At 46.1% G+C, this 434,432-nt stretch overlaps 4 protein-coding genes and 1 long non-coding RNA gene across 15 annotated transcripts; 2 read left to right on the forward strand and 3 right to left on the reverse strand.

Moving 5' to 3' along the window:
* The first annotated feature begins 19,923 nt into the window (after positions 1–19,923).
* RELT (RELT TNF receptor) lies at positions 19,924–109,560 on the forward strand. 4 transcript variants are annotated; one of them, XM_081909958.1, is made up of 12 exons: positions 19,924–20,110; positions 65,799–65,881; positions 71,701–71,808; positions 74,580–74,758; positions 79,428–79,513; positions 83,600–83,857; positions 91,192–91,272; positions 93,009–93,090; positions 94,771–95,019; positions 96,872–97,052; positions 103,418–103,467; positions 105,910–109,560. In XM_081909958.1, exons 2-11 carry the CDS (start codon positions 65,837–65,839, stop codon positions 103,463–103,465), a joined length of 1,317 nt encoding a protein of 438 aa, XP_081766084.1. In that variant the 5' UTR covers positions 19,924–20,110; positions 65,799–65,836; the 3' UTR covers positions 103,466–103,467; positions 105,910–109,560. The 4 variants fall into 4 exon arrangements, with proteins under 4 accessions (XP_081766084.1, XP_081766085.1, XP_081766082.1 ...); XM_081909959.1 differs by lacking the exon at positions 19,924–20,110 and adding an exon at positions 24,787–25,082; XM_081909956.1 differs by lacking the exons at positions 19,924–20,110; positions 103,418–103,467 and adding exons at positions 35,185–35,720; positions 40,127–40,335.
* A 23,387-nt stretch (positions 109,561–132,947) lies between these two features.
* On the reverse strand, positions 132,948–303,465 carry FAM168A (family with sequence similarity 168 member A). Of its 5 annotated transcripts, none has more exons than XM_081910137.1 (10): positions 303,232–303,459; positions 271,038–271,135; positions 229,897–229,985; positions 162,864–162,944; positions 152,000–152,125; positions 143,807–143,949; positions 138,642–138,816; positions 135,627–135,707; positions 135,009–135,139; positions 132,948–133,070 (listed from the first exon to the last, which is right to left on the reverse strand). In XM_081910137.1, the coding sequence occupies exons 3-9, from the start codon at positions 229,964–229,966 to the stop codon at positions 135,027–135,029; spliced, it is 789 nt and encodes a 262-aa protein (XP_081766263.1). In that variant the 5' UTR covers positions 229,967–229,985; positions 271,038–271,135; positions 303,232–303,459; the 3' UTR covers positions 132,948–133,070; positions 135,009–135,026. The 5 variants fall into 5 exon arrangements, with proteins under 5 accessions (XP_081766263.1, XP_081766264.1, XP_081766266.1 ...); XM_081910138.1 differs by lacking the exon at positions 303,232–303,459 and adding an exon at positions 299,578–299,688; XM_081910140.1 differs by lacking the exon at positions 152,000–152,125 and having other exon boundaries at positions 303,232–303,465.
* Positions 198,972–214,395, reverse strand: LOC309369456. Its single transcript, XR_014168150.1, has 2 exons — positions 213,497–214,395; positions 198,972–199,104 (listed from the first exon to the last, which is right to left on the reverse strand). It is a non-coding gene; the product is annotated as an uncharacterized lncRNA (long non-coding RNA).
* A 25,979-nt stretch (positions 303,466–329,444) lies between the features above and the next one.
* PLEKHB1 (pleckstrin homology domain containing B1) lies at positions 329,445–365,642 on the forward strand. Of its 2 annotated transcripts, none has more exons than XM_081910187.1 (6): positions 329,445–329,598; positions 335,344–335,496; positions 348,338–348,440; positions 358,424–358,463; positions 360,460–360,562; positions 364,829–365,642. In XM_081910187.1, the coding sequence occupies exons 1-6, from the start codon at positions 329,562–329,564 to the stop codon at positions 364,963–364,965; spliced, it is 573 nt and encodes a 190-aa protein (XP_081766313.1). In that variant the 5' UTR covers positions 329,445–329,561; the 3' UTR covers positions 364,966–365,642. The 2 variants fall into 2 exon arrangements, with proteins under 2 accessions (XP_081766313.1, XP_081766314.1); XM_081910188.1 differs by having other exon boundaries at positions 364,838–365,642.
* A 9,451-nt stretch (positions 365,643–375,093) lies between these two features.
* Positions 375,094–433,806, reverse strand: RAB6A (RAB6A, member RAS oncogene family). 3 transcript variants are annotated; one of them, XM_081910180.1, is made up of 9 exons: positions 433,317–433,803; positions 401,862–401,920; positions 392,993–393,046; positions 390,686–390,799; positions 390,520–390,625; positions 383,898–384,009; positions 382,197–382,290; positions 378,599–378,665; positions 375,094–375,677 (listed from the first exon to the last, which is right to left on the reverse strand). In XM_081910180.1, exons 1-9 carry the CDS (start codon positions 433,384–433,386, stop codon positions 375,613–375,615), a joined length of 741 nt encoding a protein of 246 aa, XP_081766306.1. In that variant the 5' UTR covers positions 433,387–433,803; the 3' UTR covers positions 375,094–375,612. The 3 variants fall into 3 exon arrangements, with proteins under 3 accessions (XP_081766306.1, XP_081766305.1, XP_081766304.1); XM_081910179.1 differs by lacking the exon at positions 390,520–390,625 and having other exon boundaries at positions 390,694–390,799; positions 433,317–433,806; XM_081910178.1 differs by lacking the exon at positions 390,686–390,799 and having other exon boundaries at positions 433,317–433,796.
* Between the last annotated feature and the right edge of the window lie 626 nt (positions 433,807–434,432).

Raw genomic sequence — 434,432 nt, forward strand, 5'->3', positions numbered from 1 at the left:
GCTGGATGCTGAAAGAGACGCCTGGGTGATTTTAATGCAGGCATAGGCAAACTCAGCCCTCCAGATGTTTTGGGACTACAATTCCCACCATCCCTGACCACTCGTCCTGTTAGCTAGGGATCATGGGAATTGTAGTCCCAAAACATCTGGATGGTCAAGTTTGCCTATGCCTGTTTTAATGCAAGAGTTGGGCGAGATGTCGATCTGTTGCCTGGAACTATTGGGAAAGAAGTAATTGGCAACAGCAACCACAGTGAAATACTACTTTTGACTATCTGTGCAGCGCACAACCTTGTTATTGGCAACACACTCTTTCGACAAATAAATTTAAAACATTATGGAGGCGCCCTTGGTCGAACCGCTGGCACCTCTTAGACTATGTGATTGTCTGAGCTGAAGCTTGCTGAGATGTGTGAACAGAGCTATGGTGAGTGTCTATGACTTCTGGACACATCGCTAATTAATACGTTCCATGTTGGCTATCAAGATTGTACCTCAACGCAGACTTCAGGAAGGGAAACCAAAGCGCAAAATGAACACTCGAGCCCTTCAAGATCCCATTAAGCGGGATTGCTTCCAAAGGACCGCCTGTGTTTGGAGTTCCCTGATAACATTGAGGAACACTAAAAAACATCCATTATTGCAGCCTGTGAACAAACTATTGGTATCAAACCAAGAAACACCAGGACTGGTTTGATGAGAATGACAGTGAGATTGAACACATTCTTGACAAGAAAAGGAAGGCCTTTCAGATGTGGCAAAGAGATAGAAACTGCGCCACTGAGGAAAAACCTATGCCAATGCGAAGGCTGAGGTTCAAAGAACAAGAGAACTAAAGAACACCTGGTGGATTAAAAAAGCTCAAGAGATCCAGCACTTAGCCGACACTCATGATGCACAGAGTATCTTTAAAGCCACAAATACCATCTATGGGCCAATAAATCATGGCATTTGCCCCCTATGCTCAACAAAAGGTAAAGGGACCCCTGACCATTAGATCCAGTCGTGGCCGACTCTGGGGTTGCGGTGCTCATCTCGCTTTATTGGCCAAGGGAGCCAGCGTACAGCTTCCAGGTCATGTGGCCAGCATGACTAAACCGCTTCTGGTGAACCAGAGCAGCGCACGGAAACGCCGTTTACCTTCCCGCCACAGCGGTACCTATTTATCTACTTGCACTTTGACGTGCTTTCAAACTGCTAGGTTGGCAGGAGCAGGGACCGAGCAACGGGAGCTCACCCCATCACGGAGATTTGAACCGCCGACCTTCTGGTCGGCAAGTCCTAGGCTCTGTGGTTTAACCAACATCGCCACCCGCGTCCCCTACAGACGGTACCACACTCCTAAAAGCTATTGCACTGCACTGGAAAGAACATTACCAGCATCTCCTTAAACGCAACTTCCCTCACAAATTCCACAAAAACAAATTAAGAGATGAGCTCTCAGTATCTCCAAATCTGGGAGAGTTGTGTACGGTTATTAACCAAATGAAAAACAACAAAGCCGGCTGACCTGATGGGATACCTGCTGAAGTCTTCAAAGTGGGTGGAATTGAACTTGCACAACAATTTCACAAGCTCAATGAAAAAATATGGGAGAGAGAGGAGATCCCAGCAGACTTTAGGGATGTCAAAATTATCAGTCTGAGGCTGCCCTTCCTGAATCCCAGAATGGTTTTAGACCTTCCAGGGGGACAGTAGACATGATTTTCTCTTCTCGGCAGCGTCAAGAAAAATGCAGAGAGCAAAACCAACCCCTGTATATGGTGTTTGTTGACCTGACTAAGGCCTTCAACACTGTAAATTGTATTGCCCCGTGGACTGTCCTTCTGAAAATTAGCTGCCCATATAAATTTGTAAACATCATTCGGCTCCTCCATGATAATATGACAGCAACAATCGCAGATAACAATGGCTCTCAAAATGAACCATTCACAGTGGGGTCAGGTGTTAAACAGGGTTCTGTTATCGCCCCAACTCAATTTATTATTTTCATTGCCATGATCCTACACTTTGTCAAAGGAATACTCCCCACCGGAGTAGAAATCATATATTGTACAGATGGAAAGCTCTTTAATCTGAATAGGCTGAAAGTAAAGAGTAAGGTTACTGTAACTTCTGCCATAGAGCTTCAGAATGCTGATGACAACGTAGTGTGTGCACACTCAGAGGATGACCTCCAAAACATCCTAAATATCTTCGCAGAAGCTTGTGAAAAGCTTGGTCTGTTGCTCAACATCCAAAAAACCAAAGTGCTGCACCAACAAGCACAAAACAACATTTCTGCTGCACCACAATTCCAACTCAATGGTGTAACTTTCGGAAATGTTGATCACTTCTCCTACCTGGGCAGTTATCTTTCCACAAGGGCCGACACTGATGCCGAAATTCAGCACTGCCTGAGCTCTGCGAGCGCAGCTTTCTCCTGATTGAAGTGCAGAGTGTTCGAGGACTGGGACATTCGCAGGGTAACAAAAATGCTTGTTTACAAAGCTATTGTACTACTAAACTTACTGTATGCCTGTGAAACATGGACCACTTATAAACACCATCTCCAACTTCTCGAAAGATTCCATCAACAGTGTCTCCGAAAAATGTTACATGTCACTTGGGAAGACAGGTGAACTAATGTCACTGTACTGAAAGAAGTAAAGATCCCCAATGTTGAAGCAATGATTCTTCGACATCAACTTCATTGGACTGGTCATGTTGTGTGGATGCCTGATGATCGTCTCCCAAAGCAACTGCTCTATTCCAAACTTAAAAATGGAAAGCATAATTCTGGTGGTCAACAAAAGAGGTTTCAAGACTCTCTCAAGGCAAATCTTAAAAAAGGTATATACACCAACAATTGGGAAACATTTGCCTGTGAGCGCTCCAGTTGGAGAACAGCCTTCACCAAAGGTGTCATGAGCTTTGAAGACGCTTGAACTCAGGACGCAAGGGAGAAATGTGCTAAGAGGAAGGCATGCTTGGCAAATCCACACTGTGATCAATTTCCGCCCGGAAACCTATGTCCCCACTGTGGAAGGACTTGTGGATCCAGAATTAGCCTCCACAGTCACTTACAGACTCACTGTTAAGATCGCGTTCATGGAAGACAATCTTACTCAGGTGCGAGCGATTGCCAAAGAAGAAGAAAATATTTGTTTAGACTGAAGAGTTTGGTTAGATTAGGTCCTAGAGATAGAAAATTTCACCCAGACTTCATATGAGTTAGGTACAAAATTTAAAATCCCTCCATCCCACCCATCCACTTTATAAAAAGACCAAAGGCAACTTACATCATACAACTGAGTTTCATAATCCGCATTTACGACCAGACCTCAGATTTTGAAGCCAAATGGTAAAGGTTTGACACTCAGCTTTGCAATAATAAAAGGTCCAGTCGTGACCGTCTCTGGGGTTGCGGAGCTCATCTCGCTTTATTGGCCGAGGGAGCTGGCGTATAGCTTCCGGGTCATGTAGCCAGCAAGACTAAGCCGCTTCTGGTGAACCAGAGCAGCGCACGAAAACTCCGTTTACCTTCCCGCCGGAGCGGTACCTATTTATCTACTTGCACTTTGACATGCTTTCAAACTGCTAGGTTAGCAGGAGCAGGGACTGAACAACGGGAGCTCACCCCTTCACGGGGATTCGAACCGCTGACCTTCTGCAGCAAGTCCTAGGTTCTGTGGTTTAACCCACAGCGCCACCCGCGTCCCATTTTGCAATAATAATAATAATAATAATAATAATAATAATAATGCTATAATTTGTACCACGCCCATCTGACCAGGTTGCCCCAGCCATTCTGGGCAGCTTCCAACAAAATATAAAAACAGTCATACATCAAACATTTAAAACTTCCCTATCCAGGCCTGCCTTCAGGTGTCTTCTAAAAGTCAGATAGTTGCTTATTTCCGTGACATCTGATGGGAGGGCGTTCCACAGGGCGGGCGCCACCACTGAGAAGACCCTCTGTCTGGTTCACTTCTCATGGCTGAATTCCCCCTAGGAGGTTTTGGAATCCATACGCTGGACTGGCACACTTAGAAAATTGAGTTTTTGATTCAAAGCCACTCAGCCTGGATTTGATGTATATTTCTTTCCGTGCTGTTTGTCTCCATTGGATCACGTGATGAGCGCCGAGGCCTCTTTCAGAAATGAGTCCTGAGGAGCAAGCTTTAATCTGCATACCCTGGCAGAATGCAATGCACAATGCACATAATCTGATGTCTTCTTATTCAGAAGCTATTTCCATGAAATGCGGAAAACGCACCCATATTAGCTCTTTTAATCTGCATCTATTCTCAGTGCTTTAATTTTGCAATCCCCGTTTCCATACCTTTCTTTGAAACCGGGAGGGATGTTTTTGGAACAGGGATTTTGCTCACGATATACAGGTCACAGAGGGGCCTGACCCTGAACAGTTGCTTGCATTCCAGAAATAGAATTTAGGAGGTCACAGACTGTGTGTGTTCATCATGACCTTGCTATCTACAAAATGGAACACAGAGATATAAAATCCTTCCTTAAATAGGTATGTGTCTGTGAAAATTAAGCAGTCCTGATTCAGTCTTGCCACTTCCATGAGCTCACTAGTTTGCCTTAGCCATTCCGTCGTCAGCTTTGGGATTAACAAACTGACCAGCCTTACAGTGTTGCTGTAATGATTGCAAGAAGATGGGGTATGTGGAACGCTTGAAATACTCCATGGGCTAGGGTCAAGTCATACTGTGTGAGTGCAATGGAGGAAGGGGAGATTTTGCCTGTTGCTCACCCTTCGCGTTAGAATGTTAAGCATTTTGTGCTTGGAGACTCTGCAGATTGCCCAGGCGGTGTGCAAAATGAACACAGAAGCTTTGCAGATCCCCCAGGCGATGTACAAAACATCTCCAATCCGTTCGTTCACATTCTCCATCTTCCACTGAGCCAAATTGACTGCAAAATGCAAAATCCCCTCATGGACCCGGTTAGTGTTATGAATGTTCCCTGTGTGTCCACACGAGTCCCCCGGGTTTGTGCTTGGTCACAAGCCAACTCACGTTCACCCCAGCAGGTGCATGAGTGTGTGGGTTTTAGCGGTCCCCCCTAACCTGTCTTACTGAGGCCAGGCTGAGAATCTCCTGTGTGTGGAAGGCAGCACAGGGGTAGGCAAAGTGGTGCCCTGCAGATGTTGTTGGACTACATCTCCAAGCAGCAAGGCCAAAGTTGAGGGATGGCAGGAATTCTGGTCTGGCAACTTCCTATGGGCTAGCTGTGGTGCAGGATGACAGATTTCTTGTTGTTTAGTCTTCTCCGACTCTTCGTGACCCCCTGGATCAGAGCACGCCAGGCACTCCTGTCTTCCACCGCCTCCTGCAGTTTGGTCAAACTCATGCTGGTAGCTTCGAGAACACTGTCCAACCATCTCGTCCTCTGTGGTCCCCTTCTCCTTGGGCCCTCCATCTTTCCCAGCATCAGGGTCTTTTCCAGGGAGTCTTCTCTTCTCATGAGGTGGCCAAAGTCTTGGAACCTCAGCTTCAGGATCTGTCCTTCCAGTGAGCTCTCAGGGCTGATTTCCTTCAGAATGGATTGGTTTGATCTTCTTGCAGTCCATGGGACTCTCAAGAGTCTCCTCCAGCACCAGAATTCAAAAGCATCCATTCTTCGGCGATCAGCCTTCTTTATCACAGACAAAAGTAGACATCTGTTATTAGCTCCTGTGGGTGCTCTAGGTTACCATAGGCAAGCAACCTCTTGGCCGTTGCAAAACTAAGGACTTTCATAGAATCATAGAGTTGAAAGAGACCACAAGGGCCATCGAGTCCAACCCCCTGCCAAACAGGAAACACCATCAGAGCACTCCTGACATGGTTGTCAAGCCTCTGCTTCACAACCATGTTTCATGTTTGACTAGTGACTGCCATGTAAACCCGTCACAAAGGACCGGAAGGGAGAACCTCGTAACTGATGGGTGGGACCTAACTTTAAAAGGGGATCAGACAAATTCATGGAGCAGAGGGCTTTCAGTGGTTTCTGGCCACATTGGCCATACTCTGCTGCCACACTGGGAAACATCAATGCTTCCTTTGCTGGAAACCACAGGAGGGGAGAGTTGCTCTTGTGTTTGAATCCTGATTGCATGTTTCCCACAGGCATCTCGTTGGTCCTGTGGACTGATCCAGCCCCCTCTTCTTAGGCTTTTAACTTGCGGCCATGATCGTGTGTGCATGTTTACACCAAAGTTGCCCCACCCCATTCAATGGGGCTAGGTACGTCGGCTCTCTGACATCTGGGAAACCCTGCTATAGACCCCTGGTCATTATGGGATGGATTTCAGCATCAGAAACAAACTGACGATAAGCAAGTCCCATCCCCCCCAAATCATAGCGGTCAACGTTTCCCTTTTTTTTAAGGGAAATTCCCTTATTCCGAATAGGATTCCTCGCAAGAAAAGGGAAAAGTTGACAGCTATGCCCCAAATACTCAAAGTTCGTTTGGCAGCACTTCTATGCAAGAATCAGATACGACACTCACTCACCCCACTTTCCTCTCTAGGTTTTCCGACACAAAGTTTACTTCCTGCATTCTCAAAAGAGCTGTGATGCTCACGGATCTCCATTGGTCTTGTTTCGAGATTCGAACACTCAAAGGGGTGGAATTGTTTATAGCCCTCTGGCAGGCTTCTTCAACATGGCCCCTTACCCGGGTCATAACTGCCAGCAGCTGACATTTGCAAGACATCTAGAGGGCAGCGTGGTGGGGAAGGCTTCTCTGTGGCTTGAAAAGTGAATGCATTCCCCACTCCAAAAGGGATGTGCATTCCTGGACATCTGGCATCGATAAGTTTTAAGGGATGCTCCTGATGCACTGTTTTGTTGACGAACATCACAAAACCTGTGTCAGACGTAACCTGTTATGTGTATCCAAAATGGCACTGGAAATGCATTTGGGGGCTAAGGATACACAGTAGAAGAGAAGCTTTGCTTACGGCGTTAATATATGCATGCTCCGTTTATCCCGCTCTCGCCTCTGGTCAAATAGGTTCTGCAGGTTTCTGAAGCACCGCAGCACAAACCTGCCAGGCCTGTTTGACCAAGCTGAAAGTACATTGCCATGAACAGCACTTCCTCTTCCTAACTCCTTTCATTCCTTGTGCCTAAAAGGCATCTAAATATTGATTAATTGGTTCCTACTACAGGTAGCAGCTGTTTTGAATTCTGATTCTAGTCCTCAGTGATGTGTGTGGCCTGGTGCGTGTACTCAACCTTGCTCCAATGAACTTATGTGCAAAGGTTTTTTTGGTCTCCCAATGGCTGGCTTTGCCACAAAGGAACATAAATTTTGTGCAGGTCTTGGGTATAGAAGCCTGATTTCCAAAGAGGTTTCACTATTCCTGGGAAGCACACAATCCGCCATAAAAAGCCCTCCCTGCTCCTTAATCCTGTGCGTTGAGAATATGCTGTGGTTGCTCAGTGGCGTGCGCTCTGCACATGTTCAGAGGCATTTCCCCCTCCTAATCGATTCACACATCCCAGGACTCGGTTGTGACATCGTATAGATTTTCTGGGCTGAGGATCAACACAAAATGAAGCCCAGGCTGGGTACCGAAATGTGAACATTTGGATATTTGTGGAATGTGGCTCCCACGTCATCACCAAATATAGCGACTGATGTAATGGGGGAAGCATTTCTGAAAACCTCTACTCCACGGTCTGCCTTTGCAGTGTTTCGCTTGTGGTTGTTGTTGTTGTGGTTGCATGGAAAACACCTTAAACAGAATGACTTTGGAGCGGAAAAGGCTGGTGCTAGCAAGTCTCTCTTTCCAGTGACAACCCGCTCCTCCCCATCTCAAAGTTTAACTCTCTTACTGACCTCCTTGGCTGCCGAAGACTTAATGTAAATATTGGTATATATCGCCTCCTCTGTACATAACGCCCTCGAGTCTTGATTGTCGATACGGATTTAATGGCATATTTTTATATACTTGTTTAAGTTTCCACCGGCACGAGCGAGGGTGCCGACACACAGTCTTTTAAGTTATGATGACAACTCTTAAGCGTTGAATTGAAAGACGAGGACAAAACAGGGAAGAGCAAAGAAACAGAACAAAATTCCTTGCCCAAAACAATACCAATTCCAGTGAGATGTTAACAATTATTAGTCCTGGGGTTTTATTTTATTTTTTCCTTTTTCGTCACTGTGGGTTCCTAGTCATTAAAGGTCACTGGTGTCAGAACCCAGCCTTGGCGTGTGGACTCTTCTTTTGCAGACTTCGGCCGGATTAGGGGACGGGGCAGTGAGCTTTTCTATTGGACAGAGTTGGCAAAAGAGTTCTCTGTTTTGTTTTACCTTATTTCGTTTTCACAAGTGTTGCACCTTCCTGTGAACCTCCTGGTGGTCCAGACACTGGTTGAGGATGCATGCTGGCATCATTTTAATAGTTTTAATTATTATCTGGGCAGCTCCCAGCAGAATATTAAAAACACAATGAAACATCAAACATTAAAAGCTTCCCTAAACGGGGCTGCCTTCAGATGCCTTCTAAAAGTCAGGTAGTTGTTTCTTTCCTTGACATCTGATGGGAGGGCGTTTCACAGGGCGGGCATCACCACCGAGAAGGCCTTCTGCCTGGTCCCCTGTAACCTCACTTCTGCAAGGAGGGAACCGCCAGAAGGCCCTCGGCGCTGGACCTCAGTGTCCTGGCTGAACGATGGGGGTGGAGATGCTCCTTCATGTATCCTGGGCCAAGGCCGTTGAGGGTTTTAAAGATCAGCACCAACACTTTGAATTGTGCTCAGAAACGTACTGGGGGCCAATGTAGGTCTTTTGCAATGTGGCTGGAAGTGCAGGATTCTGTCCACACAGGATAATAATGTGAATTGCGGGGGGGGGGCGGGGGGAGAACATCAGGTACAAGGTGCCTCCAGTTTCACCCCTCTAACCCAGTTCCCTTTTTTAAAAAAATAAATCATTGCCCCCCTGATTCCAAAAAACTCACCCCACTACCCCCTACCCTACCATAGAAAAAGCATCTTTCAAAATAGCAGTTTGCACGACCCACCTAGGAAGAGAATAACAATGAAACTCCGAACAGTATATTCATCCCACATTTATTCCCAATCCAATTTAAACTATTTAATTCAGCAAAATGGAACAGCTTGATCCAGAGATGGCAGCACTTGAAGTTTCTCATTTACAAAGTCTTCCTCATTTGTACCTCTCTCACACACTGCCCCTTTAGCTCCACTACACCCCACACCCCCAGTAATCCTAGGGTACAACCAACTTGGGGAGCTCTAGCAAGAGCAACACACTTTTGAAAACCAGCAAACGTTTTGAACTTTGGAAAGTGACGAGGAATCAAACGATGAACAGGAAGATGTCTAAAAGCTCTGCAAACAGATCAGGACGAGTCTGGAAGTTGTCGCATAACCTCTCTGTAAACAAACCAGAGCATATGCTCAGCAGAGATCAGGTATAATCTGACCTTCACTTTGTGAGGGTATATCAGGATGTAAGGTAAAGGTAGCCCTGACCATTAGGTCCAGTCGTGGCCGACTCTGGGGTTTTGGCGCTCATCTCGCTTTATTGTCCGAGGGAGCCGGCGTACAGCTTCTGGGTCATGTGGCCAGCATGACTTAAGCCACTTCTGGCGAAACCAGAGCAGCGCAAGGAAACGCTGTTTACCTTCCCGCCGGAGCGGTACCTATTTATCTACATGCACTTTGACGTGCTTTCAAACTGCTAGGTTAGGAGGAGCAGGGACTGAGCAACGGGAGCTCACCCCGTCGCGGGGATTCGAACCTCCGACCTTCTGATCGGCAAGTCCTAGGCTCTGTGGTTTAACCCACAGCGCCACCCGCGTCTCATATCAGGATGAGGGCCCAGTAAATCGGACAGATGGCGCTGAGTGTTCTCGAAGCCAACCATTTCTAAGTAGTCTGTGCACAGTTTCTGATCCATGATAAAGGGAATTCTACGAAGGTGTGTTCAGATGGGCTGGGCTGGGCCACAGTTATGTGGCAACGGCAGCGGGGCAAGAGCTGGTTGGCAAGCTGATATTTAAAGGAGAATATGCACAGACTGAAGTCAGAGCTAACCTACATGCGCAAATCCACTGGAGGAAGGAAAACTGGGTCACCAGCAGTCACTGGGGCCACCGTGGGGTCTGCAATTGCTCTCTTATTTAATAGGTAAAGGGACCCCTGACCATTAGGTCCAGTCATGGCCGACTGGGGTTGCGGCACTCATCTCTCTTTATAGGCCAAGGGAGCCGATGTACAGCTTCCAGGTCATGTGGCCAGCAGGACTAAACTGCTTCTGGTGCAACGGGACACCGTGACGGAAAGCAGAGCACACGGAAACGCTGTTTACCTTCCCACCGGAGCGGTACCTATTTATCTACTTGCACTTTGACATGCTTTCAAACTGCTAGGTTGGCAGGAGCTGGGACAGAGCAGCGGGAGCTCATTCCGTCACAGTGCTTCGAACCACCGATCGGTAAGCCCAAGGCTCAGTGGTTTAGACCAGTGTTTCCCAACCTTGGGCCTCCAGCTGTTTTTTTAACTACAACTCCCACCATCCCTGACTAGCAAGACCAGTGGCAAGGGATGATGGGAATTGTAGTCCAAAAACAGCTGGAGGCCCAAGGTTGGGAAACACTGGTTTAGACCACAGCGCCACCCGCATCCCTCCTCTTATTTAATGCATAGGTATAAATAAGGGGGCGCGGGTGGTGCTGTGGGATAAAACACAGAGCCTAGGACTTGCCAACCAGAAGGTCGGTGGTTCGAATCCCCGTGACGGGGTGAGCTCCCGTTGCTTGGTCCCTGCTCCTGCCGACCTAGCAGTTCGAAAGCACGTCAAAGTGCAAGTAGATAAATAGGTACCGCTCCGGCGGGAAGGTAAACAGTGTTTCCGTGCGCTGCTCTGGTTTTCCAGAAGCGGCTTAGTCCTGCTGGCCACATGACCCAGAAGCTGTACGCCAGCTCCCTCAGCCAGTAAAGCGAGATGAGCGCCGCAACCTCAGTGTCGTCCGTGACTGGACCTAATGGTCAGGGGTCCCTTTACCTTTTTATAAATAACTGAGAGCAGAACTGTTTTCACAGCAGAACTGTTTGCACAACAGGACTTTCCCCCCATCTCCCTCCGCTGTACACCCCCTAAATCTGTTCTGGGTTTTCCACCAACCTCCCATAGCAGACATTTGGGGGGTGGAGCATTGAGCAAGCAGACGTTCTGCTTCTGGAGCTCTTTAGTTGACTACTGCCCTAAGTCCGCACCACTTTTCCTGTAAGGTACATCTCTTGGGTGCTTCGTGGTCTCCTGAGTCCCTGCTCTCCTATCGATCAGGCAAAACAAGCCCTGCCCTGCAGCCGGAAGGAGAACAGGCCTGCCTAATGATGCCAGTCTGCTAGTTAAATGCCAGGTGCAGACTTGGCAGGTGTTTTGCACAAACCGCCTGCTCAAGTGGCGGGCCGGGGGGGGGGAGGCCTCTTGCCGGTCTAGGTATCCATCAAAAAGCCACTCGTCATGGCATATTATTGGTAAACCTCTTGGCATTTCCAAATGGGCAAAACAACTGCCGCCGCCAACCAAGCTTTTAGGAGAAAATACTGGGCGAGGTGCAATAGCCTTGGTTGTGTTCAAAGCACTCTTAAGGCCTGTTTACGTGATGCAACAGGGGTCAAGCATTTAAGCCCAATTTGGGGTTTCGATGTTTATGTGGGCTGCTTTTGTTGACAAGCAGTGGGTTATGGAAGGGCAATTGATCCTTAAGATTCAGCCTGTCTGGCTTTCTTATGATGACACCCGGCCCTGGACTTCTTGAGACATCGAGCTGCAGAATCCCAATCTAGTTTCTCATAAGAAAAGCCTGCAGGATCAGGCCATGGTCCCCAGCTGGTCCAGCATCAGGAGCCGATCAGATGCCCCAAATTCTTCTCCTACTCCAATTTTAGCTCTTCTGCTCAGATCTGAATTTGGTTCAGATTTCTCGCTTCCTTTCAACCCCACTGACTCTGGGCAGTTGTGCTCCCTTTACAAATGTGGCCTGGCTGAAAAGTAAGGTGAGATACATACAGTGGTACCTCAGGTTACAGACGCTTCAGGTTACAGACTGCACTAACCCAGAAATAGTACCTTGGGTTAAGAACTTTGCTTCAGGATGAGAACAGAAATCGTGCAGCAGCGGTGGGGCGGCAGCAGGAGACCCCGTTAGCTAAAGTGGTGCTTCAGGTTAAGAACAGTTTCAGGTTAAGAACGGACCTCCGGAACAAATTAAGTACTTAACCCGAGGTACCACTGTACTAGATTTGGGGAGCGGGCCAGATAGCTCGGCTAGTTTCTGATCCATTCTGATACATATATGAGGAGCTGACACACCAGACCAACCCTGTGTGAGATGCCATTTCTGGGGGGCAGGCAGAGGGTGCAGGAAGAAAGGGGTTGCAGAGCAGAGCACAAGGAGTCTTCATTTTTTTTAATTGCTTCGTGTGCCCGCGTCTAATCTCACCCCTTAAAATTTATTTCCTTCTGTGTGTTTTCCTTTTTGCAAATCTACCAAAGAATGAAAACAAAACCAGGATTCAGGGGTTTTTCTCTGGACGGCGGAGGGCATGTGCCCCATTGGTATAATGGTGGTGGAAATGCTATGTAGGATCAATCAATCAATCAATCAATCAATCAATGTTTATTGCAGTTGAAAGACCAGATAGCAAAATGAACAACAGCAACAACATCAGCACCGGGGGACGGAGGCAGTAGACGGAATTGAAAATTCCCTGTGGACTTATTTGCATTAAAAATGGCACACCTTCAGCTAAAATCTTAATTCCAGAGTTTAAAATCAGTACTCATTCAAGGGGAGGAGGGACAAAAAACAAGGGTGGGGGGCCTTGAGGAAGGTCAGTTGGGGCGGAGTGAGATTCCTCTGGGGGGTGTTGAAGGGTAAGAGAGTGTGTGCAGCCCCCAAACATACCTGAAAGTGTCAGAAGGATAGTTTGCTGCTAGCTTCTGACCTGGTTCTCAACCTTCCACAGTGAAGAGCCATTCATTCATTTTATTTCTACGCTGCTTCTCCACACACAAAAACCAAGTTCGAAGTAGCTCACAATATGATTACCAGATTTTTTTCAATGAATCTGGGGACACTTTTTTTTTTTTTGAAGCTGAGTGCTCTGGTCCATGGGGTCACGAATAGTCGGACACGACTAAACAACAAACAACAACAACAATTTGTCCGGGGACAGATTTGATCTCCGGGGACGTCTGGTAACCCTAGCTTACAACAAAGGAAAAAGGAAGGCATGCCCAAACTTGTTGTTTAGTCATTTAGTCGTGTCCGACTCTTCGTGAGCATGCCAGGCACTCCTGTCTTCCACTGCCTCCCGCAGTTTGGTCAAACTCATGCTGGTAGCTTCAAGAACACTGTCCCACCATCTCGTCCTCTGTCGTCCCCTTCTCCTTGTGCCCTCCATCTTTCCCAACATCAGGGTCTTTTCCAGGGAGTCTTCTCTTCTCATGAGGTGGCCAAAGTCTTGGAGCCTCAGCTTCAGGATCTGTCCTTCCAGTGAGCCCTCAGGGCTGATTCCCTTCAGAATGGATGCACAAACTAAACGGTGCCAAAAGCAATTTCATAATAACATAGCAAAGCAGCACTATAGCACATACCAAAAACAACAACATTTCAGTACTATATAACAAGACTAGATAAACAGCACCCAGCATCGCGGAGCAAAAGAAACCAGGAAGCTTCACTGTTTCACTGATGAGGAAGACATTTGTTCAGCTCGCATGTAACCAAATTCATCATGCCTGAACTAGTTCGTGAACTGAGGTGCAGCTACCCTTCACCCTTCTTCGAATTTTGCTACTTGGTTCTCCAACTTAAGCAGCGTCACAAAGGTGCACACCAGCAAAACATACACACAGAGATGGGTAAAGGATAGCAGTGTTCAAAACTGCATTATGGGGGCTGGTGCGGCGTAGTGGTTAGAGTGTCAGACTAGGACCTGGGAGGCCTGAGTTCGAATCCCCTCTCGCCCATGAAACATGCCTGGTGGCCTTGGGCCATCGCTGCCTCTCAGCCTAACCAACTCACAGGGCTTTTGTGGCGATTAAATGAGCAGGGAAGGGAAAGTGCCATGTACAGCACCTTGAACTCTGTGAAGGAAAAAGTGGGATATTGATGAGATAAACTAATTAAACAAATAATATATGGGGGGACTGCTTGCAAAAAACCTTACAACAGGAAAAAATAGCATTGGGAAATGTGTATATTAGGAAACTTCATACAGATCAATTATTATTATTATTATTATTATTATTATTATTATTATTATTATTATTTACTTATCTGGGCTGCTCCCAACAGGATATTAAAAACACAACAAACATCAAAAGCTTCCCTAAACAGGGCTGCCTTCAGATGTCTTGTAAAAGTCAGATAGCTGCTTATTTCCTTAACATCTGCTGGGAGGGCCCCTGTTCCACGGGGCGGGTGCCACCACCGAGAAGGCCCTCTGCCTGGTTCCCTGTAACCTCACTTCTCAGAGGGAGGGAACTGCCATAAAGCCCTTGAAGCTGGACCTCAGTGTCCGGGCTGAACGATGGAGGTGGAGACGCTCCTTCAGGTCTTCTGTCTAGCTGCCGCATTGTAGTTTCTGGGTCACCTTCAAAGGTAGCCCTGGGCTGTCGTTTTTTTAAATGCACAAATTGATGGGGGTCAAAGACCGGAGAAATGGGAGCTCTGTTCCTTACACCCATTCTGTTGCACACAGAGTGGTAGTGGGTGCCTTACCTAACCCCTATAGAAAAAAGACTGTCGTGGAACTGATAAGTTGCACAAAACAAATGAAATACCGTGAAAATCCCTGAAACGAGAAGTAATCGACTATAAATATTATCTAGTGGAAATCAACTAAATAATAAAAATCAAAAAGCTTAAAGAAGAAAAATCAGAAAAATAGAACAAAACCTTAACGGGATGCCGCCTACAAACCTCGTCTCACCGAACTATTCAGTTTCCTCAGAAGGAAATAGAGAAATCATAAACTTTAAATGGGCAAAATTCAAACAAGGGTAGAACCCCCAAAATTCTTACATATTAGATTGAGGACTCAAAAGTACAGTTTACACAAAAGGTTTGAAAACCTAAATAGCAAGTTTTACAAACTCAAGAATAGGGAATTTACAAAAAAGGTTTGAAAACCTAAATAGCAAGTTTTACAAACTCAAGAATAGGGAATTTACAAAAAAGGTTTGAAAACCTAAATAGCAAGTTTTACAAACTCAAGAATAGGGCTGAAGCGCTCCCATGGTCTAGATGTTACTGCTGATGTTAAAGGCCTTCGGTTCTACTGTCTAGCTGCCCCATTGTAGTTCCTGGGTCACCTTCAAAGGTAGCCCTGGGCTGTTGTTTTTTTTAAAATGCACAAATTGATGGGGGTCAAAGACCCGGGAAATGGGAACTCTGTTCCTTGCACCCATTCTGTTGCACACAGTCAAGAGTGGGAGTGGGTGCCTGGCCTTACCTAACCCCTGGCTTAAGAAGAGGGGGAAAGTTTTATTATTGAAAACACCTCGCTCTTTAAAGTCAGGTTTGCTGAGTCAGAAGTGACTCGTGGCTGCAACAAGAGACTGTCCTTGTGGGTGCGATAATGAAGGCTTTGAACCTCCTTCTCGTCTCCCAACTCCCATTCAATATATTTTTGTTTTGTCTTTATCCTCTGAGGTTTCGGGGGTGTTTGTGCTGCCGGCTCTTTGTTTTGCTGTTTGTTTACATGTTGCTCTTTTTTAAAAAAAACACACACACACCATGTTTTTTTGTTGTGTAGAACAGAGGTTAGTTAATAGCTGGGTGGTAAAACATGTTTGCCAGCTGTGGAAAGGGGGTTGTTTAGGAGCCCAAAACCCATTAGGCAAGCCCAACATTTAGGATACTGTTTTGGCACTCCCAGCGTCTCTGTGCAAAGTGAGAGAGAGAAAAAAACCTTTTCTCTCTTAAGATTTTGCACAGCTGAGAGCTAAGGAGAACAGGTGCTAGTGGCTAGAAGCTTGAGCATTGATGGCTGGTGGCTGCTAGCTATCGTGCACACCTCTGCTACTTTGGTACAGGCCGAAGAGAAGCAGTTTGAAATATAGCAAATAAAGGAGTCAGAAGATCCGTATAGTTAAAGCTCTGGTTTTCCCAGTAGTGATGTATGGAAGTGAGAGCTGGACCATAAAGAAGGCTGGTCGCCGAATAATTGATGCTTTTGAATTCTGGTGCTGGAGGAGACTCTTGAGAGTCCCATGGACTGCAAGAAGATCAAACCTATCCATTCTGAAGGAAATCAGCCCGGAGTGCTCACTGGAAGGACAGATCCTGAAGCTGAGGCTCCAAGACTTTGGCCACCTCATGAGAAGAGAAGACTCCCTGGAAAAGACCCTGATGTTGGGAAAGACGGAGGGCACAAGGAGAAGGGGACGACAGAGGACGAGATGGTTGGACAGTGTTCTCGAAGCTACAAACATGAGTCTGACCAAACTGTGGGAGGCAGTGGAGGACAGGAGTGCCTGGCGTGCTCTGGTCCAGGGGGTCACGAAGAGTTGGACACGACTAAATGACTAAACAACAACAACAACAAAGGAGTCAGAAGCTGGTAGGGCTTTTAGGAAGGAGCCTGAAATTGGATTATGGGGCAAGCTTCTCCACAGACTAGCACAGTTGGGGATGACTTAATCCTCCCTGTTCACCTCGTATATTTGAAAGTAAACCAATATTGCGAGAACATCATAAGACTCCGCTATAAGTCTCGCCTCACAAGGAAGCTGACCCACACTTGGATCCAAGAAGTTTTATTCAACGTGCAAAAGAGCAAAGTCCTTTTCCAGCTTTTCTTGCAGATGCAGTGGTACCTCGGGTTACAGATGCTTAAGGTTACAGACACTTCAGGTTACAGACTCCGCTAACCCAGAAATAGTACGGGTTAAGGACTTTGTTTCAGGATGAGAACAGAAATTGCGCGGCGGCAGCGAGGGGCCCCATTAGCTGAAGTGGTACCTCAGGTTAAGAACAGTTTCAGGTTAAGAACGGACCTCCGGAACGAATTTAGTTCTTAACCCGAGGTACCACTGTATAGGTAAAGGTAAAGGGACCCCTGACCATTAGGTCCAGTCGTGACCGACTCTGGGGTTGCGGCGCTCATCTCGTTCTATAGGCAGAGGGAGCCGGCGTACAGCTTCTGGGTCATGTGGCCAGCATGACTAAGCCGCTTCTGATGAACCAGAGCAGCGCACGGAAATGCCGTTTACCTTCCCACCGGAGCGGTACCTATTTATCTACTTGCACTTTGACGTGCTTTCGAACTGCTAGGTTGGCAGGAGCAGGGACCGAGCCATGGGAGATCACCCTGTCGCGGGGATTTGAACCGCCAACCTTCTGATCGGCAAGCCCTAGACTCTGTGGTTTAACCCACAGCACCACCCACATCCCTACTGTATAGATATACAGTGGTACCTCAGGTTAAGTACTTAATTCGCTCCGGAGGTCCGTTCTTAACCTGAAACTGTTCTTAACCTAAAGAACCACTTTAGCTAATGGGGCCTCCTGCTGCCGCTGCACCACCGGAGCATGGTTTCTGTTCTCATCCTGAAGCAAAGTTCTTAACCTGAAGCACTATTTCTGGGTTAGTGGAGTCTGTAACCTGAAGCGTATGTAAGCTGAGGTTCCACTGTACCACTGGCTTTGAATAATCCCGTGAGCTGGCCGAAGCTGGCAGAATCGACCCCACAGGCCTGTTGTAAGGCAGAAAAAAACCCTCCGTACATGTTGTCCCAAGAATATTGGGGGAAGGAAGACGAACCAGATGAAAGCTGGTAAAGACATTTAAGAACGGTGTGGAAGTGAGAATCTTTTTTTTTAAAAGGTATTTATTAAAGTTTCAAGAAAGATTACAAAAAGTTGCAAAATAAGAAAAGAAGAGAGAAAAAAGAAAAAATTACAAAATACAGAAAAGCAAAAAACAATTAAAATCAAGTCAATCTTTTCATATCTTATCTTTCGTTTACTTATTTCCCTGACCTCCTCACACCTCCCTTTTTTGTATTCCAGTTCAGTTAGATAATTCAGCAAATCCTTTCCCTCCTTGTTTTTATCTTATTCCTCTACCTTGATGTATTATATCTTTACATTCTCACCTGATAACAATCCATTTTTGCATACTCCTTTATAACATTGCTGCTAGAACCACTTAACGTCATGCCAACATCATTCTAACATTCATTAATTTTGCAGTGTTTATGTAGATAGTCTTTCAATTTCTTCCAATCTTCTTCCACCAACTCTTCTCTCTGGTCTCGGATTCTGCTGGTCATTTCCGCCAATTCCATATAGTCCATAACTTTCATCTGCATGGAAGTGAGAATTTAGCAGTTGCATCTTTTGCTAACTTGCCCCTGTGTAAGAGGTTTCCGCTGTAGCCAACAACCTCTTCTGCCCCGCTCTTAATATGCAATCCTGCCCTTAGGGTTGCCAACTGACCGTAAACAAAACATGCCTGCAATCACAGCTCACTTTACAGAACTCCTCGTGTGTAGTTCCCCCACAGCAAACAGCTAAACATGAATCATTTCCTAGATGTCAGTAAATCGAACTGTTGCAGAATGCCCAGGAGCGAGGGTGTGTTGAAGAAGTGGCAACCTCCTAGGGATTCTTCCGCCCGCCCTAGAGGAAGAATTGCCCTGAAAACATGATTACATACATGGCTGGCCTGAATGAATTAAGGGTTCAAATCTGCACTCAGCCACTCCCTGGGTGACTTGGGGGCAGTCGCAGTTTCTCAGCCTGGCCTCCCTCGCTGGGGTGTTGTGAGGATAAAATGGAGTGGGTATTTAAATGTAGTAGTCAGTGCTTTTTTTTCCCTTTAAAAAAATGTTTGCACACCCCTGCGTATGCACACCCCTGCGTACCCCCAGAAAAAAGTACTGGTAGTAGTGGAAGATGAAGGTAACGGAGTACATGGAACTGGCGGAAATGACCAGCAGAATCCGAGACCAGGGAGAAGAGTCGGTGGAAGAAGATTGGAAGAAATTTAAAGACTATTTACAGAAACACTGTAAAATTAAGGAATGTTAGAAGGATGCTGGAATGAAGTTACGTGGTTTTAGCAGTAATGTTACAAAGGGGTATGTAAAAATAGATTAACAGGTGAGAATGTAAAGTTACAATATATTAAGATAAATGATTAAGATAAAAGCAAAAATGGAAAGGATTTGCTGAAATGACTAATTGAACTAGAATACAAAAAAGGGAGGTGTGAGGAGGTCAGGGAAACAAGTAAATGAAAGACAAGATATGGAAAGATTGTCTTGTTTTTAACTGTTTTTATTTTTCTGTTTTTTTGTATTTATTTTTCTTTTTTCATTTTTGTAACTTTTTTGAAACTTTAATAAATATTATTTTTTAAAAAAGTAGTAGTAATGGTACTACTACTAGTAATAATAATAATAATAATAATAATAATAATAATAATAATAATAATTTATTTATACCCCACCCTCCCTGACCAGAGCCGGGCTCAAGGCAGCTAACACCAGTAAAATTACGACAAAAACATAATAGGGGAGGGAAAAAGCCAACAATTTAAAATACAGATTAAAAACACAATTTAAAATGCAGCCTCATTTTAATAATAGCCCATAGCACTACAACAACAACCACAATAATCAAGTGGAACATCTCCAAGAAAAAGCTGGTCCAAACAAAAATCAGACGTGATGGTTCTTGCACGCGCTTACTCCCGAGTAAGCCCATGCTTGCAGCTCAACAAAAGCCCTGAGCGCTGCACCCTCAACCCTTCGCCACGAGGCGGCGCCGCGGAGCCAATAGGAGGCTCGGGGGAGGCGTGGGCGTGGTCCGGCCCAGCGGAGCCCGCCCTCCCTTTGTGACGTAGGGAGTGGGCGGCCCCCGTCCCATTGTGACGGCTCCGCGAGGGGGGCGTGGCCCCCGCCTCGACCTGCTCACTTTCCCCGCTCCTGACTGAGCCGGTCATTCATTCATAAAGAAGAGGCGGCGGCGGGAGAGGCTGACAGCGCCGCGCTTGGCTCCCTTTCTCCGGTTTCCCCCTTAGCGCTTCTTCCAGACGGACCAGCCTTTCCTCCCCAGGTAAGGAGCCGCTTCTGCCTACCTGCCATTGCTGGATTCCTGCGGGCTGGAAGGCAGGACATTGGGGGTGGTGGCCCCTTTATTTAGGGGGCTGGGGGGTCTCGCCCCTCTTCAGCTGGGAGAAGGCGCCCCTTGTCTCCCGTTTGCGCCCCGGTTCGCTGCTTAGAACCCGAGGTTGCGGTGCTTCAGCGGGCAGAGCGCCTGCCCTTGTCTTGTCCAAGGTTCCGAGTTCGAATCCTGCGCAGCTCATTGTCCGCCGCTGCGGAGGGACGGTGCCGGCGGTCTGCGTGAGATGGGCAGCGTACAAAACGCTTCGGCCGGAGCCCGATGGCGGCGGGATCGATCCGCGGCATCTCCCGTGCTGCAGAGGTGCTGCCAGCCCGTGTGGGCAGCATTGAGGTGGATGAGCCACTGGCTCTGACTTGCTCGTCTTCAGTTTCTGTGTTGGTGCTCGCGCTCGCCGTTCCCCGGGGTTACATGCCCATAGACCTTTGTTCGTGAGCAGCACAGCTGCAACGCTTTTCTGCGCTTGAAATGTTGCTTTTAAAACATTTTAATTCGTTGTTTACGACTTTGCTGTGGTGCGATTGCTGGTCCTTGCTACAGCCTTTCAGCGCCGCCCCAGCTGTCCCCATCTCCTGGGGAAATTCAGCGAGGTTTACTTTCAGGTAAATGGGATTTTAGGAGAGGCAGCTGGGATCCGGCCAAGGTTAGTTCAGCGCAGGATTCTGTCTTGGAGAGGAACCAGCCAGGTGATTCAATAATAATAATAATAATAATAATAATAATAATAATAATAATAAAAAAAAAATAAATAAATTTATTAATTATACCCCACCCATCTGGCTGTGCTTCCCCAGCCACTCTGGGCAACTTCCAAAAAAAATGTTAAAATACTGTAATATATCAAACATTAAAAGCTTCCTTAAACAGGGCTGAGATGCTTTTGCAAGCAAGGGGGGTGGGGTGGGGGTGAAGGCTCGCCCATCCTTCGCATTTCTCCCGGACACCAGGGTCCTCGGGGATATACTCCACCTGCACATGGAGGTTTTGCCTCATTGTGGTGACTTAAGGAGCCATGGATGTCCTATCCGAGACACCACTCCGTGTTGCCACATCTTACTCCCCCGAAACCCGCCGTTTCCGGGTAGCCTTTGGGCATGGCGACCCCTCTGCCCGCCTTTTGCCAAGCTGGCGCCCTTCTGATGGTCTGGAACACATCTCCCATCAGCCCCCTAAATTGGTAGAGGCTGGAGTTAACGCAGACTTCGCTGTGATGAAGTCAAGAAGCCAAGTGTGAAGGAGATTGGCGGGCACACCTGGACCGCTCTAACAGTTGCACAGAAGGAGCAACCTCAGTGAGGGCACAGCTGGGCACACGGTGGGTAGAGAGAGCTGCCTAAGGCTCCTCCTTTTTAATAATATAAATAATAATGAAATTTTATTTCTATCCCGCCCTCCCCAGCCGGGCTCAGAGCGGCTAACAACAATAAAAGTAACACAGCGTTCTAAAATCGACTCATTTTTAAATCAGTTCAAAATCAAATTCATAGCAACCATTGGGCTAGAGTTATAATAATAATAATAATTTTTATTTATACCCCGCCCTCCCCAGCCAAGGCTGGGCTCAGGGCGGCTAACAAGCAGTAATAAAAACAAGTTGAATGAATACAACTTAAAAACGAAATTAAAATACAACATTAAAATATTGAAACATTAAAATATCAAAATGTAGCCTCATCGCAGGAGGAGAAGGAAGATTACCAAAAGAGGGGGTCAGACTGTGCCCTGGCCAAAGGCCTGGTGGAACAGCTCCGTCTTGCAGGCCCTTTAACAGCACCTTCTTGGCAGCAGATCAGTCCAGTCCTTCGCAGGGATCTAGGATCTGGTGGGGAGCTTAAGCACATAGTCCCCTCTAGATAGGTTTTCCCCTCTGTGTGACTCAATGCATGAGAAGGGCCTTGTGGAGAATTGCAGTCCCTATGCCAGCCGCTCCCAATGAATTCTGCTTTTTGGTTTTAGTTACAGATTTGCTGCACTTATATCCCAGCTCTTTCTCCAAAGCAGCTCTAGGTGCTATACATGGTCCCCGCCCCCTTCTCATTTAAACTCCACAACAACCCTGTGAGGTAGGATGGGCTGAGAGGCTAGCCCCCAAGGTCACCCTCTGTGAGCTTCAGGGCCAAGTGGGGATGGAGCCCATGTCTCCCAGGTCCTGGCGCAACGCTCTAACCACTACCCACCACTGCCTCATCCTTTTGAGGGGCTTAGGATTGCACGGTCCGTGTGCATTCCAGCAAAAGTGTGCACGTCAGTCCAGAACAGGTAGCAGTTCAGTTCACATTTAATGCCATAAATGGGCGGCTTCCAACAAAATATTAAAATACCATAATACATCAAACATTAAAAGCTTCCCTAAACAGGGCTGCCTTCAGATGTCTTCTAAAAGTCTGGTAGTTGTTGTTCTCTTTGACATCTGGTGGGAGGGTGTTCCACAGGGCGGGTGCCACTACCGAGAAGGCCCTCTGCCTGGTTCCCTCTAACTTGGCTTCTCGCAGGGAGGGAACAGCCAGAAGGCCCTCGGCACTGGACCTTAGTGTCTGGGCAGAACAATGGGGATGGAGATGCTCCTTCAGGTATACGGCGCTGAGGCCGTTTAGGGCTTTAAAGGTCAGCACTAACACTTTGAATTTGCCAGGATATGGTTTGGTGTTTCATGGCTGAGCATAGGACTTGTGCTCCCATCTCTTCCTCCTCCTCGCTCCTCTTTCCTCTTAAGCAGCTGCTTTCTGGTTTCTTGCAAACCATAGTGTGCTGTTGCATCTGAGCTAAGTACATACCTGGCTAAGTTCAGGGTGCTGGTACTGGCGAACAAAACTCTCACACCTTATATACACAGCTGAAGAAGGGTTTGGATTTGATATCCCGCTTTATCACTACCCGAAGGAGTCTCAAAGCGGCTAACATTCTCCTTTCCCTTCCTCCCCCACAACAAACACTCTGTGAGGTGAGTGGGGCTGAGAGACTTCAGAGAAGTGTGACTGGCCCAAGGTCACCCAGCAGCTGCATGTGGAGGACCGGGGAATTACTGTATTTTTTGCTCTATAAGACTCACTTTTTCCCTCCTAAAAAGTAAGGGGAAATGTGTGTGTGTGTTATGGAACGAATGCAGGCTGCGCAGCTATCCCAGAAGCCAGAACAGCAAGAGGGATCGATGCTTTCGCTGCGCAGAGATCCCTCTTGCTGTTCTGGCTTCTGGGATTCAGAATATTTTTTTTCTTGTTTTCCTCCTCCAAAAACTAGGTGCGTCTTATGGTCTGGTGCGTCTTATAGAGCGAAAAATACGGTAAACCCGGTTCAGCAGATTACGAGTCCCCTGCTCTTAACCACAGCACCACACTGATCATTGAGACTACAATTCCCATCATCCCTGACCACTGGTCCTGTTAGCTGGGGATGATGGGAGTTGTAGTCCCAAAACATCTGGAGAGCCAACTTTGCCTATGCCTAACCTGCCTCACAAGGTTGTTGCGAAGGCAAATTGTAAGCCACCTCGATTTCTTAGGAGGAAACTTTCAGCTTAATACAGATAAAAATTCACAGCTGCTATTTTGGATAATTGGTGTGTGATCCCAATTCACCGAACGGGCGTCTAAACCTAGAATCTCCTTCTGCCTGAGAAGCCAATGGGCTGTATACGACGTCCCTTTTGGAAATTAAAAGTGTCTTTAGACGATTTGGCCAAAGCCTTAGGAAGCTTATTAATAGCTGCCTGTAAGTGACTGCGCACACATTTGGAACAAGGGGCTGAGTATGTGCAGAATAATGAGATTATCTATGTATATACTCACGCCCTAATGTTAAATATGGCTGGCATTATTTTTAGGCGCATCAATGAAAAATGCCTGCCGTGAGATTTAATGCCACTTCATTTTACACAGCTAAGATATTGTCTTGGTGCTTTGCTCTCAAACAGGCATGTTCCCGGCAGACGGTCTGCGCCGGAGGCCAAGCTTCCATTTGTGGGGTTCTGTCTGAATGCCCCTAAATCAGAATATCCCCTAAATATTCGGGTGCCACGACGGCACTGAGCCTTGGGTGGCTGGGGCATGCAGCCTGGCACTGTGAAGGATAGCTCTGTTGGTTAGAGCGCTGTGCTGATAACGCCTAGGTTTCAGGTTCAAGCCCCCTGGCTGGGGGTTGGACTAGATGATCCTTGGAGGTCCCCTTCTAATGCTACAATTCTATGCCTATCATGAAACGCCCTGAAACCTTTTCCACTGGCATGGGATGAATGAATCACATTCGGCTACCGTGATTTTCCTCTCTGTTTGGTGATAAACAGGGAATAATTGCGTCTAGAAACTGATGAGTAGTTTTAAGATTATACCCAAACAATTGAGGCAGTGGTGATGATGAGACGGTTTTCATCACCTGCTTCCTTGGAGTTAAATTTTATTTGATTCATTCTTTTTATTTTATTTTTATTTTATTTATTTTTTGCACTTCTCCCCGCAAGGAGGTAAAGCTGGTCCCCATGTTACTTTTATTGTTGTTAGCTGCTCTGAGCCTGGCTTCGGCTGGGAGAGGACGGGATATAAATAAAATATTATTATTATTATTATTATTATTATTATTATTATCTCCACAACAACCCTGTAAAGTCGGCTAGGCTAAGAGACAGTGACTGGCCCAAGAACCCCCAATGAGCTTCATGGTGAAGTGGCAATTTGAACCCTAGTCTCCCAAGTCCTAGTCCAACACTCTAACCACTGTACCATACTGCCTCTCTTAAATGATGAGTGGTTTTTTTTTGTTTTTTTGGCCCAGTAGGCCACAATTATACTCCCCCATTGCAGTGAGCCGACTCTGACATGTCGGTGGCGCCTGTCCAAGTTCCCTGCCAGGATGGGAGGGGAGATCCAGCACAAAGCAGGTTCTCCAGTTTGATCCTGCCTTCTGCAAGTTTCAGGTGCATCGGATTTTAGATGGGGTTCTTTTTTTGTGTGCATTGCAGGATGAGACCTTTCAGTTAATAAGGCCCTTCTGTCCTCCGAGGTATTTCACATTTGGTATTGCATGCTTTAAAAAAACGAAGGTAAAGGTAAAAGTACCCCTGCCCGTACGGGCCAGTCTTGCCAGACTCTAGGGTTGTGCACTCATCTCACTCTATAGGTCGGGAGCCAGCGCTGTCCGCAGACACTTTCGGGTCATGTGGCCAGCGTGACGAAACTGCTCTGGTGAGCCAGCACCAGCGCAGCGCACGGAAACACCGTTTACCTTCCCGCTATAAAGCGGTACCTATTTATCTACTTGCACTTAGGGGTGCTTTCGAACTGCTAGGTGGGCAGGCGCTGGGACCGAACGACGGGAGCGCACCCCACCACGGGGATTCGAACCGCCGACCATGCGATCGGCAAGTCCTAGGCGCTGAGGTTTTACCCACAGCGCCACCCGCGTCCCTAAAAAAAACCAAAACACCATCCTAATTTGCGTTTGAGTAAGCAATAAATAGAATGAATCATATGGAGGAGAATTGAGTCTGATTTCAGAAAGAAAATGGCTTTCTATCAAATGGGGAGATCTGGTGGAACAGGTTTCGCCCATGGGCTAGCTAGAAGATGTCCTGTCCCCCAATTAAAAGCGACGTGTGGCCATCTTGCCTGTAAGTTTCCATACGGTCTGTTCGATTGGCACGAAGCCATGGAAACGGGACCCTGACAGCGAGCGACAGACAATTACGCTCCAACCAGGTTTGTTCTGTCTCCCTAGCAATGTGTACATAAACGCATTCGCTGTGCATAAAATGTTGCAGCTGTGTGTGAGCGGAGACTTATTGGAGGGGAGGCGAAAAGTCACGTTGCACCTGATTCCAGGTGAACATGAACGCCTTCTTTCTTTTTTGTCCTGGATTTTTTTTTTAGGTATTTGATTTACTGTTCCAGCTTGTTTTTGCTACAGTCTCAAAACACAGGGAGGCAAAGAGGCAGTCGAGTTTTTTGCAGGAGAGGTTTTTAAAATCTGGATGTTCTTAACAACTTTTGGGGGCCTTTATTCAGTATCGTAGACCCCAGCCGGGGACGCGGGTGGCACTGTGGGTAAAACCTCAGCGCCTAGGGCTTGCCGATCGCATGGTCGGCGGTTCGAATCCCTGTGGCGGGGTGAGCTCCCGTCTTTCGGTCCCAGCTCCTGCCCACCTAGCAGTTTGAAAGCACCCCTAAGTGCAAGTAGATAAATAGGTACCGCTTTCTAGCGGGAAGGTAAACGGTGTTTCCGTGTGCTGCGCTGGTGCCAGCTCGCCAGAGCAGCTTCGTCACGCTGGCCACGTGACCCGGAAGTGTCTCCGGACAGCGCTGGCCCCTGGCCTCTTAAGTGAGATGGGTGCACAACCCTAGCGTTGGACACAACTGGCCCGTACGGGCAGGGGTACCTTTACCTTTACCTTAGACCCCAGCCGGTTTTTAAACAGGGGGGAGATGAAATGAGACAGGGTGGGGTCACTAATATTTCTCACTTGCGTAAAAAGCAATTTTGACCATTTCTGGCGGAGGGGGACAAATGAGCAGTTGGGGACGGAGCTGTCCACAGTTCAGCTGCCTCCTCAACGCCTATTCAGAGCGAGGGGCTTTGCTGCCCTCACTCTGAGCTGGCTCAGTGACTTCATGTAACCAAATCTGCAGCTAGGAGATGTCAGATTTATGATGTGTTCGCTGATTACGGTGATCACTTGGGGAAGGAGGGCATCTGGGGAGATTTAGTTTGCCATGGTAGCAGCGGAGGGGGACCAAGTAGGCTTCTCTGTTTAAAAATGTGAGCACCCTGGCTATTGCTGTTCCCCAGAATTTTGCAGGCGGGTACTTAGTGTGTCTTAGTTTTCAGCTGGGCATGGTTTGCATTGCACAATTGTTGTTGTTGTTGTTTAGTCATTTAGTCATGTCTGACTCTTTGTGACCCCCTGAACCAGAGCACGCCAGGCACTCCTGTCTTCCACTGCCTCCCGCACTTTGGTCAAACTCATGCTGGTCGCTTCGAGAACACTGTCCCACCATCTCGTCCTCTGTTGCACCCTTCTCCTTGTGCCCTCCATCTTCCCCAACATCAGGGTCTTTTCCAGGGAGTCTTCTCTTCTCATGAGATGGCCAAAGTATTGGAGCCTCAGCTTCAGGATCTGTCCTTCCAGTGAGCACTCAGGGCTGATTTCCTTAAGAATGGATCGGTTTGATCTTCTTGCAGTCGATGGGACTCTCAAGAGTCTCCTCCAGCACCAGAATTCAAAAGCATCCATTCTTCGGCGATCAGCCTTCTTTATGGTCCAGCTCTCACTTCCATACATCACTGCTGGGAAAACCATGGCTTTAACTATACGGACCTTTGTCAGCAAGGTGATGTCTCTGCTTTTTAAGATGCTGTCTCCCAAGAAGCAGGCGTCTTTTAATTTCCTGACTGCTGTCACCATCTGCAGTGATCATGGAGCCCAAGAAAGTAAAATCTCTCACTGCCTCCAATTGCACAGTTAGATCAGGTCTATTGCGTGGCCTAGAAGATGTCCTTACAGCTTTACAATTCTGGCAATCTGGGGTAACACTGTTCAATTTGCTCTCCCTTCAGTCTTGCAGTCTGGAGTGTGCCAGTTGAGTCAGTTGTGTCTATGTGTTGTTTTGTGTGTGTGTGTGTGTGTGTGTGTGTGTGTGTGTGTTTGCTTGCTTGCTTGCTAAAAGGGATGTTGGTGGGGGAAGCTTCTGTGAAGTGGTTTCGGAAGGAATGCTCAGGCCTGCAAGCTCATAAATTACAGGCTTTTGCAGAAGTCTCTCTATCCGGAATCCTGTTGCTGAAATCCTTGGAGAAAAACTGTGGTCCGCTCCTCTTAACAATACAGATCGTGCACTGAAGCCATGTAAACTCTGCTCGTGTGTCTGTGTGCTTAAAACCACGCAGACTTTGCAAACCATGCAATGTGGGCTGTGGGCCTTCTTAATGCAGATTCATAGGACCATAGAGCTGGAAGGGACCTTGAGGGTCATCAAGTCCAACCCCCCTGCAATGCAGAAATCCGCAGCTCTCCCATACGGGATTCGAACCTGCAACCTTGGCATTCTATCAGCGCCACGCCTTAACCAACTGAGCTTTCCGCTTGGATTCGTAAGAACATAAGACCAATGGCCCATCTCCAGCCTCCTGGTCTCATAGTGGCCAACCAGATGACTGGGAAACTTACAAGCCACATTTCTCGCCTCCTGTGGTTCCCAGGAACTGGGAGCTCGAAGCGTTGCTGCCTCACAACTGTGAAGCAGAGCAGACCCGTTGTGGGTGGTAGCCCTCAATAGCCCTCTCCTCCACAAATTCCTCCAATCCTCTCTGAATTTATTTTTTTATATATATGTAAATTTTTATTAGTTTTTTAACATATCATTTTCAACAGTAATTAAACATACTTCTACATCTTATTCAATTTTTTTGACTTCCATCAATCCTGTCTGAAAATTTTCGAATCCAATCTCTTAGTATGTTTCTTATCTTCCCTGTTACATTTCAAAGTCATGACCAATATATCTATCTTTTTCTCCTTTGTAACACTTTGTATATTCCTCCTTACAAAACATTTTATAGTCCTACTAGCGTAATTTGTTGATTGCAGTTGCTCTTCAAATAATTCATATACTTCTTCCAATCTTCTGTAAATCTCTGGTCCCGCAGGTTTCGAATCCTTCCTGTCATTTTGTCCAATTCTGCACAGTCCATTATTTTCATCTGCCATTCTTCTTTCGTCGGAATTTCTTCTTGTTTCCATTTCTGGGCTAACAATACTCTTGCCGCAGTTGTTGCATATAAAAACAATTTAACATCTTGCCTATTAATGTCCTGACCTATGGTACCAAGTAAAAATGCTTCTGGTCCTCCAATGCTCGTTGAAAGCCGTCTTAGCTTGGTGGCTGTCGCTGCCTTCAAGTGGCAGGGAGTTCCGCAGTTTGCGCTGCGTGAAGAAGGGCTTTCTTTGATCTTTCGCTGGAAGCTTGCCCAAAGGGGCTGATGGGGGACCCAGAACATCTGGAGAGTTCCAGATTGGCAAAAGTTGCCCTGGAGGGGTTCCCTTAAGTCCACACCCTGCTTGAGAAACAGGAAGCAGTTTATTCAAGGCAGCCAACACCCTCTCCTTGAAGGAGCAGCTAGCACCTTGTTCTTCCTGCCTCACTTTCCTCCTCATTTAAATCTCTCCTCTGCATTTCCTCCACATCTCATGCCTGGAACTGAGGCCTTATTAAGCCTTTGCACTGTGTTAAGAGTAGAGGGGCGGGGAACCAGGATTGCTCCGGGCAATGTGATGAACTGGTGCGTTAAAATCCCTTCCAGCTTCCCGGTGCGAAGCACATCATCAAACGGGTGTTCCTGAATCCTGAGAGTTCCTCTAGCCCAACCCGCTGCTGTGCCACTTTCAAAACCATCCGAGTTGCTGGGTCACAATTGCCACGTCGAGCGGGAACAAATTTAATAGCGCCTCACGGAATGTTTATTTTATTTGTTTCGCAAAATATATACGCTGCTTGATTGCAAAAGTGAACAAACCCCACAAAGCGGTTTACCTAAAGGTAAAAACAAAAAACAAAAACAAAAAATCTACACCAACAACAGTGTTGAGCAATGGTTAGAGTGTCTGACTTAGGACCTGGGAGAGCAGGGTTTGAATCCTCAGGCAGCCATGAAGCTGCTGCTGATAATAATAATAATAATAATAATAATAATAATAATAATAATAATAATAATTTATACCCCGCCCATCTGGCTGGGTTTCCCCAGCCACTCTGGGCGACTTCCAACAAAACACTAAAATACAATAACCTATTAAACATTAAAAGCTTCCCTAAACAGGGCTGCCTTCAGATGTCTTCTAAATTTTGGTAGTTAGTTTTCTCTTTGACATCTGATGGGAGGGTGTTCCACAGGGCGGGTGCCACCACCGAGAAGGCCCTCTGCCTCGTTCCCTGTAACTTGGCTTCTTGCAGCAAGGGAACCGCCAGAAGGCCCTCGGAGCTGGACCTCAGTGTCGGGCCAGTTGCCATATCTTAGCCCAGCCTACCATAGATGTCAACTTTTCCCTGCTCTTGCGAGGAATCCTATTCGGAATGAGGGAATTTCGCTTTTAAAAAGGGAAGCGTTGACAGCTATGGAGCCTACCTCGCAGGCTTGTTGTGAGGATGGAATGGGGAGGAGTAGAACCATGTGCAGTACCTTGAGATCCTGGGAAGGAAAGATTTGCATCGGGTGGGAAGAACCCCCTACAGTGTGGTGTAGTGGTTAAGAGCGGTAGACTCATAATCTGGTGAACCAGGTTCAATTCCCCGCTCCTCCACATGCAGCTGCTGGGTGACCTTGGGCCAATCACACTTCTCTAAAGTCTCTCAGCCCCACTCACCTCACAGAGTGTTTGTTGTGGGGGAGGAAGGGAAAGGAGAATGTTAGCCGCTTTGAGACTCCTTAAAGGGAGTGAAAGGCGGGATATCAAATCCAAACTCCTCCTCTTCTTCGTCTTCTACATGTTGAGCATGTGGGTTCATGCTGCGCATACCTTTCTTGAAAAAAAGGCTTACACTTATAAGACAGGATTTGGGAACTGGGGGTCCTCCTATAGGTGATGCTCGACCATTGTCCTTTTTTCCTGCTTTTCAGCCAAACACCCAGGTGGCCACGCTGCAGGTGGAGTTCTGCACCTTCTGGGGTCAATCGGGCAGCCCCAGAACCCCTTTATTCTCAGAACCTCTTTCATCTGTTTTACATAACTTTTATTAAAGATATTCTTAATTTCCAAAGTGTTTGCATTCTCTGCTGCTTCAAGGATACCTAGCGATCAGTTGACGCATGACACTATGCACCTCCACCTGCCAGATGGGTGCCTGGTTTTGGGGAGCATGACTGTGGAAGTGTTGGACCAACGGGGGGGGGGGAGGATGGGAGCATGGACATGTGAGGCATCTTCCCAAGGGCGTTCCATGAAGTCCACGTCCATGAAATTGGCCGTAGACCCCAAATCTATCATCATCTTTCGCGATCACTCATAGCCGAGTAAGATTGTCTTCCCTGAACAGGATCCTAAAAGTGAGTCCGTACGTGACTGGGGAGGCCAGTTCTGGATCCACACATCCTTCCTTCAGATGTCTTCTAAAAGTCAGAGAGTTGTTTATTTCCTTAACATTTGGTGGGAGGGCGTTCCACAGGGCGGGCGCTACCACCGAGAAGGCCCTCTGCCTGGTTCCCTGTAACCTCACTCCTCGCAGGGAGGGAACTGCCAGAAGGCCCTCGGAGCTGGACCTCAGTGTCTGTGCTGAACGATGGGGGTGGAGACGCTCCTTCGGGTATACTGGGCTGTAGCTGTCAAGCATGGGTAGGCAAACTAAGGCCTGGGGGCCGGATGCGGCCCAGTCGCCTTCTAAATCCGGCCAGTGGACGGTCCGGGAATGAGTGTGTTTTTACATGAGTAGAATGTGTGCTTGTACAGTGGTACCTCAGGTTAAGTACTTAATTCGTTCCGGAGCTCTGTTCTTAACCTGAAACTGTTCTTAACCTGAAGCACCACTTTAGCTAATGGGGCCTCCTGCTGCTGCGCCGCCAGAGCATGATTTGTGTTCTCATCCTGAAGCAAAGTTCTTAACCTGAAGCACTGTTTCTGGGTTAGAGGAGTCTGTAACCTGAAGCGTATGTAACCTGAGGTACCACTGTATCACAATAAAAGTGGCGTCCACAAGGATTGTATCACCAGCCCTTTTGAAACATCTCTGGGTTATTTGTGGGGCATAGGAATGTGTTCATTTCCCCCCCCCCAAAAAAAATATATAATCCGGCCCCCCACAAGGTCTGAGGGTCAATGGACCGGCCCCCTGCTGAAAAAGCTTGCTGACCCCTTGTCTTGAGGCTTCTGAACGCCTCTCTCTCCCTCTGGCAAAAGCCCTGAGCAACAAAGCCATGCTTGCTAAGCCAGCTGTTCTGATTTCAACAGCCTTCTCCCCCCAAACCCCCCCATCTCCAGATGTTTTAGAGTACAGCAAGATGGTTGGTGCCTTTCAAAACTCCTGGATTTGCAGGAAAGACTTTTCTGCAAAACCAGAGTAGCTTTGGAGAAGAGAAGCAGGAGAAAGCAAATCTGAACTGCCTGCAACCGGACCTTTCAAGGAGAAATCCGTAGGCAGGATTAAGGCAGGGACTGCCAGCGGCACCGCTATCCAAACAGTGGAAAAGGCTCAGAGGTAGCAGTGCAGCTACTGCAATGCAGATAAACCAAGCAGTGAGGTCTTTAGAGCTAAGGAGAGAATTTCCTGCAGGAATCTCAAGTTTTTCTGGGCTGCTTGGGTTGCAAAGGAGACGAAACGTGAGGCTCTTGCGGTGCAGTGAACCATGCTCTGGGCCATGTGCTGAATGTGGCATGGATTTTAGACAGGCTATATACCAGAGAATGCTTTCAGTATAATCTTTGCACCTGCAGAACGTTCTGGGCCGGGCACGCTGCCTCGTTCCCGGTTGCTGTACAGTGGTGCCCCGCAAGACGAATGCCTCGCAAGACGAAAAACTCGCTAGACGAAATAGTTTTCCGTTTTTGAGGTGCTTCGCAAGACGAATTTCCCTATGGGCTTGCTTCGCAAGACGAAAACGTCTTCCGAGTTCTTGCGAGTTTTTTCCCTCCCCCCCCTTTTTCTAAGCCGCTAATAGCGCTAATCCGCTAAGCCGCTAATGGCCGTGCTTCGCAAGACGAAAAAAACACTAGACGAAGAGACTCGCGGAACGAATTATTTTCGTCTTGCGAGGCACCACTGTACATCTTGTAACTTCCTGCCCCAATCCTGCAACTTTTCATAACACAAATGTTGGAGGGTGTCTCACTTTCATTGCCTCTCTCTGGTAACATCGCAGAAGCACCACAGAACAACTAAGGGAGCAAAATAATGTGTATATGTGTATACAGTGGTACCTCGGGTTAAGTACTTAATTCGTTCCGGAGGTCTGTACTTAACCTGAAACTGTTCTTAACCTGAAGCACCACTTTAGCTAATGGGGCCTCCCGCCGCCGGACCACGATTTCTGTTCTCATTCTGAAGCAAAGTTCTTAACCTGAAGCACTGTTTCTGGGTTAGCGGAGTGTGTAACCTGAAGCGTATGTAACCTGAAGCGTATGTAACCCGAGGTATCACTGTAAATCACTCAACTCCTGGCAAATGGGGCATGAGCTTAAGAGCTCTCCTGCGGCTGTTCTCCGGAAACGGGTCTTTAGAGGCTCAACTGCCTCTGCTCAAGGAGGTAAAAAGGTAAAGGGACCCCTGACCATTAGGTCCAGTCGTGGCCGACTCTGGGCTTGCGGCGCTCATCTCGCTTTATTGGCCGAGGGAGCTGGCGTACAGCTTCCGGGTCATGTGGCCAGCAGGACTAAGCCACTTCTGGCGAACCAGAGCAGCGCACGGAAACGCCGTTTACCTTCCCGCTGGAGTGGTACCTATTTATCTACTTGTACTCTGACGTGCTTTCGAACTGCTAGGTTGGCAGGAGCAGGGACTGAGCAACAGGAGCTCACCCCGTCGCAGGGATTCGAGCCGCCTACCTTCCGATTGGCAAGTCCTAGGCTCTGTGGTTTAAGCCACAGCGCCACCCGCATCCTGCTCAAGGAGGTAGCAGGAGGTAATGAGGACTAGTAACCTTGCTTTGAATTTGTCTACTTTCCTTTTCAAGCCTCTAAGCTAATAGTGGTCACTATGCCTTGTGGCAGGGAGTGGCATGTACTGATTGTACGAACCAGTCGCTTTGGCTATGTTTGGTTGCGCTTAAGTAAGCCTGCAATTATATTTCACAGTCTACCCGACGGCACAGAATCTCCTGTCTCTTGTATACTTGTCTTGAGGGAGAGATAATTGTTTGTTTTAATTCCTTTCTTTAAAAAAAAACACCTTTCATGATTTCACTGCATGGCTTTGTGGTTTTGTTGTAAATATATATTTTATGATACAGCCATATATAGTTTTTTTAAATAAATGAACCGCATTATATAAACGCTTAGTTATGAACTTGGCCTTCTGTTTATGTTTTGAGTTGAAAATACTTTCCATTTTATCGGGTGCCTCTAATGCAGGCATCCCCAATCTGCGGCCCTCCATATGTGTTGGCCTGCAACTCCCATGATCCTTAGCTAATCGTGGTCAGGGATGATGGGAATTGTAGTCCAAAACATCTGGAGGGCCGAAGGTTTGCTGAGAACATTTCTATCTGATACTTCTGAAACTTTAAACAGAAAGAGTGTTATTTATGGTAGCATGGGGGGAAATAAACCATTCATAACTTCATAAATCTGTTATCGCATCCCTCCTTTAGCCATCATGGCTGAGTTAGGATTTGAACCCAGTTCCCAACTACATTGATACAGGACTCTGATCTTCCTGACCAGCAAAAGGAATTGATGAATTAAAAAAGTAGATATATCCTTATTATATTTATATCCCTCCGTTCCTTTAAGGAGGTCAAAATGGCCCTTTCCATCTTAAATTTAAACAGCTCTTAGGCTGAGAGGTTGGCGCAAGGACACCCAATGAGCTTTGCGGCTGAGTGGGGATCTGAACATGCCTCTCGATCCAACGCTCCAACCACTAGACCGCACTCCTCCTCTGCACTTAAATCCATATCTGTTCTTGTTGTCTTCGCCTCAAAGAAATGTGAACTTTACAGGTGCTTTCCCTACCCTTTCCTTGCCCTCTGCAAGTCTCAACTCTTCCAATTATATGGTGCTATACATCCGCCTCAGACGTGGAAATTGCAATAGGTCCAAATTATGGGATGTTGTGCATGTATTTGTCTGTTTCTTAGTATGTTGGCACCTGCAATTTTTTTGTTTGTCGGGGGGAGCAAGCGTCTCGTTTCCTCTGGAGCAAAAACATCCTCTAATTAGCAGATGCAGCAGGCTGAGAGATCCCCTCTGCCTGGTGATCTACTGCTGCCTCTTTGCGTAAATCCATCTGATCCAGAGACGGCCTTGACACTTGGCCCGAAGAGACCCATCCCGCAAAGTCTTCCAGCAGAGCCCGTGGCACAAAACGGGGTTCTTCGCTCCCAGCATGGCCCGCTGGGAAGACTGGGGGCAGCCCCAGTTTCCATGGGAATCTGTTTCCCTTATCCCTTATTATCTTCCCTTCCTGGGCAGGATGCCAGGAGTACACCTACCATTAGGCTGCTTTTTTGGAAATGCTGTCATGTCACGGACGAGAGAGACAGGCTTCCAGACGTACTATTGGGGGGTGGAAAGCGAGAGACAGAAATCCTGTAATTACTTGCTTAAGGGTTGGCGTGGATCTTTCCCAGACACCTTGCCCCATCTGGAAATTGCTGGATTATATTCAGAGCGGAGCGCAAAACCAATGCAGGGAAACTCGGGTGTGTCTGTGCGAATTTTGCATATCCAAATTGGGACATGGTCGATTGGTGGTCTGTGTTGCATTCATCAGGTCTTTTTAAAAATCTCCCTGTGATCTCGGACACTCGATGGTAGTCTGATTTCTAAGTTGAAACAGAAGGAAGAGGTGAGGAGTTGGTGTCGACAAGGCTTTTTTTCAGCTGGAACTCGCCAGAACTCAGTTCCGGCACCTCTCAGGTAGGCAGGGAAGGTGTTACAGGTGATTTCTGGCACCTCTTTTCCTAGGAAAATAGCACTGGACATTGTTTTGTGTTGCTGGAGACTCTGAATTTTGTGTGTCTTTTTAATACGCTATCAGGTGCCTTGAGAGACTGAGAACCGTTTTGTATTTCAGAAGTACCTATTTTAATAAAGTATTTTAAGAAATAAAATAATATGGTCTAGATGTGGAACGAAGGCAGATAAAAAGGAAGCCAAGGAGACGGAAGATTGTGTCCTCGTGATAGCAGGCTCCAGAAAGTTTTTTGATATCGGCTGCAGGTTCTCTCGCAGGTCTCACTGACTGAGGACAAAGTTTCAAGAGCTGCCAGCAACAATAGCTAATTTGTTCTCCGCTGGCAGAGAAGATATGCCTCTGAATACCAGGTAGTAGGAATTGCAGGTGAGCGGAGTCTGTGGCAGGCTCCCCGCAGGTTTATCATTTGTTTTGATCATAGGCTGCTTAAAGCAGCCTAAAGTATTCCTAATAATAAAAAGTAATATAACCTGATGGCCTATTGAGACAAGGTGCTTTTAAAGTGTCGAAAATGAGAGCTGCCTGCCTTCTCTTTGCAGGTTCATGTTGTTGTTGTTTTTCTATTGCACTACACCTTTTTTTAAAAAAATATTTTTTTATTAGGAATTTAAACAAAACATATTATCTTAAAACATATCATCCTTAATTCCCCCCCATTTCCCCCCTCCCCCAATAAAACAATCCTCCTCCCATCCCCCCCTGACTTCCCTCAGTTCCCATCTCTGTTTTCTGTATAGATGCTATTCTCTGCATGTTACAAAATTGTATAAATCCTTAAGATGTCTGACTGGTTATTATCAGTAAAAAGTTTGTGAGTGTTTATTCAAAGCCTGCCAAGGAGTCCAGTTCACTTTGTTGCTTCTTTAAATACTTTGTAAAAGGTTCCCATTCATCTTTAAAGTCACAGTTATCCTTGTCCCGTAGTTTATGTGCCAGTTTTGCCAGTTCTGCATAGTCCATCAGTTTCTCTTGTCGTAGTTCTTTAGTTGGGGTTTCCTCATTCTTCCATTCTTGTGCTATTAAGACCATAGCTGTCAACTGTCCCTTATTTGTAGGGACAGTCCCTTATTCCAGCGCCATGTCCCGCTGCTGTCCCTTATTGATGGATGTCCCTTAAATGTCCCTTAAATGATGTCCCTTAAATTTCAAAGGAAGCAGCTCCTCTCCCTCCCTCCCTCCCTGCCGGCCAGGGAGGAGGGAGGCTCCAACTGTGTTGCTTGGCTGTGTTGCTCACCCAATAAGAAGTCTAAGAACGACTGGGGGGTGGAGCTTGCATGCCTTGTGTGTGGCTAGTTAATGCAAGCTGAGGGGGTTTTTGAATGCTGGACGCCATTTTGTTGCACGTGCTGCTGCAAACTTTGCAGTGCAAAGCCAGGCTGGGGAGCCATCTTAAATTGAGGCTGCATAGGCCTTGTGGTGCATGTGATTCAGATGCACCTCTGGTTACAAAGTTGGTTGGACAGTCTTCTCGAAGCTACCAGCATGAGTTTGACCAGACTGCAGGAGGACAGGAAGACTGGAGTGCCTGGAACAGGTGAGGCTGCAGGTCCCTTATTTTCAAGGCTGCTGGTCCCTTATTTTCAAATCTGTAAGTTGACAGCTATGATTAAGACTCTCGCCGCCGTTGTCACAAACATGAAGATATTTTTCAGCTTCCTTGGCGGGTCTTTCCCTACAATCCCTAACAGAAATGCTTCAGGTTTCTTAGCAAATGTTAGATGGAACATTTTCTTCAATTCATTGTATATCATTTCCCAAAATTTTTTTATTTCATTGCGATCCCACCAAATATGGTAAAATGTCCCCTCCTTTTCCTTACTCTTCCAACACATATTTGAGCTAGTTTTATACATTTTCCCTAGCTGCACTGGTGTCATATACCATCTATACACAAAACCAAAACTTCCTTTCAGTAGCACCTTAAAGACCAACTAAGTTAGTTCTTGGTATGAGCTTTCGTGTATCTGAAGAAGTGTGCATGCACACGAAAGCTCATACCAAGAACTAACTTAGTTGGTCTTTAAGGTGCTACTGGAAGGAATGTTTTTGTTTTGACTATGGCAGACCAACACGGCTACCTATCTGTAACTGCATCTATACACATACCATCTTCATTTAATTTTCTTTCAACAAAGAACAGTCTGTAAATTTTAAATCAATTTTCCATAACCTTTCCCAATCTTCCATCATATTATGACCTATATCTTGTGCCCATTTGATCATGACTGATTTTACCTCTTCATCTTTCGTCTCCCATTCTAACAGTGTGCTGTATGTGGCCACAACTTTTAAGTTCCTTCTCCAGCTGCTTTGCAAGAGGTTTGAAATCCTTCCCTGGGTGAAGACTAGGTGGCACAAAGCATCTTTGACTCACACTGTGATTCACCCTGCATTGCAGTTTTCTTTGCACAAGCAAATGTGTATCAGCAAGATGATCCACCATCAGTCTCTCTCCTCCCCTACCCCCCCTCTTGTGCTTTATGAGCAAAAAAAACAACCCGTAAAACGTTTAGTTTTCCAGCATAGGAATCACTCCCTCCTCAAATCTCTGTAGCTGCAGTAGCATCCTTTCATTTTTCACCAGAGCAACTGAGGAAGGCAGGAGCCAAAAAGGTTTTGCAACAGAAATTAGATCACTTTTGTTAATCGTAGTATCATATGATCTTATTAAAACAAAAACTGCAAGCATTCTTTGAAGACACTGGGGATTGGGGGTTGGGAAGCATGTTTGCGATAAGAGCGCCAAAACTGGTTTCTGTTGTTGTTGTTTACTGGATCGGGATTGAACCTGTTAGATAGTGGGTGGACATAGCAGACCACACAGCGATTTCTCCAAAACAGCTCTTTATTTGTAAGCTGGAACAGAACTGAACTGAAGGGTTCAGCCAGCCTGCTTATATAGAGCTCCAGTACAACGCAACTGTAATCACTTTCTGTAACTATCCAATCACTGAACGTCACTTTCAGTCCCTTATTTGCATATGTGGACCTGAGTGAAAACTATCTACAGTATCCCCCTGCTGGCCCAGGGTGAGAACTTCAGTACATAAAAGAACCAATCCATGTCTGAAAACCTTCTGCTGTTGTTGACCCTCACTGCCTACTGTGGAAGGGAGTTTCACACTTTAACTATGCACCGCGAGATAAAAATCCTTCCTTTTATCTGTCCTGAACCTTCCAACATTCAGCTTCCTCGGGTGAAAGTCAGGAGTGACGGAGAAAACTTTTCTCCATGCGTTTTTGCAATACCATGCACAATTTGGGACATTTCTATGCTTATTCTTAAAATGTCCCAGGCGTTGTAAGCTGTCTTCATAGGAGATTTGCTGCGCCTGCTTGATAATTTTGGTTCCCCTCTCCGGAACCTGCATCTCCCTCCCCAGATCTCTAAACAGGAATTGGAGCAGACCATCCCTCCATAGGGGGACACAGGTGGCGCTGTGAGTTAAACCACAGAGCCTAGGGCTTGCCGATCAGAAGGTCGGCGGTTCAAATCCCCGCGATGGGGTGAGCTCCCGTTGCTCTGTCCCTGCTCCTGCCAACCTAGCAGTTCGAAAGCACGTCAAAGTGCAAGTAGATAAATAGGTACCACTCCGGCGGGAAGGTAAACGGTGTTTCCATGTGCTGCTCTGGTTCGCCAGAAGCGGCTTAGTCATGCTGGCCACATGACCCGGAAGCGAGATGAGCACCACAACCCCAGAGTCGGCCATGACTGGACCTAATGGTCAGGGGTCCCTTTACCTTACTATCCCTCCATAGAGAGAGGCAAATATGATCATCCCTGTCTATACGGTCCTTTAGTCTGGTCCAGCCAGACTCTTGTGTTCTTTTCCCCTCTGAACGCCTCCCACACAGCTGCAGCAATGTTTAGAGACCCTTGATAATTAGCTCCCATGGGTGCAATGTTTGAATCCACAGGTGGCGAAGAGGAGGGAAGCTTTAAGGAGGCAATCTATAACGGGAAGTCCAGATAGGAGCTCCTAATTGCCAGTCTCTGCGCCAGCCTTCAGCCTTTCTGTGTGTCCCCCCCCCTTGCATAAAATGTGGGGCCTGACCTACTTCAATGCTCTTCCAGCCGACGATGCTGGGGCTCACGTCTTCACCACCCAAACCCCCTCGGTTGGCCGTGGCTGCCTCTCTGTTGTCGCAACAAAGATATTTCAGAGGAGAGGAACCCAGGGCTCCCTCTTTGCAAACAAAAGAAATCTGTGTCAGTGAAAACAATAAATAGCGCGTGAGAGAGAGAGAGAGAGAAAGACAGAGCTCTTTGGCAGGGAGCCATGCTGATGCCACGAGATGTTGTGGCGGCCCAAGTAAATTTCCATCCCATCTCTCTCTCTCTCTGCAGCTGCCACCCAGTAAACTTTGCTTCAGCAGGAACTTGGGTTTTGTCTGGAAGCTGCAGAGGCTACAAAAAAATGCTGCAGGTGGACTGCTAAAGTGGGACGCCAGACCACACCCCCTCCCTCATGCCAGTGGCAGGATTGTGGTCCAAACCATCGCCAGCTCGGAAGGCGGTGGACTCTCCTTTCTTGGAGATTTTTAAGCAGAGGTCAGGTGAGCATCTCTCTCAGGAACTCTTTAGCTGGGATTCCTGAATTGCAAGGGGTTGGGCTAGATGGGGTCATGTCAAACTCTACAGTGCTATGATTCTACTGTTGCTGTGTTGCCCGTTGTACATTTGGAACATCTGGACGTATTTTGGGTTTTGTTGTTGTTGTTGTTTAGTTGTTTCTGACTCTTCGTGACGCCCTGGACCAGAGCACGCCAGGCACTCCCGTCTTCCACTGCCTCCCGCAGTTTGGTCAAACTCATGCTGGTAGCTTTGAGAACATTGTCCCACCATCTCGTCCTCTGCCGTCCCCTTCTCCTTGCGCCCTCCATCTTTCCCAACACCAGGGTCTTTTCCAGGGAGTCTTCTCTTCTCATGAGGTGGCCAAAGTATTGGAGCCTCAGCTTCAGGATCTGTCCTTCCAGTGAGCACTCAGGGCTGATTTCCTTCAGAATGGAGAGGTTTTATCTTCCTGCAGTCCATGGGACTCTCAAGAGTCTCCTCCAGCACCAGAATTCAAAAGCATCCATTCTTCGGCGATCAGCCTTCTTTATGGTCCAGCTCTCACTTCCATACATCACTACTGGGAAAACCAGAGCTTGAACTATACGGACCCTTGCCGACAATGGACTCCCCTTTGTGGGAGGTTTTTAAACAGAAGCTGGATTCTTGAGTTGTGAGTCTGCATTTCAGGAGGCTGGACTAAATGAGCCTTGGAGTTCCTTCTCGCTTTCTGTGCTTCTGCTATTCTGCCCGTTTTGATGGGCAAACAGTTTATGTGCTGCCGAAAAACGTCTGAGGTTTTTACAGCTTGCCCAAAGGACCAGCTGTCCAGATTTGGGTGCGGATTCTTCCCAGGAAATGTGACTGCATGCAACTAATTTTCTTACTTTCCCCCTGAAATCGTTAGTGATCCTGCAGCTCACAATCTGCCCATGTTTACAGTTCTTTTCTCCTCCATCCCCCACATGCTTTCCCCCAACTTTAAAGAGGAGCTCTCTGTCCGAGGAAAGTGGCTATTTTAACACCTGCTGTTGATCTTTCTTCCTCTTCATCACATCCTCATATCCTGCTGTTTTTGTTTCAAAGTCACTCTCTTCTTCAAAGTTCAGGAAAATTCCCTCTTCCTTTGTCTGCCCTCCATCATTTGCCAGCTGCTTGTTTGTACGATGTCTGTCCTCTGTTTTCTTCTCACATTTGCAACAAAAGCAGTCCCACTTTGAAAAGGCAGGTTGCGGGGAAGGGAAATAACCTGGATATTTCTCCCCACACACCCCACTTGCCATAGACCAGCACAAACCTTGATCTATCAGGAGTATTGTGGAGTGTGCACGGCTGGGCTGGCTGAGCCTGTGGGAGTTATAGTTTCGAAACATCTGGGAAGACACCAACTTGGAGAAAACTGGGGCAGTTCCTTTGTTTGAGGATCTCTTCCAGGCATCCCCAAACTCGGCCCTCCAGCTGTTTTGGAACTACAGCTCCCATCATCCCTGACCACTGGTCCTGTTAGCTAGGAGTGATGGGAGTTGTAGTCCCAAAACATCTGGAGGGCCGAGTTTGGAGATGCCTGGTCTCTTCTCTGTCTGCAGCAGGCTTTATTTCAGGGGTGGGGAAACCTTTGGCCCTCCAGATGTTGCTCAACTACAACTCCCATCAGCCCAAGAAAGCATGGCCCAGGGACGATGGGAATTATAGTTCGACAACATCTGGAAGGTCAAAGGTTCCTTGCACTTACTCTGTGATGGCATGAAGTGTGTTTGGGCGTTTGTGCTGTTGTTTGTTGTTGTTTAGTTGTGTCCGACTCTTCGTGACCCCCTGGACCAGAGCACGCCAGGCACTCCTGTCTTCCACTGCCTCCCGCAGTTTGGTCAAACTCATGCTGGTAGCTTCGAGAACACTGTCCCACCATCTCGTCCTCTGTCGTCCCCTTCTCCTTGTGCCCTCCATCTTTCCCAACATCAGGGTCTTTTCCAGGGAGTCTTCTCTTCTCCTGAGGTGGCCAAAGTCTTGGAGCCTCAGCTTCAGGATCTGTCCTTCCAGTGAGCACTCAGGGCTGATTTCCTTCAGAATGGAGAGGGTTGATCTTCTTGCAGTCCATGGGACTCTCCAGAGTCTCCTCCAACACCATAATTCAAAAGCATAAAATTAAGATAAGATTAGCCTAGGCAAACACCTCTGAAGTCCCACCACCCAAAGTACAATAGAACTTCCTTTGCATGTCTGACCCCTTGGCAAGTCTGGTGATGGGATTAGGCTTTCCTTGGCCAACAATCAGCTCAGCAATTGTCACCTCTGGGAACTTCCTGGAGTCCCTATTTTTCACGGGGAAATAGTGTTGCAATGGAGGAAACTGGCAAAGGAGTTGATTTTCTTTGATTGTTAAAGCAAGGTAACTTCCCTGAGCTGTCAAGTTGAAAGGATACATTCAGGCACAATATTTGTAACATTTAACAACTTTAAAGATGTGCACCCCCCCCCCCTGTAATTTCCGTAGCAATGGGAATTATAGATGTCAGAGCTGCCTCCAGGTCCCAGCTCACAGAGGACCAACGCTAGCTGGTTGTAATGTACAAAAGTCTTTATTGAAGTTCAGTTTCCATTTACAAGCTGCAGCGTGCAGCTCTACGTCTAGAAGCTAGATCGGCGAAGCTCCGTCTGAGTCTCCACCCCCTGTACACCAGTTTAAGACTCTAGCCTTACTCCACCTCTTCCGTTGTTCTTTCCTCCTCTGGGTCCTTCTGCCCCCCGGGGTCTCCTCCTTTCTGGACTCTTCTGACGCTGACCCCCCTGACTCTTGTCCCTCCTTCCGGCGGGCTTTAGGACCTGGCTCCCTATCCGGGCTACCTGCTGTGCCGCTCGCCTGTACATTTGAACTTGGCGCGCGCGCCCAGCCTCCAACCTTCCTCTCGACCGTTTCCGCGCTCTCCGATGGAGGCATGGTCAATCCTGACTCATCTCCTCTCGCTGGTGGTGAGCAGCCTGATCCCGATACTTGGGACTCCTCCCCCCCCACTGCGCTCTGGTGGGGAAGCTGGTCCTGATTTCCAACTGCTGCTCTCTGAGTCCCCTCTGGCCCCTTCCTTCTGGGGTATCCCCCTAGGCACCCCCCTTGCTCTGGCCATGGGCGCCCCCTTCTGTGAATCTTCCGATTCGCTGGAGAGACTCAGGGAATCCCTCGGACCACTGTCATCGCCTACGCTCCCCTCGGATTCCTCCCCCTCGCTCTCCATTTCCTCCCTCTCCTGTGCCTCTGCTCCTGAGCCCCTGACATTAGATCAACAACGTCTGGAAGGTCAAAGGTTCCTTGCACCTCATTTACTTAGTCTGTGATGGCACGTAGCGCGTTTGGGCATTTGTGCTGTGTGGGGCTAGAAAAGGCCACTGGCTCAAATAATTGGGCAAGGCAGCTCTGGCTATTCCCTTCCTCTGTGCCTAAACCCCCGGATGCCCTTTATATAGCCGGCAAAGATTGGATGAGCACAGAGTCCATTGTTTCTTTTCTGTGCCGCTTTTCTGGCGTTCTCTGCAGCCATTTCGGCGTCTATAAGTGCTCCTGTCTCTGTTTAAATTAAATCAACATTTATTTTTTCCCCTGTGACAGCCTTTCTCCTTCTCCTGCTTAGCTGGTGCATTTTGTGGCCTGCTTCTCGCAAAAAGCTTTTGCTCTGTGTCAGGTTTCGTAGGCATGGCCAAAAATGGGCCCTCCAGCTGTTTTGGGACTACAACTCCCATCATCCCTAGCTAACAGGACCGGTGGTCAGGGATGATGGGAATTGTAGTCCCCAAACAGCTGGAGGGCCAAGTCTGGCCATGGATGGAGGAAGGGGATTCTAGAGAACAGGGACAGGAAGGGGAGTGTGATAGGAATTTTATGGTCTTAGATATATGGTAATGTTCATAAGTGTACCAACCAAGCACGTACATAGATCAGCACAGGAAGACCGACCTGGAACCATTTTGATTCCTAAACTGAGCCAATGTTTTAAAAGACTAGCCAGGCTCCCCAGGGTATCCAGTCAAGTAACCTGCCAGACAGGAGATAAACAACAACAGGAGAAAAACAATAGTCATAGAATCATAGAGTTGGAAGAGACCACAAGGGCCATCGAGTCCAACCCCCTGCCAAGCAGGAAACACCATCAGAGCACTCCTGACATATGGTTGTCAAGCCTCTGCTTAAAGACCTCCAAAGAAGGAGACTCCACCACACTCCTTGGCAGCAAATTCCACTCTCAAACAGCTCTTACTGTCAGGAAGTTCTTCCTAATGTTTAGGTGGAATCTTCTTTCTTGTAGTCTGGATCCATTGCTCCGTGTCCGCTTCTCTGGAGCAGCAGAAAACAACCTTTCTCCCTCCTCTATGTGACATCCTTTTATATATTTGAACATGGCTATCATATCACCCCTTAACCTCTTCTTCTCCAGGCTAAACATGCCCAGCTCCCTTAGCCGTTCCTCATAAGGCATCGTTTCCAGGCCTTTGACCATTTTGGTTGCCCTCCTCTGGACACGTTCCAGTTTGTCAGTGTCCTTCTTGAACTGTGGTGCCCAGAACTGGACACAGTACTCCAGGTGAGGTCTGACCAGAGCAGAATACAGTGGCACTATTACTTCCCTTGATCTAGATCCTATACTCCTATTGATGCAGCCCAGAAATTCAAATTTCTGTTTTAGACCACCTTTTCGGTGATGTAGGTGTGATGTATCTGAGGGGTGGTCTTAGCTTACACTCCTTCTGTGATGTATGTATGATGTTTCTGGGGGTGGTCTTGATCTACAGGATGGGAATTTCAAAAGTCTTTATAAGGCCTTTCATGCCATTTTTCTGGGTCCCTCCTCTCTCCTGTGTGTGAAGGCAACACCCTGTTGCAACAGATCAATAAAGATCAAGCTTACTAGCTGCTTTTGCTTCTCAAATATTCTCTATTTGGCCTCTGTTATTCTCTCCTACCAATAGGGAACCTATGTAAGGACTCTATATGGGCTCTTGGATACCCTATAAGGGAAAAGGGCAATTTTTATTTACAACAGGAGGCCCAGAGCGATCTCCTCACCCAGCACCCCCACCCAAAAAAACCTGGAGCTCTCCAGCTCCCATCAGCCCCAAACCAGCAGAGGGGACCAAGAAAAATGTAGAGACCATTCTCCATGTTCGCCTGTAGCCTTAAGCTCTTTCTGCCATCCTCTAGCAGATAATTGGTGTGTCGCATTCCAGAGAGGGAGAGAGGCCTGATTCTCCTATTCTTGCAGAAAGTTTTTAAAAGAAAGTTCTTATGAAAGCTCCAGTGTTTGGCACATTAGAGTTAATTATCTAATCTTAGGCAACTCAGCCAGCTTGACAACTCTTTCTTTCTGACTCACTAATGTTCGTTATTTCCCAGCAGAGGCTGTTAATCGGGTAATTTGGAAAGCTGGTTATATTTGGCATCTCTCTCTCTCTCTCTCTCTCTCTTCACCCGCTTAATACTGATGTTACATGTGTCAACCGGGGGATGGGCCAGCGTTGCCAACGTTTCAGAGCCGGCCCCTACTTCTGTGCACGTGCGCTTTTAACAGCCGTTTTCCCGCAGAGACGCTCCTGCAGATTTTTTTAAAGCACCTTTTGGCTGGAAGGTTGCCTGCAGACTTCTGAAGACCCAGCTTCTGTTTCAAAGGCACAAGAGCAGGGCGGGCTGCCTTCTCGTTTGGTCAGTTGGCAACAACCTCTGCTCAAGGCAAAAACTACGTGTTGGCTGTCTCGTGCCAAGACCCTGTGAATATGTTTGCGGTGGTTTGTGCCTAGGAAGGTATCGGGATGGTTATGCCGTCCCAGTCTCAATACTGTTTGCATTTGCAGACATTTTGGGACGGACATCCTGGTTCATTCTCAATCACTGCATGTCCCACAGCTTTCCCCTGGAACTCTGGAACTTCTTCTACCACAAATCTATTGGGTTTTACAGTGGTATCTTGGTTCTCAAACGCATTGGTTTTCAAACGCTGAAAACCCGGAAGTAAGTGTTCCGGGTTTTGAACGTTTTCCGGAAGCTGAACATCTGATGCGGCTGTTGGCGATTGTTTCTGAGGCGCCTGCACGACTCAGAAGCTGCGCCTTGGTTTTCGAACATTTCGGAAGTCAAACGGAAGTTTGGCGCTTTTGTTTTTACTATTTAATAATAATAATAATTTTTATTTATATCCCGCCCTCCCCAGCCAAAGCTGGGCTCAGGGCAGCTAACAACAATAAAAATAATCCAACATTCTAAAAACATTCATTATAAAATTAATTAAAATCAAATTGATGGCAACCAATTAAGCAAAATTCTGTGCAGATTGCCAGAAGAGGGTGTCAGGCTGTGCCTTGACCAAAGGCCTGGTGGAACAGCTCTGTCTTGCAGGCCCTGCGGAAAGATGTCAGGTCCCGCAGGGCCCTAGTCTCTTGTGACAGAGCGTTCCACCAGATTGGAGCCACGGCCGAGAAAGCCCTGGCTCTTGTTGAGGCCAGCCTAACCTCTCTGTGGCCTGGGATCTTCAGGATGTTTTTATTTGCAGACCGTAAATTTCTCTGTGGGACATACCAGGAGAGGCGGTCCCGTAGGTACGAGGGTCCTAGGCTGTATAGGGCTTTAAAGGTTAAAACCAGCACCTTAAACCTGATCCTGTACTCCACTGGGAGCCAGTGCAGCTGGTATAGTACCGGATGAATATGATCTCGCAACGAAGACCCCATAAGGAGTCTCACCGTGGCATTCTGCACCCGCTGGAGTTTCTGGGTCAGTCTCAAGGGCAGCCCCATGTAGAGCGAGTTATTTTTTGTGTGTTTTTGTTTTGGAGGCTTTTTCAGTTACGGTAATTTGTTTTTGTGACTGTGTGGAACCCAGTTCGGCTACTGATGGGTGGCTGGATGGCTGGATCGATTGATTGATGGATTGTGTGACTACAGAAATGGATAAAAGCCCCCAATCCAAACAGTGACTAGAATCAGTGCAGCTAAGGAAAAACAAAATCATTTTAATTTTTATCATCCACAATACTGTCTTATTTATTTTATAGTACAGTACATTGATTATTGCTTTCATTTTATGGATCAATGGTCTCGTTAGTATAATTCCTGTTAAATTGCTGCTTTAGAGGTTGTTCTGGAACAGATTAATCCGTTTTGCATTACTTTCTATGGGAAAGTGCGCCTTGGTTTTGGAACGCTTTGGTTTTGGAACGGATTAAGTTTGAGAACCAAGGTACCACTGTACAGACGTTTGGGCAATGCTATCCTGATTCATTCATTGTGTCCTGCATCTTTCCCCTGGAACTTCTTATACCACAAATCTACTGGGTTTTAGTTTTGGAACGCTTTGGTTTTGGAACGGATTAAGTTTGAGAACCAAGGTACCACTGTACAGACGTTTGGGCAATGCTATCCTGATTCATTCATTGTGTCCCGCAGCTTTCCCCTGGAACTTCTTATACCACAAATCTACTGGGTTTTAGTTGTTGTCCCACTTTTGTTGTGCCGTTGGGCAAGATGACAATAATGGCAGCCATGTTGGGGAAGCACCACACGAGACCTAATAAATCGTGATCCAGTGTAGGTCTTCCACTAACCCACGACTGTGGCATCAACGACATGTTGCAGAATGAAGAGCAGCGAGAATATTATATGCGCAGAAACAGAAAGCATAGCAGGTCCCAGCAAAGGAGGAGAGACTTTTGAAAGGAATGGACTATGCTGGGATGGCAAAGCTGACAGCAAAATTAAGAGATCAAAATGGCAACCCTTTTAACAGAAGAATGGAGGAGGCCTTTCATGGAATATTCTTTAAAAATACCGTAGTCAGCTGAAATCACAGGCAGGATTCAAAATGAAAGCAGCGGAAGGAAAATAATTGTACAGTGGTACCTCGGGCTACATACGCTTCAGGTTACATACGCTTCAGGTTACAGACTCCGCTAACCCAGAAATAGTACCTCGGGTTAAGAACTTTGCTTCAGGATGAGAACAGAAGTCATGCGGTGACAGCGGGAGGCCCCATTATCTAAAGTGGTGCTTCAGGTTAAGAACAGTTTCAGGTTAAGAACGGACCTCCAGAAGGAGTTAAGTACTTAACCCGAGGTACCACTGTAATGGATAAACTTTGGGTAATAAAGATCTAGGCTGGATCTACACACATCAGAAAAGCATTTCAGGGAAACGCGTTGTGAACTTTATTACGGGAAATCACATTGGCGAAACGCACGCCCCCACAGCGCCACCGGGTGTCACAGTGTTGCAACGTGCATAAAATGCTTTTTTGCTGAGTCCATAGTGCAGTAGAAAAGGTTTGAGTGAAAACACGGTGGAGGTGGGACGTCAATTATTGGGGTGAAATGTAGCTCTTGGATATGAAGACGATTGTGAAAAGGTTTGAAACATTTAATTAAAGAAAATTATATTGCAAAAAATGACGTGTTGCGGAATGCACCCCACAAAAAATTACCCCACCCAGTCTGGGGTACGGTGGGCCTTTACTTCTGAGTAAGCACACAGAGGCCCATGGAATAAAAGCCCAATCCTGTTCAAGGCGGTGTTCGACTGTTGACCACGAGGGCTAAAATAATTCAGCCTCGGAGTTCAGGAACCTTTTAAACATGCATTTTTAATTGGCAGGTTGCAGAGGAATTGCCTCAAAATGTGGAGGTTTCATTCAGGATAGAACCCGGGTTTTTCTGCATTTGAAGCAGGTGCTCTAACCACTGAGCTGGCTGGCTAGGCTTTTCTGCAGATGGCTTCTGGGTACTTTAAGGCCAATATCTTTGTGCTGCACTCTTCGGAAAGAAATAACTTGTTTTTGCATATATTTTTTTGGGGGGCCTTTATCCAACTACCACCATATCTAAAAAAGAAACACGACATGTCACCAAAGGACAAATGTCATCTCTGTTGTTGCATGACCCATTCCTCGCTCATTTTGAACGAAAGGTCGCATAATAGCTATCACTAAGTAGGGCAGTATTGATTGTCTGCTGTAGCCGTAATGAGACCCATTTTGGTTCTTTAGCTGCTCGGAGACGTGTCATTGAATGGCCTCTTTTCAACCATTTTCCTTTTTGCATTTCTAGAACGAATTTTATTGAATTTTCAAAAGTTTAACATAGATTCTTCAAAATACATAATGTTTATTTTTTCCCCATCTCCCCCCAGTTTTCCACGGTGTTTCTATTTCCTGCATTGCAGGGGGTTGGACTAGAGGATAATAATAATAATTAATAAATAAATAAATAAATAAATAAATAAATAAATAAATAAATATTTATTAATTAATTATACCCCGCCCATCTGGCTGGGCTTCCCCAGCCACTCTGGGCGGCTTTCAACAAAATATTAAAATACAGTAATGCATCAAACATTAAAAGCTTCCCTAAACAGGGCTGCCTTCAGATGTCTTCTAAAAGTCCTTGGAATCCCCTCTACAATTCGTACCATGTCTGTCACTTTTCAGCCACCAAGCCAGTCCTGGAGATCTTACTTTTTGAGCCTGCGGCTCTCTTTCAGGCCCCAGCGAGTGCCACCCAAATTGTCTCTGAGCGTGCCTTTGCAGAGCAACAGCGGAGATCGTGCATGCCCTTTTCTTCCCCTAAGAAAAGATCTGCTGTGCTTGCAAGGGTGTGACGATGACTCTGTTCTTGCTGCGTGGCTGTCTGTGCCCTGACTCTGGGAAATAAGACCTCTCTTCTCTCCTCCTGGGCGCTAAAGGACTCTCCCTTGACACGGCCTCAGAGTTCCCTGACTAGAATAGCCGCCTTGGAGCGCCAGATTTGTCCCTTTGTCAACAGTTTCCTGTTTCCGTATTGAGGGGGCGTTCCAACCTGCCACCAGGCATGACTGGATCGCAAATTCAGGTTGTGCAATTCAAGATGATTAAGGAAAGCGATGGGAAGGTGCAGGATAACACTTGCTTGATGGTGACACATCTTCAGAACGGATAGCTGGCACCGTCTAATCCAGGCATAGGCAAACTTAGCCCTCCAGATGTTTTTGGACTACAACTCCCATCATCCCTGACCACTGGGGCTGTTAGCTGGGGATGATGGGCATTGTAGTCCCACAACATCTGGAGGGCTGCCTATGCCTGGTCTAATCTCCCTGTAAACAAATCAGGCTTATTATTATTATTAATTATTATTATTTATACCCCACCCACCTGGCTGGGTTTCCCTAGCCATACTGGGCGGCTTACAACAGAACACTAAAATACACTATTAAACATTAAAAGCTTCCCTAAACAGGGCTGCCTTCAGATGTCTTCTAAAAGTTTGGTAGCTTGAAAGCATAACGATCAGTTTTCACACCTGGTGAAAAGAAAAATGCAAACATGGCCAATACTTTAAGGCAGCGGTTTTCAACCTGTGGGTCCCCAGATGTTGTTGGACTACAACTCCCATCATCCCTGAGCTCTGGCCTTGCTAGCTAGGGGTGATGGGAGTTGTAGTCCAACAACATCTGGCGACCCACAGGTTGAGAACCACTGCTTTAAGGTGTCCCTTAAAGTGTTTACCATGTGTGCCTTTTTCTTTAAGGAAGACTTGCCAAACAATTTCACAGTCTGGGACTTTTCTCTTTCCCCTGCCCTCGGAGAGCAGGTTTTATTTTTCCTACACAAGCTTCCTAAAACGACATCCCAGCTGAAGATACATGTGTTGCTCTCTTCCAAGAACCGGTGGCAGTTTGCAAGAAGGAATCCTTCAGTGTGGGATGATACCAGGCTAAGCAGGTCTGGATGCTAAAGGTAAAAGGACCCCTGACCATTAGGTCCAGTTGTGACTGACTCTGGGGTTGCGGCGCTCATCTTGCTTTATTGGCCGAGGGAGCCGGCGTACAGCTTCCGGGTCATGTGTCCAGCATGTCTAACAAGAGCAGCGCATGGAAACGCTGTTTACCTTCTTGCCAGAGCGGTACCTATTTATCTACTTGCACTTTGACGGGCTTTCGAACTGCTAGGTTGGCAGGAGCAGGGACCAAGCAACCGGAGCTCACCCCATCACGGGGATTCGAACTGCCAGCCTTCTGATCGGCAAATCCTAGGCTCTGTGGTTTAACCCACAGCTCCACCCACGATGGTAGATGAACCTTAATTCAAGGACCCACTCCAGCCAGTCGAATGCATTCTGGAAGAAGGCAGAGCAAGCTTGGAGGGAGGAGGTGGGGTGTCGGGAGAATCCTGCAAGCTGAATAGAGAGGCCTGGCCACATTTGGCTCCTGGGCCTGCAGTTCCCCACCTCTGGATTAGAACCGTGAAGTTAATTGTTGCTCAGCTGCCTTTTATCGGCTTGGCTCCTGTGCTTTTACAGTAGCTTGGCGCACTTACAAAAACTCAGCGGCTAATTAATTTTCCTGGACATAGAGATAAGCTGAGCTGGAGAGAGCATTTTCCTCGCTGAAACCAGGAGAAGTAATTGTCTGTTTGATTTCTATGTGTCAGGTGAGCACCAGGACTATTTCTGGGTGAGTGTGTTAGAAGGGTTGGGTGGCGATGTTTTGTTTCTGCTTCTAAGGGCATGTGAGGTTAAATTATCAGGCAAACGGCGGCAAGCACATTTCTTCTCATATCATCACTGCTGGCCTATCTGTCTGTTTGTGTCAGATGTGTCGTCTTGCGAGAGAGAAAAATAGCCTCTCTTCCAACCTAAATGTGTGGGCTGGTTGGAGGGATGCAAACATCATTTGTCAACACTTGTTCTGCAGAGAGTTTATTACTGCTCTCGTTATTATCCCTAGCAAGGAGCACAAATTGGCATGCATAATTTCCCTCCCACACCTCTCCATTTTACTCTCGCAGTGATCCTGAGATGTAGGTTAGTCTGGGAGACACTGACTGAGCAAAGGTTACCCAGTGAGCTTCATTCGTGGCTGAGTGGGGGTTTGAACCATGGTCTCTCAGGTCCTGTGGGACGCGGGTGGCGCTGTGGGTTAAACCACAGAGCCTAGGATTTGCTGATCAGAAGGTTGGTGGTTCGAATCCCTGCAACGGGGTGAGCTCCCGTTGCTCGGTCCCTGCTCCTGCCAACCTAGCAGTTCAAAAGCACATCAAAGTACAAGTAGATAAATAGGTACCGCTCCGGCGGGAAGGTAAACGGCGTTTCCATGCGCTGCTCTGGTTTGCCTGAAGCGGCTTAGTCATGCTGGCCACATGACCCGGAAGCTGTACACCGGCTCCCTTGGCCAGTAAAGCAAGATGAGCGCCGCAACCCCAGAATTGGCCACGACTGGACCTAATGGTCAGGGGTCCCTTTACCTTTACCTCTCAGGTCCTAGACCAACACTCTAACCGCTAAAATGCTCTAACCCGGTTGAGGTATCACACAAAACCTTGGTTTGTACCATGGTTACAAATGTATATTAAGCAAACCATGGTTTACGGTTGATTGTCTACCTTCTCTTCCCCCCCTGTTGCCTATTTCTATGAAGCAGGGGGGTCTGCAGAGGTAGATCTAATCAATTGCTGCAACAACCTTATTGTATCAAAGTTGTAAATTTTTGCTTGCAAACAGCCTCTGTTATCGGGAAGTACAGCAGTACAACTTTCGTTTGTTGAAATCCTCACTTGCCATTGCAAAAATAAAAGTGAAGAATATGCTAAGCAACTCTGGGGTTAAACCAAGTCAGCTCCACGCACATTCCTAGGGTTTCATGGAGCAGGTACTTTTTATAAAGAAGACTTTGTGGTCTATAAATATTTCTGCGGTTGTCTGCTTGGAGACTGTTGCAGTTGGACATTTTTAGCATAGTGCAGAGGATGCAAGAATTGCAATAAATAGCTTGTGCTGTGAGCTAAAGAGGCAAGCCCCCTTTTATTGTGCTGAATTACAGTGGCGTAGCATGGATTATCAGCACCCGGGGCAAGGCAAGTAATTTGCGCCCCCTAACCCGTGGATTTCCCTAACCCCCAGATGTTGCGCCCGGTGCGGCCGGCCCCCCCTGCACCCTCCACGTTACGCCACTGCTGAATTATGGAACCAGGGACGAGGAGAGTTGAGGGATGGCAGACCGTGAACTCATTCAACTCCAACCGATGGCTTGCATGTGCGAAACAATTGTCACAGGTCAGAGACTTGCTGACAGGACTCTATCATTGCCCCAAACAATCCTATCCAATATTATTAGTTAAGAATAATTACCCTTCAACACCCCTCTCCCACTGGCTATCTCCATGGGGGCACTTCAGACCTTTAGGCCAAATTCAGACATCACAGTTCTGGGCAGGTGGTAGCCTTAATTGGAGGGCTAACTTCAAGTTTGAGAGGGGGCTCTGGCCAATTTGGCACATCCACCACAACAATAGGGGGATGCAAGTGGCGCTGTGGGTTAAACCACAGAGCCTAGGACTTGCCGATCAGAAGGTTGGCGGTTCGAATCCCCGCGACGGGGTGAGCTCCTGTTGTTCAGTCCCAGCTCCTGCCCACCTAGCAGTTCGAAAGCACGCCTGTGCAAGTAGATAAATAGGTACCGCTCTGGTGGGAAGGAAAATGGCATTTCCGTGCGCTGCTCTGGTTCGCCAGAAGCGGCTTAGTCATGCTGGCCACATGACCCGGAAGCTGTACGCCGGCTCCCTCAGCCAGTAAAGCGAGATGAGCGCCGCAACCCCAGAGTTGTCCGTGACTGGACCTAATGGTCAGGGGTCCCTTTACCTTTACCACAACAATACAAAAGCTCTTTTCTCAGTTTTGCCTTTCGGTTTGCTGGCGAATCCAAACACCGAAATTCTTCTGATTCCTCATCTAGACAGCAGGAGATGCCCTTAGCAACCATTTAGGGCCATTAATTCTGCTTTTGCCAGAAAGCTTTGCTACGAGAACAGCATGCACAGTTTCACAGGGAAGGCTGGCTGTGTTTTAGCAACCCTGAGCAAGAGCTCCTGATGTCGCGAAAGGATAGGGAGAAATGGCCCAGGATTCTCATCGTCTCGGGGTCAAGCTAGTCGCATTTAGGGGTCTCCTGAGTCATTGGAGTTGCAGTGGTAGGGGAGGCTGGCCCCTTTCTGCGCAGGTTTCCCCTGTTACACTTGTTTTTCTTGCAAAGCTGTTCTTTCTTTCCTAGTAGAAGAAAAAAACCTGTTCCTTTCTCCTTATCCAAGAGCCCTTAAGTGGGTTCCCTGTTGGTAGGAGAAAATGACAGAGGCTAACCAGAGTATATTGAGAAGCAAAGTGGCTAGTAAGCCTGATCTTTATTCAAGGAATTGTTGCAATAGGGTCTCCACTCACCACACGCAGGAGGGAGGAGGAACCCAGAACAATGGTGCACAAACCCTTATATATTTTGAAATGGCCCACCCTGTAGCCCAAGACCACCCCCCAAAACATCATACATACATCACAGAAGGAGGTGGTCTACAGCAGAAATCATGTTTGCCAGGATACCTGATAATGGTCACTGATTGCTTTTACCTGGCCATCCTGGCCATTCTTTTGTGATGATTAATACTTTAGTTCCTGAATCCAGGTCACAGGCTCACCCTGTTCATACACAAATACGCCCTTAAGGACAGGATTTGTAAGCAAAAGACAACAGGGCGGCTTTCCTAGTTTCCTTCCTCCTAGCAGAGAAATATTTGAGGTCAATTTGGGAGAATCAAAATGGCTTCAGGATTGTTCTCCTGTGCATAACTGTCAGCTTTTCCCTTTTCTTGCGAGGAATCCTATTCGGAATAAGGGAACTTCCCTTTTTAAAAGGGATACGTTGGCAGCTATGCTCCTGTGCTATTTCAGACATGTGGTTTATATACATGTGTGTGTGTTTGCCTTGTACATTTATGGACATTTGATTTACATTTGAGACCTTAGAATTCTTATTACAATCCTAAAGCAAAATATACTGATAGACAACCCAGAGAAAGCATTCCTCAATTCAGAGTAGGGTGTAGCCTCTGAAATATTTTGAAGAGAGAGACTATTGCCGCAAGGGCGCTTTTTTGTGGTGCGGCAGCAAAAGGAAATGGGGCAATGTTAGCCATGTACGTCTCAAATTTCTGCATCAAGCTGACCTACTTTTCCCCTGTGGGGCAGGGCGGGCCTGATGAGTCAGCGCTTTTGTCTCTCCCCCCCCCCGCCCCCCGCAGTGACTCATCACTCTCAGCTGTTCTCCATCTCTGGAAAAGTATGGAGCCAGCCATGGAATTGCCAGAGGAATCTTGGGAATGTGAGCTGAAGGGAGCCACTTTGGAGGGGTGGGAGAAGGAAAACGTTAAACTGGTGCCTGTTTTTGTGAATCTATTCTGTAAAGGTTCCCCTGATACTCGAAGGCAAAATTCGAAGCAGAGACCCAAAGGTTCCACCCAGTGGGAATGTGAAATTGTATTCAATTACTTGCTTGGTTTCTGAGACTTCGCCGTGCGTTACTCACACAAGTTAAAATGAGGAGTGGGAAAGCTGTAGCCCTCCAGATGTTGTGGACTACAGCTCCCATGATCCCTTATTTTCTCCTGCTCCAGAGGATAGGACCCAAACCGATGGAATATCCTCTCTTGTAACTTGAATCTAACTAAACATCAGGAAGAACTTTCTGATGGTAAGAGCTGTATGATTCCATGATTGAATTATTATTATTATTATTATTATTATTATTATTATTATTATTATTATTAATTTTTACCCCGCCCATCTGGCTGGGTTTCCCCAGCCACTCTGGGCAGCTTCCAACAAAGATTAAAAATACATTAAAATGTCACACATTAAAAACTACCCTGAACAGGGCTGCCTTCAGATGTCTTCTAAATGTCAGATAGTTGTTTATCTCTTTGACATCTGATGGGAGGGCGTTGCCCATTACACCTTTGGTAAAGGGTGTTCTCCAACTGGAGCACTCACAGGCCAGTGTTTCCCAGCTGTCAGTGTTTATACTGCATTTTTTGAGAACGTCTTTAAACCTCTTTTGTTGACCACCAGCATTACGCTTTCCATTTTCAAGTTAGGATATGATTTGTTGTTTAGTCGTTTAGTTGTGTCCAACTCTTCGTGACCCCATAGACCAGAGCACGCCAGGCACTCCTGTCTTCCACTGCCTCCCGCAGTTTGGTCAGACTCAGGCTGGTAGCTTCGAGAACATTGTCCAACCATCTCGTCCTCTGTTGTCCCCTTCTCCTTGTGCCCTCCATCTTTCCAACATCAGGATCTTTTCCAGGGAGTCTTCTCTTCTCATGAGGTGGCCAAAGTCTTGGAGCCTCAGCTTCAGGATCTGTCCTTCCAGTGAGCACTCAGTGCTGACTTCCTTAAGAATGGATAGGTTTGATCTTGTTGCAGTCCATGGGACTCTCAAGAGTCTCCTCCAGCACCAGAATTCAAAAGCATCAATTCTTCGGCAATCAGCCTTCTTTATGGTCCAGCTCCCACTTCCATACATCACTACTGGGAAAACCATGGCTTTAACTATACGGACCTTTGTTGGCAAGGTGATATCTCTGCTTTTTAGGATGCTGTCTAGGTTTGTCGTTGCTTTTCTCCCAAGAAGCAGGCGTCTTTTAATTTTGTGACTGCTGTCACCATCTGCAGTGATCATGGAGCCCAAGAAAGTGAAATCTCTCACTGCCTCCATTTCTTCCCCTTCTATTTGCCAGGAGGTGATGGGCCCAGTGGCCATGATCTTTGTTTTTTTTGATGTTGAGCTTCAGACCATATTTTGCGCTCTCCTCTTTCACCCTCATTAAAAGATAACATTCAGAATAACTTTCTGACGGTAAGAGCTGTTCGACAGTAGGAAGGTTGTGGCCTCTCCATCTTTGGAAGTTGGGTGGTCAGCTAATGGGGTACTTTAGCTGCGTATTTCAGGGGGTTGGACTGCATGGTTTTTGGGGTCCCCTGCCAACTCTACAATTCTGTGAACAGCTTCCCAGTGGCGGCTGACTCGCTCGACAGATTCCTGCGTTAAAGGGCACCATTCAAGCCCACTCCTGAAATACTGGCTCTGTTCGGCCACTTTCTGTCTGATCCCCTTGGCACTCGCTTGGAAGGCTGGTACTTGATCCATTTTGGCCCCCGGCCAGTTTTGTTGTTGCTTGTTGTCCTTTTACTCTGGAGCTTGCCAGTAGCCTCTCTGAGGAGTGTCCCTTTCCCCCCTAACAAAGGGGCTTTGTCGTGGGAGAATTCCCAGGAACAATGACGCGGCCCACTCATTCCTGTGCACACGGCTTCGTTTTCTGCATCAGCGACAAAGGAGCCATCTGTGCTCTTCTCCCTCGAGGGAGCGCCGGGGCGGGCGGTTAGAAAGGCTGCAGCTGTGCCTAGTGGGTGGAGCCAGTGTGCCATCTCCACACCGAATGTCGATGGAGATGGATATTGGTTTGTGCAAACTGTCAGTGGGAAAAGCACAATTTCAGCGTTTCGTACAGCACCTAGCGCAGAAGGCAGGGACAGTGGTGTTCTCATCAACTGTAGGACTACTGTCTCCCTTGATTCATCCCTCTTCCTCCTCAATTTACCCCTCCAAACGAGCCAGCAGGCCATCTTTCCCTTGGCCCCTGCACCTAGCTCTCTGGAGAAGGAATTATGGTGTTTCCGCCAGCCTTGGCCGGATGCCATTGTGACGCAGGTAAAGCGTGACCTTTCCTTCCTGTAGGCTAGGACAGTTGGCAGCCTTTGCTTTTATCCTGACACCTGAATATGCTTCAGCATCCAAGCTTCGTTGGACGGAGCCTAATTAAGGACATGGGCTGTAAACTGAGCATCTACCTTTTGACTCTTGGGATTCCTTGGCAGGGCTGCTGTGCTGGGGGCTGGGCTAATTTCCTTATATTTCACCTCTGCAGGGAAATGCTAGCTGCTGGTTTCAAGGTAACAAGCTCTCATGGGACAGTGTTATTTTGTGCGCCAGAGTTTCGGCTTCGAATACGGTTTGTTTGTTGATTTAAGGGACCCTGATGTTTTAACAGCAAAGCGTCATGCAGTAATGATCCTCAACAGTATCTTCATAAATTGCTTCACCTTCCAATTTTTATTTTTAGATTTTATTCATCATTTTCCGCTTTTACAACAAACATATGTAAAACTTCAACGCATCCAATATATTCTTTATAGCCACTTCCTTCCTTATCTGTGGTTCCTTCTATTTTATCTTTACTACTGCATATCCAAGTTAATTCCGTATTTATTTATTTTCTCTTAAGAATTTCCTTCCATATCTGGCTCAGCTGCTCATCTTACATTAATCCTGGTCCAACAGCACTGGCTACCGATTAGTTTCCAGGCCCAATTCAAAGTGCTAGTTTTGACCTATAAAGCCTTAAATGGCTCAGGACTGCAATACCTCAAGGACCGCCTCTTTCCATATGAACATACCCGGACCCTGAGATCATCTTCTGAGGCCCTCCCTTGTGTGCCTCCTCCTCAAGAGGTCCGGAGGGTGGCAACACAAGAACAGGGCCTTCTCTGCGGTGGCTCCCCATCTCTCCCCAGGGGAATTCACCTGGCGCCTTCATTATATACCTTTAGGCACCTGGCAAAAACTTACCTTTTTAACCAGGCCTTTGGTTGATCTTATTGACATCCTATGCCTTTTTAAAATGTAGTTCTTTTGGGCTTATTGGATTGTTGCTTTTATTTTTGATTATATATATATAGCGGTTTTTGTGTTGATCATTTCTGTGAACCACCCTGAAACCTCTGCGTATAGGAGCTGTATATTAATTATTATTATTATTATTATTATTAATGGGGAATAAGTCTCAGTTGCTACTAGCTGTGATAGAGGCTACGCTCTTTCTGAATTCTGGAAACTACAGGAGGGGAGAATGCACTTCTGTTTAGCTCCAGTGTTAGAAGCACAGATATATAAGCTATTCGCCAAATAGTGCCTTAAACCTAGGTTATGGGCACTGCAATGTAAAGTCTAGGGGCCTCTCCCTCCCAAGTTTGCAAAGTCAACACGATAAAATTCGAAAAGCACAATGTTTTCCCACTTTTTTTACTGCTAGTGGATTCCCTGGGGTTATTTCAGGTGTAGTTTGTGGCCTTTTGAAAAATGGAAGCCATTAACCATTCCAAATGGGACGCAGGGGGCACTGTGGGTTAAACCACAGAGCCTAGGGCTTGCTGATCAGAAGGTTGGCGGTTCGAATCCTCACGACAGGGTGAGCTCCCGTTGCTCGTTCCCTGCTTCTGCCCACCTAGCAGTTCGAAAGCACACCAGTGCAAGTAGATAAATAGGTACCGCTCCGGCGGGAAGGTAAACAGCATTTCTGTGCGCTGTTCTGGTTCGCCAGAAGCGGCTTAGTCATGCTGGCCACATGACCCGGAAGCTGTACGCCGGCTCCCTCGGCCAATGAAGCGAGATGAGCGCCGCAACCCCAGAGTCGGCCACGACTGGACCTAACAGTCAGGGGTCCCTTTACCTTTTTAACCATTCCAAAAAGAAAGCATCTCAAATAAAAGGAGCAGCCTTGCTTGTGGGATTTCCCACAGACATCTGGTTGGCCACTGTGAAGAAGAAGAAGAAGAGTTTGGATTTGATATCCCGCCTTTCTCTCCCTTTAAGGAGTCTCAAAGCGGATACATTCTCCTTTCCCTTCCTCCCTCACAACAAACACTTCTGTGAGGTGAGTGGGGCTGAGAGACTTCAGAGAAGTGTGACTGGCCCAAGCTCACCCAGCAGCTGCATGTGGAGGAGCGGAGACGTGAACCCGGTTCCCCAGATTACGAGACTACCGCTCTTAACCACTACACCACACTGGCTCTCAGTGAGAACTCAATGGGCCATGGGCCTGGTCCAGCAATGCTCTCCTTGCATTCTTAAGCCCAAGACATGAGCACAGCCTTGGAATGAGTGCAGAGTGGACCCCCCTGCCCTTTCAAAGAAGCCCCCGCTATCTGCACGTGCCTTTACAGCATCGCCTTGAGAAAAAAAGCGTGTTTTCTTCCCCAGCAAAACACCTCCAGATGCTTTTCTCGTGGGACTACTGGCTCCTTAATTAATTTCAAGGGATGTGCCTCTGTTTCTTCTGGATCGACAAAAGGGATGAGGAAATTAATGCAAGATACACAGAGATGGATTAAGTTTGTTATGCAACCGCTACCCAGAAGGGGCTGTTTCCCCGGGGACGACAGGAGCTTGCCTAGGACTAGGACGCGTCCCGCTTCAAGGGGAATAGGATTGCTTATAGGGTCACAGAATTGTAGACAGCTGGCCGCCCAACCTCTACTTAAAAACCTCCAAGGAAGGAGTCTACATCCTCTCAAGGGAGTCTGTTCCACTGTTGAACAGCTCTTACAGCCAGAAAGATCTTCCTGGTGATGAGTTGCAATCTCCTTTCTTGTAACTTGAAGCCCTGGGTTCGAGTCCTACCCTCCAGAGTAGGAGAAACGAAGCTTGCTTCATCTTCCATGGGATCTTTGAAGCTATTTCGTGACTGCTGTGATCACTGCAGTTGGTGACAGCAGCCACGAAATTAAAAGATGCCTGATTCTTGGGAGAAAAGCAATGACAAACCTGGACAGCATCTTAAAAAGCAGAGACATCACCTTCCCAACAAAGGTCCGTATAGTTAAAGCTATGGTTTTCCCAGTAGTGATGTATGGAAGTGAGAGCTGGACCATAAAGAAGGCTGATCGCTGAAGAATGGATGCTTTTGAATTCTGGTGCTGGAGGAGACTCTTGAGAGTCCCATGGACTGCAAGAAGATCAAACCGATCCATTCTTAAGGAAATCAGCCCTGAGTACTCACTGGAAAGACAGATCGTGAAGATGAGGCTCCAATACTTTGGCCACCTCATGAGAAGAGAAGGCTCCCTGGAAAAGACCCTGATGTTGGGAAAGATGGAGGGCACAAGGAGAAGGGGAAGACAGAGGATGAGATGGTGGGACAGTGTTCTCGAAGCTACCAGCATGAGTTTGACCAAACTGCGGGAGGCAGTGGAAGACAGGAGTGCCTGGCGTGCTCTGGTCCAGGGGATCACGAAGAATCGGACACGACTAAATAACAACATCATAACTCCTCTCAGTATCCTCTTTTTCCAAACTGCTGCCATCCAGCAGAAGCAGATTTAGGGAAACGTGATTGGTTCGGTTGTGCTGAACGCAGAGCCTTGGGGGATGTTGCCATTATTATTTGAGAGGCAAGCTGGTGCTGGATTTTGGTGGCGCATGGGGCGCCGCTGAAATTTGAGACTCCAGAGTCTGCCACTAACTCATTTCTACACAGCCTCTCACCCCCTGCTCTCTGTTCCCTGGCCAGGCAAGAGAGAGGCATTAGCAGAGCTCAAGACCCCATTTCAGCCAGGTGAAAAAACACTCAAGAAAGGTGCAAAAATGGCAGACTCTCCAAGTGTCTCTATTTTCCAGGGACGGCCCTGGATATACAGAAAAGGTCCCAGTTTCTGATTTTATCTGGGAATGTCCCGCTGTTCCTTAAATGTCCCTATACCTGAAGGAGCGTCTTCACCCTCATTGTTCAGCCCGGACACTGAGGTCCAGCTCCAAGGGCCTTCTGGTGGTTCCCTCCCTGCGAGAAGTGAGGTTACAGGGAACCAGGCAGAGGGCCTTCTTGGTGGTGGTGCCTGCCCTGTGGAACACCCTCCCTTCAGATGTCAAAGAAATAAACAACTATCTGACGTTTAGAAGACACCTGAAGGCAGCCCTGCTTAGGGAAGTTTTTAATGTTTGATGTTTTATCATGTTTTTTATATTCTGTTGGGAGTCACCCAGAGTTGCTGTGGAAACCCAGCCAGATGGGCAGGGTAGAAATAATAAAATTATTACTACTACTCCTCTGTGATCAGAGATCTGCACTGGCTGCTGATTTTCTCCCAGGCCAAGTTCAGGGTTTTACTATTTGTATCCAAATCCCTTAACAACTTGGGACCAGTTTACCTCCCACCGTTCCACTTAGTGTAGCAGCATCTATACTTTGGAACTCCCTGCCACTTGAAACCCAGCCACATGGACAGGGTATAAATTATTATTATTATTATTATTATTATTATTATTATTATTATTATTATTATTTCATCGGAGATATGTTGGAGGGTATGGAGTTATGCAACCCCCGAGCCAAGGAGATAAGTAACTATGCAACCTTTACAAGACCTCTGAAGGCAGCCCTGTTTAGGGAAGTTTTTAAAAGTTCTATTATGTTTTTATATATGTTGGAAGCTGCCCAGAGTGGCTGGGGCCACCCAGTCGGATGGGATGGGAATAATAATAATAATAATAATAATAGTACAGTAAACGAAAATGCCTATTTTCATCAGAGAAATGTTGGAGGGTATGTACCTTCCCTACTCCAGACAAACCTATGTTCTATCCTCGGTACAAGCTGTAACCTCACAACACGACACTCGAGCCGTTTGACACCATCCTTGGCAGTCCTGCTGCCTGAAGTGTGTCCAGTAGCCGGCACTTGGGACAAGCGTTCAGTCTGTCTAACAGCCAAGCCGGCCCCAGCTCCCGACCTCGGCTCCTGGCCCTGTTCCCAGGCTGCAACTCCAGGCGGTGCCAGGACCACCTGGCATCCCGAGCCTTCTGTGGGTGAGCTCAAAGTGTGCCAGATGTGAAGGGGAAGGCTGTTCCTCCGGGGGAGCCAATCGATCAAATTAAATGAATGCGCGGTCATTTCATTGTGGGCTCCTTTCGGCCCAATTATCCTCCCGCGGATCGTTCTTCACAGCCGCTGGGTTGGCCGAGGTCGCTTTTAATGGCGCAAAGTTCTTTTCAGGCGCGGCACCGGCGGACGGTTTCCGAGAGCTTCGTGTGCAATTATTTTGGAGGTGACTTTAGGGAGCTTTGGCTGTCTTGAGGAGACTGGAGAGCCTGCCAGTGGCGCTATAATGGGAACTCGCTGTTCCCCAGAGAGGATCCGTCAACCCTTTGAGACTTGCTAAGTCCTACTTTCAGCCTTGCTTTTAGAAACTTGGAGATATGTTTTTTGCCAGCTTGGCGCCCTTCGGATGTTCACACCAGTCGTTTTGCGCATTTGCACCAGGAAAAAGCTGCCGTCTGTGATCCGTGGAGGAAGTGCAAATTAGACAGGTTTGCATGCGTTTGCCTTAAGCAGGATTTTCTGCTACTCTGTAGGGGAAGGCCGGGGACTGCAAAGCACCAAGGCCATACTAGCGAAATCAAATGCAAACCTTAACCATCCAATTTTCCCCAGGGCATTGAAGCTCATTTCTGCAGCCTTGAGGATGAGAGGAATGGTCTCCCTTGGGTGGTTGTAGACTCTCCTTCCTTGGAAGTTTTTAAGCAGAGGTTGGATGGCCGTTGGTCATGGATTCTTTAGCTGAGATTCCTGCATTTCCGGGGGTTGGACTAGATGACCACTGGGGTCACTTCCAACTCTGATTCTATGATTTTCCTCCCTCTCTCATAAAACTCAGTGGGGTCATCCAGCAAGCATAGATGTTGGAAGATTCAGGACCCACCAAAGGAAAAACTGGTTCATGCAGCACAGGGTAGAATTTGGGGATTTGGTCCTCAAGATGCGATGGTGGTCCTGAAAGACCGGCATTGGCTCCCAGTACGTTTCTGAGCACAATTCAAAGTGTTGGTGCTGACCTTGAAAGCCCTAAACGGCCTCGGTCCAGTAGACCTGAAGGAGCGTCTCCACCCTCGTCATTCAGCCCAGACACGGGGGTCCAGCGCCGAGGGCCTTCTGGCGGTTCCTTCACTGCGAAAAGTGAGGTTACAGGGAACCACGCAGAGGGCCTTCTTGGTAGTGGCACCCGCCCTGTGGAACGCCTTCCCATCAGACGACAGGGAAATAAACAACTACAGTGGTACCTCAGGTTGAGAATTTAATTCGTTCTGGAGGTCCATTCTTAAGCTGAAACTCTTCTTAACCTGAAGCACCACTTTAGCTAATGGGGCCTCCCACTGCTGCCACACGATTTCTCTTCTCATCCTGAAGCAAAGTTCTTAACCCGAGGTACTATGTCTGTAACCTGAAGCGTCTGTAATATGAAGCGTATGTAACCCGAGGTACCACTGTATCTGACTTTTAGAAGACATCTGAAGGCAGCCCTGTTTAGGGAAGTTTTTAATGGTTGAAGTTTTATCGTGTTTTTAATATTCTGTTGGGAGCCACCCAGAGTGGCTGGGGAAACCAAGACAGATGGGCAGGGTATAGATAATAAAATTATTATTATTATTATTATTATTATTATTATTATTATTATTATTATTATTATTCGGGTCACCAGCTTGGATGGCTTTATCAAAGGATTGGGTCCCAACACTTTGGTTCTCCAGATGCTGCCGAACTACAACTCCCAGCAGCCCCAGCAAGTATGGCCAATGGCCAGGGGCGATGGAGATTGTATTTCAGCCACATTTGGAGAAAACAAGGTCCTACACACCTGGCTTGGACAAAGGCTGCTTCCAGAGACCCCATCTATGGAGCACTCAATTTGCTTGCACAGAGATTAGATGATGTTTGCAGAGAGGTTAGATGATGTGACAACAAAAGCGTTAATCCCGTGCTTTCCGGTGCAGTTCTCTGTTACTTTCCTGATCTAAAAACATGTCTGACCTTTTGGGGGGGGAATGCAAGCCCTCTCCCAAGAACCATTGCACAACTTGAATGTGCAACTTGACAAATCCCACTTGAAAGCAGCAGCAGCAGTCCGGAAGCCTCGTTGAGGACTGGGCTACGATGGTCTTGCAGTACCTCCCAATATTTCAGGCAGTATTCCTTTCAATACTGGGGTGCGGGTGGCGCTGTGGGTTAAACCACAGAGCTTAGGACTTGCCGATCAGAAGGTCGGTGGTTCGAATCCCCGCGGCGGGGTGAGCTCCCGTTGCTCAGTCCCTGCTCCTGCCAACCTAGCAGTTGGAAAGCACATCAGAGTGCAAGTAGATAAATAGGTACCGCTCCGGCAGGAAGGTAAAGAGCGTTTCCGTGTGCTGCTCTGGTTCACCAGAAGTGGCTTAGTCATGCTGGCCACACGACCCGGAAGCTGTACGCCGGCTCCCTCAGCCAATAAAGCGAGATGAGCGCCGCAATCCCAGAGCCAGCCACGACTGGACCTTTATTCCCTTGAATGCCAGCGGCTGGGCATCCCAAGTGTGGGTTGTTGCACCTAAGTCCTGATTGCAGGCTACCCCATAGACATCTGGTTAACCCCTGTGAGAAACAGGATGTTGGACCCGTCGGGTTTTTTCGGTCTGATCCTCCACAGCTCTTCTCTTGCAATCGGCATTTTGGCAGAGAAGCTTTCCTTCAGAACTGGAAGGCTCTGAGGCATTGAATGACTTCAAAAGCACCTGAACCCACATAAATAAACCGAAGAGGGGAAGCGTTTTTGACTCCCACTGCTGGAGGAAGCCTGTACATTTCCCGTTTCCTTCTCTTTAGTTTAAATCACAGCTGATAAGTTTCCTGTGCAATTGACTGTAATTTGCAGGGGTAAACAGAGCTGTATGGGGGATGGAGGTAAACACAGCTCATTCAAGTGAGCTGGGACCACAGCCTGTTCGGAGGAGAGTATAAAAGGCTGGGCCTCCGTCAGTAAACTCTCTGTTCTCTGCCCCCCGACAGCTTCGTTTTGCGGCTGCTTTGAAACTGAACCCCTCAAGATGAAGAGGACCCTGATGTTCTCCCCAGCCCTCAGCCTCCTGATGGTAAGTGTGATTTTTCCTGCATGACTTGACTTTGTTGCCTCTCGCGCCGTGTGGGAAAAGTGGTCCCAACAGCGTTTCCACCGGCAATCTCAGCCTCCACTGCTTTGCAAATATTTCCCTTTCTTTACCCAGATTGGTAGTAAACCTGAGGATGTGATGGTCTATTGGCAGAGGGAGGAGGGAATCAAAGATTCCCTGCCTGTGGATAAAATCCACATCAGCCAAGCAAGGCATATTACTGGCTCTTTACTGTTGAAAGACCTACATTGGCTCCCAGTACGTTTCCGAGCACAATTCAAAGTGTTAGTGTTGACCTTTAAAGCCCGAAACAGGTCTTTAAAGACCTGAAGGAGCGTCTCCACCCCCATCGTTCAGCCTGGACACAGAGGTCCAGCTCCAAGGGCCTTCTGGCGGTTCCCTCCCTGCGAGAAGCCAAGTTACAGGGAACCAGGCAGAGGGCCTTCTCAGTGGTGGCACCCGCCCTGTGGAACGCCCTCCCACCAGATGTCAAAGAGAAAAACAACTATCTGACTTTTAGAACACATCTGAAGGCAGCCCTGTTTAGGGAAGCTTTTAATGTTTGATGCATTACTGTATTTTAATATTTTGTTGGAAGCCGCTCAGAGTGGCTGGGGAAGCCCAGCCAGGTGGGCGGAGTATAATATATTATTATTATTATTATTGATCAAGGACAGTCTGGATTAGTTGCAGTTTCCGGGTCACCTTCTAAGGTAGCCCCACACAGAGCGCATTGCAGTAGTCCAAGCGAGAGAACTACAGTGGTGCCCCGCAAGACGAACACCTCGCAAGACGAAAAACCTGCTAGACGAAAGGGCTTTCCGTTTTGGAGGCGCTTCGCAAAACGAATTCCCCTATGGGGTTGCTTCGCAAGACGAAAAAAATCTTGTATCCCCATCCCTTTTTTCGCTTTTTTCGCCCTTTTCTTAAGCCGCTAAGCCGCTTATCAGCTGTTCCGCTGATAAGCCGCTTAACAGCTGATCGCTGGAAGCCGCTTGACAGCTGTAGCGCTAATCCGCTAAGCTGTCAATGGGCTTGCTTCGCAAGACGAAAAAATCGCTAGACGAAGAGAATCGCGGAACGAATTCTTTTCGTCTAGCGAGGCACCACTGTAGATGGTCTTAAAGGCCCCCGCATTCTGCAGATATTCAGACGATCTTGGCCACCTCCCTTCTCCTGATTGCTGAGTTTCTCAGAGCTCTTAGAAGTCTGCCTGCGCTGGCAAGAACTGACTCACCGCCAGTTTAAGATGACAGAGCAGCCCCCTGGCATAATGACTGCCCAGGCAGCATTTTAGAACATGTGGCAATGTGGGTTGCAGTTCAGACCTGCCCATTTTGTTTCCTTCCCTTGGAAAACTTCCCCTTGTTGGCTGGGGTCCCGTACACGGCCTGCCCGCCCCCCGCCTCAGTCAGGAGTCTATTTTGGGAAAGAGGGCGAGAGCAAAGCCCAGCTGGCCAATCCCAAGTGGGGTTTAAGTGCAAAGACATCGATGGCTTCAAAGAGACTCGTCTGTTGGGTCCTCCTGGGTTCCCTCAAGGTTGCCATCTGGACCTGTCGTGCCCAAACTCTCTGCCAAAGAACATTTACAGGTCAGGAAGGAACTGCTGGTGCTACAATAAATCTTCCAAATATTAATCATGAGAAGCTCCTGGAAGGACAAAGTGTTTGTCTACAGAGGGGGGTCCAAGTCAATGCATTTCTGGACCTCGACTCTTTCCTTAGGACAGGTAATGGTCCCCTTCTCTGTCTTGGGTATGAGTTACAGATAGGTAGCCGTGTTGGTCTGCCATAGTCAAAACAAAAAAAATTCCTTCCAGTAGCACCTTAAAGACCAACTTAGTTCTTGGTATGAGCTTTCGTGTGCATGTACACTTCTTCAGATATCTGAAGTATCTGAAGATATCTGTGTATCTGAAGAAGTGTGCATGCACACCAAAGCTCATACCAAGAACTAACTTAGTTGGTCTTTAAGGTGCTACTGGAAGGAATTTTTTTTGTTTTGGGTATGAGTGGTGGAGCATTTAATCACCCCTGAAGCAGAGATGCAACTGGAGTTTGTGCTGTGCCAGAGGAGGGTGGCTAATGCCTCTCTGTATGAATCACTGTTCTGTATATTGGAAGAAGCAAAGATCAACAGTGGCAAAGCAATGATTCTTCAACATCAACTTCGCTGGACTGGTCATGTTGTGTGGATGCCTGATGATCGTCTCCCAAAGCAACTACGCTATTCCGAACTTAAAAATGGAAAGCGTAATGCTGGTGGTCAACAACAGAGGTTTAAAGACTCTCTCAAAAAATGCAGTATAAACACCGACAACTGGGAAACACTGGCCTGCGAGCGCTCCAGTTGGAGAACAGCTTTTGCCAAAGGTATCATCCTGTCCCCCTATCTGGAAAGGAGGCTAGCACAGAGCTGCGACTCATACTTCTTCTTCTTTGGCGATTCCTTGTGGCCGAGTAAGATTGTCTTCCATGAACACGGTTTTAGCAGTGAGTCCTTAAGTGACTGTGGAGGCCAATTCTGGGTCCACACGTCCTTCCACAGTGGGGACATAGGTTTCTGGGCGGGAGTTGATCATGGTAGAGGTTTGCCAAGTGTGCCTTCCTCTTAGCATGTTTCTCCCTTTCGTCCTGAGCCCGAGCGTCTTCAAAGCAGGAGTTGTAGAGTTAAAGGGACCCAAGGGTCATCTAGTCCAACCCCATGCAAGGCAACCCCCGATTGCCACCTTCTCCTCCTCCAAATACTTCAGAGGTTGCGTCCACGAAACCTGGAAAAGTCAGCTGAATGGGCGTCTGTCTTTTGTGCCACTGCTGCATTTCTGGGTTTTGTTTTGGTTTCGTGGTGTTGTGTTTTTTTTACTGAGTCAGAGGGATGAAAAGTTTACTTTCGTGATCTGCGAAGCTGCAATTTGAGGAGATCATTGATGATGCTCCAGTTCCCAGATTCATGCTTGCTATGGTCCTTGGCTGTGGGCCAAGAAAATCACTTGTGGTTCCCAGAAACTATTATCTGGAGCCTTACTGCACCCAACAGTGATGGTAGCAGCCATTGATAGCCTTAGTAGTAATTCATCTACTTCTATAATTCTTACTTTGCCTCCTGTTCTGGAGGGTAGGACTCGAACCCATGGCTTTGAGTGTTACAAGAAAGGAGATTCCGACTAAACATCAGGAAAAGCTTCCTGATAGTAAGAGCTGTAAAACCAATTTTAGAAATGTACCCAACGTAATTAAAATGCACAATAAAACAATTCTATCCATACGTTGAAATCCTCCGTCATTAAATTGTGCAGTGGAGACGAGTCATTAGAAGAGGATAAGAATTAAACACAGCAGTGAAAACAGCTAGCTCAGGAAGTTCAGGTCAGAAGATCAGGGGACCGATTGCCTTAAACAGATGCATCTTTAAGAGCCGGCGGAATGCCAATGCAGATGGGGCATCTCATATTCCTCCCTGAATCGGTCTAATCCCTGCGAACAAATTCCATAGTTTCACTGTACTCAGTGTGGAGAGATCCTTTCTTGAGCAAGCAGTTCGTACAAAGTCTCCCTGAGCTCATTCTCTATTTCCCGGCATGCTGTGGTATTTCTTTCGCTGCGGTTTGCTTTATGGGCTGGTTTTGTTTTTAATTATGCTGTAATTTTATATTTTTATTGCAACCAAAGGTTCTGGCATCGGTTATCTGGCTCTGTAGCATCTGCTCCCAATTCTTCCTTTTTGTAAGTTTCCCTGCCTTGAACTTTCCCCGTGCCTCTTGTCAAATGAAAGATGGGTGCAGTTGCCCTCGGGTACCATGCAGGACGCGGGTGGTGCTGTGGGTTAATCCACAGAGCCTAGGTCTTGCCGATCAGAAGGTTGGCAGTTCGAATCCCTGCGATGGGGTGAGCTCCCGTTGCTCGGTCCCTGCTCCTGCCAACCTAGCAGTTTGAAAGCACATCAAAGTGCAAGTAGATAAACAGGTACTGCTCCGGCGGGAAGGTAAACGGCGTTTCCGTGCGCTGCTCTGGTTCACCAGAAGCAGCTTAGTCATGCTGGCCACATGACCCGGAAGCTGTACGCTGGCTCCCTCAGCCAGGAAAGTGAGATGAGCGCCGCAACCCCAGAGTCGTCCGCGACTGGACCTAATGGTCAGGGGTCCCTTTACCTTTACCATGCGGGACACAATCCTGGTTACAGTGTGGACAAAAACCTACCAGTCTGGATGTGTATGGAATTGGGGACTTGGGAGAGAAGGCATCTAGTCCATCTTTTCAGGAAGCAAAATCCAGCTTTGTAAGGGAAAGAAAAATCGCAGTCATTTGGCATCACCTTTCTTCCATCTGCTTGCAGCAGAGACTTATAAAAACACACAACCACAGCAGTTGTCGACTTCTGGCGACTTCATTGCATGCAAGACCGACTCTGGAGCTTCTCAGTCTTTCAGGAGGTCATGGTGTGCCTTTTAGGAGTTGTTCAACTGTAAAACGGGCTCCCTCATGAGGCAGTGAATTCTCTCTCTCAACACCATCAGAATGGCTTCCATTTCAAGATACATCTTTTTTTGTGTGTTTGTATTATTTTTATTAAATTTTCTGTTTTACACTTTAGAACGTTCATTTAAACAACCTCAAAATGTCAGTGACTTCCCTTCTTCTCTTTCCGTGGTTCATTTTGGATATCATAAATCCCTGCATATTTTACACAAACTAAACCATTCAGTAGAGACATCACCTTGCCAACAAAGGTCCGTATAGTAAAAGCTATGGTTTTCCCAGTAGTGATGTATGGAAGTGAGAGCTGGACCATAAAGAAGGCTGATCGCCGAAGAATGGATGCTTTTGAATTATGGTGCTGGAGGAGACTCTTGAGAGTCCCATGGACTGCAAGAAGATCTAACCGATCCATTCCTAAGGAAATCAGCCCTGAGTGCTCACTGGAAGGACAGATCCTGAAGCTGAGGCTCCAATACTTTGGCCACCTCATGAGAAGAGAAGACTCCCTGGAAAAGATCCTGATGTTGGGAAAGATGGAGGGCACAAGGAGAAGCGGACGACAGAGGACGAGATGGTGGGACAGTCTTCTTGAAGCTACCAGCATGAGTTTGACCCAACTGCGGGAGACAGTGGAAGACCAGGAGTGCCTGGCGTGCTCTGGTCCAGGGGGTCACGAAGAGTCAGACATGACTAAACAACAATAACAACAACAACAACAAACCATTCAGTATTCCATTACTGCATCCACCAGAACTTATTTACCGTATTTGTCGCTCTATAAGACGCACTTTTCCCCTCCTAAAAAGTAAGGGGAAATGTGTGTGCGTCTTATGGAGCGAATGCAGGCTGCGCAGCTATTGCTGAAGCCAGAAGAGCAAGAGGGATCGGTGCGCACTTTCTTGCTTTCTTGTTTTTCTTGTTTAGGTGCGTCTTATGGTCAGGTGCGTCTTATAGAGCGAAAAATACGGTGCGCTGTTGCATTTATCTTAATGCTGCCCACGTTTTCAGGTGTACACAATTTCCCCCCATATATTCAATAAACGTTTCCCAATCTTCTCTAAACGTATGTTCTTCTTGTTCTCTTATTCTATATGTTAAGTTCAGGTTACCAGGTGTCCCCGGTTCCCTGGATTTGCAAATCTGTCCCCAGACAAATTCCGTCCCCGGAATGTCCCCAGATTTGCAAATCTGTTCCCGGGAAACGTGGCAGCGGCAGCCTCAGCAGCCTGGAGACAACCTGGTAGCGCAGTTGGCTCTGGCTGGCTTCAGGAGCTGAACACTGCGGACATCAGAGTGCCAAATTCTCTCCCTTTTGCTTTTTTCAGGCCTTCTTCTGGCATCAGGCACAGGCATGCGGCAGTCAAGAGTACTGGAGTTCCAAAGGCTACTGTCTCCCTTGCGAAGGGTGTCCTCCGGGAGAGGAGCCAGACAGGGTAAGCAAACCTACCTGAGATGTTTCCGAATGCCTGGCCTCTGCAGCGCAGCTGCATCAGTGCTAAACGGGTGCTTTCGTTTTCATTCATCCATTTAAAATCAAAGTTTCTAGTCCCTATGGATCTGAATCTACTCTTGGAGATACTTGATGCTGCTCTTGCGAGGCGGGGGAACCTCGTGGCAAAGCCTACTGGGGTTTCCAAAACCAAAGGGGTTGCTGAATTATATTTCCCCTAAATTATGCAATTGTTTGCGTCATTTCTGCAGGCAGCACAGTTCAGCACCGAATCAGCATCAACATTTATTAATGCCAAGAGCTTTCATTCACAAAACATGCCGCTGCCTCAATATGCATTCATAATAATAATAATAATAATAATAATAATAAGCAATGCCAGGTTCATAGAGGGAAATGGCTTAATTTAGAAAATGTTCCTCTTTCGGTTTTGGATGCAGAATGAGAAACTGTAGTATTCTAGCATTCTTGTCTGTTTATGCTTTCACCTAACCACGGGCAATTAGATGTGTCTGACAAAGCTACAGCCTGAAGGTTTTACACTCGCAATTTTTAGTTTTGTTTTTTATGTTGCAGCATGCATGTCGTTCTCAGAACGGGAGCTCCGCAAAGCTGAAAAGGCGAAGCATGCTGGGCCACATTTTTGTGGCTGTTCTTTTTAAGCGTTCACTTCCAAATTGCCGTCGCGTTAGCACTGTTTTCTCCTAACTCCAGGCAGCTGTGTTCTGTAAACAAGACAGCCGTTGAGCAATGCGCCTTTCTATAAACCGGGCCTACTATATTAACTGCCGCTTATTTTTCTTCCCGATGGTTGCAGTCCCTTTAGAGCAGGGTAGATTTGATTTAAATCAAATCGACTTAAATCACTAGTCAGTAAGACTGGATTTAAATCATTTTTTTTTACAGAAAGACTCATTCTTGCTGGTATAATCTTAATATTTACAACCAGAGGAAGGTTTCATTTTTGGAATAATAAACTTTCAGAGTAGTTTTTATAGTTGTATCAAAAATTACTGATTTGGTTATATTATTAAAAATACATGACAGGTAATTATGAAATTATTGTGAGGTTTAATAAGTTAACTGTTTATATTTGGGCAACTTTTCTGCTGTGCTTTATTGGAAGGAGAAAAATAATCATTTCCTTAATAACAATTTATTTAATTAAAACAATAACATTATAGCATATGTATCCATGTTTGTTAACTGATGTGGTTGAACATGTTTAAAAAACAAAACTTAGATTGAGTTTTAGTACACATGAAAAACTTAAAACAAATCCTTATTTCCTGATGAATAGCCTCTGGACTATAATGTAACTTAAAGAGAAAACTATCTTTAGCAAGATTTTTCCTCCAAAAGTATTTTATTTTAAAAATCTGATTATTATTTTTTTAAAAAAATCCGATTAAAATTGTAAAAATCCAATTATTTGAATTTATTTTTTTAAAAAAATCATTGATATTTTTTTTTATCCACCCTGCTTTAGAGTCTAGACCTTTAGACTATACAGAGCTGATGCTCAACAGCTTCTTCTCTCTTTTTTGCCACAATCTGATTTCCTGCTTCTCCGTCCCAAATCCCATTTCCCACTACGAAGGCCGGTAGCAAAAAAAAGCACATCCAACTTCAGCTGGGAGGAATCTTGTGCATTTCATTCACTATTTGCAACGTTCAAGCCCAGAATCCAGCCTTTTAAAAGGCTACCCTCTCGCCCACCTCGCGAGTGTTGTGATTTTTGTGCAGATTCCGCCACATCCCAGCGGCGGATGTCAGTCCAACAGCTGGAAGGGAAATGAGGTAGAAGGAACTGCACCCCCTAACTGGTTGAGCTTGTGGCATCTTAACCTTTAAAGCCCTATGCGGCCTAGGACCCACGTACATACGGAACCGCCTCTCCTGGTATGCCCCGCGGAGGACCTTAAGGGTCCACAAAAGACAACACTTTGGAGGTCCCAAGTCTCAATGGTTAGATGGGTCTCAACCAGGGCCAGGGCCTTTTCAGTACTGGCCCCGACTTGGTGGAACGCTCTGTCACAAGAGACCAGGGCCCTGGGGGACTTGACATCTTTCTGCAGAGCCTGCAAGACAGAGCTGTTCCGCCTGGCCTTTAGTTTGGACTCAGTCTGACCCTTATGTTTCCCCCCGCTTATGGTTTTGATCTATGGGCTACTTTTAAAATGAGGCTGCATTTTAAATTGTATTTTAACTTGTATTTCAAATTGTTCCCCCCAACATTATGTTTTTACTGTGATTTTATTGTTGTTAGCTGCCTTGAGCCTGGCTCTGGCCGGGGAAGGCGGGGTATAATTTTTATTATTATTATTATTATTATCATTATTATTATTATTATTATTATTATTATTATTATTATTATTATTATTTTATTCTATCAGAATGGATCAGAAACTAGCCAAGCTATCTAGCCCCCTCCCCAAATCTAGTATGTATCTCACCTTACTTTTCAGCCAGACCAAATTTTTAAAGGGAGCACAACTTTATTATTATTATTTTAGTATTATTATTATCACTATTATATTTGCAACGTTCCAGCCCAGAATCCAGCCTTTTAATAGGGAACCCTCTCGCCCATCCCACGAGTGTCGGGATTTTCATGAAGATTCCGCCACATCCCAGCGGCGGACTTCAGTCCAACAGCTGGAAGGGAAGTGAGGTATAAGGAACTACACACATCCCTGCCTGGTTGAGCTTGTGGCATCTTAACTCTGCTTTTTCTTTGATTTCCCACCCTAGACATGTGGCTATGGGAAAGGACTGGGGATGATTTGCAAGGCTTGTTCTGCGGGAACCTTCTCTCCCAGCTACGGGCTGGAATTCTGCACGCTGCATACCCACTGCGAAGCCAAAAGGAGGGTTCATGCCAGCCCTGGAACAGCCGTTGCGGACACCTTGTGCGGGGACTGCATGCCCGGGTAACGCTGCTTATTGCTTTTACTGTCTATTCTCTTGCAGGGCAGACACACCTGCGCCAAACCCTCCCGCGCTGCGGGCAGCGTTGCAGCTCTCTGGCAAACATGGAACCTTGTATGAGAATCAATTGGCAACACACCGGCATGTCGGAATATAAAGTTTTGCACAAATGTGAAATGGTGGCAGGATTTGGATTTGAACTTACCATATTTTTTGCTCCATAAGACGCACTTTTTTCTTCCTAAAAAGTAAGGGGAAATGTCTGTGCGTCTTGTGGAGCGAATGTGCGGTCCCTGGAGCCGAATTGCCCAGGGGTGAAAAGCAGATCATGGTTTGTTTGTTTTTTGAAAGAGGGAAGGGGGTGTTGAAAGGAAGCCGCTGATCGGCAAGCGATCGGGAGGGAGATAAGGGAGGCTAGCGATAAAGGAGGCTAGGAGGCTGCCTGGGAGCGGGGAGGTAAAGACAGCGAACTTGCAAGGAGAGGAGACAGGAAGACTAAAGGAATGAGGAGAGAAATTAGAAGAAAAGGAGGAGCAGAAAACTGCTCCAGCTAAGGAAAAGACACTAAGGCAAACAAGAGGGAAGGGAGTGTTGAAAGGAAGCAGCTGATCAGTGGGATCAGGAGAGAGATAAGGGACGCTAGAGATAAAGGAGGCTGCCTGGGAGGGGGAAAGTAAAAGCCCATGGATCCTCAGGATTTTTACATTGGGTCACCCCAAACACGCACGTATCCTGCAAGGAACCGCCGTGCGTTGCCAAGGATTCGGGGCAAGAGGAGGGGAGAGCATTGCAGGGCAATTGCCCTCCCTCATGCGTTGAGCATGCCTGCGTTTTTCCATGTGGCTCTGTGTTGTGGAGGAAAGCTGGCAACTGGGCGTTGAAGCAATTTTGCCTGAAAATTATGACCGTCATTCGCCTTGTCGAGAAACCACAAGAGGCCGTGATGACCACACAGCTTGTTTAAGCGTTTTGTTAAACTGTGAAACCTGCTCTCATGCGAGGCAGGGATGGCTGCCAGCCTAGATGGCTTTAAAAAGAGGATTAGACAAACTCACAGAGGAGACTGCTCTCGATGGCTACCAGCCAGGAAGCCGATGTTTTTTGCCTTCACAGCTGGAGGCAGCAATGCTTGAATTGCTGGAAGCCGCAGGAAAGGACAGTTGCTCTTGCGCTGAGGACCTGCTTCCACAGGTCTCTGTTTGCCCACCGTTAGAACAGGATTGCGAGGCTGGATGGGCCATTGGCCGGATCCAGCAATCTCTTCTAATGTTTTTAGCAACAGCTGATTGACGCAGCCCCTGGATCTGTTTTTATTTGGGCCTTGATGGTTCTGCTAAGCCTGTTTTCAACCCATACAGTCATACCTCTTGTTACGTTTGGTTCAGGTTATGTTCCTTCAGGATACATCCCACAGCGACCCGGAAGTAACGGAACGGGTTACTACTGGGTTTCGCCGCTCGCGCATGTGCAAATGCTCAAAATGATGTCATGCGCAGAAGCGGCGAATTGCAACCAGCACATGCACAGACACGGGTTGCGTTCTGCTCATGTTGCGAACAGGGTTCCAGAACGGATCCTGTTCGCAACCAGAGGTACCACTGTACTTCTAGCGTGACTTAACTCTTGCCTGTGTTTTCTACGTCCACATTCATATTCATATTCATTCTGTGCAAATGTCCATATTCGTTTCCGAGCACAATTCAAAGTGTTGGTGCTGACCTTTAAAGCCCTAAACGGCCTTGGCCCAGTACACCTGAAGGAGCATCTCCACCCCCATCATTCACCCCAGACACTGAGGTCCAGCTCCGAGGGCCTTCTGGCGGTTCCCTCCCTGTGAGAAGTGAGGTTACAGGGAACCAGGCAGAGGGCCTTCTTGGTGGTGGCACCCTCCCTGAGAAACGCCCTCCCATCAGATGTCAAGGAAATAAACAACTGCCTGACTTTTAGAAGACACCTGAAGGCACCCCTCTTTAGGGAAGCTTTTAATGTTTGATGTTTTATCGTGTTTTTAATATTCTGTCGGGAGCCGCCCAGAGTGGCTGGGGAAACCCAGCCAGATGGATGGGATATTTTGGGGTAGTATTATTATGTGTTGTGCAGTGCCTGAGTAATAATAATAATAATAATAATAATATTTAAAAAAATATTTATACCCCGCCCTCCCTAGCCAAGACCGGGCTCAGGACAGCTAACAACAAATATAAAAACAATTGATTGAAATACAGTTTAAAAAACAAGATTAAAATACAACATTAAAACAGCCTCATTTCAGTGGAAACTCCCTATGCTCCATATGGAGTACATATGCTCCAAAAGCTATGAGGATCTTAAACTTCCTAATTCACCCGGGAGCCACCTGTTCCCAGCTTGTCTCACGTTCTTATATTCTTAAACCTGTAATAAGCCCAGGTCGAAAAATCAGCGATCCAGATTGTACAGCAGGCCGGGCTGGTGGGTAGAGGACCCTCCGATACCCCAGGGCTTAGTGGCCTGCTATTCAGTCCAGCCTCAATGCGCAACATTCCTGGGGGAGGTCAGCTGAGGCCGATAAGGATCTCAGGAATGCAGGCGGAGAGGGGTGTGAGCACAAAAGGAGGTCTCAATGCAATTGTTACCACAGCAGTGCTGAAGTTCAAATAGGCAGGGACTCACTAGTCCCTGGGATGGCTTGGGGCATTTCAAGCAAGAACCAGAGAGAGAATAATATTTTTAGAAGGGTTGCAAACTGGGCTGCTGCCCCCACACACACTGTATAGCCCCATTTTCAGAGCAAATATTCTTACTGGTTTTGGAAGAGGGTCTGCATCCCTCTTGGACAGTACTTGGTGTGTTCAGTATCAGAGAACGTTAGCAAGCACAGGTGTGCATATTTTTGTGGCTCTGGTTCCCAGTGCCTGGGCTGGAAGTCAGGACGGGACAGAAATCTGCCTCACTTTTAAAAGGCATACAGTGGTACCTCAGAACGGAGTCCGTTCTTGACCTGAAACTGTTCTTAATCTGAGGTACCACCTTAGCTAGTGGGGCTTCCCGCTGCCGCGCGATTTCTGTTCTCATCCTGAAGCAAAGTTCTCAACCCGAGGTACTATTTCTGGGTTAGCGGAGTCTGTAACCTGAAGCATCTGTAACCTGGAGCGTCTGTAACCCGAGGTACCACTGTACTTGCTAAATTCACACCTCTTCAGACTTTGCCTGCATCGAAACACCGCTGTCTCTTGAAATTTGCACTTTCTCCTAATTTTCCAGTGTGTTTTCACAGCCAAGTAATGTGAATGAAAATGCATGTTCTAAGGGTGCAGTGTGCGTGTTCTGTGTCTCTTAGTGAAAACGGCATCCAAAAAAACCACAGATAGAGAGAGTGAATGAGAAGTGCTTGCAAAAATGTGTATTCTGGGCCAATTTTGCAATAATGAGAACAGGATCAGGGGAAGGAAGCAAGCTGAATGAGTAGAACTGAGAAAAGGAGAGGCCAATATTGAGATGTTCCCATCCCTAGCCGGAAATGCTATCAGGGTTGGGGACACCTGAAAGTTTACGATCGCCCGCGAAGGGAGTCCTTGTGGAGAGGCGGCAAAACAACAGTTCCGAAATGCCGCAGTCTGCAAAACTTGACAACTGCGTACCAGGAAGAGCCGGAATCCCAACATCTTGACGGGAAACCAGTGAGGAGGAAGTGATGGGGCAGGAACCAGTGATTCATCGCCAGTTCTTGGCTGAACTCAGCCTGCTTTGCTTAAGGCTAGAGGGAGGAGGGAGAAACTAGATGACCGCTTAGTCACGTTTTTTGCTCACTCCGAGCTGCTGATTAATCCAAATCCCCCGCGTTGATTTTGCACAGAGTGGAAAAGGAGATTCCCGCCTTTTTCCTTATCCTCTAGCATTTTCGGTGGGATTTTTCACTCTGTCCCCCAGTGCAGCATAAGATTTTGCACTTCTTTTAGCCATACGGGAGTCCTGCGAAGACTTTGCACCTCTTTTAGCAGTTACCGGTTGGGACTTATGGGATACTTTTGTGTTGCTGTGACTTATAAGTGCAGCGGCAGAAGATAAAGTGAAGATAATGGCAACCAGGGTTGAATTTAGGTTTGATGAGGCCCTCAGCTACTGAAGGTAAAGGGCCCTTTATATGTCCAGCTGTCCTTTGTCAACAACAAATGGTCACTGGTTTTTGTTGTTGTTGAACATATGCTGTATGGTAATCAATAATAATAATAATAATAATAATAATAATAATAATAATAATAATAATTTTATACCCCACCCATCTGGCTGGGTTTCCCCAGCCACTCTGGGCGGCTTCCAACAGAATATTAAAATACAATAACCTATTAAACATTAAAAGCTTCCCTAAACAGGGCTGCCTTATGGGCCTAATAAGTATCATTTGCACATAAGAAATGAGCAAACCAGTGATATTTTAGGGAGCTGGCTAGCAGGTGGGGCCTATTACTTACATCCTAGAGCCTACACAACACAAAACACTGTTGCTATATGTAGGTTTTATTTTATTTGTTTTTTATCTTATATTTTGGAAATGTACATCCAGCTGAGAAATTTCAAAGTCTGGAGGGGACCTGTTGGGGATCTTTGTCCTGGTGGGATATGCCGGTGTCTTTGGGGCATCTCTGAGATACCAGCCTTTAACCTGATCATCTCTCTTCTTTCCATCCACAGATATTATAGCCCTGAAGGTGAGACAGACCCAAACGCCACCTGCCTGCCTTGTTTTTCTGCCCCCAAAGGCCTCCCGGGATGCTCAGGTGAGAGCAAAAGATGGTGAAGGTGCAAAAAGGGAACGTTTTATTTCCATTCAAGCTGGAGAGGGAAGGAGCTGGCTGGGTGTGGCCTGCAGGTTAGCTTGTCTTGCCAAAGTGAAGCAGCTCAGGGCCTGGGTGGGAGATCACCTGGGTTACCTTCAGTTCTTTGATGGACGACTTAAAGTGGCATAAAAGATGCTCTCCTCAGCAACTGTGCTCCTCAGGTGTGGCACTGCTGAGAGTACCAGGTTCCCCAAAGGTGCGCTTAGCTTCTCCGAGAAAAGAGGCTTTTAGTGTTGCAGCTCCAGCCCTCTGGAATCATTTGCCAGCTGGAATAAGACAAGCGCCTCGCATTGAGATATTTAGCAACCTCCGGAAGACGGTTTTGTTTAAAAAGGCTTTCCCTGAAGTGTGAGCCAGTCGTTGGATGGGGGATTGCAAGTTGAGATTCCTGCATTGCAGGGGGTTGGAAATAATAATAATAATAATAATAATAATAATAATAATAATAATAATAATAATTTTATACCCCACCATCTGGCTGGGCTTCCCCAGCCACTCTGGGCGGCTTCCAACAGATTATTAAAATAATACAGTAATGCATCAAACATTAAAAGCTTCCCTAAACAGGGTTGCCTTCAGGTGTCTTCTAAAAGTCTGGTGGTAGTTGTTGTTCTCTTTGACATCTAGATGACCCTTGGGGTATTTTCCAACTTGACGATTCTATGATTTTATGCAATGGGATAAAATTGTAGAAATAGTTCCTCCGCTTTTCATTCATTGAATTTGTAATCTTTTGCATTTTATCTTGTATACCACGGTGGTAGCTCTGTTTACAAAATCTCCAAAGCAATAAATGAAATGTAAAGGGCAAAGTAAAGGGTAAAGGGACCCCTGACCATTAGGTCCAGTCGTGACAGACTCTGGGATTGTGACACTCATCTCGCTTTACTGGCCAAGGGAGCCGGCGTACAGCTTCCGGGTCATGTGGCCAGCAGGACTAAGCCGCTTCTGGTGAACTAGAGCAGCTCACGGAAACGCTGTTTACCTTTCCGCCAGAGTGGTACCTATTTATCTACTTGCACTTTGATGTGCTATCGAACTGCTAGGTTGGCTCACCCCGTCGCGGGGATTCGAACCACCGACCTTCCGTTCGGCAACCCCTAGGCGCTATGGTTTAGACCACAGCACCACCCGCGTCCCCTAAAGGGCAGAGTACAAGCGTACTAATAAATATTACGGCAGTTGAAAGAGCCTCAGAGTCTGCAACTTCATAGGGAGAGGCAAGAAATGCGAGTTGACTGCTGCTCCTTTCTTATTCTCTTCCTGGGAAAGTTGAGTTGCGTTGAAATGTGGGGCGTGATGTCATTGCCCCAGATGCTCCCTTCCCCATGTGAGTGGCAGTGGGGGAATATTCCATGCAGTGATACCATGTCATGACTTGCTTTAATGTGACATGTTAATGTTACCGGGGCAAATATATTTATTTAAAAATAGAAACCCAAGAGTCCCAGGATGAGTTGCTAAATTTCTGGTTTTTGTCTATTTCTCTCTGATTATTATTTTTCTATATTATCATTAGCTGCCCTCCACCCTCAGATCCCAGGGTGGGGTACCACAGTTCAAAATACATCATCAAAAACCATTTAAAACAAATTAGAATCACGAAAATAGGGCAGGTCCTAAAACCAGACAACAGGGTGTATATAACACAGCACTAAGTGGATCTTGATGGCTTGTGAAGGATTAATTACACCTTGATAATCTCTCTTGTGTCACACGAAGAAAAGTTGATTATAGTGAATCATGCTAATTCTCTTTGGCTTGTTGGTGCACCTTTGGTACACTTCAGCGTGTCTCAGTGCATGTACAAACCTTGGGATTTCCTGGGTGGGTCTGAGAGATTTTTTGAAACCTGTATCTCTTTCAAATCAGAACCAGTAAAGGCGGTGAAGGTCCTGTGTGGGTGCCTGGAGGCGATTGGAGGATGGATGGCAGTTAACAGATTGAGGTTGAATCCTGACAAGACAGAAGTACTGTTTTGGGGGGACAGGTGGCGGGCAGGTGTGGAGGACTCCCTGGTCCTGAATGGGGTAACTTTGCCCCTGAAGGACCAGGTGTGCAGCCTGGGAGTCATTTTGGACTCGCAGCTGTCCATGGGGGCGCCATAAGCTCCATCTAGTACACAGGCTGAGCCCCTCCCTGCCCGCAGACTGTCTCGCCAGAGTGGTGCATGCTCTAGTTATCTCCCACTTGGACTACTGCAATGCACTCTATGTGGGGCTACCTTTGAAGGTGACCCAGAAACTACAACTAATCCAGAATGCGGCAGCTAGACTGGTGACTGGGAGTGGCCGTCGAGACCACATAACACTGGTCCTGAAAGACCTACATTGGCTCCCAGTATGTTTCCGAGCACAATTCAAAGTGTTGGTGCTGACCTTTAAAGCCCTAAATGGCCTCGGTCCAGTATACCTGAAGGAGTGTCTCCACCTCCATATTTCTGCCCGGACACTGAGGTCCAGCGCCGATGGCCTTCTGGCGGTTCCCTGGCTGTGAGTAGCCAAGTTACAGGGAATCAGGCAGAGGGCCTTCTCGGTAGTGGCACCTGCCCTGTGGAATGCCCTCCCACCAGATGTCAAAGAGAAAAATAACTACCAAACTTTTAGAAGATATCTGAAGGCAGCCCTGTTTAGGGAAGCTTTTAATGCTTAATAGGTTATTGTATTTTAGTGTTTTGTTGGAAGCCGCCCAGAGTGGCTGGGGAAACCCAGCCAGATGGGCGGGGTATAAATTAATAATTATTGTTGTTGTTGTTGTTGTTGTTGTTGTTGTTGTTATTTATTATTACTCTGAACAAGGTGGTGTAGAAAGGCAGGAGATTCCAAGGCCTGGGATTCCTGCTTCCACCTCTGTGTAGTCTGCCTGTCAAATACCAGAACGGGTCCGAGGAGTGCATTGTGGTTCCTTACAACATGAGGTGCGAAAGCATCACGGCTAGTCAGACATAGGTTGCAACAGGAATTTCTGCAGGGCAGATCGTGGCAATAATTGTTGATACCCAAATGTTGAAAAACTCGTGGTTGATTCATCCGTCGGGCATGCCTGTATGGCAAAGGCAGGTTGAAAAATTCTGCCACAAGCATGCATTCTAATGAACACCCAGAAATGATCTCCAGGTGAAATGTGGATTTTGTTTTAAGTAGGAACAACCAGGATGTGATGTCAAAGGGTATTTTAATTTGATTGCACGCCCTGCGCCGTTAACACCACTGCTTTGCTTCCAGATGTCTAAAAGGCATTTGACACAATGGAATGGGCTTGGTTGTTTTTATGTTGCCAACTGTCCTGTGACTTTCAGATGAAGGGCAGCATATAAGTTTGATAAATAAGAAAATAAAGTAAATAATAATAAAGCCTTTGAGCGTCTCGGCTTAAAGAGAGGGGACCCATTAAGGTCAACTGTGCTTTCAAAGCCTACTGCAAGTGAGCATCAAGGAAAAGGGAGGATCTGGGAATTGCTGGTTTCTTTCCCCATAAAATTAAATGAAAGCTTTTAAAACACATATCCAACATACAACATAAAAATACGATTCTGAAGAATCTCCTGGACTTCCCCCCTCCCCTTTGTGGGTCCCGTTGTTCCTGCATCTTTTGTGATTATCCAAACCTCCATTATATCCAAAATTCACCATTGAACTACAAGTGTTATTCCAATCCTACGAACGATGTTAACTGTTTTCAATGGTTTGTAAGATGAATTATAAATTTTCTTCCCCATTCCTTATTAAAACTTTGGTCTTCCTGATTTCTGATTTTTCCAGTCATTTTTTGCCATTTCAGCATAATCCATCAACTTAACCTGCCATTCTTTCTGGGAATTGTTATAGGGAGCTGGAATGGTATAGTCCAAATCCATTAAGGCCACAGTGCCTGGTTTCCATTGGGACTGGGATGGCAGAAGGCAGGGAGCCCGTCAGTTGTTGGATGTTGGAGCCCAGGACAGGGAGGGGGTCACCCCACGGTTGGTGGTACATCCTGGTTGATCTCGTGATGCCACCAACTTCTCCCAATTCCTTACCCTCTCAGGATCCAGGAAGTGGCTGACCCGCCTGGCACGCAACGCCGAAGCTCTGCAGAGGCGGGACAACAAGATGGCTGCCAACGGCACCCGAGAGGGGAAGCCGGAGGAGAGCGCCACCCAGTACGCCGTCTTGGCCATTGTCCCGGTCTTCTGCGTGATGGGCCTGCTAGGGATCCTCTTCTGCAACCTGTTGATGAAGAAAGGCTATCACTGCACCGCCCACAAGGACACAGACGAGGAGGGGGCCAAATCCGAGAGGAACGGTGAGCCAGGGCAGGGCCAGGGCGGGACGTGAGGAGTTCTGGATGATGATCAGGGCATCTCCATTGGCGCTTCCTGTATTTCAGATCATTGCATTTTGCAAGCGGTGCAGAGTGCATTTTTCAGGGAGCTATTAAGGCAATAGAGTAATATATATATATTATATTATTGATTGATTGATTGATTGGACCCCGCCCATCTGGCCGGGTTTCCCCAGCCACTCGGGGCAGCTCCCAACAGAATGTAAAAAAACACGATAAAACATAAAACATTATAAAAATTCCCTAAACTGGGCTTCCTTCAGATGTTTTCTAAAAGGCAGATAGTTGTTTATTTCCTTGACATCTGATGGGAGGGTGTTCCACAGGGCGGGCGCCACCACCAAGAAGGCCCTCTGCCTGGTTATTATTCAAGGTATAATAATTCCCTTTAATTCTGCTTCCAAACTGTTATTCAATCCAGTTACAATCTAATCTTAATAATAATCCCTTATACAACAGCTACCGTGTTCTAACTTCAATTTGTATTGACACATTTAATAACTTATGATCTGCAAGTGAAGTTCTCCTTTCTTCTTCCTGTGTGTGGTGTTTAAAACCATATTGTTCCTTTTGGTCCTTGCCAAATATTATGTCTATCTTTGTTATTCCTGATCCCTATCATGCCTTGTGGCAAGGCTATCGTATTACCTCTTAGTCATCCGGGAAGCATTGGAGAACAACAAATAATGTCAAATTATGTGTGGATGTTTCAGTATAATCCCACCACCAATGCAGTTATTAATGCACGTGGATCTAAACCCCTGAGCCTCTTGGGCTTGCCGATCGGAGGGTCGGTGGTTCGAATCCCCAAGTCTGGGTGAGCTCCCGTTGCTCTGTGCCAGCTCCTGCCAACCTAGTAGTTCAAAAGCACACCAGCGCAAGTAGATAAATAGGTACCGCTGTGGCAGGAAGGTAAATAGCGTTTCTGTGTGCTCTGGTTTCTGTCATGGAGTCCCGTTGCACTAGAAGTGGTTTAGTCCTGCTGGTCACATGACCCAGAAAGCTGTCCGTGGACAAACGCCAGCTCCCTCGGCCTGAAAGCAAGATGAGCGCCGCAACCCCATAGTCACCTTTGACTGGACTTAACTTTCCAGGAGTCGTTTAAAAAAGGTAAAGGTACCCCTTACTGTTAGGTCCAGTCGCGGACGACTCTGGGGTTGTGCGCTCATCTCGCTCTATAGGCCAAGGGAGCCGGCATTTGTCCGCAGACAGCTTCAAGGTCATGTGGCCAGCATGACTAAGCCACTTCTGGCGAACCAGAGCAGCGCACAGAAACGCCGTTTACCTTCTGGGCTGCATCAATAGGAGTATAAAATCTAGATCAAGGGAAGTAATAGTGCCACTGTATTCTGCTCTGGTCAGACCTCATCTGGAGTACTGTGTCCAGTTCTGGGCACCACAGTTCAAGAAGGACACTGACAAACTGGAACGTGTCCAGAGGAGGGCAACCAAAATGGTCAAAGGCCTGGAAACGATGCCTTATGAGGAACAGCTAAGGGAGCTGGGCATGTTTAGCCTGGAGAAGAGGAGGTTAAGGGGTGAAATGATAGCCATGTTCAAATCTATAAAAGGATGTCACATAGAGGAGGGAGAAAGGTTGTTTTCTGCTGCTCCAGAGAAGCGGACACGGAGCAATGGATCCAAACTACAAGAAAGAAGATTCCACCTAAACATTAGGAAGAACTTCCTGACAGTAAGAGCTGTTTGACAGTGGAATTTGCTGCCAAGGAGTGTGGTGGAGTCTCCTTCTTTGGAGGTCTTTAAGCAGAGGCTTGACAACCATATGTCAGGAGTGCTCTGATGAGTTTCCTGCTTGGCAGGGGGTTGGACTCGATGGCCCTTGTGGTCTCTTCCAACTCTATGATTCTATGATTCCTGCCAGAGTGGTACCTATTTATCTACTTGCACTTGAGGTGCTTTTGAACTGCTAGGTTGGCAGGAGCAGGGACCGAGCAACGGGAGCTCACCCCGTCGCGGGGATTCGAACTGCCGACCTTCCGATCAGCAAGCCCTAGGCTCAGTGGTTTAGACCACAGCGCCACCTGTGTCCACCAGGGGTCCTTTACCTTTACCTATTATTGCATCAGTGAACTGTTGCAGAATAGACCCTCAATAGAGCACCAACGTCCTGTGTTGTAAAACAAGAAAGTGAGGCACAGGTCTCAGGAACTCTTTCGCTGAGTCCTCAGAGGGTCATTGCTTGAGTAGATTATGCACTGGGACTAGATGAGCTGGCTCAATGCAAGAGGGCTGTATCCGTTTCCTTCTGATGTAGTAAAAAGGACAGGCAGCATGCTCATCTTGGGTGCAGATCCTGCAACCTTTTTCCTAGACATTGCTTAAAATCAGCTCCACCCTTTGCTGCAAAGTCTGCCAGCGGCAGAGCTTCTGTGGTGCATCATCTCTTCAAAGCACGTGCCCATTCTGAAGGCGTTGGTTGTATCAGGGAGTGTCCATTTGCTGTCATCTGTACAAACAGTCATAATCTCCTTTGTGCTCTTTGTTGTGTGTTGGTCCTGCTGTGCTTGTTCCACTCTGCCTATGGGCAGGGTAGAAAGACTCAGCCGAAGAAGGGCTGCCAAGATAGGGCCGGATTTTGATTTGATGAGGCCCTAAGCTACTGGAGGCAATGGGACCCTTTATACGTCCAGCTGTCCTTTGTCAACAACAAATTGTCACTGTTTTTTGCGTTGAATATATGCTATATGGTAACTTATGGACCTGATAGGTATCTAAAGCCATTTGCACATGTTGCCATGCAGCCAGTCCTTGCAGAATGGAGGCACCCTATACAGTGGTACCTCGGTTTACCAACTTAATCCGTTCGTGAAGTTCGTTCTTAAACCAAATCCATTCTTTCCCTAATGAGGCCTCCCGCCACCAGTGCCCTTCCACTGTTCGGCTTCCATTTGTTATTGTTGTTGTTGTTTAGTCGTGTCCGACTCTTCATGACCCCCTGGACCAGAGCACGCCAGGCACTCCTGTCTTCCACTGTCTCCTGCAGTTTGGTCAAACTCATGCTGGTAGCTTCGAGAACACTGTCCAACCATCTTGTCCTCTGTCGTCCCCTTCTCCTTGTGCCCTCCATCTTTCCCAGCATCTGGGTCTTTTCCGAGGAGTCTTCTCTTCTCATGAGGTGGCCAAAGTCTTGGAGCCTCAGCTTCGGGATCTGTCCTTCCAGTGAGCACTCAGGGCTGATTTCCTTCAGAATGGAGAGGTTTGATCTTCTTGCAGTCCATGGGACTCTCTAGAGTCTCCTCCAGCACCATAATTCAAAAGCATCAATTCTTCAGTGATCAGCCTTCTTTATGGTCCAGCTCTCACTTCCATACATCACTATTGGGAAAACCATAGTTTTCACTATACGGACCTTTGTCGGCAAGGTGATATCTCTGCTTTTTAAGATGCTGTCTAGGTTTGTCATTGCTTTTCTCCCAAGAAGCAGACGTCTTTTAATTTTGTGACTGCTGTCACCGTCTTCCGTTTGTAGACCGAGGTAAAGTTCACAAACCGGAACACTACTTCCGGTTTTGCGGAGTTCGTAAACCGAACAGTTCGTAAACAGGACTGTTTGTAAACCGAGGTACCACTGTATATAGAAATGAGCAAACCAGTGATATTTTAGGGAGCAGGCTAGCAGGCAGGGCCCATGACTTATTGTATTTTTCGCTCTATAAGACGCACCAGACCACAAGACGCACGTAGTTTTTGGAGGAGGAAAACAAGAAAAAAGATATTCTGAATCTCAGAAGCCAGAACAGCAAGAGGGATCACTGCACAGTGAAAGCAGCAATCCCTCTTGCTGTTCTGGCTTCTGGGATAGCTGCGCAGCCTGCATTCGCTCCATAAGACGCACACACATTTCCCCTTACTTTTCAGGAGGGAAAAAGTGAGTCTTATAGAAGCCTACACAACACAAAACTCTGTTTCTGTATGTAGGTTTTATTTGTTTTTTATCTTATATTTTGGAAATTTACATCCAGTTTCCCTTTAATTTTTTTTGGGGGGGGGCAAGAGAGCTTGTTTTGCTTATACCTAAATCTGGCACTGGCCAAGCGCCACCACAGCCAGCATTGCTGCCTCAGGGAAGGAAGAGAGTGTCAGAGGAAGAGGAGTTGGCCAAGGGGGAAGCCCAGATTTCACCGGCAAGGCTGCAGCTGTGAGACCGGGAACTCTGTGCATAAGTCTAACCCCCACTATGAGGTCATTGTTGACTCAGGAAGGTCCTAAGGAGTTGCTGGGTTCCTGAACTCCACCACAGAATCTCCAGAAATTGTCCCCCTCCCTCTTGTATCACCATCAACAAGCAGGCTATTAAATTCAAATCACGAAACCTTTGCTCACAATATTGGGGCAAAGCTTTTGTTAAGCCAGGTAGCGTTACTCAGGGCGAAGCATAGCTGCAATGAGGGTGTTTCTTTGTTTCACAGCAAATACACATCGGAGCTAGGCTTTTAATATTTCTGTTTATGGTAAAAAGAAACAACTAACCTCAAGGCAGATTACCAAAAAAGACAAAACAATAAAGTTATCAAGAAGAAGAAAACGACAGTAATTTCGAAAAGTTAAAATAGCAGATTAAAACTCGCGTAAGCTTTCTAAACATCTGGGTAGACTTTTCTAAACAGCAGTGCTTTCAGCAGCTGACAAAAATAGTACAGCGAAGGCGCCTGAGATCAATAGGCAGGGAGTTCCAGAGTTGTAGGTGCTGCCACACTTAAAGATCAAGTTCTTACAAATGTGGGGCAGGTATGTGGCACCTGTATTGGTGCCAATTTCTCTGACAGAAGCAATTGAGAGGGCTTATGTTGTATGGTTGCTGGACGTATGCCTGCTCATGTCTGCAGCGTAGATTTTGGCGATTTTCATTTAAAATACAGCGGAACCTCGGGTTGTGAACGTGATCCGTGCAGGGGGCACATCCGCAACCCACAGTGCCGCCTCTGCGCACGCATATGATGTGATTCAGCACTTCTGTGCATGCGCAAAGAGCAATTTAGCACTTCTGCGCATGTGCGGGCACCAGAAGTAACCCGTTCCGGTACATCCAGGTTTTGGCGCGTCCGTAACCTGAAAACGTGTAACCCACCTCAACAAGACAATTCTGGGCTGCATCAATAGGAGTATAGCATCTAGATCAAGGGAAGTAATAGTGCCACTGTATTCTGCTCTGGTCAGACCTCACCTGGAGTACTGTGTCCAGTTCTGGGCACCACAGTTCAAGAAGGACGCTGACAAACTGGAACGTGTCCAGAGGAGGGCAACCAAAATGGTCAAAGGCCTGGAAATGATGCCTTATGAGGAATGGCTAAGGGAGCTGGGCATGTTTAGCCTGGAGAAGAGGAGGTTAAGGGGTGATATGATAGCCATGTTCAAATATATAAAAGGATGTCACATAGAGGAGGGAGAAAGGTTGTTTTCTGCTGCTCCAGAGAAGCGGACACGGAGCAATGGTTCCAAACTACAAGAAAGAAGATTCCACCTAAACATTAGGAAGAACTTCCTGACAGTACTGTAAGAGCTGTTCGACAGTGGAATTTGCTGCCAAGGAGTGTGGTGGAGTCTCCTTCTTTGGAGGTCTTTAAGCAGAGGCTTGACAACAATATGTCAGGAGTGCTCTGGTGGTGTTTCCTGCTTGGCAGGGGGTTGGACTCCATGGCCCTTGTGGTCTCTTCCAACTCTATGATTCTATGAAAACAACAGGAGTGTGCCTATTTTGAATTTGACTGTCTCTCTCAGGTCACGCTCCTGAGATTTAAATCCTGCCGCGTGAGTCACTTTAATAAACCATCTTGATCATTTATTTTCATCCGGCCCTTCTATTAAAAGTACCCAAAGCGGCGTAGCATCTAATAATAAAGCCGTGTCATATAATCGAGAACAGTGTAAGTGCAATTAAGAAAGCAGTTTCTGCAGTCTGTAACCGAGAATGCATAATAATATGCAGCCACCGTTTCTTTTTTAAGAAGATATGGCTCCCAGCAGAAAGGACAAGAGATATTACACTTTGCCAGCAATAAAACCAGGGGTGTTAGGCACTCTGTGGACATAAAAATGCCTTCGGTTTCTGGTGTAGGAGACGCAAAAAGGAGTCTGGTTAACGTCAGTCGGGGGCATTCCAGAGCAAAAGCGCCACCACAGAAAAGGGGTTCATCCAGTTTTTCTCTCTTGGCTTAATTTACATCACAGGGTGGTTGTGAAGGTGAAACTGGTTTGGCAATATGGGGTATTCCAGAGCCCATATAGAGTCCTTAAGTGGGTTGCCTGTCGGCACACGCAGGTTGCAATTTGGTGTTTCTGTGCATGTCCGAACGCCAAAACCCGGAAGCAACCCGTTCCGGTACTTCTGGGTTTTCGGCTGTCCATAACTGGAAAAAACACAACCTGAAGCGTCTGTAACCCGAGGTATGACTGTATTTACATCTCCATGTCAGTCTGTTATCCACATTTGTCATCCGTCTAAAATGCCCATAGTCTTTGTTACTTTACAAGTGAGATTAAAATCCTACTAATGTTCTCATCTGCTTACAATGGTCTCCTAAACAGATTATATTTTTCCCCAATACTGTGGTACCTCAGGTTACAGATGCTTCAGGTTACAGACTCCGCTAACCCAGAAATAGTACCTCAGGTTAAGAACTTTGCTTCAGGATGAGAACAGAAATCGTGCAGTGGCGGCGCAGCAGCAGGAGGCCCCATTAGCTAAAGTGGTGCTTCAGGTTAAGAACAGTTTCAGGTTAAGAACGGACCACCGGAACGAATTAAGTACTTAACCCGAGGTACCACTGTAATAATAATAGCAATAATAAGAATAATGAACTACTACATAAATAGCCAAACAGGTAAAACATCAATACAGTGGTACCTCGGGTTAAGTACTTTTTGTTCCGGAGGTCCGTTCTTAACCTGAAACTGTTCTTAACCTGAAGCACTGCTTTAGCTAATGGGGCCGCACGATTTCTATTCTCATCCTGAAGCAAAGTTCTTAACCTGAGGTACTATTTCTGGGTTAGCGGAGTCTGTAACCTGAAGCGTATGTAACCCGAGGTACCACTGTAAAAACATCTGAAGCCAGTGCCACTGTATTTGCCAAGTCAGCTTGTGGGCCAAACTTCTGTGTAAAAAGATATTCTGGAAATAAAAATGTTATCGCTGCACGAAGTACGAATGAGCCTTCCTGTAGTTCCAGGGACTGACTCGCGTTACCTACTGACCCTTTATGACTCAGCTGGCTTCAGAGCAGGTCAGCAAAACCAGGGAGAGCATTTTTCATCCTGCCGTCCTTTTCTCCTTAGGGAATAGTCCTGCCTACAGAATAGAAGATGCCAACGAAGACACCATTGGGGTCCTGGTGCGTCTGATCACAGAGAAGAAAGGTGAGCCTTGCGCAGGAAAAGAGGGGGGCCGGGGGCCTTTGCTTTATCCGTTTGTTATGGGTGGTCAAATTCCCTCCGCCTTGAGTCCCGTTCATTGGCAGGCTCAGTGCCAGAGCCTCTGCCTGCATGCGTGGGAATGTTCAGGGTGGCAGGAGAGGATATATTGTTTATTAATATCCTTCCCAACTTGCGCTAGCAAGATCCTTTACTTAGCAGAGATTACATTCCCCTTTACACAGCAGAAAACTTGTTGCAAGTCTTTACAGAAGATTGGAAGAAGTACCGTATTTTTTGCTCTATAGGACGCACCGGACCCTAGGACGCACTGGACCATAGGAGGGGGAGAACAGGGGGGGAATTTTTTTTTTCTTGTTCTCCCCCTCTAAAACAAGGTGCATTCAAGGTGCATTCAAGAGCAGGTCAGGGAACAGTGCAACAGCAACAGCAGGTCAGGGAACAGCCTTGCCTCTGCCCCCTGAGCTTGTGGGGCTGGCGGTGGGGGGAAGCGCTGCTTTCCTCAAAGCTTTGGGGACAACCTTTGTAGCCTCCGCAGGGCAGGGCAGCCATCCCAAAGCTAGAACAGCGAGACGGAGGGCTGTGAAAACCTGCATTCGCTCCATAGGACGCACACACATTTCCCCTTCATTTTTGGAGGGGAAAAAGTGTGTCCTATAGAGTGAAAAATACGGTATATGAATTATTTGAAGAGCAACTGCAATCAACAAATTACGCTAGTAGGACTACAAGAATTTTTGTAAGTAGAAATACAGTGGTGCCCCGCAAGACGAATGCCTCGCAAGACGGAAAACCCGCTAGAAGAAAGGGTTTTCCGTTTTGGAGGTGCTTCGCAAAACGAATTTCGTATGGGCTTGCTTTGCAAGACGAAAATGTCTTGCGAGTTCCTGCGGGGGGTTTTTCCTCCCCCCCCCTTTTCCCAAGCTGCTAAGCCGCTTATCAGCTGATCCGCTAAGCCGCTTAACAGCTGATCCGCTAAGCCACTAAGCCGCTTATCAGCTGATCCGCTAAGCTGCTAATGGGCTTGCTTCGCAAGACGAAGAAACCGCAATACGAAGAGACTCGCGGAACGGATTCTTTTCGTCTTGCAAGGCACCACTGTATACGAAGTGTTACAAAGTAGAAAAAGATAGAGATATTGGTTATGAGTTTGAAATGTAATAGGGAAGATAAGAAATGCATACTGAGAGATTAGATTGGAAAATTTTCAGACAGGATTGATGGAAGTCAAAAATTTGAATAAGATGTAAAAGTATGTTTAATTACTGTTGAAAATGATATGTTAAAAAAAACTAATAAAAAATTATTTTTAAAAAGGGGGGGAAAAGAAAACTTGTTGCAAACTCGTGTGAGTTTCTTAAGACAATACGCAATTCAGTCTGGCTTGCCAAGGTTGAAATGCGTTCTAATATTTTCCTGGTAAGACCCCTTGAATCCCCCCTAATAGAATAAAGACACCACAGTCTTACTCGTAAGTAACAAAAAGAAAGTTTACTCGGATCAGGCAGAGCACAGTGAGATGCCTGAAGGCAGCCTTTAGGCTTAAAGTTACAAGCGTATGCAAACAGTTTCCCCCCATAAATGAAGACACCTTAATGAGGACTAGTGGGCTTGCTAGGCTTCGTGCTGCAATTATGACTCTCTCCGTCCCCCTTTTTTGCCTCCTGTTCAACGGCTCTGCTTTATTTCCCCTCCCTGTCCCTCTCATTTGCCGCCGACAGAGAACGCCGCGGTCTTGGAGGAGATGCTGAAAGATTACCACAGCAAGCAGGTCTTGCAGCCCATCTATAAGCCCGTCAACAAGTAAGAAGGGTGGCTTTTCCTTTTAATCATTTTATTACGGTCGTAGACAAGTAGTTTTAAAAATTAGCTAGAATACAAAATTGTAAAAGCAAGAATGAATGAATGAAACTTGGTTTGCGTCAGCCATTGCCCACGGCAACAAAAGAACGTTGCGATATACATAGAACAAAATAAAGAGTTGATTATATAAAAGCAAGATACCTGGACCTTTTGCCTCTCCCGCTGCCCCCTATCATCCCCCCCTCCCCTCGTTAGAGAAACGGGGCCATTTATGTGAACAGTTAGGACTACAAAGAGATGGCCCCCTATCTAAAAAGAGAGAATCACATAAGCTCTGGCTCGCTCCTCTTTGTGGCTGAGCTATAAACAGGCAGCCCTGTTTAGGGAAGTTTTAATTTTTGACCTTTTAACGAGTTTTTAATATTCTGTTGGGAGCCGCCCAGAGCGGCTGGGGAAACCCAGCCAGATGGGCAGGGTATAAATATTATTATTATTATTATTATGGCTCATCTTAAACTTTGCTAAATGTAACTGCATCTCAGTAATTTTTTTTTTTTTCAACTGAATATGCTCTTGTGTATTGTTTGCATGGTTGTGTGTTGGTTTGTACGTGTCTTGTGAGAGGCTCCCTGGGTGATATTATTATTATTATTATTATTATTATTATTATTATTATTATTACCCAGGGAGCCTCATGACTGGGGACTAGACCCAGTTCCTCTCTCTGACTGCTGCATCATCCTGTAATTTTATGGTGTGAACTGCCCAGAGATCTACGGGTGAAGGGCGGTATACTAATAATAATAATAATAATAATAATAATAATAATATATTCCTGGTTCTCAACAACCAGATTCACCCATTACATTTTTTTTGCCCACGATGCTGCAGATCAAGGAATAGGGCAGCACAGACACTGAAAAAGGATGTAATATTAAGCTGAACCTCTTGTTGAACTTAAGGTCCATGAATAAGCATAGTTTAGAGGTCCCGGGCCCTAAGGAAGTCAGACTATCCTCCCCCAGGGCCAGGGCCTTCTCAGTGGTGGCTCCAACCTGGTGGAATGCTCTGTCCCAGGAGACCAGGGCCCTGCAGGATTTAACCTCCTTCCGCAGGGCCTGTAAGACAGAGCTATTCCGCCTGGCCTTTAATTTGAATTCAGCCTGATCTTTTATTTCCCTTCTCTTCCCTCCCCTTTTATGAAGATTACCCGCTCTGAGACCCCACAGCTAATTCTCCCCTGGCCTCCTCGCTGGCCCAAGTAGGACCAATTCAGCCAGCTAGCCCTGGAGATTATCTAATGCCTATTCCCCCTAAATTGATTTCTCAATTTTGAATGTTTTTGTTATTCATGCTTTTATACTGTATTTTATGCTGCTTTTCTAATTAAGTGTTTTAAATTTGTGGTTAGCTGCCCTGAGCCTGGTTTTTGAACCAGTAACGGTGGGGTATAAATAAAAATTTATTATTATTATAGGAGTAAAACCTTAGAATTGTAGAAACTGAAGGGAACCCCAAAGGTCATCCAGTCCAACCACTGCCATGAAGGAGTTGATGGAGTGATTCCTGGCGTAACATGTTCAAGTTGGGTGGTGAACCTGTGGAGTGGCCTTTGAGGGGGTCTCTGTCCTCTCCTCTAACGGTGGTCCTTTCCCCTTCTCACCCCCTACCCCCACTTAGGCTGCATCTTCTGCCTCAGTTGCCCCACATCTGCAGGCACCAGCACCACCTTCACACAGTCCAGGGCTTGGCCACCCGCCCGGGCCCCACCTGCACCCGGTGCAGCCAGAAGAAGTGGCCGGAGGTGCTGCCCTCGGCAGAAGCCACGCCGGCCACCTCCATCGCTCCTGGCAGCGCCACCGCGAAGCTCGCGAAGCCCGGAGGCAAGGCTGGCAGGCCGGGAGAGATCACCATCCTCTCCGTGGGCAGGTGAGTCACGGAACAGGCCGCTTCACGCTTTGCGATTGTACCGCGCGAAGCTCAGGCGAAGCTCCCATGAACTACCATTTTGTTCACATCAAGTTGATAGTCCTTAAGATTGCGAAGGCAGACCTCGAAGCTACAAGGCTCTGCTGCGTTTCCTCCCAAAGGCAGCTCTGAATTCCCTATGCTCGGATCAGGGCCACCCTCGGGAAAACAACACGAGAACGGGCCTTTTCGGTAGTGGCTCCCTGTCTCTGGAATGATCTCCCCAGAACTCAGTGTAAAAAACTAAATCTATATATCTTTCCTTTCTCCTCCTGTGATGGAACTCCTATTTGGGGACTTCCCCTGGCTTTCTTCTGGCCCCATGGAGGACCAGTCTGGAAAGTTAGCCTTGACGTTTTCATCCCCCCAAAAGTTTTTGATTTGAGTTTCCATTGAAATGAGGCTGTGTTTTAATGTTGTATTTTAATCTTGTTTTTAAGTTGTATGTCAATCGATTTTTTTTTGTATCGGGCGTTAGCCGCCCTGAGCCCAGTTTTGGCTGGGGAGGGCGGGGTATAAATAAAATTTATTATTATATATACACACCAAGCGGGACACGGGTGGCGCTGTGGGTTAAACCACAGAGCCTAGGCCTTGCCGATCAGAAGGTCGGTGGTTCGAATCCCCGTGATGGGGTGAGCTCCCGTTGCTCGGTCCCTGCTCCCGCCAACCTAGCAGTTCGAAAGCAGTTCAACGTGCAAGCAGATTAATAGGTACCGCTCCGGCGGGAAGGTAAACGGTGTTTCTGTGTGCTGCTCTGGTTCACCAGAAGCGGCTTAGCCATGCTGGCCACATGACCCAGAAGCTGTACGCCGGCCCCCTCGGCCAATAAAGCAAGATGAGTGCCGCAACCCCAGAGTCGGTCACGATTGGACCTAATGGCCAGGGGTCCCTTTATCTTTATTATACACACCAAAGGGGCACCACTGAGGCTCCCAGCCTTTGTGTATTTACACAAATATGCATGGGTGGGTCTTTGACCAAACTGGGCCAAACTGGGTCTTTGTTTTTTTTAAAAAAAGATGTTTATTGCAATTTTGAACAATATAACAAACTTCACAATCAAAACCAAAAAAAGAAAGAAAAGAAAAACTATTATGACAATCAAATAAAAACAGAAAGATGCAGTACAAAACATAAAAAGTAGGGGGGAAAAAACCTAAAAAAGACATATAAATCCAGTTTCTTACTTATTATTTTCATATCCTTCTTTCCTGACTTCCTCTCATCTCCCTTTTCTGTGTTCCCTTTTTACACAATCATATTCAGCAGTGCCTTACCCTTTTTCAACTCTTATTCTGTGTTATACCTTTCAACTATTATGTCTCCAATTTTTCCCCTTATAACATTTTGTTTAAGTTTGACATAATGTTATTCTAACTTTTTCACCCTTATTTCTCATAAAACATTTTTACATATTCCTTTCAGCTATGTCACTAATGCCATATTGTCTTTATATCCTGCATCATTTTAACATTCAAACATTTTGCAATGTTTTTGCAGGTAGTCTTTAAATTTCTTCCAATCCTCTTCCATTTGCTCTTCTCCCATGTCTCGGATTCTGCCAGTCATTTCTGCCAATTCCATGTAGTCTATCACTTGCATCTGCCATTCTGGGTCTTTGACCCGGGTGAAATAAAGCCCATTTTCAACTCCCGGTTCACACAGACAAGGGGCCGCTGACTCTGCTTGCTGCGCTCCCCAGCCCTGCCTTCTCTGGAAAACTGTGGAGTGTGACAACCACCTTACCTTTCTATGTATATAGCAAGATAAGATACACCATTTATATACAGTGTTTTGTTTTGTGGCCCAGGTTCCGCGTGGCTCGCATCCCCGAGCAGAAGCCCAGCCCCTCGGAAGTGAAAACCGTTTCGGAGAGCGTGGGGGCCGATCCCGCCGAGCCCCCCTACGCCTGCCTCGTCCCGGAGGAAAAGCCACTGGTCAGCAACGGAGTGAAGCCGAAATGGCTTACGACGGCAGATGGCCGACAAGAGGTGAGTGGGAGAGGCTGGGAAATCTCAAACACTGAACACGCGCTCTCTGGACCGAGGTCCTTAGAGCCTGCGAGGCTCTTTTCTGAGAGAAGATGGTCTGATTTAAGAAAATTTATGCCCTCCCTTTTGGCAATGAGGAGGAAAAGTCCCTTGAGCAGCTTCTAGATTAAAAGGCAGGAACGCAGGAAGCCAAGAAATGCTTTAAAACATCAGTAAGAAAGGAACGCAGAATGACCAGGTTGTTTAAAAAGGACCGTGATGGAGCAGGAAGGGAAACTAATAAGAATTAAGAATCCTGGTGAAATTTTGTGTGTATTTGTGTGTCACTGATTGATTGATGCCTTCTTTAAAGACATATCTATCTATCTTGAAAGAAGCCAACTGAGGTTTCTTCCCCCCTTGCAAATTATTATTATTATTATTATTATTATTATTATTATTATTATTATTATTATTATTTATACCCCGCGCATCTGGCTGGGTTTCCCCAGGCACTCTGGGCGGCTTCCAACCAAATATTAAAAACAATACAGCGTCAAACATTAAAAACTTCCCTAAACAGGGCCGCCTTCAGTTGTCTTTTAAAAGTAAAATATCTGAAGAAGTGTGCATGCACACGAAAGCTCATACCAAGAACTAACTTAGTTGGTCTTTAAGGTGCTACTGGAAGGAATTTTTTTTGTTTTTAAAAGTAAAATAGTTGTTTATTGCCTTGACAACTGGGAGGGCGTTCCTGGGGAGGGCACAGTTTGTTGTTGTTGTTTAGCTGTTTAGTCGAGTCTGACTCTTCGTGACCCCCTGGACCAGAGCACGCCAGGCACTCCTGTCTTACACTGCCTCCCGCAGTTTGGTCAGACTCATGCTGGAAGCTTCAAGAACACTGTCCCACCATCTCGTCCTCTGTCGTCCCCTTCTCCTTGGGCCCTCCATCTTTCCCAACATCAGGGTCTTTGCCAGGGAGTCTTCTCTTCTCAAGTCTTGGAGCCTCAGCTTCAGGATCTGTCCTTCCAGTGAGCACTCAGGGCTGACTTCCTTAAGAATGGATAGGTTTGATCTTCTTGCAGTCCATGGGACTCTCCAGAGTCTCCTCCAGCACCAGAATTCAAAAGCATCCATTCTTCGGCGATCAGCCTTCTTTATGGTCCAGCTCTCTCTTCCATACATCACTACTGGGAAAACCAGAGCTTTAACTAGATGGACCTTTGTCGGCAAGGTGATGTCTCTGCTTTTTAAGAACAGTTAAACTGTGGCTAACAGAGATGAGATTTCCTGAACCAGAAGAGGCCTATTATACTCATCTCGATTTCTAGATAAGATGGGAGCCCAGATTTACCCACAGTGTTGATCTCCAGGGGCAGGAAAACCGTGGCCCTCAAAGTGTCAAGGAACCATAGAATTGTGGAGGTGGAAGGGACCTGGGGGTCATCTAGTCTGATCCCCTTGAACGTTGTTGGACTCCCAACCTCCATTAACCCCAGTCAGCATGACCAATGGCAACATCTGGAGGGCCCTGGGTTCCCTATTGGTAGCGTAGATCAGAGGCAAGGAATCTTTGTCAAGGCGGGGGCCACATTGCCTTCTGGACAAGGTTCTGGGGGCCACATGCTGGGCCCAGAGGCAAAATGGATAGAAATCTTACCTTTGCACAGCAGGAGTCAAAGAACCATAGAATTATGAAGTTGGGACCACAGGGGTCATCTAGTCTGACCCCTTGCAATGCAGGAATCTTTCACCCAACCCGGGACTCAAACCCACAACCCTGAGATTTAGAGTCTTATGCCTGACCGACTGAGCTGTTGGGTGGGTTTGATTTTTTGCATGCACAGAAACCCCCTTCTAAGCCACTACTGTTCTTCAAACTCAACAAAAATATGTGCGTTGAGTGCCAAGTAGACCTCTTGAGGGGCGTGGCCTGAGGAGAGTCCCAGGGGCCAGGTGGAGAGGCCTGCAAGGGCCACTTTTTGCCCCTGAGCCTGAGGTTCCCATCCTTTGGGCAGCTGATGCAGTAAAACTTCAGAGAAGCACAAGAAGGAGAAAGAGGGGAGGTTCTTGCTCAGGCATAGGCAAACTCGGCCCTCCAGATGTTTTGGGACTACAACTCCCATCATCCCTAGCTTACAGGACCCCAGTGGTCAGGGCTGATGGGAGCTGTAGTCCCAAAACATCTGGAGGGCCGAGTTTCCCTATGCCTGCCCTTGCTCTGGGGAGGTCCAGCTCCCAAGCCCAGAGTCTCATGAGCTGCCCAGAACCTTCACTGCGGCGGGCAGAAGTAGGTGACCCAGCAGCCCTGTAATTCTGTTGACGTTTGCCACAGACAGCTTAGTTTGCAAAACAAGAGATGACTAAGGCCGACGCTCGGGGAGAGAAAGGGAGAGGAGCTTTGCTGCCAGCCAGGCTGAATTGCCCGTGACACCGTTTGGAGTGTTATCGCACAAATTAAATGCCGTGCAATTTCCGGAGCAGCAAAGAGGAGCCTGGAGAGAGGCGCTTAGCTCCAGGCTGGGGGTGCGAGTCCGAGAAGCTGCGTGGAGAGCGGCTCAGAAGGAGACGGACATATTCTTACGTACGCCTCCCTCGCTCTCTGGAACGGTGTCGGCTGCTTTCTGCAAGGTTCCCAAATCTCTGCATGATGAGATTTTGTCCTTGGAGGGTCCACAGCTGAACCCCTTACCCCTGAATTCTAAGCACCGGTCGCCCCTGCCCATCTGGGTGGAGGTGATGGGTATATAGCCCTTTTCGACCTCAGAAGAAATAGCTCTCTTCTTTTGACAGCCGTAGCTAGAATTATTTACGTGTCCAGAGGAGGGCAACCAAAATGGTCAAAGGCCTGGAAACGATGCCTTAGTGAGGAACGGCTAAGGGAGCTGGGCATGTTTAGCCTGGAGAAGAGGAGGTTAAGGGGTGATATGATAGCCATGTTCAAATATATAAAAGGATGTCACATAGAGGAGGGAGAAAGGTTGTTTCTGCTGCTCCAGAGAAGCGGACACGGAGCAATGGATCCCAACTACAAGAAAGAAGATTCCACCTAAACATTAGGAAGAACTTCCTGACAGTAAGAGCTGTTTGACAGTGGAATTTGCTGCCAAGGAGTGTGGTGGAGTCTCCTTTTTTGGAGGTCTTTAAGCAGAGGCTTGACAACCATATGTCAGGAGTGCTCTGATGATGTTTCCTGCTTGGCAGGGGGTTGGACTCGATGGCCCTGGTGGTCTCTTCCAACTCTATGATTCTATGATTCTATTATTCTAAGTTTTCTGCTGTGTAAAGGGGAATGTAAGCTCTGCTGAGTAAAGAACTTGTTAGCGCAAGTTGGGAAGGATATTAATAAACAATATATCCTCTCCTGCACCCTGAACATTCCCACACATGCAGGCAGAGGCTCTGGCACTGAGCCTGCCAATGAACGGGACTCTATGATTCTATTTTTTTCCTTTCTAAGCAGATGCTGGCTCAGTCCCTCTGGCCACGTGCAGAGTGTCTTTCGTACAGACTCTTAAGCCGTAGAAGGCTGGGGTTTTTTAATTATCATTTTTTATTAAATTTGACATATGAATTATCATTCCTACAACAAAACTTCACTTCTTACACAATCTTTTTGGACTTTCCTCAGCCCTACTGATGGTCCTCCATTCTTATCACTTATTCAGCATTTCTCAAATTCTTATTGCCTTTAATTATCTTAACCAACATTCCCCCTCGTTACCTTTTTGTGTGTGTGTGTGCAATATTTCAAATAGTCCACCTTACAAAACTTCTCGCAAACCTACAAGCGTAATCTGATCATCACAAATACTTTCCAAATAGTCTGTAAATGTATCCCAGTCTTCTGTGAATCTCTGGTCCCGCAGATTTCAAATTCTTCCTGTTAATTTATCTAATTTTGCATAGTCCATCAGTTTGATTCCTCCAATCTTCTTTTGTCGGTAGTTCTTCTTGCTTCCAATTTTGTGCCAATAATATTCTTGCTGCCGTCATTGCATATAGAAATAATTTACAATCCTTTCTTTTTTATATCACTTTCCAGAAGGCCAATTGCCCCAGATTGGCTCAGACACCCTTTTAAAGAAAAGTAACCATTAAATCACAAACAAAGGGTTGGGAACTGCAGGCACGGAGCCCAAATGCGGCCCTCCGAGTCTCCCTGCCTGGCCCTCAGGACTGTCCTCTTGCCACACTGCCTGACCAGGCCATGCCCCCTCCCCAGGCCACGCCCCTCACTGACCCAGATTCACGCCTTCCTTGAGAGTGCATGTCTGGCTGGAAATGTGTCCTTCTGCTCTGCCTTTTGCTGTCTCAGATGTAGGATGGAGAGAGAAACGAATAGGAAAACTTCCCTTTATCATTCTAGTGTCCAGGTCAAGGGAACTCCTAGTCCCAGCTCTACCTCTCTTTCAAATCAGAACCAGTGAAGGCGGTGAAGGTCCTGTGTGAGTGTCTGGAGGCGGTAGGAGGATGGATGGCAGCTAACGGATTGAGGTTGAATCCTGACAAGACAGAAGTATTGTTTTTGGGGGACAGGGGGCGAGCAGGTGTGGAGGACTCCCTGGTCTTGAATGGGGCAACTGTGCCCCTGAAGGACCAGGTGTGCAGCCTGGAAGTCATTTTGGACTCACAGCTGTCCATGGAGGTGCAGGCCAATTCTGTATCCAGGGCAGCTGTTTACCAGCTCCATCTGGTACGCAGGATGAGGCCCTCCCTGCCCACGGACTGTCTCGCCAGAGTGGTGTATGTTCTGGTTATCTCCTGCTTGGACTACTGCAATGCGCTCTATGTGGGGCTACCTTTGAAGGTGACCCAGAAACAGCAATTAATCCAGAATGCAGCAGCTAGACTGGGGACTGGGAGCGGCCGCCAAGACCATATTACATAGGCTCCCAGTACGTTTCCGTGCACAATTCAAAGTGTTGGTGCTGACCTTTAAAGCCTTAAACGGCCTTGGTCCTGTATACCTGAAGGAGCGTCTCCACCTCCATCGTTCTGCCTGGACACTGAGGTCTAGCTCCGAGGGCCTTCTGGCAGTTCACTCACTGCGAGAAGCCAAGTTACAGGGAACCAGGCAGAGGGCCTTCTTGGTGGTGGTGCCCACCCTGTGGAACGCCTTCCCAGCAGATGTCAAGGAAATAAACAACTATTTTACTTTTAAAAGACAACAGGCGGCCCTTTTTAGGGAAGTTTTTAATGTCTGATGCTGTATTGTTTTTAATATTCAGTTGGAAGCTGCCCAGAGTGGCTGGGGAATCCCAGCCAGATGGGTGGGGTATAAATAATAAATTGTTGTTGTTGTTGTTGTTGTTATCCCACTCTGTTCTGCCTTGGTCAGACCACACCTGGAATACTGTGTCCGATTTTGGGCACCACAATTTAGGAATCGTAGAATTGCAGAGTTGGAAGGGACCCTGAGAATAATCTAGTCCAACCCCCTGCAATGCAGGAATATGCAGCTGTCCCGTACGGGATTCGAACCTGCAACCTTGGCATTATAAGCACCACATTCTAACCAACTGAGCTATCCAGATCACAGATAATACCAGGCTAGAGGAGCCAGAGGTCTGGCTCATGTGCAAGGCATCTTCATGTGGGACATGCCTTACGCTACAGCAGGGCCGGATTTAGGTTTGATGAGGCCCTCAGCTACTGCAGGTGATGGGGCCCTTCAGATCTCCAGCTGTCCTTTGTCCACAACAAATTGTCGCTGTTTTTTGTGTTGGATATATGCCATATGGTAATTTATGGACTTAATAGGAATCTCAAGCCATTTGCACATAACAACATATGTATTTTATCAAAGTAATTGCTGGACTGAAAAACAATTAAGAAGCATATTCATAGTGAAATAATTATTAAGCTCTAACATAAAACGATTTTTTTTATTCATAACAAACTTAATGATGCAAACACAGTGGCATTTGGCAATAACAAAAGTTCTTTTAAACACTCATAATCTAGTCTCTAGAAATGTGCTATAACATGAAATAATAATAATAGGTGTAAATATAGGATGCAAAGTACTAATAATGATAAATAGCAGAATGTAGGCACCCTGTATATAGAAAGGAGCAAACCAGTGAAATTTTAGGGAGCAGGCTAGCAGACGGGGCCCATGACTTACATCATAGGAGCCTACACAACACAAAACACTCTTGCTGTACGTAGGTTTTATTTTATTTGTTTATCTTATATTTTGGAAATGTACATCCTTTAATTTTTTTGGAGGGCCCCAAGAGAGTGGAGCCCTAAGCTATAGCTTGTTTAGCTTCTACGTAAATCCTGCACTGTGCTGCAGCCACAGATCCTCACCTGTTTGGGGGGACGGGGTGGAGAACACGCAGACACCGGCTCTGACTGCAGCCTCGTTGGTTTTCCAGGACAGCCCGGTCATTGTTAGGCTCGGGGAGAGCAACCTGGTTATCTGAAGGTAATCCACCAGCTTCTAGCTCCCTGCCAACAGCTTCTCAGGGGTGATGGGTCAGCTGCCAAGTCCCATGTAGCTTCTGCTTCCGGTCATCTTCTTCAGTTCTGGTGCTTCGGAGAGCAGGGCTGTGCTGGGCTTTGTTTTCTCCTTTGTGGGTTACCTGGGGGCGCCATTCTAGGCAAATAAAAAGCGGTTGAGAAACAGAGAGCCTACAGAGTTTTCTTCTTTTTCTTCTTCTTCTTCTGGAAACAGTTTTGTAAAAATCAAACAGAATGCAAAATTTAACAGCGTTTCCATTTTTGCAAGATGGTATTGGATATGGACAGGGACATGGGTGACGCTGTGGGTTAAACCACAGAGCCTAGGACCTGCCAATCAGAAGGTCGGCGGTTCGAATCCCCGCAACGGGGTGAGCTCCCATTGCTCGGTCCCTGCTACTGCCAACCTAGCAGTTCAAAAGCACGTCAAAGTGCAAGTAGATAAATAGGTACCACTCCGGCGGGAAGGTAAACGGTGTTTCCGTGCACTGCTCTGGTTCGCCAGAAGCGGCTTAGTCCTGCTGGCCACATGACCCGGAAGCTGTACGCCGGCTCCCTCGGCCAATAAAGCGAGATGAGTACCGCAACACCAGAGTCAGTCACGACTGGATCTAATGGTCAGGGGTCCCTTTACCTTTTATTGGACACAGACAGTAAAATCTCAGGGTGGAAGGCAAGTAGATTGGGCTGTCTTGGTTTAAGTCTCCTATTAAAGGGGTTAAAGGAAGGGGTGGAATTAGCAGGAAAATGTCCTTTTGCATGTCAGCTGGCAAAGACTGGCAGGTGCTGCGAAATCCTCTTATGGCAAATGCTTGTTGAAGATTCAGACATTCAAGTTCATCTGGGTGACCTGCAAGGCAAATCTTTCCTATTCTCCGCCTTTCCTTTCCTCTGTGGATTTCTAGCATTGGCTTCCTCTTTTAAAATGTTAATTTATGTGCCAAAAAAGTTGCAAGCAGAACATAAAGGAAAGAAACGATGAGTCAGACATTTAAACCATAAAGCGCCACAGCCTGGAGGGACAAAAGTATAGCGCAGATCAAAAGGGCTATACAAATAATAAATAATAAAGTATTAATTAACTCATACAAAGGTTCTCTTTACAAATAATAACAATTTATAAAAATAAAAGTATTCTCCGCTTGTGAGTTCCATTATTATTGAGAACAAAGGTTCTATGAGCCAGACATCTGTTTATATTGGTGGCACTGAAAAACCATATGGCAGAGTAGTTGTATGATAAATAAAATCATGCATGTTGAATTTTTTAACTTTGAAATTCCAGAAATGAAGGCTGCTAAAAAGTTGTAACGTGATTCAAAAGGCATTTTGCTTAAATTAATATAATTTAGGTTTGCTGTGTAGGTAAAGTTGCATGGGAGTCACTGAAAACAATTGCCAAGTGCTTGCAGGTTTATTATATACTACGTTAATAACATTTCTAGTTATTATTCTTTAGCATTGGCTAACCTTTTCGGAAGGCGAAATAAAAGTTTGGTTTTCCGAAAGCAGTGTGCTTCTTCATCAAATGTAGACTTGCCGAGCTACATGCTGTCCAGTTACAAAAATAATAGCAGATTTTAATCCCTCACACCCAGAAACATATTTGAAGAAATTTGCAAAAATTAAGTTTCACCCCCTAAAATGACACACAGTGATGCCATATATAAGGGACAGGGAACGGCCATTCGAGCTCTGCCCTTTGGCTCAGAGTATCCCAAACCTGGGTCTCCAGATGGTTTTGGACTACAACTCCCATCATCCCTAGCTAGCAGGGCCAGAGGTCAAGGATGATGGGAATTGTAGTTCAAAAACAGCTGGAGACCCAAATTTGGGAAACTCTGCTTTAGAGATTTCTAGCGTATACAGTCATACCTCGGGTTGAAGTAGCTTCAAGTTAAGTATTTTCAGGTTGCGCTTCGCAGCGACCCAGAAGTAACAGAGCGCGTTACTTCTGGGTTTCGTCGCTTGTGCATGCTCAGACGCTCAAAATGACGTCACACACATGTGTGGAAGCGGCGAAATAGACCCGCAGACGGGCAGTCGCGTCTTATGTTTACTTCAGGATGCGAATGGGGCTCTGGAATGGATCCCATTTGTATCCAGAGGTACTACTGTACAGTCGTACCTTGGCCCCTGAATGTCTTGGGAGTCGAACGTTCCGGCTCCTGAACGATCGAAAACCGGAAGTGAGTGTTCCGGTTTTCTATCATTCTTCTGAAAGCCGAAAGTTTGACGGGGCTTTCTATTGGCTCCAGGAGCTTCCTGCAGCCAATCAGAAGCCGCGCTTTGGTTCCGGAATGTTTCAGAAGTCAAACAGATTCTGTGCAAGGTACCATTTCAAGGAGGGCGAAATTCTGCCATTTGCCTCCTGCCGACCTCACCGTCCTCTCTCCCACCTTTGCAGGTGATCATCTGACTCCAAGCCGCCGTGACTCAGATGGGACATTGGATCAAGGGGAGGCCTCCGGCCAAACAGCCATCACCCGAGGCTTGCGAGCGCTGGGCGCTGAAGAAGGTGAAGGACTGCCCTCGTTTCCCCCCCACCTTGCTCTTGGGAAACCGCCAGCATCCTGGAGCAGAGCCATGGGGCAGGCCCTCCATGGGTGTAACGCCGTCCGTGCCACCTGGAGAGTCGAACTCTGGAAGACACCTTTGGCATTGCAAAGACTCTCCCCTGCCCTCCCCCCCCTTGCGCAAGGACCTAAGGGAAGCATTGCGGTGGGGGCTGGAGGGGAGGGGCTCCTTTCGGCCGCCAAACCTGGAATACCACTACATGTGCGCTTTTGTTTACATGGCATGGAATCAGCTCTCTAGCGCCAGCCAGGCTGGGTAGGCTTCTGAAACGTGAAAAATAGTTTTTTGGGGTTGTTTTTTTCCCCCAGGGGTGAAAATCCTCCATAGATCTAACACAGGCCCAAATTCTGCTGCAGAGGAAATAGATGCTTTAGAAGTTTTTCGCTTTCCCGAGCTGTTGTGCAGGATCCGGTCGTGAGGGCATAGGGTTTTCTCAGCACCAAACCAGCAATATTTGCTTTAGTTTCTTTGTGTTGTATCGTGCCTTTCCTCCCAGGAAGTTAAGGCGGCAAACGTGGTTCGTCTCCCCCCGTTTTAGACTCACAACCACGCAGAGAGGGAGGTCTGGCCCAAGGTCACCCAGTGGACTGAGTGGGGATTCAAAATCTGGTCTCCCAGGTCCTAGACTTGGCGCTACAGCACACCTTTCTGCCACCGGGGGAGGGTTCATCCCTACGATTCCCCACCTGCCCCCTAAGGAGCTATTATGGTAGCTTAGTGCAGTTATGAAATGGGTTTCCTCCAATGTCATGCGCACCCATGTGCAAGCATCAGTGTTGTGGCCCGGCTCCTGGCTCCCTCATGTCGCCCTCATTTTAATGGGGGGGCTTTATTTAGAGAGCAATCTATTGCTCTCCTGGTACTGACCGAAAGAGAGCGCTTGGTTTTTGTGTGTGTCTGGAAACTCCCTTGGGGCCTGATCCGCTGGGAAGCCCCTCCGTGCATTAACCCTGCCACCCAGCACCTGTCTGCTCAGCAGTAAGCCCAGCTGAATTCAATGGGACTTACACCCAAGTAAGCGCCTACATAGGGCTGCAGGCTCAAGCGCTTGTCTGGTTCCCAGCCACGTCGGTGGGACTGGAGAAACTTTCTCGTGGATCGTGCCCATTGAATTGTAAAATGGTGGAGTTCGAAGAGAACCAAAGGGCCCCTTCGTCCTCCATGAGCAAATGCTGTTCCCGTGTTTGGGAACACGAGGAGGTGGGAAAACAGACTCCTGTCTTTCCTCCCGGGAGACGTGTGTGCAGGTAAGGTCTTGATTTCGCCCCACCTGGTCCTTTCATCTCGCATCACCTGTTAACACACCTGGGTTCGCCGCCTTGGTCCTGGGAAGTCCCAAGACTGCGCAGACATTTCTGGAATAGTTCCGTCTAGTTCAGCCTCCTGTCTCCAGGCGCAGAATCACTGCAATGGTAGAGTTGGAAAAGATCCATAGGGGTCATTTAGTCTGACCCCCTGCAACCCGGACGCCTCTAGAAAGCTCACAAGCAGGAGCCAGCCCCCTTCTCCTCCTCTTTTTTTTTTAATAAAGATTTTTATTAATACAACAAGAAAAAAGAAAAAAACCACAAATACCAAATTACACACAAGAGTAACCATGGACACATAATTTTCTTAGCAAACAATAAAACATATATTGGTCTTAACACTAAAGACCCGACCTCCCGTCTATTCCATATTTCAAATTCATATTACTTATTGCCAATACACATTTCTATCATAATTAAACTTATTCTTAATAAATCTAATTTCTTATATCTAACTTGCAACTATTACTGAAGTTCCTCAAATGCTGCAACAGAATTTAAACTACTATATTTATTTTTCAGATATTCTTTGAAAACCTCCCATTTTGAAACAAATTCCTGTTTTGATTTATTCTTTATTTTTTCTGATAAACCATCTAATTTGGCATATTCTGTCAGCTTTTGGATCCAATCTTGTATCGAGGGGATTTCATTACTCTTCCATTTTGCTGCGATCAAAACTCTTGCTGCCATCGTGGCATATAAAAAGATACCCTTCCTCTTTTGTGGAATATCCAATTCTGTTATTCCCAGGCCCTTCTCCTCCTCTTAGTCTCCCAGCTTCTGGAGGTAGAAACCAGCAACCGATGAATCTCTCTCTGTTCCGAAAACCCCTCTCTGTCAGGGAGAGACGACTTCGGCCATGCCTGGATTCTAGCTTCCAGTGTCCCTGGATCATTTTAGCGAGGGCAGTTGGGAGCTGGGGGGGCTCTCCAACAACTTCTGGAGAGCCCTGGGTTCCCCACCACTGCATTACCAGAGAGTGCGCACGCATATGCGCACGGGTTTAGCGATGCTCATTATTTAAAGGTTCTGCATGGGGGAAACCAGGATGAAAACGCAGCTCATTCCAATTTGCATGATTCCCTCTTCCTCGGATTAATTGGGCCAGGTGGAAGGGAAGGGGGGCTTGAGAGAGTGCTGAAAGTTGTTTAAGAATCCCCTCTGGCTTCTTAGCAGGCATTCCCACACTTGGACAGCAATGAGGACTAGACACTTGTTCTTGAAAAAGGAAGAAAAGGGTTCAGTCATTCTGAATGGAGGAGCAAAGCAACATATCCAGAAATTGAATTCCACGTTCTTTCTTTTTCTCTTGATTTAGAAGATGGATTAAAATAAAGAGCAGAACGAGCATTAAATATGAGCTTCCGATTTAAAACAGACACTATAAACAAGAGCCAGTGAGATCAACAACAAAAATGTAGTCTACACACTCAAACTTACCCTTGGGCAATGTGTACAAGCTAAAGGTGCCCTAATGAGCTTGGCCATGTTGCTAGACCTCAGTGTGCGGGGCAGGTAGCGCCTTAGAAACATGCTGTCTTTGGGTTCCTAAAACGGCAGGCTAGGAAATAGGGTGCGTCTCGATTTTCTACTGCTAACCTGGGGGTTGACTAGATGACTCTTGGGGTCCCTTCCAACGCTACCATTCTAAGTCCCACAAAGGAACTGAAAGGGGTTCAGGGGTGGGTGCGGTTTGAACTTCCAGGTCGTAGTGGGCACCCGGCAGCCAGACTGAACCCTGGTACCTTTTAGGAATCAAATGTTTCGGGCCCTTGGTTGTGGAAACAGCATTTGCTAAACCTTGAGGCTAGCAGATTCCAGCTGTTTTCCGTCCAGCTGTTTACAAACAGTCTACTTCTCTTAACCCAGCTCATCAGCCAACAGCTTTTTTTCTGTTATCTGTCATTATTATTATTAATTTTTTTCTACATCGAAATGTTATTTATGTGGGCAAAGCAGGGGGAGGAGGGGGAACTTCTGACCTCCTCAAAGCAGCCAGCCCCCTCCCCCCCCAGCTCAGTCTCTGCCCCTTGTCTTATTTATTTTGTGGTGTTTTGTTGGGGAGAGAAGGTTGAGGGGGGTCTTTTATGTTAAGGGTGTTATTGGTGGCTTTCAAGCCTGTGGGTTTCGTTTCTGTACATTGATAAATAAAAGCAATCTTGAAAGCGAAATCGCTGTGGGTTGTTTTCCCCTTCCCACCCCCCTTGTTTCTGCTGCTTATGGGCAACCTGCCCCTCACTGATTTGGGGAAGCTGCCAGGGAGAGAGAGAAAAGGTTGCCAGACCAGGAACAACGGGCATATCTCCTAAAATCCAAGGCCAAACACCTCTGGGACTATCACCTGGCCCTTAGGAGTCTCCAGGCTTTGGGCCAAATTTGCCCCAGATTTCTTTGGCTCACACACAGCTGCCCTGTGAGTAGTAGAGTAGCTGCTTTGGAAGGCGACAATCAGGCATCTGCACAACATGACCAGTCCAACGAGGTTGATGTTGAAGAATCATTGCTTTGACACTGGGGATCTTTGCTTCTTCCAGTACACTGGCATTAGTTCGCCTGTCTTCCCAAGTGATGTGTACAATTTTTTGGAGACACCATTGATGGAATTTTTCGAGGAGCTGGAGATGGCATTTCTAAGTGGTCCATGTTTCACAAGCATACAATAAGGTTGGTAGAAATGGAGAGAGACAGAGAGAGACAGAGATGCCAAATATAACCACCTTTCCAAATTACAACTCATCAGCTTCCATTAAAAGCTCCATTAAAAGTTTTAATTTAAACACTGAAGTCAGTACATACAAATGACTGGATAGGCTTCTGCATGAAATTGATGCCTCTATGAAAATATGCTCCAAGGTAGGATAGGAAGTGGGGTGAGATTTTCACACCGTTGCCTAATGATGGTGAGTGTTTACCCTTCTAGGTTTGAAACAGGCATCTCCTAGTGACCATAAAGGTTTAGAAAATCAAGCCCCGTCATACTACAGCAATACGATTTAAGGGTACATGGCTGTCTGCAGACATCAAGGAATTTTCCAACACAAAATTGATGCAGATAGCAACTCCAAGCCAAGGAGAGTATGTTGTGAACAGCCCTGAGATCTACAGATGAAAGTGCTTTTTTTTCCCTGGGGGCACTCATACCCCTAAATATTGCGCGAATCTTTGTACTTTTATCCATTTACTGTATTTATTTTCCCCAATTTGAACAATAAAATGGTGCTTTTCTTGAGTCAAAATGAGAGTACCCCTAAACATTTTTTTAAGGAGAAAAAAGCACTGGTGGTATACAAATTTAATTAATAATAATAATAATATTATATCACTGAAAATTAGGGCTGCCATATGTCCGGGTTTTCAATGGCGGAATAGCTCAACATCTTTCAGGTTTCCTAAGAAAAGCTCGACAAAACAAATGAAAAGAAAAGCTCAACAACTTTCAGGGTGTCCTGGTTTTTATTTTTTGAAATATGGCAACACTACACAGTGGCCGTATCATGCCTCAACGAGACGTCTCCATCATTGCACCTCCAGCATCTTCTCAGCATCAGAAAATGCCTTCCTGCAAAGACCCAATAGACCCGAAACATCCATTTCTACTGGGACAAAAGGAGTTTCCCGCGTGCAGCGCATAGCAAGCCTTGGCAATCAGTTTGTCATCTGCGTGGGGGGAAATTCTATGACGCTATGAAATGGGTACCTTGATGTCATGGTGATTGACAAGCTGCGTGGCCTGGGGAGGACAGGGGAAGGTAAGGATCCAGCCCACTGCTCTCAAGCGGACCTGTTTCCAGAGCTAGAAATCATTTCTACACAGCCTCTCACCCACTGCTCTCTATTCCCTGGCCAGGCAAGTGAGAGACATTAGCAGAGCTCAATATCTCATCCCAGCCAGGCAAAAACACCCAAGAAAGGTGCAAAAATAGCAGAGGTATAAGTTGTTTATTGTTGTTGTAAGAATTTTAAGGTCTCAAACATAGAATAAATCTTCATAAATGCACACATTTTTAAATATATGAACCATGTGTCTGAAATAGTTTGGGAGAGCAAGCCTGAAGCCATTTTGACTCTCCCAATGACCCCAAATATTCCTCTCCAGTAAGGGAGGAAAATGGGGAAAGCCTTCCCTTTGTCTTTTTGCTTGCAAATCCTGTCTTAAGGGCGCATTTGTGTATGTATAGGGTGAGCCTGTGACCTGGACTCAGGAACTAAAGACTGCATTACCTGATTACATTACCAGGCTGCCCAAGTAATGCAATCAGGGACCATTATCAGGTATCCTGGCAGGCGGGATTTCTGTTGTAGACCACCTCCTTCTGTGATTTATGTATGATTTTTTTGGGGTGGTCTTGGGCTACAGGGTAGGCAATTTCAAGAGTCTATATAAGGGCTTGCGCACCACTGTTCAGGGTTCCCTTCCATCCTGCGTGTGGTGAGTGGGGACCCTGTTGCAACCGTTTATTTTCCTTCAATAACGATCAGGTTTACTAGCTGCTTTGCTTCTCAGTATACACTGTTATTTTTCTCCTACCAATAGGGAACCCTCAAGGACTCTATGTGGGCTCTGGAATACCCCATAAGGGAAAGAGAGCAGTTTTTTCTTTTAACATTATTATTAAGGAATGTCCCTAATTTCATTGGAGAAATGTTGGAGGGTATGAGAGGGCGGTTTCTCCCCAGCAGAGAGAGCATGCGACAGCTAGACTGATGACTGGGAGCAGCCGCCGAGACCACATAACACCGGTCCTGAAAGACCTACATTGGCTCCCAGTACGTTTCCGAGCGCAATTCAAAGTGTTGGTGCTGACCTTGAAAGCCCTAAATGGCCTCAAAGGCCTAGTAGACCTGAAGGAGTGTCTCCACCCCCATCATTTTGCCCGGACACTGAGGTCCAGTGCCAAGGGCCTTCTGGCGGTTCCCTCACTGCGAGAAGCCAAATTACAGGGAACCAGGCAGAGGGCCTTCTCGGTGGTGGCACCCACCCTGTGGAACGCCCTCCCACCAGATGTCAAGGAAATAAACAACTATCTGATGTTTAGAAGACATCTGAACACAGCCCTGTTTAGGGAAGCCTTTAATGTTTGATGTTTTAATGTATTTTTATAATCTTTTATTTGGAAGCCTCCCAGAGTGACTGGGGAAACCCAGCCAGATGGGCGGGGTATAAATAAACTATTATTATTATTATTTATTATTATTATTATTATTATTTAATTAATATGAGTTTGTAGGGAGGTAAAAAGAAACTATATAAGAAATATGCAACTGTGTGGTATAACATAATTGATAAAGTACAGTGAGATTAATTGGAAGTCATTTTTAATTTCTTTATAAGTTTTATAATAGCTTTCAGTATCAGGAGTATAAATGATGTTAGCTATATTAATTTTCTTTTTTCTTATATTGTGGTTGTTTGTTTGACTTTTCTATTAATTAATTATTTGTTTGTTTGATTATATGTTTGTTTGTTTGTCTGTTTTCCCATAAATGTATTTATTTTAAATCAATAAATATATACTAAAAGAGAGAGAGAGAGAGAGCGCCCAGGACCTTTGGCTCCCAGCTCCACATTGCGCCTGCAGTTTCTGCAGCCCACATTGCAGGATTTGCCCCTCCCCAGGGGAGCCCAGCCTGCAGCAAGAGTCAGGAGCAAACAAAACAAAACAAAACAAAACACAGCAGCAACTTTCTGGGCATCCTCTCCCCTTTCTAAAAAAAGAACACTCTCCTCAGCTGACGCTGCTGCTTTCTCAGCAGAGCTGGAGGTTTTGAAGGGGACCTTGCCCTGGCGCAGGTTGTCTCTATATTTAGCTGCACCGCATGAGCGTCAAGCGACCGGCCGCAGCTGCGTGGCGCTCTGGGCCTGGCCTGAGCCTGGCTTTTCCGCTTCTGCCTGCCTGTGGCCTCACAATGGGAATCGCTGGTCGGCGGCTGCTGCGTCACCTGCCCTCCAAGTGACCTCAGGCCAGGCTGGACCGGGACATTCGCAGGGAAAATGCTTGTTTATAAACCCCTCTGCAGCACCACAAATCCAACTCAATGGTGTAACGTTGGAAAATGTCAATCACTTCTCCTACCTGGGCAGTTATCTTTCCACAAGGGCCGACACTGATGCCGAAATTCAGCACCACCTGAGCTCTGCGAATGCGGCTTTCTCCCGATTGAAGTGCAGAGTGTTTGACGACCGGGATATTCACAGGGAAACCAAAATGCTTGTTTACAAAGCCATTGTACAGTGGTACCTTAGGTTACATACACTTCAGGTTACAGACTCCGCTAACCCAGAAATAATACCTCGGGTTAAGAACTTTGCTTCAGGATAAGAACAGAAATCGCGCTCTGGCGGTGGGAGGCCCCATTAGCTAAAGTGGTACCTCAGATTAAGAACGGACTTCTGGAACAAATTAAGTACTTAACCCGAGGTACCACTGTACTACAAACCTCGCTGTATGCTTGTGAAACATGGACCACTTATAAACACCATCTCCAACTCCTCGGAAGATTCCAGCAACGGTGTCGCCGAAAAATTTTACACATCACTTGGGAAGATAGGCGAACGAATGCCAGTTTACTGGAAGAAGAAAAGATCACCAGTGTTGAAGCAATGATTCTTCAACATCAACTTCATTGGACTGGTCATGTGCAGATGCCTGATGATCGTCGTCCAAAGCAACTACTCTATTCCGAACTTAAAAATGGAAAGCATAATGCTGGTGGTCAACAAAAGAGGTTCAAAGACTGTCTCAAGGCAAATCTTTAAAAATGTAGTATAAACACCGACAACTGGGAAACACTGGCCTGCGAGCGCTCCAGTTGGAGAACAGCCTTTGTACCAAAGGTGGTGTGGGCTTTGAAGACACTCGAACACAGGACAAAAGGGAGAAATGTGCTAAGAGGAAGGCACGCTTGGCAAATCCACACCGTAATCAACTCCTGCCCCGAAACCAATGTCCCCACTGTGGAAGGACGTGTGGGTCCAGAATTGGCCTCCACAGTCACTTACGAACTCACTACTAACACCCTGTTTTGGAAGACAATCTTTGGGATCGCCAAAGAAGAAGAAGACGCCGTTGCCAACCAGTGCCCGGCTGATGCTGCAGACTCCAACTCCCATCAGCCCCAGCAACCACAGCCAGGGGTCGGGGGTGATGGGTGTTGAAGTCCAGCCCAGGCTAACAGAGAAACACTGGAAGCTGCCTTAGATGCAGCCAGGCCATTGAGTCTGTCTAGATCAGCATTACCAACACTGGCTGGCAGCAGCCCACCAGGGTTCCAGGAAGCCCTGCCTGGTGATGCCCTCAGGAACTGGGGCCTGGGTCGTCCTGCAACGCAGATGGTCTACCATGAAGAGCCTTTCTCCTCTTGCTGCCTGCTTCAGTTTGACCAACCATTCCCCATTATTTGAAATTTATGTGAAGCAGGAATCTCTTATTGCATAGTTGGGCCTAAAGATGGCTTTGAAGAACACCTGCAAAGTTCTGCAGTATTTGTGGCAAATGCTAAAACGGCACATAAAGGCGATCGATATCGCGCCACAGATCGAACGTGGGACCTTTTGCGTGCAAAGCAGCTGCTCTGCCATTGAGTTCAGCTGCTAATAATAATAATATAATAATAATTTATTATTTGTACCCCACCCATCTGGCTGGGTCTCCCTAGCCACTCTGGGCGGCTTCCACAAAGAAAAAAATACACTAAGATGTCACACATTAAAAACTTCCCTGAACAGGGCTGCCTTAAGATGTCTTCTGAATGTCAGGTAGTTGTTATCTCTTTGACATCTGGTGGGAGGGCATTCCACAGGGCGGGTGCCACTACCGAGAAGGCCCTCTGCCTGGTTCCCTGTAACCTCACTTCTCGCAATGAGGGAACTGCCAGAAGGCCCTCGGAGCTGGACCTGAGTGTCCGGGCTGAACGATGGGGGTGGAGACTCTCCTTCGGGTCTACTGGGCCGAGGCCGTTTAGGGCTTTAAAGGTCAGCACCAACACTTTGAATTGTGCTCGGAAATGTACTGGGAGCCAAAGATATTGAGCATGTGCAGTTTTGCATTTTGGCTGGAAGGGAGACCAAGGGTTAACCCCCTTCTGAGCTATATATAGAGATGATAGATTGAGAGAGAGAGAGAGAGAGAGAGAGAGAGATGATAGATGATAGATAGATAGATAGATAGATAGATAGATAGATAGATAGATAGATAGATAGATAGATGATAGATAGATAGATGATAGATAGATAGATAGATGATAGATAGATAGATGATAGATAGACATAGATATAGATATATACTGCTGATCGTATTAATTTTTTGAGGTTTCTTTAGGTCTACTTGACCTAAAACATTTGACCTCTTACTGATAAGCTTAATGCATATTTTATATTTTAGGGTTGTTGTTTTCCCTTTACAATACAGTGCAGCTGAAGAAAGATAAATAAATGTAAACAGTATTACAGATCTGCCAAACTCCTTAACTGAAATCCAGTTAACACTTAAATACAGAGTCAATCTGTATAATGCCCCTATTATATCATATGTTAGATTTTTTTGTGTCTGTCTCTCTGTCCGTTAACATAGCCAGGTAACAAGTTACGTGTTGTTGTGTCCCGTTTTCTAGGCTGTTCTGGATTTTAAAATAGAAATCTGGGTCAGTCCCAAAGGGAATAGTCTGAGAGGGCTCTTTGTTATTTGTTTATTTATTTTTTTATACAGAGAAATTTATTCTTGCCAAAGCAAAACTTTTCAGCAGGGCCAGTTAGGAGACTCTTGAGCAAACCACCTTCCAAAATCAGCAGCCAAGTTTTAAGCTCAAGAGCTCAGGGACAGAGTTTTGCAGGCATAAGGTCCAAGGTCCAGTTTTAAAAGCATTTATAAGCTCTGTGTGTGTGTGTGTGGTTGCAATAATAATGAGCACATAGGTAAAGAAACCCCTGGCAGTTAGGTCCAGTCGTGGCTGAGTCTGGGGTTGCGGCGCTCATCTTGCTTTATTGGCCGAGGGAGCCAGCATACAGCTTCCGGGTCATGTGGCCAGCATGACTAAGCCGCTTCTGGAGAACCAGAGCAGCACACGGAAACGCCGTTTTCCTTCCCACTGGAGTGGGACCTATTTATCTACTGTACTTGCACTTTGACGTGCTTTTGAACTGCTAGGTTGGCAGGAGCAGGGACCGAGCAATGGGAGCTCACCCCGTCACGGGGATTCGAACCGTCGACCTTCTGATCGGCAAGCCCTAGGCTCTGTGGTTTAACCCACAGCACCACCCGTGTCCCTAACGAGTACATAATCCATTTCAAATGAAAATGCAATATAAAAGCAGTACAGTGGTACCTCGGCTTACAGACGCTTCAGGTTACAGACTCTGCTAACCCAAAAATATTACCTCGGGTTAAGAACTTTGCTTCAGGATGAGAACGGAAATTGTGCTCCGGCGGCAGCGGGAGGCCCCATTAGCTAAAGTGGTGCTTCAGGTTAAGAACCGCTTCAGAAGAGTTGGTGGAAGATTTACAGAAACGTAAGATCCAGGAATGTTAGAAGGATGTTGGAATGAAGTAATGTGGTTTTAGCAGAAACGATATAAAAGGTAAAAATTGATTTTTTAATTGGTGAAACGAGAATGTAAAATTATAGTACACTAAGATAAATTACTAGGATAAAAACCAAGCTGGAAAGGATTTGCTGAAATATTTAATTGAACTAGAATACAAAAAAGGGAGGTGTGAGGCGGTCAGGGAAACAAGTAAATGAAAGACAAGACATGGAAAGATGGAAATGTTTTTTAATTGTTTTTACTTTTCTGTATTTTGTATTTTCTGTTCTCTTTTTTTATTTATTTTCTTTCTTTCTCATTTTTGTAACTTTTTTGAAACTTTAATAAATATTCTATATATAGAAAAGAACAGCTTCAGGTTAAGAACTGACCTCCGGAACGAATTAAGTACATAACCAGAAGTACCACTGTAGTTATAGAAGCATAGGGCATAAAAACAAAGATAAACAGGCATTCAGGGGATGCAAATAAACAAAAACGAGGTCTGATCTCCCGAGTCAGGGAAACCCTATGCAAAAAAGACATCGGTGTTTCATATTCTGACGGGGAGTGAGTGGGGCCTTTAAAGCCAACAGGCTCACTATGCTGACAGGGCAAATCCTGGATTTCCTATCAGGAGGGAGGCTGCTGTGTTTTTGCCTAGGTTTCCTGATTTAGCCCCGGGAGTCTTCTCTCATGTGCTAACAGCGGACCACGCCATCAGTCTCTTGGAGAGTCGCCTGGATGTTTTGTGACATGCTGTGATCAGTGGGGATGACACATCCCTCCTGGTCATAGGTTAGCCTGTCCTTCCAAAAAAAGGAAAGGTGATAATGGAATTCTCAAACCCCCCTCCCCCAGGTGCTCTCAATGGATGGGAGGTGGGCGCCCTCTGCTGGGTATGCCAGGCATTACAGCCTCTCTAAGAGCAGCGACAAAATTAAAAGACGCCTGCTTCTTGGGAGAAAAGCAATGACAAACCTAGACAGCATCTTAAAAAGCAGAGACATCACCTTGCCAACAAAGGTCCGTCTAGTTCAAGCTATGGTTTTCCCAGTAGTGATGTATGGAAGTGAGAGCTGGACCATCAAGAAGGCTGATCGCTGAAGAATTGATGCTTTTGAATTCTGGTGCTGGAGGAGACTCTTGAGAGTCCCATGGACTGCAAGAAGATCAAACCTATCCATTCTAAAGGAAATCAGCCCTGAGTGCTCACTGGAAGGACAGATCCTGAAGCTGAGGCTCCAATACTTTGGCCACCTCATGAGAAGAGAAGACTCCCTGGAAAAGACCCTGATGCTGGGAAAGATGGAGGGCACAAGGAGAAGGGGACAACAGAGGACGAGATGGTTGGACAGTTTTCTCGAAGCTGCCAGCATGAGTTTGACCAAACTGCGGGAGGCAGTGGAAGACAGGAGTGCCTGGCGTGCTCTGGTCCAGGGGGTCACAAAGAGTCGGACACGACTAAACAACAACATCACATTCTTTAAGCTGAATATTGTTCTGTTCTTATCATTTTTATACCCTAATTGTTTTCAGCTTACCTCTTGCACTTTAATTTTATCCGATTATTACATCTTAATCGCTATATCTGATTTGTTAATTGTAAGTGGTTACTCAAATCCTGCTAGTGAGTCCACTTCTTTACAATATCTCTCTAAGTACGACATAAATGGTTCCCAAACTTTTTTGAAATCTCTAATGTCCTTATCTCCGAGTTTTCGCATAAGCTTCGCCATCTCCGCCTAGTCCATCAATTTTTCTTGCCATTCTTCTTTGGTTGGTATTTTGTCATCTTCCCATTTGGGGGCTAGTAATATCCTAGCCGCTGTTGTAGCATAAATAAATAATTTGTTCTTCTCCTTCGGCAAGTCTTGTCCTGTAATGCCTAGCAAAAAGGCTTCTGGTCTTTTAACAAAGGTTATCTTAAACATTCTTTAAATTTCGGTATAAATCATTTCCCCAAATCATTTTGTGATAGGAATTTTGAGGTCTTAGATATATGGTAATGTTCATAAGTGTACCAACCAAGCACATACATAGATCAGCACAGGAAGACCAACCTGGAAGCATTTTGATTCCTAAACTGAGCAAAATGTTTTCTCTGCAAGGTCATAGTGGAAAACCTCCCATTGTCTTTTCCTTCACAAATTCTGTCTTAAGGGTATGTCTGTGTTTGAATAGGGTGTGAGCCTGTGACCTGGCCCAGGAACTATGTATTTATCACTACAAAAGACTGGCCAGGCGCCCCAGGCAATCCCAATCAAGTAACCTGCCAGACAGGAGATAAACAAAGAAAAACAACATTCAAATTTTCTGTTTTAGACTGCCTTTTCTGTGATGTAGGTGTGATGTATCTGGGGGGTGGTCTTAGCTTACACTCCTTCTGTGATGTATGTATGATGTTTCTGGGGGTGGTCTTGATCTACAGGGTGGCAATTTCAAAAGTCTTTATAAGGCCTTGCGCACCATTGTTCTGGGTCCCTCCTCTCTCCTGTGTGTGAGGGGAGCACCCTGTTGCAACAGATCAATAAAGATCAGGCTTACTAGCTGCTTTGCTTCTCAATATTCTCTGGTTGGCCTCTGTTATTTTCTCCTACCAATAGGGAACCTATGTAAGAACTCTATATGGGCTCTTGGATACCCCATAAGGGAAAAGGGCAATTTTTATTTACAACAATTTCCCAATGAATGACCAGCAGTAGCTCTTTAAATGGAGTGCTTGGAATCACAAAATTTTAAAGTTGGAAACGGATACTGAGGCTCACTCTACTCCAGGCTTCCTCAACCTCGGCCCTCCAGATGTTTTGAGACTACAATTCTCATCATCCCTGACCACTGGTAGCTAGGGATCATGGGAGTTGTAGGCCAAAAACATCTGGAGGGCCCAGGTTGAGGAAGCCTGATCTAAACTAATGCTCATTTCTTGTAGTTTGAATCCATTGGGTCAGGTCCTCCGTCTAGCGTGTTCATCTCCCACGGGAGAAATCTTCGGATATTTGAAAATCACGTACATAATTAGCAAAAGCTCAACAATGGAAGAATCCGTCCGAAATACCTCTGAACATATGGGAAAATAGTATCCTGGATACAGCAATGTCTGAGCATCTCACCAGACACAGGGGGGCAATTAAAGGCATAACGAAGAGAGAGACACCTCCCAAGTGACGTGGACTTCATTCTTTAACTATGTTAATGAGAAACCAGCTCTCAGTGGGGAGGTTGCCTTAAGTAACATATTTCAATTTGAACACTGAATGTGTAAGTGGATGCCTAAAGTCAATGGATAGAGCAAACATCATGACATGTTCATTGCTGGATAAGTGTTTAATGGCTCTTGTGTTTGTATAAAAAATAAATAATTGTTAAAACATGGGTACTGTATCATCTCTTCGTCTTCTCTTCTCTTCTCCAGGCTAAAGGTAAAGGGACCCATGACCGTTAGGTCCAGCCGCGGAAGACTCTGGGGTTGTGGTGCTCATCTCGCTTTATTGGCCGAGGGAGCCGGCGTACAGCTTCCGGGTCATGTGGCCAGCATGACTAAGCCACTTCTGGCGAGCCAGAGCAGCGCACGGAAATGCCGTTTACCTTCCCGCCGGAGCGATGCCTATTTATCTACTTGCACTAAACATGCTTTTGAACTGCTAGGTGGGCTGGAGCTGGAACAGAGCAATGGGAGCTCACCCCATCGCGGGAATTCAAACTGCCAACCCTCCAATTGGCAAACTCTAGGCTCTGTGGTTTATACCACAGCGCCATCCACTCCCTTTTCTCTAGGCTATGCATACCCAATTTTATTTTATTTTTAACATGTTTTTTATTAAAGATTTATTGGTTTACAAAGGCATGTGCAATGTCTCTTTTTTCAAGTTACATTTTCTACAGATCACTTTCATTCCTTGAGACGTTAGTGTTACATTAGGAAGAAAAGTGCTGGGGGAGACTCTTGAGAGTCCCATGGACTGCAAGAAGATCAAACCTATCCATTCTGAAGGAAATCAGCCCTGAGTGCTCACTGGAAGGACAGATCCTGAAGCTGAGGCTCCAAGACTTTGGCCACCCCATGAGAAGAGAAGACTCCCTGGAAAGGACCCTGGTGTTGGGAAAGATGGAGGGCACAAGGAGAAGGGGACGACAGAGGACGAGATGGTGTGACAGTGTTCTCAAAGCTACCAGCATGAGTTTGACCAAACTGCGGGAGGCAGTGGAAGACAGGAGTGCCTGGCGTGCTCTGGTCCAGGGGTTCACGAAGAGTCGGACATTACTAAACAAGGAAGAAAAGGGGGAAGGAGGTGGAGGGGGCCATGGAGTTTGGGGTCATCTGGCGATGCTTCTATTCTACTTAGTGTATGCGTGGGTTTTTTGTGTCAGCGTCGCTTGTGCGGGTTCTCTCTACTATTCGCTTGGGTTCCTTTGGTGGTGAGAGAGAGGTTGGGGCTGGCCTAAGGTGCGATTGTTTGTTTGTGATTGGCTGTGGTGAACTTTGTTTTCATGTGTGAGTGGGGTGGGTGGGTGTTTTTGTATCAGGTTAGCCATACTGATTCGTATGCTGTTGGCGGATTCTTGTCGTTGTCTTGTTGGGCTCTGTGTGTGATAAAGGGGAGCCATAAAGGGAGTGAAGGCATCTTCTTCCATTTATAGCTGTGGCAGTTTATTGTTTAGTTTTTCTAATAAGGCTGTTTCCCATACTATTTGGTACCATTGGTCCAGGCTTACTTCTGACAGGTCTCTCCAGTGTCTGGTTATGGCGTTTCTGGCTGCTGAGAGTAGGTGGGTTATGAGTTCTTTGTGGTGTAAGTTGGCATTATTGTCTTGGAATATGTTTAGTAGGGCTAGTTCTGGGGTGACTTCTAATAATTCCATTATTGGGGCACCGGCCGAACTGACAAGACTCCAGGATGTGTATCTCCATTGCCACTTTTAAACTACCATCTCCATCACAATAAAAAAACCCTCTATCTTCAACTGGACTTACCAGGAAGTAAGGCCTCAACTGTTCCCCTTAAGCTGGCACCCCCAACTCAGCCCTCCAGATGTTTTGGGACTACAACTCCCATCATCCCTAGCTTAAAGGACCAGTGGTCAAGGATGATGGGAATTGTAGTCCCAAAACATCTGGAGGGCCAAGTTTGGGGATGCCTGCCCTTAAGGCTTGGTTTCCAGGCCCTGGGTCATCTTGGTTGCCCTCCTCCACTCACCAACTAGCTTGTCAACACCCTTCCTAAATTGGGATGTCCAGAACTGGACACAGGACTCCAGGTGTGGTCTGACCAAGGGAGAATAGTGTGACAGCTAGCTGAGAAGGAGCCACCAGGCAACCTTCTCTTTGTTAATATATTCCAACAGGTAGAAGAAAATGTTGAGTACAGCTCTATCCAACATGCAAATGAGGGTGGCACAGAGTTTGGATGTGGCATTTTTTTCCTGCACGTCCAGCTTCTACAACCAGGTTGAGCGCATTATTTCTCCAGTTTTAAATTCTCTCCCCTCCCCTTCCAAGTTGAACATTTGATGTATCGCCAACAGCTTCATATCCAATGTCCAAATGTCCATAGATTCACAACAAACCTTTGGGGAGGCTATTTGAGCTGAGATTCCTGCATTGCAAGGGGTTGGACTAGGTGACTCTGGGATAGGGTTACCAGATGTCCCCATTTCCTGGGGATAATCCCCTGATTTGCGAATACAGTAAGTCCCCAGACAAATTCCATCACCGGAGTGTCCCCGGAATTCACCTAATGTCCCCGGGAAACGCAGCAGTGGCAGTCTCAGCAGCCTGGAGGAGTTGGCTCTGGCTGGCTTCAGGAGCTGCTTGGAAGTCCCCATGTGATGGTGGTGCAGGGGCTCCAAGATGCAGCTTCTGGGCTGCCTCCACCTTCCCTGACCCCAGCAACTCAGCTGCAAAGGGAGGCTTCACGCTGCCTGCCAGAGCTTGCGTGCAAGCAGGAGGGGGCAGGGATCTCTCAGTTGGGCAACAGGAAGCCTCCCTTCCCAGCTGAGGGATTCCCCGCCCCCTCCTGCTTGCACACAAGTAGGAATGGGATTGGGGCTGCTCCAATGGGAAGGGAGGCATCATGCTGCCTGAGAGATCCCCACCTCCTCCTGCTTGCACACAAGTAGGAATGGGGTTGGGGCTGCTCCGGTGGGGAGGCATTGTGCTGCCCGAACCTTGCCATGGCTCTCAGCCCTCCTTCTCCACCTTCCATCACTGACCCCCCCCACTGCTCCCCCCCCCACCAAAGAACCAACAACTCCAGGCTCATGGAGAAAGGAGATAGAAGCCTTGGAGGAAGAGGAAACATGGCGGTTGAGGTCAAGGCGGCGGCTGCCCCTATGCCACCTCCATCGCTGCAGCATCAACAGCATCAATGTAGTATGTATGTATGTATTTAAAGTGTCCCTGGATTCATTGAAAAAAATCTGGTAACCTTACTCTGGGGGTCTCTTCCAACCCTACTATTCTGCCATAAGGAGCTGGTTAGGAAGTCTCCCTTAAGGCATTACAGGGCAAGTGGGTGAGACATTAACATATGAGAGAGTGCTGGAGGTGAAATAGTTAAACAGGTTACCCAATCAGAACCCAGGGGTGGAGTCAGTGGGACTATAAAACCAGCTCTGGGAGGGGCAAAGGATGGAGTTCATTGGGAGTTGGGTGGTTGGTTGGAGTGGGAGTGAATTGGGCTAGAGTTGTGGGTAGGTTGAGTTAGTGTAGCGAAATAAGCTGAGTCAGGAACAGTTAGGAAGACAAGTCAATATCTGAGAGGTGGTTTAGTGAGGGAGAGCAGGTAGCGGAAGTTATAGGTCTGGATAGGCACCCCATGAATGTAATGGACCGATACCATTTATGAAACCACACGCTTGTTAAACTGCAATAAATAAATAGAAGTTTGTGTTCCAATTTAACCCTGACTGGACTCAGTATTGTACCAGGTAGGGCCTGGGTGGTTGCAGCGAGAAATAAAATGGTGGCACAATAGACAGTGAAACGTCTGGGGACCCTGTGTGATCGCCACAGTGGGCAGGCCCAATTCCAAAATGTGCAGCTGTAACCTGAAACCACGTTAGAGCCTTGCGGCATCAGCTGATGAAGCAGACCTTAGTGGAACAAATGTGCAAGTCTTTAGGGCGTCACAAGACTCTTCGGCTCTTTGTGCGGTAGCAGACTTCACACGGCTACCTACCCTCTGGCAATGGTAGACTGCACAGACCCCGGCGATCCAGCAGGTGGCGCTTGCTGCGAGATGATAAACCTAGACTCCTTCTCTGAGTCCCTTGTAGAGGTCCCTCCAACTCTACAATTCTGATTAGGTTTTTTACCTGCCCGGTAGATAATGTTTTATCTGACGGCAGTGTTCTATTTGCTATTCCTCCCTGGTTTAAGGCAGACCCCTTTATTTGCAGGCTGATGTGCCATGTGAAGCTACAGACCCAAATCTCCGCTGGAAACAGCGACTCTGCTATTGGGGAATTTCTGATTTTATAAGGTAAAGAATAAACATGGCAGATTCTGGAAGTCTACCCAGCAGTCCAATGGGCAAGATGGTCATAGAACAGAGAAGATGGGAAGTTTTAACTTACTAATTTGAAGGTCTATTGGTTTCTGAAGGGATGGCGCATGTTTCGGGCTTGTAAGGCGCTTCGAGTTTCTTTGGAGAAATATCCCGGGTAATTTAAAGTGAAATAAAATAAAATAAAAACACATTGAAAAAAGTATTCTTGAAAGATACTACAGGCCTCTTTTTTTGGAAACATTTTAATAGTTATCGAATGTTCTACATCTTACAGTAAATATCATACAGTTACAAACTCTTGGCTTAAATTTGTCTCAGGGAGATCACTAGCTGATCCTCAGAACAAAATAATAATAATAATAATAATAATAATAATAATAATAATAATAATACAGATTTACACTTCATATTCACAAGTTGAGGCTGTGGGGCTTTCCGACTTAAATCTCAAAGGCTCCTCTCTCTGTTCCCATTGCTTAAGTCCTTGGATTTAAAACTTGGAAGACTATTAATTTCTATTTTGTTTTTGTTTCCAATGAAAATTTAAAAACCAGGTTGTCCAACCTGCAGAGTCCATAGTTATTATTATTATTTTAAAACAAAGAACCAAATAAAATCCCAGAGCTGCCTCTTGTCTCCACCTGCCCTCCCAAAAAGTTGACTTCCTAGGAGCCAAAGTTCTCTGCCATGGGCTATGGAAACCAAACGAAGGCTGGCGGGTGAGGGGAAGAGATGTTTGGGGTTTTATTGGTGGCTATATGATGGCACTGTTGGTTAAACCACAGAGCCTAGGACTTGCCGATCAGAGGGTCGGTGGTTCAAATCCCCGCAACGGAGTGAGCTCCCGTTGCTCGGTCCCTGCTCCTGCCAACCTAGCAGTTTGAAAGCACACCAGCGCAAGTAGATAAATAGGTACCGCTCCGGCGGGAAGGTAAACGGTATTTCCGTGCGCTGCTCTGGTTCGCCAGATGTGGTTTAGTCATGCTGGCCACATGACCCGGAAGCTGTATGCTGGCTCCCTCAGCCAATAAAGCAAGATGAGCGCCGCAACTCCAGAGTCGACCACGACTGGACCTAATGGTCAGGGGTCCCTTTACCTTTGCTCAAAAGTGACATGATAAGAACTCCCCTCCCCAAAAGCCTTTCCTTTGCATGAGCAAAAGATGGAACCAGTTGTCAAATTTTAGGAAGGTGCCAGGCCAAAGTGGGTGAGGGCAGTGGGAGAGCACAGACAGCTTGGTGGGGCAGATAGCCAGCGGAGGTTCAAGGCCAACAAATGCCAAGTCCTGGTGCTGCCAGCCAGTAGGAATCCACCCAGCCTTAGGGAACATCCAGACTTCCATTTGCCCCAAGATTTCTAGAAAGGGGCCCAATAGTCTCTCTCTTTTTGGTTCCCTGGGGAAAACCCGCAGCGCCAACCCGCAGAAAAACACAATTGGCGTTTCTTCCGAGTCAGCAGTTACCTGTGGGTTTTCTCGGGAAAAGCTCAGGAAAAAACCACCACTCTCTCGGCCCCCGAATACAAATCATGGGATAAATGGAAGTGTCGATGGGCCCTTAGCGCCTGCTAGGTTTGCTAACGGGATGGAACTATTCAGGGTTCAAAGGGGCTGCCCCTCTCCCTGCAAAAGGGGAGGGAAACCCCGATGTGGCCCCTCTCTGGAAACTTCAAAAGCAGGAGCCGGGCATTTCTGCACGGTTTTTAAGCAGCAAGTGTACGTTCCCCTCATTTGTTGAGTGCAGCCTTCTCACCTACAAATCCTCACTCAATTGCAAAACACAGGTTGGCCAGACCAGACTACCTCGCAGGGTTGCTGTGAGATTAAAGTGGAATATGGCCTGAGCTCCTTAGAGGGAAATACAAGTGAAAATTACTGTATTTTTCGCTCCATAAGACACACTTTTTTCCTCTTGAAAAGTAAGGGGAAATGTCTGTGCATCTTATGGAGCAAATGTGTGGTCGATCGCTGGCTCTCTTTGCAGCCCCGGCCCCTTGCCCAAACATCCATTTTTGAATGTTCTGCAGATGGAGGCTGTTTGTTTCCCCAGAGACATGGGACTGGCTGATTAGATTATCCATCTGGAAACTGTAGAAACGGCTCCCTTTCCTTTCCTAAAGAAGCTGCAGGTCTGTGAGTTGAACCCCATAAAAACAGGATTTTTTTTTCCCTTTGCAAAGTTAGCTCAGCAACTTTGAGCTGATCCTCAAAAAAACCGGGGCTTTCCCCCTTTTCTTCTCTAAAAACTAGGTGCGTCTTATGGAGCGAAAAATACGGTACATTGCCACAGAGAGAGATCCTGCTGAAGGATGCTGAGAACGACTCTGCAAAGCACAGCCTTCCCCCGCTCAGTGGCCTACAACTCGCATAGCGCTGGCTGGCGCTGGCGGGAACTCAAGCCCCAAACTTCTGGAAGGCTGTCGTAGCCCATGGCAGAGAAAAGGCATCCAACCCACTCAATGAACAACTCTGCCCGACTGACTGGATCCTCACAGGTCACCTTGGCTGGTCGATCCGAAGCCCTAAAAATACTAAGTGAGGACAGACACAATCCATAACCTATGGTGGTTTCGTTTGTTTGTTGAAAAGGAATGTCAACACCAAATTTGGCATGACAAATAGAGGTCACACCAGAATGGTCCCACAAAGCTTTGGCTGGTGCCAAGATGGGAAATGCAAACTGGGTGCAATGTGAGTGGCTCACCCCCAAATTCTCTCTATCGAAGGAATTGCCTGAAAGATTTTAAAAAAGGTAACTGCATGATATTTCATGGTCCTTATTGCTATTTTAAGCTGGTGGATTTGTTTGAAAGGTAATTTCTAGCTCAAGGGTTTTCGCGTGTGTTTAAAAAAGATGTATAAAAAGTGGAGATTTGACTTCACCTGAACAAAACTGTCTAGGGCACTAAAGCGAATGGGAGGGGTGTGTGTGTCTTTTTAAACAATTGCCAAGGAGATGGAGGTTTGCTGGGAAAGTCAGCTCTGCCGTTCCCATGGGAATGTCGATGGTCGCACTGCAAGATTTCCGCAAACATCCATGGAGACCCATCTGTCACAGCCCACAATAGGAGCCCTGTGTGTGCACGTCTGGGGACCGGGCCCAGAGGAACGTTACTGATTTGACAAAGGACGCCCTTTCCCAGACTGTCTTGTCTGTGGGCATGCAATCGATGCACAACCGTTTGCTGCTGCAGGAAATCTGGGCATTTGCCTTCCAGGGAAACCACACTTTGTCAGCAGCCAAATTGCAAGCTTTTTTTTTTTGCAAGGCGAACATGGACATGGCCCCCAGCACCTCCTTGTTTTGCAGTGGACCTTCTGTGGTTTGGACCCCCGAGCATTAAATGGGGGAAAGAATATTGCTGCAGTGGCAAGGGACGGCGCAGAGGAATAGTGGATTGCTGAAAATAATACAAAGGTATTTTGGGGTGTGGAAAGGCCCAGTTTTTTGCAGGGGAGGCGGGATGTTAGGAGACTGACTAGGTTTAGATGGCATTGTGGTGCCAGTATTCCCATGGATCTTTCTGTACACAGGGCACCCCTCAAGAATACTACACAGTGCCCAATGCCAACATGTGATCATTGCAATTGCCACTTAATGATGGTCTTCTGAATTCACATCTCAGAATTAACGGCTGAGACTGTGTGCGTGTGTGTGTGTTCAAAAAATCATTAGTACGTTTTTGCTTTCTCTTTCCTCACTTTTTGTAGGGGGAGCCACCCAAACAAACTCCTGTTGATCAGCTAAAGCCCACAGACTTGTGTTCTGAAGTGCTCCCTGTAGCTTGAAGAAGCTTCCAACCAGTTCAACCATAAAGTTTCCTCTAGTGAAGAATAATAAACATCAATCATTAAAAACAAAAACAAAAACTTAAATAACACTTATGGTAAAAAGCGCCTTTTAAATTACATATCTGAACTGCAAATAAAAAATAATAAAAAAATTAAAATTGACTAAGTTATTATGGTTCATAAAATACAGGAGCAAATACTCGCACACACTGTTCCGTTTTCCTGGAGTCGCGGTTGGGAGGCTGCTTTGAGGTGGGCTCGGGCCAGTACAATTATTAATATGCATTCTTTCGTGGGTCGATCAATTTCCAAGTACATGATTTTAAAGTGAAGGTTATTCTGCGGGGGTCAGTTTAACAGAAGGAACTAGCATTGGCGGAGATCGTCACAACATTTTCTTGGTTTCATTATTCGCAGGGAAAGGGAGAGGGTGCAATGGATTCTTGAAATGCAAAAAAAACAAAGGTGGTGCTGCAATATAGAGCCAACAGAAGCAGCAAAAGGGACTGCCTTGAGATGGCATCTGGCTACGACTCAAACACACACACACACACACACACACACACACACACACACACACACAATTTCATTGCAGACATCATTCCCTGGCCCTCCACTGACCCCCTTGCCTTCCCCAACCTAGCACTGCTCTCCCCAAATGCTTTCCAGCCAAGATTCAAAGGCTCTGACTTTATACAGCTATATACAAACAGAAACTCCAAAGATTACTTGCGTTATCTAAACATTGGATCCCAATTACTTCGAGCTGCTGCCTCTGGAAGGCCAGGTTTTCAGGAAGTCTCAGCCGCTGCCAAGCAGATCCACCGGCCTCACAGTGGCTACTGCTGGGAGGAGGAGAAGGGGCAGAAACTAAAGAGAGGGTGAAAATGGGGGCCATTGGTTAAAAATATAAACCCCCGCTGCCGCCACCGCCCACAACAACCTGCACAGAACTTAGCAGGCCATGTGGCTCCAGGTGGTAGAATTGGGCTCTCCAGTGACTTCTCCGCCCTGTGTAGACCCTCCGAGCCTAGGATCCATCTCAAGGGCAGGATCCCAAGTTGCTTCCTGCCTTTCAGTGTAGGAGAAGACGGGCTCGTTTCCCTGCTTGGCCATAAAACATAAATCATGAAATGTTTCCTGATGCTGGGCAGATAATGGCAGAAGCCACGTTTATACGGACCAAGAGCTGTAGAAATAGCCAAGGTACCAGGAGGGCTGAATGCAGGGCAGTATCCTGTGCCCAGAAATGCCACTGGTATTTCTCTTGCCTTTAGATGGGGTGGCAGGATTAGGGAGCCTGGCTTGCAGCTAGCCCCCTTTGCCACAGCTCCTTCTCCAGCACAGAAGGGTCCCCCACACACCCTAGCCCACCCAGACAAGTTAGTTGGCCTTCAGAATGATGGACCCAAAGGGGTTTGTAGAAAGGATCCCAAAAATTGAGATGGGGCAATTTCTTCACAGCTCTGTACGTTAAATTAAACAACCACAATGATTAGCGGGGGGGACGGGACACACCAGAGTTTTCAAAAATGATTGCCTTGGTTCTGCACACCACAAGAGATGCAGTAAGGACCCAAGAGGCCCCGGGTAAACTCTCGCAGCCTTCGTAGAGGGCCCCATCAACAACAAAGCTCTTGTGCTTTAGACCTGCCACAAGCCAGCAATCATCCTGTGTGGAGCAACCAGTGTCAGATGAACAGGGCAGAGCCCCATGGAACTGTGCCCCCTTAGAGATTCCCCTTAGCTCTGTCCGCCTGGTATTTTGGCTCAGAAGACAGAGGCTTTGAACTGGACATTTGGGTCTCCTGGGTGCTCTTTGCTTTCGCAGCTCTACGGGCCCCTTCCTGTCTAAAGAACTCCACAGGGCAACAGCTCCAGCAGCTGGCCAGGGTGGCTGAGAAAGCACAAGGCCTGGCACAAAAGGTTTCAGGGTGAGGCCAGACAGAGATGCTGCTTGGAGCCCAGCGGCGCAGCCAGGTGGAGACCAAACACACCCTCGTCCCTTCCAGTTTATTCAGCCTGAAACATTTGCCCTTTGGGTGTCTCTAACTCCTTCCGGCTACAGGTGATCCATGGCGCAGGTGAGCTGGTTTCTCATCTAGGGCTGTCCATTGGCTTCATACTGCTGTCTCCCGTGGAGCACCAAGACCCCCTGCCATGTCCTGTATGCTACCCGCTGCACTCCCAAGCCTATCCCACTTTCCCCCTCCCCTGCCTTTCACCCCTGGGAGATGTGCTAGCTGGCAAACCATGCTCTGCTTCAGCTGTTTGCCTGGGCTCCTTGCCAGGGCTGCAAGCTCCGTCCCAGCCGACCTCCAGCTACTTGAAGCTTGCACCATTCCCAGAATCTGCCTCCAGCAACACCCAGGGACCAAGGCAGGGTGCAGACTTGTCAAGAACCAACAGCTGCTTCCTGGGCACAGATCTAACAAGCCAGCAGAAGTCTCTACCTGAAATCAAGAGATGTCACCCTCCACTGATGCAAATACGTTGTTTCCCTTTCACCACACCAGCTTTCTATTTAAACTATTCCGTTTTCTCTCTCCTTTGGCAGATGCCTTTTAGCCCGGCTGCTTCTATAGAGTAGGGGCAGCTGAGATGGTACTCTATTGACCACGCTGGTTGGAGTTGATGGGTGCCCACAGGGCACCACATTCCTTACCCCTGTGTGTCGGAAAGGAGTTCCCTTCCGATGAATGCTCTCCCCAGAGACCTTTCATCAGAAGCCACGTGACGCCGGGGCTGCAATTAATCTGACAAAGAAGATCTTGGGAACATCCCAGGTGAATGGAGATCTCCCAGGATGTTCCCAGGAAGGAGTAGATTTTCCAACCAGCCAAATGGCCTACAAGTGCAGTCTCATGCGCCCAGAGAGACCTCAGCGCCACACACACGGCACCAAAAGATCCAGGCTAAAACTTCAGAGACGTTGGGCAGTGGCACACCTGCCTCTTGTGGCCTGTGCCCTTTTAAATAGCCTAGAGGACACGGTGCAGCAGGGGAAATCCTAGCTCAATTCATCTCTGTTGAAAGCAAACAAATGCTGGAGTGGCAGTTCTGCTCAATGTCCGGCTGCATAAGCATCTCTCCGAAATTTACTACATTCCCCCGACTGTCCTTGCTCTGCCCACCCCTCTGGTGACAGCGGAAGAGCCCGTCCTGTGACCAGCACTTCCAGACAATCTCCCTTGCTTGGGCTATCACATATTTAAACCTCACTTGCTCTGGTCTGCCCTTATCCCGATGGGCCCAGTCTGTCCCTTCTGCCTGACTGCTGCCCACCCTTTTCACCCTGTGGGCAGCCATCCCAACTAGGAGGCTGCCAACCTTCCCGCAAGTTGCCCCACGCTTCAGAAATGAAAATTCAAAGGAACTGCCCCACTCCACTTTCAGGCCCACAGCGACGCTCGCTTAACCTCTCCAATCACATTCATAGTTAGCTGCATTCATTCGGGCTCGTACTAAAAAGAAGCCACGCACACACGTTCCCCAGACCCAGTCGGCTCCACGCATCCTTGGGCCAATTCACACAACCGAACTGGCATGCCGGGAAATGTGTCTTGCACAAATCCGTGGTAAAAAATACCGAGTGCCGGAAACGGAAGCTGGAGATGCTCAGTGCAACCCAACGCCTCGGATACTTCAGTATGTGCCAAACTAGAGAAGCCGAAAGGGTGGGTGGGGTGAATGTTTCCTATTGAAACTCCACTTCGCTTAGTCTGACTGAGCAGACTGGCCGTGAAACAAGAGACCAGCTCAGCCTCTCCTTTGTTGCACTCCGTGGAAGCAACTGCTGAAGCCCAACGGGTTAAAAAACACACGTCCCCTCTCTTCCCAACTTCCCTGCCTGTACGCCAAGCGTTAACTTGCCAACCTCTCTCACTTGATTTCCCCACCAAGCTCTCAATCATTCTCCTCTCTGAATCCAGAACACGGTCAGATGGCCATAAATGCCAACAGAATGACTCTTGCTCACTTAAGGTTCTATGCCTGTAGGCAAGTCCACCCCCCATTTCCTCTTCCTGTGGAGCAGGGGAAGACGGGGGACGTCACAATTTAAAAATAAACCCAGGTTGTTGTTTTTTTAAAAAAACCTCTGAATAGTTAGCAGCTTTCCTGCTTCCTGTGACACGAGGGGCGGGGGTGGCCTGACACGCCATTCACCCTTTTGCCTGCTCCTGTAAATGAAGGAATGAGCTCCACGTTTCAATGCAGATAATGAACTGTGAATCTAATTCCGACACCTTATCTGGAAGACGCCAATTTTCCCGTGTCATGTTGTGGAAGATGGAACAATTGAAGATACAGATATAGACAGATAGATAGGTAGATATTAATGGAACTGAAAAGGGGGAGGGGGGAGGGAGAGAAGCCTGCTAGCCTGCCAGCACTGTGCTTTTTTTTCCACTCAGAAACCCTGAACATCACCAGTCAATCATTTTTGCTAGTATTAAAAAAAAACCAAAATTAGACTCTGGGTGAAATGCATGAGATCAGGAGACACTTGCGACGTGGAACTGGGGGAGAGAAGAAGGTGAAGACTGGGGGAGGAAGAGGGGAATTCAAAAGCACAAATATTGCTCAGCATCAGTGGGTGCCATGAAACAATTCTGAGTGGGGGGGGGAGGAGAGGAGAAAGGCGGTGGCAGCGAGAGAATGGGGCTATGGCAGGGAAGTGGCTTTTACAAAATCAACTAAAAAAAAAAAGGATTAAAAAATTAAACCCTACAGAATGCATAAAGTGACCCTTGCACTTCTTTTGTTTTTGTTCTTGCTAACAGACTTGGTGCCTTGGGACAGTTGCTCCAGCACCCATGTAAGACTTGAGTTGTTGCATACAATGTTTGACTCCAGATCTGCCGGAAAGAGAGAGAGAGAAAGAAAACAATAGGACGGAAGTTAGAAGCAGCAACGCAAAGAGATAGGCAAGGTTGGATTCACATCTCTCTCATCAGGGACCCAGCATTTAACAGATTTCACTCTTGCACCCAGTCGACACCTTTGCCTGCGAGACTGGGTCCCCACCTCAGCTAAGTTGGTGCATCTCTCTGCGGAGGCTCAATTTAACAACCTCAGAGGAGTTTTGCATGTCAGATGTGGTCTGCCACAAGAACAGAAGCATTTAGGACAGTGTTTCCCCCCTCAAGATCAAACTATGGTTATGAGTTTCCATGTGGCAACTGGAGACACCACCATTTTGAAGGCAAGCAAACATGGTTTCCCCACTCCTTATAGACCAGCAAAGCTACGACAACTCCCAAACTCACCGTTGGGCAAGGCTTTTTTTAAGGACCAACCAAATAGTCAGGTTTATTTGGGGGGGGGAGGGGCTTGGGGTTACGAAAAGTACTGCCCAATTGTGAATGGTGGGATTCTTTTGAAAGCCGTCTGAATGAGGTTTCACATCCCATCCTGCCACCACACAAGCGTTTGTTTCATCCCACAGTTGCACCTCCGGTCAAACAGATTGCGCAGGTTTTATTGAAAGAAAAGGCAAAAACCTACAGAACCTGTTTGCTAGAGGGGAACGTAGGATGAGCCACAATACCGATGCTGCTAGGAAGCAAATTTACAGGTGTTCTTCCATTTCCAACCTGTGTATGACATCTGGATCTGCCCTCTTCGTTCTGCAGTTATGGAAGGGAGAGTGGGCACTTAGGCTGCGGTGGCTGGTCACCCACAGGGGGCGGGCTGCACTATGCCAGCTTCTACCATTCAATGGTCCTAACTTCTGATATTTCAGATCAGACTCACCTATGCACTCCTATCAGAAGCTGAAGGGGCAGGTGGAGGAGTAGAACCTCTTCTAAGCTGGCCTGTGACCTGAACACAAGATCTCTTGGTAAGAGGGAGCTTATATTTAACTCCTCCTGCCCGATTTGCTGCCTTATGTTAAAATCTTCCTTGCCCTACTCTGCTGAAGGTCCTGTTCTGACTGACGCGCCCTGTGGCAGCAATAAGAAACCTCTCCGACCAATGCAGGTGGAGGAATTTTGGCCTGTAACGCTTCTGTCCGTTTCCATTCTCTAGAGAAAGAAACAATTCCACCATCGCTCCTTTCTCTCGGCAAAAATCGACCCTATTCAGGAGGAAGAGTTTTGTGTGTTTGTGAGCGAGCGCACCCCCCCCCCCACAAATGCATCCAGGTCCTCTCCTCTCCAAAGCCAATGTGATCTTCTTGTCAGTTTGCATTTCTTAGTACAGAAATGTGCAGAGATCTTTCCTATTCAACTTAATTCAAGAGGGTTCTGGAAGCCTCTCTGTGTGAAAGAAACAAGCAGAAGGTTTGTGATGTTTGGGTTATTCCTTCCGAGAAGTTGAGTCCAGCGGGGTTAAACTGGTTCTGTTATCTTTTTCTGTCAAGGTCATGCTGACTATAATAGTAATGACAGCAAGAGTCTCCTTCTCCCTCCTTCTCCCTTCTGGTGTGGTTTCTGTACATAGTATGCTTAGTGTTGAGTTTTAGTCTTATTATAAGTTATTGTAAATTTAAGTTAAGTCTGCTACAACTGGATTCCTTATGGACAGATCACTTTCGCAATCACTGTAGTGATATCAATCGTGATTTAAATTGATTTGATTTAAATCAAATCCACCCTTGTGAGAAGCCACTTAAAAACTGGCTCCTGACTTCATTCTTAGCCCATGATGCAAGTACAAAAGGAAATGTTGCGTTTTCAACTTTCGGTCTCATTTGGGGAAGTTGCTTACTGGCCTCTAGAGAAGCATTCCAAATGCAGCCCCGCCTCCCGCAACCTTGGGGGGTGTCCCTGCAGGCGTTTGCAACAACTTACGTGGCTTGGCCAATGGGATTACCAATGTGGAGGTACATAGCTGTAGGCAGGGGTCCCTTGAGCCCTGTATGTTGGCACTGAGACTGGATGTGCTCCGATGGCAGTGTGTTGAGGGGTGGTCAGCAAAGTGCCTGCAACAGAAAGAGAGGGGGTCAGGCGGGAGGAGGGCACAAAGCGCTGCATCCCGGCCCCTCAAGCAGGTGTCAGAAGCGGATTCTGAACCCAGGGCCCCGGAGGAAGTGGGAGCACGATTTCCCTGGCACGTGCGGCTTGGCTTGGCTGTGATTCCTGAATTGCAGGGGCGGGTTGGGGGGAGAGAATAGATGACCCTGGGCATCCCTTCCCCCTAGACAATCCTACGATTGGCTCTCTGGCACGAATCCCTTGCAAACATTCGCACACCTGTGGACTAAGCTCCTGGGAGCTGGTGGAGGGTGGGGTGGGGAGACTGCAGAAGCAGCCGCAGGCCTGTGGGACACAAAGGTTTTTCCTCCTGTGGGGCTGGCGGGCGGCTGATCTTGCCCTTCGGGGTCCGACTTGGGGAATGACGCCCAAGGATGCAGCATGGCACAGATGAAATCCCTGGGCACAGGCCATGCAGAATATCCGATCCCTTACCTCCGACCATGTGCCAAGTTGCACCCGAGTTGTAACCAAACAAATAGACCTTCACTGGGGGAGGAGGGGGCGGGGCAGGAGCTGGCAGATAAAGGAGGCCATTTTACTTCAGCTTAACTGTCCTGCTGGTCTCAGGCACAATTAGCGATGGAAATCAGACATAACAAAGTGCGTACATTTCAATGAATGCTTTTTTTTTTTTTGCTGTCTTGCCCGCCCCCAAGCTGCCTAGGACCCTCATACCTACGGGATCGCCTCTCCTGGTATGTCCCACGGAGGACCTTACGGTCTTCAAACAAAAACACCTTGGAGATCCTGGGTCACAGGGAGGTTAGGCTGGCCTCAACCAGAGCCAAGGCTTTTTCGGCTGTGGCCCTGATCTGGTGGAACGCTCTGTCACAAGAGACTTAGGCCCTGCAGGATTTGACATCTTTCCGCAGGGCCTGCAAGACAGAGCCGTTCCACCAGACCTTTGGCCAAGGCACAGCCTGACCCCCTCCTTTGGTAATCCTCACAGAACTCTAGCCCAATGGTTGCCATTAATTTGATTTTGAATTAATTTTAAAATGAATTGATTTTAGAATGCTGTGTTTCTTTTATTGTTGTTAGCTTCTCTGAGCCCGGCTTCAGCTGGGGAGGGCTGGATATAAATAAAATTATTATTATTATTATTAGGTTTGCAGACGATGTTTCAAGAGCTGCCGTTTCCCCGCAATGGGAAGGGTGCTTTTGAAAGGGTCGCTTGGCTGTCAATTCTCGGCTTCTATCTACTTTAGAGCCCATCTTACCCCCCAGACAGGGTGCTTTCAGAACAGAAACCTGCCTTGCCATCTTTCCATCAGGACAGGGACATCAGGGAGGGTCCTAGCTTTCTCTCTGTTGCACAACGCTGCTCTTTCTGACAACTGTGAAACTGTGGTGCTGGGTGAACCCTGGTTTGTTCTCCTAGCTGAGGGATTCCGGCTGAGCTCTCTGCGCTGCTCATTCCAGCCTGGAAAAACCACCAATCCCACCTCCTGCCCTGCAAGGCAGCACGTTCTAGCCGATGAACAGAAACTGAGGGTAGCAAGGCAGGCAAGGTCAAAGAAGGTCAGTTGGAAACTGGAGGTTGAATAATGACAAGACAGAAGTACTGTTCTTGGGGGACAGGGGGTGGGCTGGTGTGGAGGACTCCCTGTTCCTGAATGGGGTAACTGTGCCCCTGAAGGACCAGGTGCGCAGCCTGGAAGTCATTTTGGACTCACAGCTGTCCATGGAGGCGCAGGTCAGTTCTGTGTCCAGGGCAGCTGTCAACCCCGCTCCATCTGGTACGCAGGATGAGACCCTCCCTGCCCGCAGACTGTCTCACCAGAGTGGTGCATGCTCTGGTTATCTCCCGCTTGGACTACTGCAATGCGCTCTACGTGTGGCTACCTTTGAAGGTGACCTGGAAACTACAACTAATGAAGAATGCGGCAGCTAGACTGGTGACTGGGGGCGGCCGCCGAGACCAGGTAAAACTGGTCTTGAAAGACCTACATTGGCTCCCAGTACGTTTCCGAGCACAATTCAAAGTGTTGGTGCTGACCTTGAAAGCCCTAAATGGCCTCAGCTCAGTAGACCTGAAAGACCATCTCCACCCCCATCATTCTGCCCGGACACTGAGGTCCAACTCCAAGGGCCTTCTGGTGGTTCCCTCGTTGTGAGAAGCAAAGCTACAGGGAACCAGGCAGAGGGCCTTCTCGGTAGTGGTGTCCGCCCTGTGGAATGCCCTCCAATCAGATGTCAAAGAGAAATACAACTCTCTGACATTTAGAAGACATCTGAAAGCAGCCCTGTTCAGGGAAGTTTTTAATGTGTGACATTTTAATGTATTTTTAATCTTTGTTGGAAGCCACTCAGAGTGGCTGGGGAAAACCAGCCAAATGGGCGGGGTACAAATAATAAATTATTATTATTGTTATTATTATTATTATTATTAGCATTTATGCAGATGCTGGGCAGCCACCTGTCAGGGATGCTGTAGCTGTGGCATCCTTCACTGATTTGGGGGGGGGTCAACTAGATGACTTCCACAGTCCCTTCCAACTTTAAAACTCTATGAAGGCACGGCAAGCAAACCAAAGAGTGTCAGCAGAGCAAAATGCCTCGCTTTGTTGAAACAAAGAGCTTAACAGGAAAGGTGACCTGGTGGTGTATTGGGAGAACTTTCGTTTATTACAGTTCCATGCAGGACTGGGAACAAAGCAAGAGGGACTCGGCAGCAGGCATGAAGAAGCTCTTAGAAGGAATCGGTTCCCGTCAGCGGGGCCTATCTGAATTCTGCACTCGGAAAAGCTAAATCCTGCGAGCCGAATAAATTTTGTAGCAATCAAATGCACCGGAACGATTTCTCCAAACTTCACATCATCTGTTCTGCTTTTTAAATGGGGTGAATTTGTCTTGTCAGCACCCCACTTTTCAGCCAAACTTGGAGCCCAAAGTGGCAAGCTTTTAATAGGATTGTGTGGGGTGAGTTGTATAACAGAGTCTTCTGGTTCCAGGCTTATCCTTCCAGAAAGAGGGGCAGAAACAGCTGAAATGGGCTTAAGGGCTGGCTGGTGGCAGAGATGCCATTCCGTCGAATTAGCAGCCCTTCTCATCATTTATAATTTTATCCTTTTTATTAGCCGTGGGGAGACAAGAGGAGTCCAGAAAGTTTAAGTCCAACACCCAACTGTTGGAAATCTTATTCTGCCACCCACTCCAGGTTCAGAGGTCTCAGGTGGCTGCCAACTTTCCAATAATATTTTCACAGCCACAAGAAAAGGAACTTTGGGCAGGGTTTTGCTTAGCCAAAAGGCGCGATGCTTAGAAATCCAAATTCCCCGCAATGTCCTGGAACTGTGGCAGACAGAGACATGATCCGCAAATACAGTTTAGGAGTTGCAAACAGGACAACACAGTTCTGGTTTCATGCAAGCTGGACTGCAGCCTTTAAAGGCTGCTCTACTGCAAGGGTTAACAGGACACGGTATATTTCCATTTAGTTCTCACCTGCTGACATTGCCATGGTGGTCCCAGCTACCATCCCCATGGCCACGCCGTTAGTCCTTGGGGCAGCCACGGGAGCTGGATAAATAGCAGACGGGATGCTGTTTGGCTGGACCACGGTGGTGTGGTGGATGACATGAGGCTGTGCCGCATACACTGGCTGTGTATAATATGCTCCCTGTTCAGAAAAGGGGGTAGGGGAGGAGAACCACATTTCAGCAGAGGTTGGCTTTTCTAAAAATCAGCAACGATGTAGGACAGACCATCACAACACAGCTGTGTTAGAAATTGAAGTAGGAAACCTAGAAGCTAAATGGCTAAACCGAAGTTACAAGCACAACAATGGAATGTCTAAGGTAAAGGGACCCCTGACCATTAGGTGCAGTCGTGGCTGACTCTGGGGTTGCAGCGCTCATCTCGCTTTATTGGCCGAGGGAGCCGGCGTACAGCTTCCAGGGTCATGTGGCCAGCATGACTAAGCCACTTTTGGCGAACCAGAGCAGCGCACGGAAACGCCATTTACCTTCCCGCCGGAGCGGTACCTATTTATCTACTTTGACGTGCTTTCGAACTGCTAGGTTGGCAGGAGCAGGGACCGAGCAATGGGAGCTCACCCCGTCGCGGGGATTTGAACCACCAACCTTCTGATCAGCAAGTCCTAGGCTCTGTGGTTTAACCCACAGCGCCACCCGCATCCCGATGGAATGTCTAGGTGCGCTTTTTTTATAACAAGAATACAGAGCTGAAAATCAATGAACTGCAGCTAAGATATTATGTTCATTTTTCACACGGTCTAGTTCTTCCCCTGCCCGCCCGCCCCAAAAATTCTTAAGAGGGTCTCTTCTCCAGTCTTCAGAGAGTGGCTGGAAGTGGGGAGGCAAGAAAAGGTCCCCCTTTCCTTCCCCTCTGCAGTTTTAATCTGAAATCTTAGGCGCAGTACCGCGCCCAGAGCTCAGAAACTGCTTGTGCAGTAATGAAATTCCCTGTCGCAAAATGCACCTGGAACAACGGGAGATTCGTACACTGCCACACAGTCTTCAAGTCACTTGGCTCACTCAATTCAATTTACCATATTTTTCACTCTATAGGACGCACTTTCCCCCCTCCAAAAATGAAGGGGAAATGTGTGTGCGTCCTATGGAGCAAATGCAGGCTTCAGGAAGCTATCTGCAAGCCTTCGGAGCGCTCCAAAGGCTTGCGGATAGTAGTCTGCAGACCGGGGCACGTTGCGCTGCACGCCCCGGGCTTCGGGCAGATATCCGCAAGCCTGGGGAGCCGGGCGGGAGTTCCCGCTGGGCTCCCAAGGCTTGCGGATAGCAGCCTCCAAACCCGACCTGGTTTGGAGGCTGGCAGTGGGGGAAGGCAGCGCTTCTCCCCACCACCAGCCCCACAAGCTCGAGGGACAGCGGGGAAGCAGAGCGCCCTTCCCGCTGTTCCCCGACCTGGTCTTTGGGGCTGGCAGTGGGGGAAAGCAGCACCCCCCCCCGCCAGCCCCAAAGAGCAGGTCGAAAGGAACCCGCTGGGCTCCGGAGGCTTCGGGTGAACACACCTTGAACGCACAGAACACGCCTTGACTTAGAGGGGGAGACCAAGGAAATTTTTTTTTTCCTGTTCTCCCCCTCCTATGGTACCAATAGAGCAAAAAATATGGTAATCTGGCTTTCAATTGTATGTCTGTGGGCAGGGCCTGCCCTTTTTAAATTTCTGCACAGTGCCCATCCATTAGGTTATAGCACCAATGTCTAGCTATACTGTGCATCACACCTACAAGGAGCAGATCAAAGACCTTTTCGTCTGGTAAAACAGTTCTGCTCCAATTTGTACTGGTATTTCCAAAAGGCATGTAAGTAATATCTCTGCACACCCCAGACTATGCCATGTCTTAGTGGACATAGCAGAGCAGCACATCCTTCATTTAGCAAGAGGAAGGACAAAGGAAGTTTGGCATTCCTCTCATCTACTATGTGTTTTGGAAAGTGTATCTGAAGAAGTGTGCATGCACACAAAAGCTCATACCAAGAACTAACTTAGTTGGTCTTTAAGGTGCTACTGGAAGGATATTTTTTGTTTTGGAAAGTGGTTTGTCTGCTTGTTCTTTTACTCGTGTGGAAAAGCTTCTTTTTGCCTGAATCCTCCTGAATCTTCCAAAATTCAGCTTCACTGAATGTCCACAAATTCTAGTGTTATGAGAGAAGGAGAAAACCTACCTCTTTGCATCTTCTCCACACTACAAATACCATATTTTTCGCTCTATAACACGCACCCGACTATAACACGCACATAGTTTTTAGAGGAGGAAAACAAGAAAAAAAAATATTCTAAACGAAACAGTGGATGTATGATTTTTGTGGTTCATGCTGTGGCCACAGACATGTGATCTGACGGTGAGTTTGGGGTAACCCAATGCAAAAATCTTGGGGATCCATGCTTTGTAACCACGTTTTTGCACCACTGTGGCCCCAGGCTGCTTCAAAGCGAGCCACGGAGGAGGGAAGGAAGGGGAACCATGGATCCTCTGCTCACAACTGCAGCAGATCCCTCCGCCATCCGTAGGCATTCGCTCTATAACACGCACAGACATATTTCCCCTTACTTTCTAGGAGGAAAAAAGTGAGTGTTATGGAGCAAAAAATACGGTAATCTCTATCATGTCCTGAATTACCTTTTACTATTCACTTAAAAGACTCGAGTATTTTAATTGTTCCTCCCAGGGGAGTTGCTCTAACTTCTTCATAGTTTTGGTTGCCCTTTTATGGAACTCTTCCAGCTCTACATTATCCTATGCGATGGAATCGTACACAAGCGTTCCACAACATTCTGATACTGGCATTCTTATTCTCAGTTCTTTTCCCTATGATCCTTACCATGGAATTTGCCTTTTTCAAGGCTGCTGCGTTATGGGTTGACATTTTCACTGAGTTACCATCGCCACTTCAGACCTCATTAAGTGTATAAATATGCTGTAAGGATATTTTTTGCCTCAGTGTGCATCACTTCACACTTACTGACACTGAATCGCATTTGAAATTTTAATACCTGTTTGCCCAGTTTGGAGAGATCCTCCTTGCCATCCCTTTCTTTTTTCTTACCACCCTAAACAAACTGGCATCAATAGCAAACTTGGCCACCTCACTGTTTAGACATAACTTCAGGACATTCATGAACAACATTAAAAAGCACCAAAAATGATCTTTGAGGAACCCCACTTCTTCTATCCCTCCATCCCTGCTTCCTATTCTTTAACCAGTTACTGATCCGTAAGACAGTCTATAGGGACAGCGGGTGGCACTGTGGTCTAAACCTCAGACCCTAGGACTTGCCGATCAGAAGGTCGGCGGTTTGAATCCCCGTGACAGGTTGAGCTCCCGGTGCTCGGTCCCTGCTCCTGCCAAGCTAGCAGTTCGAAAGCACACCAGCGCAAGTAGATAAATAGGTACTGCTCTGGCGGGAAGGTAAACAGCATTTCCATGTGCTGCTCTCGTTCACCAGAAGCGGCTTGGTCATGCTGGCCACATGACCCGGAAGCTGTCTGTGGACAAATGCTGGCTCCCTCGGCCTATAGAGCAAGATGAGCACTGCAGCCCCAGAGTGGTCCGTGACTGGACCTAACGGTCAGGGGAACCTTTACCTTTACCTTTAATACAGCCTATGCTCTTATCCTTTAACTGCTAAGCTTACTAAGCAATCTTTGGTGAGGTACAAGACACCAACTAGATCACCTTTATCTGTATGCTTGTTGACACTCTCAAAGAGTGAGGAAGACCGGATTTCACCTTGCAGAAGCCAGGCTTGTCCTTCTACATGCTTAGTAACTTATTCTTAATCATGCTCCAATTTGAGCTTTCCCGTAATATGTTAACCAGCCTGTAATTTCCAGCATTGTCCTCCCTGGACCCCTTTTAAAAACTGGCGGTACAGTGCCCACTTTCCAGTCTTCAGCCATAGAGGGACAAGTTTGTGCGTTTTGATTAAAAGATAGGCAATTTCACATTCTGAGTCTTCAGTGGATACCATCCAGACCCAGGGATCTGTTCCTTTTCAGTTAGTCAGCGAGGCCAGGAATCTCATCTCATCTCACAACTATTAGCCTCACTTGCTGAGGCTTCCCTTTCCTAAGAAAGTTGCTTCAGATACAAGGATCTCCCCTACACCTTCCACTGTGGAGACAGATGCAAAGAATTCATTCAGCTTCTCTGCAATCTTCTTTTCCTCTTTTAGCACACCTTTGACCCCCGCCCCTTGTCATCCAAAAATTCAGCAGCCATCCTAGCTGATTCAGAGGCCTATTTAAAGAGACAAATTCATAGAAGATAAAACTATCAATGACTATTAGCCATGGTGGCTGGGAGCTACCTCCAGCACTGAACACTGAGTGCTTGGAATCACAGGTGAGGAGAGGGATCTTGCCTTAGTTCCTGCTGAAGAGCTTCCCAGAAGAGGCATCTGAATGTCCACTGTGATAAACGGATGATAGACTAGATAACCCAGAAATAGTACCTCGGGTTAAGAACTTTGCTTCAGGATGAGAACAGAAATCGTGCTCCGGCGGCGCGGCAGCAGCAGGAAGCCCCATTAGCTAAAGTGGTGCTTCAGGTTAAGAACAGTTTCAGGTTAAGAACGGGCCTCCAGAACGAATTAAGTACTTAACCCGAGGTACCACTTTAGTGTGTGTGTGTTTATGTTGTAAATAAAATTTCCAATTAAAAAAACCCCTGCTTTTGTTCACGTTTTGAAAAACGTGAGGCTAACTTGTTTACATACGCTTCAGGTTACAGACAGTTCAGGTTACAGACTCTGCTAACCCAGAAATAGTGCTTCAGGTTAAGAACTTTGCTTCAGGATGAGAACAGAAATTGTGCTCCGGCGGCCCGGTGGCGGCAGGAGGCCCCATTAGCTAAAGTGGTGCTTCAGGGTAAGAACAGTTTCAGGTTAAGAACAGACCTCTGGAACGAATTAAGTACTTAACCCGAGGTACCACTGCATCCTCCCAAGGGAGGTCTGCCAAATCGCCGTGTTTTAGGCATGACATAGAACGTTCAGATTTTCCCAGTTAAATTAAATTTCAGTTTCTACGCTTAGATTAGCAGAGTTACTAAACAGCGGTCGCTTTTAGGCTCCTGTTTTTGTTCTTGCTGTTTGACATCAGCGCGGCTGCCGGTTGTACTCACTTGGGCATACAGGTTCTGCTGCGGATAGGCACTTCGGATGGGGTACATAGCAGTTTGGTAAGGATTTGGAGATGGAGAATAGGGAGGAGGTGCGCTGTTGCTCTGGGTGGGAGGGACCTTGTAGGGCGTTCCAGCGGTATACCCTGTTGAGAAACAAAAAGCAAGGCGTGGTGGGAATGTAAGAAGGTAAAAAGCTTTTGGGAAATGGTATATAATGAATTGAAGAAAATGCTGAAATATACATTTGTTAAGAAACCAGAAGCATTTTTACTAGGCATTACAGGTAACGAGATAAACAAGAAAGAAAAGAAGCTATTTTTATACGCAGTGACAGCAGCAAGAATACTGATGGCCCAGAAATGGAAACAGGAAGAATTACCTACGATAGAAGAATGGAGAACGAAAATGATGGACTATGCAGAACTGGATCGAATGACAGGAAGGACCCGAAATTGACGAGATCAAAGATTTACAGAAGATTGGGGAAAAATTATCGAATACTTGCAAAAACTAAGTGATAATCAGATAACGTTTGTGAGTTTTAATGAAGCTCTGTGATGAAAATGTTAAAACAACTATTAAAAAATAGGATGGAATTTACAGTAATAATATAAATAATAAGGTAGAAATGTGGAAAAAGTAAAAATATGAAGGATTTGCAGACAAATTGAGGGAAGTCAAAAAGAGAAATAAGATGTAACTAAGATATATGGAGTGTATAATTTTATTTTGTATTTGAATGAATATATATATATATATATATATATATATATATATATATGAGAAACAAATAGTAAATATATATATATAAGAGAAACAAAAAGCAAGGCCCGTCAATCCGGGAGGTTAAGCAGTTTTCACCAACCACCAAGCTTGTTTCTGGCTTTCTCAGAAAGAGGCAGGTCTCATTCCAAACAGCCCCCAAAGCAACGCAATCCATAAGAATGCGATTGTTACTCTTCTTAAAAAAAGAGGCCCAAAGCACAAAATGATGTTTCATAGCAATACAGCAGCTAACAAGAGTTAAGCGGACTTGAAAATGTGCCCCAAATTAGCTAAGTGTTGCTTTCCAGCCCCCAGGAGGGTGACGAAGGCGTCCAGTTCATGTCCATTATGTCCTCAATTGTGCAAATGCAAAAATTCATCCAAAATCTGATAGCGAGGCGAAAGAACGCTGAACTGCAGGAAACAGATGGCAAATACAGTAATTTCCTCCAAGAGGCACATAATTGCCTTCCTTTTCACTGACCTCAGAGTCAGACCCAGCGTTAACAAACCAATTTTGAGATTTCGGGCATGAGAAGCCTCTCGGGCTGGATTAATCCTGCCGCCACGAACACGGGCAGCGTTTCTCTGAGCGCAGCTGCACATTGTCAGGGAGGTGCTATTAGCATCCTGGAACGAACTGAGTGGGCTATTCCAAGACAGAGGTATTTAACAAAGCATCTGTTGCAGTGTGTGCCATCAGCGGCATAATTAGAAGACAAAGCAAAAACCACTTAGGAAGCCAGAGTGGGTGCCACTGCTACTTCTTTGCACAACATGGGGCTTATACGGAGGTTAACACAACAAAGGCCAAATAATGGTGTATCGAGTGGCAGGAACAGGGGCAGGATCAGAACCTCGGTGATTACCAGGTTTGCAAGTATAGCATCTAGATCAAGGGAAGTAATAGTGTCACTGTATTCTGCTCTGGTCAGACCTCACCTGGAGTACTGTGTCCAGTTCTGGGCACCACAGTTCAAGAAGGACACTGACAAACTGGAACGTGTCCAGAGGAGGGCAACCAAAATGGTCAAAGGCCTGGAAACGATGCCTTATGAAGAACGGCCAAGGGAGCTGGGCATGTTTAGCCTGGAGAAGAGGAGGTTCAGGGGTGATATGATAGCCATGTTCAAATATATAAAAGGATGTCACATAGAGGAGGGAGAAAGGTTGTTTTCTGCTGCTCCAGAGAAGCGGACACGGAGCAATGGTTCCAAACTACAAGAAAGAAGATTCCACCTAAACATTAGGAAGAACTTCCTGACAGTAAGAGCTGTTCGACAGTGGAATTTGCTGCCAAGGAGTGTGGTGGAGTCTCCTTCTTTGGAGGTCTTTAAGCAGAGGCTTGACAACCATATGTCAGGAGTGCTCTGATGGTGTTTCCTGCTTGGCAGGGGGTTGAACTCGATGGCCCTTGTGGTCTCTTCCAACTCTATGATTCTATGATTCTATTATTCTAAGTGGGATTTTGTGCAACTCCACATGCAGCCAGGACTGGAGCGGAGCACTTGGGCATTGAGCTTTCAGCATTGTTTTTTCAGTGCAATGACTACCACAACGTATTTACTAGGATCCAAAGACTGCTTAGGCTAACAGTGGGAGCTTGTGCTAGCCCAGGTGCAATGTTTGGCTTCTCCCTCCTATCTCCCCGCTTGCCCCGTAGGCCTATATCACAAACTAGTTTCAAATCTCCTCCTCCCTTCACAGTTTGAAGAGCATTTGGTGAGCAGCACGGGATGAAAAAACCAACTCTCTAGGCTCAGAGAATGAGCTTTGTGTTTCTTGGGATCCTGGCTTGTGCCTGAGCTGCACAGCTTCTCTCCTGAGTCCACTCTCATCCCCACCTCCCTCAAAAAATTGTGGGATGTGAAACACAAGAGCAGGCAAGTACAACATTCCTAGAGTGAACATGTTTACACATGGGGAATGTTTGTCTAGCCAGCAGGTAAACTTCCTGTTTTCTTCTGGGCTGGGCTGGGACAGACTTCCTCTGCATGTGACTAGAAGTGCGCGTGGCCTCACCTGTGCAGGTAACGACAGGGCAGGGCAGCCATCTCTCTCTCTTTTGACTACATGCATCAAAGAAGCAACCTCTGCTTAGCCAAAGTTGCTCTCTTGGCTCTAACCAAGAGAGGACAAAGGGACTGTCTTCTTATGAGATAGTTTCTAGGTATATATTACTTTTCTAAGCTAAGTCTACCTTCTGGGATCCTATTGTGAACAGAATGGTATGTGAGTAAACCTTTTTATACTTTTATAGAAGACTGTGTCATGTCTTATCTTTTATGAGGGAATAAGGGGGAAATACTAGAACAGTTATTATAGTGGCTTTAGCGAGCCTGAGCAAACGCATCTGCTGCAAGTTTAAAAGGGGGAATGTTACTTTGCTAAATTGTGAACTTGTTAACACAAGTTGGAAAAGGATATAATCAGACAATATATCCTCTCCTGTATCCCTGAACGTTCCCACAAAAATGGGGGGAACCTTTGGCCCAGACATTGCCGAACTACCATTCCTGCTATTTTATTTATCGTAAGTATTTCCACACCACTCTTCAGTCACATTCCTGGGACAGCTATTTGCCAACAATACTGGAATCCAGGATAAGGAGAGAGGCAAGTCCTCAAACTTGCTAGAAGTTAACGATTCTCTTTCATCCCACTAATTCCCCAATGAAACCAAATCAAGATGTGGGCTACCATATTCTGAATTTCAAATAATAATAATAATAATAATAATAATAATAATAATAATAATAATAATAATAATTTATTTATACCCTGCCCATCTGGCTGGGTTTTCCCAGCCACTCTGGGCGGCTTCCAACATAATATTAAAATACAATAAATCTATTAAACATTAAAAGCTTCCCTAAACAGGGCTGCTTTCAGATGTCTTCTGAATGTCAGGTAGTTGTTTATCGCTTTGACATCTGGTGGAAGGGCGTTCCACAGGTCAGGCACCACTACTGAGAAGGCCCTCTGCCTGGTTCCCTGTAACTTGGTTTCTCGCAGTGAGGGAACTGCCAGAAGGCCCTCAGGACTGGACCTCAGTGTCCGGGCAGAACAATGGGGGTGGAGACGCTCCTTCAGGTATACTGGACCGAAGCCGTTCAGAGCACACACATTCACCAACCACCACCCCCATTCATAATTTCAACCCATGCAATGCAGACCACAAGGAGAGAGAAGGCACGTTCTTCCACTGCTTCCATTTTCACAGCGCTGGCTTATTTCTTTTGTCGAATGGGTTCGTTTTTTATTATTGCACTCTGCACTGATTGGAGCAAATGCTCTGGAGGGGAGGGCTGGTTTTCTAAATAAATAAATATTGCAAGGGCTGCTCCAGATGGCCTGGGGCATGTGAGCGCAGGCCAGCTAGCAGAGGCATCTGACACGATGTTTTCTTCCAGGTACAACATGCATGCCACCCAATGTCGGGTTTGGTCGGCGGCAGACTCTGCGTGATTAAAAACAGGCACCCTTCCAACACTTATGTTTCCAGGCGCACAGACTTGGCAGGAGGAGGCTGCAAGCGGAGTCATTAATTGGTCTGCCTTCGCCTGTAAGCAAAGCAAACATACAGCACCAGACCTGCCTTATTCTCTCCTTCACATCTGAAATTAACAGGAGCTCCTTTTAGACAAAGGACTTGGCTTTAAGCAGCCACACCTGCTGAACAGGGTCAAAGTGGCAGGGGAGAGTTCAAAGCAAACTGAGCAAGCAGGGAAGGGAGATCTCTCTGAACTCCTTGCAGAGACTAGGCTGTCCTGTATCACCAAAGGTCACCTTAGCCTAGCAGAGATTTCTCTGATAGCTTTGTATGCACCTCTGCTCTCTCTACAGGCCTATTTGCATTATTGACAGAAGCCTTGCATCTGCTCGGCTCCTATTAAAAACAGAGCAAGGACTTGCTCTTTGCAAACATGCAGAAAAATAGAACACGGCAACCTTGCCTGAAAAGAGCAATCTGGGATGTCAACACAAAACCACAGGAGGTTGTCTCGCAGAGAATAATTAGCAAACAATGGGTTTTTAGGGGTGGGTGGGGGATAAAGATCTCTTAAGGTTGCATTTGTCAACCAAATATCCAAGCACAGCTAAAAGCTATCAGTTTAGGCTTATCAGGTTGGTAATAATTTTTTTTAGTATAAACACCAACAATTGGGAAACACTGGCCTGCGAGCGCTCCAATTGGAGAACAGCCTTTTCCAAAGGTGTCATAGGCTTTGAAGACACTCGAACTCAGGACGCAAGGGAGAAACATGCTAAGAGGAATGCACGCTTGGCAAATCCACATTGTGATCAACTCCTGCCCAGAAGAAGAAGAAGAAGAAGAAGAAGAAGAAGAAGAAGAAGAAGAAGAAGAAGAAGAAGATCAATCTAGCTCCAAGACCATTATTGTCTGGCAACCCTAAACTGAACGTGCAACGCCTGCGAAACAGAATCCATGTTGCATTCTTCATAGGACTGAGCGCTACGTGGATCTCGCCACAGGCAAACCATTCTGGGATCTGAATCACAGCAATACTGTGTTGTAAAAATTTGGGGTGCCCTCACACTGCAGACAGACAAACAGAACAATCCTGAAGCCATTTTGACTCTCCCAAAATGACCTCAAATATTCTTCTGCAGGAGGAGGAAGGAGATGGGGAAAGCTATCCAGTTGTCTTTTCACTTGCAAATCCAGTTAATAAACTGCCTGGAATGTAGGGGGCAAATCCAGCCTGGCAAGTTTAAGCTAAGCAGTCTATCAATAGGTGTAAGTTTGTAAATAAGGGATTCAGGAACCAAAGTATTTACCATCTCAAAGGAATGGCCAGGCTGCACAGTTAATGCAATCAGGTACCTTGACAGACTGAGGGACACAGAACCTAGGGCTTGCCGATCAGAAGGTTGGCGGTTCGAATCCCCGCGACGGGGTGAGCTCCTATTGCTCGGTCCCTGCTCCTGCCAACCTAGCAGTTCGAAAGCACGTCAAGTGCAAGTAGATAAATAGGTACCTCTCCGGTGGGTAGGTAAACGGTGTTTCCATGCGCTGCTCTGGTTCGCCAGAAGCGGCTTAGTCATGCTGACCACATGACCCAGAAGCTGTATGCCCGCTCTCTCAGCCAATAAAGTGAGAAGAGCGCCGCAACCACAGAATCAGCCACGACTGGACCTAATGGTCAGGGGTCCCTTTACCTTTACCTTGCCAGACAGGAGAGAAGCAACACTCTCAAAGAAGACCACCTCCTTCTGTGATGTATGTAGGATGCTTTTTGGGTGGTCTCTGGCTAACGGGTTGGGCAAATTCAAAGTCTTTAAAGGTTCCTGCACACTTTGTTCTTGGTCTCTCTTGCAAGGAGGGGAGGGAACTCTGTTGCAACAAAAAATAAAGCTCAGCTTTTGCTTTTCTCTGGATCCCGCTTCCATCCATTCACCTCTGACCGATCATGGACTTAGGGGACTCAGTCCTTTGGGGAGGTGGGCAGCAAAAGCCAAACCCCAATTTTTCTACATCAACTGAAAGCTGCCTTCCAGTTTAAAGCCAGAATCTCACAAATCTCTCAGACCAGAACTCCCAGAAACGTCCTCCTCTGCACTGTACCCAATAACCATGACCAACACACACACAGACGCAACTCCCCGGAGGAACAGAATCACACCTCGCTTTGACCACCGTCAACCCACAGCTTAATAACCCAGAGGGAGTGCAAGCACGTCCATTTTCAAAATGGCAATGCGCTGCACAGGCATACAGCAAAGCAGATAAACTACAAGATACTGTGATGGGTCTTGCCACAGAGGCACTGTGTGCCTTCTACCCTACAAATCTCTGGGAACGAGCCCAAATCTGTATGTGTATGCAGCTACCAACCCAAAGACTACAACCTATTTAAAGAACTTCAGCCGGTACAAAATGATACAGCAAATCTTTGGGTGGGTTGAGCAGCTGAAATTATAAAAAATAAGATCATATATATAGTTCATAAATGTACCAACCAAGCCGATACATAGATGTGTGGACCAAATGTCTGGAGCAGCACAGGAGGACCAAATTTTTTTTCTACAAGGAGGGAGGAGGTGGGGGAGCCTCCCCATTGTTTTTTTGTTCCCAAATCCTGTCTTAAGGGTATGTCTGTGTATGAATAGGGTGAACCTGTGACCTGGCTCAGGAACTAAGTATTTGTCATTACAAAAGACTGGCCAGGATCCCCAGGGTATCCAGTCAAGTAACCATTAACAGGTAACTTGCCAGACAGGAGATAAACAACACACTCAGATTTCTGTTGTAGACCCTCTCTTCTGTGATGTAGGTATGATGTATCTGGGGTGGTGGTCTTGGGCTACACCCCTTCTGTAATGTATGTATGGTGTTTCTGGGGGTGTCTATATAAGGGCGGACACACCTTGGTTCGGGGTCCTCCTCCCCCTGAGTGTGAAGGGGACACCCTGTTGCAACAGTTCAATAAAGATCAGGCTTACTAGCTGCTTTGCTTCTCAATATTCTCTGGTTGGCCTCTGTTATTTTCTCCTACTGATGGAGAACCTGCAAAGGACTCTGTAAGGGCTCTTGTGTCCCCCATAAGGGAATAAGGGCAGATTTTTGTTTATTACACAGCCTGGGCTACATTAGCCAAGCCCTGAAGCATCTGCAAAAGTTGTTGCGTCCTGGGCTCTCTTCTGCACACTGATAATGAAGGCTTCATGTAGTGGTGAGGAATCTGTGGACTCCCAGACGTTATTTGACTACTTTCATCCCTAACCATCAGCCACAATGGCTGTGACAGATGGAAGTAGGAGTCCAGCAGTGTGAGGACTGCCCCCTCTCAGCCTTAATGTGACGGGCTCCACTCACCCCTCAAAGTGAATGAAACTATTTAAAAACTATTAGAAAACCAAACCAATTTCCTGTCTCCAAAGTGGGAGGAGGGGGCTTGATAACTGTACAGTGGTACCTCGGGTTGCAAACACTTCAGGTTACAGACTCTGCTATCCCAAAAATAGTACCTTGGGTTAAGAACTCTGCCCTAGGATGAGAACAGAAATTGCGCAGCAGCGGTGCAGCGGCAGTGGGATACCCCATTAGCGAAAGTGCACCTCAGGTTAAGAACGGTTTCAGGTTAAGAAGGGACCTCTGGAACGAATTAAGTTCATAACCCAAGATACCACTGTAATGTGTTTTCTGATTGTAGCATGCTTTGACCTGGGAGCCCTTGCTAGGTCTCAGGCTTGAGCCCTGAAAACTGCTCCTGACCTGGCAACTCTAATTGCAAAAATAATAATAATGACGATAATAATAATAATGATGATAATAATAAAAATAATAAATGCAAAGCAGGCAATACAACCCCCTCCCAAATCAAGAAAGAAACACAGACATACACACAGAGAGAGAAAGAGAGAAAGAAAAAAAAATCCCCAGAAGTATAAAGTTCTATTTACTGAATGCTGCTGATGAAGCTTGGTAAGTTCTGTTCTCGGTCCCAGTGTCCACTGGGAGGTGAAAGGTACCCTCAGTGGCACAAGAGGATGATGTCTGAGGCCAGGCCTGTTTCATCAGAAGTGTCGCTTGAGTGAAGACAGAAGAGAAGATGTTACAAATGGGACAAACAGCGAGGGGGCAAACACAATGATGAAGGTGCAAGCATCCATTGTAAAAAAAACACAAGCCCAAAAACCACTTTTTCGTGAAGTTCAGCCGTCCCCTTCACTGCGGCGACATAAGGAATATACAGTGGTGCCCCGCAAGATGAACGCCTCGCAAAACGGAAAACCCGCTAGACGAAAGGGTTTTCCGTTTTGGAGGCGCTTCGCAAAACAAATTTCCCTATGGGCTTGCTTCGCAAGATGAAAAAGTCTTGCGAGTTCCTTCGGGTTCCCCCCCCCCTTTTCCTAAGCCGCTAAGCCACTTATCAGCTGATCCGCTGATAAGCCGCTTAACAGCTGATCGCTAAAAGCCACTAAACCACTAATAGCGCTAATCCGCTAAGCTGTCAATGGGCTTGCTTCGCAAGACGAAAAAACCGCTATACGAAGAGCCTCACGGAAGGAATTAATTTCGTCTTGTGAGGCACCACTGTAAAGGGACAGCTGAACCTGTTCTGAGAGATTGGTTCAAAATAATTTTATCTTACACAGCAGGTGATTGTTGTCTGAGGCATCAATTAAAGGTTGTGGCCGATTTGGGGCTGTCTAGGAAGTGGGGATCTGAAACTGGGACGCAGGGGGTATTTCGCTGGCTCAAATTGCCTAATTGTGGTGGGAGGAGGAAGATACAGAATATTTTGCAAAAGTGGACACTGAGAAAAGGAAGAGATGGTTGGGCAGGTCAGTTACTTCCTCGCCCACCTTCACACTATTCTTCTCCTCCGCACTTGCAGTCCCCCACTTCTCTCGCTCTCTTTTTCTCTGCTTCTATCCATCACGAGAAGGAGAAGCAGCAAGGCCTACGACGTGATGGTGCCAGTTTTGGGTGCTGGCATCTCCGCTGAAAGCACAGGTGAGCAACCTGTGGTCCCCGGGATATATGTGATAGGAATTTCGAGGTCTTAGATATATGCTAAATGTTCATAAGTTTACCAACCAAGCACGTACATAGATCAGCACAGGAAGACCGACCTGAAGCCATTTTTTATTCCCAAACTGACCAAATGTTTTCTCTGCAAGGTCAAAGGAAAATGGAAAAGCCTCCCCATTGCCTTTTCCTTCACAAATCCTGTCTTAAAGGCACATTTAAGATATGAATAGGGTGGGAGCCTGTGACCTGGCTCAGGAACTAAGTATTTATCATTACAAAAGACTGGCCAGGCTCCCCAGGCAGTCCAATCAAGTGACCGTTAAACAGGTAACCTGGCAGACAGGAGGTAAACAAAGCACTCAGATTTCTGCTGTAGACCGCCCTTTCTGTGATGTAGGTATAATGTATGTGGTGGTGTTGAGCTACACCCCTTCTGTGATGTATGTATGATGTTTCTGGGGGTGGTCTTGACCAACAGGGTGGCAATTTCAAAAATCTATATAAGGCCTTGCGTGCCATTGTTCTGGGTTCCTCCTCCCTCCTGCGTGTGGTGAGTGAGGACCCTGTTGCAACAGATCAACAAAGATCAGGCTTACTAGCTGCTTTGCTTCTCAATATTCTCTGGTTGGCCTCTGTTATTTTCTCCTACTAATAGGGAACCTACGTAAGGACTCTATATGGGTTCTTGGATACCCCATAAGGGAAAAGGGCAGATTTTTGTTTACAACATATACAGAACGCCCTTGGCTCAATCTCACGAGGGTGGCAAGGAGCAGGGCAATGGGGGGAAGGTGGTAGCAGAAGGGAGGAAGGAAAGCAGAAAGAGAGGAGGAAGAGGAGGCAGAGGAGGCAGAAAGAAAAAGAGGTGCCTCATCCCCTTTTGACTCCAGCCTGGTCCCCTGCTACTATGTGTGTCCCCACCCCTCACCAACAGGGGGGGGGAATGTGGTCCACTTCTGGCTTGAAGCATAGATGGGCCAATGGTATGATTTTGCAAAAGGAAACTTCATACTTGGCATAAGAATATTTATCAATGTCATGGTGGGAAATGGGTGAATAACGCAACAGCGAAGCACCGTATTTTTCACTCTATAAGACGCACCAGACCATAAGACACACCTAGTTTTTGGCAGAGGAAAACAAGGGGGGGGGATCTGAATCCCAGAAGCTAGGCTGTCCTGACTTATGGGATAGCCGTGTGCAGCCTCTCCCGGGCAAAGGGAGCCTTCATCCCCTGCCTGGGAGAGGCTGTGCGCAGCTAAGAGCCATGCTCCCTTTAAAGAGAACACGGAGTATGCCTCTTTAAAGGGAGCGCTGAGCAGAGCCTCCTGCCTGCATTCGCTCCGTAAGACGCGCACACATTTCCCCTTACTTTTTAGGAGGGGAAAGTGCGTCTTATAGAGCGAAAAATACGGTAGCCATTTTACAGAAACGACCAAGCAGCACCCGTAAAGCGATGTTCAGCAACGCCGCCCCCCCCCCCGATCCTTCTCATTGCCTCTCTTCTCCTGTCTTTCTAAACTGTTACTTGAACAATGGCATGGCCGTCCCCTTTGAAGCCATAATGGACAGCGCAATTCTGGAAAAATGCCCTACTTATTTCTACATACCTCCTCCCACCCTTCTGTGTTCCCCAACAGTAGTGGATTCGCTATTGGTCTGGGCTTTTCACTATGGGCAGTTTTGTGCCGGTGGGGAGATGCAACAGGGGTGCGAGAAACAGGAGGTTAGGGACAAGGTGGCTAGCTCTGAGAAGGTGAGCTCACGAGACGTGGAAGGGAGCGCTCCTTCGTTCACTGAGGCAGACGTAAGCGAAAGCTGGCTTTTCACAGGTTTGATCTCTATTGTCGGCAAAGCTTTTTGAGCTCTTCTCAAGGCCGTGCTTGCACACAGACGGAGGGGAAAATATAGTGGGGGGGAAAAGGTATGGCTCTGGCTTCTGAGAATCTTGAAACAGGCTAATTAACTGAGCGCCTTTCTGAAACGTTAGTGTTTTGCAGTGAACGTGAACATAGCTCAGATGCTGCTCCTGAGCAATGTGCCTACGGAAGGGGTATAACATTTTCCCAGCACAGGGTGTGCCAGATTAGCTATCTGGGAAATGCAACCCTCCTCGCTGAAAGCACATCCATCAGTATTGTGATTGTGGTCAGGATGTTGCTTCTGCAAATGCCACCTTTTTGTTGAGGTTGCATACAATCTTCTCCTTGGCTGTAGGCTTCCCTGGAGTGCAATTCAAGCACTGGTGTGTTCATCCACTAGGGTGTGTGCGTGTTTTGTTTTCAATTTTCTGACTGGCTGTGCTGTCCTTTCATGCACAAAGCAAAGACTCCAATGCACTCCCAGCCTTGTTTTCAGCCAGCTATCCTCCGCGGCAAGACGACCTCCCATACACTGAAGAACGCGGGGGCAAAACCTTGAGCTTCTGCTTCAGGACTGTGGTTTGATCATGCAGTTTGCATGCCCATCATTTCATGACTGGCTGCTCAGCTGAGGCCGCTGGAAAGGATGGCATCTGAGGCGACGTGTAACTCCTATGCATCTCCCACGTGTATCTACTGGGATTGCCCGTTTGCAAATGGAAGTTATTGCTTGCTTTTGCAGCGATCGTGCAACAAATGTGCAGGTGTGAAGCTGCCCTTTGTGAACAGCAGTCATCAGAAATATGAATTCATTGCATTTCATTCTACTTAAAATTTATGTCCTGCCTTCCAGCTTTGTGGGGAGTTTTTTGCATGGCTTGCAAAGAATAAAAATGGATGAAACATCAAAAATAAAATTCTGACCCACCTACCTTAAAACTGAGCAGATGAGTAGTAATAAAACAAATAATCCATCTAATGCTCAGCACATTTTTTATAAAAAATGTTTCAACCTGGCACTCTGTCATTAAAGTGAGTCTCATAGGCTCTCCAAGGAGGGTATTTCACAAATGGGGAGGGGCCACCAGAGAGAAGGCCCTATCCCTGACCACCTGATTTCAGAAGGTGGGGGGTACCTGGAGAAGGTCCAGAGAAGGTGCTTCTTTTAGGGGAAGGTAGTAGTTCGCATTGCAAGGGACGCGGGTGGCGCTGTGGGTTAAACCACAGAGCCTAGGACTTGCCAATCAGAAGGTTGGTGGTTTGAATCCCCGTGACGGGGTGAGCTCCCGTTGCTCGGTCCCTGCTCCTGCCAACCTAGCAGTTCAAAAGCACGCCAGGGCAAGTAGATAAATAGGTACTGCTTCGACGGGACGGTAAACAGTGTTTCCGTGCGCTGCTCTGGTTCACCAGAAGCGGCTTAGTCATGCCGGCCACATGACCTGGAAGCTGTACGCCGGCTCCCTAATGGTCAGGAGCCCCTTTACCTTTAGTAGTTCGCATCAAGCAGGGAAGGGAAACATTAAGAGTATAGGAAATGCAGCCAGAGTATAGCGTAGCAGAAAGTGGCTGAATTTCATTGTCTGAATTCCTAGCACTTTCCAGCAGTCCACTGCTAGCATGACTGCACATTCAGACATGCAGGAGAAAATAGCCTCTTTTGATAGAACGGGCCGCATTAACAGATCTTGCTCTGAAGCAGGTTCCTGGCAGAGTGAGGCTCCCCAGCAAGAGCCTCCCCCCACCACGGTGCCCCTGAAATTTGCCACAAAGCTAAGTGCGAAGACACTCCCTACAAGAAAGAATACCCTCACTCTCACTGGCCTTTACAGTAACTTCAGGCGAGAAGGTAACATCTTCATCCTCACTTTGCAGGGCTCACCACAGTGGCAAAATTATTCCCTCCTCTCTGGCCAACCCCTTTGTCCCCTTAGCCAGGGATGATGGGACCTGTGGCCCTCCGGATGCTGTCAGATTCCAGCTCCTATCGGAGTGGCTAGGGATGATGGGAGTTGTAGTCCAACAACATTTTTATTTCGTATTTTATTTCGTGAACCGCCCAGAGATCTTTGGATGAAGGGCGATGTATAAATTTAACAAATAAATAAACACTTGGTGGGCCGCAGGTTACCCATCCCTGCTCTTGGTCAACCTTCTTCAACGTGGTGCCCTGCTCCAGGTTCTTATGGATTACAACTCCCATCTTCCCTGAGTGCTGACCTTGCTGGCTGGGGCTGGTGGGAATTGGAGGCTGTCAGGGTGGGGGGGAAGACTACTTGAAGCCACAAACATCATTGCCTCGTAACATCTCCCATTCAAGTCCTTCTCTTTTGCTTCCATCCCCGCCCCCCAAATCCTGATTCACTGCTATGCCTAGCCCACCAACTCATTTTCGATACCTCCACTCATCCATTCTCAACTTCTCCCTGATAGCCACACAGTCTCTGGAGTGAGTTCTCCAATCCCAGTATTCCCAATGCAGGATATAACACAGGGGCCAGTCTGGCAAAATGGCAGCTGGATCTCTTGCAAAGGCGTTGAGCATCTCAACATCACAACGGCTCCTTCAAGGAAATAAAGACCTGCCTGACCTTCAAGTGACTCGCTTGCCAAAACTGAGCAAGCTCAAGACACCGATAAAATACTACTTAGCTGAAATCCAATAGAGCAAAAAGTCTGAAATGTAGAACAGTTGGGGAAGAAGTTATTTCATGCATGGCTTTCTTTAAATAGTCCTCTGTAAGGCCTTTGTTTATACACAGCAAGGAGAATGGAATATAGATATACACCACTAGAGACCTGCAGTCAAAGATTTGGCTGGCTAGTTAAAAAATCAATATATGAAATTCAGCCACCCACACTCAAATATCATTTCCCCCCACCTCACCATAGTTCCCCCATATTCAAAGCTCCTTTGTCTGTCCAAAACCTGCAATGCCATCCCCCTAAATCCCAAGTGAAGGTTTTTTCCAGACAAATTGCTCTTCCACTGCCCTCGTTTCTCATAATTTCCTCTTAGCCATAAGAAGTAACATTCCAGGACATCACAGTAGTTGAAAGGTGGAGACAAATAGCCACAAGACAACTGGCAGCCCAGTTTTAGCAAGAAATACTGGTGGAACAGACAAACACAATCACACACTCCCATCGGCCCCAGCTAGGATGGTATGGCATCAAGGAACCATACTTCAACATCAGGAGAGCCACAGGTTTCCCACCCTGGTCTAGAGGCTCAGGTGCTTCCCAGAGATATTGTGTTACAGAACAGATATATATATATATATATATATATATATATATATATATATATATATATATATATATTCAGTAAAATCAGTGTCAGTGTAGTGTAGTGGTTAGAACAGTGGTTCTCAACCTGTGGGTCCCCAGATGTTGTTGGACTACAACTCCCATCATCCCTGAGCTCTGGCCTTGCTAGTTAGGGATGATGGGATTTGTAGTCCAACAACATCTGGGGACCTGCAGCTTGAGAACCGCTGGGTTGGAGTGTCAGATTTGGAGCTGGGAGACCAGGGTTCAAATTGCCACTTGGCCATGAAGCTAGCTGGATGACCTCAGGCCAGTCGCTGCCTCTCAGCCTATCCTACCTAACAGGGTTGTTGAGGGGATTAAATGAGGGGGCAGGACCATGTATGGCACCTTGAGCTCCTTGGAGAAAAAGTGGGATATAAACACAACCAATTAATAAATAAAGTTAACGAATGCCTCTAAAGAAGTATCAAGGGGCCTTTGAGATTCTAGTAAACCACCGATTTCAGGTAAATCGCACTCAATTGTGGAAGCTCCACATCCATTACAGATGGAACTGCTCACTGGGGAGTCAAACCAGGACTAAGCAAAGGTATTTTTAATGAGTTAACTCTAGACAAGCATGTTCCTCCCCAAGCCCTAAGGAACGAGTTGACAAAAGTTCAAATGAGCCAATTTATTTCAACTTTGGGTATATTCCTTCCTTAGGGCTTCGGGTGCAATACAAATATATAAACATCACGCTAAGCCTAACATGTCACAAATCCTCACCCCCAATTAAAAGCTTAATCCTGGCCCCAAGTGCCTGTCTCAAAATAAAAGAAAAATCTTACAACACTGGTAGGGGAATAAAATACCAGCATGGTTTGCAGACTGAAGACTGTATCAGAAATGCAGGAAGCCAACGAACCTGGAAGATGCTCCTGTAAGCACTATGGAGACTACTTGGCTTGTGCTGGTCTCCTGCTCTTACTATGGTGGCGTTACCTGAGGAAGGGCAGCAGCAAGCCAAAGGTCTCAGTGCCATTAAAAGTAAAGCTAAAGGGACCCTTGACCATTAGGTCGAGTCGTGACCGACTCTGGGGTTGCGGCGCTTATCTCGCTTTACTGGCCGAGGGAGCTGGTGTACAGCTTTCAGGTCATGTGGCCAGCATGACTAAGCCGCTTCTGGTGAACCAGAGTAGCACACAGAAACACCAGTTACCTTCCCGCCAGAGTGGTACCTATTTATCTACTTGCACTTTGAAGTGCTTTCGAACTGCTAGGTTGGCAGGAGCAGGGACCGAGCAACGGGAGCTCACCCCGTCATGAGGATTCGAACTGCCGACCTTCTGATTGGCAAGTCCTAGGCTCTGTGGTTTAACCCACAGCGCCACCCGCGTCCCTTCAAAACCATCATCAGTTGGGATCATTTGGTCCCTTACCTTTCCCGCCCCGACCTGGCCACAGTGATCCATGCGATAGTCATCTCCAGGCTTGACTACTGTACAGTGGTACCTCGCAAGACGAATGCCTCGTAAGACGAAAAACTCGCAAGACGAAAGAGTTTTTCGTTTTTTGAGTTGCTTCGCAAGACAAATTTCCCTATGGGCTTGCTTCGCAAGACCAAAACGTCTTGCAAGTTTGTTTCCTTTTTCTTAAAACCGTTAATACCCAGGGTGCATTGCTTGAAGAGGTGCAGTTGCGACTTGACTTCGAGGAGCAACACATAGCACGCGGTGTGGTAGCCTTTTTTGAGGTTTTTGAAGACTTTGGTGATTTTTGAAGCTTTTCCAAAACTTCTTTTGCAGCCATTTGGTAAGTTAAACTTTTAAAACTTTTTTGGGGGCTTTTGGATTTTGGGTTGGGGTGTTTTCTAGGAGGTTTGGTGATTTTGAATTTTTTGGATGTGAAGCACTGATTTTTGGGGGGGGGAGTTGTGAAGGTAGGAGCTGTGCTGCCATGGGGCCCAAGAAGACTGCTGCTGCAGAGGCTGGCGAGAGGAAGAAGGAGAAGAAAGAAATGAGGGACATTTGCCAGAAGTGGAAAGATGTGCAGGCTTTTGCACAGCGGCACCACCCTGACAAGGACCTGACACGTGACCTTGCGAACACTTTTGATACGAGGGTCATGTCGTCTTTCAGGGAGGTGCTGAAAAGGCGGATGAAGCAGCAGACCATGGACAGGTTCTTCAGCAAGAAGCAAAGAGTGGAAGAGGAACCTTCTTCGAGTTGTCCCCCAGAGTCTTAGAAAATGTATGTACAGTACTGTACACTTTGGTGATTTTTAAACTTTTTTTGACCACAGGAACGCATTAATTGATTTTCAATGCATTCCTATGGGAATCCGTGCTTCGCAAGACGAAAAATTCGCAAGACGAAAAAACTCGCAGAACGAATTAATTTCGTCTTGCTAGGTACCACTGTAATTCGCTCTACGCGGGGCTGCCCTTGAAACTGTTCCAGAAACTCCAGCGGGTGCAGAATGCTGCAGCGAGGCTCCTCACAGGGTCTCTGCCATGGGAGCATATTCACCCAGTGCTTTTCCAGCTGCACTGGCTCCCAGGGGAGTACAGGGTCAGATTTAAAGCCCTATGCGGCCTAGGACCCTTGTACTTATGGGACCGCCTCTCCTGGTATGTCCCACAGAGGACTCTAAGGTCCATGAGTAATAACAGCTTAAAGGTCCCGGGCCCTAAGGAAGTCAGACTATCCTCCACCAGGGCCAGGGCCTTTTCAGTGATGGCTCCGACCTGGTGGAATGCTCTGTCCCATGAGACTAGGGCCCTGCAGGACTTGATTTCCTTCCACAGGGCCTGTAAGACAGAGCTATTCCGCCTGGCCTGATTAGACTGATCCTCTATTCCCTTTCCTCTTCTATGAAGAAACCCTTTCTGGGACCCCACATTTAAATTCTTCCCTGTCCTTGCTGGCCCTAGTAGGACCAACGTGGCCAGTTAGCCCTGGTGATCATTTGATGTCTACTGACTGGGGTGTGTCGTTCCCCCCCCCCCCAAAATGAGCCCAAAATTTAGAATATTTTTGATATGATGCTGCATTTTATGTTGCATTTTATACTGTTTTATGCTGTTTTTAAGTCACATTTTAATCAATGTCTTACATTTACTGTTAGCCGCCCTAAAACGGGAAGGGTGGGGTATAAATAAAAATTTACTATAATATTATTATTATTGATGCAGTATCAAATAGGGGGGAGCACATGCAATGGAGAGAGAAGGAAACCTCAAGCCAATCGCAGCCAATTTTGTGGTTGGAGTTTAGCAAACATCTCTTCTGGGTGGGAGCTGATATAATGGATGACCTGCATTATCATCTGCTGTATTATTAATAGAAATGGATCTAGGAGTAACTGGCCCCTGTGGAAATTAAATGTACACTTATATGGAAATCGCAAAGCAGATACCAGCCCCCCCCCAAAAAAACCCTTCACAGAAACCTAAAGAGGAACAGATACATTATTAGGTTTTAATTAAGGGAGCTGCTAGAGGTGGAAGGATTCTTTACCCATCTTTTATTAAAATATAGGCAATTTTATCAAACATTCATTCTGCCTGCAAAGTTCCTGACACACACATTTTGGGCCCCTGGGCTAAAAGGTTAGAACAAGATTTCCTGACAGTCAGGCTCATATTAAGTTTGTTTGATCAATATTGTATGAATTGCTTTAACCTGCTTTGCATCTCTTTCCAGCCAGCACAGAAATATAAGAAAATATAGGTTAAAACCTCCCTTTTAAAACGAGCCTTTGTAGGGGGAAAGGCGCTCACCTTTTAGAAAGTTCTCATATGCACATGAGCCAAATGAAGTGTTTTTTAAAAATATTGTTACTATATATAGCTTCAAGTCAGAATCCATTTTGAGTAATTCAGTTCACTTGACTTATCAGTAAGGTCTTGCCACTTGTAGGAATGATGGAATGTGCAAGACATCTGTAATTTAAAGCTTAGTATTGGTGGTTCCCAATCTTTACCTTTTCTTAAACTCCTTTTTTTGGGGGGTAGACCCTCCCACATCCTGCTTCAATGGAAGCTATATCATGGAACTAAGGCAGCTGCCTTGTAGTGACCCAAACCATTGGTCCATTTAGCAGTCTACACTGAACTACCACCAAATTATGGCACTTTTCAACTGCATTTGTACATTCCTGCTTCCCATTTTCAGAATACAGTGGACGCTCAGGTTGCGAACGTGATCCGTGCGGGAGGCACGTTCGCAACCTGCAGCACCATGTCTGCGCATGTGCATGCGCAGGTCACAATTTGGCACTTCTGTGCATGCGCAAAGTGAGATTTAGTGCTTCTGCGCATGCGCCGAAACCCAGAAGTAACCTGTTCCGGTACTTCCAGGTTCACCGAAAACGCGCAACCTTAAGCATCTGTAACCTGAGGTATCACCGTGTAGACAACCAGCAATCAAAGAAACCAGGCAGCATTGCCATGTATACTTGGTTAAGCTACATAGTGCATGCAGTTCTTACTGAGAAAGCACCTGACATTTTGTAAAAAAAGACATGTTGAGAATGGCAGGTCTGTTAATGGTGCTGAGAGAATGAAAGATCTGATGAAAAACACACAGACACAAGAGCCACAACGTGTGGCTTACAAACCAGGAAGTACATACTGCCAAATGTGGCTAACTGGAAAATAGAAAACTCGGTTTACCTGGGGCATAGCCTGGGCTGGTGGTCGGGTACATATTTGGGTTGTAGGTGGGGGCAGCCGTGGGATATCCAGCAGGATAACCTGAGAAGAGAGATGAGGTACTTTAGCTGGGGGAAAGTCAAACAGCAAATATCTGTGCAAAGAGAGAGAGAATGCAGTGATTAAAAGCAATAAAAGGATGACAGGTCAGCAGGAGAACTAGCCAGGGACTCAGATTCTGCACCACCTCCTTACTTTCCGCAAAAGGCAAGTAAACATAATGACATACAAACAGCCCCTTACCTGACAATTGCCCCCGGTTTCTAAAATACTCCATGTGCAAAAAAATGAGGATTTAAAAAAATAAATAAATTATGACACCTGTTGTCAGAGCTGCCCAAGGTCCCAGCTCACAGAGGACCAACGCCAGTTCTTGTTATATACAAAAGTCTTTATTAAGGTTCAGTTTCGATTCCAAAGCCGCGGCGCGCAGCTCTACGTCTCAACCCTAGACCGCTGAAGCTCCGTCTGAATCTCCTCCCCCCAGACACCAGTTCAAGACCCTAGCCTTGCTCCACCTCCTCCTTTGCTCCTTTCTCCTCTGGGTCCGTCTGCCCGCCGGGGTGTTGCCCTTTCTGGACTCTTCTGATGCTGAAGAGTCCCCGGATTCTTCCCCCTGCCTCCGGCGTGCTTTAGGACCTGGCTTCCAATCCGCGCTCCCGGCTGTCCCGCGTGCCTGTGCATTTGAACTTGGCGCGCGCGCCCAGCCGGCAACCTTCCTCCTGACTGTTACGCTGCTTCTGTCACTGCTTCCCCCTTTGGGGGGGCTAGCTGGATCTGACTTCCCCTCTATTCCCTCACTCAGCGATAGGGGCGTGGTCAGCCCTGACTCATCTTCTCTTCCCCCTGGAGGGGAAGCCGGTCCTGACACATGGGACTCTTCCCCCCCGCTACGCTCCGGTGGGGAAGCTGGTCCTGATCTCCAGCTGCTGCTTTGGGAGTCACCGCTGGTCCCTTGCTTCTGGTGCGCCCCCCCCGGGACCCCCCTTACTCTGGCTATAGGCGCCCCCTTCTGGGAATCTTCCGAATCACTGGACAGACTCATGGAATGTCTTGCCCCACTGTCATCCTCACCTACGCTGCCTTCGGATTGTTCCCCTTCGCTCTCCGCTTCCTCTTTCCCCTGTGCCTCTGCTCCTGAACCCCTGACACCTGTATACATCTTTTCAACCCTAACAGTTCTCACAAGTGGTCCATGATAACCAAATCAGAATGTTTGGTGGAGTTTTCTCCTAGGGAGAAATAGCAGCTGCGAAAAGGAGATTTTCATTAGGACTGAGCGGAGGGGGAAAGCATTAACTATCCCATTTCTTCCCTCCATATCCCATATACACGCACCATGGTCCTCATCACGATTCCCACCCACCCTCAAAAAAGTCAGGGGTCCCTTTACCTTTACTGTGATTTAAAAAACATCACCAGATACAGGAAAACAACAATAATACATTTTACATATAATTTGTTTTGGCCCGAAGGAATCCAGAAAACCAGGTGCTGCTGATAGTATTCAACCATGCGGGGGGGGGGGTGTTCTTCAGGGTCCCTGCCCCAGTTTACTACATACCCCAACCACTGATGTATTTTTAATCTTTGTTGGGAGCCGCCCAGAGTGGCTGGGGAAACCCAGGCAGATGGGCGGGGTACAAATAATAAATGATGATGAGGAGGAGGACTGCTGCTAAAGCCCTCAGAGGCAAAGGATGTTGGAGCCTGGGGGGGGGGGGCAGAGAGAAGAAGCAGTTACAAGGAACTCTTCCTGCTACCAGAACAGCCCCTCATCACCAGCCCCCATTGCCAGAATCATGGATAAAAGGTAAAGGTAAAGGTACCCCTGCCCGTACGGGCCAGTCTTGACAGACTCTAGGGTTGTGCGCTCATCTCACTCTAGAGGCCGGGAGCCAGCGCTGTCTGCAGACACTTCCGGGTCACGTGGCCAGCGTGACGAAGCTGCTCTGTCGAACCGGCACCAGAGCAGCACACGGAAACGCCGTTTACCTTCCCGCTATAAAGCGGTACCTATTTATCTACTTGCACTTGGGGGTGCTTTCGAACTGCTAGGTGGGCAGGAGCTGGGACCGAACGACGGGAGCTCACCCCGCCATGGGGATTCGAACCGCCGACCATGCGATCGGCAAGTCCTAGGCGCTGAGGTTTTACCCACAGCGCCACCCGCGTCCCTAGAATCATGGATAGGCAAACTAATAAGGCCAGGGGGGCGGATCCGGCCCAATTGCCTTCTCAGCCCCCTGCTGAAAAAGTTTGCTGAGCCAGATGTTTTCAGTCCCTGTGCTGAACTAGTGTGGCTCCTGGTTCTGCTCCCCTGAAATGTGGAAGCAGCAAAAGGGGCATATTGTAGGGGGACAGATGATGCTCTTCAAAGTCTTCTGCCCAGTCCGCCACCAGTTCTTCTTCCCCAATAACCAAAGCACTTTTCAGGTGAGTAGACAAACCCCAAGTCCTATTAAAATTCAGCCACTGGACCACTAGGAAAGCAATCACCCGCCCCACAGAAGTGCTTGCAGGATGTGACCCCTCTTCTACCCAACTCCATGGGCACCTTGAGTAGCTATGGGATGTGTCTGGGATTTTTGCCTCCCCTTTATAAATTTATGAAGCCTCCTCCTCGAAGTTAATTAGAATCATCTATTTCAACAGTCATTACCACCGTGCTGGAATAAATAACTATTTGTTCCAACCTCTCATTTTCATCAGCGTTGCAATTCTGCTACTAAATCAGGTTAATTAAAAATGGTTGCAGTTAATGCCGGAGACGCCAATGATTCGCTAATAGTATGTAAAGCCCATGCCACTGAGGAGGCTGTGGGGTGCACAGGATTCTGGCAATCAAACGTCTCTTTTGAGCGTTATTTATAGAACCAGCAACGGCACACAGAATTCTAATGAGGACACAGTCAAGTCAAAGGAAGAAATGCGCACTTGGCTTCTCATGCGAAGGCTCTTGACTGTGGATTTAGGGGGCGGTTCTTTTGGCTGCTTCTTTTTTTAAAAAAGGAAAGGCAAATGCACTGCCGCGATGACTAATTCGCTGCTGTCTTTTTACTACACATCACATCCATCTTCCTTGCCTCGAAGCGTTTCGTAACAAAAGTGCCCTTTAGATGTTACCGCAGTGGCGCGAGAGCTTTTCCTGCGAGGGCTCCTTCCCTGACGCCACCGCAACGTCCCAGTGAAAGTGAAGCTCAGTCGCGCAGGGCCTTAGGACCTGGTTTGCCACCCTTGATATGGCTGGGTGGAAACTGCCCGGGAAGAAGTGGAACAGCTGAAACTGCCGCAAGCCGAATCCACAGGAGAGCTGCGGCTGGAACGGCCAAAGCCCTAGAGTGCTTGGGACCATGGAAGATCGTCTCACCTCTTATATACCCACTGTACTCTGCAAGTGAGGGCCTCCAGCAAACAATGGAGGTCCGCTTCAAACAATGTGGGAATTGGGTCTTTTTAACACGCATCCTATTTTGGTGATTGTTGGTTGATTTAAACCAGGGGTCAGCAAATTTTTCAGGAGGGCGACGGTCCACTGTCCCTCAGACCTTGCAGGGGGCCAGACCCACCCTCTCCCCAAAGCAGCCCCCTCCTGAAAGGAACACCCACCACCGCTACTCTCGCCGCAGCTACCTTCTCTTCAGCAGCCAATCAGAAGCCATGCCACAGAAGTCTGGCTCTGTGCCGGTTTAGCACGGGGACTGACCTAGCGGGCGGCAGGGTCTGCAAGGTTCGTGGGCCGGATTAACGAGCCCAGCGGGCCACATCCGGCCCGCAGGCCTTAATTTGCCAACCTCTGATTTAAACTGTGTTGAACTGGGTGGTTTAAATTGTTGTAAACCACCCCTGCATCTTAGGGCAAAAGGCAAGCAATAAGTTAAATACCGTATTTTTCGCTCTATAGGACACACTTTTCCCCTCCAAAAATTAAGGGGAAATGTGTGTGCGTCCTATGGAGCTAATGCAGGCTCCTTGGCTTCAGCGATAGCAACGCGAATCCTCCAAAGTGCAGAGGGAGAGCTCCCCCCACGCTCCAGAGGCTTCGTGTTGCTTTCGCTGAAGCCAACTGAAGCCCCTGGAGCGCAGTGGGAACTCCGTGGGCTTCAGGCAGCTATTCGCAAGCCTTCGGAGCGCAGCAGGAGTTCCCACTGCGCTCCGAAGGCTTACGGATAGCCGCCTGAAGCCTCCGAAGCGCAGCGCAAATTCCCACTGCGCTCCGGGGGCTTCAGGCAGCTATCTGCAAATCTTTGGAGCGCAGCAGGAGTTCCCGCTGTGCTCCGAAGGCTTGCGGATAGCCGCCTGAAGCCTGGAGAGTGAGGGGGGTCGGTGCACACTGATCCCTCTTGCTCTCCAGGCTTCGCTTCACTGGAGAGGTGCTGCACAGTTTTCCCTCTCTGCGCACCGCCCCTTCAGCGAAGCAGGAGGAGAAATGGAAGGGGCTCCGTTTCTCCTGCCGCTTCGCTGAAGGGGCACTGAGCAGAGAGGGGGAGAATCCCCCCCGTTTCCTCCCTCCTATGGTCCGGTGCATCCTATAGAGCAAAAAATACGGTAATAACCCCCTCTACCACGTTACAGCAGGGTGAGCTGCTGCTGACCAATCTCTGGCGTCCAGCTAGCGCTTGCTAGTGTGCTTCAAATGAAAGACGCAGGAGATACACAGACAGGCCCTTTACAACTGGCTGGGTCACATGCAAGCAACTGCAACATGTGGAGCAAAGCAAAAGTGGAGACGGTACCCAGAGATGCTATCGCACGTAGCGAATCGGGTGTAATTACTTTGGTAAAAATAGGTAAGCGAAAAGCCAGCCATGCTGACATGAAATCAATTCTTCTTCCCCTGCATTTGTCTTGCTTTTCGGTTCTCAGGGGCCGTTCACCCATTATTGTTTCGAGATCTATGTCAGAAAGGAAACTGACCGACCCATGGCACAGGGCAGCAGACAACTCCGTGAGCTCAGATGCTTGAACCTGGGTCACTTGTTCAGGTGCAACACAAATCTACACAATCTACTCCTCAGCACAATGATGTGAAGCTAGAGAGGGAGAACGTGCCTTGCTCACGTTCAGACCTCATCGGCTCCAGCATTTATTTATTTTAATAAAAAGAGTAGGTAAGCAGCTGATGTGAAAAGCCTCTCTCAGCCTAAGACCGTGGGGAACTGCTGCCAGCCAGAGTAGACAGTGTTATGAAATGGAAAGAAGAACTCCCAGCAAAAGAAGAATGTATACAAAAGCTTATGGAATACAGTGGTGCCCCGCAAGACGAACGCCTCGCAAGACGGAAAACCTGCTAGATGAAAGGGTTTTCCGTTTTGGAGGCGCTTCGCAAAACGAATTTCCCTATGGGTTGCTTCGCAAGACGAAAAAATCTTGCGAGTCCCCGCAGGTTTTTTTCGCTCCCCCCCCTTTTCCGCTAAGCTGCTTAACAGCTGTTCCGCTGATAAGCCGCTTAACAACTGATTGCTAGAAGCCGCTAGACCGCTGTAGCGCTAATCCGCTAAGCTGTCAATGGGCTTGCTTCGCAAGACAAAAAAAAGCTAGACGAAGAGAATCGCGGAACGGATTCTTTTCGTCTTGCGAGGAACCACTGTATGCAGAAATGGAATATGCAGAATTGGCTCCCCCACCCCTATGTTTTTATTGTAATTTTACTAGTGTTAGATGCCCTGAGCTGGGGTATAAATAAATAAATTATTATTATTATTATTATTATTATTATTATTATTATTATTATTATGAGCCATTCAACAGTGGGATGGTCTCCCTCAGGAGGTGGTGGATTTTCCTTCCTTGGAGGTTTTTAAGCAGAGGTTGGGTGGCCATCAGTCATGGGTGCTTTAGCTGAGATTCCTACATTGCAGGGGGTTGGACTAGATGACCCTTGGGGTCCAACTTTACAATTCTATGATTTTATCCTCTATAGACATTGAAAACTCTGTCTGTATGCGTGCACACAGAACTGGCTTCCCTACAGCCCTGTGAATGGCAAGACCTCAGAATCCAGAAAGATTGCCCATTAATTGAGTCAACCTTTGAAGACGGAGCTCTCTTTCAAGCTGGAATTTAAGGCTGCTATAAATAATATTTGTTTATCTCTTTCATCTACCTGTTAAATCTGTGTTGATTCGCTCAACATGAAAGGATTAGAAGTGTGCAAAAGACTCCATCCTTTTGAAGGAAGTGTAAAGGGAGAGGCAAAGAATGCAGCTGTTTCTGAAGCCTAGGCAGATAATGAGCGCATTAAGTCTTCCTTTTTCTCCCCTGAACCCATTTTGATTCTAATCAGCCCAAGAACTCCCATCAGTCAGAGACTGCAAGGAAACGGACCATCAGACAGCACTGCTGAGATTGTACGTTGATGACCTGCACAGCTTTGATCCACACCATTTCCCTCCCTTTTTTTGTTTCATTTTCTCTGTCGGTGGAAACTATGCCAGTACAGTCAGGGGTCTACTTTACTACCTGTACTCCAGTGCAGTTGTGACAGTGGTGCCCTGCCAACCATGAAAGCAATTGGAGATGCAAGACATCTTCAGAGCAGTTTCCCTAGAGCAAGCACACCAACATGAACCTGGTTAGCACTAACTGCCTTCTCTTCTAACCACAAATACCATATTGGCCCAAATATAAGCCGCACCGCAAATAATAATAAATAAATTTTTATTTATACCCCGCCCTTCCTGGTTCAGAAAATCGGGCTCAGGGAGGCTAACAACCAATTTAAAACACTTAATTGATGCTACAAAAAACAGTATAAAATACAGGATAAAACGTGAATAACAATAAAATAAAAAATCATTTTAGGGGGGAAATCCATCCAATAAACATTAGATGATCACCAGAGCTAGCTGGCTAAATTAGTCCTGTTTGGGCCAGCAAGGAGACCAGAGGAGAATTAGCTGTGGGATCCCAGAGCGGGTAATCTTCATAAAAAGCGGAGGGAGGGAGGAAGGGGAATAAAAGATCAGGCTAAGTTCAAATTGAAAGCCAGGTGGATTAGGTCTGGCCATGCGGAAGGAGGTTAAATCCTGCAGGGCCCTGGTCTCCTGGGACAGAGCATTCCACCAGGTCGGAGCCATCACTGAAAAGGCCCTGGCCCTGGTGGAGGATAGTCTGACATCCTTAGGGCCCGGGACCTCTAAACTATGATTATTCATAGTTATTCATTTGACGGTTTGGGGGAGGCTTGGGAGCTGCAGACGGGACGGAAGCCGTTGCCCCACACTGCTTTCTGTCAGCCTTTCCCCTTCTCAGCCGGCGTAGTGGAGGCTTAGGAGTGGCGGGCGGGCTGCGCCATTGCCCCGCGTTCCCGGGCTGCTCTCTGGGGGGAGCTGCGCCACCTCCTGGGGGGAGCTGCCGGCCTCACCCCCTTCCCCCCAACAGCTCAGGGGAAGCTTGGGAGCGGCAGGCGGGCTGCTGGTGGCATAGGGTCAGAAATATAAGCTGCACTTTAACTTTTCACCATAGGAATTGGGGGGGGGTGGCTTATATTCGGGCCAATACAGCAGCAAAATCTGGTTCGAGTTTAGCCTTAGGAGGGAATCAAGGATTGTGTGTGAGCACAGGCCTCCTGAAGCAGAGTAGATTGGGCAAGTCTGAGGACCAACATCTCCTTGTTGTTGTTTAGTCGTTTAGTTGTGTCCAACTCTTCGTGACCCCATGGACCAGAGCACGCCATGCACTCCTGTCTTCCACTGCCTTCCGCTGTTTGCTCAAACTCATGTTTGTAGCTTCGAGAACACTGTCCAACCATCTCGTCCTCTGTCGTCCCCTTCTCCTTGTGCCCTCCATCTTTCCCAACGTCAGGGTCTTTTCTAGGGAGTCTACTCTTCTCATGAGGTGGCCAAAGTCTTGGAGCCTCAGCTTCAGGATCTGTCCTTCCAGTGAGCACTCAGGGCTGATTTCCTTCAGAATGGATAGGTTTGATCTTCTTGCAGTTCATGGGGCTCTCAAGAGTCTCCTCCAGCACCAGAATTCAAAAGCATCAATTCTTTGGTGATCAGCCTTCTTTATGGTCCAGCTCTCGCTTCCATACATCACGACTGGGAAAACCAGAGCATTAAGTATATGGACCTTTGTTGGCAAGGAAGTAACCTGCGGGTACAGCACTCGACTGCTTGGGATGTGCTAACACATTCTGCAAAAGGTGGGTTCATACTGCGAGTGGGTTCCCTGCTCTGACTGCTCTTGTGTCTAATTCCATCCTGGTTCAGAGCAACCCTCCAGCACGGGAAAGGGAAAGAACAGAAGCTAGGCCTGTCAAAATGTAGAGCCCTGGAATTCAGACCCCGTCCTCGCCACAAGTGAAGTATAGACAACACATTGGTAGTCTGCAATGCCTCTTCTTCAGAAGAAACTCAATTGCAATATAACAGCCTGTTCCGCTGAAAATGTCAGGCAACTGCTATTTAGCACTGCAGCATGCCATACGGCAGGCTGGGGGAGCCAGCTCACACTCCCTGAAGTCACAAATTGTTGTCAATCTGGCAGGGGAAGCATGCATATTCCTCAAAACAACTGTGGGCAAATTCTGCAGTTATAAAACAACATCTCTGTGCATCAAGAGCAGGGTGGTCATATCGTCACAGAGGAAGGTTTAAAAGACCACCTCACCTTTCACCTGTTGGTGCTTAATTTCTGCACCCTAATTAACTTCAGACGGTCCCTATGTCATTTTGGATGGTTCTGGACTAATACCAGCAGAGCAAATTGCTCTCAAATCCATTAGCTTTCGACAAAGGCAAAGGCAGATGGAGCGTGCATGGAATATTAGCAAAACCAGTTTTAGAGTGTTAAAAAGGCTTAATGCTTCTCTCCTGGGTCCCTGGGCCAGAATCAAAATGATGCTTCGGGGAACTGGGGAATTTACAGTATCTCGACTGGCAAAGCTGCACCGCTGTGTCTGCAGAAGAATCCAGTAAAAGTAAAGTCTAATATCATGGGCTGGAATAGTAGGAAGCCGTTGCTCAAAATAACAGAAGTCACAAGTATTAAAATACCAACATACGTAGATGACTGTTAATTTTGAATTTGTTCATTTTAAAGTTTTAATTAAAACAAAAATTTAGCCACAAAGGAATTGTTACAGGAATTCTAAGGTCTCACATATACATAAATCATATGCTCAGAAATCTACACAGCAAATACATTCATAAGTATATAAACCACATATCTGAAATAGTACAGGAGAGCAATCCTGTAGGCATTTTGTAGGTTATTCCTTTCCAGGGGTCAGCAAACTTTTTCAGCAAGGGGCCGGTCCACTGTCCCGCAGACCTTGTGGGGGGCCAGACTGTATTTTTTTTTGGGGGGGGATGAATGAATTCCTATACCCCACACATAACCCAGAGATGCATTTTAAATAAAAGGACACATTCTACACATGTAAAAATATGCTGATTCCCGGACTGTCCGTGGGCCGGATTTAGAAGGCAATTGGGCCAGATCCAGGCCCCAGGCCTTAGTTTGCCTGCCCATGCTTTAAACCGAGATGAAATGGGACCATTTGCCAATTTGCTCAACTCCACTCACTCAAAATATAGAAAGAGAACAGACATTTAAGAATTAGCAAACACCTTGGTACACACTGAAATTATGCCCTACTGCAGCTGATTTTAAATCACTCTAAGCTGAGCAAAAAGTTAAAATCTGTCGCTGCATGTAAAAGTTGGAGGGTGGGTGGATGGATGGAAACACTGAAGCTTAGGTCAGAAATAAAAAATCGGCCTTAAAATCTCGAACTTTATATGAATTTAACCAGATAAAGGCTCGATTTTTAACTAGATGACAACATTAGGTAGGGTCTTTGCCTGAAGGATTCCGGAGGTGGTTTTCGAAAGTACAAATAAAGTGAGGGGAAAGCAAAGGAAACCAGTTTATGAGGATGACACATCCTGCCCCAAAATATCTCTGACTTCTCTTTACTGTAGTTCAGCCTACCTGTCACCTGAAGTTATTCTGCCTGGATTCCCACTGACTAGTTTGTTTCCCAGCCTGCAGTTCACTCGTGCTTTTAAACCCTTTAATGATTTCATTGCTTTTATTATGGATGTTAGCAGCCTTGAGCAGCTCTTGTGAAATGGAAATACGTGTTAAGCATCTCTTACTGGTACAGAACCTGGTTGACTTAGGATATTCATGGATAGAAGCACAGACCTTGCAATGTATGGTAAATGCAACTGTATGGCACCATCAAAAATCTGGATAGCTGCCAAGTTCCACAAATGCAATGTTACAAAAAAAATAGGAATGCAGCAGAAACTCCCCGGTGAAATACACAAAACACCTTTTCAATTCCCATTCCTTCAAAAGGAGTCCACAGAAGAATTTACTGGTTAAAAAATAGGTTGCTTTTCATTGTTCCTTTTGTAATATTGATTTTATAAAACAAAAAACCAACACGACAATAATTCATATTAACATGGCCCAAGATTCCAGCCTAAAGCAGCCCACTTGGGCACAAACGCCACTTTAAGAAGAATTACAAGCAGAATGATTTGGCAATCCATAATACAGTTTCTCTCAGAAACAGGCAACAGTAAATCCGCGAGGTATAAAGGAATAATTATGGCGACATGCTGGCTGCGTCATTTTTACATAAATCTTCATCAAGGCACATGTCTGAGGACAGTAGAAATTATAGTGAATCATACTTCTGCAATTAGAGGGTTTTAAAAAACCATTTCTTCAGCTTCTGAATTTCCTTTTAAGCTGCATTTATTCACAGAGTCATGAACGATTAAATGGTCAGAAGTCAAAACCCACCTATTAAATTAAATGGGAACTTTGGCCAACCAACTCAACTGTTTGGCCTGAGTCTTCCAACCCACAGAAGACAGAACGCAACCTGAAGACACACAAACCACAACAGAGGACCCTTGATATACAGGCCTATTTGCACAAGCAAAATGACACTGAGGGCCTTCTGGCGGTTCCTTCACTGAGAGAAGCCAAGTTAGAAGACATCTGAAGGCAGCCCTATTGAGGGAAGTTTTTAATATTTAACAGACCACTGTATTTTAATACTTTGTTGGAAGCCGCCCAGGGTGGCTGGGGAGACCCAGCCAGATGGTGGGGTATAAATAAGATATATTATTATTATTATTATTATTATTATTATTATTATTATTATTATTATTAGCATCCCTGTCCTCAGTACAGTGGTACCCCGCAAGACGAACGCCTCAGAAGACGAAAAACTCGCTAGACGAAGGAGTTTTTCGTTTTCTTAGCCGCTTCGCAAGACGCATTTCCCTATGGGCTTGCTTCGCAAAACGAAGCTTGCCCCGCAAGCTCTGGGGATAGTGGGGAAGCGCAGCGCGTCTTCCCCGCTGTCCCTGGACCTCTTTTGAAGCAAGGGGCAGCGGGGAGAAGATCGCTTCTCCCCGTTGCCAGCCCCGCAATCTCTCCCCAGACCCCTTTTGAACCAAGGGGCGGCAACGGGGAGAAGCGATCTTCTCCCCGTTGCCGCCCCTTGCTTCAAAAGAGGGCACAGAGGGGAAGACATTCCTATGGGAAACCATGTTTCGCAAGACGAAAAACTCGCAAGAAGAAAAAATTTGCAGAACGAATTAATTTCGTCTTGCGAGGCACCACTGTATAGCATACTCTGGATTTCTCCATTAAGGACTAGGATGGGCTTCTCTTTGTCCTACAACAGAGGTCTGATCATGATGGCATTAAAATAGTGTGTGTATATATATATATATATATATATATATATATATATATATATATATATATATACGCTATAAACACTGGGAAACACTGGCCTATGAGCGCTCCAGTTGGAGAACAGCCTTTACCAAAGGTGTCATGGGCTTTGAAGACACTCGAACTCAGAACGCAAGGGAGAAACGTGCTTGAGGAAGGCACGCTTGGCAAATCCACACCGTGATCAACTCCCACCCGGAAACCAATGTCCCCACTGTGGAAGGACGTGTGGGTCCAGAATTGGCCTCCACAGTCACTTACAGACTCACTGTTAAAACCGTGTTTATGGAAGACAATCTTACTCGGCCAAGAGTGATCGCCAAAGATATATCAAAGCAATGGAGGAACCAGTGCAGTGGCCGAATAATGGCTTGAGGCCTTTTGAAACCTATTTTGATGACCACGGCGACAAACACCTGCACTCTAAGGAGTTGTTCATTCTGGCTCACAGGCAGCGCCGGTTGAACCCAACATTTAGAACTGTCGCTTAATTTCATGTCTCTTCCCTCCCTTTTAAAGTTCTTGCATGCAGCCTTCTAATTGCTTTCTCAACAGATCCAGTATAATCTTCTCTCCCTGTTGTTGCAAGGATTATGGAGAAATAAAAAGTTAAAGCTATGTTTTATTAATATGGAAATCAGAAATTAACTTCCGTATGAAATGCTGAGACTCTTCTGCTCCTGCACTGCTCTCCCCACCCCTAGTCTTTGGAGGATTATAAATATGCTGGAGAGTAATAAAGAGAGTCTTGAAGCTAACTAGGCAATCTAAACTGAGAACGGTACATTCAGAAATTCTTCTCAAGACAGAAAGGTAATACAAAACAAAAGGAACTGGCATAGGCTGGTGTGGCATTTTGCCTGAAGAATCTCTATTCAACATAATAGACTGGCACCCAGGGAAGCTTATGAACTCTGGGCTTCTGATCAACAACTCTCCATTAGTCCTCTTCAGCATAAGCTCTTCAGTTGCCCTTTACTATACAATTGCTTCTACAGATCTGGTCTTTTTTTTTGTTGTTGTTGTTGTTGTTTAGTCGTTTAGTCGTGTCCAACTCTTCATGACCCCATGGACCAGAGCACGCCAGGCACTCCTGTCTTCCACTGCCTCCCGCAGTTTGGTCAAACTCATGCTGGTAGCTTCGAGAACACTGTCCAGCCATCTCGCCCTCTGTCGTCCCCTTCTCCTTGTGCCCTCCATCTTTCCCAACATCAGGGTCTTCTCCAGGGAGTCTTCTCCTGAGGTGGCCAAAGTCTTGGAGCGTCAGCTTCAGGATCTGTCCTTCCAGTGAGCACTCAGGGCTGATTTCCTTCAGAATGGATCGGTTTGATCTTCTTGCAGTCCACGGGACTCTCAAGAGTCTCCTCCAGCACCATAATTCAAAAGCATCCATTCTTTGGCGATCAGCCTTCTTTATGGTCCAGCTCTCACTTCCATACATCACGACTGGGAAAACTAGAGCTTTAACTATACGGACCTTTGTTGGCAAGGTGATGTCTCTGCTTTTTAAGATGCTGTCTAGGTTTGTCATTGCTTTTCTTGTTGGGCATATAAGCTTCAAAAACCCCTCCAGAGGAAATTACTTTCTTCAACACGTACTGAACACGGCCAGTTTTTGATCTTAAAATGCTACGAAGCCTCTAAGCCAGGGATAGGAAACTTGTCTCTCTCCAGATGTTGCTGGGATGGAGCTGGTGGGAGCTGGAGTGCAACAACATCTGGATGGCCACAGGTTCCCCAACCTTCCCTCTAAGTCAGTGGTGTCCAAACTTTTTCCAAAGAGGGCCAGATGTGATGAAGTGAAGGGCCGTGAGGGTCAACCAAAGTTGTTGACCTTCTTTTAGGATTATAGGATTAAAGTTGTTGAGCTTTTTATGATTTTACCCCAAAGTTTTTGAGCTTTTTTTAAGGATTAAAGTCGTTGAGCTTTTTGGGGATTCAAAGTGTGGTGGTTTTTTTAGGATTTTACCCCAGGAAATAAACTGCCACAGGATCCGGATTAAACCAACCGGCGGACAGGATTAGGACTCCAAAACAGACTTTGGACATGCCTGCTCTAGGTGATCCTGCTGGAAGGAGACCCTCTTTCTTCCCCGGGAAGAACAAATGTTCCTACTCTGCACATCTCTTTGAAGGTGGAGAACCTGCTAGATCTATCATGGCAGCAGTTCAGGTCTTAATGTTCAACAAGAGGTAGATGGTCAGTCTCTCAGTCTCAGTCTCTCTCTCTCTTTCTCTCTCTCTCTCTTTCTCTCTCTCTCTCACACACACACACGAGTATTATATTCCTTTTTAATGGGAATGTGAGTTCTGAGTTCATATCTCAAATTCAGAGTTGCTGTTAACAAAAACTCTCCAGTTAAAGCAAGGGTCACTAAGCTTTCGGGCCTTTGGGCACCCCTACAAACTGTTACTGGCACCAAACACACCCTGCAACCAAGCACACAACACAACCTATTATACTGGCTACAGGATGCTTATTTCAAGACCAATTTCATTGGTGGGCAGGAGGACTGTGTGGGTGCCAGGGAAGGCCCCCCAAGGGTGCATGGGTGCCCATGGGTGCCGAGGTTAAAGGCACTCACATAGTAAAGCTGGGAGAAATCTCTGCCTGAAACTTTGGAGAGCATTTGCCAGAGAGCAGGCAGTACTGGACTAGAGGGACTAATGATTTGACTGTGCGTAAGGCAGCTGTGGGTTAAACCACAGAAGGTCAGCGGTTTGAATCCCCGCAACGGGGTGAGCTCCTGTTGCTCGGTCCCTGCTCCTGCCAACCTAGCAGTTCGAAAGCACGTCAAAAGTGCAAGTAGATAAATAGGTACCGCTGTGGCGGGAAGGTAAACGGCGTTTCTGTGCGCTGCTCTGGTTCGCCAGAAGCGGCTTAGTCTTGCTGGCCACATGACCCGGAAGCTGTATGCCAGTTCCCTTGGCCAATAAAGCGAGATGAGCACCGCAACCCCAGAGTCGATCACGACTGGACCTAATGGTTAGGGGTCCTTTTACCTTTAAGGCAGCTTCAAACATACCCTGTGCTGTAGTGCAATCAAGCAAAAGGAACCCAGAGAGCAAATTGCATGAATACTCATAACTGCTGATCTGGCATCTGCATGCATTTAAAGTTACTACATTATTATAATAACACTGCTTGTTCTCTTGTTTTTTCATTTCCCCTCTGGAAATCTCCTTTCACATTATCATCATGTTGTGGCTGCTGTCATTGTACTTTTGCACCAGAGTCCCAAACTGGCCATCAACAGCCATATACAGTGGTGCCTCGCAAGACGAAATTAATTCGTTCCGCAAGTTTTTTCGTCTTGCGAGTTTTTCGTCTTGCGAAGCACGGTTTCCCATAGGAATGCATTAAAAATCAATTAATGCGTTCCTATGGAGACCGCTTGCCAGGCTGGCGGTGCGGAGAAGGGCTTTTCTCCCCACCGCAAGCCTTCAGCACAGGTCCGAGAACAGAGGGGAAGGCGCGCAGCGCTTCTCCTCTGTTCCCGGGACTTGCGGTGGGAGGAGGGTTTTTCCTCCCCACTGCCAACATTCAGAACAGCATTCTGAATGTTGGCGGTGGGGAGGAAAGCCCTCCTCCCACCGCAAGCCTTCAGGACAGGTCCGGGAACAGAGGGGAAGGCGCGCAGCGCTTCTCCTCTGTTCCCGGGACTTGCGGTGGGAGGAGGGTTTTTCCTCCCCACTGCCAACATTCAGAACAGCATTCTGAATGTTGGCGGTGGGGAGGAAAGCCCTCCTCCCACCGCAAGCCTTCAGGACAGGTCCGGGAACAGAGGGGAAGGCGCGCAGCGCTTCTCCTCTGTTCCCGGGACTTGCGGTGGGAGGAGGGTTTTTCCTCCCCACTGCCAACATTCAGAACAGCATTCTGAATGTTGGCGGTGGGGAGGAAAGCCCTCCTCCCACCGCAAGCCTTCAGGACAGGTCCGGGAACAGAGGGGAAGGCGCGCAGCGCTTCTCCTCTGTTCCCGGGACTTGCGGTGGGAGGAGGGTTTTTCCTCCCCACCGCCAACATTCAGAACAGCATTCTGAATGTTGGCGGTAGGGAGGAAAGCCCTCCTCCCACCGCAAGCCTTCGGAGGAGGCTGGCGATGGGGCGGAGAGCTCTCCGCCCCATCGCCAGGCTTCGGAGGAGGTCCGAGGACAGTGGGGAAGACGCGCTGCACTTCCCCGCTGTCCCTGGAGATTTCCCTATGGGCTTTCGTCTTGCGAAGGAAGCCCATAGGGAAATTCGTTTTGCGAAGCGCCTCCAAAACGGAAAACCCTTTCGTCTAGCGGGTTTTTCGTCTTGCGAGGCGTTCGTCTTGCGGGGCACCACTGTAGTTCAGTGGTACCTCGGGTTAAGTACTTAACTCATTCCAGAGGTCCATTCTTAACCTGAATCTGTTCTTAACCTGAAGCACCACTTTAGCTAATGGGGCCTCCCACTGCCGCCGGAGCACGATTTCTGTTCTCATCCTGAAGCAAAGTTCTTAACCCAAGGTACTATTTCGGGGTCAGCGGAGTCTGTAACCTGAAGCGTATGTAACTTGAAGCTTATGTAACCCGAGGTACCACTGTACAGGACCCCTGACAGTTAAGTCCAGTTGCAGACGACTCGGTTTGCGGCACTCATCTTGCTTTACAGGCCGAGAGAGCCAGTGTTTGTTCGCAGACAGTTTTTCCAGGTCATGTGGCCAGCATGACTAAGCCGCTTCTGGCGAAACCAGAGCAGTGCACGGAAACGCTGTCTACCTTCCCACCAGAGCGGTACCTATTTATCTACTTGCACTGGCATGGTTTCAAACTGCTAGGTTGGCAGAAGCTGGGACCGAGCAACGGGAGCTCACCCCGTCGCGCGGATTCGAACCGCCGACTTTCGAATCGGCAAGCCCAAGAGGCTCAGTGGTTTAGACATTTAGTACTCATAAAACAAAACACTATCAAAAAGATTCACACACATCAAAGGAAAACCACCGCAGAAAGGTAATGGCAGAATTAAGAGAGTTGCTCACCTCAAGGACAAGAAAATCAGATTCCATGAAAGCAAAACCAAAGGGTAATCTTGATTTAAGGCTGGAATTCATGAGTAGTTTAAAGCTTGTGTTAGAGGCGTTGCGAAATTTGGAAAAGAGAGGGGAGGGATCCAAGATGCAAGCCATAGTTTTAGTACATCGTAGCCCTAGGCAGTGTTCCCCAATTTTCTTTCTGAATTCAAACACTTTATGGAAGAAAGAAGATGTACAGTTTGGACAGAAGACCTACAGGATAAGTCAAAGCTGGTAAGATGTCGTGTGGAATCCTGCTCTTCTTCAATACAGTAGAGCTTTCAGAGTAGTTTCCTTGCATTATACTCTGCGTATAGTTGCTACCACAAAGGCAATGCAATTGAGATGCAGGTTACAAAAAGCCTCAAATGTCAACATTAACCTGCAGTAAAAACGTGCAACAAAGGCAACTTGCATCTCCAGTCCAAGCCCTTAAAATCAGGCAGGAAGCAAAGAAATTGTCTTAACCACAATCTTACTGTGCGCTAAGTGTATTTACAGGAGGAAATAAGGTAATCTATACTTTTACAGTATAGCCATGAACACCTCCTTCATCCCCAGGCCCTTGTCCATGAAAGCCAATAGGTATTCGTGTGTAAGGGGGAAATAAAGATGTATTTTAAAATCTGCATTTTTAATGAAAGTGTCACCAAATATTGGAGGCAGTTTTTAACTGAATCAAAACCCACATGAGTTAAAAACCCACATGATTAAATTTAGTGGGTGTGAAATTTCATTAGGTTGCTCAGTTTTAAGCAGATTGGATAATTAATTCTGAAGGACAGAATTTGAGAGGGGAAAAAATAATACTGCCATGGTTTTTTTTTATCTCACTTCCAGCCTCCCGCCATCTGTGCGATTATTCCCATTCATGTAATACATCAGTGTCTCACAGCTTGGTCTTTGATGAATTTATAAAGAATGTGACCTTATCAATCAAGGGAGGTTAACGGCTTCTAAATGCTGATAGATAGCCAAGAGCACATGGCCAAAGCCTTATGACCCTTTGGGTAAAGGTTAACACTGAAGTAGAAAACTCTATATTTCATTTAGTTCCAACTACAGTGCAAAAGAAAAAGGGAAGGACAACAGGCTGGAAACTGAAGGAGGCAAATAGAATGCATATTAATAAACTTATTATTAGTTACAGATTGGTCTGCCATAGTAAAAACAAACAAAAAAAATTCCTTCCAGTAGCACCTTAAAGACCAACTAAGTTAGTTCTTGGTGTGAGCTTTCGTGTGCATGCACACTTCTGAAGAATACACTGAAACAGAAGTCACCAGACCCTTCTATATAGTGAGAAGGTGGGGAGGGATATTACTCAGAAGGGTGGTGGGAATGGGTGATTGGCAGATAGCTGTGATGAGCCTGTTGACGACTCTTAACGACTGCAATAGGTCTTACAGGAAAAAGCAAGGGGTGAGAAGGTGAAAAATGGCTTTGTCATGCATAATGAGATAAGAATCCAATGTCTTTGTTCAGACCAGGTCTCTCCATGGTTTTAAGTTTGGTAATGAGTTGCAATCCAGCAGCTTCTCTTTCCAGTCTATTTCTGAAAATCCTTTGTAGTAAAACAGCTACTTTGAGATCTTGTATAGAATGTCCTGGGAGATTGAAGTGTTCTCCTACTGGTTTCTCTGTCTTGTGATTTCTGCCATACCAAACTTATTATTAGTTAATAAAATTAGCTGTTGCACATATAAGCAGAAGTCCCAGCAGGATCAAAAACAACCACTTGTCTACATCAATGCATATTTTCTCTTGTGCCCTGCTACCAATATGTACCAAACTGCTTGGTGCACTACTCATGAGTTCTGTGTCTGTGCATGGAACAGATTTTCTAGATCAACCTTCTCCAACATGGAGCCCTCCAGATGTTTTGGGCTTCCATCAACCCTGACCATAGGCCCTGCTTGTCTGGGGTTGATGGCAACTGAGAGTTCAACATTTCGTTTTCCTCTCTCTCTCTCGTAACATCATGTTAGCCACTGTGAGAACAAGATGCTGGACTAAACGGGTCTTTGGGTTTGGTTTCAATACCTATAATTAATATATTAACAATATAGTGTGAGGAGAGTCTCGTGGATGCTCATGCGCATGGAGAAAAATGACTCCCGTTCCTAACTATAACTTTCCACTGCGAAGAGCCCAGGGCTGATGGAATGGTTAAAATGAAAACAGTTTCTTTCTTTTTTTAGTAATAATTTTTATTAAGTTTTACAAATATTTTTTAACATAGCATCCATCTTGCATATACCGTATTTTTCACTTCATATGACGCACTTTTTCCCTCTTAAAAACTAAGGGGGAAAGTCTGTGCGTCCTATGGAGCGAATGCAGGGGGGAGGCAGGCAGGAAAAGCCCCCAAGAGCCGCACACAAGCTTCAGCCAGGAGAGGCTGCGCGGGGCTAAAGAAGCCCGACTGCTCTTTGGGGCTGGGCAGGGGAATAATATTTTTTTTCTTGATTTCCCCTTCTAAAAACTAGGTGTGTCTTGTGGTCCGGTGCGTCCTATAGAGCGAAATATACGGTAATATATAAAAACCATCTCGGCCTGAGACTTCCCTCTTCCTCGACTAATGGTTTTCTTGTTTACATTCTGATATTGTTAATATTATTATTACCCTTAAATCTTATTCTTAGATAATCAATTAAAAATAATACTTAATAGTAAATGATACATTTAACCTTACAAAACTTCTTGGAACCCCACTAACGATGTTAATTGTTGATAATTGTCTTTCAAATACAAACAAAAATTTGCTCCAGTCTTTCGGAAAGGTCTGGTCCTGCTGGTTCTGAATTTTCCCGGTTAATTTTGCCAACTTGGCATAGTCCACTAACTTCATCTAGCCACTCTTCTTTCATCGGAACCTCTTCTTGCTTCCATCTTTGGGCCAAAAAACGAAAACAATTTCTGACCTTCCATGCAATACAGTGGAAATACCTGTCAATATCGGCCAGTGTGGTGACTTGGATGAAAAGAATTTGAGGAAAGGTGCTGTCATGATATCTTAGGAAACATGGTGTCGGGAAACACCCTACGATAAGCCCATTGCTTAGTGAGCCGACCAAAGCGGAGCTGGACATCATTTTCTTTGTCTCCGTTTTGAATTTAGCCCTAGCACTGAGCAGATGTGGGGTTCCTTCTCTAATTAACAGTATTAATAATCGCTGGGAGCTGAGCTGCAACAGTAAGCAGAAGATCGTGTCTGCAGTGGTTTTCTGCAGCTCAAGGAAACGACAGAGTCATGGGGCTATAATCTCCTGGTTCATATTTGCTGTTGCATCACTTAGCACCAGTAATTAGGAAGGGGTCGGCCAGCTCTACTTGCAATGGAAGCTTTTCAGATTGTGCAAATGTCGACCCTGGGTTAGTGGCCATGCATTCATGAGCACTGGGTGAAAATAATTGACTGATGCTTCTGCAGATAAACAGTAATGTAATAGCTTATTATTTGTATAATGTCTTGCGTGCGGCAGAGTTTCTTGTACGCAGCAGTAATTCAGCTCAACATTCACAGCGGAGTGAGGGTGAGGAGGAGAGTGGACACTTGACCCTGTCTTTCTGACCACAAGCACATGGATTGCCAACCGCAGTTGACCAGAACGTGGCACATTCATGGGCTCTTTCCCTTCCTGCAGCTGAGAACTGGAATGCGTTGGTTGAATGTGCAGCTTAAATCTCCTGGATCGTGGCCTCTATTTCAGATTTTTAACCTGAAATCCTTCAAGGCGAATTTTGCAGTTACAGTGGTACCTCAGGTCAAGTACTTAATTCATTCCGGAGGTCCGTTCTTAACCTGAAACTGTTCTTAACCTGAAGCACCACTTTAGCCCATGGGGCCTCCTGCTGCCGCTGCGCCGCCAGAGCACTATTTCTCTTCTCATCCTGAAGCAAAGTTCTTAACCCGAGTTAAGAACTTACTATTTCTGGGTTAGCGGAGTCTGTAACCTGAAGCGTATGTAACCTGAAGCGTATGTAACCTGAGGTACCACTGTAAATGGGACATGGGGTTTAACTAGATCTGACAGTTGTTTTTGCTGCTTTGAGTTCCATGATGGAAGATAGGCAGGATATAAATGGAATAATAGAAAACAAACAGTCGCTCATTGACTGGGACAGAACAAGTTAACTAACACTGGTGCAGAAATCTCCAGAATCTGGCTTTTACAATGACTTGTGGATTTTGGCAAGTCCTCTGTTTCCGCAGCATCTTTAGCTGTAAAAATCAGGTTAATCATACTTGCCCCACAGTGTCCCAAGGAAGCTGTGAGATGGCATATTACGATTATAAAACTGCCGTGACACCTGCGATATGTAAATTTAATAAATAATAATAATGTCATTGCCTGTGCTTTTCATATATTTTATATGATGAATTACATCCACCTTGAATGATGAGACTTAATCACAAGTAATGTGTAAAGTAATGAAGTAATCACAAGTAATGTGTAAAGTAATGAAAGCAGAAGACTCTTAAATTCCTGTACAATACTCTCTATAAAAGCCAAGTAATCTTCCATAAAGGACTATTCTATAGAAAGGCATTTAATGAAAATAAGCACCAAAAAAATGCTAATGTTGTCAATCTTGCAAAGGTGCACAGCCTACTCTTTCATGTAGGAACACATGAGGACGAAGTTTTCTATGAACTATAAAACGTGCCCAAATTGACATGGCCCAGCCTGGTGAGTCATTTGCATGGAAATTTAAATAGGAAACTGAAAAGGTCCCAAGCTGCAAGGTGTCATATCAACAATAAAACACAGCTGATGTTTCAAACCAAAAGTAGCAGTAATGTGGGAAAAGCGTGTTGTCACTCAAGCTGGCTCCTTGCTAGATGAATGAAAGGTAAGCAATTTATCAGCCACTTTCAAAGAGTCATCTAACATGAACCAGGGAATTCTAGGTCTGTTAGCCCAATTGTCTTATCTCAGGATAAGCACTGTAATAATTATGAAGTATACAAACGAACAAGTCGTGCCAAGGATTAATCAGCCCAACTTCTGAAAAGGGAAGTCCTGCCTCACCAGGATTCTAGATTATTATTTTTAAAAAATTAATTTGTTCATGGAAGATTCAAAACTCTCCACTCAGAATTAATTAGTTCAAGGTTTTAACCTTTAAAGCCCTATACGGCCTAGGACCCTCGTACCTATGGGACCGCCTCTCCTGGTACGTCCCACGGAGGACCTTACGGTCTTCAAACAAAAACATCTTGCAGATCCCGGGCCACAGGGAGGTTAGGCTGGCCTCAGAGCCAGGGCTTTTTGGGCTGTGGCTCCAATCTGGTGGAACGCTCTGTCACAAGAGACTAGGGCCCCGTGGGACTTGACATCTTTCCACAGGGCCTGCAAGACAGAGCTGTTCCACCAGGCCTTTGGTCAGGGCACAGCCTGACCCCCTCCTCTGGCAATCTTCACAGAACTCTAGCCAATGGTTGCCATCAATTTGATTTGAATTAATTTTATAATGAAATGATTTTAGAATGCCGTACTATTTTATTGTTGTTAGCCACCCTGAGCCCGGCTTCAGCTGGGGAGGGCGGGATATAAATAAAAATTATTATTATTATTATTATTATTATTATTATTATTATTATTATTCAAGAGTTTTCTCCATCCTTGGTTGGTCTCTTGTCTCAGTGGCCTGGACTTGAGGCATATATGGAGTGGTAGCTTTCAAATCATTTCCCCCCTAACACTTACAGTTTGTGCAGGAGGTGACATTCAGTGAAATTTAAAAGCCATCTTTGCTTTTAAAAACAGGATAAAATCACAGGCCGGGGATGTGGTTTTGTCTTGGGCATGGCGTTTCAAAACGAGTGTGGAAAAGAAACACAGCAAATCCAGGGCTTATCCTGAAAGCTGTTTGGAAGCAAAGTAAATACCTTGCTAAGAAGGAAAGGGCCTCTGCGTCTAAGGCATGCACACATTTGAAGGATCCATTATGTTGATGAAGGAAGCATATATTGTTTGCTCAATGCTGATTTGGTTAAGCCTTATTTCATCCGTCTAAGCAAGGCGGTATGAAACCTCTTATCCAACCTATTAGGATGGTCTGAGAAACCTAACGTCTCTATTTAAGAGTGAAATTGCTTTGTTAGAAAGCTTGAGCACTACAGACATATTCTTTCCTTAAAGACCAGTGAGGCATGGAGGAGGAAGAGTACTTAAAGAAGGAAAAATAGAGTGCAAGTGGAGCTTGGATAGTTAAATAACATTCTAACACACACACACACACACACACAAACCAAGACAGGCTTTGTTACTGATTTTCTTATGAAGGTGAATTCTGCAGCTGTGTCCCAGCATTGCAAGAAGAGCCAGTCATGTCTTGGAGAAAAATATACGAGACGTGATCCAGTCAAAGTTAAGCATTTGTCCCATTGATTCCAATGACAAAAAATTCACCACATATCCGATCTGCACCACGGAAATCAACCTGACTTTAAAGTGCGTACCTTCAGCAAGGCCATACCCAGGGCTGCGAAATGGAAAGTGGCGCAAGCTGGTTTTCTGCTGCTTCAGAGGGCAGGACCCGAACCAAAGGATTCAAATGGTAAGAAAGGAGATGCTGAATGAACATCAGGAAGAACTTTCTGATGTTAAGAGCTGTTCCACAGTTGAACGGACTCCCTTGGAAGATGGTGGACTCTCCTTCCTTGGAAGTTTTTAAACAGAGGTTGGACGGCCATCTGCCAGGGATTCATTAGCTGTGATTCCTGCATTGCAGGGATTTTGACTAAATGACCCCTGGAGTCCCAACTCTACCATTACAGTGGTACCTCGGGTTAAGAACTTAATTCGTTCTGGAGGTCCGTTCTTAACCTGAAACTGTTCTACACCTGAGGTACCACTTTAGCTAATGGGGCCTCCTGCTGCTGCCGCCGCCGCACGATTTCTGTTCTCATCCTGAAGCAAAGTTCTTAACCCGAGGTATTATTTCTGGGTTAGCGGAGTCTGTAACCTGAAGCGTCTGTAACCCAAGGTACCACTGTATATGATAAAAATAGCTCCCATACAAATGGGCCACAGCAGCCCAAGATTCACAACTGATTTGCCAGCATCTTATCTAAACCCTGGGCAAACATGACACAACTTCAATATTGATGAAATATCAGGTGCAAGGCAGGTCAAGCACTGTATAGCACAGGGGTCAGAAACCTTTTTCAGCCGTGGGCCGGTCCACTGTCCCTCAGACCATGTGGTGGGTCAGACTATTTTTTTTTGGGGGGGTGAACGAATTCCTATGCCCCACAAATAACCCAGAGATGCATTTTAAATAAAAGGACACATTCTACTCATGTAAAAACATGCCGATTCCCGGACCATTCGCAGGCCAGATTGAGAAGGCCACTGGGCCGCATCCAGCACCTGGGCCTTAGGTTGCCTACCCATGGTGTAGCATATAAATTAATCCAAAGTACAAAGCAGAACCTGTACTTAACCCTTTACCAGAAGATAATCTCAGCATGAGGTGAACTAAGTGGCTGCCTCCAGAGCTGAATCTCAGAGGTTGCCAAGAGGGGCAGAGTTGAAGACTAACAGCTCTGGCCCGTGGGTACAATCCACTGGCAAGTTCTATGCAAGCCCTTGTAAATTCAAGCACATCTGTAAGATTAGAACAAGGACGGTGGGGTCAGAGATAGAACATTCAAATGGCACATCTTCATCCACTAATTAACAAGGAATGCAACCCATTGGGAAGTTCTCCTCTATAAACCTCAGGGAAATGAGCTAATGTCGGTTTTGTGTCCTTAGAGGGTGTCCAAAAAATTCCTCATGCTAAAGCCAACTTTGACTTTTCCACCAGGCTGTCATAATTTAAAGTCTGAAATAGTAGAAATCTCCAACTCCTGTTACCCCAAAAAGTCTTTAAGAAGAAGTGAAAGAGGTGGGGAAGATTATTATTTGCATGCACACCTACTTCCAACCAAGAGAAGTAAGTCCTTGACCCACAAAGAAATGGTTAACAGCAGTCCTTGTTGCTGCAGTGTTATGCATGCTAATTAATAGCCATTTTCCAGATCAGCAAAGTGCGCTGGGCACTCTACAAAAGCACGAGAGGCCAAGACCTTGCCCTGAAGGGCTCAACATCTAATTTACTGCGGCAAGTAGTTCCAATCAACTCCTGGGGATTGCACTGCCCATAAATCAGGCTATGAACATGAACTGCATTTGCTGAATCTCTAGATGGAGGGAATAGATGGACACATGAGAAATCTCTGGAAAGATTGTTTATATTGGCATAGGTACCAGGCAGCAGTTGAATTTCACATTGGGATATTCAAGATTCCGAGAATTGGAAAAACTCTTTAAAGGTACAGTGGTACCTCGCAAGACGAATGTCTCATAAGACGAAAAACTCGCAAGACGAAAGAGTTTTTCATTTTTTGAGTTGCTTCGCAAGACGAATTTCCCTATGGGCTTGCTTCGCAAGACGAAAAGTGGAAAGATGTGCAGGCTTTTGCACAGCGGCACCACCCTGACAAGGACCTGACACGTGACCTTGCGAACACTTTTGATACGAGGGCCATGTCGTCTTTCAGGGAGGTGCTGAAAAGGCGGATGAAGCAGCAGACCATGGACAGGTTCTTCAGCAAGAAGCAAAGAGTGGAAGAGGAACCTTCTTCGAGCTGTCCCCCAGAGTCTTAGAAAATGTATGTACAGTACTGTACACTTTGGTGATTTTTAAACTTTTTTTGACCATAGGAACGCATTAATTGATTTTCAATGCATTCCTATGGGAATCCGTGCTTCGCAAGACGAAAAATTCGCAAGACGAAAAAAACTCGCAGAACGAATTAATTTCGTCTTGCGAGGTACCACTGTATCTAATCCAGCTAGCTAGACTAAAGGTAAAGGTAAAGGTACCCCTGCCCGTACGGGCCAGTCTTGACAGACTCTAGGGTTGTGCGCTCATCTCACTCTATAGGCCGGGAGCCAGCACTGTCCGCAGACACTTCCAGGTCACGTGGCCAGCATGACAAGCTGCATCTAGCGAGCCAGCGCAGCACACGGAACGCTGTTTACCTTCCCGCTGTAAGCGGTCCCTATTTATCTACTTGCACCCGAGGGTGCTTTCGAACTGCTAGGTTGGCAGGCGCTGGGACCGAGCGACGGGAGCGCACCCCGCTGCGGGGATTCGAACTGCCGACCTTTCGATCGGCAAGCCCTAGGCGCTGAGGCTTTTACCCACAGCGCCACCTGCTGAGACTAGCCAGAGACTAAGCCATGCCTGAGATGTGAAAGGAGGGCTGAATTTTTTTTTGGGGGGGGGGGGACAAAACTTTTCTGTCTTAGTGTGCAGAACCAAAGTTTGAAGGGCTTAGGCTGCAATTTTTACCTGAGAGTAAGCTGCATTAAATTCAATAGGACTTGCGTCTGAGTAGACATAGTTAAGATTGTGCTGTCAGTTGCTAAAATGTGTAAAATGAGGGTTTAAAGAGAAGCGGAATAAATTAGCCGGAGTCAGTCTTGGTGAAACACACGACCAATATATGTGGTTCTCTTTCTGGCATGGGTAGTCAGATCACTATTTGTGTCATTTTATTGTTTTCAGATCACCTGCAGAATACAGCTGCTAAACTTAAAAAACACACCAAGCTTTCTAATTCTGCTGGGCAAAACTATTCATCTTTTAAACAATCAGGGGAAACCAAAGCAAAACAACTACATATCTAGATACGTCAGGGAAAAGAAATGTCTTAGTATGTGGTTGGTGTCCTGATCCATCAGAGATTCTATTGTTCCAGGATGGCGGTGGTTCCCAGAAGATGCAAAACAAGGTGGTTATAGCTAGAGCTGATCTGGAGCAAGGCAGGTTCAGGACCCTGGACAGCACTGCAAATTGCTGACATCCGTCTCAATGGAGGAGTGCACCTTCTGGGGTTATGTCAAACCTTTGGAATTGTCACAGCGCCTGCTGTGGCTGTGGAGACTGATATGGGAGAGACATGTTTTATTGCAGGTGAGGGAGATGAAGGTGTCCGGTTTTGCTGCTAGTGGTCATTCCTCCTGGGGTCACTACTGGGGATACACAACCTGTCTCCACTGCAGCACTGCAGATGCTGCCCCAGATATTATTTGCACCAGTTCAAGGCCACTGATAGCAACCCTATAGCAATAATTATTATTATTATTATTATTATTATTATTATTATTATTATTATTAAATTTATACCCTGCCCATCTGGCTGGGTTTCCCCAGCCACTCTGGGCGGCTTCCAACAAAGTATTAAAATACAGTGGTCTGTTAAACATTAAAAGCTTCCCTAAGGTACTTCTGGAGATTCAACCCCCGCTTAGTGCTACAACCAGCCATCTTAAAGGACTTGCATCTTTTTTTTCCAGTTAGGTAAAGGTAAAGGTACCCCTGCCCGTACGGGCCAGTCTTGCCAGACTCTGGGGTTGTGCGCCCATCTCACTTAAGAGGCCAGGGGCCAGCGCTGTCCGGAGACACTTCTGGGTCACGTGGCCAGCGTGACATCGCTGCTCTGGCGAGCCAGAGCCGCACACGGAAACGCCGTTTACCTTCCCGCTGGTAAGCGGTCCCTATTTATCTACTTGCACCCGGAGGTGCTTTCGAACTGCTAGGTTGGCAGGCGCTGGGACCGAGCAGCGGGAGCGCACCCCGCCACAGGGATTCGAACCGCCGACCTTTCGATCGGCAAGTCCTAGGCGCTGAGGCTTTAACCCACAGCGCCACCTGCGTCCTTTTTTCCAGTTACTGGCTCCTTTTTATGGGTGAAGGTTGTGGTTAGTGGGGACCTGGTTGAAAAAACACTACATTCTAGCTTTCTGGAAAAGTCCAAGTTCCACCCTTCAGAGTCTGAGTGCTGTGGTACTTCCTAAAGTGTTAGCAGATGGGGCACAGGATCGAAAGCAGAGGGTCCTGTGTGGGAAGGATTGGAGAGCAGGTCTGACAACCCCTTCTCAACTGCTGCCCGATATCTCAGTCCCGGGGCCGTGACAACAGCAGGCATTTTCAATCATGTGAAAACAAGGATTGGAGACCCGCAGTGGTCTAGCTGTATAAACCTGTTTTTTAGTTCTGAGCCGAACCTGGAGTTTTGACTGGACTTTCAAGTAATGAAAGAGATGGAGTTGTGCCGCCGAGGTTTAAAAATAGAAGATAGTTTTATTGTTAAGTGGACAGGTGTAGATGCTATAAGGATCTTGCAAAGCGTTCAGTGAAGCAACACAGATTGTATTTAACACTCAAACACAGTTGAGATGCCTGGGGGTTGCAGGAGGGAAGAAGAGTGCATCGTGTAAATAATAAATAGTCATAAATAGTGTTTGCCCTACTTGGTACTGTGACATCAGCAGTCATTGTGCAAAAAAAGGGAAGGGGTGGAGGGGAAGAACTAACAGGATACAGCAGTCTGAATGCTGAACTTTCACCAAAAAGAGAGATGGGACTGGGTTCAGATAATTGATTTCTTTCAGAAGTGTCTACAGCTGAACTGCCCTCACTCTCTCCAGCATGTTGCCCATAAAGGGGATAATAGTCACTGGGTGATAGCTGTCACGTACCTCAGGAGCACGGAGGAGTATTTTTGGCACAATGTTAAAGAGATTAATAGTGAAATGCTGACTGTTCTTCCATATAGCTTCCGGGGCATCCCCTCAGAAGGATAGGATTTTTACAGCTCATGCTATACCCAGTTATTTTCATTTTGAAGATTTTGCAATCTTTTTAATCCTGTTCTTTTCTAGTTTGGAAAATTTTGAAGTACAGATTTTGCGAGATGGAAAGGGTGTGGCGTTCTGGAGCCCTAGAATAAATCAAAGCAGATTAAATATCTTTGGAGATAGGCTTAACCTTTAAGAAGTGTTATTCCTTCGCAGCAAAGGGTATTCATTTTTTCAAAAGAGTAAATTTACTGCTCATGATAGTTTGGAACACCAGGAAAATTTTTAGCAGAAGCCTTCTGCTGAGCTGTGCCAATATCACATACTCCCAGGAGCTACAAATTATTCTGAGTGTGTTCCAAAAAGATGAGAGGAGAATGCAGGTTTCAGTGATTTACGTTTCTGCAACATACTTCACATTTTTATAGTGTTATTCGTATTGCTAACTGCAACATGTCTGCCTGCCTTTCACAGAGGTATGTGGAAGTAATGTTCTGTACAAACAAGAAAAATTCTTACTATTTTAAATTAACTTTTTGCTTCATCCTACCCTCAAACATATAAAGTTCCCTCCAAGTATTCAATTTGGATATCAGTAAGCAAGGATGTGGGTGGCGCTGTGGTCTAAACCACAGAGCCTAGGACTTGCCGATCAGAAGGTCGGTGGTTTGAATCCCCGCATTGGGGTGAGCTACCGATGCTCGGTCCCTGCTCCTGCCAACCTAGCAGCTCGAAAGCATTTCAAAGTGCAAGTAGATAAATAGGTACCGCTCCGGCGGGAAGGTAAACGGTGTTTCCGTGCGCTGCTCTGGTTCGCCAGAAGCAGCTTAATCATGCTGACCACATGACCCAGAAGCTGTACGCCGGCTCCCTCGGCCAATACAGCGAGATGAGCGCTGCAACCCCAGAATCGTCCATGACTGGACCTAACTGTCAGGGGTCCCTTTACCTTTACCTTTAAGCAAAGCAGAGAGCCTACAAGCTATCTGGTAAGGCAAGATGGTGCACATAGGGACAGTTCCAAGGCGTTGGTTTGAATATATGCACTTTTGCGTATACGTGCCATCTATGGAACGTAACAGCTGCATATGATGTGCATGCCCTGAATCTAGTTAAAAGGATTTTAGATAGAAGACATCAGGCAGGCACCTTTGCTTTTTCCCGATTGAGGTGCAGAGTGTTTGAGGACAGGGACGTTCACAGGGAAACCAAAATGCCTGATTACAAAGCTACTGTACTACCAACCTCACTGTATGCTTGTGAAACATGGACCACTTATAAATGCCATCTCCAACTCCTTGAAAGATTCCATCAACGGTGTCTGAAAAATTTGACACATCACTTGGGAAGAGAGGTGAACTAATGCCAGTGTACTGGAAGAAACAAAGATTCCCAGTGTCGAAGCAATGATTCTTTAACATCAATGTTGTTAGACTGGTCATGTTTTTCGGGTGCCTGATTATCGTCTTCCAAATCTACTGCTTTATTCTGAACTTAAAAATGGAAAGTGTAATGCTGGTGGTCAACAAAAATGGTTTAGAGACCCTCTCAAGGCAAATCTAAAAAATGTAGTATAAACACCGACAACTGGGAAACACTGGCCTGCGAGCGCTCCAGTTGGAGAACAGCCTTTACCAAAGGTGTCGTGGGCTTTGAAGACACTCAAACTCAGGACGCAAGGGAGAAATGTGGTAAGAGGAAGGCACGCTTGGCAAATCCACACCGTGATCAACTCCCGCCCGGGAACCTATGTCCCCACTGTGGAAGGACGTGTGGATCCAGAATTGGCCTCCACAGTCACTGTTAAGATCGTGCTCATGGAAAACAATCTTACTTGGCTATGAGTGATCGCCTAAGAAGACGAAGACTCTTTACAGCACCTGCTTAAAACATTTTGGGTTAGGCAAAGCTATCCATAGAAGTTACATGTGCCTTAATTTTTTTATAGGTTACTGTTTATTTTACTTAGCCTGGAATGATTTTTTAAATACCTGTTTTTTATTGATAATTATTGGATGGAATTCAGTGTTACACTTAGAATATTCTCCTCCTCTAAGCTCTCTTGACCCTTCCATAACCACTTGGCGGGGGGGCGGAGGAGAGCAAGGGAAGGCCTACTGCACTAGCAGGACTCACCGTGGAGGCTCCCACTAGTGCAGCTATATAGTTGAATCCAGCCCTTAATGCCTTATTTTCTGTAAACCACTTTGAGGTTGAATTACAATCAAGTGGCATATGAATATTGTTAAATGGAATAACTCAACAAATGGCAAGTCAGCCATACGAGCCTTCGCTAATCAGAGTTGCTGTTAGGCTGCCTGTTTGCAGGTCATATGCTGCTGGGCATGGAAATCTCCCTCTTCAAATCTAGCAATATGGTGGAAAGGTAATGGATTCGCCTCATTTCCAGGAACTTCCTCTTCACGTAATATATGCTTCTTTGTGTACACACACACACACACACACACACACACACACACGAGGAAGAGGGAAAGAGAGAATTAGATACACAAAAGAGATTATGCAGCCATTACCCATTTGCCATAACACAATCAACTAGATTTTCACAAGAAGCTAAAATATTATGCCAAATGGTTTAATCAACAGGCCATACAAAGATGTGATTTCTGGGTCAGATATCACACCTTATACATAATATACGCATACAGAAGAGTGGTGTTGGTTATCTCCTATATCCTTTCTACACCAGCCACTGGAAGCATGAGCCTGTAACTGTCTTCTTTTGACTCCATGACATTCACTCTGCTCATTCACCAGCTCATCATTGCATCACTCTGCCGGAATGTAAAAAATATTAACTCTCCTTCAGGCAGAGATTGTATTGCTTCTTCCATAGCGGAGAACACAGCCTTAGCACAAAATTACCTTAATTCATTCTGACTCTGCTGCTCGCTGCTCAAAACACTGCATGCTCACATAACGCTGTTCAAAGCTTCAAAAGCAAATTTTAGATCGGGGCCACCGTATACTCCACCGACAGATAACACACAACAAAATACAAAACAAAACAAAGAAAAATCAATGGAAGCAATCTACATTTTCAAGGTTATAGATCAAAGCCGGGCTGGGGAGGCGGAGGGAGAAAGCATATTGTGTTTCTAGCCTTTAATATATGAATGCAAAAGCGGAACACTCAGGAGGGCGAAAAGCCATTTTGATGTACGTTGAGAGATTATAAGCAAGACATTTAAAAAACCCTCATGCAATCTGCTCTTGACTGTTGTGGAGAGATAAAGCACAATCTTTGAAAGCAAAAGGAAGGCACCTCATCTTTAGAAACCTCATCTTTAGAAAGTCAGCCCTCCTGCCACCATTAATTCAGCCTGTCTTATTATCTAAGAGGACCTCAAAGTCACTGATCTCTGCATGCATGTCCCCTTTTCGTTAAAATATCTGGTTGCATCGTCAAGAGGACACGATTTCGCACCACCGGCACCAGTGCACCTGAAGGAATCCCTTTGATCGCCCCAATCCTGATTCTTACAATGGCAAACCCTTTTCCCAACAGGCAGGTTGTAAAAAGGAAACCAAAGAAATCCGCACACCTAAAGCCGGGCTCACACCATACATTCAAAGCACATTCCCATCCATCCCCAAAGAACCCTGGGAACTGTAATTTGTTAAGGGTGCTGGGAATTGTAGCTCTGTGAGTAAAGTACAGTTCCCAGACTACTGGGAAGGGGAGAGTCTGCTTCAAATGTGCTTTAAATGCATGGTATAAATGCAGCGTAATTTAATTTCCTGGATTGTGATTTGAGTGGGTCTGTGTTTAAATCCCAGTTCATAGATGGTGTTTCAGGTGACTCTGGATATCTGTTATCTCTGAGGCCCAGTAAACATGGCGTGGTGAGCAGTTATTGCTGGGTTGTTCATGTTAGCCCAGTGGCAAGGAAAGAGCAGAACTTCTTCCTTAGAAATCTTGGCTCCATTCCTCAGCATTACAGGAGATACTCACTCAGCCTTCCCCAACCTTCTGTAGAGTTGGAAGGGCCATCTAGTCCAAACTGGAATCACAACCAAAGAATCCCTAACAGGTGGCCATCCAACCTCTGTTTAAATACCTCCAATGAAAGAGTGTCCTTCAGTTCCAAAGGTTGGAGATTCATTCCCCGTGTCTGCAGTCAGGGGATTGTAGTCTATCACATGACGGTGTATGTTTTCATTCCACAGTGTGACGGAGACAGGATGTTTGTGTCACTGTGTTCCGTGAAGTGGGACTATTGTCCTTTGTTTTCTCTCTTTTCTGTCTGATGAGAAAGAGGCAGGAGCTAAGGCAGAATGCTCTGAGTGTATTATATGTAAATAAAGCCGATTAGCCAAAATGTTGTGATACTGCAGTCTGTTACGCAAACTGCCAATACTCTGCGGATCCCTAAGTGTGCTAATGCCTTTTGGCATTAGTCGCTGTGATGTTTGGGTTGGAGAAAGCTTTTGAAGCTCCCAAAGGACCGACCAGGAGGGAGAGAACATGCCAGTCGGGCATGTGTCTCTACCAGGGTCCTACACAAGAGTAGGGTGCTCCTAACACCCATCTTATCAAACCTATCCATTCTGAAGGAAATCAGCCCTGAGTGCTAACTGGAAGGGCAGATCCTGAAGTTGAGGCTCCAATACTTTGGCCACCTCATGAGAAGAGAAGACTCCCTGGAAAAGACCCTGATGCTGGGAAAGATGGAGGGCACAAGCAGAAGGGGACGACAGAGGATGAGATGGTTGGGCAGTGTTCTCAAAGCTACAAACATGAGTCTGACCAAACTACGGGAGGCAGTGGAAGACAGGAGTGCCTGGTGTGCTCTGGTCCAGGGGTCATGAAGAGTTGGACATGACGAAACAACTAAACAACAAAATACACATCTTACATATGACAGCCCTTCAGATATTTGAAGGTGACTATCATATCACCTCTTAGTCTTTCGTTCTCCATGTTAAATGTTAAATACTTCCAGCTACCTCATAAGGCTTAGTTTTCAGGTCCTTTAGAATCTTGGTTGCCCTCTAGTTTTGTGTGAGAAGAAACTGCACGCAATTTTGTAAGGGGCCACCCCATCCCCTTAACCTGACAGGATGACTTCCCAGTTGCAGAGACCAAGGAGTCAGCGGAAGCAGCTGGTGAAAATAAGCTGAAGAGACAAAGAAATGCCTATCAGGGAACGGCTCCACCACCATGAGATCAATTGGACTGTGAAAAAATGTTTTCCGCCCTCCAGGATCATACTGCTCCATGCCTAGCAGGGTGGATAAAAATCAATGGTTTTTTTATTTTTTTAAAAAACAGATTTTTAAAATTTAAATTGGATTTTTTAAAATTTAAATTGGATTTTTTAAAAATAAAATACTTTTGGAGGAAAAATCTTTCTAGAGATAGTTTTCTATTTAAGTTACATTATGGTCCAAAGGCTATTCATGAGGAAAAAAGGATTTGTTTTTAATTATGTAGCATGAGGCTTTATATGCAATGTTTAAATTTTTTGGTAAATGAATTCAATTAATCCATTCACAGTCATGCTCTTCCAGAGGTTTCTGTAAGGTTATTTGGGGCAGTTTTTCTAACGAGAAGATATTATCACAGATGCTTGTTTTTGCAGTTCACCAAAGTGTGAATTTGTGTCTGCAGAGATAACATGCCTTTTCTTCACAGGAAAAAATGTTACAAAATGAACATACAGAGTTGAGGAAAAAACCTGAATCCCATTGTTCCTTTGCAAATTTATATACACTGAATCAACCCCTTACCTCTTAAATGCTAAGTTCCAAGAGGTTCGATGAATAGATTGTTTAGAGTAGAAAAGATCTGCACAAGTAGCTAAGTGTGAAGCAGTAAAAATGAAAGTGAAACCTTGTGAGCAGAATACTCCACAAGCCTTGGGATCTTTGTGTAATGATTGTGCAAGACAGTTGCATGTCTGTGCAAATCAGACTTGAGGCAAGTGCTGAAGGCATTTCAGGGCTGGCAACCTCTTCCCAATCCCATTGGGTAACTGGGATCTGTAAGTCCTTGGTGAGACCTTGAAGTGCTTGCCAGTCAACTAATAAGAGTTCACTGGTTCCAGGCCTTTCTTCCCAGTTGTAAATATTAAGATTATACCAGCAAGAATGAGTCTGTAAAAAAGTGAATAATAATAATAATAATAATAATAATAATAATAATAATAATAATAATAATTTATTTATACCCCGCCCATCAGGCTGAGTTTCCCCAGCCACTCTGGGCGGCTTCCAATCAAGTGTTTAAAACAATACAGCATTAAATATTAAAAACTTCCCTAAACAGGGCTGCCTTCAGAAGGGAGGGCGTTCAACAGGGCGGGCACTACCAAGAAGACCCTCTGTCTGGTTCCCTGTAATCTCATGTCTCGCAATGAGGGAACCGCCAGAAGGCCCTCGGAGCTGGATTACAGTGTCCGGGCAGAACGATGGGGCTGGAGACGCTCCTTCAGGTCTACTGGACTGAGGCCATTTAGGGCTTTAAAGGTCAGCACCAACACTTTGAATTGTACTCGGAAACATACTGGGAGCCAATGCAGATCTCTCAGGACCGGTGTTATGTGGTCCCGGTGGCCACTCCCAGTCACCACTCTGGCTGCCGCATTCTGGATTAATTGCAGTTTCCGGGTCATCTTCAAAGGTAGCCCCACATAGAGTGCATTGCAATAGTCCAAGCAGGAGATAACTAGAGCGTGCACCACTCTGGTGAGACAATCTGCGGGCAGACAGGGTCTCAGCCTGCGTGCCAGATGGAGCTGGAAGACAGCCACCCAGGGCACAGAATTGACCTGTCCCTCCATGGACAGCTGTGAGTCCAAAATGGCTCCCAGGCTGCGCACCTGGTCCTTCAGGGGCACAGTCACCCCATTCAGGACCAGGGAGTCCCCCACAGGACCAGGGAGTCCCCCACCTGCCCCCTGTCCCCCCAAACAGTACTTCTGTCTTGTCAGGATACAACCTCAATCTGTTAGCCGCCATCCATCCTCCAACCGCCTCCAGGCACTCACACAGGACCTTCACCGCCTTCACTGGTTCTGATTTGAAAGAGAGGTAGAGCTAGGACTTTTATCTTTTATCAAGTCTTACTGACGGGTGGGTGATTTAAATCAAACCCACCCTGATGCCTAGCAAACTAAAATCAGGAAAATGATTTTAAAACTGGCATGTCAGTGTCACACACCCGGACAGTGTCGAGAAAGACGTCCCACAAAAGGCATGCCCACTGGGCAAAGAAGCTGATGAAGATGTCAAGTCACGTGCTTTCCAGAATCCTTGCAGCATTATAGTGTGAATGCTGCACTGCCGAAGCCACACACCATGCTAACTAACACCAGAGGAGGTCAGCTAATGTCATTTGCCAGCACAGATGTGCACACTGGCCTACGGGAGAAATATCTCAGCTCTAACCGGCTGTCACGTGGAAACGTTTACAGCTGCAAGAAGCTCGTCCTGAAATTTCAGTAGCAAAGAAGGAATGCTTAAAAAAATAAAAATTCAGTATTAAATTGGCAGCCAGATCTGAGGATGCCTGTGTCTTCTGCAGAGCTATCAAGCATGCAGCTGACCAAAGCACCCATTTACATGAACAGTTTCCCCCCTAGTTTTTCGAATGGACTTCAATATTAATTAACTGAGTGTTCGTTTGAAGAGACTGATGTCACAAAAGCAGCTCTTGGAATGAACAAGCTTTATTTAACAGTTAATTTGGAAGAGTGGAGGGGGGCTATATTGGCATGCCAGTCTACTCCTGATAATTCTCCAGCAGCCGCCCCTATCTCTCACCATCCAAGTAGCCACAGCTCCCTACAAGGAATGAAGCATAGAGGGTGGCATTATTCCATTAATTATTATTATTATTATTATTATTATTATTATTATTATTATTATTATTATTATTATTACTCCATCCATCTGGCTGGGTTTCCCCAGCTACTCTGGGCGGCTTCTGACAAAATAAAAATACATTAAAACATCACTCTTTAAAAACTTCCCTAAACAGGGCTGCCTTCAGATGTCTTCTAAACGTCAGATAGTTGTTTATTTCCTTCACATCTGGCGGGAGGGCGTTCCACAGGGCGGGTGCCACCACCGAGAAGGCCCTCTGCCTGGTTCCCTGCAACCTCACTTCTTGCAGCGAGGAAACTGCCAGAAGGCCCTCGGAGCTGGACCTCCGTGTCCAGGTAGAATGATGGGGGTGGAGACGCTCCTTCAGGTTTACTGGACTGAGGCCATTTAGGGCTTTGAAGGTCAGCACCAACACTTTGAATTGTGCTCGGAAACATACTGGGAGCTAATGTAGGTCTTTCAAGATTGGTGTTATGTGGTCTCGGCGGCCGCTCCCAGTCACCAGTCTAGCTGCTGCATTCTGGATTAGTTGTAGTTTCTGAGTCACTTTCAAAGGTAGCCCCACATAGAGCGCATTGCAGTAGTCCAAGTGGGAGATAACCAGAGCATGCACTGCAACACAAACACCTCACAGATCAGGGATTCAAGTGCCACTTTCTCATTTTCTTTTTTAACTGAAGCAATTATACATATATTTGCTTATGAGGCTGTTCAGAATTTGTTAACTTTTATAGCGCTTTATTTGTCATGTCGCATATAAGCAAACACGAACAATGAACTACTACAAGATCAGAAGAGTGGCTCGACAGACAAAATCAATTATTTCCAGGGTCTCAGACTGGGTTCCCCTCCACTTCCACAAAACATCCTTCATCCCAAAATGTCTTTCCACGAGAGGCAGGTTGTTGCCAGAGGTCAATAAATGCATATTTTTAAAGATAATGCTCAGGAATTGCTTGATAACAGTGCACAAGCTTAGAAAAAATATATGGTGTTTCATAGAAGACCCAACCATCTTCAAGCAGTCGTATTTTCATTTTGCAGGTTGATTATTCAGAGGGATGGAAGTGGGGAAAGTCACTGCTAAATCAGCAGTGCGACCACTGAAGGGACAAAAGGGGCTTGAACCACAAATTATCATGCAGCCATTCAGGTTTCAATATCCAGATAAGGAGTGCGTGTTACAGCATTAAACCCAGGAGTCCTGGCAATCCACCTTTAAGACTGCATGCTACTTCCCTGGGGTGCATAAAATTTTTACCTTCCCCAAGGGCTCCTGTATAGATTAAGAGGTCTGGCTGGCTCTGCTGGAAAGAGATGCTCTGGCAGTGTCAGCCAAGTGCTGCTTTTTGGCTACAATAAAAAGGCGCAGAGATCAGCAAATGCCACGTCTTTCTGGATCCCATCCAGACAATAATCTTGCGAAGCAGAAGCTGTTCTTTGAAATAAGTTTTCATTGTCAAATTTAAACTGTTCTGGGGTGGGGGGGCTCCAGAAAAGTCAACTCCCGGTTTGGTGAATGAAGAAAATAGAACACAAAGGCAAGTTTAAGTACAAACAAATACAGTGGACCAGTGGCGTAGCGTGGGTTGTCAGCACCCGGGCCAAGGCAAGTAATTTGCGCCCCCTTACCCCTAACCTGCTGCCGCTGCCAGCTTCTTCTTGCTGCTGCCTGGTCTGGTCTGGTGTGGTTCTCTCCCGTGCTCAGCGCTGTGCTGGGCGGCCGCTGCATTGTCCCTCCCCCAGATAGTCCCTCGCTCTCTCTCAGCACCGCACGCCTGGCACCCCCCCCCCAGTGGGTGGCGACCCGGCGGCTCGGATCGGATTCGCACAGCCAGCACTGCAGTGAGAGAGAGTGAGCCAGGTAGGGGCAGAGAGCTGCGAGCGCCCCCCCCCGATGTTGCGCCCGGTGCGGCTGGCCCCCCCTGCACCCCCCCCCCGCTACGCCACTGCAGTGGACGCTCGGCTTGCGAACGTGATCCGTGCGGGATGCACGTTCACAACCCGCGCCTGCGGAAAGCGCGATTTAGTGCTTCTGCGCATGTGCAACTGCCAAAACCTAGAAGTAACCTGTTCCGGTACTTCCAGGTTTCGGCGGTCTGCAACCCAAAAAAACGCAGCCTGAAGCAGATGTAACCCGAGGTATGACTGTATACTTGTTACTTCTATTGCAATTTGCAAGTAACGAAAAGGAATTTGCACCCATTGAAAACCAAACTTGAGTCCAAACTAGATATGATATCCATTCAGTGTCCACTTTAAAAAATGCAAATAGCAGCTGCTTGGGGGATGGAGTTAAATTTCCCCAGCACACATGCAGTAGTAATGATAATTATAATTTGTATCTTAACACAACAGCGTCTTAAATGCAAAGGTGCACTGAACATCAGTTTGGCCTGAGGGGCTCACAGCAGGACCCAGTTTCCCCAACACTCCTAGCCACCACCTATACCTCTGGCTTGGCTACTCCAATCTTCATACTTCCCTTGCATACATGTACTGTACAGTGGTACCTCAGGTTACAGATGCTTCAGGTTACAGACTCCGCTAACCCAAAAATAGTACCTCGGGTTAAGAACTTTGCTTCAGGATGAGTACAGAAATCATGCTCCGGCGGCACGGCGGCAGCAGGAGGCCCCATTAGCTAAAGTGCTGCTTCAGGTGAAGAACAGTTTCAGGTTAAGAACGGACTTCCAGAACGAATTAAGTTCTTAAGCCGGGGTACCACTGTGCACATGTACATCTTCATAAAGAAACATGGGGACGAAGACTGAGAGCTGGAAGCCACTGCAATCCATAACACATCCAAGGGTGGCAGGCAGGTTACAAAATGGGACAAGAGCGAGCTTTCTGTACCTTAGTGGTTAAATGCAGTCCTGATTTTACGGCTACTGCATTTTTACAGTAACCAACCGAAATCCCACTTGGTCATGGAACAAACCCTTTTTGACAAGGCACTATAAAATCAGCAACAGAAAGGCTGCGCGTTTAACAAGGCTGTAAATCTAAATTAAATTCCATTGTAGCGGCATGAAATTCCTCAATTAAATGCCGGACGGAATTATCCCCCAGAGTGTCTCAGATGTCTGTAAAACATCCCATTTTATTTTCACTGGTTACTGGAGAGCGACAGAATACACGCGGCAATGTGTTGTTTGTATCTTGCAGGCGCAGTTCTTTCCCTTTGCTTCGGGATTTTTCTTGTCTTTGATCCGACAGTATCAGAAGGTGAAAACTGAAGCAGCCAAAATGAAACCACACACACACACACTTGGAGGAATTATAAGGTTTACAGAAGCACAAAAACTCTTAAGAACCACCAGGGAGAGAGGGGAAACAGGTCAATGAAAACTGAGCATGCTCACCGAGCATGGAATACTGATTGGGCTTGATGGGGAGCAGAGAGGAAACTGGAGGTGAAATGGAATGAATGGAATATCCTGGTGCAAAGTTGGGGTGGCTGTCATTTTGAAAAGGAGCACCCCACACAGAGACAGTTTGTTTCAGGTCCTACTTTTCTTCTAAAAAATGCTAAACATGTGCATGTGAAACTGAACAAATGCTTTCACTTGAAGGCACTGATATAGCAAGTTGAATATCTGAAATGTGAGCATTTAGGGAAGCTTTTGCAAAACTGGACGAAAATAGACAACATTATCATAATGCTTGCCACGAACCAGACTGTGGGGGCACATTGTATGTATTTTATTTTGAACAAATACAGTGGTACCTCTGTTACAAACTTAATTCGTTCTGGAGGTCCGTTCTTAACCTGCAACTGTTTTTAACCTGAGGTACCACTTTAGCTAATGGGGCCTCCCTCTGCTGCCGCCATGCGATTTCTGTTCTCATCCTGAAGCAAAGTTCTTAACCCAAGGTACTATTTCTGGATTAGCGGAGTCTGTAACCCGAAGAGTATGTAACCCGAGGTACCACTGTAACAACTTTTAGTACATTTTTGAATTGGCTTTCTAACCTAAGATATTTCAAAGTGGGGTGAGTGTATCTACTTATCTATATATAACTTAACTCTTTTAAATCTGTACCCACTTTTTGATGCATTGGTCCCCACCATAACAGCAGCACACAAAAGGCATATGTAAAGAGTATGTGTATGCAAAATGTGCACGCATAAATGGGGGGAAAGTAAATAAAACCATAGAAAGCCATACAAAGTATTTCAGAGCGGCCTCTTTCTGAAGGTTCCTGCTTTTGACTCATCTCCCTTTCTCTTAGGTACAAGCCACACATTTAAAATGTGTGGCAGCTAGACTGGTGACTGGGAGTGGCTGCTGGGACCACATAACACCGGTTCTGAGAGATCTGCATTGGCTCCCAGTACGTTTCCGAGCACAATTCAAAGTGTTGGTGCTGACCTTTAAAGCCCTAAACGGCCTCGGTCCTGTATACCTGAAGGAGCATCTCCACCCCCATAGTTCAGCCCGGATACCGAGGTCCAGTGCTGAGGGCCTTCTGGCAGTTCCCTCATTGCGAGAAGTAAGGTTACAGGGAACCAGGCAGAAGGCCTTCTTGGTGGTGGCGCCTGCCCTGTGGAATGCCCTCCCATTAGATGTCAAAGCAATAAACAACTATTTTACTTTTAAAAGACAACTGAAGGCAGCCCTCTTTAGGGAAGTTTTTAATGTCTGATGCTGTACTGTTTTTAATATTCAGTTGGAAGCCGCCCAGAGATGGGCAGGGTATAAATAATAAATTATTATTATTATTATTATTATTATTATTATTATTATTATTATTATTACTACAGAATCTTCTCTCACCCTTCAGGCCAGGGACCCAAAGCCATTACAGCACCAATAATTGAGAAAATGAGCGCTAAAGTATGGGAAGAGCAAATAGACTAAAAATAACTTGATGGCATGACATTTCAACAATCTCACAGCAAATTGTCATGGCAATGGAAGAGTTGTGACCTGTTGTCATGCTAACCAAAGTTTGAAGATGAATGGGAAAGTATTTGGTTCCTACTTCATGTTTACGCTTTCAGATCTTAGTCTGACACACCTGGTGGGATGGATTTACACAGTGTTGAGAAAGCAAAACAAAGCCACTGGGCTTTGTTCCTAATAGAAACTTTTTGGAAATCCTTCTGCTTTAAGTGCCTACACCTACTGTTCATATTATTTGTGTAGCATTTCTTGTTCACAAGACTTTATGGCCTTTGCCTTTGTACGAGCCCATTTTACATATAGGAAACTAAGGCTGAGAGAGACATGGGCAAAGCCATATAATGGGAATGAGCCCAAATGCTACACTCAACTACAAATGGCAGCCCCTGAGCTGGATTCTCTCCTCTTCCTGCCCCCCGATAACTGCTTAAGTAGCACTACCAACATTGAAACACCATGGTAAGAGTGCTCATACCCGTGCCAGTCTGTTGGGAAGAACTGGGATGAGCAGGTGGGAAGCAAGCAAAACAGTATGCTGATACCACAATAGAAAAGTTGCTTGCCTTCACTTTCCAGTATGAAGAGAGAGAACCTGACACAAAAGTATAAATGTTGGTGAGACCCAAATTCAGGTCTCCCTAAATTTACTCTGTAATCTCCATACTTTAGCAACTTTTCTAGACGGTTGTAAGCTGAGAATTCAGTCCTAGACTGCTGTGCTCTGGGGCTTACATGATTCACCAGTCACAAATTCTCTTGATTCATACTTTTTGTTCATCTGAAGTAGTAAACAATGCATGCAAGTTAAACAACCTGCTACAACTGGGTACAGTGGTACCTTGGTTTACAAACGTAATCCATTCCATAAGTCCATTCTTAAACCAAAACTGTTCTTAAACCAAGGAACACTTTCCCTAATGAGGCCCCCTGCCGTCGGTGTCCTTCCACTATTCAGATTCCGTTCTTATACCAAGGTAAAGTTCGCAAACCAGGACACTACTTCCGGTTTTGCGGAGTTTGTAAACCGAATCGTTCATAAACAGGGCTGTTCTTAAACCGAGGTACCACTGTAATGCTATTCTGCTTTCAAAATAACAATAATAAAATAATAAAAGTGTCCAGTAGCACCTTAGAGACCAACTAAGTTTGTTCTTGGTATAAGCTTTTGTATGCAAAGGTGCGCATGCACACGAAAGCTTATACCAAGAACAAATTTAGTTGGTCTCTAAGGTGCTACTGGACAATTTTATTATATATTTTGACTGTGTCAGGCTAACACAGCTACCTACCTGAATCTAGAACAATAATAAAACCAGCCTGTAAAATTTCAGTGGCTTTTAAGCAGATTCCTTGCCTGCACCCCATCGATCACACTTCCAAAATAAAAAAGCAGGGGGGGGGAGCAGGAAATGGTCCTTACCTGAGGAAAGATAGCAAGGGGCGGAAGCGAACGCAGCTCTGAGTCAAATGATCAAAGGCAGGCAGACAGCATCATATGATTGCCACCCATGTGGTTCTTTTACCCCCTTAAGCTAACATGAGTCTTCCCGCTATCACCTCCCACTGTTGGTTATTACCATGCACTTTACCTCCTGGGGACCCCAATAAAAGAGGCAGCTAAATCCCTCTCCCTAGAGGAGGAGAACGCTCATTCCTACAACATGTAAGGCATTTAATAAATGAGAGGCAAAAACATAATCCTCAAGAGGACACGGAAGGCAATAACGTCAAATGCAAAGCTGTAACTGCCCAGCTACAATAACTGCTTCATAGAGGATAAGACAGGTTAAGGAACTCTCATTTCTATGGGCTCAGTTAGCTTTATAGACTAAATCATTACAATGAAAATTCAGCTCAAGTATCACTGGGTGTCTGGAGGTTTTTTTAGTGAAATTTCCTAAGCAATCTCATTACACACACACATGTGGGGGGGAGGCAGAGAAGCAGGGCTCTACGTAAGAAATGAAATGCTCAATCAAACCAGAGAACTTTGCAATAGCTCAGTTCCACTGCAATTTAAGATGAATACATTTTGTCTTGCAACAGTTCCAATTTGAATCAGTTCAGATTGAAATTTATAAGCAGCACTAGCGATTGTGATGAGTAGGGCTGGGGCTTTTCGACATTGCGGTGTCTCGCCAGTCAAACATCGTGGTTTGGCGATATACCACAATGCTGGAAAAACAATATGCATTGGCCTCTGCATGCGGGGCACCGGGTGAAACTGCACTTGGGGTCTGAGACAATGCAGCTTGTTTGCACCGCTCAGCTGGGGATTGGGAAGGAACTCTAGACTCCCCCCAGCAGACGCAGCTAGCAAGAGAGACTCAGGAGTGGTGGCAGTTTCACAAGCGATATTGCACTGAGTGAAGCCGACATCACAGTCTGCTCCTCATACCACTCCAGGGCGAGATTCATATACAGCAGGCACGTCCAACTTCCAAGAGACTGTGATCTACTCTCACTATAAAAAAACTGGAGTTGTTGAGCTTTTTGGGGAGAAGGGTAACCCAGAGTTGTTGAGCTTTTTTATTATTATTATTATTATTATTATTATTATTACTACTAATACTACTTAAAAATGGAAAGTATAATGCTGGTGGTCAACAAAAGAGATTTAAAGACTGTCTCGAGGCAAATCTAAAAAAATGTAGTATAAACATTGACAACTGGGAAACACTAGCCTTTGAGCGCTCCAGTTGGAGAACAGCCTTTTCCAAAGGTGTCATGGGCTTTGAAGACACTCAAACTCAGGACGCAAGGGAGAAACATGCTAAGAGGAAGGCACGCTTGGCAAATCCACACTGTGATCAACTCCCGCCAGGAAACCAATGACCCCACTGTGGAAGGACGTGTGGATCCAGAATTGACCTCCACAGTCACTTATGGACTCACTGTTAAAACTGTGTTTATGAAGAAGAAGAAGAAGAAGAAGAAGAAGAAGAAGAAGAAGAAGAAGAAGAAGAAGAAGAAGAAGAAGAAGAAGAAGTAGTAGTAGTAGTAGTAGTAGTTTGGATTTGATATCCCGCCTTTCACTCCCTTTAAGGAGTCTCAAAGCGGCTCACATTCTCCTTTCCCTTCCTCCCCAACAACAAACACCCTGTGAGGTGAGTGGGGCTGAGAGACTTCAGAGAAGTGTGACTGGCCCAAGGTCACCCAGCAGCTGCATGTGGAGGAGCGGAGACGCGAACCCGGTTCCCCAGATTACGAGACTACACCACACTGGCTCTCTGCTTAACCACTACACCACACTGGCTCTCTGCTTAAAACATTTTGGGTTAGGCAGTTACATGTGTCTTAATTTGCTTATAGCTTATTGTTTATTTTAATTAGCTTGGAATGGTTTTGAAATACCTGTTTTTAGCTGTCTTTTATTGATATTGGGCAGAATTCAATGTTGCACTTGGAATATTCTCCTCCTCTGAGTTCTTAATCTTACTCGGCTACAAGTGATCACCAAAGAATAATTATTATTATTATTATTATTATGGCCGAACAATCAGGAACCCGCGATCGACCAGGGGCACCCCGCAATCAACCAGTAGATCGTGATCAACCTGTTGGACATGCATGATATACAAGTGAGTTAGAATGGTAAAACTGCTGGTTTTGCCTCCCTGAATTGTTACATACTGAGTCTAAACCCAGTTCATTCCAGGCTCGCTTGGTGCCATCTAACTCTCTCCAATGCCGTGACTACTTCCCCCCCTCCCTTCCAAGGACAGACAGAGTTGCTCAGTTAGGCTCTCAGCACTACTACTACTGCTGCAGCATCTGGGCACAAGAATCCATGATGGAAATCTCCTAGCAGGAACCACATTTCTTATGGATCCTTGAGCCCAGGATGCTGCTGCAAAAAAGCTGAGGGCCTAACAAAGGCCCAGCTGCATGGCTTCCCTGCCTGCCGCCATTTTGATAATAATGTTGAAGTTACTAAGTGACCAACTTAGATTCATTTATTTCAACAGGTCCATTCTAAGTAGAACTTAGTTCATTTATTTAATGAAGATCACCCGCTCTGAGACCCCACAGCTAATTCTCCCCTGACCTCTTCACTGGCCCAAGTAGGACCAATTCAGCCAACTGGCCCTGGGGATTATCTAATTGATTTTTGATTTTTATTGTTATTCATATTTTTATACTGTATTTTATGCTGCTTTTATAATTAAGTGTTTTAAAGTGTTTTAAATTTGTTGTTAGCTGCCCTGAGCCCGGTTTTTGAACCGGGAAGGGCGGGGTATAAATAAAAAATTATTATTATATTATTATTATTTTTTCAATGGGTCCATTCTAAGTAGAACTCAGTTCATTTATTTCAATGGGTCCATTCTAAGGAGAACTTAGCTGGATACAACACCTCAAAATAGGCTCAGAAATAAAGAATAAACCATTTTATTGCAGGGATGTGTGTTTTTCCAAAAATCCTTTTACCTAACCCTATTCCAAATTGAGCAAAGCTGGATGGAGAAGGGGGGTGCTCATCGTTAAGTAGCACAACATAAAAACAAATGCTTCGGTTTTATTGCCCTTCCTGAAGACACGGGCAATGTGAAATACCAGGGTTTGTTTCCAGGAACTCTTTCAGCACAAAACCAGTAGCAGGTGCTTGTGTTGAGTTGGAGAGGTGGCCAATTGCGGCCCGAGATGAGGGTTATGGGTCTGGGAACAGAGCCTGCCATTTACCTCTTGCATTTAAAAAAACGATGGCAGGTTAGTGCTGAATCGAGAGACAAACACCCCGTTGAAAAAGCTCCCTTTCAACCAGGCACAATGCAAAACTGGTGGAGGCCAAAGCACTGGAAAGTCTTTCCGGACCTCGTGTATTTGAACAGTGCCAAGCAAGCTCATTGAGACAATATTTTCTTCCTGTTGTCCTAGCCAGAGCTCTGGGAACTGATAAATCATCTCTGGCTGCAGATGCATTAACATTCCAGGCCGGTACTGGGTTAGATGAAATGAGGACGAAAGCCAGCAAGAGCACAGGGAGAGAAAGGGACACGGGGAGAATGTTTCAGAGCAAAATGAAGCCTTGCACGTCCTCCAGATTTCGAGAGAAACACAGGCGCACTTGGGTTATGCTAAAGGGACAAGAAATGCTTGTCGTGTGGTAGACAGCAAGCTAAACAAGAAAACTCTCAAATGTGGGAGCAGCACTCTGCTAAATAATTATTTTAGCGGTATGGGTGGGCATGCATGTGGGTGCGATTTCCAGGGATGGAAATTTCCAGGGTGCCCTGGCAACTTAATAACTGGGTCTGGCAACTGGACTGCTGAATAGAGGATAGAAGCAGGTTTCCTTACCTTCCAGATGTGCTAAATAACATCTGGATGCCACCAGCACCAGCACCCCTCATATTCTCTTTTCCAAACAATGCCTTCTCTTGCCACCCTCTCCCTCCCATCGACCAGGGCTTTACCCTGCTTGATTTTCTCCTCAGTTGTGTTGTTGTTGTTCCTTTACATAACCTTCTCATAACTCAGCCTTATTTGTTTAGAGTTTGGATTTGATATCCCGCTTTATCACTACCCGAAGGGGTCTGAAAGCAGCTAACATTCTCCTTTCCCTTCCTCCCCCACAACAAACACTCTGTGAGGTGAGTGGGGCTGAGAGACGTCAGAGAAGTGTGACTGGCCCAAGGTCACCCAGCAGCTGCATGTGGAGGAGCGGGGAAGCGAACCTGGTTCCCCAGATTACAAGACTTCCGCTCTTAACCACTACACCACACTGGCTCCCACAGTTTAGACTGTGAGCTGGCCCACAATCCAGCAATTTAAAGGGTAAAGGTAAAGGGACCCCTGACCATTAGGTCCAGTTGTGGCCGACTCTGGGGTTGTGTGCTCATCTCGCTTTATTGGCTGAGGGAGCCGATGTACAGCTTCCGGGTCATGTGGCCAGCAGGACTAAGCCGCTTCTGGCGAACCAGAGCAGCGCACGGAAACGCCGTTTACCTTCCCGCCAGAGCGGTACCTATTTATCTCCTTGCACTTTGACGTGCTTTCAAACTGCTAGGTTGGCAGGAGCAGGGACCGAGCAACGGGAGCTCACCCTGTTGCGGGGATTCGAACCGCTGACCTTCAGAAGGGCAAGCCCAAGAGGCTCAGTGGTTTAACCCACAGTGCCACCCGCGTGCCAATTTAAAGAGGCGGGGGAGAGTTAAAACAATGATATGTACCAAGCTAAAGGTAAAGGTAAAGGTACCCCTGCCCGTACGGGCCAGTCTTGACAGACTCTGGGGTTGTGCGCCCATCTCACTTAAGAGGCATGGGGCCAGCGCTGTTCGGAGACACTTCCGGGTCACATGGCCAGTGTGACATCGCTGCTCTGGCGAGCCAGAGCTGCACACGGAAACGCCGTTTACCTTCCCGCCGGTAAGCGGTCCCTATTTATCTACTTGCACCCGGAGGTGCTTTCGAACTGCTAGGTTGGCAGGCGCTGGGACCGAGCAGCGGGAGCGCACCCCGCAGCAGGGATTCGAAACCGCCGACCTTTCGATCAGCAAGTCCTAGGCGCTGAGGCTTTAACCCACAGCGCCACCTGTGTCCCGTACCAAGCTGGCAAAACATAAAATTAAAGACAACAGAGGGAATAAAACAAGCATCAAAAATAAAACCTGATTCAGCTGATGTTTGAAAAGGCAATGCATGGGGAAAGGAAGTAACAAAAGGAAGTAAGAGTTGGTGCCAGGTAAGAATGAAGGAATCTACTTTAAATGGATTTATACACAGTTTTTGGTAGTTCTGGCCCAGATGAGCTTTGCTTGCATCAAACTGCCTCTTTCATCAAGCATGTCTGTGCTGCTCCTGCATTGGCGGTCTCTGTTTAAAAACCCAGCAAATTATATGCAAAATTACACGCAGAAATAGGCATAATCTGCATATGATACATACAAAAGTATCAAGCCCCGTGCTATACTTCTGCATCACAACTTTGTAAGTATATTAATAATATGTATTTAAATCAGTTATATGTATCTGTATATTTTCTGGCTACTTTAAGAAACCTGGAGCATATATGCCTGTAGTATTATATACATAATATTATGCATAATATGTGAGAATTGTTTGTATTTTGAGCAGAAGGGGGAGGCAAATTCCTCATCAGGATTAAGGAACAGGACAGTTATTAGAGTAAATCTATTGAGATCTTCAGGAAATTCCATCCCTAGTGCTAGGCAAGCCTCCTTGGGAAGGTCATTCTAATGGCAGGGAATCAGAGCTGGTTAGATAGTCACCAACTATCTAATTTCTGAAGAAGTGTGCATACACACGAAAGCTCGTACCAATAACAAACTTAGTTGGTCTCTAAGGTGCTACTGGAAGGATTTTTTTTTATTTTGTTTCGACTACAGCAGACCAACACGGCTACCTACCTGTAATTTCAGAAGGTGGGAGAATGTGAAGAACAGTCATTGACAATGAGCTCAATCATGTATGAAAACAGTCCCAAAACTACACAACCTCCAAACCATAAGGCTTTAAAAAGTAAACGTCAGCACTTCGAATTATGCTCAGAAATGGATAACCAGTGAAGTTGTTTTAAATCTGGAGAGATAAAACCCACAGCTGATGTTGCCCTGTTGAAAAGACAGACTCTCTCCCCTTCCAACCTTGCAACTATTTTTCTACAACTATAGCAGCCTTACTTCAAACAATGGCACCTTGAGACCAGGCAACTTGAAGGATCACCTTGCCCCATATATGCCTGTTTTAGCTTAACTGATGATTTTTAAAAATATATCTGCTTTTTAAAAAAATTAAGGTTTTTATTTACAATTTCAATTTTTGTGTCGTTTTTGTAAATTGCTTAGAGGTTTTATTTACAATCAAGCAGTGCATAATTTTTGGTTAAAAAGAAACAATCCAGTTCCTTCAATGAATCTGCGATTGTCCTCTTCTTCAGAAATGTTGGTGCCACAAACAAGATTGTCACTCGAGGTGGTGGCAGCAATTGCTAGGACCGGCAGGTGGCAGTTTTGAGGCCCAGGAGAGATGAGCCAAACCCAGCATGGTAAGCCGTCAAGCACAAAGCTTACATTTCAGAAGAATTAGATCTGCATTACAGTGCAGCACAGAAATCTGATACAAAGCACAGGAGGAAAGTGATTTCTCAGAATGCTCTAGGCGGGATGTGCATGCTCTGTGCAAACGAAACAAACCATTAGAGAAAGCCAAATTCCGTGAATCGTGTATAAAGCTAGAGCAAACTTTTTCAGCAGGGGGCCAGTCTACTGTCCCTCAGACCTTGTGTGGGGGGGCAGACTATATTTTGAAAAAATAATATTGAACAAATTCGTATGCCCCACAAATAACCTAGAGATGCATTTTAAATAAAAGCACACATTCTACTCATGTAAAAACACCAGGGAGACCCCACAAATAACCCAAAGATGCATTTTAAATAAAAGGACACATTCTACTCATGTAAAAACACACTGATTCCCAGACCGCCCGCAGGCCGGATTGAGAAGGCGATTGGGCCGGATTTGACCGCTGGGCCTTAGTTTGCCTACCCATCTATGACAGCCTGCTCCCCACCACAACATTCATCCTCTTTAATGTTTGAAGCTGCAACACTCAGAGCAAATCAAAGAAACAGAAAGTTGTGTGCAGTGCCTTCTTCCCAACCAAGGCAAAGAGCAGAATTCTGGGACCAAGAGAAACAGCAAAAGGGTTAATTAAGATAGGGTGGGACGCGGGTGGCGCTGTGGCTTAAACAACAGAGCCTAGGGCTTGCCGATCAGAAGGTCGGCGGTTCAAATCCCTGCGACGGAGTGAGCTCCCGTTGCTCGGTCCCTGCTCCTGCCAACCTAGCAGTTCAAAAGCATGTCAAAGTGCAAGTAGATAAATAGGTACCACTCCGGCGGGAAGGTAAAAGGCATTTCCGTGCGCTGCTCTGGTTCGCCAGAAGCGGCTTAGTCCTGCTGGCCACATGACCCGGAAGCTGTACGCCGGCTCCCTCGGCCAGTAAAGCGAGATGAGCGCCGCAACCCCAGAGTCGGTCACGACTGGCCCTAATGGTCAGTGGTCCCTTTACCTTTACTAAGGAAAGGAGAGGAAGCCTTCACTTGGCTCCTTCTTCCTTGTGGCAACAAAGGTAGAGGGTTTAAGAAGGGGAGCAGTGCCTGTCCTGTGTGCCCCATGCAAACATCTGGCTGGCCAGCTACAGGCATGATGGTGCCACACAACTTCAAGGGCTGGCATGCGGCAACTTAGTCAAAAGTATTACTTTGACAACTTGTAACAGAGGCTTTACCAGCCAGCACTGGATCAGATTTCCATCCATAAAAGCTGACCTTTCCACAAAAGTATGATGCCCGCCTAGAATGTAAAAAAAAAAAATTGTCTACCTGGGGAGGAGAAAATTTAAATATTTAATATACAGCCTTCCAAATACAAAATCCTAATTCACTGCTCATAGAAACAGACAATGGAAACATTACCCAAATTGCTCATTGCAAAGCCTGCCTGAATGCAAGATTAGAAGTAATTCCAGCAGACTGCTAGCAGGATCCAATTTTCATTTGTTCCTTCATGGATTCTACAAACTGTGAAAGCCCAGTAAAGGACAGCCTCTCTATGAAGGATGGTCAAAGAGCCAATTTTCAAGATTCCAAAACTGGTCTTGCAAATATATATTTGTCAAGAATCAAGTCTCATGCAGGAACTAACTTCCACAGTATGTTCCTATATCTTCAGGTAGAAAACAGTCCCTTGACAGTCCCTTGCCTGTAAAAAAGAATATGCAAATCAGGACAGATGAAAGCCAATTTATTATTAAAGCTACATTTTGCAGGGAAGAAAGTTGTTGCGCATGACTCACGGAAGTCTAAAGATTGCAGAGGTGCAGATTTCAGAGGTTTACTGCTCTGAAAGCTCACACAGCTCTGGATGGACGAACACAAAAAGTCTGGCAAGAGCTTTAAGCAGAGCCATAGCTACAGGGTGGGGGTCTAGCCAGGTTTTTTGCCCTGGCTGAAGCCTCCAGAGGGGTGCCATTGTGTGTGTGTACACAAATGTGCATGTGAGTGTGCTAAACTGGGTCTTTGACCCAGGTGAAATAAAGTTTTGCCCCTGCCTTAAGAACAAAATAAGAGTCTGCTGGAACAAGCCAATGGCCCATCTAGTCTAGGGTTACCAGACGTCCCCATTTCCCAGGGACAGTCCCCGGATTTGCAAATCTGTCCCCGGATTTCATTAAATGTCCCCGGGAAACGTGACACCCTGCTCTCCTGAAGTAATATTCAGCTGGAGGGGTGGGAAGATAGTTTTTGCGCAGGCAGAGGCAGAGGTGGGGTTGAAGAGTGCAAAAGAAGGGATTTGCACCTTGCCCGGCAGAGAAACCGCGTACCTTGCGCCCCTTCCGGGAAAGGGCCGCCCGCCCAAGATTCCCAAGCCTTCCCCAATCCGTCAAAAGGAAGAGGGCAGGAGATCGGGTGAGGAGCAGGAGTCACCGGCGGTCGTCGCACCGTTGTCCGTGAGGGGCGCAAGGTGCACGGTTTCTCTGCTGGGCAAGGTGTGGAGGGGTGAAATGACTTTGGTCCCCTTGGCCAACTGGAACGGCGGCGGAGCTGGGCAGCTAAGCATGAGAGAGAGCGTGAACGAGAGCATGTCCCCGGCGGCCGGGAACTGCAGAAGTCAAATTGTAGCAGGGAAGCCTTATGTTCTTTTAAGTTGAGGCTGCTTGAGTTGAGATAGCTCCGTTGCAGGGGGTTGGGGCTAGATGCCCCTCAAAAGCCCTTTCCAAATCTGTGCTCATCCCACAGTCGTATTCTCAAACTCTGCTTCCAACTCCACCCCCAAGGTTTCTTTCCTCCTCTGGACTTCTGAAGACGGCAAAACAGCTGATGTATAGATGTAATTAGCATCCTCCCCTCCTGTGGCTTCCCGCCACTGGTATTCAGAAGATAACAGCAGCCCAGAAAAATACTTACTGCCTGTCTCCCTTTACCTGAAGGTGCCATGGTGACTTACATAGTAAATAAATAAATATTTAAAATACACAACAACAGTTAAAAGTGATCACACTAAACATCCCCCAGGTACACATTCCCCTGCCATAAAATTATCACAAGCAATCACTATAAAACAGCAAGCCGCTAAACCATCCACTCAGTGTATATTAAAAAAAAGCAGGGGGGGGCAGGGGAAGTATCTTAGACTTGGGGACAGGTTCACCGTCCCTGGAGAAAATGTTCCAAAGATGGGAAGACACTACAGAAAATACCTTCTTTCATACAGCCACCCTCCACACCTCTCTTGGGTCTGGTACTTGGAGAAGGGCCTCAGAAGATGAGGTAAGCGTCCCAGAAGTCTCATAAAAGAAACAATGCGCTACAAGTTAATGGGGTTCTGAGCCCTATAAGTTTTTGTAAGTTGAAAACCAGCACTCCAAATTCAGCTCAGAAACCAAATGCAATCTGGTGCAGATAGGCCAGCGCCAATGTTATACGTTCGGAGCTGTGAACATATTATGTGAAAAATGAACGTAACATTTTAGCTGCAGTCATTCATTTTCAGCTTTGGATTCTTGTTATTAAAAAATGTGCCTAGGCATTCCATTGTTGCGCCCATAACCTCGGTTTAAGGTGCCATTTAGCTCCTAGCTTTCATATCTGTTTCTAACACTGAATGTGTGTATTTTCAAGCGTTGCTCCACTCATAATCTGTCATCTCAATAAAAATATTTCTTTTGAAAAAGAAGATTACCAGAGGCAGGAATGCTCCCTTTTCCAAGAATGAATCCAATTACTGTATGCCTCTAGCAAATATCTGATCGGCTGTTCCTCTATAAGAAGCCTGAGGCTCCCATTGACATTGCCAGTGATGCTCCTAGTGGCTACTGGCAGTCCCAGCTCACCTGCTGAAAAGGTAAAAGGCCTGCTATATGTCCTCATGATATGCAGAGAGAAGGGTCTTTTGAGGCCTGGCTTTCACTGACTAGTAAGCCTACATCCAAACCGAACTAAACGTTGGACTGCAAGTGGGGCTTGCATGATGGACTGCTCTTCCATACCAAACCTGGCACTGTGGTCTAAACCACTGAGCCTCCTGGGCTTGCTGATCAGAAGGTCGATGGTTCGAATCCCTATGACGGGGTGAGCTCCTGTTGCTCTGTCCCAGCTCCTGCCAACTTAGCAGTTCAAAAGCATGCCAGTACAAATAGATAAATAGGTACCACTGCAGTGGGAAGGTAAACGGTGTTTCCATGCGCTCTGGCACTTCTCACAGTCCTCCATGAGCCAGTAGCAGTTTAGTCATGCTGGCCCATGACCCGGAAAACTGTCTGTGGACAAACACTGGCTGCTTTGGCCTGAAAGCGAGATGAGCGCCGCAACCCCATAGTCGCCTTTGACTGGACTTAACTGTCCAGGGGTCCTTTACCTATATGAAAAGGCTTTATTTTTACCATACCAAACCACCACCTCCCAAACATAGAACATTAGGATTTCATTAAAAAATGCTACGCTAGAATCCTTTCCCATTCACATGTTGGTTTTCTATGACACGGGGTTTGTTTTGAACAGCAGCTAGCAATGTACCCCTCCCTTATGGTCTGAAGTGTCATTGCCCAAAGCTTAATTGTTTCATTTACTTAAAGATTTATATACTGTACTGCTCTTCAGACATGCTTCCAGGGAGATCTACATAACACACAACATAAACATTGCAAGGCTAAACTAGAAACAAAAACCCAATTGAAAGTAGCATAGAGTCACTTGCAGCAGGTAACCAAATACTTTAAAAAACTGGGAAAATAAATATGTCCTTGCCTGCTGCAAAAAATAACAATGATGGTGCCAGGCAAATCTCTGTAGGAAGGAAATTTCACATCACAGAAATGGGTCTCTCTAGTAACTGCCACCTTGTCTCAGATAGCAGGAGTCCCCGAAAGAAACTATCCAAAGATTGCCATAATACACAGGCAGGTTGTTGTGGGGAGAAGGCATTCCTACAGGTACTGAAGGTTAGTCAAAAAGCACTGTGCCTGGAAAGTATCTGGGAGTCAGTGAAGCTATTTCAGCACCAAGGAGATATATATTCCCACTGAATATACAGTGGTACCTCAGGTTAAGTACTTAATTTGTTCCGGAGGTCCGTTCTGAACCTGAAACTGTTTTTAACCTGAAGCACCACTTTAGCTAATGGGGCCTCCTGCTGCTGCCGCGCTGCCACCTCGCGATTTCCGTTCTCATCCTGAAGCAAAGTTCTTAACCCGATGTACTATTTCAGGGTTAGCGGAGTCTGTAACCTGAAGCGTATGTAACCCGAGGTACCACTGTAATGGTATTGTGATCTAACTACATTTCCCAAGTAATCCTCAAAGGCGGCCCTCTGCCTCTAATACATGGGTAGGCAAACTAAGGGCCAGGGGCCAGATGCAGCCCAATCGCCTTCTAAATCCAGCCCGCAGTTGGTCCAGGAATCAGCGTGTTTTTACATGAGTAGAATGTGTTCTTTTATTTAAAATGCATCTCTGGGTTATTTGTGGAGCATAGGAATTAGTTCATTTTTCTCCCCAAAATATAGTCCGGCCCACCACAAGGTCTGAGGGAGAGTGGACCGGCCCCTGCTGAAAAGGTTTGCTGATCCCTGCTCTAATGCATTACAGTGATCAATTCACAGAATCACAGAACTGTCAAGTTGGAAGGGACCACAAGGGTCAATATAGTAGCTGATCATATCAGCAAAAAACTGGCCTGAGATCAAGGAGCAAGTACAGAGTGACTGGACAAGTGACTGGATTTGTTGGCTGGGGAGACTAAACAATTGCTTGACCCTGCTCAAAGCCATCCTCAAGACATGGAAAACACACACACACACACACACACACCCTACTCTGGCTTTTACCTGTGAAACCTCAGAGCTGTGAGTCATTCATAGTTATCATTAAAAAGGAGCAACGGAACACAGTGTGCTTGCCCTTGTAAGATCCTCAAAGAATCTTTTTTTTGTTTTGTTTTGTTTATTAAAAGCAGAGGATTAGACTGCTTGAACACCAGAAGGCATAAGAGCCAGCAGTTTTCCCTCTCGCTCTTTGTTTTAATTGGGGCCAGCAGCACAGCACCTTCCCCTGGGAAATCATTCGGAAAGTTACACTGCAAAGCAGAATTAAGGCGCAGGTTTGTAACGCTGTGAACAACAGATGCAAAAATGCACTCCCGTGTGCTAAAGAGAATCAAGGTCAATGAGGCTGAAATTCTCCACAAATGTCACCAGGCTGGAACTTGCACAATCTGTCCCTGGATCCTAAGCACCTCGCCTTTCTGTTTTTGGGGGACAGGAGGCGGGCAGGTGTGGAGGATTCCCTGCTCCTGAATGGGGTAACTGTGCCCCTGAAGGACCAGGTGCGCAGCCTGGGAGTCATTTTGGACTCACAGCTGTCCATGGAGGCACAGGTCAATTCTGTATCCAGGGCAGCTGTTTACCAGCTCCATCTGGTACATAGGCTGAGACCCTATCTGCCTGCGGACTGTCTCGCCAGAGTGGTGCATGCTCTGGTTATCTCCCGCTTGGACTACTGCAATGCGCTCTACATGGGGCTACCTTTGAAGGTGACTCGGAAACTACAACTAATCCAGAATGCGGCAGCTAGACTGGTGACTGGGAGCGGCCGCCGAGACCATATAACACCGGTCTTGAAAGACCTACACTGGCTCCCAGTACGTTTCCGAGCACAATTCAAAGTGTTGGTGCTGACCTTTAAAGCCCTAAACGGCGTCGGTCCAGTATACCTGAAGGAGCGTCTCCACCCCCATCATTCTGCCTGGACGCTGAGGTCCAGTGCCGAGGGCCTTCTGGCGGTTCCCTCATTGCGAGAAGCAAAGCTACAGGGAACCAGGCAGAGGGCCTTCTCGGTAGTGGCGCCCGCCCTGTGGAACGCCCTTCCAGCAGATGTCAAAGCGATAAACAACTACCTGACATTCAGAAGACATCTTAAGGCAGCCCTGTTCAGGGAAGTTTTTAACGTGTGATATTTTACTGTATTTTTGGTTTCTATGGAAGCCGCCCAGAGTGGCTGGGGAGGCCCAGCCAGATGGGCGGGGTATAAATAATAAATTATTATTATTATTATTATTATTATTATTATTATTATTATTATTATTTCTCTTGTGGTAAGAAAAGCGTGTTTCTAGCCTTCTAGTCTACAGAAGATCCTGAACTGGTGATCTGAACCTGACCAGGGCAGGGATTTAACCTACCGACTAGCACCAAGCTCTAGCCAAAAAAAAAGAGAAGTAAATAGAGAACTATAAGTTCAACAGTGGAATTTAGATGTTTTGCTCTCTCAGTTGAAGAGACTGATTAAAGGGGTGTATTTCCGCATCGGACTATACAGGGAGTAAACAGATAGAAATGTCCATCTAAGATCTGACAGCTATCTGTACCATATCATGATTACACAGAATTTCCCTTTTGGGCAATTCCTTCCACTCCGATGTAACTGTGCTGATTTAAGAGATTTCAGTGCAGAGGCCTTGCAAGTACAGATTTCTCTTTTGAGCAAAGACTATTCTAAGAACATAATTACATCAGCCAAATCCAAAGTTTTGAGCTCAAATAGGAATGTGCTTGGTTCAGAAAGCTTCAAAAAGTGCCCAGAATAGAGTCAGTCACTTGCTGCTTTGATTTTGATTATGTAAGCAGATATTTGCGGTGCACTATATATATAAATATTGGCACTTGCTACGCAATGTAGCAGCCATGAAAAGAAACCTCTAAATGCTTATAAAAGAGCCAGGAATTGCAAAGACTGGTTGGTTCGTAATGATGTGCAGAGTTCAACAGTCCAATTTGGCACCTTACGGACGTCACCGGTGTGGAAACTGTTTCGATTCAGAATACACCAACAGGATCCATTCATTCAGTAGTCTAGTTGACCATTAAAGTGTACAAAAACCTCACTACTTTTGGCTGCCCTCATTGGTTCATGCCATCAAATGCTCATGTGAAAATATTTACATTGGTCAGAGCTTTGAAAACACTGGCAACATCTGCACTTGTAGATCTGGCGCTCTTCTGGTGGTGCATTTTGAGAGCGTCACCACACCAATCGTCTTTGAGACCATTAAAAATGTACATCAGCTGGCTGTCAAATTGCTGATGAAGAGGGAGCTGCGCTGGGTCCTTACCCTACAGTTTAACTCCCCAATGAAGCGGATTTCCTCCCTTTGCTGTGAACACACGTGTAGGATTTTCTCCTTCATTGTTTCTCCTCTGCTACTTGTTTCCAGGTTTTCTAACACACCACCTATTTATTCAGTTCTAGGTACTTTATACCAGTAAGTGGTTAAAATCGCCTCTTCATTCCGTTCCATTTAGCTTAAACAATGCACCTGCTACAACCTCTCATCTTCAGAAAACTGGTTTCATTAGTAGTACCTGACTGCACAGACAGCTGATTCCAGTTTATATAACAGGTCCAATGCGTCACAAAAAAATGTCAGTTTATTTTCATGATCCTGATTTAGCTATCTCTGGATATATTGTTAAAGAGAGGTTTTTAAAGATGACATTTTGAGTTTTATTAATCAGGTTTTTATTGTTCCCAATTGGGGGGGGGGGTCGTATCATCTTTAAGCGTCCTGTTTTTAATTTGGTTTTGTTAAATATGTTTTCTTGAGACACACACACACACATATTTTTCATATATTTCACATTTCTGTATATGTTTCAACAAAAAATCACTTTGGTAATTTTGTTTCATATGCATTTAGAAGAAGACTATGATAATGTATTAATACTTTACTGTTCCATGTTATTTGTATGTTTATAGCACATGTGGCTCCCAGGCCTGCTTAGCTTCATGGGCCTTCAGACCATAGTCTAGAACAGGTTTCCTCAAACTCGGCCCTCCAGATGTTTAGAGACTACAATTCCCAGCATCCCTGACCACTGGTCCTGCCAGCTAGGGATCATGGGAGTTGTAGGCCAAAAACATCTGGAAGGCCGGGGTTGAGGAAGCCTGGTCTAGAACAGGGGTAGGCAACCTAAGGCCCGTGGGCCGGATGCGGCCCAATCGCCTTCTCAGTCTGGCCCACGGATGGTCTGGGAATCAGTGTGTTTTTCCATGAGTAGAATGTGCCCTTTAATTTAAAATGCATCTCTGGGTTATTTGTGGGGCCTGAATGTGTTCTTTTATTTAAAATGCATCTCTGGGTTATTTCTGGGGCATAGGAATTCGTTCATTACAGTGGTACCTCAGGTTACAGATGCTTCAGGTTACAGACTCCGCTAACCCAGAAATATTACCTCGGGTTAAGAACTTTGCTTCAGGATGAGAACAGAAATCGTGTGGCAGCAGTGGGAGGCCCCATTAGCTAAAGTGGTGCTTCAGGTTAAGAACAGTTTCAGGTTAAGAACAGACCTCCCGAACGAATTAAGTACTTAACCTGAGGTACCACTGTATTTTTTCTTTCCAAAATATAGTCTGGACCACCACATAGTCTGAGGGACCACCACATGGTTTCAGGTTAAGAACAGACCTCCCGAACGAATTAAGTACTTAACCTGAGGTACCACCGTATTTTTTCTTTCCAAAATATAGTCCGGACCACCACATGGTCTGAGGGACGGTGGACCGGTCCACTGCTGAATAAGGTTGCTGACCCCTGGTCTAGAACTTAGGTGTTTGCTCATCCAACCTGGTGCTAGACCACAAGTATGCTTTTGACTGCATCTTTCCTCTTGTTTGCCAAATCCTACGTCTGACCACTAGCCCATCCATGACTATGCTTTCTGCCTCCGGCCCACATGACCATTGGCTGCAGCCTATCATGAAACCAGGCCCCAAGCCTGACCGGGGTGGGTAGCTGGGAGCTGCTGCTATGGCCATGGCGTGTGGCTCTGTTTGATGGTAGCACTCGCTGCTTTTCAAAAACCTCCTTTCCCAGCCCTCTGCCTGCTCTTGCTGCCATTGGTGCTGTTGTGCTCCTCTCCCGCCCCTTGATAATTTGGATTTCCTCATTCCAAAACGCTGGTTTTTCAGAATTCTGGGGACTTGCTAACGGACAAGAATTGTCACCCGGCCTAGAGTTATGAAAATCCTTGATGCGGCTGATTTTTGTGGACTGTTGCCTTGTCCCAGCACGGACAGCACAGATATTTCTCGTATGAATAAATGGGAGTCTTTTTCATTAAAATGTTGAGCGATCTTTAGGCAACAACAAAAAAAATAGTTCTGTTCTCTTTTGTAATTCAGATTTAGCTCACCCCATGCAAGAAAAATGGTAGGACATGAAGAGCTTTTGATATATTTTGTGCCTGGGCTTTTCTTCTCCATCCTGAAGTTTTCTGTTTCATGGTTTTTAAAATAAAAGCCACTCTTATGACAACTCTTTGCCTCCTGGGCTGCCAAGACAAACATCTAAGGACTCTAGTGGTTCAATTGATTCATCAGTGCTCTGTGTATGGGTTCTCACACTGGCAACATCTAAGTTTCCCTGCCTTTTGTGCATTCACTTGCATTCCTGGGGACCTTGTTAAGCATTTCCGTGTTTGAATTTGCCTTCCATTTCCTTTTCAAGCGATTCCAGCTCTCCCTGGGACCTCCAGCAGGGCAAATAAAGGTCATTTGAGTACCTGATTAGCTGGAATGCACATTCACTTGGTCCCTCAATTCCATACAATTTTGCTCAAAAGCACTCAGCAGAGCCAGCGGTTTCATTCCTAGACATCTTAGCAGGCTGACTCTCCCACCTATCAAACCTCAACCCTCTTACCTCTCTCAGTTCTGCTAGTGAAAACAAAAGATGCTTCAGGTGGATTGCAGCCACTGGAGAGAGGAGGAAATAATAAACCTACAAATAGCTGAAATTAGCAGACATTTGAAGAGGAGCCTTCAACATACCTCTCCGGAATAATCCTTTGTTATCTTCTCTCTCTTAAATCCTGCATTGTCTCCGATTCCGGTGCCAAGGAGCCAGAGTGTGACACTGGTCAGAGACAAACAAAACCACCCACTGTGGAAATTTGGCCCACGCTTTCTAGAAAGATAATGGGTTGCACAAAGACGGCTTGTGGTTTCGAACAGGCCGTTGGCTGGCCACTGTGAGCAAAGAAGGCTGAACTAGATAGGCTTTTGGTCTGATCCTACAGGGCTCTGATTATTCACAGGTATCTCACAACATAGATTAGGCTGAGAGATCATGACTTGCTCAAAAGAGGCTCAAATAGTAAGTTCAAGTTCAAGTTTGGCTGGGAGCTGCCCAGATAGGTGGCATATATATAATACTAATAATAAAAACCACATACTCACTACTACTCCTACTACTACCACCACTATTACAACTACCATTTCACTACCTAAAGCATGGGTAGGCAAACTAAGGCCCAGGGGCTAGATCCAGCCAAATCGCCTTCTCAGTCCAGCCCACGGACGGTCTGGGAATCAGCGTGTTTTTACATGAGTAGAATGTGTGTTATTGTTGTTGCTTAGTCATTTAGTCGTGCCAGACTCTTTGTGACCCCCTGGACCAGAGCACACCAGGCACTCCTGTCTTCCACTGCCTCCTGCAGTTTGGTCAAACTCATGCTGGTAGCTTCAAGAACACTGTCCAACCATCTCGTCCTCTGTCCTCCCCTTCTCCTTGTGCCCTCCATCTTTCCCAACATCAGGGTCTTTTCCAGGGAGTCTTCTCTTCTCATGAAGTGGCCAAAGTCTTGGAACCTCAGCTTCAGGATCTGTCCTTCCAGTGAGCACTCAGGGCTGATTTCCTTCAGAAGAGTAGAATGTGTGCTTTTATTCAAAATGCATCTCTGGGTTATTTGTGGGGCATAGGAATTCATTCATTCCCCCCCCCAACCATAGTCCAGGCCCCCACAAGGTCTGAGGGACAGTGGACCGGCCCCCTGCTGAAAAAGTTTGCTGACCCCTGACCTAAAGCAAGTGAAATCATCAGTACGTACATATGGTCAAGTATCAGGCTGGGATATTTCTTTAAATGCCACACACATTCATTAATGCAATGTCAAGAGAAAAGAACTTCATAGTTGCTCAATATGCAAGGCTTGAAAAATCCCAGGTGCGTGAACTCGTAGAAGTTTACTGCTGAGTCTTACTACTTTGAAATATTTATTCAAGCTTCTGCAAGTCGGCCGCATGAAAGATTGATGCTGGCACTGCCTAGACACTAGAATTATTTTTCTAGCCCTGTCAATATACTTTTCCTGTTGAATCAAGGAGACACTTCATCAACAGGGAAAAAATTATGAGTGCATTTATTGGTGAACGCTTTATCCAGCTAAGTTACCTCTGCTGATTTTTCAAAACATCACTATTTAATTACTATCGCCACTCAATGGCAAAGAGAAATAGATCAAATTGCGGCTCTTACTAGAAGAGCTAAATTATATTATGGGATGCCCTGGGGAGCACCTCTGAGTTCATTATGATGAGGTTAGTCCTTTGGCCCGCCACAAATCCATGGCAATAGAATTAGGTAACAGAATGGCTGATACTCCACAGAATATTTGCTGAATGGGAAGAGGAAGGCAGTAAACTGGAGCTTTGGGCTTATCCAAATCAGGATCCAGCAAGAAAGCAAAGAGCTCCCTGCACATACCTAAACTTTTAAATGATGTTTGTTTCAAATACCTGAATCAGCAAACATGGCATATTCACATAAACTCTCATAAGTGTGTACGTGTGTGTGTGTGTGTGTGTGTGTGTGTGTGTGTGTTTGTGTGTGTTTGCTTGCATGCATCAGGTTTTATTTTCTGTAACTGCCCACAATGCTTTATCAAAGCATATCCCCCAATTTTTCACTGAAGCACTCCCTATTAATAATAATAAAAAGATAGAAGCAATATATAGAAAAAGACAAAATGGAACCAAATGCTAACAAACCTAAAAACATTTTGCTATGACCTCTAAATTAATCCACCTTTATACAGTGGTAGCTCGGGTTAAGTACATAATTCGTTCCGGAGGCCCGTTCTTAACCTGAAACTGTTCTTAACCTGAAGCACCACCTCCTGATGCCGCCGCACCACCGAAGCACGATTTCTGTTTTCATCCTGAAGCAAAGTTCTTAACCCGAGGTACTATTTCTGGGTTAGCGGAGTCTGTAACCTGAAGCGTATGTAACCCAAGTTACCACTGTATTCCATAATCTTGGAAAGATTGAGCAAGGAACCCATAGTGTTAGCCAAAGGTACATAGTTGTGACATTTGACTGCATCATAAGACCCCAAGGGTACATACACAGCCCAACAAGACAATGACAAGAATCCACCAACAGCATATGAATCAATATGGCAAACCTGATTCAAAAACACACACACACCACTCACACATGAAAACAAAGGTCGCCACAGCCAATCACAAACAAGCAACCACACCCTAGGCCAACCCCAATTTCTCTCACCACCAAAGGAACACAAGCGAATAGCAAAGAGAACCTGCACAAATGACACTGACATTGTGTGCAAAGTGACACTGACCACCGGTCCTGTTAGCTAGGGATGATGGGAATTGTAGTCCCAAACATCTGGAGGGCTGGAGTTTGCCTTTGCCTGATCTAGAGGAGACCAGCTTCTCCATCCCTGCTTTACGGGGGGGGGGGTATCTATTTTTGTTGTTGTTTAGTCGCGTCCGACTCTTCGTGACCCCCTGGACCAGAGCACGCCAGACACTCCTGTCTTCCCCTGCCTCCCGCAGTTTGGTCAAACTCATGCTGGTTGCTTTGAGAACACTGTCCAACCATCTCATCCTCCGTCGTCCCCTTCTCCTTGTGCCCTCCATCTTTCCCAACATCAGGGTCTTTTCCAGGGAGTCTTCTCTTCTCATGAGGTGGCCAAAGTATTGGCGCCTCAGCTTCATGATCTGTCCTTCCAGTGAGCACTCAGGGCTGATTTCCTTCAGAATAGAGAGGTTTGATCTTCTTGCAATCCATGGGACTCTCAAGAGTCTCCTCCAGCACCATAATTCAAAGGCATCCATTCTTCAGCGATCAGCCTTCTTTATGGTCCAGCTTTCACTTCCATACATCACTACTGGGAAAACCATAGCTTTTACTATACGGACCTTTGTTGGCAAGGTGATGTATCTACTTTTTAAGATGCTGTCTAGCATGTTAAGATGTTATCTACTTTAAATCAATTCAAATTAGATAGAGCACTAGGGTTTTCAGCAGGTCTATGTCACTGGAACAGTGTTGGTCCAGAAAGTGAGTAAATGCCTTTTATTTGGACCAACAGCTACTCAAACTGCAGCCTTCCCTTTCAAAAGACAAGGTAGCTCAAATAAAACACTTTGGTGTAATCAATTCATATAGCTCATTGGATTCATCGGATGTTAAGACAGACAGAGCAGTCACCTGTCATTGACATGCAGCCAGAATAAAGCCAAGGCGCTTGACATTTTTGCTAAACCGCAGTCATGCAAAAGGAAGGCAACCACCCATTCCAATACATAAGGCTCACTCAACATTTCAGCATCGCTCCAGCCATTTTGCTGCACGCTATCTCACAATATAGATTCAGCAGGAATAATAATGCTGAATTTGAAGGAGAAAGCGCATCGAAATAAGGAGATTTTTAAAAGGCTATTCAATATACATATATTCAATATACATATATTCAATATATTCAATGCCTGGCGTGCTCTGGTCCATGGGGTCACGAAGAGTCGGACACGACTAAACAACAACAAACAACAATTCAATATACAACTTCAGCCAGAAGAAGGTAATTCATGGAAAACTCTGAACAAAATGTATACTGCATCACTTGAGAGAAAACAAGTATTTACAAACGCCAGGAGACTGAGTGCTATCTTTGTCAACTACAGATGTGTCTTGTGGCACCTTTGTTAGTCTAAATGCAACAGGGTTATTTGTTATTTTAGCAAATAAAGCCCTTTGCTCCTTCGGCAGCCAAGGCCACAGAGAAAACTTCCTATTTTCCTATTTTTCCCTATGAGTTTTAAATGCCTCTCTTTCATACAGCTGCCTACAGAACACATTAGATTATCACAGCCCCATAAGCTTGTCTTCTACGTTTAGGAGGTTAACATATTTTGATGCTATTAAACAACATTTATCTTCATGCATATTACCAAGACACACAAAGAACCAAGCTCAGACATGACATGAATGCTTATTCTCAGCCTCTCCTGAACTCTTATTCCCTTATAGCCATTTCCTGATTTTCTGCTGGAACACTCTGTCTGTTCCAATATATCGTTCTGCTTCCAGATCCTGTGCAGGTTTGCCTCTTATGCAATTCATATGGATCACCAGCCATTACATCATTCCTCCTCAGGTCTCTCTCTCTCTCCCCAGGTATCTGCACCTCTTAAGCTGCCCCATTCCGTCACCTTTCTATGCACTAGATGCTCAGCTCATATTTTAGGTCCCTGCATGCCAACTGGCGTTGGTCAAAATGCCCATCTTCCTAATTCCCTACTGAGAAGGTTTTTCAGAGACAGTCTCTTGCTACTGGCTACGGCAGCAGGAACGAAGACACTTCCAAACAAAGCAACTAGGCTCTGTAGGACACATGGCAGCTTCTTTCAAGATCTACAACATGGTGGTTGTAGACTTACAATAGCCTGTTATATTGTGGCAACTGGTGCATCCCAGAATAGCATCCCAGAACAGTTGAGCATCACTCCTGTCTGCAAAGTGACAAAAAGATCTAGGACAGACAGATACTGGCTCAATTTTCGATTACAGCGGTACCTTGGGTTCTCAAACTTAATCTGCTCTGGGAGTCCGTTCGACTCCTGAAACCGTTCGGAAACCAAGGCGCTGCTTCTGATTGGCTGCAGGAGCTTCCTGCACTAATCGGAAGCCGTGTCAGACGTTTGGCTTCCGAAAAGCGTTCACAAACCGGAACACTTACTTCCAGGTTTGCAGCGTTCAGGAACCGATTTATTTGACAACTCAGCCATTCGGGAACCAAGGTACCATCGTACCTATTTATGGTATGTGTATGTCATTCCATAACATCAAGTTCTCTGGGTGGCTTGCACTAAATAAGTAGATAATAATAAGCAGATGATTATGATGATGATGACGACAACAACAACAACAACAATGAATAAAAATCTACGTAGAAGATGGAACAAGCTTATTTTTTCCTGCTCTGGAGGGTAGGACCAGTACCAATGGATTCAAGTTACAAAACAGGAGATTCTGAGGAAACACCAGGAATAATTTTCTAACAGTAAGGGCTGTATGACAGCCAAGGGACTGAGCAGTAAGCTCCCAGCACCACTTTCAGGAAACAGCCATCCAAGTAGGAAGAGAATCACTGCCAAAAACCACCTCCCCCACCTAACTTGGACAGCCTATCCAGAAGGATAACATGGCCAAATGTATCAAAAGGTCTAACACAGGGGTCGGCGGAGGTTTACCTTGCGTGGGCCGGTTCACTCCAGCGGAGAATCCTCCGTGGGCCGGATTGCGGGCGCACATAAGCGCCGGTGCCTGCGATTTCCGGCATCTGCGCAGATGCGATTTCCGGCATCGCAGAAGCGAGTCCCCACGCCGCACCGCTTTAGCGTAGCGGCGGGGGCTTGGCGAGCGGGCAGCTCGGTTCGGTTTGGGAGCAGGTCGTGGGGTGGTGAAACGACCCCCGTAGGCCGCTTGTGGACTATTGGCCTGAGGTTGCTGACCCCTGGTCTAACAGAATCATCAGGGTGGCATATCCCTTATCTTTCTCTTAGCAAACGTCACCCCACAGAACAACCAAGACAGTTTTCCTCCCCCAACCAGGCCTGAATTGGAACCAAAAGGAATTTGGAAAAACAGTTTCTTCCAAGAGTGACTATTGTTGCCCTGCTACTAAGTCTACTGTTGCTGACAGGGCACAGTAATAGAACAAGGAAATGTCATATCTAGCTGCCGATTCATCAATACAGTTGCAGAACATAAACAACTTCCGATAATTACAGGGAAATTTTATCTGTGTTTTTCACTAAGGAACCCTAATAAGGATTGTGATTTTATGTAAACTGTGTTATTTTTACTGTTGTTAGCCGCTCTGAGCCTGGCTTCAGCTGGGGAGGGCAAGATATAAATAAAATATTATTATTATTAATAATAATAATAATAAAAAGTTGAGAGGTTTGGGCATGCAACTAAAACAAGAAACCACCTGCATTAAATAACTCCATTGGGGTTTTTTTTACATTTTGAATTTTCAGCAGATGTAATTGCTAACATATGAATGAATTTTCTTGTGCAATATTCACAGGTTACATCAGTGGTAATTAACGGCAAAGTTCATCACTGTAACCTGCAGAGGGTTATTTATGCAGAAGGAAGCAGCCATCAGCAGAGAGAGAAACCACTGACTTTTTTAAGGCATGCAGACTGAAGATAAGTGATGAGATCCCATAGGGTAGACATACCAAATGTTAAGCACAAATTGAAGTATCACATTAGAACATGCCTGAGGAGAGAAGTCTTATCAAACAAAAGCTGGTGCACTGAAGGAAACTCCAGGGGTAACAACAAGATCCCAGAAGAAGAACAAAACTTGATTATAGCAACACACTTCTTGGAAGGGTTCAACTTATCTGAATTAACCAGCTGCCTGATATACACAAAACCTGTATCTGAACTACACCACTTCAAGCTGCCGATAGGAGCTGCTCTCAAAAACAAATGTACAAAGCAAAACACACACAGAGAGAACTTCACAAGGCTAAAACCCAGCTAAGACCTGCCATCCCGGATCTAGCTTTCTACATGCAGAGAGTGGAGGTGGGGGTATTAAAGAGCAGCACTGTTTGATTAGCCCCACCTCCCATCTGAAATGGTACATCCCATAAAAAGGCACACGACCTGCATGGGAAGTAGGCCTCTGAGCATGGTAATATAAGCAACCTTACCTGTATAGGCCATGTTCTTAGGGTTTCCATAAGGAGCCCCAGGTTGAACGGGGCTGTAAACTGGATTCATTGTGGAAGACGTGAAAACTCTGAAAGAGAAAGGAGAAAAGGTTATTACTGAAAAATATTTCCCACTCTCACATTAAGATGGTAAGGACTATGTTTACGAGTCATGACATAGAGCTGCAAAGATTTACGAAAAGACAACAGCTTACTCAGTTATTCAAATTTTGGAGCCTTCACTTAATTCTCTTAAATTACTCTCACGGGTGACTTACCTGTCCTCCTAATTACAGCAAAAGAATTGCAAGAAATGAGTTTTTTGGTACTGTGATGAAATGGTACTTGGGTGAAATCAGAAAGAACAATTCCCCTCTTCCACCAGGGGGAGTCCAAGCCAAAGGACAGATCAGGGAGTTGAGGCCAAAAAACCCCACAATGTTTGGGCCACAGGTGCATGTTGTACGCTGAGTGTAAGATTCATTTCACGGGAAATAAATCATACCCATATCATAAAGCAACATTCATTACACTATCATTGTTGTGTGGCAGCTGGAGCGCTGGGTTTGAGGTTCTGCTCAGCTGTGATACGCAACTACTGCAGTGCGCTGTACGTGGGACTGCCTCTGAAGATTGTTCGGAAACTTCAGCTGGTGCAGAATTCAGCGGCCAACTTTCTCAATGGGGCAAGACAGTTCAAGCATATTACACTGATCCTGACCTGATTGCACTGGCTACCAATGAGTTTCTGGCCCCAGTTCAAAGTGCCCGTTTTGACCTAATGAAGCCTAATAAAACCTAATGAAGCTCAGAACCGCAATATACAATAGTCTATTAAACATTAAAAGCTTCCCTAAACAGAGCTGCCTTCAGATGTCTTCTAAAAGTCTGGTAGTTGTTCTTCTCTTTGACATCTGGTGGGAGGGTGTTCCACAGGGCGGGTGCCACTACCGAGAAGGCCCTCTGCCTGGTTCCCTGTAACTTGGCTTCTCACAGCGAGGGAAGCGCCAGAAGGCCCTCAGAGCTGGACCTCAGTGTCCAGGCAGAACGATGGGGACCCGGGCAGACCTGCCATCATCACCTGAGGCCCTTCTTTGTTTGCCCCTTCCACTAGAGGTCTGGAGGGTGGCAACACTAGAACGGGTGGCTCCCCATTTGTGGAACGCTCGCCCCAGGGAGACTCGCCTGGTGCCTTCACTTACACCAATTATTACTCTAAAATATCCAGTGGGGAAATAGGGATTGGTGGAAATTCTGTCACGCATCATGGTTTCAGTGCTCCGCAATCCCACTGGCAAGCCATTTTTAGGAAAGAATCTGGGAAGTGATAAACATGGCTGCAACATAGATGCGACACACCATGGAAGGCAGGTGAGCTCTCAAGCAAACAGAATGAGCCCCAAACTGGCTAACTATGGTGAAAAGAAACAAAATAAAAAAATTCCTTCCAGAAGCACCTTAGAGACCAATTAAGTTTGTTATTGGTATGAGCTTTTGTGTGCATGCACACTTCTTCAGATATTTATATTATTATTATTTTTTATTTTGGTTCGACTACGGCAGACCAACATGGCTACCTACCTGTAACTAGAACTATGGTTAAAAGGTCAGAACAGGTATCTATGCCACCCTGAGCTTGGGGATGGGCGGAGAGAGAAGGTACAAGTGGAACAAATAATCAAATGACATAAAGATGCAGATTTCCAGATACATTTAAACCAACTATTCAGGGAGCATCCTGAGTGGAGCTTTGGGCTCTGCTCTATAGTTCAAGCTTTGGCAGCACTGAGGAAGCGCCAAGGTCTGGTGGCCTACTTGTGTTAAATGTCTGGCTGGATGCAGCTCAGCTCTTCATAACAAAAAGCTAGCTTCAAATTTATCTCTCTGTTGCCAGACCAACATATGAACTAAAATATTCTTTCTGGCTGGCACACCAACAGTATGTTCCGTACTATCCGAAATGTCGCAGCTCCAGGCAGAGAGCTGCCTTTTAAAAAAATTAATAACCCTTTTGCCCATCATCTTACTAATAAAGAGAGCCATGATCTTTTTTTTCTCTGGCTTTTATTTAGAGAAAAGCAAGGAACCTGGGAATTTGTGTCTAAGACTGACAGTTAAGCAACTACTCAGTTAATTATCTTAATGAAGCACATTCTTAGCTCTGATTAGTGGAGGGAAAAATCAGTCATTAAGCTTTATTAGGCAAACCATTTGTCTCCACGGCTACCTAGACAATTTTAAACATCATACCCATCACATTTACACCACTTCTGGATTGCCTTTAAAAGGAAAAGGGGGAAAAAAGATGCTTACTTCATAAAATAATCATTCATACATACAACAATGTGGACATTTATGAGCGATGAGCAATTTGTTAGATCATTAGTTCTTTTCCTTTTTATTTCCAGATAGTAAACAAGTCAAATGTTAAGCCTAGCAACAATTGGCTTGACAATTAGTGCTTAATTAATTAGCTTTCCTGCCACTTCTAAGTTAGCATTGTATTAGCGGCTCTCTAAAGAGGGAGAAGATGGAGGCTATAGAAAAGCAAAGAACTTGGGGGTGGAGAGGATGGCCGGGAAAGAGACTCCAACAGTCCAAATCAATGAATATTTGCAAAAGCCTCCCCTCGCGACTGGAAGAATGTGTGTTCCCTGTCTGCGAGTCTCATCCGCCACACAACATTGCAGCCGAAGATTTACATGTCACACATGCTAAGTTTATGGTCCTCTCAGCATTTGCAGCTTGGCACTCTTGCTCGTCCGCAGTATTTTTTTGCTACTGTATTTATAGAGCCATTAAGTTTACACCGTAATATATGTATGCACTGTGGCCGTTACTTTTGCCGCAGGGACCATAAGTCTCAATTTCCTGACTGGTGTGAATTTAAAACTCTCCACCAGAGTGCTTCACAGATAGAATCTTTTAATGCTGGAGATAAGAGTCTTTTGATTTAAAAAGGAATAACTTCAAAGAGAAATATCATGGATACTTCTATGCTACAAACGCAAAGCTAAAGTAATTTAACAGACATACCCCCTCCTCCCAAAATTGACAGTTAAACTCCTATCCACCCGCAATTACAATTCCTCCAAATTTCTTGAGATGAGATTCCAGGACAGCTAAAACTTGCATAAAGTACAAAGTGCCATTGTCATAGGTCTGCATGGTGGACCTCCAATCCTCAGCTCACGGGCTCATGAAATCTACCATAATACATAGATTTGGCAAGGTTAATGGCAGTCTTAAGAGGACAATCGGATAAACAATTCATAAAAGAATGGGATTGTGTTAAAGAGCATATGAAAAAACATTGTTCTGGAATTAACATATCAGTATGTACCGTATTTTTCGCCCTATAGGACGCACCTTTCCCCCTCCAAAAATGAAGGGGAAATGTGTGTGCGTCCTATGGGGCGAATGCACGCTTTCGCTGAAGCCTGGAGAGCAAGAGGGGTCGCACCAACCCCTCTCGCTCTCCAGGCTTCAGGAGAGCCACAACGCCAGCCCCACAAGGTCGGGGGACAGCGGGGAGGCGGAATGCCGCCATCCCGCTGCCTCCCGATGTGGTTTGGAGGCTGACAACGGGGAGACGCGTGCTTCTCCCTGCCGCCAGCCCCGCAAGCTCCGGGGACAGCGGGGAGGCACAGCGCGTCTTCCCGCGGTCCCTGGACCTGGTCTGCAGGCGGGCGGCGGGGAGAAGAGCGCTTCTCCCCGCTGCTGGCCCCACAAGCTCCGGGGACAGCGGGGAGGCGCAGCGCATCTTCCTACTGTCCCCGGAGCTGGTCTGCAGGCGGGCGGTGGGGAGAAGAGCGCTTCTCCCCGCTGCCTGCCCCACAAGCGCCTGGGGGGGATTTTTTTTCTTTATTTCCCCCCAAAAAAACTTGGTGCGTCCTATGGGCCAGTGCGTCCTATGGGGCGAAAAATATGGTAATAAATGAAGTTTGCAAGGTCAAGGGAATGAAGAAATGGTTATAAAAGGTCTAAAGCTAGAAATAACATAATATATATATAACACAACAATTAAGATAAAATGAAAAGTTGAAGTCTCAAAAGGATGGGAGGGAGTCAAAGTATATGTATGTCTGTTTATGTTTTTGTGGTTGTGGTTCTTTTTGTTTTCCTTTGATTTTTTGACTAATGTATTATTTTGTTTATATTTTATGTTGAAATTTTGCATTGAAAATAAAGCAGAAAAAGAAAAAGAAATCTACCATAATAGAGACAGTGAACCAAGTCTGAGAATTATGAAGACCCAGCAATTCCAGCAAGCGGCTAAGAGGATGGGGAGGGGTTCAGCACGCCATCAGGGTACAATGACAGGCAACACAGCAGGGATGCCCTCTTGCTGCAAGCCTCAGCGGGTAATATTTACAAGTACTATGTAATCAGACCACTTATTTGCTGTGCTGGCCAGGATGCGTGAAGACCTGGAGACGTACCTCGACTACTGTAATCCAAACTCATTTCCATTTGGTTCCAGAACTGATCTATTGGCAGCCATTGCAACCTGAGAGGCAGGACTGCCAGATTGCAGAACAGTGGCTTTCCACTGTTCCCATCCAAAGTAGTCATTATAAGAACTGCCGCTTGAGTTCACTTGTTCTACTCCTCCCTTCACCCCGCCCCCCTGTTTTTGAGCTCTCAATCTCCCAACTCCAAATATGCCATCTTCTAAGCCCACCCCAAAATGGCACCACCCACTTTTACATTTTGGCTATGCCCACTTTGACCACGCAGCCCCCAGAAGGGTAGATCTTGGGGTCAATGTAGTCCGTAGCCCCAAAAAGGTTAGCCACCCCTACTTTAACCACCTACTGCAAATCACCAAGTGATCTACAGCAGGGTGATCTTCAAACTTGGGTCCCCAGACGTTGATGGACTACAACTCTCAGCATCCGTAGCCAGCTCGTGAATGATGGGAGTTGTAGTCCAAGGTTGAAGAGCACTGCACTAGGAGATCCAAATCTATTCCTTGCTCATTCCTGACCTGAGAGCCAGTGTGGTGTAGTGGTTAAGAGCGGTGGACTCGTAATCTGGGGAACCGGGTCCGCGTCTCCGCTCCTCCACATGCAGCTGCTGGGTGACCTTGGGCCAGTCACACTTCTTTGAAGTCTTTTAGCCCCACTCACCTCACAGAGTGTTTGTTGTGGGGGAGGAAGGGAAAGGAGAATGTTAGCCGCTTTGAGACTCCTTCGGGCAGTGATAAAGCGGGAGATCTAATCCAAACTCCTTTTCTTTTCTTCTTCTTCTACAGGTCTTTAGGTGCAAAGTTCATTTGCTGCACTGGTTTCACTAGACCATGCAACCACGTCACCCATTTAAAAGCAGGATTTACAAGATCATTTTTGTTTTTTAAGTGTGGACAAGCAGTTGCACTGGAAACATTTGTTTCTCAGTTCAGTAACTGATTATTACATTGCTTATGCAAAAATCTAGGTTTGCACCAAATGGGGTGCAAATATATAATCAAATACATAGTTCAACTTCACATTGGCACTGGAGAGGCAGGGAGAAGAAACAAGTCAGAAAGAGAAGTAAAATCTAGGAGAGGGGCTGTGCCAGTCCAATGCAACAAACACAGCAAATAAACTTGGGACACCTTAAAGCCTGAACACATTTTATTGTGGCAAGAGCCCACCAAAGCAGATGCAGGCTTGAAACTTATTTTATTACTTAAAAATTATTGGGAAATGATATACAATGAACTGAAAAAAATGTTTAAAATTACATATGTAAAAAAGCCAGAAGGATTTTTGTTAGGGATTGTAGGACAAGACCTGCCAAGAAAAACAAAGAATTTATTTATGTATGCTACAACAGCGGCAAGAGTCTTGATAGCACAAGGATGGAAGAATTAGGAAATCCCAACAAAAGAACAATGGCAAGAGAAATTGATGAGTTATGCAGAGTTGGCTAAATTGACATACAAATTGGGGGAGAAGGACAACTGTGGCTTTAAGGAAGAATGGGAGCTTTTTACAAATTATCGAAAAAGACAACAAAATGAACTGGACCCCTTGGCAGGTTTTGAATAAACATACACAGATTTATTGGTTGATAACATGTTAGATAGATAATGCAAGGTTATGTAAAATTTTATAACATGCAGAGAATAATATGTGCTGAGAAATCAGAGAGAGGAGCTGAGGGAAGTCTCTTTTTCAAAGGCGGGGGAAAGGGGGGGAAATAATATATGCAATTATATGGTTTGATAATTTGTTATGTTGAAATTGCTAATAATAATAAAAAAAGAAACTTATTTTATTACAGCAGCTTTGCACCGCAGACATGATGGGAATGGACAGACAACACACAACTAAAAACAGAGCGAGATGGAATATAACAGAAAAGACAGAACTAAAATACATACAGTAGAAGTGGTCCAGTGCTATTTTTGCTTAGAAACTGCCAAATACCCAGAGGAGCAAGAATTCCAGCAGGACAATCCTAAGAGGCCCCTACTGTTGAGCAACCTCCAGCAACCTGTCCACCAAAACTTGGTGACTCTCCTATTGCATCTCTGCTGTGAAAGCAGTCTCCGGCAAAGGAAATTACTTCAGACGAAGTGTAAATAGCAACACAACAGAGGTCACGCCATCACTCAATGGCCCATGTGTCAGTCAAAGGGGGTGAGAGGAGGTGGGGGTGTGGATATGAAGGATATGCCTTGAGAAAGGGGGAAAGAAGCACTGTAAACACTCAACTTGAACTTTCCACGCTATTAAGTGGCTGCGGTGTCACACTCAGATGCTCTCGCCTCGCTGAACAATAGTGCGCTTCAAAGGCTGTGCGTGATAAAATGGAAGCTTTGCTCAGCAATCACCAAGAACTGCAGATGGGAGATCTGGGAGCATCCGTAAGGCAGTAAGAGAGGTTCAGTTGCCTCTCAGCTTTTAGACCATTTGGGAAAAGTTACAAGGGAATGCGGCATAGCTGATTCTCAGAGCCTCACACCAGGGCTGTGCAAAGAAGAAAATAAATGCCAAACCTTCTCTTTCACAATCCACCAGGACGATTTCCTATGCTTGCACAACTCTGGTTCATTTCAGTGGGGAGATTCCTGGCTAAACCATGCTCCATCAGTTAAATTAGTCTTCAGTTTTGCTGTGCACTAGACTGAAATTGAAATTGTAATACTTTATTGTCACTTGTACAACTTGTATACAGTGAGATTACACGAGCACCCTCCACTCAGCTCTCTTAGTCTTAATTCCCCTCGTTTACTGATGCACGCCCACCAAACCTGAAAGTCAGTTGCCCTGTTGTTATCTTTTCATTCAGCAGCCTAACAGCCCAGGATAGAAGCTGTTCTTTACCCTGTTGGTGTGACTAATCATGTTTCTATATCTTCTGCCCGAGGGCAGGAGATCAAGAAAGTGCTGGCCAGGGTGTGAATCATCCCTGAGAATTTTCCTCACTCTCCCGAGGCAACCTTCTTCCGTGATGTCATCCAACGGATTCACAGGACAGCCCATAATATCTTGTGCTGTATTCACCACCCTCTGTAGGCACTTCCTATCCACTGATGTCAAACCAGCATCCCACATCGTGATGCAGTAGGAAAGGACACTTTCTACTGTGGACCGGTAGAAGGAGATCCATAAAGAAGGCTGATCGCCGAAGAATGGATGCTTTTGAATTCTGGTGCTGGAGGAGACTCTTGAGAGTCCCATGGACTGCAAGAAGATCCAACCTATCCATTCTGAAGGAAATCAGCCCTGGGTGCTCACTGGAAGGACAGATCCTGAAGCTGAGGCTCCAAGACTTTGGCCACCTCATGAGAAGAGAAGACTCCCTGGAAAAGACCCTGATGTTGGGGAAGATGGAGGGCACAAGGAGAAGGGGAGGACAGAGGATGAGATGGTGGGACAGTGTTCTCGAAGCTACCAGCATGAGTTTGACCAAACTGTGGGAGGCAGTGGAAGACAGGAGTGCCTGGCGTTCTCTGGTCCATGGGGTCACGAAGAGTCAGACACAACTAAACAACAACAGCAAAAGAAGGAGATCATCAAATACTGCTCCAAATCCACTATCTGAGGTTGGCCGCTTCACTGCACTACAAATTCTGGAGAAGTGTGAAATTCAGGATTTGGGGATCAGGCCTATTCACGTCAGAATTCCTCAAGCATCCCTAGCTGGTATCTCCTGCACGTCCAAGCTATCAAACAGAGGCCCATCATACAAACAACCCCGAACATTGGAGCCCCGCCCCCAAAAAAAGTGCCAGGTTCCAAGCCCTAAGAGGCAACCCACAGTCTGATGATGTGGGGCTTAGTGAAGTATATAATAACACAGCCAAGATAACAGACTTGGAGCTATCCAAGGTCCTGCAGCCTCCGAATGACCAACAGCCATCTTCCATTGGATCTCATACCACTTGGTCCTCCAGCTTAAATTGGACCACATTTTTTGTGTGGAATCACAGCTGTGCAGCCAAACACCCATCACTCCATGCTTTAGTTTTACAAAGCGTCTGAGTTGTAAAGAGGTAACAAAAAAACCCACAGCAGCCTAAGTATAATTTTGTAAAATTCCAATTAGGGTAAATTATGCGCAGATAAAGCAGTTTGAAGACCCTTTATTTCAGCAGGCATTTAAAACATTAAAACATCCCATTTTATTGCTTCCACTTTTTAAATGTGTAACATCTTTTACCCTTGCCGCTGTGGAGTTGTTGTTTTGTTTTTATGTGTTAGCCACATTTTATGTTCCTTGTTATTGCTTTCACAAATGGACTGCTAGTTGCATTTGCACTTTTTATTGATTTATATTATATAATTTCCTGATTATGCTGTATACCATACCAGGTACTTTTCAGACTATATATAAATAAAGTATTATTAGTGCTATAATTTTGTTTGACAGGACCCATTTCTAACAGAAATTAGAAGTACTGTATAGGAAGAATTATTAACTGCATTAGAGAGTTTTCCATCTCTAGATTTAATAATTAAAAGCAAATTTCATGGTGATTGGGTATTTATAATTACACACTAGTCCAAGTTGGAGCCTATTTGGTCACACAGATACAATGAATGGAAGTAGTGTCTATGGGATGGTCAGTTCAGCAATCCTGCAGCCTATTCCAATGATTTAGGAGAAGTAACGTTACATTCCACAAACATAAAATATACAATACGTGTCCTGAAGGTTTGGTCGCTAAATATGCATCAGAAGATGGGAAGACAATGAAGTAAAGCACAGAGAAACAAACCCCAAGCCCTGTCTACCCTTTCCCACAACATTCAAGCCTGAAAATAGTCTACTCTGTCCCCCTTCACACAAGAGGACTGTGAGGTAGCATATTAGATCTGGAAGATCTGGGTTCAAATCCTGATTCAGCCACAAAGCTCTCTAGGTTGGCTTTGGAGAAGTCACCATGACTCAGGCCACCCACACATCATAGCATAGCCTGGTAAAGCACTCCCTTATTTCCACAGCAGGCCTTTCTAGAGAGTCTGGGAGCTGGCAGATTCATTTTGCAACTCTAAAACAGATTGTCTTTTCCAAGCATCTTTTTTAAAAAATGTACTTCTCCCTAGATTATTAAATGTTTCCTGCCCCATGAGCTGCCTGTGTGACATTCTCACCTTCCACTATGCAATCCTCGTGGTTCCTCTTGCCTCCCTTCTTCCTCTTCCTCACCCACAAGCCCACCTGCCGCTACGACCCAACATGAGACTAGAATGAGAAACCATCCTCTAAATAAGAGTTCTTGGTTCCATTTAAAATTTCATACTTATGTACAGTGGCACCTCCATTCCGGAGTCCCCGTTGCATCCCAAATGGAACGCAAGATGGGATGGTGCGACGGCACGCCACGTTTCGCCGCTTCCGTGCATGACGTCATTTTGAGTGTCTGCGCATGCGCAAGCGGCGAAACCCGGAAGTAACGCACTCCATTATTTCCGGGTTGCCGCGGAGCGCAACTCGAACACGCTCAACCCAAAGCGCATTCAGCTCGAGGTATGACTGTACAGTGGTACCTCGGGTTAAGTACTTAATTTGTTCCAGAGGTCCGTTCTTAACCTGAAACTGTTCTTAACCTGAAGCACCACTTTAGCTAATGGGTCCTCCTGCTGCCGCCGCGCCGCCAGAGCACGATTTCTGTTCTCATCCTGAAGCAAAGTTCTTAACCCGAGGTACTAAACTGGGTTAGCGGAGTCTGTAACCTGAAGCGTATGTAACCTGAAGTGTATGTAACCCGAGGTACCACTGTATGTACTTTGGGAGAAAAATGGGACGGTAATGTGTTTCTTCTTCAAGATCTGAAAGACTCATGAATAAGACTTTGACACCTTTATCCACACAGGTTTCACTGCATTTTTACTACTTAGCACAAAGTTAATGCTCTCACAGTAAAACAGGGAGATGGTTTGCTTCAGTACTTAACGTAAGAGTTAAGTTTCAAATCATGTTATTCCTTCTCTTGTCAAATTCCACTGGAACAGTTCTGGATTCTCTATCAGCTTCTCACCCCAAACACCTCACTTCCAATGCTGCTTTTCAGAACCCCTGGAATCATGTTGTATAGTCTTGTGAGACTGCAGGTCTTATATATAAGGGGAAGGATGCAGATCTACACATAGAGAGATGCACATGACTTAAGGCCATAAGAGTGGATCAAATAATCTTAAAGGGTTCAGAAGCTTCCCCAGTCAATGAACACACACACACACACACACACACACACACACACACATATTTTTTTAAGCAAAGGTGAGATTGGAGGAATATTTTCTTGCCACAGGTGGTGAAACAAACAGCTATTTTTAAGCCTAATAAAAACGTAAGGTCTGTTGGAACACTCCTAACAAGGCATTGTCTGAAATTTGGAGAGAGCTGATCTGCCTCGTTGTCAAACGATACAGTGAAAGTATCGTCCCCAAATCCTACCACCATCAAAAATCACCTAAATCTCATTAGTTCACAGATCTGACTATCATTTCCAGCAAAGTCCTCAACGCTACAAGTGACTACAAGTGATAAAAATTCAACAGTGATTTTTTAAAAATCAAAGATTCTGATGCTATGCACGGATGGGGGTCAATTTCTTTTCTTTTCAATATAATGGCTTAATTTCATATTAATCCCCATTACCAGAAGCCAATTTTAGAAAAAATCGGTGATTCAGTTACTTTTAATAATTAGAATCAATAGGTGACTCCAAGTCTTTCACACATGCTGCCAAAGTAATAATTGTGTCTAGAAAGACTTAATTATCCTCTGCATAATTTCTCCATGTTATACCTCTGATCCATGATAGTTCATCTTTTATAGCTAGGCTTTTGTTTGGAGACAATCTAATGAGCATAAGATGTGGTAGGTTAACGATTTAAATATAGAAATACTATTTTTGCCTGTGGGTGTGATCATATGGGCAAGACTCTGCACTGGCATGGGTCTCCATTCACATGGAACACACACACACACACACACACACACACACACACACACACACATAACATCTGCTGGTGCCAGAATACAGGAAGTATGCTAAAGATTGCTAGTATACTGCAGCAAAAAAATAATAATAAACCTGAGTTTAGGGCTTCCACACTAACATTCATCACACAAGCAGATGACTTCTGGATGATTCTTCCCTCTCTCTTAGTCCTCAACTCTGAAACAACAGTGATTGTTGGGGCTGATGGGAGTTGGAGTCCAAACCTTCTAGACAACACAAAGTTGGCGAAGGTTGATCTAGTCTAACTCCAGTAACTTCAGTTCAGGAAATGCATAACAAGAGAGAACATCTTCTGTTTGGAGACCTTCGGTTAGGGAGATCCCAACAGTTCCCTATCCAATTGGCTCCATTTTCAAACTGCTCTTTCTCATCAATAAGTTGCTCCTAACATTCAGGCCAAATCTACTCTCTGATATTTAAGCCTATTACATCTAGTCTTGACCTTCAATCTGTAGAGGATAAACTTTTGTCCGTTTCTACATTATAGCCCTTCAGGGATTAGAAAGGTGTTATATGTTAGTCCTCTATTTTCTCTCCTCCAAGCTAAATATCCGAAATCTTTCAACCTTTCCTCATAGGGCTGGTTTTCCATATCGTTGACCATCTTAGTTGCCCTCCTCTGAATCAATTCCAATTTGTCTATATCTTTGTTAAAGTGCAGCACCCAGAACTAGACATAGTACTCCAGAGAAAATTGGACCGGTGAAGAATAAAGGGGATCTATTACTTCCAGTGACTTGGAAACTATGGTCCTATTCATGGAGCCTAAAATCTCATTAGACCTTTTTTTGTGCAGTTGCATCAATGCTAACTCGTGCTCTGCTTCTGACTAACTGAATTTTGAGAGCCTTTTCATATACGTAAAGAACCCCTGGACGGTTAAGTTCAGTCAAAGGCGACTATGGGGTTGCAGCACTCATCTCACTTTCAGGCTGGGTGAGCCGGCCTTTGTCCACAGATAGCTTTCCGGGTCATGTGGCCAGCAGGACTAAACCGCTTCTGGTGCAAAAGAACACCGTGATGGAATCCGGAACGCACGGAAACATTGTTTACCTTCCTGCCACAGTGGTACCTATTTATCTACTTGCCCTGGCATGTTTTCGAACTGCTAGGTTGGCAGAAGCTGGGGCAGAGCAAGGAGAGGTCTCACCATCATACAGATATGAACCGCCAATCTTCCAATCAGCAAGCCCAAGAGGCTCAGTGGTTTAGACCACAATGCCAAGCCAGTTGTCCCCCATCCTATTTTATTTTTAATATATTTATTAGGTTTTTACAAAAGGAGAAACACATAACCACCACAAAAGTGAAAGAAAAAAAATCAAAGATACAAAAAAAACAAATCAGAACAATAGAATACAGAAAAATAAAGTTCCACCCAACAAGATACAAAACATAAAAACTCCAACTTTTAAAATCACACTTAATTAGCTTCCTTTCTTGACTTCCTCATGCCTCCCTTTTTTGTGTTCCTCTTTACCCAATCAGATACAGCAAATCCTTACCCTCTTTCAGATCTCGTTTCTAATTATTAAGTTCATTCCATTATGTCTCCAATCTTTCCTCCTTATACTTAAACCCCTTTAAAATATTATTTACTTTCGACATAATATAACTTTAGTCTTTCACCCTTTTCTGTCACATTTTTGCATACTTTTTTAAACTATATCACTAATGCCATATTATTTCCATATCCAACATTGTTTTAACATTCATAAACTTTGCAGTCTTTCTGCAGATAATCTTTGAACTTCTTCCAATCCTCTTCCATTAATTCCTCTCCCAGCAGTTGTCCCCCATCCTATGCCTGAGTATTTCCCTCCCTCTGCCCATACAAGTAATGAACTTTGCATTCGTCTCAGTTGAATTTCATTGTGTTAGTTTCAGCCCAATTTTCCAATCCATCCAGCTCATTTGAATTTCATTCTTTTCTTCTGAGATGTGAACTATCCTTCCCAGTTTTGTGTGTTGCCTGCAAATATGACAGGAATTCCCATCACCCGTTTTATTGCTTTCTTTTCTTTTGTAGGATTGCTTTGCAAAATTTAAGGCCAAAAAGCAGTATATAAATAAACCATAACATAATGTATCACCCTTGACCGTTGAAATTGCTGGTTGGGAAAGTCTACACTAAGTCATAGTTGAGGCTAGCCATAGTTCTTGGTTTACACATAACAAACCATGCTAAGTTGAAAAACAGAAGTGAAAACATTTGATTTCTTGGTCATGGCTGCACTGAAGGAGAGAGACATGCATGAGCACAGAGTTTGTGTGCATGATATTTAAATATAGTTCAGCATCACACCTGAACCCAGCCGTAGTCAGTAACTTAAGTTTCCCAGAGCCCAGCACTGGTAACTGCTGTTACTGGCAAAAGGTGATTCTCAACCCAGAATCGGAAACTTCTGCAATGTTTTCCTGCAGGGGGACAGTCACCAATGCCACAAGTCCTTGCCCAGCCTCTTTTTGCAACTTTAAAATAGCCTCCTAATGTGTGCTTAGCCTTCCCCGCCCCCCAGACAACACACACACACCTCTGCTTCCTCCCATTTAATGGACATTGATCCACACCATTAGGACTAGGACAGTGTTAAGAGGTAAGTCATGTTATCCTCCCCAAAAACAAGTGTCTGGAAAGGTACTAACTCTAAAGATTAGATACTCAGATATCTATGATGAAAGTTGCATGCAGGTATTAATTTTTACTAGCTCTAGATCTTAAAAACAAGCAAAGGGTTGTTCTTTGTAATGTGTCTGGAGGCTATCTGGGGGTAATTTAAAAGACTTCCAAGTGCAACAGTTTACTTTCACCCTAAGGCAATCCATTTGCCATAGGGAAGAAGGTAGCTGGATGTGTACCTTCAAGCATTTAACATCTTTGGAAAGGAAACACGGGTACTAAAAGATCTGGATTGCCTGCATACAGTAGAATTATCTGAATTTCTACCTCTCTCAGTCCCAACGTTTTAAGGCACGATTTCTACTCCCAACTCAGCAACTAATAAAGTTCTTATGATGCTTTCAAAAGATGGAATATCACTAGATTCCAGAAAATGGTGTTGATATTGTCAAAAGTATACAATCCTCTTCTAATCAATGGTAAGGTAAAAAGGTAAAGGTAAGGAACCCCTGGATGGTTAAGGCCAATCAAAGGCGACTATGGAGTGCGGTGCTCATCTCACTTAAGGCCGAGGGAGTCCACAGGCAGCTTTCCGGGTCATGTGGCCAGCATGACTAGACCACTAATTAAATTAAATTATTATTAATAATAATAATAATAATAATAATAATAATAATATTTATTCCCCAGTTACTCTGGGCAGCTCACATCCTATATCAGAATATACTAAAACATCAAACATTAAAAACTTCCCAATACAGGCCTGCCTTCAGATGTCTTCTAAAAGTCAGATAGTTGCTTATTTCCTTGACATCTGAAGGGAGGGTGTTCCACAGGGAGGGTGCCATTACTGAGGAGGCACAACGGGACACCGTGACAAGTGCTAGAGTGCACAGAAATGCCATTTACCTTCCCGCCAGAGTTATCTACTTGCACTGGTGTGCTTCCGAACTGCTAGGTCGGCAAAAGCTGGGACAGAGCTATGGGAGCTTACCCTGTCACGCAGATTTGAACCACTGACCTTCTGACTGGCAAGCCCAAGAGGCTCAGTGGTTTAGACCACAGTGCCACCCGTGTCAATGGTACTACGGCAGAGGGGGATTTCTCAACCAAGCAGTGCTGGGCAGCCATCTTGCTCATTAATACCATCTAGGGTCCAGCTGCTCATCACAAACACTATTTTCCGACAACACAAAAAACGACTCTACACATGGACATCACCAGATGGGCAGCATCGAAATCAGATTGATTATATTCTCTGCAGACAAAGATGGAGAAGCTCTATACAGTCAGCAAAAACAAGACCTGGAACCGACTGTGGCTCAGATCATCAGCTTCTTATAGCAAAATTGAAACTTAAACTGAAGAAAGTAGGAAAAACCACTGGGCCAGTAAGATACAATCTAAATCAAATCCCTTATGAATACACAGTGGAAGTGAGGAGCAGGTTTAAAGATTTAGATTTGGTGGACAGAGTGCCTGAAGAACTATGGATGGAGGCTTGTAACATTATACAGGAGGCAGCAATGAAAACCATCCCAATGAAAAGGAAATGCAAGAAAGCAAAGTGGCTGTCCAATGAGATCTTACAAATAGTGGGGGAGAGAAAGCAAGCAAAATGCGAGGGAAATAGTGAAAGATACAGGAAATTGAATGCAGATTTCCAGATATATTTCTTCCGGGGAAGTTTTCCTTAACCACATTTGAGGACTGTGTAATATATGAACTCAAACAAGAATGTATTAAGAAAGGATTGGATTTAATTAAATAGGTTGGATTTAATTAAATAGGTTATATACCTTGCTTAAGGATTGTATATGGTGTACATCCTGGACTTGATTTGTATGTTAGGAAGTAACCAGTAAAGAAATTTGTTACAAACATTACCATTCAGCCCATTACCACCTCCAGGCATGGAGGCCAAAGTCAGAGCAGGATCTGAGCCAGGGAATTGCAGTGCAGGAGAAAACGAACTGGACATTAATTAATGAGCTGAAAAGGTATCTGTTAACTGAGCAAATGTTCAGAAAAGACTGAAACAGATGCACAAACACATTGTCACTCAAACTCCCATTCTACTTGGTCCTCAGCTCGACCGCTGCTTGCAACTGGGTCACTGCCTGAATAGATCCTTCTTCCCAACTGGCAACACAACGGCTTGGCAGCCAACTGGGCCACCAACAACTACTCTGAGGTTCCTGTTGGGTCCACTACCACCTTTGCTCTCGAGACCCGGGGGATAATTGGGAAGAATCAGGGATCAAGGCAGGGCTTATGAGGAGGGGCTTATGAGGCAGGGCTTATGAGGAGGGGCTTATGAGGACGCCAGGCAAGGCAGACAGACAGCCCCAGGTCCTGTGTAATCTCAACAGGTCTACATTGGCTCCCAGTACGTTTCCGAGCACAATTCAAAGTGTTGGTGCTGACCTTTAAAGCCCTAAACGGCCTCGGTCCAGTATATCTGAAGGAGCGTCTCCACCCCCATCGTTCTGCCCGGACACTGAGGTCCAGCGCCGAGGGCCTTCTGGCGGTTCCCTCACTGTGAGAGGCCAAGTTACAGGGAAGCAGGCAGAGGGCCTTCTCGGTAGTGGCGCCCGCCCTGTGGAACGCCCTCCCATCAGATATCAAAGCGATAAACACCTACCTGACATTCAGAAGACATCTGAAGGCAGCCCTGTTCAGGGAAGTTTTTAATATGTGACATTTTAGCGTATCTTTCATCTTTGTTGAAAGCCGCCCAGAGTGGCTGGGGAGACCCAGCCAGATGGGCGGGGTACAAATAAATTATTATTATTATTATTATTATTATTATTATTATTATTATTATTATTATTATTATTATTTGAACTGGTTTCAATGACTGCCAGTACGATTCTGGGCATCATTCAAGGTTCTGCTTTTAGCATTCAAAGCCCTGAGCAACTTGGGACCAGGATATCTAATGGACAGCCTTGCCCACTATATTGAGCACTGCTCAGAGTACCACCTATTCTAGAAACCAGGCTTCTAGCGTTGTGGCTTCAGCCCTAAGAATCAAGAAATGTTTGCTTAAGGAAGGCTTTCACTGAGTTGTGACCCAGTCATTTGTGAAAGCTCAGTTTTACATCTGATGAAATTGTTTCCTTGTTTTTAGAGCTTGTACGGACAGGTTTATTGTTTTAGAGTTTGTTTAAAAGATTTACTGTTCCTGTGTTTCTGTATTTTATTCTGCTATTTTTACTACTACTACTACTATTATTATTATTATTATTATATTATTATTATTATTATTATTATTATTATTATTATTATTATTATTACTACTACTATTACTATTAATGCTCTGATTAATGCTGCTTTGCTTCGCCTGGACACCAGTTTGGGTGGGGAATTTGCTCATATACAAGACAAATATAGGGCAACTGTCTCACAAGTTATCTTTTTTTATGAAAAACTGCTTATGTCGGTAAGGAACATCAATATGTCTTGCAAAGTTTGGAAGGCTGCCAATGCTACACATAAAGAAATATCAATAAGCACCTGCTTTTTAAAAAGATGAAAAGGGGAGAATTTCTTGAGATGTTCATCTCCCACATCATTGTGTCCTTTAATTAAAGAAGCATTAAAGCCTTATTAAAACAGGTGGAAAGATTTCACAGCTGAATATTGATTGATCTCAACAAAAAGCATTTGCCCAAAAATTGGGAATATTCAGCAAACAGGCAAAGTTCGTCGGAATGGGCACATTTCCTAAATGAGAACATTCACAGCTGATTTCATGCTTGCGGAAGAAAAATCACCACCTTGAAACCCTTCACCTTGGTGTGCTACAGACTCAAAAGAAACGAGGCAAGGAAACCTTCTAAGTTATTTCTGTACTTCAAAACTGAAGACCCAGAGGCTGGTCTAATTATTTCGAACTGCTATAGAGCTAGCAATTTCAGCTACTCCAACAGGGATCAAAACCCCTTCTTTAACAACCAGGAGAAAAATATTGTAAGCTGCGAGACTTGGGATGACTTAATGGAATGGAAGAAGTAAATCAGCAGACTTTCATCATTTACTTAGTATAACCCATTCCAATGTTCAAAGGGCTTAAAATAATTATTATTAAGAACCTAAATAACTAATAATAATAATAATATTTTATTTATATCCTGCCCTCCCCAGCAGAAGCCGGGCTCAGAGCAGCTAACAACAGTAAAATGATACAAGATTCTAAAATCATTTCATTATAAAATCAGTCGCTGTACAGTACACTGTACACTGTACAGTTGCTGAATATTATCTATGTGTAGCATTGTTATTTAAGCAAGCATCGTAATAGCCCTGAAATGTCACCAGCATTTTTTATGTTTTGTTATGTTTTTATATGTGCTGGAAGCTGCCCAGCATGGCTGGGGAAACCCAGCCACATGGGTGGGGTATAAATAATAAAATTGTTGTTGTTATCATTGTCGTCATGTACACACTGCAGGAAGGAGACTTGAGGCAGAAGCTTCCAGGATTGCTCAAAGCCAGCCAAGTGGAATTCATGGGTCAGGATTTGAAAGGGTGACATGGGTTTGTATGACCACCCCTGCCTTCTGCAAGCTGGTGTCTTCCTACATTAAATTAAGGGACTGCAGATCCCCACCAGCTCTAGTCAGCTATACATTTGCAGTCCTAATCACTTGGAAGACACTGCGTTGGGGAAGGCCGGCTTACGGAGTCTTAGGGAAAGCAATATACTGTGGTACCTTGGTTCTGAAACACCTTGGTTCTCAAACTCCAAAAACCCAGAAGTAGGGTTCCAGTTTTCAGACGATTTTTGGAAGTCGAATGTCCATTGCGGTTGTCGGCTATTGTTTCTGTTTGGAAGATATGGAGTTATGCAACCCCCAAGCCAAGGCGATAAGTAGCTATGCAGCAACTATGCAACAACTATGCAGCAACTATACAACACCTTTGAAGGCAGCCCTGTCTAGGGAAGTTTTTTTAATGTTCAATTATATTATTATTATTATTATTATTATTATTATTATTATTATTATTATTATGATGTCGGGTGTCTGGGCAGTCAAGAGGGGACAACTGCTTCTTCCCCCAGCCTGTTCTTCTACTCCAAATTGCAGCGTTGAAACTAGGCTTTCTTTCACCTGGGTCCAAGACCCAGTTTCGTATACACACACATCCATGCACATTTGTGTAGACACACATACACAGGCTAGGAGCCTCCATGGCGCCCCTCTGGAGGCTTCATCCAGGGAAAAAACAAAACAAAACTGGCCCTCCCAAGCTGCTCACAGGATGTCAGACACATGTGGCTGAACAAAAATGTCCCAATTTCACCACCCAATTTGCAGGCAGTGAAATGGAGAAGAGGGTTTTCAGGGGCAAAGAGGGGAGGTCATTACAGGTGCAAGCAATGCTGCCCTATGTGCGCCTTTTCCATCCCGCCTCTCCAAATTAAAAATGGGAAATGCCAAGTGATTCCTGCCGGACAGAACGCCACTGCTACGAAACCACACACTGAGAGACCAGCTTCAGCGCCTGCCCTTCCAGTGTATCAGAAATTATCAACGGGATAATGGAAATGGATTTTCTGTGCCCTAATGGTGGCCGCCAAGAGATTGATATTGAGGAATTGGAAAAACAAATATGATACCCTTCAATCAATGGACTGACGGAATGACATCACTGGCAATTTATGAACGGACTGCTTACAGGCGCAGACTCTTCATGGATAAATACGATAACAATTGGAATGAATTTATACAAAATGTAGTAGGGCTATTAACATTTACATAAGAACTAGGACAATAACACTATACCAATTTATACAAGAATGTATGGGAATATTGATCTCTCTTTTTTTGCATTTTTTTGCTTTAATATGGATCTTTGTTGTTGTTTTTCTCCCTCTCACTTTTCGTTCTTTTTTTCTGTATCACTTTATTTCTTTTAACTGAAATCACCTTAATAAAATAAAAATATTCAAAAATATGTATTTTAGCTGTATCAGATGCTGTTTTTGTGTAGAGTTGTACATTTTTAAAATTTGTTTCTCACTAGAGGCAAGATGAGCTAGAGATAATCCACTTGGTGCCCTGTGAATGCACCTGGTCTACAATCCCATTTTCCTTGACCATCAGCCATGCTGGGTGCAGGCTGCTAATAAGAGATGGAGTTCTGGTGCTAGAGGGGGAAATGTCAGTAGGGCCTAGGACCCTCGTACCTACAGGACCGCCTCTCCCGGTATGCCCCACGGAGAGCCTCAAGGTCCATAAACAGCAACACCCTAGTGGTCCCGAGCCCTAAGGAAGTTAGATTGGCTTCAACCAGAGCCAGGGCCTTTTCAACACTGGCCCCAGCCTGGTGGAACGCTCTGTCTCATGAGACCAGGGCCCTGCGGGATCTGATTTCTTTCCGCAGAGCCTGTAAGACAGAGTTGTTCCGCCTGGCCTTTGGCTTGGAGCCAATTTGATTCCCTCCACCTCTTTCTTTTTTCTTTTCCTTTCTCCTCCTGCGATGAGGCTACATTTTAATATTTTAATGTTTCAATATTTTAATGTCGTATTTTAATTTCGTTTTTTTAAATTGTATTCATTCAACTTGTTTTTATTATTGCTTGTTAGCTGCACTGAGCCCGGCCTTGGCTGGGGAGGGCGGGGTATAAATAAAAATTATATTATTATTATTATTATTTCTTTATTTCATCTTCTTAGACATTATCTCCTCTTCAACCGACACTGCGTAAACTTCATTAAAAAAACACCTCTCTGTGAAATTGAGCATTTGCCTGACTAGCGCTCAGGAAAGTAGAGATATATATCTATCAGGCCCATCAGTTGTTGCTGGACAGGAACAAATGTGCAAAGCTATAATCTGAGAAACATTAATTGACACCAGATAATCCTTTACGCAAGCAAAAGCAACAATATGAGCTCTCCTAATATGGAAGCGAGCACGCACCCCCCAAAAAAAGACCAAAATAAAATAAACATGGTCACTGACAACCCAGGCAGGCACACAAAGCCAATGCTATTAACGCTTTGGGCAAAACTAATGCAAGCCTTAATTGCAAGCACTTTTTTTGAAGAACATTCCTGCTGTGGAAAAAAGGAACCTGCATTCAACAAGAACAGCACTAGCAGATTGTGTGTGGGTCTATGCAAAAATCACTTTGAGAAATATTTTTTTAAAAAATAAAATGTATTTATTGTTTAAATGAAATGTATTTTATTGTTTTATGCATTTAAACAATTCATATACCACTTAACTACAATCCAGGCATCCCCCCGACACACTTACGTTCTACTTGCACGTGACTGTTGCTCTTACAATCCAGTGATACATAAATTTTGTCAAACAGATAAATGGAGAGAAGGAAAAGAGATCTCTTTAGAACTGCACAAGCAATAGTGTGGTGATACTGCAGAATTCTCAACCATTCAGCAGTGTTCTTGTTCCACTAACAGCACATACAGCAAAACAGAGTGGTTGTATAAGCAGCATCTGTGTCATTTGGACACGGCACATCACACACACACACACACACACACACACACACACACACACCCCAAAGCTTAAGGAGATCTGATGAGGTAATCGGGAGAAGAATAGCTCATATTTCATGAAACACTCTACAAGTCAGGTTTATAAATTATGTATCCTCCAAGTCCGAAGACTAATCCATTATATTTTGGGTGCACGGGTGATGACTGATTTGTTAACTACATGAGTAGTCCAATGTAAATATGCCGTTTGCACATGCCCTTAATGCCCAGTAAATGCAGTGTCAAATCACCAGAGCAGCGGTCAGCAAACTTTTTCAGCAGGAGGCCGGACCACTGTCCCTCAGACCTTGTGGAGGGCTGGACTATATTTTGAAAAAAAATATATGACACATTTTACTCATGTAAAAACACGCTGATTCCCGGACCGTACGTGGGCCAGATTTAGAAGGCGATTGGGCCGGATCTGGCCCCCTGGGCGATAGTTTGCCTACCCATGCCCCAGAGTATTGCCAGTGGGCAGTTTCAATGCGACAGAAGGCTAAGGGACAATGCAGCAGGGATGATGGGGGAACTGGCAGTTCCCTAGCTGCGAGAAGCCAAGTTACAGGGAACCAGGCAGAGGGCCTTCTCGGTAGTGGCACCTGCCCTGTGGAACACCCTCCCGCCAGATGTCAAAGAGAACAACAACTGCCAGACTTTTAGAAGACATCTGAAGGCAGCCCTGTTTAGGGAAGCTTTTAATGTTTAATAGACCATTGTGTTGGGGGGAAAGGCCTGTATCTGCCCTATTTGCGTATGAAGTGAGGGAATCTTGCTGCAGCATCAAAAGGGTCGCATAAGGACAGCCCTGTCTTTCCACTCCACCTTCAATTCCTCATGATTTGCTGCTTCAGATCATTTCTGCTCTTGGCGTAGCATCAGTTCAGGTATCAGATCCAGGCTGAAAGAAAGAGTCTGAGGTTGAGGGAGCAAAGGAAAGCAAGGCAGGGGAACCCCTTTTGAGGCTTGAGTAAGACTTCACCCTCACCCTGTTCTACACATGAATCGGGCACATTCATGAAGAAACGGGGCTGCTCTATCACATCTAACTTGGCCCTCAGTATGAATCTGGTTACATCTTCCTCCCACAACACAAGACAGTTAGGCTGTGTTAGAGACACGGGTGGCGCTGTGGTCTAAACCACTGAGCTTCTTGGGCTTGCCGATCAGAAGGTCGGCGGTTCGAATCCCCACAATGGAGTGAGCTCCCATTGCTCGGTCCCAGCTCCTGCCCACCTAGCAGCTCGAAAGCACACCAGTGCAAGTAGATAAATAGGTACCACTCCGGCGGGAAGGTAAACAGTGTTTCTGTGCGCTCTGGTTTCCGTCACGGTGTTCCATTGCACCACAAGCGGTTTAGTCCTGCTGGCCACATGACCCGGAAAGCTGTCTGTGGACAAACGCTAGCTCCCTCGGCCTGAAAGCGAGATGAGCGCCACAACCCCAGAGTCGCCTTTGACTGGACTTAACCATCCAGGGGTCCTTTACCTTTACCTTTTTAGGCTGTGTGCATATCTTGTTGTGCTAGGGAGCTTGGCACTTGCAACTGGGAATTTGAGGATTGGATCTAGCCTTGTACACAGTATAAAGCAGTTGGAGAACATTTCAGGCACAGGAGAGGATAAGGGTGTGTGGCCTAGAATCACCGCATGGCTTCTGTATCGGCCAGGCTGGGTGCAAATATCATTTTCTAGGCAACAGCATAGGACCTTCAAGCCCCACCCCCAACCTGAAAACTATCCAGGCCTAGATTCAGGTTGGTCTGTCATTTGTACATTGATTATTAGTCACAAAGATCAGTGGGACAACCTTTGCGCAAGACAGTTGTCAGGGGAGTGGACTTCCCAAGCTCTTTAAAGTAAGAAGTCAACTGCTGTTTGCTAACACATCTTTAAGGTTGTGAAGTTTGTACAAATCACATCTGCATAAACTCATGCAGCCCTCTTCCTTATCCTTTTATCCTACTGTGCATTTAAGAAGTGTTATCACCCTCCAGCTTCGAGAACACTGATATCACGTATAAATAAATAAAAATAGCTGGCCTGTTTAAAATTTTATTATTTTGAAATTAAGATGGCAGAACCAAATTACAAGGACGCAGCACAAAAGAATAATCATCTAATTTTACACGGTGCAAACACAGATACTGATGTAGTAATGAGATTATTTCTTTCCAAGTAAAATGTTAGGCCCCATGAGAACGGCAGTTCTTTTCTGAACAACTTGCCCTTTAAACGCCAAACTGAAGGCAATTGTTCTGGCCAGCAAATTCAGAGGAGGCTTGTCACCTAAGCACAGCATCTGGATGTAAACAGATGAACTTTCAGGTGAGTTTGTTTGTTTGTTTAAGCGCCCTGAAATCTCCCTTAAATTGTGCTCAGCTGCTTTCTTGGAAAGAAATTATCTACAGCAGCTGCTCCATCAAGCTCTAGGAAAGCGAGCGATACGGGACTGCAGGGCGTCTCCATTCACTCAGCTGGAAGGTCAGCTCTATCAGGCTCCATCTACAAGCAGCCATTCCACAGGGCTGTCAATACTTCTGAATACCAGTTGCTAGAAGCCCCAGGAGCAGAGAGTGCTCTTATATTCAGATCCTGCATGCAAGCTTCCCGCAGGCATCTGGTTGGGCACTGAAAGCACGACGGTGGGCTAGATGGGCCATTGGCCGGATCCAGCAGGCTCTTCTTATGTTCTTAACTCTGTAACGAAGAAATCGTTTTCTGTTTTCCTCCTCCCTGACAATCCCTTTTCCTTCTTTTGTGTAGGTTCCTTTTGACTGCAACTCTGTACTGGCTCCCGGTGGAGTATCGGGTCAGGTTCAAGGTGCTGGTCTTGACCTTTAAAGCCCTTTGTGGCTTAGGGCCCTCGTATTTACGGGACTGCCTCTCCTGGTCTGCCCGCAGAGGACCTTAAGGTCCATGAATAATCATAGTTTAGAGGTCCCGGGCCCTAAGGAAGCCAGACTATCCTCCACCAGGGCCAGGGCCTTCTCAGTAATGGATCCCACCTGGTGGAATGCTCTGTCCCATGAGACCAGGGCCCTGCAGGATTTAACCTCCTTCCGTCAGTCCTGTAAGACAGAGCTATTCTGCCTGGCCTTCAATTTGAATTCAGCCTGATCTTTTATTTCCCTTCTCTTCCCTCCCCTTTTATGAAGATTACCCGCTTTGAGACCCCACAGCTAATTCTCCCCTGGCCTCCTCGCTGGCCCAAGTAGGACCAATTCAGCCAGCTAGCCCTGGGGATTATCTAATGCTTATTTCCCCTAAATTGATTTTTGATTTTTATTTTTATTCATGTTTTTATACTGTATTTTATGCTGCTTTTACAATTAAGTGTTTTAAATTTGTTGTTAGCCGCCCTGAGCCCGTTTTTTGAACCGGGAAGGGCAGAGTATAAATAAAAAAATATTATCATTATTATTATTATTATTATTATTATTATTATTATTATTATTACTCTTGAAACCATTCCGTAAGCTGAAGAGCTAGCTAAAAATGCATTAAATAAGCTCTCTTTCTCTCTGAATACTTTTGAAAACTAAATGCTCCAGAGACATACATTATGCGGACAACTTTTTCGGCTGAAAGAAAAGAGTTACGCGAAAGAAATAACACGGGGGGGGGGGAATCATTTTTATGCCATTTTATAAAAAGCACAGGGCTATCATTCTCCCAGCTCCCAGCATTTCCATAATCCCAGAGGATAAGCCGCACCAATTCATATGCCTGTTAATTAGCACTTATTGCCTGCCACATGCAAAAAGAAAAAGAAAAAAGAACAGAGCAGAGCAGGCAGCAACCAAACTCATCTGTAGTCAGAATGTGTTTTTATCGCCATATCAGCTGCAGCCACTGCCAGGCCTGACAACAGCTGAACACAGCTTGGCAGAGTGCCTCAAATTACTGCCGACTAGAAGCACTTAAAGCATCCTCCTGGAGCTTGACATGACAAATAAAGCAATGATTCATAACTGAATTACAGCGAGGTTCTCTGGAAGGAAACAAACGCGACGTTGAGGAGAACAGCTTGGTCGTTCCTTCACGGAGCTGAAAGGGAAAAGGAACGCCAGGGATGTTGCGCTGACATGAGACGAGACACAAGCCCAGGAGGGAGCGAATGCTCAAACCAAGGGCAACCTGGCAGGGGCAACGGAATGGATATAAGCTGCCACAGGAGAAACTGTCCCATTAAACTTTAATTAGTTTAATGTAAATGCCCAGTGCACTTCCTTCTTTAAAAGTCTCACCACGGCAGAGGATTTCGCGCAGCAGCTAAGAAGGGCAGGAGAGGCAGCATCTTCCCAAAAAGGAGTCCTGGAGCATGCGGTTTGTAAATCAAAAATAAGGTTTATTTACAAAACACCAAAAAACAATCCTGGCGATGAATCACACATCTCAGCAAAACACACACCCAAAAGGGAGAAGGGGGAGAACAAACAAACAGGGGGACTATTTATACAGACTCATGTTCCTGGAAGCCTAATGACCTCCAGCTGCTCAGTGATTAGAGCGTTTCTGCTACTCTTTTAACCCTTTGATAGCAACACCCCCTCTCGCTCGTAACACTGAGCTGTACCAACCTTAATACAAATTTAAACCTGAACAGAAACATTTATGAGATTGCGGACTCAAAGCTTTTGTAAAACCGTCTGCGAGATTTTCTTGGCTTGGACAATACTTTAGTTCAATTAAACCTTGTTTTACACTTTGGCATACATTTTGATAACGGATATCCAAGTGTTTTGTGTGCGCCTTGAATTGACCTGATTTAGCTAGTTTAATACAAGGTTGATTGTCTTCCCACACTCTGATAGGTAGGGAACATTCTCCAAACAATTCTTGTACCAGTTGCTTATAAAATTCCAGTTCTCTACATATATCTGATAACGCATTGAACTCAGATTCAGTTGAACTTAAAGCTATAAGTGATTGCTTTCTTGATCTCCAACCAATTAGTGCATTTCCAAATTTTATCGCCATTCCTGACACTGATTTTCTATCTGGTCCAGCATCTGCCCAACTGCTGTCGGCCCAACATTCAAGTTGTGTGCTGCCCTCTGCTGATAGTTTTAAGCGAAAGCTTTTGGTAGTTTGGAGATACCTTAAAACTCTTTTTACTCCTTGCCAAGCATGCATTGATGGTTTTTCAGCTTGTCTACACAGCATGTTGACAGCATATGTTATATCGGGCCGAGTCCACTGTGCAATGTGGAGTAGACTGCCTATCGCTGACTGGTAAACCCCGGGATTACAGAACTCTGCCTTTTGCTCAGTTTGAGCATCCTTTGTGTAACTTAACTCCATTGGGGTTTTAACACCAGCACAGTTGTTCATTTTAAACCTTTCCAGCAACTGCTGGATTTTAGCTTCTTGGCTAAGCCAATAGTTACCATTTTCATCTTGCTGAATTTTAACTCCTAGATAAACAGATACATTGCCTAGTGATTTTATCTGAAACTTTTCTCCAAGCTTTGTGGCAAATTGTTGTGCAAGTTTATCATCCTTTCCACTGTATAATAAATCGTCAACAAATATCAAAACTGCTTCTTGTTCACATCCCGAGCCTTTTAGATAAAGACACGCATCTGCTGCGCTCTTTCTGAACCCCATGCTCTCTAGAGCATCGTTTAAGCAGGAATTCCAATTACGGGCGGACTGTTTCAACCCATAAATGGATTTGTGTAGGCGCCAGACCTGGTTTGGCTTGTCTCCTTCAAAACCTGGTGGTGGTGTCATATAGACTTCCTCCTGTAAGTCTGCATTTAAATAAGCCACATTGACATCAAAATGAAACAGCTTATTTCCCTTCTTAGCTGAAGAGGCTAGAAGCATTCTTAATGACTCCGATCTTGAAGTAGGGGCATAGATTTGAGAATAGTGAACACCTTTGCGCTGCGAAAACCCTTTTGCAACTAGCCGGGCTTTATATTGCAACTCTTCAGTAGTTGTGGGCTTTAAACGATATACCCATCGACAACCTACAGCTTGTTGCCCTTTCGGAAGCTCTGTACTTGTAAACACACCGAGAGACTTCATTGAAGCCATCTCTTTTTCCATTGCTTCCTGCCACTTTACGGCTTCTGAGCTTGGAAGCTGTTGTACTTCCATATAGCTTTCTGGCTCACACTGTGCCATATTTACGTATACACTTGTCACCTTAAACCGCTCTGGCGGCTTGCCCTTCGTGGCGCGTTTTGACCTGCGCAATTGCTCCTCTTGTGCCCCCTCTGACCGTTGGCTGTCAGAATCTGTCTCAGACTTTATGTCTGGACGCGCCCCTAGGGATAAAGACCTCCGTTTAGATACCTCCCTTGGGCTTGGTGTTGCAGGTGACCTGCTTTGCTTTTGCTGTCTGCTAGGCCTACTGACTGGCGAAGTTGGAGCACTCCTAGATTCTGGCTTTTCTACCTTAGGAGAAGAACCTCGTGCCTGATCAGAATCTGCATCTGAACCATGTGCACCATCCCCTTCTGGCTCATCACTCTCTGGACTTTCTTTCTCAGCATGAATGCCTAAATCATCTCTCAAAATGTCAGGGTTAGCGTGTAAGTGAGTCCATCCGGACTGCTCACAAAAATCAGCGCTCCTACTGAGGACCACTCTTGTAGTATCCCCATCTGGGTCCACAAACCTCCAAGATTTGGCATGTGGTTCGTACCCGCAAAAGATGAGTTTCCTAGCCCTTGGACTTCCCTTTTTCCTTAACGCTTTTGGGATAAGTACATAGGCTTGAGATCCAAACACCCGAAAGTAATTAACTTTGGGCTTCTTCCCATATAAAGCAAAATAAGGCGTAGTATCAATTACCGAATTATATACTCGGTTCAGAATATGAGTAGCCGCCTGCCAGGCTTCCGCCCAGTAACTCTGAGGAAGTTTAGCATCAAACAACATAGAGTTTGCCAACTCTTGCAGAACCCTATTTTTACGTTCGGCCACGCCTCCTTCTTGGGGGGAATAAGGTGTAGACAGACGATGCTTAATTCCCTTTTTCTTAAAGAAATTCTGCAACACAGACCCGGTAAATTCTGACCCTCTGTCTGTCTGAAAAGCAAGTACTCTAGTACCGAATTCAAGTTCTACCGCATGAACCCAATTTTTAACTGTTTCTGCAGTATCTGCTTTTGTTTTGAGAGGAAAAAACCATGTAACCTTTGTTTTGTCATCCGAGAGACACAGTGCATACTTCGAACCTCCCATGCTAGCAACAGGCATTGGGCCACATAGGTCCATATGCACAAGTTGGAATACTTTGTCAGATTTCCTATCTGAACTGGGATAGCTGCATCTATGAACCTTCGCACTTTTGCATGCAGTACAATCCAAATACTTAGTACATTTGTTCAATTTGCACCCTTCTGATAATTCAGGTTGCCTTTTAACATACTGAAAATTAATATGCCCTAAACGGCGGTGCCATAAATGAACACAAGAATTATGGGTAGGCGTGTTCACACAACCAGCATGAACCTGTTCAACTTCATCTGGACTTGTCTCAAAATAATATAACCCATTTCTGCATTCCACCTGCAAAAGAGATACGTTATTCTTTGAAATAGTGCAAACCCCATTTTCAAACACAGTTTTAAACCCATTTCTATCAAGTTCTGACACAGACAAAATACACCCCTTCAGTCCCTTTAGCACGTAGGCATCAATTTCTGTTTGCAAACAATTTAAGAACACTGTGCCTACAGTCTCTAAGGAACGTTTAGTTGAATCTGCCATTGTCACAACTTTAGGGGTTTGCAAATGTCTGCAATTCTGCAAACGTACACTAGATGGCGCCACCAGGTGGTGAGATGCACCACTGTCGATCAACCAGCGTAGATTGCTGCCTTGGCCACGCCCTTGCATCAACGCCATTGCTGAAGCCATGTGCTGTGTGCTGTGGGAGTAGCCACGACCTCCTCCTCTTCTTCGACGTCCCCTGGAACTCCTTGTCTGGTAACTAGGGGTAACGGCCTTGTTGCTGTCTTGACCAGGTTCACGTGTGCAATTCCTGATTAGATGGGAAGGGGAACCACAGCGAAAACAGTGTCTAGCTGCAAAAGCATTTACTGTGTGCTCAAACTCAGCATCAACACTCTTAGGCACAGCATAACTCCCCTTTAAAGACAAACCTCTTTCTCTTTGCCTTTTATCCTGTTCATCCGCAAGCCGAGAAGAAATGTATTCAAGGGTTAATTCAGTTGAAGGCATAGCTTCCAAAGTTAGAGCTAGAGTCTCATAGCTTTTATCAAGAGAAGACAACAATATGTATGACTGCTGCTCCATAGAGAAAGGAATGCCCAGCTGTCTTAGTTGATTAAAGGCAGACACCATTTTGGCAATATGTTCTTTCACACACGCTCCCGGTTGGAGACGTAAATCAAACAAACATCTTGTAGCATGGATCTTGGCCCCCGCAGTGTTTCTGGAATTTAACCGCTGCAGAACCGTCCAGACCTCATGCGTGTTCTTTAACTCAGAAACATAAGGCATTTGCTCTGGTCCCACTGCCAAAACTAGTAGACCTTGGGCTTTCCTGTCGCGTTTCTGTGAAGCTGCTGCTGCTGCTTTGGCTTCTGCAGACGCGTCTGCAGCTGCCTGTAAAGGCGGTGCTTCAGTACAGCTCCACAACTCTTTTGCTTGCAACCAAACCCTTACTCTAGCCTTCCAATCTTGCCAATTTTTCCCATTGAGTCGCGTAAACGGGACAGTAAAACTTTCCTGGGACTCTGCCATCCTCCCTGGGGCTTGGGAACGATACTCACACACCTGTAGACCGTCTCCCAGCTGCTGAGGTGGCTCCTTGAGGAATCAGACGTCTTCCAGCGAGTACAAACTGCGCAGTGCCTCTTTAAAACTTTTCTAGGCACGTTGCAGGACTCAAGCTGCTTTGGAGGCTTTCGTTGTCAGCAACCGCTTCTGTCTTCACTCCAGTCCTTGCATAAATCACTCTGAACTGCTCTCCTTATCTCCTTCTTGACGTACAAACACCCATAACCTGTCCCATTAAACTTTAATTAGTTTAATGTAAATGCCCAGTGCACTTCCTTCTTTAAAAGTCTCACCACGGCAGAGGATTTCGCGCAGCAGCTAAGAAGGGCAGGAGAGGCAGCATCTTCCCAAAAAGGAGTCCTGGAGCATGCGGTTTGTAAATCAAAAATAAGGTTTATTTACAAAACACCAAAAAAACAATCCTGGCGATGAATCACACATCTCAGCAAAACACACACCCAAAAGGGAGAAGGGGGAGAACAAACAAACAGGGGGACTATTTATACAGACTCATGTTCCTGGAAGCCTAATGACCTCCAGCTGCTCAGTGATTAGAGCGTTTCTGCTACTCTTTTAACCCTTTGATAGCAACAGAAACAGCCCCAATACTTTCCTTCCGAGAGGTTGCATTGCATCAGTTGGGCTTTGAGGCCCAAAGCAACGAGTTCAAGGAATTGGTAAAATGGGCTGGTCCACCTCCTGAGCTGGCACTCTGGAACCATCGCAGACTGCTCCCTGGGGGCTTCCACCAGCACCACAGATATGGCGCATGCTGTGGTCAGCTTCCCCTGCGAGGCCCAAGCCACCACAGAACATCCTACCTCGAGCCTGCGATCGGATACCAGTTGCTGACAGACAAAAAGGAGGTGGTTGTTGCCTTTGTGAGCTGCTTGTGGGCTCATAAGATGCATCTTGTTTTTACACACGTACATCATCTTATCTGTATGCCTCCTTTCAACAGTTAAAACCACGCTCAGGGAGGCTGACGACATGAAAAAATATGCCAATTTCAAAACCTCAATTAGTCGTGAACAATAAAACATCAAAAAGTACACAACCAAATTGAACACAGTGGTACCTCGGGTTAAGAACTTAATTCGTTCTGGAGGTCCGTTCTTAACCTGAAACTGTTCTTAACCTGAATCACCACTTTAGCTAATGGGGCCAGCCCGCTGCCGCTGTGGTGCCGTTGTGCAATTTCTGTTCTCATCCTGAAGCAAAGTTCTTAACCCGAGGTACTATTTCTGGGTTAGCGGAGTCTGTAACCTGAAGCGTCTGTAACCTGAGGTACCACTGTAGTTTCCACATAAATCATGACTAAGGTACAAAATAAAGGTAGCATAAACTAACAAATTAAATCATCAAATCAAACATCAATGGATGAATATCACTTTATATCAATAACAGCAACAACCCCTCCCCAACAAAAAAACCCCTATGCAATAGAACAGGAAGAGTCTGTTCAGCAGCCTCAGCTTTTGTAGCTGGAGTCAGTCAGGGCCCTACTCTGCAAGGCCAGGTGGGAAAAGGCCAGCAAGGCAGGGAAGCAGCTATTCCAGAAATCACAGCTAATATGCTTGTGGATGTGTTTTGAACTTCTTTTTAATACTGCAAGCCGCCCTGGGGCCTTGCAGTGAAAGGCAAGCAATAAATAAAATAATAATAATCTGAGCACACACCATTGGACACAGGAAGCTGGAACCGTGAAGCACATCTAGCAGTGCTCTTGCAGCGTTTGTACCCAGGTATACAGCTCAACATGGGCCGGCTGCAGCCTCCCTGGCAATCACTAGATGTAGCCTGCTGAGCTTCCCAATCAGGAAACACAGCAGGATTCTCGGGCCGGCAGCCAGCTGTGCTTTCTCCCTCTCTGCCCCTTTGGTAAGCATAGAGGTTGGCAAGTAGGTGCTGAGGCACTGACACCCACAGACTCTGCCCCTCTCCCTTCCGACTTTAAGACCAAAAGTCACAGCAACAGGAGTCAAACACTTCAGGGATGCATTGCACTCAGCTGGCAGACTAGCCAGGCTTCCCTAGTGTCTGCAAAAGCTGCACAGAAAAAGCAGAAACAGAACCTTGCTCTTCCACTCCAACTGAGCAGAACAGGGAGCAACAAGCTTGGTCCTCTGATATCATTTGAAATAATTTGCTATGGAAAGATGGGTGTGGGGAGATGCTTTCAAAGAAAAAACTCAGCAGAAGAGCCTGTCTGTATATTGACTTTGTAGGTCAGGGGTTGGCAACCTGCGGCCCATGGGAGTCGTTTAAACGGCCCACAAGCCGCCCCTGAACCAAGCCGCCTGCTCGGCGAGTCCCTGCTTTGTTAAACCAATGCAGCGTGGAGCGGGGACTCGATTCCATGGCACCGGAAATCGCATCTGGCCCACGGAGCGATCTCCGTGGGAGTGAACTGGCCCAGGCGAGGTAACCCTTGCTGACCCCCTGCTGTAGGCGATCCCAGAGTTGCCTTTCACCTTGGGATTGAGGTAACTGGGGTTTTTAGCCTCCAGGTGAACAGGAGCAGCTTTCTCGGCTGAGATCTCATGCAGTTAAAGGTAAAGGGACCCCTGACCATTAGGTCCAGTCATGGCTGACTCTGGGGTTGTGGCGCTCATCTCGCTTTATTGGCCGAGGGAGCCGGCGTACAGCTTCCGGGTCATGTGGCTAGCATGACTAAGCCGCTTCTGGTGAACCAGAGTAGCGCACAGAAACGCCGTTTACCTTCCCGCCGGAGCGGTACCTATTTATCTACTTGCACTTTGACATGCTTCCAAACTGCTAGGTTGGCAGGAGCAGGGACCGAGCAACGGGAGCTCACCCTGTCGCGGGGATTCAAACCGCCGACCTTCTGATCAGCAAGCCCTAGGCCCTGTGGTTTAACCCACAGCGCCACCGGAGCTCCACAAATTCCAGAACTACATAGCTAGAACCACTTGCATGATAAATTCCCCCGTCGTCACTACCCTCCTGTCAAGATGGAGCTCAAGTGGGGGGAAACCATGAAAGCAGCTCCAATGGCACAGCTGTGGCATTGATGCACGAACTGCAGCTGCATGCAATGCCATCCCTATACAGCAGCTTGCTGTGCAGCTGACTAAGGGTCCTAGGTTCAATCCCAACATCTCCCAGAAAGACTGGGAAAGGCATCTCTCTGAAACCTTAGGGAACCGCTGGCACTCAATGTAAACAATGCTGAGCTAGGAGGACCAATGGTCTGACTCAGTATAAGGCATGGGTAGGCAAACTAAGGCCCGGGGGTCGGATCCAGCCCAATTCCCTTCTAAATCCGGCCTGCGGACGGTCCGGGAATCTGTGCGTTTTTACATAAGTAGAATGTGTCCTTTTATTTAAAATGCATCTCCGGGGTATTTGTGGGGCCTGGCTGATGTTTTTATATGAGTAGAATGTGTGGTTTTATTTAAAATGCATCTCTGGGTTATTTGTGGGGCATAGAAATTCATTCATTCCCCCCCCCCAATACAGTCCGGCCCCCCACAAGGTCTGAGGGACCGTGGACCGGCTCCCTGCTGAAAAAGTTTGCTGACCCCTGGTATAAGGCATCGTCCTACGTACTTCAGCATTATGGGTAAACGAAAGGTTGAAAACCTCATAGCTGTTTCGAATGGAACAAGACATTCTTGGGTTTTCTACAGTGCCAGGTGCATTTGGTTCCTTCCTTTTCGGCTTTCACCACCTAAAGAAGACAGCTTTCTTCAGTGTTTTTTATTAACACTGGTATTTTACGACAGCTCTGATGTTTTAATTATCTGCCATGCTGGAGTGTGTGCATATGTAAGCACCTGTTTAGTTGTTTAAATGTTGAAACACCGGTATGTTGCTAGTGGCCTTAAAAGCAGCTTTGCTACCTGGGAAGGCAGAATAAATTATTCTTATTAAATAGGTAATATACAGAGCCTTAATACAGTCAGAACAGGTTTGGCAGCTCAAAGCCCCTTTACAGAAGAGAGAATGGGGAGAGGGGATTCCCCAAATTATGGCACTCCTTAAAAGCTGCAACTTTAGAGCCCTAGAGTCTAGACAGAACTAATTTCTTTGTCTGCTAAAAATAGGGATTAAACAAATCTGACAGTGCCATTCCTTCTTACACGTGAAAGCTAAGACACTTGGGGCTAACAACCTGGCAAAATTCCAATAGCTACTTTGTTAGGAGACTGAAGAAAAGGTCTACAAAAAACCCCAATATTCCTACCTAGGAGCCACAACAATTAAGAAGGTTGAACTGACAGTGGAAATTACACCGAAAAGCCCTAAGGCTTAAAAATAGAGAGCAATTTCAAAGACTATCTCATCTACTATATGGAATGCATAATGGTTAGAAAATTTATTTCAGAATGTTCCTGATCTACTAAGACATGCCCCACGAAACTCCACTGAACTGACTCTCATGCAAATCAGCTCTTGTAGATACTTTTCTGGTTTAGAGCTAAACCGCTTGTTTTACATCCAATGGTTAAAGGGGAATGGGAAGGATCCTTGCTGTGCATGTACATGGTACCCCAAGTTCAGTCTCCCCTACTACCTTGAGTTAAGAGGTGTGGGCCTGAGACAGATGCACTTCCAGAGCCATTGGACAATTGAGTTGGCAAGACTGGGCTCATTTAGCTGGAAAGGAATTAGTTGGAAATGACTAGGGACTGTTGGGTAGCAAACACCAACTGACAAACAGCTGCCCACAATTTTGCAGTTTGCTGGTGAAGAATACACTTCTTATTTATCACTGTATGTATTTCTGTTTTAACTGATCTACTACAGATATAATTCATTCATGCATTTTAGTGCTTTGTCCATAAGTTTGATGTGCATTGCCCTGGGCGCTTTCTGAAGAAGGGCAATTCAGAAAGAATGCATCTCTTCATTTTGTTGTAGTAATCAAGCAATGGTATCCCTTTAGTATTGGCACCATTCATACCACACCACAGATATTCCCTTTGTCTGTCTTCCTTCTGTCCGGTACCGGTTCATTGGTTGGACCATTACCAGAGCAACCCTAAATGCCTTCTTCCTTCCTAGCATCTTACAAGTTCTTGTTGGAACCCAGAGATCTGAAATGTTTCCTCCAGCCCAAACTTTCTCGGAAATCTGCTCATGTTGCTGGATCCTTTTCCTCCCTCAAACTTCTTCTTGACTCTGCCACTGCAACATCCTCTCTGCCTGGTCTTCCCTCCGCCTTTCCCACATCTCTAATCCATTCAGAATGCCTCTGAGCTCCCCATCAGCTTACTTTTAAGCCTCTCCACCTCTGTGCCCCTTCCTTCCCCTTACATCCCTTGTTGCCTCGGCCTTTAATTCCAGTCTCTTTACAGCAGCCTTCCTTTCTCTCTTCTTAATCTTCCCCTCAAAGTCCACTTTTGAGCAAAGCGTATTCAGATCCACCCTGAGCTTCAACAGTTTACCTGCTCTGTCTCTTTCACACACCTCCCAAAATATCCTAACGCAAATCGTTAAGGTTGCTGCACACATTAAGGCGGAAACCTAAAATTCTTTACGCGTATAGCTAAAAAATGGGGGGGGCTCACAGATATGTGATAGGAGTACAGGTAAAGGTAAAGGCACCCCTGCCCGTAGGGGCCAGTCTTGACAGACTCTGGGGTTGTGCGCCCATCTCACTCAAGAGGCCAGGGGCCAGCGCTGTCCGGAGACACTTCCGGGTCACGTGGCCAGCGTGACATCGCTGCTCTGGCGAGCCAGAGCCGCACACGGAAACGCCGTTTACCTTCCCGCTGGTAAGCGGTCCCTATTTATCTACTTGCACCTGGAGGTGCTTTCGAACTGCTAGGTTGGCAGGCGCTGGGACCGAGCAGCGGGAGCGCACCCCGCCGCAGGGATTCGAACCGCCGACCTTTCGATCGGCAAGTCCTAGGCGCTGAGGCTTTAACCCACAGTACTCAAACCCAAAAGCTAGGATTGGCCTCATTTCCCTGCGGAATAAAAGATGGATGTGCTGCTGCATGGTGTGGGTGTGTGTGTGTGTGTGGGTGGGTGGGTGGGTGGGTGAAGAGGCCATAAGCCTTCTTGGCTGGACCATGAGTCAATGGCAAAGCTTTGAATGCAGGTTCAATCCCCAGCATTTCCTAATAAAAGGATCAGGAAGAACACAATTCCCCACAGAGGTCAACCTGGAGATGACTCCTGTTTTATATCCCTTAGTGTCTTACCTATTAAAAAAAATACATTATGAGAGAGTATTTAGTTTATCTTGCCTTCTCCAAGAAACTCAACATGGGAGTAAGTTAGGTGTTGTGTCTGCCTGCGTGAGCATGCACAGCACGGGTGGCACTGTGGTCTAAACCACTAAGCCTCTTGGGCTTGCCGATCAGAGGTTTGGTGGTTCAAATCCCAGTGATGGGGTGAGCTCCTGTTACTCTGTCCCAGCTCCTGCCAACCTAGCAGTTCGAAAGCACACCAGTGCAAGTAGATAAATAGGTACCGCTGCAGCAGGAAGGTAAACAGCGTTTCTGTGCGCTCTGGCTTCCGTCACAGTGTCCCGTTGAGCCAGAAGCTGTATAGTCCTGCTGGCCACATGACCCGGAAAGCTGTCTGTGGACAAACACTGGCTCCCTCAGCCTGAAAAGCGAGATGAGCACTGCAACCCTATAGTCGCCTTTGACTGGACTTGACCGTCCAGGGGTCCTTTACCTTTAGCTACCTGCACCTGCCTCCAAAGCACTTAGTGATGGGAATGCGAACCCAGGTCAAAATCCTAAAGAGCAATCTAAAAATCTACAGAAGATGCCAAGAGTGTTCCAAAAGTCTTTCCTGCCCGCTCTACTGTTTTGCTCCCAGACAGGAGGTTTATTTATTGATACAGCAGTGGAAAACCTCAGGCCTAGGGGCCAAATGCAGGCCTCTCTAGTCAGGCCTTGGAAGTATCCCGAGGCCACACAGGTCATTTTCCACATCTTCAGGTGCTTTTGCCAAGCAAGAATGTATTCTCATAACGTGATAATGGTTCCTGCTTGCCTTGATGAAAAGAGGTGGGCGGGTGTAGAAACCTGAATTACGCATGGCTGCAATACAGTCTACTGTACAAATCACATCCCCCACCACCTTTTTGCCTCTGCCCACTACAGGCATATGGCCCCTAGAAGCTTCCTTGGAAGGGAATGTGGCCCTCAGGTGGGACAAGGTCCCCCACCCTGGACTCAAGCTTCAGCATTCACTCATCTCTCACAGGCACTGCCGCATTTGCTTGTCTTTCTCAGGCAACGCATCTCAGTGGCTCTCCCACGTAAGCTGTCTAAAATTTAAATTAGGACTTGCCAAGAAAGCTGAAATCTTAATTTGCCTCTTACTAAATAACAAAGGCTTGTTTCTTTGACCCACAGCATTTATGGGGCATGTCTGGAGGAGGCACTTAATCACAATAATTTGCAGTGGCTCAAAAACTTTCAGATTTCATGACAGCCTGGCATTAAAAGACGCCACAAAACAAGAATGACAAGCTATAAGGAGCCCCAAAACCTTGTTCTGAGGCTGGCTTTGGATTTTATTTTAGAGAATGGGGGGGGGTCCTCTTTTAACTAAGATAGCGTGTCATACGATGTCCATGGGATTATCCTGAAGGAACCCAGACTTGCAACTTTGGTATCTATTTAACAAAAGTAAGGCCAATGGAAACAGGAAGCGTTTATGGGCTAAGACGACCCAGCTTATTAACTCAACTTTGTGATTCAAAAGCACTTCACAAAGACCCAGGTATATTCAAGCACAGCATGTTCAGCCTACAAAATTGTCAGCAGGCTGTATGCAGAGAACACACACTTACCAATACAAACAAGGCTGGCGCGCCAGGAAAAACACAGTAAATTATACATCAGAAATAAAGAGCTGCTACTTCCAGCCAGGCTTTTGAAGGCAGAACTATGTAGGACATGCTCAGTGGGAAGGCACCATGAAAAAGCAGGTACAAGCGAGCAAACCTCTTGTTCTAATCTCATCCCAGCCACTTAAAGATTTCCCACTGCTGAGACGCCTGCTGCACTTTTCCAGGAAATAGGAAATCACTAAGCTGGTCACCCACCAGGCTCTATTCAATAAGGTCTCTCGGCATCCTTCATTCTGCACTAGATTTGAGAAGATATTTATGTACTCAAGTTTTGGACTGACCGCGCTCTTCTCCCAATCCTTGCCAAAACCCATCAGACAATCTTATGCTTCAAATGTTTCGTTTTCAAAAGAGGAAAAAAACCCACAAAGCAAATTGCTCAAAAGCCGCATAGAGAAAGGACGGTGCTGCTTCAGAGGGTTTGGTTTCACGCTGAGCAGTAGCTACCAAATCACGTGATCTACAGAGGCTCAGGAGCAAGATCTGAAGAGCAAACAGATGAGCTAAGCTGAAGTCATTTTCCCTGCAGAGCTAAAGAGAAAAGCCTGGGCACCAGAAAGCCATGCATCAGGGGTGGGAAACCTGTGGCCCTCCAGACATGGCTGGACCACAGCTCCCGATAATCCCTGATCACTGGATATGTTGGCAGGGGCTCACAGAAACTGGAGTCCAGCAATGTCTGGAGGAACACTGGTCCCCTACTTCTCCCATACATGAAGTTCTAGGATATGATGTTCAACCATCTGCCTAGCAGCAAGTGTCAAAATCCCCCAGTAGAGACCAGTGGCCTAGCTGCTGCTCCACTGGCTTCCTGTTCTTTTCCAAATAAATAGTACTAATACTACTAATAATAATTTATTATTTGTACCCCACCCATCTGGCAGGGTCTCCCCAGCCACTCTGGGCTGCTTCCAACAAAGATTAAAAATACATTAAAATGTCACACATTAAAAACTGCCCTCAACAGGGCTGCCTTCAGATGTCTTCTAAATGTCAGGTAGTTGTTTAATCTCTTTGACATCTGATGGGAGGGCGTTCCACAGGGCGGGCGCCACTACCGAGAAGACCCTCTGCTTGCCTCCCCTGGTTCACTTTGTGATCCTAACCCATTTATTTATTTCATGCCAAGTCACCCAGCAGCCTAGGCCATCTTCTCTTTTATGTTTCCTAAACACAATGTAGTGGTGTTCATGTGCACTGCTCTGGTTCGCCAGAAGTGTCTTAGTCATGCTGACCACATGACCCAGAAGCTGTACGCCGGCTCCCTCAGCCAGTAAAGCGAGATGAGCACAGGAACCCCAGAGTTGTCCGCGACTGGACCTAATGGTCAGGGGTCCCTTTACCTTTAAACACAATGTAGACAATTCCTTCTCAACATGAAGGCTGTCTCCGTTGCATCCTAATAAACATTAGGAAGAACTTCCTGACAGTAAGAGCTGTTCGACAGTGGAATTTGCTGCCAAGGAGTGTGGTGGAGTCTCATTCTTTGGAGGTCTTTAAGCAGAGGCTTGACAACCATATGTCAGGAGTGCTCTGATGGTGTTTCCTGCTTGGCAGGGGGTTGGACTCGATGGCCCTTGTGGTCTCTTCCAACTCTATGATTCTATGATCTGTGAGCTGCCGAGCAAAAGATCTACAGCAGGCCCGTCCCTAGGCAAGAGGTCTTCTCCAACCATAGAAAGGTGACGACGCTCAATTCAGTTCACAGATTCAAAATCTCAAATTCACAGAGAACGGTCTCCCGAGCTTCACAAAAGAACCAAGAAGTGAAATGTGTTTAGGTGCCAGGCAAAAACATTCCTCTTCTGCCAGGCCTTTGCATAATTAAAGAATCTGTGGCCTTTTAAACTGGGAGTGGGCTATTTTTTCATTTGTCACTATGTTATGTATTTTTGTGTTTTTATATCACCCTCATTTATCAAAATCCTGAAATAAACGGACAGAGTTTTTCTCCCTTTCTCTTAACAATAGGACTCGTGGACATCCAAGGAAGCTGCATGTTGAAATATTCAAGACAAGATAAAATAAAGTACTTATTTGAGCAGCACATAGTCCAAACTATGGAACTCAATCCCACTGGGGGCACTGCTGGCCACCAACATAAAGGTAAAGGACCCCTGACAGTTAAGTCCAGTCGCGAACGACTCTGGGGTTGCAGCGCTCATCTCACTTTACTGGCCGAGGGAGCCGGCGTTTGTCCACAGACAGTATTTCTGGGTCATGTGGCTAGCATGATTAAGCCGCTTCTGGCGAACCAGAGCAGCACACAGAAACGCCGTTTACCTTCCTGCCAGAGCGGTATCTACTTATCTACTTGCGCTGGTGTGCTTTCGAACTGCTAGGTTGGCAGGAGCAGGGACCGAGCAACGGGAGCTCACCCCACTGTGGGGATTCGAACCGCTGACCTTCCAATCGGCAAGCCCTAGGGTCAGTGGATTAACCCACAGCGCCACCAATTTAGATGGCTTTAAAAGAAGATTGTTACTGTTTTTCATTTCTACATCGCTTTATATTTTTAATAAAAAATCATGGAAGAGAGGGCTACTGATGGCTACTAGCCATGCTGGTTACGTTCTATTCTCACTTTTGGAGACAGAATGCATCTGAAAACCAGTTGCTGCGAGTCACAAGTGGCGAGAGAGCTGTCCTGTCCGACTTGCCTTGTAGGCACCTGGTTGAGCACCATGAAAAGAGGATGTTGAACTAGATGGGCCTTGGACATCAGTCCGGCTCTTCTTAGGTTCTTAAAATGTTTTAATCTTATTGCATACTATAATCTCAAAATCTCTGCAAAATGCCCAGTTAATACCAGAGTTTTACAAGGCCCTTCTCAGCAGATATACATTCTATTGTGTGCTTTAGGATCTGGAGAAAAACTGGTTGAAATTACGCACAAAGATGAAGTAAGGATAAAGTTTGGTACCTTTTATAGATGAAAGATATCCTTCAGCTGAAAATAGTTCCAAACGTATTTCGTCTATGACTGTGGGGCCAGGGAAGTCTTCACAGCATTCCACAGTGCTAAAACAGCAAACAACAAAGGAAGAGGTGAAAACACGCCCATAATTTGCTGCAAGACATGGCCCTGTGAAGAGCGATTGGTTAAATTTACCTAACAGTGTGGATAGCATCAAAAGCATGAAGCAGAGTCTTTCTTCAAAACCAGGCAGCGTCTGACATGAACCATCTTGAGCAGTTTGATGCCTTTTAGTTGTAGCCTTACCAGCTTATTTCCCCATGTAGCCAATGGATGAAACTTTCCTCATGACTGAATCTCCACACTGGGAAAAGCATCAGCTGCGGAATTTCTTATACAACTGTTAAAAGCAGGAGAACCTTGCCAGTATTTTTTTTTTTAAAAAAAACTTGTTTTCAAAAAGACTTTGACCAGTTGGTGACAGCCCAGTAGCAGCTTCCCAAATTCCCATATAAAAGCAGTATCATAGAAGATCCTGCAAAACAAAAAATGTCCGGGAGTTGGAGGGTGGAAATAATCTTTGGCGGAAAGTTCATTAGGCATCAAAGAAGTAGCCTGGTCAAGATCACTTGCTTTCAAACCCACGTTTATCTTCAGCCTCAAAATCAAGGCTACTAAAAAAGCACCTCACTATTCACCCAACCAAATTATGTCCAAAACTAACTCCAGTAAAATGAATATGATATGGAAAATAAAAGAGATATTCTCGGATAGGAGTGCAGTGGGGCAGATCTCAGCTATTAACAAAAATAAGCTTAACATGGGACAAAGATAAATCACAGCACCTGCACTAACAGACTCCAGGTAAAAAAAGGTAAAGGACCCCTAGACAGTTATGCCCAGTCAGGGGCGACTATGGGGTTGCAGCGCTCATCTCGCTTTCAGGCCAAGGGACCCAGCGTTTGTCCACCGACAGCTTTCCGGGTCATGTGGCCAGCAGGACTAAACTGCTTCTGGAGCAACGGGACACTGTGATGGAAACCAAAGTGCACTGTTACCTTCCCGCCGATGCAGTAACTATTTATCTACTTGCACTGGCGTGCTTTCAAACTGCTAGGTTGGCAGGATCTGGGACAGAGCAATGGGAGCTCACTCTGTCGTGGGGATTTGAACCATTGACCTTCCGATCAGCAAGCCCAAGAGGCTCAGTGTTTAGACCACAGCACTACCCGCATCCCAGACTCCAGGTACTGTGTTGTTGACAGTCCAAAGACTCCCCAAAATCCAAAATCGTGCACATGCACACAAACTGCCAAACAACATTTTCAAGGAGTAACATAAACACAGGCAGCAGCCTGGGCAAATACCATCATATCAACCCTCTGTGGTGTCTTGGCATATTTCCCTTCAGGCACCTTCATCCAAGTTGCATTCCTAATTTCAGAAAGCCATCTCTCATGTTATTCAACTTCATTTTATTAAGTTTGTTTCACAAACGCGCGCACACACATTTGCGGAGGCAACTAGGGACACAGGCTCACATCCAAGACTCTTGGAACAAACTGCCCAGTACTAAGCGACTCAGATGAAAGTTTATGTGAAAGATCATGAAGTAATGCATAACCTGTCACTCCTGCTCTGCTTCCTGTAGTTTAAGGTTACATATTTGAATATGTAGCCGGGTGCATTGCAGTGAAAGAGAGAACGCATGCAAAAGCACAGAGGTGGGCATGAATGAGGATACATGGACAGAGATCTAGTTGCCAAAGGAGATCAATCAGTTGGTGTTTGATCAAGCTACAAAAGGTCTGCTGAGGAACACTGAAAGAATGGGCTACAAATGACACCATCAAGAATGGATTAAGAAGTGAAGGAGGTTTCATTAGGAGAGCAGAGGTGGTAGCAGCAGCAGGAGAAAGGTAAAAGGTAAAGGACCCCTGACAGTTAAATCCAGTTAAAGGCGACTATGGGTTTGTGGCGCTCATCTCACTTTCAGGCTGAGGGAGCCAGTTTTGGCCACAGACAGCTTTCCGAGTCATGTGGCCAGCAGAACTAACCCACTTCTGGCACAACGGGACACTGTGATGGAAGCCAGAGCACATGGAAATGCTGTTTACCTTCCTGCCGCAGTGGTACCTATTTATCTACTTGCACTTGCATGCTTTCAGACTGCTAGGTTGACAGGAGCTGGAACAGAGTGACGGAAGCTCACCCCATCACAGGGATTCGAACTGCCGACCTTCTGATTGGCAAGCCCAAGAGGCTCAATGGTTTAGACCACAGCACCACCCGCTTCCCCCAGGAGAAAAGACTGTGAGGTGGTTCACAGGGAGAGAAGAGCAGCAATAGAATTTCCATGCCTTCTTTTTCTTAGCCTTATGAAGTCTTCAGCAGGTGACTCCAAGTTGATTTTGCAACTCTGGCCACCCAGGTTCTAGGTGATGCTCAGCAACTCCAGACATTTTCCAACATTACTCAGGGCCTGGAGGGGATTTCCATATAGCCTTGCAGTCTCAGACCAATGTTCATTTTGTCCAACATGCTATTCCTAGCAGCAGCCAGCCAAACGCCCCATCAAAGCTCACCAGAAAGGACACAAAGGTGGCTGCATTCAACATTAATCACATAAACACATAATCTGAAGGCACTCATAAAGACAAAACAAAAATAACCAGGCCAAAGAGAAGGAGAGCCTAGACTATCTCCAGGGAGCTGAGTGGCACTGCTCACCTAAGCCTCTAATCTCAGCCCCATCTTGCACACTACCACTATCCCTTGCACATCTCGATCCATCACCCAACTCTTGTGTCACCAGGGGAAGAGTCTCCTTTTCAAAGGAGGGATTTTCTTGTGCCACAATCAGACTTTGTTTCCTAGCTTACATAAGAACGTAAGAATAGCCTGTGGTGCCTGTCAGTAGCTATGCTTCATATGTTAATGGGTGGCAAAAAAATGCCTTTTTTTCAGAGCTTCCTTTTTTTTCCTTGTCGGAATGATGGTTCATCACTAACACAGCAGGAATGGAAACCTATGCATTTCTGAGAGCTAAGAATAAGATGAAGTGAAATGGGCAAGTGTCTCCCCATCCCATAACTCATGGCAGAGGCTGATGTTAAAATCTGTTAAACTAGCTGGCATGCATGCTTGCTCGTGCGCACACACACACATACACAACACACCCCTTCTCAATCTATTCTTCCCCCATGCCTGCTGGAAGGTTAGGGTTTCCTCTTCCAGTGGAGAGACAGCAATACCTGCAGCCTAGTGATTTTAGAAGACACAAAAGGAGAAAAGTACAGATATTATGTGGCCATCGGCCACAGTGTTTCACCCCTATCATCCAACCTTGTCTTCTGGGTTCTCTTGCTTTCAATAAATAAATGAAATCCCAACTCCTGCATGATACACCTTGTTGCCTTTCATAGCCAAGACTGTTTAAGGAAGAAACATCTCACATCCCTTCACACAAATTAGGACCCATCACTCAATTTACCGAATCGTCAGGTTGCTCCTTAACTATGTTTGTCATCACAACCAGGTTGTCAAAAAGCATTAAGAGGTATGGATTTTTCCATATTTTCAAATCAACGCAGGCTCACTGTACAAAATCCTGACTATACTCCTGAGTAAGCTCAACAGTTCTTAGTGAATCGGTCACAATGACTGCCAGTCTCTTACTGGGCACAAATCAAGCTTCTGCTTTTAGCAATCAAAGTCCTAAACAACTTGGGATTAGGATATCCAAGGGACTGCCTTGACCACTCTATGGGGAACTCATACCAGAAACCTCAGAGGTACATTTAGCCTGTGCAAGAAACCAGACTTTTAGTGTTGCAGCTGAGGCTGAAATCAGGCAGGTACCTAGAATGATGGTGTTTAGGTATCTACTGAATACATGTTTGTTTACAAAGGCATTCCCTGAGGTGTAACCCAGCCATTTGTGAAAGATCAGTTTTATAGCTGATAAAACTGTTTCACCGTTTTTAGAGTTTGTATGGACAGTTTTATTGTTTTAGAGCTTGTTGAATTGATTTTATTGTTTTACAGCTTTATTGTTTTTACTCTGCACACCATTTTGGAGGCTTTATACTGTGATGCATACATTGTTTATTATTATTATTAATAATAATAATAGTAGTAGTAGTAGTAGTAATAATAGTAAGTGCATGGGTCAGAAACCTTTTTCAGCAGGGAGCCAGTCCACCATCCCTCAGACCATGTGGGGGGCCAGACTATAATTTTTTTTGGGGGGGGGAATGAACGAATTCCTATGCCCCACAAATAACCCAGAGATGCATTTTAAATAAAAGCGCACATTCTACTCATGTAAAAACACCAGGCAGGCCCCACAAATAACCTAGAGATGCATTTTAAATATAAGGACACATTCTACTCATGTAAAAACACGCTGATTCCTGCACCATCCGTGGCCCGGACTGAGAAGGCCGCATCCAGCCCCCAAGGCCTTAGGTTGCTTACCCCTGAATAAGTGCAAGCCATTCTGGGTGTGTATTTTGTGTGGCATACATTCACTGGGAAATATGAACTGAATTTCAAATCCAAGTTTGATCCTCCCCTTTCTTTTTAAACAAGGAGAACTTAAGATTAAGGGGGCTCTTGTGTTTCAACACAACTGAACCTTTGAGCCCCACCTTCCACAGGGGCAGTAATAAACTTTGCTTGCTGGAAGGATATTTGGTTGTGTTTCTTCACCTGTGCTTTTGGGGGGGGGGGAGTTTTGCAATTTAATGAAATTCCTTTCTCGACTTGCAGGATGTGGACACGGTTATTGGCAAGAGTCTGAGGATGTGTACTTTTCCCACAGATGCTGTCTGGCTAGATTTATAGCCAGTAGAAGCAGGCTGGCACGTTGAGGAGGATGAAAAGGCACTTGTTAAGGGACTCCTTTTGGGGGTGGGGAAGAAGAGCACGCATGAGAACAAAAAATATATAATACCAGAGGGGAAGGACAGAGGTGACACACCCAGGGACATATTAACTAGGATAAAAGTCTATTTTATGGAAAGTGACCTCAGATGATTTGCATGTTAACACATGCGGCTCAGAATCCTGGAAATCACGCAAAGCTGCAGCGCTGGGGGAAAATGCAAGCATCAAATTGAGTGCAGAAACTTAGCAACTGGGAAGGAATCTAAGTGGTTGAGTTGCTGGCTGAGGCTGAAAAACTATCATACTCTTTAAGCCAAAATAATTCTCATCCTCCTAGTTCACAGCTTGAAAATATTCACCATAATATACTTGTTCTCCAAAAGTACAAAAGGTATTAAATAAAGGTATTTAGAAGAAAAGTGCTGTGCATTATCTTGTTCCTGTGCTGTGACCCAAATTCCCCAGCGTCATAACCTGCCTCAGGACCAGAAATGGAAATCATGGTTTCAAATAGATTGCCAGTTCTGACTTGGAGCCAACGGATGGTTTGTGGCAAGCACAGTTGCCAGATGTAGATGTAGTAGTTAGTGTTGGTGTAGGACTGAGGAGACCTGGGTGTAAATTAAGGTTGGCTACCAGATTTTTTCCAAAGAATCCGGGGACACTTTTTTTTAAAAGGAGAATAAAAAGTTATTTAAAAAGAAGTTATTTTAAAAGTTTTAAAGAAGTAATATCTTCTCTTCTGTGATCTCCTATGTTGTACAGCCTTCCTCTGGGCTCCGGCCTGCTCTCTTGGAGCGCTAGCTGCCATGGAGTAGGCTTTGGTCAGGCCTGAGCTCCGCCGCAAGTCCTTGCCCTCCTGGTGTTCTCCTACCTCTTCTCAGCAGCAAGGTTGGGGCTCCCCTCTTTTTCTCTCCTTCCTCTTTCTCTCTCTTTCTTCTCCTTCTCCTTTCCTCCTTCTCCCTGCGTTGGCTCCGGGATTTTCATGGCCCCGGAGCACCGCTGGGCAGTCAGCCTGGTGCTCTCTCTCCTGGTTCGATTTGGGTCACCGGGGTGTGTGTGTGTGTGTGTGTCAGTGGTTCCCCAAGTTGACACGCCGGGCGTCCCCGGTTCCCCCTTGGCAGTGGCGCCCGCCATTTTGCCTTGCCGGACGTCCCCATATGATGTGTCTTGTGCCATGGAACCAATCACGCAACATTCTTTCGCTACTAATAAATCTACAACACTTAAAATACTGTATAAATCCAGGGAAATTAAATGAAATCCAGGGATATTCCGGGGACAGATTTTATCCAGGGACAGATTTGTAAATCTGGTGTTTATTCCTGGGAAACGGGGATGTCTGGTAACCATGGTGTAAATCATAGAACCATTGAATTTCTCGTAATAAAACTGTTGGTACATTTGCAAAGCTAAGCGGTGCCCAATATGGTTTCAAATTGGATTGGGGGGCCCCTGCATGCTGAGATTCCTGCATTGCAGGGGGTTGGACTAAATGGTGCTTGATGTAGCTTCCAACTCTACAATTCTCTGAAGTCTACTGGGTGACCTTGGGCCACTATCTGTAATGGGAATTGGGGTTGCTTGTGCGTAAATTCCAAACTGCTCCGAGCTGGCTACGTAGCTGGACCTTTTCCCGGTTTGACAGCCCTAAAAACGCGACTGTCTCAATCACTGGCAGAATCCGTCAGTGGGCGTTTCCTAAACTTCCTCCAACATAAGAATTCCTTAACAGATAATCTCCTCCTCGCTTCTCTGCGCGGAAGCCTTCTGCGCAGAGTGGGTGTGCCAAGGGGTGGTCCTGCACTCTCCTCACTGACCTCACTAGAAGAGTCTCGGAGCCTCCCCTCCAAAGTACTCTCAGCCTCTCCTTTCTTCCTGGTGTCACCTTGGTTTCCTTCCCCAGCGGAAGCTCTCTCTCTCTCCTTGCTGGTTCCCTCTCCGGCATCATTAGGGAGCCTTGCCTCTCCACTAGGCTCCGATGTCAGTTCCCTGACACTATCTCTCAACCTAACCTCCCTCACATGGTTTCCTATAGGCATCTAACAGGCCACTATGAGAACAGAATGCTGGACCAAATGGGCAGGGGTCTGATCCAAAAGGCTCTTCCTATGTCCTTAAAAAGTAGATATGTCCAAAAAAATTGCCAAAGCTCTGGCTCAGATTTGAGCTCTGGGGCCCATTAAAAACCTACCTCAAAGGAGAGGAGAGCTTCACAAGCTCCCAAGTTCTTCTCCAACTATAGAAGAATTCCAAGCTTATCCACCACATGTAACCAGAGAGGGAAATAAGAACATCTGAACGCCTTCTTTCTCCTATTCACTCAGTAAGTATAATTTAAAGGGATGAGAGGAGGGGGTTTAAGGGGAGCAGGAATGGGAGGGAGAGAGGGGCAATTTCCAGAGTAAAACTGGCTCAGAAAAACAAGCCTTTTCTGACTTTTGAGGAAAGAGCACCACTTGTTTCCAAGCCATTCCAATTTGCCCATCTCAATGAAAAAAATCGCTAACTTTCATGTGGTCACTACCCCATACTCCCGGAAATAATGAGCCCCTGAGATGTGGGCTGCAAGACAATGCACACTATGGCTGAATGAATGTTGTACCAAATTATTTGCTCTTCGGCAGCTCTTATTTTCCATCTGCAGCAGGAGACGTTGGTGGCGGCAAAAAATCTCCACGAAAACTCACCCTAGTGAGTTTTAGGTGAAAGCTAAGGCCATTCTGTTCATCAGAACACAGCACTTCAAAAGAGCATATATTATGTGTTCATGAAAAGATACACTGACTGCAGTTTTACACAAAGTGGTCACATTCCGGTGACAAAGAAAGAAATGCAGTCAAAGCAGAAATACGTTCTCTCTCACAATCATGCTTTTCTTCTAGCACTTGCTGTTCTTTTAATAATGGCATTAGACATGTACAGAGACAGCTTCATTTTCCGTATTATATTATGTGTTTGTTTAGGGCAGGGACTCAACTCCCATACTCAAACTACAGCATAAGATCCACTCTGAATTTTACGCAACCCACACACAGCCTCATCTTTTTAACACTAAACATGGTTTAGCATTGCATGTAAATGCAACCCGTGAGATAGTACCAACGGACAGCTTCAGAAATTACAACTGTATATTAATCTCATCTCCCAAGTGAGAACATCCAGGACCTTAGAAAACCATTGTTGTGTTGAACACACAATTAAAGCAAAAGAGGGGAGGGCAGTCCAATGTTTAAATAAAACATGTGTTTTACTTAAGATGGAACAGTTGTACAACACAACCATAAAACCTTCCTTGTCTTTTAATATTCTGAACTATTAACAGAGCTGTAGGTGTTTTCTCGGCTCATCACAACGAATTTCCAACCATGCTACCATTTCCACTGCTTAAGTTTATGATGTAGAAAGAAAAGTTTGTCATCCATAAAAGATGCCAATCCTTTAAGCCGCCCCTCTTAATCAGAAGCTCATTTTGGAACTCAAATGTTTTCTGCACACAAATCTCCTCAGGCTCTTTCTCTCAACTGATTATTTGATGGTTTTAGGCATCATTATCCCTTATGCATTCTCAGCAATATTTAAAAGTGTGCCATGCCATTATTAGAAATTACTTTGACAATGGAAAAAAATCAAAATTTTTCTGTAATTATTAATTCATCCTCCACCTGCAAGTACAAAAACCCAGCTCCAACAAGGCACTAAATGTATTTTCAATATGTTATTGATAAAACACAGAACAGAAAGATCTTATCCCTTTAGGGGCCTCTGTTTGTACCTAGAATGCAGTCCAAACAAACCATCCTTCTGTATAAATTTCCCTCTAGCACTGTCATGAGTACAACAGAAAACCATGTTTGTAAACTTGTTTACTAGCTCTGCCACTTTCTGCAGCAACGTGAAATTTATTTATTTAATTTAATAAATTTGCATCCAGCCTTTCGGGGAAACTTCCTTGCAAGCTGACTTAAAACAATATATTACAACAACACATTTGCAACATCATAAGGAAACATAGTTAAAAATAAAACCACACAATCACAATAAAATTAAACAGCAGCAGCTAAGCAAGTGGTCATCAAGGGATCTAGTCCAGGACTCTCAGCTAGATGTATGGCATACTCTCAGCTAGATGTATGGCATACAAGTTACTGCAGTTAAGCACTCAGATGATGCCCATTAGGAACTGTATACAGGTAAGGAGGAATCTTTGATGTGGGCTATAAGAATGACACAACCTTTATGGCAGAAAGTGAGGAAGAATTAAAGAACCTTTTAATGAGAGTGAAAGAGGAGAGCGCAAAATATGGTCTGAAGCTCAACATAAAAAAAAAACTAAGATCATGGCCACTGGTCCCATCACATCCTGGCAAATTGAAGGCGAAGAAATGGAGGCAGTGAGAGATTTAATTTCTTGGGCTCTATGGTCACTGCAGATGGTGACAGCAGTCACGAAATTAAAGACGCCTGCTTCTTGGGACCAACTAAGTTAGTTCTTGGTATGAGCTTTCGTGTGCATGCACACTTCTTCAGATACGAGCACTATCAGGTATGAGCACACGAAAGCTCATACCAAGAACTAACTTAGTTGGTCTTTAAGGTGCTACTGGAAGGAATTTTTTTTGTTTTGACTATGGCAGACCAACACGGCTACCTATCTGTAACTGCTTCTTGGGAGAAAAGCAATGACAAACCTAGACAGCATCTTAAAAAGCAGAGACATCACCTTGCCAACAAAGGTCCGTATGGTTAGGGCAGATTTGAGGGTAAACCATACATAGCACAGGTCTGTCCTTGTGGCTCGTTGGAAGTTGAAACTGCTTCACATGTACTATTACGTTGTCGTCTTTATGAGGAAATACGTTTGACTTTTATCACACCTGTTTTGCAAAAGTCCAGGAAAGAATCGGAATACCATAGTTTAAAACTACTGCTAGAGGACAAGAATCCCAAGACTACATTAAATGTAGCTAAATTCTGTGCGTCTGCAATCAAACGCAGGAAGCAAGTGGTATCCCATAATGTTCAAACCCCTAAATGTTAATTACAGGGGACACGCTAACAATTAATTTTAATTTTTATATTTAAAGACTTGTTATATTCATATTGTCCCTTGTATTTCTGATATTTTTTATTATTATTATTTTATGATCTGTGATATTGTGTGTGTTGATGCTGGTCTGTGACCGTATTAATAAATAAATTCATTCATTCATTCCGTATGGTTAAAGCTCTGGTTTTCCCAGTAGTGATGTATGGAAGGGAGAGCTGGGCCATAAAGAAGGCTGATCGCCAAACAATTGATGCTTTTGAATTATGGTGCTGGAGGAGACCCCTGAGAGTCCCATGGACTGCAAGAAGATCAAACCTCTCCATTCTGAAGGAAATCAGCCCTGAGGGCTCACTGGAAGGACAGATCCTGAAGCTGAGGCTCTAATACTTTGGCCACCTCATGAGAAGAGAAGACTCCCTGGAAAAGACCCTGATGTTGGGAAAGATGGAGGGCACAAGGAGAAGGGGACGACAGAGGACGAGGTGGTTGGACAGTGTTCTCGAAGCTACCAGCATGAGTTTGACCAAACTGCGGGAGGCAGTGGAAGACAGGAGTGCCTGGCGTGCTCTGGTCCATGGGGTCACGAAGAGTCGGACACGACTAAACAACAACAACATAAGAATCAAGTCTCTGGTTCTCCCCATCCCTAGTCCTTCCTTCCCCTCCCCTTTAGTGCCCAGCCACACACTTTCCCATCCCATCCCAGGAGGGTTTCGTCCAAGTGAATAAAGTGGCAATTAACTTCTGTGTTGTACACAATTTGCAATTCTGCTCTGTCTATAAAAGGACTAGTAAAAATGGTGCAGGCTAATAACTTGTCCAGGCTTATTCACAGAGCTGCCAAGGCAGATGTTAAACCAGGTTATCAGAGCAGCACTGGCAAGTTCAACAGGCTAAAGTGCCAGGTTGCAGCCTCTAAGTGGCAGAGTCTAAGGTCGGTGCAACAGTGCAGAGGGGGAAAGACAGGGTCATTTTGCTAGAAGTCACAAGCATAAAGCAGGGAAGGCACACAGGGTGGGGAAGTAAAGGGGGAAGGGGAAAAACATAATGCAGAGTTGGAAATAGGAGACACCAGGTTGGGAACTCGAGGCAGACAAAATCACTTGGGAACAAAAGAGCAGAGGATCTTCCTGTTGAACAAGCAACAACCAACCATTACGCTTCTGGTATTTAGTACGGTAACACCAAACTGGAACTGAAGCAGATAGAAAAAGTTTGAAAGTTTGAAAGCTCTTTGTCTTCTGCCCAAAACAGTATGCTTCAGGTTACAGACTCTGCTAACCCAGAAATAGTACCTCGGGTTAATAATAATAATAATAATAATAATAATAAATTTAAGAACTTTGCTTCAGGATGAGAACAGAAATCGTGCTCCGGCGGTGCAGCGGCAGCAGGAGGCCTCATTAGCCAAAGTGGTGCTTCAGGTTAAGAACAGTTTCAGGTTAAGAACGGACCTCCAGAACAAATTAAGTACTTAACCCAAGGTTCCACTGTACCTAAATTCAAGGCCTGCCCACCTTGACATTACCTGTCCATGTCCCACTAAGTACTGTATATTGATTTCTTTTCAAAGTTTGACAAAAGCCCCATAAAGCAACAACATGTGTTATCCACGCAGAGGTTTATCACCTGAAAGCTGTTCTGCCTCCTGAGAAAATTACTTCTAGGACTGTCTATGGTCTGCTGTCATTGTAGCAATGCTGCGATTTTTGCATGCAGGATTTTATGTCAACACTAATGCTCATTTATATTCACATCCACTAGTCAGTCCAATGTTGATGTCTTCAACAGAGCTCCTTAGAGGAATAATAAGACTTTGCATGGCACAAATCAATCACTGCAGTGGAGAGATTATCTCTTGTAAATATCTCTCCTTGGTAGTAAAAGAAAAAGAGAATCAGAATCACTGATTTGTTTAACTTAAAAGTATATTTCCCAGCAGTTAAAGCAAACTAGGTTTAAGCTGAAAAATTCCCTATCATCCTCTCTTTTTGAAACTCTAACTGTTTTGATCAGTGAAACAGATGCTCTGACATGGCATATTAATATTTCCATAATATACTTGTTAACATTTTTATATCTGCGGATAATTGTAACACCTCGTGCCATTTCCTTTCCTTCTTATGTAACTGCAACATCTGCAAACTCTAATGCTCATCACCTCATCATTAGTGGGGTGATCTATACCCTAGATCTATGAAGCTTTACAGAATTTAGCCCTTTTTAAGGTGAACTGGAGAACAAGAACACAGAAATACTCAGTGGAACGGTTAGCTCCAGTCCAGCCAATACTAAAAGATAGAGTACTTTAGAAAAGCCTTGAACTTTACAACTTATCCGGTGCGTGACCATGAGTTCCACAAAGGCATATACAATGGAATTTCACATAGGCTACTAACATGCTTGCTACGAGCTTGTGGGATTTCAAGACTTCTTTACATTGTTCAAAGTTTCACATCCATATGACAATTTGGTACAGTAAGTCAGTATTAGCTTTATATCGCAGGCCAGGGGTGGGGGGGTTGAAATGGAGAAAAACAGTAGCTTGGCTAAAGCTTCTGCCTTGTTTCAAACAATGGTTGGTTTAACAAGGCAGCTTCATTACTCATTTCTGGGAGGGGGCACAATGTGTGAGGCCAAGACTACGCTCAGGCTCATCCAAATAGAACTAAACAGAGCCAGAGAACCTTTTTTCAGCTCAAGGGCCGAATTCCACTGTGGGCAGCTTTCTGGGGGCCACATACCAATGGTAGGTGGAGCAAGAGGATAAAGTGGGTGCAGCAACGAATGTGGCTGCTGTCTTTGTACAGTGGGCTACATTTCAGCCATGCAAAAATGTTTTTTCTACACATATGCACTCACCCACACAAAACCTCTCCATATAGGCAAGTAAGAGGCATTAACACAGCTCAAGAACACTTTGCAGCCCTGAGGAAGGCAGAGGGCAGGGCTAGTAAGGAGTGTGGCCTAAGGAGTGGGCGTGGCCTTGGACATAGGCATGGTCTAGGTAGAGCCTCAAGGCCTGGAGAGTGACATTTAGCCTGTGGCCTTGAGGTTTCCCAACCCCTGCAGTAAACCATGGTTTGGTGTAACATATGTTGCACATATTCTAGAGAGTCTAACATTCTCAAACATACCAGAGAGAAGTCTAACCTTAGCACGCTGTGTGCTAAAATTCTGATAAAGTCAGTTCTGCTAACCATGAGTAGGCAAACTAGGAGCCGGAGCCAACCCAATCGCCTTCTAAATCCGGCCTACAGACGGTCCGGGAATCAGTGTGTTTTTACACGAGTAGAATGTGTCCTTTTATTTAAAATTAATCTCTGGGTTATTTGTGGGGCATAGGAATTCATTTTTTGGTTTGTGTTTTCAAAATATAGCCCGGCCCCCCACAAGGTCTGAGGGACAGTGGACCGGCCCCCCTCCTGAAAAAGTTTGCTGACCCCAGTGCTAAGCAGTACAACGACTGGACAATCACACTTTAAATTCAACTACACATTGTTAGACAGTGAAAGACCCAAGAAGCCAACTGTTATCAGGAGAAGCACTTCAGCAAACAGAATAACAGATCTTACTCGCAGAAGACCACAGCTGTTAGGTGCTAAAATACTAGGCTTGAGCAATACACACCAGTTATTGTATACCCTGTAAAGGATTTGGATTCTTAGATACAGAACTGCCTTATACCTTCAGTCCTTCTAAGCCAATATTGTTTCCCTTAACTGACAGCAGTCCTCCAGTGTCTCATTCTTCCCAGTCCTGGTACCCAAGAGATGCCCAGTGCTGAATTAGGGACTTTTTCCATGCAGAGCAGATGTTCTACACTAAGCTATGGCTCCTCCCCTAATTAAGAGCATTACTTGTTGCATCAAGCTCCTGTGGCACCCAATTAAGTAATGACACCAAAGAGGCACTCCTAATTAATAAGGAAGTCCTCCACAAGCCTATACACATGTGAATATCTCAACCAGAGCCCAAGACAGCTGACTAGATAATTTATTCCTCTTTAAAAACACTCAAGGTGGCACACAATTAACTCCAGAGGAGGAGTACTCTGTGAAGGCAATTCTTTTGAGAGGCTTATATTTCTCTCAGCAATGTTCAGCCGTTAAATAGGCTACACGAGGAATTCAAGGCAAAATAATGGCTATGACCAATAAAGAAATAAGCCACATCATTGAAATATAGACAATATAATCTCCAGTGGGATAGCTGTCCTAGTCTATTGAAGCCAGAATAGAGTCTTGTGGCATGTTAAAGTCAGACAAATTTTATTATGGTGCAGACTTTTATGGATTAGATGCCTGAGTATTGTGGTCCATGGATACATGTAGTAGATTAGGAAGGAACAGGTAAGCTACTTGCCTAGAAAGAATTATTGCTTGGCCCTGGAAATTCTAAGGAATTGAGAGCCCCCAAAGATAATCTAATTTTATGTATTTATATAAATCTCCAGCATCCCCTTCTTCCTTATGCTTCAGTGGGTAAAACAATGATATAGGCACACTTAAATAATCTTAATGAACATACAACCAACCACTACAAGCAGGGCTGTCTTAAGCATATGCGGCGCTGGGGTGCAAAGATCCGTCCGGCACACACCCACCCCAGGTTGCCCAGTCCCAGGCGCGCAGGAGGGCGGAGCCGGCCGGTCACCTCAGCATCTCGCTGGCTCGCCCAAACTCACGACACAGAGCAGCCCGCAGCAGAAGAGCCCGCCACAGCACTCCAACCGACGGGCAGGCTCTGCCCCAGACTCAACTCTTAGGCACCACACTCTCGGCTTGGCACCCCTGAGAGCCCAGCGCCCCGCACCCCTAGTGCCTATGGTTAAGACGGCCCTGACTACAAAGAAGTTTGCAAGGGGAACCTGCAATAATATGTTGACTGGTAGTTTGCTCCAGACGGTTATGGCCAGACTGCTAAGCACTTTTCCAGGATACTGTACTGGAAACTGGCTAACATGTGGCCCTCCAAATGGACTTGGATCAGTTCCAGCTAGCATGGGCAGTGACCAAAGATGACGCAGTCCAATATCTGGAGGGCTGCGGGTTAGATTTATCTACCGTATTTTTCATCCAATAGGACGCTCCGTCCCATAGGACGCACCTAGTTCTTTTGGGGGGAAATAAAGGGGGGGAAATTCCTTTATCCCCCCCAAAAAAGCAGGTCGGGGAAACCTAACCAGGTCGAGGAACAGCAGGATGGCGGCGCTGCGCCTCCCTGCTGTCCCCCAAGCTTGTGGGGCTGGCCGATGTCTGCCCGGCGCGAGGGGCGCTCTGCTTCAGGGCACCCCGCCTGCCGGGTAGCAGGCTGCTATCCGCAGCATGGGGAGCCCTGCGGGGAACTCATGCAGGGCTCCCCACGCTGCGGATGTCTGCCCGGCGCAAGGGGCGCTTTGCTTTCAGGGCGCCCGACGCTCCGGGAAGCAGGCTGCTATCCGCAGGGATCTCCCTCAGGGTTGTCTAGGCTGCGGATGTGTTACCGAAGCGCCGGGCGCTCTGCTTTCAGGGCACCCGACGCTCCGGGAAGCAGGCTGCTATCCGCAGCCTAGACATCCCTGCGGGATCTCCCACAGGGCTGCCTAGGCTGCAGATGTCTTCCTGAAGCCTGGAGAGCGAGAGGGGTCGGTGCGCACCGACCCCTCTCGCTCTCCACGCTTCAGCAAAAGCCTGCATTTGCCCCATAGGACGCACCCAGATTTCCCATTCATTTTTGGAGGGGGGAAAAGTGCGTCCTATAGGGCGAAAAATACGGTATATGTTTTTTGGTTCCATTCTAATGCCTCCATTCTATCCCGGTTCCTGCCTCTCCCCACTGACAGTTTCTTCCCTCCCAGACACACAAAACCCCACACCATTTGAGTTATTGTGGGGCTGTTTTATGAGGCAGTTCACCCTCCTTGGGGTTCCCCCCACCCTGCCTGCAGATTTCTTTGAATTCTGCAAACCCTGGCACCACTTCCGAGACCATTTTCTTATTTGTGTGCGATGCCATTTTTCCTACAATAAAAGAAAGCACAGGAAAAATCGAATTGTTACTGGCATATACGGAGGAGTAAGATGCATACACATCCTTCGAAGCAAGCCTACATCATCCTGTTCTTCCACTGTGTAAACACCTCAGGCAAGGCAATGCTTCTGAAAGACCCAAAACGTGAAAAAGTTCAACTCAGTCAAAATGAATAGGGACAAGTGGCACGCAAACACTAGGCGCCTAACCTGGGAGGCAAATCCCTAGCACTCCTTTATACAAACATTTCCTAACTTCTTGCTCACCCTATTCTGAAAAAACAAAAACAGGCAACACTTGTGTATCATTAAAATACACTAAACAGCTTGCACACACACATTTATACATGCATATTTACACACAGCCTACTAAATACAACCAAAGAGTCTTAGTCAAAACAAAAAAATTCCTTCCAGTAGCACCTTAAAGACCAACTAAGTTAGTTCTTGGTATGAGCTTTCGTGTGCATGCACACTTCTTCAGATACTCTTCACAGAGATCGGACAGCATCCAACATCTTCCTCAGAGACGGCAAGGAACATGATCCTTTCAAAGCATGCAGTACTTTGAGAAATGGAAGAGACTTGCAGGAGAAAGTATCTCGGGGACATAATTCTTGAAACACTCAGGACTTAAGCTGCCTCGACTGCTGTCAGATGTTTGCGAGCTAGATAATGGACTACATAAGGCACACCCTGAACAGCTGCAGCCCAACACATCATGCAGAGCACAGGAGATAAACATTTATTTAATCCACCCTATAAACATGAAAGGAAGTAACTTCTCTGTAAATCCTCTCCAGAAAACCTTTTATGAGCACCTCCCCATTATCACCTTCCAGGGGAAATTCACAATGGTGAGGTGTCAAGACCAGGACCAGGACCGGCATTCAGTCATGGAGGGCACTTGCTGAGGACCCCTCACTGGCCCAACCTGCCACCCATTCACTCACCACTGGGCCAGACTCCCATCCGCAGCAGCTGCTCACCTCTGTCCTCCCTGCTTTATCTGAGCAGTAGCACTGGCAGTTTCTTCACCAACACCTCCCTTGCCTGGGCTCTGCAAAAGGGCCAAGATCAAGCATCCCCAAACTCGGCCCTCCAGCTATTTTGGGACTACATCTCCCATCATCCCTAGCTAACAGGACCAGTGGTCAGGGATGATGGGAATTGTAGTCCCAAAACAGCTGGAGGGCCGAGTTTGGGGGTGCCTGGCCAAGGTGATCCTTCCCAGAGGCTGGCATTACAGGTAAAGTGGCCAGGCATCACCTGTGCTGCTGCAGTGGTTTGCCACAACAGCTGGAAAGGCTCTTAAAATATGGACATTTTTAGAGCTTTTTCAGATACATATAGGTTTTTAAAGTCTTTCTAGCAAACTGTGATAGTGGCACAGGTATTCTTCTGGCCACCTCTTGGCCCTTTCCCAGAGCCCCGACAGTGGATTAAAGGGTAGGTCTATCCTAACGGATCTATCAAGCATAATTTGGCACCAGCAGGAGGACACTTCAATTATGCAAAGTTGCTGCAGCAAAATAGGTCACGTGGCCTTTGCTGCTGGCAACTATTTCTTCGTGACTTCCCAAGAGCAACAGTAACACGCATTTCTAAATTGCAACTCAACCTTTTAATCACAGGGCTATCATGAATTCTTACTCAGGGAGACTAGGCAGTTACCTAGTAACCACCTGGCAGCCCATAGCAAAGGAGAATGGACTGTGTGTTGGGCTAATTACCAAACCATATGGGAAACACTAGACTAGATCTGCAGAGGATAAAAAGAGTAGATTAGCTAGCGTATTATAGAAATTAACCACAACAGGAGACTTTTGAGCCAAAATACGCGAACTATTTCCATGAGAATAAAATCACAGGCATTTATGAGTCCTGTGGATCATACTATCATTAAAAACAAACAACCCATTTAAGCAACTATTTGTAAGATAAAAGAGCATTATTGTATTTATTGTTCCATCCACTGCAGCAGAGGGCTTGAGACTGAATGATCGTTTACCAGAAGGAGCAATTTCTAGGAAATTGCAGTTCAAACCTCCATCTTATTACTCCCTTTGTGATGTGCAGATATATAGTCCATGGTAAAGAAGAAGAAAAATTGCACAGCAACGTACATAAACTAGCCTCTTATGACACGGCATCTGCAACGGTTAGGGCTTATTTTACTGTATCAACGCCTGTGTTTTCATAAGATAGAATTTCTAAGTCTGGAAAAAAGAGCCGACTTGTAACCCAGCTGCAACACTGTCTGAGCAGGGAGATCTTGGCTTCAGTTGTTTATGCTCAAATGTGTTATATGTACAGCTGCATTTGAAGAGAGTTCATAAATTATAGCGTAGAACATGGTGGCTAGACTGTTAACTGGGACAGGAAGGCATGAACATTTAGCACTGGTTCTGGCCCAACTGCACTAGCTGACAATCTGTTCTCTGGGCCCTATTCAGAGCGCTGGTTTGACCTATGGCTTGGAACCTGCCCAGACCCCAAGATCATCATTCGAGGCCCCTCTCTGCACATCACCTCCAAAGGGAGGCCTGGGAGACAGCAGCAAGATTAGGGTCCTTTTCTGTAATAGCTCTCCATCTTGTTGGAAGCTGGCCAGAATGGCTGGGGCAACCCCATCAGATGGGCGGCATATAAATAATAAATTATCACCATCATCATCATCATCATCTATGCTCTCTCCAGGAAGGCCTGCCTGGCACCACTGTCATCATTCCAGTGCCAGGCAAAACTTTTTTATGACTATTTGCCAAGGGTTTGCAAGGCACCAACAACTGAATGTTTTTATTTTACACTTTATTCTATGAATCAAAGTCACTCCTCCTAGTTAAATACAGAGCGAACATTTGCCGTATTTTTTGCTCTATAAGACGCACCCGACCATAAGACGCATCTAGTTTTAGAGGAGGAGAACAGGGAAAAAAAATATTCTCTCCCTCTCTGTGCAGCCCCTCTCCAGCGAAGCGAAGTCAGAACAGCAAGAGGGATTGCTGCACAGTGAAAGCAGTGATCCCTCTTGCTGTTCTGGCTTCTGGGATAGCCATACCAAGCCTCTTCAGGGCAGGGGGAGCGTTCCTCCCATTGCCCTGAAGAGGCTTTGCCTGGCTATTCCTAAAGCCAGGGGAGCAAGAGGGATCGGTGTGCACCAATCCCTCTCACTCTTCTGGCTTCAGGGATCGCCGCGCAGCCTGCATTCGCTCCATAAGACACATACACATTTCCCCTTACTTTTTAGGAGGGGAAAAGTGTGTCTTATAGAGTGAAAAATACGGTAAATGGTGATGCACAATCACTCTGGGAAGAGAATGGGAGCTCAAACTCTTGGGTTTGGTACAGCAGTTTCAGCTGTCCTGTCCCCATCTGTTTGTCAGGTAGCTCAAAGTCGGCTCATAGCAGAACTGTGTTTTTGCAAATGGCAGCCTGCTGCATTTGGGGCTGATCAGAGACACTGAAATGCCAAGGCATTTTCAATGGAAATACTTCTGTTTCATTATCAGTTCCACATTATAATATGCTAAGACTACATTTGGTAGTCTTCTGGGTTGTGATACAAGACATCAGCATAATTTGCCTTCGAAGATATCTGGGAGGGCATTATCAACTTTGATAAGAAGGGCTGGAGGAATCACTTATCCCCATTTGAAAACAATTATCATTTTGTTTCCTTGGGCTTAATTCTGCTATGATTTGTTAATGCACTCAGATGTGACGCAAACGGTGTGATACAGATTGCAAAATTAATAGCAATTCTGCAGTACAAAACCAAGTGCAAGAAATCTATAGAGCCTACATAATAAAGTTTGGTGATAAAATAATTACAAAGTGAGATTATATCACTTTAAACTTTTTAGTATGTTCAGTAAATACAATAGGACACCTTGATTCTGATCTCATCAGTCCCTCCATCAGAGTTGTTTTGGGGACAAATCAGAGGGGTCAGGCTGAGGGAATTTTTTGGGATATGGTTACCAACTCCCCATTTAGGCTCTTGGGAAGCTGTGCTTGCTCCCTTCAGAGCAAGTGCAATTTCGCTGCTCTCTGTAGGTCTAAGAAAAGAGTCTGTGTATTGCTTTCCACGGCTGGTACATTCAGCGGTGACACAGGAGATGCATATACGTAAAAAGGGATCCACAATTCCACATTCCATGGTGTGCATTTGACCCCCGTTGGGCAGAGATAGCCTAGCCACAGCTATCCATGTCCTGGTAATTTCAGGGGTGGACCACTGCAATGTGCTTTATGCAGGGCAATGTACTTTTATGAGGCACAACATCAATAGGCTGGTGACACCTAGATCTACCTGTTCCATCTGAATCAGGAATGGCAGTTGAGCTGCTGAGCCATTGCCTGGAGGCAATAATGGGCTGAATGTGAGCCAATAAGCTGAAGCTGAATCCAGACAAGATAGACGTGCTATGGATTTGGGGTTCTTGAGTACAGGAAGTAGAAATACTACCAGGTGTGGACGGTGTTGCACAGGGGCATTATTTGGGGTGGTCCTAGATGCAGTACTGTCCCCTGAAGCCTACGTGGTTTCAGGTTGCCAGGAGTACCCATTTCAAACTGTTGTACCCAGCCTTCTCTAGGGTGAAGGGGAGGTAAGGCACATATGGAATAAATGAATATGTTAATCTAATCCAGTGTTTCTCAGCCTTGAGTCCCCAGATGTTATTGGACTACAACTCCCATCATCCCTGAGCTCTGGCCTTGCTAGCTAGGGGTGATGGGAGTTGTAGTTCAACAACATCTGGGGACCCAAGGTTGAGAAAGACTGCTCTAATCCAATATAAACTCTAGGATTTTGAAAACTCAGATACCCATATTGTTATATTACTTCTGGTATATAGGTGCTAATTTCTGTACGTTGTACCTCATTATAACCTAAAACAAATGGGTAGACAAACATATCACTCTTTCTGTTGATAAAGATGTTCTGCATGCACCAGGAAAATCTACCCTGAGGTGCTTCTATTAACATGGCAGGATCAGGCAATTAGTTTTTAACTTTGTTTAAATGTAAGAACGTCTTCTTAACTGGATTATGGACAAATTAACTGGCTTGAGGCTTTACATGACTACACAGACCAAGACCCCAGAGAGATAAAAATAGAAAGCTTATTAAGACATACAGATAAGCAGGCAAAGTCCTATGGGGTATAGAGTCAATCAGCCTGGGGGGAAATGTTGATCTGGTCAAGTGTTCACAGTTTTACGAATCCCTAGGAAAAACACTACTCAAATTACGGACCACTAACCTTGCTAGTAAGGGATTTCTACGTGGTCAAAATAATCACATTTAACAGGGCAAAAGCAATATATAAATATGGCCTGAGACTTGCAGACCTCTTAGGCCTCCCCTGTGCAGGAGAATATGATAATTTAGCAAGTGCTTGCTCAAGTACTAACTTTAAGAGAAGAAAGGACCATGATGGGAATTAGCATGACCTTCTTAATAGTGGCCCCTGAGTTGAGCTGCAAAATTTTCCCTCAGTATTTTCACTGAGGAACCTGTACAAAGCTCATTGACACTGCTTAACGTGTGGAGATTGCAGAGAGGTTTCAAACTTTACTGCTGCTTTTGGAGCTAGGTGCTATAATTAACTTGATGTGTTATATTTATGATTTCCTATGTAATTAAGGAGTTATTAATAATTATATTGGGATCCTTTTTCCTGTCATGAATTGCCTTGAGCTTACCAAGAGGAAGGATACAAGTGTTATAAAACAAATAAAGAGTCTGCCATCTGAAGCTCTGCTATTTTTCACTTCCATTTCAATTACCAGAAAAAGGCAGAGGGAAGATGTGATTGTGCCACTGTGGCTGCCACTTCATTTTTGTTATTTGCAACATTATTTTTTATGCTAATGTTAGTGTTTTGTATTTTAGGTACCTTTCATAGTTATTTTCACTAGCTGCTTTGAAAGGCCCATTTCTAAATTAAGACACCCATTTAACTTACATTTTTAAAAAAATCTAACCTAAAATCCTTCCTTGAACGCAACTGCAATTTATTGTTCTCTGTATTTTCAAAACAGTCTCAAACCTGCACCTAATGGCTTTCATTTAGCAGATCTATAAAAACCAAAATATGGATTTTTTGTGTGGGAGTGCGCCCCCTTTCCCCCACCCCACAGTATCCCTTTGTAAGAAAGCCTAATCATTAGGAGAAATCTAACAAAAACAGTGTTCCATTTATCTTAAAGTCCTAGTCCTCAACAGTCCAGATTTAGGTAGGTTAACAGTGTTGGTCTGACACAGTTGAAATAAATAATAAAATAAAATAAATTATCCAGTAGCACCTTAGAGACCAACTAAGTTTGTTCTGGGTATAAGCTTTCGTGTGCATGCACGCTTCTTCAGATCAGTAGCACCTGAAGATATCTAAAGATATCTGAATAAGTGTGCATGCACACGAAAGCTTATACCCAGAACTAATTTAGATGGTCTCTAAGGTGCTACTGGACAATTTTCTCAACAGTCTAGTTAACAGTCCTTGACAGAGTCCAATCAACTTGCTTTGAAGGGCAAAAGGTAAAGGTAAAGGGATCCCTGACCATTAGGTCCAGTCGTGGCCGACTCTGGGGTTGCGGTGCTCATCTCGCTTTATTGGCCGAGGGAGCCGGCGTACAGCTTCCGGGTCATGTGGCCAGCATGACTAAGCCGCTTCTGGCGAAACCAGAGCAGCGCACGGAAACACCATTTACCTTCCCGTCGGAGTGCTACCTATTTATCTACTTGCACTTTGACGCGCTTTCGAACTGCTAGGTTGGCAGGAGCAGGGACCGAGCAATGGGAGCTCACCCCGTCGCGGGGATTTGAACCACCGACCTTCTGATCGGCTGGTACCTCCTAAATGAAACAGCCTGTTATGCCTGACTCTCTAGGGAACACTTCTGGTGCATCTTTGTTATCACAGGGATTCAAAGAGTGGAGAGACACTACAGTGGAAGTGATCATCACCTCAAGAGTTTATCAGCCCTTCAGTGAAAGGAAGCTGTGGAAGTTATGCTATCATTTGGTGCAAGTTATGCTATCATTTGGAACAGGGGTAGGCAACCTAAGGCCCACGGGCTGGATGCGACCCAATCGTCTTTTCAATCCGGCCCATGGATGGTCCGGGAATCAGTGTTTTTACATCAGTAGAATGTGTGCTTTTATTTAAAATGCATCTCTGGGTTATTTGTGGGGCCTGCCTGGGGTTTTTACGTGAGTAGAATGTGTTCCTTTATTTAAAATGCGTCTCTGGGTTATTTGTGGAGCATAGGAATTTGTTCATATTTTTATTTTCAAAATATAGTCCAGCCCACCACATGGTCTGAGGGACAGTGGACTGGCCCACAGCTGGAAAAGGTTGCTGACCCCTGATCTGGAATAACAAGCTGCTTCCTTGGAACCAGTCACCTGGCCCCAGGCTCCCTAAGACCCACAAGCCCCCTTTCAGATTCTATGCCTTGAGAGAGATGTTCCTGCCCTTGGGGTGTGGAGAAGTGGGATGAACCCTGAAGATCACAACCAAATTTCAAATGTGTTTGGGAAGTCAGGCTTTGCATTCTTTCTGAAATTGTCAAGCTTTATGGGGAGGGGGATGTTAATTAGCATTCGGCTATGTGAATTGCTTGGGTTTAATTACTAAGGGCTGATTAATGATGTCTCATACTCAAGGCATGTTTTTGTAGTCCCAATATTTTTTTGGGGGGGTGGGAACATAAGCTCATCACAACACTAGACAGGAATCACCACGCTTCAAGGGCAAATGAATACTGTATTCCTATTGTTAATATCAACAACCTCAGATATGCAGATGACACAACTTTGATGGCAGAAAGTGAAGAGGAATTAAAGAATCTCTTAATGAGGGTGAAAGAGGAGAGCGCAAAATATGGTCTGATGCTCAACATTAAAAAAACCTAAGATCATGGCCACTGGTCCCATCACCTCCTGGCAAATAGAAGGGGAAGAAATGGAGGCAGTGAGAGATTTTACTTTCTTGGGCTCCATGATCACTGCAGATGGTGACAGCAGTCACAAAATTAAAAGACACCTGCTTCTTGGGAGAAAAGCAATGACAAACCTAGACAGCATCTTAAAAAGCAGAGACATCACCTTGCCAACAAAGGTCCATATAGTGAAAGCTCTTGTTTTCCCAGTAGTGATGTATGGAAGTGAGAGCTGGACCATAAAGAAGGCTGATTGCAAAAGAATGGATGCTTTTGAATTCTGGTGCTGGAGGAGACTCTTGAGAGTCCCATGGACTGCAAGAAGATCAAACGCATCTGTCCACATGCAGAGGCACACACATGATTTCTATCAGTGAGGATGAGGGCATCCACTATCTGGGGTGAAAGACAGGTCTTGTCCTCACACAGCCCTGTAAGATTTGTTGCTTACAGGTCACAGTCATCCTAATGAAAAACGTTCTCCTGCTACAGACTCCACAGGCTATAACCAAACAGAAGGTATGTAGTCTATATGTATGACAGACACATTTCTAAAACGTAATTTCTACGGCCCCACTCTGTTTTTACTATGAAATGACTTCAAGCTTCAATGGGAAGGGATTCATCAAATAACCAGTACCCTATGTTAAGACTAGAAACATGTAATATGATGTTTGTACTCATGATATTAGCCTGAATTAGGGCCAGGTTTACCCACAAAACCTGGGGCCAGCCCACTTCCAGCCATCAAACCAAACAGGATCTCGGTTGAGCAAGATCTCCGAATGGAAAACCTTGGAAGCCTAGAAAAGGGCTGGAAAAGAGCTCAAATCAAGAGCTCCAGCAGATATAATCAAGCCTGAAAGGCATTAAGTGAAGACAAATGAAGATTGTAAACTGGACTGAAGGGCAGACAGAGCGCTTGGGAGGGAAAGCACATAAACAGTGTTTCCCTTTTAACAAGCTCATCATCTCCAGCCACCCAGCATTTTATGAAAGAAGATCAAAAATCCAGCCATGATTGTAGCATTTTTAAAAATGAGTCAGAAACAATTGTTAGGCTGAAGGATACACTCAGCCTGCCTAAGCAGGGTGCCTCTGCAATTGTGGCCATTTCAGGGCTTACCTGCATTTCCAAGACTGATCAGAGTGGAGGAAATTTTGCTGTGCTTGAGCCGAAATACTGCAGGGAGTCAGAACAGGGACAATTTTCTAAAACATCCTGGGTTGTTGCCTAAGAGATGTTTTGTGTTCTCGGATAACAGCAATTATTCCTCATTGGGATTTCTCAATTGTCGGAAAAGTATAGAGGGCCATCAATGCTGTTCTCTGTTTTGGGGGAGGGAGGGGTCATACCAACCATTATATATTTCACACACAAAAAAGTTCATTACAGGCAGTTTCTCTTTTTAGATGTACTTTAGTCAAAGCTCAATCCGACAAGTGACACAGCAGCATTTGAATAAAGAAACTGACAGGTGCATTATTCAGCCTCACTAGAGAAAAATAATCAAATAGACATTTCACATCATAACTGTGCTGTTGCTCGGATTTAACATTTAAGCTATTCCCAAGCGCTATTTCTTAGCAAATTAGTAACAAATTATTCATCGAACAAAATTTCCCCCTTCAAATCTGCTTACTCCAGTATTATTATTTGGGGGTGGGGAGAATACAAGGTCCAGGCTTCAAATCCCTACTCAGCCACGAAGCTCACTGGGTTACATTGGGCCAGTCACTGTCTTGGCTATCCTACCTCAGAGGGTTGTTGTGGTGATATAATGGGGAGGTGGAGAAGCATGTTCACCACCTTGAGCTCCTTGGAGAAAAAAGTGGAATATCAATGTAAAAATAAAACAAACTGCCATCTGGATTCTCCCCTCAATGTCCATGGTATGGGTTTGCTTTAATTTCTTCCTCCCTTTCTCGTCACTTTGTAGTGTGTCCATTCTTTTAAATGGAAACTGGTGAAAAAGCAGTATGTAAATGTGACAAACATATACATTAATATGGTAACACTACCTCTATGATTTTGATGATTGCAGCTCTAGCCTATGAACGCAGTCTGGGTGGAATCCAATATAGTACTAAGCCTGAAGTTTTGACAGTGCAAGGATTTCTGCTTTCACAAAGGAGTGTTTCCCCCGCCCCCCCAGCATACACCCAAAATCTGTTCTGGAGCAGATCTGGGGAAGGCATTGGGGAAGAAGGGGGGAAGTCCTGGTTCACAATGATGGGACACAGCAGAATACCCTCTGCTACAGGCGCAACCTACTAAAATCAGTTAGCTATCCTGACAGTTAATCTGCTAGAGACCGGAGTATGAACAGCCTTGCAGGATCAGGGCCAAGAGGCATACTGCAATAGCAGGTGAATCATAAGGTCCAAGGTCTATACCAGGGGTCGGCAAACTTTTTCAGCAGGGGGCCAGTCCACTGTCCCTCAGACCTTGTTGGGAACCGGATTATATGTTGAAGAGAGAAAAAATGAACGAACTCCGATGCCCCACAAATAACCCAGAGATGCATTTTAAATAAAAGTACACATTCTACTCATGTAAAAACACGCTGATTCCTGGACCGTCTGTGGGCCAGATTTAGAAGGCGATTGGGTCGGATCTGGCCCCCAGGCCTTAGGCTGCCTACCCATGGTCTGTACAGAGGGTCAAGGTCCTGAAATGTGGTCCTTTTATGCACTATCACGTAGGGAACAGCTTGGGATTGTTTCTTTGCATTCAGAAAATATGAAAGGCTGACTGAAAGACCAAAGACCAGAAAGAGCTGGAGCCTCGTGGATGCCAGCAGAGAAAGCAGGGCAGTAAAGGAGGCTGGAGGTCCCAGCAGCAACTGCTAGCTGGCAGAATTTATACTATCAACAGCTAATACCAGCCAGGAAGGAGTGAATTGTTTCCAGGTGCAAAATGAAGCCCAAAAAAAACCCCAGTCAACTATTTAGTAGTCTGCTAAAGGGTAACCGCTTAGCACTGCACAAAGGCTACTGAACCAGATAACCTGGGTTCAAGATGTAATACCCAACCGTACCCCCTTCCCAATAGTATTATGACCGTAAGTCATGTTACCACCAGGAACAAATTCCATTGATTCAAACAGGAGTTAAAAGTAATTATGTTGATTAGCACTGGATTGCCAATCAACAATTAATATTGTTTATTGAGGGATTAACACGGAGTTATTAAGCTTACCTGCATTCAGTAAAATTGTTTACAAACATGAAATGTTATTTCTCTATGAATTCATTAGTAACTGAAATACATGTTCCAACACCTGTAAGTAGTTAATATGTATAATTTAATAAACCAGGCAGATATTGCAAAAGAAGGCAATTGAAAAAAAAATTTAAATGGCCAAGATGTGATTTGATAGCAGAATGATTTTTTGGTCTGCAGCCTGTATTCTGCCTCATTATGCTCCCCTCTGGCTCTAACCAGACTATAATCAGCAGCCACTTCACAGTTAACATTTCATCACCAAATAACACTGTTGATTCAATCAAGCCCAGCAAAATGTTTCCTTTAAGATGCTTTCATCATCTGCATTTCTTGAAGAAATGCCCTTCCTTTCACCATCGCAACTTCTCAGTGAGAACAAATACTCTGCTGCATCTGAAATCATATTTTGATTAAAACGTAAATGGAACCAATTGCCTTTCCCCCTCGTTGGCTAACACAACATGCCTTTGTCTGAAGGAAGGCAGGGAGACAGATGAGAGGAAAACCTCAACCTGCTCATTTTTCCACATTTGACAGTTTTCAGCACAAACTGAATTCCTTCTGGATGAAATTCAATCAACAGGAAATACAAGCTATAACCTGAATGCTTATCACCAAACAGGGCAGGGGAGGGAGGAACTGCTAGAGCAAAAAAGCCTTTCAGCAATGAATAGGGTTTGTTTGTTTTTTTGCCATATTTCATGACTGTTTACAAAGAAGGATGAACACAGGACTACTTTCACCTCAACACTATTAATCAGCAATATAATGATAAACTTAATTGCCCTTATTATTGCTGTCCCAATAAATGAACTCTTGCAGCAAGCTCTTTAAATATAAAAAAACCTTTTATCCCCATTCCAGCCTGTATTCATGATAGAAAATTAATGCAGCTGAACATTTCTCAGTCTTGCAATATATCTGCTTTCAGCCCACGGATGTTACATGATGACATTTTCAATCACATCAAATCCAAAGCTTGGGTTCCAGCACATCATTAAAGACAAGGCAGAAACCATATTCATTCCCCACTACATAGGGTTACACAACAGCCATCCATTTGTTTTTCCCAGTACGTACAAGGGCAGCCCTAGCTACATTTTAGGCACATATACTGATGCCGATTTTTATTTTATGTGGTCACTACCATCCATACAATGTCCAAAGTGATTTACATGCAAAAAAGGAACGTTGCAGAACACACACATTCCCCGGTTTCTCTAAAAGAATCCTTCTGCACAGCCCCAGAGTAACTTCCAAGAGTTGCCCTTTGCAAAGCTCAAAGGAGGTAGTAAAGGTTCAGAGTATTTGCCGTTCAGGAACTGCAGTGATGCTAAGCAAGTATATGTGTGCTCTTAATTCTCCTTCCAGCTCCCAAGAGGAAGGGAGGCAAATTAGAATCCCAGTTCTTACCTTCCCCACGCTCTTGCAAAATGCAGCGTTCCTCTGTCTAAAATATGCATGTTAACTCCCACAGCACCTCATCACAGATCAGTCTGGCATGGTACACGTAGGAGTCATTCTCTAAGTGTGCACATTCCAATACTCTGCATTGAACATTCATGACGCTTGAGAGGTGCTATGCTTATGAAACATTGCTGCAGAAGCTCAGCTGAGGAAGCATATATTTAGGCTGCAATCCTATACACGCTTAGCTGACAGTAAGTCCCACCAAACTCAAGGGGCACTTTTGAGCGGGCATGGGCAAAATTACACTGCACCGATCACTATTCAGCGGGATGTATGCCATCTTTACATGCTCCCTATTTTCCCAGCCACTCCTGTAATTTGGTCCTCTTCCTACTGCCACTGCCACCCTTGCTCCAAAAGGCATTCTTCCCAGTGTTAGAAACTGAATGGCACCTTAATCCTAGGTTATGGGCACTGCAATGGAGTGTCTATGCACGCTTTTTTATAACAAGAATACAAAGCTGAAAATGAATGAACTGCAGCTAAAATCTTATGTTCATTTTTCACATGGTCGAGACCTTCCCCTGCCCACCCCCCTAATATTCTCCTGAGGGTCCCTTCTCCAGTCTTCAAGAGTGACTGGATGTGGAGAGGCAGAAAAAGGTGGTCCTTTTCTTCCAGAAGTGGCAGTCCCAATCTGAAATCTTAGGCTCAGTACTGCACCCAGAGCTCAGAAACTGATCGCATGAAATTCCCTGTTGCAAAACGCGCCTAGAACAATGGGAGTTTCAAACGCCAATCCCTCCCAATCTCTTCCCCAAATATTAACCTTTGATGGCAGGATATACATGCTGAGTATGAACAAGTTTAGATACCCCATCCCAGACCCCCTCCCATCAAGATGTTATCTCGCTACCCTCACCTGCCTGTTACCTATCTCACTATCAGCAATACCCCGATTTACCCTCACCATACTACCTTTGCCTAAACAATCATATTAAACAACTGCTTCATTAAGACAGAAAGCATGATGTGCCCATCCAGTTCTCTCCCAGTGGCCAATGTTTTTATGCCACACCCCTCGTGCCTACACTAGTGCCATGATCAAGTTCACTCATGGCACCATGCTGGAATTCTTTCAAAACTTCTTGCCGGCATGCAATCCCTAGTTCCCGTGCACTCCTTTCATATGCTCACTCTGGCTTTTGGTGCATCCACCCCCAAAGCACGCTTTCCGATTCTTTCACAATTTCCACCACGGTGTTTCTTGGTCCATCCTGCTAAGCACCTAGAAAGATTCCCCATTTCATGCTATGGCCCTGTACTAATCCACACTGTTCTAAAGCCATCTACCTTAAAGCTTTTATGGGCAACGCATCACCATCTTGCTTTTCCTCCATAACGCCCAGCAAGCATCCAGAAATTATCCCAAATCCGTTTAATTATCCCTTTTGTCTCACCCACAAACACATTTCCCCTTCCCAAACCCAGGGCTTTTGGGATACCCCTGTACCAGCACACCGTGTTCCCATTCCTGCTACGCTCCTTTGCCCCTGCTACACAAGATATCAGTGCCCTGTGTCAATGCCAAGCCAATGCCCTTTGTTGTTGTTGTTGTTTAGTCGTGTCCAACTCTTCGTGACCCCATGGACCAGAGCACGCCAGGCACTCCTGCCTTCCAATGCCCTTTACCATCTTCCATTGCCTCAATGCCTGTTGCCATCATCTGCCTCGTCCCAACCCTTAACTCTAACAGGGACTTCCTCTGTCCCCATCACAGGCACACCACTGCCACCTGTTAAAGCCATCTTGCCCATGGGATACTGCCACTCTCTAAGACAACCAGCCTGTGGAAGTGCCAGATTCCAAACATCTTGCCGAACCCTGTATCACATCTACATCAACCCCCACTGAGACCAGTATCCTTTTACTATTCTGCCCCTACCCAATGATATGTACCCCAATGCCTTTTGACATTTCCGTCCTTTTTAAATTTATACGTATCCTGATTCTCCTCTTCCTCCAAGGAACTCAAGGTGCAGTTCTCCCTGCCATCTGATCCTCAAGCAGGTGTGCGCCAAGAGGCTGGCCTAAGGTCATGCAGCGAGTTTCGTGGCTAATCAGGGATTTGAACCTGGGGCCTCTCTGGTTCTCAGTCAACCATTGTGGATTTTCCCATTGCGCCACCACCACCACCCCAGAACACACAAAAGGATTCACGAACTTCATCTGCATGTTCCACACCACACTGAGCCATAGCTGTCAACCTTCCCTTTTTTGCGGGAAATTCCCTTATTCCAGCGCCGTTTCCCGCTGCTATCCTGGATTGTTAGATATCCCATAGACTGTCCCCAGGACAGGTGAGGCTGCTGATCCCTTATTTTCAAATCTGAAAGTTGACAGCTATGCACCGAGCCATCAACACAGAAATGAACCCCGACGCACTCCTGACAATTTCTCCCACCCTTCATGCCACTAGAGGTCAGGGGTCCCAATGCAGACCCACAAACCCTGTCCTCACGCAGCATGGCATCTCTTTCCCAGATCTCCCGGCTAAAATATTTTTAAAGGGTGCATACAAATTAATAAGAGTACACAATCTCTCTCTCTCTCTCTCTCTCTCTCTCTCTCTCACACACACACACACACACACACATACATAACATGCATGCGCATGCACAAATTGCCTCTGCTCCCCCCCCCACCTAAAAAAAAATCCTTTAACCTTAACAAAGCAAGCACTCTGGGGCAGCCCCTCCTCAGTGATTCTCCACCGCCCCCCCCCCAAAAAAACCTGCCTTGAGCCCTCTCTTTTGCATACCCCCCCAACACACACACATTTCACATACGCACCACCAGCATCCTCGGCATCCCCTAAACACGCCAGTACCTTGAGACTGCAGGCCAGAAATAATAAAACCACTAACAAGCCCGACCCCACATTAACTTCCCAGGCACACACCCTGCCCCCCACGACTGCAAGAACTTGGCAGAGGGGGGCATGGAAAAAGGGAGAGAAAACCGAGAAGACCCCTTACACTTGACCCTGCTAGGGTTTCCCCTCTCTCCCACACTCTCTGAGGCTAAGGGGGCGATAGATAGATAGATAGATAGATAGATAGATAGGCAGATAAATAAATAGATAGATATAGATGTATTATATTATATATATATTATACATAATTACTATATTATTACATTATATCTGTCTATCTATCTATCTCCCACCTTTTTCCCTGATGGAACTCAAGGTGGCTATGAGGGTGTCTCAAGGGGGTGGTTACAGAGGGGGTCTATGGGGGGATATCAAGGGGGTTACCGAGGGGGTATATGGGGGGTTATTGAGGGGGTCTATGGGGGTTATGCGGGGGGTCTATGAGGATGGCTCTATGGGGGGTCATCGAAGGGGTCTATGAGGGAGACAGTGGGGGGTCTATGGGGGATATCGAGGGTGTCTATGGGGATCGATTAGGGAGTCTCTGAGGTGGGTCTATGAGGGAGGCTGAGGGGGGTCTACGGGGATCTATGAGGGGCTCCCCTCCCCCCAGCGAAGGGGGGAGGGGAGCTCGACGGCGCGTGAGGGGGAGGCTGTTGTTGTTGCTGAGGGGTTTCTCTGGCGGGGGGGTGTCCCCCTCCCCCTCGCTCCCCCTTTCCCACCTGCGGGTCTGGGCGCAGGGGTCCTCCTCGTCCTCGTCGCCTCCGGCTTGTGCTCGTCGGCGGGGCTCCGGGGCTCCAGCCTCCCCTCGCGTAGCAGCAGCAGCGTCCTCCGGCGGCGGCGGCGGTGTGGAGGGGGGAGCGGGAGGCCTCTGCGAGGGAGCCAAGGACGCGGAGCTTTGTGGGCGAGCGGCGGGCGAGCGGGGCTGTGAGGGAGCGCAGCGCCGAGGATCCTGGCTGAGGCGGGCGAGGGAGGGAGGGAGGGAGGAGGGGGCGGGGGCAGCGCCAGCCGGCAGAACCGTTACGAGAGCCGGGAGACTACAGGTCCCGGCATGCCCCGCGCGCACAGGGATCAGCCCCGCGAGGCGCCCGCCTCGCCGCGGGGCATCTCGGGGGTTGTAGTCGCCGAGGCGTCTCCGCCTCCTCCTCCTCTTGGGCTTCGGCGGGAAGGGGAGGGGAGGGGGCCCGCGGGGCATGCTGGGAGTTGTAGTAGGCGAATCACAGATTATTAATAGCTGCTGGGCGAGCTAATAAAACGGAGCCCCATCGCCGGTGATGGCGATCGCCGTCATTATAGGTTTTCCTGGGCGGCTTAAAAGGTGAAAAGCACAACGTTGTTGTGGTTGTTGTTCAGAAAATGAGCAAGGAAAGGCAGCCACAAACTTCTTTGCGCGGAGGCTGCGTGAAATTGCTTGAAATCCAGATTTAAAACACAGTTAAAAGGCTACTTGAATCATAAAAAAGGGTATTCACTCGGCGCTAAAAAGACCGGAGAGACGCACACAGAGAGAGATGTACTTGCCGAGTCTCTACGTCGCACCATTGCACATTTATCCATATTTTTATCATACATCTTTTACATCTCTATGGCGCCCATTAATTAAGTCTTACTTGGCTTTTAGGAAGTGCCACTGGAAAATATTGTTCGTATTTATATGAATTGATATAGGACGTTACTTTTATTGTTTTCTGTGCAGACCGATTATTATTATTATTATTATTATTATTATTATTATTATTATTATTATTATTTATTATTATTATTATATAAGCGAAACGTGTCATCTGAGCGGTTGGTTTGTTCTCTCCCTGCCGCTTTTCAGACCGAAGGCTCCACAGTTCGGCTCAAAGCATGCATGCAATGAGAACCATTCTATAATATTAATAATCGGAGGATGCAATGCAAATAATAATAATATTAATAATAAAGCGGCTGCCTGATCGCGTGGAAGCTAAGGACGGGTTATTCGAGCCTTGCGAAGTGGGTACGGTAAACAAGGTCTGAGAAAAATCATAATTGTTGTGAAGGCGAGACCTGGGGAAAGGTTAGGCGGAAAACTATTCACCTTTTAATGTTCCAGAAGCTGAAAACGCCTTGCGGGGAGAGAAATGAACTTGCACGGAGGCTCCATCGTTTGGGACCTGCTGCAAACATTGCAAAACGATGCCCCTGCGCGGTTCTGGAGGAATAAATAAGACATTATTCTTTTCTGGCAGCGGAGCGGTGCCGAGCTGCCCTCCTTGCAACTTGCGAGCATCGCTGCAAGCATCTCAAAATGAGCACTGAAATGCAATAAAATGGACCGGCAGCAGAGGCTGCAAGCGAGAGACCCAGTGTGGTCTCAGGCGCTTTCTCACGAGCAGAGCCCGATGGGAGATGTAGTTGGAATAATCCACCCATTTTCCTACTTTAAGGTTTCCTGATATGCTGGGTAATGTAGTCTCTCATCTGCTTGGGTGGCTCAGGGACAAAGAATATAGGAGGCAGCAAGGAGCAAAGGATGTCAGATCGCGGAGGAGATGGGGGGAGAGAGAGTCTGGTTAACCCTAACGGGTTAACTGCTGCAAGAGTTTTTTTTCTATGGGGAAGAATATATTTATTTTGCAAGATGCGTTCAGGGTTGCTCTCAGCTGATACATGCATTCTGGCAGGGCTGGAAGAAAATTGCAAGCAGTGAATGGCTAATGAAAAAAAAAAATCAGTTTCCTGACTGGTGAACGTGTTCGAGTCTTTCAGCAAAAACACCAAGGTCAGTGCCGGATTTACGTATAAACTAAACAAACTATAGCTTAGGGCCCCACTCTCGGGGGGGGGGGGCAAAAAAATTAAAAGGGAAAAACTGGATGTACATTTCCAAAATATAAGATATAATACTAATATGTACAATAAAACCTACATGCAGCAACAGTGTTTTGTGTTGTGTAGGTTCCTATGATGTAAGTCATGTGCCCCGATTGCTAGCCTGCTCCCTAAAATATCACTGGTTTGCTCATTTCTATATATAGGGTGCATACATTCTGCATGGGACGCGGGTGGCGCTGTGGTCTAAACCACAGAGCCTAGGGCTTGCCAATCAGAATGTCGCTGGTTCGAATCCCCGCAATGGGGTGAGCTCCTGTTGCTCGGTCCCTGCTCCTGCCAACCTAGCAGTTCAAAAGCACGTCAAAGTGCAAGTAGATGAATAGGTACCGCTCCGGCGGGAAGGTAAACAGCATTTCCGTGCGCTGCTCTGGTTCGCCAGAAGTGGCTTAGTCGTGCTGACCACATGACCCGGAAGCTGTACGCCGGCTCCCTCGGCCAATAAAGCGAGATGAGCACCGCAACACCAGAGTCGGTCATGACTGGACCTAATGGTCAGGGGTCCCTTTACCTTTACCTTTTTACATGCTTCATGGACTGCTTGCATGGCATCATATACAGATGTCTTTAGATACCTATTAGGTCCATAAATTACCATCTAGCATATACTCCACACACAAAACAGCGACCATTTGTTGTAGACAAAGGACAGCTGGACATAGAAAGGGCCCCATTACCTTCAGTAGCTTAGGGCCTCATCAAAACTAAATCCGGCCCTGACCAAGGTATTGTGGAACCTTAAACCTTTCTAGCATACAAGGTATTTGTGGACTACAGCCTGCTGAAGGTGGTCACAGCGCACAAGGCTGGCTGCCAATTCCAGTCCACCGGCTCTTTAAGGACAAATGATAGCTAATTTGTTGAAAACATTCCTCCTTCTGGGGTTTGCCCACTCATCTCTCACCTGTGGCTGCTGGAAGATGCCAACATGTGGCCACACCTTGGGAAAGGCTTTGACTGGCAAGGCAAGTACCGTATTTTTTGCTCTATAAGACCCACTTTTTCCCTCCTAAAAAGTAAGGGGAAATGTGTGTGCGTCTTATGGAGCGAACACAGACTGAGCAGCTATCCCAGAAGCCAGAACAGCAAGAGGGTTTGCTGCTTTCATTGTGCAGCGATCCCTCTTGCTGTTCTGGCTTCTGAGATTCAGAATATTTTTATTCTTGTTTTCCTCCTCCAAAAACTAGGTGCGTCTTGTGGTCTGGTGCGTCTTATAGAGCGAAAAATACAGTAATGTGCACCCCCTAACCCCTGGATTTGCGCCCCCTAACCCGTGGATTTGCGCCCCCTAACCCTAACCCCCAGATGTTGCACCCGGTGCGGCCGGCACCCCCTGCACCCCCCATGCTACGCCACTGGACTGGACAGCTAAACCAGGTGAGGGTAGCCAATACGTCTCAAATCTTCTGTGAGTTAGGGATTCCCCCTGCATGCGAAGTCGAGCTCCAGTGGATGGAGCAGATGAGACCTAGAGTGGGTCCAATGGTCAAGGAGGCAGTTTCTGTGCTTGCTGTAGATAATAATATAGTGGTACCTTTGTGGTACCTCTTGAGAGTCCCATGGACTGCAAGAAGATCAAAGCGATCCATTCTGAAGGAAATCAGCCCTGAGTGCTCACTGGAAGGACAGATCGTGAAGCTGAGGCTCCAAGACTTTGGCCACCTCATGAGAAGAGAAGACTCCCTGGAAAAGACCCTGATGTTGGGAAAGATGGAGGGCACAAGGAGAAGGAGACGATAGAGGACGAGATGGTTGGACAGTGTTCTTGAAGCTACCAGCATGAGTTTGACCAAACTGCAGGAGGCAGTGGAAGACAGGAGTGCCTGGCGTGCTCTGGTCCATGGGGTGACGAAGAGTCGGACACAACTAAAAGACTAAACAACAACACGTCTGGTTGTGAACGGGATCCATTCTGGAGGCCCATTCGCAACATGAAAAGCCCGCAAACTGAAACGCCGTATCTGCACAGGTGTGTGGCGCAATCTGGTGCTCGTGCGCATGTGGGAAGCATGATTTATTGCTTCTGCGCATGTGTGAGCAGCAAAACCTGGAAGTAACCCTTTCTGGTACTTCTGGGTCTCCACGGGACGCAACCTGAAAAAACGTAACTTAAAGCAAACGTAACATGAGGTATGACAATAATAATAATAATAATAATAATAATAATAATAATAATAATAATAATTACTTGTACCCCGCCCATCTGGCCAGGCCTCCCCAGACACTCTGGGCATCTCCCAGCAGAATATTAAAAACACAATAAAGCAACAAACATTAAAATCTTCCCTAAACAGATGTTTTCTAAAAGTCAGATAGTTGTTTATGTCCTTGACAGGATTTTTAATGGTGTTTTTAAATGAGTAGAATGTGTGCTTTTATTTCAAATGCATCTCTGGGTTATTTGTGGGGCATAGGAATTCGTTCATATTTTTTTTCAAAGTATAGTCTGGCCCCCCACAAGGTTTGAGGGACAGTGGACCGGCCCCCTGCTGAAAACGTTTGCTGACCCCTGCCCAATAACAACAACAGATTGCTGCCCACCTCTATAGCTCCAGGCACAACTGCTGGCTTCATCGGCCCAGAGGCTTTGGGGTGCACCCAGCCCCTCAAAATGTTTGTGGGGGAAAGAAAAAGAGTTTCCCTTTTCTGGATTCCAGCACTGCTTGGGAAGCTGAGGCAAGAGAATGAATTAACCAAGGTGATGGCAGGCTTGGGAGAAAATGATAGAGCAGGAAAGTAGCAGGAGAGAGGAAAATTGAAATTGAAATACTTTATTGTCACTTGTACAACTTGTATACAGTGAGATTACACAAGCACCCCCCACTCAGCTCTCTTAGTCTTAATCCCCCTCCTTTACTGACGCACACCCACCAAACCCGAAAGTCAGTTGCCCTTTTGTTATCTTTTCATTCAGCAGCCTAACAGCCCAGGATAGAAGCTGTTATTTACCCTGTTGGTGCGACTAATCCTGCTTCTATATCTTCTGCCTGAGGGCAGGAGATCAAGAAAGTGCCGGCCAGGGTGTGAATCATCCCTGAGAATTTTCCTCACTCTCCTGAGGCAACGTTCTTCCACGATGTCATCCAGTGGATTCACGGGACAGCCCATAATATCTTGTGCCGTATTCACCACCCTCTGTAGGCGCTTCCTATCAGATGATGTCAAACCAGCGTTCCACACCGTGATGTAGTATGAAGGGACACTTTGTATTGTGGACCAGTAGAAGGAGATCATCAAATGTTGATTGACATTTTTGAAAATGTTGAAAGTGACGGGGGGCAGGGAGCAGCCACCATAGAACATGGTGGGGTTCTTCCCCAGGGCCCCCATAAACCTCCCGAAATATACCAAGAGTCGAGTGTGGATTTCATGCTCTTTATTCAGCTCATAGTAGTGGGGAATGCAAGTTCCCCCCAAAGTGTCTGCTTTATATACATTATTGGCTAATTCTGGGATCCTCCTGTAGGCCAATCAGGTTGCGGATTCACTTCCACCTGGAGTTGGATTGGGTGGCTCCTGCGGACCAATCAGACTGCTGCATTCTGGATCCTCTTGTTCTAGGGCCAATCAGACTGCTGTGTTTTGGATCCTATTGTTCTAGGACCAATCAGACTGCTGCATTCTGAATCTTCTTGTTCTAGGACCAATCAGACTGCTGCATTATGGATCCTCTTCAACTCAGTACATAACACTTCCCCAGGGCTCATGGGGAAATTCTCCAACATGTGGATGATTCTGATAGTGATGAACCTTCCTTCATGTGCTGTTTTTAAGCAGAGTCCTTCTGCCCTGGATTTTTTAGCTGCGATTCCTGCACTGCAGGGGGTTAGACTAGAGAACCTTTGAGGTTCCATCCAACGATGCAATTCTGTGATTCTCAGATTTCGTTGCCCTGTCTATCCGGCATTCTCCTAATACAAATATTTACTGTTAAGAAACCCGCTACCAGCGAAGAGCCATGCCTCCAGGGGTGTTTTCCCTGGCAAAGGCACCAAGGACGATCAGCAGTCATTTAAGTGCGCCACGCTGTGGCTCGTAGCCTCCAAGAATGTCCCCCCCCCCCCCGCTTTGTGTGAATTTTTTATAAAGCAACAGGCATGCAATATTTAAATGAAACCCTGCGGGAGCCATTACTCGCTGAACAAAACAAGAGCAAGCCCGGTTCATTTTGGGCACAAACATCTGCTGCTTGCATCCACTCCTCAAACAGGGAAGAACAAGGAGGTTTGCCGATGGGAAGGAGGGAAGGAGGGAGTTGCGCATCGACAGAACGGTTAGAGCAACAAGCTTTCCGCCCTTGGTGATGTTTTCCACGGTGCGTTGCTGTGGATTAGCTCACCACAGCTATTCTTCAGATTGTGTCTCTCTGTGTGTGTGCTGCAGGAGTCCTTTTTACAATGAATTTGTGATGATTCGTGCTCACAATGCTGCCAGGGCAGTTATATATCATAGAATCATAGAGTTGGAAGAGACCACAAGGGCCATCGAGTCCAACCCCCTGCCAAGCAGGAAACACCATCAGAGTACTCCTGACATATGGTTGTCAAGCCTCTGCTTAAAGCCCTCCAAAGAAGGAGACTCCACCACACTCCTTGGCAGCAAATTCCACTGTCAAACAGCTCTTACTGTCAGGAAGTTCTTCCTAATGTTTAGGTGGAATCTTCTTTCTTGTAGTTTGGAACTATTGCTCCATTTCCGCTTCTCTGGAGCAGCAGAAAACAACCTTTCTCCCTCCTCTATGTGACATCCTTTTATATATTTGAACATGGCTATCATATCACCCCTTAACCTCCTCTTCTCCAGGCTAAACATGCCCAGCTCCCTTAGCCGTTCCTCATAAGGCATCGTTTCCAGGCCTTTGACCATTTTGGTTGCCCTCCTCTGGACACGTTCCAGTTTGTCAGTGTCCTTCTTGAACTGTGGTGCCCAAACCAACAAATCCATATATATATAGCCAAACCAACAAATTCAAATGACAATTATAATTCCTATTTTATTTTACTTGATTATTTATTGAGTTTACAGTCATACCTCATGTTACGTCCGCTTCATGTTACCTTCTTTCAGGTTATGTCCTGCAGCGACCCAGAAGTACAGGAAAGGGTTACTTCCGGGTTTCGCTGCTCATGCATGCGCAGAAGCACAAAATGACGTCATGCGCAGAAGCGGCGAATCACAACCCGTGCGTGCGCAGATGCGCCGCTGCGGGTTGTGCTCTTTTTATGTTGCAAACGGGCCTCCTGAAAGGATGCCGTTTGCAACCAGAGGTACCACTGTATATTCCTGCTTGGACTACTGCAATGCACTGTACGTGGGGCTACCTTTGAAGGTGACCCAGAAACTACAACTAATCCAGAATGCGGCAGCTAGACTGGTGTCTGGGACAGGCCGCCAAGACCACATAACACCGGTCCTGAAAGATCTGCATTGGCTCCCAGTACATTTCCGAGCACAATTCAAAGTCATGGTGCTGACCTTTAAAGCCCTAAATGGCCTTGTCCCAGTAGACCTGAAGGAGCGTCTCCACCCCCATCGTTCAGCCCGGACACTGAGGTCCAGCTCCGAGGGCCTTCTGGCGGTTCCCTCATTGCGAGAAGTGAGTTTACAGGGAATCAGGCAGAGGGCCTTCTCGGTGGTGGCACCTGCCCTGTGGAACGTCCTCCCACCAGATGTCAAAGAAATAAACAACTATCAGACTTTTGGAAGACATCTGAAGGCAGCCCTGTTTAGGGAAGCTTTTAATATTTGATGAATTGTTGTATTTTAATATTCTGTTGGAAGCCGCCGAAAGTGGCTGGGGAAACCCAGCCAGATAGGCAAGGTATAAATAAATTGTTGTTGTTGTTGTTGTTGTTGTTGTTGTTACATATTATTATTATTCCGCCCTATACCTGGAGGTCTCAGGGCGTTTCACAGAAAAGATCACAGCATATATAATCAGAATAAAAACAATAACCCAATAACACTCCCCACTCAGATAAGAGCCACATTTTTAAAAGGCATAGGAGCTCCAGGTTGCCCATCTCCCCTCAGCAAAGCAGCATGAGTTTCATTTCTTCACATTCTGGTTATCTCCCACTTGGACTACTGCAACACGCTCTGCGTGGGGCTACCTTTGAAGGTGACCCGGAAACTACAACTAATCCAGAATGCGGCAGCTAGACTGGTGACTGGGAGCGGCTGCCGAGACCACATAACACCGGTCTTGAAAGACCTACATTGGCTCCCAGTACGTTTTCGAGGTCCAGCTCCGAGAGCCTTCTGGCGGTTCCCTCATTGCGGGAAATGAGGTTACAGGGAACCAGGCAGAGGGCCTTCTTGGTAGTGGCGCCGGACCTGTGGAACGCCCTCCCATCAGATGTCAAAGTGATAAACATCTACCTGACATTCAGAAGACATCTGAAGGCAGCCCTGTTCAGGGAAGTTTTTAATATGTGACATTTTAGTGTATCTTTCATCTTTGTTGGAAGCCGCCCAGAGTGGCTGGGGAAACCCAGCCAGATGGGCGGGGTACAGATAATAAATTATTATTATTATTGTTGTTGTTGTTGTTGAAGAAGAAGAAGAAGAAGAAATGCCCCACAAATACCCCAGAGATGCATTTTAAATAAAAGCACACATTCTACTCATGTAAAATCACGCTGATTCCTGGACCGTCTGCGGGCCGGATTTAGAAGGTGATTGGGCTGGATCCAGCCCCTGGGCCTTAGTTTGCCTACCCATGATGTAGATCCACTGATCTCAGGTTAACCCTTTGAAGCACGCAAAAGCTTTGTTGAAAGTGGTACGCTTCTGAATACTGCATATGCATATGCTCCCAATCAAGTATTTTTTTATTATTAAGTGAGAGGCTGCAAAGTCATCTGAAGTGTTTTCCTCTTCTGGCTTCCCTTCCTGTGTTAATTGTCTCCGGAATATATTTTTCGAGCTGTTCCGACTGTGTTCTCTGTGTGCTCTAATAAGCCCAATAAATAAATAAATGCTAATAGCGGCCTTGGAAAAAATGATTGCCTGCACAAACATCCCTAAGTGGGCATGCAAATTTATTTAGATGCTAACCTCAAACGACCATTTAGATACACCAGAAATGACAGTGCGCTTGTTTCAGGCTATTAGCAGCTTTGCTGATGTGAAAACACCAGCCTTTGGAGAGAAAAAAATGTGATTTATGCACAAAGAGGGCTTCATAAAATATGGAACGCTTGATCATTTCATTAGGGATATGGTAAGAGAGATACCAGGGACGCAGGTGGCGCTGTGGGTTAAACCACAGAGCCTAGGACTTGCCGATCAGAAGGTTGGCGGTTCGAATCCCCGCAACAGGGTGAGCTCCCATTGCTTGGTCCCAGCTCCTGCCAACATAGCAGTTCGAAAGCACGTCAAAGTGCAAGTAGATAAATAGGTACCACTCCGGCGGGAAGGTAAACGGCGTTTCCATGCGCTGCTCTGGTTCGCCAGAAGCGGCTTAGTCATGCTGGCCACATGACCCGGAAGCTGTACGCCGGCTCCCTCGGCCAATAAAGCGAGATGAGGGCCGCAACCCCCAAGTCGGCCACGACTGGACCTAATGGTCAGGGGTCCCTTTACCTTTAAGAGAGATACCAGCTACTGAATCCTCTGATTTAAACCATTATTGCCCTGTTTCAAATGTGCCCTTTTGAGGCAAGTGCCCATTGGTCCATAAATTCCACATTCTCTTGGACGAAACTGATATTTTGTTTTAGATCCCTGATTAAAGTCTGGTTTCTGGCTGGTCCTACTCTGCAAGCATTGACCTCAGCAGAGTCAAGGCCACAGTGAGATGCGTGCTCTGCGGCCGACAGGACGGACCATATTAAATCAATTTCATTGGCTTGCAACAGGAAATGGCTCAGGGTATCATATTTCCCCCCGGAAAGCCCCAAATGACCTGGGATCAGGGTATCTCAAACAGCTTCATGGACCTGCTTGAGAGTCCTGCATTCCTACGGCCCTCCTCACCTTTGCCACTGTGTTGTAGTGGTTAAGAGCGGTAGTCTCGTAATCTGGTGAACCAAGTTCGATTCCCCACTCCTCCACATGCAGCTGCTGGGTGACCTTGAGCCAGTCACACTTCTGTGAGGTCTCTCACCCCACTCTCCTCACAGAGGGTTTGTTGTGGGGGAGGAAGGGAAAGGAGAATGTTAGCCGCTTTGAGACTCCTTAAAGGGAGTGGAAGGCGGGATATCAAATCCAAACTCCTCCTCTTCTTCTAATTCTTCTTCTTCTTCTTCTTCTTCTTCTTCTTCTTCTTCTTCTTCTTCTTCTTCTTCGCCAACAAAAGTGGGGATGGAGGGTGAAATATACCCGGAGTTGAGTGTTGATTTCATGCTCTTTATTTCAACTCATGGTAAACAGTGAGTGAGTGCTTTCCCCAAAAACCTCTGGCTATATATACATTATTTACACAATGGGTCCCGTGTGATTGGCTGATTCAACTCTCCTCCTGAAACCTGATTGGACTGCTCCTGCAGGCCAATCAGGTTGCTGATTCACTTCCTCCTGGAGCCTGTTTGACTGTGGAATGGCTTCCCTCAGGAGATGCTGGACTGTCCTTCCTTGGAAGTTTTTAAGCAGAGATCGGACGGCCATCTGTTCTGGATGCTTTAGCTGAGATTCCAGCATTGCTGGGGGTTGGACTAGATGACCGTTGAACCCCTTACAACTCTAAGATTCTAGAAATAGAAATTCTCCAGCCCTAATTTTCTTTAAAGATATAGATCTATGGGGGCACCAACATATTTTCACTGCTTCACAGACGCTTCGGGTTGTGCGATTTCAGGTTGCGCACTGCGCCGAACCCGGAAGTACTGGAACAGGTTACTTTTGGGTTTTGGCGCATGCGCAGAAGTGCCAAATTGCTACCCGCGCATGCGCAAACTCGGCGCTGCAGGTTGCGAACGTGCTTCCCGCACGGATCACGTTCGCAACCCGAGCATCCGCTGTATTCCTAGGAAGCTGCCTTGGACGCAGTCCTGTGACCCATCTACCCCAACAGCACCTGCACTGACTGGCAGCAGCTCTCCAAGGTTTCAGACAGGGGGGCATTCCCAGGCCCCCCCCCCCTGGAGATGCCGCCCAGGACGGAAGACCTGCATGCAAAGCACATGGTCCAATCCTGCTCTATGGAGACCCCTAGCCTGCCTGGGAGGATGTGGGGCTGGTCTCCCTTTGGAAGATGGAGCTGCAGGAAGAAGGATGTGAGAGGAAGATGCAGCCCAGCTGCAGGCGGAACAGCAGGGGCCTCCGAGTTCTGAAGGAGGAGCATCACCTCTCGGGAGCGGCCAGGTAGGCGCCCTCCTTTGTGACCTCTCTTGCTTCTCCCTTAAAAGCCACCGACTTGCAGGCGGCCATTGTGGGTTAGGAGGGAGGCGAGTGGAGGAGAGAGGAGTTGGTGGCGGTTGGCAGATTAGGAGAGCTGTTGAGTTGATTATTTTCTCAGTTTCTTATTTTGATTTTGATTTCATTTATTTCATTTATTTGATTCATTTGGTTCATTTTGATTTATTATTTTAGTTTTTTGTTTTAAAACTTAATTTTTTCTTCTTTATTTTAATGCTTTTTGTTTTATTTTGTGTACATTTGTGCACATTTCGTATATATTTGGTATATATTTATTTTGTACATAGAGAGGTAGGGTTAGGTGTAGGGTTGGGGTTAGGCTTATGTTTAGGACTGGGATTGGATTCAGAGTTAGGCGTGGATGGGCATTTTAGACAGTTAGCTAGTTTAGAGAGGAGGGTGGGATTTTTCCCTGGACGAAATGGGCAGGCTATAAGTAGGATTCTTTCCCTTTCTCTTGGTCTCCTGGGGGGGGTGAGTCCTGGGGTCCCCTGCACAGTCTTGGCTCTCTGGAAATTGACCCGGCCCGTCTTCTCCAGAGAGCTTAGCTCCTCCACACTCTTTCCCTGCCTTCCCCATTTCTCTCCCCTCTCATCATCCGCTTTTATTAGGACATTCCTAGCCCACTTTCCTCCCAGGGGCTCAAAGTGGCCTTCGTGGTTGTCCCTGCCACCAATTTTCTATCTTTCCAGCAGCCCTGCAAAGTAGGCTATTGAAATATACTCAGAGTCGCAAAGTGATTTCATGCTCTTTATTCAGCTCATAGTGGTGAGGAGGAATGAATGAAAGTCCCCTCAAAGTATCTGCTTTATATACATTATTTACACAATGGGCTGCACATGATTGGCTAATTCTGGAATTCTACTGTAAGCCAATCAGGTTGTGGATTCACTTCTATCTGGAGCATGATTGGGTGGTTCCTGCCAACCAATCATGCTGCTGCATTGTTCTAGGACCAATCAGACTGCTGCAGTTTGGATCCTATTCAACTCAGTACATAACAGCTATGCTGGCCCAAGGTCCACCAGGGAGCTTCATGGCTGAGTGGGGATTCGAACCCTGCTCTCCCAGGTCCTCCTAGTCCAGCCCTCCAACTGCTACACCTCTCCCTGGCTCCATCTTACATCTCTCCTATTCCTGGGGGTCTCTCTGGTTCCAAGGAAGACTCCACCACCTTCCTCTCTTTGCCCCCCACACAGACACAAACACACCCCACCCACTGGGGCTCCTGAGTCGCTCTCTCCCTGCTGCTCCTCTCTATAATAATAATAATAATTTATTATTTATATCCCGCCCATCTGGCTGGGTTTTCCCAGCCACTCTGGACGGCTTCCAACAGAATATTAAAATACAACAGTCTATTAAACATTAAAAGCTTCCCGGAACAGGGCTGCCTTCAGATGTCTTCTAAAAGTCTGGTAGTTGTATTTCTCTTTGACCCACAGGGCGGGTGCCACCACCAAGAAGGCCCTCTGCCTGGTTCCCTGTAACCTGGCTTCTCGCAGCGAGGGAACCGCCAGAAGGCCCTCAGAGGCAGCGTCTAACCCCTTCCCTCTCTCTCTCTCCAGCATCATGAGTCCAACTCCCTGAAATGCAAGAATCTTGGACTACAACTCCCATCAGCATAGCTGGAAACTAGCATCCTAAACATCTGGAGGGCACCAGGCTGAGAAAGGCTAAGCTGTGCGAAGGCAGGGGTCAGCAACATGCAGCCCATGGGCCAGATGTGGCCCACAAAGACTGTTTTACCAGCCCACGAGCTGCCTGCAAACCAAGCCGCCCGCTCAGCAAGTCCTCCATGCGCTGTGCTAAAGTAGTGCGTCACAGTGCAGGGACTCGCATAGTGGTGCCGGAAATGGCACATGCACAGATACCAGAAATTGTGTCTGCACATGTCCAGACGCCGAAAATTGCTTCTGCGCAGGAGTGATTTTCGGCATCTAGGCATGCGCAGAAGTGATTTCTGGCATCGTGCTGCGCCAGTCCAGCCGACAATCTCCGTGGGAGTGAACCTGCCTGTCAGGTGGTGGTGTAGTTGCTCAAGAGCAAACAGGCGAGACTCCAACCAGGCTATATTATTAATGCAGTAGTACCTCGGGTTAAGTACTTAATTCGTTCCGGAGGTCCGTATTTAACCTGAAACTGTTCTTAACCTGAAACTGTTCTTAACCTGAAGACCACTTTAGCTAATGGGGCCTCCTGCTGCCACTGCACCACCGGAGCACGATTTCTGTTCTCATCCTGAAGCAAAGTTCTTAACCTGAAGCACTATTTCTGGGTCAGCGGAGTCTGTAACCTGAAGCGTATGTAACCTGAAGCGTATGTAACCTGAAGCGTATGTAACCTGAAGCGTATGTAACCTGAAGCGTATGTAACCTGAGGTACCACTGTACAAACTACAGTGCAGAGTGTCGCAAGTCCATGCCTGCTCAGTCGCTAGCAGAATCTGGGCGTGGCCGGTCCCTGTATCTCCCCCAGCATAACAGTCGTGTGACCCCCATCCTTCTCCTCCCCTCTCTGCGCCCAAACCTCCTGCGCAGAGTGGACGCTGGCAGTGGCGTAGCGTGGGCTGTCAGCACCCGGGGCAAGGCAAGTAATTTGCGCCCCTAACCCGTGGATTTGCGCCCCCTAACCCTAACCCCCCGGATGTTGCGCCCGGTGCGGCCGGCCCCCCCTGCATCCCCCACGCTACGCCACTGGGCGCTGGCAAAGGGGGACTTCTCTCCTCTCCGGTTTGCTCAGGTTCAGTGTTGGGGCTCTCCCTAGCACCCCCTGGTCCCTGCACCCTCTCCCTACTGGAGGTGGGGCTTTCCTCCTCACCAGAGGAGAAACAGCTTCCCAAGATCTTCAGAGGCTCCCTGTAACACAACTGCCCTTCCACCTCTCGTCTCTGAGCTGATGGCAGTTCCCTGACACTCCCCATGGCCGGTAAAGCTTGTGGCCCCTTTGCTAAGGCAACAACTTATTGCAGCGCTTAAGCGAAACCTGCAACTCTGGCAGAGGAAGGACTGTTGAGAATAATTGGACCCAACCGCAGAGCCCACATACCTGCTGAGTTTTGAGCTAATAGTCAGCAGATAGCCTGGAGCGGATAAAAAAACCCTGCTAAAACTTCCGCACTCCTTGCCTAAGGGAGCGACTTTAATTATTGTTATAAATTCACTTTAAGGGTGGGGAGGGGAGCTCAGCACTTTGCTTAATTCCAAGCCGTGCAAAAGGCTGGCATGTTTAGAGGCTTGCCCGCCCTCCCTTAGCAGAAGATAACACACACATCCCGCTTTGTAATCAACTGGTTATGTCGCAGGGTTAACCTAATTCCTTCTGACGATTTCGCTTGGCAAGTCCCGTCAGCGCACAAAATGGGTGGGGGAAGCTTTAGATAGCGAGACTGCTTGCCTGGAATAGAGGGCTTAAGTATTTAAGAGTTGCCAAGTGGTTATTAAACAACTTTATTATCAAGCCAGGCTTTGATTGACTATAAATAATTCAACCAGGGGATTCATTTTTAAGGCCTGGAGTCATAAGCACCGGTGGGTGGGTGTTTACTGTATGCTTGTGAAACATGGACCACTTAGAAACGCCATCTCCAACTCCTCGAAAGATTCCATCAACTGTGTCTCCAAAAAAATTTACACATCACCTGGGAAGACAGGCAAACTAATTCCAGTGTACTGGAAGAAGCAAAGATCACCAGTGTCGAAGAAATGGTTCTTCAACATCAACTTTGTTGGACTGGTCATGTTGTGCGGATGCCTGATGATCGTCTTCCAAAGCAACTGCTCTATTCCGAACTGAAAAATGGAAAGCACAATGCTGGTGGTCAACAAAAGAGGTTCAAAGACTCGTAAGGCAAATCTAAAAAAAATGTACGTAAACACTGACAACTGGGAATCACTGGCCTGTGAGCGCTCCAGTTGGAGAACAGCCTTTACCAAAGGTGTCATGGGCTTTGAAGACACTCGAACTCAGGACAAAAGGGAGAAATGTGCTAAGAGGAAGGCACACTTGACAAATCCACACCGTGATCAACTCCCGCCCGGAATCCTATGTACCCACTGTGGAAGGACGTGTGGATCCAGAATTGGCCTCCACAGTCACTTACGGACTCACTGTTAAGATCTCATTCATGGAAGACAATCTTACTTGGCTATGAGTGATCGCCAAAGAAGAATGTTCTTATTCTCTGTGTGTGGTATACATCACCTGAAGAGGAATCTGACTCCTCATCCCTGACACCAGGTTCCTGGGATAAGATTCAGACTTAAACCTCCTGGCTATTGTTTCTCAATCTCTTGCTGGCCTGATCAGCTGGCTGGTATCTTTGGTCCGGTCCTGGTGGGCAAGATGGACCCAAAAGTATAGAAATCTCACTGCTGGCGTGAAATTCTAATGCTTAAGGCATTAGGATGAATAACTCTCAGGCTGTCTCCTGAGCATGACAGTGAGGTATGACGGAGCATAAACTGAGCTGGCAAGGTGGGAACTAAAAATAGCTGCAGTGACATACAGTATTGTCAAGAACATAGAGTCATTGTAGTGTAGATTTGTTGAGCTGGAAGGGACCTCCAGAGTCATCTAGTCCAACCCCCTGCAATGCAGGAATCTCAACTAAAGCATTCAGGACGGGTGGCCATCCAATCTCATCTTAGAAACCTCCAAGGAAGGAGAATCCACAACCTCTCATGGGAATTTGCTCCACTGGAAACAGCTCTTACCATCAGAAAGTTCTTCCTGGTGTTTCGTCAGAATCTCCTTTCATGTAACCTAAAGCCATGGGTTCAAGTCCTGCCCTCCAGAGCAGGAGAAAACAAGCTTGCTCCATCCCCCATGTGACAGCCCTTGAGATACTTGAAGATGGTGATTATATCTCATCTCTCTCTCTCTCCTCTTTCCCAAGCTAAACATACCCAGCTCCTTCAACAGTTCCTCATAAGGCTTGGCTTCCAGACCCTTGATCATCTTGGCCGCCCTCCTCTGCACATGTTCCCACTTGTCAACATCCTTCTTAAATTATGGTGCTCATAACTGGACAAAGAACTCCTGCTGCATCACACTGTTGACTCATATGAAACGTGTGGTCTACTAAGACCTGTGGGTCCCCAGATGTTGTTGAACTACAACTCCCATCACCCCTAGCTAGCAAGGCTAGAGCTCAAGGATGATGGGAGTTGTAGTCAAACAACATCTGGGGACCCACAAGTTGAGAACCACTCCAACCCTTTTCACATGTACTCTAAAAATGTACTGGAACATCAATGCATGAATATTAAACATTCGTTGCATCATCAAATGTGAGATAATTACCCATCTTCTTTTTCTTCTTCTTCCTTGGCAATCACTCATATCCGAGTAAGATTGTCTTCCATAAACACAGCTTTAACAATGATTCCATAAGTGACTGTGGAGGCCAATTCTGGATCCACACGTCCTTCCACAGTGGGGACATTGGTTTCCAGGCGGGAGTTGATCATGGTGTGGATTTGCCAAGCGTGCCTTCCTCTTAGCACATTTCTCTCTTTCGTCCTGAGTTCAAGCGTCTTCAAAGCCCATGACACCTTTGGTAAAGGCTGTTCTCCAACTGGAGCGCTTGCAGGCCAGTGTTTCCCACTTGCTGGTGTTTATATTACATTTTTTTAGATTTGCCTTGAGAGAGTTGTTAAACCTCTTTTGTTGACCACCAGCATTACGCTTTCCATTTTTAAGTTTGGAATAGAGTAGTTGCTTTGGAAGACGATCATTGGGCATCCGCACAACATGACCAGTTCAACGAAGTTGATGTTGAAGTCCAACAGTTAAACATAAAGAACCTGCTTCATTTTATTGGTGGTGGATTCTCAGACGGCTCAGCGATGGAAGTCATGTGCAACGCTCCCTAAAGAGGAGTGTTTCTTCAGTGATGGGATATAGCCTTGTCTGAACATCTTTCACAATGCAGAGGATTAGTCAGAGGTGAAACAAAGAAAGATCAGATCCAGGAAGTGTTTTGTTATTATTATTTCCCCTTTTTAAAAAGGACTAAAAAATGATCAGGCCCTCCAAACACCTGCGCCTCACTTTGGAGGGGCTGCACTACTGCATAAAAATCAAACAAAACTGGTAAAAACTCTTCTAAGATCATTTGATCCAGGCATAGGCAAACTCCGGCCCTCCAGATGTTTTGGAACTACAATTCCCATCATCCCTAGCTAACAGGACCAGCGATCAGGGATGATTGGAATTGTAGTCTCAAAACATCTGGAGGGCCGGAGTTTGCCCATGCCTGATTTAATCGTTTGCTGCAAGCTCGTCTGACTCTGTAGAAGGGATTATATAATGTGTGTCTCTAACTAGGTTGTGTTATGCATGTTTACTCAAAGTTGTTTTGTTTTTTAATTAGCTTTTTTAAAAAAGCCTGCTAGACTCCAGGATGCCTGTCCAAATCAGACACGTCCTTATTTTCAGGTGTAAAAAAGGCTTTGGGGGGAATTTTGCCAAATCTGCAGAATGTCAGGGGGAACCTGGCTGCATGTCAGGGGGAAAGCGCTGGGAAGCTCAACAACTTGTGGGTGTCAGGAATTTTACTTTTTGAAATACGGCAACCCTATCCCTGACCGATCAGAAGGTCGGCGGTTCAAATCCCCGCGACGGGGTGAGCTCCTGTTGCTTGGTCCCTGCTCCTGCCAACCTAGCAGTGCGAAAGCACATCAAAGTGCAAGTAGATAAATAGGTACCGCTCCGGCGGGAAGGTAAACAGTGTTTCTGTGCACTGCTCTGGTTTCCCAGAAGCAGCTCAGTCATACTGGCCACATGACCCAGAAGCCGTACGCCGGCTCCCTCAGCCAATAAAGCGAGATGAGCGCCGCAACCCCACAGTCGGCCATGGCTGGACCTAACGGTCAGGGGTCCCTTTACCTTTACCTATCCCTGACTTGTGGGCCTTGTTTGCTGGGGCTGATGGTAGTTGGAGTCCATTAAACCTCCAGAGGGCCAGAAGTCCCCTGCCCCTGAGTTGAACCTTATTTTTAGAGTGAAAGGGCCACAGATGTTGGGAATGAGCTCTGCTATTTGAGCTGCAGCAACAGTGGCTGCCTGTTTGTTAACTGAGCCCTGAGAGAAGCCTCTTCTGCTGTTCTGCTAGCAAGACAAACAGGCCTTTGAAACAACCAGAGAGCAGGATGGACATTAGCATCCAGGCTGAGCAGCCAAAGTAAACGGCAAGCTCATTGTAAAATGTGATCGCAGATAGACTCACAGTTGGAAGGGACCACGAGGCTCATCTAAGTCCAGCCCCCTGCAATGCAGGAATCTTTTGCCCAACATGTTGATCAAACCCACGACCCTGACATCAGGAGTTTCGTGCTCTACCTACTGAGCTATCTGGGGTTGCTGTAAGGAACCCCTGTAAGGGAATAAAGGGACCCCTGACCATCAGGTCCAGTCAAGGCCGACTCTGGGGTTGCGGCACTCATCTCGCTTTATTGGCCGAGGGAGCCGGAGTACAGCTTCTGGGTCATGTGGCCAGCATGACTAAGCTGCTTCTGGCGAACCAGAGCAGCGCACAGAAACGCCGTTTACCTTCCCACCAGAGCGATACCTATTTATCTACTTCCACTGGTGTGCTTTTGAACTGCTAGGTGGGCAGGAATTTGGGACCGAGCAACGGGAGCTCACTCCGTCGTGGGGATTTGAACCGCCAACCTTCCGATTGGCAAGTCCTAGGCTCTGTGGTTTAACCTACAGCACCACCCGCGTCCCTTGTAAGGGAATAGCTGAAGGTATTGGTGAATTTCTGAGAAGGGTAACCAGAGTTGAGTCTTGATCCTCCACCTTCCTGCATGGAAGCCGCCTTCCGACGATTTCCAACTTTCTGACTCTTGCCCGCTGCTGAGTCTTTACCAGACAGCCAGTGTGGCATAACGGTTCGAGTGCTGGACTGTGACTTGGGAGACCAGAGTTCGACCGCCGGAGACCAGGCATGAAGCTCGCTTGGTGGCCTTGTGCCAGTCCCTGTCTCTTGGCCCAAACTACCTCACCAGGTTGTTGTGAGGATAAAACGGGGAAGGGGAGAAGCACGTACAACACCTTGGAAGGGAATGGTGATGTATCAGTGTAAAAAAAATACAAATACAATCAACCACGGCTTGCACTTCAGGCATCAGCAGCTGATCTTGCTGATCTCCCATGTCGTTAATGAGTTGGAGTTCTTGTTATTAAATATACCAAGAAAAAGCACACCAAGAACTCTGGCCAATATAAGTTTCAATAGTGGGAGTGGTCCCTACTCGCAAATCAAGAGTCAATTGTAACAAAAACTAATCCATTCAAAAGTATATATTTTGACAAGGATTACAAATTCAAATACTGTAGAGATTTCAAACCCAAACTCATAAGGATATGTATAACACAATAATTCGTTACAGTATTAAAGATAAGAGTTTATGAGTAGAGCTAAGTTCATGGTAGTCCATGGTCAGTTTTGACGTGAAGATCTTAGTTTCAATCATTGAGCAGAAGTCAGAAGTCAATTATGGATCAGAAACCAGGACAGGGCCCTGTTTCGATGTATTCACCTTCATCAGCTGGAAGTATCAAACATTACATGAAAATACATTTAAATTCTAAATTACCATAAAGTATAAAACAGTCGTGCAAAATGTTGCCTGCTGATTTCTGCTGATCCAGCGGCGTAGCAGCCACGAGAGAGGGCAGGATGGACACAGACACACACACACACACCCCACACACACACCCCCAACAGCTGGTCATCGTGGACTTCCTTCCAAATTCCTAATATGTCCGCAATGCCTGTAGCTAATTGGTAGGACGGTGAACAAACACCATCCGTGCTCAGAGGTAATTCTCCCCAGTTGTTTTCAGCAGCAAAACTCCTGTGCTGGCCCCAGGGGTAACCCATGAAACGTAGTCCAGGACCAGTCCAGAATCCAAAGGTTCCGCTGGGAGTCAGTCCGACAGGGCCAAGGCAGGACACAAGGCAGGAAACCAGGCAAGGACAGGTACAGAATCTCAGGCAGGGTCTGGCATACAGCAATGATGCTCCTGCAACCTGGGGTGGGGTCCAACAGTCTTATTTTTGTTGGGGTAATGGCCGGTCCTGATCCCCCGGCGACTCACCTCCCTGTTTCGCCTGACGGTGAGCACTCCTCCTGCGAGTACTCAGGTCTCTCCTTCTCTCAGACCTCAGTCTCTGCAGCTCAGGAGACGTCGGTGGGTTACTAGACCCAGAGGCCACCTCAGCCTCCCCTGACCCAACCGGTAGTGGAGCAGCTGTAAGTGATGGCCCAGCTGGAGGCAACGAGGTCATCCCTGCATCTGGAGCCAGGGCAGGCTCAGGCCCCTGACTCGGCCCAGCTGGTGTTTGTTGCAGGGGAACCTGTGCAGACTGGGACTCTTCAGGATCAGGCCCCAGACTTGGTTCAGATGATGCCTGAGGCAAAGGATCCGGTGCAGACTGAGACTCCTCTGGTTCTGAGTCCGAGCCCGAGTTCCAGGCCATCACAACTCCAACGGAAACAATTGCACACCTGGTTTCTCACACAGCTTGATGCAACGGTGCTCTTGAAGATTCCTCTTCCCACCTGCCCCTGTGCTCTCCCTCCTTGTAAAATGAGCCTTGATATCAACAAACCCGTTTTCTTCACGACGCCAGAACCGTTTGGATGCAGATTGCAGCTCTGGGGGAGAGCGCAGATTCCCCAGTGTCTTATTCATGCGCATGGTAAATATGCAGATGGCATCAGTGTCTGTCCGTGGGAAGGCACGAGCAACACTGTAGTAAATTCTCCCTGTTCAATCTTTGCTCTTGAACGAAGGGGGATCTGTTTTTTCCCCGCATCCCGGAGGGAGAAACAGGCCAATCTCTTGGCTGGGTAAGGAACAGGCCAGGTAGCCACAGGTTATCGATCAGTTCCTGGGCGCAATTCAAAGTGCTAGTTAGGTCCAGACTATCCAAAAGACCATAGTTTCTCACAGGAATTTGCCCAGGCTCTGAGGTCTTCAGGGAAGGCCTTTCTTTCATCCTCACAGGGACGCAGGACAGAGCCTTCTCGGTGGTGGCAGCTCCCAGACAACTTTGGAACTCCCTCCCTAGAGAAGCCAGACCTGCTCCCTCTTTGTGGTCCTTCCACCAGCAGGTGGAGACTCTCTTATCCCGAGAGGCCTTTGGGAACTGGCTCCCCCCCCCTCTTTTTTAAAAGGGCTTTAAATAGTACTGTGCTGTTTTCATCACCTATATTTCAATAGGCTGGGTTTTTAAAATATTGTTAAATATTATTTTTATATTATTTTAATTCCATTAGAGTTCAATTACTTTTAAACGATTGTTTTTAGCGAGCCGGGGTGAGCAGTGGTGAAGACAACTTGGGGCACCTCCTCCCAAGGAGACGCATGCCTGGCACACGCCTGGTTGTCGTGGCTCCCGAGGCAGAGGAAGGATGCTTTTGTCTGCTTCATTGTTTTTTCCTGATTTGCCAAAGCCTTACGTAAGGAGGGACACAAGAGTGTGGGCCTCGGTGGGCTTCTCTTTTGGCACGGTCCGTGCCTCTTGTCCTTTCTCTAAGCCAGAGGGCGGTGTGGAGGGGGGGGGCGCAAGTCACCGGAGCATCATTTGAGCAGCCAATGTGCCGAAGCGCCACTAAAAATAGCGCAAGATGAGAAACACGCTGCGGGGAACAGATGGGAGCATCGCTGCTGCACACACTTCCAGCTGCTTCAACTGCACCTGCCCAGGCTGTGTATGCATCATGCATTTAAAGTGCATCTCCTCTCCATCAAGAACCCCGGGAACCGTAGATCACCCCCCTCGGAGAACTACAATTCCCAGCACCTTAAAAAAATCTATAGTTTCCAGGGTTCTCTATGGGGGTGGGGTGTGCGGGGTGTCCTTTAAATGTATGGCGTGGACTCAGCTTGTGGCTCTTTCCTATCTAAAACCTGCTACTCAGCCAGCAAAAGAACCAAGTCCCATTCGGACTGGAAGGCTGGAATGCCCAGTGCTTTTTTCCTGGCGGGGGGGGGGACGCAGGGGGATGCATTTGTTGTTGTTGTTTAGTCGTGTCCGACTCTTCGAGACCCCATGGACCAGAGCACGCCAGGCACTCCTGTCTTCCACTGCCTCCCGCAGTTTGGTCAAACTCATATTCGTAGCTTCGAGAACACTGTCCCACCATCTCGTCCTCTGTCGTCCCCTTCTCCTTCTGCCCTCCATCTTTCCCAACATCAGGGTCTTTTCCAGGGAGTCTTCTCTTCTCATGAGGTGGCCAAAGTACAGTCATACCTTGGGTTACAGACGCTTCAGATAGCGTTTTTTCAGGTTACGGACGCTCCAAAACCCGGAAGTACCAGAACGGGTTACTTCTGGGTTTCAGAGGTCACACATGCACAGAAGCGCTAAATTGCTCTTTGTGCATGCACAGAATATACATAATATATAATAATAATTTATTATTTATACCCCGCCCATCTGGCTGAGTTTCCCCAGCTACTCTGGGCGGCTTCCAATAAAGAGTTAAAAACAATACAGCTTTAAATATTAAAAACTTCCCCAAACAGGGCTGCCTTCAGATGTCTTTTAAAGATAGGCTAGCTGCTTATTTCCTTCACATCTGAAGGGAGGGCGTTCCACAGGGCGGGTGCCACCACCGAGAAGGCCCTCTGCCTGGTTCCCTGTAACCTCACTTCTCGCAGTGAGGGAACCGCCATAAGGCCCTTGGTGCTGGATCTCAGTGTCCAGGCTGAACGATGGGGGTGGAGACGCTCCTTCAGGTATACTGGGCCGAGGCCGTTTAGGGCTTTCTAGGTCAGCACCAACACTTTGAATTGTGCTCGGAAACTTACTGGGAGCCAATGCAGATCTCTCAGGTGTTATATGGTCTCGGTGGCCACTCCCAGTCACCAGTCTAGCTGCTGCATTCTGGATTAATTTCAGTTTCCGCCGGGAAACTGATGCACCGTTGTGGGTTGCGAATGTGCATCTTGCATGGATCACGTTTGCAACCAGAGCGTCCACTGTATTGGAGCCTCAGTTTCAGGATCTGTCCTTCCAGTGAGGCCTCAGGGCTGATTTCCTTGGATGGGTTTGATCTTCTTGCAGTCCATGGGACTCTGCAGAGTCTCCTCCAGCAGCATACCCCTAAACATTTTGTGAATCTTTGTACTTTTGTCCATTTACTGTATTTATTTTCCCCCCGATTTGAACTATAAAACTCTTATTTTCTTGGGTCAAGGTGACGACGGAGGGAGTTCTAGCTCCCCAATTTTCTGTTTTCTCCAAGGCTGCAGTTCCTAGATGCCCGTATAGCTGGGGGTCAGCCCCATTAGAAGGCAATGGGGCTGATTTCTGAGCAGGCAGCAGAGAGCATGAAGGACCTTCTTCCCCTTTGCAAAGGATGCACAACGAAACAGGGGGAGTCAGGTGAGGGGGGCTTTTGGGGGAATGAAGGCGAGCATCTCCTCCTCCTCCTCTTGCATCCTGGGAGCTGGAGTCCATCCCGGGCTGCGCTGCCCAGTGCAAACTACGACTCCCAGAATTCTGTGCAAAGAGAGAGCGAGAGAAAGAAAGAAAGAGAGCTGGCGTTGGAAGGGAGGGTGTTGTGTTCCCATCTGCCAGAGGTTTGATGTGGCTGCCCGGCGAGTCCCGGGAAAGGGGGCAGCGCGCGGCGGGGGCTCTCTAGGTAAAAAAGCAGGGTGAGGTGGGCGGGTGGGGAAGAGAGGACTTGGACCTGATGGGCTGGGCGAGGGATGGTGCAAAGGGGTGGCGCGTGGCGGAGTTTCTTTGCGCGCAAGAACGCAGGCGGGCGCGGGCGCACCTGGGCATCGCGTGCGCATCTTTGCAACCCCGGGAGAGGCGGCGCAGCTTCTTATTTGCAACGGATCCACAAGGTGGGAAGGGAGGAGAGAGAGAGAGAGGCGACAAGGCAACCCGCCCAAGGCAACCCGCCCCGATCCCAGGCTTGGTGTGGGAAAGAGGGAGCGGAGTTGATCCACCTTATCCAGACCTAAGGGCGCATCCAGCCCCTTCGTTCAGGAGAAATGTGAGTGATCTGGGCGGTCCAGCAAGCGGGTGTAACCGACCCTGATCCAGATAACGTCAGAGCGCGACGACCCGGGTTCATTTTGAGTTCTCTTTCCTCTGCCGGAGGTGGAATCGCAAATAGAGTTTGGGTCCAGTTTCAAGCTCCAGATTAGCGGAGCAGATTTGTGCGGGCGGAGACGGGAACGCAGAGATAAACTTTGGGCATCCTTTTCCATCAGGCTTTGGGTTTCTCCTGGGGGAAAAAATATCTCCTCTCTTCTCCACATTTATCCCTCGCCTTGCAGGCTTCAGCCAGCCAGGTAGATCCGAGGCACGTTTACCTGAGGGGAAGCGCCAGGAAGAGTTAGATGAGGCTTGCTCCCCTATAAGCGTATATTGGTCGACAGCCTCAATGGTACTTTTCTGTAGTATTTTTGCTGCCCTGTTTGAACGAAACTCCTGGACTTTTAACCGCTCGTTTTTATCTTCATTATTTCATAGGCTAAAAACAGATTTTTGTTATTTTTAAAAAATTGTTGAATTTAGGATTCCATGTGCTTCCATGTGCTCCTATGATTCTCCAGACCCGAATCTTCCTTCCCCTTTCTGCTCTGGGTTCCTGGCCGCCCACCCCGTTCAATGATTGATTGATTGATTGATTGATTGCATTTATATCCCCTCTGATTGGCTACAAGGAACTCCAGGTGGCCTACATGGTTCTTCTCCCCCCCCCCACCATTATTATTGTTTTAAATATATTTTTACTGAAAGATTCCCCATAAGGAACAAGAGTACATTCAGCGTCTCTGTTTTCAAATTGTAGAGTCCTTCATAAAGGTCAATTACAGTCAATATGAGGCGCTTTTTTTGTCGTAAGCAATGTGGGGTTGAGGGGGGCGAGAAGGGGGGAGAGAGAAGGGGAAGGTGAGAGAAGGCAGCGTCTGGGTCCAGGCTCACCCAGCGAAAGGTTCACGGCTGAGTGGGGGGATTTGAACCCTTATCTCTCCCAGGTCCAAATCCAACACTAACCATTATACCACATTTCCCCCAACCCCCTTGCCTGGCCATGCTTATATTCCCCACCGTCTTGATCCCATTTCTGTACTCCTGCCAAGTTCTGCACTCCGCGCAAATTAGCGAAATCATATGCTTTCAAGCCGTGTGGGTTTGTTTACGTAGCAGAGCCCGGAATGGGTGGGTGTTTATACTCTCTGTCTCCCCCCCAACTTGGTTTTCATTGTGAGCCTGACTGCACAGCGAAGGGGTGTTTTGCAACGGCTCAGGAGCAGAAAGGAGCCGGGACGTTTAGAAAGCAGTTTAAAGCATCCTTCTCCAACCCACTAGGGGGTGGAATGATGGGAATTGTAGTCCAGAACAGCTGGAGGGCCCCAGGTTGGGGCAGGCTGCTTGGAAGCGATGCCCTGCGCTCCAGGTATGTTCTAGAGAGCTTCAGTTAAAGATAGAAGCAAAATGCTAATCTCTAAATCCCGCAGAGGGAAAAGGCGCTGCGGCCTCCCCTCCCCACCCTTTTGTAATTTACATAACTGAGATAATTCGAGAGGAGCATTAAAAAAGGATCTGGTTAGCCGCACACTCTGTGCCTTTATTTAGAAGTCCAGTGACCCCAATTGCCGCTCTCCTCCCTCCTCTCCATCCCACGGTTAGAAAATTCCCACTAGCAGAAAAAAAACAAGTTGTTTTCTTGGAGAGGAGTGAAGGTGATCTGCTGTTACAGCCTGATAGTTCTGCATTCCTAACTCCCACCTTTCCTCCTCTTCTTAAGTTCTCCTGCCGGGATAGATCAGCCTGGAGATCGCTGCAGAAATGGCCCTGCTGAAATGCGGCTGGCTCTGGAGACAGAGTAAGTCTTAGCCGGGGAATTTACAACTATATAAGAGGCCCTTTCTTCTTCCGAGAGAGGCGGGCGAGCTTCTGAGACTGCTGCCTTTGCTGGGTTCATGATGGGGTGCTTGAGAGACCAGTTATGTCTTGGGATTCCTTGCACAGTTCGGACCCCAAGCCCCCAAGCTGTACACAGCTCATTTGTGTCTGCTTGGGAGCAAGGGCTTACTCCCAGGTAAGCTTGCAAAAGCTTGGATGTTTGCTCTTGTTGGGGGCCACACTGGCTAGAGATGGACAAAGCTGTCTTTGCTTCCCAGACACATCTGGCTGACTACTGTCGAAAATGGGAAGATGAACCAGGTACGGTCGGATCCAGAAAGACTCTTTTCGTACTCTTATCGTGTTTCTAATATTCTGTCGGGAGCCACCATGGGTAGCTGGGGAAACCCAGCCAGATGGGGGGGGGATATATTATTATTATTATTATTATTATTATTATTATTATTATTATTATTATATCTTAGGGTATTTGGTACCAGCAGCAGAAAATCCAGGCATCACTCCTCCAAAAGTGGTGGAATGCAACTATCCCTTTAACAATGTTCACTTTGCTATGCTGTGATGATATTCCAACTGCCCAATGGTAGGATAGGCCCAGAAAATTACTGAGGCAACCCACTCAGATGGGGGGGTATAAGCAAGATATTATTATTAAAACCAGCTTTTGGTGATTTGGATTGACTGGTAGCCATTGCAAAATTGTCACCGTAATTTATAGATGTTTAGGAGGTGCAACTTTTGTCTTTAGGGACCTATCTATAGGCTTGAAAACTTAAAAAAAACCAACCATATACAGTGAGAAAGTCCAGGTTCTGAGAATTGTACGAGGTGGAACCGGCAGTTTTTGGAGGCCATTTACAATATGCATATTTCTTAATTGCCTTGGGGGCTTGGTTTCCATGAATTAGCAGCATAACTATAAACAAATATTCTGTATGGAGGTTTTGGGTAGCAGTTATTTCCTAGATCGCCACTCCCTCCCTCCAATTTAAAAAAAACACAACAAACCTTCCCATAACTTATCTTTCATTTGCTTGTTTCCTTGACCTCCTCACACCTCCCTTTTTTGTATTCTAGTTTGGTTAGCTATTTCAGCAAATCATTTCCATCTTTCCCAGTTTTTGTCCTATAATTTATCTTAATACAATGTAACTTTACTTTCTCTCCTTTCACCAGCATGGGGTGCATTTTGAGGGCTGCAAGTTCTCCACCCATTAGCTTACAGCACAGTTCTTTTTTTAATTAAAAAACAAAACAAAACCTTAAATTAAAAATGCAGTAAAATGGCTACATACCAATTAAGTAAAACAGAGAATACAGCACAAAGCAACACATATACAGTGGTACCTCAGGTAAAGTACTTAATTCGTTCTGGAGGTCTGTTCTTAACCTGAAACTGTTCTTAACCTGAAGCACCACTTTAGCTAATGGGGCCTCCTGCTGCCGCTGTGCCGCCGGAGCACGGTTTCTGTTCTCACCCTGAAGCAAAGTTCTTAACCTGAAGCACTATTTCTGGATTAGCAGAGTCTGTAACCTGAAGCGTATGTACCCTGAAGCATATGTAACCCGAGGTACCACCGTAGTGCGACAATAGCAGTTCCAAGGCAGCTCAGGAAACTCAGCCACAATGTGTTGATTAAAACCTGAGAAAATAAAATAGTTTTTTAAAACCATCTGCCTACATTATATGAGGCAGGTGCCAGGCCAAAGTCCTTTTACATCAGACATCCCCAAACTCGGCCCTCCAGATGTTTTGAAACCACATAACACCTTGAAAGACCTACATTGGCTCCCAGTATGTTTCCGAGCACAATTCAAAGTGTTGGTGCTGACCTTGAAAGCCCTAAACGGCCTCAGTCCAGTATACCTGAAGGAGCGTCTCCACCTCCATCATTCTACCCGGACATGGAGGTCCAGCTCCGAGGGTCTTCTGGCAGTTTCCTCGCTGCAAGAAGTGAGGTTGCAGGGAACCAGGCAGAGGGCCTTCTCAGTGGTGGCACCTGCCCTGTGGAACACCCTCCCATCAGATGTCAAAGAGAAAAACAACTACCAGACTTTTAGAAGACATCTGAAGGCAGCCCCATTTAGGGAAGATTTTAATGTTTAATAGACTATTGTATTTTAATATTCTGTTGGAAGCCGCCCAGAGTGGCTGGGGAAACCCAGCCAGATGGGCGGGGTATAAATAATAAATTGTTGTTGTTGTTGTTGTTACTACAATTCCCATCATCCCTGACCAGTGGTCCTGTTAGCTAGGGATGATGGGAGTTGTAGTCCCAAAACACCTGGAGGGCCGAGTTTGGGGATGCCTGTTTTACAGGGTCTTCAAACACTTGACAGTCCACATCGATTCTCCACAGGCAGTTTTGTGAGGTTGGTGAGATTGCTTCTTCCCTTATGTATGAAAAGAAGGGGGGCCAGGTTTCATCAGAGGCATTTTCCTCTATCGCCGTGTCTACTTAGGAGCAAGTCCTGTTGCATTCAGCGGGGCTTCCTCCCAGGTAAAGGGGGTCAGGTTCGGAACCTTATTTATTTTTCTCCTCTTCGATCCTGCATCTCTGCCCATGCAGTTTGCCACTTTTAAATCCAAAAAATGGGGGAAACCAATAAGAAGTTAAAACAGGCAAAATAATACAGTGGTACCTCGGGTTACATACGCTTCAGGTTACAGACTCCGCTAACCCAGAAATATTACCTCGGGTTAAGAACTTTGCTTCAGGATGAGAACAGAAATTGTGCTCTGGCGGTGCGGTGGCAGCAGGAGGCTCCATTAGCTAAAGTGGTACCTCAGGTTAAGAAGAGTTTCAGGTTAAGAACGGACCTCCGGAACGAATTAAGTACTTAACCTGAGGTACCACTGTAATGAATATGATGCCCTCTTGTGATGTTGGCATGAGCTCCAAATGCAAAGGTCTCCCCCTTTCCCTCGCCTGGCCTCCTCCTCTCCTCCTGTTTACTTGAAAGCAAGGCCCATTGCTTTCGACAGAGGGTGGGCTGAGGACTGTAGCCTAGGCAACATTTTGTTGCAAACCGCTCTGCTCAAGGCAATCATCCACCTGAATAACTGCTGAAGCCATCCAGGCGGAAGAAATCTCTCCTCGCTCTCTGCCCTGCTGTCCGTCCCCTTGAAGCTAGACCACTTGTTCCCAATCGCTGTCTCCAGAGAGATGCATGAGCGAGAGCAAACACACAGGGTCCCCTCTCCTCTCATCCTCCAGGACCTTCCACGGGGTCCTTGCTCAACGCCTGCTCTTCTCTAATGCAGAGAGACGTGGGTGGCGCTGTGGTCTAAACTGCTGAGCCTCTTGGGCTTGCCGATCAGAAGGTCGCGGTTCGAATCTCCGCGACGGAGTGAGCTCCCGTTGCTCTGTCCCAGCTCCTGCCAACCTAGCAGTTCGAAAGCACACCAGCGCAAGTAGATAAATAGGTACCGCTCCAGCGGGAAGGTAAACAGCATTTCCGTGCACTCTGGTTTCCATCATGGTGTCCCGTTGCGCCAGAAGCAGTTTAGTCCTGCTGGCCACATGACCTGGAAGCTGTACGCCGGCTCCCTCGGCCAGTAAAGCAAGATGAGCACCGCAACCCCAGAGTCGGCCACGACTGGACCTAATAGTCAGAGGTCCCTTTAGCTTTACCTGTCAGCCACAGGATAGCGCCTGACGTCTCCCCCATCTGGAAGCGCAGGCCTGGAGAGCCTGGTGTTATGTACTGAAGTTCTCACCCTGGGCCAGCAGGGGGATACGGTAGATAGTTCAGGTCCACATATGCAAATAAGGAATTGAAAGTGACGTTCAGTGATTGGATAGTTACAGAAAATGGTTACTGTTGCGTTGTAGCGGAGCTCTATATAAGCAGGCTGGCTGAACCCTTCAGTTCAGTTCTGTTCTGGCCTGTGAATAAACAAGAGCTGTTTGAAGAATCACTGTGCCGTCTGATATGTTCATCCACAACTTAACACCTTGGATCTCGACTGTTTTCGCACACTAATACCCCGTCCTGTAGAATTCCATCAGTTATATTTTATCTGCACGTTCGGAATTAATTTCTGGGACCGAAATGCTTTTTCTGGGCGGCCTTGAGCAGGAGAAAAAGAGGTCGGAATAGGCCAATATATTCATGGACTGTCCCTTTGAGAAAATTCCCCACCTGACCCCATTGTATCACACCCTCAGTGGGGTCTCCTAAAACCCAAGAGAGGCGAGATGTGGAAAAGGGCCTGATTCTGTGTGATGATATTGTTGTTGTTGTTACAGTGCTACCTCAGGTTAAGTACTTAATTCGTTCTGGAGGTCCGTTCTTAACCTGAAACTGTTCTTAACCTGAAGCACCACTTTAGCTAATGGGGCCTCCTGCTGCCGCTGTGCCGCCGGAGCACGGTTTCTGTTCTCATCCTGAAGCAAAGTTCTTAACCCGAGGTAATATTTCTGGGTTAGCGGAGTCTGTAACCTGAAGCGTATGTAACCTGAAGCTTGTGTAACCTGAGGTACCACTGTATTATTATTATTGAATTTATATACCGTCCTATACCCAGAGTTCTCAGGGCGGTTCACAGAATAAAATCAAAATATAAAACCACAAAATACATAATCAAAATAAAAACAATAGCCTCCCCACCCCCGCCGACATTTTGATCAGTGTTGTATATCTCGTGTCAAATGCTTTTAGTAGACATTTGATCCCGGAGCCTCTTTTTATATATATATATAAAAAGCAGAACAGAAATCCCGCCGACGGGGCAGAATATGAGAGGAATATGGCTGGGAAACAGAGTCAGCAAACTGCGGAGGGCATCAGAGCCCCACAGGAAGCAAGGCAGCCTTTCTCTGTGGATCGTGCCCCTGGTTTTGGCTTGCAGACAGCTTTTCCTGGCTTTTCCTGGCTCCGGAGCTGCGCGAGGGATATGTAAATAGAGAGGCGCAGTGACCTCGGCGCTCCAAGAAGGGCTGGCAAAAAAAAAAAAGAGGCAGGATATTTGCATACTGCTTTATCATCTCCACTTTTTTCGTCTCCGTAGTCACCTTTCTCCACCCTTCCCTCTCTCTCTCTTTCTCTTTTCCGCCCTTCACAATCATATTTATTATTTTTCATACAAAAGCATAACAAAAGAGAGAATAAATGATAATAAAAGAAAACGAATAAGGAGAAGAAAACATATGAAACACAAAATACTTCAAATTTCCCATATATCACCACATAAACTAAAACTTAGTTAATTGAAATCCATCTTCATAAACATATTACTTGACTTCCTCTAATCTCTTCCATCTGAGTTTCTTAGTAATTAAATGTAGCAGTTTCCAATATCATTATTTCATAAAACCGTATTACGGTCATAATCAAATTTCCTAACTTTTCTTATCGTGCATTTTCTCATTTATTTATTAATCCTAATTTAATCCTAGGCCTAATTAGTTCTTTCAAGTGGTTACATATCTTTAATATTACAATATTTATTCAAATAGCCTTTGAATTTCTTCCAATCTTCTTTCTGGTCGCGGATTTTCCCGGTGAGATCAGCCAGCTCCATAAACTCCATCATTTTCATCTGCCATTCTTCTACTGTTGGTAGTTCTTGTGTTTTCCATTTTTTGGCTAGTAAAATCCGTGCTGCAGTTGTGGCATACAAAAATACCTTTACATCTTTTGGGGGGCAATTCTGAACCTCTCTCTCTCTTTCTCTCTCGCTCTCTCTCTCCCTCCACAGGCTCCATCCTGAGACGCTGGAAAAGGAACTGGTTCGTCTTGTGGGTCGACGGCACCCTCGTCTACTACCACGATGACACCGGACGCGATATGGACGGCCGGATCAACATCAAGTTCAACTGCCGGGACGTCCGGACGGGCCGCGAGTGCCGTGGTGAGTGTTCGCTCGTCGCTTGTTGACCGAGCCAATGCACGTGATCCCACAAGGACAGAGAGCACTGGTGTTTTTTTGACACCGGAATCGAAACCGCCTGGGGAGCCGCCGTTTATTTTTTCCTTAAACAAGTTGCTAGTCCTTAAGACCGCATCTGTTTGTTCATTGTGCTTATATCTTGAAAGACCTACACGTACACCAGTACGTTTCCGAGCACAATTCAAAGTGTTGGTGCTGACCTTGAAAGCCCTAAACGGCCTCGGCCCAGTATATCTGAAGGAGCGTCTCCGCCTCCATTGTTCTGCCCAGACACTGAGGTCCAGTGCCGAGGGACTTCTGGCAGTTCCCTCCCTACGAGAAGTGAGGTTACAGGGAACCAGGCAGAGGGCTTTCTCGGTGGTGGCGCCTGCCCTGTGGAACGCCCTCCCACCAGATGTCAAAGAGAACAACAACTACCAAACTTTTAGAAGACATCTGAAGGCAGCCCTGTTTAGGGAAGCTTTTTATGTTTAATAGACTATTGTATTTTAATATTCTGTTGGAAGTCGCTCAGAGTGGCTGGGAGGCCCAACCAGAGGGGCAGGGTATAAATAAATTATTATTATTATTATTATTATTATTATTATTATTATTATTATTATATCTCACTTTTTCCAACCCCCACCAAGGAACTTAAGGCTGTGTGCATATCTCTCCCCCGTCCTCATTTAATCTCCACTGTGAGGAGTTTGGGCTGAGAGGCAGCGACTGGTATAAGGTTGCCAGTGAGCTTCGTGGCTAAGTGAGAATTCGAACCCTGATCTCCTCTGGTTCAGCGCTCTAACCACTACACCACACCGGGTCTTTGACTGTGGAAAGGGGCTGAAAAATAGGGCTGATCTGAATTGCTTCCCAGGACAATTATTATTATTATTATTATTATTATTATTATTATTATTATTATTATTATTATTATTTTATTTTATTCTTGGTTTCCCCAGCCACTCTGGGCAGCTTCCGACAGATACAGAAGCATAACAAAACACCAGACTTTAAAAACTTCCCTGTACTGGGCTTCCTTCAGATGTCTTCTAAAAGTTGTAGAGTTATTTATGTCCTTGACATCTGATGAGAGGCCTTCAGACTATCAAAGAGGTATATTGGATCTCATTGCATATGTTTATAATAAGCCGGTTTGCCAATATACTTAATATTTTTTATCATCCGTTCCAAGAGACCACATTACAAACCCTTCCCTTGAATTGCCTGCCTTCCCTTTGCCTCTGGGGACCCACCTGATATTTACGAAACAGCTCTGGTTATATAAAAGAGGCTCAGAGGCACATTCTCCGTGGCAAAACATCCTCGGGGGACGATGCTGGGTTGCAGCAGAGAGACTGTGGTGGGGAGGGATGCCTCACCCTTCCCCTGCCGGCTGTTTCCCCCTGAAACCCCTCCTCTTGTTAATAATAATAATAATAATAATAATAATAATAATAATAATAATAATAATAATTTATTATTTATACCCCACCCATCTGGCTGACTTTCCCCAGCCACTCTGGGAGGCTCCCAATCGAGTGTTAAAAACAATACAGCAATTAAATATTAAAAACTTCCCTAAACAGGGCTGCCTTCAGATGTCTTTTAAAGATAGGATAGCTGCTTATTTCCTTCACATCTGATGGGAGGGTGTTCCACAGGGCGGGGGCCACCACCGAGAAGGCCCTCTGCCTGGTTCCCTATAACTTGGCTTCTCGCAGTGAGGGAACCGCCAGAAGGCCCTCGGAGCTGGACCTCAGTGTCCGGGCTCAATGATGGGGGTGGAGACGCTCCTTCAGGTATACTGGGCCTTTGAGGCCGTTTAGGGCTTTAAAGGTCAGCACCAACACTTTGAATTGTGCTCGGAAACATACTTGGGAGATAATGTAGGCGGCCGCTCCCAGTCACCAGTCTAGCTGCCGCATTCTGGATTAATTGCAGTTTCCGGCTTACCTTCAAAGGTAGGCCCACGTTACTTCACTGGCCCACCCTGTGGGATTCCAGACAGTCTTATCAGGGCTGACCTACCCATAGAGGCAAGTGGTGCAGGGCGCCAGGGCGCCAAATTCTGGGGGGTGCCAGGGAAGAGGCAGAGGCTGGATGTCGCGCTTCCTGGCATCAGCTCGTCACCCTCGCCCGCCTCCACCATGCCGTGCCAAAGCAGCGCCGCACCCGGAGCCTCCGCCCACCGGGGCACGAAGCGGCCAGCTGAACCAGGAGGCACCGCATCCAGCCTCCGCCTCTTCCCTGCTGGAGGAGCTGCCATCCAGCCGCTGCCCACCTTCTCCAGCCCCGCAAAGCTGGGCGCGTCGCCGACAGCGCTGTCCTCCCTAAAAAAGGTTTCCCCAGCCACTCTGGGCGGCTTCCAACAGAATATTAAAATACAATAACCTATGAAACATTAAAAGCTTCCCTAAACAGGTCTGCCTTCAGATGTCTTCTAAAAGTCTGGTAGTTTTTTTTCTCTTTGACATCTGGTGGGAGGGCGTTCCATAGGGCGGGTGCCACCACCGAGAAGGCCCTCTGCCTGGTTCCCTGTAACCTCACTTCTCGCAGGGAGGGAACTGCCAGAAGGCCCTCGGAGCTGGACTTCAGTGTCCAGGCAGAATGATGGGGGTGGAGATGCTCCTTCAGATATACTGGCCCCAGGCTGTTTAGGGCTTTCAAGGTCAGCACCAACACTTTGAATTGTGCTTGGAAATGTACTGGGGGTCTTTCAAAACCAGTGCTATATGGTCTCGGCGGCCGCTGAGGTCTGCATCAGCATCAGGCATCCTTCCTACATTTATTTCTCGACTTGTCCTTGCTGCCTCGTGGCAGGTGGTGTTTGGAGGAAGCCTTGGAGAGATGGAAAGGTGTGGGAAACATAGAATTGTCGACAGCAGTGGTCCCAAAACTTTGGGGGGGGCCTGCCCTCTTGGTTCCACAAACTCATCCTCAGGGCCTGCTACCCTGTTTAAAAAGCATATTTCAGAACAGCGGCCTGCACGACCCACTAAGAAAGACGATGCTATGATGACATTCAAAGCGGTACCAATGCAGGTCGAAGTTCTGCGTTCTCTTGTTTCAAATGGATAAACGAAATTCCAGTTCTTGCATGATATTCCTTGTTGCCCTTCATAGCCAAGGAAGCGAGGTCCCTCATCACCTTGGGAATCTGTGGGTTCTCCTTCCCTGGAGGTTTTGAAGCAGAGTTTGGGTGACCCTCTGTCATGGATGCTGCAGCTGAGATTTCTGCCCCAGGTCCCTTCCAAATGTACAGTTCTGTGATTTAATGAATTGTTGTTGTTGTTTAGTTGTGTCCGACTCTTTGTGACCCCCTGGACCAGAGTACGCCAGGCACTCCTGTCTTCCACTGTCTCCCGCAGTTTGGTCAAACTCATGTTGGTAGCTTCGAGAACACTGTCCAACCATCTCGTCCTCTGTCGTCCCCTTCTCCTTGTGCCCTCCATCTTTCCCAGCATCAGGGTCTTTTCCAGGGAGTCTTCTCTTCTCATGAGGAGCCTCAGCTTCAGGATCTGTCCTTCCAGTGAGCACTCAGGGCTGATTTCCTTCAGAATGGATAGGTTGGATCTTCTTGCAGTCCATGGGACTCTCAAGAGTCTCCTCCAGCACCATAATCCAAAAGCATCCATTCTTCGGCGATCAGCCTTCTTTATGGTCCAGCTCTCACTTCCATACATCACTACTGGGAAAACCATAGCTTTCACTATACGGACCTTTGTCGGCAAGGTGATGTCTCTGCTTTTTAAGATGCTGTCTAGGTTTGTCATTGCTTTTCTCCCAAGGAGCAGGCGTCTTTTAATTTCGTGACTGCTGTCACCATCTGCAGTGATCATGGAGCCCAATGAATTAATTGCACATTTATTCAAAACCCCATTTGAAAATGTTAGTTTAATCAATTCAGCTTAACTGATCCAGTTGTACCAGCTTTCCTCCCTGGGGCAGAAGCAACATTCCTCCCTCTGCCCTCTTTCTGTCTCTCCTCCCTCTGTTTGCGTGTTTTCGCTCTTGCACTACTTGGTACCACAGTGCTGAGTCACACAGAGCATTCTTCCGCAGACAATGGATGGAAAGAAACAGCCCAAACAGAGGGCTGGTTCATGCAGCACCATGTCTCTCCTTGCTGAGTCTTCCAGCAGCAAAAAATTAAAATTAAAAATTGCAACACTCTGCAGTTGCCCAAGCTCCCTGCCAGGTTCCAGCTCACTCCCTGCAGGGGATTCCGGGATATTGATGCATAATGTTCAATAAACTTTAAGTGACCTGTTCATCTCGTTTTTTCTTCCCTGGCTACAGCTGGGGCTGAAAGGGAACTCGCCGATCTTCCAGCCTGAATGCTTGCAAAAGTCAAATTCCTCTTCCCAAAATGTGACTTTAAAAACAAAACTTTATTGCGTTTTTGAAATTTACAAAGAAAGGATAAAAAGAATAAATTGATCCTAAATAACATATTCTGAGATCAGAAAAAAAAATAGTAGAAAATACAGAGTAGAAATGTATAAAGATCTAAGGTAAATAGGATGACGACGAAAAGGAAAATGATAAAAAATATTAATAAAAAAGAAAAGAAAGAAAAATAAAAACTCAACAACAAAAATAAAAACAAAACAGAAAAACATTTATCAAAAACAACATCATTTAAAGAGTACAAACCATAATTTAAATATTCTACACACAAAATCCTAAAAAGAAGTTACCTTCATACTGGTTTGAGTCCCTTATAAATTTGTTGACTTCCCTCTATCTCTTTGCAGTTTCAACTCAACTATTTATTTAAATTAGCTGTATTTCATTGTTTGTCTGGACAGGATGAAAAATTTTTCCTCTTCCCAAAATTTGAGAGTCTTTTTATCCCAACACCATTCTCAAATCTGTTTGATTCAGAATCATTTTCCATACATGAAATTGGAATGGCTTTGAATTGGTTTATTGTTCTTGATGCTTTTCCCGTGAGCCGCTTCAAGGTATTTCATGGGAAGCGGAATAAAATTGATTCAGTACCTCATTTCTTACATTTATATCCCACCTTTCCTCCCAGGATCTCAAAGTCGGGGACATAGTTTTTCTCCCTTCCGTTTTAGTCTCACAACAACCCTTTGTTGTTTTTTTTAATAAATATTTATTAAGATTTTTTGAGTACAAATACATAAATAATAAACAACTTTACTTATATAACATACTTTCTTCACTTCTTTGGACTCCCTCACGTCTCCCGCTCCCACTTACATTGTGGAAAAGTTTTTCCAAGCAAATTATCATCTTGTTTACAATCTTATATCCGCTCATTTAAATACAATCTAACAGTTCTCCAAAAAAGAGTTTATACTTTCTTTAATCTCACTTATCGTCAAGTTCAAATCTAAATTAGTGGAGGACGATTATTTATGATCTAGCATCCTTCTTAACCTTCAACCAAATTACAATATTTTTGTAAATAAATCTTAAATTTCTTCCAGTCTTCTTCAACCCTCTCTTCTCCCAGGTCTCGGATTCTGCCAGTCATCTCGGCTAGTTGCATATAATCCATCAGCTGCATCTGCCACTCTTCCAATGTGGGTAAATCTTGAGTTTTCCAGTTCTTAGCGATGAGTATTCTTGCTGCCGTTGTTGCATACATGAAAAATGTTCGGTCCTTCTTTAACACCTTCTGGCCGACAATACCCAGAAGGAAAGCCTCTGGTTTCTTGGTGAAGGTATACTTAAATACCTTTTTCAGCTCATTATATATCATTTTATATCATTATATACAACAACCCTTTGAGGTAGGTCAGGCTGAACGAGGCCGTGACTGGCCCAGGGTCACCCAGCGAGCTTTGTTGCTTGAGTGGGGATTCGAACCCTGCTCTCCCAAGTCTTAGTCCACTGCTCTCTTTCAGAGGAAGAGAGAACAGCTAGCCCTGCTGTACATCGGGGAGGGATGTGTGGAGAGAGTCTCTTCCTTTAAATTCCTAGGAGTTTAGCTCAGTGAAGACCTTACTTGGAAAATCAATACAACCCAAGTGGTTAAGAAAGCCCAACAGAGACTCCATCTCCTCAGAGTATTGCAGAAGAACGATGTCAATCAACATTTGATGATCTCCTTCTACTGGTCCACAATAGAAAGTGTCCTTTCCTACTGCATCACAGTGTGGTACGCTGGTTTGACATCATCTGATAGGAAGCGCCTACAGAGGGTGGTGAATACAGCACAAGATATTATGGGCTGTCCTGTGAATCCGCTGGATGACATTGCGGAAGAATGTTGCCTCAGGAGAGTGAGGAAAATTCTCAGGGATGATTCACACCCTGGCCGGCACTTTCTTGATCTCCTGCCCTCGGGCAGAAGATATAGAAGCGTGATTAGTTGCACCAACAGGGTAAAGAACAGCTTCTATCCGTGGGCTGTTAGGCTGCTGAGTGAAAAGATAACAGCAGGGCAACTGACTTTCAGGTTTGGTGGGTGTGTATCAGTAAACGAGGGGAATTAAGACTAAGAGAGCTGGGTGGGGGGTGCTCGTGTAATCTCACTGTATACAAGTTGTACAAGTGACAATAAAGTAAAGGTAAAGGGACCCCTGACCATTAGGTCCAGTCGTGGCCGACTCTGGGGTTGCGGCGCTCATCTCGCTTTATTGGCTGAGGGAGCCGGCGTACAGCTTCCGGGTCATGTGGCCAGCATGACTAAGCCGCTTCTGGAGAACCAGAGCAGCACACGGAAACGCTGTTTACCTTCCTGCCTGAGTGGTACCTATTTATCTACTTGCACTTTGTCGTGTTTTCGAACTGCTAGGTTGGCAGGAGCAGGGACCGAGCAACGGGAGCTCACCCCGTCGCGGGGAATCGAGCCACCGACCTTCTGATCGGCAAGTCCTAGGCTCTGTGGTTTAACCCACAGCACCACCCGCGTCCCGGCAATAAAGTTACCAAAGCTACCCCATTTCCTTTCCCTTCTCCCCTTTGAGCGCCCCCATCCAATTCCTGCCCCCTTACCTTTGCTTACATCAGGGACAGGGGAATAGCAAAAGCCTGGCAGAAATTTCAGAGGCAGAATTTCCCCTCCCTTCACCCCACCATGACCTACAAGCGCAAAGAAGATTTGCTTCCAAGCCCAGCTCAGGTCAGGGACAGACAAGTTTGCTGTCTGCGTTTTGACTTGAGGCTGGATTTCCTACTGACGTCAAGCAGAGAATTTGGGGCAGCCGAGGCCCGACCAGGTGTATCAGACAGCCATGCCCTCTGTTCTGGGCGCAGTAACTTCCGTCCCAAGCACCACATATGGAGCTGGTTGCGGTGATTTTAAAAACGGCAGTCTTGCCTAGTGGCAAGGATACTCCCATCACAGGTTTAAGGGCAGGGCCCCAATAACTGGAAATAGATATGGGGGCTAATTCGCCTGGGTGTAATTAAAGCTTTGTCAATTACACCCCCCCCCCCGGAAGGTTTCACAGTCAGGCAAAGAAATCCAGAGACATCGTTGCCAAATCTTGGAAGTTCTTTAACCTTAATAATTTAAGATCGCTGGTATCCAAGGGTTTGGCAAATTGCCCTTCTTGAAAAGAGATTTCGTATGCTAAATGTCTCTAAAGGGGCAGAGCTCAAACGACCCCCTTTTTTTAAAAAAATGGCATGGTTTTATTTCTTATACAAATATTGAGGCGTGTGTTTCCTTCAGGGCTATCAGCTTTGGCAAATGGCTGGCTCTTTAAGGACTACATAGAACCTTTAGTTTCAGGAACGATGTAACTGACGGGTGTCATTTTTGCAAATCTTTATTATTTGAAATGGGAATCTTTGTTGCGAGTTAACACTTTTCGATCCCTTTTGGAGGGGCGCTGCTTCTTTGTCCTTTTGTCCTTCCAGACCATGGTTTTAAATTCTGATTCCCTGTTTCCTTTCTTTCTGCTATGTATGCACTTTTCTTTTTATAACAAATCAATGCTTTTTATTTTTTTTGAATCCCTTCTTTTGCATGCCAAGAGTGGAACTTGCATGGAGTTTGGGGGGGGGGGACACACTGTCCTCCCTCTTTCTCTCCTCTGGTCTCTTCTGAACGCTGCCCCATCTCCTGAGTGTCTCTGGGCTCCTTGCCAGATCTTGCACCGCCGTTCGTTTTGTTGTGGTTTCAGCAGGAGCCACCGAGTCGGCAGCTTCTCCCCAAGGTCCCAATTACTCCGTCGGTTGCAGCAGCGAACCTGACATGCATTCGGCTTGCTCGGCTGCGTGCGGCTGATTCCTTGCTTTGCCACAGACTTTCCCTTCCAAATCGGCATGTTTTTGGTCCTCCAGCAGCAGGAAGCCTTGGGCTAATTCTGGGCCTCTCCTGCGAGTCATTGGTCAAAATGAGCTGCGGGAGCTTCCTTGCACCACCCACCCTTGAGGCTTTGAGAATTCCTGCTTTCCTTTATTTATAAATATTTTTATTAATTTTTTTAACATATCATTTCCTTTTTTTAAAAAAAATATATTAGTTTTTTTAACATAACTTCTTATCTTATACAATATTTTAGACTTCCATCAACACCTCTGATAATTTCCCGTTCTTTATCACTTATTCTCATAGCTGTCAAGTGTCCCTTATTTGAAGGGACAGTCCCTTATTCCAGCGCCATGTCCCTCTGCTGTCCCTTATTGATGGATGTCCCTTAAATGATGTCCCTTAAATTTCAAAGGAAGCAGTTCCTCTCCCTTCCGGCCAGGGAGGAGGGAGGCTCCAACTGTGTCGCTTGGCTGTGTTGCTCACCCAATAAGAAGTCTAAGAATGACTGGGGGTGGAGCTTGCATGCCTTGTGTGTGGCTAGTTAATGCAAGCTGAGGGGGTTTTTGAATGCTGGACGCCATTTTGTTGCACGTGCTGCTGCAAACTTTGCAGTGCAAAGCCAGGCCGGGGAGCCATTTTAGTTGAGGCTGCAAAGGCCTTGTGGTGCATGTGATTCAGATTCTATTCAGTTGAACCTCTGGTTACAAAGTTGGTTGGACAGTGTTCTCAGAGCTACCAGCATGAGTTTGACCAGACTGCAGGAGGACAGGAAGACTGGAGTGCCTGGAACAGGTGAGGCTGCAGGTCCCTTATTTTGGCTGCTGGTCCCTTATTTTCAAGGCTGCTGGTCCCTTATTTTCAAATCTGTAAGTTGACAGCTATGCTTATTCTGCATTTCTTAATTTATCTATTAGTCTTAATTATCATTAACTAATAATTCTCCTCATAGTCTTGCAATATTTCATACGATCCTCCTTACAAAACTTCTTGCAGTCCTACTAGCGTAATCTGTTCATTACAATTACTTTTCAAATAGTTCGTATATTTACTCCAGTCTTCTAAGAATCTCTGGTCCCTCACGTTTAAGATCCTTCCTGTTATTTTATCTAATTCTGCATAGTCCATTATTTTCATTTGCCACTCTTCTTTCGTCGGTAGTTCTTCTTGCTTCCATTTCTGTGCCAATAATATTCTTGCTGCCGTTGTTGCGTATAAAAACAATTTGCTATCCTGTCTCTTAATGTCCTCCCCTACAACACTGGTGATATTTGCTTCTTCCAGTACACTTGACATTAGTTCGCCTGTCTTGTTGATCCATCTAGTATTGTCTACACTGACAGGCAGCCTCAGAACATAAGAAAAGCCTACCAGGTCAGGGAAATGATGCTGCCACACTAAAAGATCTCTCTCTCTCTCATTGGATGAGCCCTTTTAGTATTGTGTACGGTTTTCAAAAATCGTGTTCCCTTTGTATTTATGGCAATCCTGTGTCAAACATCTTTGGAAGTTGCTTTGTAAAAAGCGATGGATGAAAAGCTAAACGATAGGAAAGGTAGCATACAGGCATCCCAGCTGCCTCTTAATGGTCCACAGATGGGGCCTTGGACGGATCCGGCCCCTGTAATAGCAAGGGAATGCCTCCTTCCTGCCATCTGTGGGAAGACCATTTGGTAAACCTTCGACAACCAAGCACATTGAGTGTGGCTTTGTGGCAAGCTGAATTCTGAATTTAAAAAAACAGAACAAGAGGGATAATAACTCCTTGATTAATTACAAGGTCCTTTGAACCTGATCCCGGGCAAAGTAATGGGAAATTAATAAAGATATTCCGACCAGGCGTTTTAATCAACACGTTGAACGCAGTTTAATGAACACGATTAGAGCAAAACGTCTCATCTATTATTTTATTAAATAAAGACCGCGTTTAGTGTGGTTTTTGGTTTCCGTCTTCTCTGCCCAAGGAGTGGGTGAGCTTATATAGAATCCATGGACTTTGGGCAAGGAGGGTCTGGTTCCTGGGAGTGGGAGGGGGTCCCGTAAATGATGCTGCCTGGCACCAAGGTCAGGATGGCATCTCTCCCTTCCCCCCACGCCCCCGATTCCAGGGACAGGAGCCGAGCAGGGCTGCCAGTCAAATGTTCCTCCAGCTTCCTCCGAAGGGATGCGGGTGGCCCTGTGGTCTAAACCACGGAGCCTCTTGGGCTTGCTGATCGGAAGGTTGGCGGTTTGAATCCCCGTGACGGGGTGAGCTCCCGTTGCTCTGTCCCAGCTGCTGCCAACCTAGCAGTTTGAAAGCACACCAGCGCAAGTAGATAAATAGGTACCACTGTGGCAGGAAGGTAAACAGCGTATCTGTGCGCTCTGGTTTCCGTCACGGTGTCCCGTTGCACCAGAAGCGGTTTAGTCCTGCTGGCCACTTGACCCGGAAAGCTGTCTGTGGACAAATGCCAGCTCCCTCGGCCTGAAAGCGAGATGAGCGCCACAACCCCAGAGTTGTCTGTGACTGGACTTCACTGTCAGGGGTCCTTTACCTTTAAAACTCTTAGGGATGCGGGTGGCACTGTAGTCTAAACCACTGAGCCTAAACCACTAAACCACTAAACCTAGCAGTTCGAAAGCACACCAGTGCAAGTAGATAAATAGGTACCACTGCGGCGGGAAGGTAAATGGCGTTTCTGTGCGCTCTGGCTTCCATCACAGTGTCCTGTTGTGCCAGAAGCGGTTTAGTCTTCTGGTCACATGACCTGGACAAACGCCAGCTCCCTCGGCCTGAAACCGAGATGAGCGCCACAACCCCAGAGTCTGGACTTCACCCTTTGACTGGACTTCACTGTCCAGGGGTCCTTTATCTTTACCAGCTTCCTCCAGTTCACCAGTTGGGGCTTGCAGCTGGAACCTTCTGCAAGCCAAGCAGCTGCTGTTCCACTGAGCTCCTCTCCACCCAGTAGTCTACTATGTCTTGGTGCACAGCTGCTTTTCCTGCTGTGTCGCTTGAAAACTTTTTCCGAGAGGTATCCACGCTCACTCTGCAGACCTTCTGAATGCAAAGCAGGGGAGCAGACATTCATTTCTGACGCCTTCATCGTCTGAACCTACTTTCTTTCCTAATTTGTTTATTTGCTTTTCAAATCAAAGTTTTACTTTGTGTAAAATAGGAAAATTTGATAAAACTGAAAGCAAGTCAGACAACAGAGAGAAACTTTAGGCAAGTGCAAATTTAAGGAATTTAATCAGGGAACGCAATGGGAGGATTGGAGGTCAAGTTAAATTGAATCACAAAACGGTGTACAATGCAAGTATCAGTTAAGGAATGAAAGATTGCATACTTTTATTTTTATTTTGTGCTTAACATCAATTGATCATCTTTGTTATGTTATGCAATTTTCAACCAATAAAGCATTTATTAAAAAAACAAAACACTCAAAGTTTTACAATCACATATCCAATATATAACATAGAAACTAGATTCTAAGGAATCTCCTGGACTTCCCACCTCCCCTTTGTGGGTCCTTTTGTGAATCATTTCCTCCTGCATCTTTTATAATAATCTTTCCCATCTTCATCATGACCAAAATTCACCATTAAACAACAAGTGTTATTCCAGTCCTGCTAACAGTTTACAATGGTTTTTAAGATAAATTATAATTTTCCCCCATTCCTTATTGAAATTTTGGTCTTCTTGATTTCTGATTCTTCCTGTCATTTGAGCCGTTTTGGCATAAATCCATCAAATTCGTCTGCCATTCTTCTCTGGGTAGGAACATTTATCTTCCATCTCTGGGCCAATAACATCCATGCAGCTGTGGTCGCATATATAAATAGTTTTTTTCTGCTCTCTTGGGGTTTCGGTACCTAGAATTCCTTTTTTAAAAAAGGTTCGGTTTTTAAAGGAAAAGTTTCCCTACTGGGAAATGATCTATAATGAAATTAAGAAAGTCCTTAAGTGGACTTTTCCTAAAAAACCTGAGGCATTTCTTTTGGGCATGGTTGGCCAACTGGTGCCAAAGAAGGACAGGACCTTTTTTATGTACGCTACCACAGCAGCAAGAATTCTTCTGGCAAAGTATTGGAAGATGCAAGAACTACCTACTCTGGAAGAATGGCAGACAAAGGTGACGGACTTTATGGGACTGGCAGAGATGACCGGCAGAATCCGCGACCAGGGGAAAGAGACAGTGGAAGAGGATTGGAAGAAATTTAAAATATATATTTAAAATTGTTGTAAAATTGAGGAGTGTTAAGATGTCAAGGGGTAAGAAGTAGAGAATTACAGCTGTAACTAACAAATTTAAGGAAACATAATGAAAAGGAACTAATAGAAAAATTGACTAAAGGGTTGCTAAAGAACTGTAAAATAAGGATGCAGCGAAAGGGAGGTATGGGGAAGTCGGAGGAAAGAAGGTGCATGAAAATAAGATTATGAAATTATACATGTTTAAATGTTTTGTATGTTTTTGTTTTGTGTTTTGTTTGTTTTTTATTATGTGTTTGAAAAATGAATAAAAATTATTTTTTTAAAAAATGGCCAACTGCTTTCTTCCCCCCCCCTTTTTTTTGTCTGCCTCTCCTTTGGCTTTCCAGACATCCCTCCTCCTGAAGGCAGAACCCGCGAGTGTCTGATGTGCATCGTGCAAAGAGACGGCTCCAAAACGATGCTGTGTGCCGAAAGCGAGGACGACGCTGTGTAAGTTGCTGCAATAACAATCCCATTTTACAGGTGGACAATTGAGGCCAAGACTTGCCCATAGCTGCTCAGTTTAATATGAGTTAGTATTAAATATTCTGCATTTCATATAGTTGTTATTGTTATGAATTGTTCCCCCCCCCTTTCGCCCCAAGGGTCCCGGGTGGGTTCCAACATTAAAAATAATTTAAAACAACTTGCGGCCGTGAAAATAAGGTGAGTCCTTAAAGCACACACCTCAAGCACCATCACCATCCTCTGAAAAAATACACTGAAGGTGCCAGATGCATCTCTGTGAGGAGTTGCACAGCTTAGGGGCTGCCACAGAGAAGGCCATGTCCCCCTGGGCTACTGTCAGGAGCTCAGCCTACACTCAAGTAGGACACTGGCAAAGACACATGCCCCATTGGCATGTTCTGTCCCTCCTGGTCGATCGTTCAGGAGCTTCAAAAGCTTTCTTCTGCCCGAACATCACAGTGACTGATGCCAACAGACATCGGCACAGTTAGGGATCTGCAGAATCTTCGCAGCTTGCGTGACAGACCTCAGCAACTCAGCATTTTGGCTAATCTACTTTATTTAAATATAAACACACACGGAGCACTGCAACATGGCTCCCTCTCTCTCTAGCATCAGACAGCAAAGAGAAAGAACAAAGGACAATAGTCCCACTTCACGGAACACAGGAACACAAACATCCTGTCTCCATCACGTCCCACTCTGTGGAGTCAAAACATATACTATCATGTGATGGACAACAATCCCATGACTGCAATCACGGAGCAGGAATTCTAACATCCTCCCCCAAGCCTCTGAGGGGCACAGGAACTACCAAGAAGACCTCCTCTGCCGATCTCAGCACCTGAGAGGATCTGTAGGGAAGGAATCAAAGAATTGTAGAATAGGAAGGGACCTTAGGGACATCTAGTCCAACCCCCTGCAATGCAGGAATCTCAGCGAAAAAATCCATCGCAGGAGGAAGAGGCCTTTCAGATATTTGCAGCCTGGATCAATTAGGACTTCAAACACCAATGCGAGCACCTGGAATTGGACCTAGAAATGATTAGAACTGTTAAATATGGGAGCCAAGAAGGGGGAAATGGGTCTGCAGCCCTCTTTCCTCCACAATGTCCCCTGACTCTGGTTCCACGATCTGTAAAATGGGAACAAAAGGGCTCTACAGTCATACCTCAGGTTACAGACGCTTCAGGTTGCGTGTTTTCGGGATACGGATGCGCTGAAACCCGGAAGTACCAGAACGGGTTACTTCTGGGTTTCGACGCTCGCCCATGCGCAGAAATGCTAAATTGCGCTTTGTGCACGCGCAGAAGAGCTGAATCGCAACCCGCACATGCGCAGATGCGGCGCTGTGGGTTGCGGACGCTGCGTGTTGCGAACATGCCTCCCGCACGGATCACGTTCGCAACCCGAGCGTCCACTGTACTGCCAAACAATCGTCGGCCGCTGAAGCCTGAGAAAACTGCTGGAAAGGGCTTCCTTGGGACGAAGTGAGGCTGTAGCACCGGAGCTGGGACTACAAATCCCATGATTCCTGACCGTTGGCTGGGCTTTTTGCAGGGGCTGCTGGGAGCTGGAACCCAGGGCATTGGGGAGGGGAGAGATGCCCCAGTTCTCTGCCCCTGAGCTTTTGGAGCATCACTTTCTTCCTTCATAGCTGTCAACCGTCCCTTATTTGGCAGGAAACTCCCTTATCCCAGCACTGTGTCCTGCTCCTGTCCCTTATTGATGATGTCCCTTAAATTTCCCGGGTTTCAAAGGAATCACTATTCCTCCCTCCCTGCTGGCCAGGGAGGAAGGAGGCTCCAACTGTGTTGCTTGGCATGTTGCTCACCCAATATGGAGTCTAAGAACGACTGGGGGGTGGAGCTTGCATGCCTTGTGCCGATCAAATCGGCCACGTTGCCTTTGCTCAGCACTTCCCAGCAGAGAGGTGACGGTGGTTTTCCTTGCTGCATCCCCTTTGCCGGGTTGCTGTGCTGTGGGAACCACCGCTTGAGGCTTCGTTTGGCTGCTGGCTGGGCTTTCTGCCTTTGGCTCGGGAGCTGGTTGACTAAAATCCCTTATTTTGGCTGCTGATCCCTTATTTTCGAGGCTGCTGGTCCCTTATTTTCAAATCTGTAAGTTGACAGCTATGCATTCCTTCCTTCCTGTCTCTGAGATCCAGCTGATTAAAGGTTTGCCACCAGCCCTTGTTAATGATGTTTACTCTTGATCCCGGTGCGGCTGTCTCCAGGCCTCGGGGAGCACTGTTTGGAAACAAAACAGCTTCCTCCGGGGATCTGGTAGCTCTTGAAAGATTTCCACCTCCTCACATCAGCTGCTGTGTTTACAAACTGGAGGGCGACTGCGTTTCTCCCAGGCTCCCCTGCAGATCCATGCAGTGTACGGAAGCCAGGTGTGTGGAAATGCAAGCTGTTCAGACTTAAAGCATGCCGGGGGTCGCGGGTTCAAGTCCTGACATTTCCAGGGGAGACTTCTGAGGCCCTGGAGAGCTGTTGGCAGTCATTGTAGACAATACTCAGCTAGGTGGATCTCCTGTAATCCTTGTGATCACTGTAGGACCAGATGAAGCCTATGGGGTCCAGCTGTGGTAGAGGTGGGGTGGTGTACGGAGGGGTCAGCAAACTTTTTCAGCAGGGGGCCGGTCCACTGTCCCTTAGACCTTGTGGGGGGCCGGACTATATTTTGGAAGAAAGAAAAATGAATGAGTGCACCCCGAGATGCATTTTAAATAAAAGGACACATTCTGCTCATGTAAAAACACGCTGATTCCCAGACCGTCTGCAGGCCGGATTTAGAAGGCGATTGGGCCGGATCCGGACCCCTGGCCTTAGTTTGCCTATACAGAGGGTCGGACTAGGAGCTGGTATAGACCAGGGTTCATACAGGTTGGAGAGTGGGGCCCAGGCTAACAAAATGAATTTCAGTAGGGACAGATTCTGCACTTAGACAGGAAGAAGCAGATGTCAAAATAAAGGATGGGGGACACCTGGCTTACTAGCAGTACAGTGGTACCTCAGGTTAAGAACTTAATTCGTTCTGGGGGTCTGTTCTTAACCTTAAACATTTCAGCTAATGGGGCCTCCTGCTGCCGCTGTGCGATTTCTGTTCTCATCCTGAAGCAAAGTTCGTCACCTGAGGTAATATTTCTGGGTTAGCGGAGTCTGTAACCTGAAGCGTATGTAACCTGAAGCGCCTGTAACCTGAGGTACCACTGTACATGTGAAAGGGATCTAGGGGTCTTGGTGTCAACAGTGTGATGCAGCAACAAAAAAGGCTAATGCTATTCTAGGTAAAGGTAAAGGGACCCCTGTCCAGTCGAGGATGACTCTGGGGTTGTGGCGCTCATCTCGCTTTACTGGCCGAGGGAGCCGACGTTTGTCTGCAGACAGCTTCTGGGTCATGTGGCCAGCATGACTAAGCCGCTTCTGGTGAACCAGAGCAGCGCACAGAAACGCCGTTTACCTTCCTGCCAGAGCAGTACCTATTTATCTACTTGCACTTGGACGTGCTTTCGAACTGCTAGGTTGGCAGGAGCAGGGACCGAGCAGCGGGAGCTCACCCCGTCGCGGGGATTCGAACCGCTGACCTTCTCATTGGCAAGCCCTAGGCTCTGTGGTTTAACCCACAGCGCCACCCGCGTCCCTAATGCTATTCTAGGCTGCATCAAAAGAAGTCTAGTGTCCAGATAAAGGGAAGTAATAGTCCCACTCTATTCTGCCTCGGACAGACCACACGTGGAATACTGTGTCCAGTTCTGGGCACCACAATTTAAGAAGGATATTGACAAGCTGGAATGTGGGCAACCAAGATGATTCAGGGTCTGGTAACTTGAAAGAGCTGGGTTTGTTTTGCCTGGAAAAGAGAAGACTGAGAGGAGATAGGAGAGCCATCCTCAAATACCTAAATTGCTGTCACACGGAAGAGCGAACATTCTTGTTTTCTCCTGCTCTGGAGGGCAGGACTCGAACCCGTGGCTTCGAGTCACAAGAAAGGCAATTCAGACTAAACATGAGGAAGAGCTCTCTGCCCCCCCCCAATTTTTTTAACTTTTTTTTTATAACGCAACTAAACAACACAAACAGAAAAACAAACAAATTCTTGTCTTATCCTTATTTTTTCTAAACATTGTTAGGTGAGCTTCCCCAAGCCGCCCCCATCTGATTTTCATTTTACCTCATCTTTAGCAGTTTACATGTATCATAATTTTTAACCATTTTTTCGTCACACTTACTTTTACCATAAAAATCTTCACAATTTATCCCTTACAAGTAATACTATTTTAAAATACACTATCTTCTACTTCTAACCCTACAGCCTATATCCACTTCCAAAGCTATTCTAAGATTTAAATCTTCTTTAAACTTCTTCCAATCTTCTTCCATCGTCTCTTCTCTCTGGTCCCGGGGTCTCCCAGTCAGTTCTGCAAGTTCCATATAGTCCATCATCTTCATCTGCCATTCTTCGATAGTTGATAAATCTTGTTTCTTCCAATTCTCCGCTGGTAATATTCTCGCAGCTGTTGTGGCATACAGAAAAAATAGGAAGAGCTCTCTGATGGAAGGAGCTGTTTAACAGCAGAACGGAGCCCCTCAGGAGGTTGGGGGCTCTCCTAAGAGGTTTTTAAGCAGAGGTTGGATGGACACCAGATGGGTTGTAAATTCAATGTTCAATTCACTTCTGTGGCTGGAGAGACGTTAGTAGTGCCATGTCCATCTGGGCCGTGACCAAAGGCTACCGGTTATTTCCCAGCTGCTTAGCAGAGCAGCTTGGGCAGATAATTAAAGATGACTTGAAGACGTCAAGGGCCACAGAGGTCAGAGAAGGGCCAGAACAACCCCAGCTTAGCTGGAGCGGGGTCATTTGCTGAAGTTATGCTCCCCCTGCAAAATCCAATTAGAAAAATCCCCGGCCAGTGAAGGCAGTAAGAATATTATTGGCACAAAAATGGAAGCAAGAAGAATTACCGACGGAAGGAGAATGGCGGATGAAATGGATGGACTATGCGGAACTGGATAAATTAACAGGAAGGATTCGAAACCTGCGGGGCCAGAGATTCTTAGAAGACTGGAGTAAATATACGAACTATTTGAAAAGTAATTGTAATGAACAGATTACGCTAGTAGGATTGCAAGAAGTTTTGTAAGGATGATGATTTGAAATATTGCAAGAAAGACGATGAGAATTATTAATGATAATTAAGAGTAATAGAGAAATTAAGAAATGCAGAATAAGTGATAAAGAACGGAAAATCATCAGAGGTGTTGATGGAAGTCTAAAATATTGAATAAGATAAGAAGTTTTTTTATATGATTGTTGGAAATGATATGTTAAAAAACCCCAATAAAAATGTATAAAAAAGAAAAGGGGAAAAAAGAAAAAATTATGGCCAGAACTGCAGCCTCGGTGACTCCTCTAGAGTAGTCACCAGGTGAAGTCTAGTGGCACAGAATCATAGAACTAGATTCAGGTAGGGTCTGACGCAGTCGAAATAAATTTAAAAAATTAAAAACTTGTCCAGTAGCACCTTAGAGACCAACTAAGTTTGTTCTGGCTATCTGAAGAAGCGTACTTGCACACGAAAGCTTATACCCAGAACAAACTTAGTCGGTCTCTAAGGTGCTACTGGACAATTTTTTTTAGAGAATCAGAGAACTGTAGCGTTGGAAGGGACCCCAGAGGTTCTCTAGTCCAGCCCCTTGCAATGCAGGAATCTCAACTAAGGTATCCATGACAGATGGCTGTCTAATCACTCAGAGGCCTCTGCAAGGTCCTGCAAGACTCTCACGAGAACTTAACAGAACCGGGAAGTCTGCCTGTAGGGTGTGGAGTGAGCAGCCCGCAAGGGGGAGTTGCCATCTTCCAAAAAGTGAAAATCCACACACAAGAGTTGTTGAGCTTTCAGAAAATCTGGAAGAAAAAACAATAGTTTTGGGCCAAAGTTGTTGATCTTCGAAGAAGAAGATGCAGCAAAAGGAAATTCGCTAAAATCTACACTACGGACATGGGTCGCCACATCCTGATTTTCCCGGACGTTACAGTGATTTTCACCCAGACGCTGTTTCCAAAGGCCAAATCCCAGCTATGTCTGGCAATTCTACTGCAATAATAGTAATAATAATAGTTTATTATTTATACCCCGCTAGAGTGAGGAGGAATTAAAGAACCTTTTAATGAGGGTGAAACAGGAGAGTGCAAAATATGGTCTGAAGCTCAACATAAAAAAACGAAGATCATGGCCACTAGTTCCATCACCTCCTGGCAAATAGAAGGGGAAGAAATGCAGGCAGTGAGAGATTTTACTTTCTTGGGCTCCAGGATCACTGCACATGGTGACAGCAGTCATGAAATTGAAAGACGCCTGCTCCTTGGGAGAAAGGCGATGGCAAACCTAGACAGCATCTTAAAAAGCAGAGTCATCACCTTGCCGACAAAGGCCCGTATAGTTAAAGCTCTGGTTTTCCCAGTAGTGATGTATGGAAGTGAGAGCTGGACCCTAAAGAAGGCTGATCGCCGAAGAATTGATGCTTTTGAATTATGGTGCTGGAGGAGACTCTTGAGAGTCCCATGGACTGCAAGAAGATCAAACCTATCCATTCTGAAGGAAATCAGCCCTGAGTGCTCACTGGAAGGACAGATCCTGAAGCTGAGGCTCCAAGACTTTGGCCACCTCATAAGAAGAGAAGACTCCCTGGAAAAGACCCTGATGCTGGGAAAGATGGAGGGCACAAGGAGAAGGGGACGACAGAGGACGAGATGGTTGGACAGTGTTCTCGAAGCTACCAGCATGAGTTTGACCAAACTGCGGGAGGCGGTGGACGACAGGAGTGCCTGGCATGCTCTGGTCCAGGGGGTCACGAAGAGGCGGACACAACTAAACGACTAAACAACAACAACACCCTGCCCATCTGGCTGGGTCTCCCCAGCCACTCTGGGCGACTCCCAACAGAACATTAAAAAAAACGATAAAACATCAAACATTAAAAACTTCCCTAAACAGGGCTGCCTTCAGATGTCTTCTAAAAGTCAAATGGTTGTTTATTTCCTTGACATCTGATCAGAGGGCGTTCCACAGGGTGGGCGCCACCACCCAGAAGGCAGCACCTTCTTGTTTTGGCTCAGACAGCGAAAGTGGGCGGTCCCCCCCCCTTCCGACTGGAGCTGTAATGCAGAACATCCGAAGGGTGTCAGGTTTGCAAAAACAGCTATGGAGGCTACTCCAGTTCTTGCTGCTGGGCCGAACGGCTGCTTTTCTGCTCCAAGCTGGGCAGGCGGAAGGAAAACAGGCCTCCTTTTGTGTCCCCCAGATCTGTAGATCCCATGCAGCCACGCGGGAGGGACTCTGAATTTCTGCCTGGAATTTCTGTATGTGCGCCTTCCTCCCAGCAGAGGGGGAAATGGAGAAGTCCTGAGGACCCTGAAAGTCGTGGGTGCAGCTGCTGGACCTGCACATTCCAGACAGAGCATGGGACAGAGTCACCCGGGTGGGTGAAGGTCGCAATTTGCCTTTGCGAAAAAATGCGCTCATTGTGATCTGCGGGTCTGCAGAAGTTACAGGCACAAACTTCTTATGAGAAGCTTCTTTAGCGATCCCTTGTAGCAAGTAAGATTGTCTTCCATAAGCACAGTTTTAACAATCAGTCCGTAAGTGACTGTGGAGGCCAATTCTGGATCCACACATCCTTCCACAGTGGGGACATTGGTTTCTGGCGGGAGTTGATCACGGTGTGGATTTGCCAAGTGTCCCTTCCTCCTAGCACGTTTCTCCCTTGCGTCCTGAGTTCGAGTGTCTTCAAAGCCCATGACACCTTTGGTAAAGGCTGTTCTCCAATTGGAGTGCTCACAGGCCAGTGTTTCCCAGTTGTCAGTGTTTATAGTACATTTTTAAAGATTTGCCTTGAGAGAGTCTTTAAACCTCTTTTGTTCAGAATAGAGCAGTTGCTTTGGAAGACGATCATCAGGCATCCAAACAATATGACCAGTCCAATGAAGTTGAAGAATCATTTCTTCAACACTGGTGATCTTTGCTTCTTCCAGTACACTGGCATTCGTTCGCCTGTCTTCCCAAGTGATGTGTAAAATTTCGGAGACACCGTTGATGGAATCTTTTGAGGAGTTGGAGATGGCGTTTATAAGTGGTCCATGTTTCACAGGCATACAAAAACGAGAAGCTATAGCTTGCGGCTGAGTGTGCGTTCATAATAATTGCACCAGGCAAGCTCAGAATTTGGAGGCTGAGATCAGGTTCCAGCATCCTGGAAACATCCGTTAGCGCTTGTTTTCTCATGAAATCAAGTTTCTAGTCCTTTACAGAAGTCACAATAGGCTTAGAAGTCAGGAGGAAATGCAGAAGTAAGAGGAGGCAGATGAGCAGGTCTGAGAGTCGTGGCAAGAGGGTACAGTGGTTACATACGCTTCAGGTTACAGACGCTTCAGGTTACAGACGCTTCAGGTTACAGACTCCGCTAACCCAGAAATAGTGCTGCAGGTTAAGAACTTTGCTTCAGGATGAGAACAGAAATTGTGGTCCGGCGGCGGCAGCAGGAGGCCCCATTAGCTAAAGTGGTACCTCAGGTTAAGAACAGTTTCAGGTTAACAACGGACCTCTGGAACGCATTAAGTTCTTTACCTGAGGTACCACAGTACTGTATAACTGCATGCCACAAGCATGAATATAGTCACACAGCATATTTGGGCTGCAAAATTTGCATTTTTCTCCCCCAGATTACAATACTGTTGGTAGACTCCAAATCCCATGTGGCCCGGGTAGCAGGTCCAACAGTGAGGGATGATGGGAGTTGTGATGCCACAACATCTTCAGGGCATTCCATTTGTATCCCATCCCTGGGCTACACAGTATTATCAAAGGGAGGGGTCCTGTGGACCACTGAGTGTTGCTGAACTACAACTCCCATCATCCCTCACCTCAGTCTTGCTAGCTGAGGCTGATGGTTTCTGGAGTGCGACAACTGGTGTTGAAGTTACCTGAGCACAGGTAACTATAGCCAGGCTCTCTCTCTCTGCCCAGATGGCCTCCTTCAATAGGGACTAAGATAACGCGTTTGTGTGTCTGTACTGTATGTGCACACACACAAAGACACACACACAGCAGCTCAAATGGTGTTTGCCTAAAAAGTGGAAAGAAGAATCTGCCCCAAATACAGAGGACCAGCAGCAAAAGTTTCGCAGAAATGGCAAAACTTACGGGAAGATTAAGAAATCAAGAAGATAATTTTTTAAAAAATTAAAAGAAAAGCAAGAGTGGGGGTTTGGTTATTGAATGTTTAAAGAACTATTGCAAACAACTTAAAACATTAGCAGGACCACTGTAAACACGTGCAAAGGGCCATGTTGAAATGGTGACTTCAAGAGATGAATTATAGTTAGGTTTTGATGTTGGAGGTGCAGGAAAAAGAAGAGACAGCTTATGTAACTGCCGAAGGAGGGAAGTTGATAGCAAAATTAAATGTGTAAAAAGAATGTCTGATGTATTCTGCAAAATGTGAAAATAAAATTTATTAAAAATTGAAGTACCATATTTTTCGCCCCATAGGGCGCACCTAGTTTTTTTTGGGGGGAAATAAAGAAAAAAAATTATTTCCCCCCCAGGGGTGGGGCTGGGGCGGGGGAAGCCCGAGCTTCCCCAGCCCCCAGAACAGGCTGCTATCCACAAGCCTAGGGAGCCCGGTGGGAAGTCGCGCCAGTCTCCCCAGGCTTGCGGATATCTGCCCAAAGTCATGCAGCTCTCCCACGGCTTGCTGAGAGCTGTGCAAAGCCCGAAGCCTGCAGGCTGCTATCCGCAAGCCGTTGGAGAGCTGTGCAACTTCACGCCGGGCTCCCACGGCTTGCGGATAGCTTCCTGAAGCCTGGAGAGCGAGAGGGGTTGGTGTGCACTTTTTAAATTGTCCATCTCTGCTGGTGACACTTTGCTTTATTTGCTGCCTCTCTCTTTTTCTTGACAGAGCTTGGAAGATAGCGATTCTGGAGGCCAAAGCTACTCAGGTGAGTCTGCCTTGCATTCCTTGTCCGGTTTCCTGCCCTGATTGTGAACCGTTCCTGCCCCTTTAAATGCTCCTTAAGGGCAAGAGCCCTGCAAGTCTGAGATTCTTCAGGTTTCTAGTTCTCATTGCTTCCCTGAAAATACGGGAGAATGAAAAAGAACAGAATGCTGGACTAGATGGGCCATTGTGTTGAATAAATGCTCTATGGTAATTTATGGACCTAATAGGTATCTAAAGCCATTTGCACATTACAAAATATGTATTTTATCAAAGTAACTGTGGAACAGAAATACAATTAAGAAAAAGTATATCAATTAAAAAGGTAAAGGACCCCTGATAGTTAAGTCCAGTCGCAGACGATTCTGGGGTTGCGGCGCTCATCTCGCTTTATTGGCCGAGGGAGCCTGTGTACAGCTTCCGGGTCATGTGGCCAGCAGGACTAAGCCGCTTCTGGCGAACCAGAGCAGCGCACGGAAACACTGTTTACCTTCCCGCCAGAGCAGTACCTATTTATCTACTTGCAGTTTGACGTGCTTTCGAACTGCTAGGTTGGCAGGAGCAGGGACCGAGCAACGGGAGCTCACCCCGTTGTGTGGATTCGAACCGCTGATCTTCTGATCGGCAAGCCCTAGGCTCTGTGGTTTAGACCACAGCGCCACCCGCGTCCATGAGTATCTCAATAGTGAAATACAATTAAGAAGAAGTATATTAATAGTTAAATTATTATTAAGCTTTAACTTAAAATGATTTTTTTATTCATAACAAACTTTTTTATTCATAACAAACTTAATGCAAACACATTGGCATTTGGCAATAACAAAAGTTCCTTTAGAAACACAATTTACAAAGACTCATAATCTAGCCTCTACAAACTTGCTATAACATGATGTAAATACATCATGCAAACTACTAATAATTATAAATAGCAGAAATGAGCAAACTGGTCATATTTTAGGGAGCAGCCTAGCACTGCTTACATCACAGGAGCCTACACAACACAAAACACTGTTGCTGTTTGTAGCTTTTATTTTATTTGTTTTTTATCTTTTGTATTTTTTTCCTTTAAATTTTTTTTGGGGGGCCCAAGAGAGTGGGGCCCTAAGCTATAGCTTCTTTAGCTTATGCGTGAATCCGGCGCTGTTCCCATGCCGCCCAAAGGGGGAAGTGGCAGGAAAAAGCAATTTGCACATAAAACTGATTTGCCAGTCGCCTTGTTGCCACGTCTTCCTGCTCTGGAGCCCCACAGCTCGATTTCTCTCCTGCTGAGGCAGCTCTATTTTTAGCCGAGCCTTCTCCCCATTTCCCGGCCTGGCCAGCCACACAGATCAATAAGTGCAATCAGGCTGGCGATCGATGGCTCTGACGCCGCAGGAGGGCCTTGAGTGCTCCGCCGGACTGAACTCAAAAGCCTCCGGCCTTTGGGATCCAAAGACTTGGCGAGCTGTTCAGGATCTGGATGGGAAAGCGCCCACCCCCCACCCCCGTTTTCTGCATTGCTCCCCTCCGTCAACAGACTGCTGCCCCTCTCTCCTTTGGGGTCTGGGTGAGAATCTCTCCTTCACAGCTGTCCAGCTGTGCTTACATCTTGCAGGAGGTCTTCCCTTCAAATCCATGTTCTCCCCCCCCCATAGCTGCTCCATCAACAACTTAGCAAAGAAAACACTATAAACAGCCCATGCACAGCAGGGAAATGAGCAGCAGACCCAACCAGTTAAAAAAATCAGAATGAAAATGGGTTTCTGCTGGCGTACGCAAGAGAAGGACCAGGCAGGCCTCCCTGAGCAGGGAATTCCACAGATGAGGGGCCACCACCATGAAGGCCCAGTTTCCGGCTGCCACCCAGGGCACCTCAAAATGCCAGGGGCACCCCAGGGGAGCCTCCAAAGCCAATCTGGGTGCAGAGGCCGGTTGCTATGGGGAGCTGCCTCCTGCCCCCCCCTCCGGCTTCCGGCTCAGTTTTCTCAGCTGCAAACGTTCTTGTTTCTCGCTTTCTCCAGGTGCACTTGTACGACCCATACGACGACTATTACCAGACGGTTCCCCTCGACTCCCACCAGGCGATGTACGTCAGCTCCGATTACTACGGCAACCAGTACGGAGGTATGTGTTCATCCATCAACTTCCCTTTTCACCTCCCCCCATGGGCCAGTTCAGGTTTGCTCTTTTCAGGGCCTCCCCCAAGGCTGGGTGGCGATGGGCCTTTGTGTGACGTTTTGGGCGCTGCAGCAGAGGGCCATACATTGGAGCTGGTCAGACGGGATGTGGTGATGAGTGTTGCAGATGCAACGCTTCGAGGCTGTTGTTGCACACCAGCCCAGTCTCCCAAAGGTGCAAGACTCCGGGGGTTCTGGGCTTTGAGGAGAAGCCAGGCTGTCTCCCTGCTTGCTGCCTGTCGTCTCGCATATTAAGACTTTTCTTGTTGAAACAGGGTTTAGGGAACTGACTGCTTTTATGAAAGGGCTTGTGCCACACTGTTATTGTGATTATTTGCATTAGAGATAGATGATAGATAGATAGATAGATAGATAGATAGATAGATAGATAGATAGATAGATAGATATAGATGGATAGATGATAGATAGATAGATAGATGATAGATAGATAGATAGATAGATAGATAGATAGATAGATGATAGATAGATAGATAGATAGATAGATAGATAGATAGATAGATGATAGAGATAGATAGATAGATAGATAGATAGATAGATAGATAGATAGATAGATGATATAGAATTATAACTGCACTATATCATCTATGTATCATCTATATCTCTCTATCTATCTATCAAAATCAATAAGAAACAATTAGAGATAGATGATAATTATAATTAAAACTGCACTATCATCCAGCTATCGATCTATCATCGGTCAATCCATCTATCTATAATTGTTTCTTATTGATTATGATAGATGATAGATAGATATAGATGATAGATAGATAGATAGATAGATAGATAGATAGATAGATAGATAATAGATAAATAGATAGATAGATGATAGAAATATAGATAGATGATAGATAGATGATATAGAATTAAAACTGCTCCATCTATGTATCATCTATATCTATCTGTCTGTCTGTCTGTCTGTCTAATGGTTTCTTATTGATTCTCTCCCCCGCTGTTCGTATTTTTATCTGTCAGCTACCTTGAGTCCTTATTGGGGGGGTATAAATAATAAAATCATTAAATTGTAGAGCTGGAAGGGAACTAAAAGGATCATCTATTGTTAACCCCTGCTGTAATGGTTCTAGGGGTTGCTCGTGCGTAAATCGGCGCCACACCTGGCTGGGTTACCTGGGTGGACTCTTTCTGTCTGGACAGCCTTTCACTTTGTGGCTGTCTCAATCGCTGGCAGAATCCGTCAGTGGGCGTTTCTTGAACTTCTTCCAGCAAAGAAGCTCTTTGACGCCAAGTCTCCACCTACTCTCCCTGCGCGGAAGCCTTCTGCGCAGGGAGGGTGTGGGCAGCGGAGGACCCGTGCTCCCCCCGCTGGTCTCCGGCGAGGAGTCCTGGAGCCACCTCGCTGATTCCCCCATCTGCCCCCCTTCTCCACTGGTGCTACTCTGAATTCCTTCCCCAGAAGATGGGCTGCTTCTCTCCCTCCCGGGACGCTCTCCGGACTCCCTCTGGAGCCCTCCCTCTCCCTCTGGCTCCGATGGCAATTCCCTGACACCTGCAATGCAGAAATCTTTTACCCAATGTGGGGCTTGAACCCGCAACCGTGAAATTGAGAGTCTCATGCTCTTACTGACTGAGCGATCTCCTTTCACATCAACTTTTCATTTGAGCTTAAACATTCTTGTCCTCAAAAGCCAGACCAGCTTACTTACCCCTTCCCAAGCCGGGTCCAAATTGTCCCTGCAAGTCTGCTGCCTCTGACAGTGGAGGTGGACCATAGCCTCAATTGCCCTCGTCTAATGCAAGTTGTTAAGCATCACTGTCTCCTGTGGGAGGGAGTTCCGTAGTTTCACCACGCAATGTACTGCAAGATGCAGAACACCCAGAACTAAAAGGATGCCAAATTGACAGTGAGGATCCGGGAACAAGATGACCAGAGATACAAAAGCAATTGGAGTAAATTTATCAAATCAAATAGAAGGGGAAGAAATGGAGGCAGTGAGAGATTTTACTTTCTTGGGCTCCAGGATCACTGCAGATGGTGATAGCAGGCATGGAATTAAAAGACGCCTGCTCCTTGGGAGAAAAGCAATGACAAACCTAGACAGCATCTTAAAAAGCAGAGATATCACCTTGCCAACAAAGGTCCGTATAGTGAAAGCCATGGTTTTCCCAGTAGTGATGTATGGAAGTGAGAGCTGGACCATAAAGAAGGCTGATTGCCGAAGAATGGATGCTTTTGAATTCTGGTGCTGGAGGAGACTCTTGAGAGTCCCATGGACTGCAAGAAGATCAAACCGATCCATTCTGAAGGAAATCAGCCCTGAGTGCTCACTGGAAGGACAGATCCTGAAGCTGAGGCTCCAATGCTTTGGCCACCTCAGGAGGCTAGAAGACTCCCTGGAAAAGACCCTGATTTTGGGAACGATGGAGGGCACAAGGAGAAGGGGACAACAGAGGACGAGATGGTGGGACAGTGTTCTCGAAGCTACCAGCATGAGTTTGACCAAACTGTGGGAGGCAGTGGAAGACAGGAGTGCCTGGTGTTCTCTGGTCCAGGGGGTCACGAAGAGACGGACACGACTAATTGACAAGATTGTTACTACTTCTGCTCTTACAACAAATTTATCAAATACTTAAAAGAGAACTGTAAAAACTTAAAGACACTAGCAGGACTGGAATAATACCTTCAATGTAAAATAGTAGCTATATAAGAATAATATACGCAATAAGAATGTGATAAATATACCAACTGCAGGGAGGAAGGGAAGTCAAGACTTAGCAGAGTCAAAGGGAATATATTGTAACAATAAGGATTGTTGGGAAAAGAATACTTAAAGAAAATAATAAAAATTACTTGGGGGGGGAAAGAGAACTAAAAGGACGGCCTTCTGTACTCTTCAGCCGAGGGGACTGACAGAATAATTCCAGCATCTTGGTACATGTAACCCAGGCATGTGCAAAGTCCATTTTGGGGGCCTAATCCAGCCCATCGGCTGATTAATACAGCCCCTGTGGCAGTATAATTTTACCTGAGGTAAAATTCTTAAAAAAAAAAAAAGTTCAGCAACTTCCATCCTAAAAAAAGCTCAAGAACTTTGGTTGGCCCTCACGCATGTTCATTTCATCAAATCCGGCCCTCTTTGAAAAAACGTTTGGGCAGCCCTGATGTAGACATTGCTGTCTTAGGAACATCCTGAAGCGTAGGGTGACCTCTGGTGGCGCCGGGTGCGAATTTCTCTGCATTGCACGAAAAGCAGAAGAGACTGCATTGTTCAAAAGCCAGGCATTACCATTTTATTTGTTTTTTATCTTTTGTATTTTGGAAATGTACACTCAGTGGGGTTTTTTCCTTTACATTTTTTGGGGGCCCCCAAGAGAGTGGGGCCCAAAGATATAGCTTGTTTAGCTCAGGGGTCAGCAAACTTTTTCAGCAGGGGGCCGGTCCATTGTTCCTCAGACCTTGTGGGGGGCTGGACTATATGGGGGGGGGGGAATGAACGCATTCCTATGCCCCACAAATAACCCAGAGATGCATTTTAAATAAAAGCACACATTCTGCTCATGTAAAAACACACTAATAATAATAATAAATAATAATAATAATAATAATAATAATAATAATAATAATAATAATAATAATAATATTAATAATTTATTATTTATACCCCGCCCATCTGGCTGGGGTTCCCCAGCCACTCTGGGCAGCTTCCAACAAAACACTAAAATACAATAACCTATTAAACATTAAAAGCTTCCCTAAACAGGGCTGCCTTCAGATGTCTTCTAAAAGTCTGGTAGTTGTTTGACATCTGGTGAGAGGGCGTTCCACAGGGCGGGTGCCACCACCGAGAAGGCCCTCTGCCTGGTTCCCTGTAACTTGGCTTCTCGCAGTGAGGGAACCGCCAGAAGGCCCTCGGCGCTGGACCTCAGTGTCCGGGTAGAATGATAGGGGTGGAGACACTCCTTCCGGGATACTGGGCCGAGGCCGTTTAGGGCTTTCAAGGTCAGCACCAACATTTTAATTGTGCTCAGAAATGTACTGGGAGCCAGTGTAGGTCTTTCAAGATTGGTGTTATATTTCCGGACAGTCCATGGGCCGGATTTAGATGGCAGTTGGGCCGGATCCGGCCCCCAGGCCTTAGCTTGCCTACCCATGGTTTAGCTTATACGTAAATCCATCACTGGCCATGATTCCTGCTTACATCGATTACTGCATCTGTTCCTTTTCCTCTCTCCGCAGCACCTGGAACGACCCACGTCATTTTCCGCGAGGATCCGTACCGCGTCTCCGGAGACCAGATGGCCTTGGGCCTGCTGGCGGGGGCCGCTTCAGGGGCCGCCTTGGGCTCGTTCATGTGGATGCCCTGTTGGTTCTGAACCCCCTCTTCCGCAGCCCCAGCCCAGACGCTCAGCTAAGACGCCGCTGCGATTCCCCACCGGAGAGGGAGGGCCAAAGGGGGACCTGCTTTGTAGGGGGGGGTCAGGGGTGGGCAGAAGCAAAATCGGGATCCCCCCGAAAATCTCTGGGCCGTTTGCGGGAGGCCGGCGGCCGTCCCTTATCACTAAATCGTCTTAACAAAAGAGTTAGCACCAGAAAGGCTTCTTTCGTCGCAAGGAGGCCGTTAGCATCCCTGATGTGCAGGTAAGCCCAGGGGGGCATGGTAGGCAGTAGGCCCCGCCCAGTCCCAGCCGCCATTCTTCATCTAGCCCCGCCCCCGAGCCGCCATTTTGCACTTGGCCCCGCCCACCCGAGCCGCCAGTTTCTCTCTGCTCTGACAAACCATAGCTAGCAAATATAATCAGAAATGGATTCCACCAGCCTGGTTAACTGCCCACACCTGATGTCGACTCCGGGTGATATTTGCTTCTGCCGTCAATCACAAGAGCCGCTTTCTGCGCTCCCGCACCCTCCCCTCCGCATTTCGCTTTGCTAGGCATCCTCCAGCTTGGCTTACTCAAATCGGTCTTCGTGTATTTTGTGGGCGTAGCTGCCAGCTACGTTGTCCTGCCTCCCCAAACAACACCTCGGTTTTCGTGTCGTTTTTGCTGGCACCCTGGAAGAGGGCAGACACCCTCCAGTGCCCAGAGGCTACAAACTTTTGACGCTTCCACAGCAGGCCGAAATCCATCAGGTCAAGCCTTTCCGCAACAATGGGGAGCGGCTGCACCTGCTGAAATACTGCGTCTCCAGGACACAGAGCCCTGCGGGGATGGAAGCCACAAACCTCCCGGTTACAGATGTCAGCTTTCAGCTTGACCTTATTTATTCCGGTGAAACAAGCTCCTGGGGGGCTCGTTTCAGATTGCTGGTTTTTGTAAAGGTGGGTTGCCATCTCTTCCAGATACTTGGAGGTGTTGTGGCTGATCTCACCGGGATCACGGCCTTGGGACTCTGGCTGATTTCTGGGATGGCAGCCGTTTTTAAGACGCCAAGCAACAGAGCAGCTGTAGCTCAGTGTACGCAGAAGCTCCCTGGTTCAGTTCCGGTTTCTGCCATAAATCCAGCAGGGCTGCTGCCTGCCCGTGTAGGCAGCACTGAGCTCAATGAACCAAAGGTCTGGCTCCGTAGGAGGCGGACTTCCTAGCTTCCTAATAAAGAGTCATAGGACGCTTTTGAAAACTGCCCAATTTATTATGGCACAAGCTTTTCATGCAAAGAAGTCTAGTCCATGGAAGCATCCCACTGAGTTCAAAGGGGGCTGGTGTCCCCGATATGTCTGTTGTTTTTGCAGGTTACAGTGGTGGGTTTGTGCTTTCTGGTTTATAGAAGTGTAAACCACTATGCACGCAGTTAAGACTGTGGAACTCCTTGCCACAGGAGCCAGCGATGGATGGCCACCAACTTGGCTTTGAAAGGGGACCAGGCAAACGCATGGAGGCTGTGCTTAAGTTCTGCTCTGAACGCCAGTTGCTTGTGGGCTGCTTTCCCATCGGGGCATCTTCTTGGCCGCTGAGGTGCTGGCTAGATAAGCCTTTGGCCTGATCCCTAGAATCGTAAGGGAGTTGGAAGAGTCATCTGGTCCCTGCTGGAATCGCAGCAGGACTCTCCTCACGCCCTTTGCCCGTTTGGCGTTCACCCCGCCAGATGGTTGCCCAGCCTGAGCATGGAAAACCCAGAAGCAATAGTTTAAAAGCTGCAATCTGTGTGTACAGAGGTGCTATAGAGGAGTGCTGCGAAGAAGCAGTGTCAGAGACACCCCCCAGGTTTCCCCTAATAACACCCTGCCCTAGAGCAGTAGCTTGGCAAGGCTGAGTGGCAGAAATGCATTGCTTGTGTTTTAGCAAGTGAAAGGTAGGTCTTGTGAGGTTGCTAGCCACAAGGCCCGGCCCTTGAGCAAAGGCTTAAAATAAAAACGACTAGATGCAAGCTCTCCCAAGTGCCACAATACTAAAATCGCCGCAATTTTTTTTCTTGGCCTTTTCAGAACTTTCCCTCTGCAACTTGAAAGCACAATTATGTGGCCAAACCACAATCGATTGCACTTCACAGCTAACAACGCAAATATGCAGCCTCTCTCCTTCTTTTTTGACTGTTTATTTCCTTTCCAAAGTTATTTATTGGCCATTCCACCACCCCCAGAAATTCCCCAAGCAGCATACAAAATTTAAAAAACCTCACCTCCCTTCCCTATGGATCCATAACATTATTGTCATTAAAACAGTCCAAACGGGCGAGAGGGCTGACTGTAGGGACTCTGCACACTGAGACGCACCAACATTACAGAGACCACAGCGGCGGCTGGTTCCTTTGGGCACAGGGAACATTGCCCGCCAACCTCAGACTGCACTCTGCCAGCCCCCGCTGCTTGCTTCCTTTATTACAACTATTCCAGGGGGTTGCACTGCCAGCCAACTTCCTTCCCCCTCCATAGTCTCAGCTTTGAACTCACCAAGGAAAATGGGGAAGATGTGAGGATGAGTTTGCTCTGGCGCCACCTACTGTTCAGCTCCCTGCCTTGTGCCCTACCGGTTGACACTGCTCATAGAATCCCAGAATTGTAGAGTTGGAAGGGAGTCAACTAGTGCAATGCAGGGATCTCAAGTGGGAGGCTGCTTATCAAAGATGGAAGTGGGGTTTGGGAGCATCGCTTGTGGTCCCTAGGAGGTGAGCATTCACCAGGGCACACACTCCCGTTCTGCTTCCCGTTCATTGTAGTAGCTCAAAAGTTCTCTTGGGGCCGTTCTCACATTCTGGAGGCAGAACTGCAGGTTGCATCTAGTTCCAGGATTCCATAAACACACATTGCACCAAGTGACAAAGCAGAATGTGCTGCAAAGCAAGACATTTAGACTTCCAGCTGCTCCGAGGCAAATCGAAGGTGCCCCGTAGCCAAGACTAAATGTTTTACTTTAAATCTCTCTGGTTGTATTCCACGGGAACAATTTCTTCCCGCATGATGGAACATTCCCCTCTCCCCCCCTCCCACATGCCCCCTAAATCCCTGGCAGAGTTTTGGGGATGGTGAACAGAGCATTGGGGCAGGAGGGAGGAAACATCCTTGCACGAATGCAAAGTCTGAATACTGCCCCGTTTCATTAGCCTGCGTAATAAAGATGGTTTACGTGATTCTCTGTGGGTGACTCTTAAGCAGATTAGTCAGAGTGGGGAAAGACCCCCTCCCCAATATGCTTTAACACCCGGGGGTGGGCATTATTTCTGCCTTGTCGGATGCAGTGTGGTTTGTGCAATGTGCATATGCAAAGAATTGTGGAACGAGCTGTTTGTGTGTAGTTCTGCTTTTTCTGAGAGGCTTTGGCCTGGACTGTCAGGTCATTAGTTAAAGGCCATTTCAAACGAGAATCGGGTATTTTTGTACTTGGGTACACTGTCACGTTCACAGATCGCGCCTCTTTTAAAAAGAAAACAGCCCGGAATAAATCCATGCACACTTCACCTCTGGATTTGCAGAGAAGTGCGCTGTACCTAAGCACTAAAATATCTCTCGTTGGTGAGAGTGCAGCAGCCGAGGGGACAGTGAAGCTGCTAGCCGCTGCCGGAAGGGGGGTGCCCTTTGGGACCCTGCAGTCCTCGGCTGAGAAATGGGGGTGTCTGGAGCCCCTCACTATCCACAGCACAAGCAAGACCTCGCTTAGGTTCGCTTCGCTCGCCACACATTTCAGTGTCTGGGTTTTTCCTGTGTCAGTTTGCAGTTTGGTTCTGTCAAGTGTTGTTCAAAGCACTAATAGTTATGTATATTTTGGGGGGGGGGATAAAAGCTATTTAAGAATAATAAAAGTTGCTATTCACTGCACCAAAGTCATTGTTTCCTTTGTGGGGTGTTAACGGAGAAATCCGAGGGCTCCCTTGGACAAAAAAACAAGGACACCAGCCAGGAATACCAGAGCAAAATAGCAGCCAGTAGGCTTGGTCTTGATTGAAGACTGTCACGACAGGACTCCCACCTGCCGCCAGGTGGAACAAGATGGAAGCCTCAAACAAAAGAAGACCCCCAACTTTTATTAGCTACTAATCCCCCAAACTACACTCCTAGAACTACATCACAAGTACATCATGACTACATCATTGACACATCACAAAAAGGAGGGGTTGAGGGAGGAGTTGTGGAAGCAAGCTGAGTATCTTGTCACCTGGCTGGTCCCTCCTTTCCCCTTCCCCATGAGTCATTTCCAGAGGACAAAAGGGAGTTGGCAGTTTCCTGCCCCCAGAGGGAAGATCTGATCATTGTCCTTTGTTCAAGTCAGTGTTGAATCCACTCCCATATGCAAGTTTTTGTGACCTTGATGGTCTTCTGTCTAGGACCATCGGGGTTGGCATAGCAACTGGGCAGGGCTCCTGTGGATGTGCTGGTATGCTCAAGGGATTATGGCTGGCCTGTATCAAACCTTCCCCATTTTGTAGTCCTTCCTTCATGGAGTAAAATAAAAGTGGAACAGTGCAGATCCGATGTATGGTTGATTTTCTATGAATTTATAACAGAAGCGTAGCGTATGTAGTGTGTGTGAGTGTGTGTGAAGTTTGTACAAACTGAATGATGGGGGGGGGGGTGTTTCCTGCGACAGTTGAAAGGGTCTGTGGAGTCCAGCCTTTGATGGGTCTTGGCCAGGGGTCAGCAAACTTTTTCAGCAGGGGGCCAGTCCAATGTCCCTCAGACCTTGTGGGGGGCCGGACTATATTTTTTTTTGGGGGGGTGAATGCATTCCTATGCCCCACAAATAACCCAGAGATGCATTTTAAATAAAAGGACACATTCTACTCATGTAAAAACACGTTGATTCCCGGACCATTCACGGGCCAGATTTGGAAGGTGATTAGGCCAGATCTGGCACCCAGGCCTTCGTTTGCCTACCCAGGGTCTTGGCCCACCAGGTGTTTTGGACTACAATTCCCAGAAGCCCTAGCCAGCATGTGATGCTAGAGCTGATGGGAGAGAATAGCTCTTCTTGCTAGGAGTGATGGGAATTGTAGTTCACAACATCTTAAGTGTGGCTGACCCGAGAATCGGGAGCACCAACTGGCTTTTCCCTTCTGGCCAGGCTTTTATGCCTTCAACCGGGCACAAGATAAGGGAAGCTTTCACCCTAACAGCAAGAAGGGAATGCCTGTTCTAACACAGAAATAACTCTGAATTTGGTTGTTCTATTTCTAGCAAGCAACCAGCCAGCAGGTGTCACTATAGAGACATCTAGCATCTCAGGCCCTCCTGGAAAACTGGATTCCCAGATCAATAAGAGCAGTTATACAATCTGGCAATGTCCTTGACGTAGCAGCAGTGTATGTTTTAGATTGCTGTTATTGTTATACTTATTAAATGTCATTTTTTAGACAAAAGTGACTCAACTATAGCCAAAACCCAGGTGCCGGTCCCTACAAGTTCTGTATCCATATATGGTACAAATCACAAGTTCAGCCACCCAGCTGCATTATCGAAAGCCACCCAAAGGATTCTTGCTTGTACAGCTGGAATTTCTGTTCTCGTGCAACACACACCTGGTGCCATCCCAAAATCTGCTCCAGATTTAGAGGGCAGCAAGGGATGGGAAGAGATGTTGTTGTTGTTTAGTCGTGTCCGACTCTTCGTGACCCCATGGACCAGACTGGCACGCCAGGCACTCCTGTCTTCATGGATCACTGCCTTGCCGTGGTGAAGGGGCTTGAATAACTCAGAGAAGCTATGAGCTATGCCGTGCAGGGCCACTCAAGATGGACAGGTCATAGTGGAGAGTTTTGACCAAACGTGATCCACCTGGAGCAGGAACCGGCAAGCCACTCCAGTATCCCTGCCAAGAAAACTCCATGGACAAAGGCAACAGGCATATAAGAGAGAGATAGAACCATAGAATTGTTGGGAGGGGCCTCAGAGGCCATCTAGTCTAACCCCCTGCAATGTAAGAATTCCTGATGGAGGACCCTCCAAACCTCTGCTTGAAAACCTCCACCACCTTCCGAGGGAGACCGTTCCGCCGTCAAACGGCTCTTGCTTCCAGAAAGGCCTTCCCAAGGTTGAGTCAGGGAGAAAATTCCATCGCGCACAAGGCAAGTTCTCCTTAGTTGTGGAGCTATGTTCAATACAAACCTTACTGGCCTTAAGTTCCATTTTCCACCCAAATGCATTTCCACTCTTGTCTTTGGCAATTCTGCTCCCTGGGGAAGAGAGGTGGCAATGGAAAGCAGAGGGCTGTTTGGGGTTACTGGCAATCTTCCTTTCTCCTGGAAGAGAACACACACACAACCCAGGCTCCCACTTGCAAAAGCTCCCTGCCTCCCTATGAAATAGGGCATGGGTTGGCAAACTAAGGCCCGCAGGCCGGATCGGGACCAATTGCCCTCTGGATCTGGCCCACAGACAGTCCTGGAATTGTCGCTTGGATTGGCGTGATCGGGCTGTGCAATTTTTTTTTGCAATTTTTTTCGGACGCCATTCCCCCCAACACACACACCGCCGCCGCGGCGCCTCCTCCTGGTTTCTCCTCGCCTTGCGGAGGAAGGGAGCTGTGCTTTCATTGGTGCCAGCAGCTAGCCAATCTGAAGCCTCGCCGTCCGCCGGCCTCTCCGCCCATGGCCGCGCTGTGGGCATCGTGACTGGCGTGATAGTGATGGCGTCATGGAGCTTCGGCTGGAGTTTGGCATGCCTGCTCACCCCGTGATGGGCGTCTGGGAAAGCTGGCCCAGAAAGGAGAGTCGCCACCAACACCGCTGGCTCCCAAACGCAGGCAGAGTGGCGGAGGTGGTAGGAAATTAATTTAATGATAATAATAATAATTTATTATTTATACCCCACACATCTGGTTGGGTTTCCCCAGCCACTCTGGGAGGCTTTCAACAGAATATTAAAATTGTTGTTTAGCCGTTTAGTAATAGTCTATTAACCATTAAAAACTTCCCTAAACAGGTCTGCCTTCAGATGTCTTCTAAAAGTCAGATAGTTGTTTATTTCTTTGACATTTGATGGGAGGGCGTTCCACAGGGCGGGCGCCACTACCGAGAAGGCCTCTGCCTGGTTCCCTGTAACTTGGCTTCTTGCAGCGAGGGAACCGCCAGAAGGCCCTCGGATCTGGACCTCTGTGTCTGGCCTGGACGATGGGCGTGGAGACGCTCCTTCAGGTATACTGGGCCGAGGCCGTTTAGGGCTTTCAAGGTAAGCACCAACACTGGGAGGGGAGGAGCTGGGGGAGAGAGTGCGCACAGTCCGGCCCACCAAAAAGTCCGAGGGGCGGTGAACCAGCCCCCCCTCCTTTAAAAGTTTGCTGACCCCTGGGATAGCGTTTTCCCCGTATTTGAGGGAGGTCACTGGCGCCTTTGCAACCAGTCCCAATAAAGATCTGAGATTCTTTTGCTTGGCCAACTTACCAAACCCAAAGAGTGAAAGGCACTGCAACAACTTGCCTCAGCTCTGTGCCACCCGAACTGGCCCTCCCCACCCTCCTAGCACTGTCATACCTACGAGGTGGAGCGCTAGAGGCCAGGAAGGATGGCTGGGAGACGGGGACCGTAGCAGCAGCATAGCTGTCAACTTACAGATTTGAAAATAAGGGACCAGCAGCCTTGACAATAAGGGATCAGCAGCCAAAATAAGGGATTTTAGTTAACCAGCTGGAATACAAAGTTAAAAGGGACCAGATACTGGTAATTTGGGAGAGCAGCGCCGGTTTTTAGCCCTTCGTTTCCAGAGGTTGCTGCTCAAGACACCAGCCGATGAAACACTGCAATTAAATAACTACAAGCAGCAACCACTTTTCGCGCAAAACGAAGTCCTAGCTAGGAAGATGCTGCTGCAGTTCTGTATCTTTTCTCTCGTGCTCCATCTGCAGCTCTCAGTTCCATCAGGCGGGGCGGGAGGAAGGGGGGGGAATGGCGCCCAAAGTAAACCCGCAGGTCAGACCATCTATGCTAATCTACCACTACAAATCTAGGGGAGAAGCACTTGTGGTCCTTCCTCCGCTTTCCCCTTCTATGGCTAGCCCTTGGAACACCTGCCCGTGCCTGCGCTCGCCCTCCTCTCTCGGAACTGCTTTCTCTATGGTTGCCCTCGCTCTCCTCTCAAGGCTCCTCAGCAAATCATAGGCCACGCCAGGCTGCTCATCTCATCTGGGTCCTTCGGCAGCACAGCTGCAGTACGGCCTAGCGGGAGCGGGGCCACGGGCAGAGGGGAGGCCCCAGGCAGAGACACTCAGTTTGGCGGCCACAAGGAGGATGGCTGCAGAAGGGCCCGAGACTCCCGCCAGTCCCGGTGGGGAGGGGCTCCCGGGGGCTGAGGCTGGTGAGAGGAGGCCAGAGGGGGGCGGACCGGGCAGCTAAGCAACACAGTTGGAGCCTCCCTCCTCCCTGGCCGGCAGGGAGGGAGGGAGAGGAACTGCTTCCTTTGAAACCTGGGAAATTTAAGGGACATCATCAATAAGGGACAGCAGTGGGACATGGGATAAGGGAGTTTCCCGCCAAATAAGGGACGGTTGACAGCTATGAGCAGCAGCGTAAAATGAGCAGAGGCGAAGGCCTGTCAATTTTAGTGTTTTGATTAGATACTTTATTGGAAGCAAAAAATTCTGTGCATGTTTAAAAAAATCCAACCCGTGTACACATTTTCATTGCTTTAAGAACCCAAGCCACGGAAAACTCAATATTAAAAAGCAGCAAGATGGATCATGTTTTTAATTTTTTTGTGGGTTTTTTTTTCTTTTTTTTTCTCTTCGCACACATAGAATACAACAATACAGGAAAAGTAGCCAGGCCTTCCTTCCCTTTCGCTTTTCTTTTCGGGGGGGGGGGGGGAAAGAACACATCCACCTGTCGTCGCCATTATTTAAACGCTTGAATTCCAGACATGCTACTTCCAAAAAGGAAAAGGAAAGATAAACCACCTCTTCAATATTGCATTAAAAGCATTTGGGTGTCTTGTTCCGCCCTTGAAACATACGATGACATTGCTGGTATATGCAAAGTTACTGGAAACTCAGGTCAAAGTGATGAATTTGCCATTCCAATTCCACAATGCAGGAACAGAGAGATTTTGCGGGTGCACATCCGAAGCTGGGGTGCTTGGGGAGGGGGGAGAGCCAGTTCTCCCCATCCGCCCCCCATTTTAAACGATCACTTAGAAAAACGGAAATTCGAGAGGCCTTTCCTGGATTGTACCCCTCCCCAGCCGCAAACGCTCCTCCCACAAACAATGTATTTACAGTTGTGTTAACTTACACAGCAACTTCACAATGACTAGTACAGATTAAGAGAGTGCACTTCTAGAGTGAGCATGTGAATGTGTGTCCCCACTTCCCAGTGTGTTTCTTGGATTAGCTATATCTCGTGACGTTGCCAAAGCTCTAAATAGATGAACAAACACCTCCCTCCCCCACAAAAAAAATTACCCTTGAAGACAGTAAAAAAAAAGCAAAGAAATAAATATTGAAGGTTACCACGGTTAATTGTAGTCCAGTTAAAACGTAATACTAAACAACCAATTAATTAACCAAACTACTAACAAATACACGAGACTCCGAAGACCCAAAATAATAATAAAAAATGCTAAAAACGAAGGCAAAAGTCTGCATAATTTTAAGTTTTGTTTCCATCTTTTGTTCCCTTCCTTTTTCATCTAAGGGACTTTTAAAATCTACTTTTACAAGTACCTCCCCTCCCTTTCCAACTCAGGAATAGTCTCTTCTGCTCTGTCTCCTCATCTCCCTCGTTACGTATTAACTTTATGTTGGATCTTTAAATGGCTGGCAGCGTAGGTGTCTCTGTTCAGAGACAGATTCACAGCTTGACCAAGTTGTCTATAGTGCCAGAACCTGTTTGAAGCCTCTGTGCCTCCCCCATCCTCATTCTGAAGACAGACCAGCCTGTCCAGCTGGTCCACCCAAAGGTGCACTGCAAACTGGTTCATTTGTTCTGTGGGGCTCCTATGTAGAGCGAACGGTTTCTAAACCCCGAGAACAGTATCTTGCAACTTTGCCCCTTTACAAAAAGCATCTTATTAGCATTTCAAAAAGGCTACTGTTTAGGGGGGGAAATGGCCAGAGGATCTCAACCGAAAAGGCAAAGCAGGCTAGTTTTGGGTTTTTTTTGCAAAAGAACAGGCTGAACATCCAAGGACTGCTCCACAGCGCCTGCCTTGGGTGCCGAAGCATTTTTACCCTGCACACTCCTTTTCACCAAATCCAAACGTTCTACTCCCATTTCCACTAATTCTGTAAGTGCAATATTGAAACATTAAAAAATAATAATATTACCAAATTTGTACCTATCTTTCTGGCGGGACTGCTGTTTTCAAAAGAATCACTGAAATACGCTAGGATCGTTTTGGCTCGTTTTTGAAACTTCCTTATAAATAACGAAGACACCGACTTTTCTTTTGTGCTTGTGAAGCTAACAGATCATCTTCACGAGACAAGCAGCAATGATGAACCGCGGCTACGTTACGGATGGGGGGGTGGGGTGGGGTGGGGGTGGGCAAGCCAATAGTCACATTGCTGCCAATGAGTCTGGGGAGGGGAAAGGGGGTGGGGGGGGGAGGAGAGGAAGAAGCAGTGATGGTCTGGAGAAAGGTAAGAGAAAAGCAATACACTATATTAGCACGAACAGCCCCCTTCACTGACTGGCTGCTCCTGAGGCTTTTCAAGTTTGATGTCGATCACTGTTGGGGGAAAGTAGTTAAGGGAAATAAGAGCAGAAAGAGGAAGACAGGCTGAAATGGCTGAAACCGTCTCCCCTCAAGTCTCATTAAATGCCCAAACATTCAGGAAGGGCATGTGGCTCACACCCCACTTCAAAGTTCTCCATATGCAAATTGCGTGCTCTTTTTGGTAGCCCTCACTCCTATGGAATAAGCCCTTCCAGAGTCTCTGGCATTGCATTCCCTGCAACCCTTTCCTGCCTGAAACATTAATTCCCCACTGGGTGAAAACTGCAGCTCCACCTGCAACTACAGTGGTTGTCGAACGTATTCCGTTCCAGAAGACCGTTCGACTTCTGAAACGTTCGACAACCGAGGCACAAAGTCAATGGAGAAAATTGAAAGGGGAAAAAACATAGCGGAAGCCGTTCGAGTTCCGAGACGCATTCGAAAACAGAAGCAAATGCTTCTGGGTTTTCGGCGCTTGAAAACTGAAACGTTAGGCTTCCAAGATGCTCGAAAAACGAGGTGCCACAGTATGATACAGCAAACTGCCCTGTGATCCTCAGATGAAGGGTGGTATAGAAATTTAAACTACAGTGAGTGCTGGCAACTGATTTCCAAACAATGGGAATGCCTGGTGAAGTTTGTGATGGTTGTGGAGTCTGCTTGGGAAAGAAGCCACAGGGTCTGAAAAGGTTTTCCTTTTGCTTGTAACCATCAACACTGAGGAGGAATGACGCTTCTGTTGATTTTCAGCAAGTGTTGCTTCCTTGAGGTTTCATCACAGAAAGAAGTACCACCCATCTCCTGAAGCTCTGAAAGCCTAGATATCCCTCTGAAGTGTGATTGTGCATGTGTGCGTGCTCTGTGACTGAGAATTAGCCTTCCGGTTTGCTCTCTTTTCTCCTCCCTCCCCAACCTCTTTTCCTTCTGTGTTGTGTGTTTTAGAGTGTAAGCCTGAGGACAGAATCTACATTATTACTGATCTTTGTAAGTTTGATCTGGGAGGTTTTTTGGTGGGGGGGACACATCTAATTAAGGGGAAACAAGCTAAAAAGCTTTGTATGCTGTGGGTAGTACGACACACACACGTGGCAATAGAAGCAAGGACCTTTGAACATTTGCCTTCCAGCACTGCATGTCGTGTTAACCCACCATGTCATAAATGCCTCCTTTATCGGTCTGATCAGAACAAACAATTCACACAGCCGTGACTAGAACTAACAATTCAGAAGGGCTGGAAGGCGATAAAAGTGGCTATCAATAGCCAGGGCAGAGGAATGACAAGTGAAGTGCCTCTGACCAAAGTTCTCCTTAGTCCATTCAGAAATCCGCTGCTACCTACATTCTAGAAGAGGCACTCTGATCTCGCCTTACTTTAGAAGACAGAACTGTCCACTAAAGTTGACTCCCGACGTTAAACCTATTGGGCAATAACGACAACGTCACTAGGGTTTTGGGGTGAATAAATTCATGAAGGGTTATCATGCCTTTTCTGTTCTGCTACCCTCATCAGAAAAAAAATCTGTACCCGCTGCCTTGCGGGACATCTTCGGGTAAATCCTAGACAAATCCAGAGTGCAGTCCCTAAGATGGCACCTGCTTTCCTTTGTACCATCTCAACGGGGGGGGGGGGGCATGTCTTGCCATCTGGGCAGCCCAGGACCTCCACGCACACTGCACAGGCTTGCATCCTGGGGAGGGTCACTTCTATGCTACCAAAGCAGCAAAAACATGTTGTTGTTGTTGTTGTTGTTGTTGTTGTTGTTGTTGTTGTTGTTGTTTAGTTGTTTAGTCGTGTCCGACTCTTCGTGACCCCCTGGACCAGAGCACGCCAGGCACTCCTGTCTTCCACTGCCTCCCGCAGTTTGGTCAGACTCATGCTGGTAGCTTTGAGAACACTGTCCAAGCATCTCGTCCTCTGTCCTCCCCTTCTCCTTGTGCCCTCCATCTTTCCCAACATCAGGGTCTTTTCCAGGGAGTCTTCTCTTCTCATGAGGTGGCCAAAGTACTGGAGCCTCAGCTTCAGGATCTGTCCCTCCAGTGAGCACTCAGGGCTGATTTCCTTAAGAATGGATCAGTTTGATCTTCTTGCAGTCCATGGGATTCTCAAGAGTCTCCTCCAGCACCAGAATTCAAAAGCATCCATTCTTCGGCGATCAGCCTTCTTTATGGTCCAGCTCTCACTTCCATACATCACTACTGGGAAAACCATAGCTTTTACTATACGGACCTTTGTTGGCAAGGTGATGTCTCTACTTTTTAAGATGCTGTATAGGTTTGTCATTGCTTTTCTCCCAAGAAGGAGGCGTCTCTTAATTTCGTGGCTGCTGTCACGAAACATGGGACTCAGCAAAAACATGGGACTCAGCAATTACGAATTACTGGTTTCTGCAGCCACAGCAGGCGCTGTGATTCTCCAGTTTGACTTCACCCCATTGTCCACTCCATAGTCTCTCGAGACAGATGGATGCCAACAACCTTCATCAGGGTCTCACTGGGACCAGGAAGCTGGTTTTCTTACACTTTCCCCCACAGCCACCTGTGATTGACAACTGAACTAATGGACTTTCCTTCACACCGTACGGCCCAGTCGACCCAATCACTGGGTCTGAGGTCAAGTGGCAATTTCCCTACAAAGCAAACTGACTCATGAACTCTGGTTTGGGGGACTTTGGGCTTACCTCAATTGCTTCAGCTACCTGGCAGGGATCGTTTTCAGTGGGCACACCTGCGCATTGTGCACTGCAATTCCAAGTTAAAACACTCAACCCAAGTTTCTGATAATCCCCACCTCGAGTCTCTTTTGAAGAGCTCTCTTTTTGTACTTTTTACCCGCCGCTCTCCCCAATTCAGAAAGCTAAGCTTTCTTCAATCCCATGGACCACCCACTCTCCTGCTTAATCCACAGGCTGCAAAGGCTGGGCTGAAAAGGATACTGTCTTCTCTGCTTTTGTCCTGCGTGCTTTCCATCCCAGGCAAGGCAGCAGCCACACGTCGGAAAAGCTAGAAAGGGTGAGGGGGGTGGGGCAGAAGAAAACAGAAGGAGTAAATCAGAAATGCAACAACCAATTCAGGAGGGAGGCATCTGTTGCAATTCATGTACCTGCACTGGGAAAGGGTCCTGTGCTCAAAGACTCCCAAGGACACAGGCCTGTGATTCTGCACAGGGCAAAATAAAGTCATGCATGTCTCCCCCACAACTTACCGTATTTTTCGCTCCATAAAATACACGTTTTTCCTCCTAAAAAGTAAGGGGAAATGTCTGTGCGTCTTATGGAGCGAATGCACTGGACGATGGAGGGATCCCTCGACTGCTGCTGCAGTTGCAAGCTGAGGGATGCCTCCGTAGCCGGAGCCATGGCTCCCGTCCCTCACTCGCTGTGAAGCCAGCAGAGCAAGAGCCGCGGACACGCTCTGCGCAGCTCTCACTTTTGTTGCTTTAAAGCGAGAGCTGTGCAGAGCGTGTCAGGGGCTCTTGCTCTGTTGGCTTCACAGCGAGGCGGGAGGAGAGACGGAGCAAGCAAAGCGAGAGCCGCTTACATGGCTTCTGTCCTGCTTTGCACAGCTCTCACTTTGCTTGCCCATCCCTCTTCCCGCCTCGCTGTAAAGAAAGCAAAGCCCCTGTCCCAGTGTCTCCTCCTCCTCTTCTTGCTCCAGCGTCGCTGCGCTTTACAGCGAGGCGGGAGGAGGGATGGGCAAGCAAAGTGAGGGCTGCACCAAGCGGGACAGAAGCCGTGTAAGCGGCTCTCACTTTGCTTGCTTTAAAGCAAGAAAAGGGAGAGCCGCTTACATGCTCTGCACATAATTTTTTTTTCTTGCTTTCCTCCTCTAAAATGTAGGTGCGTCTTATGGTCAGGTGCGTCTTATGGAGGGAAAAATACGGTATCCTTTTTGCATCCCGGCAAAAAGAGGTGACTAGCACATACCATCATGATGAAACTTCAGTGCACCTCCTTCTCAACAGGAGAGGTGGGCTCATCAGTGAATTCAAGACAATTTTGTTTAACCAGGAAGTTGCTCTAAAAGTCAAGTTGTCCTCAGGATGCAAGTAACTGGGCATTTAAGGGCATTGCTAATACAGACACACATAACCAGGGGTGGGCAGCATAGAGCTTCCTGGGCAACACCCGTACTTCAAATCTCAGCTTTCAAAAAACAAGATGAGAAAGCTTCCACCTCTCATTCTCAAAGAGGCCATCAAAAGAACAATGTCTGAAAGCAGCAAACCACCTCACCACTAGGATTCCCAAATCTTTCACCCCCAAGCTCTTTCCATGCGCAGCTTCTACTCTGGTTAATGGCCTGTGTGACATCTCAATCTGCGCTCTCAGGTTTGGCCCAATATTCCATTTCATGGGATTATTCTTGCTCTGGGAAAAACCAGTGGGTCCTCTGTTCACCATGGTTAATCATACTGAGTAATCAACGGGTGGTGATGAATACTGAAAAGGCCTGAACACACCTTGGTCTGCATCTTCCTATGCTCATCCCAGCGTCACAGCTTCCGCTGCGTGCCTGAACAAAGGACTCCAAGGCCCTGGCGGTGTGTTGAAGTAATTATATTACCACTACCTCCTTTCTCCTGCTGACTGTGCTGGAGGGCTCCCCTTTGCAGTATTTAAAGACCATACTTTTTTCTTTTGGAAGTCTTTTCTAAAAACAGAGTCACTTGACAGAAACCAATTGGATTACTGCATTTAAATCCAGCTGCTGACAACAGGCGTTTTAAAATACAGTAATCACTTCTTTATATTTAAGCTGGGAGCAAAATTATGCCCCGAGCAAGGTTGTCCACCAAAATTACCAAACTAAAGAGAGGGAATTGGCAAGCGAGCCAAGTCAAAGTGGATTTACCAGTCGGAGCATGCAAGAGTAAATCCAATTAGGGAAACGTTACAAAAAGCCAGAAAGCTGCATAAGGAATTCACGGTCTTCACACTCCAGTGTTCCTTTCCTAATGTTTAGTGCCTATTTTATTTGTCTCTTTGGGCTACGGATTTCTATGCAGCACGAAGCAATGCCGCTGTAGCAGGACAGAAGTGCAGCCTCATCTTTCAACATGAACCTGAACATCATTTAGTGTTGCATCCTTTGTCAATATCCAAAAAACCAGGGTCCCTGCCTCTGTAGCTTTTCAACAGATCTCCCAACCCAGGTTTCTCCAAGACTTGCAGCAGGTATAGGGGGTAGGCTTGCAACCCTTTCTTGGCAACTGTGAGATCTTTAAACCAATAAACCCCTGGGAAGTCAGGTTCCATCCCAAGGGCACACAAGGCATGCAAGGACACCCAGCCCAGCACATACACCTACCAAAACTCCGGAAGAGTTATGTACAGTGGTACCTTGGTTCTCAAATGCCTTGGTACTCAAGCAACTTGGAACCCAAACACTGCAAACCCGGGAGTAAGTGTTCCGGTTTATGAACTTTTTTCAGAAGCTGAACGTGCTCCATTTTGAGTGTTATGCTTCTGTTTTGAGTGTTACGCTGAGGTCTGTCTGTTTCTGCTATTTGTTTTGCGTTTTTGTTTCTGCGGCTCTTTTAGTGTGTGTGTGTGTGTGTGTGTGTGTGTGAGAGAGAGAGAGAGAGAGAGAGAGAGAGAGAGAGAGAGAGAGACTGACTGGGTGGAACCCAGTTCAGCTACTGATTAATTGATTTTGTGACAGCAGTACATTGCTTATTGTTTTCATTTTATGGATCAATGGTCTCGTTAGATAGCAAAATTCATGTTAAATTGCTGTTTTAGGGGTTGTTTTCAAAAGTCTGGAACGGATTAATATAATTTGCATTACTTTCTATGGGAAAGAGCACCTTGGTTTTGGAACACTTTGGTTTTGGAACGGATTAAGTTTGAGAACCCAGGTACCATTGTATTCAGTTTTAATTTACCTGTTAAGTTTATCTGCCACTCTTAACCCCCACCCCACCCCCAGCCAATAGTCTATGCTAAGGGCCGGTTCATAAAATTCTTTCAGCATACAAGAATTTGGGTGCACCTAATCCTGGCATTTCAAATCCCTGTCGTTCGGTCCCAGCTCCTGCCCACCTAGCAGTTCGAAAGCACCCCTAAGTGCAAGTAGATAAATAGGTACCGCTTTCTAGCGGGAAGGTAAACGGCGTTTCCATGTGCAGCTCTGGCTCACCAGAGCAGCTTCGTCACGCTGGCCACGTGACCCGGAAGTGTCTCCGGACAGCGCTGGCCCCCGGCCTCTTAAGCGAGATGGGCGCGCAACCCCAGAGTCGGACACGACTGGCCCATACGGGCAGGGGTACCTTTACCTTTAATCCTGGCAGAGTTGAGCACACTGGGGGGAATAGTTGTTTGACTGTGTTACTGTGGGACGACTGACTACTTGTCAAAGCAATTCAACAACCAATGAATCCAAAACAGCATTCTGATGAAAGCGGGGAAAGTTCTGCAAACTGATCTCAAGTTTTCTAACGTGACTGCAGTTATTTGAGCTGAAAACATGACTTTACTCCTTTACTCCAAGAATATACCCCAAAATTTGGGGTGCTGCCTCCCCACCACTTACCTGTTTTACATTGTATCCGGCCTTTGCGCTAGTTTCAATAAACATTACATTCAGCTCTTTGGCTTTCCTCTCCCCTTCTTCAATAGATACTTGCCTGGAGAAAGAGGGAACACGTTGACCAAGATGACATTACAGGCACCTGCAATCTTGACTGCCCACCCAGCCTGCAGCCGCCTCCATCCCCAAAAGCATTTACAGAACTGCTACCATCTTCCACATTCTAGGTGGTCCAATACATTAATACGAACACACAAGACCTGCATTTTTATAGCGCTGTCAATGCACTTAAAAAGTAACCCAACAAGGGAGACAGCCCCCTGTGAATAACTCAAGGATTTAATACTTTTGCAGATTTTTACACAGTTAACAAGGGATGCGTATTTCAGGAAGGGTTGAGGACTTGGTGGGCTAAGCCAAAAACTTCAGTGAAGAGGTGGGTGTTGCGCTAGTGTTTGGAGGATGGAAGGCCACTCTGAGAGAGCACAGGAGAAACAGCAAATGCATTTTAAGGGAGCAGGAAGTTTCTGGTCTCATTTTGGTGACTGAAAAGATGAATCATTTCTCTAGGACTCTTCCTAACTCTCTGGAGGAGGTTTGCCCTCTTCAGGAGCGCTCCTTGGAACTGTCAATTCATATCCCACACCTCTTTTGGGCTGTAAGCGGTACATGAATCATCATCAGTTAACCTCTTAATACCATATGTTTCTCTTGAGATCATCTCTACTGCTCCATTACTTTTCTCCTTTTGCAAACTAACCATCTGAACATCCTAATACTGGGTGGAGTGGGGGAAGGAGCATATGAGTTCAAGATGCACTGATGTGCACCTCCAGACTGGATTATTGTAACTCGCTCTACGTGGGGCTGCCCTTGAGACTGACCCAGAAACTCCAGCGGGTGCAGAATGCTGCAGCGAGACTCCTTACGGGGTCTTCGCTGCGAGATCACATTCACCCGGTGCTATACCAGCTGCACTGGCTCCCAGTGGAGTACAGGAGCAGGTTTAAGGTGCTGGTTTTAACCTTTAAAGCCCTATACGGCCTAGGACCCTCGTACCTACGGGACCGCCTCTCCTGGTATGCCCCACAGAGAAACATACGGTCTTCAAATAAAAACATCTTGATGGTCCCAGGCCACAGAGAAGTTAGGCTGGCCTCAACTAGAGCCAGGGCATTTTCGGCTGTGGCTCTGACCTGGTGGAACACTCTGTCACAAGAGACTAGGGCCCTGCGGGACTTGACATCTTTCCGCAGGGCCTGCAAGACAGAGCTGTTCCGCCAGGCCTTTGGCCAGGGCACAGCCTGACTCCCTCCCTCGGCAATCTTCGCGGAGCTCTGGCCCAATGGTGACCAGTGGCTTGAATTTAATTAATTTTTTAATGAATGATTTTAGAGTGTTGTTTGTGCTGTACCTTTGTACTGTTTTATTGTTGTTAGCTGCCCTGAGCCCGGCTTCGGCCGGGATATAAATAAATTATTATTATTATTATTATTATTATTATTATTATTATTATTATTATTATGTTACGATTTCCATTATTTTCCATTTTCCTCAGGCCTCCAATTACAGCCCTATACCTGTGGAGTTGCATACAGCCCAAGGGCCAAATCATACACCACCCTCTACTGTCGCACAGCACAAACTCTCTCAATATAAAAGCTGGTCGGATTGGCCACAACGGCAAGGAATGAGCTGCCTTACCTCTTGTCTGCTAGATCTGTTTTGTTCCCTACTAGCATTATGATGACGTCGCTACCTCTTTCCGTTCTGACGTCATCAATCCATTTTGTGGTTTGCTGGAATGAGTTTACATCTAGGAAGGAAAAGTAAACAAGCAGGTGAAAGACACCTTACGACATTCCCATCACTCTCAAAGCATCTGCGTGTGATGAACCAGGTTGTCATCTGTGCCAGAGGTTAATTAAGATTTTGGTGTGTCAAAGACTGCAGGCAGGGTGGTGCAGAGATGACGGGTTCTGGACAGGGTCGCCCTGTCCAAGCAGGTGTGCAGCTTGGGGGGTAACTCCTGGGTCCAACCCTGACACTGGAGTATCAGGTCTTTGTCCAGATACAGTTGGTTTGCCAGTTATGCCCCCTTTGGGACAGAAGTGACTTGGCCACTGGACTCCATGCTCTAGTAATGGTTCTCAAAGGCTGTGGCAGGCTGGGTAATTCCCTGATGTTTGGACCACAGCAGTAGTCTTCTCTTTATTCAAAAAGGGCCAGATATAGACCAATTAGTTTGCTATCTGTAATGAGCAAATTAAATGCAAAGCATCTTCACAATAAGCTAGTTGATTGGATAACTGATGAAGTTATTCTTGCCGAACAGCAAGCAGGATTTAGACAAGGCAGATCCGCTATAGACCATTGCTTTGTACTAGCCCATTTTATAGATAAGTATGTTAAGAAACCAGGTGGTGTGCTATACGCAGCTTTCATTGATCTGAAAGCTGCACTTGAGTCAATCTCTCAAATAAGGAAGTGGGATAAGTTGAACTCTTCAAGGGTGTGGCAGGACAGGATGGAATGTGTGGCTGGAAGGTTCAAGGACAATCAAAGGAAAATTTAAACATTTCAGTTTAGCATAGTATAATATAGCATCAAAATATTTTATTTATTGGCAGAATGTGGATAGGTATCTTTTCAAAATGAGAGCAAGAGCATCAAGTGATACGGCAAGCTCACGCCTCTCATTGCGTTTGTATGCATACTTTCATATGAAAGAGGCTCGTTTATAATTATATTTTGGGAGTGATTCGTGTTCTTGTGTAGCTGCATTGTTTTATACGTTCTGGATGTTCCATGATCATATTACAAAGTGTGTTCTATGTTATAACTCAAGCACTGCTAGCGGATGTTTTTTTTTCCTTTTACAATATATTTCTTATCAATTAGACATCTGAAGGCAGCCCTTTTTAGGGAAGCTTTTAATGCTTAATAGATTATTGTATTTTAATATTCTGTTGGAAGTCGCCCAGAGTGGCTGGGGAATCCCAACCAAATGGGCAGGGTATAAATAAAAAAATAATTTATTGTTATTGTTATTGTTATTATTTAAAATGGTCTGGTGTGAGAAAAAAAATTATTCTGAAAGTGAGTCCCAGAGAAAAAAGTTTGAGAGCCACTGCTTTAGACACTTCTAGATTGGATTATTGCAGTACTTCAAAACTTTTTATTTTTTTCAAAATGCCATTAATTGTTTCAAAATGGCTGGAGTTCTGTTTAGATCTCACATAATATGTTAGAGGGGGTTTTTCCTCTGGTGGCAGATGACAGAAGCTATGACACCACGAGACCGGTGTAAAACCAAATCAGATAAAGGTTTTATTACAAAACAACAAACAGCAAAGCTTGTGGGTGTTTCTCCTTGCAGGCAAAGTCAAACTGCAACTTTTCCTCCTTTTGTAGTCATGACCAGCTGTACCCAATCAGCCCAAAGCTTACAGAAACAGTTCTTAAAGGTACAAACTTTTTTACTGTTTCTTTGCAGAATGACTCCCAACATTTCAAAAGAACTGCGCTGGTTGTCAAGTTTGTCTCTGGGCTCAGTTCAGGGTGCTCACGTGAGCATTTAAAGCTCTAAATGACTCGGGTCCAAATACTGCAAAGACTGCTTCCTTCCCTACAGACCCTCTTGGGTGTTTGGCTCAGCGGAGGACGCCCTTTTGGTAGTTCTGCCACCCACAACAGCTGGGGGAAGGGAGGTGGCCTGTGAGCGGGCACCCCCCAGCAGCAGCAGCAACCCCTAAGCCGTGGAACTCTATTCCCACAATGGCGCATCTGGCAACCTTACTATAAAGTTTTTGGTGAATACTGAATATTCACCAGTTTGCCATGACCTTTGACACCTGGGGTCCCACACTATTTTTGTGATTGTAAGTTGTTTTAAATTGTTTTCAGTGCTGCGTTTAAAATGGTTGTACCTCTCCCTGTGACCTTAGGGAGAAGGGTGTGTAAGTTATTATTAGTAGTAGTAGTAGTGGTAGCAGCAGAAGTAATATTCTCAGCACATCCAGTGGAAGTGGGCCTGAAGTGACAGAAAAACAACATGTATTATCTCCTAGAAAAGAGCTTCTTCAAACTGCATTACAGGGAACCTCTGTAAAAGGGAGGCAGGGAGGGAAGACCTGCTAGTTCTTTCCACTAGTGCCCCAGTTCAGAGATGGATAACCCTAAGGAAGAGAGAGAGAGAATGAATCAAATCTATTTACATGGAGCTTTCTTGGGACATAGGCTAAGAAAGCAAATACAGTGGTGCCCTGCAAGACGAACGCCTCGCAAGACGGAAAACCCGCTAACGAAAGGGTTTTCCATTTTGGAGGCACTTCGCAAAACGAATTCCCCTATGGGATTGCTTCGCAAGACGAAAAAATCTTGCGTCCCCCCCGCGGGGTTTTTTTCGCTTTTTTTGCCCTTTTCCTAAGCCGCTAAGCCGCTTATCAGCTATTCTGCTGATAAGCCGCTTAACAGCTGATCGCTGGAAGCCGCTAGACCGCTGTAGCACTAATCCGCTAAGCTGTCAATGGGCTTGCTTCGCAAGACGAAAAAACCGCTAGATGAAGAGAATCGCGGAACGGATTCTTTTCGTCTAGCGAGGCACCACTGTAGGAGAAAAACAATACCATGTAGCCTTTCCATGTAGCCTTTTATCCACCTCATGGCTGAGGTGGATAAAAAAGGGGCAGATTCAGCACTCTGCCTCCTGGGCCGTCCAACAGGGCAGGTGGCAAGTCAGGTTGGCATTCATGTGGAGGCACAGAGACTATAAACCATATCCTATTACTTACTTAAACTGCAACCTAAAAGGTAAAGGTAAAGGGACCCCTGACCATTAGGTCCAGTCGTGACCGACTCTGGGGTTGTGGCGCTCATCTCGCTTTATTGGCCTAGGGAGCCGGCGTACAGCTTCCGGGTCATGTGGCCAGCATGACTAAGCCGCTTCTGGCGAACCAGAGCAGCGCACGGAAACGGCGTTTACCTTCCCGCCGGAGCGGTACCTATTTATCTACTTGCCCTTTGATGTGCTTTCGAACTGCTAGGTTGGCAGGAGCAGGGACCGAGCAACGGGAGCTCACCCCGTCGTGGGGGTTCAAACCGCCGACCTTCTGATCGGCAAGGCCTAGGCTCTGTGGTTTACTCTCCCATTAATACATGCTTGATTCTGTGGGCCCCTATAAAAGGATGGTCACGGACCTCAGCTTTAAAAAAAAGGAACTTGTACTGCCAACTTCTTTATTTGTTAATTTGCATTGTTGAGAAAATTACTCCAGAAAAGCTGAGCTATGGAGTTCATACAAATTAAACTGGGGAGAACAAAAACAGGAATATTTCTGTATTGTCTGTTTCTTGGGGAGGGGGGTAGAAATAACACCAGCCTTCGGTGTTTCTCTCTGCAAAATTCGCATGTAGGTCTGGACAGAGAATGAAGCGAAGTGTAACACTGAACTTCATTTTATCTAACCTTTCTCCACCCAAAAAGACAGGAGAGAAGGGGGGCTTCAAAGAAGTCAGGTATGGAAGAACATTGTCACACCTGCACAGAATGACAATTGCACACGAGTGGTTGGAAGGAGGATTGCAACAGCCTTGCTGCTGCTCATGGATTTATCTTTCTCAGTTCTTTTTGGGGACAGAGAGCTTGGTACATTTTTATTCCATTTTCCTATCAAACAGTGGCTGCTGAGGCAGCTCACAGCAGTTGAAATCCAATGCAAGCAACAGTTAAAACCCAAAACGAAAAGATGCTGAGTCCTGGCAGGATATTTCTTGGCAATGTTTGGCGGGGGGGGGGGGGTAAGTCAGCTGCAGAGAGCCTGAACAATTCTTCATCTGACGAGAACTGAGCCCATTCCCCAGTTGTGAGCAAGAGAGGCGTTAAGTGTTAAAACTGCTTTCGCTGCAGAGATTTCATTGGCCTACTTCCACCCGGGGTTATCTGGGGCCGACTGCTTCCCTAGACTTAAAAACAGAGGAAGTTCACTCAGCCGACGTGGACTTAAATAGCAACTATTGAGCAAGGAATGACACGCATCCTCTAGAGTTTGGGGCAGGGGGAGTGATTGCCTGAACAATAGTTTGCATCCTAAAATAAATTAATGGAAGAAATAGCTTCCCCCCACGCCCCACTAAAGCCCTTCTTGAGTTGGGGGGCTTGGAAGAGGAGGAGATGGGGACATTTCCTTCCAAGAAATTCCTTGCATTAGCTTACCTTAAAAATAATTAACAAACATGAAGTGTTTGTTTTTAAAATTTTCAATAAAGGTTTTTTTTTGGGGGGGGGGACTATCTAAGTACCCAAGCCAGCGTGCCTTGGATGGGCTCAGTTGATTTAGAGTGTGGTGCTGATAATGCCAAGGTTGCAGGTTCGATCCTATATGGCAGTGTTTCCCAACCTTGGGCCTCCAGCTGTTTTTGAACTACAACTCCCATCATCCCTGACTAGCAAGACCAGTGGCAAGGGATGATGGGAATTGTAGTCCAAAAACAGCTGGAGGCCCAAGGTTGCGAAACACGGCTATATGGGACAACTGCATATTCCTGCATTGCAGGGGCTTGGACTAGATCAGGGGTGGCCAACTCCAGAGAGACTGATATCTACTTTCAAAATTAAAATCTGGCAGTGCTCTAACCCCATTTTTTAGGTGTTCAGGTCAAAGTTGTTGAGCTTTTTGGGGGGAGGGGAAATAGGGAGGGGGGGACAGAAGAAGCAGCCACTAACTTTACAATCACAATCAGCTAGATGACAGCAGTCTCCGTTTCTAAATTCCAGATTCCCTTCTGTAACAATAGAGGCCGGCGCAGGGAGAGGGGCCGGAGCCAGAAGGGATTGACCAGTAGATCGCGACTGACGTGTTGGACATCCCTGGACTAGATCATGGGTAGGCAAACGAAGGCCAGTGGACTGGATGCGGCCTAATCACCTTCTCAATCCGGCCCGCGGACGGTCCGGGAATCAGCGTGTTTTTACATGAGTAGAATGTGTCTTTTTATTTAAAATGCATCTCTGGGTTATTTGTGGGGAATAGGAATTCATTCACATTTTTTCCCTTCAAAATATAGTCTGCCCCCCCCACAAGGTCTTAAAGGACAGGGGACTGGCCCCCCGGTGGAAAAAAAATGGGGATCCTTGGATTAGACAATCCTCAGGATCCCTTCCAACCCTACAATTTTATGATTCTATAATCAGAACCCAAATAACTTTAGTTGTATCCATTCAAGGGAAGACTGTCTGGTTAAATAACAGACATTTTGCTTTTTTTTATCCTCAAATGCCAACAATTCTGATTCCATCTGTTTGTTCCACACAGGATGATTTGAGATGAAGCTGCAAAAAGTTTGGTTCTCTTGCAACTTAAGTCGGTTTTTTTTTAATTTAAAAAATGCTTTGCTTGTGTTTTTCGTTTGTCACGTGAAGATAAGGTTTTTTGTTTTTTGTTTAAATAGTTCTTGAAGATGTACATACCTCGGTTGGAAATGAAAGAGCAAAACTGATTAGGAAAGAAAGAAATGTGGCACATGAGAGGGGGGTGTCACAGTCCTTGGAGCTCACACCCAGCTATTAGGAACAGCGGAGAAGCGAACAGCGGATGACTTCAGTGGAGAAGCTCGGTTTGAGAATTACAGTTTGCAGAAGCCAAACACATGACAGTGACACCCACAGAACAGCAGATAACTAAGATGGCGATGAGGTCAGCTTGCTTTTCAGGAATTCTGGGCACACAGGGTGGGGTAGGGGAAGAGAAGTGAAAAATGGAACAGAAAAGAGGTAGAGGTTTTGCTTCAAGGGTGAAAACCCTAGCACACCTTTGGGCAAACGTACCACAGTCCACTCAAGAAGAGAATCTTGCAGATATAATGCTGTGTAAAGGAGAGAGTGCTTAAAATTTAGAACGTCGGGAGTGCCAGGGGTCTCGCTTGCGAAGCCTGGAAGGGCTCCTCTTTGAAGACCCCAATGTGCACCTTAATTTTGTGTGGCCAGCAGTGAGGAAATGCTTTCTGCACGTGCTCAAAGACACTCTTCATCAATGCACGTCGCAGGTGCAAGTTCCGGCTAGCTGCAAGGTTCGGCTCAAGCGAATCCAATTCAAAACATGTCCCTACACACAAGACGTTTGGGGGAAAAAACCAGAAAGTCTCCCACTTGAAGCTCCAAGCCAGAAAATTTTCATGCCACAATGAGGAACAAGCAGGTGAAGGTGGTATGGCATGCAAAGCTAGGCTTGAAGATGTGTGTGTGTGCATAGATGCGAGAGAGAAAGAGAAAGAGGGAGGGAGGGAGAGCAGAGAGTACCAGAAATGCAGAAATTTCCCCCCCACTCACTTGTGATATCATAAACAACAACTGCAACAGTGGAGTCACGAATGTAGCTAGGAATCAAGCTCCTGAACCGCTCTTGACCTGCTGTGTCCCACAATTGCAACCGTACCTAACGGAAATCAAGTCAAAACAAGCAAGAAAAAAAACAAAGTCAAAGCCAGAGCAAAATATACCTACTTGTGATATCGTAAACTACTACAGCAGCGGCAGAGTCACGGATGTAACTGGGAATGAGGCTACGGAAACGTTCCTGACCCGCAGTATCCCACAGCTGCAACCTGATCTGTGGGATGGGAGAAAATTAAAAAAAAAAGCCAAACTGCCACTAAAAACGAATCAATTTTTGATTGCTTTTTTTTTTTTAAAGAACAAAAAAAGCGAAGTAAAAATGATATAAAACTCATGCATGGAAGGAACCGCTTTAGGGTTGCGAGCGGAAGCAGAAGGGCGGGACTTTTCAGCGGCCCGCCCATTCTGGCAGGCAGGGAACAGATTGCGCAGCTGCCAATCATCAGAGGGCAGCGCCAATCTGCAGCTTTCCTTCACAGGCAGTAGAAGTGGGTGTCTTGCTGCAGCTTGCAAGGGGAAGGTTTAGAAGCATTCCCTCCACAGAGGGACCCTCTCTTGTGCCAAGGGCACGGTGGCCGAAAGATCAGACCAAATCGGATCTTTCATGAGGAACCAGTGGCTGTCAACAATCAGCTGAGCAGTGATCAAACGGGTTTCATCAGCAAAGCCAATCACCAGCCAGCGGCCATGTAGAGAGAATCATTTTGGTTAAAAGGAGCGTGTCAAAACACAAACAAACCAGCATTCATGGCGGGCATTCACATAAAGCGATCTGACAATACCCCAGAAAGGACACATCGGGGCTTGGGACAGTGAGAAGCCTAGGAGCATTGGGGGCACCCGCACTGCTGGACGCTGGTCTAGTGCTACAAGTAAATTCCATTTAGATTCCATGAACATCATCTCTGCCAATACATTTCCTAATACACCAGCCTGGGGGAAAGCAACTGCCATGTTAAGAGATGGAACCAAGAGGTGGCAAACAGTGGGGTTGCCTTTCAACTTTGTTGCTTTTGAGAGCAGGCAAGCTCCCCTGCTTTTTGGTTAAAACATTTTTGTACTTGTGGGTCCTTGGGTATCGGGAGAGTATCACTGCTGTTTCATTCTCAGATGTGAGAGGCAATTTTGTGCTGGTTGAAGTACTGTTGAACAAACTTCGTTATCCTGCATCCTTTGGGTGAAGGAGCAAGAAATAAGTGATACAAACCAACCAACTTGTCAAGGCCAAATCAGCTCGTCTTGTGTTGTATCTGCCTTCTGTTTCCCATTTGAAAGGGGCATGGGTCTGAAGGCACAAAATGTAGCATCTTTGCCTCCATCACAGAAGATGGGTTATAATGAGATAACTAAAAAGTAAATATATATCCTCTGCCTCAGTGATGTTGCAAGGATTAAAAACAATGTACAATAAAATTAAAAAACGGAAAGCTGTGAGTGTGCGTGTGTGTTTTAAAGGGACAGCATCCTTTTGTGACAGCCAAATTTGAGTTTCTAAATCAGGCATCCAGCCCCTCTCTTTTATGGCTGTCTGTGACAGGTTAGGACCTGTGTTAGGAGGGTGAAGGAACTGCTTTTTAACCGTTCATGCTTTGATATTATGCTTTGAGGCTCTTGAAGATAGCAGCCAATAAGCTTAAGAAATAAATAATACAATAACAATAAAATGTTATTCCTTACAAGCAGCTCTGATTGCTTGGGTTGAAGAAACAGCAGCAGATATGGCAAATAAAGAAAAACAGATGTAGGGAGCAGAGGATCACTTTTCCATTATGATCAGTGACAGAGCTGGAAAATGCAAACGTCTGCATCCTCCTGGCTCAGCAGTGGGGAAGCTGTGGGGCTTCCAAAGGCTGCTGGATTACAACTCCCATCACCCCTGGACATGGACATGCTACCCAATGATGGGAACTGGAGTCCAACATCTGGAGGTCACAGGTTCCCCTCCCCATCTCAGCCCAAGAACAGACTATCCAATAAAGAAGAACCACCTTACTTATTCTGCATCTCTAATTATGGTAGTAAGGCAGCTTTTGCTCGCTGTGTTAATTGCTAGCTGGCTTAAATGAGTTTATCTACAAAGCAAACAAAAAGCCAATCTGTAGAATAAAGTCTTCCACTGAGATCTAGGTTTGTGTTTTCACATAAAGTCTGTTCTACAGCAGTGTGATCTAATTGTAAGCCCTCAAATGCATGTTGAACCATACATTTTTCAAGCCAGTGTAGACATGCCGTATGGCATTCTGAAGAGTTTGCACTGACAGGGACAGAGGTAGCATCTCCAGCCATGACCCAGTACAGACATGGTTGGAACGCCAGGCTGCTCTCGCATTTGGACCTAAGTTCCATTTAGATTGCGAATGTGCTTCCTGGACTAGAGTAGTCCAGTTACTACAAAAGTCTTACTCACTGTGCGATCTTCCAGGTACATGGTTTTTGATAAGAAGTCAATGCCAATAGTTGCCTGCAAAACAAAGTTTTCATCAGTGAGCAAATACGTTACTTTTTCTTAGGTTGCTTAGGTCGTGTTCCCCAAAACCAAAGATCTACCCTGCCATTTGGAAAGGACAAAAATACCTCATATATTGGCCACAATGCCAAGGCCACTTATTCCTACAATATTGAACAATAGGGTGGGAAACTCATTTCTGATCTCAAGTAAACGGCCAGCAATAATCTACAGGGATGCAATCACAATACTCCATGGATCATGAAATTTACCCAATGGCAGGATCCATTGGAACTGCTCGAAAAAGACTTGAACTTTCCTTTAAAAAGCATGATCAAACGCGCACATGCAACAAGGGAGGGCAAACAGTTATGAAGGATTTCCCAAAGGGGAGTGTCCCCAAAAGTGAAGATCCTCCTATGTTTTTCTGCCTCCACAAAAACCATTTCAAAGGTTACAGCACAAGTAGTGTGTTATGTGCCATACAGGAGATGGATGTGATCTGGCCCCTGCTCAGAGTATTTAGGAGAATAGAACTAGCAAGGGAGAAGTGAAGGAAACCATGTGGTAGTAAAGCTGGAGCGCTTTGGGAAAGCTATAATGAAGAAGGTAATTTTAGACCTGAGAGAGGGAAGAAGAAGAGTTTGGATTTGATATTCCGCCTTTCACTCCCTTTAAGGAGTCTCAAAGCAGCTAACATTCTCCTTTCCCTTCCTCCCCCCCCAACAAACACTCTGTGAGGTGAGTGGGGCTGAGAGACTTCAGAGAAGTGTGACTGGCCCAAGGTCACCCAGCAGCTGCATGTGGAGGATCGGAGACGCAAACCCAGTTCCCCAGATTACAAGTCTACCTCTCTTAACTACTACACCACACTGGCTCTCTGGGAGAAGGTGGTGGGAAGGAAAGAACGGAGCAGCAGGAAAGAAAGGAGCACACTGGGAAGGTGGTGGGAGGAAAGAACGGAGCAGCAGGCAATGCTAGAGAAGATTGAACGTTTCTTTCAGACATATTGGCTTTCGTGCCAACAGCCTATCTGGGAAAGGAAAGGTATCTTCCCCACTGAAAATCAGCTTGGGAGGGGTGGGTGGCGGGGAGACCAATGCAACAGGATTCACCTTCTTTCATAGCACCTTTGGGTGCTAATAATTCATGCCATTCCATTTTAGGTTTTCCAGATGGGCCATGGAAGCTTCTTGAACACACTTAAAAATCTGGTCATTTCCAGCTACAGTGGTGCCTCGCAAGACGAAATTAATCCGTTCCGTGAGGCTCTTCGTATAGCGGTTTTTTCGTCTTGCGAAGCAAGCCCATTGACAGCTTAGCGGATTAGCGCTACAGCTGTCAAGCGGCTTCCAGCGATCAGCTGTTAAGCGGCTTATCAGCGGAACAGCTGATAAGCGGCTTAGCGGCTTAAGAAAAGGGCGAAAAAAGCGGAAAAAACCCGCGGGGGGATGAAAGATTTTTTTCGTCTTGCGAAGCAACCCCATAGGGGAATTCGTTTTACGAAGCGCCTCCAAAACGGAAAACCCTTTCGTCTAGCGGGTTTTTCGTCTTGCGAGGCATTCGTCTTGCGGGGCACCACTGTAATTTCATTTCCAGCATTTCATTACGGAAGTTCTAAACACATCCAAAGCTCCACCTAATTGCCAAATCCAGCTGAACAAACACCTGTTCCAAAATGGGTGTATCTACATCACAAACTTTTAAACTACTTTAACAAGTCAAACCCTCTTCCAGAGAAGCCTGGGAACTATACTTCTGCATGGGATCCAACAGAATTCTCAGCAACCTCTCCAAATGACAATTCTCATGAATCTCTGATACGTTATTTGCCCAGATACGTCTCCAAGACTGCTGCTGAAGAAGACAAGCCAACAAAGAGTTGTCAAGATAGCTATAGCAACTGTTTTTCTTTTGTATGCTCAACAAGTCTGCTTTAAGATTTGAACAGAATCCCAGGCACATAAGTTCCCCATTATATGACTGACTGCTAATCTGCCCTTTCTCATGACTTTAATATATTCCTGTGTCTCCGCCAAACACCACTGCAGCATTCCATTCTGCCAAATGTGGTATCTCTTTGGAATTAAGCAAATGAAAGATGGGATTCACTAAAAATATACAAGGTGGTCAAAATGATAAGGCCCCGCATGGATTTCTAGACAAATAAGACATTTCTGTGCTTGGCAAAGCAGCAAAATTTGGTCTTCGACAAGGAGTATGTATGTGTGTGTTTGCAGAGATTCATATATAAAAATGTGAGACTATATACAAGCATGGGAAAAACCTGCGCACACTGTTAGCAATTAAAAATGGAGCCTTTTGCTCTCCGTGCTATGAGAAGCCTCCTCTACAAAATGTGCCATTTCATCTCCTTCAGTTTTTCTGACACTCAGTAGGAAATGCTGCACTGATTTGCAAGTCTGTTCCGCTGTTCTCCTGAAGACGGTTTATTAATAATACCTGGCAGGCAACAGCTGAAGTCCTGCACAGCAGCTAGCAGGCACATGCACCACATACACACACAGCAAATTTAAAATACAATCTTCTTAATTTTTCTAGTGACTGACAACAGTATGAGGGATACTCTGTCTAGGTGCTGAGCAACACTGATTTGCTTGCTGTCTTATTTCCATCACCAAACCCTAGATAGCCCCAGGCTTGTGAGAAGCCTTTCAGACATAGCTTTTTATCAGGAAGGAGTAGCTAAGCTAGAAGAATCTCCCAAGGGGGAAATGAAGGAGAACAACAAACAGAAGCCCATTCCCACCTGGTCTAGACAAGCAAGAACAGCACCCAATCCCAGCTTCTGATATAGAGATCAGACCTTTATTGCATCCATAGAATCATAGAGTTGGAAGAGACCACAAGGGCCATCGAGTCCAACCCCCTGCCAAGCAGGAAACACCATCAGAGCACTCCAGACATATGGTTGTCAAGCCTCTGCTTAAAGACCTCCAAAGAAGGAGACTCCACCACACTCCTTGGCAGCAAATTCCACTGTCGAACAGCTCTTACTGTCAGGAAGTTCTTCCTAATGTTTAGGTGGAATCTTCTTTCTTGTAGTTTGGATCCATTGCTCCATGTCCGCTTCTCTGGAGCAGCGGAAAACAACCTTTCTCCCTCCTCTATATGACATCCTTTTATATATTTGAACATGACTATCATATCACCCCTTAACCTCCTCTTCTCCAGGCTAAACGTGCCCAGCTCCCTTAGCCGTTCCTCATAAGGCATCGTTTCCAGGCCTTTGACCATTTTGGTTGCCCTCCTCTGGACACGTTCCAGTTTGTCAGTGTCCTTCTTGAACTGTGGTGCCCAGAACTGGACACAGTACTCCAGGTGAGGTCTGACCAGATCAGAATACAGTGGCACTATTACTTCCCTTGATCTAGATCAGTGTTTCCCAACCTTTTTTGGGCAAAGGCACACTTGTTTCATGAAAAAAATATCGAGGCACACCACCATTACAGCCCCGTGACGTCAGCGCGCAGCGTAACGCCGGGAGGGACGCACGAAAGTGTAAGTTTCAATTTTTTCCCCTCCCCCTTGCCTTCCTTCTGTGCCAACCGCCAAAAAGCCAAGAAAAAAGCCAAGACTTTAGGGCAGCAGGTCGACACGGAAGAAGCTCCTACCTAAGGACAGGTGCGACGGCCGTGTCCTCTTCTGCCACACTTGGCAGCCCTGCCTCACGGTCGTGACTCCCACCCTGATTTCTCCCCGCAGTCTGTCCCCCGACCTCTTCTGAAGGCTGGGGGGGGGGACAAGGGCTTTTCTTCCGACCCCCAGCATTTTAAAAAACCCCGGGACAGCGGAGGACTTCTCCGCTGTCTGGGGCAATCTTAAAATGCTGGCGGGCGGCATTTTAAAATCGCCCGGGACAGCGGAGGACTTCTCCGCTGTCCGGGGCGATTTAAAAGCCCCTGGGAAGGCAGGCAGGGGGGACAAAGATTTTCGCCCCCCGCCCGCCTTCAGAAGAGGTCCTGGACCTCTTCTGAAGGCGGGCGGGGGCGAAAGCCTTTGCTCCCCCCTGCCTGCCTTCCCGGGAGAGCGGAGAAAGGCAGCGCGTTTCTCCGCTGTCCTGGACGGCTTTTGAAGGCAGGCTTTTGAAAGCCGTCCGGGACAGCGGAGAAACGCAGCGCGTCCTTGCCGCTGCCCCCCGACTTGGCTGGAAGGCTGGCGGGGGGAGAAGCCTGCTCCTCCCCATCGCCAGCCCTGCAAACTTGGGGGACAGCGGGAGAGGCGCAGCGCGCCATCCCGCTGCCCCCCGACTTGGCTGGAAGGCTGGCGGGGGGAGAAGCCTGCTCCTTTCCGTCGCCAGCCCCGCAAACTCGGGGGACAGCGGGAGAGGCGCAGCGCGCCATCCCGCTGTCCCCCGACTTGGCTGGAAGGCTGGCGGGGGGAGAAGCCTGCTCCTTCCCGTCGCCAGCCCCGCAAACTCGGGGGACAGCGGGAGAGGCGCAGCGCGCCATCCCGCTGTCCCCCGACTTGGCTGGAAGGCTGGCGGGGGGAGAAGCCTGCTCCTCCCCATCGCCAGCCCCACAAACTCGGGGGACAGCGGGAGAGGCGCAGCGCGCCATCCCGCTGTCCCCCGACTTGGCTGGAAGGCTGGCGGGGGGAGAAGCCTGCTCCTCCCCATCGCCAGCCCCGCAAACTCGGGGGACAGCGGGAGAGGCGCAGCGCGCCATCCCGCTGTCCCCCGACTTGGCTGGAAGGCTGGCGGGGGGAGAAGCCTGCTCCTCCCCATCGCCAGCCCTGCAAACTTGGGGGACAGCGGGAGAGGCGCAGCGCGCCATCCCGCTGTCTCCCGACATGGTTTGGAGGCTGGCGGGGGGAGAAGCCTGCTCCTCCCCATCGCCAGCCACGCAAACTCGGGGGACAGCGGGAGAGGCGCAGCGCGCCATCCCGCTGTCCCCCGACTTGGCTGGAAGGCTGGCGGGGGGAGAAGCCTGCTCCTCCCCATCGCCAGCCCTGCAAACTTGGGGGACAGCGGGAGAGGCGCAGCGCGCCATCCCGCTGTCTCCCGACATGGTTTGGAGGCTGGCGGAGGGCTTCCTCCTCCCCCAGCCCCGCAAGCTCCCAGAGCGATGCCAAAGCTGCGCGCAGCTTCGGCATGGCTCTGGGTCCCGTTCTGGGGGAGGGGGAAGCTCGGGCTTCCCCCGCCCCAGCCCCACGCCTGGCGGTGGGGGAATAAATTTTTTCCCCTTTATTCCCCCCCCCCCCGCCAATTTTTCCCGCGGCACACCAGGCAAAGTCTCGCGGCACAGTAGTGTGCCGCGGAACACCGGTTGGGAAACACTGATCTAGATGCTATACTCCTATTGATCCACTGAGCACTAATTGCCTCTGATGAAAACTGAAAAGAAACCGTGACCATTTCCTGGACTCCAGGTTAACTTTCATATCTGTCAAAGCAAGGGGCATTTCTGTACAGTTAATAACATCATCTGTCTATCTGTTCCCTTTTCCATGTAATAAGATCTTAAGTTCCAAGGCATGGCAAGTCTTAAGGTTTTTTTAAGTAGAGGTTGGATGTCCCCCTGAAAGAGTTTGCAACCTTATGAAGCAGTCTGCTCTGCTATGGAACATCTCAAACCGTAAGCAAGAGTTTCTCAAGTTTTGTCTAAAGCCCTTCTCTTGTAATTGGGACCCATTGGTTTAGATCCTACCCAAAGCAACAGAAAGCAAATTTGTGCCGTCACCTAAGCGATAGCCACTTAAAATCTGAAGATGGCTATTGCCTCTCAATAGTCTCTTCTTCAGCTAAACACATCCAACAGCTTCAGTCCTTTGTCTTATGACCTTAAAGCTCCACACCCTTTACCATCTTTACCAACCTCCTCTGAACACAGCTCATTAAATAATTTTGCCCTTTAAGCCATTAATATGCTGGCCAGGGAAACTGGGATCTTTTTCCATGAAGGTGAAGAGAAGGTGAGACAAACATCTGCTTGACTGAATATCCTAAGGCATGGGGATTGGCCTAAAATCATATATTGCTCTAAGACTCCAAGTATTCTATGGGACCAACATAGCAAAACGGACAAGATTGCTTCCTGCATGAATTCTGACAAATCGCCTGTCCTTTTTTAACCACATAATTCTCACCTCATCATCTTCTTGGTGGTAGCACCCCAATTATAGAACATTCCCATGAGATATTTGATTAGCACCCAGATTAAAAGTCTTCAGGTATAAGATAAATTCATTTTTATTTATACAGGCCTTTGGGTCTTAGAAGGAGATACCTCCCAAAATTACTAGGGCTGTAAGTGACTGTTGCTGCTGATTTCACTGTAATTTCATGGTTTAATTATTGTTTTATTACTATATTGTTTGCTTTTGGTAATTTTATATTGATAGCCACCCTGTTTGAAGGAAGAGAACAATATTAAAAAACACATAAAAGAAACCCGTCCCTCATTTGAGAAGTGCAGAAATGCAAACCACCTATTCTCCCTACTAGTGGCTTAGTTTTTAAAATTCATAATCACAGCATTCACATTTCAACCCTTATGGCTATTAAAATCATTTATATAGTGAAGGTTTGGAAGCCACTGAGAAGGGTTACCTGCCTATACAGTTCCTGAACTGTCTCCCATGATTGCTTTTCTCACTATGCCTAGACATAGATGCTGCCCTATTTTATACCTCATCTTCACTAAGCATTCTCTGAAGATCTCGTATTTGGTAGCAGTGAAAGTTTCTTACAAATTATGCAAATTCAGGTGAAGTTTGCGCAATACATTATGCGCACACAACAGGAGCTCCCCCTTGGGTAGAGGTGGTTTTCCCTCTCCTTAGATAGGAAAAACACACAGGGCTGGCAATTATGGTTGCAGAGCTCTCTGAGCATGTGCTGTACAGGCATGAGCTAATGTTAAGACTCAAATCAGAGGGACAAAGACAGTTAAGGGAGCCTTACAAGTAACTGTTCTGCAGACGCTTCTCTCCTTTCACACTGCTGCTCTCTCCCTGCCATGCCCCCCCCAGACAGAGCTGCCTTTTCCCAGCTACCAAAGATACTGCTGCCTGTCTCAATCTCTCCTTTCCCCACCCTTATTAAAGGGAGGGGGGCCACACAGACAGTGTGCTTCACTAGATTAGCAGACAGGAAAAGCAAGTGGTGGACGGGCACACAAATCCAACAGAACTGCTCTGTAACCATTCAGACCAGAAAACATAGCATGGTGGTGATGGAAGGATGGGCAGATGCAATTCAGGGCCAAATTATACTCGCCCAATGCAAATCAAGGCAAAGTGAAATACAGGGTAGAGTCTGTCCACCAGAGATGCCTTGCAGTTTCAAGCTTTTAGTCATTCACTTTACAATTGGTTCGTTCATTATACCGAGATTCCTTTCCATGGAGATAGCCCTGTTATTATAAAGCGCTGAGGGTCAAAGATCGAAGCCAAAATCTAGGGCACATGTTCCACAGAGAAAAAGCGGACTGAAAGGGGACCATGAGAAAGACAGATGATTACATAAAAGAACTGCTTCAACGGCTCTGTAATTACATTGGCCGGAAATGGAAAGGATGTTTGCTCCACTGGGAGGATTGAGGCCTATCCAAGTCGTCCTGTGCCACAAAAGCTTTGCCAAATCTGCTGACCGAACAGGAATTTCTATTTGGCCATTAGGTCAAGTGTTGCTCACGTTGCAGGAAAGACTAATTCGTAACTGGAAGGAAATACGTTAAGAACTACCCTTACAAATTATTTTAAATTAGGGGGAAAGCACCCCCAAAGTGTGTTTAGCAAGCAGCCCATATGCAGAGGGACTTCTTAAGCCCTGCATGTGGGGTTTCCTTGGTGACTTAAGATGTATTTGGAGATGGGCTTCTCAGGAGGACCTTGCTGCCCAATACTTGCAATGCATGCAAATGCTCTCTTAGTGACGTCTGGGCTCAATCCTAGAAGCTAGATTCACTCAACTGCAGTTTGCAGAGAGTATTTCCTCACCAAGAACAACCAACAATATCAAGTGTACGAAGCCCGAATACCACAAGCTAGCCCTACATAGAAAGTAAAGGTAAAGGGACCCCTGACCATTAGGTCCAGTCTCGGATGACTCTGGGGTTGCGGCTCTCATCTCGCTTTATTGGCTGAGGGAGCCAGCATACAGCTTCTGGGTCATGTGGCCAGCATGACTAAGCCGCTTCTGGCGAACCAGAGCAGTGCACGGAAACACTGTTTACCTTCCCGCTGGAGCGGTACCTATTTATCTACTTGCACTTTGTGCTTTCGAACTGCTAGGTTGGCAGGAGAAGGGACCGAGTAATGGGAGCTCACCCTGTCGCAGGGATCCAAAATGCCAACCTTCTGATCGGCAAGCCGTAGGCTCTGTGGTTTAACCCACAGTGCTACTCGCATCCCACACATAGATAGTAGGCATGTGAATTTGCTATGTGTGTATCCTGCACCCCTTAGTCACCTTTGACTGGACTTAACCATCCAGGGGTCCTTTACCTTTCCCTTTCCTGATTTATAAGGCAAATCAGCATGATCTGGGTAAATTCTTATGTCTAAGCTGGATCAAGCTGTTAATAAGGTGTCTCATGGCAGATCAGGGACTCCCTAAGCTTCCAAGTGGCTTTGGTTACCCAAACAAAATGTACGGCCATTTTTTTCTCCCCCTTTGAAAAAGGAAACCAATCTCCCAGCGCACAAATTAATATTATTTTTAAAAGCAAGTGGAAGGGGTCTATTGTCTCCCAGCTGTACAGTGTTAAAATCACATGAAAGTCTCTATTATTGGGAACCCGCACTGGATAAATCCCTGCATTATATAAGTTGACATTTGTAAATCATGAAACAAATACCGTCTTACCTGGTAGGTGTTGTCAAAGCTGTCATACATGAACCTGGTGATCAAAGAGGTCTTCCCCACTGGAAGACAAAATTGAGAGAGTATTAGTCACATCCAAAAAATGCTTTCCAGGTGTTACACTTAAGTTGTAGCAGAAGATTGCCATATAATCAAACACACAAATTGTCCAGTAGAGATAGCATTTGAGAGTGAAGATGCTTCAGGACGGGGAGGCAACACCAGATCAGAGCAAGAGACTACAAAAAGTTACTAGCTTTACTCTTTTTTTACCATCTTGTGGTTGCCTAGAACCTCAAAGGCGTAGGGTTTTAAGATGCTGTTTTCGGGGGGGGGGGACACAATCTTTGACATATTCTATAGAAGTATTTATATACAGCCCCACTCATAAAATCTCAAGGTGGTGCACAATATAAAATATCATAAAACCAGACAAAATATGCTGTCATCTACTCAGTGCATCCAAGAGGGGGAAATATATAACAAGATCTTAAATTATAAGCTCTTACATTAGGATTGTTATAAAAGACTATCATTTGCAAAACCTTTAAAGTACATTTCATCCAAGTTTTCCAAGATTTTGATCTGCGAGTTTCATGAAGCTCATTTCAGCCTACATAATGACTATTTGTGTGGCTCATACTGGACACACTTCCCTGTAAGGTGACAAAAGGATCTCTTTCATATAAATGTCTTCAAGCACTGGGATCTCACCATTTTAATTCAGTGAGGACTGTTAATGTGCAAGATTGCAGAAGTGATAGCACAATGAAGTACCTTTCCAGAGGTTATAAGAATCAACAATAGCTGCTTCCTGCTGTGTCTGTAATTAAAGCGAAGCAGTGGGCTCCGTTCTTAATATGCACAGATTTACATAATGCAAGAACGCCCACTCAAAAGTTCGAGTACAGTATTCAGAGGAGTAGGACCTCAGGATTCGGTGACACAATACATTCCTGTGTTCAAAGCACTCCACCCTTTGTAACAGAATACCAGCCAGTAGAGCAAACAAGGTATGGAATCTGCACTGTTACTAGTATTTACTCTCACTGTATTAGAAGAGCATTATAGCCTATCAGGACCCAAGAGGAGTGTACTGGATCAGGCCAGTGGCCCATCTATGTCACATTCAATCTCACCTTCTGTGGGAGGAAATTCAATATATGAATCCCTGTGGACCCATGTGTGTGGGTGAACAACAAAAGAATTGGTGGGGTGCTTGGATTCAAAACATGGGGCTAGCAAAAAGAGAGCCCCAGTGGCAAAGTATTAAACTCATAACAATAGATGGCACTATAAAGTGTTAGGAATACAGGTTGCTAAACCGTTTTATGCCATTGAGCTTCTAGTTCTCTTGCAATCAGCAAACCACACACTGTTAAGTTTAAAATGTTTCACTTGCAGACTCAAGGTATCAGTCATGCATTGTTCCGTGCAGCAACATGGGTAGTACAGGCAGAAAACCCTTGGGTAGAAAATACAGAATATAGTTCCAAACCAGTGCTCAAAGTTTGGGAGCAAGCTTTCACATGCTATCCTTCGTTGGTTACATGGTGTGGGAAGGAGGGAGGGAGAAAGGAAGTGGAACGGCTTCACTTCCTCCCTCCCCAAAGGAGAGGGTTGTGCCTAGCTGAGTCTGTCTAGCAATACAACTCTATTTTCCTCTACCCCTTCATGCACTAACTAGCAGTCCTATATATAGTCATACTTCATGTTACGTTTGCTTCAGGTTGAGCATTTTCAGGTTGTGTCCCATGGCGACCTGGAAGTACTGGAACGGGTTTCGACGCTCACGCAGACGCGCAAAATGACGTCACGCGCATGCGCAGAAGCGGTGAATCGCAACCCACGTGTGCGCAGACGCAGGTTGTGTTCTTTTCAGGTTGCAAACGGGCCTCCGGAATGGATCCCGTTCGCAACCAGAGGTACCACTGTAGTTACATTTGCCTGCAATCTCTCACACCCAACTGGCACACAGGAACACCATTCAACATTCGTTATATGCTATCATCAAGATAACCTAATACAGCAGTGGCATTCTGTGCCTAGGGATTGTAATCAACAGTAGGCCAGGATTGCAACCAAGAATTCCCAGGTCTGATCACCAGCATAGCCAGATGGAGCTGGGAAAAGGTGGCTTCCTAAGTGCCTGGAATTGCTGGATCAGTGGTTTTCCAAAATCCTACCATCAGGGAATCAATGTAAGAAAAGGGCTTGTATATGCAGGAAACCTTGCATAGCTGCCATGAAACCAACGTATGTTGCAGCAGGGCATTCTGGGAGTGATCTTGAGTCTACGCTTGAGGTTACAGAAAAACAGGCAGAGGGTCTTTTTGGTAGTGGTACCCACCTGTGGAACGCCCATCATATGTCAAGGAGATAAGTAACTATACAACCTTTAGAAGACATCCGGATGTTTTTAGTGCTTGTTTCTGGATATTCTGGAAGTCACCCAGAGTGGCTGGGGCAACCCACTCAGATGGGTGGGGTACAAATAATAATAATAATAATAAAGTAAAATAAAGTAAAATAAAAATAATAAGACACTCTCTGAAAGCAAAAGTTCCTGAAAACTTAACAGATGCCAAGATTGTGGATTCTAGTGAATACTGTTGCTGAAATCAGAGAGGCAGCCCTTCTTCCTCCTTGGGGAAATGCTCCCAAGAGCTGCGCACACACTCCACACGGCTCTTTAAAGGGAGCACTGAGCAGAGCCTCCTGCCTGCATTCGCTCCATAAGACGCACAGACATTTCCCCTTACTTTTTAGGAGGGGAAGTGCGTCTTATAGAGCGAAAAATACGGTGAATACTCTGGGGTGGGTTCAGCTAAGAAGAATTCTATAAGCCTTGTGCTAACCACTTTCATTAGAGGCTGCCCAGCAAGTTTTAATGCTGAGGGCTTATCTGCACAACGTTTGCCCCGCTCTTTCCAGGCACAGATGTAGGCTTCAAAGCTCTTTAGTGCTCAATTGGAACAAATGTGGGTTTTCTGCAGTTTGCCATTTGCTCCAATCGAGTTCTGAAGAGCGGGTTTTTGCAGGAAAACTCCAGAGCAAAAAAAAAGGGGGGGAGGGTGTCTGGATACAGAGCTTTAAAGTGCATACCATGCCTGGTAAGGTAAGTGTGGATAAGCCCAGAATGGAAATTTAAACCTGGTTCCCAGCTCTGCCTAAATCTCACAGCAGCCAATGCATACACAACAGGCTAGCCTATGGAACAGCTCTTTCACATCAGCTAAGCACATCAAGTACTGAGTGGAAAGTTCAATGTCTAAATATCAGACATTTAAGAGTATATTTCTGAAAGCTAGCAAGGAAATCTAAAGCAGCTATTTCTAGTGTGAGCAGCTGCTCACATGGATTCAAGAAGCCAGGAACATCATGTACTGCTAGGAGAGCAGGAGGGGAGTCTACTGCCTCCGTCGTCGTTCAGTGGCTTGTAATGGTGAGCTTTTAGGCAAATGCTCACACAAAATGGTGACATCTCATAATTCTGCACACCAGTCAAATTAAAATGTAAAGAAATGTGGCAATTAGCCAGTGGCTTGAGGAAAAGAAAGGTCCTGTCTTGGCAAGGAGTTCGGGTGCATTGCCCTTCAAACAGCTCTAGGACAGAACATAGGCAAACTTTTAGGGTTAGCATTTATCTACATGGCTACACTGCTATAACTTTAGTTCAGCTGTTTGAAAGCATTCTTTTTGCCAATGATGACTCTGGTGTTTGAAAGCTAAAATGCAAGTCTTGCAACTATTTTCCTGGCTTTGTTGTTGTTTAGTCGTTTTCCTGGCTACCTCTACATAATTGATTGAGGAGTTTGAACTGCACGCTTTGTGCAAGGAATTGATGCATGGATGGGGGGAAAGGCAAATATGCAATCCTGTTTTGACTCCATTCCATTGGGAGGAGCCAACAGGTATTCTGGGAACCTCCCCCCCCGCCCTGTTTCCATTTATAAGCTCCTCTGATTGGATTGAACAGTTGAAAATTTATTTTAAAATGTATTGACGGCTTTCCAAAAGTTCAAAGCTGAGTGCAATAGGCACCTTAAACAGAACCTCAATAGACAGAATGAGTAACCTTAAACTGAAAGAGTAATAAAATCAAATTAGAGGGCAATAGGATGCCCCAACATGAAATCACACTAAGAGCTAAACTGGCATTGAACCAAAGCCCGAGTAGCCATTCCCCACACTGCATATCAAAAACAAACACAAAACAATACATACTATTTTGTACTCAAATAAGGGCAAGAACCTCTATATTTTGCTTTTTCAGTTCTCATTCCAACAAAGTAAAGTAAGAATAGGTTCATCACTCAAATCAATCTTGATCCCTGAATCAATTGGCCGGTGCCAACCAAGCGCTGGGTGCAACTGCAAAGGGACCTGCATTGCAGTTTCTAAACTGCTTGTCTCGTTAGTTACAATGAGCAAATACCTATGATTTGCCAGTGCCTGCTGATGAGAGCCCACTCAGAAAGCATGGGCAAGAGCTCTGCTCGTCATCTCTGTGGGCTTAATTTGATCCATTAGCACTACAACCCGTTCTCAACACCAGGCATCTGCTCTGGAACTCAGGTAAAAGACTTTCTTTGCATATGTATGCGCAAAGTGCTGCTCCTCACCAATAAGTAATCACTACTAGGCCCCACACATCTATTAGAGGATTTTCACCGTGCTTGTGATATACAGGCTTGAACTGCAGCATTTCCCACCGGTGATTCTTGGTAACCTGCTCACCTGCTTCTAATCACTGGTGTTCAAGTTCGCTGTTACATTAAGAATAAGCAACTATCAGTGGATTCATTTGATCAGCCTGCTGTCCAAAAGTGAGATACCGCATTGGCCCGAATATAAGCTGCACCCACAAATAAGCTGCACCTTTAAAATTCAGCGTCTTGGGGGAGGCTTGGGAGCTGCGGATGAGACGAGCGCCATTACCCCGTGCTCCCGGGATGCTTTTTTGGGGGGGGGGAGCTGTGCCACTTTGCCAGAGGCCTCCCCCCCCCTTCCCTCAGCCAGCGTAGAGGAGGTTTGGGAGTGGCGGGCAGGCTGTGCACCATTGCCTCACACTGCTCTGGGGGGGGGCGTGCTGCTTTGCCGGCAGCAAACCCCCGCCCCCCCGATGGCTATGGGGAGGCTTGGGAGCGGGAGGTGGGAGGCACACCGTTGCCCTGCACTCCTGGGCTCAGGGTGGGGTGGGAGCTGCACCACTTTGCCAGCGGCGTAAGGTCATGAATAAAAGCCACACTTTTCACGATCAGAATTTGGGAAAAAGTGCAGCTTATATTAAGGCCAATACAGTACTGAGTTTTACGAAACAGTGACAGCCCTGTCCGTAACCATGCTGTGTTAAAATGTACTGGGGCGTAACAACAATAAATGATAATAATAAGTAATAACAACAACAACCCTTAGAGTGAACCTTACAGGGCAGGTTACAACATTAAAACACATAGTTGGACCTTTCATGGTTCCGCAAACATATATGAAGATAAGAAGGAGATAAGCACCAGTCCCATTAACATCTCTTCTGGTTTGCTGAATTCTTCTACATTCGAACCAAAATGAGACACCAAAGGCACAGAAGTGTTTATGAGAGGTTGGGTTAACTCACCTGCCTGAAATGCATGTTCTGCTTCTTTCATTACCGACCAGGCCAGTTCCACTGCTGTTCATTCTCTACTATTGCCTTTCGGGCACACACTAACCTCTTTCCACATTGGTCAAAATTCTGTATATGTCATATTGTTTCTCCCTACTTTATTTGTAGGCAGCAGATTGCCTGACAGTGGGACTAATTTACAGTGGTTCCAATTAACATGCTCTTTTATTTGCTGCTCCTGTAACTGTCCATCCAACTGCACACTGCCTCAGCACTGTAGAACAAGAATCCTTATTGTAATTGCAAGTCATTGCCATAATTGCTCTAGGCAGCAAGATCAGGAATTTGAGGGAGTGGGAGAAAAGAGCAAAAGTAAAACTTGAGGAGGGGGAAAATGAAATTTATCTGCACAAATAGTCTTGCTCTTTCTGCTCTTTAACTGGTGCTTTGGCCAATCTTACATTAAGGTTTTGAAAATTGGCCTTTTAATCACTTCCTTGGAAAATTAGTCCCACTGTGAGGCAATTTGCTGCCTACAAATAAAGCTGTAAATTATTATTTTTTATCAGCCAGAAGAAGCTCCTCAAAGTTGGGTCGCTGCAAATGCTTTTCAGTGCTCCAATCCCTTCACATTTCATTAGATTCTCTCATTTTGGATTCACAATGACTCTGCACTTTAGAGAAGGGCTACATGTAAGGAAAATGCCTGTACAGCCCATAGGCTGCAGGTAGATTCCTATTGTGTTTTTTTAAAAAAACATTTTAGTTCTCAGGACTGTTAACACAGAGGAAGAGGAAAAGCTATTAGCATCCTGCAATTGATTGCCAAATTCCCCACCAATGTTTCTTAAAATGGCACCAAGGGCAATTTCCCAGATTAAAACTGGAGACACACTTTTTGTTCCACTCAAAAAGGCATTTCCCCCTTGATCAACTCCTTGACCTGAGGCATTCTTGCAAATGAGGGGCATACCAGTTAGTATTGTCTCCTATCCTCCTCTTTTACTTCATCAGACCATGCTTTCTGAGCACTGATGATCTTCTGAGCTTCTACAACTCTCTCTCAAGTAATCATTGGTGCAGCATTTGTGTGTCATTATTTTTTTTAAAACACACACAAATGTATAGAATGGGAGTTCTCCCTGGTGCTGAAATTGGGGGTGGGGTTGCACTGGACAGACATCCTGAGAGTGTAAACAGTGGACGCTCGGGTTGCGAACGTGATCTGTGCGGGATGCACGTTCACAACCAGCGTCTGCACACACATCTAGGGAGTTTGTGGGATTTTGGAGTAGTATTTTGTATATTACGGATACCATCCCTCTACCGTGTCCCTTTGTTGTTAGGAGGAGGTTTTCGAAGGTTGTCAGGGGCCTAGTTGCTACTGATTTTACTACTGGGATGTTTAAGAGGGCATGTAATTGGTGATGTGTTAACCAGGGCATTTGGGTGTCTTCTAGTTTGTCTTGTATTTCTTGTGTTGCCAAAGGTTTGTTATTTTTTATAGAAATCTATTAGGCGAAATAAGCCTTTAGTTTGCCAGGTTTTAATCTGGAGGTTTTGTGGTGGAATAATGGGTGGTACGCCAGGAGAATTAGTGGGGATGGGGTTGGGGTTGGGGATAGTTTGCCTATTTGTGTTTTCCATGCTTTGAGCGTGGTCTGTGTGTACCTGTTAAGTGTTGTGGGAATTTCCCTTAGTTTGTTTGGGAGGAGAGGGTATGCTGTGGTGCAGGTATTTTCAATTGTGTCCCTCTCTAGGTGTATCCATTGTTTTGTCTCATCTTCTAGTATATATGGGATTATATGGCGTATTTGGTTGGCAATGTAATATGTTTTTATGTTGGGGATTCACCATCCTCCTTCTGAGGTGGGGAGGTGCAGGTATTTGGGGCTTATTTTTGGTTTTTTGTGTGTGAGAAGATAAAGGGGTGTAGTTTTCTCTGCCATCTGCGGAGTTGGTTTTGGGGAATCCAGATTGGGAGGGTTTGGAATAGGTAGGTTAGTTTTGGGAGCGTGATCATTGTGATCATGGCTATTTTGTCTGAGAGAGTGAAATCCGTGTTGTTCCATGTCTTTATGTCTGTTTATTTGGCGCCACAGGGGCTTGTAGTTGTGGAGATATAATTTATTGAGGTTTCTGGTTATTTGTACCCCTAGGTATCTGAACGTGGTGTGGCAAAGTTTTATCTTGGTGACATTAATGAGTTCCTTTTGGGTGTGAGGAGGGCACATAGCTTCTGACTTTGCAAAATTTACTTGTAGGCCCGACACCATTGCAAATGTGTTGAGTTCTCCGATTAGGGAGGTGGCTGTGTTTAAGGGGTCTGGAGTTGTGACCATTAGGTCCTCTGCAAAGAGCCCTAATGTATAGGTTCTGCCTTTTATTTCCACTCCCTTGATGTCTGCGGCTGCTCGGATTCGGATTGCTAAGGGTTCTAGAGCCAGGATAAATAAGAAGGGAGACAGTGGGCATCCTCGTTTTGTGCCTCTTTGGATTGCTGTGGTATTAGAGTCCATATTGTTAGTTCTGCATTTTGCTGAGGCTTGGGAGTATATTTGTTTGAGGATTTGTAGGAAGTTGGGGCCAAATTTCATGCTAGTTAGTACATGCCCCTGTTTTTGTAAGTTAAACAGCTTAGACAGATATGGTGAGACATGCTAGAGTCACAGCAAGAAATGAATATTTAAGAGTACAGAGGATACTGTGACTTGTATATAAAGTGGGTGAGATAATATGGAAACTCACAATAAAATTCAGTTAGATGGAAGAATGTTTAAAATTCTCTAGAATCATCATCCAGATGCAGCAACTGATGGCTAAATTTCCAAAAAAACAACAACCCTGCAAACACAAAGCGATTGTGTAGCTCTCAAAAGGGCCCGGGTGCTTTCAACTGCAAAGCTAATAGTCTCAAGCATTAGTACACTAAGCAGCCCTCTCCACTGGCATGCTAAGACAAAGCCCTTTAAAAAAGTAGTAGTAACAGGCCATGAGCTAAGTATACAAGACTAAAGGGATGACGGAAGCCCACATGAATATTTATGACTGTCTGGTGTAAAAGAAGCAGAAATGGAAGCTAGAGTAGAGTGAAATGGCATGAAATAATGAGGAATGACACCCAGCTAGCAGGAGAGCATCCTCAGAAGAGAGAAAATTCTGCATACTCTGGCTCCACTGGAAGAGGGGGTTGGGGGTGGGGAAATCAACCCTAAACTAGCCCCATTCTCAGCAGCACGTAAATATCAACACCACATTATCAAGGGTAATGGAAGTAGACTCTTGATAACCGGTTCACACCAAATGCAAAATAGGTAAAGGTAAAGGTACCCCTGCCCGTACGGGCCAGTCGTGTCCGACTCTAGGGCTGCGTGCTCATCTCGCTCAAGAGGCCATGAGCCGGCGCCGTCCGAAAACACTTCCGGGTCACGTGGCTAGCATGACGAAGCTGCAGCTGACGAGCCAGCACCAGCGCAGCGCACGGAAACGCTGTTTACCTTCCCGCTATAAAGCGGTACCTGTTTATCTACTTGCACCTGGGGGTGCTTTCGAACTGCTAGGTGGGCAGGAGCTGGGACCGAACGATGGGAGCTCACCCCGCCGCGGGGATTCGAACCGCTGACCATGCGATCAGCAAGTCCTAGGCACTGAGGTTTTACCCACAGCGCCACCCGCGTGAAGAATTTTGCAGATGTCGTCACTGAAGATGATCCAACAACCCACACAATTAGATTCATAGCCTCTTCCACTTCTCCTCAAGAGAAAGTGGGGAAATGCTCGTCTGGAATGCAAGAAGTTGCTGAATGAATGCTTGTATGCTATAGGGACTTCCCAACCATGAAGTCTTTGTTGGTGGAGGCTGTACATTGGGAATTCAGGGCAGAGTCTTGTTCCTGTCCCCCCTTCCTCCATAGAAGCAAATGATACAAACCATTTATATGGGAGGAAAGGGATGTTTGTCAGGCCAAGTTTAAAAACACCTGGTGGCTGGGACAAGAGGCAGGCATTGCTCTAGTTCAACTCTGATACTTAGTTTCATTGCTCTAGTTCAACTCCCATTTACTTAGTTTCATTGAATTTCAGCAGGAAGCACTGAGAACAGAATTTGCTCCTTATCCTCAGTTTCTAGACCCAAAGTATGATGAGCCCAGGCTGCCAGGCCCTGGTGAAATGCTTACTTTTTTTTACACTGCTAATGAAATAGCCTAACCCATATTCTCCACACTCCACATAGAAGAAAAACAATGTTTTAAAATCTATTGTCTAGCCTTATGAGAATTTCCTTCCTGTCTTTATCTGGGAATAACTTGTGCACATTTTCAATGCAAACGTATACAGATGGATTTCAAAGCAATGCTGAAATCGTTGGTCTCTGACTTTACATCAGCAACCTATGCAGTCTTCTGTACAGTGGAGAGCTTACAAAAAAAAAGCAGGCTCCACCTGCAGATAAGCCTGGAGGGGCAGCAGATCCTATTCTCCCATCACAATTTGTCTGCCTCCAAGTGCAAACTGGAGGGCTTAGTTCCAGTCAGTCTGACAGGCAATATCTAAAGTAAACAAGATTTTCCATGCCTACTTGCTGGCTGCTGGTGCATTCCTAAGAGTGCTCTCCTAGCTTAAGAAAAGCAGCAAGTTTATCACCTCTACAAGAGCCAGATGTCAAGAAAGTAGTACTCAGATCACACGTTTAGAGAAAAGATGATTGGGAGAAGATGCGGTATGGGTTTTAGAGATCCTTGTGCTGTGCTGTGATCTTTTGGAATTTTCATCTATTATCCTAGCCAGGAATGCATGCATTCTGCACCCAAAAGTGTCAAAAACCTAGAGGCCCACTGGGGAAAGATCTCCCCCCCCCAAAAAAAAAAATTATCTGTATTTCAAAATTATGCAAACTCAATTGTATTTTTAGGTTTCATTTGCTTCCTTCTCTTAGTAAACTGCCCTGTGTATAAAATTTAAGGGCAACAAACATACTTATTAAAATATTAAAAGCTGCTTAATTTGTGCATCTTTTCCACAATCCATAGTTTATATCTCAATGATATTTTTTTTAAGGAAACAACCCCCCCCCAAAAAAAAATGATAGAAGGAAGGAAAGTTTGTAACAGCGTTTTTTAAAAAAAGGGAATTGTGGGGTGGGGAGTTCAGGAAATAACAAGCCAATTAGCTCACTGTCCATTCCAGGTCAACTAGTTAAAATCATTATTAAAGATATTATTAAAGACGTATAAAGCGTCTACAACAGGATCATGGGTGTAGCCAAGGGAGGGGCAGCTGCCCCCCACAAATCAATTAAAATATACAGCAAACTGAGGTTCTGCCCCCCCCAAAAAAGGTCTGCCCCCCTAACAAAAATCCTGGCTGCCGGACTGTGGAATGAGTTGTAGTCCAAAACATCTGGAAGCACTAGGGGAAGGCAAGAGTAGTCCAATTTGCATGCAACCAGGGCATATTAATTAAGTTCTAAGTATTAGCAGATGGCAAGATAAAATATATTGACAAAAGGCTCCTGGGAGGTTGCATTCCCTGCCTCCAAGAAATATAATCACAGCTGTCCTTGCATCCGTTGGTCAGAGAAGGAGAGGCTGCAGGGACTGCCAGCTACGCTAGAAATGTAGAGTACTTTGTCAGATCAGTAATACTGCTTATATTAAGTAACTTTAAAATATAAACCCAGAGCAGACCCCAAGGAGCACAACTAGCTTTTTGGGTAGGGAAAAATCTTATCTGCAGATGTTAGATAGGCTTGCTGTTCTGCTCAGTGTCAATATGCATTTCTTTTTTTTCCAAAGTGCTTTTTTCCTTTTCCTCTTGATGGTGCTATTATTTGAGAGATTACACCTCAGACGTTTGTTGCAGTTCTTTGTCAAGTTGATGGGGGTTTTTTTGTACTATGCTTTTCGAAAATCAAATAAAAATAACATCAGATAATCTTTGCCTGAAGATTTACAGTCCTGTTCTCTAATCTCCAGGCAGTGCTTGTTATATCTGAAGCACTTGGAAAGCGATAAATAGTTCAAACTGAATTTTATTTAATTCCACATCTCATTATTGGTAATACCACTTGAGATTTTAGTGCAAGAGTAGTCAGATCACAGAAACACACAGCAGCAGGCGCTAGTAGCATGGAAAAGGAAGTATTTCTTTTTAATATCATAGGTAAGGTACCGTATTTTTCGCTCTATAAGATGCACCAGACCACAAGACGCACCTAGTTTTTGGAGGAGGAAAACAAGAAAAAAAATATTCTGAATCTCAGAAGCCAGAACAGCAAGAGCGATCGCTGCGCAGTGAAAGCAGCAATCCCTCTTGCTGTTCTGGCTTCTGGGATAGCTGCGCAGCCTGCATTCGCTCCATAAGACGCACACACATTTCCCCTTACCTTTTAGGAGGGGAAAAATAAGTCTTATAGAGCAAAAAATACAGTAAGTCACTCCTGCCCCCTGAAGACTATTAACAATATGATAAGCTATTTCAAGTGGCAAGATATTTGAGGGTGCATGTTTTTTTCCACAGCCTGAAGATTACATCTATTATCTTTTCCCCAAAGATAAGAGGAAGAGCTAATCGGCAATTACAGACAACAAATGCCAGACACAAAGGCTCCAGAACCCCTCTGAGCTGCACCTGCCATTGCATCCTTAAGCACTATTTCAGCAGCAATCCACACCTAAAGATGCAATCAAGTACATAAGCAATTGCATTCCCACCCCAACATTTAGGGACAAATGTGTAGCTCTCTGGAAAAAGTATCAACAGGGGGCTCATCCCCATGCTCAAGTCTGGACATTGATGTTAACTTTAAAAAAGTGTTGTCTGTCTGAAATTGGGTCACAGAAAGTTAAGCAACCAAGAGTTAACTGTCCTCCTTTAAAAAAGAAAATACATCAAAATAATAGAAACTGACCAGAAATAACCAATCCAAGTCGGATTCCTTGCAGGAGATTCCCTTTACCATATTCTTGTAAATACCAAGCAAGAGGCATTTTTACAGCTTGAAATACACATTTTAAAGGTATTTTAAGTATGCAGAGTGGGCAGATTTCAGGATATATTATAACCCTAGCAAAGTAATAGTTAAATCTGAGATCCAACTATTGGTTGACATTTGTATGATTACTTAGTGTAATCTCTTTCACTATACTTCGTGTCATTTGTAAGCAACCTTTAGAGGATTACATTGTGGTGTGCAATCCCTTAGGCTGTGGAGGACCTTGAGCAAGAGACCCTGGGGAAGCAAAGAACTTTCCGAAAAAGCAGCTAGGTTTGCCCCATGGATCTCCACCACTGCCAAAGGAAGAAAGAAAGAAAGGAAGACTACAAAATTAGCCGGGTAACACTTGGCTCCAGAAAGCAGCAACTGATATAGGTTGCTGGGTGTGTGTGTGTGTGTGTGTGTGTGTGTACACAGGCATCTTGCTAAGAAGTGTGTCTTGTGAATATCCACGTGGCAGAAAGAAAGCAATTCCAATTAGATTCTGCAGTGAAATATGCAATATCTATCTATCTATCTATCTATCTATCTATCTATCTATCTATCTATCATCTATCTATCATCTATCTATCATCTATCTATCTATCATTAAGTGCAAGTAAGAGATCTAGAATCACTGAAAATCAGCTACTCTTTATCTCCATCTGCTACCAACGTTTTCTGGACTTAAGGGGCCACTGGGTCTTTAAAATCAGATGTGGGCAAGTCACATTTAATTGTCACAGAACTGCCAAGAAAAGAAACACAGGACTATGCTGGCCACTGGGCTGAGTGCTAAAGGGCTGGGACAGACACCCAGGACAGTGCTGAAGCACTGGAGGAAGGAAAGAAGGGAGACAGAGGGTCAGGTGCTGCTTCATCTTGGCTGCTTGTAGAGGGACCAAACAGTACCTGTCCAAGGTGAGTAGGTAAGTGGCAGATACTGGGGTTTCAACATCTTCAGAAACGTATTTCTAGTTTTGTAGTGTATACCACAGTGCTTTGACATTAAGACCCTCGTTATTATCTTATTAAAGATTTGTTTGTTACATTTCAGGTAGCTTGAATTTCAAACTCTTTCATTCATTAACTGCAGTTACTCCAAGGAAGCCAAACGTGGAGAGAAATCAGTGTTTTATATATGAAGTGCAACAGAAATATTATGTGCCAAAAACAGGCAAACACAGTCCTGGCTGGCCAAATACAAACAGCTGTATGATGCTACTAAGTCACCTGTTCTAGTTCCAGCAACCATCATGCCACACTTAATGCAAAACACAGGGCTTTAATTGGATGGTTGGCATCTGTCTGTCTTGGGAGCCAATGGAAATGCCTAATTAGGGCAACCTTTGGAATGTTCAAAGGTCCTTGAGTTACTATTGATAAGACAAAAGGACATCATAAAAACTTAAGAATGCCCAGAACAGAATTTTTGCTTCTCCCAGCAGCAACTCACACCTCAATTTGGGGAGGAGGGGTTTCAGCCCCTAGGTTTTTCAGGGTCTTTTATTTGTTCGATGGTACAATATAGCAAAAACTAAATTTGGACCTCCTGCTCTCTGCCTATATCCAGAAAGCTCTCCCTTATTATTACTGTTTCAGATTGGAGAATTAGTGTGGTTAAACATACCTGAACTCATATTTAATATCAGTAAAAAATGACAGCAGACAACAGCTCCAGATGGTTTGCTTGTTGGAATTTTGAAAACTATTCTTTGAGTTCAAGCCTATGAGAAGTACATGTACCACAATTCAGTGTGATGTCTGAAAGGAGCCAGTTTCCACATGATTAAGTGGGGAAGGGGGAGAACCATATGCTTTTGAGCAACAGTACACCTCATCAAGCAGCAACACTTTTCAGGTCACTTGGCGTTAAATTTTTTAGTAATAATTCACATGACAAAACCATAACTGCAGCAATATTCACTCTCAAGAGGATAATTTAATGCAATGGCCAATGGAGCAGATTTTGCTTCAGGTGGGAAAGTTCAGATCTTTTATTAGAGAGCCTGCTTAAAGGAGAAGAAACCTTCAAATTAACAGTTTAACATAGGCTGGGATTTTGAAACCTTACACATCTGTTTTATCTATGAGGGTGCTAAAAAAACCCAAACCTGTCGCCAGAGTTCTTTTCTTGAAAAGCGAAAGCAAGTCAGATCCTTTCCTGAGAAGGCTATCATGAGAGCATTGCCAAAGAACATAACGTTTAGGAGGAAGGGCCATTTTTAAGGGGCTGCTCACTTCCTTTAATTCTTCTTGCACCCAGTTAAGGTATTTTTATTCCGTATTCTGACCATTTGTATACCACTTAATCACCATAGTTTCTAAGTTGGACCACATAACTGGCTTGTTACCCATTGTTCTGAGAATATCTAGCAATCACACATGTCAAAAGGTTTTAGGCAGCAGATACAAGTGCATGTTGTGGGTACAGGGCTGGCTAGTGCTAGCTGGCCACGTTTTCAAGTAGAGGAATTTGGTGGAAATGCAAGTTTCAAAAAGGCTGCCACTAAGCGTGAATATTTTAGTTACATAATTAACATTGCATGATCACAGTCCTTGTAGACTAGGAGACATTTTCCATTTCTTCTGCAATGCTATTTATGCAATTTCCACTGCAAGCCTAAAAAGGAGTGCATTTTAAAACAATACAATAAACGAAAGTATCAGCTTTATACCCTTTTGGTCAGATCAATTTTCGAAGGCATGTACATGTTTTAAAGGCTTTTGTATTAAGGCATTCAAACTCAAAGAAAAGACATCTTTAATTTGAGGCTTGAGCTAGTTCTATTATTTATACATACCACTTCATAATTTATCCCCTATTTTGTCCTCCCTTCCCCTTTCCCCATTCAAAACTGTTTTCTTAATCACGTGACAGCTTTTCAATGGATGTCTCACTTGCATGTCAGGCATCTTAAGCAAAATAAAATCAGGTATTCAAGAAGTGAGGCATCTGACCTAGTATGTGGCTATAGAAAGATTTGTTTGACGCCAGAGCTACTTTGCCATCTTACTGCACAAAACAACTGAAAATATGGTGAAAATCCCATAAGAGAAGGCTTAGAAAGTTTTCACAATATAAATGTCCCTCACTGAGTAATTAAGAAGGCATGTGATCAATAAAGGCACTCCTAAAATCCTGGAGGCTAACATAGCTGAAAGGAGTTTTAAAATTATTTTAAGCGTAAATATTTCCATTTTAAAAGACAGTATATTTCTATAGAACATAACACTCTCTTTGCTTTATTTAACAGCTGTCCTGTGGTTTCCAACCTAAACATCACTTTTGTCTTTAATGCAGTCATTGAAGAAAGACTGGGTTTTCATGAGAGGCAGAAGCGGAAATGACTAGGTAATCCCATCACATAAGGATTTTACCAAGTAGATGCCTTATTCCCAATGGAACTTTGCAAGGCAATACTTTCAAGCTATGCGGATCATACCAGTTTAGTCAGTTTCCAACAACAGCAGAACTTCAAGGACAGGCTCATTAAATTGTAATCTGTATATCCCAATTGAATAGCTCCCCATTTACGTTCTGCCAGATAAGAGTTTCTAAAGGCTGTGACTGCTCTGCTGTTAATCTTACAGCTTTAAGTAGTTATCCAATACCAGTAACCAAATGCCATAATAAAAAGATTCTACATTTTATATTTTGTTTTCTATCAGGATACTGAATACAAATCTCTCTTCTAAGATGGCCTAGAGCAGACTTCCTCAAACTCGGCCATCCAGATGTTTTTGGCCTACAACTCCCATGATCCCTAGCTAGCAGGACTAGTGGTCAGGGATGATGGGAACTGTAGTCTCAAAACATCTGGAGGGCCAAGTTTGAGGAAGCCTGGGCTAGAAAGGCAAACCATCAATGAGGCACTGCACAAGAGAAAATACTGGCCTTCCATTTAAGCATCTTCAGATATCAGGCACTACCAAGACAATATTAAAGACTTTAAGTAGCCATGTTTATGGAAACTTTCAGCAAATCAGAAAAATCTAACACAACCGCTTAAGCTACCTGCAGAGCACATCAAGGCCTTGAGGTCCAGTTAATCATTTATGATGCCCCCCACTTTAGTGTGTCACATTAATATAACTTTAGAAACCTATGACAATGTAACACATGCCAGACATTACACAATAGGTCAAGGGTAATGAAGTTACATGCCAAATCTGCAAGTGGGTGATGTCAATGAAGGAGGAGGATGAGCAACATGGAACACAGGCATACTTGCAATAGAGCTGCTCTCAAGCAACCCAATTTGACAGGAAACTCCACTGCTTAGAATTCACACAGCACTGCAAAAGGCACACACACGCACACACATTCTCTCTCTCTCTCTAGTCAGCACAAAGCACTGAGGTAGTGCAAGACATTACAGGAGATCCATCAAGATCCCATTATGATTTACTCTGGTTTCCTTGCAGCGGAAGTACCATATTTTTTGCTCTATAAGACTCACTTTTTCCCTCCTAAAAAGTAAGGGGAAATGTGCATCATATGGAGCGAATGCAGGCTGTGCAGCTATCCCAGGAGCCAGAACAGCAAGAGGGATCGATGCTTTCGCTGCACAGCGATTCCTCTTTTTGTTCTGGCTTCTGAGATTCAAAGTATTTTTTTTTCTTGTTTTCTTCCTCCAAAAACTAGGTGCGTCTTACGGTCTGGTGCGTCTTATAGAGCAAAAAATACAGTAACTTCCATCTCACTGCTTTGACTTACAGTGGGAGCCATGCAAGAACTACCAGCCCAAGGAGCTATCAAGCAACTACCAATCTAGGGAAGATATAGTTACAGATAACTGGACTTGCCCCACTGGCCTGTAAGGAGTCATATCCCTGAAGTATCATCATCTGGAAGAAGATTAATATCTTTGAGCTTTGGTGACTTTTCTATTTCCAAACAAGGGTGACATATGGTAATAACTCAAAGCTATAGTCTTCGTCCCTAAAGTGAATTAGCTTTATATTTGTGAGCAATATTGAGGACAGTCTGCTACAGTCTCATAAAAGCCGCAAGGTTTTTATGGGAAAATGTCTAGCTCATTTTAAACAAAGCTACGTAGTTCCTGCTTTTAAAGTCTCACAGCTCATGCATCCCCAAAGAGCCAATGGTTAACAACATAATGACTTTCGCTGCAATATCAAACTAATGGACACATTAACTAAGGCAGGCCATTCCTACTGACATCTGATTACCACCCATAGCTGTGTATGCAGTATGATTTACTTGCTAGTAAATCAAGTAGGCTATAATGATAGTTCCACACTGAACACACTTCTGGATGCAAAGAACTGTCCCTTCTCTACCTGCAGTAATTGGGAGGAGGTTGCACAACGAGTACTGGACCACATACATCAAGTATGTAGGCAAAGCAAATGGCCAAAACTAAGTACAGTGGTACCTTGGCTTACAAACTTAATCTGTTCCGGAAGTCCATTCTTAAACCAAAACCTTTCTCAAACCGAGGCACGCTTTCCCTAATGAGGCCTCCTGCTGCCGGTGCCCTTCTACCGTTCAGATTCCGTTCTTAAACCAAGGTAAAGTTCTCAAACCAAGACACTATTTCCGGTTTTGCAGAGTTTGTACACCAAACCATTCTGAAGCCAGACTGTTCTTAAACCGAGGTACCACGGTGGAGCTACATCAGCTAACAAGATGCATGCACAGGACAGAGAATGAACTGAGCCAGAAAGTTGGTAATTCAAATGTCACATCAGCCATACACTTACTAGGTGGTCTTAAGCAAGAACAATGCCCTGCTTGATAAATCTCTGTAAATCTGTTTGATGCTAATTTACAAATCAGGATTAGAGGCAGCACTTTAGCTAGTTTCACAGTTTTGGCCTCACAGGAAACACGAATTCACCAGGAACACAAGGAGGTTGGGGGAAAGAAGTGCAAAAGGTGGCTTTGTTGCAACACCAATAAACTGATTTGTTGAATGAGCAGCACTGTCCCTAAACAGAGCTACTGATGCTTAGCCTCAGCCATTTGCAGTACATTAACATTAGCAGCCCACCTTATATAAGGATTACCAAGGAGGCGTTTGAAGTGCTTTGAATGTTTAAATAGTGTTTTCTCCAAGTAGCTCTGTAATTAGCACAATGAAGACACAGCTGCATAAACAGTACCAACTTTAGAATGCTCTCACCACGTTACACGTATTTTATAGCTGAGACTAAGGCTGGGGCAGCAGAATCCAGCCTTGGATTGTGGGGATCCTCCCCCCTTCCAACCTCACCATTCACGATCGTGTCTGGACCTGATTCCATTGCCTCTATGCAGCATGCACTGCCTAGAACGCTTTCATTGTATTTCTTTAATCCAAGTTCACAAAAGAACAATTCACAGAAGATAGGCCAAGGTAGGTGGAACTACAAACAAGGTGGTCTTCCGATTCTGCCTGAATGCGCAGAGTGTCAGCCCTCTTTGGACCCAAGAGGTCAGAATTTGAAACTTTCAGAAACTTGTACAACAGGGGAAATAAAAAAACAGGCTTTTAAAAACGAATTCCACATACCCATGACCCTAATAATCCTGGGCACAACTATGTCTAAAAACGGACACTTCTTAAATAAGGGATTTCCCAATTCTACAGCTACCCTCCTTTATAAACATTCACTACACTCAAATGGCAAATCAGTTCTGTTGTCGGATCATACAGATCCATGTAGTGATTTTTTCAACCAATGTGAATAACTTCCTGGGAAGATCAGTGGTGTGCTTCCCAATGGCAAAGGATGGAAGGGAAGAGAATAGTATAGGTAAGAATTGAGGCTGTAGACTGAGAAAGGCTGTGTTCATCAATCCAAGTAAAGCTGTAGCTGAAAGGGAGGAGGATTCCACACCATTCTTTGGGGGCTTGGAAGCTTTTGTATGGGACAATTGTAAAATGGTAATCAGTTAAAGAGGCATTGGAGCCAAGAGTCTTTTCTTCACCAAGGGTGAGAATTTAAGAGATCCATGAACTGCAACTAATCAGAAAGAAGGCACATCAGGGAACTAACTATATGATGCTAATTAAGGTCGGATCTATGAAGCTGTTTCATGAGAAGAGAAGACTCCCTGGAAAAGACCCTGATGTTGGAAAAGATGGAGGGCACAAGGAGAAGGGGATGACAGAGGATGAGATGGCTGGACAGTGTTCTTGAAGCTACCAGCATGAGTTTGCCCCAACTGCGGGAGGCAGTGGAAGACAGGAGTGCCTGGCGTGCTCTGGTCCATGGGGTCATGAAGAGTTGGACATGACTAAACGACTAAACAACAACAGGATCATCAAGATGCTAGAAGAAGAGAGTTGATATGAGATTGCAGAATAAGAGCGAGTCAACATTTCTGGAAATCCCTCTCCAATTGATCGGTGTATGTACATTATTAATTGAATTTAATTTTTTAAAAAGCAGTCAAGGTCTCATGTGTGGAGAAGTGACTGGTTGTGACAATATAAAGACAGTTTCCCTGTTCACTGAACATACCTGTACCAAGAGTAAAAGGGCAAGAACCCATTGAACACCCATATACATATCACAAACACACCATGTACACATTGTAAGCCTACTTCAAATCAGCAGATTGTTTTGTCACTTAAGCATGCTTGCTCAAAAGGGAGGATTATCTAATCTGTAAAAATCCTGCTCAACAATCCACAAGCATTTAGGTATTTTCTGATAGCTAAGGAATAGCAGTTTAACACAGCAGGATAGAGTTTCAGGTCTTTGTATTATACAAATGTTATTAGACTAATGCAAGATGCAGCTGAGTTGCCTAACCCAAAAACTCAACATGAAATGCACAGAAAAAGGCCTACAGCTCAGTTACAGACTTTTATAGACAGACAATCCCAAGTGCAATTCCCAACATCTCCAGGTTAGAAGGATCATGTGCTACAAGGGTGAGAAAGAACACTGCCAATTGTTTGTATGGTGTATGTTCTCTGCCTGAAATCCTGGGAATCTGCTTCCAGGGTACACAATATTGCTGTCAAGGTACGCAATACTGGTCTAGAAGGACCAAAGGCCTGACTGAATACAATGCATCTTGTACACCATGGGGCTGTCTCGATTTGTCATCAGGCTGATGCACAGAGCAAGGCATGATGCTCAATTTACGTCTTTGCCTTCTGATGTGAGGGGATGGTCTGGATATTTGAGAGTGGAGAAAATCGCCTTGTTATTATCATGATCACACCGCTACCAGGTGAAGTTTGGTCTTACAGCAGGTTGCCTCCACAACCCTTGTATGCTAGGAGATCCATTAGGATGGTCACCACTGGGATTCCTAGGATAGTCTAGATAATTTTGGGGTAGCTGAAGTCTGTGATTCTGTTGAGGTTTTGTCTCGCTATGGAACAGTAAATCACAAAGGACTATCAACAATATCACTTCTGGGTGCCCTCTCCAGTGCTGTGCCCCTGGTTCTCTAAGCAGCTCTAGGCAATGAAACAAGCCAGACTACTATTAGAGCACAAAAGGCATTAAGACTCAATGTGTGACTGACCCAATGTGTTCAGAATGCATAATTTTACCTACCTAGCAGTAAAGGCAGAGAAGGACGACTTTACTGTCTCTGTTGCCTCCTGAAATAGCCTGTCAGCAGAGCTATCCTGAGTGGTGCAGGGCTTGTTGACATCTACCCCTGTGAATGGTTAATTGCCTACTGAGACAATTTTGCTAGGTATTTTGAGGATGAAATTGCTCACCTTCATGCCAGCTTGAATACTGTCATTAGTGCAGTGCCAAGCCATGTGTCCAATGCACCATTTTATCCCATTTTTGTGGAATCAGCTCATTTTTGTGGCCTGAGGACTTGGAGCTGTCCTGCCTACATCCTATAATTTCAATATTTGCCTGTCACGGCTTACTCAAGTCATAGGGGGCAATGGCTGAGCAGGCGTGTGGGAGTGGTTAATGCATTTTTATGGCGTGGAGTGCAGCTCACCACTTTTGAGGTGGTGATGAATACACTCCTGTAAAAAATCTTACACAGTAAGAGCTTGACCAACTGTGATTCATGGCCTGAACTCCTCTAATGGGCTCTTTGTATGGCTACCCTTAGGACTGGTTTGGAAGCTATAGCTGGTACAGAATGCAGCAGCCAAGGTACTGGGTGGAGTGCCAGTTGTGCTGGGGTTTTTTTTCTTTCTGCCAAAGTTGCTGAGTTTTGTGTTGAAGGAAGTGTATATGCTGCCTATCAGGTACTGAGTCATATCCAGGTTCTTGTTATTAACTGCTCAGGTCCTTGGAGAGGTCTTGTTGGCTGCACTTCATCTAGGGACAATGCAGAATCTGGCCTTCTCCATGGTAGCACCTATACTTTGGAATACTCTGCCCCCATTTACAAGAGGCAGTAGGATGCTTCCAACATTTATTGATAACCTCTCTCTGCTCAGGCACTTCCCAATCATTCATACTGGATATTACAGGCTGGAATTTTTTACCATTATATACAGAGAAAGGGTTTGAATATATGTTTTAATGCTGTAATGTGCTCTAAGGTTTGTTTTTAATAGAAAGTTGTCTAGAAATATTTTAAAATAAGATACATATGAAATCTTGGGTAAATGCAAAACACATAAAGTCCTCTAGCCATAGCTGCCCAAATCCTAAACAATTTACAATTATACAAAAGATACAGTCTCACTCATCTACATACTCCAAGGCAGCAGTAAGTGATCTAGAAAAAAAAGTTGGAGTAGATGATCCTCAGGGTCCTTTCCAACTCTATGATTCTTCAAATTATCATCCCTGAACAAGAGTCCTGAAGTTCCAGTTTGTTTCATATGATATGGTCAATGATAACAAAAGAGGCTTTATGACAGTACTATACCATAAACACGGATTAATGTAGTCACTCATGCAAACTTGAAGCAATGTGCTAGGAGAAGGTAGATAAGAGGTGCTGACACAGAAAATGATTCAATGCAAGTGACTCGCACACTCATGAGCATGATCAAAGTCTGAATGGCGTAAGTCAATGGGATTCTTTGCCTTGAGGCAACCCTTAGACATTTGACCCTTTCAGCTTTCCTTAGATCTAAGGGTGGGTTTTAATGGGGTTGCACAAACCAATTCGGGGAAAACAAAAATCCAAGTTTTTAAAATGTGAAAGCTAAAACTCAAATAATAAAACAAATCTTAGAGTTACATGAGAAAAAGCTGAAGGAACTAAACAGACTAAGGAGGAATGGTGATGATGATGATGATATTTACTTACTTACTTACTTACATGCCACCCATCTGACTAGGCTACCCCAGCCACTCTGGGTGGCTTCCCAGATTGTTTCAGTTATCAAAAAAGAATGAGACCAGTTTTAAAGGGGCCTCTTCCATGTCATTTAACCATTGGTGCCTATTTGCTTATGTCCCCAATCTGCTATGCTGTTGCTGGCATACAGAGCTATGAAACTCGTGGCCTGGATATCTGCTCCCATATAGGCCCTGCTGCCCATCAAAGGTGGGCTTGCACAGTCCCTTCAACTTCTGATTTTGCAGTAAACTCTACAGCAAGCAGTTAAACATCTGAACCAACAAATTCTGGTTTGCTGCAAAATCTGAGCAGATGAGCCCAAATATTGCTCCTGTAGCACCAAGGCATAGAATCACAGAATGTGAATCACCCATAATGTTGGTGTTCCTCAACACATACACACACACACACACACCAAAAAAATCTTGTTCCCAGATACTATCAAATATCCTAGCATACCACATGAGCTCAAGGAGCAGTAACTAATGCAAACTTATCCTATTTGAATCACATGGCGGAATTGCTATGAAGCTAACCACAACAGTGTACAATCCCTTTGTATAACCATACACACAAACACACATGTTTAGTCAATATGATGCAATTACTCAGCAATACCAAAAACAACCAAACAAACAGTTGGGAATCAGCTTAGAAGATCTATTAGATATGTTGGGGTCAAAGCATTTTAAATGCTTGTGGGATGCTCTCCCCAGAGAGGCTCCCTCAGTGCCTTTGTCACATATCTTTAAGAGCCAGTCAAAATAATCCCCCTTCTCTCAGGCCTTTGGCTAATTAAACAATCAATGTCCTTTTAAACTGGGTGTGGGGAATATTGTTTTTATTCCAGGCCCAATAAAGCTTATGCCATACCATTCCCAAATTATTTAAATAGGCACTGAGTCACTGGTGTGTGTGTTTGTGTGTGTTTTTTAAGGTCGCATAAAGCAACAGTGTATAGTATCCACACATGCAATACTTACATTAAAGGTAAAGGTACCCCTGACCGTTAGGTCCAGTCGCGGACGAATCTGGAGTTGCAGCGCTCATCTTGCTCTATAGGCTGAGGGAGCCGGCATTTGTCCGCAGGCAGCTTCCGGGTCATGTGGCCAGCATAAGCTGCTTCTGGCGAACTGGAGCAGCGCACAGAAACGCCGTTTACCTTCCTGCCAGAGCGGTACCTATTTATCTACAGTGGTACCTCGGGTTAAGTACTTAATTCGCTCTGGAGGTCCATTCTTAACCTGAAACTGTTCTTAACCTGAAGCACCATTTTAGCTAAGGAAGCCTCCTGCTGCTGCTGCACCGCCGGAGCACAATTTCTGTTCTCATCCTGAAGTAAAGTTCTTAACCTGAAGCACTATTTCTGGGTTGGCGGAGTCTGTAACCTGAAGCGTATGTAACCTGAAGCGTATGTAACCCAAGGTACCACTGTACTTGCACTTTGACGTGCTTTCAAACTGCTAGGTGGGCAGGAGCTGGGACTGAACAACAGGAGCTCACCCTGTCACGGGGATTCGAACCGCTGACCTTTCGATCGGCAAGCCCTAGGCTCAGTGGTTTAGACCACAGTGCCACCCATGTCCCTAACAATACTTACATTAGATAGTTCTTAACTCTCTAAATACCATTTAGGAAACACCCCCATAACCATACACCAAGATATTGGGGGAGCAAATCAACCCCTTTATGCCCCCAAAGCCAGCAGAAGATGAAGGCTGCACATCTGCAGTAGCTTCATGGTGCAAGAAAACTTCAGGAGGAGACTGCATGCTGCTGACAACCACCAAGGCCTGTATGTTGAAAGGAAGCAAACAGCCTGCTACTTGCTTCCTTTTCAGTCTGGGCCAAAAGTGGAAGAAGGGAAGCTGCTTTGAGTCTTCCAAGGGCACTTTATTGTATTTTCTGCTGCAACAGATCCAACACCAGTAGACTTTCTTCTTGCTTCTTGTGCAGATTACCATAAATTTCCAACAGCATTCTCATGATCTAAACACTAATCAATTAACTCATCAGGGAAGACTATTCTAATCTACTGGATTAAAGTGGGGGGGAAACAGCAAGCACACCCTTTTCAACAATTCCTGCAGGACAGGAGCTGTTGGTTTTGCAATACCATCTACAGATCTCAGCTGACTCATTGACCTTTGAGCAACTACAGCACCAGAAAGGATTGAAACTTTCACAGTTTATACCTGTAACCTGACTTCCAAGCAAATGTTGGCAGTGACAGGTGGCATTGGGAGCTTGAAATCCAGGTTAGAGGGTTTCCTTTTTTTCCAGTCACCCCACCTCCTCCTGGTATTCACATCTGCAAAGATTCCATGTGGAAGTAGATAGAGTAAGTCAACAGTCTTCCCCGCTCTCCTCCCCACATAGGCAGGATGAATAGTTTCAACTTACGGTATTTTTTTTAACCAAAGACTGCCAATGTACCCAACTGTTCTTTAAAAATCTATTCATTAGGAATTAGGTTCTTTCCCCAAAGAGCTAACTTTTTAACTAATTATTTGCAGTTGGTAAAGCAAAAAGGCCTCAATTTATTTTAAGCATTTATATCCTGTCTTTATATTTAAAAAATTCCTTGGAGGCTACATCTAGTTAGTCTCAAAACTGAATCTGCCCATTGCATCAAGAATAAGCCACACATTATTCCAAACAACTTAATATAGTGTATTAAAGATTATATACCAGCACATCATCAGAAACTATTACTGACCAACCCTGGACGAGATCTTCACGTCTCGCAGCTTGAAGAAGTCACACAATATCCTGAGAGATCCCACCCATCCTGCTCACAACTTCTTTGAACTGTTGCCTTCGGGCAGAAGATATAGGACAATGAAAACACGAACCACACGCCTTCTGAATAGTTTCTATCCAAGAGCTCTGATTGCACTAAATAATGATCTCAGGGCCAGTTGCAAGAAATAGCAAGCAGGGAGTAGGAAGGAATGAGATAGGTTTTAGGTTATGTTATGCCTTTAATAGGTTATGTTATATTCTGGATTATGTTATGTTTTATAGATTATGTCTGAATAGGATGAGAGTGTTGGAGATACGTGCAAATGTGTATGTGAACCCGGTCTTTGGGTGTTTGATTTTCGTTGTTGTGTATACTGTGTATATACGGACAATGACAATAAATTTATCTTATCTTATCTTATCTTATCTTATCTTATCTTATATACTGGCAGTCAGTCTCAAACTGCTATCGCAACCTGAACAACAGTAGCTGGACTGGGCTGACAAACTGAAAAATCATTAAGACCGCATTATTTATTTATATAAATTACATAACACCTTTCATTTTAAGAAAAAAATATACCAGTATGGACATCTTTAGTCTTAAGCATGCAGTATTCATATGTGTTGATATAGCAAAAATGTTAAGGAAAGGAATACAACAATGTGGTTCAATCAGAAACTCTAGCTTAAGAAATAACCACAGTCCAAGCAGATATAGACCGGAAGATAGAAAAGCCACAATATTATTTAGAGCAGATTCAACTTGCATCTCCAACTAGAACACACTTCTATTTTTGAAGCATATGTAAAAATAGAATTGCTGCAGAGCATCCAATCTCAGGCAGCATCCTTGATCACATGGTATCTCCGCGCAGGCATTTGGGGCTTTAACAAACTTAATTAAGAATCAGAAACACATAGTTAAAGGGAAGATTTATGCAGCCTGCAGAAGAGGCCAGATCAGAGCCCTGGCATACTGATTTACAGTAACTCCTAATAACCTGTCAGATGCTTCAGAAAATGGCAAACAGACCACTAAAAAGAACAGTATTCCACTCTCCTAGGTGTAGCAGGAGCATATGGCTTCTGTCTGACAATGCAAAATTAACTAAAGCATGAAATGGAAACCATTTCTTTCTGTTTTTAATAGAAAAAATCCTGGAAGATGCTTATCATGGCTAATATTCACTTACAAACCAAACGAGAACCTCCTGAATGATATGCCACTGATTACTAGTAGATGGGGATTCACTGTGAGGGTTATTACCCTGCTTATGAGCATACTGGATGCATCTAGCTGACCAGTTAGAGAGATGATTCTAGACTAAATCTTCTAAGGCCTGCAAAGTAGTTGGATTACGTCATCTGCTCGCAGACTTTTATACAGCATCTTATACAGACTATAAAAGCCATATGGGAGTTCTTACTGTCTCAACATGTAATTTTGCTACATAAATAATGAACTAAAGAAAGGTTAAATAGCAAAATTACAGCTTCCATTAATCAAAGCTATTCCATTTTTCTACATAAAATACAATCAACGCAGCACAAAAGCATGAGTAATATACGGTAACCAGGGTGAAGTAGTGGTTAGCGCATTAAACTCAGACCCAGAGGACCTGGATTCTAATCGCCCCCTTAGCCACAAAGCTCACGGGGTGACCTTGGTTTAGTCTTGCTCTCTCAGCTTAATCCAAGTCACAAGGTTGTTAGGACTGAGAGGGTGTGTATACACTCACTCTCTCTCTCTCTCTCTCTCTGTGTGTGTGTGTTATAAGAGCAAAATTAAAACAACAGAAGATACTGTACACCTTACACTGCTTTACAAAACATATCCATCACTTCAGAGCTGTACCAATTTCATTGGAAATTTCACAAACATTGTTTTCAGCCTAGACAGAGATATTCAGTATCTAGGTCAGCCATCTTTATACCACCTTGGCCACTGCACCATGTGAACCAACATATCAATTTACATGAAATATACAGAGGTTTTTGGTGTGAGAAGAATTCTACTAAGGTGGGGGAGAAACTACTAAAAGAAAGGTATTCCTGAGATGCCAATCCCAAAGGCTTTATTCAGATTTATGCATCACATTATCAAACAGCTATATCCAAAAGGTCCGAGGCCAGCACTTTGTCTTTATTTTATCAATAGTTTCTTGGCACAAGCAACCATCTTTAAATACTAGCAAAAAGCTCCTTGATTGCTCAGACCTACGTGACCTTTAGCATGGGCATGCTATTGCCCCCAAATGCACTACCTCTATACAGAAACACTAAAAAACACCCTCAGGTATGGAATCCTAGAACCCTAGAGTTGGAAGAGACCACAAGGGCCATCGAGTCCAACCCCCTGCCAAGCAGGAAACACCATCAGAGCACACCTGACATATGGTTGTCAAGCCTCTGCTTCAAGACCTCCAAAGAAGGAGACTCCGCCACACTCCTTGGCAGCAAATTCCACTGTCAAACAGTTCTTACTGTCAGGAAATTCTTCCTAATGTTTAGGTGGAATCTTCTTTCTTGTAGTTTGGATCCATTGCTCCGTGTCCGCTTCTCTGGAGCAGCAGAAAACAACCTTTCTCCCTCCTCCATGTGACATCCTTTTATATATTTGAACATGGCTATCATATCACCCCTTAACCTCCTCTTCTCCAGGCTAAACATGCCCAGCTCCCTTAGCCGTTCCTCATAAGGCATCGTTTCCAGGCCTTTGACCATTTTGGTTGCCCTCCTCTGGACACGTTCCAGTTTGTCAGTGTCCTTCTTGAACTGTGGTGCCCAGAACTGGACACAGTACTCCAGGTGAGGTCTGACCAGAGCAGAATACAGTGGCACTGTTACTTCCCTTGATCTAGATGCTATACTCCTATTGATGCAGCCCAGAATTGCACTCGCTTTTTTAGCTGCCGCGTCACACTGTTGGCTCATGTCAAGTTTGTGGTCAACCAAGACTCCTAGATCCTTTTCACATGTACTGCTCTCAAGCTAGGTGTCACCCATCTTATATTTGTGCCTCTCATTTTTTTTGCCCAAGTGCAATACTTTACATTTCTCCCTGTTAAAATTGTTTGTTTTGGTCCAGTTCTCTATTCTGTCAAGGTCGTTTTGAAGTGTGATCCTATCCTCTGAGGTGTTAGCCACCCCTCCCAGTTTGGTGTCATCTGCAAATTTGATTAGGATGCCCTTGAGTCCATCATCCAAGTCATTGATAAAGATGTTGAATAAGACCGGGCCCAAGACAGAACCCTGTGGCACCCCACTAGTCACTCTTCTCCAGGATGAAGAGGAACCATTGATGAACACCCTTTGGGTTCGGTCAGTCAGCCAGTTACAAATCCACTGAGTGGTAGCATAGTCAAGACCGCATTTTACCAGCTTCTTTACAAGAATATCATGGGGCACCTTGTCAAATGCCTTGCTGAGATCAAGGTAGGCTACATGGATTAATTTCCTTTCCATCATTTCTAAAGCAGAAGACAGATGCAAAGATTACAAGGAGGCTAAAGGGAATAATTTTCAATTATATATTTATATATTATTCAGTGTTTTGAATAATAACATATACATATATTAAAAATTTGGAATCGCCCTCTCAATACCAACAGTGGTTACAAGTACTCATTCCACCGACAGTGCAATCCCATAATGCCTATTCTGAAGTTTGTTGGCATCCATCTGTCTCAAGAGACAATGGAAGAGTGTGCCTTTGGCTTCCAGGATAAAGTCAAACTATAGGAGAGTTACAGCACCTGCTGTGGCTGTAGAGACAGATACAAGAGAGACATGTTTTATTGCCCCACTGAATTCAAGGACTTACTCCCTGGTGAATGTGCACAGTATTGCAATCTCTTTGATGGGAAGCCAAAATTGCATATCCAGATAATGGCCAATGAAAGTGTTTGAACATAAAAAGGTGCTTTATATTGACATCAGACCGCTTTTCATTTTATCCAGTTTAATTTGCTGATACCAGCGCTCCATGGTGTAAGACTACCTCCCTCAGCTCTGCTATCTAGATATGCCATGACTTACGGTAACTATGGTCCCTGTCTTCTGGACTAAAATAACCAACTGCAAATTGTTGGGGGAAACCAAAGCCTAGTTTCCTAAGAAGCAAGTGGGCATGTAGATAAAGGAAGAGTAGGTGAAAAGAAGAAAGGTTTACTATGGTAAATGTCTAGACTACTAGAATCATTGGATTAGGTTGTTTTTCTGTGAGGAAACCATATTGAATTGTGAAAACATGTATTAAGCAGAACTGGCCGCCTTCTCACCTCATTCCACACCCAGTAAAGGCTGTGGTTTCTTTAATAATAAAAAGCTTAATATGCTATTATCTAAATCTTTTATTTTACTTGAAGCTTTTCTCTTTCCCCAAGACCACTATTTTTTTCTTCTACTAATTGGAGCGTGTACCATACCACTCTGCCAAGCCCACATCTGAAAACCATGAATTGTTTGTTCCAAAAAATTATCTAGTCAGGGATTAAGCAGCGGGAAAGGTCTCAATTCTTACAGAAGCTTACAAAAGTCAATCGCCTAGTGTTGAATTCAATTTTTAGAATATTGTCAAAGGATCAGGGCTGTCATTGAGGGAAAAAATAGTGGTCCAAAAAGCAATTTGCACACAACCCTTAATGAACAGGAATTCCTACCATCCTTACTCCTTTCTCAGATCCAGGACCTCACATAGACTTGAAAGCAGGTACACACACTATAAACCCTCACATTTCCCCATCTGAGGAACAACAGCAGGGGGGGCTTTTGAGCCTCGGAAGTTCAAAATGAATTATCTCATGCCTAGGAACAGCTGAAATATTGGAGATTTCCATAGTGTACTATTTTTATTTTTTGCATTTTTGTTATCTATTCCTGGCAGGGAAAGGGATGGAGAGATATACAAAGAATAAGAGGAACCCAGTGCAATCAGGGACAGATAACATTTCAATGGGCTCTGGTTTCTTCTACACTGGAATGGAAGGGGAAGATTTAGGTGGCCCTGTTCGTTCCTAGAGCAGCAAGGCTCCCCTTTAGTGACCATTTCCTTCGGCAGAATATGGAGAGGAAAAAGGAGAAAATCAAGGTCTCGACGACAACAACAACAACAACCAGGAGTGGCAGCAGGGAAGGAGGTGCTTGATAACAGAGGCACAGAAAAAGACGAGTGTCACCCGCTTTAAGCACCTGGCCATGCTAGAGAGAGCACCAGACAGGCTCTCCAAGCTTCAGGCCTGGAGAGATCCGTGCATGGGTTGAATGACTCCCTCCATCTGCACCAAAGCCATCTTCCCCACCACGACAGGAAGAAGGTGGGAAGCAGGGATTTGGGCTTGGGGGCCTCGATCCGAGGGAGGAGAGGTTGCTTAGGAATATGCAAGCAGAGGGGAAAGATGGCTGTTTCTGGGGAGGGGGGGTGTTGGGTTTTTTTTGGAGGGGGGTGTTGGCCCCCAAGGGGGATTCAAGGGGGGGAGGAGGATATTCCATCCCTCTCTTTCCCTTTCCACCCAGATTATAGAGCCAAAATCGGGGGAGGAAAAGATCCCCTTTTCCAGCCGCACCCACGATGAAGGGGGCAGGAAAGGAGGAGGAGGGCGGCGGGGAGCGATCCGAGGTCTCCGCCTGAGCCTGGATCGGGTCCAACAGGACCGGCGGGGGAGGGAGGGAGGGAACGATGCGGCGCGGTGTTGCGATATAGGAGACAGCCAGGTAGGATATTTTTTGGGGGGGTCTCACCGTTGATCACCCCCCCATTGGGGTGGGGTGAAATAGGAGGCAGCCAGGTAGGAGATTTGGGGGGGGGTGTTTAGGTGTCGGGGGGGAGGGTCTCACCGTTGCTCACCCCCACCCTCACCGGGCTAGGATCGGGGCCTGACTCACCGCTCTGCTCCCCGAGGAAGACCAGCTTGAATTTCCGCAGAGGGTTGCCGAAGTCTCCGCCCGCCGACATGATGAGGAAGAGGAGGAGGAGGAAGGTGGGGAAGCTGGAAGCGGAGGAGGGAGGAGCCGCCGCCCGTCCTGGGGCTCCCCTGGCTGGGCTCCCTCGGGGGCGGAGAAGGGGCGAGGGGGCTGGAGGGGGTGAGGGGACGGGGGAGGGAAGGGAGGCCGCCGCCGCCGCTGCTCCTCGCTCGCCCGCTCTTCCCCCCGCGGCGGGTCTTTCCTCCTCCTTCTCCCCTCACGGAAAGGCAGCGGCGAAGGGAGGGCGGGAGCGGCCGGCGGGTCTCTTCTTTTCTCCGGCGACGGGCGGCCGTGAGTCCCTCCGCCAGCCAGGCAGCCACGACGCAACGTCGCCCTCTGAGGCAATCCCGGCCCCGCCTGCGGCCTTGCCTCTCCTCCCTCAGGCTCGCCGGCGCCGCCTCTTCCCCGCCTCCCTCCCCTCAGCTTGTTATTCGCTTGGCGAGGGAGCGAGCCCGGGCGGAGGGAGGGAGGGAGGTGAAGAGCGAGCGTGGAGGCCAATCAGAGGGCTGGGAGATGAGGCACGTCCCGCCCCTGCCTCGCGCCTGACGGACGGGCAGGGCGAAGAGAGAGACTGAAGGCCAATCACGGGGCAGGGAGAGGAGGCACGTCCCGCCCCTCTTCGCGCCTGACGGACGGAGGGACGGAGGGAAGGAGGCGCGCGCGCGCCCGACTCGCCTGCCACTCATACCGCTAGAACGGCCCAGGCGGCGGCAGCGGCGCTCGAGACGAGTCTCTGCGCAGGCGCGCCAAACGAGAAAGAGGGCGTGGCCCGAAAGGAGCAGCGGGGTGGGGCTTGAGGTTGGCGGCGGCGGCGGCTGCAGGGTTGCGCGTGCGCCCCCAGGCAGTGTTGATTGGTTAAGGGACCCTCCCCTGGGGAGGCGGGGTTTTCTCTTTCTTATATTTCGTCCTGGCGTGGCATTTCTCCTGGATACCCCGCGGTGGGTGCAGTGCAGGTAATCTGTGCTGCATTTATGTATAAGCTAAACAAGCTATACCTTAGGGCCCCACTCTCTTGGGGACCCCCAAAAAATTTAAAGG

The sequence above is a fragment of the Podarcis melisellensis genome (assembly GCF_964234715.1).
Source record: "Podarcis melisellensis genome assembly, chromosome: 4".
Lineage (NCBI taxonomy): Eukaryota > Metazoa > Chordata > Lepidosauria > Squamata > Lacertidae > Podarcis > Podarcis melisellensis.

Coding starts and splice junctions, on each gene's coding strand:
- RELT (XM_081909956.1), top strand. CDS start 40,248: ATGCCAGTGGCAGGATTGTGGTCCAAACCATCGCCAGCTCGGAAGGCG. Junction 65,882..71,700: donor CAGCCCTCAGCCTCCTGATG/GTAAGTGTGATT, acceptor TGCTTTTTTCAG/GCCTTCTTCTGGCATCAGGC. Junction 93,091..94,770: donor ATCTATAAGCCCGTCAACAA/GTAAGAAGGGTG, acceptor ACCCCCACTTAG/GCTGCATCTTCTGCCTCAGT.
- FAM168A (XM_081910137.1), bottom strand. CDS start 229,966: ATGAATCCAGTTTACAGCCCCGTTCAACCTGGGGCTCCTTATGGAAAC. Junction 162,945..229,896: donor TAAGAACATGGCCTATACAG/GTAAGGTTGCTT, acceptor CTCTCTTCTCAG/GTTATCCTGCTGGATATCCC. Junction 152,126..162,863: donor CAGCCCAGGCTATGCCCCAG/GTAAACCGAGTT, acceptor TCTTCACTCAAG/CGACACTTCTGATGAAACAG.
- PLEKHB1 (XM_081910187.1), top strand. CDS start 329,562: ATGGCCCTGCTGAAATGCGGCTGGCTCTGGAGACAGA. Junction 335,497..348,337: donor GACGGGCCGCGAGTGCCGTG/GTGAGTGTTCGC, acceptor TTGGCTTTCCAG/ACATCCCTCCTCCTGAAGGC. Junction 360,563..364,828: donor CTACGGCAACCAGTACGGAG/GTATGTGTTCAT, acceptor CTCTCTCCGCAG/CACCTGGAACGACCCACGTC.
- RAB6A (XM_081910180.1), bottom strand. CDS start 433,386: ATGTCGGCGGGCGGAGACTTCGGCAACCCTCTGCGGAAATTCAAGCTG. Junction 390,626..390,685: donor ACGATATCACAAGTAGGTAT/ATTTTGCTCTGG, acceptor GATTTCCGTTAG/GTACGGTTGCAATTGTGGGA. Junction 375,678..378,598: donor GGACAAAAGCAGAGAAGACA/GTATCCTTTTCA, acceptor TTCCCCCAACAG/TGATCGACATCAAACTTGAA.